The following is a 576,716-nucleotide window of genomic DNA, read 5'->3' as shown; positions in this document are numbered from 1 at the left end:
TAATTCCCCCTTAGTACAGTTCTCACTAACATTAGAAGGAGAAATTTTGGTTAAGGACTATCTTTTGGAAGACAAGTTGAGAATTTGGGGTTTGTACTGGTTTGTTGGTTAGGGGCTTTTTGTTAGTTTGTTGCTTCTTTTAATTACATTGTTCTGCTGCTAGGATTCATCTCTTAGTGTTTTCAGGAGTTGAATTTGCACAATTGAAAATAACATCAGCATTTTTGAAGAGAAATATATTTTGAAGTTAACTCTCTGGGAAATGATGGGAGCTACAGTTTAGCTGATTGCTGCCTTCTTTCTCCCACAGAAGTTTGGTTCTTTTCACAAACTCAATCTACCACAATGGCACTAGAGGGAAAAAAAAAGAAAATAAAAAAAACCCATATGTAAGCAGGATTTGTTAAATTTTCCATGTTACCACTAGAAAAACATTGGTTTTCTTTACAATTTTACTGTTTTCTCTATAGAGAAAAGTATATTCTTCAATAATACATCTTATAATGAACCTTTACTGCAACATGGCCAGGGCAGCATTTGCTCAGCTGTAGCTGCTGCTGTAATATACCTGGAACAGCTTTGAGCAGTGTGGTGTCTCAGAGGGCAGATGAATAAAGATCAGTTGAGTATTACTCTTTGATTTTGATAAATATTCAATTAAAACAGGGACTATGAACAGCAAGCGCTCTACCAATATAAGCTCTTTTTTATTTTTGTCTTGTCCTTCCCTTTATCTAGCGTTATATTTTGTCCTTTGTAGTCAGAATTACCTACCATTCCTCTTGCAAAAGAATTTTACTATCTGTTAAGAAAAACAAAAGAAAAAAAATGGGGCTCAGTGGGTTATAAGTCCTCCAGTAAAACATATTTATTAGATACTCATGTTGCAGAACAGAATTGTGTCTGGGAAATATCTGCAAGGGGTACTTTAAGTGCATTGTATTGAAAGCCAAAAAACCAATCTGCATCAACTTTTTCCATTTTGCATTAGAGGTGCAAAGAAATTCAATATTTAAAGCTAAATACCACCACAGGCTTCATATGTCTCTTTGTAATCACTTAACCACAAAAGTAATGACCCATAAGGAAAAAATCTATCATGATATTTACTATTTCAGCTGGGTACAATTAAATTATAAAAGTTAATGAGTTCTCTTAGTGACTGAGACTACGAAAATAATGCTTTTTTTTTGCTTTTGCTTTTTAAAGCAAGGACTATGATTACTTCCCCCGCCTGCATTTGATGGTTCTTTGTAAAATCACTGCCCTGAAAATGTCAGCTTTGATTTAAAAGGAATGCAGATGTTAAGTCTCCTTTCCTCCATGGATGTACAGATCTGTCCAGGTTTTTTTTAATCCACTTGGAATCAAGGTACAATTCTCTGTTCTCCTCTAGTGATGCTTAGTGTTGGTAATTTCTCCTTGAAATCTTCTGGAACAGCTAGATGATTTCTAGCCCACCTTAGAGTGGAAAGAAATATGGAATGTTTTCTTAAAATACATTAAACTATTTTTAATTCAGTGCATTTCTCTTAGGTTGGGTGCAACAGAGAGGCACTAAGGAGCTAGGACAATTTACAAATCAGTGGAAAGTTTTAAATAAGCTCTGGTGTTTTGCTCTGTTTTCAGTGATTCTGATCCCTTTCGTTTTTCCTCTCTGCCTGCCCCAAGCCCTTCTTTTTTCCCTCAGAGAGCTTCCTTGGAAGAACAATTATCTGAGCCTAAAGTCCAGGGTTGCAAAGAAATTCAGTATTGTCTGCCTGCCTGCTTTGCAAACCAAGAGACACGTTATCCTTTACAGAATGCACTTGGAGCTGTGCTGCCAGCACACAATTGTCTTTGGTGGTGGAATTCCATATTCCAGTATATTCCACCAAAGGCCTGATAAGAAAGATGTTTGGAAATAATACCTCATCTTTCAATGCAAATCTGCCTCAAATTGAAGGAAAAGCAGCATCCTGGTACTCAATAGACATTTAGATATTTAGATAATAAACCAAATCCAAGGATTTTGTGAGGTTTAGGGGGGATTCCTTAGTAAAATGTCATCAATCTGTGGTTGCCTGTGTTATGGCACAGGAAAGGAGGGACCACTTGTGATTTGTAGGAGTTTTGCCATGCCTGTTTCATGGGACATCAGCAGCCTGCAGGAGCTCAGGGTCTGTCCTTTGCAATTTTAGACATTTTGGCAAAGTGGAAGGTGGGCCCCAATGGCATGCAGGGTTTGCAAATGGGGGTGGGGGTGGTTTTTTTGTTGGTTTTTTGGGGTTTTTTTTGTACAAGTTTTTTTTTGTACAAGTATTCTCCTCACAAAGTGAGATGGATGAGTCCAGAACACCATAAGGCCTTAAAGGCTGAGAGCCACTTTATAATATCAGAAAGCAGCAGTAATGTATCTGGACTCCATTATTAATTTTATCAGGTTTGTCCTGCTACATTTAAACATGAGAAAAAAAGACATGAGTACTCTGCCTTGACAGTAGATTCAGGGGAAGGCAACCTGAAGTGCCTGGAGACTTTCTTATATTGTGACTATTCCCTGGATAGTTCCTACACAGTGGTTTTTTTCCCATAATTTTTCTCTCCCAGGACTCAAACTGAATTAAAAGCTTCTTGAGGAGAACTGTGCATGAGAAATGTGCCTTGTGGTCTGCTTGTTAATCGAAATGTTTTGCTAAAATACTGTAAATTATTAGCTTCAGATTTGATGTTGGAGATATTCAACCATTTGTAGAGGTTAATTCTGCATCCATTGTGAAGGAAAGAAGGAAATAATAACAGTGTGTGGTATTAATGGTTAGCTTTCCAAACTGGAAAACAGTGAGATCTGAGGCTTTAAACTTGGCTGCACAACTGACAGAGCAAAATAAGTCCAACTATCTTACAGTGTGGCATGGTAGAGGATGGGTAACTGATTTTGATGGAAATCCACAGGTTATAGCTGCCTAACAGAAATAATTGGGGCTTGTGAGTTTGTAGATGCATTTGACTTTGCTATTCCCCCATCCTTCCAGCATAAAAACTTGCTGCAAGGCTAACTTGGGGGTTTTGTTTAGCTTCAGCATTAGCTTCAAGCTGAATTTTGCCTTTTTAATTTACTTGAGGCCAATTTTTTAGTTTTATTTAATTCCTGTATTTCTTTCCCAAGAACCTCACAATTACTTTTTCTTCCACTCACTTTGGACCTTCTCCAAAACTTATTAAAATTGATGGGGTCTTTTTTATGTCTGCTATTAAAGAGAACTGAAAGAAAGCATAAAACTGTCACAACATTATATCAGCTTTACATATTTATGAAAGGATAGTAAACTTATTATGCATGATAGCTGTATTCAGTGGAGATCTGTGTTGTAAATGAGTTTAACTACAGTTTCTTATCACTGAACAGTTACTACTGATCTTTAATCTGTCTTTAGGATAGACAAATTATGCTCAGTATTATTATTCTTGCTCTCCATCTTGAACTCTTTGCATGTAATATTATCCCTTCTGGAATGATTTACTTAGATTTTATATGATTGTGGTTCTTGAATAGCATTGTAGAGGTTAAACAAAACTAGAACTTATTCTTCAGGCAGTCAGAGTTGTGTGATATCTGCTTTAACCTGGTGGTTATTTTAATAATGAAAACTTCCTGAGCAAAACATGCTATATTTCATAATATTTGATGTTTTAAAATGTACAACACATTTCACAACAATAGAAACAGGAGCATATAAGAAGACAGTATGAAATATTAAGTCTATTCTGACTGTGGTACACTAAGTGTGCTAGTGTCCAAACTGAGCAGTATAAAGATAATAGATTAAACTTTCTCCATGGGTACAGAGATAGTTTTCTAGTTTATGCAAGGTAGGAGAGGACTGGTAGATGATCAGCAGGAGGTAGAAAAACTCCCTTGGGCAATCAGTGTCATCTCTGGGGGGAAGCAAAGAGCTTCTGCTTCAGCCTCCCTCTCTCTGCTTCTCCATCAGCTCCCTCACATCTGTAACCCATCTTATTCCAATTACACCAGCAGCCAAAATACTGCCCTTGACCCTGTTTGGTTTGACCTGAAGTCAAGTGGGGTTGCATATCTGTGGTTTTGCCTATCAGGGATTCATGCTACTTCTTTGAGCACTTGGGGAATAAGCACATTTGCAACACCTAAATTTCACCTGGGGACTTGAGCCAACTGCTGACATGGAGTAGAGAACCTGAGGTGGAGAAATTCCTGAGGCTCAGAAGCTCTCAGTGAACACTTGTTCTAAAAGGAGAGGATGCTTCCTTTTCCCATGGCAAGGACTTTTGGTTGGAGTCTCAATTTGAAATGAAAATATCCTGAGTTGGTAATGGATTTTCATTTTAATGTGGCTATTTATGTATACCTATTCATTCTTCTGTGACCAGACTGACTGTCCACAGCACAATATTTCAAGATAATTTTAATAGTAAAACACCAAGCTACTTCTTAATTCAAGAAAGTTTTGTGCTAAAAATTTTTCAGTTCTCATAACAATTGGGCAGGAGCAACAGGAAAATAGATTATGTTCCCCCTTCCCCCATTACCTAATCTTCCACCCCATTAATTAAATGATTATGTAATTAATGGTTCCAAGGAATAGCAACATTTGTGTCCAAAAAAATAACCCATATACAGTGTGACCTATTGCCATGTGGTAAATTTATATTTTTGTTTTAAAAATCCTATAATTTAATCTTTTCATGATCATGGGCACAGATGTGTCTTTGCTCATCAGTATTTGAATGGTTTGCATAGATACAGGTGACTATGTATCATTCTCCCCTGTCTAAGGCCTTAGTTTAAAACAGTCTTAATTATAGCCTTCTGCAATCACTTTTATAATTTAATTTTACAATTAATACAGAGCCCCTGAAGTATGTATTTTGCTGGTCCATATTCTTCATGTTTTGACAGTGATAATTACAAGATTTGCCTTCATATTTAGAATTTGCCTTGGTTAGAAATCTTTAGAGAGATTTAAATTATTGTTCAGGAATTTGCTAACCTTAGCCTAAGGTCAAGAGGAAAATTCACTTACATTCTTCCACACATGGTGCTGTTCACTGTGTGACTTGCAAAGATCTGGTCCTGGCTGACACCATCTCACTGCATCTAAAATTAATTTCAACTCAATCAATCCTCCAGTTCCTCATACTTATCTGTATCTAATCCATTCTCCTCTTTTCATGCGGGCACACGCATGTGGAGTTTCTGTGAGCATGAGGCAGGGAAACAGATGGCTTTAACAGCAAGATTTTCCACTGACTTCTAGTTAATACAATATTTTTTCAGGAAAATAATCTCTCACATGATTTATTAGGTATTTCTTGAACAGGAAGCCTAGTAAGTATCCAAGTCATCTTCATTTCTCCCCCAAATATGTATTGTGCCATCCAAACATAACACTTGGTAATTTTCAGAGGAAATTACCTTTCTTGTAGTTCTCGCCTTAATAAGCACATTGTTTTCACTTTTCAAGGCATAGTTGGGAATTAACCATAGGCAGAAATTGGTTTGAATATCCCTAAATTGCATGGAACAGGGGTTTGTTCTAGACTTTGCCTAGAGCAAGCAGTTTCAGAGGGTCAGGGTTCACTGGGGATGACCCCTGTCCAATGCCAATTTTCCTTCTTGCACACACGGTTGTGGGGAAGTGAAGGAATGCCTGAGCACAACACATGATTTATAATGGTGCAAATAGTAGGAAGCATAGAGCACACACTGCTAACTGCTGCTAATGGCTTTATAAAGCTGCAATTCTAGCCTCTGCTTCCACTGATTTAAAGCAAACTAATCCCAGCTTTCTCATCTTTGCTTTCACGGCTGGTGGAAGACGCCAACAGCACTAAAACCCGGTCTTTACACGTTGAAATAGAAGGATAAACCCTATGGAAACTCCTCTCCCAGAGGGACAAAGAGGTTTGGCACGTTCAGTTGATGGAAGCAGGTCTAGAGATGAGCACAAGTGTTACTCTGAAGAATCACTCCTTCTGGCATGTTTCCATGGTCTCCCAAAGGAAAGGCAATCAAATGTTTAACAGGAGTTAATCCCTTCCCCAATTACCATTGCAAGCTGAAGCTGCAACGACAGCCAGGAACAGCAGAGAGGTTTCCTTCCTCCAGTCCATGGAGAAAGGGCCTTGACACACACTCCATGGAAACCTCAGTGGCTCTGAAACTTCTATTAGCACTCAGAATTGCTGTTACCAGTGATGCAAAAATGCCTTTCCCCTTGCCAACTATAGCAGGAAGAAAACACACTGACTCTGTGTGTGTGTGTGTGTGTGTATTTGTGTATGAGACAGAGCATTTTGCTGGTAAAGGATAATAGAAAAAAAAATATTTAAAGGACAAAGTTCTCCCAGGGTAACTCACTGTATAGTCCAAGTCATGCTGGCGATATCACTGCTGAGAATAAGATGCATGTGAGAATTGAATATCTAAGTATTGGGTTGATTTTGTTCAACTGAAAGGGCAATGCAGTGGAATTCTTGCAGAGACCTGTGATCCCTAGCATTTGTTTTGTGTTTTTTTCATATCTCATGCGAATTGAAATAAGAACTTAGAATAAGCACTGTTTAATTTTAATGACTTAAACAAATGCATTTTATCATTTCATCAGGCTTATGGATTATTTTTTTCCTCTATCATTGAGCTGTAGAACACAAATATTGGTTTTGCAGATAAGGAATTCAATTAGCATTTCAAAGGTGTCAGACTCACTCCCTCTCCTAGCAAGTTCTTAATAGCTTATTTGGGATGATTGGGAGCTTCAATGGAATTAGGCAGCCAAACAAAATTAAAGGAGATGCATAAGGAAAGAGAAGGTAATGTTTTATTTTGATATAATACAGAAATAATTCCAGAAGCTTTTGAAAATCTGGGGAAGAGAGTAGCCATAAATATCAGGAGTAGTACCTTCCCTAAGGCAGGTAAATGAATGCATTGGTATCTAAAATGTTCAGAATTCAAGAAAACTTTTGAACTTGGAAGAGTATCTATACGCTTTAACTTCTCTGCTTCTACTTACAATTAGAATTTTATTTGCAGTGCATTTATTAGGAGAGCTAAGTTTTTTCCTAAACAAAGGAGCAGCATGGTCATGCTGTGTATTCCAGCCACAGAACCTTCGTGGCCTTTTGCTACCCTGCTGATAGAGGAGTACCCAGAGTGCAGCCTGGGCAAGAGGCCAGTAAAGAGGGTGCTGCTGGTGCTATCTGTTCTGGGAGAGAGCTGCAGATGCAGTGGCATCTCCCCTGGCACATGCTCACAGGGGATGCACAACTGCAGCCATCTGCCCTGCAGTGCTCAGCTGGGAGCACGAGCAGCAGCAGAGCCCAGAGAAACTCCCCTTCCTCCTTCTAGCAAGGCTTAGGCTAGAAGCTGCCAGCACTGGGACATCCATGTGGTGCAGTGGATCAAGCTTCCAGTTTTATCTGTGCTGCCAGAAAAAGAGACAGGATCCAAAAGTGCCTTGGGCAAAGCTGCACTCCGAGGAGTGAATCCATTCTAGCGGAAAAGACAAATTCGGCTTTTCTTGACGAAGATGTTCTGTTTGTTTGTTTGAAGGCTGCTTTTTATAAAAAGGAGGATAAAAAAGGGAAGAAGTGGGTTCTGTTCCTGCTAAAGTTTCTAAAGAGGTGAATATAAATGAAAATGAACAATAATACTACTCAGAGTGGCACATAGTGCTATAAGAGGCAGTAAGGGCAAACTCAAGCACTTGTCACGAGTTGTGCCTGTCCAGGTGGAGATGCAAAATCATGGAGCACAGGCTCCCAAAACTCTTTCACAATTTGTCTTCTCATATTCCAATGCATATTTTGCATGTAGTTAATGGATGTCTGGCTTCACCCCCACCCTGCCCTCATTAATATAAATCAGTATTTTTTACTCACATGGTTCTGATGTTTATGTCTAAGATGTCTTTCAATCACCTCTCAGTATTATCTTAAATGAGAAACTTCTCTTAAGGAAAAAAAAAAACAACAACAACAAATAAAATTATAATATGTTGTGTGAATGAGATTTTTGAATGATTTTCAGGGATGGTGACTTTGCTGAAGATTAGTGCAAAATATACAGAATTGCTAGCTGACATAAAGATTTATGTAACCACCACTTATCTTAGCATGTGTGAGGGCTGGCTTCTGCCTTAGTGGTGACCTACCTTCCCAGCCTTGCATTTAGTTAGTAACAGCATAATAACCCTGTTAAAATGCAAAATATTGCAGCCTGTCTTTGATGCTGACTTCAGATTAAATTCAACTTCTGTGTAGGAGGATACAACTCTTACAGACTACAAAGCAAATGTAGCCCTACTGGTTCTTGACTGCTCTATAATAGGAGTTAATGTCCCAAGTTTGCTTCAGAAGTTCTGCCTTGAAGACAGCAGATGTGTTGCTAAAGCCATCTGGCTCTTTTTTGAATATAATTTGTATGCCTATAAATAATCACTATGCATATGGGCTACATTTCAACCGTGTGTTCCTCAAACTCTGTAAGTTAAGATAATTTATTTCTTCTTGTCTTACAAAGAACTTCTGCCATACATTCCTGTCCTCTTGTTAATATTCTTGCAAACTATCAGAAGAAAAAAACAACTTATGTGTACTAAGAAGCCAGAAAAGTTGATTAGACAAGGAAAACTAAAATACCCCTCTAGGCATAAGCAATCACAGAGCTCTTTTCAGTATTTTCCAGCATTTGAAGTAGCAATTTAGAGTCCCAGAGCTGATTCCAATCTCTAGGCTGCACGTGTGGCATTGACAAGAAAAGTGTTAGAGAAGGGATGCAAACAACCTCAGTCAGAGATAATATTCTTCTGAAATTATTTCTGCTTAGTGTGCAAAAACTTGATGTGTGAACTCTTGTTCACCTTTCCATTCAGGATTCTCTTACTGATCAGCTGCACAGTTATGACTCATATGCATAGAAGATTCCCTAAGCTAGCACTAAATTTGGCTTTTCTCTAAACCAAAAAAAAAAAATCTGACAAACTTACAAAAAAGAGATTTAAATCAATCCCCACTACTTGCATCCTACTGTACGAAGCAGTGTAATTTTGCTGCAGAACTTTCCAGTCTGTGTTCCTTAGCAGAAAAAAGAGAAATTGAATATCATTTCTTCATATTCAAGATTACCCACTCTGATACCAAAAATAAGGAAATAAAGACGAATGCCATTGCATTCTAAGCAAAAAGAAACTCAGTTTTTGCACTTGTTAGCATCGGCAGAATAAAGAATTCACACAACCTTTTTAGATGACAGCTTGAAAATGCCTGTTGTTTATTAGAAAATAGCAAAAGGCCTCGTTATATGGCTACTTATGAAGGAGCAAATTATTTATAGTCTGCTTAGCTACATATAACCCACAATTAATTGCAGTAAAAAATCTAATATTATTCCAACTTTTAGGATAATGGAAGATACAACTATCACTGCAGACCTGCATAGGATCTCTGTGAGGAAAGCACAGGAGATTCTTGTTATTGTAGATCCCGAGTGTCTACAATTCTGTTGGGGGGCTTCAGCTCAGGGTCAATTCATGTGCTTTCCTAGGTTAAGTGTGTGAGCAGCCTTTTGATTTAAAAAAATGTGTTTACAAACTCAAAGACAACTTAAATATAAGAATTTTGTGGAAATGTGACAGTATATTTAGATTATTTACATGTTGAGCTCAAGAACCCAAATTATGTTATTTGGCTTTGCTTAGGTGTGGTATAGAAAAATGTCTTGTAGGTCCATTCAGATTTAGAAATTCAAGTGCAAACTAATTTTTAAAATATTATTGGGTAAAGATACACTAAAAACACATACATGTCATGCAAAAGAATGCAGTACTCTGCTTATCATTTCACTTTCCTTACACTTATTAGTTTTGATCAATTAACACTGGTTTCCAACCTTCTGAACAAATGCTTAAAAAATTACAAAAATTGATTCTAATGAAGTTAAACACTTTTGTGTGCCTCTGTATAATTTTTTTCTCTATGCAAGGTTTTCGGAATGAAAAAAAATTCTGAAATGCATGATGGCACTGCTTTTGGTAACCACTTAAAGACTGTCCTGGTTATAAGTTTTGGTTTTCCACAGTGATGCTGAACTTCAGGCCTTTTAGGATATTACTGAAACAGAAGTCAACTTAGCACTTATTTTTGAGTTCCAGGATGATCTCCTCTCTCTGAGTGGATATCTGCCTTTGCATAAAAGTTGGAGGCCTTGAAGGGTGGTGGTACATCCACTAAACAACAGTTTTCAAATATAAATTGAAAATAGCTGTCTCCTTGATACTAGCTTAATGATCAAAGCTAGAATTCCCATCTCCTTCCACTTTCTTCCCATGACTATGAACTGCCTGAAAATGTTTGTTTGATTAGACTTTGTGGTTTTATTTGCTGAACATCTGTAGAACACTTGTGTCTAAAACCCTTTGAAACTTCTTGCCTCCTTCTCAGATTCTCTCATACTTGCCTCAATTTTGTTGTGTTGTTGGTTTCTGTTTGGAGCAAAGGGAAATAAGGGTTTTGAAAACCATAAAATGGTGCATGGCCATATTTTTAAGTGCATCTCTTCACCTCCACCACTCAGGATGCAAGAATTGTGCAATTAGACTGTCAGTGTAGCACACAATTGAATTGTAAAACACCCCTAAGACAACAGCTAGTGATGCTGATGGGGAGAATGGCTGCATATCCCAGGAAACAAGGATTGGCTCAAAAAAAGCATATCTTATGTAGCTGCAGAATGCTTTCCTCTAGCTAGGAGGGTTTTTTCCTAGTTTTCTATCCACTGCTCCAATAAAAAGACAAAGCTGGTGTGTTGGGTGGTGGAAATATTCTCCAAGATGCTTACATCTGAGGTTGACAGGGTTTTCTTGCCTCCTTCATCCACTTCTGCCCTCTCTCTTGCTGCCCATTTGCACACATCCTCTTAGGAGATTGACTTCCCTTGTGTGGAGCTGTGCTCATTTTGATTTTCTCAAATTGTTCAGCATCGTAATTGTGAGCATTCATTGCACAGTACAAAAAAATGTATTTTATATAACACACAGAATACTTGCATCCTATATTGATTAGTCTCTATTAGGCAGTGTTGTAGAGGCTTCAAACAGCCCCAGATTGGAGAAATTCAGTGTATGAGTGAATGATACTTTTACTGTCATGCGTGGCAGTCTGACCATTTCAGTCTTGCTTTGGAGCAAGTCACCATTAAAAGTCCTCAAAGAACACAAAACCTTATCCCATGTAAAAGCAGCATTTCCATTTGGAAATTCCATAACTCAACAATTTCAGTGCACTAGTTATCCAGGAAATATACAACAAATGTAATAGCGGCCTGTTGTCCTTGTTAGGACAGTAGAGCTCAGAAGGGTCTGTACTGGTGCTGTGTTTGTGGTTTGTTAACTGCAGCAGCTACTGCAAGGCAAGTGGCAGAATGTGTCCCATCCCCTTGAACCTTGCAGGCTGCTGCATCAGTCCCCAGGGCTGTGCTTGAGCACACACTTTTCCTCTCACCCATCAGATGGCGTTTTCCTGTGACAGGAGAAGCAGAGCTGCTGTTTTAGGGAGTATAAATTCCCAGTCCCTGTTAGGACTGTGGGTAGAGTGTGATTTACCTCCTGATGTTGGCAATCACTGGAATGGCCATGCCATAACCTCCATTTCAGTCCCTAGCTGAAAGTGCTCTGTTACTTTGCTATTTTTAACACTTTTCCTGCTGATTTTATTTTGGCCCCTTTTATTCCTGTTGCTTCCTAGTTCAAAGAATGCTTGAATGGCTGTTTTCCTTACTGAAGGAGGCCACACAAAGCTCTTCCCATGTGGCACAATCTTATTTTTTTCCAAACTGTAAGGTAGCATCTTTTGCTTGCTTAAGTTACATGACAAAGTTGAGAATCAGAAAGTTAGGGTAAGGAATTAAAATGTGCCTTCATAGTGCACCAAGTTCAGTAACTGATCTTTTTGTCTTCACAATTTCACGAGCTTAGTAACACATTTTAATAATCATAAGAGATCTATAAGCCAGCTTGTGAAGTGACATTAGCACAAAGACCATATGGATGATTGTGAAATATCTTGTTGAATTTTTAGGAGTGTGAATTTGTCTAGAGTCATGTCTCCCTGAATACAAAAATAATTCCTCTTCTGTTCACTGTGAAGTCTTAGTTTCTAACAACACAAAGCTTTGCAAACTCTGTTTTGTAGATTTTTAATTCTCTCAAGATCAGCCTTAATTATCACATACATTTTGGTAAAAGGCCTGAATATCCACAGTAATCTACATGCAGTGTTATTGGTGTAATAAGAGTAATAAATTAATAGGAATATAAGGGCTGTGTTACAGAGCAGTTATCAAAGAGCTGCTTTAGTTGTTGTTACTAAAGCAATTTTATCAGCAATCCACCCATCTACCTTCCAGACTTTCTTTATGAGCACACAAATTTCCACTTTTATGTACATATGCCCTTTTCACTATGTGCCACTTTCAGCTGTTGATGAATTATTGATTTCTCCTGTCACAATTCTTTTGAGTTACAGTACTCATGATGCTGAAAAAGAAACAGGATTCATTATTGTACTTTTTTTGAAATGTGTTCCACTCTCTTTAGATTTTCTTAATTTCCTGCAAGGCTATATGAAAGGGGCATTGAGATGACCCCAAGGACAGGGCATCAACCTGCACCCAGATGGGATGGTTCTTCATAAATTTCAAATAAATTGGAGAAGACAGCAACAGAGTTCAGGAGTAAATTTTCTCTATCAGAAATCAGTTTTCTTCCCACTGGGATTGGAATAAGAAGCTATATATTTCTAAGAAGAGAATTATTTTGGTTTTACCTTTGTGTTTTCTCTTAGCATTTTGAAGGATATAATATTTCACAAACCAGCTGTGAGCTAACTGGGTGTGCTTACCATTCTTTTACAGATAGCATACCTTTAATGGCAGCAGAAAGAGGTTAAGAAAGCAAGCCAAGAAATGTAAAAAGGTGAACAGCCTAATAGTTTAATCTTGCAGTATTAAATATCAGGTTTGATGAGACTTCCAAACCCAAAGATTTTGGTATAAATAACTTTCCTTTTGCTGCCATTGATTTATTCATTCCATGGAGTCCCACCCTGCTCTTGCCCCAGTGTTTCTGCCCAGGAGCTCCATCCAAGGCCACCAGCCCTGCTCCAGGTCAGCTCTGGCACCCTGGGCTTGGCAGAGCCAGGAACACAGTTCAGAGAAATACATGAGATTGTTGCAGCAAGCAGGTGTGAGATGTGTTTGGTCTTTTCCTCTGTTTACTAGAGGCTGGCCTAAGACTTAGAACATGAAATTTAATTTAAACTCTACATTTGTACTGCGAGTACTATAGACTGGGGGCTTGGTATCCAAACACAGTTTTATAAACATTTATATCTTGCCTCAAATACTCTGCATCACAGAGTTCTGTGGTCTATTTTCAGGCTGGGGAAAAACACAGAAATTCTTAACCAGTTTTGTCATTTTAAATGGAGTTGAATGTTCCTGTGAAGTTTTGGTAAAAGGGATTTCTTGCTCTATGTTGATTCATATTGATACTAGGCAACATAAATACATATTTCCTAGCAGGAGTAGCATAATGCAAAGGACTGTAGTGTGTGTCAATGAGTGGATTGAATAATGGATACATTAAAACAAAAAACAAGGAATGTACATTGATTATTATATGTAAATCAAATACTGAACTTTTAGCCCAGAAGCATTTTCTGACAAAACTTGCAAGATTTTGTTTCCATGTGATACTAGATGCCAATTAATATCTGCAAGCAGAATATAATTTCTCTCTGCAGTACACTCTGGAAACCTCTTGTCAGAGAAGTAAATTGTTTGACAATCAACTGCAGGATGTGCTGGAGAATTCTGTCCAAGTTTATTGTTGTTTATGTATACTGCAAATGAAATGACTCCTGGCATAATAGAGCAGCAAACTTCAGTAAAGATCATAATATATGAGCAGATGACATATGTTTGTGTTAGTAACCATGTACCCTTGCAAGTTATCTTCAAAACAACTCAGTTTTCTGGTTGGAGACAATGGAATAAAAGATAGTGGCATCCTCCTTTCCCTTTTATTTGAATCATATTCAAATATATCATTGAGAAGGAAGCATTTTCATTTCTTGTTCACAGATCATTTCTATTGCTATAATGCACAGGCTATTTTGAAGTAATATTTAGGGGGTTATATATAAGGATTCATAGAAAGTAGGACCTCAGAAGTTGCTAGTCCTTCACTTGACTCAAAACAGCCATGGCTGTTTGTCAGATCCATTCTTTAAAACTTCTCCAGGAAATTTATCCCAGTGCTTACTCCTCTTTCAATTAGAAAGGTTTTCCTGCCTTAAATGTTGTACCTACCTTAATTCGCCAGAGTTCAGTTTAACTCTACTGCTTCTTATATTGTCTGCTGTAAATCTTGAAGCAGTATAAACATCCTCTTGAATTTCAAACCTGGTTTTCAAGGAGCTTGTTAACCTCTTCAAGCCTGATGCAAATTTAAAGCTAGTTTTCCCTTCTATCCTTCTGGACTTCTGTGAAATATCAAACTATGTGATATTGGGGTAAATTCAAAGAAGCCCAGATTGATACTGTTTCTTTCTAATTTCAAGTGAAACCTTGACAATCATTCACTTGAGCAGATGTTGAACAGAAAGCTGGTCTAGTTCCCATTTTCTGTTGACTTGTTTTGCTGTGCAGCTATTTCACAGTGGCTTCCTCTAGACACAGTTCTGTAACTTGTTTATGAGATGGGCATGTCAGATACTGCTTTACTGAACTCCAGGCATATGGCATTTACTGCTTTTTCCCCAAGGAAAGAATATTATGGAGTCATAAAAGGAAAAGGGATTGCGTTTGGCGAAATTTATTCTTGACAAAGACCTGTTGGCAGTTGCTCACTTTATTTGTTTTCTTAATTTGCAGGTCATCTTTTTACTAGTGCAGGCAATCTCTTTCTCAGCCTATGTCATTAACTATAAAAATGTTTTTGTTGTTCTTTCAAAGATGGTTTTATAGGAATGATTTATACAGAATAACAGCATTCTCAGTGTTTTAGGAACACTCAGTGTGAAGTTTGAAAATTATGGTTAATGCCAAAGTTGAACCATTTTTTGATCAATGAGCTAGAATTTGTGTGTTTGGACTTTTAAATTCCATCCTAGGTATGCTTGGATTCAGGCAGGGAGAGTTTATATTGGTCATCTCCTGGAATAATTTTAGACACAGGCTTTGTTTAATTTAAGTGCACCAGGAATATGTCCCTCTTTAGTTATTTATTTTTTGACTTTAGGCAGATCCTTCCAGTGTCCTTGATTCTTGGTTGAGTTGGGCAGGTTCTCTGCCCTACTTTTCACAGCTGCTGATTTCTTTTAGATGATAGTTTCTTGAAATATTATGTAAACTTGATAGATTGCAAGACACAGAAATGGATGAATGAAAAACACAAACCTATGTTTTTTGTGTGAGATGGTTTTCCATTTTTTTTCTTTGATAGTAAAATAATTTTTAAATAAAAGGATATAACCTCTGATGAGTAAGATTCTTTGATCCAAGAATCTGTTTGTAAACAATATAGCTTATTTCCACCAAGATTTCTTAGCAAGTCCTAAAATCAGAGAGTGCCTCAGCTCTCTCTCTTTGCTTGGACAACAGGTCTTCTCTTGTCTCTCCTTCTTTCTCATGGACTTGAAAAATATTGTGATACCAGATAGGGAATGACAGCTTCAGGCTGTAGAGCATGTAATCTCCAGATAAACTGTGAGGTTTTTTTAATCAGGAATGCTTGAAATATTTTATTTGAATAGCAGGATTTATTGCAATAGTGTCTCCTATGAAGATTTTTTTTGTAAACATTTAGGTAAAAATGAATAAGCATGTGGACCTCAGCTATAAGATGTGCATCAGTATCTAAACCAAGAAACTGAGCAAAGACAACTGAGGTCTGAGTCTATTCTGGTTTTAATGCTTTGGAGCACTCATGGCCCTGTACACTTGAGAAATTCAGTGTGAGCAGTAGGAATGACAGCCCACCTCTTTCATTAATATGTGCAATTGGTGAAGCCATGTCATTCTCTCATTGCCTCTGAAGGGTGATCCATCCTTCAGTGTTGTTCTACTGATGTTGTATTTGATATCATCCAAAAAACCTTTTCTACTTTGAGTGATCATTTTTGCTCTGGCCAAAGAAATAATTGATTTTGTTTTTAATTGGGAAAACTGAGCAACAGAGAAATCCAGCAGCAATTTTCCTCTCTTACAAGCAAAGGGCATTATAGCTGTACTCCAGTGCAATCTTGTATTGCCAATTTATTTCCTCCCCCATTTTGCCTGCATTTTGTTATAGAAGCTCAAAATCTAGCATGCAAAACCCAGCAGCAGTAAGAGCCCACGAGGGCTCAAGGCTCAAGCAGAACTTGAAACTGGACATGAGAATGGATATGAGTAAATTTGTGTGTGGAACTGTGTGCTTTCAAATAAGATACAAACGAGCAAAAGAGTCTTATTTGCTGAACTGTGTCAATGTATCTGAAGAACGTGCACAAGGGAAGGAATGAGAGCAGTTAGCACTGAAAACTGAACACTTTCCTTTTCACTCTTCCTACTTCACCTTTCTATTCCCAATCCCAGTGCTTTAATGTGTTACAGTGGGAAATCCCAGTGCCTTAATGTGTTACAGTGGGAAACACTGGGATTTCCTCCTCCAAAATCATCACAAATGTGGAGCTGGTTATTCTTTGTCCACTCACAACAGCTTTTACACTACTCAGTTGATGTCTCTCACTTAGACTTTTCTCTGACTATGAATTTGTGTCTATGGTTATTTGAGGGGTCTTTCTCAAAGAAAACAAACACACAAAGAAAAACTACACATGAATTCACATTTTCCCTGTTTCTTCATGTAATAGTTCATGCTCAAGAATATGTACAAAATCCAGGAGCTAGACTCAAAATTATATCTTGAAATCTTTTTCCAGATTTTATGACTCTTACAATATTTAAAAGCTAGTTTGTAGTCCACTGTTTATGAAATAACATTTTTTCTTACTGGTATATAATATTGGTGTTTTATCAGTATGTAGAATTATTTTTATAATCAAAAAGGCCAAGAAGAGAAACATTTTTTTCTTATTTCTGAAAGAATATTTGCCCAGAAGAATGTTAACCCTGCTGTTAGAAATATGGCTTTTACTCACAGTTTATTTTTTTTAGTTTTCTCTGGCCAGAATTATTTATGGAAGTAATGTAGGGGAGGTTTTTATGTCCTCATTAGGTTTCTTGGCAATCTGTGATCATGTTCACTTGTCCACCAAGTCTTCCCACCATTTTCTTTGTACCTGTTTCATCTGTGTTGCAGGAGTTTTACTTTGAAAACTAAAATGATTTTTTGTACAGTAACTGAGTTTCTTTGTCTAAAAATGTCAAAAAGCCAGGCTTTCTGTTGCTGTATATTATCATATTGTCAATCCCCTTGCTCCTCCTTTCTCCAGCTCTACAGCTTAAATTTTCAGGCTTTGTTCATTTAGTCACAAGGGAACCTTTTCCTTCCCTTTTTCCCCTTATAATTATTTCTTTTCTCTGTGTTCTGGCTCCAGCCTCATTGCAACTGCACACAGCAGTGGTGGCAGCTGTGGCAGGTGCTTCTTTGAAGCCTGGGAAGAAAATGCATCTAATGAAAGGGCTTGAACGCCCTCTCCAAAGGTGCTTGTGGATCGATCCGAAGCATTTCATACCTTCTCCATCCCTGTGGTACCCAGCGTGCATCCTGAGCTTAGTTTGACTTAGCTGCAGAACCTCCCTCCCTCAAGAGATTCTGGCTCATGCAGAGGTCAAAGGCATCCTTTGTGAGAGCAATGCTTCAGACCTGCTGGATGTGGGGTTTGATTTTTTTGACAGACTTCAAATGCAGCATCTCTGGAAATGCCCTAATATCAGATCTCCCCCAGATAATGGGAAAGGCAACCAGAAGTTTGTTGGGCAACCTGAATTATAATTTGTGCTTTTTTGGTGTTGTTGTGTTTGTTGTTATTTTTCCTTCCACAATGATGACTTAAGGAATTTCAGCTTCTTTTTTTGATGGTGTAGAAAACCCATCAAAAGCTTGAATCTGCCATGGTCAGTGACTTGTTTATAAATAAGATTTCTTATTTATTTCTGTATAGTTCTCATCACTGCATAATCAAAGTACATAAAAGGAAAAAAACACCCTGGTCCCACAACATTTTGGTGCATTTGTTTATTGGTTTTGGTTTGGGTTTTTTTGCTGGTTCAGTCTGACAGCAGCACAAATTGCAGTGAGCCTTGGACCTGTTTGCAGCCAGATTCTGATCCTTTCTGAGCCTTCACAGGTTCAGAGATCTCTTCCCAGCTCAGCTCAGCTATTTGTGCAACCCATCTCTCCTTGGGGGCTGGGAATTGCTAAAGTGGTAAATGAGACATTGAGGTTGTAGTAAGTGTTTTGTGTAAGGTAGCAGGGAAAATGGGCAAGATTAGCCAAAGAGAAAGTACACTTCTTAAACTGTTCTGTATTTTGGACAGGGTCTAAACTACTGCTACATCCTGTCTACCATGCCTGAAGTGGGAGCTTTATATGTGTTGGTGGGTTTCTTTTAAGCATATGGTGATATTTTTGAGCATAAGAAAAAGAAAAAAATAGAATATACTTTTCATTCTCTTGCTATTTTTCTTATATAATGTGACATAAAAGTCATCAGATATCTTTTTTTTGTTTAATACTTTATTATCTTTACTATTACTTATTGCAAGAATGCCATACCTTCGCCCTCCTTTTCTCAGATTATTTATTTTCTGCGTGTTTTTGCATTCTAGAGGTTTCTGAAATGTTTTTTGCTCAGTATCCCTAGTGCATCCCTGAGATTATTGCAATTATCCTAATTTTCTTCACGTGTAGTGTGTGTATGTGTTTGTGTGTATAAATATTAACTGAAAATATTTTCATGTTCACCTCTGAGGAATTAACTGTTACCCTGAAAAAAGGGTTCTTTTAAGATGTTTTGGCTTTCATTCCTGGTTTCCTAAAAAAAAAAAAAAATTAAAAAAAATAACAGCATCCAGAGTGCCAGCATGATCTCCATTGGGAAAGTTTAATCCAGAAATGAATTTTTGTTACATACTTGTTGATTTTATCCAGATTAGTAATTCACATAATTAGTTCCATAGATAAATACTTTAATTTTCTCTTAACTAACTTAAAATTTATCACAGTTGTGGGTAGTTAGGCAAACTTGCTCCCTTTATACTCTTGTACTTATTAAAAAGGTACCCCAAGTGGTAAATAAGGAATGTGATGCAAAGAGGGAGTGAAATTAAAAGTGCAAATGTACAAAGCACATGAAGCCATTTCCTGGGGAGAAATGAGGGAATTTGAAAAAGTTGCCTGAGATTGTTGTGCCAGAATATTTGACACAACCCAATAAATGAGTTCTTGCTGAAACAGATGAAGTTTGATCTGGTGAAACTGGGAGTGCCCTGTGTCAGGTGAAGCAGTGACAAAGACTGTGCCTCAGCTTCTCAGCTGGGTAAATGGAGTAAATCATTTCCTGGCAGAGTCAAACGGGCACTCGACCTCTGAACAAAAGAACAGGGGTTTATTTATTTTCCCTGAGCTACACTGCTTTGCTCAGTGAGGTCTTGTTCAAGCTGTAAAACCAGGTGAAAATGACTTCTGGGGTTGAACTTGGCAATTTTTTCCAATATGATGAGGATTTTTTCAGCTCTGCCAAGAATTTAGGAGAAAACTGTAACTTGTCAAATTTGACCTACCACTAAGGCACCCAGAAACATTAGTACCCTGATCCTCAAAAGCTAATGCAAACAGCAAAATAGTTTAGGATATAGTTACTGTTCAGCTAAACTATAATTTAAAAATCCCCTAATGATGTAAATATGGGGTCTGAAATAAAGTTGGTCATGTATTTCAGCTGATTTGTATCAAAACCTTTGTACAGTTTTGCAGTGATTGAAGTTGAATTCAGAAGTTCAGAAAAGGATACAAAAGTAATAAATCCTATTCTTTCTAACCTATGAAGCCGTTAGTAAATATGTATAATAAAAATGCTGAATTAATTTTTATTTCACCAGTTTTATAGAGCTAAGTGGAACTTGTAACTAGCAATTGGATAATTTCTGCATAAATTGAAAAGAAATTTTTTGTCCTTCTTTTGAGACAGATTTCTGTTTCAGGCATAGGGATATAGGCTGATTTCCTCATCCTACATCCCTGTGCCTGAAACAGAAATCCATCTCAATTATCCTATTCCCCAGAATACACAGATCGTTTGTATATTCTATTCATTCTGTATTACTTGGCTTTAGCCTGGGAAGCCAGGAGAAAATATGGTGGCTTGAAAAGCTTTAAAGACCTCTAAAATCCATACATCAGGCCTTTAAATTATTTTTATGTTCTTCTGTGGTGAGGTGCATGTTTGAGGCCAGCAGAATAAGCATTAAAGTCTATGTCACGCAGTAGTGGATATCATGGTGGGGATATTCAAAGTGTGTATCATGATAATGTAGCCTTGGATAATGCACACTGTAAAATACATTCTTGTGTTTCCAAACTTCTGAATTTTGAACACCCACAGAAAGGGGCTTTCACATCCCTCTGCTTCTGTTCACAAATGATTATCTGTGTCTGTATCAAAGGGCTGTGAGATGGGTTAAGGTCAGTAGTGGAGAGGGAGTCCTGGCACAGCAGGATGAATGGTTTCTCAGTGGCTACAGGATGAACATGTTGTTAATCTAGTGTGCATTTAATCTGACTCTTATAACTTTTCTGTTCCTCTACATTAACTACTCACTGCTTCCTGAGCCTTAGGAATTAGCTGGCATTTATTGTTTAGACAGAGGCTATTATGCCTCTCTAAAGCCATTTTTCTTCCTGCTGACATGAAATCTATGCAGATGGTAAAAAGCAGAATTTTAAGAAAGTTTTCACTCACAAAAGCACTCATAAAAAAAATAAACAAAATATTTTATATATCTTCTTCATTGAAGAAAAATATTACTTGGGCCAGAAAAACCACTGAAGTGATCTACACTGGTAACACCAGTTGGATCCATGCACTTCAGGATTCCACTTTAAATAGTGTTGACAGATGGAGGTGCCTTCTAAAGCTGCTCCCAAATACTGTCCAGTATGACCAAGTAAGATAGTGATATCAGAGCAATCAATTCCAGCCTAAAGTACTCTTTTCCATTTTCTTTGTATTATACAAAATGTAATTCAGATAGATTTCATCCCAGAAATAAAAATGGAAACAGAATTTAGATTACAATAATTTTTTACGTTATTTTTTCCATTTAATAATTTTAAGGGTCTTTTGCTCATATGTCATAAAACTTTGGCCACTTAATAAGTGTATTTATTCTCTAGACTCTTTCAAAAGGTTGGTTTTTTTTTTCATTACCAAAAAGGAGAAAAAGAAAGTGGTGGATTATAATGACCGGATAGGAAATGCTGGCATAGTTTAAATCTGAGTGGCTTCTTTCAAGTGTGTAATGCTTTAAAGTCCCAAAAATATTTCTTGGATTTTTATCTATTAGTCCAAGTATCTCAGTGCTTCAAAACTGCCTCAAAAAATCCATATTTTCCTGAACTTTTTCCTTGTCAGGAGGTTTTCAGGGTCTCTGAATGACTTTTGTCCAACAGTCTGTAATTGAACCTGCTACAAAGACAGTTCTGCTCTTCCTATACATGGTACAGGCATTGTGATCTGAGATGCTCTAACACTGCCTTATTTTTACTTTTTTTATGAGTACCATAAAAAAGTTATTTTCATGATTCCATTTTAGAATCTCTGCCTTTCTTTGTTATAAGATATAAAAATACATACAAGCAGCATGTACTTTCCATATGTAGGACACACTTCCTCTCTCCTATTGTTCCTATTCAGAAAATCACATCTAGCCCTTCATCTGTGTTGTCTTGGTCTCTGGGACTCTCTGTTTTGATTGGATTTCATAGGAACTATCATTAAATTCTTCAGTCAACTAATCAAATTGATTACTCACATGAAATAAAAATGATGGCATTTGAGAATGAGCTAGATGGCTCTCCTTAGCACACAACAAAATGCATAATACAAAAATGTAAATAAAATTTAAGTTAGGATGTGAAAGTTCTATTCATGGCATAGAGACAATTTGTGCACATGGTATCTAATTCTATGCTTGAATCACAATCAAACAAACTTGAGAAAGGCTGAGCAACAGCATTATCTTTCTAAAATAGAAAATAACTTTTTTGCTTCATCCAGACTCAAACTTAGCTTTCAATTCCTAAGAGTACCTTTTCTGTTTCCAGGCAGAGCTTCTCCTTTCCTCCAAATGTTATCTATTTTTACAATGTCTTGAGCTCAGAAATAGACACTGCCATTTTAACACCAGAAATAGAATTTAAAAATGTAACTACTGTATGAGGTATGACTGACAAGTCTGGGCCCTGCATAGTTTTAAATTCAGTTCTTTACCTTTTAGGAATGACATCATATATGTTTCTTAAATTATATTAGCAATCTTTTTTGTTCCTCTTTTTAAAAACTTACATGAAGGCAATGGTACCACAATAATATGAATTTTCACTGTATCTGACTGCTTGTCTTTTAGCATTAGAGTCACTGCAGTGAAGTAACTCCAGTTATTGAAGAGCAAAAAATAATGCTTAATGATGCTGATCATACCACAATACATGGAAGATGAGACAAAATTTGGAAGTGTTAATAGGCATTTTTGCCATTCAAAAATGCACACATTTAGAAACAGCAGATAAAAATGAGTTCTTGCAAATGCCTATTCCTAATAATCCTCTTTTTTTTTTTAATACAAATTTAGTGCTTTTTACTAGGTGTGAAAAAGCTTAACAATGGCCACCGTACAAAATTCACATTCCAAGCTAATTAACATACTTCTTGTGCCTGTATCTTTGCAAAACAAAAAAGGATATTGCCAAGGCTGCTTCATGGAGAGATTACAGAGGAGAAAAAAGAAAGAGATACTGAGCATTCTTTGCCCAGTGGTGTCCTGCACAGCTCAAAGGTTTACAACTCCAGCATCTGATGGAAAGGACTGAGGATGGGTAAGATCAAAACAGTCACATCATCAAAGTGCAGGCAAAGCAGGAGCAGCTAATTGCTGCACTGCAATTAGTGACAGCAGCAGTGGCTCCCCCAGCAGCCCCCAGCCTCATCTCACTCAGGGGATGCATCCCAGCACTCAGGCAAGGCAGAGCTGGGGGCAGGAAGGTGTGGAAGATGCTTGCAGGAGCCTGTGGCTCTGAAGGGATTATTCCCACTCCCTAAACAACTCTGGTTTGTCAGCTTGGCAAAGCCATGGTAGGGTGTAAGTTGTAAGTGCAAACCTGCATCTACAGCTGCTGGTTTTGTTTTGAAAGCTCTGTACTGGTATTTCCATATGATAGTTGCATTTATTCAGACATTTATTGCCACTCTCTTTACTTTGTGCAATGCTAAATGTTGTTCTTTAGCCCTCAAGAAATTGCATATTTTTAGAGATTAATGTGGGTATTTATGAATACAATTTCCAATTTTTAGAGATTAATGTGGGTATTTATGAATACAATTTCCATTGACCCTAGTGGGAGCCTTTGGAAAACGCCAGTATTTCCAAGGCTGATTTTTCACTTTCCTCACTACCAGGGCCAGGAAATGATAGAAGCATATGCTAGCAGAACCTCTAGAAGCAGTTATCCAGAGGTATTCCTTGCACTGCCCCCAAATGGACCATCCCAGGATGGTCTTCTCAACCATCCTTCCCAACAGCAGATTTTTATTGATCCTCCAACACTTGTACCCTGTGCAGGCATTGGGCTTGGCAGAGCTGGTGGGTGTGATTAAGGCCTTCCAGTACCTAAACTTCTGCTGCACAAGAGCTGGAGATGGATTTTTCACAAGGGCATGCCATGACAATCAAGGGTCTAAATGGAAGCAGAAGAGATTCAGATTGGATATTAAGAATAAATTCTTAATTTTGAGCATTTTGAGGCACTGGAACAGGATGCCCAGAGATGGATGGGGCTGTGGATGCTGTGGCTGCCCCATCCATGCAAGTGTCCAAGGCCAGGCTGGATGGGGCTCTGAGCAACCTGGTCTAGTGAAAATGATCCTGTCTGTGCCAGGGGGGTGGAATCAAATTATCTCTAAGGTCCCTTCCACCTCAAACTTATTATTTTCAGTGCAGGTCTCATTGGGTCCAAGCAGCTCTGGTACAGCTTCATGATGTCCTGAGCCACATCTACTGATCCCTCAAGAGGTTCTGTAGGTAGAGTAATATATTTCTCCTATAGAGGCTTTCACGTTTATATGATACTCAGGATATGCCTCTGAAAGGAACTATTAATTAGAAAATGGCAGCCTTAGGTTTTCAAGTGGACTTTGGGCAGGCATATGCTTCCCCTGCTCAGTCAAAAATACAGTTAGTGATTAAAAAAGTCCAGCAGAGTTTCTAGCTCCTGCCTTCACAGCCTAAACATGTCCAGCCAGTTATTTGAACAAATGTCTTTGACTACCTCCCCTACATCTTAATTTTGTATCCCTTCTGACTCTCTTGTGTTTGTGCCCTCAGCAGCAGTTAGGATCCAGCTTGTAGGAGAGAGAGTGTCACAATTTTTGCTCATGTAAATCATGTCAGTAGCTCAAGGATTAATTGTGTGCATGCTGAAGACAGGATCAGGCTCAGCAAAGGAGATGTGCATGTGTAGGAGCTTGAAAGCCCTTTGCTAATCAATACCTGCAGCCCATGGTCAGGCTGAAACATTTGTGTGCTGTGGTGTCACAGAGACTACCTTTAGCACAGCTGGTGCATGTCATAAATTTAAAGAACTGACTCAGGCAGAACACTGTTTGACAAACCAAAATGACTTTTTCTGAGAAATGGGAAGCTGAGAATTTGGTGTGTTAAGGTAACAAAGCAGAAGTTCAAATCCATCACCCTTATAGCAACACGATCCCTTTGGCAGAAAGCTCAGTTACACTGCAACTATTTATGTACATAATAATGTTATTCTTGGACTGTACACATCAGTTCTGCTTCTGTATGTGGATTATCTCTTGAATCCTTCAACTTAATCCTCTGGCAGCAGCTGAGAGAACCATGATGCATCAAGGCTGCAATTGCTCTGAGCAGCTTGTTGGTGTGACCCTTGACTTTTCCAAATATGTCACCAGTGTGTTTGGCCAGCTCCCTCTCAAACAGGCTCTGCACAGGCTCTGTAACTCCTAGAACTAACCAGTCCAATCCATCCCACAGCTCCTGGCTGCAGCACTCCACAATGTTACTCCTATTAGTGTAATGACCATTCCCTAATATTTTTTAATCACTACAAGGACTTATTTTATAACTTCACAGTTGGAGGCAAGATATGCATATAATGCAAGACACATAATCATTTTACATCAAAGAAAAGGTTTTATTTTGAATATATGATAGTACAGCTTCATATATTTTGTGAACAGAAGTAAAATAGAATATATTTGCTGACTCAAAAGTGGGATGGTGTCCTCCTTAAAAGAACTTTTAAATATGTATTTTAGTATCTTACTTAAGGCTGAGGGGAAGAGAGATGAGTTCAAAGTGTATTGTTGTTGACTAATACTCCAAACAGGTGTAAGTAGTGTTCTGCTAGACCTCTCACAGATATGGGATTTCTCCAGCATCCTCCATTTCCCAGAATAGAAACCATGAGACAAGGAGATGGTATCAAAGGCAAGAGCAGACCCTGGGCCTTTTGAGTGCCAACAATGCACTTTATTTACAATAGTATCCTGCTTCAATAGAAATATATTCATTATGATCATCTCTGCAAGTATTCTCACCTACTTGGTTGTTCATTGTACATTGCACTTGACCAAATATACATTTTAACTTTTTCTCTCATGTTCCTCCTTACACGTACTGAAATGTTGTGTGGTATTTCTAACTTAAAACAATGGGGTCATTTGCTTAACAGATAAATATTTGGACTGACAACATCTCAAAAGATTTTATACTGATTTTGTATAAGGGCTGAATTTAGCTATGTGATTAAAATTCTTTTACCTCCGACATGAAAGTTACTGGCAATGACATATCTTAAAAGAAAAAGGAAAAATATTACATTTTAAAACCTAAAATGAATATTTGCTTTATTTCTTCTTCAGTACACGATTAAATATTGACCCAAAACAAACTAGCATTAACTATATGTCTATAAAGAAAAATATAAAATTTTAATATCAGGCTCGTTCATCTGGGTTGTGGAGAAGTCACAAAAGGACAGTTTTCTCTTGTCTGTAGATACTTTGGGAATTTCTAGGCATATATAGCATTATACTCAGATGTTTTCACTACACTTGGGAAGAGAATAATGCCTCTCCACCCCTTTTGTATTTACTGTAAACTGATTAACTGTTGTAGAAATAAGAGTGACGCTGAACATGTCCATTTAGAACCATTTCCCTGGAGCTTTTTGCTCCATGCTTTATATTCCCCAACTTTACCTACATCTGCAAATACTTACCTTGATGACCAACATATCTCTGCATGTGTTCTTGCCTTCACTGTAATCTTTCTTCTTTCCTGTAATTAAGTAGGTCATCACTCAGCACAAATAAGTCTTCCTTTTTCCTGCCCTGATTCTTTTCAAGTTGCTCTGAACTTGCAAGAAAATTTCTGCCTTTCTAAATAAATTCCATATAAAATGTAGATTTCTTGTGGAGAAAAAAAAATCCCTTTTTTTTCTTTTCCTTTTTTTATTTTTTATATATATAGTAAGGAAAATCATTTGGGAGGAGAGTGGAAAGGAAAGTAAGTTTGCTTTTGTTTTCAGAAAATAGGAAGACAATTTTCTTCTGTGTTTCTCATGGAAACAAAGAAAATCAGAATCAACTTCTACAACTGGATAGAATAATTGTGGTCAGTCTGTTCTCATCATCCAATGACTGCTCTAGTTTTCTTTAACCATAATGTATTCTGTAAGCAAATGGTTCTTTAGTACACTTATTTTACAAAGCAAAAGTGCAAACTTATTGATTTTTTTTATCTACTGCTGTAGCATCACTTCATAAGGCAAAAATCTTAAAATAGCCTTGATATAAATTTGATTATGTATGGATATGTTTTATTACTGATAAAATACATTGTGAACTTTCTGAAAGCTATACAACCATAGAAACTTGTAAGAATGTGCTGTGCTTTGACTTTTAAAAGTAAACTTGAAGAAAGTGTGGGTAGCGTTAGAGTTTTTAAAGCCACTTGCCACAAGGGCATGCCTAGATACATACTGACACATCATGCAAATTTGTCATTGTCATTTGCATTCTTTAATGACCTCAAGATGCTCCAGATTTACTTTTAGATGCACACAGACAATAAAGGAATAACAGCACAAGGATGAAATTAGGCCAAAAGTCAAGATATATCAAAGCAACATGAGTGACAAATATGAAAGAGTCAGGCAGCATCAGTCTTCCTAGATGTCCAGCTATGTTGAACCAATATAAATATTTGATGTGATAGAAAAAAAAAAAAAACAAATGCCCAGCAGCAGCAATATTTTCCTTAAGGAGGTAAAGTCCAGCTGTTCTTTCTTCCTGTCTCCCAAACATAATATGTAGTGGCTTGGCGTGGTCGGGATGAAAGAAAGCAAAGACATGTCCAGAACAGACAGGAAAGAATGGAGATGTTTCAGCCCATTAAAATTAGAGCTTTCTTATGTCATTTTTATAGTGCAATAAGAAAAATTTGCTGTTTCAGGTTTAAATAGTACGCTTGTTCTAGCTGTAATGTAGTAATCGTTGCTTAAATTATGTTAGGGTAGGAGACAACTTGTAAATCTCAGAGATGTAAAACAGTTTTCTGGCCATCATTTTTTTACTAGTATTAGGATTTAAAATGATTATGAATGAAGATTGGAGGATAAACCCTCTATGTGAAGTAGTTAAAATGCTGGAGAACAGTCTGCATACCTAGGTTACTTATCAAAATACAAATAACCAGCTATGAGAATAATATTCGAGACAAGAGCTATTTTTAAAATAAGTCTTTTGAAGTGGAAGATGGTTTCCCATTAAATTATATATTATATTTGTTAAATCAGGCAGTTTAGGCAGAAATTATGGCTGTAGTTTTACCTGGACCATTCTCAGGTCCTGTTGAGGTGTTGGGTCATAACCTGGAGAAGGAAGAATGGAAAGAGCCCTCAGTTCAAGAAGCTTTCATGTTCACCTGAGCAGAAAATTTCAGTTTCCACACAACCATTGCACAAACCCAAGTCCAAGCAAGGTCAAGACTATAATAATTGATCTTTGTTTTCTCTGTAATTGTTCATCCATAGCAGTAGAACAGCATGAGGAAGCTGCTATCTGCAGCTCCTCTGTTTTGTGGCTAGAAGAGATCCATTTTCATGACTAACCAGCAAGTACCTTTGGGCAACTCTAGATTCACTTGGGATTCCTCACTGAGCCTCACTTTAAATGCAAAGCTTTTCTGATATTCTGTGAGCCTGGGACTGTCCTTACACAAATGAGCTGATTGAGTTTTAAGATGTGAAGTAGAAGCTAACACAGTAACTCTGTTTTCATTTCTATTCCATACACATGAGCATTACCTGAAATGCAGCAACAAAAAGATACTGCAAAAATAAAACTGCATCATTTGATTCCTACTGCTGTCCTTAAAATAGGATCTCTGTCACTCTCTGAACCACCTCAAGTTTGACCTCCTATTTTACAGCTTATCCCCCTTTGTAAGGTCAAGAAGAATATTTTTAATTTCTCCTTTGATCTCTCTATCCCTATGGTTATGCATGATGGAGGAACTAATAACTCATGAGACAGAATCATTACTGTCAATAGAAGGACATGGGCAAGTTTCTCTAGAATTTTTATGATGGAATTGGTTGGGATACGTGTTTTAGTTTTACTTTTGAGCCCATGGTTGTCATTTTTCTGTTTGGAAAATGACATGAAGCAAAAGAATGCTGAAATATTTTTCCCAAAGATATGAATGGACAAGTAAGAAATAAGTTCAGGCTTAAAATCTTCATAAGTGATAATTGTTTTACACTATAAAAATAAATTGATTATATGGCTACTGAGTAACAGGGGTTTATAGGGGCCACAGATACTTATTCAGGATCAGCTCAGTTGGGTTCTGTGGGCCTTGGTTCAGCAGCATGATGAACTCAAACCCAACACTTCTGTGTGCTTAAGTTGCTAAGGATTCTGTTCTGGTTTGCTTACTGTTTTTCCTCAGTGTTAATTCAATGAAAATAGCCTTGCTCATTTCCAACAGCACATTGAACAGCTTTTGTCAATATTAATTCTCCTTTATAAAGGCCACTTCCCAATTTGATTTCTTTGCTGAAATATTTAGCAGCTTTCACCTGAACCCATTGCCTTCTCCTTTTTTAGCAATCACTTCTCCAGTGCAAAGCACTGAAACCTAGCTGATTTCCTTTCATCCATATTCTGTCCTTTTCCTGTGGAAGGTGGCTAAATGCTCATGAAATAAAGAGCATCATGCCCACCCACTCCCCCTCAGCTGCCACAAAGCATTCATTGGGTTAAGGAATATTTGGGCTAAGACTTCAGGGAGGCCCTTCACAGTTTATGGGCTCTGCAGTCCAATCTCTGCCTTTGGTACCTTGTGTGTGTGTAAGGCCAAGCAGTCAGGCTGACTGTTACTGGGAATATTTTTATCACATATCATGATGAAAAGAAAGAAGAAACCTGGTGTAAGAAAAGATTTAGATATATAGATCATAGCTCCCTGAACAATGAAAGCAATTTGGGAACTGCTGTTGAAAAAACAGTATTAACTTTGAAAATCCTGACAGTTGTTGTAAGTGTCACAACAAAACAGCTCTAAGTAATAAAAATAAAGATGGGTTTGTTTGTTTGCCTGTGATGCTGCTTATCACTAGACAACTAACTTTACTTGGGAGAGGTGATGATATATCATATCTTGAATCAGCAGTGTCTCAAGCATATTTTTTAATTCATATATCCACCTATAGCATGGCACATCTGAAAATCATCAAGACTTTGAATGGTATGGCAAATAGACCTTTAATGAGATGTGTCAGAGCTGCTATCACATAGCCTGGTTAGAGAATGAGCACATTCAGCATACATACAATTACACACCATACTGCTCTGCAGTAACACATTATCCACGTCTCTGCATGAGAGTCTTGTGGCTGGGGAGAAAAAAAGGATACCAAGAATGGTATCCTGTTCCTTTCTTAAATCTGGCAAGTGGATTTTTGGTGTATTTTGGGAAAAGGCAGAAGAGGTAAAAGAAAAGAATGGTCTTGGTAATGAGATGTTTTTGAAACTCATTTAGCTCTATTAAGCAAAAAGGCCTGAACATGTACAAAGTTCTACCCTATGACTTACACAGAACTCATTTCATGTTAAAAGCTATTGTCTATTTTGATAAACTCTGGTCTCCTAATAAACATAATACAGTGAGAAATTATTCTACAGATCATTTTTTATTTAAATTTTTTTATAGAGAGAGTCAGGGATACACTGGGATATGCAAGAACTGACTTTAATTTCTGGCTTTTTGACAGTCTTGAATAATAATGGGAAAGATAATTAGAACAAGAACCTAAAGTCAATGAAAATATTGCCAGTGATTATAATGGGACCGGAATTCAGTCTGTTTCCCTTTCACAAAATGAAGATATAACAGTGCTCACAGGTCTCACATGGGAGTCCCAAGAATGAAAACATTACAGTAAAAATAATGTGGGTCAAGTTATTACAGAGAAGATATGTATTAGGTACCTGGTTATGACTGAGAGATTCAACAATCAGATCAGGTTACCAAAATCTTTTCTTCCATGAATAAAATGCAGGAAATCTCTGGGGTTTCCCTCAGAATATAATTTTTAAATTGTAGAAACCAGTGCTCATTCAGGGTAAACTCATAATAACAAAGGCAGTACAGTGACTACTGTAAAACCATAGTGAATGCAGAACAGGCCCTTGCATTTAAGATTTGATCATGAAAGCCAATGAAAGCTTTTTTCCTTCATTTTCCTGAACTGATATTTCTTTGTCATTCTCAAGCCATCTAAAAGTTTCATCTCTAATTTACACGCACAATGCTTAAAATTTCTTTAAGAAACCAAGAAAGTTTTATAAAAAACCTTCTACAATATTTTCTTGATTACTTGATTAAAACTCCAAAGACAAAACATAAGATCATGACCTGGATTAAGCAGTATCTCTCTGTCCTTCTTCAAATTACCATGAAAGAAGAGAGAAAACATTATCATGTTAATTTGGAGGAACAAAATATGAACGTGGAGGAATTTACCACAACTGCTTTTTGTTGTGAGGGGAAAAAAAATTACAACATCAGGGACTAAATGTTTTCAATTATAGTGGATTGGAGTTACAGTCAAATTGAATTCAATAAAATGGAAAACAGGTTTCATGACAGCAGAAATGAGTGAAAGGGAGAAATCTCAACTGAAAAGCATTGAATATGGCAAAGCAATCATTCCTAAACATTTTTGTATAAAAAAGAAGTAATGTTCATGCAGTCTGTGAAGAAGTTTTAGAGCTGGCAAACTATTAGGAGAATTTAGAATGCATTAAGAATGCATTTTACACACTCTGAATAAGTTTTCTTCTTAGGTTACCATGGTGTTCCTTTACCTCTTTGGTATAAAGTAATAACCACATTAATTCCTCATTAGAGAGGGAGCAAGGGGGGTTTTTTTCTGTTTCTCCTTTTTAAAAGCCTATCTTCACGCTGCCTGAAGGAAACAAGTGTGGAGAATATGGATAAGATAGAATTCTACCACAGTGTATTTGTTAATACGCCTAAAGAAATAAAATTAAAAACAAAAAAAAACCCCACCACCCCAATTTTCCTCTTCCAGTTCATCTCTCAAGGGGTTTTGTGACGTCTTTGGTTTCATTTTGGTTTTTCTTTTAAAAGCGAGCTCAGTGAATATCTCATAATATTGCAGTAAGATTTAATTATTTACAAAAAATTAAGGAATGGCAAATGAAATAAGAATGGTCATCCAGGCTTTAAGTCCTTTGCCAATATTTGACCAAGTTTGTGTAGCCAAGCTCTTCTGTTTTTTCTAATAGTGTAGCTGAAAAAAATGTAATTACAGACACTCTTTCTGGCTTCATCAGAATGCAAAATGTAGTTTTAGAAGGATGTTTGTACTTTCTGTAGTTTAAAAGCCTTGTAAAGTGCTCTATGTTCCTGGATTGTTTAGGCCAGGGTCCCTCTGAGTTCAGTGGGAAACCACCTTGGGACTAAGGGCCCCTCCTAGCTGGCAGCTTGGAAGATCAGTGGGGAAAAACTACAGAATCATGAGTTGGTCTTACTCATAACATCTTGCTGACACCTGGTTAAATTACTGAGAGCTTATTTAAACCAGAAGGAAGTGCCTTCTTCTTCTTTTTTTTAACTTCTGTAACTTAAAATACATAAACTATTGCTGGAGGATGTTGTGGATGGGCTCAAAATGGAGGATGTGCATGGGCTCAAAAATGGATTGGGGGGAAAAAAACCCCCAAAATGACAAACTTTGGAAGGTTCCCCTTAGGGAATACAGGTCAGATTTCTGATTGTCAAAAAATGCAAACAGTGCTTTGGGATTGCACCCTATTTGCCTTGCATGAACACTACTCAAGATGACATGTTGTTTCCTCAGTTTAGAAGCTGGGCAGCACATTTTGTCCCTTTTTAGTGCTTCTGAGTACATCTCTCTAGCAAATGTCATCTTTTTCTTCCAGGAGATCAAATAGGTCCTTCAGGGTGAGGAACTTCTCTGATAGCCAGGCAGGTTAACGTGTCTGTCCTCACTCTCTTTGACTGCTTTGGGTGGTTTTTTCCTTACCAGAGAACAGAAGAGCAGCAAGCTACTAGAACATGTTAATAATGTGAGTTTGTGAAAGGCAATGCAATCTTTCCTTTCACACACAGATACAAATGAATCTTTGAAGCAAAGCAAAAACTTCTCAAAAAATTTATTCTCAGGAAAGATTGAACCTTCCTGTTTTGGATCTGGCATTCTTGTCATCCCTGCTTCACTACTGGTCCCTGTTTCTATGGCAGTCTCAGATATAATTTTTGTTAAGATATTCACCAAAACTTCCTTCTTAATTAAACCAATCTATTCTTTCTAATTATTACATTTCTTTCTATTTCAGGGATGAATGAACCTGGCCACTGCAGCAGGGCTTGGTTCTTCCCCAATTAGTAGCTTGTTCTTTGTTCCCTCATTAAGAACTGTTTTATCATCCCCTATCTCTTCTACTTTCTTTTGATTTTATCTTTATGAAGCTGTGTCAGGTAGTATCACACAAATCCACTTAGATTAGCCTGGTATTTATAGGTATTGATACAAACACTTTTTTAACCACCTCCACCCGCTCATTAAAATGATCTGAATTTTGACATATTTCAATTGTGTTTGCAACAAAATAAAAATGAAATGAGGCCTGTGGAGTCAAATTCACAAAATTTTAGAGAGGAATGCAAAGAATACACAGCAAAATCTCCTATGAAACAAATGGTAAAACAAACCCATACTTTTTTATGTACCTTTTAACAAGCTTCAGATCATGATGCTTCTTGAGCATAAATCATTCAAAAAGTGCTTTAACTCACAGAAAATGTTTAATTCATCAATAAAATACCAAATTAGTTTATTTGCCTCTAACCTCTGTGTTATACTTTGTTTTTTTAATTGAACTAATCAGTTATCCTCTGGTTTCAACACTTTCCCCATCTCTGAAGTGGGGCTAATGCTTTCCTCTTAAAAATCTCAAGACTTAATTTATTAAAAGCAATTTCAGATCCTCAGGCTGAAGGCACTCTAGCAGTGCTATGCATTTTTATTGTTACAATATTTGTAATCAAGCCTTTTATCCTGGGCGACAAAATGCTCTTCTCTTAATGGAGATTTCCTCTTTTGTTGAGGCAGTTTAGGAAAATAGCAGCCAAAATCCTTGAAGAATTGTCATTACATGTGTTTCTGCCACAAGGTGGTGATGGGACAGATGAGCCCATCATTCCACGTTTGGTGAACACTGTGTGATGACAGTGAGTTAAATGCTAAGACCTTGACAATCTGCATATATAAAACAAATGTTTTCATAATATGAAAATTAAGACCATTCTTTTCTCTCAAGATTGCATAATTCCAAGATCATCATCCATCTGTGTATATCCTTTATTTTTTCTTTTCACTTACTTTAATAGCTTTATTTTGCAACTTAATGTTTTTCCACCAGCAGGTGAAAGCATTCATAAATCTGTCACAAACAGTTGCCAATGAATATTCATATCTGAACTGTCTGACTGCAGTACTGTGACATTTTTATTTGATTCTAGAGGGAGAGCAAACTTAGATGTGTTTCTTATTTGCTAATGTGTCCTGATTCATACTCTGCATTGTACTGCTGAGTAAGTTAATGTAATTAGTAACCTTAAACTGCTAATTTGGAATACAAGCATACATGAAATTGTTTAAGAATAAAATGCCTGACTAGTAAATAATAAAAACTGTTTTTATCTAGGTCTGGCAAATAACTGAGATCTTTTAAAGCCAAGAGCTCCTCCTGTTCAGTCACAATAGTTGCCCAATTATTGGATTGTTTGGCTGTAACATGGAAGAAGAGAGACAGTCAAATATTTCTATTCAGTGTGTCTCAATTATCATGTTAGTGTTTTTTTTTATTCTCTACTGGCTTTGTTATTCAGCCACCAGAAAAAAAAGTGAGGGCTTGTAGTATCTACTTATAAACCAATGTTTTGGCTGCTGTATTTAAGAAGTAGCTCTTTTGTCCTTAAAATTTGTTGTGGCCCTGATCTAATATGTTGTTTTGCTTTTTAAAGCCAATGTTCTTTCTATAAATTCAGTCACATATGACAAGAAAAGAGTGTCTTTTTTTTTTTTTTCATTTCTTTGCCCCAGCACCAGCGTCTAAACTGTGCTTACTTAGAAGGAAGCAAGAATCTTCACCATTTCTTCACTCTTTCCTCTTTGGATAGTTTACACATTAATGCCACTTTTTTCTTGATTAGACTTTATGGTAGGAGTCAAGGGAGAACTTTAGAGAACTTGGATTTTTGCATCCCATAAAAATCAATATTTGAACACCTACCTTCCAGTAGGTGTCTTTGGAAATCTAAGCATCCATACTTTCTCTTAATTAGGCAAAAAACCAAACTTACTGTAAAAGTAGGCCAGAAAAATATTCTAGTGCTGTTTTCCTTCAAGCAGTCCTGCGAAATCACCATAAAAATATGCACTGCCATTAATCTGTGGAGAGATAAGATCCAAATTAATGCTTCCACACACTTGAATGAAAGGCACAGTTTGTAGGCAATTAATTGTATTTGAGTGTGGTTTGAGTCCCTCACAGAGGAAACATTGTGTAGCCCAGGCCGTGGGATTTGCATCACTGACAAAGGGTACAAATTAGTCTTTTAATAGTAACCATACCTAGAAATGGCTGGCAGCCTACTGAGATCTTCACTTGTGAGTTATTATTGCAAAACCATGGCAGTATTTTGACTCTGGAGCTGATGCAATCCAAGTTATAGTTTTGTTTTTCAAGCAAGTCTTCCAGCTGTGCTGCAGGATGTGTTAGCTCTAGTTAAAGAGGTGTGATATACACCTTGAATGTCAAATATCTTAGGCCAAATCTCAGAATTTATCAGTCACAGGTAATTTAGAGATTGGGAATCATTTGTTGAGTTCATCACAACACGAGTAGCAACACTTAGCTCTAAATCAGCTTGAAATTAAAAAAGAAAAATTAAGAAGTTTTCTTTCTGTCTCACTGGCAGATCCTCATCACCTTGAAGAACCTGGCAGCTGATGAATGAAACTAATGTTATTCATTAGATGCTTGGAAGGCTAAGTCAGTTTTAAAAACAGAATTATAGCTACTGGGTCAGTTAGGCATTGCTGAAAATTAGATCTAAAATTAAATCTGTAAAATCAAAACTGCTTTTATGAAACAAGAAAATGGGATTTGAAAGCTTCTGTTGCCTGGAAGAGGCAAATCAATCCAGCTGATGTTGCATTAATGGTTGGTAGCAGTTTTGTGTAACTTCACTGGGAATGCACATTAGATTTCAGGCTTCAGTCATGAAGAATAACAATGTGTTTTCTAGAAACAGCTATATGAATCAATGCAAAACATGCAATTCTTCACATGCCTGGAGTGGGCATGGGGAATATTAAACTTATCCAGAACTGGAAACACAGGAAACAGACTGACACCAGCATCTGCTTTGGTGAATCTCTTTTGTTCAGTCAGGCACCCAGCGCTGCCACTTATACAGCAATGCCCAGAATCATAAGGAACTCATGATATTTTAGAAATGTTTATCTGAATGACATAGATTTTGAGGTTTGAAGGTAGATTTACAAAGAAATGTAATTAGAGACCAGCTGAGCACTATTTGCCTGTGACAATGTTATTCTCTGCAGGACTTTGCTGAGGTATTGTGGTGGAAGGTGGTGTTTTAGGAGGGATATGATCTTTGTGTTGTTCCATGCAGCTTTTCAAGGAAATTGGAGATGTGTGTTATCTTAGTAAAATAAGACTGGCTTTTTTTAGTGAGCATGTTGGAGGGGTTTTTTGTTTTTTGGGTTTTTGTGTGTGTGTGTGTGTTTTGTTGGGGGTTTTTATTGGTTTTGTTTTGCTTTCTGTTAAATTGTTGGGTTTTTTTACCACCAGCAGGGTGGAATTTTATTTTTAAATAATCATGAACAAAAGGAATTTTCACCCAGAGAAAAGTTTGGGGCAGGGTGTCGTTAACAATCAATTCTGTTTTTCCAATTAGGCTGTAAGAATCTCAAACCTGGATCTTCCTGTCCTTTTATTCTCCAGTAGACTCAGTTAAAATCTGAGGCTTGTAGAATATCTCCCAAGTTATTAGCATTTTCTATAGAATTACAGCATATTTTGTTGACTCCTGCATTAACACTCTGAAAGAGTAACAGTATTGATTATTTAATAAGTATTGAAATTTTCAGGAGCAATGGACCAAATTAATGCTTTGCATATCACATTGTAAAAGCTGATTTCTTGGAACTATTCAGATTATTATACATAGAGAATTAAAAGTCTATAGAAGACCAGGGAAAAATACTGTCATTTCTAATTCAAACTTGTAAGGACTGCCAAATTCCAGTGAATTCCAAATGCAGCTCTGTCCTACATTGAATTCTTATATGAAAATTTGGGATGCCACCCTTGATTGGATAATTACTAGTCTTATGTTAACTCCATTTTTCTGTAACAAAACAAGCCAAGCATGGCAAACAAAGTATGATGAGGGAATATTTTTATAAATGAGTTTCTATGGTTTTTCTCCTGTGCAGCTATCTGGAACTTTGCCATTTTGTTCCAGAAAATGTTTATGAATCCTAAACACTTATTGAATGGTTATCCATGTAGAGCAGTAAAACTCTAGGAAAGCAGAGACAAGACACAAATGAAATTAGAGGAGTGAGATCAAAGTCATGGCAGTACTTAATTCATAAGGATACATGCAGGAAAGGCTGGACTTGTTTATTGATGAATACGAGATGCAGATTGAACAGAGAATTCTATTGTGATGAACCATTTAAAGACATCTATTCCTTTGATTAAAAAAAAAAAAAACCAGAAAAACCCAAACAAACAAACAAAACAAACAAAAAACCAAAACAAACCCTCCCCTCCCTGCCAAAAAAAAGCCAAAAAGAGCATCCAAATATTTTGAGTCAAACCCCCTCTCATTAGCCATTGTGTTATGCACAATGCTGCAAAGCTAGGTGGAATTCCAGAGCAATTCTAAGCCAAATCTTGAACCTTACCAGTGCTAGTAAGGAAGGTATTTTTTTTCAGTAACATTTGAATCAACACTGCAAATGTACTATAATTTCAGTTTAGTAGCCTTTTCCTCTTCTATGTGTTCTGCAAAATACAGGATAAGGTTTGAGCAGATCCGTTCTGTTAGGCTTCACCAAGCAAATTGCACTGTAATAGCATCTATTTGATCTTTCAGGACCTAAAAACTGCCTAGAGGCTACATGTTTCACTTCATTTCATTGGATCAAAGAGAGGGAAGTCTAGGGTTTTGAAAGCACATCCAGACTCCAAGTGGTGAAAAGTGTTCTTTTGATTTCAGCCATCCAGAACAAGCAGTGCAGATTTAGTGTGAACCCCATTAGTCACCACACTCTGTTCCATTTAGTAGTCAATGATTTTCTTTCCAAAGTAGTAGGGTTATAAATTTGGCACAGACAGCTCACTATTACACTCTGTAGATGTTTAACAAGGTTCATATAAATATAGGTTGGATTTTAATTACATCCTGGGTTTATGCACAAATTTTTTCCCAATTAAGAAACAGCCTTCAGTGATGGGTTCACGATGTGCTCTCTGCCTGGTGCTGTTAATTGGAGATGATTGAGAGTCTCAGTATAGCAGAAGTCCAACTCAAATATTATCATTTAAGGCTTCTTTGCCCTAGCAATGGGAACAGTAGCATTCACTCTCTTTCCTCTGGTGTCTATCCATCTTTAGAAATCAACCTTGGGAAAGTTCTAACTGTGGCAATTTAGGAACTGTGGTGTTTGAATCGGAGTCTAAAACAAAAGAGCCTCTTGAACCATTTTTACAATGAGAAGCTTTAAGATGCCTGAGCAAAGAACATTAGAAAATGGCCTTCCCTCTGTTTAACTCCAACCTTCTAAGAAATGTTTAGCTTTAGTAGGTGAATTTTCAGTGAAGCTATTGTGATTTTTAAATTAAAATTATATTTCAAACTGTAACTCTCTGCTGAAAAGTTCAGCCAATGATATTGTCCTTTAAAAACCCTAACAAAGAATGAGAAATTAAACTCGTTTAAACAGCTCTACTTTGTCAGAAAGATGACCTGAATGATCTTATATAGTTTGAGCACAATTACATCTACTGTTCTTTGAGTACATTCTCTTGACCTTTTACAGCTACTGTATCATGCAGTCCTTTTTGATTGCTTAAACTATGTAAGATCCAAAACTGACCAGTAGCTTTTAGGAAAATTTAAAATCCAATAGGTTTTTGTCATTGAGATCAAGGAAATATTAATACTATGCTGTAATCATCAATAATTTTTCATTTAAATCAGTTTGAAATAGCTGTTGAATTTTATTTTTTTTTACTCTTTGAACATTTGCAAAAGTTCATCTCTGAGACAGTTACTTTGAGCTGTATGCTACATTTCCTGTCTGGGTTTAACCTAATTCTATTCAACAGGTATGTGGGATAGACATGCAGCATAGCCCTCACAACAGTTTGCTTTGGAAAATGAGTGGTGTATAAGAAAAGTAACAGAATTTTTGCATATGTAATTAGACTGAATTAAATAGCTGCCAGAAGAGGATAATTTCCAGGCACTGAGTAGTAGCACCTGCACATCTGAACTACTCTTCATGCCATGAATTTCTTGAGAGTCTGATCTAGTTGAGTCATTTAGCAAATGAGTTAATCACTCAGCCATTCCTAGTGGTTTTACAAGAGAGGATGACTCAACTGACCTCAGCTATGTAGCAAGAGCAACATCTCGTTAACTTATTTCTTTGTGAACTGTGTTCCCTTGGCTTCCTTTTAATCCATCATTCCAACACTCTGAATTCTCTAGGAATTAAAAACTGCTGCTGAACAATCATAAGAAAAAAAAATTCAATAAAATAATTTGCCAGAATTAAAAAAAAATAAATCTGTGCTTCGCTATCTCCTGCCTCATCTTGGTCTACTCACTCTGAACTGCAGCTCTAGTACCATGTAATGGGAAGACACAAGGTGGCCTCTGATCCAGGCATGGAATTCAGATAAAATCTGCCCTTGTGTTTTTCTAGTTTCATATATCTCTACTCCTTTTGAGCCAGTACATATCCATTTACATACTTGAAAACTGTGTTATCTATTTGCTGGACATTTATACAAGATAAAATGCCCCCACAAGGTATGTAAGCATATGTGAAAGTGCTCAGCTCAATGTTCAGGTTTAAATAGTTCATAGATATCCTCAAATGAGCTTCAGGTTTTTTCCTTAGATGCTCATAAGTGACTTTCTTTGAGGTGTTGCAACTCTTGGGGGCAGTGAGTTGAGTTTCAGTATTAGTTCTCTGCAGACTGCCTGATTTAACCTAAAATTCTACTGGAAGTTTTGCTTAGCATAATAGACTAAATAATTTGCTTCTTCCCCCTGCCCTACACAAAATATGAACACTGAAATAAAAATAATGTTGGGTTTTTTTGGTGGTTTGTTGTCTTTGGTTTTTTTTTTGTTTTTTTTAATAGTATCCAAGACACCTTTCTTGAACTCTGTTTTCCAATAGTTTCATCAGCTAGATATGTGTTACAGCAGACTCTTTACTAAAGTAACCATATACCAAAAAGATCTAAAGGTTAAAAGAAAAAAAGAAATAAAAAGATAATATTGGATTTCAAAAATGTGAAAGGTAATATCTCTCTCTTTATCAAACTTCAGTTTCATGTTAAATGGAAGCAGATGTACTCTCACAGTCCAATCTAAAGGTCAGTAAGGTCAGCAGGGCCTTTGGTGGTTTCTGTAAGATTTTTTTCATAGTTTCTCCATTATGCTATCTCTACTGGGCTAAGTCCAGGGACCTAGAAAGCATTTTGGACCATAGGACTGTGACAAATATGTTTTGTACTACCAAGAATAAACAAGCTGTGAAATCACTAAACTCTCCAACCCTGCATCTGTGCAGCAATTTAAGCAAGTTCTCCCAGCATCATTGTGGTCTGCTCATCGTCTCAGACTCTGATCCCAGCATCTCATTCAAATGTTCTGACCTACACTAATAATAAATTACCTCACATACAAAAAACTTACATTGTAATTAGAGTTAGGGTCTGTGACGGGAGGGGTGTTCCACAAGCTGATGCAATACATTATTTTATCCAACTACCCACCTTCTTATAATCATTATGCATTTGATTTCCACCAAGTATTATCTTTCCAGTTTCATCTGCTTTCTGTATCTAATTGGCCCAGCCAGTGACAAGTCTTTATGGTACTTTCTTTGACTCCTTTATTTTGATCTCCTGGACAAAGCATTGTGTTCTGGAGAAGCAGTGTGTGTCCATACAGTTTTCTTTCTATATTCAACTTTAAGCTTACTTTAAATTTTAACCTATCTTCTCCTTCTCTTTTCAAGCTGCTAAGCTTTTATTTCATAGAGGGTTCCATTTAGTGCATTTAAGGGATTATAATTTTGGAATATTAGGTCAATGCAAATCAGAAAGGCAAACTAGTCTTAGAAAACAGCAGTAGATGGATGCAGGTTCAGAGGAATGGAGATTCCAGACCTTCCTGGGAAATAGTGGTACCTGGAAGTGGGATTGGAAGAGAAATAGTGTGGTCAGAGTTTCAGCTAACAGCAAAAATTTCCAGCACTGAAATCCTGAATGAGAGGAGACTCTGTGCAGCCTGAGCCATGGCAGAGATTTTTTCAAGGTACTGCAATGTACAGTTCATAGAACAAATCTTGATAAAAGATTCATGTGTTGACTAAGATAAATTTGATCTTGGTTTTACCTCACAGAATACATTTAGTTTTGATTATATTGAAAACATTTCAGTCTATGAGGATTATATTGTTGTTATAATTAGCTATACAGATTGATCATACATGGTGTTCAATAAATGTTTGGTGCTTAACTTGATTTACTTAATTGCATTTAGCCAGGAATTGCTTTTGTTATCCCAGTGGTCATAATCTCTCCCAGTGAAAGTGTTTGTGATAGTGACATATCTGACAGTCATTTTCCATCACAACATGTGAAAGTAGAGTTTAAATACATCTTTTTCACACAACTGATTAACCAAAAAGTCTGAGAAATAGCTGTGTATTTTGACAGGAATGTTAAATACTCCTCTAACACACAGGACAATTCCCAGGGCTGACACATATAAAATAATATTATATTTACATACATTAATTTTTTTTAATCCCAAAGCTATTTTCACTTCATCTGAAAAATAATCTTCACAAAACCAAAATGCAAGTTGATTATACAGATTTTCTGTATCTAAAGAGTATAATTTGTCAATATCTTGGAATATGGCAAGAGAAGGAAAAGAGTTTAAAACATTTAAGAAATTAGTATAACAAAGGAAAAGCCAGGTATAATAACTGTAGGACCCTAGCTTGGTCATAGTTATTACAGAAAAATGGATACAAAGAAGAAATTTTTTCATGAAGCTTGACATGAAATTTATCTTCTTGGTGAGGCATGATGGTGAATTTCCATATTAAAATTTGAACTTTTGTTGAATTTAAGATACATGTGTTGACTTTCAAAATAATCACCATGACATGAAAAAAAATCTATTTCCAAAGGGTCCTTATTTTAAATCTAAGAGTTAAGTGAATAGGCTCAGAAGAGGATAAGAATGATTAAAAGATAAGTCCATAACCCAGGCATATATTAGTTTTGAAAGTTAATAGTTTAATAGCTGAATTTCAGTCTTTCATTTGACATAACAAGATTGCAGTACAAGTTTTATATTTTTATTTTAGGGACTGCATTCCTAGCAGCATCCCACAAAGCAAAAGAATATTTCTATTTTTTTTCCTTCAGGTTCAGATTAACAGGTTACTTAAAGAATTAGCATCTAGCTGGTTTAATGAGTGTATAAATGATCAACCTTTCTACTCTGAGAACTCTTTGTCAACAGTGCATGAGAGTAAACTCATGTCATAAATCCACACATGCCTTTTATGGCCTCAATTTGACATTGCCCTCAATATTTCACATCCTGTAGCTGGCTACAGAGGTGTAGGGGTTGGATATCAGGAAAAGGGTTTTCACCCAGAGCGTGGCTGGGCATGCAAGAGGCTCCCCAGGGCAGCGGTCACAGCGCCAAACCTGACAGAGCTCGGGCAGTGGTTGGGCAATGCCCTCGAGCACATGGTGGGATATTCCTGGGGTGCTCTGAACGGCATTAGGAGATGGATTTGATGATCCTTGTGGGTCCTTCCCAGGACATTCTGTGATTCTGCAATCCAGAAGGGCTGACAGAAGTGTGTTATTAGACAAAATTTCCTCGTGGCCCACATTGAGTACTAGAAACGCCAGTTAATATCCATTGCTGATGGCTCACTTAATAAATCTTAAAACATGTGCTGAAATTAAGTTTGTGTTTCCCAGGATGATGAAAAACACTTTATAAATATTTTAATTTTCTAAAAAGGCTTGCTGCAAGCTACAGAATGTTTAGGTTTGAAGCAAAAGGGTGTTGTATTTTTACTTTTCAAAATATTCCTGTAGTTTTCAGAGTTGGAGGAGAAAATGCGTAATAAAGTTTACTTTAGAATTTGGATGCATTCTCTAGAGACCTATGATGCTGGCTTATTGAGAAATATATAGGTTATCCAGGAAGATATTTGTACTTTAAAGTTATTTTTCTTGCCAACATCAGTTTTTGGGGCCTTATAAATTTTAATTTTTAAAGCTCTAACTCCAGATCCTGTTATTAGGAGTAAATACTATTCTTTCAAGTTTAAGATGTCTGGGTTATAATTTCTTTACAGATTTTGAGAATTTGGCAAAAATATTGATAGAAATTCATTGAAATTTTGTTGTTAGATGTTTAATGATATTAAGATCAGTCTCCAAATTTGGTATTTTATTTGTTTCTTGAAGCTGGAATTGATGTAGAACAGTAAAACAAAGCCATGTTATAACAGTAAGGCAGGTGTCTATATATCCTTGGTAGAGAGTAAGAGAGATTTGGTTTATCTGCAAATGTGTGTAGTATGGTACTAAAAATCCTTTGTAAAATGGCATGTGAACTATTGTCAGGCAGAGATAGTCTCTGTCTGATACTTGCTGTTCAACTGAATTTTGGCTAGTTGTGTGTAGCTCTCAAAATACAGATTCTCCCTGTTTGTGGACAGTCTAGAAGCTCACTCAGTGTCCTTATATCCTGATTTACTGGTTGCATGGGGAGGGGGCTTGTGAGAGGTAGATTGCTCCTAGATTTTAACTGATGCTCACAGGGCAGAGGCTCTGCACTTTTCCCATTCTTTTCATTGAGATCTTTATGGTTCAGGCAGAGCTGAAGGTCCTGAGGAGACTGATCTCAGAGGTGGATGTGTAACTCAGCTACTATTGGTGGCCATGACAGAGAGAATTCTTGAAAAAGCATTTGTCTTTAAACCTCTCAAACCACAAAAGTTACCCCAGAATTTACATAACTACTAAACTATGCTGCGTGTGAAACAATATTGTTTATTGCAGTGTATGAAACAATACCATTATTGTTACAATGGTAACAAGGAAAACAATAAATCAGAGAGAGATGTCTTGAGGACCATGAGCAATTTCCAATCAAATCACTTAGATGAGCAACACCTTTTTGAAAAATTAAAACATTAAAAATGTAAGAAAATCTTATTGCTTTCTCAAAGGTTTCCTTTGAGAAAGCAATAAGATTTCTCTTACATTTTTAATGTTCCTGTGTTACATTTGTCCCAAAATTAAAGGAAAATCCTAACCTTGCAGTAAGGACTAATACCTCATTGAAATCTTGCTCCATGTGTTTTGTCCTGGGCAAACCACTCTGTTTCCTCTTGTCATCTGTAACTCAACTCCTCATGTAGTTAGAAACGTAAGAAAATTGTAAATAAAGAATCTGGGTGCTAAAAGTTTCAGGAAATTAAACATATAGAAGCACTTGATGGAAAACTTCACCGTTCCATCACTGCACTGAGTGATTTGTGTCATGCAGCTCCTTTGTGTTCTTAAGCAAAGCCAAATGGCAGAGCTCAGCTGAGTGAAAAAATCTCTGCTATGGTCTGTGCTCATCCATCATCCCTAAGAGGGGTAGGAGAACAAACTGCACCCCCACAAATGTTGCCACATCTTTTCCAATCCTTCACCCCCATAGGCAGGGTGGGGGCCTGTGAAAGCACGTAGACAGGCCACTGCCCTCAGTCAGCTTGCCCCAACCCCATGGCTCTAATACAATTCAGAATTTTGAGTTCAGAAGATCACTATTCCTATCTTCTGGGTCATATTATTCATATATTCACATTCATTTTATTAGGTAGCTATATATACATATACATATATATATATATATATATATATATAGTGGTTTGCATTCTCATTAATGTCTATATTACAGAGAGAATTACATTTACCTTTATGAACCCTAAAATTTATAGACTACAGAACAAGCTAATTGTCTTTTATTTTGCTTTTAACTATTGCTTCTCACTCTGCTAAGCATTGTAAATAAGAATTATATTGTTTACCAACAAACAAAATGAAGAAATTAGTGGAGAAAAGTCATTTTGCCAAGAGAACTCTTAGGGAAGAATAGAAATGGGTCCTAACTGCCATTTCTGTTACACATCTCCCATGTCTCTGGGTGAATTCATATGGTTTTTTTTCTCTCTCTTTATAACTTATTTTTACATGGAAAATGCTTACCCTAGGGGACATTTATACACAAATTATGCTGTTTGACTTCTGGCTTTCTGTAAACACAAAAATTACAAGTAGAATTAGAAATTCTACTCCTGAATACACAATACAGATGCACCACACAAGAATGTTGCTTAATAAATTGACATTAAAGGCAATTATCTCTGGTATTTCTCTGAAGATTTTGGAGCACAATGTAATAATAGCTTATCCTCTCCTTTAAATTCAGTGTGGCCCACTTAATCTGACAATGTCTATAACTAAAATGAGCAAGTTATATGAAAAAAATGACTTGCCCTCCTTCTCAGAAAGACCTTCCTTCCCTCCTTCCTTCCTTCCTTGTTTCCTTCCTTCCATCCTTGTTTCTTTTTTCCTTCCTTCCTTCCTTCCTTCCTTCCTTCCTTCCTTCCTTCCTTCCTTCCTTCCTTCCTTCCTTCCTTCCTTCCTTCCTTCCTTCCTTCCTTCCTTCCTTCCTTCCTTCCTTCCTTCCTTCCTTCCTTCCTTCCTTCCTTCCTTCCTTCCTTCCTTCCTTCCTTCCTTCCTTCCTTCCTTCCTTGTTACCTTCTTATGTTTCTCTCATTATTTCAGGCCCTCCTCAGCCCCAAAAATGTAAGAACTCTACAGAGTCCTTTTCTGACCAGAATACTGAGCAAGCATTAGATAACTTAGATGCCTGTTTTCAGGCCAAAATCAGCCAAGGAAAATGTAGCAAGATTGAAGCAAGTTATTTATTCATTAGAAGTCAAGGAAAAGCAACAGGAATAGTTCTTAAACTGAATCATTTAAGGGCAAATTTTGCACGTTTCCTGGGGACCCTTATGTCTATAAATAATTCATGGCCTTGCATGGTTTTGATTCCTTTCTCTGAAAATGCTTTTTTTTTTATGACCGGGTCACATGGTCAGAGTTATCCTTTAATGTCCTTTAATGTATTTTTTCACTTTATCATTTTTCCATTTTGCTGAGGAATACATTAGCCTTTGCTACTTACCCTTGAAACATCTACTTTAGCAGCAGGCTTTGAAGAGAAAATGAGTAGTGAAATATTAGTTGCATCATACATACTTGGGTGAGAAATTTTACCTGAAAGATTGAAAATGTCCAGGAAAAAATATTATCTCTTCTGGTTTACATGTAATTTCTTGAAATGCCAACTATGTTAACTGTATATATTAAAAACAAAGTTCACTAAGCAATACACCCCAAATCATTCATAGATCTGTGGATTCAGGCATTCAAAACTATCCCTCAGTAGCTTCTCCCATGTCTGAATTTTGACTTATTTCCTATGCTATGTAAAAGGCATAAAAATGCCTTTGAAATTAATGTGAAGTTTCTACAGAGAAACTTCAAAGTTGGGACTAAAACTGAATTTCAAAATATGTATCCAAATCGAACACTTTTAATGTTTGAGGCTAATAAACTTTTGAAAGGAGATCAAAATCTTCATTCCAGCCATTTTTCTGGGACAAGACTTCTACTGATATTGAAGGATGCCCCAGTGATGACTTCTTCTCTAGTCCCTGTAGGAAGGTAGACTATTCAGAGGAATAAAAAGTATTCCCTTTTTTGCATGCATACATATTCATTTATTTATTTATTTAAACAGTGCTGCCTTTCCAGCCTCAGGAGAGTTTTCCTACATTAATTGCCTCTGTGCTTAGATGCCTCCAATTATTAACCTGCAGGTGTCTCTAATCACTGCATATTCCCACTGGAGTCAGGTTGAGGGCTATTAGCTGTGGTGGTTAAATACAACACACATTATCTGGGTTTTGTTTACTCTTTTATCCCTGAATTTGGCCTCAAAGATGTCAGAAAACAGTGGAAATCAGCAACCACTTCTTTCCACTCCTGCAGTGCCTTGGATCCCATTTTCCTCCTTCCCTTCTTTCTCAGGGAAATATTTGAAGACAGTGCGTAGGCTAAAGTGAGACGAGTTTTCCAAGCACTATTCCATACTATTGAACTTGGAACACAGTCTCACCCTTCAACACTTCTGCTTTCCAAAGCCATAAAAATCCCACTTGGGAAACCTACATAGTTTTCCTAAAACTGCCGAGCTGGGATATTTTGAAAATGTAAGGAGCAGTGGACTCTGTCTTCATTTGTATGGGGTTATCATGGCTTATTCAGCAGTAAAACTGTATCTAATTATGTTGGTACTAGACTGAATCTCCTTTAATTGATTAATTATAATTCACGTGCAGATTAACAGCTTTTAAAGGTCAAAACCTTTCAAATTGCACTGAGTACTTGTTTATCTCTCCCTGTGCTGTGTAAACCTGGTATTCTATTGCAGCCTGAAAGCGACACCATAATTACAGATTTGGAGGCCGAGAAAAATTGATTAGCAACCAAGGCTGGGTAGGAACAAAGGAACTGGGTCTGGTTATTCCTCTGCTCTCCCTCCTGAAAAGCACAAGCCTTCACTGTGTTTTAGACCATGGGATTTTAACAGCCTAAGGTGTTTCAGAAGTGAACGAGCACTGTTTAAATAAAAGGTGTTGTTGATTATGAAGCTGGCAGACTGCATACAAATATATATTCTTCCTTTAAATTCTGAGTAGCATGAGGTGCTGGTATTATTACTTTTTAAAGAAGAAGCCTACTGATGCAAAACTAGTTAAACTTTTAAGCTAGTACTCCATTATACTTTGTTTTTCCTCTCACTCAGGTGCTAACACACAACAAAATTTTTGTGCATGACGCCCCAAGGGCCTCAAAGTGCTTGAATAAAACATGTTATTTTCACCTACTGTAAATATCCCAAACATTTTCTATACTCTACAAGCAGCATATTATTGTTACCACATTTTTTAAAGTGTGACAGATAAAAGTGAAAAATATAAAAGTTTTCATTTGTGATGGAAGCAAAAATATATTTTTCACAATAGGAAATTTGCCCTTGTTTCTAAGAGAAAAGGAATACCTATTCTTTCTATTTTTGAGGTTTGATATTGGAAGACAGCAGCTCATTGTTACTAGGTGTTTGATATGTCTCATGATAAAATTAGCATTTTGGATTTTTGAGGGCTTGTTTGTCTGACCCTTGATATTATGTTGAAATAGAGAAAATTTAAAGCTGAAGAACATTATTCTCTTTAAGTATTCTCTAAAGCCTATTTGGAGCACTATTTCTTTTTTGCTAACTTGCCAACAGAAACTGAGTAATACTCTTTCTTAAAATATGCTGTTTTGAATAGAAGCAGAAATTAAGTGTAAGTCATTGAATTTTGGGTGTGAAATTAAGAGCACAATGCAATTTCTCAGAGATAAGAGAAAATGGAGACCAAACTGGCAGTGCAGTTGGCTAGAGAAAGCAGACCTGGAGGGAAGAGCTGTCTCAAGTGTATATATATCTACATACAGATATAAATAACTGTATCTTTACTCTGGTAGTCAAGTAAAATATATCAGGACAGGAATTGAAACGTATCAAGAGTGATCGGTGCTTAGTCAGGTTTATTCCAGATAGGTGTCCTTGCCATAACTTTGATTCTACTGCTAAAAACCACCTTTTGATGATATTTTAATTTTCCTGAGCTTGATGTAATTTTCAAAATTTAAAAAAATTTTCATCTGGAGCAACGTTAGTTAGTGGGAAAGTGGAATGGAAAGTATACATACACCTGGTAAGATCAAGGAGTAGGAGAGGCTGGGAAAAACACAATAACAGTGAACTCTATTTTAAGGTGAAGTGAAGTCTATATTCAGGGCAGGATATATTGTGAATACTCTTTATCTCAGAAATTGAGAGAAGATGAAGTATTAAAAACAGAGGATGTGTTGAATATCAAAGTGAATTTTGGTGTGGTGTGAATTGTGGCCAATTTCACAGAGTCAGAAGGATGCTACTTGGAAGAAATACATAAACAGTAGAAAAATATTTCTGAAAATTAACTACACATTTTTGCACCCACTGTATAGAGAGAGCAAAAGACATATTTGAACCACCCATCTCTCACGAGTTTGTACTCCATTTATTTCTTAATGTTATTAGACTAGTCAGCATAGCCTTGTCAGCCCTTATTTTGGAGGGAGAAGTGACAGCCAACTCACCAAAGAAAGTATAAAAAACCAACCAACCAAAATAAAAACCAAACAAAAAAAAACAAACAACCCACAACAACAAAAAAACCCCAAACAACGAAAAACCCCAAAGGCTGGGGTGCTCTCCCTGCAAGCTCCATGGCTGCTTCCCAGCAAAATTCCCATCCTGCCTGCAAACACCACAACGTGAGGCATAGTACAAAGTATGTGCTGAGGGAAAGGAGGCACCATTATTTCTGATAGTCATACTGATTATATAGTAACTAAATCTAATTTTCATTCATCTGGCTGTTCTAACAATGAAATCAACTTAAAAGTCACGATTGTCAGCAATTTGGCAGAACAACAGTAAACATCTAAGCAAGATTGGCAAGGAGCTTTGAGATATTAAGAAAATGTGCATTTAAACAACATTAATCCTCACTTTCCTTATAAGCTCTTCCCCTTCTAGGCTCCTTGGAATTTAATTTGGCTCTGGCTTAAAGGAGTTATGAATGGAAGTAATTTAAAGATGGATGGATGTTAATTTAAAGATGCCATCATTTTCTGACAGAGCCGGGTACTGAAGTGTAAGAAAATGCATAAAGACGATAGTGTGTAATCAGGAAATGCCAGTCAGACAACAATTTGATAAATTGATGGGAGAGAGACATGATGCTTCTAATGGCCTTTAGTCTCTCCCAAATACAACATATTTGATGAGCTAATTTCTGCTATGGCACACAAAGCAGGTTTCCTAAATTATGCTACACAATTGTGTATGTTTATACCACAAATGGAGACACCTTTTTTTTTAAATAAGAGTAATATCAATATTACTTCCACTAAGCAGTAATGTAAATTGTTTAATATATAAACATTAGTGTGAATTGGAAAATTAATTAAAAGAACAAGTCACTATAATTATGATAAATAAAGCTTATCTTTATTGCTAGCATGCTTCTCAAGCAATCTGTCTAAATGAGAGGAAATTATATGCCATCAACTTCCCCAAGAGCTAAAGTCTCATTTTAAGGATCAGGTATGCTACACTGAAATTAGAAAAATATCTGCTTAATCGGTTTCACATCTCAAGGAGGATTAGAGAGAGGCTGGACCTGTTTTGCCACCTGTTCTGCACATACAGAACACAATTCTTGTCCCATTTAACTGGTTTTGACCCCAAGTTTTGCTCTTTGTGGCTAATTTAGACAGATTTTGATGCCAGAGAAAATGGTCATTAGACTTTAATGACAGAGTACTACTGGAATTTGTTCACTGCAGTGGTATTCTCTTACACTAGGCTTCCCCATCTCCAGTATATTTTCCTATTCACCAATTTTCAACTCCAGTATATTTTCCTATTCATCAGATGCTAGTCCCCACTTGGAAAGGGAAAAAATGTCAACAGAAAGTCCTTTCAACTTTGCTGAGCTATTAGAAAATATATCATCAATCTGTCTCTTTTCTGGCTGGTCTTGTGTTCGTCTTCTTGGTAATTTGTTAAAATATATCATTGCCTCTCAATACATTGACCAATTGTTATTGACCAAGGGAATATTGTGTTGAAATAGACATGCTGCATGTTGTTTAGTACTTCACCATTGCTTTAACTTAAATAGCACCTTCTACAGCTTCTGAAGTCCATCTTCTGAATTCAGATGCAGAGAAAAACAAAGTAGACCAGAAGACATTTGGGGATATGTGGGATAAGAAGACAGGAAGTACTAATAAGCAAAGCAATCTTTGGCCTCTCTTCAGTGCAGTCCAAACCTGGGGCAGTGTTGGACAACTCCTCTTCCTCCTCTTCCTGCTCCTCCTCCACCCCCTGAGCCTGGCACTGGGTCAGTCTGGATGTTCTTGGTCAGGATCTCAGGCTGTAAGGGTGTCCTGGCTCCATGGCACACAACTGCTGCCAGAGGAACTGGGAGTAAATGCAAATGAGGTTCAGGTCATTACTTCTTATGTCATCTCTGTTGCATAATCATGTAAAAAATTATGTGTGAAGTTAACTAGAACCCGTGCTTGCAGTTATCTTTGCATAGCAGAACAGCTGCATCAGCCAGGATGCAGCTGAATTTTCAAAAAGACATCAAGCTTCCTATAGTTTATAAATCACCATCTGGATGTGCCCCTAGAAAAATGGCTTTATCTCATGTTGCTGGAAAAAAACTTGGCTTCAAGTTATAATCAGGGCCATAAATAGAGGAGGATGTAGGTTTATTATTTACTTGTCTAATCTAGATGTTCACACATGGACCTGTGGCATTTTGAAAATCTTGCCATTCCGATTTTTGAAACCTTTCAAGCTCATTTTTTCCAATATTCAATTATTTACACTACTCAAAAAAAAAAAATCAATTAATTAGAAAATATATTCCCAACCAGCTTTAATGAGAAGAATGTGAATTTCCTTCTAAAATCACTTGCAGACCATACACTACAAGATTAATTATATGCATCTTACTTCTTGCCTCATTTCACTATGCAAAGGAGATACTGAACATAGATAAAATTCTTGTGTTAGGGCCTACAAAACTTTATTGGACAGAAGTTGCATTGCTGGCAGAAAAACAGTCTCTTTCTCAGTCTTCATTGCAGCAGTATGGAAATTGGTCAAGCAAGACTTGCTAATTATCTGTCTAAAACCCAAAGTGCCTAAATTGATAATGTGCCACAGTGTTAAAGATTTTTTTTATCTGGGAGAATTTTTAGCACCTACTGTTTTTATTCTGACTTTTGCTAATTGCAGTATTCCCACCAAAAAATATACAAGACACACCAACATTCTCTATTAAAAAAAAAAAAAAAGAAAAAAAGAAAAAAAAAACTCCTATAAATTAACTCTAATTACTAAGCAAAGACTTATACAGGATGCTTACTGTATTTAACCTATGAATTCTCTTCCCTTTGAAGTTTTTTGTGATTTTAGTTTATTTTTAAGTTCTGGAGGACAGTTTAAAAAAAAAAGAAAAAAAAAAGCAGATTATTTTTATTTTTCTTGCAAAAATTAATAAGCCTCTGTAAGATTTGGGTCGTTTGCTTTTGAATTCACTTCATAGGTAAGATATGCTTGGCTTAATTGGTTCTTGCAGTGAATTCCCAGTAAAGCCTTCAGGAGCAAATTTTGTTTACCACCAAATTCTATGCATGAGTGTTGTGATTCTATTACATTAATGAAATAAGAACCAAAGGCCAAATTCCCACCTGAACTAATAAAGAATCAGCTTCTCACCAGAACTTTTCCACTGGGGAGACAATCCTTTAAAGGGGAGGTGAAATCTGAGGTCCTCATAAAATTTGTGGTCATTTAAAAATCTTGCATGTGCCAAGTTAAAGGTGTTAGCCCCAGTGTTTTGGTGAAATTCCAAATTAAATATTTATGTTCTGTGTGCCTGAGATCTCTGTCTAATTTCATTTAAATATTATTTCTTTCCCTGGTGGCACCATTCCAGTATCGTTGCTGTATTTCACTAGTGCTTTCATGCTTCATGATGGCAGTATAACCTTTTGTGAATATACAGATTGTGCAAGTGTATTTAAAGGAATTAAGATATTTCTATCTCCTTTGACAAGTTCTTTGCATCCAATCAAACTATAACATAAAAGAACAGAGAGGATCAAAAAGAGACATGAGGTCTATTATTATCTCTGATCCCTGTGGTTGTCCAGCCTGGTGCAGAGGTTTTGGGGAGACCTCATTAGAGCTTTCCACTTAAGGGAGATTATAAAAAGGAGGAAGAGGGACATTTTGTATGGGCAAATAGTGGCAGGATAAGGGGCAATGGTTTTTAACTGAAAGAGAGTAAGTTTAGAGTAAAGATTAGGGAAAAATTCTTTACTGTGAGGGTGATGAGGCCCTGGCACAGGTTGTCCAGATAGGCTGTGGCTGCCCCATCCCTGGGAGTGTTCAAAGCCAGGCTGGATGGAGCCCTGAGCCACCTGGACTAGGGAAAGGTGTCCCTGACCATGGCAGGGTTGGGTGAGATGATCTGTAATGCCCCTTCCAGCCTAAACCACTCTAAGATTATGTTTTGTGGAGGCACAACTACCTATGTGAATTCCCTGGAAATACTACCACCAGCATGGACAGGGACAGCAGGACAGAACCACTTATTGAGACTTCTTGGGAGAAAAAAAATATCTAAGATTCAGGCTACAGGAATTAACATCTTTACTGAAACATGGGATTTTAGCCACATCCCAGCAGAGTGTGCCCAGTGGCAGATTTTTCCAGGTGCATGACTGTACAGGTACAGGAGAGAAGGCAGCAGTCTGTGTTTCCAGTGAGTGATGTGTGGGTTCTGTCATGCTCCCTCAGAGTCCAGTGCTCTGTTTAAGCTCCAGTGGATGCACATTTCTGCCACTCATGTGTTTGTAGGCTTCTACATGTGTTTGTAGGATCAAAGGCTGGAGCCTGCAGCTGCACTGCAGGCCATGAGCATCCGGGGCTGGGACAGAGTGGGCTCACATCCTCATCCCAGCCCCAGCAGTTCTTCTTGGCAATGCCATGGCATGGGTTAGTTAGAGACCTACTTTTGGGTTATCCACCTTTAAAATAAATGTAATAAATATAATAATACTATTTTTTTTACCTTCTCATTTAAAACTTTGAGGTGGCTCTTATATGGAATTCTTCCAAGTCTTCCTATGCCCAAGAATACCGATTTTCAATTGTGGCTGAGCTTGGGACTTTCTCAGTAGTTACAGTAACATATATATGTGTAAATTGTTGAAGGATCATTCCTCTAAGCTAACATGGGGGGATTCTGAGTTGCTTTATCTTTTCAAAGCACATGCCTAAACAGCCTGGACCATTCCCTCCTGGCCTTATGTGGAGAAATGCTTCCCTTGGTCCCAAACACCCCAGACATGAACACAAGTGAACTTCCTAAGTAGAGATATATGGGAGGATGATCAGAGCAAAGAAGAATGAAGGCAATTAATAAATTTTTGCTCAAAAAATTCTCATCTTCCCCATTTTTTCTAGCAGTCACATAGAAGCAGGCAGTAAAAAGCTGTTATAACTGGTTACGTCCTTAGATTTCCATTGTGCTGAAGAAAATCTGCCGAAATACAGACAAGGAAATAAATGTATTAACTTTATACTAGCTTAACAAGGAGGAAAATTTTAATTCTGCTCTCACAATTCAGCCATCTTAGCAGGAATGTCAAGAGTAAATACAGACATTCATTTATAAAGATACTCTAAGTGTTGTTATAGTAAGATACTCATTAGGAGCAATGTTTCCCTTGAATATAGTAAGATAGTGCTGGCTCATTTTGGCTCAGCCTAAAACAGAAAGAAAAACAATACTTGTTAAAGTGAAAAAAAAAAAAAACAGTTGCTAATTGTACAATAAATGTCTGGAATATGGAGTTTTATTATTTTGAATTCTTTTTAGTAGTAGAAATATATATGAGCCTGGAAAATAATCTCAATAAATTAATCATTTTGAATGTGAGGAGACTTCAAAAAGGGTTTAGATGAAAGAGTGCAGAAATACAATTCATTCCTGAAGACAATTTAATACAAATATTGCAATTTTATATTTCTCTGTATTTAATATGTAATTTTCTTCAAACTCTCCAGCTTAGAAGCAGAGTCTCTGGAATACTAATAGGCTATTGTTTGTACTGTCTTAGAAACAACAGTATGAGAGTAGGAAAGACAAAGACCTCAGCACTTTGTATCTCCTGCTCTGAATTTCTAAGCATGCTGATGTGGCTCATCTGCAGCACAGAGCAATGTGATCTCAGTGGCCTAGAAACACCCCAAGATCAGGGACTGAAGGAAAGGAGGGATGTAGGATCTAAAAATGAAAAGCACCTAAAATTAAAAAAAAAAAAATCTCCTTTCAGAATAAATAATATTTTGCCATGAATAAGAATTCTGTCTTGAAATTGCAATAATTACTTTTTCTTCACTGACAATTAGATGCAATATTTGTAAGGTATACAGCTGAAATGTGGCACAGGCCCTACCGCACTTTAAGTAGCAAAAGATTCTTTGGGGGAGAGTGTTACTGCATGCAATTTGTGGAGTAGTGCCAGGAAATGTGCTGTGGAAACTTGAAAAACGGTGCCTTTTTCCTTCATGTGTTATTTCCGCTGCCTAGAAGAGCACAACTCATAGTAATTCTAAAAAGGGCAACGGGGATAATTGGGTTCCTGCTGCTACACGTGTTTATCAGGGAGCTACTGCCAGATGTAGGACATATGCTACAAATGGTCTCCTTATCCCCACAGAAAAAAAAAAAAATCCACCCAAACCAAACCCCCTCAGCTTTCCCCATCTCCGTGCAGACATAGAGCACTGGGAGTAAAGCCAGGAAGGGTTTTTTAGCTTTGATACCCCTACCTCTTAAATTAATGCTTTTAGTCAACTGATGGTTACAGATGAGGGATTGTTATAATTTTGAACAAATAATAAAAAGCCAAAGCTTTTCATGAGAAATTTAGAGACTGTGTGGTTTTGGATGTGTACATAAAAGTTTATACAGCTCATGCTTTGTATGTGGCTAGTGAGGATTGGGTTATGGCTCAAATTTCAGTATTGGGTATTTTTTACATTGGGAGGTGTTGTTTGACTGGATGCTTTTGCTCGACATGTGAAAATCAAAGCTTCCTTTTGACTTTGCTCAAAATTAAAACAGTTGCAAAGAGAGCCATAGACTCATGTTTAATTCAGATTGTTTTGGGTAAAGAAGTTCACTGGACTCAAAGGAGAAAGAAAAGGCTCTTATATTTTGGTTTTTATTATTGGTATTCTGTGAAACTAAAATAAATTTAAGGTCTCAATTATTAAAAATTATTAAAATGCTTTAATTTCTTTAAAACATGCGTTTAAAAACTACAGTCTAAGAAACTAATTGAGCTGGAACACAGAATCTCTATCTGCCAATCCAGGGACTCTACAAAAGTTATTTAATCTCACCATGAGCCTTTCTTCTTCATCTGCAGAAGAAAAATCCTGTTGTGCTGTGAAATTAGTGAAGTAGTCCAACATTTTTACAAAACTTTTGCAACAGATACAAAAAACATGATGGGAAATAGAAAACTCTCAGATTCATGTATGTGGACTAGCACAAGAAACCCACCAGGCTTTTTCCCTGTTAACAGACTGTAGACAATTCTCAACTCTCACCTGAGGAAAAAAAAAAAAAAGTGAATAATATGATTTTTAAGTACAGGTCTCTGAATAGCCTCAGGGGTGATGCTAAACTTTTGTAGAAAGAAAAATTATATTCCAGGCTAGAAATGCTTGCAGTTTGTGGACTGATACGTAAGGAAAAGCTGAGGCAAAAGTACTCAGTGGTGATTAGCAAGTAAAGAATGAGTGTTTTGAAAAAAGACATGAACAACCAGAGAGAAATGTAAGCTGGAAGGTAATGCTGCAATAAAATGGAGCTGTTGGAGGTCAGGGGAAGGTACTGGGAGATAGACCCTATATAGCTCCAGGGCAATGGGATAATGCAACAAGAAATGTTGCTTCATTTTTTTATTGTTATCATTTGCCTCTAGATGACATTCTGAATAGATGGTTTGTGATTCAAGGGCTCTGAAATATTATTTTTGTTAACACAAGTGCTAGACAAAATAATGTTTTGAAAATGTCAAGCCATTTTGAAATGGCATGTACTGTATAGACAGAATTATTATAGACACAATTTATCTCTCAGAATGCATGAAACTTGCAAATATAGACCTAATTCATACATATGCATTGAGAGGGCAATAAGGTGTTCTTTAAAGACCAAATGAAGCTTATTTATAGAATCACAGAATTAAAGAAGGATTTGGGTTGGAAGGGATCTTGTAAAGGCTGTCTAGTCCAAGCCCCCAGCAATGAGCAGGGTCACCTTAAACTACATCAGGTTACTCAGACCTTGAATGTTACCCAGAATGGGGCATCCATCCCCTTTCTGGGCAACCCATTCCAGTGTCTCACAACCCTCAGCTTAAAAAATATCTTCCTTATATCCAATCTAAATGTGCCATTTTCATTTAAAACCATTATCTCTTGTCCTGTTGCAGTAGGCCATACCCCAAAAATTTTGCACCCATCTTTCTTATACACCCTCTTTAAATACTGAAAGGCTTCAATAAGGTCACCCCAGAGCCTTCTCCTCTGCTCTCTGCTATCCAGTGCAGTATCTGGACCATGAGGGATTTATTTTCACTTTAAATTTTCCATTTTAGAATACTGTGTTTAAAGACACACAAAGAATTTGTTGTCTAAGAATAACACGGCTCTGAGAAGAATGTCAGTTTATCAATTGAAACTGAGATGGGAGGTTGAAAACCCAAAAAGCAACATTTTCCTGCAAAAGCCTGTTTTGTTGATAATTGCATATCCATTCTTTTCAATATTAGAAAGAGTCTAGGAAAAGCTATTTTTAAAGCTCTGACAGCATAGAATTAATTTGACTACCAAAGAAAAATAATTTCAGCATCAGGAATGTTCTCCTGCACTTTTCCTTTTGCCAATATGAATGACTACATGGAAACCTTGTCAACAGCTTGAACTGTGTCCAGAAACAAGTAGGAAGTGAGTGCTGTTCCTGGAACAATTATATCCTGCAAGTAGCACCACTCACCAAGGAGAAAAAGTGCACCTGGCACAAAATAATGGCTTCTTTTCTTTTGGGCAAATGAAGTGCCTCAATGAATATCCTGGGTTTTTTGTTGGTAATCAGCACATGATTTCTGGCAGTTGATTAGAAATCGAGAGGAGTGAGGAATATTTGTGCTTCAGAAAACCAATCCTGGGGCCTTCCAGGTTTTCAGAAACACGACATGAAGTCATACCACCACAGTGTTAAGATAAAATAGCAGAGGTGTGTTAGAGACCTGCAATTGGTTCAGACAAAATTATTGGCCATAATTTGTTGTTATGGTCCACTGATAACAGACTTTGTGTTGTGCTCAAGGTTCCTCATCTTCACACTTTGTATTTTGTCTCTGTGTTGTCAGCATTGCTCACATTCAGATTATCATGGAGTATGATGGGCTATTTCTGTGGTGCCCTTTTCTGGAAGATCTATTCATTTACAGACAAGACTCATGAATTCTGGAAGACAGAAAATGCTGAGGCACAGCAAGAGACCTGAGTAAAATCTTCATCTAAACTGAAAACTAAACTTAAACCTTGGATTTTTAGTCTGCTATTTGGAGGCCATCGAGGCCAATGACGCCATTCTCACTGCTCCCCCAGGAAGATTAGATAAGACTCCCTCAAAAGAAAAGTGAATGCATGCTATGGGTCTGCTGAAGATAAGACAAAATGTTCCACCTATAGGTAGAGGTTCCCTTTTGATCTACCCAAAATCTTTAGTAGTAAATGAGTGTATAAGTCATTAGCAGTGACAAAATTCTTCAAAGACAGAGCATGCCACCTTGAACAAGCACCCCAAAGTTTCAAGAGGCTTAGAAAAAGAACTGATTAGGTCCAAAAAAACCCAACCCCAAATATAAAGATTGGTTTGTTTCTCACCAAGTGATGAATGGTGTGGGTCACTATGCATTAGTTACAAACTCTCTCTGCTGGCTGGCATTAGGACTTGCAAATACTTTTTCTCATCAGCATATTTAATACAACATGGAAATTTTGCTGTTTATTATCTGTACAGAACCTGTGGACACCTCAACAGAAAAAACCAATTTACCCTTTGGGATGAAAAAAAGAAAAGGCTATATTTCTTGTGAGTTTGAATAAAATGTTTTTAGCAAAATGTAAGTAGAAAATTCTCTTTGAAGTGACTTGTATTTTGACAACATGACATACAATTTAATGCCAAGAAATACTGTGCAGATTTCTTCTTGGAACATGTCATAATTTCTATATCCATGCTTTGAGTCTTAAAATAAATGACTAGGAAGTACATTTACAGTTCTACATCTGAGTTAATTCTAGAGGAATGCTTTGATTTTTCATTCTTTCTGCTCTATTGATGACACTTTTTTGACTGTCCATAAAGGACCATGCTACCTAAAATGCAGGAAAGTTGCTGGAATCCATTTTAGTTACCTCCTCTTGCTTGTTCTGAGCAGTAATTTCCAGATAAGCACTCTAATGAATGCTTATATGTTTTGTAGTGTGAGCTGCCATCAATTAGGAACTAGGCTTAGACCATCAAACTCATTTTAATTAGAACCTCTGATTGGATTCATGCCAAGATCCCAAAGGTAAAAAACTGCAGTTCAGACATTCACCGTCTTTTCCAAGTCAAAATTTGAATTCTAGTCAGCTCTCCTTCCTCAGTTTAGCATTTGCTTTCTTGGTGTATGAACTTGTGTATGAGGTTAAATTTTATTTTCCTTGGCAGGAAGTGGAGATGTTCCTGCATAGACTGAGCTGAGAGCATCCTATTATTCTATCCCTGTCATACACCATTCCATTTATACTGGCTGGCAGAAAAGCAATTTTATCTCTCACACTTTCATTCTATACATTTAATTTCTAATGAGTTTCAGGGATGCTCCATTCCCAAGACACATTACCTTCCATTATAACCACAATACACTACAATATTTAAAATAATAATAGAGAATAATAACAACAGCTAATGTGTAATCATCAGGCTCATTATATCTTGAATCTGTTCTTACAAAGTCTGACAATTGTATCCTGGTAAGAGGAAGATATAGCCTCTGGATGTTTCAGCTTGGAATTCAGATAATTTCCTATCATGTTTATTATTATAATTATTATTATTTTATTTTTTTTTTATTTTAACCTTCACAATCTGTGATTTGAAATTCATGCTTAGAATTCAGTAAGCCATAACCAGCTATCTGAAAGGGAAAATTGTTTCCCGTGTGGCCAGGAAAATGCACAAATGAGCTTTTCCTGACACTGGAAATATCTGTGTATTGAATGCATTTGTATGTATAGAGAATTCCACACATAATGTTCTCCAGAACAGCCTTTATAGAGAATAGATTTGAGAGCAGTGAACCTTACAAACAGAATGATAGCTGAGGGATAGTTTTGGAGCTCATACACAAAAAAAAAATCTATAGGGTCCTATGTAAATAGCTGGAGGCTGGAGGAATTAGACAGAGAAAAATTATGTCTGCTCAGGGAATAGACAGCTCAGACCAAGTTGTTGACCCATTAAGTCACCTATGACAGTACTGAGACAGAAGCCAGGGGACTTCAGTTCAATCCTCAATTAGGTCATCCAATCAAAACGTGTTTAGGAACATAACTAACCAGATGAGTTGCAGGATGTCTCAACTCCTGCCCTTTCTGTGTCCCACAACTAAATTTCAGTCAACTACATCAGGAATAAAATAAAGATGAGACCACTGCTGCACCAACAGCTTGTGGTTGCACTAAAACATCACTCAGGTATAAATAAATGCTCATATTGATGTGAGGTTTCAAGCCTTTGTTGAGACTTAAGCTTATTTACAACCCAATAAGTATAAAGATTTATTGAAACAGTGTTAGACACATTATTTCTTTATCCATGGCTTAACTTTTTGGTTTGATTTTTAGGCCAGAATCCAATTTTAGAAGTATTTTAGAGAAGTGCTTCCAAAATTAGATGTCATGATGTGGGCAAGCCAAATCCCCTGAAACAAGAATTAATAGTTCTCAAGAACATTTCAAGGAGATTTGGGGGGTTTGGTGACACTAAAAACATTTCAGGATAATTAACCATCATTACACATTTCAGAAACAATTTTAAAATCTTAAGTTAATTCTGTCTTGCGAAAAAGCTGATATTTGGACAAGTAATTTTTGTACATTACATGCAAATTCTGATAACCTAGTAGTTCCAGGTTCTTTGAAAAGAAAATAATTTTAAAGGATCAAAATATTTAGTTCTAAAATGAAGAAGAGAGAGATTTAAATTCATAATTCTTTTTTGAGGTTATGTTTAGAAGTAAGCTAAAAAATTAATCCTCTTGTTTCCTGAAGTGTTTCCAGTTATTGCCATCTTAATCGTTATGGATGAGTTCCTTTTCTAGGGAAGGATTTCATTTAACCTTTATGTATGACACTTAACTTGAAGTATATTGTGGTAGCTGCTTATAAAAATCATTTTCCCTGCAGTTTTTGTGATTTAAAATAATGCTTATTGTTTCTTTTCCTTGTGGGTTTTTAATATTATGATCATAATTTTTGATCGTTGGGGGAAAGCAAATAACTCAAACGGGCACTGAGTCATTGCAGATCCAAAAGTTAATAACTTCCTTCACTAAAGTAACTCCATATCCTTCCTGAATCAAATGTCCTGTGCCCAGCCTCTTTTTTTTAATTAGATGTGTAATCATAGCAGGTTTTGATTAGAGTAAAACAGGTAAAGCTCTCATGAGAGCAGCCTGTGTCTGGTCATAAGGATATGGTAGGAGGTGGAAATAAGACAGTAGACCTGGGGGACTGTGGTTCTCACTCAGGATTAGACATCCATTACATGTCAAATTTGCAGGGGGAGAACCACTCGCTGGAAGCCTCATAATCCAATTCCTATCTATACTGATTCTTTTAGACAAAATTTTACTGATTTTTCTAGACAAAATTTTAGAGCAGTGCCGAGCAAAAAAACTTTCAGGCAGAGCAATTTTTCTCTGGAGAGAATATCCTCTTAGTTTTGCAGCCTTTATTTAGCAAAAGCATTTTTCTCCACTCCAGTTTGTGAATCTTTAACTGAGTCAAGGAAATAATGTGATGTTCAGCAGACTCCAGTCAACTAAGATTACATTCTTTGTGCCATGAGAGTAAGGGGGAAAAAACACATTTGTTGAGACCAAAGGGCTCACAGAGGCAGCCCCGGAGTAATTCAAACATAAACAGGAAAGAAACTTGATAGAAAAGCCTGGCACTGGTCCATGTCAAGGCTAATTACTGCCACTTTGTTCATGCAAAGTTCTGAATTAATAAGGTAGAAGAAAAAGGGAATAGAGACTGTGCACTTCTCTTCAAGGGCACAGCTTCATCCTCACAATTCTTTGCTTGCTCTTGAATTGAGAAGACATAAGAGCTGTTTCACAAAATGTATGCTGGTTGAAACACACTGTCAAAAAAAAAAAGCAATTCTGATTTTGTTGACATTAGAATCAAACTTGTTAGGTAGTATTTAACAGTTATTGTGGCCTTATATTTCATTAGTCAGAAACAGGGGCAGGTCTGTTTTATAATAGGTCAATTTATCTGTCTAGCATTATGCCACTAAGCAGTCAATTTGTTTTCTCCTACATATATCAGTAATTTAAAGTGCATTTTCTTTGTTTAGCATTCAAACATGTTGAATGCTGTAATTATTTCAGTAAAATGGCAGCTGTACAATTTAAATGGATAAGATAAAATATGTTCAATTTTTTAAATATAAACATGGATATAAAACAATCTTACTTTTCAGAAATTTTGTCATGGCCCTGAAAATCCTACTGCAAAGGATAGGTCTTGGAAAAAATCCTTCTGTGGGCAGTAGACTACGCACCTGGGTGATGAATTCTAGGAGGGAAGAGAGAGTTTTTTACCAATGGAAGGCTTTTCCAGAAATGCAAGTCCATCATTTCCATTTGATGTCTTAGAGGACGTAGCCCCTGAAGTGCAAAACAATGAAACTCATTGAGCAAATGGCCAAACTCTGAGATTTTCACAAAATGGAGAAAAAATTCATGAACCAAACAGCTTTTTCATCAGTGTAGTCCAAAATAAGCTGTTTCTATTAAGGCTATTCCTGTAATACTCTTAAACAGAGATGTGTTTCTGCACACACAGGCATTATCTCTGAAAAGAAAAAAGCAGTCCTGAGAGCTGACAGACCATTGATAACCATTATCTGTTTATTTTTTCCTTGAACTTAAGGCCGAACAAGTAAGGGTTCATGTTTTCCACACACCCCTTTGATGTTTCATTGACTGCTTTTGTCAAAGTGAAATGTTTGAAAGCTGGGAACTAGAAAGATGCATCAACTTTGCATAACGTGTGTGATATCACTTTCTGCTATTTGTAGGTAAAAAACATGCATTGTTTGCTAATGGCTTGAAATAGCCATAAGATGATTTTATGTGTGCAGCCTCACACACCCTTCATATCTGGTCAGTGCCAAGCATGCAGTATTCTCAGAGTTCAAAAATACATGTAGCTTGGAATTGTTGCTCAAGTGACATCATTCAAGCCATTTTAGCACATTTTATGTAGGCTATATGAATACCACATTTTAAATTTGCCCAGGCCTTCTTGCCATTTTTATGTCAGAAGCTGGAAAGTACTCGAAATTAGATCTTTAGTTTCAGTCCTGCTTACTCTTCTGCATGTATGGAAAATGTGGTTACTCTACAAACTGTACTTTTTAGTGTGTGCACAAGTTTGTGTTCTCAAGGCCAAGAGTATTTGATACTTCCAGGCAGATTAAGAGCCATTCTAACAGCATAAATGCAGGACACAGTATGAAGGCAAAGACAAATCTACTGTTTCGCTGAAGGCCATTAAAAACTGTGATTTTTGGCAAACCTATCCATTACTGTGTTAAACTATAGCAGAGATATGTTCAGAGGGGAAACAGTATCCCCTTTGTTGAGAAAAAAAAAAAATCCTGATTCCAAGCTGCCCTTATAAATTCTCACTGAACCCTTTCAAGTAGCTTGCCAAGACATTAGGCAGTTTTAGGAGAACACTGGGGTGCAGATTAATTCTTAATAAATTGATTGATATCCCTACAAGTCAGCAAGCAAGCTGTGTGCTCAAATGCCATTGGGGTCCCGTGTATCTGACAGCTTCTTGTATAAATTATGGTTTCATTCTTTAAAAGACCAGTGTGTCATCTGCATTAAAAGTCTTCAAGAGCTTACAGTTGTTTCACATTATAGCTTATTGTATTACAGTTCTGGTATATTCTTTCTATAAGTAATCTTCTGGGAGCCAGGGAAATAGGAGCCCTGCAGAGTGCAACGACAATGACTTTTCCATGTTTCCGTTCTGCGCTGTGCCGGTGAGGGAGCAACTGGAAGAGGCTCATGGAAGCTTCCTGGGCACCCAGGTTTCTTAACATTTAATTCAATTTTCACTAGGTTTTGATTTTCACTTTGAAAAGAGAGCTGAGGGAGACTGGTGATTACACACAAACACTAAATATACACCTCTCAGCCATCATTAACTCCCAGAAATCTAAAACTCAGTTTCAGTCGGTCTGGTTGGGACTGGGGCGTGGTGGTGTCTGACCAGTACTTCCAAAGTGACTGAAAAATATCAGACCTATTTTTAAAATAAACAAACACACAAACAAACAGACAAAAATTAAAACCAAAAGCCCCAAACAAAACCCAAAACAAACAAAAACCCACCAAACCCTCCAAACAAACAAACAAAAAACCCCAGGATGTAAAACAGCTTCAGGGGTAAAATTACTCTACAGGTAAAAATGTGTTGTCATACACATCTCTAGTAGAAAACTGTGAAGAACCTGTATGTGCATTTCAATAGCATTAATTTAATCCCTTTGAAAGTTGTCCATGTATGTGTTACAGATGTTTGATAAGGAACTCTAAGAAAAGTGATATTTCATTTGTTTCAGCCATTCTTTTCTTAGGAATAAAGGTATTTTTTACAGCAACTACAACATAAGAAGTCACTCAATTTGGACTGGGCAAAATTTGGTTGGGTTTTGTAATCAGTGTGATCTTTTTCCATTTTTCAACCTATACTTTTTCACACACATGAAACAGATAAATGATCAAATGAAGGCCTAAAAGGCCTATAAGCATCTATGCATATACACAATTAAAAATAGAGTTACTTTAAAGGAAAATGTCCTGTAGGCACCATTAGAAGTCTATCATGCAATCATACATTAAAAATGAGAATAATTATTACACTTTAGGAGGGCATTGACCACGGATGGGCACCAAGTGTCCACCAAAACTGTCCCCTTCTCACCTGGACAGGGGAGAGAAAATACAATTAAAGGCTTGTGGATAGAGGTAAGGACTGGGAGAGATCTGTCACAGGTAAAACAGACTTTACCTGGGGCAAAATTAGTTTAATATAATCAAATTTAATACAATCAAATCACAGTAAGATAACTAAACATTAAAACCTTTCACCCACACCTCCCTTCTTTCCAAGCTCAACTTCACTCCCAGTCTTGTGCATGTAATGTCTCTGCTGCTTCTTCCTCCTGCAGCTCTTGCTCCACCCACAAAAACTTTTCCATGAAAACTCAATAAAAATTTTAATTTTTTTTAACCATGTCTTTATATTATATACAATTTATATTATTAAATTTTCTGTGAGTTAACTATTTCCATGCTTATTTTTCATCTTTTCTCATTAAATGTGAAATTATTTTTTTTTCAAATTCAAGGTTGAAAATGAAGTTCCCGTAAAATGTTTCTGGGATATTTGAGATGAGAAATTGCCAAGTGTTCTATTTAAGTGTTCTTATTTAGGTCTATACAGTAGAGATGCACCCAGAATTGCTTCATTTAACTTCCTCTGCTGATCCCTGTTTGTAATAAAGAAATGGCAGCAGTGCAGGGATGCCAGGGATGTGAGTGAATTCACACCTGAGTTTTATTTAGCAGATTACCTGTCAGAGCCATTATTCCAGGGGCTGCAATAATGGCAAGGGCAAAGCCAAGGCACCACACCTGTGTGTGCAGCAGCAAGTTTCTGAAACCTGAGACTGTATCTGGTGTCTTGATCTACTCTAGCATCTAAAATAAGCCCCTTATCTCTCTGGAAAGAAGTGAGCTTCTGAAAAGCATGATGCTGGAGTGTTGACAATAACTGACATGAGTGGGCAACGAAGAACTGTTACTGAACAATAAGATGTTAAGCATTTCCTTTATTAAAAGAAGTGTTTGAAAATAACTTACAAGTCAGGTTTTGCAGAAAAGGCATTAATGCTCTTATATGCTAACACTTCACTGGATATTTTGAATTATTTCTTATTAATCTATCCCATTAGAACTATGGATTTTGCTCTCAAATATTCTTAAATTTTACTTTTTACTCTGGGAATGCTTCTTATTATTGCAAGTGTAGGCTTCTTCTGTTTTCTTTAGTTTTTAACCTTTCTGCAGATGAAAATAAAATTCTTTTTTAACACCCAGAAGATCATACCTCAACTATTCACATCCAGGCTTCATGTACACTGCAAAATCTCTGTGCTGACATCTAATTCAAAACTATGAGGGCTGTGGAATCAAATTTTTCTTTTCCAGCCTGTTAAAATGCACCCCTCCTGTTGAAATATATCTTTCCTGTATAGAGAATCCAAATAGTTTATATATGAACAAATTTTTTTTTCCATTTTCTTAATAGGACCCTATAATAAGGATGGGATACCATAGGGGCTATTTTATTGGCTTGTTAGAATGCAGTACATTGATCCCAACTGCTAAATCATTTTTATGGCACATTAACAGTATCATGACATCAGGAAACATATCTCTCAGCTTGAGGGACCTATTTCCAAACCAAATGCATCCCACATGACCACTGAAAACAAATCATATCACTCTATTCTACAGTGGAATAATAGAGGCCATTTTCAGTCTTAAAAGTGCTTGCTCAAATGAGTCTTTGCTCAGACTTGGGATTATATTTAAAGGTTTGGAAATACCTGAGGTTTTATCCAAGCTTTGTGCTATGCCCTTAGCTTAAAAATGTTTGTTTGTTTGTTTTGTTTGGGTTTTTGTAATGTGGGGTTGTTTGGTTTGGTTTGGTTTTTTGGGTTTTTTTTTGTCTGTTTTGTTTGGGGGATTTTTTTGGGGTTTTTTTTTGGGGTTTTTTTTGTGGAATGCATTAGGTTATCTAATCATATATTGATGAAAAGCACTTCAATTCTGGAGTAAATTTTTGCTACTTCTTGGTGTCTGATATCACTGTGCAGAAAAGGAAGATGGAGAAAGCAGTGGATGGTTTGGCTTTGGCTTTCCTGCATTTCAGAATATGTGTGGCACTCTCTTGATCAGATCATTGGTGTAGGGAAAAAAAGTATTGTACTAACTATGTTCTGACTATCACAAATGTTTTGGAATAAATATTTCTCAAGCAGGAAAGTGAGCATCTGATTCTAATGTTAGATTTGCAGGACGCTTCATTTCATTTTGGGAGGATTTCTCTACTCAGCATTTACACACAGGTTTACCTCTCCAAAAACAAGCCTTGCTCTGTTTATCTCTCTTTTTTTTCTTTTTTTATATAATTTCTTCTATTGTTTGCTAATCATGGCAGTTGCCCTCTATTTCAGAAATCAAAACAGTAACTACTGAAACAGCAAACATTTGCAGCATTCATTATTGCCTGTATCCTTCCTTTGATATGCAGTCTCTGTCTCCTAATTAAAAAATTAATATGAAAATGGCTGGGATGGGAAAGGCAGCTGAATATACTTTTAATATATTCTCTTACGCTCTATTAAATCAGACCTGATATCACCTTTGTAAAAGCAAAATGAATCCTAAGAAATCTGAGCCAGGGAACCTAATCCAAATTTCTTAGAAAAACATCAGACATCTTCTCAGAAAGGACATGGTGCCTGAAAATACCCAAATTTATCTCCCATTTCAGCCAGAGCTTGTCATTAGCAAATTATGGCCTCCTTTAATCTGAGAGAAATACTTGGGAGAGTTCTGTAGCTGTTATTAACTACCAAATTTTATATGAACCAATTGCATTAAGTAAAGCATGAAAATCTTCCACCATTTTTCTAGGGTGAAAAGGGTCTCCTTCACTCTTCAAATAACTTCATTGTTAGCACCATGTATGGTAATTTCTCAGCTGTTTCCTATTCTGCAGGGAGAACCTGGCACCTGTACAAAAGAAAGTGAAGTTACTGTGTTTCCTACCTGTTTTCCCAGGCTCCTGGTTCCCTATATCTCCTGATGTTAGATATGTAATGACCATCCCATTAAACAAGAGACTCAAAGAATTAACTTTTCAGTGATGATTATTACACAATAAAATTGGTAAAAATGGTCTGATCAGTAGATAATCATTCATTAGGTATACTTTCCTTTCCTTTCCTTTCCTTTCCTTTCCTTTCCTTTCCTTTCCTTTCCTTTCCTTTCCTTTCCTTTCCTTTCCTTTCCTTTCCTTTCCTTTCCTTTCCTTTCCTTTCCTTTCCTTTCCTTTCCTTTCCTTTCCTTTCCTTTCCTTTCCTTTCCTTTCCTTTCCTTTCCTTTCCTTTCCTTTCCTTTCCTTTCCTTTCCTTTCCTTTCCTTTCCTTTCCTTTCCTTTCCTTTCCTTTCCTTTCCTTTCCTTTCCTTTCCTTTCCTTTCCTTTCCTTTCCTTTCCTTTCCTTTCCTTTCCTTTCCTTTCCTTTCCTTTCCTTTCCTTTCCTTTCCTTTCCTTTCCTTTCCTTTCCTTTCCTTTCCTTCCTTCCTTCCTTCCTTCCTTTCCTTTCTTTCTTTCTTTCTTTCTTTCTTTCTTTCTTTCTTTCTTTCTTTCTTTCTTTCTTTCCTTCTTTCTTTCTTTCTTTCTTTCTTTCTTTCTCTTTCCTTCCACCACTTCCTTTCCTTTTCCTTTCTTTCTTTCCCTTCCTTCCGCCATTTCCTTCCTTCCACCACTTCCTTCCTCTCTCTTTCTCTCTCTCTTTATTTCTCTCTTTCTCCCTTCCTCCCAGGCAAAAAACCAAACCAAAAACACAACAACAATAAAAAACCAATGGCATTATGGAAGTAACACTGGAAGAAATGAGCACTATATCTATGCCAATATATGAAGGCAAGTATATATGAAATCTGTGTGACTCATTGCCTTATTATCCTACAGAGAGGTACATGGCAAAGTGTATTTTTGTTGAGAAAAACACTAAGCTTGTATATTTTGGCAACTGATTCTTGATGCAATTTTTAATAGTAACATCTGGTTTGGCTTTTTTTTAAATCTTAGTCACAGTCATAGAGCATTATTAATGGGTTTCTGTGAGTGTTTGTTGAGCATGGTTGTAAAACATGGAAAAAATAAAATATACAATATCTGCCTGTAGGAGTAAGGGGTGTGCTTGTCTCATCCCATGGATGACCTCCCTTTCTCATGTAAATGCATTCACATCTTATATTTCTCCCCTTCCTATGTAAATGCATTCACACCTTATATTTCTCTCTCTTCCTTTTAACAGCTTCTAGATGCACAATGAATTCTGTGCTGTCAACCTTTTTAATTTACCAAGGACTGGGTTTTGCTCTTTGTACCTAACTGTGGGAATGAAGTGATTGGCACTTAATCACTCCTGGAGATGTTGTCCCAAAAGAGATGCTCCTCTTGTCCTGGCAGGAAATGTTTCACTTTATGTGCATCCTTCTTTTCAGTGACTCTGAACATGCACAGCTCAGAAATAATGGTGAGGAAAGCAGTTTTATTTCTCAGTTTCATGGGATAAGTGCTCCACAGGTAGATCTGGCTGCTCATCTCCATAATCAGTCAGGAAGAGGGAGTGAATCTTGCAAGTGAACACAAATCTGATCCAGATCAAAGGAGGCTTTGGCAACATCTCATGTAAAATTTCAAGGGCCAAGCAAAGACTGAAAATAAGGGGTTAATTTTAAATTCCTGTTGTGCTCTGGGGCTCCTCAGAGGACTGATTTCTGTTCTGTGTGTAAGTTTCTCTGGTGTTGACTGCCCATCTGCTGGGAATAGAACTGAATATTTGAAAGTATTTGATTTCCTGTCAGCTATAAGGTATTGATCAAGTAGTAATCAAATGTTGCTATCAGAGTCACCCTCCTGGTACAGATTAACACTGTGAGCCCTCTGCCCAGTGCCACTTGGCCTTCTCCAAGTCCTCAGCCTTCTTTTGGAATGTTTTTGCCAAGTAAACCCTTGTGACCGCAGACTGGACCCAAGTCCTACAAGAAATCATAACCTCAGAGTTTCTTTGTGTCTTTACCAGACCCATGACCAGAGAAATACTTGTGCTAGATGTTCTAATAGATGTTCCCTGCATACTTAGCTGCATTGTAGAGCATAATTACCCTTCCAGAAAAAAAATAATTAAGAGCCCAGCGCTGCACTAATTGCAATGAAAACTTTATGGGCAGCAATGAGTGGGAAAATTTATTATCACCTGATTTTCAAAGTTGGGTTTTCTTTTTCTTTTGGGGGACGGGGGATGTGAGGCGAGTGAGTGTGGGAGTTTTTTGTTCTGTTTGGGCTTTTTTGTTTGCTTGGGGTTTTTTTTAAACATATTTCTAGAATTCAGCACAGAGGCACAGCAAAACTCTCATCATGCAAGGCATTAAGTATGGAAAGAAGTAATTGATTGCTGCTCAGTTGTAGCTGTGACTTGTGTTCCTGTTGGAATAATAACTTACAAACTCTTGCAGAAAGCAGCTATTTGGCACACTCCTAAAATGCATTTGTGTAAGTTTGGTGTGCTTGCCTCATACATAATGTATACCCCTTAATCACCTGCATAGCCAAAGGATGGCACTTTGAATTGATGACTGTGATATATTCATACGTAGAACAAATTAGTTTAAGGACAGATGAAGAATAGATGTGCACTCTAGCTAGCATGAACTGTTACAATTATAGAGATTATTACAACCACAGTCTAATACCTTCCAGACATCAGAAATCATTAAGTGCCAGAGTTACACAGATCTACAAGCTAGTTCTATCACAAAAATTTTGCTGCATTACAGCAGTTTCAATTGTGCTACTCTATGTGAGCTTAGAATATTTCTACTAAAAATATTTATTTTCACAGGTTCCAAATTTAACCCTAGGAAAGCATGATAAAAATATCCCCAAGTGGAAAACAGAGGATTATAGGGTGGTAAATTTTGTCTTGAAGCATTTTGTTTCCAATACATAAGAGGAAGGTGTTGTTTTAAAGTTAGTGAAAATCAAGGTGAAACTATTGACCTGAGCAAAGCCTGGCCCTCAGACAAGTGTGGGACTGAAAAAAGTTATCCTCATTTGCTTGAGGATAACTTAGAAAGTAATGAACTTGGTCATATCTGTTAAAAGAATCTATAAAATACTGCAAAATCTAAACTCACTCCAGGCTGCACTTAGGTTTAGAAGTGAGCATGAACCAGACCAGTACATCCTAATACCTGCAGGTTTGTGTGTGTCCTCTACATTGAATATGGAAAACTTTCATGGCTTGAACTACTCCCAAATTTTACACTGAAAAAGTAACTGGAAAGCAAAATTTATTAGAAATGACATTTTTCCTGTTGCAAACACTATGAAAGAATGACGTGCTTACTTGTCATATTCCTCTCTACTCTTGCAGTAGAGAACATTTGCAGTCTCACTGGGGCTTAAATTCTTTGCTCACAAAGACTTTTCTTTTTATCTCCACGAGGTAAAAAGTGTGTGCACATGATAGGTGGCCCAGAAAGTCATGGCAATAGTCAGGAAAAATGTTTGTACCAAAACAAAAAAATCAATGAAAGTTAATGGTTAATGATATTTTTTGTTTGTTTTGTTTTGTTGGTAATGCCATAAATCCAGTGGTTTTGTCTTTGTAAATTACTAATTTTATATATGCAATTTCCTACATAATTAATACATTACATATATGAATATCTGTATGTATGTACATCTATATCCTTTCCCCAAGTCATACTTACTCTCTCACTGATAAGAGGAAACATTTTTAAACTAAAAGAGAAGAGATATTAGGAAGAAATTATTTACTGTGAGGGTGGTGAGGCACTGGAAAAAAATGCCCAGAGAAGCAGTGGATTCCCCATTCCTGGGAGTGTTCAAGGCCAGGCTGGATGGACCAGCCTGGTCTAGTAGGGTGTAGATAATCTTTAAGGTCCTTTTCAACCCAGGCCACTCTATGACTCCCCTCAGGTCAGGAATTGCATGGTGGCTCTGTGAAAATGTAGTGCAAAAGAGCAGAATATTCCTTTTTTGGTTTATTTCTGTGTTTTGCTTCTTGCTGTGTCTTTACACTGGCTTGGATCTATCTGGGAAAGTGAACCTAAAGGAGACATTGCCACCACTGTCCTTTCACCAGGGCTGGATGGCTGCACAAGTGATGCAAAATCCCACAATTTCTCCTACTAGCACATCTCTTTATTCTTAGCATTAAATAGTGACAGGCACAGAAATAAATGCTCATGCAGGCAAGCAAGGACCAGAAAGGAGGTTCAGAAAGTGAAACAATTCCTATCATCCTGCCCTGGTAAAATGTGAATCACCTCATCCTGCCCTGGTAAAATGTGAATCACCATCAGGCTCCCATAAAATAGGGAAAATCACCCTCCTCCACCCCTCACCAATCACTACATGCTTTTTTATTAAGACATGAGAACTGACATTCTTTTCAAGAGAAAGAGGTAGGTTAATGTGATTTTTTTTTTCAGCAAGCCAGCCCTTGGTATGTTTATGCACATCACCAAAATGCAATGAAATTTCACTGTGGAAGTCTCTTGGTTAAAATGAGGTTTATATCTGATTTTTTTTTTTGGGCAGCTGCTGCATCTGCTCTAGATTAGGCAACATATGGAATGAAAAAAGTGAAACTAGAAGCTAGGAGGAGAGCATTTTGAGGTTGGACTGACAAGAAACAGGTATTTTCTGGATATTTGAGTCTAAATTCTAAGTTTTCAAAAAGAAATTGATCTAGGTACTTAACAGCTGACTGCTGTGTGACTGCAGTGGATATTAGGCCTTGAAATTTGTCTAAAAATCTGAAAACAACAAAAAATGTGCTCATGCTGAAACACATGCAATTCAAATTCAGATGCTGAGGGAAACAAAAAACCACCAGGGAGCAAAAATCATGGCTTTTATCCTCCTGTCATTGTTAGGCAAATCTTACACACATTCTACTTATAACAGCGCACAGTATTTCATAAACCCTCTCAAAGAAAGCCACTCTTTTCAGGAATTAGTAGATGGAAGACCAGAAGCTCTGTAGCTTAGATAAGGTGATGCATGAATCAATGTGAATTCAGAGGAAGGTAGGCTGGTTTGTTTTGTTTGGTTGGTTTGGTTTGGGTTTGGTTTTTTTTTGTAAGAAAGGATTGCCACTGTAAATAAAACATTTAGAGTGAAACCATGAGTGATTGTTTAGATCCTTAAGATTATTTTAAACTTTTCTATGTAAGTCCACAATCCACTTTTGTAATTATAGGTCTTTTGTATAGCATGTGTCTGTCTCCATGTAAATTGATTAAATAATCCTCAAAAATATGAAAATTTTGGGTAGAAGATGAAATGGAAATTTGCATAAAAAAGACCCATTATAAGATTTCAACTATAACAATATACATTATTTAATTTTCAAACTCTAAGGTCCGTACCCATCTCACACTTAAAATGTTTCTGGTTTTTCCTGGAGGAAGTTATTATTTGCATCCACCATACATTTTCGAGTTTGTTGTAGGGCTGCATTCTGGTAATTTAAAGGAAAGAATCTGAAGGTGTGCACTGGTTAAATCCCCAAGAAAAATGTCTCTTCCAGGTGCCAAGTAGATTCCACAGCAGTGGCCATGGCCAGTCACCTAAACTTCCTTGGTCCCTGGTACACAAGACTTATTTTTGGGTAGGTGCTGTTCATCCATGCAGCCCTTGAGGTGGATTCCCAGGTGTGAGTTGGTGGCCAGAAGGAATCCCATCTATGGGGTCCTTTCAGTGCAGGGCTGTAGCAGGGGTCAAGTCTTCCTGCCTCCTGTTTCTGCACCTTGCAAGTACAAGAGGTGGTGATTTGGTTTAGGCATAGCAGCTGGTGACTGAAGTTCATGTATCCCAATTACCTATGGTGTACAGAAAGGACAGAAAATAGCAATTTCTCCTATAGATGAGGTTGGGTTTAGTTCACTGACAGAACTACACATCTGTCAGAAACTTTTTTCTTGGTTTTTTTTTTATTTTTAATCTGTCTGTACAAAGACCAGAAGAGCAAAGTAATGGTAAATTTTTCCACTGCTACTCTATACTAGAGAGCAAATCCTGTATCCAAACTATTCTCAACAGAGGCAGAAATTTAAATGTAAATTATAAGCCCAGCTTTAGGCTGCTTTTTTTTTTTTTTTTTAATACATATTCTGTCAATAACTTATTAATGCTATTTTCTGCTATTTAGTCACCAGGAAGTCAGTGAGGTCTGTACTGCAAAGCTTCACTTTGCTGCCACAGGGTCCAAATGCAGGGGATTCCACTGCACAGTGTTGTAACCTCTTTATCTCAAACTGACCTTGCACAGCACTCATCTCTGTAGGTGGCAGAAGCTTTATCAGCACCTCCAGCAAGAAGCACCACTCTCTGGTTGGAAAACATCTGTGTTTACCCTTAGAAATGTCAATCATCTTGTCCTTTTAATTCTCACTATTGCTCACTGCCACGTCTGTCAGCAAGCAGCAAGCTTCCTGGCTTTACCAAAAACTCATCTATTCTGAAAAAAAAGGAGCAAGGAACATTCTATAAAAGTGCAGCATGTAGGGTTAGGGTTTTTTTAAAAAACTATACTAGTCTGTAAAAGAACTTGACCAATCTGTTGATATTCTTTTGTTGTTTAAGTACCTTGTCACTTCAGAAAAACTTAGGAAGGATACAGTAATAAACGATGCTAGCAGTTTTGAGATATTTGTCCTCAACTTTGATTTGGGGTTGGGACACATTTATACAGTTAAAATGTACACCTTTACAGAATAAAGTTTATTCATACCATTCATGCAGTGCCCAGCAGCACATCTGCATTCCCATTGCATGCCAAAATATCCAGTAAACTGAGTCCACTGGCCTAATCCCTGGGCCATCCACAATTCTAGTGCTATATGTAGTTTTCAGACTGTGTTTAAGTTGCACACAAATCATGGTCAAATAATTCACTCAAGACCAAACACTGCAGGATCTGGTTTCACTGGCAGGAAAAGGCATTATGGAAAACTTAAGGAAACCATAGAATCCTTGTGCACAGGGTGTGCTGCTCATTGACATTAGCATGAAGCAGCCTTAGCAAGTGAAAGAATCTGACTGTGCAGCTTCAGAAAACCACTTATTTTTCTCCTTCAGTCATTTGTAAGCTCTCAAAGAAAGCAGAAAATCTGTACTCACATGCCTACCTAATCCAATATGTCTTATTCCTCTGGGTCAAGGTTACCCAGTTCTGTCAGATGGAATATAAATTTTCTGTGAAACATTGACATTAGAGGGCAAGAAGGTCAAATATAGGATTGCTCCTTTGTTGTGGTCAGTTTGTTCTGTGTAAAGTATGTAATGTGACATAAAGAACTCAGTGGTACTTGCATTTAGCTCATTTCCAAGGCCTGGCTGCAAAGTGTACCCGCAGTTTCCAGGTGGTAAGGATTTCTGTGCCATATATCATGTGCCATACATCATAGACCTCATACATACTGAAGCGTTCTCTGTCAGTGATCACAAGGTTTTCTTTTTCTGCTGAGTTCTTCAGCAAATGCAACCCAGTGTTCCTAAACCAGGACATTCACTATTTTAATTTGTGTGGTGGCAAATTGTTTTCCTCCTACTTTTTTTACCAATTTTATAGGTTGACTAGTTGACTAAAATGGGTGCAATTTACTCTGCCAGCTAATGTTTAATAATTGCTGTCAATCCTGCCTAGACCGTGCATCAGTAATTTCTCAAAGTACATAACACACAACACATATGTGGATTGACTACCTTACACTCTTCTGACAAGCCATTTAATTAACTGATAAAAACCAAAGAATGAGTGGATGGACCCTGGAAGGAAGCTAATTTGTGTGTTTATTGGGCATTCAAAACTATGTTGGCCTCTATTAATTGTAAAAGTTTTGTGCTGCACGTAGCTTGTTCCGAAGGTAAGGTTGGGAATTCACTTCACCCTTTGGACAAGTTCTTCAGTGCCAAAGACCTCAAGCAGAGTGTACTGGATGTCAAACCACAGGGTTTTGTGTTGCTGAAATGGCTCCCAAGGTATTTAAAGTCTTTTTTCCCAGACCCTAGACTGAAGAAGAAGTCAGGATTCCTCAGCTCTGGTTTTCAAGGTTGTTTATTTTCTCTTATCTAATACATTGTCTTTCTGACCCTCTGAGATCTGTCTGGCAGGTCAGGTTGAGGCACACTGCCCGTCCTTGGGGTGGTGGTAGCTTTTTATACTAAAAACTACATGTACTTTATTTACAATAATTTTCCAATACCTATCACCTATGCTAGACAGTCTGTCTCTACTTAAACCAATCCAGAAGTGTCACCATCACAGCAGAAGATGGAGGCCAAGAAGAATAAGAAGAAAGACAGGACACACCCAAATTCCTTCATCTTGCCTCTTGAACCCCCATTGTAAAAACCGCAAAAATCTACTTTTTCGCCACGCGATAAATTCACAATCATTCTACTCAAACTCTTGTGGCTTGTAAATTTTCACACAAAGTTGTTTCCATGGGCTAAAATCGAAGGCACAGGTGTCTTTGACTCTGTGCCAAGGTCTCTGAGCCCCCTGCCAGGGTCTTGAGTCCTCCAGGGTGGACAGAGGGATGTCCTGGGTTCTGACACAGAAAAAGTGAGATGTGGTGGGGCTTTCCTGACTGTGAAACCGAGGGCAGCTGCTTTATTTGCAAACTGGTTTAATCTCCTTGCAAGCAAACTTTAAACGAGGAACTGCTGAGATTTATGGTTCCTTACAGGCCCCTAAATGCTGCGTGTAGTGGAAAAGTTGGAGTGCAAACATGTCGTTCACTTCCCCTGGAGAAGAAGTATTTCATGGAGGCAGGTCAGAGAGCCACGTCTGGATCATTGCTGACTTAATATGTGACCTGGACAAGTTATATAAGCCCACTGTTTCTGCTTTCTCAAGTGTAAAATAGGTAAAATATTTCAGTGCACCTTAATTGGTTGACTGTTTCCTATATACTGGATAAAAGGAGATTACTACATGTTTAAGCATCACATTTCCCTTTCACATTTTGTTTTAACCACAGCATGACAAGATTTTCTCATTCTTTCTCTTACACTTAGCTAGTTCGTGTGCTTAGCAATTCTTTTTTCTCCCATTTTTCTCCTCTGGTTTTCCTCACTCTGTGCCTTTGTTCTCCTTCTTTCCTATTTTATTCTGCTTCTCTTTCTTCCTGCTCTGTTTCCCCATAATCATGACATGAATAATTTCTATTCAGGAGTCTCACTGGTTGTTTGATACACTGAGGCACGTTTTTGCTGCTTGCTGCATGCACACTCTGTGGAGCATCAGTCCCTGCAGGCTGCCTGGGTACATGGCTCTTATTCTCAAGCACTTTTTCCTCCTGCATGCAAATGTTTAAGGGTCTGCTGGAGTAAAACACACCCTGAGAAGCTCAGTTTTACCTTGATTCTGGTCTGGAGTCTCCCAAGGAATGCTCCTTTACAAAAATAAAGCTATTGCTGAGTCATAGCAGTGACTTGAAGGGGCCTGAGAAGCAAATCTGTGACCCAACTATTGATTGGACTGTCACTTTGTCATGTATGGTAAATACCCAGAGGCACTGGCAGGAAAAGAGGAAGAAAGGGAGCTGCCAGGCCAGAAAAGCAAGGAATAGGCTTGTAAGGCTGGGAGGCTGAATTTTCTTAGGTGAACCCAGTGCTGAGTGGCAAAACTTTATAGCAATAAAGTCATTCAATCTGCATGCTTTCATCATAACTATAGAAATTATTTTAATGTAGTAAAACTTTGTGGCATGACAGTGAAGGTATTTCCTCAGTGTGGACAATGTGAAATAATACATAGCCAGCACATCTGGCTATAGCACCACAGTGATACATTTGCTATTCCATAGCAAATATAGCAATTACCAAATATTTCAAGAGGAAAGTGAAGGCAGTCTTGAAACAGGTCATTATTGTCTTTTTTAGCTGTCTAGTCTCTCTCTTTTTAGTCTGTGCTTTGTTAGCTGGTAAATCACTCATTTCTCCTCAGACACAGCTAGAACTGACGGCTCTCCTTGGACATCACAAAACCAGATAAGGTGAGGACATTGGCTTACAGCAGGTCCTCACCACCCCTGCCTTCCACAAACCCAAGAGTTTTAGTGCACTGTCCTGGTTTTATGCATTGTTTTCTTGATATTTTTGTTGCTTGTTTTTGTTTTTTTTTTCCTTTGGGGATCTAGAAAACTGTCAGTGAGGCATCTGTTAAGGGTAGCCTGATTGGGAATTTAAGGATGTCAAAAAGAGTATTAAAGGGGATTTTCCAATGAATGAAACTGAAAAATGGCAGTAGGGTTCTTTTGCATTGCATTTACCCCAAAGAGCAATACCTAAAGGAATCATCCATCGCATGCTGGCATGTTCTAGCTCCCACAAATCATGCGTTCGGTAGAACTGTACCGGCAGTTTGTGACTCACTTTAATCTCTTCAGATTTATCTGTTGAATTCTGAATTCTGTGAGTTTTAATCTCTGGCTGGTTACCTGTATGAAAGTTGTTTCACCCCTGCCCTCCCAGCAGACCCAGGTGCAGAAGTTGAGGGCTGGTTATTGGGTGCAGGTGTAAAGACAGCACAAGGTATTTTTACTAACAGCTCTGAGGGGAGAGGCATCAGAGGGAGAGACCAAGAGGAGCAAGGCAAGTAGGTTTGAATATGTATATTGAATATATGGATTGAAGAAGTTTGCCTTTGTTCTATCAGGGACTACTTGAACATAAATATTTTGTGGTGTAGTTGTTCTGGTTTTAAAATGTGAGAATGTTTTGGTCTGATGCAGCCAGACAAGAATATTCTTGGGTAGTTCTTCTTCATTATCATGAAAAAAATCAGACTAATCTTCTTGGCTCACAGTACCAGTGGATTCTTTACATTTCTCTAGCTTTTCCATAGAGAAAATGAAAAACACATTTATAAGTGACCTTTAGTTTCTGCCATCCAGCAAAGCGTTCCTTGCACCAGCACAGTAATACCATTATCTTGACCTTTGTCTCCCTCATACAGTTTCTCTTTGTGCCTGTCACTAGCCTTGGCTCAGCTAGTAAGAAGGAGGAAAAAAAAAAGATACAAAGGGAAAAACTACAGTCTTATTCAAATTGTTAGGCCATGTAAGCTTCTGTTTGTTTCAGCTATGCTTGATTTTGTTCTGTTTATTTTTTACTTTTTCAGCTGGAGTTTTCTATTTCTTTCCCATATTTTTTTATTCTTCATTCAAGGTCTATTTAACCAGGTATATTAGTGTGGAGAAACAAAGTTTAGGAGAACTTTAGTGCGAGATTTTTCTGGTCTGAGTCATATTTGTGGTTTGCCTTGATGTAAAACCTTCCCCAATACCATGCTGTTGCACTTCCATGTGCAAACCAGTTGTATTTCTTTGAAGTTAAAATAAAAGTGCTTCACTGTTTTCTCTGAATTCAACATAATCAAGCAGCAAGCATCTATGTCTAAATCCTACATTTAACTTTCAATCTGACCTTGGATTAATCCCTTTACCTCACCATGCCTCTGTTTCTTTTCCTGTCCCAGATCAGCATGCAGGCAGTGCAGTGAGGGTTGGGGAGCTCGGTCTTAATTCTTTAATACAGCTGGAAAAAATCCCTCAAGACATAAACCAACAGATTTCAAGCCATGCTTGTTGGCTACTTTCCAGTCTGAGTGAAGTGCAGAGCTACAGGACGACTAATATGGCTTGAAAATATCACTTGAAAGCCTTTATCTCAATAGTGTTTTGACTGATGCATAACTTGCAGAAAGACATTCAGTTTCCATCTGAAAACATCAAGAGATTTACAGTGTGCCAGTCCAATCTGTAATTTTGTCCTTTGTTCTGTGATTTATTTCCAAGCATATTGCGCGCTGTTATAACACATAAATTTAATAAGAAATGTAATCTACTTTGTTTCCTTCCTTTCCTGATGTGTAGGAAAGAGCTATGGAGGATATACATTTAAGAACAAGTGGCAGGGCTTCACTCTCTTTCTGTTTCAGTGACAAGGACTCCTGGAACAGGGTTGATGTACACACAGATAGATGGTTTCCTGTTGTTTGTTTTTAGCCTAATCAAGCTGATTGGGATGAATGGTAATGGTGATGTCTTTAGCACATACCAGAAATTTTCTTTGCTTGTGAGCTGGAAAACATTTGCAGTTTGCAGCAGCAATAGCAGTTGACTGAGGATGGGATATTTGATCATTACCCTCATAATGGGAGCTGCTGTTTTTCCACATATGCATCTGCTTATGAGCTTAGAAATTAAGAGCATGTTTCATCCATTGATCTGAAAAAGCTCTTTGTAAAAAGGGTTCCTATTGAGCAAATGATGAAATGGATGAGCAGACAGAGGGAAACTAGCTCAAGGTGACGAGCAGAGGACTTGAGTCCTTGTGTGGTGTGAGTCCCAGGGACTGCATGACTCCCCCGAGCTCATTTTCCCCCTCTAGACTCAGGAGAAATGCAGAATTGTGGTGATCCTAAGCACAGATCCCATGGCCAGACTTGCATGAAGTCTATTTCTGTTCTGATCCTTGAGGTTTGATAACTCAAAACCTACAGTTAATTCTATCTGCTGACACGGTCTACTTCTGTCTTTAGTACCAAAACACGAGGTACAAAACATTAATTAATTATAAAAAGCCTTATGTGAGCAGGTCTTTCATAGGAATGCTTTTTATGGATGGGCTTTGTGGAAAAGGCAAAGCACTGTAATTTTGGGTGCTGTCTGTCCCCAAAGGTAACTGAGGATGCATTCCACATGAAAATAAAAGTGCTAATTATACAGTACATCATATGGTATCCAAGATTCATGCATAATTTTTTAATTTCCTACCACCTTTTTGTTATCTTCTCATTCATTGGCCTAATTGATACACTACCTATCCTCTTTTGTGCCAAATACATTTGTTTTCTTCCTTCTAGGTCACAGTTTTACAATTATCACCATAGCAACATTCCAGCTATAATAAGAAGATACATCTTCTGAATGGCTGGTGATACAACATTAACTGTTAGAACATAACATTTTTCATGTTGGAAACATCTGGAGTTCACAACCAGCAAAGATCTGTAAAAATGTCTGTAGCTCTTTAATAATCACCCAAGGCTGCACTTGCAAGCTTTATTAGGATGCATTACAAATATTCTTTAGTCTCCAAGCAGGGAATGTGATAAAAATAAGCTTTCGTACAGCACCAAAAGAAAAAGAAGAAAAAAAAATCAGTTTAAGGCATGTGACTTTTTTAAAAAAAGGGAGAATTTGAATTGGTCTTCATGTCAAGCTCTTTATTTTTGAGTTGGGCCAGACTCCTTTCCTCTTCTGTTCCCAACCTATTACCTACAGCACTAATATTGCTATTTACTGGCTGATTATATCCTCTGGCAAGATTCGGACTGTGTCTACTTCCCTGCTGCAAACTAATCAGTTTTCAAAATTAGTTATTGATCTCAGGCTCATTGTGGAGGACAAATTTAGTGGCTGGTTCATTGAGTATCAGCAGTGCCACTCTTTGTGTGAGCTGCATAGAAGTGAAAACAAACAACATATTCAGGCCCACGTACATATATAATCATCTAATATAAGGAGGTACAAGACAAGTACAAATGCACTGGCAAATGAAATAGCTTTTATTTTTTTTGTGAGAAAGTTGATGCAAAGGAATTCAAGACTATTCCTCTCTTAAAGTACATGTATATTTCTTACTATCTACTGTGGAGAATTTATCTGAGAGAACACACTTATCAGCACTATTACTGGAAGATATTACTGTTACTTAACCTGAAGTAATTTGGGGTGCTGAATTAGTTTAGGATTTTTTACTTGTTTCAGTTGTTTGAAGTCAGTAAGATTTTCAAATAATAAGTACTTGAGCTTTGGATTTACATTTTAGTGGCAAATAACATGCTGCCATTATCCATTGCACAGCTCTGTTGAGATACATACAATCTTTTCAGTGATTATTATATTGCCATCCCTTTGGTTTTAATGGGAGCTTATCAGATGCAAGAAATTTTGAGTGGAGCAGTTTCCCTCTAAAACACTGAGACAAAGATATAATCAGCAACACAGCATTTTCCTGGGGGTGGTAGGCCCATACCCAAGCTGTTTCTCTACTTGAATGGAAGTACATCAACACTAGGTTTCATGGTTCTAAATTTCATCCCCAGGTGGACCTATAAAAATTTCGAAACCTAATTCTTTTTCTGAGAAAAGAGATTCCCATATAGGTTCAGCTGCAAGAATGCATTTTCTGGACCCTTTAGGAAAATTCCTGGTCCATGCAAGCATATTGAAAATGTCCAAAATATTTTTAATAATAGTCTACTCCCATCCAACTGCAACAATTTCATTATTTGTGATACAAAAAAAAAAAAAAGCTAAAAATGTTTTTTCTCTTTCTTAAACATTACTATTCTTATGCTTTGTACTGGAAAAAAAACCTCAATCTTTTACACATTTCGCTGTTGAAACAATATAAAGAGAATCTGCCAAGTGTGTGTGTATAAACATATATTTCCAAATTAATTTAATATGTTCAGTAAGTCTTTTATTTTATTATGATCTCCTGAATTTTATTTCAAGGTTAGCATTTTAAAAGTGTCCAAAAGATGAGAATGTCAAAAAAATTATTTGCATGGATTTTTCATTAAAAACTATCATTTTCCAAAATTTACTCAGAACTTGGCCCAAATTTCCCAAAAGGTTTATGGATTTGGACTCTATTTCTGATTTATGAAAAACCACACACCAGGTCCTTGGCTTTGCCTGAGTTTTGAGGCTTTCATGGTGTGGTTTATTTTTGATGTACAGAAAAGCTGGAACCTCGATAAACAGTTGGTGGTCTGTGATTATGCTCCTTGTTTCAATGATACACATGCACACAAACTTCCAAAACAAAACTTCTTGATTCATATTGAGGAGAGTTGGAAATTACTGAGAGTTTTATGACAAGGTTCATTTTAAGTTGAAAGTTTGACCCTACATTCCTGTGTGTTTTAAGTTTCCATAGAACTCAATAAGAGCTGGAGTAGGCAAAGAGTACAAATTGTGTGCATAATGGCAAGTACAGGTTAGTGTATAATGGAAATTGAATCTTAGAGACGAAATAATGAGACAATGGAGTCACCTGTGTATTTCACCACTAGTTTCTGTTACACTGTGATGAATTTGAAACATGCTGCTGGTTTTCCACAGTTCTTGAATGAAGCTGGGGTGTTAAAACACCCTTCTCACTTTTACTTCTCAGCTTATTAAGAGATAGAATAAGAATCATACACTTCACTACAAAATCTGAGCTAAAGCTTTCTGTGATTAGCATGTACTTTGAACACTCCTTAGTCACCTACATTCCTGCACTGATGTACCTGAAACAATTCAGATTTAAAATCCAGTTGTACCTGCAAATCAAAAAAGTATTTTAAGAGATATGAATAAATTAAATGTGTATTCAATTTAATTTGAAGATGGGCACCCAGGTCTAAAAATCATTACATTTACTTGTTTCAGTGAAGCAATCACTGGACAAAGAACTTGTATACAATTGATCTATAAATACAAGTAAATCAATAAAATATTTTAGACCTCCATTTCTAGCCTATCTAGGTCATTTAAATGCTCTATCCTCGAGAGAATTAATGAAATTAAAAACTATATTACTTTTTTTATTTGAGCATGCTCTGTCTGCCTGCAATTTCTCTGCTTTTGAGTGAATGGTTCCACTAGAGTTAACACAACCATGTTTTCCCCTCGATTTTTATTCAACTAAAACTAAACTGAAAACCATTATGCTTACAAATGTTTTGGTGCACTCAAAAATAGCACTAGGCAACTCAAAAACCTCCATATTAAAATGCAAATGTAAGGGTTTATACTCAAGATACATTTTTAAAAGAAACAAGCTCTCCTATGAAATTCAAGCTATATTTTAATGAGGTTTAATTAAGAAAGAGGTGGTAAAATTTAACTTGTGAAAAAGTCAGAAATCGAGGTGTAATATTTATACACTGAAAACCAGTATTGAGGTAAAATTATTAAATTTTTTGAAACACAATTAATGAGAATTACCTGTGTCACTGAAAGGTTGGCACACCAAACAATCCTATGCTAAAATGGAGTAAGCTTTAGATTTGCATCTCTAGTTCTCATACATTGTGGAACATACTTCCAAGATGGTTTTTTGCAACTTTGTGTGGCTGTATGCCAGCTGAAAATGTTTCAATATCTTTTAATTATTTTTCTTCATATGAAAATTATGGTAATTTCATAGGTTTTTATGTTTTCTTAATAGAAATCTTGCTTTCTATTTTGCTTATCTCAGATGCCAACACTTGATAAGTAGATAACATCTGCTAATGGAATGAGAGATACCTGGTTCAGGTATTTAAGATTTTTGAAGCTTGAGTACTGGTTTAAGTTTATTTTTATGCCACATGCAGTCTCCTGAGAGGCAGAGAGAATTGTGAGATTAACAGGATCTTGAGAGAAGTGAGCAAAGTTAGTGCATCTACACCCTCCCTTTTTGTTGGATTGCTAAAAAGGCCACCAGCTGTGATTACAGCTACATCTCTAGTGTTGCTGAGTTGTAAGGGAAAAACAAAGTCAACAATAAACTGTTTAATGTAATTTCCATCTATCTTTGGTGCCACAAATTAAGATTAATTTAATATTATAATTGATATGGAATTAATTGAAAACATGCCATCTCTGTTCCCACACTCAGAGCATGTTTATCATTCAACAGTAAGATAAGTTACAGATGTAAAATCTCAGGAGAAGAACAAATCCCTGTAATTTTGAGTGCTTTGATTTGTTTGTGGGTTGGTTTGGGGTTTTTTCATTTTAATCAGTAGCTGCTAATAAGGTTAACCAAATTAGTACAGATTTATTGCCTTATGTAAGTGAATTTATCATCTGTGAAATGCAATATGACAGAATTTGGGGTCCATTTGAAGATGCTTAGCAATGCAGAAGCTGTCCTCATGCAGGAGTGGTGATGGCATTCACTACCAATAGCAGGTTTGATTTTTAAATTGGAGATGTAGCTTTTCAGCACAGAAGGGATTCATCCTCTTTTAAACTTGATCCAAGCATGATTGCACCAAAGCTTTTATGGCTGATTAGGGTAGGAACACTGTTGCTCCTTAGTGTAGCATTATTCTCTTTTCTGTAGATTTTCTTCCAGTAAAAAGTGAAGGACCTAATGTGTGCATCCCAGCTTAAGTCTATCCCAAGAACTACCAAAATAAAAAAAAAATCCAAATGGTGTTAAGCAGGTTGGTGTCGTGCAGCACTTGACTAGATTCCTACCACTTAAAATATTCAGGTTTGCTTATACACTGCCATCGAAGTTCAGAGCAGAGTATTTGGTTCATTTAACAACTGCAGACACTCCATTAGCCTTTTTCCCTACCAGCCTCACATCTCATATGGCTGCCTGATCCATCTGTCACGTTTTGTCAAACCTAAGCACTCTCAGGGAGCAGCCATGATTTCACAGTGCATTGCAAAGTGGGGCTCCAACCTGAATATCCACTGAACCACAGACTGAAATTTTAATAATAGAAGAGCAAATGGAAGCTCTGTAATCAGGAGGACTGCGAGCAAGGAGGGATGGTTACATTAATGCAGATGTGTGGTGGGCAGTAAGACATGTAAATCTTCACTGAACGGATAATGGAGGGATGGAAATATCAGGTTAGATTACACAGTCAGGCTTCTGCCTTTGAAAGTACCCAGTTAAAGATGCTGAGAAGAAAGCTGAACAAGTCAAGTACCCAGAATCCTTTCCTGATGTTCCTTGGCTCAAAACAAAAGAGCACACAACACCTCACAGATCTGGCTTTTCAGAGTAGAAATGGATGATAGGGAGTTAATTGCAACCTAAATACAATATACCTCAACAATCTGGCCACTGACATTTGCATACTCAATTAATGTGCAGTGTGATTATAGGATGCTGAAAAAGATTTTTCATTCCAAACAAAAGGTATTTTAGTATGTTATTGTCGAGGCTTGTGTGTTTTATATACCTATATATATGTACATAAATCCTTTCTGTCTCTGCACATGCATCATACTGACACACATACAGCTATAAAGAGCATACATCTATAGTAGAAATCTGTTACACTGACTTCTTACTGTCATTCTGACAGAAATTGTGACTTATGTTGGGTGCAGAATATCTAATTTTGTAGCAACATCTGTATCATTGTGCAATTAACTTCTTCCCTGTCTACATGTACTATATACTTTGTTTAATATTCTTACATGCAAATTGCACACTGAAAATAAGTCATAAGTCTTGACCTGTAAAATTAGAAAAAAAAGTTAATATTATTCAGGAACTAAAAATTTAGCATGTGGGAGGACATTTTTTGCTGCTGGAGTTATTTTGATGCTATTCTTACCCAGCTAGTGCATGGTGATAGAAGAACAGCTGTCCTAGTTAAGTTATACAGTCACTGTCCTCCTTGGGGAGTAGTCAGCCAAGTGCTTAGGAAAAGAGTTTCATAAAAGGCTAAACACTGAGCATTTTCTTAGTACATTCTCTCATTTTCAGACAATCTGTGGCACTGAGATTTTCTGAGCCAGAGGCTGCATGCGCATCTTTGTGCTTAATGGCCCTTAATGGATTTTTTTTTTCCTAATCATTTGCCTAATTATTTTTTTAACTCATTTATCCTTTTGGCCTTCGCAACATCCTGTGGCCATGAGTTCCACAATTTAATTACGTGTTATGTGAATAAGCACTTCCTTTTGACCCTGGATGCATTAAGAATACTTTATCTGTATTTTTTCTTTCTTTTTTAAGTTCCTATTACTTTTATGCCAATGCCCATGCAGCAAGAGCTAACTGCTTGGAAACTTTGTTCTTTAGGCTTTACCTCAGTGTTCTTTGAATCAGAAATGGCCCTTTTGATGTTGGCATAAGCAAGTATATGAACTATAAACTGCACATAAAATACTGGCTAGATCTTGAAGCATGAAAGAAATGTGTTTCTAGTCCAGCCCTTTTTCTGGTTCTTTCCTATAGTTTTAGAGACTGGGTCCTTGATCAACTTTTCTGGTCTCGTAATTTATGAATCCTGACCTCTAGGGACTGTGAATAATGCATGACTTAAAAAAGAACCCAATCAACCATCAACAAAAACACACAAAAACACCTGCAAAAACCCACAAACCAAAACCCAAACAACACTGTAAGTTTTAAATTGAATCTAGAAAAAGACTAATTTGGTCTGAAGAGTGAGAAAATTCCTAAGTTGAATTCCCTCTGGTCACAGAACTTCTGGTTTTGTTCTGTATTTGCTCTTGCATTTGTCATTGATGATTTTGACCCAAATAAATGAGGCATAATTTAATGTGAAGATTTTATCATTAAAAATCAAGAAGTCAGCTTCTTTCATGTAAGGAGTGGAAGGAAAAGGGACTTTTGGATGAGTATAACACCATTCTCAACTGAGTTATTTTTCACCAAGTAACTAAATGTGGATTTGTGGCCACACCTGAGGTGCTGCGCTCTAAAAATGTCAGCATTACAACTTTTGATTTAGAGGCAGAAGAAATCAAGCAAAGAATAAATCTGATGAGCTCTCTGAAGTTGAGGTTATATTTCAGGATAACTGAATCCCTTTTGTGGAGAATGTGCTTTATTTTAATCTGACTGCCTGTGTTTTTGTGGCAGTTTTATTTTGAATTTTTACTTCATAGTTCTCAGGCAAATGTTCTTCTGATGGCCTTGAGTCAGCCACTGCTGTCCAGAAGACAATAAATAATAACACATGATGTGCATAATATCCTTCCTGGAGAGATTATCACAAATTATTTTGCACCCTGTTGAGCATATCATGACTCCTGGTGTGATGCTTGGCAGTTCACTGCCCTCCAAATGCACTGCCTGGTCGTTTCCTATATCCCACAGTTTCTGACTGTCGTGTAGATTATCTTTCCTCTTGTTCTGCCATCAGCAGGGATATAAAGCTCTATTTGTAATACTGAACTTACCAAGTGATATTTCAGAGCCTTAAGTGTAAATGTACAAACAGTCTTCATGGAAGCTGTCTAATGCATTTCCTGTAAATTCTTAAAATGGCTACAGAGCACCTTGGCAGCTCAGCTATGTGTACGTTCAATATTTTTATATTATAGCAACTGGAGATGTAAGGTGTGCTTAAATAGGAAAGGTATTAAAGTTTGATTACCTGATACAGACAGGAGGCTGTTTTTCAGCCAGTTAGGCCTGGTCATAAAATATCTATTACGTTTTAGCTGAGGAAAATCACAGTACAAGTACAGGAATGTGTTTCAGATGCCTCTCATGCCGAATGGAGACATTCACTGTGATTTGAACCTTGCTGATTCATCTCCAGTGTTTTAAAAGGACAGCTGAAACAGTCTGATGATTCTTCAGTTAGGGAAAAAAAAAAAGGACTTATCAATATGAAAATAAATGTTGTAGCTGATTTGATATCACTAATAGTCCAGCAACAATAAAGGCCCATTTCCTGGAATCCAAGGGTTCCTGGACTGATGCCACATCCACAGAAGTGAAGGAGTAGGTGGAGGCATCTGCTTGTTTGCTTTCTCTTGCATGACCAGGGTTTCACAACTCAGTCTTCCATTTCCTGGTTATTTTCCTTTTCATTTTTAACATTTTTGAGCATTGGAATGCACAAGGATTTCGAAATTAAAACCAAGGCAGCCTCAAGATGCAGCTGACTGAAATGTTTTTATGCCTCACAATGGCGTTGAGAGGCAGTGCCTCCTATTGTCACAGCCAAACTTCAAGGAACAGATGATTCCTGCTTGAGAAAACTCCATGATGGAAATCTGGAAGGCTCTCAGTGCTCTGAGTTGTTCTGACTTCTTAAGTTGTGCTGTTTAGCCTAAGGCATGAGGATACAGTTCATACAGTTCTTTTTCAAGGAAATAACTAGCAGCTTGCTACTGCAACTCAAAAGATGGTTTAAACATGAGAGTATTAAAAACAGTAACATCTTTCCCATTCAAAATTCCCACTACAATACACTTTTCAGGTTTCTGTGAGGAAAAAAATAAAAGTCAAGCAAAAAAATAAAGTTAAAAAAAAAAGTTAAGAAAAAAAATAAAAGTTTGCTTAGCTTTTAAAGTTTTAGCTTGTGACTGATTTCAAATGTCAGTTATATATGGAATAATTCTCATCTATATGTTTTATTCATCTAATAAATAATTTACTTTAGGTTTATCTTTAGGATTTCAAAGGTGTTGTAGAGTTTGGAGAGCTAATCTCTACTTTTTCCTTGCAAATGTGCAGAACGATTTCTATAATCATATGTTGGGGGAGGCCAGGCTTTAACTTAAGGAGTCATTTATACAGGGCTTGGCAAAAATGCAAATACTGCTCTGTGCTGTTCTGTATTGTCTGTACAAGTAGCAGTGGCTGTCACCATGATATGTTAGAAAAAGAAAAGAAATACCTGTGGAGGATGTCAGAATGGAAAGGCTTGGTCACAGAGGCCTCTCGGGTTCCACTGAGCTCTGCCAAACCTCTAATTCAATCAGTTTTGGGGAAGGCAAACTCTCAGTACCTGCTCTGCCTCCAGTGTTTTGAGTTATGGCTTTCCCTTGGGGTAGAAAAACCCACATGTAAACACACACACACACACATATATATGTATATATATATATATATATGGACATATAGTGTGTATATGGATGGGCAATTGCTACTTTGCAAGGTAAATGGAAACCAAGTCTTTATCTTACTGCCAGGAAAGAACATGTTTTCTGATCTCATCTGGCCCTTTCTCACAATTTTTGTTCTTGCTCCTTTTAATCTTGGTGTCATACTTCAATCCTACTGTCTCAAATCTTAATCTTTTTGCCTCTGCTAATACTTTGATGTTTCTTGAACGATATAGAGCTGACATAGAACATGTGTCTGATTACTGACCACAGAAATTATCAGCTAGGCTTTCTACAGAGAAGCTGTCTATGCCACCACTGAGGGTATAATGAAAATTTAAATGGCTGATGAGTATTTCTGTAAATACAATAACAAAAGCAATTGCTCTCCCTCCCCAAAAAAAAACCCTACTAAAGCCTACATCAGATGTTCTTCTGCCAGAGTCTAAGTGCTTTATTGTTTGTATTTCATAGAAGAACTGAAAAGCAGCAAGATTTACTTAATCAGGGCTTACTCTTAAGGGATTTTACTGATGCTGAATGTTTGCTGTTTGAAAATAAACACTTTAGTTTGGTCTGACAAACACTGCTTGATGTAGAGTAAAAGAATATCTGGAATTATTCTAGCAGTACTTAAGTGTCAGAAAAAGTGTGGCCAGAAGGACTAAGGATGTGATCATTCCCCTGTGCTCAGCAACTTGGATCCTACCTTCAGTTTTGAGCCCTTCATTACAAGAGAGAAATTGAGGGGCTGGAGCATGTCCAGAGAAGGGCCATGGAGCTGGGAAAGGGTCTGGAGCACAAGGCTGATGAGGAGCAGCTGAAGGAGCTGGGGGTGTTTATCCTGGAGGAAAGGAGGCTCAGGGGAGAACTCATCACTCTCTACAGCCCCCTGACAGGAGGGTGCAGCCAGGTGGGACCCAGCCTCTTCTCCCAGGTAACAAGAGACAGGACAGTAGGAAATGGCCTAAAGTTGTCTAAGGGGAGGTTTAGGTTGGAGATTCAGAAATAATTCTTCACAGAAAGTGTTATCAAGTATTGGAACAGGCTGCTGAGGGAAGTGGAGTGGTGGAGTTGCCCTCCCTGGAGGTGTTTAAAAGATGTTGATGTGGATGTGCACTGAGGGATGTGGTTTAGTGGGGGCTTGGCAGTGCTTTCCTCTCCATTCTGAGACCCACTGGGTTTCTGACCCCCTTATTTAAACATCCCTCAGGCACCTGGGCACAATGTGCTTCTCTAGGCTCTCATCAGCTGCTTTCACAAACCAAACTCCTTCTTGGAGGGCGCAGAAAGGAAAATAGTGAGTTCTGGATATATTTGCCTATAATTGGTGCTCTTCCCACAGACTACACTTGAGTAAACCCAGAAACACAGGAGAATAAAGCTGAGGACATGCACTCAGCCATCAATCTGAAGGAAAAAATAGAAACCAAGTCCAGACTCCATCCTGTTTCACTCTGGGACACAAGTAAATAAAAATCAGATCCATCCCATAATTGTCAAACAATTCATAGTACAAACATATACATATTTCATTTATTTTTGAAGTTATCTCTTATTGCATTTATGCAAAACTTTGACCCCACTTTTCCCTTAGAACAGCATTGTCATGGCATGCAAGGTCAGCTAGAATTTCAGGCACAGGAAGGGTCAAATAGCATAACTAATTGCACTTTTATGAAAGACAACAGAACACAAGTTCACTAATTTAAGCCTGCAGTGCAATCACATTTAAATGCTGAATGCCCATTTGAGCCACAACACATTTTTTTGCCTGTACACATTGAAAATCCAAACATAAAATATCCCCAGAGAGATGATAAGCACTTTTTTAGTTGTGTTTCCTCCACATTTTAAAATAAGTACAAGTAAAGTGTGTAAGTGATTTTCTGATTTCTTGGGTGTTAGCACTGTTTGAGTTTCTGAGTGGATTTTCTCATCTTTTTGGCTCTTTAGCTACAGGTCTTCTATGAGAGCAGTTCTTCATTCTTCTGTGCTGTTCTCAGTAAGTTTTGTCTTTATGTAACTGCTCTTCTGTAGTTTTCCACTTCTCTGGTGTTTTTTGCCAGCTGGGTCTCATAATGTGTAACCAGATCTGATGCTTCAGAATTGTTTAAAATAAGTATTTTACGTTAAAACTTTGTTTACCCTTTCCTTATGCTGAAGAAGACTACAGAAGGCTTCTTCTAGTCTTTATGGGTGTTAAAAAAATGTTCAAGATGCTCTTAAAATTTCATCTTTTAAATGCCTAATTTGCCCTCATTTATGATAATCCTTGGCAACTAAGGATGTTTAGGTTTTCTATCTTTAGTTTTTATACCTCTATGAAAATAAAGATTCTTAAAAAGACATCATAATTAGACCACATACACCCTTTGGAATGGTAGGTAGCATATAGGTAATATATTTTTCAGGAGGTTATAGAAATATAAGCTTGGCAGTCTTGGAAATGTTCTCTGTTAGCAGTAGGAGCATTAAACATATGAAGAAACGTATGTGATTTGCATTAGTGGTAAATGAAGCTCTAAGAAATCACTGCACTCACTGCCCAGCCTGTTTCCTGATCTGCCATCAATCTTAAGAGCTGGAATAAATTCCTATTAAAAGATATGGAGCTATTGATGCACTGCAGATGACTGAAAGCTGGGTGATAACATTTGCTGGATGCAAACATGCTCAGGACAACTGCAGCCACTATCAGCTCCTTCCTGTTCTCTCTGAAAATATGACAAGGGCAGGGCTGTGTGCAGTAGCTGAATGTCCAGTTGTCATTTTAGCTCACTTAAACCCACTTGATCAAGCCAGGAGAAGTAAATTCAAGCTGGCAGCCACTCTTCCTTCGAGGAAGCAAGTCGATATTGGGTCTATGTGCAGCAGATGCATGGCTAATGCAATAAATACGGTTCTTAAATTCTGTACCTAGGAAAGTGAAAACTGCTCATATTTTTTAGCTCTTTTTATTCTGCATTTTGCAAAGAAGGGTTTATCCTGTATTTCACATTTGAAAGGCAGACAATTGCTGTAAGTGATTCAGAATATTTTTGGATGCTTGTTTATCAACATAAAAGATTAAAGCTTTATGAATAAATATAGGAAATTCTTCACAGCTTTCTAACTTCAGAAATCCTCTTGTGGTAGCTTCTTGAACTAATATATTTATAATCTATACATTGGAGGTATTCAGAAGATTTATAATGTTTTATAAAGACTATTAAGCATATTAATCAGCAAGCTTTTGTGATTTCATTCAAATTGAGTCCACTAGGATTCCTCTGACTTTGTAACGTCAATCTTTTAATTCTTTTTTTTCCTATGGCATTTTAGGGGGTATCTACTTAGTTAATTTCTCCAGGGCTTTATTATCACCTTCCTCCAAAGCTTACAAGCAGCAAAGAAAAGACAACAGACACTGAGGAAAAGCAAGATGGGTGCTCAAAAATACCCCAGCAGTTCCAGTCAGGTCTTTTGTGGAAGAATGGAGTATCTTGTTCCACATAAACTGGATTACTCAGCACTTGTGTAAACTAACCTTATACCCTTCCCTTCAAGTGTATCCAAACATTGCTCAGGTCTCAGTTTAATTAGGGTAAGGGTTTCCACGTAACGTGATGCGATATGAAGTGCATACAAATATTTGGCTAGACAAACATCTGCATTTTCACTTCTGAAATTAATCACAGTCTGAAAAATGCTGGAAATGAATGACCCAATGTATAGGAGCAAAGTTTCTACAGTGGTTTAAAGAACAGTGCCTGCTTTGTTGCGTACAGACAGAATATTTGCTCAGATAAGTAGGGGGTTAGGCCGAAGGGTATCGAGTCCTCTCACATCTTTTGTTCTTTACCACTTGGTAGAGTAGCACTTTCTCAGCAGACATTCCTTGTGGAAGAAGACAAGTTTGTCAGGGCTGAACAATAATTAATCTATTGAGGTCATTAGGGAAAATTTGAGATATCAGTGGAAATCGCCCTGTATGTTCTGAAAGTATGGGGAGTGAGGGTCAAGCCATAGGCACAGTAGGTGCCAAACAGACAGGGAACTTATGGCACAAGAATTTTTCTTCTCTTCCTTTCTCTTTTCATGTGAAAAGATTCCTCTTGCAGTAGGTGGGATAGCACTGCACCTATCTCAGAAGCCAAGCAGCAGCACTAGAAGTGTTCACAAGTTGCTTTTCACACTAATGTTCCCTTCCCAGGCTGAACTGGCATTTTATTGGAGAGGGACAGTTTAGCCAAGCACTGCAGATCTGATACACTCAGGTTCCTCTGCCCGTGCCCTTTTCCATGGCTTAGCTCACTATTGTATACTCTTTATTATCTAAGCAAGCTGATATTCAAGAGCTTTTATGCTTCTCTTGGAGGGTATTTTTTGAGGATTTTCTCTCTCAAAAGGCTGTCCCTGATTAGCTCAGTGGATGTGGAATAAGATTGTTTTGCTGTTTTCTCTAGAAGTTGTCACTGCAAACCCAGATGAAGCAAAAGCACTTGTCAGCTTGGCACATTGTGTGTATTTTGCAACTAACAGGAACAGTTTAGCTTTTTTGTCCTCTTTTGAAAATCCAAGAGACCTTGATTCTGCACATAAAAGCTCTGGCAACAGGCCCACAGATCTCTCTTCTAAGTGTATGCTGAGAGTTTGAGTTAAAAAATTCAAACAGAAAAGATTTGGGGCAATATGGATAAAAATTCTGTCCTTTCTTTTCATCAACTTTAAAACTCCCTTCATAATATTGTAATCTCTAAAATATATGCAGTATTCTTCAAAGCTTGCCTTCACTTTAGCAGCTGCTCTGAGTAACAAACTAAAAACAAAAGAGCTCTTTGGAAAAGCCTTCTCTCTGAGCAGAAAAGATACATGTTCAGATGTGCATGATATCTAATTGTATTTTACCTGGGCCACTGATCATTGTGGTTTTTTGTTTCCTGCAGTTTAGTTCCTGAGGTAGGTGTCAAAATATCTGCCATGGCAGGGAGGTGGTGTGCCAGTTTCCTGGCAGTGCTTCCCTCTGTTTTGGGAAGAGCAGTGCCTCCAGTGCTGCCCCAGTAACCATCACTGCCAAAACCAGCCCTTCCATTCTTACTTTTCTTACAATTGCGGTTACCATGCTGAAGTTTTAATGAAGAGACTGAAAAGCAGCTTCAAATGTGCCCTGTGGGTGTTTTGAAGGATTAAAAAGAGGTGTTATGTGTTTCAAGACAAGAGGGAAAGGGAGTTGAGATCTGGACACCTTATAGATAAGATTTACGGGGTGAAAATTCAGCACCTTTCCTTCAGAAATGCATTATTGGAAAAAAGTAGAGTTTTCTATATCAAATTCTATCATTTAGAGGTACACATCTTCACTCTTGCTTTTCACTTTTAAAAATACCTTAATTATACAGGTGGGGTTGTTCCTTTTCTTTGCTGTGTTTGGCTATACAGGCATGTGCATACTGAGAATTTTCTTCTTGTGATTAGTGTATCCCAGGTGGATGGCAGAGGGCTGTTCAACTACACTCAGGAAAAATATTGTGTGTAAAACCAAGTGGAAACACACGCATTTTTTACCTGTTTTATATAGAGGTGCAGTACTCTATGTTTTTAATGGGGTATTTTGGTTTAATAGACGATGATGCTATGTTTTAACACTTCAATATTGTTCAAAAGTAGATCCTGGGAAAAAAAAAATCATTTACTTAAATAGCTTACATGGCAGGCAACTGTATGAGAGTCAATGGAAATCAATACCAAAATAGACATTTCTACTACCAGTCTTTTGAAGGAGATGTATAGACAAGGCTGTTAATTGGTTTTCAATGGAATAATTTTCGGTGGAGTTCATAATTATACAGTTGTATGTATCCTCAAACCACTGTAATTTCCCTTTAATTTCCAAACTCTCCACTCTCTATGGACCATTTTTAAAAGAATAACATGAATTTGCCATTTTCAGGAAGACTGTGTTCTATAGGTCTCGTTTCTCAAGTATCAAATGACTTTGTGTTTCTTCTGTCACTTGAAATCCAAGAAATATGTTGCAAACAAATTTAAGAAATAATTTATAATATTTCTATTCTTGAGCTCTAAATATTTTAGTGCTTTTAATTCTCCAGGCTAATTTTCAATATTCTGCCTCTGAAGTTTTTGCCTGGTTCCTTCTCAAACAATCCCATGGGAATAAGCCCTGATATGTGTGTGCCTCTCCTTGTGTCTGTTCCTCCCTGATCAAAGTTACTTATAATTAATTTTCTGAAGTTTGGTTAACATTTTGCAGTACATACAACTCACTAGCTAGGATGGGTAATATTCTACTTGGCCAGGGAATGAAATTCCCATGGAATATGGCACACTTGCATTGTGCTGCAGGGATTATGCCCACTTTGAACACAGTTGAAATTAAGAGGCATAAGACTGTAGAGGTGCCTAAAATGTATCTGCCAACTTCAGGCATGTCAGTTCAACCTCCATTACCCTGACAATCCTGTGCATGCTTTAAATAACCACAGTGTTGGATAGTGAGTCCTGTAGCATAGGAGAGATTTTCACTGGAAGCAATTCTAGGAGAGCCTTTAGGAAAACAAGCTAGACATGGCCTTAGATAGAAGCAAAGATGAATAAAAACCAATTTAGAAGCCAGAAAAGATATCCTAATTTTGAAGAATGCTTCATACCTCAAATAATGTGGTGTAAAAACCCCATAAATGTGAGATGAATAATTTTAGCATATGAGCAACCAAGCCCCTCCCAATTTTGGGTGCATAGAAGAAGTTTTTGGGTGCTATCATGAATTATATGCAACCCACTTAGAAACAGGCAGAACTAATATTTTATAACAATTCATGAAGATATCAAAGTAAATAATTATTTAAAACATGATGGCAGTATTAACTTAGAACTGTGTTTCTTCAGGTATTGAATACTAAGAAAACAGGAATATGGCATTCAGTCCAACTCCCCTCTGAGGGAGCAGACTTGTTTAGCCCAGTGTTCTGTTTCTGGAGTAACTAATCAAGGTCCTTCCAGAGAGACTTAAAAATTGATACTCAAGTCATACAAAATTAAGTCTTTTTTCTAGCACACCCTCCCAATCCAGCAGCATCAGAACTTCCTGCTTTGATCATCATCTGGATGGTCATGTTTAAGAGCCATTAGTTTATCTTTTCTTGATTAATTCATCTAAGTGTGTTGTATTTATTTTGCATTTTGAATATAGTCTGGCCATCAGTTTGACATTGCTCTGCGGAAAAAAAAAAAAATTGTTTAATTTGCTTCAAAACTATTATCTAATTTTTTAAGCTGGACTCGATCTTGGCTTTGTGAAAAAATACTTCTTAACTGATCAGTTTCACATCATTTAGGATTTCTTTTTCCTTAATTTCAAATACCCTTCCAGTTGCCCCTTTATTCACTGGAGACTATCAAGTCTTTTCTCTTTGCAGAATTTTTTCTGCACCCCCTGCTCACTCTTGTCAGCCTTCTATGTTTTTATTACTTGAACCATATGATTTTTTCAGACAGCCTAGCCGGCAATGCATGCAGTAATTACAGTGTGGGCACACCAAAGATCCACAAGCAGTTTAATACATCTCTGTTTATACCCAGACTCCTTTCCCAATAACTCCCAACAATCTGTTTGCCATCCTGACTGCTATGGGTAACAGCTAAATCAAGTCCAGCATTGTTGTACATTGTACATTTGTTTTGTTTTTTTTCTATTAGCCTTCATATTTATTGATAATGAATTGTAATTGCTATTTTAACTATCACTCCCTAAATGCATTTTGTCTTTCTGGACCCTCCAGGATTTTTTTTTTTTTTTACAATTTTTGACCACGAGGAATAATTTTGTATCATCTGCATGCTTTGGCATCTTTCTGCTGGTTAGTTTCTCAGGCAGATGAATGGAATGGAATAAAGCCTGTGGAATGAAGTGAATGGGACAGATAGCCACAACAAAGTGAAGGTGATGGCTATTAGGTATGAACACTTTTTTCTGAAGCATTCATCTTAAATCACCACTTGCAAAGCCCACTTGCACATGGCATTTTCTTGCCTGTGTTTGAGGAGTGTAGTACTGAGGACTTGCTTTTCATGGCAGTAGGGTCTTTACAGAATTACATTCTAAAAGTCCTTCTTTTTCAGCTTGAAAATGTGGCATAAAAGTAACTGTTACCTACAAAAAGAAAGAATCAACCTTATAGTGGATGATCTAAAAATAGCAGTATATCCTACAGATCACTCAGGACTGCTGTTTATGTTAATGCTTCTCCCAGGGATTATTTTGGTTTATGATCACACCTTGTTGTCCTATAAAGGTTTGTGATCATACCTAAATGTGGCCATACTGACATGAGGCTATGCTAGATAACATATGGTGGTGTATGCTGAAGTACAGTGATGTAATATTTAAACTTAATATTTCTGATCCAAGGGAAAAAATAACAACCCAATCGCTTGCTGATGTTCCCATTTTAGGCTTCACCCTGTTGCCTCTTTATGCCTTTTATTTGCTTCTTTACATAACTTTAAACCCATGAGAAGCAGCAATCCCTTCTGCCTAAGACTGGTGTGGTCACATAGCTTTCAGGAAAATTTAATTTGTTTAATTCTAAGGAAATTTTTGTGAAAAGTTCGAGATTGTATCTCTAGATATTGACAACCATAAATACCAATATTTTTGTGCCGTGCTGAGGTATAAGGAAAGAGAACATGGAATGGATGAATTTTTGCTTTCAGGTGGGATAGATAATATTTCTAGTATTTATTAATTCCCTTTAAAATAAGTTTGCATTGCTCAAATGATGACCTTTCCTAACGTGACCCTTACAGATCCATACTTATAGATGGTTCTGTTTACTTTTGCAAATGGGGCTTCTCCACTCTGTTATTATTTTAGGAACTCGGTATCTTTCCAGGAATTTCAGCTCTCCCAGAAATGTGTGGTTGTGTTCCCTCAGGGTGCACGGTGAGGAGCGACGGCCTCACTTCTTCAGAGAGTTCTGCACGAGAGTGTAGGAATAGGAATACTGGCTCACATCCAAGCTCCTTCTCTTCTGGCAATACCCTATGTAAAATGCTTTTAAGGAAGATTATAATAACCTGACAGATGGCTTGTGTAGGATAATCTGACACTGATCGCTTATACTTAAAGGTTGTTTTAAACCCAGAAGGGAAATTTATTTCCACATTTTTATTACGAATATTTATCATAACAAAATATTTTCTATAGAGATGTCTCTGAATCTTGTATTCCTGATGGCAGCACTAATCAGTTCTTCAGTCAGATAATGTCTTTATGAAAAAACGTTTTTGTTTTGCTTTTTTTATTCTCAAGCTACCATGTGAGAAACTTTGTGTCATCATTATTTCATACATGATTACTGTGACAGCTGTTATTCCTCTTTCCTCAGCAATAAACAATCTCACACCTTTTCAATCTTGACATGTCTTCCAGATTCATGATCACTCTTATCATTTTTCCTCCAAGTTCATGATCTATCCCTAAATACCTGACTTCAAAAAAGTTTCCAGATGAACTTAAACTCCTGCTGGTAAATATAGAATTGCTTTTCTGTCCTCCACATTCACATCTTCTATCTATCCCAGGCACATCTTTAAGCAATATTAAATGAAGCTGAAGTAGTGCGAAAAGAATAACTGTTGGGAATTAGGAGGCCTCAATTTGATTACTTCTTCTTGATCAAACCATAAACTCTCCTATATTCCTACCTGCAAATAGAGATAATAGCAGTTCCTTGCTCACAGAATGGAATACAGGCACAAGAACTCACATGATATAAATACCTCAGGAAATGTTCTCAAATATATATAATGCTACAGAAGTGCAGGTTATCTGTATTCAGCCAGCCCAGTGGCTTGAATCTAATTGTTTCCTGAGAAAATGTAAAATATAATAGATTTTGACATGTAAAATTTCCAAGTATGTGACTATATTCTCTTCATTAGAGGCACGTTACAAAAAAAAAAAAACAAACCAAAAAACCCTTTGAAGTTAAAGTAGGAGAAATAATAATTCTACCTGACAAGAATAGCTGAGGCATTAAGATTATTACTTAAAGATTAGCTAGACAATAAAATACAACACTGGCCTCTTTCTCACCTCATAGGAGCTTCTTCAAAAGGAAGTCATAGATAATGAAGTTATAAACAGGAGCTTTTGGTAAAACGATAAAAAAAACTAAAACATTTCTTCATTGGTAATCTCCACACTTGCTCCCAAGGGGATCTCTGGTCCACACAGGGCTGGAATTGGCACTGAGTATCTGTTACTTGGTTATTTTTTGACCAGCTCATATTCATGAAGTCCTCATCCTTGGTGAAACACAAGTTTAAGGCAAAATGCACGAAGACAAGTAAGCTACAACTTAGCCAGGATGCCATGGTTTTCCTTGCAAATGTACAGCACACCTGGTGGTTCCTCTGCTGCAATCATAACTGGCATGTCACGTCTCACATAATTAGTTTTATTTTCATCAGACAATATTAGTTTTATTATAGTACCTCTTTGTTATTTAGTATAAGAGAGCCTTTTTTTGGTTAGGATAGTGGTTTTTGGGTTTGGGGTTTTTTTATTTGTTTTTTTTTTTCCTTTGGTTTTTTTTCTTTTTTTTCTTTTTCTTTTTCTTTTTTTTTTTTTTTTTTTGTGGTTCACCAGATTAGCTTTTATAGTTTATCCTTTCTTTAACTTGGGATTTTAATCATCATCCTCTGTCTTGGTCACTTAGTACTGTAGGTTTAGCCTGCTCTGGTTCTTTGTGACCAGAAATGTCACTACAATTTTTTTAAGCAGTTATTGTCTTAAGCTCTAAAAGCAATTAATTTTCTCATGCCTGTGCATGGGTGTTCACTTCATCTCCAGATGTATTTCCAAACCTCAGTAACACTTCAGATTTGAGTTATCCAAATCAGAAAAGCTGTTGGTCTTGGCTTGGAGGGAGTTTGTGCTTCACTCTTAAGCAGATGTAACCTGTTTTTTTCCAGAAATGTAAGCCGAGTTTTCACAATGCCAGTGTCTTTATTTTGCAGGCACTTTCTCCTTGGCTCTTCCTGTTGTAGGAGCTGACTCAAGTTACACTTGGACAAAGTTGGTCAGACTGCAGCGATAAAAGGCACTTTTGGCTGGATCTTGGCAAAGGGATGACTTAGTCTGTAGAGAGAGGAAATGGAAGTTTGGGGAAGTCTCATGATGCCCATGAATTCTCCTTAGCTTTGGGATCAGGTGCTTTAGCCTTAATGTTTTGCCCTTTCTTTTCCCTAGCAAGCCATCACAAATGTTCCTCAACTAAATTTAATTAATGATTTCTTTTTTAAAAAAATAATAAGCATGGTTATCAATAAAAATGAATTCTGTGAGGTGGCCTTGAGCACTTCAACACCACAAAGCTTCTACCAGTGAAAGGAAAGACTAAAAGGCCAATGCTTGAAAGTTACAAGCAGCTGAAGAAAAGGAGCCTTTACATTAGAATTACTTATCCAGGCTTAACTATAGCTTGCATTGTGTGACTCAGCTACAATTCTATTAGCAATAAGACACTGCAGGGAGTGTATTTCCAAGCAATTATTATACTTGGGTGATTAAAGTAATTCTAGATATGACCTTGTCCTGTATAACAGCGCCAGAGGCAGGTCGTAATCTTGCAGAAGTGGATTGCTTGTCTCATATCATTGCTTAATTATAAAATGTACACAGTAAATATTCTGGAGATGGGAAATGGAACCGATGCTATAAAACCCCCAGGTATTACATTATAAAATAAAATGTCAAATACAACTCCTTTTTTTTGCCAAGGATCTTCAATTTTATAACAAAATAAGCAAGTAATCAATTGCAATCATAGATCAGCTTATTTTGAAGCTGCACAAGATGGAAAGATCATTATATTGCATGAAAATACACCTTTTCTCTTTTTTACTACTTCCTTCCTGTGTTACTAGAAGCTCTTCATGTCAATGTAAAGCACTTCAATCCATAACCTATGGTCTTTCTCAAGCATCTTTTTTTCTCCACATAGCAAGCCTTCTATCTGATTCAGAACAGGTACATGAAATTCACCTCTATTTCCTGTGAGTCTTTTTCAAAACTGAGATCCAAATTCATTCTCTCAAAGGGAAAAAAAAAGTTTATGTAGCCATAGGTAGGATAGTCTTGCTGCTGGGCTTCTTTATTGTGAGGATAAGATTATTATCAAAATTCACTGCTAGGGAAGAAAGAAAGAAAAAACACTGAATTCCGAAGGAAACACATAGACTAGTGATCACTGTTGTAGGATGTCTCTATGCAAGAAATTTCAATTATAACACAATAAAATCTATAGTCATAGAAGTACTTCTTGGGCCTGATCAAAAGGTGACAGGATTAAATAGAGCCACAATGACTTAGTTCAGATCAGTCATAAAATATTGTGAATTTATTTAGCAATATAAAAATATATTTTGCCACTACTTTTTTCAATCTTGCACTTCACATGATTTTGACTCTTTACTTCTATTTGCTTAAAAATTGAGGAATAAAGCAAGAATTTGCCTACAGAAAACTTAAGACATTAATAATTGACATACAGAACATTTTCTAGGGATTAATAACCAGCTGGGAGAGCTGATGGCCTGAGGCAAAGCCAAGGGCCATTACCCCCTGGCTGGTTATTAAATCCCCAGGAAATTCCCAATGCTAAGGTCATGATTGCTATTACAATCCTTTTTTCTAAAGTGAAAAAAAAAAAAAGCCTTGCCTCACTTTATTTCATCCTTTTCAATAATTTATTTAAAAATACTGCATGTAATATGGATACAATGACACTAGTGTTTGGACATTTTGACATTTCTAGGGACCTAAAACCCCCTCAGTATCAATAGAAAGCCTCCTATTTTTTCCTGTGGATCAGGCCCTGTTTACAGGAACAATCAAAATGCTTTTTGGGTATCTAGTACAATATCAGGGTTAATTCATAGTAAGAAACAAAACATTTCCTTTTTAAGTTTAGTGATGAAGAAAAATGGCAAACCCCACTATTGGTTGGGAAAAGAGCAGATAAGTAAGAAGCACTAAATTGTATCATTTATATTGGAAAATTATGCACAGTGGTGCAGTCAGGTGTCTGTTCAGGCCATTACTGTATCTTGTGTACAAAATGTCAATTTTAATTGTGACTGGACTTGCTCTACAGTGCAGCCCACAACAACGATAGTCAGAAAGGGAATGCACTCAGTGCCCTGTATGCAAATGCTGTTAGGAAAATCAGCTGCTTGGTAAAACAAGTCTGGCATCAGAGATGGAAGGGCCAAACAGTCATATTTTATTGTCAATAGGAGTGATGAAACCATGCAGATTAGATTAGAACAGAGCTAATTGGAGATATGGGTGGTTTGCAGTACAGTAGGGGGAACAGGCGTTAATTTGTGTCACGCTACGCCATGTCACTACCACTTGAAATTCCATTGGGCAATATTAATTCCAACAGAGGTCTAGGCTGCTAATAAATGAGGTAAATTGAGTCAATTACTAATTTCATGCTTTTCTGATTTTTGGTTTGGATAGATAATATCCACAATTTAATGTACTGTCCTCTAGAGATCTTTGCTACTTATGAGGAACATGTGTTCATAGAATTATTTATACTATTCCTGTTGATAAACATTGCTCCTGTACCCAGAGCAACAGGACAAAGGGCAGGAAGGGAGCCAGGTTTTGTCTGCCTTTTCCTCTTGATTGAACTATTTCATTAGTTGTGATATGACTTTCTTGCCTCCAGGCATATCTTCACTTTTTCCTCGTCATTTGCTTCCTTATCAGTGGCACAACAAAGTCTTCATTCATGTGCCTGCATTGACATTTCCCTATCAATATCTTAGCACTGCTTTAAGCAATTGGGAAGGATATCTTGTACCAGTTAAAGAAGAAGGGAGCAGCTTTTACACCTGCTCTCTCACAGGAGAGACCCCAAATCTCAGCTTGAATCCCACTGAAAAGTGTAAATTTTCTTGATTGCTCCCATTTTTCTGAGACAGATCTTTTAATAACACACTGCCTCTCCCACTCTGCTCTTGCTCCATGCCTACCTGTGGCTGATAAGGCAGGAGCTGTGCAATCAGCTGCAGCAGCTCACCTCCTGCACTGCCCAGGAAGTGCTCTCTGATCCACTGGCTCACTTTCAAGTCTTGGATGCTGTCCCAGAAAACCCACTTCTAACAGAACCTCTCTTACTCTATCAGCATAATGCAAAATTCGATACCTCTGTTTGGGAAAGACAAAGCAGAATAAATGTGATGGAAGGGTTTTGATCTCTCTGGCACAATTATTTGTGTCTGCTCTGCCATATCTTCTTACTGAAATAGCATATTATTTATTATTGCTAATTGAACTCAGCACCTTAGTTCAAGACATGTATCACCCACTGCCATTTCTTTCTCTTTCTCATAAACACGTGCCAATCACTTATAAAAGTTAAAATAAATGACAAGGACATAAGGAAATACTATCCCTACCCCTCAAAAAAAAAAAAAAAAGAAGAAGAAAATAAGCAAGAGACTCTAACATAAACTACTTAATTTGGAAAGTCATTGGAGAGAAATAATGGTTCAGAAAATACTTATGCCAAGGTAATCTTCCTTCTTGCTTCTATGAAGCAAGCTCAGCATTTCTCCTTCCCATTTATAATTCTATTTTTAAAAAATATATATTTTAAAATATAATTTTACATGTTGGCCTTTGATTATCCTTCCATCTTCCTCTGTGGGATGTGGTACTCTTGTTTTAGTGTGTACAGAAGTTCATTGTTTTTTAAAACCTTTGATGTTTTAAGCAGAGAATAAATTGTGAGAGACAGTAAGAATAAATTAGATAGAAAAAAAACCTTCTGTAAACACACAAATATTGTGATCAGGCTGATAGAAAAGGAAGTACAGAAAAGTGCAGAGGCAGCTAAATGACATAAAATGACCTGATGCCAAATGATCTGAAGCCACAGTCCCATCTTTCATGGTTCAGTACAGGTCATTGGGTGAATTTTTATTTTTCACACTAACCTTTGTCTGTATTTGTATAATGAGTATTCATGACTACATCTTGAGGAGATGCTTAAGTCCCTACATCTTGTGGATATAAATGCAGCTATCAAAGCTACAGATCGATTCCTTTCAGCCAGAACGTAGATTTATTTAGTGCTGCCATTTCATGACTGCAGACATTTTTGATGGAGCTTTTCATCTTTATTTTTTTGGTTAAAAAGTAATGAAGAATTGCCTCCTACAATACTGCCCTTTTTTTGTGAATATGCATAAGTTATTCAGATCCTATCAATATTTGGTAGTTCCCTTTGTGAGTCTTTCCATGAAAACTCTTTCCTCAAATTTTATCCACAGAATTCAAACCCACCACTTCTGGGATGTCTTAATGTCTAATAATTTCTTTGGAATAATAATTTGCTTTATGACCTGCTGAAGTGCACAGTATACAAACATATTTTTACATCATGGCACAGGGCAAAGGAGAAAAAGGGAGGAAAAAAAACCCTCTTGACTTTTGGGTGAAATATTAGTCTTCAAATCCAGATGAAAATGAATGTGGCAACTTATTAATGTTAATACTAGCCTATTAGTATGTATAAGATGAATATCTCAACAACTACTCATTCTCTAAGTTGATAAACCAACAAGGAGTGTGTCATTCTGTGGAACACTGTGAGCCTTTAAGTGCAGGGGAGAGACACTGCAGCTGAATTATGAAACAGATTGGTTCTCTGCTAGATTTGTACTTTGCATGTTTGTGAGGATATTAACCTCAGGATGGGAGTTGTGTGCCCCCTAATTACACACTCAGGTTATTTTGAAAAGCTTTTAATCGGACTTTCACATAACAGTGAACATGAAAAACATACAGATAAAAAGGGGCCATGCCTTTGAATTTACATGGGCAAATAGTACTTTCATGTCTTCAGCAGTAATTTTTTCTGTTGACATTGTAGATGTGAGGTTTATGCCATCTGGGTCAATAACCTCCTTGTTTCAAGAAAAATGGCTTCTTTTTCTGGAATGTTTAACAGACAGTGGAGGAGATTAAACAGAAGCTCTTACATAATCTTTTCATTTGTATGTTAAGAAGAGATGGATAGGATGCATATAGAATGGTATTTGTGGAATTTTTACCAAAGCTATCGTTGCAATCGAAATCTGAAAATAAATTACTTTTCCATTACCATCATTCACAATTTTTTTTCCTTAAGTTTAGCAGGATAAAGTCATGGCTTAAGCCTTTTCAATGAACTAAAAGCATTAGGAGGAGATAAATACAATGAGTGCAAATCCATTTTACTGCTGAAATTATTGTCTTACTCTCTCAGTAGGAAATACTCTCCTGCCATTGCTGCAGGACTTGTCAGAGGAAATTCTGGCTCTACTGAAATTAAGAGAGAAAAGCTTCCTTTGATGTCAGTGGGGACAGGATTACATCTTGGTGTTTGCCACCATGGATGCTAATTTTGACCCTCAGGAGAAATGTATTCACCAGTGTCCTCAAAGCAGAGCTTTGCAGTATTTATTACAGACTGTCTGCTCTCCAGCAGAGCACTACCTTTTATTTTTCTGCCAATTCTGACCGCAAATAAATAAAATCTACATGAGGAATCATGAAATCTGTCATCTTTCTGGCTTCTCCTGTACTTTTAGTAAAAGAATAATGTTAGGTGGTCAGTTTTTTATTAGGCAGTGAGCACTTACATAAAATAAGAATCACCATAAGATATCACAATGAATAGATTTCTAAGAAAGTAAATTTAGCACCTTCATAAGAAAAGAAACCCAAATGGGCATGACCACCAAAAAGATGTCATTTTTATTTGAGAAATGTTATATGAGACTATGTTATTTGAGACTCATAATCAACAATTTGCTGCTATGAAGTGCAAATATAGATTTTAATATCCAATGCCACATGTTAAAAGGAAATTGGATGTTTAACTCTTAGAAGACATTGGATGTTTAACTTCTCTTAGAAGAGGTTTTCCCTCTAATTTAAGTGTTATTGAAACTAATAATGGTGCATGAACACCTGCTGCCATCAGGCTCCTAGTGGAGTTTGTACAAAGGAGTGCAACTGAAACATTTAGTGAATGGTGACTTGAAAATCTGCCTATTTAAATGCTTTAATTTGCAAGCCACTCCCATAACAAAAACCTGAGTAGTGTATTCTGTCCATCCACTGTTTTTCTTGTCTTGGAAAGTGTGTCTTTGCCCTGGGGAAACCCTGATCTGCTCAGCAAATGTATTAAGGACTAAATTTTTTTAAATATCATAGAGAGGTTTGAGTTAGAAGGCACCTTCAAAGATCATCTAGCACAACCCCTCTGCCATGGGCAAGGGAATCTTTCACTAGATCAGGTTGCTCATGTTGGCTCATGCTTGCTATGGAGATGTTGATTAATATAAGACATAAGGTATGTGTACAGATGCCCTTTCCTGATGGGAATAAGAAGGAAAAAAAGCTGGATAAAATAGTGAATAAGTAAAAGGCTAGTAGTGATATTGGCTACTCCTCTTTCTTTTTAGTCTGTGCTTTGGACATAAATAGTCTCATAAATACATTTAAACAAAGCTCTTAGAGGTAAGAGGGAACTTTCCTCCCTCCAGTAATTAAAAGAAAACTGCTGGCCCAGTAGATTTGGTGATATGAGTCATAACTTCAACTCAGGCAGTTTTGTGGCCAGCCTGGATATGCAGATGGCCTTGGCATATGACTGTGAAAGTGATGTAAATCATTTCTCATTGAATCGTAGCATCCCAAGCTGTTGCCATTTAATTGTTCAGTTTATACAAAAGTAAATGCCAGTAGAATAATTTGAACTACTGGCATGATCTGTCTGTGAGGTGCTGCTTGTTTTTCAGCTGCAGATTGTTTCAACAGTGAACTTCTGCCCCAGAAGGTCATGCACTGTCTCACCACCTCATTTGACATGTTTCTGTCAGTTTTGGTGTCTTCACAGTTTTTTGGTTTGTACGGTTCTCTTTTACCTCTTTGATCCAAAATGAATAAAATATTTAAACTCCCTGTTTCATACTGAAATAGTGTTTATTTTACTTAATGTAGGCCTCTCTGCTATCTTAGTGTGACAGGTCAAAATAATTTCCTAACACTCTACCCACTACATTAAAGCAGGTTTGAAAATGTAAGCTGGGAGTTATCCTATGAAGTGGTAAGAAAAAATATTACAATATCTTCTTGCCATAGCAAAGGTGAGGTAAATAGGTTTGTGCAGATGAGTGCTCACATTTTCTACTATAAACTAAAAAACCTATCTTTTCTAAAAATGTGTTTTTCTGGATGGCTGTCTTGCTTTATTCTTATCTTCCATTTTTCCAGCTGTACTTTCCTGCTTAGAATAGAATATTCTTTTTAGATTGAGATGTCCATATTTTCCTGTGTGTTTGCACCATGCAGGTTCTACAAATTTTAGATTTAATTCAGCTACACTATAAAATATGTCTTTGTATTCAGTGACACTTCACTGTAAGTCACACAACTGGATCTTAAGGAATATGCTGGCTAACATGCCTTTAGTGTGGAGCTAACATAAAAGTATATGATGCAATTAATTAGGAACATATTGGAAATATCTTTGTGACTGGTGGATTTAAATGGCAATGAAAAGATTTAGCTCCTTGGTCAAGCATCTTAATGACAAATGGTGCAATGGGACTGTTAAATTCTCTGACAAGCATGCAGCCGTGCTAGAATAATGCTTTAGGTGCCTTTAAAAATACAGTGGATGGACTGCAGCAAAGTGAGGTCCGAAAGAAACAGAACACAAGGAAATCCAAGTAAAAATGAAGAGCTGTTTTAGGTTTTCCACTTGACTCCTACCACCAGAGGCACAGGCAACACTACTGCTAGTACAGCTCTGATTGCATAGTTCATAACTGGGTGAATTTCAGAAACAGAATTGTGGTCATTATTCTGTTTATAGCAGTTATAAAAAAGCCTTCATAAACAGAATATTACAGCAGCACTTTGTATTTGTCATCTCATATTTCCTCTCACAGTTCTGTCATCCCATTTGGTCTATTTGTATATGTCTTCATTTCCAGGCCTTCATATGCTTCTAGCTATGCTCATCCTGCTGGTACCTAAAAGAATCCTGGCTTTAACTGGGGAGATGGGAATTTGGTTGTAATGAAATTTATGAATTTCAGATTAAAAATGCTTAATTTGAGAAATTCAGAGTTAGCAGACACAAAAACCTGTGGATAGATGAGGAACTGGATAAATGGCAGTCAGCAGTGAGAAGTACCAAGGAACTAAGGAGAAAAACTCAAAAAAGGGTAAAGAGCTGTTTAAGGTCTTTAAAGACTGGCAGAGCTCATGCATATTTTTATATAGCTGGGAATAAAGGAGGAATATCCCTAAACATTAGAGCTCTGAAATTTTGGGGACTGTCTTACAGTCCAACTACATCTAAAATGGAGCTTGTAAAGTTTATGAAGAGGATTATGTGATGTGATTGTGATATTAAGTGATGCTGAATAGACTCATATTCTCATAACTTCCTATCTCTGCAATAGCAATAAACATACCTTGGGGTTCTCATTCAACTGAGTATTTCTTCTTAAAACACAAGACTCTAGTATGAATAAAAAAAGGAAAGAAATAGAACCAAGATTTGGAACAGAACTTCCTTCTCCATAAGAAATCCAGATTGGAACGTTGGACAATGTCAGTAGTAACAGGGTTCTGGCTGCAAAGCAGTCAATTTATTGACTCATTAACAGTTCATAAAATTTAGCACATTCCTCTGTTTCTTGTCACTGGTAAACATATGCTCTGAATTTATAGTGGGATCTGCAGTACCATTCCATAAATATTAAAAATAGTTTTGTGATCACTACAATGAATGATCATTACAATGTGTTTCAAACCACAGTGGAATTCTGATCTTAAAGAAAAGAATTGCAAATTGTGGCAGACAAGTTCACATGATTCATGACCTACTGAACTCACTGAAACAGTCCAGCAACTCAATGAAAGCCTTCAAGAACACTTTTTCTCCCAGAATCTAAAAGCAATTTCTGATCATAAACATAATTCTGGTGGTGTGGATGAAATACACTGTTTCTCAGTATAGTGAATCACAAATGGAACCAGTAAAAAGGCATTCCCAGGATACTGATAAACAAATGTGATGATTATAAATCTTTGGAGTACAAAATAGAGTTAAGACATGAGCACCATTTTAACTTGTATTAAGTAGGGTCTGGTATGCCTGTTACTGCCAGATTCCTCTAATTTTACTCAAGTTGATCCGTGGTATTTAGTTTGAGTAAGGGAATTAGACTTTTTAAAAGTCTGTCATAAGTAGATATTGTCAAGGAAGTGAATTAATGCACTGAACTAATTACTGTGATATTTCTGTTCTTTTTTTAAAATGTAGTGAAATACATGAAAACAGCTCAACAATTAACACAAGAAGCAAATAAATTCCACAGTGTGATCTTTTTATTTTCTCTCTTCATCAGAAATGCGGTACAGAAATTGCTGACCAGAGAAAGAGAATCTCCTTATTTCTCCTGTTCCTGTGAACTTGTCTTTTCCAGTACTCTTTGGCTGGTAGTGTCTTCAACAATTTTTAGAATAGCATCAAATGTAGCTGACAGTAGACCTCTCTATATAAAAGTATGTGGTATGTTTCAGTTGAAAGCATTTATTTTGGCTGTCCTGTTTAAATTTGATTTGACTTAATGCAGTTAAAAAGGAAAAAAAAGTCATTTTATTTGCGGACATGACATTTGTCATGTTATAACCTCATCCAGAAACTAGGTACCTTGCAGCCCTCTGCTCACCCCCTGACCCCCACCACCAGTGGAATGGGGAGGAGAATCAGAAACAAAATTAAACCTGTGGGATGAAGTAAAAACAGTTTAATAATTGAAATAATAATAATGACAAAAAACCACCAAAAATTGTAATGAGAAGAGAGACAACAAAGAGAGAGGAATAAAATCAAAGACAGATCATTGATGCATAATACAATTTCTTTAATTTTATGTGTAAAGTAGTGGAAAATTAATTATTAAAACATGCATTTCTAGAACCCTGTGTTTGTATAGGGAGAAATTCTACCTCACTGATTGCATATGATACAAAGTACTACATTTTTTAGTATTTACAATTTTACAAAATGTTCAGTAAATAGCTTTATATAAATGAACATTCTTTTTTCTACTTCTGAGAGGTCCACCTAAGATACGCAAACAACAGAACTGTCCCCAAATAGGTTCCAAAAAAGAATGTAAGTTTTCCAGTCCAGAGAAAAAGGGGAGTTGCAAGTGTAAATGTGCAACTTCCATTTTGTCCTTCTGCATCTCCTTTGAGAGAGCTCTGCTACAGGCTTGGGATAACTGAGAGCATATGCAACCAATAAAAGAGGCAAGAATCACAGTGGTTGAGATTTTTCCCATAGCAGACCTGCTGCTTTTGCTTGGACTTCTCATGAGATACGGCAGGATACAAATGTGAGATTGCACATATTTGCAATCAAGATATATTCTAAGCACTTGATGAATCTAATTAAAACTTCCTGTGTGAAGTGGAATAACACAGTTCAAATTTCCTTTCAGCTAAAGGGACACTTCCAGAAACACAAGGACTGATGCCCAAATAACACTGTCTATTCTGATTTCCTGTAATGAATTTGATATTATGCATCCTTCAATAATCTCTACAGACAATTACTATGATTACTTTTTATTTTTTCTGATCTGATGAGATGTCTCACAGAAGAACATTCCATCTCAGTTCTAGATAGTGGGGAATAACATTCACTTTGGGTAAAAGCTGAGTGTTTGGGACTGACTTTTTAACAAATGGAGTAGAAGCATACAACAACAACTTTTCCTCAGCTCCTGTGTGCAAAGATTTATAAATGAATTCTAATATTTACATATTTTTTAAAATCTTTACATTCAAGTTTTCTAGATTATTCCCTGAACAAACCATTTGGCAATTCTCCACTGAATTATTCCTAGTTAGGAATGCAGAAACCAACACCTGATGCAGAACTCTACTGTCTGACATGAGATGAAACAGTGCTCTCTCATCTTTGCTTTTGTGTCTTTATAAGCATCCGTGATCTTTGTGAGTGATTATGCTACTTATGTGTGATTCTCAGGTCAGACATAGAAAAAAATATCCCAACTCCTTTCTAATTTCCTCCTTCTGCAATTCTGTGATTTGCCGGTTTGTGGGTTTTTTTTAATATAAGAATTGATCATATGGACCACACTAAGGCATCATATATGTGAAGTATTATTAGGTAGCACATAATTAAAAATTATATAACAAGATAATTAAAATGAAAATTATCTAACACATGACATTTTTAATGTAAAAACATTATTAATGTTTAATTTGTTTGTTTACAGTACAGTAGTACTGGTAGTATGGTTTTGACAAAGACCTGAAATGATCAAAAGTTTTAGCATATCTGACAGCATCTTGATAGTGAAAGAAATCTCATTAAAATGTAATAATTGGGATTGAAGCCAACAAGTTCAGTAAGAGGCAGGGTGTTAAAAAGCACAGGTACAGAGTAAGTCTTGGCAAAGCTGTTGGTTCAGGTCAACAATAGGAGGATATACACACCAGGCATGTAATAGTGCCCAAAAAATTAAATTCAGGCTATTCACCAGATCCTTCAAATATACTGCCATATATTAGCAGTAGCTCCTTTTCTGAAAATGCTTTACACAGGACAGATTGTAAGAGTAAACAATTGCTTGAATCTGTGCCTTAACAAATAATACCTAAGTGTATGGTAGTATTGTTCTGTTCATCCAAACATGCTGCCTGAAAAGCCACTGAGCATGTAGCTGACATCTCACTTTACTTCCACATCCCAGCTCTCAGCTTCCAGCCTTGCATACGTAGTTAACCACAGCTAGTGTTATTACCCAAAAATTACAGCTCTTTTATTTCAAAAAGTTGTATGGAATTTGGAGATAAAAACTATTTCTGAAAACAGAAATCAACCTAATTAAAGCAATCCTATGTCTTTGCTTTGACTTTTCTTTTTTAATACTGTGAGAAAAATGGAAATATATCCTTTCTGTGTTTTGGGTGTTTTTAACACCATCTTGATACCATGCATAGTGCAACCAAGTGAATAAAGTGATCTATACCTACTATTGCTATAGCAGGTATAGCAATAGTATTTGCTATTGCTATAGCAGGTATAGCAATAGTATTTGCTATTGCTATACCTATTATTGCTTTCTAAAGCAATACACCTACTCTTGCTTTCTAAATAAGTAAATAAATAGCTTATTATGCATCAGATGTAAACATTTTGATTTGTCATATTGCACTTAGTGTAGGGGGATAGAACATAAGTAAATAAAGGTAGTATAGAAAGTAATCTTACCCCCTAAAGAGTTGCAGCTGGTTCATTATTAAAGATTAGGAGCAGGCCTGACTTTAACAGGCCACACCTGTAGTCAATAAGAAGAGTGTTATAAAAGAGTGCATTGGGGGGAATTGGAGTCAGCTGGCTGCTGTGAGAAGAAGGAAGAGTCAGAGCCTAGAGGAGCTGCCTACGAGGAACATCAAGGAGGTATGAAACTCTGCCAATATGCAACCTTTCCAATATAATGACACTAGAACTCTTGCAATATAATTATAACAACTTCGTACCTTTATAATATATAGTACTGTCATTCACAGCAGTAATACTAAAAACTTAGCTTTTCTTGAAATTTGTCTATAACTACAAAGCTGAAATAATAATAGAAAAAGTTGATAATATTGTCTGTTAAAACTAGAATGTAATTGTGGTTTTTATTCTCTCAGCAGACATCTAGGACTAACTTCTTTAAAGTTCTCTGCTTCATTTTTTGATGGATAGTTAGTCATATACCATGCCAGTTGTGGGAATTCATTAAAGAAGCAGGACTGACCCTCTGATACTCTCCATAGAGGCAAGAGACTATTCTGCAGCCAGGAATTGCCAGTGTTCAGGGTCACACTCCCTGTACTCCCATTACAGTGGGTAAACCTGCAATAGAAGGCTTGTGGCACTTCTGAAAGTATGCCAGTAAAGCAATCCAAACAAATTCCAGAACAGAGAGCATTGCTATTTGCCATCTGTATCCCACATCATTTTTCAAGCGGTCAACAAACCTCTTATCTCCCACAAGAGGTTACACACATTGCCAACAAAGAATTACCTGTTACCCCCACCATAACAGGCACTACAACCTCAGCCTTTATACAGGAGTATGAGCTCAGATTTCCACACTTTCTTTTTTTATGTGTGTGTGATTTGTGCAGTGAAACTGCCTTGTAAGCTGAGTGAACTGCCTGTTCACTCAGCTTACAGGACTTTTGAGGAACTATGCTCTATGCATCAAAAACTGGAAAAATGCCTTGTGGGAGAGGGTCAGTTTCTTCAAAAGAAAGGGGGATGAGTAAACTTAACCTGGCCATACTTAATAAGCAACTTTGGGTTGGGGTGTTTTTTCTTAGAGTTTCTGCCTTCAAAATAAAGACTAGCACTTGAAAATTGTGCTAATTATCCCACTGGTATATTTAAAGTAGCTTCTCAAGTAAATACAGCATTTTAGAGATTAGTTCTTTAAGGGATTTTAAAGCAGAACTACTTTCAGACACATGAAATAACAAACTCTGCAAGAGTCTAGGGAAAATGAAGCACAATGGAATCTGAAAAGAACAGGAGCTGGCATGGTGAGACAAGAGGTATTTATTAGTTGAGGAGTAGTTTGCTTAGAACCTCAGTAGAAGAATTTCAGGTTATTCTGATAAACTCCAAGAACACTGGCAAAGCTGTTCCCTGTTTTCCCAGCATCTCAAGGACCCTACTTTGCAGCTCAGTATTGTCATAGATCTTAACCCACATTCCTGCTAAATTGTGTTTCACTCCTAGTGAAACACAATTATTACTATCAATTACTACCTATATCTATACTATCTAACTATTACTATCTGATGTTTTTTTCCTCCTCCAAAAACCAGTGTTATCCACTAAACAGATCACAGAGCTAAGTAAAATTAATTCCCCTCTTCAAAATGCCAAAACTCATCTATTCTTGAAAACATCTAGAGGCAATAAGAGCTGTTTGATTATTTTCCATGCACATATACTTTTTTGAGAATTCATATTTATAATATAAAATGTAAGTATAAGGTTATCATGTGAATAAAGACACCTGTCCTTTTTTTTAAATTATTTTTTCCTCTCCTATCATTGACTTTTATACTGAACCCATAATGGATGATCCCAGAAATCCTTCAGTTTATTTAATGTAATAATTTTTTTTCCTGTTCTCTTTCTCAAACTCAAAAAAAAATTGGAGAAATGCCAGTTATAAAATTAAACAACAATGTATACAACTTTTTATATACTTCTAAGCCAGGGAGAGTATTAAAAAGGCAACAAAAAGGAAATTCATAAAATCTCTTAAGTGTCTGACTGAGAGCAATTGTGGAGATTATGCATCTTCATTGCACTTACTGAATAGCATGGAAGGTAGAGGGGGAAAAAATTTTCCGGGAAAAAAAATGTTCTTCCCCAAAATATGTAGTTAAAGAAAAGGCTTATCTGAGTTAAAGCAAATGGGAAAAGATCCCAAACAAATCTGAAAACCCAACTCTACAAACCAAAAAGCCCCAAAAGGGAAAAAAATTGCTTCATCAGTTGTTTATGGTGCATAGACTGAAATACTGATTCCAGCGAAGGGAGAAAGCTGAAGCTGGTTTGAGGTGTTTATGAGTGACAGATCTACAGGGCAGCTTTGGCTAGGAATCCTAATCCATCTTCCCTTTGCCTTTTCTGCTAATTTTCTTGGCCATCTGCAAGCCTGTTTGATTCACTAAAATCACAGAAAATTACCCAACCATAAAGAAACAAAAGTTGCTCGCTTTTTATTTTCTCCCTTCCGATGTTAGTGATTTACATTTTTTCAGTTAAGAGGAGGAAGTAAGGCTGTGTAGCTAGAAGGAAAGAGAGGAATTATGAGGAATTAAGTGCTTGGGATAGGAAAGAAATGTTGCTAGACTGTTCTCTGTAGGAACAAGATGTTAATCAGCTCATTGTCCTGTGGAGGGTAGGCTCAGGGTGGATCAGGTCATGTGAACTTAAGCTCAAGCTTAAGTACTTGTTGTGGTTTAATGCCAGCCAGCAACTGAGTCCCACCCAGTTTCTCACTCCTTCCCTCACCTGCAGGATCCAAGAGAGAATTGGAAGAGTAAAAGTGAGAAAACTCTTGGGCTGAGATAAAGGCAGTTTAATGGGGAGAGCAAAAGCAAAGCAAAACAAGAAATCAATTCACTGCTTCCCATGGGCAGGTGCGTTCAGCAATGCTAAAGTGACAAAAAAATAACCCAAACTAAAAACCTATGCCTGGGGACTGTGTGATCAGGATCATGTTCCCAGAAGACAAAAGCCTGGGAAAGAGGAGGAACATCCTTCACTTGCAGCAGTGGTAAGGAAGCAGATCAGCTCCCTCCTAATATGTAGCATCACCCTCAAAGTGACAGAGGAATTCTAAATAGAAACAAACAGACTCTTATTTGAATAGCCCTGAGCATGAGACCGTTGTGTTGTGCATTAATATATATATTCTCCAATCTGGTTTTTTTTTTTTTGTAAAACCAGTTATTCATATACCATGAGCTGCTAACATCAGTTGGTCAGTTTGAAAATGCAAGATACTTTTACAAAAACCTCTTTAGACATATAACAGATACACAAGGATTTAAAGAACAGCTTAAATATGTATTGCTGCTACTCACAGCAGTTTGTAACTGAGCAAGTAAAGGACAGTTTATGCCCATTTCCTAAAATGCAGGAATTCTTCCCCCCAGCATTTTGGTTTTTTTTAAATGAATTTATCATGAAGTACAGGATAAGTGTCATTAACATTCACTTTCAACAAAGAAATGAGTTCATTGTTGTCTACATTAATTTAATTTATCACTCCAAGCAGAGACTGCACCATGGTGATTCCTAGTAGACACAGAGTGATTTCTCCACACTAAGGAAGTGTTTTGCCCTTAAGAAATGATGTGTGGCTATTATTACCAAAAAGGAAAAAAAAAAAAAGTTTTGATGTTGGTCTTTAGAGCAGCAATCTTCATATACAAAAGAAAAACCCTTCTAGGGTGACAGAGTAACTACTTGCTGTGAAGACCTTCACCTTATGCACAGTCTTCTAACCCCATTTAGGGAAATGGTGAAGGGTGAGTGTCCATAGGCTCTGAGAACTATCCTGAAATACTAATTATCCCACAAATGTAAAATAAAATAATTTAAGACCATCATCTGGGATAATGGCAAGAATTTACTACGTTATGTGACAGCAACAATGCTTTGGAACAACATTTGTAAATTCTTATTTTTTTTTAATATTATGCCTTAATTTTTAAGTCATATAGAACACTTCTTTTTCAGGGTTCTCAGAAAGTACAGAGTAAAGAACAAGCAGTAGGAAAAAATGTATTAGGTGCACCTCTAATGAAATCAGTCAATATCACCATCACTTTCTTAAAAATATCATTTTCACTGCTCTTTTCTTTGTATCAACTAGTTGACAGCCTGAGGCAGCTGAAGATGGAACTTTGGGTTAGTTCAAACTAACCCAAGGTTAGTTTGAGGGTAAATCATTACTTTTGCTTTCTGTGGGGTTAGAATTTTAATTTCACTTTTTTTTAGTGGGCTGGCTTTTTAAAAAAATTGGCCATATGCCTATACAAGAAAATTGAAAGAGGTTTTTAGTACATGGCAGAAAACAGCCAAGGTATGCCCTTTTTTTTCCTTCCAGTTCAGCTGACCATGAAGGCATTGAGCAAATAACTTTTAAAAGAAATGAATCAGGAATCCAAAATCAGTTTGAAAGGTGTGACTCTTATTTTATCAATGCCACGTGCTTTTTAGTTTAGCCATGGTTAATTCTATTTAAGTGAGGTGTTTAAATACATATGTGTATGCAGAGAGTGAGGAGATAACACCACCAGAAATAGTGTGTAACTAATTTCTGAGTTAGGGACCTTTGTATGTTTGTCTCAAATTTTTAAGATGCACACCCTGAAAACTGCAATACATTAGAGATTATATCTCTTCATTGTCTGTGAGTGATATATTAACAGTACAATCTATTTTCATTCAGTGTCTCCTTGGAACATCTCAGAGGTTGCTATAGGATCATTAAATATTAAAGTTTTCCTTCTATCCATGAATCAAAGCCAGACTGCAAATTTTGTTTTCCGGGTCCATCCCATAGTCAGATTATAATATATTCGTGAAATGTAAGACCTATTTTTAGCTGGATTTTTCATGTTTACATATTATAGAGAACAGAGTGCACTGAAGTTAGAGGATACTATTCAAAACTTGGAATCCCAAGTCACAATTTTCCAATAACTTTTCCTTCTTGCTAAGCCGACTTGTCTCACGTGTTTAGACTAGGCTAGGAGTTCTTAATTAGATTTTAATTTTTATTTAATAGTATTACTCAGGATAATTTAAATTCAGTGAGTAATGGTGCAAAAAGAAAAGCACTTTGTGTTCAAACCTTTATCATTGATTTAGGGGAGACATTTTGGTGTAGAACTTTCTCAGGAGGGACAGGCTTCTCTCTGGTGCCCAGTGACAGGACCTGAGGGAACAGCTTGAAGCTGTGTCAGGGGAGGTTCAGGTTGGACATCTGGAGAAAGTTCTCTATCCAGAGAGGGGTTGGGCACTGGAACAGGCTCCCCAGGGAAGTGGTCACAGCACCAAGTCTGACAGAGCTCAAGAAGTGATTGGGCAATGCTTTTGGGCACCTTGTGGGACTCTTGAGGTTGTCTTGTGTGCGGCCAGGAGTTGCACATTGATGTTCCTTGTGGTCCTTTGAACTCAGGATATTCTGTAATTCTATGATTACATGATGACTATGTTTTAATTCATATTACAGTTAATGTTTGGACAGCTTTCTGTGAGATATAACACATGGCTTAACAATGATGTATCTTCCTTTCAATATGAAATGGGAGTAAAAGAAGTTTGGAGATGTATTTTAGGGTTGCTATCTGCAGTCTGGTAAAAGCCTTATGTTTTGTAGTATTTTGTTAATACAGAATGAGTGCTTTGCTTTGTACAAACTATCCTAGCCAAGAGTTATTGTGCTTGGTTATCTCGAGGTAGTTGCTTCTTGTTGAAAACAAGATGAATCATAGCTGATGGTGTACTAGAATTTGTATCTGTTCAAAGTAAATGCTTGACTTCTTTTAGGACCTAGCAGGGCCAAGTGCAGGGTGCTACACCTGGGTTAGAGCAACCCCTGGTACCAATGCAGGCTGGGCATGAGCAGACCCAGAGCAGCCCTGGGAGGAGGAGCTGGGGGTGCTGGTGGGTGAGAGGCTGGCCATGCCCTGGCCATTGGGAGCCCAGAGCCCCCCGTGTGCTGGGCTCATCCAGAGCCCCGTGGGCAGCAGGGCAGGGAGGGGATTCTGCCCCTCTGCCCCCTCTGCTGAGACCCCACCTGCAGGGCTGCATCAGCTCTGGGCTCCAGCACAGCAAGGACAGGGACCTGCTGGAGCCAGGCCAGAGCAGGCACCAAGGGGATCAGAGGGATGGAGCAGCTCTGCTGGGAGGAAAGGCTGAGAGAACTGGGATTGTTCAGCCTGGAACAGAGAAGGCTTTGGGGTGACCTAATTGCAGCCTTTACAGTACCTGAAGGGAGCCTTCAGGAGAGCTGGAGAGGGATTTTTTACAAGAGCCTGGAGTGACAGGACAAGGGGGAATGTCTTTAATGTGAACATGGAAAGCTTTAGATTGGATATTAGGCAGAAATTCTTCCCTGACAGGGAGGTGAAGGTGGTGAGGCCCTGGCACAGGTTGCCCAGAGAAGTTGTGGCTGCCCCATCCTCGCTCAAGGCCAGGCTGGATGGGGCTCTGAGCAACTTGGTCTAGTGGAAGGTGTCCCTGCCTATGGCAGGGGTGTTGGAATTAAATCATCTTTAAAGTCCTTTCCAACCCAAGCCATTCTACGATTCTGTGCTTATCAAATTACATAGACAATTTTTTTAGTTATCAGTTTTTGCCTTGAGCAGACCAGTAAGAAAAACAAAACTGATCTACCAGATAGCTGTCCCTCTTCAAGAGTAAAATTGGAAACTACTTTTAGTGTGTTAAGTGTCCCCATTAAAATCTTACCTTGTTTTGATTATTCTTTTAAAATACATATCTTTTCTGTAAAGTAAAAAGGAAAGAGTTAAATGGAAGCTGAAAGAAGCTTACATGAAAACAAGATATTACTCTATTGCAGTGGAATTAATCAAACAGAGATAAGACCTATCTAATTTCAGATAGAAAGAATATCTTATCACAGTGGTTTCACTGACCTCACTTTTTAACTTTAAGAGGAAATGCCTCCAGTATGCAACCTTACACCGAGGAAAAAGAGCCAAAATAAGTAGAAAGAACAGTATTATTGAGATTGCCAATGGATTTTTTTAACAGAATGTTTTTTTATTTTACAGCCTCTGTGTCTTATAAAAACAAATCCAAATCACTAATTAGACAAATTTTAGACTGTTTTTATTGCAAAAAAAAAAGAGTTCAATGAGCCTAAATTAGTCTGGTGTGGCCATGAGTCTCAGTTCAGAAACCTGATCATAGGAGAAATGGCAGCAACATCCCCCAAATCATACACAGGAGAACAAACAGAAAATTATGGATGCTTGCATGAATAAAAATGGCACTACTACACTTTTAAGATGCAATATTAAAGGAATCAAGTTTTGACAAGAATAGAAAAATAGTAGGATATTTTATCTTGAAGTTCCTTAGGAGTCTCAGCAAACCCTATGGCCAAACCTCCCCAGCAGTACAGTCATTCAGCTGAACTCTTCCACTCACTGGACCTCAACAAAGAAAGGGAGGAAGTGACAGAAAAAAACCAACTCGGTTCTAGGAACAAGAACATGTTGTCGTGGCACGGAGATTTAATGTGGCAGTGAGATTTAGCTGCTCTTCATATTACAATTTTGGCTTCTATCTAATTAGAGAAAAAATGGTGAAGGTACTGATCTACAAATAGACTCTTTGAACAGATTTTATAATGATACTTCCTGAGAAGACAGGAGAAAAAACAGAATGGTTTTATCAGCTACTGTTGTAACTTAGGAGTAGAGATCTAATTTTTTGATAAAATATTTGCTAAAACTCGTATTTCTTTCTTGCTTTATTGAAAAATATGAAAGAACAATGTGTGGCCAATAATTTAATTTCTCTTACATGTGTTTTTTGGATTTTTTTTTTTGGGGAGTAGGATTAGGAGTAATTTCTTTCCTCAGATGTCTGCTAAATTACCTTTGTGTTCCTACTTTCCTTCTGGAATTGCCTTACTGCTCATGTCAGTTTTTATACATTACATTTTTATTCCGTGTCTCCTGGCCTTTGTCTTTGCTTTCTTCACCAGTAATCACAAAACACAGCTTCTGACCCAGCCTAGCCATGCTGCTTGAGGAATCCTGTGTTAATTCCTATTTAATACCAGGTGTCTTACTACTCAAAAGATTTGTACTTGCACTTTTTATTTGATCTGAAAGAAGAGTACTTAGCAATCCGAACTCCCTTTAAAAAGTCTTTGATTTCTTTTCTAGATCTTCAGATCAAGGATGAGCTTGATGAGGGAAGTTTCTATACATGGACAGAATAAAGATGTTTAGATAGGTACTTGTTAAGAACCTTCAAAAGAAACTAACAGCTAGAAACTGAACTCACACTGACTTGCAGCACTAATGAGGCTTCCACACAATTCCATACAGCACTGTGAGGCACCTCTATATGATTTTGATAAGCTTGGCCTCAGAGAAACATTTTTTCTGCAAAATGGTTTTTGCTCTTAACATTGAATAAAACTTGTTGAGTGTTTTTAAAGCACTAAAATTATATAGACCAAATGAGACTTAGAATACAGTGGTATAAATCTGACCACCTACAGCTGCAGTAGAATATTCTTTAATATTGACAGGCAGAAGTTACTAGAGGTTATGAATGGATTAAAAAAAGTGGGTAACTACTATACCAAAGCTGTTGCTGTCACTACTCTTTTGCTTAAATAGTCAGAATGTAAGAGACCACCAAAATAAAGTTGAGATGCCAAACACACAGTAATGCCTCTCAAATAAAAGAAGTACAGTTAGAGTTCTAATGATAAAATTTTCCCTTTAAACATTTGGAATTAAAAATAGAAAATTTCCTACTGTCAGTGACTGAAGTGCTTATGACAGCAATCCTACTGTTCAGCTTAATGAGCCTGTCAGTCTAGAATATTAAGCAGTTTGATTTAAGCATCTTAAATATGATGTAGATCAAAAACGTTCATGGTAAGCAAGACTTTTGAAAATGTAATAAGGGACACTTTTTCTATATAAAAGAACCATCTATCATCTACTATTTGCCTAGATTATGAAAGGTGGTTATTAATTATTACAGCTTTGATTTCCAGGGACTTAAAGAATTCAAATCCAAAATTTCCAATGTATTTTAAGATGTTTCAAGACATCCATATGAGATAGCAGAGGTTCTTCACATTCACTTGCTGTCACTCAGCATTCATTTTTTTCTCATTTTGACACTCTTTTAAGGAGTATTTTCCTCAATTGTTTGGTCCACCACTGTGATTTCACTTGGCAGTATTTGAATTAAGTCATTGCCTAAAAATCCAGGATTTAGTGCCTTAGATGCTGTAGCCTTCTTGTGGGACTCTTGCATCTATAATGTTATTTCTGGTGGAAGAGACATCTCAGCGTGTATCAGACACCAGCTTCCTTCTTTTTGTTGTGTTGGTGTTAAGGAAGGCTTATATGAGTTTTCTACATATTCCTTGTCCAAGACATGACTTATGCAACTGGAAACTTTTCTGCGAATATGCTGATGTGTTCTGGCCTCCACAAAATTTTAGAAATATAATCCTTTAGATTTTCATGGTAAGTAGTTAAAGGATAGACACTGCAAATTATTGATGGCTAAGATTTAAGCTCCTTCCTGACTCAGGAGATGTTGTACATTTCATTTGTGCAATGTGGATTTATGTTCATTTGTAAATTAATAGATTCAAACTTCTACCAGAGCCTATGTGGAATCACTGACCAACGTCCAGGCCATGTGTTAAGGAAATTAGGTACAATCACAGAATGGTTTGGGTTGGAAGGGACACCTTCCACTAGACCGAGTTGCTCAGATCCCCATCCAGCCAGGGGTGGGGCATCTACAACTTCTCTGGGAAACCTGTTCCAGTGCCTCACCACTCTCACAGTAAAGAATTTCCTTCCTGATATCTAACCCAAACCTGTCCTCTTTCTGCTTGAAGCCATTCCCCCTTGTCCTATCACTAGAGTTTCTGATCAAAGGGAAAAATGGATTTATGGAGGGAAGAAAGGAAAAAAGTGGTACTCAGATCTCTAAGCCAGTACTACTTGTGATGACATAACCAGCACTATCCTACGCCTGCAGAAGCACTGAAGAACAGTGGTGGCCAACAGTAAAAGAACAGTGGATTTTAAGCCAATTTTTCTTTGAAACAGAGGTCACTTGAAAGGTTCTCGACAATTCCCAGAGGGAAAATTTCTCAGGTGGTCTGCTGCATTATTTAAATTATTTGAGATCAGCTGTGCTACTTCTTCTAAAGGATATTGGAAAAGACTTGAGGTGTTTTTTTGTTACAGAAGAATTCAAGTCCTGTAAGCACTTATGGAAGTTTTTGAAGTAAATTCTGGTCAAATTTACATGAGATTATCTCCTTCCTTCTATTCTTCAGGTTGGACTGTTGTTTGTTTTTTTTTTTAATAGCAAAATAATAAATCCTCCACATTTCTTCATTATTTGGTGCCACCTACATATCTATAAGTTTTATTACAAAATTCTGAATTTAATATGTATTCGTATTTACCCTTTTTTACTTAAAAATAATCTTGTAGCTTCCCTCATTGTCTCATACGCTTTAAATCTGACATTTCAATAGATATGCCACTTACAGATTAAAGGATTAAAGAGCATGTTGTTTTGTTGGGTTTTATTTTGTTTTTTTTTTTTCCTTAGGAGATGATAAAAAGTAAATTTTTTACATAACTTTTTGCCAGAATTGTGGAAGACGCATTTCTTTTAGAAAATCTTTTGCCAGGTAATGGGGCAGTGGGATTTAATTACTATTTATATTACAGAAGTCCACAGATACACAGTCCTGGTAACAGGATCTCATTGTGGTAGATGCTGTTGAAACCCAATTCTTTCCTCATTCCCGAGATAAGAACCTTCTGGGCCATGGCAGTGCAAAATGCTCTATTCTTCTCCAGGTTGTCCTAGAGTGCTGAGCTATTGCTGATTGTCTGGTTGAGATAAGCTTACAATGTGTTTCTCTTGTCTACAAGAAGCTGACTGTAAAATAATTTAAGTGGGAATCAAGTAATAACTTGTGGTCACCATCATCACGGGCAAGGTTTGAACTGGTGCCTGAGATTGAAATGTGCTAAATTCCACCATCAGCCCAGTAATGCAAGCTGTACAATGAATAGGAAAAAAGAAAGAAAACCCTATTTTTTGTTGTGTGGGTAGAGCGCTTCACGTGTGCGAGAGTCTTCCTAGCTGTGGCAGCAAGCAGCTCTGAGGTAATTGCTATTTTGTGTTTCAGTTCAGAGACAGACGTTCAAATGAATCATTGGCTTCTGTGTTCTGAGCTGGCCCCTTTGCATGTTCAGTTTTATTGGTTTTAAAGGGGCTGTGTACTGGCACAGCTGCTCCCAGTATAATGGGATATCAGCATAGAGGAAAACATTCCCACGTATTTTTTTCTGGTAAAAGTTTGGTGATTTTATATACAATTTAAGCAATCAAATCCTATAATGGCTTTAGCTGCAGTGTATACAAAATATGATAGCTCCTCTAGTGAGTCTACAAGACACTGGATGTTTACATTTGTCTGTATTCAACATTTTGATTAAATGCATACTTTTTAAGGAGAAGTCTTGCTCTGAGGTTTCAAGTTTTTTCTTCTTTTATGTTTCTTTTCCATTTACTTTTGAAATTTATATGAGTCTTGACCACTCTTCTAGTCTGCCATGCATGGCAAAGATATTAGGCCAAATTCTGCTGTGGGAACTCTCTATGTTTCAGCTGTCTTTAATAGGATCACACCTCTAAAAAATAAGTCATATACTCATATAAAAATTTAGATAGAAAACTAAATTACATCAGCAGTGAAAAATCATACAACTGAAACATCAATTCTAATTTAAAAGCATTTCTTGAGACAATGTAAAATGTAATTCTATTGCTGAAGTGAGGCAAAGCTGTTGTGGGACAAAACTAATATAGAAGTCTGACAAATATTGTTAATAATCCACTGATATGTACAACTGATGAGAACAGTGTTGACAGCACCATATTGCAAAAAAAGAATCATAACCTGCTGGGAACATTACAAATCCACTGGTAGGCCCAAGCACAACCCTCTAATGTTGTTAGGGGTGCCACCACAACGATGGGCCAGATTCTTGGGAGCTGACATCTTCATAAATCAGAAGGTCTCTGCTTCCACAACTGGTCCTTGCTTTGACTAATAAATGATTACATTTGAGGACAGTAATAAAGCAGAAATTATGCTAAGCCTAACCTATCTGTGCCAAGGGCACTTTGGAGGCCAGAGGTAACAAAGGGAATGCATTGTCTTCTACAGGACAATCACTATGAAATCCAGCTAAATTCAAAAGCCATTTAAGATTGAGCAACAATACTAGATGTCTCTATTAGAATTTCCAAGTAAATTGACTTGTTAATGACATAATAAATCTTGTTTCCTACCTTATTAAATTAAACACTGCCTATTATAAGAATATTTGCCCATCTGCAAATGGGTATCAACATAATGGACATTCACACAGGGGTCTACTTTTATGAATTTTGGCCCTGTTAACATATCATATAATAAAATCACAGAATTTTTAAGGTTGGAAAAGACCTCTAAGATATCAAGGCCAACTGTTAACTTATATACATATTATAGTTACACATTTCCATTTTAAAAGCTGTAATTAAAGTGTAAATATTGTTGGCTAATCTAGTTGGCTGTCAATAAGCACTTGTTATGGAAAGTGTGACATATGTCACTTAATAAGAGAGCATAACATGCTATTTCTAATATAATTATGTAGGAATATGGAGCTCAGTTTAAGACTTGTTTGTGTATCATTGTGTACAGTTAGAAATGTGTTGAAGTATAGCCTGATTTTCTGATCTTTGGAAGTCAGGGTGCAGTAGCTACACTTGATTTCACATGAATCCATCTGATTGCACTATGAAAAAATAAATTTTTCTAGTGAGAATTTCACTTTTCCATCTCTCCTGTAGTCAGAGTAAGATTTTATCATTTTCTAGTTATTAATTTTAAATGCCCATTCTTTTTTGGAATTATACAATGACCACCTTATGTCCCCCTGGAAAGCCAAACTGTCTTTGGAGATTAAGTTTACCTTGTCACTTAAGGAATGGTTTTGGAGTTTTGTGTCAATTAGGGCAGAGTGCATTTTTCTTATTTTTTACTTAAAATGAATGTCCAGATAGTGGACACACTGTTAAAAGAATAAACCAAATTACTCTTGGAGACCTATTTTATTTCTAGTTGATAGAATGTGTCTTTGATGTTCTTATTCACATAGATCATAATTGGTGCCTTCATCTTATTAAAGTAATTGACTTTAACTTCATTAGACAAAGAAATGCATAATTTACAGATTTCTGGATGTAAGAGAGGGAATAGAAGTTCCTGATGCAGCAGACAGGCACACTGACAGCTCTTACAATCAGGAGATGTTTTAAGATAGACCAATATGAAAATATTAGTGTGTAAGAGGAAGTTTCTGACATGGGGAAGGCCCAGCTAGATGCAGTCAGGGGAAGGACTGGAAGGGATGCAGTGTGACCTGCTGCAAATAATGAATTCATGCTGCAGTCTGCTGTGGAGACAGTAATAAGCCTGATGTGCCACTTACTGCACTTGGCAGAAAGGTTATTAATTCTATATACTGCAGTTCCAAAGGAAAGTGTTTCCAATCAAAAGAGAACAAGGAATGCACTTCTACTCCTGTAATGTTCACTCTTCAGTCTGCACAGGAATCTCTCAGCAGAGGCTCCTCTTATTTCTACAGGCTTAAAATTGAGGAAAATCAAGCAATTCTTCTGTTTATAGCTTGCATGTGCAGTTTTATGTAATTTCTGTAGTAGAAGTGAGTGCTACTGAGCACTTGAGTACACAATTCTCTACTAAGAAACATTGGTGTTTGGTGTAAAACAAAGTACACTTGCATGATTGGAGCTTTGTCAGTATTGCCAGCCACAGAATCATGGAACAATGGAAAAATGTGGGTTAGAAGAGACCCCTGGAGAGCCTCTAGTCCAGCTCAAAGCAGGTTCACCTTCAATGTCTAGGACATTGTCCAATTGAACTCTGAGTATCTCCAGGGACAGCGATTCCACAGTCCCCTCAGGCACCTGTTTGTAATTCCTGTTTCCTGACACCTGAATACAAAACTTCCGACATTGCAGTGAAGTGTTTGTGCTTATTACCTGCTCTGGATCTCACTCTAAAATAATCAAGTGGCACTTATTTTAGGTGAGGCTGTTTTAATGATTATCAAGAAAGAATCTTTCTTTTACCAGTTTTTGCACATTTAATGAGCTGTGGATGTAAACTCTAAATTGAGCATGTCTATGAAAAACTTGCAACAATTTAATTTGCCAAATATTTATCTTACCAATGCTGTAGATCATTCTTATAATTGTGGTAAGCACTGTAGCTGTACTAGTAACTAAAAATAGTGCAGACATACTGACTCAGTCTAGCAAAGTAAGGATATTTCAAAATAGGGTTCTTGGTGTTGCTTGATGGGTAGATCCAGAGAAAAACTCTGAAGTCAGATGCCACAACTCAGGAATTTTTTAATGTTGTAGCAGAAGGTGACACTCTGTGCTGCAAGAGACACCTGTGAGACAGAGGAAAAAGCAAATGCTTCTGGCACTATTTTTTTATTCTTTTTTTATTCTTTTTTTAATCCACAAAGGTGGTTTAAGAAAAGCAGATTAGTCAGAGTTATCCAAGTTATGATATGCAGGAAAACTACTTGTCAGGGGGCTTTCTGAGACATATCTAGCCACAGCACCTACACTGTTTCTACCAATATGTCTCCTTTTCCTGGACCCAGCTCCTAATTTCCCTCTCATCTTCCTGTGGAAGACCTTATTGATTGTAGCAGGAATAATAATCATGCTTCAGCATTTATAAGGATTAAAATCTATAAATTCTGTTCTCTCATCATGTATTCAATAGTCAGATGGCATCAGAAGCCAGTGACCTGGAACAGAAAAGCACAGAGGAAGACAAAAGTCTGTTCTCTGGGAAGGACCATGCTCACTGTGTCATTTTTCTTCCTTTCTCTTTTTGTGTTTCTGATGCTGCCTAACATTATATACTCTGAATTAGTCTCTGGATCTGCCTTTTGCTCTATTCCAGATTCTAGAAGGACCAGGCTCTTAACTTAGTTGCCTACCTTTAAATTAGGCATCATGTGTATATTTTTTGATATTTAAGGCCTCTTTTCACTTTCAGTAATTGACTGGTGAATAGCTCTGGTATCCACCAGAAATTCTGTATGATCCACCTCAACTTAAACCTTTCTTCTTTGAGATGATAACAAGAGGGGTTTATGGCAACCAGAAAATAGGGTATTTTATATACACATGGAACACTTGAAACGGCAATTTTGGTTTAGAAGAAAAATTCTGTGAATGGTTGAAAATAGAGGGCTATGCTTAGAACACTGGTTTTTTAAGCACTGGATCCAATCTTCTGTACACTAAATATATCTTTTAATGCAGATGTATAGGTCTAGGAATCAGTTATATGAAATATCAGACTGGGAAAGCAATGAAACTTTTACTTGTAACACTGACAAATCTGATCTCACTGCTGCTTTACCAAATTAGTCCTGCCTGACTTGATGGCTGACCTGAGTATGAATTAGTCCAAACTTACTGTGCCATTTCCTGTTCAAAAGTCTCCTCTCAACAACACCCTTTGAACTGAAGCTTTATGTGCACTGCTCCTGACAAGTCTTTTCCTCATCCTGCCCGCACAAGTATTTAATCAGGTGGCATATTGCTCGTGGCCAAACAAATAGTTGGCACACTCAGTTCCTCTGTACAGACTTTGCTATTCAAGCAGAGAACATCTGTCCTGTTGGCCATGCTCACTGGAGGTTATTGAAAGAGCAGAGAGACAAGCATATGTTTTTTTATTCCAGTATTGGACCACATTTCAGAATGGAAGCACACACTGTTCCTAGCAAACCCTGCTCACAGGCCAGTGACTCTGACCTGCGACTTGTCCTGTGCTTGTAAACCATAACACATTTGTACCTCTGCTCTACTGATCCTGCACATCCTTGGGTGACCTTTGATTTTATTTTGGGGAACTGCTAAATCTTCTCAAAGGAAAAAAAAAAAAAATTCAGTGATACACACATGAGCAAAATCTATGCATGAAAAAGCTTGGTTGAATTTGGCTGAAACTTTGCCAAGTTTTATTTAGAAAGTGTTTAATAACTGCAAAGTGGTATTCTCTGGAAGTGAATTAATAAAATAGGAGCTATAATGGATAATCCACTGATTTTACTGGGAATGTTTGTATAGGTAATTACACTCTTCTATAGGTATCTCTGTACCTAAGGGTTTTGAAGACTGTATATATCTATGAAGTGTTCTGGCCTACATCAACTATTATTAAATTTATCTTAAATTTATTTGAGAAGCAAGAAAAGAACTGTACACTGTTAAGCTATTTACAATTTAAAACTTTGCTTTGAACAAGTCAGCATGTTCACTAGCACCATGGTATTTCAAATGTCCACTAAAAAGGGAAATATTCTTCAATATTTCATGTATTTTATACAGACTGGCAGCGGGTAGTTATGGTCCTTTTGTTTTGCCAATTCACAAACACAATGACAAAGAAGAACTTTGGGATCACTTTAGCCTAATTAGTCTTATAGCTTTCTTCATGAAGTAATCTTCAGGAGTAGTTAATACATGATTAATATGGGATGGAGCAGATTCCTCTCTTCTCCTCTGCTTTGGTGAGACCCCACCTGCAGGGCTGCATCAGCTCTGGGCTCCCAGCAGAGGAAGGACAGGGACCTGCTGGAGCCAGGCCAGAGGAGGAACCAAGGGGATCACAGGGATGGAGCAGGCAAATTAAAGGCTGAGAGAATTGGGATTGTTCTGCCTGAGAAAGAGAAGGCTCTGGGGTGACGTCATTGGGACCTCCCAGTACCTGAAGGGAGCCCACAGGAAAGATGGAGAGGGACTTCTTGACAAGAGGATTGAGGGATAGGACAAGGGGGAAGGGCTTTAAACTGAGAGAGAGTAGGCTTATATTAGACATTAAGAAAAAAATGGTTTATTCTGAGGGTGGTGAGGCCCTGGCCCAGGTTGTCCAGAGGAGCTGTGGATGCCCCATTCCTGGAAGTGTTCAAGGCCAGGTTGGATGAACTCTGAGCAAGCTGGTCTAGTGGAAGGTGCTCCTGCCCATGGCAGGGGGCTCAGAACTGACCTTTTAAGTCCCTTCCAACCCAAACCATTTTGTGATTCTATGGTATTTATCTGCAGGGCATATTGTGAGTATTAGGGGACACCATTCCTGATTAGCATCAAGAGGCTTTGGAGTTGTTACTTGGCTTTGTATGAAGTCTCCATAGTAATTTCAGACACTTAAAAACCCCTGACACTGCAACGTTTGGGTAGGGTAAAATAGCTGTCACTGACTGCACACAAGAATTAAGGAAGAATTAACTTGCAGACCATTTATGGGAGTATGTGTGGGCAGCGGAAATTATGCACAGATACGGTTCGGATCCTTTGCGTGAAGAAATCATTAAATGAATAAATCTCTAGCATATTCAAAATAAAGGTGGGGGGAAAAAAGAAAAAGGAAGAAAGCAAGGCGAGATGAAACCTTTGGGGACCCCCAGAGCCGCGGCGACAAAGGCAGCGCGGGGCGGCCGCTGCCCGCAGCCCGGCAGTAGGGGGCGCTCGGGCTTCACCGTGAGGCGCTGCCGCCGGCCCGGGCGGGCGGGACAGCGGGGCCGCCCCGGCCGTGTGTGTGTGGGAGACCCTGAAGGGGCATCTGTGTCCCAGCGCGGTGTGTGTGCGACCCCTTAGCGGGGTTCGTGTGTGCCCTTAACGGGGTGTCTGTGATCCCTGGCGTGTGTGCGACCCCGTAATAGGGTGTCTGTGTCCCTGTAATGGGGTGTCTGTGGCCATTCATTTGGTGGTTATGTCCCTCTAACAGGGTGTCTGTGCCCCTCCGGGGTGTCTGCGCATCCCCAGCGGGGCGTCCGTGTCCCCTCTGGGGTGTGTGTGACCCCTCAGGTGTGTCTGTCATCCCCGGGGTGTGTGTGACCCCTTTAGGGTCTGTGCCCCCATCACGGGCTACCCCTCACATGGTGTGTGTCCCCCTCACGGGGTGCCTCAGTTCCCATGGCGGAGTGTCAGTGCTCCCCCTCAGTGGGTATCTTTGTCTCTCTCACGGGCTGTCTCAGACCCCTCAGGGGATCTCTGTGCCCCCTCTCGGGGTCTGCCCAGCTCCGGCACCGGGAGCCGCTTACAACCCGCTTTCCTCCGCGTAGCTCCTTCCCCCGTGTCCCTCCCTCTCTCTGCTGTGGTGCTTCGGGGTTTGTTCCGAGCGTCTGTGGGAGAGGGGCTGTTCTCCCGGCTCCTGGGGGGCGAAGGCGGCTCGTTCTCCCGGCTCCGTCACTGCCGCCTCCGGGGACCTCCAAACTTTCCCTCTGGCGGGAGCTGCGCTGCATCCGAGGGGCCTAAGGGAGGCTGGAGGCTCCTGGGTTTCGGCAGAGCCCGCCGGCTCTGTGGGACACGTGCGACCTTTTGTTTTGTGTTTTATTTTATTTGCCACATTCCCTTCCTTTTCCACAGAGCGGGCCAGCAGAGAAATCCCTGGGGAATATCCTTCCAAGGGTCTCACTCCCGAGCGCCTGCGTGCGCGCGCGAGAGGGAAAATGAATAATTAGAGAACAGTTCCATGAAAATCACTTACCGAAAAATTAGCTGCCCATTAAAGAGGAAGCGGTGAGGAGTAATCATATAAATCCTACCTACACCCAACTGTAGAGGGGAGGCAGCGATCCTGATTCCCAGCCCTGCGGCTGCCTGCTGGCATCGCCGTCCCCATCTCCCTAGCCCGGGAGGAGAGAGAGAGAGAAGAGAGAGAGAGAGAGAGAGGGACGCGTGGGTGGGGAGCGCAGTGGTTTAGTCCACACCCCGCAGCCTCCCTTCCCCAGGCAGCCTCGGGAGCCGCGCTCATTCTCCTCCCTCTCCCTGCCAGCCGGTGTGTCCGCGCCGGCGGGAGGCGGAGGCGGCGGGAGAGGAGGGGAGAGAGGAGCGGAGCGAGGAGAGGAGCGGCGGAGTCCGGGGCCGCCCGGGAGAGCCGCGGCGTTGGGAGAGCCCCCAACTCCGCGCAGCCCCCGCCAGCGCCCGGCACCGCGCCGGGGTCCTGCCCTCATACAGTTCCCGTTCCGCTGCCAGTGAGGAGGGAGGTGCAGGGGACACGGCTTTAATTTTTTTTTTCTTTCTTCATTATCTTTTTTCTCTTTTGAGGGGATGCTGAGAAAGCAAGCCGTTCCCCTCCCGTGTAGCACATTGCCTGGGCGTTCCTATTATGGAAGTTAAGTGAGAAACTCTGCAGCTTGAACTGATTTGGGGAGAGAAAGGGAGAGAGAAAGGGGGTAGGGGGAGGGCGAGAGCGAGAGGAAGGCAAAATAGCCGAACCAAACCAATGGTTTTCCTGCAAAGTGCCGGGAAGTTTGTGGAGCACTTTCTAGGAATCAGATCCTTTCTCAGAGTCTCTCCTTGTCTTCCGAAGAAAGAGCTTGCTTTTGGATTGCCATGGATCCTAAAGAGAGTCTTAGACACACTTGAATAATTCCCCTGCTTGGGCTGGATTGGTGGGAATTTAGGAAGGAGCGTGTGTGCAAAGCAGAAGCCTTCGGAGCTCACTCGCTGCTCCTCTAATCTGTATGGATCTAAAAGTGTCACATTCAAGACCCTTGCATCTCCAGCTTCTGAATTGAAGATTTCCCTTTCCACTTTAAGTAGCTGCTAGGAAACTGAAAACTTTTGGACCGACCTCTTACTGGCTTTGGATACTTTTTTTCTTTTTTTCTCTCTTTTTTTTTTTTCTTCTTCTTTTTTTTTTTTTAATCTCTGTGGAATTGGCCTCGCAAGCGATCGGGATTGTTTTTAATATGTCAAAATGGGTCTGCTGACGCCACTCCTGCTCTTCGGATTTGCGTTTTTACAAGTCTATGGTAAGTTCGCTTATTTTAGATATGTCATTTCTGTGCAGAAATCCCCTTCATCTGAATTTGATTTGGGACAGCACATGGATGGCATTATAAGCTTTAACGTTACAGAGCCCTAAGTTTGTTTCTGGTATAAAAATGGTATTTGGGGAGGGAGGGATCGGAAGAGGGAGAATGTATGTTTCCAATAAGCAGCTCTTCCCGTCTCCTAACTTAATGGAAAAGCAGCTTATGAATGGAATAATGTCAGCTTGAGGTGGCGAGCAATGAGTAAAAAAACTACCGTGATAAATCTTTTATTTGGAGGTGGGGAGCGGGAAGGGGAAAGGAGAAGCAGAGCGCTGTTGTAGCTGGTGTTACTTTGCCGCCTTCTATTGTTAAACTTTCCACGGGTAGAGCCAGCTGATGAAATAAATAGGTTAGCCCTGCCTGGGCTCCAGGTGAGGCGGACTGGCGGATTTCCAGCGTCCCTCAGCGCCTCGCTCGGCGCTGGCGAGCGGCGGGAAGGGAGGGAAGGGAGGCGGGCAGGCAGCGCGGGGCGGCGGCGGCCCCGACCACCCCGCTCCGCCTCTCTCCGCCGAGCCGGGCAGGTGGGGCGGCAGCGTCCCCCCGGCAGCGCTCTGCTCATGCCGAGCTCCCCGGAGGGAGGGTTTGCATGAAGCTTTAGCGACGTCTGGGGAAAGGGTGGGTTTCCTCATGAACGCCCTCCCCCTCCCCTTTGGGTGTGCTCTGCAACGTTTCTTGCGGTTTCGAGTTTAAGTGCTGGATGGGGAGCTGTAAATTACCATCTCGGGGAAGCACGGTTTAGCAGGGCGAGAACTTCAGCGCAAGGGCAAATTGCCTTTCAGAGGAGGGGTGGGCGCTGTGCTGCTGCTCAGGCCGTGATACACCAGAGCAGCTCAAGCACACGACTAGGAGCGAACATCCACAGAGGGTGTGCTGGCCCCAATGCTCCACAGCCCGGCTAGCGCTGGGTGTTGGCAGCGCTAAACAGCCCTTTGCCTTTGAGGTGAATGCAGTGTCTGGGACCCTGGATGTTTCTGCCTGTCTGTCAGAGCAAACTTTGTTCCAAGAAGCTGTTCGCAGCATTTGCTGTACCAGTCCCGAGGCGAGGGCTCGGGGTTTATTGTTTGCTGTCACAGAACGCTTTGGGTGTTTCTCCACCACCCCCTAGCAGGAAAGGAGGCAGAAGAGAAGAGGGACAGATTCAAGTGCAGTTTTACCTTGGGTGCATGATATGCTCTGCAGTTAAGTCTTAGGTTTTGTCAGTCGATAAGAAAATTTCTACATAATGTAGGCACATGCTAAACCAAACAGAAGTTTTAACTGAAAGGATTTAATAGAACATTTGTCTGTCAGTGCAATCATAGTTCTGAAGGGATTTTATGTTTTACTTTTTTTTTTTTTTTTTGCTGTGACAAAAGATCTTTAAGGCCACTAATATTGGATGTATCTTTGTGTACAAACTGCAAACATCAGGTTATAGAAATGTAATTATTAGTAAGTGTTTAAAAGTGTATGTAGCTAGAAGGAATACGATTAAAGTGCTCAGTGGAAGTGACAGAGTGAATCAGAGGAGCTTGGTGTTACAGAATGTAATTAAAGTACCAGTCTGTTTGGAGGTATATGAAACAAATGCAATTAACCAGCTTGCTGGAACGACAGGAGCACGACATAATTTATTCGAGTTTTGTCATGGGGAACACATGTAGAACGTTTGTTCCGGCTTAGCTTTGTGCGGGTGGGGCGGTGCAGGTGAAGCACAGAGCTAATTTAGAGCCGGACCATTAGGAAGAAATGGCCAAGCAGCTCCCGGAATACGTGTGATACTCCTCTTTTGTGGAAAGATATTGCAGAGACTGTCAAGTTTGCCTGCATTAACAACTCTCTGAAATAAATAAATAAAGAGCTTTGTGGATAGCACATCATGACCAAGTAGATATAAGCTGTTATTGTCGAAATGACTAACAAGTAGCTTTGAAGAAATACTGGCAGGCAAGCTTGGCACACAGTGCTTTTGTCTCTTTAGAAGCATAGCAATTACAATCACATCTTAGGCTGACATATACCACTAGTTGCTTTGAAAAGAACTCTATCAACATCAGCACCATTTGTGATGCTTTAGTTTAAGAATAAAAGACAAAACCCAACAGACTTCTTGTTTATAGTTCCTTTGTTTGTTTTCTATGTTTAAAAGTTACCGCTTAGTGCATTTCTGGCTTTGAGAGGTTTTGTTGTTAGGCTTGACTGGGTGTTTTTGTTTTTATTCTTGGCAAGAGGTCCAGACATGGACATTGTAGCATTTGAGGCGTGTTAACCATCCTTTTCCCTCTGAGTTTCCTTTTATTTAGTAGTTGAAAAGTGGTAAAGATCAAAATGATAATATTTTTCTTCTAAAGTTATTTTTGCTGTCCATGGTTTTAGAATACCTGAAAATTACACAGATCAATGAGTGGCAGAAAACATGTGCTACACACACATATGTAGGTTTTAGGGGTTTTATTACTGTGCTTTTGATGTTCCTGCACTCTGATGAGTGAATTACTTCCATTATCTTTTTCTTTAGCTATCAGTCTTGGCAAAGCAAACAAAGAAAAAATCAGACACAAAAAATCCCAAATACCAAAACACACACAGACAAACAACAGAACACCTCACTAGACAGAGTCTGCACCATAAAGTAAGCCACCTGCTACTGGAGTTCAATGAGCTGATTACATGTGGATTTTTAGTAGTGTTCAATTGGTTGTTCTTTCATTGTTCTGTGTTTTGTTGTCCTTTTTCCAATAATTAATAAAGTTTAGAAGAACAAATATTAAAAGGTAACAACTGATGTGAACACAGGTATTGGTGAGCCAGACCCTTGCCTGGTAGGACTCAGAAGTACTTCCAATGAAAATGACAACCTTTTACGTCAGAGCTGGCTTTTAGTCCCTTGAAAACTTACAAGTGTGATGCTCTTGAATGGGAGAAGGTGTTAAAGATATATGAGAATAATTCTGAAAAAACAGCCTTTTATCACAGTATTATTTCAAAAGCACTTCTTAATGGAAAGTGTGCATCTGAAATGGTGTGATGGCTGAAACATTCTGTATCTCTTTTCCTTTTTGTTTTTTAAAAATTCATTTTATTTCTTCATGCCAATGATCTACACATCTGTGGCCTTGTGCAGGTCCCTGTTGCCTGTTGGAGAACATGGCTTACATATAAAGCTGGAGTATATTGTTCCAGGGAATATTTGAGCTGACAGGGTCTTGATCTCTCATGTGAGTTTTGCTGTTGATGGATAACCTTTGCTTCTGTGGAATGTGTGCATTTTAATGCCTTAAGAGTAAAATTCTGGAGAGTTTGCAGTTTTCTTTCTGCTACCTTGTTCTTCCATAGGACCCAATTCTGCAGAACATTTAAGTGCTTTAATCTCTTAGCCACAGTCTTGCAGAAGTTAATAAGAATTTAAACACATGTTTCAAGTTAATCATAGGCTTTAAAACTTTGCTGAGTAAGGATGAATTTATGCCTATGATGACAGTTTTTGCTGAATTAGTCTTAAGATTTTGCTTTCTTTACTTCCTGTCTTGTAAGTCACCATTGCAACAATATGTTTTTATGCGCAGAAGATAAGCAATGAGGGAACCCTGTCATTGTACTTCCAGAGATGGATTTGCTTGAAAAGTAAATGATAATCCAGGTTCTTTGGTTTGTGTCCTTGCTAATTTGGAGTTCTGCAAAAGGTCTGATACTCCACAAATCTTCCTGAAAAGTTGAAATTAGGGGGTTTTAAGCCTTTATCTGAGTTGCACTGACTTCAATAATCCTTCCATTAGCAACTCTCTGTAATGATGGCATTGATATTGCTCGGAGAAATTGAGTTTTAGCAACGCAGGCTAAAGATATGCAACCTTAAAAGTAGACAAAAGAATTAAAGTACATTTTTAAGGATGCATAAAAAGTACCAAGGAGATGTGCCAAAAAGTGTGATGAGAGAAAAAGGAGGCTTTGGCTGGTCTGTCCAGTCAACTCCATTTGCAGGAATCTCTTTTCCATAGCAATGCTATGTGGGCTCACAGCCCTGAATTTAAGACGTGCTCTGTCCACTGCTGAACCATTTAGTGGAAATTACTGAAGAGTATGCAATGGCTTTTTAGCCATTTGTTACCCTTGAATTGCTATTCAAATATTGATCTGGGCTAAATAGATTGCTAACAGGTTCTCTGCATTCTGTTTCAGCCACCTAAGAGGACGCTGCTGTCAGGTTTTGTCTGTTATCTCAGCTGGCATGGCTGAGCATGCTCTTCCTGTGGCTGCCATCTGGCTCTCACTTCTCACACCAACCTTGGGGAGGATACTTAGGGATCATATTGATGCTGTCTCTTGCCAAGAGACTCCCTTACTGGTGTGCTTTTCTACCTTTCTGTAGAAATCTCTTTATTTCACAAGAAGGTGGCAGAATACAGCAAGTACTCTGCTCTTGCCAAATAAAAAAATAAATAAATGTGTTGGCTTTTTGGTTCTTACACATAACTGAATTTTTCAATTTCCCTTTTATTGTTGCCTGAGCTTTCTTGTTCTTATGTTTTGACAGTACACATGCCACGTATGTTCAAAACAATTAGTTTTGGTACGGAGATGGGTACAGGATCTGATCCTAAATCACTACTTCAGAGCGAATGTTGAGGATTCCTTTTATGCAGGATAGTCATGTGGACTGTTAGGAGATCTTCGAATGCAAAATATTTGTATAGAAATAGAGGTTTGCAGATGTGTATTTTAGTGTCACCATTTTTACTCTCACAACTGACTTTTGTTATAAATTGTGGACAACAATTGAACAGTTGAAGTTATAAGCTCAGAAATAAGATTGAGTTTAGTGTTGTCCTCACCTCAAACCTTTTCCTTAACAAAATAACTGCTAATCACCCGTGGTTAATAACTTTTGTTGTTATAGTGGATAATTATATAAGGCCCATTACTTTAGGTTCTGATTCTGCACCACAGAAATCTGTTGAGTTCACAGAACACTGAGAAAGCAGGCAATGTTATCTTAGCTTACTGATAACAGGATGATTGCCGCAGGATCAAGTTGGCTTCTTCTTACATGCAACACTACAACAACTACAAAAATACTAGAGGGTACAAGTGTGTATCGATGCCTCAGTTCTGCTCACTCCACAGTGCTCTCTTTACTAGAGCAGAGTTGCCCTTTGTAACAAAAAAGCTAATTCTTGTGCTATGTCGTGTAGGTAGACAGTTTGTGATAACTGGGCATGAGGCTGGGCTGAGCCTCACCCTCAATGGGCTACAGCTGTGAGCAGCAGGTGAGCAGCGTTGACAGCAATGACACATGGAGTGCCCCGGGGCACTGACCAACCACCAAAGGGAACAGAGGGCACACAGGTGCAGTGCATGAACCATGAGGGGATAAAAGGCTGGGCTAAAGAACAAGAGGAGCAGATATCTGCAGCCTTCTGAAGTGATGAGATGTTGCTCTATCCTGAAGCCTTCTGATGTGGTATGGTGTTACTCTGTATGGGTGGGAGCTTTCTGAAATTGTATGATGATACTCAGCGTTTTGTGGCCATCTCAGCTGCAGCATATGTTGTGACAATGTTCTGTATGTAAAGATATGCATTCTTAATGCTTCTTCAAGCCAAAAGATCATGAAGTAAAAAATGTCTTTTTAATTCTCCCTGTGCAGCTTATCTTGGCTGTCATGGAAGAGATCAAAAATTTTCTCTTAATTTTATTTAAATGATAGCCTTCATCAATTAATACACGAGCAGCAAAGGATAAACTAACCAGTAGTACCTGTGTAAGAACTTGCTGATGCTTATATTGAGCTGCTGTGCTCTGATGGCCAGGGCTCACTGAGATTCATCTCTGAGTTCTGGGCAAATATGAAGTGAGGATATTAATCTGAACATTGTTCTGACAGAAGTATCTTGTGCATGTGCTTTGAACTTTAAGCTCTTTACCACTCTCCCCCAGTCATTTTTGACTTTTTTTTTCTGAGCAATTTTTTTTTTCTGTAAACTAACTAAATAATAGTTATTATCTGCAGATCCCTGAGTTAATACATCTGTTTAACTGGGTTGTGAGAGAGCTTTCTGCTTATGTACTAGATAGGTTGGCAAACATTATTCCTTGTTGCTTGTTTGCATTGCTGTTTCTACCAGGAACTGTCATGTCTCTGGCTTGCTGATAACTGAAGGTCATCCTTATCTGGTGATTCCAGTGTGTATTTTGTAACCCATCGAGGTTGTGTGCATGCAGGTGTGCTATTGCAGACTTCCAGTCCTGTTATTTGTCGTGGTTGTGGGGATGCTCCTTCAGTTCTACCTCCCTGAGTGATGGCTGGAAGAGCACAAAATGTCTTCAGGTTTATTCCTTATCATTTTCAGCTGCTCAATGCGCAAGCACAAGGCACTATTCCAAGCTGGATTTGGAGCATCCTTAGTGATATGTGGCATTTGCTTGCAGAATTACCCTTGTCAGTGAGTCTTCATTGTACCACTTCAGTTCCAGCAGAATTCTTCAGTCTGATGACAGTGAAGGACCCGCCATTGTGCTACTTTGTACTTTGTTATATCCTGCTTTCACTTTCTTTTGCCACTTTTCCTCACATTAGTTCGGAGAACAGTTTATTTGGTCTGATATATGGAAATGATCTGGTAGGATGAGTGGGGATGCTAGGAGCTAAGTATGGTCTGACTCATTAGAGACTACCTAGATGGTTGTGCCACCCTGTCTGTTGCAGCATATGGTCTTTTCATTTGTATTTAGGCATTGCCTCTATAGCTTCAGTGCAGTGTGCCAAGGAGAGAAGAGCATCTCTGTGATGTGCCTGTCATAAATGCAGATTGGACAAATAAGTGAGGAATTAACGGCCAGCAGCAAGTTGTAAAACACAGAGAGCTGTGGTTCACTCAAAATAATCACTTGCCATTGATTACAAGAGAAACTGAGTGGAAAAAATTTAACCTTTTGAAACCAAAATGTCAGGTAACTGACATCAGTCAACTTGTCCTCATTCATCGTGAAGGGAGGGACAGTTCATGCCAGAGTACCAGAGGTACTTTTTTTACTGCTATGAAAATGTCAAAGAGTTAAAAAGCAGTTCTGAAAAGTATTCAGTGCTGGAGGAGCTCTATAATCATGGCTTCTCAGGCTGTCATTCTGTGCAGTTTTCAAGGTCTTTATGTTCTGTCTCCCAGATGACTTCATCCTGGCAAATGAAATGGCCAGTTTTAACAGTTCATTTTATCCTGAAAAGAATTCTGCAACTAAAAGATGGACAATAGTTAGTTTCAGTATTAAGAAACATTCAAATGGCATTGCAAAGCTGTTGGACCAAACTAGTTGGAAAAGTGTGTTTTCTTCACCTGGCTTTTCTTTCCCTAGAGAACTTGGTCTCTTTGGGACTGTCACTCCATAGTAGAAGCCTGCAGGTGAAGGCTCTGTGGGTGCATCCTCCTTCTCACTTTCCAGAGTAAATTTATGTCACCTTTGAGACTTGGATCTGCTTATTGCTCCTGCGTGTACAGGAGCACTGCCACACTCTGACAGTTTTCTGGAGAGAGAAACTGCACTGTCAGCTGGGAGAAAGAGTGGAATAGTACTCTGATTCCAGGTCCATGGCTTGATGGAGAGAGACCCAACAGAGGAACTGGGTTTTAGATGGTGTAGGGAACGAACAGGGGAGCAAAGCACCTCTGTCGTGCTTACCAGGGGAGTGCTGGCCCTGAACGCTGCAGGGTTGTTTCATACTCAGTATGTTTAGGCTTTTATCATTGCTAGCTTGTTTGTTCATCACTTATCCATGAAGTGAATAAGCTTGTCTGTTAAACTGTTTTAGTCCAGGTTTGTTTGGAGTGCTTCAAGAAAAAGCTTATTTGTAGTTTGATGCAGTGAACCAAGGTCTGAGCTGGCTTTAACCTGATGCACTGCAGAAGTGCAGTGATAAATTGGCTGGAGCTTTTTGTATATGTGTATATGATATGTAAGAAGAATTCAGTGGACTGGCTAAAATGGTTGGATTATGTCAAGGCAAAAGCTATTAAACAAAGGATTTCTAGTGGAAAAAAATTAACTATCAGAAGTACTGCAGGCTGCATTTTATCCTTGATCTATGCATCTGTTCTGTCACCAAACTGGATTTTAAATTATAATGCTTTGGTTTTAAGCTAGTCAGTGTGACTTGGCTATTCAGATGCATGTCTGAGTTACAAAATTCTGTGATTGTTTGGTTGTTTTTTTTTTTCTTCTGCTTGAGCTTGTTTCATTATCTTAAACTGTACAGTGTAGTCTTTACCAAATGAGATCAGACAATGTGTTCTCTAACATGTAAATGTTATCTATGGGGTAAAATCTCAGCATTTAGAATAGGAGGATCCTATGATAAAATTGTCTGTTAGTGCTGTTGTGTTTAAATCCCTAAGAATAGTTTTCTCTAGAAATAGTGTATAGAACTAGATTAAAAAAACGCAAAACAACTGTATGGAGAGATCATTAGAAGTGTGTGTAGATGTAAGTATAGAAAATAACTTCAGAAACTGTACAGGATAGAATTTATATCCCTGAAAGCAAAACTCTAAACAGTAGTAGGCACCATTAAAGCACTGAATTAAAGGAAATGAAATGTGGCAAGTAGGCAAACAGATATTTAAGTAAATATGGACCAGTGTAAACCAGTTTCACTAGAACTGCTTATTATTGTTGTTATTTACTGACTCTTTTTTGACAACTGCTCAATTTAGAATCAAATGCAAAAGAACATATGTCTGTCTTTGTATGACCCCAAATATCTCTGTTCCCCCTTTCAGCAGACAACATGCCTTTTTTTCCCCCTAAGTGATTTTTGGTTGCTAGGAGAAGTGCAATGGTCTGCCCTGCTCTTATCCAGCAGTAAAACTGAAAAGTGTATTGAGGTAAAGAGAGGGGCCAAGCACAGTGTAGGCCATGAATCACAACTTGTCTCTAATATGTCCACTTTGTTCCCACTTTTTCTTTGAGAACTTTTGTTTTTACTAATGGTGCTTCTTTCCAGCTGATCTCTTGAAGCCATTCAGAAAGTTAAAAAAAAAAAAAAAAAGGAAAATTGTGCTGTTAAGAGTCCACTCAGAGGAACAAAAAAAGGAGGGGGAGACTTTGAGACTTATTCATGGAGGCACAGTGGTAGCAATGCACAACTCAATGAATGGCTCCAGTCAGCTGCTGTTAAACCTGGGTGATTGATACCTTCTGGTTTTTGCTAGAGCTAGAAAAGCATGCACTAAGTCTTCGTAGTGCTCCTGCCAGTTTTAGTGCAAGATATTCAAGTTGTTTACAAACTATTTCAAAGAGCAAAATACTCAGTATTCTTGAAGCATTCAAGTGGCAATGTTGCATTATGTGTGTTAAAATCAGAAAGGATTGTTAATAATTGTGGTACTCTTGTTCTAGTTTGTGAAACCCTTTATTCACTTTTAAAATCATGCTTTTGCAAATAATTCTGTGCTGTGGCAAGAATCACTTGACCATCACCTCCTGCAATGATCTAAAAGTGGCCTTATCTAATGTTGTTGGCTGCTTTTAAACCTTGTCTGTTAGAAATGGTTGTATGTGGTGATGTAATGGGTATAAATTATTTGGCAATATTGTCTGTATTAATAGACTATCAAAATCATGAGAGTTATGGCAGATTTCACTTGAAATTGATGGCAGGATGAATGTATAGACAATATATTTTTTTCCTCAAGTGCTTAATGAAACTTAGCCTGGAGAGCAATCTTAAAGTAATAATTATATCTCTCAAGAAAGATTGCTCAAGAGGCTGTGTGTTAGTCCTGTGAATGAGGAAACTGAACGTATGACTGCAGGGATCTGTGATTTGGGCTGTGGAAACAGCTGGCTGCCTGTGGACAGAACAGGCCCCTGTATCATTCCTGACCAGGAGTAAATGGTGAGTGGCCAAGGGTCTCATTACCAATGTAAAATGTTGTGTTGACTCAATTTAGTGACATGCAGATAATGGAGAAATTCAATGATGATGTACTTAGAAAAATAGTGCAGCAACTTGTAACGATTTGTTATTCCCATAGGGACAAAACTGGCTTCACCCATATTTTCAAGGCTGTTGGGTGACCTGGCAGTTCTGGATTGAGTCCCAGTGCAATTTAATGGAATTTGTGTCTGTTTAGGTCAGGGCTGAATTTTCCCCCAGGGAAAAATGGAGATGGAAGAGTTGCAAGTTAAATTACAGGAAATCGTCTCTATCTTACAGGCTGCTAATGGGGGTGGGGGTGTGTGTGGTTCTTTAGTGTGTGGTGGGTTTTCTTTCTTTTTCTTCCTGATCCATGCAGGCTCTTGGAGTAGTTTGAATACCATCCAAAGTACAGCTGAGTTTTCAGTTACTTCCATGAAAGCTGCAAGTGCTGAGACTGAGAATTTTCCCTCCATAAATCACAGCAGATGTTGCCTCAGTTGTTCTTCAATGCTACCCCCAAAGCACTGTTGTCTTTCCTCCTGCTGAGACCTGCATGGGGAAACCGACACGGTTTAACGCTGAATGTGGATATTGGTTAAAGAATTTGGATTAGCTGTTCATATGTCAATATAAAGGACATGCCCAGTGCCATTTAGGAGCTCCATGGCAGAAGGAATAGTGAGATTTGGTCTCCTGGAGCACAGCTGATGGTGGGAGAGTTGTGCAGTTGTTTGTAGTTGAGGAAGAAAGGTGACTTGAACTGTTTCTGCTGCTTCTCCATCTGTTTGTCTGACATCTAAAAGAAGGCAGCTTTTGAGGTCCAGGAGAATCAAAATGGAAGAATCACAGAGCATTAAATATGCCTTCTAGTAATAATTTTCCTTCCTGTTATTTGGTAGTCCTGCCACACTGAATTAAGCGGGAGAGAAGAGGCAGAGGGAAATTCAGCACTGCTGGCTTGGGACAGGGGTTGTGGGGGGAGCAGGCACTGCTGAGGTGGAGTATTGAGCAATGCTTGTCCTTGCTTGTCCCTCTGGGAGCCTAAATATGCTGGGGAAGGAGTCAGGAAAGAACTGGTATCTGTGGGCTTGTCTGAAATTAGGCAAAACCTCTAGTAAATGGTGACATTTAGCTGAATGTCTTTCCTGTTTCCTTATTCATACAATTCAACATGCTGAAGGAAGGACCATTTTCCAGAGATCTCATCTGTTCCCCAGAGCCCAATGCCTTTGCAGAATAAACTTCTTTCAGGTTAAGTAGCCTACATCCATTTAAATAAGGAGCAGTTTATAGCTGTGATATTGAAGTGGAAAAGCAAGTAAGGAAGGCAGGTTTGCATTCACTTTTCCTTTCATAGGAGACAAATCTTTGACCATCTTACACTTTCTTTCTCCCCTCCTTCTGAGTCTATTTCCTGGCATTTTGCTATGATAAAAGATGTGTGACTTTCTTGTCAAGTTTCAAATGTGAAATCTCCTCACTCTCAGTGCTTTACATTTCTAATTGTAAAACATTTCCTCTGCATAGGCCAGAAAATGAGAAATGTCTTAGCTAACTATACAGAAATCAGTGGAGTTGAAACTTCTAGATTTATTCTAGGCCAGGGATAAAAACATGCTCTTGTGCTTATAGATTTTCATTCCTTGTGCTCTTCATCTGCTTCATCTTCTGTGTTTTATTCATGTCACTTGCCTCCTTATATTTCATAGTTGAAGAGTTTGTTCTATCTTGTTTTCTTGTCAATTGCTTTAGTTAATTTTCCAGCTCCTTTTCTGTTCTGTTCATTCTCCTCTGGCTGCTGTTTTCTAACCATGTTGCTTGAATATGAAGAATTAAAGGACAGCAAGTGTTGGAGGGGGGGAAGGCAGTGTTGGTGAGGGAAGTACCATTATAAGAAACTTAGTTCTTTGGCAGGGTTACTTGATGAATTCTCTGCATAGATAAAGTTCTTTGGAGGCATAATCTTCAGCCATGCTTAACTAGTGCCTCGAGAAAAAATAAACTTACAAAATTTACATGTGCAAACCAAATTTTATGTGAAGTTCAAAAGATGTACCTTCCTGAAAATTAAACCATATCTTAAGTCTTCCATTTAGTTTTAAAACATATGAATTTCTCCTCTGTCATGGAGAATTGCCTCTTTCAGTCTAGTGAGAACTGCAGATAACTATGTTTATACATGATCTGTTAAGTTTACTATTCTTGCAAATGGTTGAACTTTATTTATGAAATATTGAGACATAGAAGGATAATAAACTTTAAATATCAGCAGCTGTTGTTTTTTTAGTGTTCTACCCAGTTGTTAGGAAAAAAATAACATGAAAAGCTTAGAGATACTGGGTAGGCATAAGCTTATAAGTAACAACATTTGAGGAAATTCTTGTGCTGATACTCTTGAAATAATTGGTATTATTTGAGGACTTCATTTCTGTTATGTTTATATAATCTATACATGATGTATGTGCATAAGAGAAAAGGAGACTGAGAGGAGACCTCATTGGAGTGTCCAACATTCTCATGAGGGGAAGTGGAGGGGCAGACATTGATCTGTGTGAGCAGTGACAGGACCCAAGAGAATGGCCCAAAGCTGTGTCAGGGGAAGGTTTAGGGTGGAAATCAGGGAAAGGTTCTTTCCCCAGAGGGTGGTTGGGCACTGGAACAGGCTCCCCAGGGCAGTGGTCAGAGCAGCAGCCTCACAGAGCTCAAGAAGCATTTGGACAATGCTCTCAGGCACATGGTGGGATTCTTGGGGCTATCCTGTGCATAGTTCACTTTTCTATATATAAGCTTTTTTATAAATTGGTATTACATATAGGAAAGTAAACTGGGATGGACTTTGATAATCCTTATGGTTCCCTTCCAACTGAGAATATTCTGTGATTCTATGATAATGAATTAAGTACTAAATATGTACTATGCAAAACATCTTGTGAGAGAATTCTCTTAATTTGCTAGGTAAGCTGGACGAAATATTTCTGGATGAAAGTTTGGTTTTTTTGGTTTGTTTTTTTTAATCTATAGTTGATCCTAATCTTAGTTACTTTTTGTGCAATGTAGATGAAACCCTGACTCAGCAGAAGATGCTGGGAATTTTGTCATCAGCGTCAGTGGGGCCACAGTTTTGGTTTTGTTGTGGTTGGCAATGTGGGAGGTTAATGCTGAGAAGGAAGTTTTGTTTGTTGGTTTGGTTTTGGTTTGTTTTTTATGATTATACAAAACTTAAGAGAGTAAATTAAAAATAAGTATGAAGTTGTAATCAGGAAAAAAAAAGAAAATTGTGCTGTTAAGAGTCCACTCAGAGGAACAAAAAAAAAAAAGGAGGTTAACAGATACCAGAAGCTTCACCTGTGCTCCATTAGAAAACCAGTGGAAACCAAGACAATTATGTACAATAGATTAAGCAGTGAGAGGTGCAGTCAGCAGCTTGGGAAAGAAGTCTGTAACACCGTGGAAAAAAAGCTACATTTATTTACTCTTCAAATAGAGGCTGGCTCTTGACTTATGGTAACCACCTTTAGCTGCATCTGTCCTCAGGACTAAATTTTTTTATGATTAGAAGAGCCAAAAATCTATTTTAAAACTACTTTGAAAATTAGAAAAGCAGGGGCGTTATTTGACAGCAAATTCCCTTCATGCCTCTTAGCATTTGTGTCCAGCTGTCTTACTAGACTGCTTGGTATTCCCAAAACAGGGATGAGGGTAGAATAAATTGTGTCACTCTTTGGATGAGGAGTTATAAGTCTTGTGAGTAATTAGAAGTTATAATTTTCCTGGAAACAGGAGTTACCAGACATTTAAAGGAAATAGAATCATTAAGGTGGAAGAAGAGCTCCAAGGTCAGTAAGTCCAACCCCTTTAACTGATCACCTCCAACTCAGCTGAACCATGGCACTCAGTGCCATCTCCAGTCATTTGTTGAACACTTTTAGGAGCAGTCATTCCACCTCTTCCCTGAGCAGCCCATTCCAATGTTTATCAGCCCTTTCAGCAAAGAAATTGCTCAGCCTGTACACTGAGTACCTGGAGAGAAAATAGATTCTTTAATATTCTCTGCTGGGTCAGAAGACTTTTCAGATCACAATTTACTTTCCTATATATAAGCTTTTTTACAAATCAATATGAATTGGTTGCATATGCGTGTGATATAAATAAGACCTAGCTGGATGTTGTAAGCCAAAGAAATAAATCAGAAAATTATTCTATTGCATGTTGTATTCTTGGTGCAGCTGTCTTGGAGAGCTATAAATAGATATTGCTTGTTACTTTCACTTGCATTTATTTTTGCTTTAAATGGCAAATGCAACTATTGTTAACAGGCCTTAACATCACTTGGAGGGTATTTACTTAGATAATTTTGAGGAGAATTAATAGTGTCCTTCTTAAAATATTTGTTAATACTGTCTGACTGTTGGGATAAGTAGATATATTGACAGTAAAAATGACTATTTTTTTCCCATGTCTTTAAGAAAGAAATTTTATAGAGGGTTTCTAAGTAGCTTTCTAAGAGCTTATACTGTGAGTTTTTAGTGAAAAAAGACATATCCAAGAGGGAGAAAAAAAAAAGAATACAAATGATAGTAGCAGTTTCAAAAAGTAACAAAGTAAAACAAACATAATAGAAAAATAAATACTGTCTTACAGACCTTCTTTTGCTCCTTTCCAAATACATCAAAATCAGCAAAAATACTGCTGTAGTTTCAGCAACATCTTCTTTAAAAATAGGTCTTTCTGGTTTTGTTTTACTTTTCCAGTAATAGAAGAGCTTTTGCTTTGTAAGGATTTTTGGAAGCTTTACTCACTGCCAGTAAATAAAGCAAAAATAAGATAGATCAGTCCACTAAAGTGTTTGAGTGTTCATGGAATATGTATCTAATGCAATGTAGATGTCACTGGCTCTTGTTCGTCTTTCTGCTCATGGGGGAGAATCGATGCCTGTGCTTCAGAATCCTTCCCTTGGTAAAATGAGGTGGACAGTGATGATAGACCTGGCTGTGTGGCACTGTGGCTGTCTCTTTGACAAACCAAATACTCAGAATTTCAGAGAAGTATTGTTAAAACATGGTGTTCCTGACACCTGGCATGTCTTGCCCACACCAGTGAGGCACTGTGGAGGAGAGCGAGATGACAATTCAGAAGATTGAGACTTGTTGAGATTCCTTTATTATATAATAACAAATTTATTATATGAAAATGTTGTTTTATATATATGTTATATAAAATTATTTATAAAAGTAGTAAATGGAGACCATTACAGTTGCTAAATTTTTTGCTAGAGAGTTTTAACTTTTGTTTGTGTAAGCAGAGATTCACTGTGTACCTTACAATCTATATTTATGTTTATTTTTAATCTTCCAAGTGGTGGGCACAATTGAATTAGCTTTGCTGTAGAAACTGGAGAATGCCTCCAAACTACGCAGTGAATGAATGAATTAATGAAACAAATCCCTCTGCAAAGTTAAGTTTGATCTCAGCCTAGGTAGATCTAGGTATATAAAGCTTCTCCTTTCAAGGAAAGAGTTTATTTATTTATTTATCTATCTCGAACACCAATTTTACAGTATAAGATACTATTTCATGTTAAGAGATCCAAGTGAAAACAGAGACCAAGAAAAAAAGAATCTCTTCGGGCAGGAAATAGATTTCAAAATCCCTTAAAAAGTACTGGGAGATTTTATGCCTGCAAATAACAGACCTTGGATTTTGTTAAAAACTTAGAGTGAGTGGAATGGAGTTTATGTATTATAAATCTTAACTGCAGTTCTGAGAGCTATTACAGAACCAATGCAAATAATCTTCTGGACCAAAGATAAGCTCATCACTTGAACAATACAAAATTTAAATTCTCTGAATATTTATCTGGCTTTATATTGAAAATGAGAGGATGCAAGTCTTGACAGCTGTAGCAAAACTGGGCTCATGTCTAGCCACACAGTTATAGCATGTTCATTTGTTGAATGTTCATGTAATGTTAAAACACAGTGCTAAAAGAAGGATCACTGTTGTATCTCCAAACCAGCACTCAAAACAACAAATAAAAGGAATTAAATCTTTGCTCTGCTTGCAATTCTGTTCATTGAGAGGCCTCTGAAAATAGATATATAGGTAACTACTTGGTGTCTTAAATCTATTGGTGTTTTAACTCTATACTCAATGAATTGTTGGTCCCCAGTTATAAAATAGTGGTGATTCTAATTAAGTTGGTTTATGAGGCCCTATATTTTGATTTCATACCTTGGATTTCATAGGCCAGTGCTCCTCTAGCCATACCTTGTCCCATTCATTTGTGTGTCACATTTCATTTGTGCAAAGGTTGATAGGCAATGAGCTGCACCAGCTCTTGTGTGGTGTGAGGATGATGTACACGAAGGAGACAATTTTCAATTTTCCACTTCTGCAGTGGAGGGCGTTCACGGTGGCTGTGTGACACAGGATGTGCCAAACTATCTCCTTTTGCAGTCTTTATATTACTAGATCTTAGATCCTGAAAACCTTGGGGAATATTGTGGGCTCTAAACTGACAGAACTGTGTGATGTTCCTGCTCAGGGTTGGCCTGACTGTTGAATGACACATTGGTAGGGTTGAAACAGCAGGAATGCCAGGTTCATAAATTTGGGTGGATTTATGAACCTTTACATTACAGACAGCTCTTGTCTGTGGGAATATTCTTTTGAGGAATTGATTCTTTCATTCACTAATCTATGTTCCTTCATTTACTATTTCATTCTGTTGTGTTTGTGTGTGTTTCAAAATGCTTTTCAATTCCAGCAGCTCTTAGGTGGGTGGGAATCTGATGTCTTAACTTTTCAATTCCAGCAGCTCTTAGGTGGGTGGGAATCTGATGTCTTAACACTAACTTATTAGTGTTATTTGTAAGCTAGAAATGATCTCCTAATTTGAGGAATTTCAATTATCGTCATGCCTCCTATTGATTAGGTTTCGTTATGTTAGGGCAATTGGCCATCTTTTCAAACCATAACAGGACTGTTCAAACTCAGCCACTGAAAAAATGGCACTAGCCTTTTTATTTTGTACAAGACATAGAAGGTGTAGAGTTTTGAGGGTAAAAATATAATCTGAAAGACCTAATTTTAAAAATGGAGTGAGATTTATATTTATTGTAAGTAAGAGGTATGGGTGGATAGTTGGATCAAGTGGTGGCCTTTCACCTTTAAGGCAACAGCTTAAATTAATCCTTAGATCCTAAGTTAATTGAGATAAATGGTTTTAGCTTTGTCCCTCGTGTAAAGTAGTCCATATTACAAAATTGCCGTACATCTGTTTGTGCAAACTTGGCATAATTGGCGTTCTCTTAGGACTGAGTTGTCACTGAGAGTGAACTATTTCTTATTGCTCAGGAAGGTGCTCCCTGTAGGTCAAGGTAAATGCCATTGTTGGGTCTGTGAAGGAAATCTGCTCCTGCCTCTCTCAATAATCCCTAGCTGACAGATTTGTCAGAAATGTTTTAAGTGCCATAGCTGTTCTTTTAAATGAAGTAAAAAAAAAAAAAAAACCTTTTGATATAAAGAAATTAAATCAATAGGAGACTAGACCTTATTATCTTACATCTGGTAGGAATCCAGATGCTCAGAGATGTTGGAATTGCCTAACTTACCATTTGCTCATGACAGATAGCCTTCAATGATGGTCTTGAACTTTATGAAAGATGAATTAATGTAGAATATATTATTATTTACTTAGGACTAGGTTGAACTTCAGTGAAGGAAGGCTTGTGGCTTTCCTTCCCCATCTTCCTTGGAGGTTCTATAGGAATTGCAATTCATCCCCTCTTCTGTTATTTGTGAGGTCCTGGCACAGGTTGCCCAGAGAAGCTGTGGATGCCCCATCCCTCAAATTGTCTATGGCCAGGCTGGATGGGGTTCTGAGCAACGTGGACTAGTGCAAAGTTTCCCTGTCTGTGACAAGAGGATTGGAACACAATGGTGTTTAAGGTTCCTTCAAATCCAAACCGTTCTGTGAATCTATTACGTGTAGATTTGGCATTTAGGGTCATGGTGTCATAACTTTACAATGTTAGGTTTGTTATTGGACTTGATCTAGAAAGTATTTTTCAATCAAAATGATTCTGTGATTCTTCCTTCAAGGGAAAAACAATTAGTATCATACTGCTCTTGGCTGTAGAGTTCTTGTTGTTCTTGCTGCTCTTTCTCTGATATCTTCTGGGCTGAACCTCTGGAGCTACAGGAGTCCTGTACCTCATTCTTTTAGCTGTCAGATGATCTGGAGGAGTGAAGGATCAAATAGACAGCTTTACTCAGTGCCTCCTTTTTAACCCCAAGTAGGATAGGAGGTGTTGGGAGGCAGCAAAGGAAGCTGCACCCACATTTTGACCAGTATTCTGTGTGGTGTTATCCAAGGCAGTGTTCCAGGTGTCAGTGTGCTAAGTGTTGTCTTTGCATATTTGGAGGATATGTTATCCCAAAATCCTTAGATTTAGATGAGAAAAGGATTGCAAAATATATTTATGTAGTACAGGAATTGGGGAAAAACTTCCAGAATTACAATGGGTGTGCACTAAGTTCTGCTTGTTGTCTTGTGTTTCCAGGGAGAGAGAAGCAACTTCAAAATGGAATATTGTCAAACTTATATTTATTTATTATTTATATTTATTTATTATTTATATTTATTTATTTATTGTTATTTATATACATCTCTGAGCTAGTGAGGGAACAATTTTCTAAAAGTAAGGGAAGATTACAACATTTTTCTAGGGAGGATTTGCTTATGTTCCTGTTTGAAAATAGAACAAAAGTCTCATTTTTTTGTATATTAAAAAGAAAAAAGGATTTGGAAAAAAATATTTGCAAAACATTTCTAGCTTGTCTGATGTCATTTTATATGAGGAATTTGAAAATTACAAGGCATAGTACTATTTGGTTAATGTTTATGAAATATAGAGTTGTACAACTGTAAAGGAATCAGGCAAACTGCCTCATATGTGTCCATAGCAGGGTTATGTACAAGAAGTTAGACTAGATGTCTTAAATCAATAAAATTTGGGGTACATATTTGGTCAAATTTAACACATGTTTTAAAGTGTGCACCTTTTGTTTCAATAACTGGTGTCTGGGTGAACAGGTGGGGAGGAGAGAGGAGTGGGAAGAAAAAAAGAAAACAAAACACTTTTCTCCAGTTGCCAAAATCCCTTCCAAAACATGGAATGAACTGTGTTACCATAATATTCATGCTGCTTAGTTATTACTGTGATTTCTAAGGGTAGGAGATGGATAGAAATTTGTGGTAAAATTCCTTAGGTGTGCAGTTTTAATGAAGCAGGCATCTCATTTAGTCTTTTGCTGTATCATGTGTGGAATTTACTGGCAGGAATGGGAGATGTGAGCTGTTCTAAACCTTAAGTAGCTGAAAGGGATTAACCTTACACACAGGATTTCCTAATGAAGACATCACACTTAGACACACAGAAGAAAAGGAAAGTGAATTGTTGATCCAGAAATTATTCTGTCTAGTTGTCCTAAATGCTTTTTTCCCCTTTCATTCTACTTGTAAATTTAGTTTTTTGTATAAATGTAATTGAATCTTACTCTCCTGTGGTGTCTGTGCTTTTGTAGTAGTTTCACAGAAGCTGGCAGACAGTAAGGCACAATCTATGGACACAGAGTCAAACTGTAGGCTGCGATGGCAACTTGTGCAGTTTTTGTTCTTCTAATACTTCATTTTCCTATGCTTAGGACTAGATCCTGCTACTTGAGCCACTATGTAATTTATTTTCAAAGGCTGATGCAGGTTATTTTAGTCTTCTCTGGGATTAGTTTGCAGAAAAAAAAAATTAATTGAATTCCCCTGTTTTGCTTTTATTCTGTAAACAACCCATTAGCTTGGTAGATGGAGGCCAGGTGAGCATGATCAAGGTTAAAAAGGGAGCAAGAAATCAAAGGCCAAGCAGGAGCAACAAGGTTCTCTACTGAAATGCAGGAAGATGTGGAGGCAACTGCTTTTATGGTCAGTCTGTCTTTGAGTGCTGAGTTGTGCCATTATTATTTGGGAAGGGCAGGAGCTGCACATGGGTGGGTAGCCCCCTTCATTAAATGGTGGGATTTTTCCTGGAGGATTTGTGATCTTGTCAGAACACACTGAATTTATGGGCTGAGATTTAGCAGGTTTCAAAAGTTAAGAAGTGTGCCTGTTTGCCTCTGATTCCTTCCCTTGCCCTTTCACTGTATCGGCTGCAGGGTCTGTACTGGGACAGCTCTGGGAGAGCTCTATTTCACATGCAACTTTTGCTGTAAAAGACTGAAGCAGATTCTAGAGGTGTTTTAGACCAGATTTTGTCTAATATAGCATGAGGTAACTTTTTGTGCTCTTCAAAATATGCTGGTTTTGTTACTTATTTTAATGTGTTTATGCACATGGAAGTATTTAATTGTAATTATTAAATGAGCTGTTGTGATATATATGTTCTATTTTACTTGCGGGAAAAGATAAAAATGTTGTTTGTAACAAGGAATTCTGTTTTCAGGAGATTCAGTATAAAAATGGGGAGTAATTTAAGAAGCAGTTTTTAAATAAGGAAGGGTAAAGCTATTGCTCTGGGAAACCAGAGTATGATCTATAAAGCTTTGTAAGCTATTAGGAGCATGGCAATCAGAAGTTTATTCAAGTTTTCCAGTATGTTAATGGCTTTGGTCTTGCTGCTCTTATGCATTTTCCTGTATACATTGTATATAAGTTATTCGATAGATGATTACTATAGATTTTGTATTTTTGTAGATTATTATTTCAACTTAATAAAAATTCTCAGCCATTACTATAAATGATTAATTTTTTTCAAAATCATTACTGTGTGTCTTGGGTTACAACAAAGACGACCCTTGTTTTTTGTCTCATTGTAGATAAACAATGCATTTTGGAAAACAAAAAAGTGGGACAAGCACTTTGAGTCTTCCCAGCTTCTGTCTGTGGCTTATTGACTTCCTGAGGTGTTGTCTTTGTGGTTAACTTCTGTGAATGTAGCCAGTTGTTTGGGTTTGGTTTTTTTTTTTTAACCCAACACTTACTTGTTCTTTGCTTTTTGAGGTTTTCCTGATTAGAAATAACAGAAGTGTTCCAGCAAACCATTTCCTGTATTATGAGCTGATATCTGTCCCTACAGCAGTTCTTTTGCCCAGTGTCATTAAATAATACTGACAGAATTTAAATAATCACTAGAGGCATGGGTTTTTTCTTGCTGCAGACAAATGAAGTAATATTAACCATAAAAACATAAGCAGGGCACCTGATGAGCAGGGAACCAAAATGGTTTTAAAGTGCAGCCAATTCTGAAGTTTATGGCGCCACCATAGTGATTTTCTCTAAAAAGTCAGTGATAGAATCATGTGAAGTTGTTGTATTTGATATTGATGTTAACCTTTAGCATAGCTGATAAACTGACTTTCTACAGGCAGGCATCATTAATAGGAGGCTCTGTGCTGTCCTGAATAATTTTCCTCACAATTAGCACTATTGATCTTATAGGTGCAGCAGCAGCTGAAGTTCCTTGAGGCAATCTGGGAGGGAAAGTGGCTGAAACTCACCCTGAGCCACATCAGTTGTTCCCACTTGACCATTACAGCAATTAGATTTTTCTAGTCCTGCTGTGTTGATTCTTAAAAGCAGTTTATCCCTCATGCTTAGATTCATTCACATGCTTTCAAGGTAAGAAGTGAAAAGCAAGGTTCATCAAGCTGTTCTGGGTAATATTGTCTCTACTTGGTAGACCATTCTGGATATCATCTGTAAATTACTTTTGGACAGAGAGCCAGTGTCCTGATATCTCAAATGTAGTGCAAGCTGTGGGTTTTTTTGTTGGGGAGCAGGGCAGGGGGATAAAGGATGAAATCATTTCTAGTTGAAAAGCTGCCTTTATGCAATTTTAAATTAATATTGATTAGTACTAATGGAGCGGGCTCTGGGAGAGGCTTTACATGCCTCTTGTGCCTACTAATAAGGTCTCATCTCAGATGCACAAAATCTCTTAAGGAAGTGAGTCATTTTTATCAAAAGTTAGAAAAATCACTCTGAGCTTTTTGAGTGAGAATAACTCACCAACTGGACAAGCTTCAAAGCAAAAGCTTGATACTGATGTGGGGGAATAGCCTGGGAGCTGCAGAGCTGCTGAGGAGCACAGATGGGCGGTGGGGGGAGAGAGTGCTGTGTGAGACCACCCTGTGTTAAATGCACATTGTGATATGCCTCTTGATGTGAACCTTTCTTCATTGCCTTTATTATCTAGGGTAAGAATTGGTGATGATTCATTTTGACAAAAATCCAATCTTGAGTTTTGGTGAAAAACAGCATCCTACCAAGAATGCATTTCACTTGTATCCACCTTTCTGTTGGCTGTAACACTCTCTCAAATTATCTTCATTTTACTATTAAGAAGGGTTTCAATAGTTGGGCAGTGCTGCTCTTAAGCTTCTATGGGGTGAGGTGTAGAACATCACGGAAGTTTTAAAAGAAGGGATGAAAGCAGACTCCAGAGTACACAGATGGTTACAGCTACTGAGTGCCTGGGAGGCTGTGCTATGGCTTGCCCTCTGCTGTGAGGAGGAGTGCTGGAGGAAGCACTGTTTAGGACAGCAGTTTTTCAGTGCTTAGTGGTTGTCCGGCTTTATTTGTCTTCGAGGGGACATCTCACATGACAGCAGCTTCTATTTGTGGCTTTTAAATCAACTTGTTTGGTATTAAGAATGCTTGAAACATAATCAGGTGGCTTTTTTTTTTGTTTTTTATTGTATTTGCGGGGTGCCCCGTGGCAGGAAGGAATGATGAATCTGACTCCATGTTCTTAGAAAGCTAATTTATTATTTTATTATACAATATTATATTGAAGAATACTAAACTCTGCTAAAGAATACAGAAAGGATACTTACAGAAAGCTAAAAAGATAATAATGAAAACTTGTGACTCCTTCCAGAGTTCCAATGCAGCTTGGCTGTGATTGGTCATTAAGTCAAAACAATTCACATGAAACCAAAGCAGCAATCTCCAAACACATTCTGCATGTGAGCACAACACAGGGGAAGCAAATGAGATAAGAATTTGTTTTCCTTTTTCTCTGAGGCTTCTCAGCTTCCCAGGGGAAAATCCTGGGCCAAGGGATTTTTCAGAAAATATGGCTGCCACAGTTTGTTTGTTTGAGAAATAGAATGCAGGCAGTAAAGCAACATTTGACTGTTTTGGTAAAGGTGCCAGGAACACCAATGTGCAGTCCTGCAAGCAAACATAAATTACATAAATCCTTCAATATGGAAAGTTCTGTTGATCTTTCTAGTGCCTCCTACAGTCTGAGGTGTTGTGGTTGGAGGCAGTGCACTTGTGTTTGCAACATTTAGCAAAGTCTTAACTTGTCTAAAGCTTTTCTGATCAAGTGTGGAAATCTTCTCAGATTGTTTTAGTTTTTCACCAACATACAATGAAAAGTGCTATTGCTTAGTAATCCATTCCTGTTGAAATCAGTTGTGAAACTGATACATTTATTCAAGTGTAAGGAAAGACCAATTATTTCCAGAGTAACTCTTTCAGTAAATGAAATAACTGTTGATACTGTCAGCATTTTGCTTATTTTGTGTGATAAAAATTGGGGCATTATCCCTCTAGGCTGGGGGGAATATAACGTGCAGATCCTGATTGAATGCTAGGTTTATTTTTTGGTGTAAACCCTGCTCTGAAACATCATCTACTTTGATTTCTCAATTACTTAACATCTGCTATATCAATATTCTCAATATTCTTCTAGACTTATCATGTTTTTCTCTTGGCATTTTAGGAAAAAAATAACAACCTCTTGCTTATCCAGCAATGAATTTTTGTGTTGCTCTATATATGTGCATATATCATGTAAAAAACTAGTGAATAGGTAAAGTTAAATGGGCTTTTTGCATCTCCAAAGCTGTAAATTGGTTAAGATATTATAGTATTAAAAGCTAGTACTCTGGGAATTTCCATGTGATGCATGTAAAATTAGTTTGAAACTATGAAACAGTTCTGTTTTACGACTAAAGTAAAATTAGAGAAATCAGCTTGACAAACCAAAACTGCCCCTGAATGGCTCTAGAAACCTGTAGCTGCCAGACATTTTGGGCAGACAGAGGGTAAAACTCAAACAGAGCAGATCAAGAAGTTGCAGCTGTATCTTGCCCATGACCGTGCAGTGGCATAGTAGAGGACGGTGACATTGGTCACACGCTGCTGCAAGCCATCTGTGCATGCAGAACACAGGTCAGGAAGACACCATGGTAAGCTGACAGTGCTATTTGTTCCATGGGATTTCCATTAGCAGATCTCAAAACGCCTCACAAAGGTGTTGTGGCCGCATCTGCATTTTAAAAGTAGAAAAATTGAGGTTAGTGAAATGTCTCCAGGTATCACAATTGTGGTAGAGTCTGGAATTGAGCTCCTGTCTCGTGTGCTCAGGAGCCCACGTGGGTGCTGGAGCAGTACCTGTACCCTGACAAAACCAATGTGGCTTGGAAGAATTTCTGAGCATAGAATCCCAGTGAATAAATGTGTTGTCATCCACAGGGAGAACAAAAGCGTGACAGAAATAGAGAAGGCTGTTTTGTAGCTCCCACTGTGTTTGGCTGCCCTAATAGATGATATCCTCTCTCAAAGTGACAGAATTTCTTGTTTCTTTGATCCATAGGATAGCAAATCTATGTGTATGGTGCTGTGCCACAAACAGCAACATTTGGTGCTATTCTGTTTCCACTCTCTTTCAGTGAGGAAGTGTCCAGCTTATTCTTGAACACCAGTAAGATTAATGAAAATAGTATTTAATGCCAATTTAAGTCTGAAAATACTTGCAGGGGAGAACTTTAAAGGAAAATGATACATGATATTGGTCAAGGAAGTCACACTTCTTATAACAGCAGAAGAGCAAACACTCCATTCATGTTGCTCAGTAAATGCATCTTGCTTTTTTTGTTAGGAAGAGAATCACATGTTCAATTTTGGGACACAATTTTACTTGTTTTATTACATTTTAATGTAGCCTTGAAAATCATCAGAGTTATCAATTTTGCTTTGAAAGAGCAAATTCTGCAGATTGTAATAATACCCCTTCTTTTAGGGAGCAGAAGCAGGAAAAAGCAAAGACTAATGGTAGATATGCGTGAGTTTAGTCTGGATGGAAATGTTCTTGGTAAAGATAATATTAAATGGAAAATTTTACACTAAAACAAGCAAGAAAATTTTGATTTGGGCTCTGAGATCTGAAGAGAGAGAAAGTTGCACAGTTATCAATACAAAATGACTTCAGGAAGTTTGTAATGGAGTTAGGGAACAAAATGGGTTTCAATAAAGAAAAATCAATAGTCAAATCATGTATCACAAGGATCAACATGGGAGATCAGTGATGTGGCTTAGAAGAGCATTTTTGAGAATGACAAGCTTTGCAAAAAAATAGCAGCCTTGCAAGAGAATAGAGGGAAGCTGAAACTTCAGTGGAATGGGAAGTTTGTGCCAGCTTTCTGCAGATGGAGGGGGGAGAAATTTAGCTTTTTAGCATGTAGAGTTTTAGGTCCCATGATTTAAAACTATGTCAGCAGAGTAGAGACAACTCAAAGGTGATGAGAAGAGATTAGTGAGAACTTGGAAGAAGTTTTATGAGCAACTGGAAGAGAATATGCCAGAGGAGACAAAAAAAGAATCAGGAGGGCTGTAGCTATTTTGAAAGGTTTCTACTAAATTTTTACGCATTTCATCCTTTTTTTGGTCAAAATAATTTAGATGATGGATAAAATTTTAGATGTGTCTGTATCTTACAAAAATAATGATGTAATGTTGCAAGTATTTTAACTAAACCGTGACATTTAAAATGGGAGGTAACACAATAAGGAAATGCTTAGTTAAATGTTAGAATGTAGAGCTGTAGTGATTACAAATCTTTGAGAAGAGTAACTGAATGTGGCCCAATTGGATGTGATCCACTGGCATTATGTGCATGGTGTTATCCAGTGTGGAACCTTCTTTCTGGTGCAATAATGGGAAGTATCTGCCATTTAAGTAATTTTAAAGCTGACAGAATAAATCTAGAGATCAGTCTGCAGGTGATGGATCAAGATGGTTAATAGTAAAAGAAAACATGCTGATTTCATCCTCAGTTGATTACATGCACAGAAGTCCACTGTATTTTGAAAGATTATTCTAGGGCCAATGTTTTAGGCATTTAATACTGAAAACAAAGTTGTGTTGTACTGTAGTGATTGCTATACTTTGATTTGTTATATAATTGTTATGTTTTTCAAGAAGATGGAGATTGTGGGAAGTTCACAAAGAAACAGGAGGAGATTTGCAATGCATTGTTTTGGCTTGGCCTGATTTTTTTGAGAGACATTATTATATTACTTGTACAATGTTTTGTATTTTTACTTTGTGATGGTAATTATAAAGCCTACATGTTGTACTTGTTTCAATTAATTGTTACACCATTTTTCTCTGTGTTAGGTAATTGGAGGGATGATTTTTTCAATAATTTATGTGTGTAATATAAGAGATGGCTTGAAATAAGCACAGATGTGACACAATTTGAGAAATGATAGTGCATGGTGACACTTGAAAGCTGTGAGGTGAAAATACTTAGGTGATGTCCTTTCAATTGAGACCATTTTTTTCCCAATAGGATTTAAATGTAATTAGAGTTTTCTTTACTCCACATTAATTAAAAACTATTAATTTTTTTTTAAATGTTCAGAACACACATTCAGGCATGGAGAGATGGAGGGGGCTGCCTGATTAATCTGAGGTAAAAAGAAAAAAGTCTTTCATTATTCATCACTTAATGACAGTTAGGAGCAAGCTGCAATGTTTCGATAAATGAGAGATGTAAAATGCTGGTCTGAAGCTGTTGTCTTTCTCTAAAAGTGGAACACAAGACTCAACCAAGCTCCTCAATGAAAATGCTAATTCCACATGATTAATCCTTTCTTCTTTTCTGTCAACATGAATATTAAGTAACTTCCTCTCCGGGGTCATTGGGAAGTTGTAACTCTTTTACTTCAGGTTCCCCTACCCTGAAACATAAAGCCTGACCTTAGGGCCTAAAATGACCCTTATTGTTTGTTTCTGCCTTTTTGAACTATTGCTCTTATTCCTCTCATTCTGGTGGTGGGAGGCAAGTGGTGGAACAAGCAGTCAGTGGCAATTACTGGATTACTGGTACACCAGGAATTAGGGTTTTTTTTCCAACTGGTTTCTAAGTGCCCAGGAGGCTTGACTTGGGAATGGTTCCCTATTGCCAGCATCAGCCTGCTCTCACCTTCCTTTAAGTAAAGCATTAACCTTAAGCTGGTTTTTCTCTATATTTTTACAAGAGTGTCTATGAGTGTTTCATCTGCCGTGTCTGTATAATTTACAGTGCCTACTTATTCTTGAAAATTTGTCTTCATAGGCCTGGTACTCCAATGTGTTCTATTGCCCACTGTGATGCAACCATACTTCTAAGTGGATGTTCTCCCTCCATTCCATTTCACCTTTATGTACATAACAATATAGGCTTAAAGGTAAAAGACCCAATATTGTAGTTGCCATGTACACAGAGGCATATCAGCCACTTTGATTTAAAAGTAAAATTTAATTTTGGGGGTGTTTGTGTTATTTTACTCAAAGACTTGTAATTGAAAGACTTGATGATGTTTGAATGACAGGTTTTTGCCTTTTTGTAGGAAACAAGGCTAATAAAACATTAAAAATAGATCAAATGGAGGCTTTCAAGGTAGGACACATGCTCCTTACCTTGTGTAAGGAAAAGAAACAAGCCTTGGTTTCACAACTCGGTCTTTAATGCAGTTCTTTACAGTGTGCTCAGTAAATCTGTAGCATAAAGATATTATTAAATCAATACAGGGATAGCTATTATAAAAACTGATTTAAAAGATGGCTGTGCCCTGTGGATGCATTCCAGATAATAACTTGACCCTCTCTTTCCTTTATACTGTCCCTCAGTGACCTCTGCCACCTGCATACACTTTTGTTGCATTCCTCTCAGCTCCTAATCGTGCATTAGCACCAACTGCTTCTTTGGTGTGGAGGAGGCAGCAGATGTGGCACTGGTGCTTTGTAGGTTCTTTGACTCATTTTGATGGTTAGACACAGTGGCCCCCTTTTTTTTTTTGTGGATATCTGCAATATCTTCAGGTTGAGCTGGCTTAGTGTGTAGTGGTGTCTCTTCTGGAGAGTGGAAGACTCTCCACAATATGGCCATAGGTCACCAGTGTCTGAGCTTTCTCCTTTTTATGGTAAACCATGATGTGTGTACAAGTCTGTTAACTTGCACTCAGGCAAAGTTGCATATGATTTATTTGAAACAAGCATAAAAAAAACTGAGTTCTGAAAGTGTCATTTTGCATTGTTTAAGTAATAGGAAAGAAAATAACTATTTCTGCTTGTGCTTCACTCATTACAGAGTGCATTAGGCCTCTTATGATAGGCTATGTAAAATTAGGTTCTTCTGCAGACATGGGTGTGAAGTGTATATCTGTGAGCAAACTGACTTGAGAATTAAATTAGCATGCAAAAATTGCTGTTTTAATATTTTTCTAAGCATTTTCACAGTGCTATGTATTCTTTCTTCTGCTAGGTTTCTATTACTACTATATTGCTTGAAATATGTCTTTAAGGTAAATTATGTTCCTATCCATGAGTTTGTAAGCACACAGTGTGTATGATAGCACAGTATGGAGTATTTTGTTTATAAGCTGCCAAGTGGTGCTGCTGGTCAGTAAGAGGAGCTTGCAGACCTCTGCTTGAGTTGCATTTTTAGTTCAGCATAAACTGAATTTATACACTTGTGAATTTATTTTAGTCTCTGCTTAAACTATTTATATTCTGTCATAAGATAGCTTTGGAAGCCTGTTGCGCTTCTTGTATTATTTTTTCCACTTGTAATGTGGTATTACCTTGGAAGATCAGAATGTCTTGCTTTATGCTGACAATTGGAAGGCTCAATGGAAGGGCCAGAGCTCTCCTGTTTGCTCTTTCTAACATTCATAGGGAGGCTGTAGTGTTTTAATTAAATTCACTGGAACTGCTTTGAAGCAAATTTTTTGTGATTATTCAGCAGAAAAGAATCATAGAATGTTTTGGGTGGGAAGGGACACTAAAGGTCATCCAGTTCCAGCATCCCTGCCATGGACAGGGATGCTTTCCTTCAGACCAGGTTGCTCACTTCATCCAACCTGGATTTGAGCCCTTCCATGGATGCGCCATCCACAACTCCTCCAGGCAACAAGGTCTATAAGAAAAAAAAGTACCCCATAGATAAGCTCAGAGACAGCTTTTGTGACTATGGAATGTGTGGCCACCTGCTTTAGAGAGAATTTGCATTTGGTTTTGGATGTTCATGTGTTTCTTGTATCACAGTACTTTTGCAAGGGTGGGGGAGGACTCTGCCTAGTGTTATAAGCTATGAGTGGGTTTGGTTTATGAGCAAAACTGTATGTATGTCTGTAATATATATTTATATTTTTTTATGTGTGTAAATTCACTGATACGTTCTGTGACGTTTTCTCAACTTCTAAGTCTTCAGTTGTATGGAGGGTTCTCTTTGCCATTCTTATTTGTCTTTTTCTCAAATGTGATTTGCTTTATGGGTGAAATGCTATTACGTTTATTTTAATTTCAAAACGTAAATATCATTGTCCAGACATTGCACTGTAGTTTTGCTCATCTGATGAGGAAAATTGTAATAATGCCATTATTGAAACTAGTGATTCAGAGTAGTGCTCTTGCATTCCTTTTCATAAATAAAAAATATGGGTGTTTTTGCTTTACATATTCCTTGCGTAGTTCCCACTTTCATTTCGAATCCAGGTTATAAAACTGGGAGAGATTCAATGTATTTAACAATCTTACTTTTTCTTATGATTGTCTCCCTCTGCCAGATTTCCATGGACTGGTTTTAGATTGACACTAGGAATGATCACAAATGGTGTGATTTTTCCTGACCATCATTTAACACTGATTCTGATTGCACGTGGCTGAGGAGTGACAGATGAACCAGGAGAAGCAAGGGGCTACATATCTTAATGTGATGAAATGATATGTGTAGTAGATGAGACACAGGAGTTGGGAAATGGGAATTATTATGTCTAATTCTACTATATACAGTGTATCACAGCCTGTTAGCTGGTAAAACAAAAGATAGATTTTCTTGGTTGTCCAAGCTATCATGTAGATGAATCATTGGTTGACATCTGTAAATAAAGGGTTACAATAGATAGCAAGAAACTGATGTAAAGAAAGGCATCAATTGGTTTGCCACAGGGATCTTTTTATTTGGATTGTGTCTTGTTTAACATCTTCGTTAATAATCTGAACGAGTGGGTAAACTGCATGCTAATTAAATTCACAGATGATACTAAGTGGGGAGGTGTTGCAAACATAGGGTGGCCAGATTTTCTAAGTGAAAATCTGGACCACCTGTCATGGCAGGCAGAGAGAGGAAGGTTTTTAGCAGGGATGAGGGAGGGGGTGTGCACAGAAGGACTTGACAGCTTGTGGGAGGGGAAGAAAGACTGCCCACCCCACCCCCTCCTTAACCAAGCACACCCTCTCTTTCCTTCTTCAGCATCCTCTGGCTTGCATCCATTGCATTTATACTGTTTGCTATCCCTAGGTTATAAAAAATTTACTAGGTACCTATTAGCTGGTAAGTGAAACCTCTTATTCAGGTGTAGATGGGAAAGATGGAGAGGAGGGGAGGAAGCAGTAGTGAGCTCCAGGCAAATCATCCTGGTAGACTCACTTTTCAGCTACTGAAAATTTGGATGACACAAGTTGTTTTTTTTAAGCCTTCCATGTTAGTCTGATTTATATTGTTCTAAAAAATGGGAAGCAACAAATTTTATATATAATTTAATCTGTAATGGCAAAAGGGCATTACAGCTCTCTCTGAATTTGAGGACTGTTAGTGGCTGATCTTGTGTAAGTGGTTGTGGGCCAACAAGAGTGTAGCTCATGATGCAAGGGTCTGAGTGCCAGGTGGAAGTTTTCTTTGCTCCTTTTGTTGCTGCTTGTGTGTGATAGAAGCTACTCTTGTTCCTCTTCCACTGGACCAGCTTGTTCTTTCTTACGCTTCCCTCGCTATTTATTAAGTACCTGTTGTGTTTTCATCATTTCTCTTCACTGAACTTTGCTTGGGGAACACAAGTGCCACGTTGAATGTTTTCCTTTATGTTCTCCCAGGATTCTGAATAACAGGCTTTAAAAAGCTTCCTAACTTTCTCAGTCCATGATCATGTGAACACCTGAATGATGAAATCGACTTTTTGCTGAACACACCATCAGCTTTTTGGAAATGTTGTAGCATTGATCAAGAGCAAAGATTAACATTGTGCTCTTAGTGAGGCACCCAGTTTTAAAGCAGTGGCACCTCTTTCTGCATTTTTCTTAGGGCTCAGAATTTTACCTATCCTTGGCTGAGTAGGTTAGCTTCATCCTTTTACTCCTCCTACTTATGCTGTATTGGATAACCTGTGGCTCATGCTGCCCTGGGAAGATTTTTGCAGTCAGCAAGTTTGGCTTTGTTTGCATGTGTAGTTGTAGCATCGTGAGAGTTAATTTACTTGAGAGAGGATTGGAAGTTTTGGAAAAACAGTGTGCTAATTTTCTCAGCATCCTGCACTTTTCTTGGAATTTTGTTTGGACAGCCCCTCTGTTCTCTGCACATTCAGTGGCAGCAGTGCCAAAACTCATGCAGTCCAATATCGTGTGTAGATGTTTGTTATGTATTTAGCTGTAATGCAGTTTGGGGTTTGTTTCCTCAAACAATAGATGGTTCAAAGTGTAATGGCCATGTGACTAATGAAGAGCATGTCATGCTGCCTTCTTGAAGCCTTCCACTCTTGGCTTTTGTTTCCCAGGCATCTTTCCCTGGCAGTGTTATGCAAATTAACCAATTAATGACAGACAAAATGGCCTTCCTGCATCGCCATGCTTGTAATAAGAAGGGCAATGCTGTAAGTCACGTACCTATTCAGCGAGCTCTGTAGGCCACTGCCAGGGCATGATTAGCCTGACTGTGGAAGACAATTGCAGAGGCATCTGCTCGGTTAATTTTGAGAGAAAATTTACCAGATGGAGGCTGAAGATTTAAGTGATTAGAAGGTAGTAGATTGGAATACAAATTGGATTAAAAGAAATTAGATTGATATAAATCTAATTGAGTCACAACAGTTTGTGTTGTTTGTACCAAGGGGCAATGGATTATGGGAGAAGCAGATGCTCCAATGAGATAGGAATTAATGTGGCTTTGACGGTCCATCTGGGAAGGCCTGAATATCGAGTACATCCCTAATCTCTCTCTCCATTTATCAATGCCATAATGTTAATTAGTACTTCATTCATTAAGTTACTTACAGAGGAAAAAATCTCACCCCTGTAGCCCCTCTCTGCCTGAGGATTTGTTACCGCGCCAGGAAATGGAAATCTCTCTTTAGCCGAGCTACTTACAGTTGACTGTTACACTAGACCTGTGTCATTTTCCTCAAGCTTGCTGCTGCTTTTGGCCTAAATGAAATTTATTGGGCTTTATTTTACAATAAACTGATCTTCATAAATCCAGCAGCATAGTTTTTGAGGTCCTGCCTTGATCCCTACAGCTAGCTACCACTGACAAGCCTCCTTCTCCCATATTTAATAAGGTACAATATAATTTATTTCATGTAGTTGCATAGCATTATAGCTAATGACCAAGCTTTAGCTATCACATTAATAGTGGGAGAAAACTAAGAAAGTCTGTGTGTATGCACCTCTAAGATCTTGGGTGGAGAAATGTGTGTGGAAGAAGAGTACTGTACTTGAAACACCTGATGTGGGGCATGTCCTCGGGTGGCTGATGACAGAAGTGTTGGATTTTAAGCACATTTCTCTTATTCTAGAATATAAATATTTGGAATGTTTTTAATTCTGAAAGGTGACTCAAAATAATAGCCTGAGTTGTTTCACTGAATGGGAAAAAACACAAAAGGAAAAAAAAAATGCTTGTAAAATAGTAAACAGATATACCTGTGAAGGAATGGAGTTACATTCCCTTTTTTAGCCACAGTCTTCTGGAAATTAACGCGAACAATGCAAGCATCCTTAGCAAAAATCTAGAGGACTTTGCACTCTTTCCTTCCCCAGGTGCACACAGAGGTGTGATGCAGAAAGGCTGTCTTATGAATTCACACACAGAGTGCAGACATGGGCAAATGCTCCATGTGAGCAGCTCTGTAGTGCCAACCTTAAACTTTTCTGTGCATTTTCCCACATATATTTGATTTGTTTTCCTTCATGGCAAGGAAGCTTTGATTCTACTTCACTTAGAAAACTGACTGTAGCTGTAGTCCTTTAGTTATTGATCAGAGAAATGTTAGATATAAAAATATGTTACTACTCTGTTTTTGGAACCTAAAATGAGAAAGGCATCTGCAAGGGTTTTTCACACTATGCTTATATGTTCTGGAGGAAATAGATTCACTGCAAGCTAGTTTTGCAGAAGAAAAGGTTTTTTTATCATGTAGGAGCGTTTTTTATCTGTTGAAAGTAAGTCCTTAAAAAAAAAGATCCTGTCTCTTGAAAATTTTGATTTGTACCTCTAAGCAGAGGGTGTAGTAGGCATGGGCTGGCAAGAGGTTGGAATGGAGCAGAGCTGGGACAGCTGAATCAAGATGATCAAAGGGATATTCTGTGCCATATGTCATCATATGCTCAGCAATAAAAACTCATGGAAATGAAGATAAAGGAGGGACATTGGTGGTTTTGGCATTTGTGTTCTCAAGCAACAGTCCTGCATGCTGAGGGCCCTGCTTGCCAGGAAGTGCCTGGACATCTGTTTGCTGATGAGTAGTGAATGAATTCCTCTTTTCTGCTTTGCTTGTATCCACAGTGTTTTCCTTCCCTTTTAGCTGCCATTATTTCAATCCACAAGTCTCTTGCTTCTGCTTTCTCCCCATCCCATGGGAGAGGGTGGTGAGTGAACAGCTGGATTTGACTGTCATTTGGGCCAACCTACCACTGTTTCAAGATGGAATTTTATTTCCTAAGTTTGTCTAGACAGCATTTGTTATATTTGCTAAAGATAGTGATTTCGAAGTCTAAGGTTGAAAAGGTGGAATCCATTTCCTCTATATTTTCTATTTACTTCCTCTACTGCTGTTTTCAACAATTTTCTTGCTTACAGCAAACACTTTGAGAACTGCCTGGGAGTTTTTGTTTGTTTTGCCTACTGTGCTGCCAGACACTCTTATTTCTGTGCTTCTGCATAGTGCTGTGTGGTGTAGAAAAACACAGAGTAAATAAGTTACATGCTGGAAAGAGGCTCTCAGAAGGTCACAGCAGTCCCCCTGCCATTCCACAGCTCTGAGAGGTGGTTGTTTATCAGTAATCCATGCTCCATTTAGTATAATCAACAGATGTTTATAAAAACAGAATAGACAGAGGTTTCTGAATCTGTGTCTGCAACTTTACTGTTTAAAAATCTCCCTCATTTTAATATTGAAAGGGTAAAATAGAGCTGCAGAAAAATCCTGTGAAATGCATATTCCTTGAAAGGCAAGACTCTTCCACCACTAATAGCAAGGACCAATAAAACCTCTCACTGGACCTGTGCCTTCAGCCTAAAGTACTAGGAAAGACTTCCCTAATTTGTGCCAGCTTTGAGTGTAAATATGTGGACCAGAAAAGGTGAGAGAAAAATCACTGAGGGCTGCTTAAAAAAAAAAAAAAAACAAACAAACTCTAAGCTGGCACAGATACTGGAGTGTTTGCTTTTTGTCACCAGGCCCAAGAACATTAAATCCCATTTTGGCTGCAGAAGTTGCAGAATTGTGTTTTGTTATCTAATGGGACAGATAACTGGATGGCTTCTGAAAAGGAGAATGAGAAGAGAAAAGATTCACCTTGTTAGATGGAGGTGATGAATTGTTTTGGATTAAAAAACCTGTAATTTTATTAGCTACAGGTATAATAGTAGCAAGTTAGAAAAATTACCTTAAAATACACATGATGAGGTAAGTAAGGAGTTGTGAAACATGCATGGAGAACAAACAAAAAGAAAAGGGACAAGGAAAAAGGTATTTGTTTTGTTGGTTTTTGTTGTTTTGTTTTTTTTTTCTTCTGGGGTGTGGGAGAGACACAAAGGAGAGGATGTTGGGGCAGAGGAGCTCCAAATATTCTCTTAACAGAAGATGCTCTCTCACATTATATATGTATATATATTTATATATCAAAAAGTATATATAATTGTGCTATACATACATCAGGAGAAGCTAGAGGTAGGACACTTAGATGTTTGTGCATAAATTTGAATTTTGTGTCAACTTTCCCATTATTACCGGTGAGAATTCCTTATACAAAGAGAGTCAATAATATGACCTTCAGCTATCAGTGTGGTAACTATTGAAAAACTGGTGACATTTTGGTGATCAAACAAAAAAAATGCAGTATTTGCAGTCAAGTATTTACTCTTTAAACATGGGAAAACCAACCAAACAAAAGACCCAAACGCCACACTTGTAAATATATAAAAAGACAAATGCATGCTGTAAAGCACCAATATAAAAATTGTGATCTTTTGTACTTGGGATATATGAGGTGCTTATAAACCTGACCTATATTGGCAGAAATAGCATGTGACTGAATTTTCTGTAGAAGTTGCTTTCAAGCATTGCCGGGCTGAATGAGTTTTTAAAATGCCAGCTAGCAAAAGGTGAAATGAAGGGGCAATTATAAACATCCCCCTAAGTCTTGGAGTGCCTGTACTTGTTCACCTGTTTCTTTTTTGTTGACATAGGTAGGAGAGATACAGCTTGTGAGAAGTTCATGCTAATTCCAAAAGCCTTCCACCTTTGAGCATGTTTACTTTTGAGCTTATTTATTCAATATGGGGTTAGAAAAAGTAGGATTACAATGTTTCTTCTCAGAGCTTGATCTATATTTTCATCCATGGCTATTTGGAAGAAGTTTTCCAAACGAATTGAAACTTCCAAAGAGTCTTTGACAAGTTGTGAAGATGTAATTTGTAGATTTCTAAACCAAGATATTCCAGAGAGTTTTTGATGTGTCATACTACTTTAAATTTTACTAAGAGCTTCGCTGCAAAATTAATATTCATTGGCTGACAGTTACTTGGAACTTTATGAAAGGTTTCTTTAGGATGTTTGGGTCAAGTTTTAAGTCCAGTATTGATATTGTGTACTTAGAATTCCCTAGACATTCACAACTGGTGTGGTTCAGGGAATCTTTGTGACCAGTGTCAGCAGACAACAAAGTGCCTGCAGGATAAAATTCAGAACATCAAAGTTCAAGTACCTTCTGTGCTTATAGTAGGAATCCTGTCTTCCTCAAAATATTCTTTTAAGACTGCTTTAGATGGGTGAATTTATTTACAAATGTCATCTGATTTCACAGATTGTAGTGATTTTATTCTGCTCTGAGAACTCTGACTCATGGTTCATGGAGGGATCTAGACACGGTTGTCATTTAAAAGCTTTTTTTATAGCTGTTTTAGCTTAACACTATTAAAATTGATGTGTTTTTCTAATTGCTCCTTTTTAAGGCTTTTAAATGTATCTTTTAATGTTGCCTTGGATGGTCATTATCATCTATCAGTAGAAAGCTTTAGACTTTGGAGAGCCTGTGGTTATCAACCCTTCTATGCAAAAGCAAAGTTGACTTGCTTCTAATGGGCCATTGGTTTCTCCAGTGGTATCAGGGAAGCTGCAAAGCTTCCCTTTGCCTGGCTGATAAGGAACCCTTGCCAGTTCCCCATGAGATGGGCTATGATAACATGCCCCTTGTACAATAAATTACCATGCTCTCTGTAGGCAATATCTGCTTTTTTTACCTTCCATCCTTGACCTGAAAATAGCTGAAAGATGTTTTTGGAGTTGGGTGTACGCTTATGCTTTGCTTTGTTGAATTCCAGTGATTTGGAAAGGCTCCCAAGGGAAGAGATGTTGTGCTTGAGCTCTTCTGGATGAAGAGTTTTTTGGTTTTTTGGTTGCAGGTGTGTGTGTGTGTGTGTACATTGTGTAAATATAGATGAGGTATGTATATACACCCAGCATATAAGTACAGAGACATATATACTCACATACACATAAACATTGTCCTTTTTGCTTTTCACAGGTGGAAGTGCTCCTCTTTTCTACCTGTCTTCTTCACTTCTTAATGTCATTTTCATAGTCTCATTATTTGGAGGCAGTGAACATTAATGAAATCCACACTTGAATTGGAGCAACTATTCTAGTTTCAAAACCTAGAGCTTTTTTGAGAAAGAACCTAAAAGTGAAGCTGGTTTGGGTTTGCTGGGGTTTTTGTGTGTGTGTGTGTGTGTGTGTGGGTGCTGTTGTGTTATTAAGAATTGGTGTGTTATTAAGCAAATAATTGTCTCATCTTCTTTCAGGGAGCATAGCTCTGGTAAATATTTTATTTCTTGACTTGAACTCTAAACCATTGTGCTTTGCAATAAACAAATCGATGTAACTTTCTCATTGAAGCAGTGACTTGTATTTATAACATCACTTTTCACCTGGGGAAAAAAGATTAATCATTTGCCTGCAAATCTATATTCCAGTTTTCAGGGTTATTGTGCTCACTCCTGCTCTCTTGACTGCATCCCTAACATGCTGCTCCATCCCAGTCAGTGTGCTGGAAATAAATTTTAAGGTGTGGTAAGGCTCTGCAAAAAAAGTGAAATGTGACACTCAAATGCTTGTAGGTGATGAGAAACTAATTGAATAAAAGTGAATTAGAGTAAAATGGCATTAAGCCTTTATGTCAATGTTGGAATGCTTCCCCTGAAGTAATTTTATATAAGGAAAAAGATGCTTATATTGTGGCACTGGATTATTATCTACATTAAGAAAAAAAAAGGGAATTTTGTTTACAGTGGTTTTTTTAATAGTAGAGTTGATTACACCTTGTTTAGCAAAGTCAGAGTTCCATACAAGGGAAACTTAATGAAATCAACCTTCCTGTAAGATTTGCTGAATGTTTTAATGACAGTTATTGATCTCTCCTGTCAGCATTTCCGCTCTCCCTCTTGGCAGACACACTCTATAGGAAAGGTGACTTATCTGCAGGCACACGTCCTGGGGAAGTTAGGATATGTTGTTTAATGGACTAATTTTGCTCAAGGAAAAGCTTTCAGAGGACCTTGTCATAGCTGACACAGCTTTGAACTAAAAACCTTACCTTGGAAACAGTTGTATCACTGGAGTTTTTTCCCATCTGCCAAATCTCAGAACAGGGGAGAGACTGTAAAGTATAAATTTTCAAAATCTTGTCCTTGCCACGTCAGTTTGCCTAGAGGAATGCATGTCAGATAATCAGCCTGGTGCCAGTGCATCAGCCTATATTCCAGTTGAGTTTTCTCGTTATCTTGACTTTTTTTCCATGTTATGTTTTGTTTGAACTAAGATGTGGCTGACTGGCTCTCTTCTTGAGATCTTGGGTGCCTTCAGTCAGTTCTGTGCCTAAAAGGGTGGTGAAAGCAACAGAGTAATTCATTACATCAAACAAATGTGTGCAGTAAGTGTTTCTGATGAGTACTTCTCTTGTGAAACAAGGCATGCAAAGAAGTGGGAAAATGAACAGTGACTGTCCTTCAGTAAATTTAACTAAGTAGCTGTGGGATTGTCTTTGTAGAGTCTGCATAAGTCAAAAAAAGAGCTGAGGCCAGGCCATGTGACAGATCTGATGTAGCCAGAAGAGATTCTGCAGACACTTCTGTAGCTGTCCATCCGTTTAAAGCACATGATTCTTTTAATGGGGATTTTAATACCTTGTTTTCCATTTCATTTTTTTGTTTATTGATGCAGTGAAAATAAACCAAGATTCTAGCATAAAGTTTTTTTGGCATTAACTATAACTTTGGAGCTGCCCTCTCTGTAGAATCAAATGTACACAGAGCCTTTTCTTCCTGCATCTCTAGCTTTCTGTTGTAGGAGATTTATTTTTTCCTATCACAGTTTTGCTGTTTGTCTCCTTGATAAACAGTCCTTTTGCACTGTCTCAGGGAGAACATGTGTTGTTGGCAAACTCTTGGAGGGAATGCATTCAAAATGCTATCAGAGGCATGAAATAACTAATAACTCATATGAGAGGGAGCTGAGGCCGTTTAACCTAGAGAAAAGGAAGCTTTATGAATTTCTGCAGCTCCCTGAAAGGAGGGTGCAGCCAGGTGGGAGCCCAGTCCCTTCTTCCAGACAACCAGCAAGAGGAGAAGAGGACACGGTCTTAAGCTGTGCCGGGGGAGATTCAGGCTGGACAGGAGACATTTCTTTACAGAAGGGTTGTTAAACATTGGAATGGGCTGCCCAGGGGCGTGGTGGAGTCGTCATCCCTAGAGATGTTCAAGAAATGACTGGATGTGGCACCATGATCTAGTTGACCAGGGTGGTGGCTGGTTAAAGGTTGGACCTGGAGGTCTTTTCCACCCTCAAGGATTTTGTGGCTTTGATATATTATATGTTTGTCTTTCAAGTCCATTGTTGCAACAACTTCTGTTGCTCTTGTTGGCAATACTTATTTTCTGAACTTAATATACAACACACCTGTTCAGTGTGACCAGTTAGAATTCCTGAACTGGAAATATTTCAAATATGACACAATGTAAAACATCACATCCCATTTTAAGCATCCCTTTCACAGCAGTATCATGAGAACAATAGGGCAGATTGGTGAGTAGGTAAATATCCAAGTATATTAAAGATATGTGTTTGGAATGTTAAAGGAAGCAAAATCAGAGCCTTGAGGAAGGATATAAAAGGATTAATAGTCTTGGAGGTCAGCTGAGGAAGACCTTTTCTATATATAGGAAGTCAGGTAAGTAAAAGTTGGAAAAGAGTTAGGGATGCTAATAAATGTGATGTCAGATGGTGACAGGTGCTGGTAATGTCAGAAGGGAAAAGAGAATTTTGAGGAGGTTCTTGACAGTGTTTCAGAAATGTGTATTATGAAATAGCATCTCAGAGTGTTAATATATAAGCTAATGCAATATTGCTTTTCTTTAAAATGGTTCAGCAGTTACAAGACAGTCGCTAGCCTGTCTATTAACCACCACTGGCCCAGTAGCCATGAATGTTTTGTTGATTTGAGAAATGAGTTAACTGTCTCTGAATTTAGTCTGTACTGTTGCTTTGCTGGTATGACAGATCATTAGCTTTGTAGATGATTATTTAGAGAGTAGGCTTAATAGATTAAATCAACATTTGGTCTCTATGTGAATTAAATTAAAACTAGAAGAATGTGAAGTGCAATAAATGAAAGTCTCTTCCTAGAAATTTGAAAGATAATGGACTAGGAGGACTAAAAAGTGAATTGCCAAATGCCTTTTTCTGTGATGATTTGTGTTATGTTAGACAGAGAACACATGACCCAATTCAAGCCTTCCAGGCCTTCCCATCTGGAGGGAGCCTCCAAGAAAGATGGAGAGAGACTTTGCAAGGGCGTGGAGTGACAGGATAAGGGAGAATGGCTTCAAACTGACAGAGAGTGGGTTTGGATTAGATATTAGGAAGAAATTCTTAACTGTGAGGGTGGTGAGGCACTGGAACAGGTTACCCACAGAAGTTGTGGATGCCCCATCCCACTAAGGTTGGACAGAGCTCTGAGCAACCTGGTCGAGTCATGACAGGGGGTTTGGAATTAGATGATATTTAGAGTCCTAGACCAGCAACCTGTGATTGCTCTTAGGACAGGGATTGCATAGTGACTCTGAGGAAATGCAGTAAAAAGGAATACACTATTGACTCTTTGGTTTAATCTCTTTTCCTACTTGCACCTGTGTGTCTATAGCAAATCTGTTACATTTATTAATAAAAATTCTTGCATCCAAATAATTTTTTAGGGTTATTTGACTGTAGGATCAGCCAGACTAAACTGAAAATAATAGGCCTTCTGCTATAATGCTACCAGTGTAGCTGTAACTATATTGTACACTGGGTCCCTGAGGAGAATTGTGAGGAAGTCTGAGCATATAAAAGCAAATTTGTGAGGCTCGGTGGTAGTTGTGGGGAAAACCTGACTTAGTTGGCACCCTGGTGTTGAAGTGGTTGAAATGAATGAGTGATTGTTGTCTTGTACACTTCCCAAAGGAGTAGTCTTGGAGGTGATTCTCAGGGAATTTCTTGTCCAACACATCTGAATTAAGTTAATGTAGGGCAGTGGAAGAGCAGTGTGTTGACACCTGAAGTAACAATATGCAGGCTATATTTTATTTTTCTGCTTTTGTCGCTTTTCCTCACTTTCCTTACTTTCTTTCCCTACCTTGATTGGAATATATAAATACATAAATTCATAATACAGGAAGGAGAGTGTAAGAAGTGTTGGTGAATACATGTAACACAATACATGTGTTGCACAGGGACAGACAAATAACTGGAGCATTATTTTGATTTTTGGTGACAAAATGTGTCCCCCAGCAGTTTCCTTTTTCTTGGTTCCAATATGAGGCTGGGCTTCTTCTGTTCAGTGTCCTGACCTCAAAGGACATTAGCAATGATTGCTGCAGAAATGATTCACATAAAGGTAGATATGGATGCAAATGTTCTTTACTTATGAAGTGACAGTTTATAACAAATCTATAATGTCGCCAGTTATTATGAGAACTACAGTGTTTCCCATCAGTCAGCATTTATCAGGTCAGCAATTGTCAGTAGTTAGCAGGCTCTGGTATGTGAAAATGAAAGCTGTGTTTGTTAGAGTGACAAAACATTGTATTGCAGGATCTTAGGCAGTGTAAGTTCAGCACTTGATGTTCAATTTAAAGTGAAGATTAATTTAATCACACATAAACATGCTACAACACACTATTAAGCTGGACATGAGCTGGCTATGAGCACTGGCAGCCTGGAAAGCCAAACATGCCCTGGGATACCTCCAGAGCCCCATGGGCAGCAGGGCAGGAAGGGGATTCTGCCCCTCTGCCCCCTCTGCTGAGACCCCACCTGCAGGGCTGCATCAGCTCTGGGCTCCAGCACAGCAAGGACAGGGACCTGCTGGAGCCAGGCCAGAGCAGGCACCAAGGGGATCACAGGGATGGAGCAGCTCTGCTGGGAGGAAAGGCTGGGAGAACTGGGACTGTTCAGCATGGATCAGAGAAGGCTTTGAGGTGATCTAACTGTGGAGAACCTAAAGGAAAGATGGAGAGAGATGTTTGACAAGAGGCTGGAGTGACAGGACAAGGGGGTATGATTTAAACTGAGAGTAGGTTTAGATTGGATATTAGGCAGAAATTCTTGACTGTGAGGGTGGTGAGGCGCTGGAACCCTCCTGTGGAATACTTCCAAAAATTCTAATATTGTAGAAATATTGCTTTTGCTCACCAGCACGTAGAAGCTCATGTGAAGTCATTGCAGCCTATCATAGTAAGGACTTAAGGGCTCCGAAATTCAGGGGTTGCTCATATGCTCTATGCATGCACCCGATGGGAATCCTGGGGGGAGGAACAGAAAAGGAAGCAGTATGGATAGCCCAGGATATACCACAGCTGCCTGCTTAAGGTCATGGTTGCACCTTGCTCTGCAGTAAGAGCATCTTCTGCCCAGACAGCTCATGGGGTTTTTAGAATTTCTGTTCCTTTCTGTTCCTTCTGAGGTTATACTCATAAGAGAATTGGGAGGGGGACCATAGCAAAAGAATCAAAACTAGAATCAAGCACCGCTTGCATCTATCTCTTTCTGATATGCAGATGGTGTCTAGAGACAGACAGTGGTGCCAAATTTGTGGTTTCCTTTGTTGTTTATAAATCAGCATAACCTTTGGGAATGCTTGTTGGTGCTCAGTTTACTTTGGAAGGAGGGAGTTGAGTGTGCTCTGTGAACGATCTTGTGCGTGTTTTGCTTCTCCCCTCCTCTAAGTGCATGATGAGGGGAATTCCTTGTAGCCCTGGACAGCTGAAGGTGCACCCAGCCATGACAGCAATGTGTGGTCTGATGCCCCCTTGAAACACCTCCTGAGCCTTTCTCGGTGTACATTGGTGTGGTCCTGGCTGCTCTCATCTCAACCCTCCCTTGTGCACAAATTGCTTCATTAGGATGGAGTGAATAAGCATCAGATTTGTGAGAAGCATCAATACTGAAGAGGAGGAATCAGCCCTATTGTCACCTCAGGAGGGGTTTTAATTGGGTGGTATAATGTATAAGGATAAACTTTTTATGGGAGAAAGCTTTTTGCACAGCTTTAAACATGGCCTGTAAATCTGTATAGGATATACTTTTCGGAGTTCTGAACACTATCAACAATCCTTTGTGTACAAGAAAACTAATATTTTGGAATTGTGTTTCACATTTCTTGCTATCGATTTTGTTACCCTGTGTTAAGCATTTATCAAAATTCAGTTGTATCTGTTCTCTGCCTTAAGTCCTCTCATGTTGCAGAAACACCTCAGCTTTCCTTTTCTTCCTGATACTGTTAATAGAAATTTCTTAACACATCTAGGGGGGTTTTGTTTGCTTTTTGAGAATAAGCAATGAATTAAGTTGTTAGACATGTCTGGACATACAAATGTTGCAAATCAGAGTGTGAAGTTGGCTTTTTAGTTCCATGTGCTGTCAGATATTTATCTTTTACTTTAATGGTGATTTTAGTCTTTTTTGATGAAGTGTATGGGGTCATGGACTAGGGTTATATTTTAGCTGGAGATCCTCCTATTAGTTTGTTGGGGTTTTTTTTGGTTTTTTTTTAGTCAGTAAAAGTGAGAATAAAATATATGTCTCTTCCAAATGTTCCATAAGTTCATCTGTGTTTAGCTATAGATTATGGGTTTTTTCATGTACAGGCATTGAAGATTATGGATTTCTTTGCAATTCTGGTAATAGAATCTGGAAGCCACTGAAAGAGCCAATTTGTGCAACAGCAATGTAACACTTAACTGCAGTGGCAAAGCCTTAGCTTAATGACCTGAGTGTTAGTAAAACAGAAGTCCAAAGGTGGATTCACTCTGTTGAATGGATCCTTATGCCTTTCCTCATAACTTTTGCAGTAAATGAGGCATGGAAAATATTTTAAAGTATGTAGAGCCTAGACTGTAATTAAGACATTTGCTTTTCTACCACTCAGCAAAACTGCTGATCAGGAAATTGAGACAAATGTTTCACTAACCTGCAAAGGCTGGTTTACCTTGTATTTAAGAAGTGCAGACCAATTGTGGCATCTCCACTCAAAGGCCTTTCAGGATCCACACTAGAAAATATTATTTTTGAGGCACCAACTGCCGTGACTGCTGCAGAAATATTTTTCCAGGTTCATGTAGTCTAATTAGACATGCAGAGGTGGGAAGTGTCTGTACCACTAATGTGGAAGGAAGTGTTCAGGGTAAGGTTGGATTGGGCTCTGAGTAACCTGGTCTAGTGGAAGGTATCCCTGCCCATGTTAGGGGGTTGGAATGAGATGAGCTTTAAAGTCCCTTCCAACCCAGGCCCTTGTATGATTCTCTGCTTATATTGTGTTTATGTGTGTGTGTGCACATGCAATCCTGAAACTGAAAACTTCTAAAGTGAGCTGACATTTGATATTTCCCTTTTGGCTTTCCTTTTTCTCCTTCTCTTTCCATACCGGGGCTGTTTGTGGACAAGGTATACAAAGTGTACATGTTAAGCTGCAAAGAACTGTTAACTAATGGAGGTGGTAAGAGACTGTGGTTTTGGATATCCTTCTATTGAATCTGGCAGATGAAAGGATGAGAAAGCAGTAGATATGAGGGGAATCAGGAAGTGCACAGTGATCTAGAAGTAAATGTAAATAGGAAGATTATCAGAGAAAATAAATAAAATGGAAAAGATTGTCATACATGTATGTGTAAGGGATCCTCCTCTAAGCACAGTCTGCATCTGGTATGGGTTTGGTAACACTATAGAGGGTTATCTCTGTTGGTCCATCTCAGATTTTTAGAAAGGGGGAGTATCTGATACAGTCTCTGATATCAGACCAAGTAATCGCAGATGTTGTAAAGGGTTTTTTTTCTATTTTTGTGACATTAAAGGGGTAACTTGCAAGAGCTCTTCATGATGCCTAAAGCACAACTAAATTGTTCTCCCCTCCCTCTGTTCTGTTCCTCAGGATCCCGTCTCCGCCAAGAGGACTTTCCACCACGGATTGTTGAGCATCCCTCAGATGTGATAGTGTCTAAAGGAGAGCCCACCACTCTGAACTGCAAGGCAGAGGGGAGGCCCACCCCCACCATCGAGTGGTACAAGGATGGCGAGCGGGTGGAGACGGACAAGGATGACCCGCGCTCCCACCGGATGCTGCTGCCCAGCGGATCTTTATTTTTCCTGCGCATCGTGCACGGGCGCAGGAGTAAACCCGACGAGGGCAGCTACGTTTGTGTAGCAAGGAACTACCTTGGGGAAGCCGTGAGTCGCAATGCGTCCCTGGAAGTGGCATGTGAGTAGTGTTATTTGTTTAGTGTTCTGTGAAACTTCATGGTGGCTTTTGTGCTGCCACCCCAGCGCTTGCACACGCTTCTGGCAGATAACAAATAGGGATAACTGCAGCATTTTGTCATTAGTTGCTGCTCTTGTTCAAGGAATTTTCACTTGTGTTTGTTCAGTAGCAGTGACCGTACAGAATGAGTGATTTATACTGAAATGAGGTTCTAGCCAGAGTATAATCATGATTGGCACAAATGTGGACAAAAGACAATCTTCCTCTGAAGAATAACATGGACAAAGGATAATCTTTCTCTGAAGAATAATCTAATTTTTAAATGATGTCTAGAGTTGGTTATGCTGGAACTAATGTGGAAAAATACCTATCATGTAATCTAAGGTGAACTGTCTGTTTCTCTTTATCTCATAATCTGTTACTTCAGCAGAAGCAGACAGCATCTTGGTGACTCATGTTCTGTACTGCTGGGAACCTCAATATATGCTCCTCAATCATAAATTTGACCTAGGCCTCATTCATTATGTGAGTGGCAAGTGAAATTGTTGTCCATTTCTCATATCGTCCAGAGCAGTCATGGTCTTTATCGATTCTCTTTGTCTTAAGAGAGAAGTCAGCGGGGCTCTTTCAGAGCCCACCTGGCATGAGTAGTCTGCTTCCAGTAGAGTTAGCAGATAGATTCATTATATTCACAGCAAACAAGCTCATCAGACATAAAATATAATCAGTTGTGCATGTTTGTTTTTTTTTTTTTGCTCCTTAGTTGTATGGGTTGAGTAAACATGGATCTTTTTATTCAGAATGTGCATCTTTGTCTAATGTATTTAAATACATTTATGCGTGCTCTCGTGTTGCTGGGCTTGAGTTTTTCACCCACAGTTCTTCATCTGAAAGTAGTTTCCCTAAAATGTGTTTGAAGTAGGGCTCTAGAACAAATTTGTATTGCTTAGTTGATAAAGAATATATTTAAGTAGATGGTATGTTTAAAGGGACACAGTAGATGGTATGTTCAAAGGGAGGAATCATAGAAGAGAAATCTGTGTTCCTAATGCAGTCTTCAGTCTCCTAGCTAATATGGTGTGATCTTGTGGCTTCTGTTTTCTGAGAAATTGCAGAAAATGCCATTTTTTACATATTTAAGTGGCAGAATAAGCCAAGTAGAACAGACATTTTCACTGCATTTCACCTGTTGTAACCTAGATTGAAAACTGTGTCAAATACAAAATGAAAACAGTTTTTGGCACACTATCAAAGCAGAAGTAAATGTGCCAGTAAATGCATCACAGAAAACTTTTCAGTTTTGATTGGTATTTGGGAGTAGAGGAGAAACCAGCTTAAGGGAAGACTGAAATCTGGGTGAGTATTACTAGATAAATTTACTGGATTATTTGTGTCTTTGTACATGTGTTTTAACTGTTGAGAAATCCTGAGAGACCTAAACACTTGAAATCTTTAATGTAATCCTGTTGAGATTCAGGATCTCCTGTTGAAGTTCAAAGGATTGTTCCTGTTGTACCTTGAGTCACCAAACTGTTTATTTTGAAATTTAAATGTGTTCTGTATCTTGTCAGTTTTCACTGATCCTTACTTTATTGACTGCTGCAAGACTCTTGTTACACCATCCTCCATCTTTGGAGTTTAAATGCTGTAGCTGGTGGCAGTCAGGCATGAATCACATGGGAGATAGTAGAAAATTTTAAAAACAATAAAGCTGTTCTACTTTGTCAGCTGTTTTACGGCAGGAGCCATGTGCATGTGAAACTGAGATCTGAAACCATGGCCCAAGTTTTTGCAATAATATTGTGCTTTTACTGTTTCCATAGCTTTGAAATTTAACTTCCTGAAACCCCCAATTAAAGGGTTTAGTAGTCTAAAGCAGGTTCTCCTATTTCACTTCAACAGTCCTTTATCCTTCCTTGAGCAGTACCATGGCTGCAATTACAGAAAGGCCTTCATCAAAGAAGCAACATGTAAATAGACATACATTTCTTGTTTACTTAAAATTTGAGATTTCAGCTGTGATTTTTAAAAGCACATGGCAGTGCTTGGTGTGTATCAAAGGCATCCTTTGAAAGATGATAGCGAAACTGCAGTTTTTGCTGGGGTATGGGAACTTTTGGTCATAAGTCAGGTTTTCGAGTGACTTTCAGGGAACAGTTGGAGTCTCTTGTCTTTCTGGTGTCAGTGTTTCTGGGCTGAAGAAGATGGGCAGGCCTGTAGCAGCCTGTTTGCAGGCTCAGGAAGTGAGTTCCTGGTGCCGGGCTGTTGTCAGCAGTGGGTTCCCACTGACCTGTCCTCAGCTCCTGCTGGGAGGCTGCTGAGCTGCCTGGATGCTGCAGCCCTGTCCCTGGGGCCGCACGCGATCCAGCCTGGCTCGTGCTCTCTGTCGTGGCGTTGAAAACTCTCCTTCCCACACTGAGCCAAGCTCTTTTCATCACCAGAAACAGGGAGGTTGTCTTCTGCTGTCAACAGGTTCTGGATTCTTATCTGACTGTAGCTGGCCTCAAATAGTGCCACGAGAGGCAAACTGCTGGTTTTCACAGGTTTGAAATGCTTGCGTGTGCTGCTTTAGAGTAAGAAACTCTAATTGTTTTACTTTGCTTATTAAATTGGCAGTTGCTAATAATGCTTTCTTGCAACTTTTGAATGATTTATGAAGAAATATCTATTCATTTTGTATGTATGTTAGATGTGTTTATGCTTATGCATTAATATGATAAACAGTGTTAATTATGATAAATTTTATTTTATTTCCTTCTATTTACCCCCTCCATGACACCAAAGCAGTGGGATTGAAAGTCTTCTGGTGTATCCATGTTTATGTGTAAAGACAGAAGTTAAATTCAGCTGGGACACAAAGTGGTTCAAACCATCTTGAACACAGTCATTTTGCCCTTTGTTTTTTTTTTTGGAGTGAGTTTCTTTTAAGTTGCTGAAATCCCCTAAGCTCTTTTTGGTTGAGTAACTGTTTACACCTTTCCCAGACATTAATTTAGGTACCAGCCCCTATAAAGCACATAAGGTGTACTTCTACATCCATGCATACAGTCCAGGACAGGTATTTTTGTACTAATGTACATCCTCAGAAAAATTTGTCCATCCCAGTAAAACTGTGGAGAACTGTGATTTAGAAAGTTACTTTAAAAAGCATCATTAATGTAATGAATATGCTTTTAGAATATTTTTGCTTTTGATTTAGAATATCTTCATTCCTGAAGACATTTAACAAGATATAGTTGGTATTAGAAGAAAGAGTTATTATTTGAAGGCACAGTTTAGGATAGATATGACTTATTCTATTTGTTTTAAGACATTAATTCATGGTGTGCTTCATGCAGATTAATTCTTCTGTAGGAGCTTCCTCAGAAGGAAAAAATAATCCTAATGCCACCTAATGCCAATGTCAAAGAAGTCTTCCAAATTGTATGTGGCAAATTCTCATGTAGTGTTTTTGTTTTATGGTTAAATCATTAAAAACAGATGTTCTAGCTTTAAAACCTCTGTGAAGAGTTGTATTCAAAAGAGTAAAACATCTTTCTTTAGATTTTGTCCTGAAGAATTTTTTAATTGAAATTGAACAAGGGTTGGCATTATTGGATGTATGTTGATGTTCATATTTTCTTGGGAGAATTTAGAAGTAGGCTGGAAACAGTTTGCTCTTTCACCAAACTGCTTTTGCATTCGAACACCAGAAATCTTAAAATAAAAGCACGTTTTTTTAAACAATGCTCCAGTTGAGGCGATCGAAGCTGCGCGGTGGAATTTTCCAGCGGGAATATCAGGAAACACATTTGCAGCAGCAGTGAGGGTAGCTAGGATTTCAGCTGGGAGCACCAGGGAGCCACTTGTGAGCTGGGGAAGGAGCACCAGGGTCCCTGCACTGGCCAGGGCTGCTCTGATCCAGCCGGAGTCAGCAGCAGCCCCCAGGGAGAGCAGCTGTAGCTCCAGGTGTTAAATATGTGACAGCAGCTTGATCTATCGACCACTGTTACAGGGGGCTCTGGCCTAAATGAAAATTCATGAAAAATTGATGAAGTCTCCAGATTATTTTTTTCCCTTTCCCTTTTGCAGCGCTGCGCCAATGCAGCGAGGAGAGATTAAATGAGGTGTTGAATGCTTTAGTGGTGAGGAGGTTGTGGTTCAGAGGTCGGGGGGAAGGGAAATAAGACCTATTTTCTACCTTACTTTCCTTTAAAAGCAAACATGAAGCTTTTCAGATTAGTTGGGATTTGCTGCCATTTTAATGTAATAATAATAAAGCTCAGGAATATTCACAAATAGGATTCTTTTCTGCACAGGTTGGGAGCATATAGGTTGTTGCAGAAAATAGTGGAAACCTCTGAGTCATAATTCAATTGAAGAACCAGAAATAGATTGAATTTTGTAATGGCAGTATAAATTTGGGCTTCCATCTTTCTGAGTCTCTGTTTGAACTGAAGTCATTTGGAGAAGGAAGAGGTCTTGCATTATTTATATGCCATAGATTGCTTGGATAGCAGGCTTTGGAACACTCTCTAAACATAATGATCCTGTTTGTGTTAGAGTCAACACTGAATTATGTTTTTATCTGTAACAAGAGAGGTTAAAGGAGTACACTGAGTTTAGTGTGAAGTCATAGGTGTTCTGCAAAGCAAGCCTAAGCCACATCTTAAACATGGGAGACAGTAATTTTACAAATAAACCAGATAGATTGAAGTGTTCAGTGAATAAAGGCTGAGAGATATAAAATATATGCTATGCCATCACCTTTGCATCATAATGCTAATGGCTATTTGCTGGAGCATGTGCAAAAGGCTGCAATGTGTTCATAATAATGGAGTTAATAATTTCCTATGAGATACTCAGAGTGAAAGAAGAGCACAGTGTATGTGACTGTAAAATGGGTGGATGGTTTTTTCCATCTAGTTTCTGTTTTATGTGTGATAGTAACACATTATTAATTTTGTTACTGGTGATTTTGAAGTCTGATTTGCTCTGAGGTGTTACTTTCATATGTGGAGAGCATGTCCTGTTACTTATGTCTCTCTCTCCCTCATCCTTCTAAACAGAGTATGAAAGATTGTCTGTTTGAGTTGGCACTCTTCTGCTCTCATCACAACAGAATAATCACTGTAGAAATTGGAATGCTGGAGACTGTGGTCTGGTCTATGTGCAATATCAGGACACTGAAAAGCATCATGCTTTTTCTCATAGTGCTTTTTCTCTAAGAAGAAGTTTAACAAATCGTGCCTACTATCACAGCATGCTTAAGGAAAAGTAAATTCCTCTTGTGGAGGAGAAAAAATAAAATTGTATCTGATTACATATACTAGGGAATGGTAGATTTTGTAAGATGGTGTGAATACCTTAAACCTTCTCTCATCAGAGAAACCAAAAGCTTATTTGATATCTTAATGCAAAGTTTTCTTTGAGCCAAAAAAATACTTCTGCTTTTTTACTTTATTAATCTAGGTTTTAATTGAGTGGTTTTATTTCTTCTGAACTCACCTGAGACAAGAAAGCTACATATTTAAGAGGATGTGATTTTTGTACCAATAGCCAGAAAGAACTAGAATTTTTATGAGAGAGGTGCTCTTCATCAGGATAACCTAGATGCTGTTGCCAACACGTTTCTTGCAAAGTGTTTAAGTTTGTGCTACAGCATTGATGCCTTCCATGTGGGCAGAAGCAGTACTTCCCACCATCATCCATTAGGATTTAGACAAGTCATCACATTCTTACATCTTCACTTCTTAGACATTGAACTCCACCTGGGCTTGCAGATTTAAAGTCTACAAGAGCTAAGAACTCCTTACGTTTTAATAAATCCAAAGATATTTAAAATTCTATCATTCATAATATCAAGCTGTACAATGCCTGTAGGTTTCTCCATGCCTTATTTTTGTTATACTTTTTCTCATTTTTTCATACTGTGGTCTTCTTATAATATGTTTTTAGGAGGTATTTGCAGTCGATCTGATTCTGCTTCTAATAATTTCTTGCCCATTCCTCACTTGATTTTTATTGGCTTCTTTCTTCCCCTTAACTTTGATTTTATTTTTTTAAAATCAAATGTGCTATTTACATCTCTCTGAATAGACTACCTGAGAAAATGTTGACAGCTAAGGAGCAACTTCACAGAAGACTTCACAGAAACCTTGAAAGAAATCAGCTCCTGATTAATCTGTTAGTGGGTGCATCATCATGTGCTGTTTTGTTGGTTTTTTTTTTTTTTTTGGGTTGACATTTCTCTGATTTCTAGTTCATATGGAAAATGAAGGAGAACAAGAGAACATTGAATTTTGACAACTCTGTTCTATTTGCTCAGGAGCCAATAAGCACTCTTTGAATGTTAATTGAAATATTAGCTAATGGCATATGCTTCATCCATGATGTATTATTCTTTAGTGTCAGGCTTTAAAAAGTACTCATTTGAAGCAATGCTCAGACTATGACTTGGCAAATTTTTTGTGATCTTAATTCTAACAAGGTTCAGTACTGTGGTAATTAACAGTAATTATTGGGATGAGACTGGTGGATGTTTTATATATACACATCTTTCTCTCTCTATGTATATATATTGATATAGATTTTTATTCTGATAATCACCCTATTTTTTTTTGAAGAAACCCTTAACCTCCTTTTTTTCCCCCCTGTCTTTGTTCACACATGAGCTTCCCTTTCCCTTACACTTAAAGGACTAAAATTTAATCATTGCTTTGGTGCTACTTCATAAGTTCCCACAGGTTTTATACTTCATATAAGTTTCTAATACATGGAATTTATGTGGGAAATGAAGTGGTGGTTTTGTTCCACTCTTCTTGCTTGAATATTTCAAGTGGCAGTGATGTGAATGTGTACTGATAGTTGGGAAATGGCTTCATTGTGGTAGAGAAGGAGGCGTATGCTGTCACTTTCTGCTGTCTCACAGATCTGTTTGCCACTGTACAAAGGGATGTAGAGTTGTAAAGAGCTGGGAGTCCTGGATCGCTGAGTTCCTGTATTCTACCCAGCTGTACTTTGTAATTCTGTTCAGAAACATTTCAAGCTGCAGTCTGAAAAGCAGTTTGATTGCCTTCCCCTTCATCCTCGAGCTTGCTCCTTTCCATTTCTGTTGAAAGCCTCTCTTAGAACTTACATATTCTAATGGTGAGAAAAATAATTTTCATGTTTCCAGTGTAAACAGGAACATGCCTGATTTATGCTAGTTCTTGTGATTTTGGAGCACCTCTCCTATGAGGAAGGGTTGAGAAAATTAGGGTTGTTCAGCATGGAGAAGAGAAGGCTCTGGGGATGTCTTATAGCAGCCTTTCAATGCTTAAAAGGGACTTATAAGCAAGATAGGGAAAGACTTTTTAGCAGTGCCTGTGGTATTAGGACAAGGAGTAATGGTTTTAAACCACAGGAGGGTTGATGAAGAGAAGATATAAGGAAGAAGTTTTTTGCTGTGGAGATGGTAAAACCCTGAACCAGGTCAGATTCTGATTCAAGGTCAGGTTGGAGGGAGCCCTGAGCAACCTGATTGAGTTGATGTCCCTGCTCATTGCAGGGGAGGTGGACTAGATGACATTTAAAAGTTCATTTCTTCTCAAACTATTCGATGATTCTATGATCTGATTTTTCTGTAGTTGTTTTCTCTCCTTGGTATTTACAGACCACTGTGGTGTCACTTCTCATCTCCACTATTGCTAAGTTCAACAAGAAAAGCTCATGGGTTTATTTGGAAAATATTTGCTTGATCCTAGTAGTCATTCATCACCTGTTCTGGTCTGCATATGTTTTCTGAGACATGAGTGGGTAGATTGCATGTACTGTTTCAAGACTTGCATGCTGTGCATGATGAACTGATGTTAACAACTATCTTCACTGTTCCCTGAACATGTCCTGTGATCATGTTTAACTTTTTATAAGGATTTGGTAACTCATAGTGATTCTGTACTAATCAGACACAGATCTTTCTCTTCCTCTGTAATGTGTAACAGATGAGCCCTATTGTGCCATAAACTTCCCTCTGATGGGTTTGAAAGAATATGGCCTTGCACTTGCTGTTATTCCACTTCAATTAGTGTCTCCTATACTAATTTTCAGTGTCATCCCATTCTTCCCATCTAATGATCCTCCTGTTGGGTCCTGCTGGGTTCAGTGACTAATCTTGTATGCCAAAATAGATGTTGGCCTTGGTGTTCAAAATTGGCAGTTCCTTAAACCACCTGCATCTCGCTGGAGGACTTCTCTTCTACTAATTGGACTCAAACCTGCCCGTTGCTCACTTCATATGCAAAATCATTTGATGAAATAAATGAGAAGGAAACAACTTTCTGTCAGTCTATGAAGAGATTACCAACCCAGCAAGGCTGAGAACATACAAACATTGCTTGTGGGAGGGAAGCAGTTTCTTTCTGTTGTAATCTCAAAACAAACCATACATGAGAACCTGAGGAAAAATATCTCCACTTAAAGGGGATAAATTGAGCAACAGTTTTGCAAAAGAAATTGTACTGGCTAAGCTTGGAATTATTGTTCAGGTCATAATGTATACAAAAATTCCCCCTCTGCTGAATGTTATAATCTCATAAAGCTGACAGATAGGAGGATGATCATTTTGTGTTTTAGCAGTGATGAATGCCAAGTGGAACTTTGGGTGTGTTTATAATGTGAGAATTCCTGTGTTTTCTCCAGAGCAGCACTGTTGAGGTAGTCACATATCATGTCTTTATTTCACATGGGAAGCAGCGGCATAGTGACCCACTGGGTCTCACCAGTTGGTCCATCTAGTGCAATGGTCTGTCTTGGATAGTAAAAAAGCAATGATTTAGGGAACACAGAAGGTGTTTAAGCTCATATGTTAGAAGTTTAAGCCCTTTAAATGGCTCATTCACCTCATGGATTCTGGACAAGTACAGTTATTTTTCTTGGCTGGAATGCAGAAAAGGCACAGGTGATGGAAAACCTGGAGTAGTTGATAGCATCTGGGTGGAACACTGTCACCTCAGCCACTGAGATGTGTGTTATCTTTACTGTAAGATTGTCTTTATGAAAAAGATGATTGCATAGAGTGAAGCTTCCTTTGTTTTTGTGCACCTTGCTGTTCTCTTGAAGTATAGTGTGTTTAGAATGTTTTAAAATTAAGTCGATAACAAAGCACACAGGAAAGCACGGTCTGGGTGTTGTTTGGGGTTGTTGAAGCAAAATGGAAATTTAAAACTTTAAATGTTTGTCAAAATCTTTTTTTTTTTAACAAAGCATCTTGGTTACTAAAGAGTAAATGGCAAAAAAACCAACTTGAATTTGTTCTCAGAAAGTATTTACTTTTGTGTTCTACTTAGATTTTTCTAACTCTGTCTTCTCATTTTTATGTATTTCTTTTATGCTTCAAACTTAGAATCAGCAACCAGAAGTGACGTTTTCCTCAAGTAGTCTAAATCTTGTTGTTCATTCAGATTGCTGGAGGAGGAGTTCAGTAGCCTGCAGTCTGGAGCCTCAGCTGGGAAAAGTGATTAAAAACACTGAAGATTTGTACCTTAGAGCTCCGTGTCCCTCCCTTAGCATATAGACAATTCTCATTGTACTGCAGAGGGAACTTAATTACCGGCTGCAGACCTGTGCATTCCTCTCCCACGGATGCCTGTGTGGAAGTCAGTGGTGGCAATACTGAACATCAGTCATGTGTTCTTTGAGACTCAGAGCTGTTGTTTGAAGCCATGTATCATGCTGATTGCCCAACCACAGACAGAAGCCAAATATTTTGATTGGTAGGTATGATATCTTAAAAATATGAGGGATATTCTTCATTTTATTTACCTTCTTCTGCCTGCTATAAAAAAGACAGGTGACTTCCTTCATGCTTTTATTAAGATTGTGTTCCCATTTGAGCAGTATCTGATTCTGAATGTATCAGTTACTCCAAATTTTGGACTTCTAAATAGATATTTATACTTTGATTATATCAGTCTTATTGAAAATTGTGAAAATACAACTCCTTTGCTCCCACCCTCCCCCTTGGGAGCACTTAATAGAAATAAACGTTTCAGAAAATGGACCATAGGGAAAGAAGTTGCAGCAATCCTCACAAAAAGGTTTCTTTTGTCTTTAAGAAATTGTTATCTTACAGAAATGCTTCAAAAAGCAAACCAGCCATCTTAAAAAAAAATCAAAACCCTAATCACTACTGTTCCACTGCCCTCCCTCCAAGAAAAGAAAGAAAGGCATAAAAAAGGGATCTGCAAATTATTGTAGAACTACTTCTTTCCCTGCCAGTGTCATTAGTATAAAGGATGTCTACACTGCAGCCTATGCTTTTACATTTTTTGGAGAGACTGGGACAGTGCCCTGTTATTGTTTTTCTTTTTTATCTGGATTTTCATCTCAAATAGCTTGGTCAGATTATAAGGGCTTATTTTCTCTTCCTAGAACAAAAGCTTGTCTTTGACTCTTCTGTATATAATTCACCTGCTAATTTTCCTATTCATGAAAATATTTTGACTGGCTATCATAAATACACTGGGTGCATATGTGCAGATCTAAGTTTATATGTCACTTGTCTCATTATACACCTGTGTTCTGAACAAATGAGAACTTGGTTGGATCAAATTTATGCTTTTAATTGCAGTGCTGCACGTGTGCTTAAAGATGGCTAGTAATACTAATTTCCACCTCTCTTGGAAATAATTTCACTTTTGCAGAGTGGTTTGTTATGAGGTGGATGTAGAAAACACAAGTTCAGAGCTATAAGAAAGGAACAGTTTAGTATCAGCATGTGATAAAATTCCTGCCAGTGACAAACAGAACAGGTGAACAAATGATATGTAGTGTACAATATAGTTATGAACAGCATAATTATTTGCTAAAGTTATGGGAATAAAAAGTCTGAAATTATACTGAATATTGTCAGTATTGTTTAGGACCTGAGCAGTATACAGCTATTTAGCTACTGTATCTTTTAGATATTTATTTTTTATATATTTATATAAATATATATATATATATATGCATGAATATGTATATATATGAAACACATATATTCTAAACAAAAAGCTTTTAAAAATTAGGATTTATCATTGATGCACATTAAAATTCCTGAGCAATGGACAGAGTAGGAGTTTGTGTCATCTGTGCTGTCTGTGCTTCAAAGAAGCTTATTTGTCAGGCACACGGTGTCACAATGCAAGTGGGATGAAATGTATTGCCCTCCATTGTCACTGTGTACTAGAGCTGGTCTGCAACATCATGTGCTTTTTTTGCTCCTTTCCCTTAGTTACAGCAGAAACATTAAACTGGCATATTTCTTTTCTGATTTTTTTAGTGGCTTTTCCTTTTGCCTGCATGCTGCTGCTTGATACCTGCCAGCTATTTTTAAAGGAACTTTTTTTCCTTTTTTCTTATTGCAACCAAGTAGACTAAAACCAGCTCAAGGCACTGTGAGAGTAAGGATTTATGCTTGTTTCCATGTGTAGCATCAACTGCAGGGAATATGTGTATGGTTGTGCCAGCTGTTGTGCACATCTATCCCAAACTCCTCGGTTGAGGTGACCTCTGAAGTGCCTGCTGCAGTGAGTGATGGAGTTATTGAGATTCAGAGACGACCCTGACCCTGACCCCCTCGTGGCCTTGGTTTCACTCATCCATCTTCCAAGCCCCACAGGCTGTGATGTGCTGTGTGGAGACAGGATTAAACAAGTGTGAATAAACAAGTTCAAAGCCTTCTGTCATGGCTGCCAACACAGAACATCAGGAGAATGAGACATTAATAACCCAGTACTGGGCAGGCATGTTGTTTTGCCATAGGAACACCTGGGGAAAGCACCACTTTCTATGCAATCAGGTTTTTGTGTGCCAAGAAAAGTTTGCTTAAGACTTCTGTGAAGGGTGTGAGATTTGTCCTGCCATTCTTCTTAGTCACAAAGCTGGCAACAGTCAGGCCAGAAAGGTGCTGAAAAACCTTGTATGGAAGTAGCATCCTTTGCTTGCATTGTGTTATTTGGGCTGTGTTTCATCAGAAGTGATTGGAGGGTTGGGGGTTTTTGTGGTTTTAACCTAATCTGTTTACAAGAAATGAGTCTGGAACACGTTGCCAGAATTATTTTCTTAAGGGTAGTCTTAGGAGATCAGTTTTGTATTTTGTTGTAAACAAAAATTTTATTCCGTAGTACGGTTTAAGGTAGAATCTGTGTGTGTGGGTAAACTGTGGCTGAGATAAGATATGCTTGTTGTGGCAGTGGTTTAGGTAGTGCCTGTCTTCCCTTTGTCAAGACACTCATTTCACCCTGTGGCACCTTCTGATCAGTTGACTAGTCAGTGATTAAATACATTTATTTAGTTCAATGGGTCAGAGATGTTGGGGTATTTAGAAAATTACTGATGGATTATCAGTTTCATCACCTCTGACATGCAGCCTTACCATAGTTCATCATCTGAGAATTCATAACACATTTGCCTGAGCAGTAACATGCTCGGCTACCTGTGTGATCATGGCTCTAGGAACTGGCAGTGTTGTGCTCAGGATTGATAGGACAGATGTCACAGGAATTAGAAGGGCATCATCTCTTTTGCTGATAAACACACTTACTAAAAAAAATACTGAAGAGTGTTCTCAGGCCAGTGGCAAACACAGTAAATTCCAGAGCTGTAATGCACTGATATTTGTCTTTTCTTGGAGCATTTCAAGAAATTAAAGTGCTTTTCAGAAGGGAAGAAGCTTTGGCTTTAGTGCTACTGGACACTTGTAAGACAAAAAAATGCAGTGATTTTTGAAGTGTGAAACTGGAAAATTCATATCAAAACAGGTATCTTTTTAGAGACCTATTAATTTCATCTCTGTTACACAGTAAATCTCATTATTATTGTCTGACAGCCTATCTAAGATTAGGGGGATTTTTATGGAGTCCAGTCCTGGGGCAAACCCAGTTGGAGGTGGCACATTACTACACTTCCAGGTTACAAAACATTAATTTATTAATCGAGTCAGTTGTTGGTGCTCCTATGTTAACATTTTTATTTTCAAAAATCTGTGTGTACTTACAAGGAAAAAAATTTTTGTGTCAGAAAGTGAGGTATGAAATCCAGTCCTTGCTTCCTTCCTTGCTTCCTTCCTTGCTTGATTTAAAGCAGATGAAAATGTCCAAGTGATTTCAATCTTATGGTAAGAACTTTAATAAAGGAAGTGAAAACATTGTTCATAAATAATAGAAATAGCACCAGCTTCTTAGCCCAAATATCCAATACATATCATTTACTGTATAAGAAATATGAAGGGAATAATGGACAGGATTTACTGAGAAAACAAGTGAAATAAACCTTGGATCCTAATGTTTAGGAAAATTATGAAAATTAACAGGGGAAAAAATACTTAAAGAAAAAGTATCATACATGCTTTGGTTTTTTGCTGGGGTTTTTGTTTTGTTTTTTCCCTTCCTGTGACACTTGTAATATGATTCTTATGTTAAGAGTCAAGCAAATTTATCTCATACTCTTGGGTTGTTGACATCAAAGATGAGAATAATGCTGTTTGCAGTAGTGAGGTGAAATCTAACACAGCAACGATGTTTCAAGTTTATTTGTTGTCATTATTCTTCAAGGTCCAAAGTGGTCCAGACAACAGAGGCAGAAACGGGGGTTTGACTGTGAATAGATTTGAGCAGATATGACTTTTAATCTATAATCTATTGGACATGATCAAATGTGATGGGAGAGTTTGGAGAGAAACCTTGCTTTTATCAATTGAAGTCTAATAAAGTTTCTATGTTGGCATTATACCAGCCTGTAACAAATGTCTTGATGGAAGTAAATTGTTCATGTTTTGCACTCACAGTGCATGTAATGTTTAAGGTTCAGGGAGTTGTGATCCTTAATTCTTACAGTTCTTAATCTAGTGAGTTTTATATCTGGAATGCTTAAGAGCCTGTTTCTTTTCCTTTTTTACTTTCTAGGTTTTTCTAGTACTTAATTCCTATCATTCTTTTGAATCATAAACTGCTTTAAGATCCATTTAATGTAGCAGTTCCATAGAGACATCTTTTAATTCCACCTAGTTTACAAGTATGACATTTGAAACCTTTAATGTCATGTTCAGCCAAGGGGAAAAGATGCTTTGAGAGGAGGTAAATTGATTGATTTTTTTTTTTTCCAGAGGATTAAACTACAGTTTTATTACTAGTACTGAAATTAAAATCAGGCCCAAGCCTTACATTCAGTGCTTGTATCAGTCAACCAATGAGTGGGTCTTGTTTTAAGATCTAAAGTTTTTTTATGAGTTTAAAAATATTGTCACTATGAAACCAAATCTGAATTAAAACTTTGTATAAACAAATTGTGGAAACTTTTTTTTTTCATTTTATTCAATTTGCCGTGTAGTACACATTTTTTTTCTCCTTTTAGCTAATATTCCTTCCAGGTTTTGATTAGTATGGGAGAGAAATTGCTATGGTTTCAGATTTTAGGTGTTGGCACCCTTATTTTACAAACTGTTGGGCAATACCTCTTTGTCCCAGAAGAGTCTGTGAGCTGGGAGTGCTGCTGGTGTGAAATTCCCCCAGTAATGCTGGCACAGGAGGTACCTGTGGAACACTGTGCCCCTGCTGGTACAAGAGCTGTGTTTGCCCACTGCATCTGATCAGTGTTCATCCACAGGCAGGGCTTTATACACAAGTTGTTCTTTTAGCCCTGAGAGGCTTCACGTGCTGTGGCTGCTTGTTTTCTTGCCTTGGCTTTTGCTGCCTGCTTGATTTTTCATTTGATAAGTGTTTTGAATAAACTGAGAAGGGAAAAATGATAAGAAGACATTAATCTAGAGGGGATTATACCAAAGTGTGGAAGAATGTATGCAGTACTTGAAATGACTTTTAACCCAAGTTTGACATTTGACTTGCTTAAGAGTTGATAATATCCTTTTGAGATCTCTGACTTATAATCAGCCTCATTAATTCTTGTGACTGCTCTTGTTTCTTTTTATTGACACATAAGATGTGTTATTTTAGAAAATGAATTCCAGTTCTTTGTCACAATTCCCTGTTACAAAAACCAAGTAAGGTTAAGCTACACATATGCTCAGAATATGACAATAGTTCTGCTCTTTCACTGGGGGAAGCGTGCAGGAATTATCAAGTTAGACCCTAGAATTTGCATCAATTGTTGTGATGTCAAAGCTGCCATATTAATATTCTTAGTTTTCCATTTCAGTGGTTAAGGATAATACAGATCAATCTAATGAGGTTTTAGGTACACTAAGTACTTCTTGCTTTTACAGCAGTATGGTCTTGAGTTAAAAATAAGCTTTTTAAAACATGTAGTCATAACTGATAGAAACTTCTAACTCTAAATAAAAAGGGAATTTAAACAGGAGGGAAATTAGGTATGTAAGTTTTGTCTGGTTTTCTTAAAGCTGAACATGCTCATTGTATTGGGAAAGAGTTTTTAAATTTTTAGGAGTTTGTAGAGTTTGTGTTGAGAAAGTTTTTAGGTAGCCTTAGGTGGGCTTAAATGAAAGCTGTTTTGCAAAAGAGAATTATCTGTACCAGTTTTTACTGGGGTGGATGATGCTCATTGCTCTAATATCTAGGTATGTTAATGTATTTTCCTAACTAAATACTGAGAAGAAAATTCAGAAAGCTTCATAAAAGCAGATGCAGTGCTTACATTGTTAGACTCAGAGCTGAAAAAACAAAGTACAACTCAAATTTATGCCAAGAGTGTGAAAGCTTTATGGTCTAACTCATGTTTTTGTTCAGTATACTGTGTTATATTAACACTGCAAGCCTTAAAGTAGATTCAAGAAATTCTTGTAATCTCTTATCCTTGACAGCACAATGGTCTGGTGAAACAATGTCACAAACCATGTCTGACAGGTTTAAAGTTGGACACAGGTGGCCTGTATTTCCTTTTTCCTAGCTCTGCTCCCTGTTTTAGGCTCAGAGGCTGGGATGAGACTGCACTACTGCCTGTGTTCTATGTGGGCAACACACAGACAGAAATGTGGGCACTTTGGTGGTGGCCAGGAGCCACAGGGAATTGTGCACTCAGAAATGGTGGGACTTTGGGTGTAGTTAAATCTGAAGAGGAACCAGGAATGGAGACTCAAGCCATATCACCTTACATGTAAACTATGAGCAGTTTAATGAAAAAACTGGCCTAGCCTATTTTATCTAGTTTTTAAGGAACTTAACCACTCTGTTTCCTTAAGAATCCCTGTGGAGATGCTTTTGAACAGAAGAGCAGTTTTACTACAAGAAATTGTCATTTTTAGACAATACATGAACATTTATTATATTATTTTAAGTACATTTTCCTATTTTCTTTAGAGATTTAAGAGTGTTCCAGTGTAGAAGATAATTACCTTGCCACTACATGTTTTTATTAGTGGTTAAGATTTTTTTTTTAACTCTATAACATTTTTAAAGGCTCTTTCCTAAAATTCATAACAGAAAAAGAAAGGTGTGTAAGGATAAACCAGAAGTGATTTTGGCTCCTTATGGCACATGAGTTTGAAAACTAATGCAGTGTGATTTCTAGGAACTGACACTTCTTCCATAGCATCTAAGAAATGAGCCGGTTCAAGATTCCTGGGCTCTCTTGAACAAATTCTCTTTTGGGTAAAAGGTCAGTTAAAGGTTAGAGATGTGTGGAAGGAGAGTGATTTGTCCTTCTGATTTTCTATTTCGGGCTCTTTGTGGCTTTTGGTTGCCATGCATGTTTGAGAGGCACTCATGATTCCTGTCGTGACAGATCTAGATTGCTCATAGAAATATCAAGTCTTGATTCATTTTCTGGGGTGCTTGACACTGTCTTAGGCTGCAAGCCTCTATTTGAATACTCTAAGTCAGCAGAAGATAAAGCAGGGTAGATTCACTTCCTATGCTACAGTCTTAGGTAGATCTGTTCTTAATTTGGGTATGGCAGGGGGGCAGCTTTGTAATAAACCTGTTCCTTTATGTAACAATTTACTTAGCAAGGTTTCTTTCTCTTTGTGCAAAATTTTCTGTGTTTGCAAGGAAGAAATAAAATCAGAACTGGTGACTCCATGTCTTTCTATCAAGTGGGCTACCTAATTGCTTTTTTCCTGTAGCATCTAAGTATGATCTGAAGCACCTTGTTAGACATGGTGTCTCTGTACATGCACTTTTTGCTGGTTTTGCACCTTTCACCTCCACCTCAGCAATGAATGACCTGCTATTTGTGTCTGTGCTCACAGTTTCACCTAAGCAGCCAGTAAAAGCTGATCAATTATCCTTAGATCTTGCCAGAGAATCCAATGTATGTTAACAACCCTGCAGAACTCTGCAGACTCCCATTTAATAATGAACAAAACACAAAGGAATGTATGGCTATTTCTGAGCCTTCATCTTATGAAGGTTCTCTTCTCCTGATCTGAAACTCCTGATCTTTTTCAGTCTTTAGATGGGAAAGTACCTTTAGCTTCAGGCACTGAAGGTAAAAGTGCCTTTTACCCTAATACAGTTTCATTCTTGAATTTTCAAGTTAGGTTTTTCTCCAAATTTCAAATTTTGTCTGTTATGTCTAAAATTTGTAGAAGTTAATCCCTTAAAAGATGCAATTAAGCTGTACCTTGGTTTTTTGGGGTGTATGCATGGCTATGTGTTCAACGTTGTGGTGGTTTGACAGGAAATGTGTTTTTTGGGATGCTGTGTTTTTGGCCAATGGATATTCAGACTTTAATATTGGCATTTAACCTGGCCATTGGGACATGGACACGCCTCTGAGAACACGGGGTTAAAGCAGGGCTCTCCCCTGGGAGGGTCCTCTTGGGTTTCCGGCGGGAAAGAGTTCGGGTCTCTGCCCCGGCCCAGCTGCTGGCTGGGCAGGGGGAGGGGAAAGCCATGTGGCCGGGAGAGGTAGGCCTGAGCCTGGGGGTGGAAGGGTGGAAGAGAGAGAGAGAGAGACAGAGACAGAGACACTGGGAGCCATCGGGCAGCCCCCCCTGAGAGACACAGAGAGAGAGAGAGAGCCGCTGCCTGAGACTGTAACCTTGAAACTGGATAAACATGGGCCTGTGCCGGCAGCACGGCTGGGACGGAGAAGAGGGGGGGGGTTCAGCCGGCCGCTTGTAGGAGCTTTTAACCCCTTTTTGGAGAATGAGAACTTTACAGAACATTGACCTTTCCTAGAAGATAGAGTGGAAGATGAGGAAGGAAATGGGCCAGTGTGAGAGAGGTCTGGGCGAGTGAGAGATAGTAGAAGAATAGAGAAGAATCCTAGTGGGAAGAGATGATGGAGTAGCTTTTGCTGGACTCTTTTTGTACAGCCATGGACAAAACCATGTTCCTTGTGATACAGAGACTGCATTCTAGGGGGAGGCAATGGCCACAGAACCAAGAGGGTTCAGTGTTGATGCCCCTCGGCCCCAGGGGGTGAAAAAATATGGGGGGGACAGGTGTCCCAAAGGAGAGATTGTGGGGACAGGTGTCCCAAAAGAGAGATGGACAGACCCATGTTCCTTGTGATACAGAGACTGCTCAGTGTTGATGCCCCTCGGCCCCAGGGGGTGAAAAAATATGGGGGGGACAGGTGTCCCAAAGGAGAGATTGTGGGAACAGGTGTCCCAAAGGAGAGACTGTGCCTTTTTTGGATCGGGACAGAGCATCCTTAAAAGACAACCCTAGAAGCAGTTCTGGTCTGTGTTCAGTGGTGAGAGCACTGGACATGAAAAGGAAGAAGTCACGACGGCAGATGTTCTCCGGGCAGTGCCACGAGTGACACGGAAACACACGAGGCTTCGACTGTGTTTCCAGGGGAAGCCCATGGCACAAGAAGGACTCCTCTCCTCTTGATGAACTGAGGATTGATTGTCTAAAAGGTGGTGCTAGACCGAGAGTTGGTGATTTGAGGAACCAAATGTATTGTGTTGGAAATTTGGTGGGGGGGAGGAGGAAATGCACTTGTGAAGTTTTCATTTTCCCTGTGTGTGTGTTCCTTTTTATCTGTAGTTGTAGAGTAGTTAATAAAGTTCTGATTCTTTTTCCCTAAGTAGGAGCCTGCTTTGCTTATTCCTGGTCACATCTCACAGCAGAAACCAGGGAGAAGGTATCTTCATGGGGGCACTGGCATTGTGCCAGTGTCAAACCATGACAAACGTAAATGCATCTGTGTTTGTATAGCAATATTGTCAAAATGCTGATCTATAGTCACCTATGCAAACTGCTTAGATATTCTTCTTCTTAACCATGATAGATACTGTTTGGAATTGTTGTAGTTCAGCAAAGAAAATACAGTGTACTTACACCACAGTGAAAGAAATACTTATTTTTTTTTTTTTTTAGAAAATTAATGCCTTTTGCCGTTTTCCTCCCTACCTCAAGATACTAATGAATCAAACCACATTGGCTGGGATCACTGAATATTGCTTGATCCTCACACCCTGTGTAGAGATATGATCCTTGGCATGGATTTCAACAGCTCTAAACAAAACAAAAAAGTATAATCCTTTGAAAACTTACCCAATGGCAAATTACTCTTATGAAGCTTATCAGGGCCATGAAACTGGCAGTGTGACCCTTGTGTGTCATGAAGAAACTTGGTCACATTCAGCCACATGGTTCAACCTCAGCACAGCAAACAAAGTGTTCCTTTAAAAAATTGGCTGTAGTCTCTGGAGAAGGGAAATCCTGGAGACCACCGTGAAGTTGGAGTAAGGCTTCCTATTGTGTATTCAGCTTCCAGCCATTGTACACATTTGACCTCCAAATGACAAAATAAATGAAAGCTGCTCTTCAAAGTAATGCAATCAGTTCAAAAATATTGTGCTAATAAAGTTATAAATTCTAATGGAAAGATTTATGGCAATCCATTTAGTTGTTACTAGGTTATTTGTGGCAGACAGATGCAGAGTAACCTGATTAGAGTCAGCATTGTGATGACTTGTAGCTGCAGAGGGGAAAAAAGCTTTAAACCATTGTCATGGCCCATTCTCTGAGATGCATTTGGAGGCTGCTTTGAAAGAAAATAGATGACCCTTAAATGTAGTTTTGCAGCTGCCTCAGATAAGTTGGCCCAAAGAAAGTGCCAAAATGACTGGCAGGTCTTTCTTTACCTAAGTTTTAATTTGTAACTCAATTTTGCAGATGAATTTAGAAGAAATTCAATTGAAACACTCTTTTCAATATATTTTTTCTTCCTATTCATTCTATATTTAATATCTTATGTTGGGAAAAAAAGTCTTAGTTAATAACAGAGATGCTATTAAGCATTTTATTATTTGGATTTGATGAGCAAGCTTTAGGAAAACGTGTCCTATATGAAGATACCCCTGAAAATGTAAAAGCAGGGCCCTTATACGAGTATAGCTATGTAGCTGTAGTTGAGGGGGACTTAGATTAACTGGAGTCAGATAATAGTTTCATAGAAGCTGCAAAGAGAAGGAGATAGTTACTGGTCTGGTACACATTCCTAAATTTAGTATCTAAACAATGGAATTTGGCACAATAAAGCAATAAGATGATCCAAGTTCAGGCTTATTGGTGAGTTCTGGTCTTGGCCATTCTGATTAATACAGAACTTTTTCTGTAATATGTCAATTTAAGTTATATTTGAAGTTATAATCAAAATAGATTTAGTCATTAACAGCTGTTCAAAGGGAACTACATTGACAGAACTGGTTCTGTGTTGAGAGTTAAATGATTCTCATGGCTCCAACCTTACAGAAAAAAGTACACTTACTCCTTACAGAATAGTACAGTTGCTGGCATTCATTCAACAATGCAATGGGGGGGAATCCTAATTTACTGTAACATTTAAAAACAGAGAGTGAACTGTAAATATGATCAGTGAATGGATTATTAGATTTTGCGTTTATGTAGAGCAGGAAGATCTTTGACAAATTGCAATAGGGTTTAATTTTGTGTTAGTATTAACTAGTAAGTGTATTAAAATAGTAGGAAATACTCAAGAGGAAGAATTGCCAAAGTGTTTGTCTGTATTGGTACATTTTTGTAAATTTGTATATGTGTGTGGTACATATGTATATGTTATATTCCAGAAAATTATGATTGTTATCTTAACACTTTCTAATATTTTTTCCCAAGGTAAGAGTAGTTTCTGTTGTCTGTCAGGTTACTGAATTGCGATCACTTCATCCAAAGAGCCAAGTTTGGCTCTGCCTTCAGGATGGTTTCTTGTGAGTGCTGTGGTGGGAAAGCAAAGGAAGGAATCAAGGTAGAAACTTTGCCCCTTTCTAAACATGAGCATTTTATGACCCAGGATCTTTGAATACCTCTTGCCAAATCCTTCCTAAGGAAGGGTTTTGGAGCAGGTGGAAATACCGAAATACTTAAGACCAGTAACTTCCCTTTCACTTTGCTGTCAAAATCCATCCAAGACATCCCTTTTTACAGGGTTGAACTACCAGACTCTGAGCTCCTAAGCAGTTACATCCCCTCAAGATTTCATCAGTGTTACTTGTGTTCAGTCCCTGGTGAACAAGCTATTCCCAGCAATTTTAACTTCATTCTAATGGTGGTCATTTGGAGCTCAGGGGTCTGGAATGGTTGAATAATTCCCAGAGTGATGGATTAGCATGCAGGCAGAAGTTGAGGTGGCCAAAGGTGCATGACTAAATCTAATTCATCACGTGGATATTACTGCTGTTTCTGGGGTTCCTAGGGGACAAATGTAAGGACATTGTGGGAACCGGCAGAACTTCTGTTTTTATTCTCTGTATCATTATTCAATAATATTTCTTTAATCATAAGTAGCAAAATCATTGTGATTAAAGCTCCCAGTACAGCTTTGTGGAAGATATTAGTGCTGGTTTTCTACTGTCTGGGAATACTAACCACACAAGCTGTTGTGGTATGGGAGCAAAAGAAGTTCCAGAGTTTGTCATCTCTCTTCAGTTAACTTTTATTCTGCTAGAATAGGATCACTGCACAAAACTTAAAACTCCAAACAGACTGTTTTAAGGAGTGCAGTAGTGAAATTTTATATTTCCCAGTAGTGAAATTTTATATTTCCCCTTTGGAATTTGGCTGTTGAAAGAGCTTCAAGATTAGTGAGGCAGATCATTAGCTGATGTGCATGACTCTGTATCGTTTTCTTCCCCAGAATGTTGCTGTAGGAATGCACTGTGGCTGGCCTGGCCTACTGTTGGTAATAAAAGCTATGGTGCACCTTCCCTCCCTCTGTAGCAGTGATCCTGGAGATTGCTGGCACAGAACTTCCATTAATTCCTATGATTTCCTTTGAAAATTCAAAGGAAGCATCATTTCTATGCATGTGCCATGATTTAGTACTCCCCAATTCAGTGCCCCAGAAGAGATTATCCTAAACAAGAGGTGAGGGGAGCTCGTCTGCTTCCCTCACTTCTTTCTGCTCTGGGGATGGAGTTAAGAATTGGAGACTCAAAGGTGAAAATGGAGGGGTAAATTAAGAACAATTTACTGGAAACAGCAATGAGATAAGAAAACAAACAGTAACAGTAAAAAATTAGTACTAATGAAAGAGAGGGTGATTTACATGCAAAACACTCACCAAGCCTAGTGGTGAGAAACAATGGCCAAAAATCTTTCTTCTGGGAAGTGAGAGAGTCCCTTTGCCCAGCCCCCTGGCACTGAGGTAAGATGGCATTAAATAACATTTAGGAGTGGCCATGCCCACTCAGCCCAGCGCACAGCAGCCCAGAATTCCTGGGCTCAAGCAGCCCAGTGGGCTCAGCCTCCCAGCAGCTGGAGCTGCAGGTGGGCACCACTGCACCTGACTGCTGTACATCAGTGAGCTCTGTCCTGCCCAGAACTTGGACAGCATATTCTTCTCCAGCTTAAACACACCAACTCCCTAGTCCCAGGTTTCCTATTAGGGTTTGTTAGATCTTACTCTTATACTTAAGAGCCACCAGTAGGCTCCAAATAGCAAGATAACCATCTGCTGTTTTAAAGGGAAACTCATCTTCTCATCTTAAATATTTATTTTCCAACTCTATTCTACCTTTACTTTGTCTCCTAATCTTTTAAGTAGCATTTGTGACGACTTGTGTTTGTTTAACCAATTATACAATCTGGGAAAAAATCCTAAATGAAGAAAAATTAGTTGTAAACTGGATTTTGAGACAGTTTTAATTTACAGTTGCAGTATGTCACAATCAGAGCAATTCCTTATCAATCTGTCAAGTGGCTGAGGCAGTACTGAATTGAAGAGGGTTTTTCTGGCAAGTCTCAAGTGTTTGTCTCAGGTACCATTGCTGTGCTCTTTCAATCAAGAGTCAGAAACGCTGCGACGGGCATATTTTGTTTGTTCACATCCCTGTGTGTCAACACTTCAGGAGCCTTTTCAGTCCCCTTTTTCCTGCTCTTCTCCCTGATCAGAGCATGACTTGCTTACTAAGATTCTCATAAGATAATAATTTAATAGCAGCTCTGAGCCAGAAGACAAAAGGAAAGAGAGTTCAAGAGCTCATTGCTAATTTCTCTCCCAGCATAATCCAATCAGTAGAGCTCTCCAGCTAGGACTTATAACCCTTAATAAGTCATTCTATTCGATTAAGAGGAATTGATTTTCTTCTCCTGTGTATCATAGTGATTATGATGAGTGTGGTATCTGCTGCTCACTTCCCTATCTTCCCTTCTAGTCTCCATTTGTTTGCAGGGTCGGCAGGTAAACGAGCCAGGGAGATGGGACAGCATCATTAACGGGAGCTGGTGTCAGCTCTGTGACAGCTGTGGAATTGAGGTGTCCCACAGATCAGAGGAGATGCCAGTTGTGAGGGTCTCACACAGCAATTCTATACTTTTGACAACTCTGCTGACAGCCTCAAAAGCAGGAATTGATGGGACAATCATTTGCAATCGTGACTAGAAGGGCAACTTGGAATTGGTGGTGGTAGCAAATTGACCATAATTTAGTGGTTAACTAACACTAAAGCAGATGGGAGAGGGGAGGAAAGGCAGTTCTTAAATTTGAAAAGTAAAGCAATATTGAATTTTCTTCAATCAGAGGATACTGGTGGAAACATATTTTGATGATGTTGCCTATTTGTTTGGTTTCCACAATTTATTGGCAGTAGAAAACTTAATTGACTTGAATTAATTTAAGTTTTGGGGAGGAAAAATAGGAGTAGAGAGGGGAATTAGCCAAGTCTCAGTGCTGTTCAAGATAGTTTTGGGAATGGTGACATAAGGACACATAAATGTTCGTTCATATATGTTTAATTTATCATGAGTCCAGTCAAAGAGCAAAGATATTGTAACTGTCTGGGATTTTTTTCCTCACCATGGGAGTAGCACCCTTTACCTTTACCTTTAAGCTGTAAACAACATAGCAGGTGGAGGTGAGCTTTGGAAAGAAATGAGCCAGTCACACAATTCAACCCTTTTAAATTTATATTTCTCTCTCAAAACTGCAGTCAAAGTTAAAACATAGCACAGTTTTAATAATTATTATTTTCCAGAACTATTGCCTACCCTGTATGTGGGTGTCTGCTTAAGAAGCTGTGTTTTCAAGTGTTTAAATACATTCTTGCTGAGCAAGGGAAATTGGATTGCCATTTTGGTGTTGAATTATATAATTTGAAGAAATTAAGTCAATGTATTCAAAATCATGTAGTTTGACATTCTGCATAACCCAAGCCACAACTTCTTTAGCAGGATCAATAATGTGTGGCTGGAAAAAAACATGGCTTTTTTTTAGGACCTGAATTTTTTATATGTTGTTTTGAATAAATATCAAAGATTTCAGGTGAGGGAAATCACATCTCCCTTAGGATGTTTTAATATTGAGATGACCCAAAGGTAAAACTTCATTTTTAGTGAATTTTAGTTGTTCTGTTCTTGTTGGTCTTAAGATCACATTTCTTTTTAAATTTATACAAACTGAATATTGTGCAGAGAAAAAAGTTTTGCTGCCCACACCACATTCTGAGGTCTTTCTGAGAAGTCATATCTCTTAAATATTGCAGCTGTTTCATGCAGTTGACATTGACTTTCCCTGCATAGCTGTGTGGAATGCCTGTAAAATGGGATTCACATTGCCAGATGCTTTCTCATAAGTGCAGCTTTCAAGCACTGATTAGATGGCAGTCTGATGGTTTTGGAGTGCCTGAAATCCACAGTCTTTGGATCCAGAGGCAGTTTTGAGGGAAGGAAGATAGAGTAATTAATTTTTTTTCAGATTTCAGAATACTTTGGCAAGTGTGCTTCATTTACACAGAAAGAATCCCCCAAAAGACCCAAACCCTCAATCCATTAACTTAACTTGGAATTTGAATTTTCCTAGTCCCAACTTCTAGTGATGAAATACTGAATTCCTGGAATGGCAATGTCACCACCTAATGTTTTGTAAAGCCTTGGAAAAATGCAACTTGCATAAATATTTACCAGCTTTGATAGCTTTAGCATCTTGTATTTTTTGAGTATCAAAGTATAAATTGGAATTTTCAAACTTCACAAAAAGGACATATGAATAATTTGAAAACTGTGGGGCTTTTCGTGTACTTTAGAAGTGTGGAGTAATATTGGGCAAAATGTCACAGGAATAGCCTAATCATCGACAGTAAACCTCTTTGGTGCTATTTCTTATATCCAGATATCATTTCAGTAGTTTTTTTCTGCTTTGTTAAATCAGGAGGTTGTGTTCCCTGGGTTATTTTCCTTTTCCTCTACGATATAATATTCTATTCTGTTATTGTGGGGGTTTTTTTTTGTTTGTTTTGAAACATGATCTCACCATAAATCTTGAACTGTGCCCAGTTTACAAAGCAGTGTTTATTTGTATAGATTGCTTGCCACTTCATTATCCAGCAATGCGTGTTGTCTGAAAATTGGATTAGTAATGACCTTATATTTTCTTCTCGATTACTGGCAGGTATTGAATTGTTTTGAGGGTGTGAACCAATTCCATCATGACTCCTCTAGGAACTTGCTTTTTCATTGGTGATTCCTCAGTGATCTCTCTTTTTCTGGATTTATCAATTACCAGTTTCAAATCCACTTAGTACGTGCCAAGTTTAATTTGTGGGATGCTAATTTCCTAATGCAAATATCATGTGGTCAGACGCTTCACTGAGTACATGACCTCTTTCCTGTGAATGTGTTGATCATAGTACAGTGAGATGTGATATAGTCATCAGCATCCTTCTGAGCAGCAGGTTTAGAGCTTTTATTCTGGATTATTTGACACTTTGATTTCTCTTTTGTGAAAGCAGCCTTGTCTCTGTGGTGCAGCTTTGGTTTAAAAGGTGTTCCCTGTTGGTGTTGCTGTTTAGTGTGCATGCTGCTTGTGCTGTGAGAGACCCTGAAATGTACCAGTGCTGTTTACTTGATAAAACTGCCTTAAAGGGATAGAAAACCTGGTTGTTGTGGACTAGAAAGTGGAATAATCTGCTGTGATGATATTATCCAATTTATAATAGATGGAAATTCTTCAGCAACTTTCTTCTTATGCCTTTATCTATCTATTTGTATTTATTTTGTTATTTTAGCAGCAATGGGTGCTGACAAAAAAGGCTTGATAATTAAATTACTATTTTGACCCTAAAATGACCTATTTGAATAAAACTTTCTTGTGCACACTTCTTTCTCTTTAGAGCTATAAAATGTTCTCATTCAGGTCCTCTGGACATTGTTTTGGCTTGTGCAATTTGGAGATGTTGGAATGCACTCAGGGCCCTGGGAAACCCAAGGTTAGAGTAACAGAGAGGACTCTTGTTCTGTCCTTGGCTGAATATCTCCCTGAACAGCACTTAGGGGATACAGAATGTCCCTGAGCCAAACTGTTCTCCACCTAGGAAATCTGCATGACCTCACTTGTCACCTACTTTTTATAATCTTTCTTCATTTAGTGTATTTCTCTGCTTCTCATCCTTGCTTGAAACTTTGAGGTTTCTGTTAAAAAGAGAATTGACATATGATTTACTTACTAGAATTTCTGTAATAATGTTGGGTTAACATCTCTCTGATAACACAGAGACAATTGTATTACCAATACCCTGCTCAATTTTTTTTTTTTTGCATGAAAATGTTAATGGAAACATAAGATTCATCTCAGAGTAAAAGTTCCAATGTATTTTGATAAAATTAATTTTTAGTTGCTGTCTCAATACTTAGTGCAGGTTTTACATTGTAGAGTCTAAAGGGTTCACTGGCAGTTTTTCACCAACTAGAATAAGTATCCAAAATTAACATTCCTTCCTCTCCTCTTGGCCTCTCCACTGGGAGGACAATAGTGTAAGCATCATAGGAGAAATAGCTAGGAGGCACTGACTTAGATTTGAGAGAGAATGCTTTAATCCCCAGAGCTCCAGGGTATGCTGAGAGTAGTGAATACCTCCCTTTTTGTAGCCCTGCAAAGCTTCTTTTGTAGGAAGTTGTATTTATGTCAGGAAACAATTTCCAACATATGAATGCTAAAAATTATAACCAGGATAGATTACAGAAGCAGTAACTCTAGAATACCCTTGATTCTTTGAGGGGGTTCTGTGGTTTGGTTTTGGTTTGTTGTTTTGGGGGTTTTTTTGCAATCCTCAGTCTGATTTAAATCAAGGTTGAGCATTTCTTTACTATTTGATGGTCTCTAAGCAAAAGACTATGCCCGAGTTTGCAGGCTCCTGATAAATGAGCTCAGAGTACTGATGCATCCTTCAGTCCAATGTAAAAAAATGCTGCTATTGAAATTAGTCATTTGCCCAACAGGATTACACAGAGGAGCTGAAGGAATGGTAGAAAAGCATAATTGGGTGATGCAAATAAACAAAAATCTTTTTGGATTTCCTGACTGCTTTCTCTGAGCTCATCTGATACTGTAAGTCAAGCACAGAATTCTCAGTGGGCATTTGATGAGTGCTCATGATACTCACTACATCATTAGAATTTTGAATTGAAACATTTGAGGATATAATTAATTAGTTTATGTTAGTAAAGTGCTCTGTAAATACTAGCTAATATAAAGTAAACTGACAGATATTCTGGAAAAATGGTACAAGCATCCTTATTACTGTAAATCAATAGGTTTTATACCAGAGTTCTGCTTATTATTAAGGGGAATTTATAACTGATGAAGGGTTCAAAAGTGACCTGCAGCCTTGAGTCCTTAATTTATCACAGGAGCAGGACGTTGTTGACAGAAAAAAAACAAATGCTGTGATGCTTCCAGTGCATCCTAACCTTGACCTGGAGGAGAAATCTCTGGGCAGGATTGGGGAATTCTTGCTCCATGCCCTGTAATTTGTGGCCTTTCTGTTACGACTGCCAATAAGGAGATCCATTACTCTCTCCTAAAAGTTGGATTTTATTAGTATTAGCTATAATTTATTCTACACTGAGGCCCAGAGAAATGGCTTCCCAGTGTTATAAACAATGTCAAAGCACAAGAATAAGACCATCTATGTCCCAGAGAACTTGCATCTGAACTCTAAGGCTGTGAAGCCTGGCACTCTTACAGATGACTGTCCATCAGATTTCCATGCGAGGCACTCATGTTACTGGGGCTTGAATTGTTTGAGCTTGGGAACTCTGGTTAGTGTGGGTTTTATGAATCTTTTTTTTTTCTTCTTTTAAATCAGGTTTTACATTTCAGTTTAAATTACTGCTGCATAGCAAGTCACCAGTATAATGTAAATAGAAAAATCTGTAGCTGAATAGTCTGCATGTGCAATCACAGGGCAAAGAATTCTTAAGCTTTCCTTTTGCTGTGGTGAATTTAAAAATCTTTGCAATTTTATTACTTATCACAAAGTTTGATAGGAGCAGCAGCCTTTCTCAAATCACTTTTTTCTGTCTGTATTTTTTTATAAATAGGAGCTAAATTCAATTATTTTCTAATCAAGGCAGATTCTGACAGCCTCGTATGTGAGTAAATAAACCTACAGATGTAATACTTGTCAACATTTAATTAAGCAAAGAAGAAAAGGAGGGTACATCTTCACTTCCTTGTGGGCATATTCAAGTCCAAACTAAACAGAAAAGAATTGGGAAGGGAGGAGTTCTTCAGATACATTGCCTTTGTCAGCAATATATATGTTATATTGTGAAATACTTCCCAGTTTAAGTTCCAGGAATGAACACTAATATCCAGGCTATTAAACATGTACTTTTAGTGTATTTGTCCTTCTCTAAGAGTGCAGATTCCCCAGTTAAGACAAATCCTTACAGAGATCTTTGTTTGAATACTGTTAAATAAAGTGCATACCTAATTCAGAGGCTAACTCTGATAAAAAACAAACAAAACAAACTTAATTCAATATTCATCTTCCCCTACTTGGACCTCTCCCAGATATTGGCCAATGAAGTTGGCAGTGTGGTGGGAGAAAGAGCAAATGGTTATTACAGGAGTTCTTAAACCTCCTGACTTCTTTCATCTGCTTACCCTCTTGAGAGAATTGCTTTGATCCTGTTTGTAAATCACTATAATCCCTGTAAACAAGTGTGAGGGACTGAAAATGTTTGGTGTTTCCAGGTGATTATTTAACTTAGTGGAGCTTTTAGTGGCAAAGATGTGCTGCTTTCCTGCTTCTGGAATGGGCAGCACTGAAAATGCACTTTGTCAGAATAGAGAATTGAGTGAAATCTTGGAAGCACAGGCAATGTAAAAATGTGATTTCTGTTTAATCCCTTGCACTCTTAATGTTTCTAGGCTGTATTTACTAAATAATTCCCTTTTCAACTGGCTGCTACATTACAGTATTTCTCAAGCTATTGGTGACATACAGAAAAAACTTATTTTACAAAGGCAAAGAGTAGAAATGTATGGATGTATGTATGGGTTATATTCATGGATTGATGTACCTGCATCAGAAGACTGAGAGCAAATTCCTCTTTCAGGTTTTGAGCTTGATGAAATTAATTGATAAAAGACTGCACGTGTGATTCTTCATAAGTTCCAAAGACATTGAGGTAGAAGAAAAAGCAAGAGCTGTTGGTGTATAAATGATAGCCATCCTCACAAATCATCTTGAAGACAAACACACATTCAGAGACTTAAGGGAAAAAAAAGTAGGGAAGTCTTTGTTTGTAGAAACATATGCAATATCAGGTTTTGTATAAAATTCAAGGTGTTCCTGAATTTCATGGTCCTTGATGTCCATCCTTCCTGTAATATAAATAACCCTTTCACTCACTCACCTGCTCTAGAGTGTAAAGAAATACAGTCAGACTCTTGCCTGGCAATACAGAAGCATTTTTTGACACTTTTTTCCATGGGAGTTATTCATTATGGTAATGGTACTGTGTGATGTGCAGTTTCTGGATTTATGACCCATTCTCGATAAGCGTGAATCCAGCCTGCATGTGCATCTTTGATAAGGTTCTAATTGGATAGCAGTGACCTTTCTGAATGTAATTCTAGGAGGAAGATTAAAAAGCAGTCCAGAAAGTGACAGGTTTGGGACAATAACATATGAATTCAGCTCTGCTGGCAGGCATGAGATGTAAGCCATGATAAATTAGAGGCAGGCCAAGCAGGCTTGCTGAGTGATTGCTCATTTCTGCTGCATCCTTGGGTAAAATCCCGTGAGTAACACCCACACTGCCATAATTCTGCCATATTCAGTGTTTACTGATTTTGCATGCTATGAAATGATACAGCAGGGAAAGTTTTGGGAGACACCAAGGAGAGCCTGCTGATGCTGTCCCCTCGTGTGCTAGGGGTCTTATATTTCTTGTCCTCCTTTAACTACTTGCTAATAGCTTGCTCCTGCTTGCTGCTTCTGCTGGCTTCCTGCTCTAATTAAACTAGTTTTACAAAAGTGATCTTTATCCAGTGTAGGATTAAACAGATTACACATTGAAACTAAAACAATTCAACCTAACTCTGCACATATATAAATATATATATTTTCCTTTGAAAAGAAGATAACTATGAAGTTGGGTTATGGAACTTTTTCTACGTATGTGCTTAGACACTCAAGATAATGTAAGAATGCACTGGAAGTGAAAACAGAAAAAAAAATGTCATAAAATCATATTGAAAGTTCACTTCAATAAAAGTTTTATAGTTTGGTTATGTTGCCAATTATCCAGAGGAGTTACCAGATGCTTCCTGTATTGACGCACCTTTTATTTCAAGATGAAATGTGGTCTGTATTTTAGATGTCTTTTTACATCTGTATTATTATTTCTACATAATTTTTGTGGAGCATACTTGATGATAAAAAAAAGCAACATGTCAATTTATATTTTGAATTTTCCTTTTTTATACCTACACAGATAAAAGGTTGTTGTGAATATTGTTCTTGGTTCAGTTTTTGCATTGTGACAAAAACATGGACTTTCAAGTCACTTTTTAATTTAGGTGAAATTCTTTCCCTGCTATGTGCAATCTGAGATCACCAAACTGAAGGAGGAATATTTGTCACTGCAGTAAACATAACTATGAATAACCTGTTTTTAAGGCTTTGTGTAAACCATTGCTATTCAACCTCCAAAGTGGAGAATTCAAATGGTCATGAGTTTTAGCCTTTGAAGTAAAATGGTGGTGAAGGGAGAAAGATGTTATCAATGTAAATGGGGTTCTGGGTAACTGAGTATCATAGAGGGTTACTGGAGATGTAAACAGGGATTTGTAGTTTTATTTAGGTTTGTAAATTCAGCCACATGGGAAATAAAAACTGATTTTGTATTTTGAGGCATAAGCTTATGACAAACATATTTAAATCAAGTCCCCTGGTACTGGTGATATTTGTGAGAGAGGGATGTAATTATTTATTAATGCCTTGGTTTGTTGGAGCATGCTGATAAAATGAGCTGTCGCTACCTCCTGATAGTTTGTTTTGTTTTACCCTAATCTGTCTTGAAACATTTAGAAAATAGGTCATAGTAGGAAAGTCAGAGTTTACAGGGCATGGCTGTCATTTAAATCTTAATAGTCTGCCTCACGGAGATACCTAAAAGCAGATAGAAAATGAAATAATTTTTTGTAATAATTTGACAGCAGGAGTTTGGCAGATAAGTTTTCCAAGTGAAAAGCCATATTTTGGTTATTCTCATATGAGTGTTTTAGAAAAAGGTTGAAAAGGGGAGGTGTTCCTGCTGTTAGCAAAACTTGCTAGCATAAATGTCCATTAATCAGTCCAAATTTGACTTCAGAATTGTGCACTTCAGAACAAACTGCACGTGAGAGACACAGGGCTGAAAACATTCCTGGAACCAGCAGCAGCCCCACTGGGTGTGTGTTTTAATAGTGTCAGATAATTTAGGGCTGGTGTTACAGGTGAGGTAAGAGCTGTTCAACATGTGAACAAGTGTTATACTTTCTGAAAGCAGAGCTGTCAAATATGATTACCTAAGGTTAAATAAGGTTCAGCACTTAAATTTAAGATCTTATCTACCTCATTTTCATAAATTCTTTGGTGCTGTAAATTCAATGTCCCATTCTTGGGTACATAGAGGATTTGGCATCTAGAGGATCTGGGTGCTTTTGTATATGCCATATATCAATATATAGGTGTTTATTTTGTATTTTAAAGTTTTGGATATTTGAATTAAGTGATCCAGGTTTTCACAGTTTCTTACTGAACAGTTTGAAATAACAGAGTGCAGTAGTCAAAGAATGTCCTGGTCTACCCAGATAGTACAACTCTGCATCTCTGCTGTTCTTAAACTGATAATTTAGAATATAACTGGAATATGTGCTATGATACCATGTAAATTTTGGTAACTATTTCATAGTGATTCAGAACAATGAGTTAAAATTGGATGTTCCTTTCTGACTCAGTGGATAATTAAAAGGTTAGATGAAAAAAAAAAGCAGGTGTGCAAAAAAAAAATTGTAGTGATTCTTGCTGTTTTAAATTGATGTTATGGCATTTAAGCTGGTGGGCTTAGTGCAGTTTCTGTAGTTATTTTGTTCAGGCATTTAATTCAATTTTCCTTGTTACCATACCAAACCAATTGTCTTGCTTGGTTGCTTTGTTTTTAAAATCTTAATGAACTTGTCATCTTACTATAAAAAAAATCTCTGGAAGTGGGCATGTGCTTTGAGATGGAGGTCATGTTGGCTAACTGACCAACAGCATCGAAACACACACCATACTTCTGAGACAGCAGAATCTTGAATGTTTGTTGAAGTTGTTTGTATAGTCTTAATATCACATCTAGTAGGATTGAAAAAAAAAAAAAAACCCAAAAAACATTAACCCAAAAGACTGTAAAAGGAGTAACAGCACGAGTTGATGAGGTAGGATGATGGAATCTCCTTCTGGAGATGGAAAAGAGTCCAATTTTACATTTCAGTTGCTGAAGTATCTCATTTTATGCGAGAAACTCATAATGCACGCAGAGCAATTTGTTTTATTACCAAGTTTTCAGAGTTAATTATCTCCTCCCAAGCAGATGAGGCTGGTTGGGTGAATGCATCTTGATTTGCATTAGCAATTTTCCCCATAAGAGCCCAAGTCCGGCGCTCCAGACACTCCTTGGGTTTTGTAGCCCCGGTGCTTTCATGTTTTCCATGGAAAGGCGACGTTTGTCCCCCACAGGCAAACTCCCAAGCTGCTGTTGTGTGGGAAGCCAGGGAAATCAAAGAGCCACCTACTGACCCCACCTATTGTGTGGCCTTGTCGCCTTCTATCAGCAGCATGCCACAATCAGCGCGCTACACGTGTACCTCGCGCTTGCCTGGGCTTTGGCAGAGCCCTGCCTTGCACCTGTTTGCTTATGCATGAGCTGGGCATGTTTGGATTCAAAGAGCTGACACAGAGAGGCAAGGAAAAAGGGGAGGGAGAGGAGGGCAGGAGGGAGGGAAGTCACCGCCAGGCGCTTTTCATTAGGCTGCTTGGAGGAGCCGAGGCGCAGCGATGCTGGGGAGGCAGAGGAGGCGTTGGCAGAGGCATCCAGTGTGTTATCAGATTGGGAATTTTAACAGATGTGGGCAGTTGATCATGGCATATGAAAGGCATCTGATGTTCTTCTATTTATTTAATTTCTTGGCTTTGATCTTGGATGCAAAAAGATGGCCTCCTTTGAGGGCCATGGGGGAATCTTTACTTGTCTTGAATGGAACCTTACTTAGCACTTTTACCAGCTTTTATTCTATTCAGCATAAGTAAGGATGACAGAATCCACCCTGATATCAGCTAAGAAATCTAATCTATCCAGTCTGCTGGGTCTTGTAGGCATATGTTTACAATTGTTACAGAGGAGGGTCCTCTGATTTTTCCCTGTTATTTGTAGGAGCCGCATTTAACCTTGCTCATCAAAGGCTTTTTAATATTTTTGTTCGGCATTTCTCCTACTAAATCTCCAGTAAGAAAGAGTGTGCGGGAGCAGAAGCATAAGAAAATAGATTCCACGTGCTACTGTATATTTCTTGTCTTTTCAGTGTTTTGAATAAGGTACAGGAAATGCTTATTCCAGGTCAACCCAATAAATGTAGGTGCAGGGCCACATTCTTGATTTCTTGTTTGCACCTGCCCAGGGAAAATTGATTATTGTCCTCTATGCCCAGAGATATTAAATACCGTCAGTCATTTCCAACTTTTTTTGTTCTTCCATGTGTTTCTTTCCTTCTTGCTGGCTGTCCTTTGGAAATCTCACTTTTTCTCAAAGCACTGTATAAAGATAATGTCTAAATTTGGGTATTCTTACTCATGATGTGGCTTTCTTGAGGTAGGGGTGATTCTTTGCAGAGGATAGGAACATAATGCCCATTCTAGAGTTAAATAACAAAGTGCTGTGGGATAAGGCTCCCTGGTAACTAGGTATTAGCTGTATTAACCAATATCTAGCCTTATGGATATGTCAAGTAATCTTTGCTGTCATTCAGAAAATGCCTGAACAATTTTGGTTCCCAAAATTGATGCATTTTCTATTGATATTTAGGCTTTATTAATGCCAACAGGTTTTAAATTCCTAAAACTTGGGTCTTTTATGTGTAGTCCTTCAGAAGGAGATAGAAGGAGATTAAACATCTGAAAAACTTTGAGAACATGGACCCTGTGTGCTTGCTGCATTTCAAAGTGGGGTTTGGGTTATCAAAGGATCCAAGGATACTCTTGGAATATTACAACTCTAACTCAACAGATGCTTTCAAACACAGAATTACAGGAGAGTAAATTAAATAACAAGTTGCCAGATTTTGTGAACTTAGAGCTACTATCAATCTTATTTGCCTTGCTAATGGAAATTTATTCCAAATGCACACCTAATTACAAGTGTTACACAGATCCCTCCTTTCTCCCTCTCCTTTTTTAGTGCTATCTTTATATCTTGATGAGAACCAACAAAAAGTTAAGATGGTGGAAAGTTTTCTCTGCAACAGGAATGTTGGCTTCTTTTATGTCGAAGGGTCTTATATGTGGTTTTCAAAATGAACTCCTGTTATTAAATTCATATTGTGCTTCAAGTATTCCTGTAAAATCTTTCCATAAGGTAAAATTTTAATGCTATGAAATGTAATTTTAATATTTCAGCATATTGCAGTGGATTTATTTTATATGATTCATTACTCTATCAGAAGTACTGTTTTTTTTTTTTCCTAGTGCAGATGAACCAGTGCTTCTAATAGGCTTCTTCCAACATTTCACCTCTAGTCTGTTGTCCCATACAGCTGTTATCTGACAAAAGGGGAAATAAAAACAAAGAACAAGACACATTCCTGAGGTCCAATTTGCACATTCATCTATGGTAGATAAAGCATGGTCAGTCCTGTAGTTAGTAGAGCAGCATTTGCAATTGAATATGTGTAATAAATTCTGGGAAGACTCCCCCTCTTGTGTTGCACAGGGAAGTCTTGGAGCTGTTGTGTCTCTGTGCCCCACACAGCCTGAGCAAATGAGCACTTTTGGACTTTGCATTCAGAGTTTTAGTGCTTGGGCAGAAGGATGCACATCTGCAGGCCCTTGCATGACTAATTTCATGTCAGCAATGGGTTTTACTGCCATTTAAATAAGAATTTGTAATAATAGCTGTAACGTTGCCAGACGGTTAGAGTGATAAGTTTTAAGGCCACTAAGCCTAAAAATATTTAGATTTTTTTTTAACTGCCTATTTATCTTGAGCACAAACATATTTAGATGTTTTTTCTTCCATCAGCATTTACTAGAAATATTCTCTATTCCTCACGTTAACCCGTGTAATGCAATGCAACTGCCTTTCAATAGATTTTTTTTTTCCTTTGACAGCTGTTTTGATCAGATTGATTGTGTACCTAAGGAACAGCAATAACTCCAAGGCATGGGTATAGAACCCCTTTTGAATTCAAGGGGAGTAATGGGAATTTACCCATACTGTGACTCCTTCCCAGTGGAACCACTACATACAAAACCATTTCCTTGCCTTTGGGAGTTTGTGCCCTGTTTAAATCCTGGCAGGTTTAAAATTTCCAGAGGGAGCTTTTGCCTTCTCTGCAGCTTTTCTGAACATACCCCTCAGAGAGCCATGGGTTCAGCTCTGGGGCAGCCCTGCCAGGGCTGCAAAGACCTGGGACCCGCTGCTGTTAGTTAGACTATGAACGCATCCATGAGTTTCTACTATTCTGAACATATTTAAGTTCAATAAGCTTCAGAACTGGAGAAGAATCACCCTGTCTTATCTGTTCCTCTGCTTCAGGTGTAAAATTGCAAAGGAAATTTCAGCTTCACAAGATACTGCAGCTACAGATGGAAATCTCAAGTTGAGGAATAAAGTAATTCCCATTGGACTCTTCTATATGGACTGATTGATGTTTTTTCTGTATACTTTGGGGTTTTCCTTCAAGCTTTTAAAATGATAGTAAGCTCATTTTCTCTCTTTGGCACTGGATATTTGTGTGTCAATTTGAATTTTGGAAATTGCTTTAAACTGTCACATCTGTATTTGTAGATGGATTTCACCTGTTCAGCCATATCTGCAGGCTTGTTATCCCAAGAACATGAGATCATGAAGAAACCAAAGATGCAAATGAGTGTTTGGGAGTCCTGTGAGTTTTACAGGTCTTATGAACATTTTTGTGCTGACATTAGAGTTTATTTTACAGTTTAGCCATCATACCATAGTGGATCACTTTTCCTGTGAGAATTTTAGTATTTATGGACATGTGCAGGACATAGAGCAATGCACTGGTGATTGCCAGCATGTTTGTCAGGAGTCCAGTACGAGTCATGGGGATATATTCCCACAGGTCCCTGTTGTTTTCTACATCTTTCAATAGATTTAGGTCCTTTACTAACATTGCTCAGTCTGCAGCATCCCTCTCATCCACTTCACAGCTTGAACCTCCTTACCTACTAATACATGTCCTTACTGCCTGAAAAACATACTTTGGAAGGAATGCTTAAAGAAGAACAGATTACTGGATTGGTTACATCCAGCTTTGTCACAGACATGATCTGTATAAAATATTTTGGTGACAGAATATTTCATTTCTAGTTTATCTTTTCTGTTCTCTTGTTTTGGCTGTCAATTAGTGATCGCTTCTCTCAATTTTTTTTTCCTTTACATTTTGCATATTTTCTTTTTATCTTAATCACTTCTAACTATGGTTACAGATAATTGGTGAAATAACAGGGAACCACATAAAAAGCAGAAAAGCTAGAGGAAAACGCTTTTCCAGGAAAATGTCAAAATTGGATAATTTCTTTTCTCTCTCATTTGTCTGCCTTTTTTTTTTCTCCCCCCTTCACTGGATGTATAATTACCTCATTGTTTCAGTAATGTGAAACAAAAATTAGATGCAAGAGGGAAATCTAAATAGAAGGACTCTAAAATGCTTTTTCAAAATGAAGAATTTAACTAAACCACTCTAAAGTCCCCTGCTGGGCTCAGGCAAGCTGAAATTAATTCAAGAAGGCAGATAAAAATTTTAACCAGCCCGAGTGGAGATGACGGATGTGACAGCTCTCAGTTAAAATGTCTTTTAGTGGCAAATGCATGCATATTAGTCAAGTGATGTGACATAACCATCCTGGGTGAAAGAAGATGAACCAATGACCATTTGCATTGAGAACAAAAGAAAATTTAGAAGATTGCAACATAAAAGAGAAGGAAAAAATAAGTTAACATTCTGTTTCTGTGTGTAAACCTGTGCCTTTGAATATATATGCATGTGTGTATGAAAGAGGCAGCTTAAAAGATCATGTGGGTGGTGGGAAGTAACTTCTGTTTACTATTTGAGTAGTTTTCTTTTTACAGAAGAATTCAAAAACAACTGTAGGCTCGTTTGAATGGGGTCCATGAAAATTTGTGGTTTTTCTTTACTCTGTGCAATATTGGCAAAAAAGGAAAAGGCTGAGTTATGTGCTGAGTTAAAGCATTCACTTAATTTTAGAAGTATTTCTCTTTTGGAAGTTTTTGGCTCCTTCAGGGTCTTCTCAGACTGAGAAGATGTACAGGTTGAATGGGGGCAAATTTTATTCAAGGATCATGCAAGGATGCAGCCCATTGTGAAAAACTGCAACAGAAATAAGTAACATCAGGAATGGACCTTGAAGAAAAGCAATTACCTGCAAAGAAAACACACTGAGAAATATTGGTCAGTTTACCACATGATTTTTTATTTTTTTAAGTTATGCTTTACAAGCATATGCTACCAAGTCACGGTAGCTCCCAGTTAGAGCTGCCCAGATAATTTTATTGCAGTATTATTCTTATTTTTCCCCGCTATAATCAAATTGTATTATCATAATTTTGTTATTCAGCTGCACCTCTCACTGTGTACCTCAATAACGTTCAAGGCCGCATCTGGAACTTCCTGCCCTTAAAAGCTGTGGGGAGAGTGGGAGCAGGGGCATGGGAATATCTTCCTAGGAACACTTGGTAGCAAAATAAGACATACTTCCAAACTCTGCTATAGAGGGAATTCTCTCTAAAGGTTAATGGTTGAAATCTAAAAACTAATTGGGCATTTGGGATATGGCTACTTTTGGTATCTTTCTGCGTGAGATTGTGAATAAATTGATCCTTAACATCTTAATTTTAATACCCAGTAAAAAAAACCACAAAATCCATTTGTTTTGTTTCCAGTGGTGACATTTTCAAATGTGCCCTTGTGCAGCATGCTCTGTGATTCTATTTCACTTGAAAGAAGCAGCATTCATTAAGGGAGTTTTAACTATTGAACAAAGTACTCTACAACAGGGTCAGAGGGGTAGGGACTGTAAAATGCTGACCTGTTCAGAAATAAACTGCAATTCAGCAAGCCTATGGCAAGCTACTCATTAACATTTTAACAAGGGTAGCTAATGGCACAACAACCTGATTACAGCAATGTGTCTGTATACATTTGTTCTGTGGATTTTTTTAATCCCTGTTCATGCTTTCTTTGAAAATAACGTTTATCATGTTTAAAAAGGTGATCTTAGCTATTATAAGTGATTTGCTGGAGAGACTAAGTCAAAAGAGGAACATTTGCTGCATTTATTTTAATTAAAATCATGTAAACAAACATAGGTTATGTTTTTTTTTCTGTCTCTGATGCTCATTGCAGGTGTGTCTGTCGAGAACATCAGGGTGTAAATCAACTCCTTCTCTAAACCTGCAAAGGTTCAGGTTTTCTCAGTGTCTTCATCAAGGTCTGTCTTGTCACGCTTTGGCTAGATCTGAACTTGAAATGGCCATAATTCCAGTTTCCTAGCTATTCCCCTGACCTTGAGCAAGGCTTCTCTACCCTTTTTGTGCTTCAGTAACCAATCTGTAAGATAAAAGACTTTAACTTCTCCCAGCATCACATGGACACTAAATATTAACTGCTTTTTTTGAGTTATAGTGTGCATACAGTTAATGTACACCCTTATGGACAGTGTGCAGCCTTTCTGGGGGAAGAGACCAAGGTAATTTCTATAGGTTCATGCCTGTGACCCCAGAGTTTCTGTTGTGTACCTGGAGATCACAGAATTGCTTAGGTTGGAAAAGATCACCAATGATTGATGCATCTGGAATCCAGAAAAAGTATCTGAACCATCTCACAGCTTCATGTTGCTGTCTCATTCAGTAAACTAAATAGTGCAGAAGGAGTATAAAATAAAATATGTGCAATAGATTACACCAGAATAAACCCTGTATGAATAAAAGTGTCTCTGCTTAAGAGTTTGATTGTTTTAAGTGAAGGCACTCTTAATTGGTGTGCTTAGCATGTTGCCTACCAGGATATTGTCTGCCTCTCTCAGTAGGGAATAGATTAATATTTCAGGAGGAGGGATGTTGACCACAGAGGAAATTTCTGCTTGGCTGGCTTTCCAAATTATGTCCAGTTGAGGCATATCCAGATTATTTCTCTGTCCCCATAGTAAGGTTACTTCAAGCACTAAAAATTATATTATATTATTATTATTTTGTATATTTAAAATTCAAATGACACAGGATTCTTGCCATGACTATGATGTCTTCAGAAAGGCTAAGGAGCTTACTGGAATGCAGAGAACAAGAACTTTACTGCAAGACAGAGTTTGAAGTATTTTGTCCAAATTTCTTATCTGTCTTGGTTTTTACTGTTATTTCTGGTTTCTCTCAGTGTCAGCTGCTTTTTTTATGGAACTTAACATTATTAGTATCGTACTGTAAGGTTTGAGTACATCATGTTTATACAAATGAAAGGTGTGGTCTCACAGTAATTTGGGTCTTGGAAGGGAAGGCATGTTAATATACAGATCCCTTTAGAGATCTGATTTAGGCTGCTCTGGAGGTCCATTTACTTTCACATATGGTTTCAAAGGCCAAGTATGTATTAAGATTATGTAGGAAAAATAGTATAGTTAAACTCAGTGCAAGGTCTTATGGAAGCGGAAGTTGATATTTACTTATAAAATGTTGTTTGTATGCACTCACACTTTAGAGATATTCAGTTCTCAGATGAAGATGTTTGTGTCTACATGGTCAGATCCAGGTCACTTGTGCAAGACACAGGAGACAAGGGATGAAAGTTCCTCTTGACTGACATTAACAGGACAGATCTTTGGTCTTAACATAAACATAATATCCTGCAACTGTATTCCTGGGAATAACATCCTTCAGCATCAATATAGGCTATTATTTCAAACTTTTGTTCTGCTCTTTTTCTGATGCTAATACACAGATTTTCATTTATATTTTAGTTTTACTGGTCTTGGCTTTTTTTTTTCCCTGATACAAATCTGTACAATAACCTATTAGGAAGGGTATATACTATTCTCTACATAGTAACTCTAATTTTAGCGCATTGGAAACCATGGGAAACATTATTTTCTGTAGTTTTGTGCTACATACACAGCTAGAAATGTATGGAATTTGTGATTATGAGTATAAAACATTCAAGTGAAATGATGAAGGGGCTGTAGTCCTGTGTACTTTTATCAGAGTGTATAATTTCATGTATGAAGAATTTCTCAGAATTTTTAGCAGTTAGCTTGACCATGAATGTGCTTTTCCCCTCTCTTTGCACCCCTGTGCTCACAGGACTGGTTCACACACTTTACTTCTGACTGCTAAGTAATATTTTTTGCCTTTTCTTATACACACATAGTCCTCCTGCTTTGTACCATTCTGTCAGATCTTTCTGCAACTTACCCATACACAGCTGTTACAACTTTTCAGACTGGTGAGGATGTACTTTGTTTATGAATATCATTATTTATCCCCATTTCTTCTTATTTTTATAAATTTTGTCAGCAGTTAGTGCTTTATCAAGATGTAAGTGCTGATGCCTTGATTCTGAGCTCCATGTTTAAAGGCTTGGAGGAGCTGGACATGGAGCATGAGCCCTATGGCTCAGAGTTCCGAGTAAGGTGTTAAGCTTGGCATTTGTGGAGCTTGCAGCCACTTTGACTGAACCCATCTAGCACTTGGAATAATTCTGCCATGTGTCTTTTTTATTCCACAATCTGTTCTCCCTTCCTTTGCTGTAATTTTAGCACTGTGCTATACTCAGAGGTTCCATGCTGCAGAATCCTTTAAGGGAGGATGTTTTCCACTTCACGTGGAAAACTCTCCCGGACCTTTGAAGCATTCTCCAGAAGGATGACACACTAAGTGCCTTATTCCCAAGTGTTGGTAGATGAGCTGCCTCAAGGCTATGGTTTAGCATTTATTATTACTGGATCTGTATTCAGAGTCTAAAGATGAGAGCTCTATGCTGTTTGGGGGGAGGCAGATGGTATAAATTTAATGAGTTGTTACTGGTTCAGCACTAATGTTGTGTAAATGTTATCTATGTCTTGCTTCATGATTCTGTGACCCCATTACAAATGTATTCCTATTATGGAGCCACTACTGGAATTTGCCTCAAAAATCTCAACATATTGATTAAAATAATAATATCAAGTGAGATTAGGTCCTACAGGGAGGATTTGTGGCTGTCTTGAGGAAGGTGGAAGTTGGAATCTCATAGTCATTGGGGTGAGGCACACTGCAATTGTGCTAATTTTGAAACTTTTATTGATAGGCAGAATTTTATATCATCTTCTAAAGTATATTAGTATGAAGAGATCTAAACCTTATTTTTCCCATAGTATGTAAACCAGCATAAACAGACAAAGATGTCTCGACTTTCTTTGCCTCTTCCTTGTTCCCTGCCATGTCTCCCCAGTTATCCTTTCTCATGTCAGAAGGAGTTGTATAACCAGAGAGTTCCTCCAGATGCGGGATCTAATCTAGGTTAAAAAAAATCCTCTGTTGTGGGTCAGTGCATGTGTGTGTTTAGCCAAATTTAAAAGTTTGTCCAGATCCCTTTTAAACTGGATTACCTCCCAGGCCACTTCTGAATAGGTCACACAAGTGCTTGCAGTGGTACAAGGGAGGATGTGGAGCTGAGAAACTGGAGAATGCAGGGCAGAGAAGTCAAGCAGGACTGGGGTTGATTGAATGAGAGCTGCATTTGGCAATAAATTTAACATGGGGCTTGCTAAAACCCTGTTCTTAGGCAGAAATGTACAAAAAGGCTCTCAGAGAGGAGTCTCTTAGCATAAGAAAGTGCCCAGTGTGGCCTGAGGGACAGAGACACAAATGATGCTGTAATGCTAAATGTGACTTAGGTTATTAAAAGGAGATAAAGTAATAATAAGTATTTTATGGAGGAGCTGCATTACAGTGAGAGGGGAAGAATGGCATTCTGAAATGCACTGCAAATTATTTCTGTATCTAATCAAAGGTTTAGTGCTGGTTCATCACCATTTTCCACCTGCTGCTTATTCACAGCTCACCATTTGTTGAGTCCTATAAATGTCATGAATTCATCAACTTCCCTGTTAAGCCTTTCAAATGCCAGAGAAAGGCAGCAGGTATTACTGTGGGGCCCTTTCTTCTCTCCTTCCCAGTCATCTTTGAATTTTCAGTCATTTCTTTGAATTTTCTTCTGCCTCCCAATGCTTTTGCTGTTAATCATCCCTCGGTGGTCATTCTAATGACAGTAGTGTGGAAGTGCTGGGCAGCCCTGTCCCTTACCCAGCCTGCTGGCAAACAGGGAATATTCTGGGAACTGCCAACACTGAAGACTCAGCCTCTCCATTGAGGATGAAATCACATCTGGGTTAGCAGGAGTTGATGGATTTAATTGCTTAGATACCAAAATAAGATGTCCCAATGTCAAGTGATAGCCTACAGATTAATTATACCAGAGTTTTTCTTCAGACTAATGTTGATAGTGGTTGCAGGAATGTGTTCTGCCAAAAAGTTGTTGGTGTTGATATGCAATAAATGTCCCTTTTAATATTACCCTTAAGTTTCTTTGTTTATGTTGTGGCAATACCTAAGGTGTACAATACATACAAAAATCATAACCTCCTGTGTACTGCTCAAACAGTAATGAAAGCACTAATGAAAAATGTACTCTCTAGTCTTTACTGTTATACTTAATATTATATACCTCACTTCTTTTGAATCCTATAATAATCATTACCTTCAAAACATCCACACTTACTTGTTGATTTACACTGGCTGTTTAGATAGTGGGATAAATACAGATAATGCTTAAGAAAACATTAAAAAGCTCATACAGTATTTTGCATAAAATATTGTATTCCACAATATGTACTACAATATGATTTGTGGTATTATTTGACATTGTTTATATTTATATAATTAAAAAGAAAAAAAAATGTTACAGAAAGGAGGGACTGTTTAGATAGTACTGGAGAGAGCCTAATGTGAAGCTAAAGAAAGCAGTTGATTTTAATGGAGATTTTGAATAAGAAAAAGTGTGTGGGGGATAGATATATCGAGCTCTTTTTCTCTTAAGCTCTCAGGAGCAGCATTCTGAAGTATATATTGCAGGTAGTCATCTGAGAATGAACACTCTATTTCTGTGAAAAATCATTTAGAACCCACCTGTTTATATTTCACAGAAGTGGTGAGTGCAAGATGTATAAGTGATTGAAGATTGTGTGACTTGTAAAGGGCAAAAGTGTGAATGAGACTGTCTGTTTTACTTCTCCTGGGAAGAGGGTTGCATTTTACAACCCTGAGCCTAAAACTGCTTCATTTCCTGCCAGAAAAATAATTAGAATTAACATACATGCAATGCTCACTGTGGGGGCAAGATTTTTAAAGCGGCTTAGGAGAGGGAAATAGGGGGAACTTTGTTAAAAATTGAAGTGGAGTACTAAGGCCTTTGAGCTCTTAATAGCATCTGGTTTTAAATGCAGAGGGCTGAGGAGTGTAGTTTTCCTGGTAGGCCTCCTGTGAAAGAAGGGGAATGGGAAAACAAAAGGGTGCTCTGTAATCCCCTGTATAGGGACTGCCTTAGGCCTGGCAAAGGAGCAGAGGAAGGAACCAAAATGTATCTAAAACTGCCATTTCATACTTGGCCCATCTCTTTCCACACTATAGGTGTGTATGGAATATTCTTGTAGGCATTAAATCCCTTCTCTTTTATCATAGCAAGTGGCTACAGAGACTCAGCTACTTAAAGAAGCAAACAAAAAATCCAAATACAGATAATAGTGACATTCATCCAAGTCCACTACATCATCTTATGTTCTGATGGTTTTGTAGACTCATTTTCATCTGTTTTAGTGGGGACAATAAGTTTTTAATCTTCTCTTTAAAACACTTCACAAGCCAAAACCAACAAAATAATCTCAGAGTTGCATACAGTTAGATAAAAATGTTCCTCTGAGTTCCCATAAAACTGTCTGCTGTATTATTTTCTTATTTATTAATTGTTGCTTAAACCCTTTAACAGAAATAGGCTTTAAAAGTGACCCTTGCAATAAGGACAGATGAGGTAGGATGACTTTGCTAAAACCTGTCTGCACCAACAATGTTCCAGTTCATTGCCTGCAATGAAAGGGTGATTCTGGCTATTATATCAGTCTTACCTATCTTGGATAAGTGCTAATTAAGGAGTAAAAATATTTCCTATGTGAAAAGTTAACTTTTTAAAAGTTGTTTGTGGTTTAAATGTCATGGGAACTTTAATGTCAGGGCCTTAGAAGGGTTTATGGACAAGTCAAGAGCATTGCTAAGAGAACAGATGTTGGAAACAGATGCCATATCCTTGTGTGTTTAGCAACACCTCTTTCAGAGCCTTGCTTCTCTGCAGCTCTGTATCATAAATAATGTGTTGACTCACTCTTAATCCTTCTGCTGTTGTACTGAAAGCCAGGCTATGTTTGGATCCAGTAAAGTACATTATTGTATCCAAGGGCTGGGCTGGTTCAAGTGGAGACACTGAATGCCCACTGAGAATTTCTATAATTTCCATCCTTTCTTGGAAGAGCCAGAGAAGGTGGATTTTCAATTTTTGTTTCTGGGCTCAGTCTAATCTCAATCTATTCAGTCACAGTGGTTTAATATGAAAAGTAGTTTTCTTGATGGGTTTTTAGTGCAGCTAAGTGGGTGACATTCCCAGGAAATCTGCAAAAGTTTCAATAGTGATGCTGATTTTTAGCTTTTTATTTCACTTTAATGAAAAAATTCAAAGAAAGGTAGATTGTTTATAAGCAAAACTCAGTTGGATCTTAATACAACTATAGAATGAGCTTAAACCCTTTTAAGGATTAACTTGTAGAATATTCAACTCAAGGCAACAAAGAAGTTTACTTCCTTAATGGTGATACTTTTCTCTTTCCCATTTTTCCTGTTTGTTTATATGGATTCATATGGGTCTTTATAGCAAAAGCTTGTTGGTTTCACTTAAAGAAGTTTCAAAAGTAATTTAACCTAAATAGATGTTCCTGTCTAGACTTAAGAACTTTTTTTTGGTTTATCTTCATGCCTCATAGACTGAAAAGAACTACAGCAAGCCTCTTTAACTGAATTTATAAATACATTCTTTCAGTTATTGAGGTAGTATGAAAAAAGAACCATATTAATCGTGGGAGAAAAGATAAGTAATTTATATCTTAACAATTATGCTATTCCTGATTTTGCCAAAAGGAATAAACATTAAAACATAAAAGCAGCTCTAAACTAGGGATTTTTTCACTGACACACACAGGCATGATCCAGTCGAAGGGTGACCCTGCCCATGGCAAGGGAATTGGAGCTAGGTCATGTTTTTAAGGTCCCTTCCAACTCAAGTTGTTCTATAATTGTATGAAACAACTATGCCCATTTGATATTATGGATCCACAATGCTAAATACCCAGAAACTCCATAGGGAAAAATAACTGTTCTCTCTACATCTAAATACTCTTAGTTTGGAATTCACTTTTTCAGCCAGTACATTTTGAAGACTGCCTAGCCTAAAGGGACTCATCTGCAATAGAAAATGACAAACATGTGCATTAGATGATGATTGGAAATGCTGCATGATGGAAAAGGGAAGCCAAATCCTGCAGTAAAGGTCCATTCCTGTGAAACTGTCAGTAAAGTCCATCAGAAGTCTTAGAGTAATCAACAGAATTGTGCATGTGTTACATCCCAAATGAAGGCAGGAAAGCCAATCAGCAGAAAGATAAGGACACTTCCCTGAGCTCTCATCTCCCTGTCCCCCTGTTTGCATGGAACTCCTGCTAGCAGCAGACATCACATGGCCCTAAGGAGAGCAGGTGTGTTCCCTCATGGATCCCAGCCAGTTGTGGGTGGTAATGAAACCAATCTGCAAATGAGATTTTAAAGGGTGCAATATTTCATCACTGGCAATACTGTCAATGTGCAGAAGGCCCTTCCCTCTCTGCAGAGAGGGATGTGATTAGGTGCAGATTAAGAGGGATGACAGCACAGAGTTCAAAGCACACCCTCCATAGTGTCAACAGGCCTTAATGATAACATAGTGCCACTTCCCTGAAGGAGTTTCATGTCTTATTCAATGGAAATGGCAAAATGTGGTGTTTTAGAACCAATGATGTGTTTTTCTATTGATGCTGTCATAGTACCCAGCTGCTGAAAGAGGGGCTGTATGTCAGATCCCATTTTCCTCAGTGATTCATCAAACAGGGGCAGTTCATGCATGCAGTATCAGAATGGAAATAAATAACTTGCAGCAATGCATTGGATCATCTCCTTGATGCTATCTGATGTGTCAGAGATTTTGGGTAGGTTCATTTGGTATTTTGCAAGCTGCATGGCTACTTTATGGGAGCAGAATTTAGAAAATAGGGATGTTATGGATGAGAAAAGCAGAACTATGCATTTACATTCTTCCTACTATGGAAGTTTTACTCTCCTTGAAAGTGCCATTAATGCAATCTTTTCTCTCTCTCTTAAATTCTGTAGTTTTGTCCAATTACAGCCATTCTAAGAAGGAATAAAAATTGGTTTAATAAAACTCTAAACTGATTAAAATCTAATTTGCTCACATAGCACTTGCTATCACCTATGGCATGCAGATGCATGACCTGACGTTATTTGGTGGTAAAAAAATAAATGTTTCTGTCTCAGAAGAGTATAGGCACTAACAAACCATGTGTTCTTAAGAAGTTGTGGGCATTTCTGGCTGGCACAATGTGACCTGGATGTAAATTAAGATATTGGATGTTTCTTCATTGCTAACGTGGGAGAGCGGTATGTGGTTTTAAGTCTTAAAATATCTGAGGATTAGTTTTAATTATTGTGGGATTTTGACAGTTTAGGATTTGATGTGAAATTGTTAGAAAAGAAGGCACGAGGAAGACGTGCATAAGGAAAGCCAAGTAAAACATTTGACATGTAAGAGGCTTCTCTTTTGGAAAGTAGATCTTGATCAGTGTCGTGGGAGCTGGGCTGATTTTCTAAAGGGAGATAGTACAAAAGTTTCACACAGTCTGACTTTGGGTGCCTGAATTAATACAATAATGCCCAGAGACTATAAGAGTGGTTTGGGCTGGAAGGGACCTTACACATACACCATACACCTACTCCCAACAAATGTTCCTCCTTAAGGTCTGCGTGAAGAAAGGGGAGCAAATATTGTAAACTATGCAAATTGTATACCCCAGCTTGTGTGAGGTTTTGAGTAAGAGAAAGTTTCAGTCTGTACTCACTACTTGGGATGTAGTTTAATTTTCTATTAAAATCCGCTTTTATTCCCTGAGTTCAAGGGATTCTGATAAGTTCTTCCATGTGCAGTGTGTTCTCCTGGGTCTGCTGGAAAGAAAGGCAGAAATAAATCTCTCTTCTTTTGAATCCTTCTTTTTCCATAGTAGCTAACCCTCACAGAAGTTGTTCTAGGGAACAGCCTTTATGTGGTCTTAAAGGATAAAAAGCTTCTAAAGTGTGGTTTAATAGTAATTTAATTGGCATGATGGTAATAGTGTGAAGTCGACATTTTTATGATTGTTTTGTTCCTTCATATTCCAGTCTTTCAGCCCACCTGACTGAAAGATCAGTTGGATGACAGGATTCTCCCCAATGCCCAGCTATTTTCTTCAGCCAAATCACAGTAGAAATGCAAAAACAAAAAAAATCTGTTGAGGATAGGCATAGTAGTTGAACTATTCCTGTGACAAAGATGATAGTATCCAGCAGTATTCTTTCTCTCCCTAGATATGTATAAATTAGCATAATATGAGTACAACCAATGTAAGACCATTATTAATTAGTTTTAAAAACAATTATACACAGGTACGTGTGTAATCATAATTTCCATGTATATTACATTTGTATGTAGCAACACATGTAGATCCCCATACGCAGAGTTTACATTACTCATAAGCTGTCACAGCAGGGTAAGTCATCTTTCATTGGTTAAGTAATTTTTCATTGGTGTATGCTAAGGTGTGATCAGGGTTTTTTCCATTCTTCTCCATCTGAGAGCTCATTTACACATCAGTTAGAGGAATGAAGGAAACTGTGATATTCTTTTCAGTGTGGATTTAGTAGCTGCTTTCATTAAAAACTTGCTGGCAGATTTCTGTCATGTTCTGATCAAAATCCCCAGCAGTGTTCTGCTCTGGTGCATCCTTCTAACATGAGTAGTGGGCTAGAAAATGTCACTAGATTTAAGATAATGATTTATCAGTTCATGAACAGAATTAATGGATGTGTCTGTCTGTCTGAGCATGAGAAACCAAAATCCACTATACTCTTATATTTTTGATCTCATTAGGCATCTTTAGCATTGCCTTCAGGAGAAAAATGGTCAAAGTAAAGGCTTATCAGCAGTTTATCCAGTGGTGAGAGAAACAGATAATATTGAGAAATTTTGGGGCTGCTGGGTAGGTGATAGCAGGATGCAGAGAAGGTGGTTTTCTGGTTAGAGAGTGGCAGATGTATATTGAAAGTGAAACATGGGATCCTCTGTCTTCCTAACTACAGCTCCAGCTTGTATGTGGTATGTAGTCCATCAACATAAATCCCTGAGAATTTCTATGTAAGACTCCTTCTCCCAGAGTAAATCTTCCAATATTCCCATTCAAGGGTCATCAAGGGCAGAAATTCTAAGAAATGAATGTATAAAGAGGAATTAATCTTCAGAAATGTGAAATGAGTACTCCTGGCAGGTATTTATGATGCAGTTTCACAGCAGCAGCATGTTGGAAACAGCTAAAAAGTGTAAGTTAGAACTCTCTTCTGGGCTGAAATCACCACCACAGCATATGCCTTTTTTAGGAGGTGATGCAATTTATGGATTTCTCAGTTCCACAAAGAATTATGGCCATGTAAAATACTATTAAAGCCTCTTATATGATTGACAGATTACACCAGTAAAAGAGTACTCTGGACTGGGGAAGCCTGACAATTGCAAGGGTGCTTCTACTTCAGCACTGGATCTTTTGGTCCTTGAATGAGGCTGGATTTATAAAGGACTGTGTGGGGCATGAAGGTCCCAGAGGCTTTGAGCTGTTTATTTAAGATTTGAGAAAAAAACTAGAACAAAACACATGATGGTAATAATAATAATAACAATAATAATAACAATAATAATAATGTATTTTGAATTGGATATTTGTATCCATATCACAGAATCATTCTGTGCGTGAAAGTGCAAACCCAGCATAATTTTATAATGCTTCATTTGCTAATGGAGCAATGTAAACCAACTGAAATACAGACACACAATCCACAAGCTCTGCTATTACAGCTCATTTATCAACCATGTTAGGCTTATGAATGCAGTTTCACATTGTTTATTAGTTGCATTAGTTACACCATTTTAGAGCTTACCTCCCATGATCTCAATTGACACAACACAGCTATCTGATGATTTGAGGATGGTGTAACAGTCAGTATTTTTCTCTTTTCTCCAGAGTAAGCTTGGATCTTTTCCTGCAAAAAGATATCTGGGTTATTGTCCAGTCCTGGCCCTGAACTCTGTTTTAAAGGCTCAAGTGAGCCAGAAGAAATGCTCATGCATTTTGCCTTGTTACTCAGGTAAATTGCTAGTGCATACTTCTGTATACTGGCAGTGCAAAGGACCATGCACTTCCCTTTGTGGGACCCACTTGTTGAGTACATTACATGCTACTATGATTTTTTCCTTCATAGGGTTTCAAATTTAACTGATAATTACTGAAGGGGTTTGTTATTGGAGGTTTTCACCTTTTCATGGGGAGTTAGAAGCAATAGTGCAAAAAGTCTAAGCAAATTTCAAAAGGAAGCAATTCAAAAGTAGTACTGTTTCTGGTGTCTGGTAGTTTGTTTAACAGAAGAAAAAATTACAATATCCTCAGAATAATGGAATATTCACTTATTTCTGAAAAATCTCACATGCACCTACCTTCATGAAGAAAAGAGGAGACAGAGGAGGCTTCACCACAATGCGGCTTCATCAAGAGGGGGGAGCAGGAGGGGCAGGCTCTGACTTATTCTCTGCAGTGATCATTGAAATGACCTGAGGGAACAGCTTGAAGCTGTGTCAGGGGAGGTTTACAATGGATCTCAGGAAAAGGCTCTTCCCCCAGAGGGTCGTTGGGCACTGGAACAGTGTCCCCAGAGCAGTGGTCACAGCACCAGAGCCTGCCAGAGTTCAAGAAGTGTTTGGACAATGCTCCCAGGCACAGGGGAATTGATGGGACTGTCCTGTGCAGGGCTAGGAATTGGACTTTGGTGGTCCTTGTGTGTCCTTTCACACTCAGGATATTCTGTGATTCATGTAATAGTTTGCTCATGTGGAGATTTTTTTAATAGATTTCAGATAAACATGACAACGAAACTCATAGTCAGCTCCTATAGTTCTTCTCTTGAGGTTTAAATATTTTCCAAATCCTTTTGAAAACAAATGCAAGTTATTTATTAGAAAGGATTTTCAATAATTGTAGTGCAAAAGAGTCTTCATATTAAGGTATACCTGTAATTATTTACAGAATTGAATTAATTTAGCCTTTGGGTAGTGAAGGTGATCCTTCTAAGTGTATCTGTAATGGAAAGAAAGAGGATTTGGAAAGGTGGAGTGGAAATGTTACTTCTGTATCATTCTACTTATAACTTTGATGCCAGGGTATGTCTGGTATTTTTTTTTTTGTTCCATTTTTAAAACAAACCATTTACCTAAGCAGCCCTCCATAAGCATGTGTGCATAGCTGTAACTGGGTAGGAAAACACTGGTAATGTTATAGGTAGGTAACTACTTAAGTACTCAGATTTACAGTGAATATCCTTTTAATCCTTGTCCTAATGCCCTTTATTTCTGTTATACATGTTCCCTTCATTGTAGTTTTAAAGACATCCAGAGGTTTTTCTCTGTCTACAGGGGAAGGAAGAACCTGCACAAAAGCCTGTAAATGCAACTCCCCATTAAAAATCAAACCCCCATGAATATTATATGAGTGAGAATTAACCATTCCCACTAGTCAGAAAATATAATAAAAAACAGCTGAGGTCTCAAGCAGAGGATTTTCATCACTTATTAAACCTCCAGCTTTAAGTAGAAAAAGTATAACAGTGAAGTTATATTGCAGTGTAACGCCCTATGCTCTGTATTTTATAATGCCATTTATTTAAAAATCTATAATCACTTAACAAAGTTCATTTATTCCTACTGAAATTCTAGTTTTGAACAGTATGCAGTCCCATGTACATTAATTTCCACTGACATTTCTCTCTCCCCCCTTTGCCTCCATGCATCTGTGCTAAGGGAGCTAAAGTTTATTAGTCACAAGAGGAGATGATCTTAAATACCTCTTGCTTTGAATTTAAATGGGGCCAGTCTAGCTACTTTGAAATTAAAATTAAATTCAAAATTAGCACCCTTGATTATGAAAGAGAATGTGAGAGAGCAGTCAAGTGTGATTTTTCTGAAAAAATTATCCTTCTGTGATACTGCTATAGACTGTATTTGGTAGTTACTGACACTAGGCTAGATTGTGACAGACCTTTTATATACATGGACATATGTGAAAAAAGATCTACTTCATATCAGGCCTCATCATAGGCTGCCTGAAATTCACAGTGCTTAACTTCAGGAGAATGCACTGGCAGATTCTCCACTGATGTCTGGGAAACAGGTTTTACTTGTGGTCTTTGGATGTACAAGGCACCAAGAAGAGGAGAGCTACGAATTTGAATGTAAGAGGATCCTCTTATTGCTTCGAAAATCCCAAATGTGCCACATGACATAAAAGTGCAGGTTAGTTATAAATTTATGCTGCTAATTCCAATTCCTCCAAACATTTTTGATAGGTGAACATGACAGCAGCAGGCACTATGCCATGCTGTCAGTCTTCCCACATGGCCAGCACTGACTTCATATTGAGTGCTGTAGTGGAGTTTGCAGCAATCTGCCCGTGTGTCTGTGCTGATCAGAGGCAAGTGTGAGCAGGAACAGGCATCTGCTATCAGTAATTATGGTATTGCAGCCTCAGTGGCAGTATTGAAAGAGAATTATTGGGGTATTTTTGGAGATAACTGTTGCAGCTGCCATTAGTTCAGTATCATTGAATGCCGTGTTGTCGGGGCGTCGTCGTGGGGAGGAACGTGGTAAACTTCCTGAGATGAGAAGTGAATGTTGGAATTTTACAGCATTTTGTATTTTCTGCCTCTGAAGAAAAGCCTTAAATGTAACTCCAAGTGCCTGGATGTCACTTATGTCATTATTTCGAAGTCCCTGAGAAACACTTTGTAGTGGTTTAATAGCTGCTCTTCTTTTAATAATTCCTGAATTCATAAATGGTTGTGTGCAGAGAGTTTGCCCTGGCTTATTTCTTAAATAACTGAATTCAAGGTGAAAAACATAGAAGTTTGATTATTTTGATTCTTAACCAAAATATTTTAAAACATTCTCAAAAGACTGCTTAAAACTTTCTTGGAAGAAGTGTGCTGTGCCTTGGTGCAGAACCCTACATTTTATCTGAACTGGTGAAGTTGGAAGGAAGTTTTGGTAAGACAAAATTCCCTTCCAGTGCTTTATTAAGTCTCCTAAGTACAGTATCATAAGATTAGAGAGGTGTTTCACTTAAAACCTTTCTAAAAGGTTTTAATTAGCAGTTTAATGATCAATGCAAAAGCGAATGGGACTGTGTTTGTCCATTAAATTAAATTAAATAACGCGTTTTGGTTTTGTAGAGTGTGCTCTTGTTGTGACAAGCATGAGTATGTTTCTGAGAGGGTTGATTAGCCTTTTGGCCTCTCTGCTTAATATTTTTGTCATTCTTCTGTGGAAGTTCCTGTGTGCCTCCCGACAGGATTATTGGAATTTGGAACCTTATCTATAATTGTCTAACGATAGGGGTGACATGATGTCTCTTCGCTGCATTAACTTTATCGTTCCGTGTAAAACATTAACGCAGCAAAAATCAGATCTTGTAAATGAGACCCATGTCTTCATCTTGATCAGAGAAATGAAATTTGTAATTCAAATTAGAAAAGTTAATGAACTTAATGCACAGGCTAGGAAAAGTGTTGTAATGTGCCAATTTGGTGTGCCTATGGATGCTTCCAAACATTCCCATTAAGGTATTGATTGTGTCCATTTAGCAAAGTGAAGGGGACACTGAACTCCCTAGTGGTTTACACATTACACCAGTAGTGTCTAGACCCCCCCACAAAGAAAACCCATTGATAAGCCTTAAATTTCCTTAAAAATGGAATTTAACAATGTAATTATTAGTGCCAATATACTTCTTTTGAAGACCAAAAGCTGTTGCAGGCAGAATATGCAGCCTTTTGTGTTTACTGATATCTATGAAGAATTTAGTCTTCCCAAGTTGAAATAATGGTGGAGGGTCTTCGCACTGCAAATAGCAACTAAGGTCTCCCATCACATACATGACTGATGTAATTTTATAGTGACGTTTTATCTGGAGACATAATGTTGTGATCATGATTACAGTTTGGACATTCAAATTCTGCTCCTTGTACTCTGAGAAAATTTTACTTCTGCCTTGATTACGAACAACTGTGATTTTTATCTTCCATCAGTAGTTGTTGGTGGTTCACAAAAGGTGTTAAGGCACGTGATCAGATGATGTTGCACAAAGCTTTACTGGTAGAGTTTGGAGTTGATGGCATCTGAAAACTTTTGTTGTCTTGGGGAAAAAAAAAAAACCAACAAATTCCTCCCCCCCCCCAGGAAAAAAAAAAATCCAATAAACTGAGGACAAAAAGAAGACCTTTTCCTAGTGGTTGCCTGTGAAAAGTAATAAAGTGTATCCTTGGGCAAGTGCCCTCTGCAATGCACTAGGAGGTTTCACCAGGGGCTTTTTTTGGTGAAGATCCCTTTTCCTAGGCTTGCAGGCTAAAAGCCAAGAGGCAAAGAGTGATCCAGGCATGTGTGCCAGTCTGTGTCACAGAACCCGCTGTGGCATTGGTCAGAATGCCAGTGCAGGGCTGTGAGGAGAAGAACACTTGGGTTAGTAGGAGAAGCGCTGCCTCGGTATCCTCAGGGTGTGTACTGATGAAAAGTCACAAGGTTACAAGGGACAGTCAAATTACAAAGTTAGAAATGGAGGCCTTGGGAATGTGAAAGTAGTGGACGGTGCTTTGTGTAGGAGATTTGATACTCTACTAGCCCCAGGTGATTTCTAGATTGTTTGATTGTGTATAGAGGAGCTGTTCATGAGCAAAACAATAACAGCTGCTGCCTTAGCTCCTTGTGCCAAGCAGTAAAGTGAAAGTAATAATCTACAACTGCACTTGAAGATTCTTTAATTATTTTGTGAGTTCTGAAGTGAGGTTCTATATCAGTATTTTCTTCCTCCCGTGTTAAGGACTTTTGTCCCAAAAGATTCACGTTCTGTGAGTTGTGAATAACTGGTTTTCATGTCTTGAGTGATTGTACGTGCCAGCTTGTGATCATTTAACTGTTTTACCAGGCTAATTGTCTACTGTTTTAGGTTACTGGGTGATGTATAAATGTTTGTGGACTTCGTGTTTAACAAACTGTTCTGATTGCCAGACAGCATTTTTAGTGTGCATACACGTGGTAGTTCATTTTAACTAAGGTCTGCTTTTGCACAATATGCATCTATTTCCTCTAAAGCACGGCTATTTGTAAATGCAAGCAGTAACAAGATGCAGTGATTTTGTATACTGTGGTTAAAGAAAAAGAATGTAATTGAGAAAATAAACCTTGTGTGAACTGAAGTAAAAAAGTGAAATTGATGGGAGTAAGATATTTTAAAATTGAAATAGAGGACGTTGCAAAGACCCCAAAAGCTGCTTCCTACATTTAAGTTTGAAAGAAATACCTGGAAAGTAGGTAGCCTGTGCTAAATGGAGACCTTGAGCAGCTGCATGCTTGAAGGCAGAACAAGTCAGTGCACTATTGATTGAGTAGGGGGGGATAAATGTGTGGCTTCTGCCCTTAATGGAAGCTGATTGTTCAGGGACGAACCGGCAAGGCTGGTCGATTCTTTAGCTGTTGTTTACTGGGGAGGACGATATCAATTTTCCAGGGGGATGATTGGTGGGATGTCAAGGCTGTCACCCTCTTCTTCTCATCACTGACAGACAGTTGAGTGACAATTACAGTGATGGGACATTGTCTGCATTGGCATATACACCAGAGGATAACTGGCAAACAGAAAAAGGCAGCAGCACTTTAAAAAGGATATAATCAGCAGTTGTCAGGACTAGTTACATATATGATGTCTGAATAACAAGGCCAGTGTGTCCTGCCTCAGACACTGACATAAACTGTACTGTGTATTCTCAGTCCACACAGAAGTTTGCTCTGGGAAAGTTACTGACTGTTGCTAGAAGTCACTGGCAATCTGCTTGGGAATTAAGCATCAAGGGACTCCATGTGGTTGTACCCAAAAAACGTGAGCTTCTCTGTAGAACATGGAGGGAGAGCAATGTTCTGAAGCATGTGCTGAACTCTTTCAGGAGTCCTGCTTTGGAATTCCTCCTGACTACCCTGACAGTTAATCAGATGGCAGCTGTGAATGTGGACTTTGTGTTACATATTTATCCTGCCAGGCCAGAACACACAGACTAAGCTAGACTTCATATCTTGAAAGCCTTATTTTACACTACAGAGATCTCTTGTAGGTGCATATAAGTACTTCTTGTGAATTAGTATCTTCTAATAGTTACAAATCATTATGCAATAGACCTGATCATGTGAAATCACAGATAAATTTTAACATTTCAGTGGTGCGTGCTGAGAACTGGTGAATCCAGTTGCACGTTACATTAACAGCTGTCACTTCCTCTTGCTTCTGGAAGCTGAGGTGAGAATGGAACTATCAGGAAAGAAGAGCCCCAAGAAATTACTTAAAAGTTAGATTTACAGCCCAGAGCACATCTGGCTTATCTGCAATCATCTGTATTCTCCTCTTTACTGCTCTTCTTGCCCCTCCTGCCAGAAGCTCTAGATTGAACAGACCTTTTCAAAGAGTGTTTTAAAGGTACTCTCTTCAAACCTCAATTATTGCTTTGGCAGCACACTTACACTTTTTCAAACTTTTACCTGGAATACACATCCTGCTGAGGCTTTTCTCTGCTGTGCTTCCCAAGGTCTCCTGCAGCAAGCACAGGAGAAGGCAGAGCACTCAGCTCCTTGCATGCCACTAACTCTGAAACAAGGAGAGAGAGAAAAGGAGGCAGTGGTTTAGGAATGATCCCATTCTTTCCCACAGGCCTCTATCTCTGGTCCTGGATTAAGAATAAAATGAAGTAGTGTTGAGTACTTCAACCAAGTTGTGCCTCTCCGAAGATAAGTGTATGAATGCGTTAAGAGAGTGTGAATGATGCCTCTGTCACATATGATCTTCACATGTAATCAGTGGAAGAAATGGAAGAGATCAGTTGAAATGCTTTTCAGGCAAAGTGGCCCAGTTACTCCAACCCCATTGCCAAAGTGTTTGCACCTTCCACTCCTACTGAAATTCCAGTGCTGGTTGCTTTCTCTACCTTGTACAATATGTATTTGCACAGATGTAGGTGGTGTACGGTATGAAGGATACACATGTAATTTTCCTCAGTTTAGTTCCCTTTTTCTCTTATTTTTGCTTTTTGACCTCTTTTCATGTGGTAGCTAACTTGCTTTGATAAATTAGTTCCTTTCTATTTTCTGTTCCATTTTTTTTCCTACACATTTTATATACATGCATGTTCTTTGTAGTTTTTGTATAGTGTATTTGTTTGCTACCTGTATTTTTCTTACCTACTACTTTAGCATTTTCTGTTGACACTGCTGTTTGTGCAAGTTCAAGTTTCTTTTGTTTACTCGATTTTCAAATTTTTAGTGTTCCTCCCCACCATGACAAGGTTGTATTGGGGAGCTTAGAAAAATCTCTACAAGCAGCGGTCATGATGTGTGACCTGTTGGTTTCCAGGTACAAAAAATTCATAACAAGGTGCACCTAGATTTGCCTGGTGCAGAGATACAATATGACATATGAAGTTGGCTGTCACCCAACTTCATTAGAGAATTACATCATACACTTATCTTCCCTTTTTCTGTTTTTTTTTTCTGAAATTATATTTTCCTTGAGTGCTTTTTTTTTTGGCTATGCTATGGCATTTTTCAGGTTAGTGCTGTGAAAGACTATGATGTAGCAATATAGGGACTTATTTAGTATTTTTATTTAAAACAAATGGTTCATCATCCTGCATAAAAAATCAATGCATACAATTAATACGGAAGTTTATTTTTGATGGGTCTCATGAAAACGCCAAATAAATATGATTATTAATTTCTTTTTTCTAAGCCACCAGCTAATTGATTTTGCACTGTGCTCATTAAAAATAGATACTTTGCCTTTCAGAGGGCTGTCTGGGAAACCTAAGGCAGGGCACGACTCCTCTGGGACACCATCAACTGACCATTCCATCAGGCAGGGAGAGAGTGGTCATGGTGCTTGTCAGAGCTGAAGTATATTTACTTCATCTCCCAGCAGATAAACATTTGCAAGGCAAATAATAAATTAGCCATTAATCAGGAGACTGGCTGTGTTTGATGAACCCTGAATAGAGTGGAGATGTCAGGTAACGAGACAGAGCAAACTGACATTGTAGACTGAGCCGTGTGGAAATGAGCGCCAGCAGCTCCGAGAGCTTTTGTGCTGCGTTTTCAAGAGGCTTCCAAGGTTAAAGTGAAAAGACAGAAGACACGAGGCTACCAGCAGTTTCGACTTTTCAAAATGGTAGCATTATGCAGTCTTTCACCTCAATTAGATCTGCAGCATTATTGCAGCTAGATGTGATACAGGAAAAAAAAAAAAAGAGGGTTTTACAGTCAAGGTACAGAATGCCCTATTATTACCAAATTATTCAAGGCATACATTTGTTCAGAATTAATGATCTCAATACATCTTCAGGTGAAAGTTCAGATTTCTGATTGACAGCATTTCTTAAATATTAATTTCTGCTACATTAAGTAGAGGGCTTTTTACAGCATTTACAGTGTAAATAAGTGTTTTTCTCAAAATGGTGGGGGAATGCTACTCTGTTATTATCCAGACAATTTTATTAAAGATTGGGTGTGTGCTTTAATGGCCATACTTGTAAACAGAAAATAATGGCAGTTTCATAACTGCCATTTGTGGGTGCTTAATTTGAGCATCATTCTAGAATTACTGACTAGTCTAGGGAAGCTTTAGATGGTCAAACTACTGAAAACTGGGCAGTTGGTATCTCAAAAGAATTAGTCCTAATGAGTTTTGGTGTAAGCTTGTAAATAATTTGAAAAGTGAGTTATGTAGGGATTCTGTAAGATTTCCCAAACTGAAATAGGGCTTGTAATGCTTTTCTTCTTAACTGACAGGCAAAATTGCCATCCTTGCAAATTGTACATCAGTTGTTTAGTCTCTCAATACAATCTCTGTGTTAGACGTGCTCTTAGCCTTTGGGTGTCACGCAGCACTGCTTGAAAAACAGATTTGCACCTTTTTTTCCTCAATGCATTTTTTTCCTAAGGTAGATTACATATACACTTGCAAGTTTTTGAAGTAATCAGAACATTCAAGACCTTTCATTTTCATCTTCACTCATTCAGCACAGTATAGCTTCTACAAATGAGTTTGCAGGCTCTCAAAGGAACACCTTTGGTTTCTAAGATCATCTGTGTCATTCTTCATCTCAGTGCTTCCCTTGGCTCTTGAAATCTTTTAAATGAGTAATTTTGAATTAACATTTGTTCAGTTTGTTAGCAGGACTTGAGGCAAACACCTTAAGAGAAAAATAACTTATTGTGCATGACAAGCTGCTTTTTCACAAAAGTAATAGATTTCAAAGGAAAAGATTACTGGTTCCTTGTTTATTGCTTGTTCATTGCAGATGCATGTTACCTGGTGTGACTTTGGTTTAAAAGTGCCCCTCCCTGCCATTATTCCCATTTCAGAAAGGAGGGGTTTTTTTCTTGGCAGTCATGTGCATGATTTTCTCTTTTTAGTTTGAAAAAGAACAAGAATTTTCTACAGGAATGTTGGAGTATTTTTTATTTATTTGTTTCAAAGAATAGTATGTAACTAGCCAGAGATCATCTCTAAAACATTCATATTGCAACCCATTTTATGTGTTAGGAAGCATCATTTTGCTGCTGCTGGAAATTGTGCTGCAGGTGAATGTCTCAGCAGGAGAAAGCTTTTCTTCCTACAATTCTAATTCTCTTGAAAATTGAAAATAGAGGCTTCATGAGAAAGAAATCTCTGAGCACAAAAGGTTTCTAATCTAGGCATATGTAGTAAGAGTAAATTTGAGGGGTTTAGAAACAAGGCAACAAAAATTCAATAAAAACATTTTTCCATCTACATCATCTGGGAGAGCTGCTCAAAGGTGCCTTTTGTTTGTTCTGGGGTTTTTTTTAACGTTAACTGTTGTTTAATAATATAGTTGCCTTAAGTTCTCTTGCTGGTTTTTGTAGGTCACAAAAGATCTTTCAGTTTTTTAATCTGTCTCTATATAGGAAAGAAAACCCACAGAGAGTGAAAGTGAGAGGAATTATTCTCAAATCTAGATGCTTTCCCCTATCTCTTGTGATCACAGCAAATCTCAACAGTCATTTATAATATAATAACACTCTGTTCATTTTTAGTCAGCACTATGATTCTAAAATTAATGGTGACCCTTCAGATTTCCATTTTCTGAATTTAACAGAGCTTCCAAATGTGAAACCAGCCTTCACTACATGTTTGAAATACAGGCTACCTGTGAAGTACAAGTATGTTCCTGTAAGAATGGCAGTATTGCTTTGGAGTGAAATGGTGCCTCCAGTGCTTTCAATAATGCTGTTTTGTCATAAAGTTGTTTTTCTTCCCAGTGTGTGGGAACTAATAAATTATTTGGGCAGAAATAGCTGAGGCTGCAGAATGTGTATAAGAAGCTCCTCATCAGATAACTGTCAGAAAATTGATCTTGAGAAGATAAGTTTGAAGGTGAGTGGCCAGAAGTGACTCATGACAGAGGTATTTTGGGCTCCCTGGAATTTTGTCTTAGGGAAGGACTTGAGCTTTGCTCTATCCATCCAGGGAGATGAAACCTTACATATTCTAACAATGTTATTGCACATTGGTATCAATAGAAGATAATCACATTTACTTTTTGTTTTTCATTTTTTAGCACCAGATTATTTCTCAAAAAACCTTTAAGTAAAATAATAGCAAGATGTACTCATTATGATGCTTTTAAAAAAAAAATATTGTGGCAGAAGCAGACTTCAGTAGACTGAAAAAACCCCTTTGTTTTGCATATGTAGTTTTAAAAGTATTTAGAGATAAACTTTTCCTGGCTTTTTGTTGTTTTCGTTTAATTGTTAGTGGTTTAGACTCTAAGTGGAATGGCTGTTTCAGGCTTTTTTAATTGAACTTTGAAATCCTTCTTAAATTTACTGTGGCAGCCTTGTGCTTAGCTTTCTACAAAGCCCTATACTCAACACAACAGAGCAGTGCATTCATATGTAGATAACATGCCAAGTATTCCTGCCTGACTTGGTTAGGTTTTGGAAAATGGCCTTTAGGTTTTCTATTGTTCCCTTGATCAGCCAAGTTTAATAGAGGTTTATGTCAGAGAGATCTGAATGCCCAGCCTTGTCATTTACAGAAAGATATTTTAATGCTTTGCAGATTAGAAATTTGTCACTAAATGGAAAAGCAAGATTTTTAAATATATATAACAGTATAATGAAAACAGTACATGCATTGTGGAGCAAAATAGGATTAACCTTGGTGTATTTGCACTGAGCCTGATGGAGGGAGTGTTCTGCTTAGCTACCCAAAAATACATGTGTATCTTGCTCTCAAGGTACTTTGCACTGGGGTTAGTGTCTCAGGATCACTAGCTTGTATATATCAGGTAACAATAAATGTCAGTTCCTTAATTTATTTCAGACCTTTTATAATTCAGAGGCTTTGACTTTGTCACTCAATCTGTTCTGATTGCATAATGGTATAATAGAGATTATAATTTTTCACTTTGCAATCAGTAGAGGACAAGGGACTATATTACACTGCATTGTGCAGAAAGCATCTATTTTCTTCTGGGTTTTTTTTTCAGCAATTTTGTGGGTAAACAAGAGAGAGTTATGATGATGAACAATATTTTTTTAAATCTTGGTTATCCGAGTAACAGGGAAACTGAGTTGATGTGAAGTCATAGCCATTAAAGTAGAAAACAATAGTGTAAATGTAGAAAGGTAAGTTATACAGTCACTTTGCTATCAGTATCTCAAAATATTTCACACTTCTTTATTAAGTGGTGGTTTCCCACAGACACCTTGGTGTGAGGCTGACTGTCATAAACTCTGTTCAACCCAACTATGGCTAGGTATCAGTTCTGGAATCTCAGGCTCTGTACCTGCCCTTGCCATCTATAATTTCCCTTTGCTCCTTTCTTGCCCCTCATCCTTTGTTTGTAAATAAGAGTCCGAGTGAGTTGAAGGTCTGCTAAATTTATCTTCCTTCCTTCTTATTCATATTACAAATATAGTGGCACAGAATGCAACTGAGGGGAATGTTACATTGCCTGAAAAATTATTCTGTCAGCACGCAAACATTGGGAAAAGGTGGAAATGGAGTCTCTTGTGCTTTCTGAATTGGTTAATCAAAGTCTATATACCACTGCCTTTGTTTCTGGTCAGCCTTAGGAGAAGAGAGGCCACTGTATGTTTGCCCTGGATTGAAATCATAATTCAGCAAATGAACTTCACATCCCAGGTTCACTGAGTTTATTAGAAAAACTCCATAGCCAATACTGCTTGCTCTCTTTCTAAAATACTAGCTCATAATATTTAGGTAGTTATTTCTACTTAGCCTTTTCACTGACTAATCTCTAAGCTTCAGTAATGTTTAGAAAGGCAGAGATGGCATGGAACTTTCCAAATTCATTCTGGTGTATTTTTAAAATTAATTTTTGGTTTTTTTTTTTGTTTTTTTTTCCTGATGAGCCAGTAACATGGTGTAATTATACGTATTGCAAAACAGGGCTCTGGACAACAAACTCAGTAGCTTTGGATTCTCTGATGATTCACCATGATTTTACTTTCCCAGCAGAGAGTTGTCATAAGCCCCAGGAGGATTAGTGGAAAATACTCATACTGATTGTAGGAGACTCATCATACTTTTCCTTCTCCTGTTTTATCCCTGTTGTGTCTGCTTCTTCACTGGAGTGCTCTAATACAAGCAGTTTCCTTTGTACCTGTCACCATTACACGTAGAAAAAGGATCAGTAAAGCTTGTTAGTTGCTAGATTACATTTTCATTCTCAAAGCCATCTGATTACACAGTAAAACTCACAGTTAAAACTTTCAAGGCACCTTTAACACTTTGGAAATTTTTCACTGTTTGGCTTTCCCATAGAAGACTTCTCAGCTTCATCACTAGTTTTTGGTTTTTTCCCCTGTACCTTAAGGACTTTTTGAATCATCCATGTGCTGGGGGGAAATAAGCAATTTCCTACATCCCCTCTGCAAGTCAGCTGCAGGTTTGAAATCTCTCCTCCTCTCTGCAAACAGAGGGCTCCTGTCTCCCATGTGACAACTCCAAATGCTGAGCACTCTCTGCTCAGGCTGGGTTAAGTTACTCATCTTACTTTTGTAAACAGGTTTGCTTCTCTTTCTGTTTTGGAAGGAATTTGCAACTCCTGTTTATTTGTTGAAAGAAGAGACTTAAGTGCCAGTCTTTGTGAGGCAGTTCAGCGTTATCTTCTCAGCCGAGGGAAATGGATTCCAGTAGTGGGAAAACAAAAAGAAAAGGGGCGAAAAAGAAAGAAGTTGTGTGAAGCCTGGACAGAAGGTTGTTTTAAACAGATCTGTGCCTATAGAGACTTTGTCCCATCCACTCTGACTCCTGTTTTCCTTCACTTAGTTTAAGGGCAGACCTTCCCCTAATGCAGGGCAATAGCTTCTACCTGTGGGGAATATCACACATCAGTCAAAGAAACGCTCAACACTGTGATACATTTTTTTGGCTTTGAATCTTATCCTTATTTGAAATCACATTTAGCCTATGCAATTTGAGACATGCTTTTGTGGCTGGGAGGCAGCTAAAAGTGTGTGGCATTTTACATGTGGCAGTTCTGTGTGGTTGTCTTTACCCATACCATATATACCATGCAGTTACAAAGCAAAACCAAAACCTTGCTATTTGTCCCTATTTCAGCTTCTGCAAACTGGATCAGTCACTGCTTTGCTTATAATTGGAACAATATGAACTGTCCATCCAAACTGGATGTTTCCAGAGGTTTTGAAACTGTAATTTTCCCTTGCCTTTTCTGAAGTGGTGGTTTTGAAAGACTGCATGTTTTGCACAAAAATAGAGCAGAAGGAGTAGCAGAAAGGGAATTTTTAGAAGGAGCAGGCTGAGACAGCTGCAGGGCAGCAGCCGGTGTAGGCCAGCCCGTGCTGAAAGTTGCAGCTGAGGAGATAGAGCTGTTCTAAGTGCAGCCCATTTGTAATGAGATAAGGGATACTGACAGGAACACTGAGTTAGTGGCTCCCCTCCAAGGAGAGCTATTGACCGAACATTAGGTTTTGCATGAGATGGTGATGCAGTCGATAAAAGCATCAGCCCTTGTTTGGAGTTACACCACCGATTACTCCCTAATTTGCTGCCTGGAAGTGAGCCACGGGCATTTCAGCCTTGTGTTTAGTGTTGATGAGATCTAGAGTGAACATTTAATCTTATGTTTACTAGCAAGCCCCTTGTAAGGAGGATGCAGCACCACAAAAGGGTAACTCTCTGATGGCTTTCCAGCAGTAGAGCTTTGTTTTAGCAGTAACCCAGTTCAAAGCTGCAACTTGATAAGGATTGTTCACTCTCTTAAGCTGTAGCTCAGGGGAATCTGTTAAACCTTTGATGAGTGACTTTTCTTTTTTTTTTTTTTTTCCCCTTCAAGCTATGTGTGATGTTTACCTGGTGACTAAATCAAAGTACTCTTTTTCCAAATTACAGCAGTCCCAATTCTTCAGTGTGCTCTAGATGGAAAGGGACATCTATTCACTTGCATAGTCTCACTGCTAGAGCTGTTTTCAGAGCTCTTTTGTCAGCCTCCTCCTCTTGGCTTTGACAGATTTCTTATCAATAGAGCTTTATCAACGCTGTTTGATTTTTTTAGATTTATTCATGTGCTGAATTAATTTGAATTCTTTTTTGTTGTTGTGTCTAGAAAGTTACCGAGCACATACAGGAGATATGTGCTTTGCCTTGCATCAGAACTACAGGCTAATCATGTTTAGCTGAAATACAGCTTCAAGTGTAAGCCAGGAAATGGGAAAGGAAGAAATACAGGAGAGAAGAGAGAACAGTAACTGAAATAATCTTTCAGCATCTTTCAGGAATGCATTTGTTAGATTTCAGTGTAGTTCTCTTTCTAAGAAATTGATTCATTCAGGTGTCTAAAAGGGAAATCTTGGCCACAAGAAAAAAATAGAGCCAAGAGATTTGGTGCAGAAATTAAGTTACTTTAGGAGATTGGGATATGAGGTTTTTCAGTCCTTGGTTTTTCATGCATTCATAACATGTGCTTTTCCTCTCCAGTACTGATTTGGATCCTCTGTATGAAAAATGTAAACTTTAAATAATTGCAGTAGGGAAGAGTCATACCACAAAGAAAACAGAGTTCCTTAAATTATCACTAACCCTGGCTGTGTTGAAATCCTTCAGAAGAGGTCAAGTAACATCTGTTTAGGAACTTTAGTAGTTTCATTACAGTTGGCCAGTCTCCCTAAAGATATCCTCCCTTATCATTAGGCATATGAAGAAATGCTTTTCCCCATTTTGATTTTGCTGTTGCATGAAAATTAATTGAGTTTCTATTCTTCTTCCATTGGCAAGTTGAGCAATCTGTGTGCAACCTATGAATTCTGACTAATTGCACATATTGTTTAGCACTATGGGATTTGTGTTATTGCTTTAGCTAAAGTCAATCTGGATGAGAAAGTATTTGTAACATTGCATAGCTGCTCCAAGGGCTCTGCTGATAGCCTCTGTCTGCCTTGAGAAATGCTCCAGGCCTTTCAGCATGGGAAAACAGTCACACTCTGTCCAGTCCATTGGCAGAACTTTGTAAAGACTTCTTCTGTATTTATCTGAAAAAAAGAAGTTTGTGTGTCACATAAGCCTTTGGTCTTTCATTTTTGTACCTGCTGGTACCATTCTAACACAGTGACAGTCATGTTTTATGAAAGGTGGTGCTCATTTTCATGTTTTATGTTAATTGTGACTAATAGGGAGTTTCCAGAGGTACTTTCAAAGAGATGTGTAAACCAGGAGAGGCTCCCAGAAGCTGCAGAGGAGGGCAGAATGTAAAGAGCAAAATGGCGTAGGTTTAAAGCAGGAGCTTTCTTTAGGTTGTTGAACGCTCATCAGAGGTGGAAAGCTGCAAAGGTTACATTTTGAAGACCACAAACTCGACAGCAAAAGTCCTGAACTATGCTGGAGATGCTGATGGAGGAAAATGAGTGTTTTGTGGGAAAAAGAAAGGACATCAATTTAAGGAAATACACACTGGTCTTATGTTATCTGGTGGTGGGAATATGCCCTGATGTGAAAGCAAGAACATTATTGTAGTGTTTAATTCCCTGTATCTCTGTGTCCATTGCATAAGAGAGTAGAAACTGCAACCTGGCCCTGACAAAGCCCACCTTGAGGTGGGACTCCTGGGAAGAAAGTGCCTTTAATTTTCCCATTTCCTGTAGAGGTTCACCATAGTTTGGATATCTCCTCTAATGTTCCTGGGAGCTGGCTCGGTGTATGTGCTTATTTCTGTTGATGGTTGGCTCTAATTAAAAGAGGGCTTGTGCACAGCAATACACCAGAGGAGCCATGGACTAAAGCAGCACCACCATGCTGCTGCTGAGATTAAATGATACTGTTCTTCCTTTTGCTGGAGGGCAATGTTTTCCTCAGAACAGAACACCCCCGAGCTAGTGTAGGGGATATTAAACTCATGCAGATGTATTCAGGCTCTTATAGCTGTTCAGTGTAATGATTTAATTAAATTAATTAAGCCAGAACAGTACTTGAGCACTGAATAATTTATCAAAATAGATTTAAGGGGAGAGTCAAAACAGTGTGTCTCTCCAGATTTTATCTGGTGTACGGGAAACTTTGTTGTGCTGTGATCATCCCCTGTAAACAGGCAGGCCCTGGAATAAAGTCCTGAAAGCAGCTGAGGTGGACTCCATGGAAATCTCTGCCCAGTGCATGTGATATGGCACAGAATTTAGAGGCAGGCTTCTAGGCAATGAATGTGTAAGGAGAGCTTTTGTGAAGAGATGTGACACAGCACAGGGGCGTGGGGATCCCGCCCAGGCTGACATTTCTCATGAGTAAATGGTCCAGACAGAGCTGGATTCAGAACCCCCCATGGTCTAGGGAGGAAAGTAGGGGAGCATTGGCTGTAGTACACTCTAAGAAGATTGGCAGCATCAAGAGTGACACCAAGGGTGGGCAGGGATGACTGGTCTTTGCTGACCTTTTCAGGCCACTGCCAGCATGAGTGATGTGGGATGGACTGTTGGATTTTCTTGAGGCTCAAAAGTCCCAGACTGAAACATCAGTTTAGATGAAGCTTCTGCTCCCAGCTTGCTGGTTTCTGCTGGTGTAGGATTTTTCATTTATCAAGTGGGTAATTTTGTGTCCTTTATGACAGTTGATGCTTGTAAAAAGACTTAATTGAATGTCTAAGCATTAGTTACAGTTACAGTTGTTGAAATGTTACTTGGTAGGGCCTATAGGAAGGAGGAGTTTTTAAGTACTGCAAGAAGCATTCATATTTTTCTTGAAATGGATCAGAGCTTGGTTTTTGTCATACACATTTTAAGCCTGGTGTCCTTATTCTGCTTTTGACATTTTCTGTGTTGCTTTTCTTATCATGCTGTGCTCTGGTCAGTGTCCTTGCTTTTTTTTTTCCTGGAAGAAACTTCAGCTGTCTTTCACAATGAAGTTGAATGTCTTCAGAGTGAAAAGCAACTCTTAATAGCACCAATATCACACAGGAAGTAAATATGTGTACTCAATATGTTGAACCTATAGGAGATTCTTTTTTAGGAAGGCAGATGGTAGTTAGATAAATTGGAATTTGGATCCTACAACAGCAAGAGGACTTTACCAAAACCCCCTGGGCTCATAGCAATGCAGTGCTGTCTCACTCCAGCCCTGAGGTGCAGACTGAATGCTACATTGGCTCTGGTTCAGGCTCTACTGAAGTTCATGGGAGAAAGAAATCCCCTGCTTTTAATCTGTCCCTGAGAGGGAATAGTGTCAGCTTTGAACCATGAAACCCCTTCCTGATGCACCTGTGTTTTCCTTGGAGGGCTCCCCTGCAAACGTGGTCTTGCTCAAAACTGTGGGATGTGAGATCAAAGCCCAGGGCAGAAGGGCTCTGGGGGCAGGAGCTGAACAGAACCAGCCCCAGAGCAGTGGCTGTGCAGTGGGGTTTCCTGTGGGAACCTTGTCATTTCTCCAGAGACAACGGCTGTGGGGAAAACCACAGCTGAGGAAAGAACTCAAGTGATGCTGGGCTGGATGCAGCTGTGCTGTTTTGTGGGGAAAGGATGCATATCTGTGTTTGTGACTCTTGGACTGCAAAACCAGCAGCTTGCAGGCTGGGCTGGCAGGGATGCCAAAAGTACACCCTTCACACCTTCCTCACTTTCCCCTCTACCATGTAAAGCAGGACTTCTGAAACTGTCAGAGAGGTGTTTTTTTCTTGTTTTATTTGGGATTTATTTGGTGGTGTCTATGTAAATAAAGACCAGTAGGATTAATTACCTTCAGCAAGTAATTCTGCAAGAAACCTTGCTAAAATTTCTGATTTGTATAAAACAAACATTGGAAACTAGTAACCATGTTTGGCTGTGCAATCTCTAGCACAGATCCTGTCAATTTTCTTTTAATCCTCTATGACTGTGGCTTAGCTTGTGATCTAAGGGTAACTGCTGGTGTAGAAGGCTACTTTTTGTAGACTTAGATAGTGAACTGTATTAAATCTGTCTGATTCTGTGCCCAGAATACCTAGAGGTAATTACCATCCTGTTCATTAAAGTGTAAAGAATAATTACTCTAGAGGCATCCATATCACTGGACACCACACCTGCCTCTCAAGAGACAATGGCATTAATTGTCAAGTGTGTATTTTTAACTTCCTGCACATCTTACATCAGCCTGCTTTGCAAAATCTAAAATCAGCAAGTAATTTAGCTTGCTTTCAGTGCTTGGAAAGCATAAGGATTTTAATTTCCTGAAAGGGCTAAAAAAACCCCCAAAAAGCAGCCTTCAATGATCACTCCAAATCTAGTGAAGTGTGGAAGCAGCATGTTCACTGAAGATAGCCTCTTCTTGTCCTGTATACACCCAATATTATTTTTGGTGATGAGTTTGCATTTTTCATCCCAGATGGCATATTTGTTTTAGTATCCATCAGATCTCATAGTGTATTAACTTGAAATATTTTCATCACTAAATACTGAGCTGTTGCATTTTGATCAACGCCACAACTCTGTATCAGCCTTTTGATACAGAAGGGGGAAAAATGACCCTTGTTGTCATAATCATCTTTGCAATTATGGGAATTTTCATGTGAAAGAGTATAAAAATGCTATCAGAGATGTTCATAATGTTGGTTACAGTACTAAATCATAAGACTGTAACTGTGCAATTGTACAGTGTTTTTTAAGAGTTATTTTATTCTTGATTCCTCCAGGGCACTGCTTTATTGGAGAGGTTTATATAATGATTTGTTTTGTTCACAGTGCACTAAGGTAGTGTCTCATGAGTACAAAGTTAGGAACACATTAACAGTTTAAAATGTGTGAGAATATGACCTACAAATGAAGACCTTTACCACTTTGTGAATTTTGTACTAGCATTATCAGCTAGATGGTTCACCTGGAAGAAGTGTACCTGAAGTTCCTAAACTGCAGACTCTTGTGGTTTTTAGGTGAGCCTGCATAGGAGAGTGACTTTGTATTTACAATTTTAATAGTGTTTACTTCAATTAACAAGTGCACAGTTCCAAGAGTAAAGCCTCTGGCATGGCAGTAGTTTCCAGCTGTAATGAGGGTAAAAAGGACTAAAATTGAAACTGGATTATAACTGTAGTCTTTTATAATTTATCAGGAAGACCAAAAGCCAGCTGAAGATTAATCATCAAAACTGTACCAAATTTTTCTTCCCCTTTTGAGTTCAATTATGGGATTAATAATCAACAGGTAGAGTCACTGATATTTGAAATACATTCTGACTTCCCCTGATCAATAATGTGTGGTATAATTTTCTTTCATATTCAAAATGACATGTTGGAATTACAGAATGTGTTCTGAATCGTGTGTGAACATGCCCAAATATGAGGCAATATAGTGATGAAGATGAAATTGTTTCATTGACTTGGTTTACCTGGCAAGAAAAGGCCTGCTCTGTGCTCAGTAGTATGTTGCTGCAGACTTAATTCTTATAGGAGTCTTTAATTCTTCATTAGAGAAGAGCATTGTAGAATTTAAAATAATAAAAAAGAACTTGTTTCAATGCAAAACAAAGAATAATGATATTGTAGATTTTCAGTTACTCTAAATGAGGCCAAAATAAAGATGATAGTATATTTAGAATACAAGAGTTTGGTAAAATTTGTCCTAAGCTGCAATAAAAGATTCTAGATGTTTTTAACTCATTTTAGTATAAGATGATATCAGACTATAGAAATTTTTAACAGGGTAAATTACTGTATTGTTGCAAAGGTTTAAAATCGTGCTTTGTGCCTTCAGAACTAAAGTGGTCTAAACCATTCTCACAAATTCTTGTGATGTAAGTGATGTAAACAATTACTTTGTTTACCCACAAAATTTCTCAGGGATTTTAGTATAAACTGTTGCATCTCAGTGTGGATCCTTTGTTTCAGTTCTGCTGTGTAGATTTAGATGAATTTAAATGTAATTACTTCTGTCAAGTCCAAATAAACTTTGTTCAGAGTGATTTAAATGTGTCCACAGGAGCTTTTTAACTCTTAAGTAGGCTTATTTATCATACCTTTGGATACTTCAGGTTAAGGGAAGGAAAAGAAGATACAGTTCATCTGTCTGGATATTCAAGGTGTCAGATTAGGTAGCAGTACCAGACACTTCTTGCTCTGCACTCTCTGCATGTTGCTGGCTGGTTTTATTATCTTTGACTATAAAAAGTTAATAGTGTTTATTTTTTATAATGATAGTTGTAGTACTTTATCTAATTTTTGTCTCTAGGCAAAACCTTGTTCCCTTTGAAGTATGTGGGATTTTTTGCCTGTGGAGTTTGGATTTCATATTTAGTTGTTGTTGATCTAATATTGTGTCACCTGCTGTGACATAAAACTTCCTCCTTTGGTGATGACAGAGGACACTTGCCTTTTTAAAAGACAACTCAGCCACAAGTGCCCTTAGCTTCATTTTTCCCAGGCTGAAGTTGTGCAGGTAGAGGCAAGAGACTGAAAATGGCACAGCTGGCAGCAGCTGCTGGGACACCTCTCCTGCCTTCACTGCCACCCTCCTTGGGCTCTCAGCCCTCTGTGAGGGCTCTTGGGGTAAAATTAAAACCCTTCTGAACACAGATATGATGAGTTTTGATACCTGGTGAATGAGTGGTGTGACAGAAGGTTCCTCGTTTGCTTTGCCCTGGCTGTTCCTGGAAACATGGGCCAAGCCTGAAGAAAATGATCTGCTCTTGGAGATGCAGTTAATAGGGGGTTTCAATTGTTTGAAACCTCATTTTATGTCTAGCTTGCTCTTTTAGTCATCCAGGTTTTGCTGGGTTTCAAAAATGACTTGTTCTGGTAGCAAACCCAATGGACTTGGGTTTTGTGAGCCCTTTTGGTATTTTCAGGGAGCTTTCTGTGAGAAAAAGACATGACAGATGCAGGCAGTGCTTCTTCAAAGCCCTGGCAGACAGAGAGTCCCCTTGCAAAAGGGCTTTTCACATAATTAATCTTATCAACAGTGTATTTTTAAAAAATTAAAAACTCTTCCCTCATAATTCATGTTACTAGTTTTTTGAGGAGCTGTGAAAAGGGACATGTGGCTGTGTTGCAGGACTTGGGCTTTGCATTTTCTACTTTTCATGTCTTTAAATATCTACCTTAGCTGTAGGCACTTCCTTTTTTTTTATTTTCTCTCTGTCTCATAAAAACTATTATTTTTCTAGCTCCCCTGGACCAACAGCAAAAAGAGGTACTGGTATTACTATTTCTGCAAGTAATTCCATGATCTTTGCTATTAGATTAGCAAGTGACCTTATACATGGAAAAAGGTTGCTCACAGGCTGTTTTCTTCTCTCACTACAAGCCTTCTGGGCTGCTTGTCACTATTATTTCTTCCTGGATGTGCAAATTGTTTTAGAAAACCAGTAATTGTCATAAGAAAATGCAAAATTCTTCTGTGCAGTGTGAATTTTTCAGGGTTCTGCTTCTCCATTTCTTCATTTACTTATTTGTTTGTAATAAAATAAATAAAATTAATAATTCAAGTTTGTTTTCCAAGTGCAATGTCTTTTTCAAGCACTGGTGACTTAGTGTGTTCTGAATATAACAATATGAGATTGAAGTTATAATTGGTTGAATCAATTTCATCAACTGTACCCCACAATCTTTTCTTTATAGTTTTATAACTAAATCAGACCATGTAATACAAAACTTGCATAAATGAGGTCCAAGCTGTTATCCTCTGTTTACATTATAGAAAACACTTTGCGCTTCTCTAGAGTAGTGGTATAAATGCAAAAGGTGAGTGACTGAACACAAACACACTTTTATGATGAACTTGAAATGGAACAAAGCATCCTAGAAACTGAAGATGTATGTCATAGTGCAGCTTTGAAAGCTACTTAATGTTTCATTTGCAGCAGGTGAAGTAACACGTTCAGGAGCGTGACTGCCCAGCCTTACAATGTTCCCTTAAAGAGCTGTGATTTGTAGCTTATTCAACCAGAAATTTCCTAAGACAAGGATAATCACTCTGAAAGCAGAGTACACAAAACCTGACCTACTAGCCTCTTTTTTTTCTTTGAGCTTTTATCTCACAATTCATCTGGGGAGTGGGAGGGAGAGAATTCTATCTACTCCTCAGACAGACTGTCATAATTTCTGCTCAGAGTGCAGCAGGGATGCGCTGCCACGTTTGCTGTAGCACACAAGCCCATCCTCAAGGGGTACAAATCTGAATAGAAAGGAGGAGTGTTATTGCCTCACGTGCCTTTGGTCTCTGCCCTGCCTGAAACCTACCAGGGAAGGCACCACGGGGAAGGGAGACAGAGGAGATGATTGCTGGACAACTCCTGCTTTTCTCCTTTCCTAGCAGTTATGTAGACACTGTGCTGTAGGGATAAATTGAGGAAGGGGAACAGACCACTGACACCAAGCCAATGGCTTTGTTTTACCACCTTTCCTGGACTATCCATCCTCCTGAAACATATCTGAAAGTGGTAAGGTGGTCCTGCCTACCTCCTGCCTAGAGCTGGATGGTATTTGCTGTAAAAACAGTAATCTTTCATTCCTCAGATATATTGATGTCAAAAAAAACCCCAAAAACTTCCCAAACCAAACTCTCATTGTGAAACAGCTCTTCCTTGCCTGCTCTGGGGGGAAAGTTAATTACAGGAATGTTTCCCTCCCTTTGTGAAGGGCAGTAAAGAAGTAAAATGAAACTGATTAAAGATTCCATTTCAATTTGGAAGCCAAGGAGGTATTTTTTATAGAGCTGTCTAACTATCGTGCTTATCCCTTACCTCCTTGGTAGATGTGAGTTGCTTGGAACAAGTATAGGTGAGGTGCAGAGTTACAACTTCAGGTAACCTTCAGAATTCCTTTCTAGGAAGCAGAGTGTCCTTTTTTGTGCCTTTCAACTTAACACTGTTCATAACATTGTAAGCTGGATAATTAGACTATGTATGAAGGAAATAAAAAAAAAAAAAAAAAAAAAAAAAACAAAAAAAAAAAAACCAAAACAAAACAGGGAAAAGAAAGAACAAAAGCAATACTATGGGACACATCTGGATTCACAGTCCTGTGTGCTAAACCAGATAAGATTTTTTTTTTGCTTTAGTATCACAGAAAGCATTGCCTCTCATCCTGGAAAAAGCATAGGCTTTCCCTTTCTGCTCCTTTGTTCTCTCACCATCTCCTGTCTAGTTCTGTGGCCACAACTCATTTTCAGGTCTCTTCACAGAACTGACTTATATGTCCAGATTTTGCCTGTCCTGGACATCCTGAATCTTTTAGTTGCCTGAGCCTGCTTGTGTCCCAGGCAGAGGCTCTGTTGGAGTGTTAGGAGGTCTTGTGTAGTTTCTTTTCACAAATGGACAACCAGGTTTATTCTTTCTCAGGTCTCTCCCCCAGTGTTTCTTCATCCAAAACCTTGATGCTTTTCATTTTAGGTTCAAGACTTAGCAGTTTTTTTTTTCTTGTGGGAATATTAATTAAGGATGCTCTTTACCTAGTGCTACTAAGCTGTAATATACTTTGGAATTTTACTGGAGAGAAAAATAACCACTAATCCAAACTTGTTTCCATTTGACCCGGGAATAAGAGTGCTGACAAAAGTGTTCCTTTGCTGAAAAGAAAGAGTCAGCTTTACAGTGGAACAAACTTAGAAGAAATTGTAATAGCCAAAATCCAAAGGCAGTTTTTGACCAGACCCATTGTACTTTGCCATAAAGCTAAATTGTACTTTTCATTTGCAGTTGCCCTGTCTTCAGCACTGGGCATGGCACTTGCTACTTAAACCAATCCATTATTTTTCTTTAGAAAAAAACCCCAAACATACACTGATTGATGATGCTATCAATGAAAATTTCATCCAACAGTCCTTGGGGGGAAAAAAGAAATCAAGAAAATGAGAGACTTTTCAATGAAACTTTACTATGTGAATTTCTGGATAAAGAAATAGAGTTAGAATTCAATTTCATACCTTGGGGAAAGGTGGTTTTTGAGAAAGTTTATTAGTTCCTTTTTCCTTACACATGTATTTAACAAATATAGCAAGTTTATATGAAGGAATGCAGAATGTCTCATGAGCCTTTACCCTGAACTTACAAACCACCATGTTTCAGTCCTGGGTCTCAACTTGAGCAGAAATCACTAATTGTGGAGTTGGTTCATGATGCTGCTCAATGTCCACTGGGGGTTAAGGTGAGATCACAAATCTGTTCGCTCATGACCTCAGGCACACAGGAGCGTTGGCCTCCAGAGATGAAAGGCTAATCCACATCCCCACCACTGCCATCTCCCCACTGTGGGCTCATCCTCAGTAAAATCAAGGATTATCAGTGCTTTGTGGGCTTTAATATTTGATAGGTGTGAGTACAGAGTAACTGCATGGCAAAGAAAATTAAGAAAACGTGGACCAAAACAAGTGGTACAGGGAATAAAGAAAATTTATAAACCCCAGTTATAGAAACATAGGACATTGATCTGTTTCTCACCATTCTTCATACTCAGGTGAATCTAAGGAGATCCAGAAAATGACCATTGCCTTTTATGGCTAACAATCATAAAGAAAACAAGCAAAATTTCTTATAAGAATCCTTGTTCCTGTTAATTAGAACTTCAGTGGATCTTTCAATTTCTTCCAGTGTCATACCAACAAAAGTAGATGGTAAAATGCGCTAAACAAAGACAGTAAAATTACATTTTCCCCTTTGAAAGATGATGACCTGATGATTCAAAGCACAGCTGTGGACATGACTAAGATATTTGTTTAAATGGAAATGGTGCTTATGCCCCAACCAAGGAGTTGAATTAAAGGTTTGGGAATTTTCCCACATTACCTAAATTTACCAAACTTAGCAAAATGTCTTTTGTAAGGCTTATCTGAGGACAACTTCTATAGTATGAAATGAACAGCGAACAGAGGAGAGAAGACTTAGGTGATTGATTTAATTTTGCAGCAAATTTATTGTTTCCCTTTTTATGAAATCATAATTTTAAAGCATTATATGTTACAAGCAAAAGTAATTGCTGTGCTAATTTTGAAGATGATTATTCTTCATTTTCAAGTGTGCAGTGAGCTAAACACAAAGGACCATTTATCAGGACTGCTGGGTGGGAGATGATGGATCACTTTATATGGAATGATATTCTACTGCATTGAATCTACCAGAGTGTTTTCACTCTGTGTGTGTTTTCCATGGTGGGGTGGGATCACACAAATCCCTTCTTGTGTTTTCCCATCGATGTGTGGCTGTCCTGGGAGGGGAGGCCTGTGAGAGCCCAATCTGATCCAGGGTCTGATCCTTTTTGGCATGAGGTGAGGCTGCCATTAGAACCAAAAGATTGGGCATGCCTCTTTTGTTTTTGCATTGGGAGTGATTGTCAGGAGAAAGACTGCTGAGGATAGTAGAGGAGGTTTAAGGTAGCTATTAAAGATTTTGGTATTGTTAGGTTGAACAAGCTCTTTTGTAATTTAATAATGTCACTAATCTTGTAAGTTGGTGTTTTGGTTGTTTTTGTTTTTTTTTTTCTTGATAAGCATGACTGCAATTTGAACCCTAATTTATGATTTAGGAATTTTCTGTATTTCTCGTAGTATGGCAGAGCAAGTAACTTCATTAAATATGAAGAGATCTTCTTGCAACGTTCAAAACATAGTAACTCTTTTTGTAGGGCCTTTAGGACATTTGCCAAAACAAAGCTTTTAATCAGATCTGATTGCCATGGAAAGCAAGATTACAGAGATTTCCTATTTAGTGGACTTCAGTATAACTTTTAAATATACTTTTTTTTTAAATGAAAAAGTCAATTGTGATAATAATGTGTTTTCATGTCAAGCACTGAAAACTGTTTGAATGGATGGTAAATTCTTCATAAGGAAACATTGCTTTGTTTTTCCAAGGCTGTATGATCCCTTAAAGTTACAATTTTTTTAAAAAACCCAGTGTGGTTGCATTTACAGTTTCTTAATGAAGACCAAAGCTGTCATTTCCTCATAAAAATGAGATGAGCCTTGAGCAAGCTTGCTAGATGTGCTAACAAGTCCATTTTGTTAATTCTTTTTCTTGACAGGACATTCTTTGAAGATTGTGAAAATAGATCGATACAGAATGGATAGAGAGGTATCAGGCCTCAACAGAAAAGCATTTAACCACATGATTAAGTATTTTTTTACATACTAGAACATCACTCATCCACCCCATGCTGAATTTCAGGTCTATGATTTAATTTTTTTCAAAAAATTCATCATATGGTTATTGCTTTTAATTGGGTCTCTAGTAGAAGCTTCTGATGTATATATTTTGGCAGTGCTTCGTTTCCCCTGTGCTGCTGTTTATGAAAATGCACATTTTGCCAGTGCCCCTTTAGTTTCTGCTTACCACGTTCACAAATCTCATCACTTTTTTTATGACAACTGGAAGGATAACTTTTGAGGGAGTATTCACATAGTGGCTGGTGCATCTGTATTTTAATGTGAGTTATGCCACTGCCTATTGTAGGCAGCCCTTCCTGACATCGGAAGTTTAGAGGAAGATGTTTATAATGTATGATGCAGGTTCCGCTGCTTTAATGAGATACTGCTCCTCTGGTATGTAAAACCGGCATGAATATTTATGAGCCAGGCACAAAATCTACTTGCCCACCTTTCATTATGTTGATGAAATTGTAATGAGGCTTCACTCGCCTGTCACAAAGTTGCTTCCCTTGGATGGATTAGCAAAGAGAAAATTTGCAGCGCAGTTTGTCTGGGTTTTCTCTCTGAATAAGAAAACTCTTTGCTTTCCAGTTCGACTTGATGTTGAATTTGGAAGGATTCAGTGTAGTTGCTACAAGATAGGTGCTGGGAAGGGAGGGCAGTTCAGGCTGCAGGATGGAAATGCTGCCTCTTGCCTCACCCTGGGCTCATTAGGCCGCATCCCAGCGCCTGCTCCAAGGCAGCGTGGGTGTCGTCCTGATGAGTTGGGGGCAGCCCACCCCTCGGCAGACCCGGTGGGTGATGAATGTCCAAAGCCCTCCAGGCTGACTACACATTTTTCATCATTAATCCGGCCTATTGTGAGCCAGTCACTCACATTGATTCCAACTAGAGGGCATCATCTGCTGTTTAAGAGGGTGATGACTCGCTAAAAATGAAGGCCTGAAACTAATCAAATATAGTCGGAGCCTTTGCTGGCAGCTAGCTTGGATTGCTCTAGGGCATGGATAGGGAAGCTGCAGACATGTGGGCAGATCCCTCCAGGCACTTGCGGCCCTTTGTATCGGAATGCGATGGTTTCCTTTGACAGCGCCTTGTGTTATCATAGCTATTACTATCGTGGTTATTACATAGCTGTTTGACTCATGGCTATCATGGCTATGAGTCAAATGCTGTTAGGAGAAATTCTTCTGTCTCTTTTTGCATTTTTTTTCCTTGTTGTTTGGCAAGGAAAAAAAAAAAAAAGGCAGGCCAAAAGCCGGGTGAATTTGGAACCATAATGTAACACCCATCCTGTCAAGTCAAGATCACACTAAATGCTGGTGCTACAAAGAGGAAAGAATTCCCTCTGCGGCAATCTTTGTCTGCCTATCGAAATCATCTGCCTGTCTTTTCTTCTATTTAGCTACTTATTTATCTATTTATCTAAAGGCTTAATTTCTTTTGTTTAAAAGTAACACATATGCCCGGCTTGGTGCCTAATTCTGTGTTTGTCTTTGAATAGTTGTAATTTGCTTGTATGGAATAAGTCCAGCTGAGAAGCAAAGGCCGAAGATCTGTGTAAATCACAGCCTCAAGTGAAATTACAGATTTTACAGAAATTATAGAAATTACTGAGTTAATGTGTTTGTAAGCAAATTGTCCCCTGTGGTTCTTCTTCTTCACCTCACTGAGCGTGTCCCTCTTCTAAAAGTTCCCATCACCAGCAGTTCCCCATGGAGGAATTTAACAGTGCCCATTTCAAGAGAGAGATCCCTTTTGAAGAATGTGCCCATTGTTGGCAGGAGGCTTTCCAAGAATCTGCATTGCTGGGGGGGGCCTCCCCACCCCTCCTGGGATTGTTTTCTGGGGTTCTCCTACTGAGAGAGCATGCTGGAGAGAGCCAGAATGTTTAATTGGTAGCTCGTAAAGCTCTCTCCTTGTGAAATGCCTTGCCCACAGTAAAAGGTTCATAAATACATCGCACGGCATTCTACTTTGTTTTTATTACAAGATGTGCAAATGATGCCCAGTGGCAACTTTTCAGAATGTGAAGCTGTTGCTCTTTTTGAGCATTGATTTAGTCCTCTTGTAAGCAAGTTCAACTTCCAGGTCATGTTTTCTTAGAAAGCTGTTTATGCTACAGGAGTAACCACTTTATGTTGGGAAGAATTGCTGAGAGTGCTGGTCTTGGCCATTCATTTCAGCATAATGCATTGATGAAGTGGTCTCCTAAAAAAGAATCCAAACAACAAAAAGGCCCCCACCCCCCAAAAAAAAAAAACACAAAAACCCTCCAACACAAAACAAAACAGGGCTGGTTTCCTCAAAAAAAGGGGACAGCTGTTGTTTTGGAACTGAAGGGTGAGAGGAAATTCCCTGCTGCAGACTTTCTTAGCCTCGAACAATCTCATTGAAAGCAAGCTAATTGAGGAGCTCCAAACCGGCTTTGTGACTGGGATCAGGGCATGCTGGGGAGGAGCCGGCAGGGAATTTGCCTCACAAATTCCCTCCTGCTTTAAAGCAAAACATGAATATAGAGGCACCCTCAGGGTCACAGTTTTGTGAAAATAAGATGGACTTAGCCAGCTCCCACTGAACCCATCTCAGATGCCAGCTTTTTCTGCCAGCCCGAGTTTCCATGCCTTTACCTGTGCTGCTGCTGCTGCTGAGTGGGAACTGTCTTACCACACCTAAAGGGGTAGGGTAGAGGGTGAAAATGCCTTCTGTCAAGGCTTTACCACAGTTATGGACTTTACCCAAGAAAATGCAACATAATTCAATTACTTATGGGGCTGTTCATGTTTTTAAAAGTAGAAGTATTTTTTTTCTGAGCTTCTTTGGATCGTTTAGTTTAGCCTTGGCCATTCAGGGAACTTCACAATGAAAAAGGTGAAAATAATTGGGTGTTAGATATCAATTTCAGTTATTCATTTTCTTTTGGAACACTAGACCTGCCTTTTATGCAAATATTTGTTTGCATAACAGGTGCCCTGGTAAACTATATAAACACAAACCCCAGATTTTCCAAGATTTTATTTAATTTTCCTCTGTCAAATCCAGATATTGTCCAGGACAAAGAATATTCATATTCTTCAGTATTAGATTTCTCAAACCACTCTCTTAGGTTCTGTTTCTTGTTTATACTGTTCTAATGTTGCATCATTGTAGATAGTTGAGTATTTTTTAACATAATTTATGACATCTTGGTAATTTGATTCAGAGAATGTTCTAAGTATTTCTTGTCTATTCAGCATCTGCAATAAAGTGAGCTATTTTAATTTCTCTTACCCACAAGTAAATGAATGAATTATTACATTGCTCACACATTCAGAGTCCAAGGAAAGATTTTACAAATAATATCAAAGAGGAGAGAAGGCAGCCAACTGTGAAATTAGTGATCATCTGGATTTTCCCTCCAGTTTTGACTGCATATAGTGAACTGGAATAAATGCATTTTCTGCAGTATACAGCACTTCTACCATATAGTAGTTTATACCAATTTGCTTCTTTTGATTACATGTCCATCTTACTAGAGCAGAAGTAGTGTACTGGATGGGTTTATAGCTTATTTTCTAGTGAACCTTCAAAAGAGGTTATATAGGGCTGGGAAGAGAGGAAAAGTCTTATTAATGTGTATTTGCCCTTAATGTCCTTAAGAAAAATACTCTGAGTTGAGATTTCCTTTCTAAAAATGGAAATAGTATTTTCTTCATAGTGTTTTAATGCAAAGAGACAATGTAAAATAACTGACGTGTAATAATCCTTTTTCACTGTAAAATGAAGTGAAACAACCTTTTGTTGAGTGTTTGGGAATACACTGCATGTATTAGACCTTAATTTCAGTTGCCTGCTTGGGAAAGAATGAGCTCATTCACTGAACAAAGTCTGCTGCCCTGCTCCTCAATCAGATAAGCAGAGCTAAGCCTGTCTTAAAGGAGTTGGGCTTTAGGAAGTTATAAATGAGGGACCCCCAAGACCAACCTGTCTGATTCTTGTGGCAGGTTTTATGTGCCCTGCATTACATATGCAAAGGGTGGTTGTCTATATGATGAAAGGGAAGTTTATCAAAATATCTGGGACCTTGTGACAACAAATACTTCAAGGCTAATTTTAGAGTGAGCGTGGCATGTTCATAATGAAATGGGTGAGATACTGTCTGTGATCTCAGTAAGTACAGCCCTTAAGAAAAAAAATCCCAAATACTTAAGAGGACATCACCATTTTGTAGGTGGGCAACTGCATTCATTGTACATGAAGAACTGTGCTGTATGCTTAGTGGGCAAGCTGCTTCAGAAATCCCCTGTTGCTGGTGGCTGAGAGGGCATAACGTGGGGGTGGGCTGGGTGATTGCTTTGCTGCTGGACTGCTCCAGCAGACCAGGGCACAGAGCACAGCCTCACCATGTCCCCAAACAGCTCCACTGGCAAAACTGGGGAGGCCACAAAATGGCAGAACAGGTGACAGGAGGACGTTGCTGGGACAAGGTGTAACTTTGGAAACTGGCACTGTGAGCAAAGTACAGAGTCAAACTGCACTCTGCTATGCCTCAAGATAAGTATGTGATCAAATATTTTGCTATTCTGGTGCTTGTATTGAGTCACTTTGTGCATGCTGCTGCTTGAAACAACAAGGAACTGGTGACTGCAGTGTGTCACAATGCTGTGTTTGTTTGGAGCATGTTTAGATTAGATTTGTAAGTTAAATGATTCATGATTTATATTATAATCTCCTTAAGCAAGCCTCATCTTTCTTGCCTCCTTTCCAGTTCTGTGACATGCAGCAGATTCTCAGGCTCTCTGCAGTGTTTTGAACTTGTAATTTGTTTTGCATGGATAAAGGGAGATTGTACAAACACCAAGGATACTCGTGTGCTTACATAGAGCATCTGTGTCTCTTGTGTGGTGCTGGTGGGCCCCTCTGTTGCTGAGGAGTTGAGGTGTGATTTCACAGCTCCCCAGTGACACTTAGAGGCTGTGTTAGACTCTGTTGCCCAAATTGCTCCATGGCATCTCTTCACAAGCTTTCCATTTGCTTGGGTCTCCTGATGATGCTGATTCTGTAGCTGTGTGTGAGGTAAAATGAAGCTATCTTTGGTAGGGTAACTCAATTTGACTGAAGTTTCTCAGGGAACCATGACACAGTCAGGGCCTCTAGAATGAGGAAATTGGAGCTGTATTGAGAGGTGTAAGCTGTTCACAATTCTATCTTTTGGCTTACAGAGCCATTGGCAGGAAAGGATACAAGAACAGCTGCAGAAGTAATCCTTAAAGGCTGTTCAGTGCAGCAGAAGTGTTGGATATTACAGAGAATTTATTTTGCATTCTTTTCTTCTAAAGTAGCAATATTCTGTGGTAAAGAAAGTAACTTTTTTTTCCTGTAGAAGAGAGAGGGTATAGCTTTTGTCATGTGTGTTTTGCCATGTGTGTTTTGGGAAATAACAGCATTCATTGAGCCCTATTACAAGTGTTGCAAAGTACTGAGGACACATCAGCCACAGTTATCCAACTGAAATTATTCAGAAGAGAAAATGTAACATCTAGGTGGACTAATTAGTCAGATCAATGTGCTTGGAGGTGGGGATGTGCCAGGACTTCATGCCAGCAGTTACTGCCTCATGTGGTCTTAAACCAGCTTTATGATCTGCATCATTTGAGGGAGCATTTTTCCTGTCAGTCAGGGGCAGGCAAAAAGATGCTCTGTGACTCCAGAGGAAATGGCAGATCTCCCTCTGGCTGTACATATACATCACATTCTATGATATTTGAAACGGATAGATTTTCTCAGAGAGTTGCTTTTCAGGGACCTAGGTAAATTTAGCACCAAACAAGCAGGAGAGAAGAAAAAAAGTATGACCTTTTCCCTCCCTTTTACCATCAACATGCTGATGCTTGGGTTTTGAGAAGTGCCATTTAATGTGTCAAGAAAATTTGTTGTGTTTTAATCTATTTTGGTGTGTTTCTGGTAGAACATCAAAAGCTGGTAATGGATAGCAGTGATTCCTAGGGGAGTGAGTGATAGGCTACCATAATCTTCTGTTTTGTCACAACAGGTGTTTTAATTATGTTTGTAGAGGGTTCAGTAGGTAGATATTGGTCGTGTTAAAACTGCTATTTTTCCAGTTGTGTCTTTGCATGACCACAGCACTCAGTATAGCAGCATGCAGGCCCAAGGCCATACATCTTGTAAAGCTTATCTGTGTCTGGGCATGGTGAGAAGTATGGAGGGTCAATACATATTTGCAACTTTTCAGTAGGCATATATAGTGTGGCTGCTGAGCCTAAACATCAGGGCTAGAGAGGAAATTTTATTAAGATTTTCAAGCAGCAGTGGCATGCTCAGGCTGTGTGATTAACAGCTCATTCTGCAGCTGTAAGTGCAGAGCACTGGCACACAAACCCCTGGGGTGGGGAGGTGGTACAGTTCCCATCACCTTGTGAGAGGATTCCCTGTGCTGCCTGGCCTGTTTTCATATTGAGCAGGAACACACCAGGACTGTGCAAGTTGTCTTTTTTTTGAATGATTGTTCTTGCATTGTGACTTTGAATAATGACCACACGTGCTTGGAAACTCTAAAGACACAGAGAGTGTGAAACTCTAAAGCTTCAGCATCTTGCAGGACCTACACATTTCATCTTGTGTTACTTACTGTCCTTGCCCACTGTTTTTCTGCTAAAGATTAGATTTTCAAAACTGCTTTGTCTCTTTGCCTTCTTCAGTTGACTCAAATGTATCATGTTCCAGGGAGCTCAGTTTGTGCGTGTGAGCCCGAGGACCAACACCTGCACCTTCACATCCTTCCTGCCCTTGATCTGTGCCAAGCATTGATAGATAACTTGAAGGCAGGCAAGTCATGGCACAGGGCGAAAGGGAGGATTTAGTCAGTTTTATACGGGCAATAACGAAATGAAATATTTCCTTTAGAATTAATGCATTATGAAAAGATAAAATCAGCTTGAAGTAAAACCTTGCGGGCAAGACTTTCAGAATTGTCCAATTTTTTTGAGGCATCTCAATCATTTCTTGTCTGAATTGAGGCAGCTCTTAAAGTATTTGCTTTACAAAGGGAACTGACCAGTACTTCTGGAAAATTATGCCCTTTGAGACAAAGAGGAGAACACCAGGCGGGGGATCCTGATGTAAAAACATTCAAAATCATAGGTAAATTAAAAATAGGAAAGACTCCCAATGTGAACTATACTGTTACAGACTTGCCCTGTTATTCTTGAAGATGGTTGAAATTAATCCCTCTGGAGAGAGCCCACCCTTGGCCTCTGATGTACTTTTCTTCCACTTGAATGCTATTTTGAGATTTCAAGTGGAACTTAAGAGGTAGGGGTGCATTGGGCAGTCCTCCTGCACAGTTTTGAGTTTAATAGTGGCAGTGGGGAGAGTTTCATAACACAGCACAAGGACAGAACTTTAGTCTATGGAAGGAGCCTGTATTGTCTTTGTGTGTAATACAAATAAGAAAAGGAATATAAATGTAGAGCACTTTTCTAAATACTGTTATGTCCAGGCAAGTGCAAATGTCCCGTCATGAGAATTACTAAATGAAATATTTAAATTGACTCCACTTATGAGAATAAAGTAATAAAATTATTTTTAATGCACATCAACGTTCCCATGTACTTGTGTCAAGATATTTGTCACAAAGTCCATGTGCTCTTCGTATGACTGCTCTTTACATTTCTATTTTGGTTTTTTTTTTTCATTGCTCAGAATGCATTACCATCCAGTTAGGAAAATGTTGAACTTGATCTTTGAGTCCTAAGTGATCTCCTTAATTGGATGCATGTCCATGTTACAAGTTGTACTGCCCAGGGAACATCTAATGTGGTAACAAATGACAAGCCAAGCTATGAATGTGAAGGGTGAGCTATGAGTTCCTTTCTTCCTGTGAGAGGGTGCACTTTGCAGGAGGAGCTGGAGTGTTCTGCCTGGAGGGATGTGAAAAGACACAGCCACTGATGGATGCTCCCCAGTTCCTCCTGCCACAAAACCCCCAGCCTTCTGTTCTCAGACACCCTGAAAGTGCTCTCTGGCTGGAATTTGGAGCCTTTTTAGTGAAAACATTTTATTTAAAAATAAATTTGGTGTTTCACATGTTATCTGAGTAGGCAAGTAGTCTGGCCAGATTTTAGCAATCTGAGGGAAGTGTGTAGTTACAGTGTAGAGACGTGTGCCATGTGCTTGCAAACTTCATTATGCAGTAAATTGTTTACCACCTTTTCATTGCCTCTGACCTGCTAAACCGTCCACTCATGAGAGCCTATTAGTCTTGACCTAATTAATATTAATGTACTGAAGCTACTTATAATTTGGGTTTAAATGGGCCATCAATCTTATGTTGGCTTGTGAGTGGTGCAGACCTCATAGTTTTGTTCCTTGCCCTATGTCAGTATCTCCAGTCTTCTGGAATTGCTGCTATAATTAAAAATAAACACCTGCTGTGCTTGCTAGTATATTATTTTAGCACTATAGAGAAGTTTCAAACAACATTGAAAAGAAATACCAGGGTAAAAAAACAGCTCATTTTTTTCCAGTTGTGGCAGGCCCAAAGTTTGGCAGCAAAGTCATCAAGCAGCGATGCTGGGAGCTAGTGATGCCATGGTGTTGTCTCACCTGGTCTGGGACAGTCACTTGAGTTGTCATCATACATTTAGGAGATTTGTGCTCAGTGCCTGATACAATAGGTAAATAATCAAATATTTAGTTTTGAATGAGAACTGGAGAACTGAGAAGCCATGCAGTAGCAAGACAAGAAAAGAGATAAATTAGGTTCTTTTGTCTTTCTAGTCCGTGTTGTACAACCAATTCCTAATGTATCATAATTGTGTGAGCAGTATACCTAATGTGCATTTTGTTGTTTTCTAATGATTTTTTTTCATTTTATGTCAAGAGCAGAAGTTAGAATTTCTTCAGCTCCAAAATGCCATTGGAAGCTGACACTCCTCCACCTGAAATTCCCATCATGAATGACTCTTTGCAATCCACATTCTAGAGAACATTCTCTCTTGTTCAATCTTAGACAACCTAATAGAAAGAAAGAGTGAGTATTATTTAGCTGTGATGAAATACTAAATTTTTGTTATTATAGGAGAATTATTTACTTCTATACTATTTTATTGCATACAGAAATAGAATCTGTTCAATTGGTTGTGCTTAGGGTACTTGATAATAGGGTACATTCTTATACCGTTCAAAATTTTGCATTCTGTAATTTCCAGAAGGTGATTGTAATTCTGAGGAGGGGCTAAAATTTTCATTCTGTTCCCTTCAAACAGTACAGTGAAAGCTGAATCAGTAGGAAAAAAAATACCCTTTTGAATTAGTAAACAACAATAAATTGATAGAGATATTTTTAACATAATCATTACTTAAACGGGAGAGTATCTTAACACTATAGAGAATACCCTACCCCAATGGGATTTTTTGTTTTTCTTTACCTATGTTATGTTTTAAAAGCATCTCACTCCATCATCATGTTCTTTTAAATATAATTCAGTTCCTGTGTAATGCATTATATCATCAGATATTCCGCATGGCATTCTGGAGAGTACGCTATTTATATACTGCGACCATTTAGTCATGTAAGAGATACATTAGAATAATTTTCCTGAACACAATGCATGATTAAAGGACAATGTCAAAGTAATTTTTCAAATGGTTTTACCCTTTCTGTGTTGTTTATAATAGCTTTTTGGAAGAGCAATACTTGAGGCATATTCATTTGCAATCGAAAAATGTCTCAGAACATTTTCTAACTTGCCTTGGTTCATTTTGGTGAGCTAATGAAGAGAGATTAATATCTGTTTCACTATTAAGACATTAATGAATTTTAAGTCCTGGGCACCCAACTTTGCCATTCATCTTTCCTAAGAGACAAATTATTGCATAACTTTCAATAGTGCTTCAGAGTTTTATTACATCTATAATGAGAATACTTGTCTAAACAGCAGCATTTTTATTCTAAATGGCTAAGGGGCATAATCTGGTTGAAGTATAAATAACTCTGCAACTCAGTGATGAGGAAGTTCTTAGCATATTTTGATTAATAAATGTCTTGAGTCACATTCAGAACAGCAGCCTACCTATGCTTCTGGCTTGATAGAAGGGGAGCAAGGACAAACCTGTTTTTCAAGTCATGCTTTGGGGTGTTTCATTCACGTTTTTTGGGTTTTATATCTACTGCCACCCTAGTATGAAATGCTGAACTTTTATACCCAAAATGAAAAGTATGTTTGTCCAAGGTTTCTTCCCTCAGGGTTGCTGGATTTTTTGCCATCTCTGGTTCCTAAATGGCGTGTCTCCAATCAGAATTTTGCTACCAGGGTAGTATTAAGGGGTTACACTCTTCAGAGATGTCATACCTTAGTAAATGTAAAGGTGGAGTGAGAGTGAGCTTTAGATTTCATCTCTGTGTGTAGTCTCTTGCATGAAGGATCTTGGCCCTTGATAGGTACCTGCAAGTTGTTGCCACAGTAGCAGTAAAGTTGTCCTTGCAGGTGCTGTAGAAACACTGATTGCATTGCTTTGAGCTGGGGAGAGTGGGAGAGCCCACCTGGATCTCCTTCTCTCTTGCAACATTCTCTGTGACACTGGGGGTGAGGGGATTACACAGGAACCTGGATTAGGCTGGGATTCATGTGACTGGGATTATACAGTTAATGTGTGTATTTTGTCTCTTCTGCTGAGATCCTTGGTCCCAGGCTTTTGTCCTCCTGCACACCAATTGCATTTGGCTCAGGCTTTGTTCAAGTGGTTTGGAGAAATTTTTTTTTGTTGTTTTATTTTTAAGAAAAAAAAAACCAAAACACTAATATGCACAGTTCACTTATTTCCACAATATGGTTCATTAACATTATTTTTCTATTGTCACTGGTGTTTCTTTTATTTAATTTTTTGATGTCTGTCTTTATCTAGCTGGGTTTTTCAGAACTCAGGCATACTATGATCAAAGATTAATCTGTTGTAGAATTGGCACTGATCTCAGTGATAAGACAGTTGAGTCCCAATTTATTTTCTTTTCTGAATATGAAGGTCTATTGCACTGCAGACATCTGGTGTTTTGGGCACTTAAAGCTGCAGATCCCTGACAACTCTGTTATTTCTGTTAAAATACGCATGAACTGTTGTTTAGGTAATCCACCCTGTCAAAATAGCATTAAGTGTAACATATCACTGACCTTCTCTTCTGTGTAGTGTAGAGCACTGGAGTAGTTACTTATGCTTGCAGCTACAGTGGCTGTATTGCATTTCTTATACATTCAAATCTTTGGAAATGGGAAGCTTATAGAGGATATAATATTTGTTATAGGTAGCTTTATTTATTCATGCATTTTATTCATTTAGCCCTAAACAGGATATGACATTTATCTTTTAAAACACTGTCCTGGTCTTAGGGATAAAGGAATGTAATGAGGTAACTTGGCAAGCTACAAGCCTTACTCTGCAGGTTGTGTAAAGCATGCCATGAATGCAGTACCTGTCTGGAGGGCCTGAAATCTCTGTAGTTGTAATTTGGCTTTTGGTCTTGAAGGAAGCAAACTCGCATCACCCTGGAGGTCATTTTAACAGTGATAATCAGAGCAGCACTTCAGTCTTCACAGTTTCTCCCCAGCCAAGAGAGTCTGCCAGGATGTGGCAAGAGGCCATTCCTCCATAAGACAGATAAGGGAGTTTAGTGATTGAATTGCTTCTGGACTCATGTGTAACAGAAGCTTCTGGGGATGGCATTGCACACTCTTGGTATTTCAAGGAAAACAGGCTTTGGGTTTACAGTCAAGCCATGGCAGTTTACTTGCCATGTAAACACACCTTTTTTCAGTGGAAATTACAGTGTGTGTCAAAATGAATCATGTCCTTTGATCTGTTTTTTTTTTGTTGTTGTTGTTGTTTGGGGTTTTTTTACCTTGTGGACAAGCTAAAGTGGAAAGTGGTTTCTAAAGGGTGTTCTGAAATCAGTCTCTGCAAGTATTTTGAGTTGTTGACCTTGACTGTTGAGAATGGGCCTTGACCTGTCTTGATATGTTTATGGATTTCTCTGCCACAGTTAGAGGAGGAAGACAGCTTGCAGAATATGTAAAACTCAGAATTGTATATAAGGCTTGCAATTTGGTTTTCCAAAGCTGAAATAAAATCTGCTATAGTTGTTCTGTTGTTTTTTGTTTGTTCTTAACTTTACAGTGTAAAGTATTGCTGTAACAATAGGTGTGATTTAAAAGGTACAGCCTTGTCTTCCTGCAGATGAATGTATTTTTTTAATGGGCACTTAATCCTTGTGAAAGGTGCTGGGGTGTGACAGCACTTGAAGATGAATTCCTGCATTTTTCTGCAGTTGTACAGCAGGAGACAATGGCAAGGCATGCTTCTCTCACAAATATGTCTGAACCCTGACCTAGACAGATCACCTTTTGAGATGAGTCTCTGTGCCCATTCAATCCTTGACCTCCTGCCAAGACTCTCTCAGTGTTGCCAATTTATGATGTGGACCTTGGGCCGAGAGGACCAGCTCATTTCACGTTGACTACCAAACCATTTGTGACTGATGGCAACTCGATAATGACCTGGAGGTGGTTTCAAGCCAGTGGTCACTGAGGAAATTCTCCCATCCTATTACAGATCTTCTGAGCCATCTAGCTTGTGGGGCAGGTGCTCTTCATGGTTGGAAGGGATTTTCTTTGTCCATATTCTTTGTTCATTTTCATTAGATCTTCAATGCATTGTTTTTATGATCTGGAAAGAAAAAAAGAAAAAGTTGGCATTGCTTTTACACCAGGAGTTGGAAATTTAACATGTATGTGCAAAAAATTCTAGGAAGAGAACTGTATTTACCTATGACAGGTATACCAGGGTTTTTTTTCTTGTAGAACCCTGCTTGTGAACAGTGAGCTTCCCAAAGGAAGGGGGACTTGTGTGCATCAATGTGGCAGCCATGGCAGTGGTGCCTCTCCCTGTTCTTTAGCAGGTCATGCACAAACTGATGCCCAAGCAGATGCTTCCCATCTCCACCAAGGAAAAGACTGGAGATCTTATTTTTTTTAAAAAATCTGGGGAAAATAATATTTATGGTTACTGTGCAATTAAATGTGTGTGCATGCATGTGTATTCTAAATATGCACACGTTTAGACATCTTCGGTTAAAGTATTCTGTAAACAATTTATGAAATGCTGACTATAGATTGGTAGGCCCTATTCTGAATCTTTGCTAGGCTTTATCCTACACTTACTGGGTAAGAGAAAAACTCTCACTGCAGCATTAATTCAGTTCCTTGTCCTTGTTAGTATTTTCAATAAAGTTTGTAGCTACACAGGAAAAGAGAGCTTTGGAGTGATTATTAGGCCTTTATTTCTTGTTTTATTGTAAATATCCTCCTTTACATTAGGAGGAATGAGAGCCAACTAATGCATTTTGTGAGATTTTTCTCTCCCTTAGCTTTTCTTTAATAATTGACTCAAACTCAGCCTTTTTTTTTTTGTACAAACCATAATGGTGTCAGAGCCCTTTTCGTCTTTCTCATTCTTAAACATTTGAATAACATTGCTCATTTGGAGCCTGTCTTAACCTCAGCAATATTCTTAGACTATTTGAATTCTTGTTCTCTTTTCCCTCTTTGTTATTCACTGTACAATTTGTTTAATGCTGCTGTAGCCATGCATTACTAGTCAACCTTAGATATAAATTCTATAATAAATTAAATAAAGCTCTGTATGGGTCAGCCTAGACTAGCCCGATTAAAAAGTGATTTACTAAAGAGATAGAGGTAGCAGGGTGGTAGAACATGCTTCTAAATCAATTATGAGTCCATTCACTGCCAGCCTATTGTGCGTAATAGTGTATTAAAATGCATTCTATATTGTTAAAAAAATTGACTCTTTCATTGAAACTGAATTAACATTTGCAAGCGCATAATAGTGTTTGGAAAGCTATAAACATTTAAATTCAATCCCTTATTGCAGGCTAAGTGTATACAGCTAGAATTGTAATATCCAGATAAGTCTTTATGTTGTGCTCATTTCATTATTGCAGCAAGATGTTCACCATGCTAAAGGTAAGATTGGGTGGATGCTTGCGTTTATAAGCCCATAATTACAAGGAGAAAGCAGCACCACAGGATTGTAAAAGTGAAGTTCATTTTTGAACTGAAAAGTAGTGTCTGTATGTATTTGTGCATGTATACACATATATAAAACACATATATAATACCCATTGTTACATGTGTACTGGGGCACATCTTCATTCTGCCCCACCCACCCCTTGCACCCCAAAGCCTGTAACCTCTCTTTTCCTTGTGAGGGAGCAATCCAACAGGCTGCCAGTTCTTCATGGGCTGTGCCCACTGAAGGCTGTGCCCATGCTTGCAGCTTGGCACAGACCCTGTCATCCATCCATCAGAGAGAGAGCTGCCTTCTTCCTCTCCCCCAGGGACTGCAGAAGGTCTCAGTGCTCACCAGGGACTGGCTGCCTGCAAGGATTCACCCAGGCATTAGTGACCTGGATGCCCTGAATTCCCAGGCAGCACACTTGCATCCTGTACTCCCGTGGTAGCGCTCAGACATGGGATGCAGTGGAGTTCTCTGCCTCTGGAGCATTCCTCTGCTGGGAGTAATACTGTCTTTAGTGGGATTTGCTTACTTCAAATTCAGCTAATTAATTTTTATGGGATAAGTTCAAAAGGAGCTGAAGCTACAGCTTTCATTTCAGTTTTACTTACATTTGTACTTGATTCTGTGTTTCCAGTCTGCTGAAATTATGTAAGGGGTTCCACAGGAAACAGAACAAGCAATGCAATCTACAGAGTTGGAGAGTTTTAAACAAGTTGTAGTCTATTCTATTTCATGAAATAGAAATACTGGGAGTAGTGTTGAGCCCTTTTTTTTTTTTTTTTTGTTAATAGACCGTATTTGCTTCCATTGTGTCCTAAGCTGGTTCTGTGAATGAGGACCTCTCTGCACACACTCATGCACTGAAGTGCATAAATCCATAACAAGAAGCTGTTTGTGTCTGAAGCAGATCAGTTTAAAGCTGTTCTTTCTGTCAGCATTGATCTGGGGTAGCTCCCAGTGCAAGAGCTGAGCTGGTATGCCTGTAAAACATTTGGTGAGGAGGCACAAGCAGTGGATGAAAATTATTTGTGACTTGAGAGCAGGTAGTGAGCATCTTCTCTGAAGTTTTCAAGTCTGTAGTGTTAATACCAGAGTTTGCAAGAACAACTCTTTCAGCAAGAACAGTTGTCTTGCAGGAACAATTCTTTCAGCCTGTAGAGTTTGCCTGAATTTGTTCTGAAAGTGTGTGTGTAATGCAGGTTGACATGTAGGATGTTTGCAGAAACCTCTGAGAATTACCTAAGCACTTTTGTTACACCCGTGAGGGACACAGAGCTGAGCTGGCATGAAGACTGATTTATTTCTCATCTCTGAAGAAATTTAGCCTTTCGCTTCTCTGAAATGAGCAGGTGAAGCATAAATTCACTGGTGTATTATTTCTAAAGAAAAGAGAAGCATGTATGGCTTTAGATATTCTGCTTTTCCAAAAAAAAAAAAAAAAAGAGATCTATGGGTACCATTATAGCTGTGCTTGTCTTTTAAATACAGGTATAGGTTTAAATGGCTTTTGATAGGTTTTCTTAGGACTGGGACAAATTTATGCAGAGAAGAATATATCAGCCTGCCAAAGGCTTCATACTGTGGAAAAGTATATTAGGGTTTCAGGTTAATTTTCTGTCATTTTGTTAAGCATGACGTGGTTTATATTTTCTAATGTATGGGACAATAAAAAAAATATTTCTCTGTTACATATTTATGTTGTTTGTTTTTTTCTTATAAAAATGAAAAATTTAGTGGGTTACTTTGTACCTGATACTCAAGAAAATACATGAATGTTTAACCTCTCTTCAGCCTCGAGGTTCCTAGTGCAATGCAGGGACTATCCAAATGAAATAATTGCTTTGTCTGGCAAATAGATTGTCTCATAAGAGGACTGAACTGTATTAAGTGATTTTCCCCTGGTGATTGGAAGTATCTCTCTCCACTGGTTCAGGTAATTCTAAGGTTGTGCCTTCGCTCTTTCATGCTAGACTGCTTTTCCAATAAAATAAAAAATGTAGAACCTGCTACACAAATGTAATGTTAACCTAGATTTCTCTGAGGACAAAGGTGAATGCTATGGGGCTTGCTGAAGGCAGAGGAGGAAATGATATTAAAAGGTTATTAGAGATAGAGTTGGATGCATGGGACTGTATAAAGCTGAAAGGTGCATATTGGGGTGTATGAATTTTATATTAGTTTGCATTTCTCTGGGACTCCTTAAGGCAAATCCTAACAGATTTTTTAAATACTTGAATGCTACTTTATTTTCCCTACCAGGTATAAATTTGTATTACTGTGTTTCTGGGTTAGAAGAATGGTCACATGCAGAAGAGGAGGAACTACTGGGAAAAGAAAACCATAAGGATCATTACAGAGCAGGCTTTGCACATCTCTTTGCATTGTTTCTGCTCAGTTCTTCACCAGGGCTGTGGCTGGCCAAACTAGGGATGTCCAGTGAAAAAAATGGAAAGAAGGAGGAGTTCTGATGAAATGGAAAACTCCCTTTCTGATTCAAATCCTGATGGGAACTGTCAGGACCTGCAGTTTTTTTGATATGGAAGAGCTAGGAATGCCCAAAGACACAGCTGGCTTTTTCCATAGTACTGTACATAGGTTGAAATTACATATGCAAATGCTGAAATGCACTTTATGCCTAGCAAACCATCATATTCAGCAGGGAAGCTGCTTTCATTGCAGCTAAATGGGTGCAATCTGGATGTATATTTGCTGCTGTAGTGGAATAAATGTACACATCTGGAGAGATGTTGGGGTAGAGTACTGGTGGGAAGGAGGGAGGGAGTACATTGGTATCTGTTTTATGAATATCTTATTCATCTGCAATTATGCAACTTGTGCTCTTTGCATTGCAGCTTCAATGTGACCTGGTGCTGGGAGTGCTCAGTGCTTCAGTTCTCTACAGGGGATTTGTCTGTGGGGTCTCTGTTACACAAAGGTGCCCAAAAATCTATATCTCATTACATTGTGCTTGAGTACTTAAAAAAAAAGCCAAAAAACCACCAAAACTTTAATTCTGAATAGAAAATATCTTTAAAAGCATGTATTTCAAAACTGCCACGGAACATGTTTTAAAAGAGAGAAAGGGAGCTGTTATTGCTGCAGTATGCCTTATAAAATACGTTTTTCTCTGTAAATTTGGTAATTTACTTGAGCTCAAAGGTAACCTTTAAAGAAGAACTAATAATGAAACATATTCAGTATTTCTATGACCCCTTTTCATTCTCAGTCCTTGGAAAAGCAAACTCATTTTTGTTGCCATAAATAAAAAATCATACACTGATGTGACTGTGTGGGACCCAGTGAAGTTTCTCTTGGTCTAGTGATTCAAACTCAGAGGCGAGTGATAAAAAGGGCTGCTCAGATGATAAAGCCAAATCTAGCAATGGCAGCTGTGATTAGGTTTTTGGAAATAATTAGGCTTTGGGGAAATAATTTTTTGCCTTGATGGTTTCTCTTTGTCAGAAGAGCTTACCTGGGTCCTCTGCCAATCAGCTGGTGACCCATAAGGCAGGTTGAGTTTGGAGAAAAGCTGTAGCTCTCTCTCTCTCCTACTCCTATGTCTGTGTCCACTCAGAAAGTGAAAGGCAGCCTGAATACTCAGCTCTCCTATCCATGATCCAAGCCCATGGAAGAAGACATGACCACTCTCCACTCTTGCGACACCAAACATCTGAGTCCTGTTTGCCTGGGTTACTGTTGCTGTCAAGAAAATCTTGATGTCCCTTGCAGGTAGCAGGTGAACATGCTGAAATAATAATCTCCTCAATCCCAGTATGGAGAACGTTTTAAATCTTTTGGCCAGTGTGGGATCTCAGCACATCGTTCCCGATGTCCAGAGATGCCAGGAGAACCCTTGGGGGTCTCGAAAATCCTGGAATGTTGCCAGCAGTGTTTGGTGGCTTGATTTTGATCCATCCACAGAAGTAACAAGAATTTGAGGACATGAGAATCACTTTAGAGTGAAGGGTGTAAAAGGGACACGTTTAGAGGGTGAAATATAAACTTTAAGGTTTTTGGTACAGGGGGGTTATGGAGACAAGATGGAGAGATCAGGGCGTGTCTCGTCCTTCTTCTTTCTTCTTCTTGTCCTCCATCTCCTGTGGTGATGTTGGCACTTGGGGATTGGTTCATGGTGAAGGTGCACTTGCTAACAAGGATGAAAAGTATTAGAAAATAAAGGTAAATATCATGTACGTAGATTTTAGTATAAAAAGACATGACCGCCCGTGGGTGGTCAGAGAGTGCCTGTGACTGCTTGCAGATCAAACCTCTGTTGGGCAGACAGAAAATTTTGTAGATAAGAAACAATAAACAATCTGAAGATCGAAAAGCTGAAGAGTCCAGACTCGTCCTTTGAAACGCGTGCCACCCAAGAACCACCCTACCCATGTCGGGGCAGAGACAAACAGCCGAACCAGACAGGCCAGGAAAGCGATCAAGGAAAATCCAGAGCAATTTCCATAGTGCAACGCAGTGCAGAGTTTTTAGTCAGATGTTAGCAAATGCCATGACCCACATTGCACACAGAGTAACTGAATGTTATTTAGTAGGAGCAACCTGAAGGAAAAGGAGAAAAAACAAAGAAATTTTTATTTTATTGCCAAGCACCTTTTTATTTGGCTGTAGACCTTAATGACAGCTACTGTGTCTGGTGGAGTGGGCACCAGTATAAGAGCAGACTATCTGCACTGCATTTTGTCCATTATCTTACAACAGTTACTTCCAGAAACTGCATCATCCTTTTAGCAGAACAATCAGCTTCCAGTCTACCAGGCAGTTGTTGCCCAAGGATGATTTAAAACAAATGCCTGTAAATTCCAGTGGTTCCCATCAGGGAGGCCTTCCCCTCTTGTCCAGTGGCTGGACAATCAGGATCAGCACATGGGTCACTGGTGTCTGGGGTTCCTGGAGGAGGTGGGGGGATCCTCACCTTGGGTGATGTTGTATTCTCAGGCTGGCTCAGGAGAATTATTGGGATTTGGAGAAATATCTGTCTGTACTCTGGCAGTAAGGAGTGTGATCACAGGAAAGCCTGCAAAAAAGAAATGGAGGTAGAAAAGGCCAGAAAAAGTAGTCTTGTCAAAGCATGTGCAGAAATGCAAACAGACTTCCTCTCTCTCAGCAGCTGTGTGTCCTTTTTGAGTGTATACCAGTGGGTCTGCAGTCATCTTAATATATATGCTTAAGTATTTCTTCTTGTGATGCAAATGATAACCAGGCATTGCTGTTATGGGCCAGCTGTAACATTGTCTTTATTGCCATAAGAATACAGAGATCTGCAGTTCCAGATGTGATGTTGTAGAATAGAAGAAAGTTTTGTAAAGTGGGGGGCAGTAGGTTTAAGTAGAATGTCTGATATGACTGGGACAAATACATGGCTTTATAGCCATAAAATATGCAAATACTATCAGTTCTATGAACCAGGAACCATGAGCATTTTCATTCTCTCTAAAGAGATTTCAGTATTTTAGTGCACAGAAACTCGTTTATTGTAAGTTTCTATTTATGCCCCTGCTGTGGGAGGGAAGATTTCATAGGGGTTTTTTTTTTCAGCAACACAGATGATGTTGTTGTTCAGCAGCCATTAATATAGCTTTATCTATAATTAGGGGAGGTCTAACACCTTTCTGGCCATATGGAAAATGATAAGTTAGCACCTGCCATAACAGGAAAATAATTATTGGGTAAAGTATAAATATCAAAACATTATAAATTATGGTTACCCCAGCAATCCTCAGCTGGATAAAAGTAGCATCTGCCTTCAGTTTCTGAATATTACACATGATTAATCTGGAGACAGAGAGGTGTTTTCTCAGCTGTGCTGTTTCTACTGGGCAGTGAAGAGAAGATGTCTTAGGCCTTCTCTTAACCCTTAAACACTGTGGTGATATCTGTGAATCAAAAGGTTTTATCCAGATGTTTTTTAAAGAAAAGTAGGAAATAAGGGCAGGGGTGAGGTGAAAATTTAGCATTGGCTGAAAGTATTCTGTTTGCTCTTGCAGTTTTGTTTATGGAAAGTGCATCTGTACAGAGCTCTGCTTTGTTCTTCTCAGAATTTATACTCTGTGTGTGTTGGGAGAGATTCTACAGCCCCTTGCATCACAGAGCTTGACTCTCATGTGCTGTCAGGTCACCCATGCAAATACTCTGAGCATCCAGTTTCATTCAGAGATGTGACCTGACAAAACTCCTCAAATCTGAATTGAAATTCCAAAGCTGCTGGTGGGTGTTAGGCACTGTGCAAAGCACATCACAGGTAGAACCAAAGCCCTGATGGATGATGGTGTTGTTCCTAGGCCAGCAGTGACCCCAAACATTTGCCTTTATGGCTATTTATTTGATAAGAAAAAGGAGAACATAAAGATCTGTGTGTGTGTGTGCACATGTTAAACAGGAGAAAACAGGGGAATGGCCACCAGTCTGAAGGAAATTCACTGATAGAAAACTGAAGTCCTCCTTTCACTGTTCCTGTGGAGGCTTTTGAATAAAACAAACTGTCTGTCACTGACTTTCTTAAAATCATGAAGTATGTGTAAAATCTTTACTCCTGTTGGAAATGAATAGCAATGGCATAATGCTCCAGAGTGTGCTGAAATTGCTCCTGTAAGCTTGGTGCTGATAATCCACCCTGACCTGAGAGTCAAAAGGAGGACTGTATCAGAGGAGAATTAGAACTGATTTTTTTTTTTAATTTTGTATGATCTCAAATGTCTGCACATGCACAGAATTCCTCAGTAAAGTATCTTTCTTCTTTCCCTAATAAAACTTTTGAGTTTGCTGTAGATTCTGCATTGGCATTTACTACTTTAAATCATCTTATGTAGCTTGAGGTCCATTAGCTTCCCAGAGCTCTAGGACTCTGCCCTTTGCCTTGGGAAATTAAATATTTAATGTTGCTTTGTCTGTGCTTACTTTGAAAAGCATTCATCCTTCATTTGGGTACCACATCAGAATTCATTGGGAATCAACAGCTGATGTTGCCAGATGGAATCAAACCTTGTCCCTCTCCTTCCCCTTCAGCCATCAGGGGTTGTGTCAGTGTTGCCACCTCAGGAGCCCTTGGGGCTGACCATGATGGAATGAAGGGAAATGAGGACCAGGCTGATATCCCAGGTAGTAATGAAGAAAAAGACCCAGTTTTCTGGCAGGGAGATCCTTCTTTCTTGAACAAACACTGCAGGATGTGTATTGTGTGTGACTAAAAGCCATGTGAAATGTGAGTCAGTCAAACTAAATACATGGACTTAGTTTTCTGAAGAGTTTTGCCTGAAATGAACAATGCACATAAATAGAGTTTACCTTTCCCAGTTAAGAACGTGTTTCTTCCAAGAAGGATATGATGTGACATGGAAATAGGCAGGATGAGTGCCATTTCTGTATTGTATTACATTTTTTTACTATTTTTATTTCTTTTTCTTTTTCTCCTGTTTTTATGGTGGCCTGAGTGCTTTGGGCATGAAGTGTGTTCCCTGGGATGAATTAATTTCAAAAGATGCACAGTCAGTGGACAGTGTGCACATAATATGGTAGAGATTCAGTTCATATGAACACTGAGCACACCTTTCTAAATTGAGAATTCTTTGAACAGGCTCTCCAAATGCTTAACTGTGTGATTTAACTGCTTTAAAGGCAGTTGGCCCAGTTTTTAGGTGTTTCATCTTGCTCAAGTTTTGTGCAGAGATTTTAACAGTACAGGCTACATAACTCTGTAGACAGGTTCTTACATTTCATGAGGCCTTGTTGTAACTTATTAAATAAAATAACATTGGGTTTGGAGGTTTTTTGCTTCAGTAGTTGAAAAAATACCCCTGTATCTGCTCAATAAGTATGTGAATGTTTTAGAATTGAAGACAAAAATAGAAACAAAGTAAAATGCTTTTTTCATTTTTGTTCTCAAAGCATTATGTTATTGTTTGCTGAAATTAAATTACACGAACTAAGATTGCTGAAGACATCAGCTTCTGTATTACATGAAGTAAATATGAAGGAACTTCTTTTTTCCTGTAACTTCAGAAGAGTGCATGCTGATATAATGTTAATATTTTCTCAAAGCTCATAATGAGGTTTTAGCAAGTATTTTATATGACATAAGGCACTCCTGAGAAACAAGGAGGAGATGTTATGTGATCAGAGGTGGACACTTTGCACTTCTGTGGTTACAGTTTAGTTCAGCTGTTCCTGAACTACTGTGTGATGAGTGCTATTGTTATTTAAGAGGGTGGGAATATTTTCAAGGTATTAGGCTGTTTGCTTATTTCTGTTTTAAAGTTAATTTATTATAGATAGCTACATTGTTAAAACTGAGATTTTTTTGTGTTAATTTTACTGGTTCACCTGGACATACATTTTTTGTTAAATTATGTCAATATTTATTAGAGGAAGGATAAGTTTTCTTTCAAAGTATTTACCTTCTCCTTTACTGGATATGAAAGAGGAAGGGCTATAGCGTGTTCTTATCCAGGCCTGGAAACAGTAGCTGAAAGATGTAAGGAGAATTCTTCCCCTCAGTATTTTCAGTACAAGGGAAGGTTTTGCCTGATGATGGTGGTACCACAAGAACTGAGCCCTTCTCGTGCCCTCTGGGGATGACCAGAGTGCAGCCTAGGACCTCTCTGACTTCGGTGCTCACCAGCAAAAACTGTAGAGTGGAAGCATAAACCCAATTTTTTATTAACCTCTCAGGATCTTCCTCTTGTGTCCCTGCAGTGCTTTCACTGTTTCAGGAAAAAGCCCTCTCTGCATTATCCATCTACTCATGTTGTCCTACCTTTTGTGTCTCAGGCGAGGTGTAATGGCCTGTTTGGAGATTTAAACTTCTTGGGCATTGCATGTTTCCTACAGGGCTGAACATTTTGTCTGTTTTGCATGGTGCCTCATTAACAAAACCAAGAAAAAATTAATTGATCCAGAAACACCCGCAACAGTTGCTCTTGAAAGTGGAATCTTTGTTTTGTCCTCCTGTGAGAATGAAAGTACTTTATGGTATGCTAGAGCTTAGTATTGCTAATGCAGGCTGCTTAGGTACCTAAATCCTGCTCTTGAAAGATAGTATTTGTAATAAATTTAGCATGGCTGCTGCTTCCATACAGCTTCTTGTAATTATGATGTCTTCAGTACCTGGTGGTTACTGGTCAGCTGATACAGGGTGGTACATTCAGTGGAAACGTGTCCAAGCTCCAAGAGACCTGTGCCCAAAAGGGCACAACCTTTTCTCAGGGGCCCAGAAGCCTGGGCAGATGACAGCAGAGGGTTGGAAGGAATGCTCCCAGTGGCACTCCCATCTTCCACAGCAGTTTTCCTGGCCAGGGCAGCCCTCACCTTTACTCCTAGAAACTCTGTGGGCACAGAAGTTGGTCTGTGACTGAACTTGTGAACTTGCTGAACTTCTACTGAGCAGCTATCAAATATCAGTTCTATTCAAATGCCTGGATTTCCAAATGGCCCTGGCTCCCCAGTATGCCCTTCTGTTTAATTTCTCATTGCTTATTCATATTTGATTGTGATGTGTGGTTGAAACATCAGGGCCCTCATCTTGAGCAAGCTTGTAGTTAATTACATGTACCCTTGTGAGTTATGAAACAGAACAGGAATATTAACCCATGGTGACATTTGAGATTACAAATTAGAATAAGAAATGGGTATGATGAGGTTGTCTTGGTGTAGTGCTTTAGGTCTGGTGGATTATTGTAGTAAATTCCATTCAAGTAAGAAAAAAAAATTAAAATTAGTAAGTGAAGAAGAATAGCCTATTTTCTTCTCAAGAAATGCATCAAGATAAATTTGGGGAAAATGAGATCATGACTTTAAGCAGCATAATGTTTCTATTTTATTAATATGCCAAGTAACATGTCAAAACAAGAAATCAAAAGCAATTTGCCAATTTCTCCCTGCAAAAACCCAAATATAGTGCTCTACACAATGTAGTAGGAATTTTAATTTGATCTTGTCCCTCTAGATTGAAGTCAGCCATCAAGTTTCCAAATAAATTTAATACCTTATAAATGTGATTGATTGCTGATGTGGTAATCCAGTTAGCTGCTGGGAGGTTTAATAGCTAGAGAATCCATTTAGAGAAGAATAAGGATCTTGAGGTTAGGATACTGGAGCATTTTCAAGAGGTCTAATCTCACTTTTTGTCTTTGACACGAATTTGGCATAAATCCCCTTCTCTGTGCCTGTCTTTATGAAATGGGCATTTCTGTCTCTAGCTGGTGGGTGTAAACAGAATGGTCTCATCAACACAGATGTAGACATCAGGTTCTCCTGTGGGATTTTCTGTAAATTTTTCAAAGATCAAGCAGACAAATGTTACATGCAGCTCAAGTGTTATTTTTAAACGTTGTAACCTACTGAGGAGAAGAAGGAAGAAGCTCTTGAGAAGCTCTTCCCAAGCTGATCTCTCAGCTCACAAATCTGTCTCTTCAGGATGAGAATAATTGTACTTTTGAGTATAGTCAGAGCTTTAGCAGCTGTTGGTACTGCTGGTTTCATCCTGAAGTTACATCATCTCATTAGGATGTTACTCCCTCAACAGCAACATAGCTTTACATCTAAAATGTTCTTTTGCTTGTATTCATACAGGACACTTAATGATGTTAGCTTTTGTCCTTTTCTCCTGAAAATGCTGAATGTCAAATGAGTTGTTTTTTTTTTTGGTGACACTTTATGTCAGAGTTGTGCCTTTCTTTTTTTTCCCATTAGAGAAATCTATCCTTCCTATCATTACCTATGTTAGAAGAAAAATCATAGGTAGTGTGATGTGGGTGCATAAAAGCATGCAAAGACAATGATGGTGTGACAGCTAATTAAAACTAGGTACTTTAATGCTGAGAAACAAACAAGATCTTTAATGTTACTGGAAACTAAAATGTTATGAAGGCAGAACAGAATTGCAGAAGGCTTGTCTAACAGACAGCTTGAAAGATTTATGGAGTACAAAGGAATATGAATGATTTTTCTGGAGGAAAGCTGTATTATCGTGGGTTCCAAATGACAAGCCATTTTTGCCTTGGTGCTGGAATACTGGTTTAGTTGCAAAGCAACTACAGGTGATTTTTCAGCTTACACTACTGGATACCAACAAAACAGAGTATTTTAGATCAGTCAGATTCCCCCCAAGTTGCTTTGCAGATGATCCTTTGACCTGATAATTGAGTAAGTCCTTCAAAGCTGTTTTTAACCTCATCACAGAACTGTAGTATCATTCACATTTGTGTATGAAAAAATGTAATGTGTGACTTTTATTTGAGACTTCTTTTAGCCCCGGTATTAATATTAACAGCTATGTAAAAGTTGTTTTGGGAAGAGGTTGTACTTGACTTTAACTCTTTGCTCTGATCTGCATGCAGGTTGGAAGTCTGTTTTTAAGTACACATGCATTCCTCAAAAGCCATTACCCACTAGCTTACTTTCCGTTATTAGTAGGAGATCTTATGATAAACAGATATTTTACAAAGCCCTGTGATATGCTGGTGACTAATTGGTAGGGCTGTTTTGCTTAATATTATGAACATAAGGCAGTCTCACTCTCCTTTGAGGTATGCAGCAGAAGGGCTGGAGGCAATGGCCACAGGTTGCAGCAAGGAATGTTTCAGCTAGATTAGGGAAAAAAATCCTTCATGGTGAGAAGTGTGATTTGTGGCATGGAAACTGATGCCTAGAGGGGTGTTGGAATCACCATTCCTGGGTTAGTCAAAATCTGTCTGGAAAAGATTGTGAGCAAAATGACTCCTACTTTGAAGCTATCACTGCTTGGGGAAGAGGGTCTCTCTCACCAGGTCACCTCCACAAGGACTTAGAACACAATTTTTTCTATGATTCTATGAGATAATATATATATGTATATAAATATACACACACACACATAAAAGTGAGGGAGAATGCATTTCCTTATGGTTTGCTGTTGGCACAGCCTTCCAAGGTGTTAAACACACAGGTTAAGTAGAATTTGGAAGAAGCATCATTTGGCTTCAGGAAAAAATAGAAGTAGCATCATACAAGAAATGCTTTGAAGTGGCAGCAAGGTGTCATGTGTTTGGCAGTCAGAGATAACAACATTTAGGCCTTGTGGGAATAGATTCCCTTTCCCCCTCCTCCTGCTCTGTTTTGCTTCTAGAGCATGCTTTTGGCAATCGAAAATGTCATTCTATGCATCAATGCAACACTTTGGTTACATTTCCTAAAATAGGATTCAGCTGAGGATACAGTCAGCATTTGAAACCAACAACTGTACATGGAGAGCAGGCATGAAAGACTTGTGCTGAAAAAGATGAGCCCATTCCTGTTTAATTTTTCAGAGCATGTTGGCAAGAGTTGCAATTGCTGACATTTTGGGGGCAGCTCCTGAGAAGTGCAGCACTCAGTTGTCTTGCTCTGTTATTGCCACATCAACGTTTACACAGTTTGTTTGTGCAAATGTGTTGTCAAAATGAAAGCATTTGTTTTAAATCAGTCCTGTTTTGTTTCAAAAGTGAAAGAAGATTTTTGGCATGTATTTTGCAAAGCCATAGAAGTTTATGCCTAGGAGGCAAAGCAGTGGAAAAATGGGGGTATAGTGTGTCACAGACATGAAGAAGCTGTTTGTACAATACATACAAAAGCGTAGGAATGAATGGAGTCTCTTGTCAGTAAGTTCATGACCACCTAAATCTCACTTGACTTTAAAAATTAAGTGTGGCACAAACTAGACCAGAGACTGTGTTCATTACAGTCATCCATTTGTCCACAGTTTTGAAAAGAGGAAGCAAGATGTGACTTTGGCATGAATATCATGTATTTTTGTGTGTGTGTTTGAAGGATGCGGAATACTGAGATACAGAAAACATCAGTGTAGTAGGTTTTGTTAGGCGTGAATGAGCTTTCTTTGGGGATTTGCAGAGAATGCAATAACCTTTAGGCAGTAAGCCCTGGGAAGGAAACAAAATCAGCCTCACCCTGAATCCTACAAAATTTCAACAGATGCATGACTTGGGCTACTTGAAAAGATGCCAAATTTCTGGTGGAACTATCTCACTGCTCATATGATTATTGTGAGCGTGTACTCAAGAGGGTAGGAGAAGTTTTTATGGTCTCATGTGTTATTTAAGAAATGTATGTATTGATATGGCCTTGGAGGCCAAATCTGATTGACTTCACAACACCCAGGATTCCATCTTACATGAGGGAATTTTAAACTAACCTATGTGATTTACAGGTCTGAATTTTGTGGGAAGTTGTGCTTTCTCAACTGTCTTTCAATTCATCTGAAAAGATTTTTGAATTAGATTAGATTAGCTTTCATTTGCTGTTCTAATAGGTTGGAGAACATGATACATACAGGCCAATTGTCATGGTCGTGCAAAAGTTTTCCTGATCTAGTGATGCTCCTGTTTAACAGCATAGTCAGTTTCCTTGCCTTTTGTACAGACTGGGATCAATAATGATGCAACACAAGCACTGAACAGAGAACAGTGAATAGGAATCCCAGCTTTTATTTTCATAAAAATAACCAAAATATCTGTGCAACGCCTATAAAGGCTTTTAACGACTTTGAAGTATAAGGCATGACATGTTGTTTTAATTTATATACAACAAACACCACATTTCTAAAGTTGCTATTTGGGTTTTTTAAAAGATGAAACTGATGATAGCTGAAATGAAATGAAGTAAGTTTTATGCATGTTGCATTTTAACAAGTCTGCTGTCTCATTGGAATGCACTGCCTTCTTGTGCTACATTTTATTTTTGGAATTTAATAAGGCGCCTGTCATATCTGCCTCAAGGCTAAAGAATATCATGAGGGAGAAATCCAAAGTACTGTCATGTTTGACTGACAGGGGGCCAATTTTAATTTTTTTATGGGAGGTGGCTGATATTAACAGGCTGTAGTGCTGAAGATGCACTGCTCTACCATCTGCTTTAAACACCCCGTGTTGATGAGCCAGTAATGACGTTGCTCAGTGACATTTATCAGGTGAATTTGGCTCAGACACTCAGTAGAGGATTTTCATTAAAAAATTAATTCCGTGCATTTTGCAGTGAAGCCCATTGTGATGATAGATTCTGGTACGGTGCCATGTATCTCCAGAAGCTGTTCTAATTACCTGAGAAACTTGGGAAAGCAATAAACTACTACTTTCCATTTCTTGTGTGTACTCCCTTAGCATATAATTAACACACTGACTCACTTAGCTTAAATCTCTGAAGATCTATGTCTATGTGATGATTACTAGCTCTTCAAAGTAATAAGCAAATGCTCCTCAGTGGCTCAGTGGTTGGATGGCAGCAGGCTCAGCAGCCTTTGTGAAGTGCAGTCTGATGGTGGCATTCCCTAAATGGTCACTGATAAAGTGAGTAGGATATGGGAATAGTGGAAATCCTGCAACTTAGGCAAACATTTTAAAAACTCACCCAACTTCCAAGAGGAGATCTAATAAAATATTACATCAACCTCTTGAATACAGTGGGAGAAAAAAAAAATAGTCGCCAAAGTATTTTTTCAACATTTGTTATACCATTCTTCCATCTTGGTTAATTTATTTCTCATTAGCTAAATATTATGGAAAAAAAAATTGAAGAAATTAACTCAGATTCCTTATGAAGCAGAATCCCTCAATTATATCTGGCATTTTATCTAGCATCTTTTCCTGTTCTTAGATGTGTCAGATCTGCATGTATCTTTCTTCACTTCAGGATGACTTTCAGGGGACCTGGGAGGAACAAGCAGCCTTGCCATAGCTTTTCAAGCCCCCACAAGTGCACCCTGGCAGGTGGTGACACTTCCACTGACAATCTTGGTAAAAGAGGAGAGACTTAACAAAAAACAGTAAGAGGGGTTGTGGCTCAGTGTTCCTTAATTCTCATCCCTATTGAGCCAGATTATTTTGCAGTGACTATTTTCTTTGAATCAAGGCTGAGCACAAGGTCTCCTGAATTTATTGTAGCATGTGATAAGGGGGTTTGTGCCCAGTTTGTGTACCTAACCAGAAGAGATGATGCTTCCCTCAGCCTATAGCTAAAGTGCCATACACAGAGCATTGCAGGTGCAGCATGAAGCTTACCAGGGCCAGATTTATGCCTCTATCATGGCATATGATGATATCACCTCAGATAATTGGGGATATGATATCTGAGCAGAGCAGCTGAAGGAACAACTGCATTGAGAAAACAGATCAGGCAGATTGCATAGCATTATGCTGCTGATCATCAAAATACTTAAGAACAGCTTAATGCAAACCAGGTGAGTTACCCATTAATGTCTCTGGAGATGATTTGATTAGCCATTTCATCAAGTCAGATGATTTTAGATTACAAACATTCTATATAAAGTATTAAGTCTTCTTTTTTTTTTTTTAAGTAATCGCCTGTGTTTTACAGTGATTGGAGTGGTTTATTATTTAGAAACAGAGTATAAAATTCTTATCAGCATTTTTACAGAAAATTTATGAGGAGTTTTCAAACAGATTTCTGGACCTTCTGGAGGGGGGAAGTGTGTTAATTTTTTTATATTCTGCAGTGTTTCTCCATCCTTCTGTTACACACCAATACTTCTTTATTGTCTGGTTTAGTAACATGAATGCTTACAAGTGTATTTGGCTCAGCAAATCATTTGGTGAAGACCTGATGATAGCCTATACCTGGCTTGGGAGTCATATGCCAGTGAGAGAGAGAGAAAAACAGTACTCACTTAATGGCAGTCCTGAAAGAAGTAATTTTGTGACCTTTTAAGGAAGGACTGTTTTTGGGGGCATTTTCACAGCAGGCAAGTGCCCTGTGCATGTATCACTGTCATGTGTACCTACCTGCCTGCTGACCCATCCTGCAGAGGTCACCCAGGCCAGGTGATCAGCAGCTTTTCTGATCAGTGTCCCTGCTAAGCACCTCTTGGGTGTCCCCTGGCTGCCATCCCATCTCCCTGCCCCCTCTGGTTTCCCTGAAGTGAAACCAGCCCAAGGAAAGTGCAGGATAGCTGGGAGGTGGCAGAAGGGAGAAGGGGCTTGCTGAAATGCAGTGTCTCCTCTGGAGATATTTAGTTTCCAACCCTTCCTTCCCCTGCCCTTCTCAAGTGGTGATTTTTCCAGCTGGCTGCCCTGTCCAGGTGTGGTGCTGCTGTCACCTCTGGCCCTCGTGCTGGGGGTGCAGGCAGAGTTAAATAAGCGTGTGGCTGCCTGCTGCTGAGCTCAGCCAGCTCACTCCCAACCTGAGCAGATGGTTCTGCTGCTCAGCCTTCAGAGACAGGCTCTTTCTCTTCTAAGAGCAAATTAACCCATGGCTGGAGGCTTGTGGAAATGTATTTGGTTTTTTTTTTCCCTAGCTTTTTTGTTTCTTGCTTGTTTTCCCACATAAAGGTCTACAGGGCCTAAACAGGAATCTGTCGGTATGAAAATTTTGCAAAGTAGTGGATGACTGTCACAACAGGAACTGTAATTTAAATATTAGTGTAAACCCTAAGCAAACCTTTTTGTTGTTGTTGTTCATTTTTAGCTGTTTCCTGTTCTCTTACTCATCCACCTCTCAAGGCTCTGATTGTTTCAGGTTTGCAGCACACTGGGGCAAATGTCATTGTTCTTTACAGGGAAGCATCTTTCAAGTCATAGGCGTTTTTTTTAATCCCTAGCTGCTTGTTATGAGTGAGAAACCATGACACAGAGTATGTCTTGTTTGCCTGTGTCTGTCATTTAAAAGGGGAAAAAAAACCAAACACTTCTGCTGCTGGAATGGTTTCTTGCCTTTTTCCTTCCACCTTGTGAAAGAAGTTGTTGGTCTGGTACATCCTAAGCCAGAATTAATCGCTATTTATTTCAGCCACACTTCTGGAACAATTCCATTCTTGTAGAAACAGAAGGGTAGATTAGATGCATCCCTAGAGTTCTGCAGTTGGAGTTAAGAGCAAGAGAAACATTACTGTCCTGTAGGAAAAAAGTGTGAAGTGGGTGCCTTCCTCTTCCTCTCCCCCCTTTCCCTCATTTTCCTTTCCTTGCTTATTTTCTCTGTGAGTATTCACCACCAGCAGCTGCCTGAGACCAGATCTTCAAAAGAACAGGGATTCTGGAAGAAGAAAGAGCCAGAGAAATAGAAGGAGGAATACATTTTCCTTTGATCAGAAGAGAGCATGTCTGAGTTAGCAGAAATCCTTCTATGGTCGTCAGCAGGTTAATGCAAGAACTAATGATTTCATGATATTAATAGTTGAAGCAGTGTTGCAATCATATGAAATAAATTTAGGGGTTTTAAACTATTTTCATCAGGCCAGGACTGTCTGTTTGTGTCTAGTTTTTCAGCATTTTTAGCTGTTGAAGGGAAGGATGCTTCCTTCCCTTTTCAACCAGGTATCTTTTATGATCTTGAACTTTGAAAGAAATTCTGTGAGTACCTTAAAACCCGGTGTTTCTGCAACAAAAAAATCAACAAACCATTAGCTCTGCTGCTCAAGTTTTGTGTCCTTCACTTGGTAGGACATTATAATGGTGTCAGAAAGTACAAATATGCATGAAGAGAGACAGAAAAATTCCTGCTTCAGTCCAAAGGCAATCATGCCATTGTAAAAGGATTACAGGAGAAGGGACAGAGTGCCCTTACATGGAGCAGCAGGGTCCAGAGGAATTCCTTATGCAGCTCTCTGCTGCATAGTGGAAAAAAAACTTGCATGAAGTAGAGGAATTGCACAAGGAACAAGATTTTATAAGAGCAGCAAGGAAATTATATAGGCTTTAAAGTTTGGCATGACTGCTCATGACAATTTGTGGGATGAAGCATCCAGACCATTTGGATTTGGAAGCATCTAGATAAATGTTAGTTAGTGTTTGGACACAGCAGAAGGACCTGTCTTGTGAGTACTGCCTTATGCAAAAAGCAGCAGTTTGGCTTCAGTGAGTAAGTACTTTTTGATTCCCTCCTTTTTCCCCTTGCAAAAGGATAGGTGATTGTTAGCAGAGATAATAAGCTGCATAGTAGTGCTAGAAAGAGTGCACTGAATAAATAAAGGCTGCTCTGGATGCTAAGAAAGCTGTGTAAAAAATGCTGAAATGCAATGTCTCTCTGGGTGAAGCAGGCAGACTAACCAGATGCACTTATCAGACCCTGCTGCCAACAATTTGCTTGTTTTCTTTTCTCTAAGTGCTGAAAGATGTAATTCTTTATGGATAACAGTTCTAGTGGCATATATCCTTTTCTCCTTTTTCTTCCCTCCCCCCCCAGTTCCATTTGGTTTTTAGTTCCAGTTGTGTAACTTTCTTGATCTACAAATCAAACCACAACTTTTTCCTTTCAATTAATGGATAGGAAATAAATGGAAAGGCCCTGAAAAGACAAATATTTGACAAGACAAACCAAATGGCATTTATACCAGGGAAACTAAGGTTGCACTGGTACCTCATTGTTCCTTTCTCTCCACAAGAAACATTTCCAGATTAGACTCCATGGACTCAGAACTGTGATTGATATAAGGGGTGTAACCTCTAATATTAATGTGTTTGTGGCCTTTTTTTTGCCATGAACAAGTGATGCTCCAACAACTTCTGACTCTGTTTTCTACATTAGGACTGAACTTAAAGAATAAAAATATTACAAAGGTATTTTCTTAATACCTCAAAAAGTTAATGCCTTTTCCATTAAAATCCTGATGGTTTTTTTGCCATGAACAAGTGATGCTCCAAAACTTCTGACTCTGTTTTCTACATTAGGACTGAACTTAAAGAATAAAAATATTACAAAGGTATTTTCTTAATACCTCAAAAAGTTAATGCCTTTTCCATTAAAATCCTGATGTGCTCAGGAGGAAGAGTAGTGTTATTCACTTAGTTATGTCAGCATGGTGTTACACCTTTTTTAAATGCATCAGGGTGAACACCCTGTAGATATGAGGCATATGCATACAATTTAGTAGAAGTCTCTTTTATACTACACACCATATGAAGTCACTGTCCTGTGAAGTTCTGCTGCATTCATATGTTCCTGAGCAGAATTCCAAAACTAGTCTGTCCTTTTTGAGGTAGTACCATGCTCTGCAGCACCTAATGAGGAACTTTTTCTAGTTAAGCCAATTTTCAGCTTTTCCTGGAATGACAGTGATTTAAATCTAGATAAAAAAGTCTCAAAAATTTAATAGATTTAATGTCATGGTATTTAAGTAATAGTATCCTGATCTTACTTAAATTTGTAAGCAAAAGTACATACACCATTCAACTGGGGAAAACAGGAAATAAGCTTTAATGAATTTTTGTAAAACTGGCGACTTCAGAGACTAAAAGGAATAACAAATCACCTGAAATAAAAAGAGGTCTTATCTTCTTTGGTATAAGGAAGTTTACTTGCCTCTCATTTGTCCAGTTTCATAACCGAAACCTTTGTTTTGCTTCTGATTCTTCATCTTAAAGGTCACACTGGGTTCTCACAGATTAAATATATCCCATATTTGCCCAGAGCTGGGCAGCAATAATGGAGATATTGCAAGAAGGAATAAATGTAATCCTCTGAGAAGTTAGGATCCACTAAAGTATGGATCCAGCTTCCTGAGCACTGTAGAAGTGATTGGACTGGAATGAGAGGATCTGCTGGAAGCTGCAGGTATTTCTGTCTGCACAACAGGACACCAGCCTTTTGAAACCTATTAGCTGACTTCAGTGGACACTGTCTTCAAACTTCTTTTTGAGTTTCATTTTTTTAAATGGGAGGTAATTTCTGTAGACATAGCTTCAATCAAAAAAAAATGTAATATCACAGTGAGAGTAGACTGAAATCTCCAGGAACCTGAGCTTTCCAAGTAGCAGCTCTGGCCACTGCTGAATCTTTAATTTCTGTTTTGTGATTTTTTAAAAAAAAGTTTTTTAGGTAGAATTCCTCTGAACCAGCAGTTAAAATAATGCAAAATGTCAAATTGAAGTCCAAGTCAATTTATAGTAATTTACTCTGGCAGTGCAAGTGTAATTTCATATATAGAACATGATCTGATGATTGGTTCAGCATTTTTCTATCATTCTGTAAAAAGTTTTGGAACAGTTACTTGTAACTATAAACATCTGTGTAACTTTCTTCCCTTTTCTGTTGCCTCATTTGGTCCACTTTGCACATGCTAGGAAAGATGACTGTTCATTCTGAATTATAACAGAGGAAAGTGGGAGATGGTGAAAAAGCTGAAAATATTCTTGGTCAACATTAAGAGTGTTCAAGTTTTTTTTATCTTTAAAAAGAATGAGCCCAATTTACAGCTCTTGAGGTCTGCAGATATTTTGTGAGATAAATTTGCTGCTATCTGTTGTACATAGCAACTACAGATGTACACTTTGACATAGATGGCTTGTGAGCATGTTTTTATCTGTAAAAACCCATGATGCTTGATCACACCAACAAGCCTCAATCTTTGGTTTATTCCCCTTTGTCTTTGTGTGCCAGAGCTCCTTTTTTAAGCAGCTCTAGGGTGTGGCTGTCACCTGTTCAGTTGCATCATGTGTGGGCTTTTCTCTCTGCCATACATTTTCCTTATGCCATGGATGAAAGCCACATAATACTTGGGGAAAAAAGTGTACATTTCAAATTGAAGAGGGATCATTAGGCTACTTGCTAGCAGACACCTAGGCATTGGCAGGCAAAACTAGGATAATATTGTCATTTATTTAAAAAGCTAGAGGACTTCTGGCTTTGAAAGCAGATACAAAACTATAAGTGTGATTTTTTTTTTTTCCCCCAAGGGTAGTAGCTCTTAGAAATGAAGAGTTTTACCCTGCAAAAATAGGATCCTGGGGTTGAAAGCAAGTAGGTGAATGTATGCATCTGATGTTAATAAACTGGACAGCAGTCTGTTCATGGAAATCTGTTATTTTGTGCTTAGCTTTGGCACCAGTTTTTTGAGTGCCAAAGAGACTCCTGTTTGACCTCTGCCTGTGACCTTCCAGAGCCAGCACTTATGGACACGTGTGGAATGACAGCTGGTGGTGGCTGCAGAATCCAGGTGCAGGTGTCAGGAACACATTTTTCCAGCTGTGCCATCTAGACATTTTCTTTTTTTGTGTTTTAGCTGCCTTCACTTCTGCTTTTGGTGGACACGGGACCAGCCCATGGGATGTTTGCTGGGCCAAAGCATTTAAGACAGTCCCTTGTCATCCTTGATGCTTTTTTGTGTTGAATCATTTAAGTGAGAATGATTTAACTCCATTTGTGCTTCATTTCAAAGAAACAGAACAGTTGGTCTTGAAATTTGGGAAGGTCACTGGGTACGTTAAATATTACATAGACAAGGTCTGATCTAGATTTTTTGCTCTGAAGATCATTTCTAGGTCAGAAATAAAGTTACTATCTTCTTGTCTCAAAGCACTTCACATAATTGCATTATTTTATCTCTTTATGATTTGATAGTATCTCTGAAGCTTTTCCCAGAGCAGATGATAGTGTTTCCTTAGCATCAAGTGTTAGGTCAGAAGAATAAAGGTGTGCTGGATTGTTAATGAAAAGTTAAGTAGTGTATAAAAGCTTTCTTCTAATATGATAAAAAGAAATGGTCATCAGTTTGTTCATGATTAAAGTTCTTTAAAAAAAAACCAAGAACAAGGTATAGTGGATTTCCTGTAGTTTTAATTGCTTTCTGTTTTTTCCCCTACTGTGTTGAGGGATGTAGTTGTAATGTACATAAATTACTTCAAAATTAATCAGGCTTCTATGACATGGACTTGTAAAATGCCCAGAAATTCAGTGTTATAGTTCAAGTGTATTCTGTCCAGAAGATACATAATTGGGAGGGTTGGACCAATTTGACAAGTAAAAGTGATGGAGGACTTGTCTCAGAGGAGAGCTCTCCTTTAGAGCTCTGGAAAGCTGCCTGTGTAACATGAGTTAACACAAAGTTATGTGTGCTGAGCTGTGCAGACCCAGGCCTGTCGCCACATTTCTCTTCACAGAGAAAAGCAGGGCACGATTCTTCCCAAGAATATTTCTGGGTTTCACGTTCTCTGAACCTCAGGGAAAGGAAAAACAATTCTTATCTCATTTACTGTGCCTGTGTTTGTACAAAAGTAGAGTGCAATATGGAGATTGTTTACCCAAAGTGATGGGGTTTTGTTTCCTTGGCCTGTCAGGGCCAGGTGTGTGTGTGTGTGTCAGGACTGTTGGGTGACAGCCACGAGATTCTGTGCAGACTTGAGTGAGTGGCAAATTCAGTTTAGATGTAAGGTAATATAGTGTAATATAATATAGAATAATGTAGTATAATAAAGGAATTAATTAGCCTTCTGATAAGATGGGCCTTCTGATCAGATGGAGCCAGATGCATCATTCTCTCCCCTCATTGGGGATCCTGCAAATGCTATACAGGCCCTGTTGGAAACTTTATGCTGCCCTGTAAAAAAATACCAAAGCTGGCCATGAGTGGAGCCTGGGTCCTGCTTGCACCCTGCCCCAGGGACAGGAGGGCACAATCTGCCTCTGACAGAGCCATGGACAAAGGCTTTGTGAGCACAGCCCAGCAAGGCTGCCCCAGCCTGACCTGCAGGACACTTCCTCGGGGTGAGGACGAGGTCACTTCATTCTTTTTGTGAGCTCAACAAGCCATTCAATCCACAAGTGATGCCGGGGGTGCCAATTAGCAGCAGCTGGACTGGTGGGGCTGGGATGGGGACAGCTGGGAGCTGGACCAGACAGAGCTCTCCTGCCACGTGGAAGCAAAAATTACAGGGGTGCACAGCAACCTGGTGCTTTCTGGATGATTATTTTCATTTTCTCAATCACCTTGTAGTGGTTTGTTTGTTTGCTTGCTTTCCCCCCTGTCTCTGTTTATTTCCATTCTCTTCTGTTCCCTCCCATGCAGTGCTGGTTGTTGTACTTACTTCAGCTCATCCTCTCTAGCCAGGGCTTGCTCATTACCTAAGAGGATGTGAAAACAGGCTAGACTAAGGAAGAAACTGGTAAATCTGTGCTAAATGCTCAAGACTGGATGAACCTAGGAAAAACTTCTGTGGGCAGTTTGAGATTCTATTAACCCAACACTAATAATAAGCAAAATACTTAATTTTCCTACAGTATATGCCTTAATTAAAAAGAAAATTAAATTACTTCAACCACTAACCAAATAAAGCAGAAAAACAAACACTTTATAATATAACTACTCAAAAGCCACACTTTTACTGAACCACAGTAAAGCATGAGGAAATACTTCAGTCAAAAACTTCTGAGCATATTTTGTGAAGTGTGAGCTGAGCCAATAATTGGGTTCAAATCCTATGGACAGCATGAGTAAAAGATCTGAAGTCATCTTCATGCTCAAAAAAGAGGGCAAAGGATGTAAGCTGAGTTACTGTCCCATCCTTAGACAAAGTCTGTCTGGAAGCTACTGTGGACAGACTTCTTTTACTGTCTCCCTTCTCTAAATTGGAATTATTTTATCATTTCCTGTGCAAAGAACTGGAAAGTCTGATGTATAACAAGGTGCCTAAGTCCTAATGACTATGATTTTTCCTGAAACCTTTGCATTTCAGATTTCAAAAGATTTTTTAAAAAATCTTTGACACACACTGAAGGTGTTCCTTTTCCAAAAGGAACCTTGATTGAAGGAAAAAGAACACCATCTCAAACCTGTTTTCTCAAATAATGAATAAAGGGAACTGGATCATCACACTTGTTTTAGTCTCTACAGCAACATAGCTTAAGTGAAACCTTGAAGTGCTTCCTTCTGGAACTTGGCAACCACATAAACAAAAAAAATTAAGTAAAAACTACATATTACCTCATCTGTAGGAAACACTATAAAGTGTAACAGCTCCTTTATGTTGCTCTGACGCCAAAGAACACATTTCAGACTTCATCTTCTGTACAAGTAAGATTTGCAAAGTTTACTGGAGTTCAGTAAAATACTGTTTGACTGGATTCAACTCAACCCTACTGAAATATAATGCTGTGAGGCTGCCTTGTGTGCTGGTTTTCACTGCTTCAATTTTGTACAGTATGTCTTTAGCTGGAAAAAAATATATGTCATTGGACACTTTTTACAGGTGCATTCAGTAACTTTTGTAATGCACAGAGCAGCTCTGCCATGGAAACAAGCCTTGCATAAGTAGGAACGACAGCAAGAAAGATGAACTTTTCATGTCTGCTTCAGCCTTCCAGAGTACATGTGTTTGGCACTCAAAGGGAAGAGCCTGTGAAGGATGTGAGATCACCCAGAAATCACTTTCTGTGTATCTGCTTGTATATGTCTCTGTCCATAGACAGGGGCATTAAGAAGTTAGAATTTACATCCCTAATCCGAGCCAAAGGAGACTTACATGCTTCAGATCCTCACTCATCCCTCACTTCTCTCTTATTTCAAGCCATTGGCCCAAGTTCTGTATGGTTTTATGGCTGGACCTTGAAAGACATGAGCAAGTTTTTCAACATGCCAAGTCTCCCAGTAAAAAAAAAAAAAAAAAAACAAAAAAAAACCAAGCCTGTTGTCTAGGAGCCTGAAGGCAATAAAAGATATAAAGGTCTGTCTTCTGGCTCCTCGTTGTCACCTTGCTGGTGGAGATGAAGTTCATTTCCATTTAGAAATACTGCCTATGTCAATTCAATACTCATATTGTCTGCTTTAGCTAGGGAGGGTTAAATAAATGCCTTCTGATTTTTTATGATGTGGGACACATCAGGCTTCTGCATTTAAAATGAATATTAAAATGATATTGCTTGGATTTTTTTCTGAAGACATTTTATGGAATAGCAGCAGTGTCTAACCAGTATTCACATGACTGTTCTAAGTAAGGTAGGAAATTGAAGTCTGTTGTCAGTGGTATATTTGGTAAAGGAGAGGTCTGCAGGTGCACTTCACAGGGGAAAGTTAGATGTCTATAAATTAAAGAATGCTGAAAATCACTGCATGAGAATAGTGCACTTAGTTTTTGTCTTCTCCATCCAAGACAGAGACTGTAGCAAAGAAAGGACAGAAAAAAATGCTTGCAGCAAGACAACTTTTGAAAGTGTGCCTTTTGAGTAGTTATATTATAAAGTGTTTTTCTGCTTTATTTGGTTAGTGGTTGAAGTAATTTAATTTTCTTTTTAATTAAGGCGTATACTGTGGGAAAATTAAGTATTTTGCGTATTATTAGTGTTGGGTGAATACAATCTCAAACTGCCCACAGAAGTTATTTCTAGGTTCATCCAGTCTTTAGCATTCTTCTTGGTACAGTGTGGTGATTAATACCTGATATGGAGAAGGTTTTGTCCTGTAGAAAGCTGCTTGGGAGAATCTGATTGAAAATACAAATTACATGTAGTTGACTAAGCAGGGGTTATTAAAAGCTTTACTATCATGTGGTTAGTTAAAAGATGTGAAAGTTAATACCTTTCTGTTCAGTGATGCTGTCTATCTCTCTTGGTACTGGTAGGAAATAAAGTCATCTGAAAAATTAACAAATGCATGTTAAAATTTGATCCAATAAGATTCATGGAAACTGGAACAAATTAGTAAATCTGAGGAAGTGCAACACTGATTTTAAACATAGTGTGGTTTAGGAATGAGGTGCACAAACCTGTTAGATAGTTACTCTCAATTACCTTTGACCTCTAGGTAGTTGAGGAAGTGGCATATCAGCAGCAAAGGGAAAATTTTGGATTCAAAATAAGCTCTTTTGTACAGCTGATGACACCTAAAAGTCTGTTGATGTGGGTGTTATTCCATTCTTTAGATATGTTAACAGATCCAAGGCTGGGCTGATCAGTGAGGTCCTTCTGCAGGCAGTAGTGTCAACATCACTAGCTGGCAATAGAGGATTGGGCATTTGTATAAATGCACACATAGAAAAATAAGACTGTTAAAGCCCACTTCTGAAACTCAGTGTTCTGAAACTCACATTTTCACCATAGGACTTGCTGTGTCTCATCCTGGTAGGAGATGGTGTATGCTTGGGAAGGAAATAAGGCAGACAGAACAGGCTGAGGTGTGTTTGTTAGTACATCTGTCTGCAGCAAAATCCCCTTATGGGAAGGGCTAGACCAGTGTAGATGGATAAAGTGAACAACAATAATAATAATAATAATAGTAATAATAATAATGAAGTTTCTTTTGGAGTGGGGTGGTCCCTTCAGTTCATGCATTAGTGCTGGTGCTTCAGAAGAGTAGTAATTTATTGATGCAGATGGCTATGTAAAGTGCATGCAATTTGTGAGGGGGCTTGACCCTTGACTGATGGGCCATATGTTGCAAAGCCCCAGAGGCATCATTTGACTGAGTTCTTTTCCTCTCTCTGTCTCTGCACCTCTGGTCTTTGTTCAATCACCACATATTGAACTATAGACTTCCTAACTCCCCCAATAAATCTCCAACTAATGGCTCATGAAGGCCATAACTTAACCCTTTGCATACAAAAGAGCAGATCATTTTACATTGCATTTTTCACACTCATTGAAATAAGTAGTGAATGACCTAGCCTAGTTACCAAGGATGTCACAAAACAGGACCACCTGCAGGCTTGTCATTGTGTGCATACACCGAATTCACTTGGAGCATTCTCTGACTGTAATGTGTGTGTGACATTATTGAGAGCTGTGCTCTAAATGCACATGTGGCTTGTGAAAATTACTTCAGTATTTCTCAAATACCATAAGTGAAACATAGCAAAGTGCCTCATGTACCTAATGTCTTGTCTTGGCTGCTACTCTTGTTGTATTTTAACAGGGTTAACAGCAAGTTCTCCATGACCTAGGCATGTCTTCAGTTGCACAGAGGTTTGGCAGAGAGTTATCCCCATTGACAATCTCTCCATAATCTTGTAGAATGGAACAACACTTTTCTCTCACAGAAACCCCTGTATGTTTTCATTATTGTATTCATGTGCAGTAAAATTACAACTGCAATTAATTTTTCTGCACTCTCTTTAAAGTGTACAGTGCTACAAGTTGCTCCTCAGCTGGGCTGGCAGGAGATTCTGCAGTGGTGGCTGCAGTAGCAAAGTTGCCCTGTAAGACAGTCACTTATTGCCATTAAACTGTTTTTATATAAGAAGCTGACCAAGCTACACAAAGCAAAAAACAATGATAAAGTCTCTGTGAGTCAAGTACTGATACAGTTCTTTAAATATTAACCCCAAACACTTGGTAATGTAGGTATGGGGATTCAGCTTTAAAAGGCTGACTTGAAATTGGAAAGGCTGAAATTTTTCATGAGATTGAAAAAATCTCAGGAAGAAAACCTTTCCAGGGAAATAATGACTATTCCTCTTTCTCCACAAAGTGCTGTGAGGTGGTGGTTTAGTTGGGAAAACGTTTTAGCCTTGGCTACAAGGTTGTGACTTTTCTAGAGAGAGCTGAGGCATTTTACACTATTTTTAGAAATTTCTCTTACTGTGGTGTAGCTTTGTATAGTAGTTTAGTGCAAGAAACTTTTAATAATTGTCCCAAGTTTATTCTGGCAAAACCTACTGGTAATGGGATTTTGTGTGAATAAAAAGTGTGACAGCGCTCAGTTGTTATATATACTTACATACATTTTATACTTAGAAAATGTACAAAAACTGTAGTTCATTTAGGTGATCATTGTTCTGTAGTTTGAAGTCTGTGTATAGGTGATGCCTTTGTTCTGTGCATGTTATCTGGAGGGAGAAAATGGAAAAAAAATACCAGAGCAATTTGGAGTTCTTCAGTGAATCTGAGCTAGTTATTATGGTATGAAAAGAAGGGAGCTCATGGCAAGCTGATGCAAATGAACAAATTCATAACTTGCTCTCTTAGAACTGCTTCCTTAGCAGCTTGGGGTGTGATGTAGTCAGGGAGGGAGGTTGTTTCAGCACAATTCATCGCATTAATCACGCACATTGCTGTTTTCAGGCACGTGTATTAAGGCCCGTGGGCTTGCCAGTTTTATTCATATGGATCCTATTTCTGTGCTGTAGCCTCTGCACCATCATTTTGTTACAAGTCTTCAGGCTTGAGGTATTCCATGTAACCAGAAGCCAGTGATGAGCATTCCCTCCTGAGGTTATTATTTCACAATTAAAGTGATGATATTGGAAACATTGATGGCAGTGGGATTTACAAGGGCAGAGGTCTTTACCATTGCCTAGAATACCAGAAGCAGTTGAAAACTTCATTTTTAAAATTTCCTGCATGCATTAGTCCCCATGTAAGGGCTATATATAGGTTTCAGTATATGTTCTGAGTGAGTTGGGCCAGCCTATAATTTAACATGCATTTTATTGAGCTTTGATCAGAATTTCATCTGCATTTCAACACCATTCTCCCAGGTGTGAAGCTGCACCCAGTTCTGCCTCTGTAGTGACCATTTAGGTTCAGATTGAGGGGGCCTTTTTCCCTGAGTGTCCCCACTCGAGTCAGGCAGACCCCATTGGAAAGAGAAAAGCAGAACAATATCAAGAAATTATTGCATGTTTTACAGCGAAAACAAACTGACAAAACTGTAGGGAAGTGTTCTGGTATCATGCAGATTGATCGTCTATCATATTACAGTAGTATTTCTGAAAAATGTGAGTGTCAACTAAAGTCTGGAACTGGCTGATGTGAAATATTAGGAGGTAGAGAAAGACATTTGTTCCCACTGATCATAAAAGAAGCTGTAGAAAGCTGCCTGGAAGAAATTGTGTTAGTGAGCAGGCACACTGCTGAAAGCCATTACCCTCGTGAGTTCCAGGTGTCAGTTTGGATATTATCACTGCCGTGCTGCACGCAGTGAAATGCGCTGTCCTTGCTGAGTTTGGGGTTTTGAGAGGCAGTAACAGATTATCTCTCCTGTCAACCACAGTTCTAGCAACTGCTCAATTTTCTGAGCTTTGGCCTGGGCATTAGAAATACTGGTTGAAAATAATGATTTTTTTTTTCTTAATTTTTATTTTTAGAAGCTTTATTTAGACTAAATATGTTTATTGCATACTCATCCCAGGTGAACATAAATTAAGGGAACAGAAAAGGTGAAGCAAATTCCAGTTCAAGGTGGTGCAGTTTTCAGTAGCTGCTGCCCAGCTTTTTCAGCTTGGGTGTTGAATGCAGCATTTGAATTGTTACATACCAATCATTTGGACCACAGCCTGGAATTGTGCCACTTGTACTCATCAGGAGGACAAAAAGAAAAAAAAGAAAGTAGTTTGCAACAAAGTTGGCACTGGAAATTTTGAATTCTCTTCGTGCTTATGTGCCAGTATATGATATAATCCTGGGCAATTTGTTGTTCTTGGGAATGCCTCAGTTTTTAAAGTGAGTTTTTTTACCATTTTTTTACTTTGATTGGTGAATCTTGAGGTCTACTTCTCATCTCCTAAGCACACATACAAATGAACAAAAAATCCACATGTGTAGATCTAGAAATTAGGTTTATTGCTAGGAATATCTTGAAACACAGTCTGATAGAAGTAAAAGTTTGTTGTTGCCTGATATAATAAAGCTTCACTTAGGAGTTTTATGCTTTGCTGGGGTTTATTTGTCTTTGGAGAAGGTAAAGGAGAACAGGTCAAGCTGCTCTATCCTGCAGCTTTTAAACCACTTTTAAAATCAGATCAGCTGAATAATTGGAAAAAAAAACTCAGATAAGGGAATTTTCAGTTATGCAGTTTTAGATTTAGAGTTATTTCATTGATGCCATCATCAGTGTCTAAATCATACTGTCTAAAGCTGATGTAGCTATCATCGGATTTTATGAGTTTTAAGGGAAAAGGGCTATGTGAACAGATTTTGGAGCTGTAGAAGACAGATCATAAAATCTAAAGCTGCACCAGACCCTTTTGTTTTAAGGGGCTTTTTTAGTCAGAGTAGAAATCTACAGTACAAAAATGTGGTTTTTAGTAAAACTGGTAAACCAAGAATAGTAAAAAGATCTCAGTCTTGCAGAACTAGGATTTATTTTTGTTGTTCTTCATTTCTGATTATAGTTCACTCATGGTAAGCTTTTATCTTGAAGACAGAGTAATTGAATTGGTGTGGAAGAGAAAGTTGACACGCATAAATAACAAAAAAAAGGACAGCTTAGGTCTCTATATATTTCAGATGCATTTTCATTGTGGCCGAAGGCTCTAAAGACACTAATAGTAAATTTCAGCTACTTCCTTCCAGATTAATTTATTATACCATAATCTTTGTTTATGATACAGGCAGAATAGCTAAGTAATACCAAATAAATCAGAGTATTTTACCATTATAACAAGAAGCACTTGATGATATTGTATTTTCTCTCCCTCCATGAAATTTAGTACACTGGAGATACACATAATGAAAATAAGACTTCTTTGTTGGTAAAATAAGCTGGGAAAAACAACTATTTACTTCCTTTACTGAGAGACAGTGAGGATTGTTTGGGGTTATTCTAACTGCAGTAATGATACCCCATGGTTTCTTCCTGAAAAGACATCTTCACATTTATGGACAAATTACCAGGGCCATCACCTGGGCTCTATTTGCTGACTCATGAGCTATTAAGTGCACTTAATGGGGTGACACTAATATGGCCACTGCTAGGGCACTAGGGTTGATTGTGTTAATACTTTAGTATTTAAGCTTTATTTTAATTCAATGCGCACACCCTGCTCCCCCTTGCCATTTATTTCAGGAAGAATATTACTGAGACCCATCATCATCTTTTTCTCTGATTTCAGAGCCCCCTTTTTTTGCTGATTAGAGCAGAGATTTTAATCTTCAATTTTATTTGCAACAGCCAGAACCATCTCAGTGGAATAGAGGAAGCTCAGGGGGACTGAGCAGGTACTGCAAAGTTGTTATTTGTTGCTGCATGTACTTTACCTTGTGCTACAACTCACTTTGGTTAAAATACTGATAGCACATAAACCACCTACTGCTGTCCTCATCAATGCTGTTGTGATGCTTATGATAGCATAAATATGGAGAAGTTTGTTTTCCTTCATGATTAAGTCACTTCCCAGTATATTTTTCTTGGGTGAAATATAAAAGAAGAGTCCTATGTGTATTTGTTTGTGTATTGGTTTCAAAACAGAGCCTTATCCCTAGACAGAAATTAATGTGTCAGGCATTACCCAGAAGAGTATTTATAAGAAGCAGCTGAAGAACTAAGGGAACAGCAGAGTTGTGTAAAGTAAACAAAGGAACACTCTATGATTAAATCACTGCTTGATTTAGGCTACTCTTAGACAGTTTGTTCACCCCAGCAATCCACTCATTATCTTCCTGTTTCTTATTTGTCTGATTTTAGTGTTCCTGTGAAAATCTGATGGCTTTAAAAAATATTGGATACCAATGCAATAGGAAAGCAGAGTAGCAAATTCATTATCTGTATGTCAAAAGCTGTTCCATGGATGTGTGTGGTTTCTATATCAAGTAGCAGAAGCTCAGGAATATAGGATAATGTTGGAGCAAAAATGTGGTTTTCCCTATTACTTTCCCAGTACATTTTTCTCATTGATTCTTTATACAATGAATATATTCATGCAATCTTCCACCCAGGTTTGGGGGGCATCTGTTTTACCTTCTGAATGCCCTTATTAGCTAATGTAATGCAATGCTACAATCTTGTTTTCCATGACCTTTCTAAGTATGTAGTCCTGAGCTTTAGTTTTTTGTTTTGTTGGGTTTTTTTCCTCATTTGATGAACTCATACATTCCCTTGCAGATAGCTTAAGGGAGCATTTAATTTTTAGCATTTTTGGATTAATTATAGCACTGATACAGAAGAAGGAGTAGGTAACTATGATTTCATTCTGAGTGCAAACGTTCCATTTCTGCAAACTGTTCTGCATTATCAAGTTAAGCTATTATATAAATACTTTTAAATAAGTTCTGAGGATAGGGGAAAGAAAGGAAGAGCAACTGTTGATAAGAGGTGGGTTTTTGCCTCCTCCAGAATATTATGAATTTTTCTTCAAAGGATTAAAGGATTATGATAAAAAAGAGCAAGAGGCATTGTCTTTGCTAATGTGTAGAAATGATGAAAGGAAAAGTAGGAAACCAGCTTAGGGTTTCTGTTGGGTTGGTATCCAGATGATCTGAGCTTTGGGAAAAGACATGAAGATTTCAGTTGTGGTTCTGCAATTATTTTTATTGTGCTGTCTTTTCAAGACCTCAAAAGAATGACCTATAAAATGATTAGAAAATCATAGCTAGAGGCAGCAGACAACCTCACAATAAAATGAAACAGAACATCCCCTTGCTGGTGTTGTTTCTTGCCTTATGACTTGGCTGATGGAAGATGGGGCCATTCTGGACATTTTGCTTTAAGTGACCTTGAGGAAGCTGTGAAAGTTGTGCTCTAAGGTGCTGACATGCTACTGAGTTTGTGTGTGTGGAACAAACAAGGGAGGGCATATCCAGGTTTGTTAGAAATTCTATTTCCCATATAGTTCAATTGAGGCACAGACCAATTCACCTGGCAATTTTTCAGATGGGGAAAAAAGGCTTCATATAAGAATTAAGAGTGTGGAATCTCCACCCCCTGCTTCTCTGTCTAAGCAGTTGATAGGCCACGTTTACTGAAAGATTAAACATTTCTAAATCCCTGCATTAAAAATGGCTGTGCAGTTTGTGCATAGCTATGTGATTCATGTAAGTTGTTTCATTGTTGACAATTTGCTTGCTGTCTTTAAAATAATCCTTTTTCATTTACCAAACAAAACAACTTACAAGATACTCAGTCATCAGTTTCCAAGTCTGTTTGCTTACCTAAGCACGTATCCATAACCATTTTGTTTTGGTATTAAGTTGGAAATCTCAGAAGAATAAGCTTCTCTGTGGGTATTTCTGATTTAATTTACATTCAAAATGAGCTGACTATCATTTTGCATAGAATTGCTGTTTTCTCCATGTCTGGATTTTATGTGGGAATTGTGAAGTTAAAACAGAATTTTGTAATTACCATGCTAGTGTAGCCCTAAAAGTAAAGCTTTCGTTCCTGCTGAGGATATTTATTTCTAAATGGGCTCTGGAAAGAGAATTCTGTTTTATTTTTGTGGTGCTGCAAAAGAAGGAGCGTTATTTGCATTTAGGATAATCCACAGGCAATGGTATTTTTGCATTGATGCTAATGAAGTACAAAGGCTTTTACTGACCACAGGATTACTAGTGAAAGCCAAAAATTTGCCTTCCACAACACAATCCCAAAAGTTACCTTGCAAAGGGTGTTTTTCAGAAAGCAATCCTTACCAAATTGCCTCTCAAAGCTCAGCAGTGTGTCTCATGGGTTTTTTTTGTGGTTTGGGAGGTGCTCTCTCAATGTTACACTCAAATTTATGTGTGCTATTCATGTTGTAAGCACCTGACTGCCACTTAACGTTTAAAACTTTATACTTCACAATTAACCAAAAGTGTAAATGATATATAAATTATATGTTCTTGTGACTCAGCCATCTAATTAATCTTTAGTGACCAAAGACAGCAAAGGGACCATGTCTGAAATTGTACTGAACTGGGGGAAATGAGATACACTTTAGCAGCTCAGAAGAAAGCTAAAACAGCTTGATGGAGGAAAAAGCAGCCACTTTGGATGGTGGTTCAGCTGAGAAAGCAGAATCAGAAAATGACAATTGATTCACTAACTATCACAGCATCAGTCCATTCAGGAGGCTTGTGGAGATCCCATTGCAGGTCTGGATCAAAGGAGCTAAATTAAAGTAGGCTTCCTGGAAAGGGCTGAAAGAGAAAAGTAGCATTAGGGAAAGCAGGAGGGCATCTGTGTCTAAGAGGAGCATTGATTTTGAATTTTTCAGCAGTCACGTGAATTTAAAATCAAATAACACACCTATTGTGGCTTTGTAGTTCTGCATATTCCTTTATGACTCTCTTTCCAAATTGCAACATTCTCTTGCTGAATGTGCTCTTTAATGACAGGTTCCTAATGCTATGCACCCAATTTATCATTTCTTCTCTGAAAATTGTACGTAGTTCCTTATTCTAAATAAAGCAATGTGCAGTGGTTGCTCTTCAGTAACAAAACCACCAATTACATCAAATATATTATCTGCTATCCTAAGAAAAGGGAAATATCATGGTATCATGAATATCAATTATGTCCTAACACGTGGTAAATGGCAAATTTTTAATGGGAGTCACATTATGCCTTAATGTGAGCCAATTTTAGAGTGCATATAACTGTAAAATCTTTTACCTCTTTCCAAATAAATTGTCTCTTCTGTTTCATGAGTACCAGTGTGATAATAGCTCTTGCAGTGAAGATGGCAAAAGTGCAGTTTTGTATTGAATAAATGTGTGTCTTAGGATTCTTTGAGAAGTTACATTTTATATTTTCCCCCTGAAATAATTTTTTTTTTTTTGCCTGTAGTGTATTTTATTTTAGAGACAGTAATTTCAGACCATCTGTGTGGATTTTCCCAGACTTCAGCATATGCATATTAGAAAGTCTTTATAATGAAGAGATAAAAATGTTTTTATGCTAAGCTAGGCAGAACTGTGTAAACTTGAACTTGAGCTTTAAAGTCATTCTATAAAAAATGTAAATTTATTAAGGCTACATAATTCTCCTGCTCACCTTTTTCAATTCAACTGTGTCTGTGTTTGTGATGGAGCATGCTCTTTTTGGTCTTCTAGGAAGAAGCACAACTTTTTTGGGTTTATTGAGATTTTTTAGGGGGATACGTGCCGACTTCCAGTCTTTAGTTATTGAAGAAATGTGTAAAAAATCAACCAAAGAGGAGAGAAGCATCACATCTTTCTGTAACTATTAGAAACTTTTGTAGTGGTCTATAGTTGAGACTCTTGCTTTTGTCCCTTTAAGAAATTGATCAGTGTTAGTGGTAGGTAGAGAAACTAATGATATAAAGTTGCTGTGTTCAGTTTGAAAGAGACTGTCACTGCCATAGGAAATCTATAGCTTGATGCATAGAAACTCGAGGTGTTTCTCCATCTCTAATATAATTGATCAGGTGTAACCCATTATTAAATTAAGAGTTCTTCAGAGTAAAGGCCTTGTGAGTGCAAAGAACATAGATTATACCAAAATATAATTAAACTGAATGAAAAAAGGTAAAACATAGACTTTTGGCATCTTGTCAAGTTTTTTGTTCTCCAAGAGAAAGGACGTTTGGTTGGGTTTTGGTTTTTTGGGTTTTTTTCCTTCTACTTCTTGCTGGTACCCAACAAAGTTGCCAGTTCTGTGCAGGTCTAGTAAATTCTATCCTCATCTTTTATTTTTTGGAGAGTATATGTAAAAAGACCAAAGATCAAACCACAGATTTTACGTGTATGTGGATGACCTTCTAATGTAGGGCATTTCCATCTTGATTTTGAAGAAACGAAAGTTTACTGCCTCTTCCTGTTTTGAGTTTTAACATTTGGAGAAAATATTAGTCTAAAATGTTACAAAAAAGTGTTTTAATTTAATTTGTTTAAAAGAAAAATACAAAGCCTGGTCGATGCTGGTCTAAATGTTGCAAGAATTAATTGGATCCCTCTTGCAGGTGGTGAGGCACTGGCACAGGTTGCCCAGAGAAGCTGTGGATGCTCCACCCATGGCAGAGCTCAAGGCCAGGCTGGATGGAGATCTGAGCAACCTGTTCTAGTGGGAAGTGTTCTTCCCTATGGCAAGGGGATGCAATTATGATTTTTAAGGTTCCTGCCAACCCAAACCATTCTATGATTCCATGTTTGTTTGTTTGGTAGAGCCATTCTTGTGCATACTTGCTTCTCACAGTGCATCATAGAATATGCAATGCTCAGTAAAGAAAAATGTGGAGAGCTGAATAAGCTAAAACATACAATAAAGCTCTGTAATGGAAAAAAGAAAGTATGAAATAAAGAAAAAAGAATAATAAACCCATGCTCAGAACAAGCTGATAAGAATGAACTTAAATCCCTTGGGAGTACTTGGAGAACTACCAAAAGGCTTCAGAGAAACACTGATTTTGATTTGCACTCTGGTGGAAATATCCAAAATTGGTGTCAGCTGAGTTGTGTGATGGGTTAACAGAAGCAGTTTTGGTGTGCAGATGTGTTATGACATAATTTCTTGCAGTAGTAGCAATCAGTCTGCACTCCTTAGAGGCTGTACTGCTGCTGATTTGAAAACTTGCTCTATCATTCTGAGCCTGCCTGAAATCAGAGGGGTCAGGCTTCTTCATGAGAGTAACCTCAAGGACAGCTGAAGAAAAAAGGCAATGAAAGTAAAAAAATCTCTTTCAGTAGAGTAGGACTTTTCTGAACTGTAAAACAAACCAAAGGATGAAATAGGAAGTTTAAAATACAATAATATTGGATTTGGAAGGAGACAATGCTCAATCAGGAAGCAGCACAAGCACCTAATTGGTGTGTACTAAATGTACTTAAGCATTTCATATTTGTGGTTACAAAACACACAGTATCTTCTTTTGTCACAAGAAAAATAATTCTTCTTTTAAAAGGTAATATACAATCCCCAGAGGACGACAAGAAATATCTGGGGGGGAAAAAGAGTTGGATAAGTCAAATCAAGAGCATGAAAAGATTCATTGCCTGTGAAAAGAAAATTGGGTTTTATTGTTAGTAGTATTATGAAGCATCTGAAATGAATGTATCTGTACAGTGTTTCTTTTCTGGACTTGTTTTATTTCCTTTTTTCCCCCTCATTCTACCTGTGACAAATTCTCACACTGGTGGTGTGGTCTTGTTTTGTTTGCTTTGCACTTGGTGTTGTTTTCATTACTTTACCTTCAAATTTTTATTCATTATCATCTAGTCTGAATAAAAAAAACTGGAGTTCAAACAGGATATGCATGATTAAGTGTAAGTTTATAAACCAGATAATTAATATGCACAATCACTGTAATTAACAAGATCCAACATTTAATGCATCATATTCTTGTAATAACATATGATATGTGCATAGCACGTGGCTGTGTTCTCTTGTTGAACCATAACATATATGCCCAAATTTCCTGTAAATCAAGATGCACTATGATTAAATTACTTAACTTATTCTTAATCCAATAACTCAAACACTGACAAAATTGGTACCTCATTCTTGACTAAGTAGAAAATCAGATTCCACAAGCATGAGAAAGAGATTGCTATGGTTATGCAAGAAATTAATACTGGGATTCAATTTTGTAAATTGAATTTTCTTTGGATAAGAACAGGTTTTCGAACTGCAAAATTTCACTGTCTGTGGCACTTTTTTATTATTTGGTTGTAGGCTTTGAGTCTGCTAAAAGGTGATTTTTGTGTTGTGGGGAAGGACTGTAGAATGTAAAGAGTATATATTCAACCCAGCTGCCTAAAACATCCTTGAGTGCCTATAAATTTGACTAAATTCCACTCGTGGTTCAGTATCAGTGTGGAAGTGCTGCCCTGTAAACCCTGACCCACATTTGGGAATACCTTTGCTGATTTCAGTGCCCTGCATTTGTCAGCTTTGTTTTTCTGATTTGGTTCAAGGATGGGTTTAGACATTGCACTTTTGTTCACAGAGGTCATCTCCTGTATCCAGTCATAGCTAAAAAAACCACTTGAGGTTCAGGAAACCACTACAACCAAAAGACTAAAGCAGTGAAAGAAAATGTTAAAATTTAAAATGTACTGGCACTGTGAGGCAACCATGAACAGCAGGTTTATTCTTTGTAATTTAGACACTTAAAGTCCATCTGTCTAGAGTTTGGATGGCACAACTGTCACACTAAAGGACATTTTCCCATTTGCTGCTTTGCTCCAGGCCACCCAGGGATTTCCAGTTATTTTAAAGAGGAGTTAGTGTGGAATTGACAGTGGGAAGAATGCAGGGATGCTATTCTTTTCAAACCTCTCCTCCCCACCACCAAATCAAAGACAATAGTTTTACTGTGGACTACTCATTGAATTGTCTTAAATGTGCACAGAAGCAGTCAGAAGCTTCTAAAACCTTTCAGTTATTCTTGGCCTCTCCTATGAGTTCTAAAATTTACTTTTGATTGTGATAAGATGCTCCAGCATCTATTTAAAAACCCCAAACCTGCTGGTCAATTAATGTCAGGATGAATGTATAGAATTACTCAATATATGTTCAGCTACAAAGGTTTCACAGTTTTTGGGATGCTATCTTCTAGGAACACCACTATGACAGAGCTCTGATCTTGGTCTTGAAGAAATTTGTGTCATTTGAGCTGCTGGAGAATCCTTATTAACTGCATAAAGCCTGCAAGAAAGATTTAGGCAGGCCTAATTCCAGCTGAGAGAGGAGTCCATCACATATCCAATAGCTTATTATAGAACAGTGTGAAATATAAGGGTTCATTCAGGAACTTAGCAAATTTTGTAGTGTATCTGTTACATGGTAAAGGTAATGGGGGTTTTTGTTGTTGTAGTTTTGTTTGATTGTTTATTCAGTTATTATTTCTGGGGTAAAGCAGGCACTTTTTTTTAAATTATTTTGAACCATCATCCTGACCATTCTAAGATGTGGTTGGATTGCATTCAGCAGCTTTGTATTAAAACACTTAATGCATGTATTTATTTAAAGAAATATGAAAATATCTGTGAATACTGTTTGGATGGGGAAATTCAAGATGCTAACCCTTTTTAACCATTCAAAAGGGTGTGAAAGAGCAAGAGAGATTTAAGAACTTCATTAATTGCTGTAGCATGACGTTACAAGCCACCTGCACTTCAAAGAATTTACAGTGAAGCAGATGGATTGATGAATATGCCATTAAAGATTTGAGAATGTTTGTTTTAAAAATAAACTGCTTTCTAACTCATTGACAATCAAAGCACACAATTTACAAAAATGTCACTGCTCTTTTTTTTCTTGTATCCTGCATTTCGAAAGCATATCTTCGTCTTTGGGAGTGGGGTGCAGAGATGATGTGTTTCCATATGGAATAGATTTGAAACAATCTTTGTGTCATAAGATTTATATCTCTTGTGTGTAATGCATGTCTAGTAACTGAGGGCAGGTCAGTGGTTTTTAATTTGGCTGCGTGGGTCTGGGGCTCGTAGAGGTGCAGAATTATTCCTCTTGAGTAAACTGGCTAGAAGACAACGGGATATAGTATAAGCATAGATAACAAAACAATATACACTGACAGTTTTGGAAGAACTTTTGTTTGTATTCTCTTTTCAACAGAAAGGGTGCTGATCTCTGCCTCAATAAGTGGATTTATGATTAGTAAAGTCTTGCTCATCAAAGGACCCAGGAAACGGGAGGCTTGAACCAAAGTACTAAATGTACTGCAGAGTTGTGGTTGGCAATAGTCATTAGTCAGTAAGTCAATTAGTCAATAAGTCATTCCAATAGTAAAAGTGTTATTATTTGCGTGTGGTGGGGAGATGTTATTGTTCAGAACTAAGTATCAGATATCAGGGACAAAGCAAAGGAAAAATAGTAAAATGTTCACCCTCTTTTGAGTGCTGACATTGCTACGTGTTCTGTTTCTTGACTCATCAAAACTTCTTTCCATGGCTCAACATGGGTTATATCAGAAACTTGCTATGAAGTTACTTTTGGAGCCACACGTAGTGTGAATTTCACTGTCATCGTCTGCATTTCCTAAAACCATTAGAAATAGCAAAACTCTGCTAGTTTATAAATCTATTTTGGTATCAATTTATACTGCATGCGAGATGAGCTCTTTTGAGGGAAAAACTGAGATGCACATTCTCAATTTAAAAAAAGAAAAAATCTAATTCTGCAGCTTGATTAGATGTTGATTGCTTCACAAAGTTACCTTGCAGAGGGAAAGTGATTGAATATCTCAACTTCAGTTAAAAGAAAGCAGAAGTAAGTTTATTTCTTCAAATATCTGAATGTGAAAAATTATCCAAATCTATTAGAAATAATAAAATTAGAAATAAATAAAAAAGAAAAGGCAATTAGGGAAACCTAAGAAAACCTTTATTATATAGTATAATATTTTCTGTGAGATGCTTGGAACATTTGAAAATTGATATCAAGGGAAGAAAAAGCAGTGGAGAAGGCACATAAAAGATTCAGCACTTAAATTTAAATCTTTATTAATATTTAGTGTAAGATGCTTTAGGAACATCAATCAGTCTTCTTTTTTTTTTTTTTTTGTGCAATCAGGTAGTGGTACTCTCATCTAGATCTCCACTTTGGGAAAGAACGTTCAGATGTAAAAGGATTGATGTGTCTGCGGATAACAGGGCAATTTAGTCTACAGGCTGAGTCACTTACTTGCTTTAGGAAGAAAGAGAAAAATGAAAGACAAAGATTGAAAGATGAGGAAAATGGAAATACAGCCTTGTTGTGTCAGATTTGAGTTGTCCAAAGTTTTAAATGTATGATTTCACTGTGTCCTTCCAAGTGGTTTCATTTGACCTTTGTACGTGGAACACTAAGCATAATAGACTAAATATTTACTGAAGTCCTCAGTGATGAGTATTTGAACAATGCTTTTTTTTTATTATTATTCTTTCAATACCAAAGAATAAGAATACCAAAGAAGAAGAAATAGTATGGTAAGTACTACTAGTGTATATAAAAGTATATGTAAAGTACTAGTAGTGTATGTAAAAACCAGTGTAGGAAATGTCAGAGAAAACATCTTTTTTTCGTTTGTTTGAGATTTATTCCTTGATTTACATTTTATAGCTCTGTTTGGGTAGTGAGAGGGGGAAATGAAATAAGGAAGAAAAACTCTTCAAGTAATAGCTTAAAGAGACCTTTAAAAACAGAAGTAAAGCAAGTTAGTTTCATTAGGTTAACATTTGCTGAGCAAGGATCTGCACCCTCGCTGGAAAAGAAAATGAAGCATCTACAAATGAAAAAGACAGGAAACTGTTTCTTACATGAAATACAGAACTGTTTGCAGAACATCACTGTCCAGAGCAATCCTTGTCCTTGAGAGCTTGGTGGGACTGTCAGATTGTAGATTTACAGCAAAGTGTTTGTACCTGGTGTTTAGCCATATTCTGGCTGTGTCAGCCTCTGACATAACTGTACCCTCAGCTGTGATTCATTTTTTCTGGCATGAGCTACTCATCCTTCCAGGACACTGGGTGGAATGGTAACTGTAGTAGAATATTGGATTTCTACTTTAATGGGAAATATGTGCTGCTTTACAACTTTCTTTAAGAAGCTACAGCCTGTCTTACTGTTTCCCCTCCTTTTTCTTAAGGACATGAAAGTAAAATAAGCTTTGTTGAACTATTACTGTCTTTGCTCTTTCTTTATGTGAAAAATGATAGAGGTGTTATCACTGGGTATTTGTTGTTTTTGTAATGTGTAGAATTTGTCATCTGCATTTGGCTGGGTTTCATTAGTATTGTTCAAATACTAATGTGTAGGTCAAAGTAGGTTTTACAGTGATTTTTTTAAAATACCTAATCTACAAAGACTTTGGTGAAATAAACATCTTTACATAGGATAGCACTTTTATTATCCCTTGATTCTTAGTACCTGGAATAATAATGCACATTAAAACATGCCTTTATGCAATTGCAGGAAAGCTGAGGTTCTAAACACCAATGAAATCCCTTTGTGACGCAGATATGATTAGAAAGGTTGGAAGGCACAGAATACAGGGTGTAGGGGTGGCAAAGTGTGTTATTTTCCTCTTCAGAAAGAGGGATTTGCAGTCTTTCAGATTGCAACTTGCCCAGATTTCACTATCCTGTCAGTACTTTGGAGTGTCATCCTAAGAGATGACTGCAGTTCAGATGTGGTAACTGAGTGCTTTGATGTCTCTCTCCATCCTTTGCATCTCATAATCCATTTTCCTCCTCAGATCACCTCAGACTGTGATGTTATACAGCAGAATTTATATTCACTGTTTAGAAGAGTCTGGATGATAACATAAATGTAATGGAATCTGCTTAAGCAATGTCTGATCTTTTTATTTGGCATTTATTTCAAAGGCTTGCTTGCAAGAATGTTACATTTTGAGGGAAGATATTGTCATCTCAATAGTTTATCAGAATAAAAGTACTGTTACTATTTTGGTGTTTTGGCTACATTTTGTAACTAACCATTAGCATCTGTTGAATTCAGTTGTCCTTCAGTGCTTAGAACAAACTTTGGTTTGATTTTCCTACTTAGTTTTTCCTTTATATTACTAAGATCAAGTATGTGGCTAAAAAAAACTAGTAAAGCATGAAATTGTTTCTCAGTATTGTGGGTGATGGTTCAAATGGCCAGGAAATCAGAATTGTGAAGAGTTTTTTTGGTTTTTCTTCAAGTGATGCTCAGAAACATAAGAGCACTAAATATTAAGGATAACACATACAAATATATGTGATAAACTGTTAATAAACACTGTGACTGGGGCATGTGTTTAGCTTTGGCAATACCTGTAGTCACAGCCACAAGTGCAAGAACTGGTGTAGATCTTGCACCTTATGGCAACTGCCACTGACAAGCAATTAGAGTCCATTATGATGGTGCTTATGCTGTACTAATTAACATTCTGTTGTGCTGTTTTCCTTGTGTGACCGTGTGACAGCCCCAGGCCCCATGGCCTCGCTGGATAATCAGCTGAGGAATTGCTAGCTGGTATACAAAATACATTTGAAGTGGATGTGATCCTCTCTTCCTGCACTCAGGAGAAGCAGGACCAGACTTTGGCAGGAGCTCTTGGAAAAGAACAGCAGCACATGCACAGGAGGGCTAAGAGGATAATCTTGAGCTTGTTCATGCCCATAATAATTTATTGCATTTCAAACCACAAAGACAGGTTATAATGATCAGACTGAATCTTATGTATGTGATTCCATATTTGATCAGGGTTTTTTAAGGTTTGGTGAGCTAAGCAAGCTTTCCAACTTATAGACTCTCTGATCTCCTCTTCAAACTACAAGAAAAGTGCTGGTAAACTAAATGCTTTTTCTCAAGTCAAAAAGAAACTGATTTTCCTGTTTTGGGATTTGTTACTTCCAGTTTGGAATTGGGGCCTTGGGAGTCATAAAACTGTCCCAGTGAGCTATGGCCCGACTGTGCTGCAGTTCTTCTCTAATGAATCCTTGGGAACATAACACTTTTACAGCTTGTAAAGGTCTGGAAGGAAGACAGTGTCAAAGGCTTGGGGGATGAAAGTTAGATGAATGAACAGAGCAGGTAGAGGGACAGAATTTGAATAGGTTATTCTCCAGTATAATGTTTTTATATATTTAATGAGATAGAACTACGTTTTGGTAAAAATGTTACAATTTTTTTGGTTTTTTTTCCCTGCCAAGAGTTTGATGGAATGAGGTGTTTGCTGTGGCCAGAGCCCAAGGAAGGGACAGGTGGTGTGACTCAGCCATGGCACAGTCAGATGCTGGACTATGGTGCTGATATCCAGGGCCTGAAGCTCTCAGATGTGTGAGGCATTTCCCAGGCAGGGTTATGTGCTGCCTGTTGCTCATGACAGATAGTTTGCCAGGTTTATGGCCAGTATCAAATTGAATACATTAGGTCCTGAAAACACATTTTTGTTTGAGTTCCTGCAAAGGCAGAAGATAATGGATGGTTCTGACAGAGAAGAAAAGACCCATTATATTAGGATCTTATTTGCCTCATGTACTGCCTTTCTTCATTATTCATGTTTGCATTGGATACAAACATGTTGAGTTGGAAGTTACCTGTCTTTATCTTACTTTTTGTTCAGTTGCTAAGTGCCAGGTCTCTGGCAAAGGACAGTGGAATGAATAATGTATGAGAAACAACCAGAGGATGGGGATGTTATCCTTAGAAACACCTGTAGTGGCAGGACTGTGGATCACTCAAAGCACAATATCTTTGCCAGATGAAACCCCAAGCAGTTTGTTGTGTGTGTAATTAGGGATGAGAAAAAGTTCTTTAATGCCTCTGCTCTCCTGCAAAAGTAATGGAGGAAGTGTAAAATGCAAGTGATGACAACTTTTTTTCCTCTTTTCTCATCTTTCTGACTTCCCTCCTTAAATTGGAAGTAGAGTTAGTTTGGAATATTCTGGCAGAACAGTTTTTCTTCAGGAGATTCCCTGAGGAATCTCTGCTGCACAGCTAGCTTGCATATCAGAAGTTAGCAGCTTCTGTGGCTGAAAGTGGAAGCATGGATGCCTGGAAGCCCTTGGTAGTGACATTCACCACCAAAGCATAAAATTTGGAGCAGAGAGCTCATGCATATTCCAAAATCCAGGCTGAGTCTGGGGCACTCTGTGTTTCTGGAGCCTTGACTTGATATTTGGAGGCAGAGGGCAATGGAAATGCATCCTGAGTCTTGGGCAGCAGAAACATCAGCAACTTTCTTCTGGGACAATGAAAATCTTCTGATTTAATGCTAGTGGGAGGTTAAGGTATCACAACTTCTAGAGAAAGAAGATGAGCTTTGCCTTGTGTTGTATGATGGTGCTGTGCTGTCTGTGTTACCTGATCCTGTGGTCCTCTCATGAGCTCTGAGATGCTTTGAGACATGTTCTTTATGTTTTTCAATGATCTTTCCAGATTCTCCATAATTTCTGGGGGAAATGAATCCAGGCAGTAAGCTATAAGTTGTTTCTCTAACCTGAAAGTGACATTAACATCAACATCTAACTCATTTTATTTTATTTATTTTTTTTTCTGGAAACTGATATTAGGTGTTTTGTATGAGAAATTACCAACTTCAGATAATTTGAGAATTTCACAAAATATTTTCAGAGGAAAAAAAAAAAAGGAAAAATACGAAGTGTTAGAGGAAAACAGCACAGTGACAGCCAAGAGAAGAGATTTAAAATAATTAAATGTGTGGGTGCTGATAATTCAAGAGTAACCTGTGCACAGGAGGCAGCTGGAGAAGGGGGGAATAAACAAAATGGTAATGGAGACTGCAAAGTAGAGAATAGAGATCAAGGTGAGGATAAGCAGAGGAAAATGAGAGAGAAGGGGAAGAAGAAAGAACAGCAGAGAGCAAAGTTTAGGGTAGAAGAGAATAAAAAGAGGGAGAAAATGAAATGAAAAGGGAAGGGGCAGTATTGAGAAGTGAAAAATTAAGGAGATAATACCACGAAGCCAATTCCTTCTGTCTTCAGTGAGCAGTTAAAGCCTTCTTTTTTTTCCTTTGGGTCTGTGACTGCAGAGAGAGGAGATTTCCCCAGCCTTTGGAGAAGTAGGATGCACAGACCAGAAGTGTGTGAGCTCTGGGAGTAGAGAGGGCTCACCAGAGCCCTTGGGTGGCTACTCAGGACTTTTCTGCAGGGAGAACTGTCAGAACTTACACTGCAGTATGAATTTTTCATTTTTACACAATGATCCTGTGCAGTCCAGCTGGTGATTGCACAGGGTTTGGGATCCTGCTGGAGTTCCTCCAAGAGTGTATGCAGTGGGCATTGCTGCTTAGCAGTGGAGACAATACTTAGCCAATGATATCTTTGCTATTTGGAATATTAATTTTATGAGGTTGTTTGTCTAAATGTGTTGATGAATGTAACAGGCAGTATAGGATGCAGGTAAGGGAAGTTTTCCTGCAAGGAAAAAGGTCATGCAATGAGTACCACTCATAGTGAGTGAAAAATATTCTTGAAGTTAAAACTTCATCAGGTTATTAGGATTGAAAGGAAGTCTCCCCTCAGTTCTGGTGTGGGCAGCATCTTGTTCCTATTTCCAAATATCAACAGACTGGAGCCAGATCTCACCACTGAGCAGCCGCACTTATCAAAAACTGAAACTCCCTTCTGTGCTTGGAGCACAATAATGGTTTAAACTTGCTGGAGATTAGGCTACATGGTGTTTTCAGAGTATGTGTTTCATTACTGTGTTTTATACTACTTAAAAAGGGGTAGCTTCAGAAACATTTTAGCTCTTAAAATATATTAAATATTTTGGGTGTAAGTGTGGATGGTCAAAAACATTCAGGTATGCTTTTCACTCAAGCATCTATAAAGTGTAGGGCAATGGCATATGGGAAATGTTCAGACAGTTGTAATAACAATTATATATAGAAATTTGACATTCATCATATCATAGAATATCTCCTAATATTGGTACATTTGAAAACAAACAAACAAATGGTTGATGGTCTGAAAGAAATTTTGTTTAGATATTAAAATACTAAATCTGAAAGATATCACAAACTATCTGCACTTTACTGAGGCAGGAACATGTGTTTAAATCTTGCCCCAAATGAAGAAAATCTAATTTGAATTTAATTGAAATGCTGTCTAGGTAGGTAGTAATATAACTATCTCAGCTTGAGTGCATCTCAGATTTTACAGCAGTATATCTTACAGACTTCTTGAGATGCCATTCAATATGGAACCTCAAGCTTAATTAAAAAGAAAAGAAATCCTCCCCAGTTCACAGCACAGAACAGTTAATAAATGTATGAAGTGGTCAGCTATGTAAGGTAGTTGGGTCACTGCCAATAAAACATTTAGATAAATCTGCTTTAAGCTCCTTTGGTAATTCAGGTATAGATGTATTAATTAAATGAGGTTTTATAATACAGTTTGGTCTTTCTTATGGTACAATATTTGTCCAGGTGAATGACTGCTGAAAGAAGGGAGAAAATATGCCCTCCCACTCCTTCCTTGTCCACGTTTAAATAACGTTTCTCCAGTTAGAGACATAAATTGTGCACCTCATTAAGCACAGGAACCAACAATGCACATATGCCACCAGTGTCCACTTTCCTTCAGAGATTTGGAGTGATGAAAAGATAAAAGGTCTGCCTACCAGATGGAGCTTGTCAGATTAGCAATTGGAGCAGTCTAGAGAGCACTGTCATATTGGGTTTTTTTTTTCCTTTTCCTTCCCTTTTTTTTTTTTTCCTTGAGACACAAAGCAATCCCTTTATAACACATGTGCATATTTTATGGGGCTTTTTTTTTTTTTTTCTTTTTTTTTTTTTTTTTTTTTTAGGAAGGGGAGAAGAAAAAAGGCCTCAGCAGAAGGTTGCTGGTGGTTGTACCACTAGCAGAGTGGCCCTTGCCTTTGGGCACTTTCCTCATAATAAGGAGCATTAGCAACCAGTGGCTCAGGAAAGGCAGAGTCAAATAAGTCTCTTGGGGACAAGTAGGAGACATGAAGTGAGAACCATTAGAAAAAAGCAATGAGATTACTGCTCCAGAAAGGGTTTACTACATGTATTACCACATAGATTTTGCAGTGTTGCCAGCTCACTCAGCTTACAAATGTCAAACATGATTTAAATGCTTACTATACTATCAAGAGAGAAAGAGGATGATTTTATATCACTGAAATTTCTATTTTATTCTGTTTCACCTACTGTATCTCACAGAGTCCAATATACCCAAATAACCTGCTTCCCTCTTTACTAAGTGTTTTATGGCCCTAAGATTGAAAAAAGACAAAACACATTTTCACTTTATTTCTATTAGAAGATGTGGCTCTTATCACAAAACATGGTGATATTGTGTGTAAATCAGATACTGAGAATTTGGAGACTTGTCTTTTAAACTGACCATATTTGTACATTATGTGTTGAAAAGGGCATCCTTAATTACTGAGAAATTGGAGTGATATGTTTTAAACACAATATGTGCTTTCTCAATACACTCTAAAGACTAGCACTGTTTAAATACAGAAACTTGGGTACATTTATCTCTAGCTCAGTAAATTATATGAAGGTTTTATTGTAACTGATTTTTAAAACAGAACCAAGGGGAAAAAAAAGGTGTTTTTTTTTTTTTTTCATTTTATACCCCCTGGGTATTTTTTTATAGCTAAACAGGGACTTCTGTGGGGCAGTGTGTTTAATTGTATTTTACAGCCAAACATAATTTCAGGCAGTAGTTTAAGTATTAGCGACCCTGGTATCATATTTTGCTTCCCAATTAGAATTAAAATTGAAACTTATTAAGTACTGCCTGGTTTGTACCTAGTTACTATATGGCTTCCAGCAGAGTTCCTAAATTACACAATGCAAAGCATTCTTACTTCAATTTTTTACCCACCTAGGATCCATTGCAATATAGAACAGAAGCTGTTTTGTGAGATCTGGATATTTTCTTGTTCTCTTATTTCAGTTTCTCTTAAATAGTAACGATTTCTCTGGACTTGGTTTCCACATGTACAAATCACACCAATTTCCACAGTGAATGGAAATTTTTCTTTTTGTATAAATCTGTAAAATCTAATATTTCTAGTTTCTAATCTTTGGCTGACTCCAAGTACAGTGGTCCATTGGAGCTTGTCAAGAATTCATTTTTTGTTTGGGGTAAGAGGTTTTAGTCTATGAGAGTCAGATAATGCAGATTTTTTTTTTGCCTTAGCCCTAAAGCATTCAATTTAATACCCTGGATTCATACAGGTAGTATATGTGTATTTATCAAGATTAAATTGAAACATTTGGAGAGATCTTACTGCTGAATCTCTGCATGAAAAGCAGGGCTGAATTGTTCCAAAGTCAGTGCATCTTTTGTCTTCATTTGTCACTGCAAGTTTGAGAATCTTCTTGTTGCAAGTAGAGTAACAATTGATCTTTCCCATCAATGTTTTCCTACAAAAGTTATTAAAAGTATGTTTCAGGTTTTTAAACTAGCATTTCAGGCTTGTGCAGAGAAATATGTTGTCTTTATGAACAAAATGTTTTACATTATCCAGGGTGTCAGTCTGAGGGGAAAAAACCATGTACTTAATTCTTGTTAGACCTTGATAGGAAAATATAAACCAGCAAGATGAACAAAAGCTGGAACTGCGGGAGTGCTCTATTTGACCCTGCTCCACCGATGTCCAATTGTAGTGGCATAAACATGGGAACATATTTAAAAGATTCCTTGCTAAGTAAAAATTGCTTGCTTGGTTTTCCTTGGGTGCAGAGGCCATCACCACTTGAATAATAACAATATTTTTGCACTTGTATAACACTTTTTGTCTGAGTATTTCAAAGTGCATTGTAAACATGCCCACATGAACTTTTTTGCCTTGTAAATAAGATCTCAGCTCTACAAATGGTGATAGTAAGACAAATTAGGGAAGTGCCAGTTGGGTCTCATGGCAGAGCATGGGAAGGAACCCAGGAATCCTGATCCTCAGGATTCGTGTTGAACCATTGGAAATCATGCAGATTATAACTGTTTTTAGCAACACAGGGCCCCTATGTGAGATATTATGTTTGAAGAACAAAGGGAAATATCTTTCTTAAAGATGGACTTTTAGTGTTGTTTACATTTACCAACTTATAAGTGGAAGTATTTTCCCAACTTTGTGCTTAAGCATCTTGTTGTTGCTAGGGAAAGCACTGAATAAATGGTTTATATATTCTCAGAAGGCCAAGAGATTTCTTATAAATTTTTCTCTGGGAAAAGAGCTAAAACCACCTGACTTAGTTATAAGACTAGTTCATGCTGATTTTAAGTGAGAGAATTCTTAGGTTTTTATTTATTATAGAGCAACCATGTTTAATGAAAACTTGCATGTCGATAGAAAAAAAATGAGTAATTTGTGCAAACAGTATTAAAAAAAAAACAAACAATCCTTGATAAGGTATCATTCCTTCATATTCCCAAGTAAACTTGGTGAGAAAACCCAATCAGTCTCCCAAATTAAAGGACAGAGCAGCAGGATTACCTCAGTGGTGGTGATGCAGACTCTGTGCAGAGATTTCTTGAGCCCTCTCGGGGAGAACATTTGTGTGCTATTCACTGGAAGGAAAAAATAATGAAATTAGAAAAAGAACATGGCATGAAGGACCTTGCTGCATTTTAGATAATGTCACTAATGTCACTATCTGAAATTTTTCTGCTATTTGTTTGGTTTTGGTTGGGGGGAAGAGGGATTCTCTTGAATTTTTCTATGAGGAAAAGAAAGTAAAGTAGAGCAGTCAGGTTCAAGTGCTTGGGTATGGATGAGGATGCAACAGTGTCTGTTTAGTACATTTTAAAAAACCCTGTTTCCTGGTGCCTTGTAGTTTTGAATGAACACCTAATCTGAGTGACTAGTAGCTGTTTGCGTGATACTGGGGCCTGACTCCAGTTGAAACCCTTGCGTACTGCCACAACAGGAACAGTAAAGAAGAATTTGTGTGTCAGCCTTTCCTCTGTTTTGAATTTGATTTTTCAACCCCCTTTTAGCTGGAATAGACTTCAGAAATGTTGTAGTGAGGTAGCTCTGTATGGTCAGTCATTGATGCAAGGGTTAGATTCTTCTGTGAAGACTGGTAACATTCATTGCTTGGAATTTTCGCTTAGCACCCACTTCTGCAAGTGAAATTAAACTTTACTCTTGGTGTGTTCTGTTCTTTTTGAAATCTATTTTTGTGTTTGTTTTTGTCTATGCAGCTGTGCTGAATCACTGGGATTTGGAGGGGTTTTTTTTGTTTGTTTGTTTTTGGTTTTTTTTACATTACTAATGTAGTCTTTTAGCTTGTATTAAAAAAAAACAAAACAAAACAAAAACAACCAAAAAAAACCCCCAAAAATATGGTCAGACCCTGATTTCACTGAAAGAAATCACAAAATTCTGACTAGCTCCAGGTGAGCTTGGCATTTTAACTCTCATTGTGAATCCCCACCACAGCAGCTTCTGTGGTGAGGATTTTTGTTGAGCCTTCTTGCCCCATGACCTCAGGTTCCTGGTTCCTGTAGCACCACCATGTTTGTTTAATGCAATAAACCAGTTCTGTAAAATCCTTTAATTTATAAGTTGCCTTTAAAGAAAGAAATAGCAACTGCTGTCAAGAATCTCTATAAGCAGCAACACAGAAGGGAATAGTTTAGTCCTTCCTCTAGAGTGTTTTAGATGTCTGACATCTCTGTATTAGGGACCCAGGTAGGAAATGAATGTTTGTTGGCTACTGTGGGTGTTTCCATAGATCCCTAATTTAGGGCTACTTTATAGTGCATTCCTCTGTCTCTGAAAACACAGGCAGGGTAAGATTTGATTTCCTGAGCATAGACACCTACTGATATTTGGAATATCTGGAATACCCCAGAATGTTGTTTTCCAGTTGCTGACCCTGCAGCACAAGGGTCTTTTACAAATCTTATTTTCAGCCAGCTTTATCCTCTGGAAATACATTGGTTATCCAAGAACACCCACCTCACGTGCTGCCACCTCTTATATATAGGAGGACATAATGGGAAGCTTAATACCATTAATTACTTCAGTGCCTTTTGGCAGAGTGAAAATCACACAGCTGTATCAGGGAATCTCAACTGGTTTGGGAAAGATCTTGTCATGAATGGTGAGGTGAGATAACAAAAAAATACGAGGACAACTTTCAGATTTCAAATGAAATTTGAAGAACTAATCATTAGGAGTCAATGTATTGTCTTCTGCATTGACACTATCAGGTAGAGAGGTAAATATCAATATGGAACTTCCACTGGCATTTTTGTGTGCAGCTTTTAGTTCAGCTTAACCTTTAGAGTTATTTTGGAATTGTGAAAATGAGAAAGGACTAAAGAGAAGCCTGTTGGGATTTTTAGATGTACTGGAAACATTTCACAATGGTCCAGAGAAAATCCAGAAATATAATGACATTGGAGAGAGCTCAACTAAAAATAGAATAAATTAGAGGGCTAAAGGGTCCAATTTAGTAAGGATGTTGAATTTGAAAAGTTTGATGAAGTGATAACTAAGAGGGATCTGATAACTGTCTGTAACTATTAATAGTGCTTTTTGCCAAGAAGGAGAGAGTAATTAGCCTGAAGGAACTGGAAGTAAAATACACCTATAGGATAAAGAGAATAAATGGACAAGTTAAGTGATACACTTCTCATGTCCTAATTGCTTATTTCTCTGCCCCTGCTTAAAGCTCATATTTTCCTTCCCAGGCTGTCAGAAAAGATGACTGCCAGGTTAGCATGTTAACCTTCTTTGCAATTACATCCACTGTCTTCATAGCACCCCTAACATGAAACACTTCCATCTTCCCACTTTTGCTTTCAGTGCCTGCCTTGTGCCTCTCTAACCTAGATCTTGGCCCTGAACATCTGACCACTGGGACTTAGGTTTGTAAAGCCCTTTCAGCAGGGGGAAATGGGTGCCAAAGTAACTTAGAAAATGGTACCTTTAGCTTTCATACCCCTGCTTGCTTGTCTTCCACTTCTGTAAATGTCAATGCCTCATTTCTTGGTTTGTTGTTATTTTTTTTTTTTTTCATTTCTTCCTCTGTACCTCTTTCCTGTGCTGCTTTTAATGTATCTATATCAAAGCAGAGCTTGCAGAAAAAGCTTGGAAGGTTGTAAGAGACAAGAGGAAAGCATGATTTCTGTTGGCAGAAACGATGAGGCATACAATTAAACACTGTCATCAGGTCAACAGCGATTAGTTAAGTTGCTGTGATTCAGCTGTTACCTGCACTCAGCTTTTCTCCCCATATGCTTGACTCCAGCATGCAGGGCTTTGCAGATAAATTCAGAGGAATGCAGCAGTGGTAGTCCTGCATTAGGAGGCAGAGTGTGTGAAATGCACCAAAATATGAAAAATCTTCAAAATCAGAAGCAAGATGGTCTGTTTGATGTGTGTATTTATTTTTTTTTCACTACTCAAAGTATAAGATTCCAAGAAGAGTTAACTTTTTTTCTGCATAGTAGTGCATTCCTCTCTGGAACCGAGGAAATAATAACAGTCAAATCTCAGTTTCACAGCTGCTAAGCCCATCAGATTTCAGTTGCTTTACATAGCTCCCCATGTGTTCTCTTTTTCTGCTCAAAATTTGCTGAGCACATGAAGGGGGCTTCAAATCTTTTTGCAGTCTTGGCTGAGTTACTTTTGGAAAGTTCCAGTAAACTCTCATAATTACCTCATTCGCTGTTTGTAGTCAATGCATTGATGTTATTGCTGTGTTTTCAAGCTAAAAAAATTAGGTCCCATGATGCAACCTGGTGGCATTCATACATATGTTAAATATCTTTTAATACAACACTATCTAAACCCATAAATATAAAATATGTTCTGATTATAAATTATTCATGAATGCATTTGAAAAATGTCAAGCTGTTATGAAATAGTTTCTTTGAAATCTTTTTTTCTTGTCAAGAGTAGGGCAAGACAGCAAAATATCACATTTGTCTAATGGGCCCAAGGAAAAACTCCTATAAAGTACAGTATGTGCTTGAATTGATAAAGAAAGTGGAAGGAAAAAATCCAGCTTTTGGCACAGCCAAGTGATGGGGTTTGTTACAGGGCTCTGTTCTTCTTTTACATGCAAACAGGGGATTTTAAATAGGTCTTCTGGCAAAGAAGAGCAGCAGGGTGAAGGAAAGTCATGAAGAACTCTGGCATCCTTTAGCTGGAAGAAGATAAAATTCATAGAAAGCTTAGCTAAAATATGTGACCACCTAAACTATGTCTGGAAAATGGTCCTGGCGTCTCACTTTGGGCACAGGTGGTGTGTATTATAAGGGCAGGATCAGGCAGTCTTACTGCATGAACTCTTTTACATGAAAATTCAGCTTTAGACAAAAAATAGAACAGGTGCCTTTTTAGAGTTTACAAGGTTCTTTTGGATGCTGAACTTCCAAAATATGCCTTGAAACTACCGGCAGTGAGTGATGATGTCAACGGAGCTTTAGCTCCTGAAAATTTGTGAAGCAGTTGGGAGTTGTGTAGGCCAAGGGTAAGAGAAGAGTTAGGCAGCAAGGTGGTGAGGCTGCACAGCACTGCAGGCTGCTCTGTGTCCCACTCCCAGCTCCAGGAGAGCAGCAGTGAAATACTTCACCATTTATGATGATGAACTGCTTGCCCATGTCTCAGCAGGTTGCCAGAAAAAAAAAAAAAAAAAAAGTAGCAGCACCAACTTGATAGGAGAGCTCATCCCAGCATTCTGAGCCAGAAATTCATGAGTCGTGATGCACGTGACGTCTCTGAGGTGGTGCTGACAGATGAGTTGTAAAGGAAGAAGTACTAACTGGTCATTAAGGTGCTGGGTTGAGCAGGAATAGAAGAGCTGCTTTGGTAAATAAATCCCTGTGTTTTGTTTAGACAGCATATTTTCTCTCCTTGAGTGAGCAATTACTGCTGGGCAATCTTAGCAGAAAGACCTGCAGGTTTTAATTTCATACTAGGAAACAGAACAATACCCAGAACTCAGTTGTATGTAAAATAATGATTTCCCTTGATAGAAAGCTTTGCACATAGACATAAGTCTTTGTTGGAACAGGCTTGTGAGTGTATCAGCCAGTATGGAAACTGTTTTTTCCTGAACAGAAGGAATGTAAAATACTGTCCCTGAAGAAGGCGTTTGTTTGTGATTGTTGGTTTGACACTACATCAAACTCACAGTAATATCTTTTCACAAGTAGTACATACCATCCTTTGCCCATCAAAAAAAAGAGGAAAGAAAAAAACATTTCTTCTTCCTATTTAGTGGAGTGGAAAATTTTTAAGTTAAAAAGTGACTAACATAGGATCATAATACCTAAACTCCACAACCACTTATTACTGGGCAAGATCAGGTCTTCATTTCAATCCAGTGGGAAGTACTTTTCCATTTAAATAACCATCTGTAATTTTTATGTATAGAGTCCAGTGCAAGAATAGGAGGTTTCTTTAAATGGCACTGTGAATTTTATGTGTGCTAACTGGCCAAAATGCTGACTGAAGTTCAAAAGAGAAGAATGGAGTGTTAAGGAAGCAAACATTATGTACGCTAAACTGCTTCTAAAGATAACAGCAAAGCGATCTTTCCAAAGTCAGGGAAGGACAGCACATTTGCCACGTGTATCACATCTCTTCTGTGGAATTTTACTTTTTAGGGTTATCAGTGTTTAGATTCTTGTTGTTGTTGTTATTATTAGTGTTAAATACACAATTTATTACTGAGGTAGTGGTTTCAGTTATTCTTACAGTTATTCATTAAATTATAAGAAGGAGCCTGTTTAACAGATGTTTTTAAATTTTCAGGCACGCACATGTTTAGGATAGGTGTTGCTTCTGCTGAGGTGCTTCTGGCACTTTGGATTAGGATGGAAATCTGAGATGGCGAATTTTATTTGGGTACTAAAAGATACGTCTTGGTGTCCTGCCAAGTAAACTGTAAAAGGCAGGCAGCAGGAACTGAATCATTGCAGAATTGCAAAAAACAAGTGTTCATGTAAAGAAACTGCTCAAGTTTTCACAGTAAAATGGTCACATGATAGGTTAGACTGCTTACTGACTTTATTCCCTTGGGTGCATTCTCATAGTTGCCAAGGAATTTTTTTTGAGTGAATTTGTGGAACTTTTATTGGACAACATTCAGATTTGAATCTACTTGCATGTTTATTTTATATATTCTATTTTGGAGCCCAATATTGAAGATGTATTAGAAGAGATACATTTATATTTATGTCTTTTATCAGTAGTAGAGGCTTGAGTTTGTCTCCCACTGCCTGCATGCTTTGTAACTGTGTCAGAACTTAATTCTGATTTTAAGTCTACATGTTTAGTCTCTCCAGACATGTGAATCTGTCAGAGGATATGGAGCATTTAATCTCACAATAGTCTTCAGGGTTATGACATTTAAGCAGTAAGCTTTTGGGGATAGAAAACTAGGACAGAGAGAAGGGAGAAGCTGCTCTGGGTCTGTCTATGCAATACTCTATATTAAGATAAAATCTTAGTTTATTCTTCAGGCATTAAAATTCAGTTGAAAAATGTAAACAATTGAAATTAAGTGGTTTTTTTTTTAAACTTGATATGTTTTACAAAATGCATCTCTTCATTTAAGCAAAGGAATTGTTACAGATTATTTAGAGTAAAAGGTGAAGTGAAAAAACCAGTAGGAATTTTTTAAAGGCCAACATACCATTTCTGGGATTGTTTTATAGAGGAAAAAAAATTTCCAGGTCCTTAAAATTGCTTCAACATCTACTACTATTCTAAATATAATAATTACAGCAACAATAATGTTTTCTGTGTTTAAATATGTTTATATAAGTATGTACATATATATGTAAAATGTACATATGCATACAAATATAGGTGATAAATATGGAATTTATAAAGCTGAGTGTTTGCTGGGTGGGGGATTTACTGTTCTGCTGCTTTGCAAGTAGAATTCCTGTGGGAAGCCCTACATCAATGACGTTACAACTTCAGCTGGCCAAGGCAACCTTTGGCAGATGGATCTTTGGGGGTTTTACAGCCCTTGGCAAGAGTGGGAGGGGGAAGAGGTGGTGCCTGTTCCCACAGAGCCAGCCTTTTGGCTTCTCCTGCCCCTGCTTCTGTGGCTCATACACACCATGTTCCTTGGAGTTTCTCACTTTTTCAGCTGTCAGATTTCTGCAGGGTTTCCCCTACACCGTGGAACACTCTTTTTTTTTTTTTTTTTTACTCTGAGCTTACATTAATGCTGGTCAGATGGCATTGCTGTGTGTGACTTACTGACTTGGAATAAGATGGGAGCCCCTTGAGCAGCAGGAGGAACAAATGCTTTACAGGAGAGCAAGAGCCATATACTTTCATTGGACATCATACAGCCTTATGGAACTAAAAACAGAGAAAGATTCAGCTTTGAAATTAAATTGGCTCGAGCCTTCTGTCAGTATTTAAAATGCAAGATCTCCTTTCTCCTTTCCATTTCTGTCGAATCTTTAATTTTTTTTTAAGACCGTTGACTGCAAGCTGTGGTCCACCACACAAACACCTTATTGACTTTTCATGTGCCTTTGGTACTAAGAACTCCTAAAGGTGTCTGCTTGTGTCCAAAGACTTGCTCTGGTTGGAATTCAGAGCTTTTCTCCTGTGATGATGTTTTGTTTTCAGACAGTTGGTTCCTTCTTGGAGATTGGTGGCCTCTGAGCTGTGGCAGTTTTTTGAAAGCCTCGCACCGGTAGGAAGGTCTGAACGAGGTAAATTAAATTTCTCAGGAATGTATTGCAATAATTTAATCTCAAAATTGTGGACGCTACGAAAGCAAGCCTGAATTGCAGTTCTTGAGATAAAAAGTATCATTCCCTTGAAGTTCCTTCTAACCCAGGAATGTGAGGATTAAAGTACACTCATCACTGGATGAGACAAAGTCTGTTCAAGTTTTTCTGTCACATTTAGTGGGCTTTAGATCAGATTTTCCTAGTTACAGATGTTTATCATAGCAGAAAGTAATGTAGTTCCTGAAATAAAAGAGAGAGGTCTCAGGCAATATTCTCTTTCCATATTTACAGCTGAACCAAGTATTCCTGTATTAAGATTCAAGCATCATCTTCTCATTTGATAATGATTCTATTTTCCATAACCTTTTGATAGTAGTCCAAAAAAAGCATTTCATTTTTTTCATAATATAATCTCAAAAAGAGAGCCCACCAGCTACGTGATACTTGCCATTCTCCTCTTAGAAGCAGAGGAAAAAAAGAAATCCATAATTTAATATTCTGAAGTCAGAAATGCTAAAATTTCTATTAAAAAAACAATCTTAAAATACTGACTAGATGAATTAGTGTTGCAGGCAATAAAAATGTATTATTTCTGTTGCTGTGGTTTGGGGTTTTATTTTCACTGCTACAGGCTGTAGCATACTTCATTCATCAAAAAAACAAATAAAGGTGTAAAATAATAATAAAAAAAGAACTAATCAAACCCCAGGATAAGAGTCTTTCTCCTTAACTACATGTGAACCTCTTAAGGGCTAGTGTGAGCTCCAGCAAGCTACCACTGGGACCAATAGTGATAGACCTTTGTTATGCTGCATTGAGGGTTTATTAAGAGCTTTGCCTGCTTTATTTGGCTTTTTGATGTTTATATGTAGCTTGATTCAGGATTCCACCTTTCTGCAGTGCTCATTAGTCGTAGTGGCCTTTCCAAACCAGGTCTTCTGGGACTGCTGGTGATTGTGACAGATGGCAGAGGAACAGAATTGCTCTGGGACACTGCTACTCGCTCTGTCTCTGTCCTTCTCTTGCCTTCTTTCCTCTTAGTTCAGTGCTGATGTTGGATTCCCATGCACTTGCCCCTGGAGAGACACAAATTACAGTAGTTACTTATGCAGCACTTCAGACTACTTGTAAGAATAAACTCTCATGCTTCCCTTTGTCAAATAGAAAGCAATTATGTTTTCCCCTTTTACAATTGGATTTCTTTTTCCTTCTTGTAAAAAGGTAATGCATTGAGAGTGTTGAAGCCTAAAGACAGAGCTTTGTAGAAAAGCATTGTTACACTTGAGCTAAAGCATTTTTCAGCTGCTTTCCTGGACTTATTTTTAATTAGACATGCTCTGATGGAGAAAACTGGTGTTTTAATTCTGGCCTCTAAAGGGCCAAGATTACTTACAGCAATATTCTCCTAATTTGTATGATCAATATATCCTCCATATTTGTCCAGTACAAATGGGAATGGTGTGTCACTGTCATTAATTCTGTGAACAAAAATAGTGTTTTGCTTAAAGAAGAAAAGCAAAACTCAGAGAAATTTTCAGCTGGAAAAATGGGAAGAAAATGAGTAGGAAAAAAAATTGAGATGATGGGGGGAAAAAAGGAAGAAATAGAATAGATATTAAGCTATATTATTTATGTATTTTTTTTTCTCCTGGTTGGTAAGGTAAAATTTCAGCTCTTGAAGTCAGTCACAGTGTGGGAGATTTTTCTCAAGACACTACAGAGATCCCAAAATCCCAGGATTTAGCATGACAGTGGCACCCACTAATATTTCTGTAAATTCCAGTACATGTTGAAAAACCTACTAGGACATCCCAGGGTAATGTAGAAACACTTAAAATACAATGTCACAAATGTTTGTGCCATTGATCATTTTAAACCCAATCCCATTTGTTGCTCTCTTGTTTGCCCGGTACTAAAGGCCAGATTTCTTTTTCTTTATTCAAAATAAAAATGTCACACAAGGAATACTGTATTGTCTCCAGTCTTGCTGAGGTGACAGGCATCTTCCTCCTCTTCTCTGTGTCTTCACAAAGATTAATTACCTCTTCAAACCCCTGTGCCTTTTGCCTTCAAAGCACTCTCCCTTTGATCCCTCTTCTCCTTAGCTGCCCATTATCACTGGGCTCAGGCATGGGGAAGCCTAAACTGGATTTGCCTGTGTGTTTGTGAAATTCACTGTTGAGGGGAGCAGCTTGCACGTCCTCCATTGCTCATGGAGTATTATTGGATTAACTCCAACAACGAGCTGCAGTGTGTCCTGGAGAGGACCTTGGAAAAATGGGAATATTTCTGTCATTTCAGGGTCAGTGCTCTGACAGTCTCAGTGTCTAACTTTTTAGAAAAAAGTCTCACTTTTTTTCTTAGTTGGGAAATAAAACCTGCTTTTATGGTCTTTTCTGTTTTTTAGGGAGTGATCCCCTAAACACAAGCTATTTTGATCAGTGTACAGTGCTATGGTAGATAATAATAAATTCTTAAAAGAAAATACTACATGTAAACAAGCTACAAAATAGGAGGTAAATGAATTGCAAATACTAAATTGTACATATCTATTGGCAAATATATTTTTATAGATATGTATATATTATATATAATACAAATACAAAAGGACAAATAGAGTGTTCTCTATTTGTCCTTTTCTTACTTTGTATAACCCAGGGACTTAAATTGTTACTGGCTGTGTTTAAAATGAAGCTGCAAAAGGTATTGTCATATACTTAATTATAAAGCAAATCCTGCCTTCTGCTGCAGATGTAGCCCCTTTTTCAAGCTAAATAAAATGTTATAATTCTTAGAATCTTCAGGCCTTCCTCCATGTACTAGAATTTTGAAAACTGAAATTTTGCTGTTGTATGACTTAAATCTGTCTCCTTTTTTTCTTTGTTAGATTTTCGGATTTGTTTTGCGTTGCAAGATGTTTCAAGAGTTATTCAAGTGGAAACAGGCATGTGCTGTGCACGCCACAGCATACAATTTTAATTTCATGGAGGGCAATGGGGTTTTTTTGTTCTTTGCCAGGCCTTTTATGAGCATGCTGCTAGATCCCCTGACTAATAGCACCTGCTGTGCTAGTGATGGGGGTATGTGTAATGGTATGTCTACCTTGGGAGATTATGGGAATGGTGAGGGCAGGGGACCAACAGGGAGGCCAATGTGTGTGTGTATACTTCCCAAATTCCCAGCTACACCCCTGGCTAGGTCACAGTGATTGAAAGTGGCCTGCTGTTAACACTGTAATATAGAAAGTGAGGATTAAAAAATAGTATAGTATCCCTGCATGTTAATGACTGTCTATTCTCTGCACTTGCTAGCAAAAGCAGCAGCAGAATAACAGCCTCTCCACAGCCACAGAGCCCAGTTTGCCCGACTGGCAGCCATTCCTTGGGCTTGGAAAGCCGTGCTATCTGTGCCAGCCTCTGTCACCCTGGGTTTCAGGCAACGCTGTGGTGGCTTTATGAATTTCACCTTATAGGGGACTGGTTATTAGGGCAGATGCAACCAGGGAGTTGACAACCTCCTACACACATTGACTGGACTGACATTTGCTTAGCGGTAACAAGCTGCCATAGTGTGGTGCCATGGGGGCCCTTGGGCTTGATTTAAGAGTGCTGACACCAACTGCTTGTTATTTCGTGTTTTAGAGCTGTCAGGGAGGCAACTGATGTCAGCATAAAATTATTTGATAGCTCTAAATCATGAGCAGAGCATGAATCTATTGACAGAAATAAGCAAACAGTCAAATTGTTGGACCCTTCAGTTGGGAGAAAATTGACAACGGAATGGTGTGCATACACTTACATGGGCAGGAAATGTGACTGTAGCCCATCTGTGCCTTCACTCTGAAATCCATGTGGATGATTCAGTCTTTTAATATCGTGGTGGAACTGCTGCTGTTACTCCCCAGCAGGTTTTCTAGGAAAATACTGCACTGCAATTTTCATTGTGTTCCCACTGAACTTTTCGTACGGTAAATTCGATAATGGTAACATTTGCTTGTTGTACATGTAATCACAATTACATCTATATTCACTAACGGCCTTCTTGAAAATTTTGTGTGGAGATGAGACTCTTGAAGTAGGAGGATAATATGGCTGGTATGCTCACAGTGAATATTTATGAAGCACACAGCATTCCAACCCCCAAAGCTGTATCAGTTGCTTTACCTATGTCTCACTTAATTTTCTTAGCTTTATTGTGGTGTAACTCCATTGCCATACAGTAAATCAAACTTGTAAGCTTCAATTATGGAGTAACAATTTATTTTTTTTTTTTAAATCTCTACAGTGTTTCTTTTTTCTTCTTTTCTGTCCCACTGCCCTAAGCCCATCACATGGATTTTGGGAGCTTCTGATTCTCTAATTCTGTCCCAGTGCATACCAATTGAAAGCATTTAGTTGTGATTAAAGCAGATTGAATGAGATAATCCCTCTGAGTGAGCAGCTTCAAAAAGCTCAAACACAACTCTTTGGGGACATGAACTAACTCAACACAAGCTAATTCCTGCAGCATCTCCCATGTGATACGTTAGGCACATTACTTGTTTTGCTTACCAGATCCCCTTAGAATTTTTTTTGTTCTTTAGAACTGATTTTTCATGTGAATTTTAGCAGTCATACAGCATGGAATTGTACAGTTTAGACTTCTTTAAAATGTGCAATAGCATGACTATTTCTATGTTAGAAGTGGAAGCAGATATTTCTAATGGAAGCAGTGATGCATTGAGTGGTGACCTGCAGAGGAAGGGTAATAATATGCAAAGCAGGGGAAATAGGATTGCTTCACTTTCAGCTGTATAATGCTTTGGTTAGACAGTGTCCCACTCTCTGAGCCTCACTGCCTGGCCTCATGCTTAACACTTTGCACTCTTTCCAAGTCACAGTAGAATGGAAGCCAAGATTTTGAAGCTGAGGCCTTGCGAGTGCAGCTGGAGTTGTGAATGTTGTAATGTTGACAGCTTTTTCCAGTAAAGTATTTTCAGTTAAGGTTATAGCAGTTGTTATTTGTTTGAATTTGAATTTCTTTCCTCAAATGTATTATTTAAGGGAACCTAAATATTGAGGTCTGTGATTTCTGTAGATATTAAAATATCTGATTTTTTTTCGTTTGACCTTTGAATTTTTGGAAGGGGCTTCATTTGTCAGGATCCAACTGATTGTGCTGGTCATGTGCTAGCCATGAGGCTACAGTGGAAAGTGATGTGATCACTGTCCTCTACTGTTTACTATGGAGGAGAGGCTCAGAATTGAAATGTTTGGAAATACGAAATGCTTTAATTATGTTCATGAACCAAATTCAGTCTTGGCTGAATGGTCAGTGGAGTTCTGTCCTTAAAAGCAATGAAGTAATTGCTTCCTTCTGGTCTTCTCAAAAGTTCTAAGATAGTTATTCTGTTTTATTTTGAATGAATTCATCTCCCACTTTTTTTTAAGCCTGCTGTGTACTGATTTCTTTGGGGGTTTTGGGGTTTTTTTTTGTGTTTGTTTGTGGTTTTTTTGGTTGGGTTGGGTTTTTTTGTGTTTTTTTGGTTTTTCTTTTTGTTGTGTGGTTTTTTGGGGTTTTTTTTGAGTTTTTTTGGGTTTTTTTTTTTAATTTGAGTGTAGTCTTGCCATGTAAGTGATGATAGAGAACTACTCTTCAGAAATCTTACCTCATTGGTTTTATTTTGAGACAGGTGCAGAAAGTCAGCCAATCACCTGAGGCAAAAACCTAAGAAAAATAAAAGGTTCCTCTACTTCAGCATTTGAGGGTAGATCAGAAGTGCTGTCTTTGAAAAGTGAATGTTGTGATTATCCCATTACTGTCCTCTGGCTGAAGAGGGATGTTGGGCCATGGGAGCTTTGCTCCTTTCAGGAGGAGCTAAATCAAAATGTGTGTTCCAGAAGAAACTCTGATGTGTTCCAGTTCCTGTGAGCCTTCAGTTTGGCAGTGGCTTAGGTCCAGTCTAAAATGACTCTACCAAAACCACAGATGGTATGGACATTACATTCTTGGTGCCAAGCCCTTTGTTCTACAGATCTACTCCTGTTATACTACAGTTCTTAAAACCAGAGACGTGACATGGACTGAGGTGGCATGAAACTGTGAAAGGAGAAACAAGGTGAGCTGTTTTCAGCACATCTAGCTTTCTGAGTGTTGAACAAAAATCACAGCCATTCTGGTAATCGTATATATATATTTGAAGTGATTTATATATTTTTGAAATTATTCTGCTGTGGCAAAAATAGATGTGATTGAAATCTGAAACAGGATCACCACACAGTCTCTGTCAAGGACATCTTTGCCATGTTCAATTTGGATTGGGGAAAGATTACAAGCTAAAATTCAAAGCAATTGGAAAGATTGTTGGCACGTGCCCAGCTGGCAGCTCGTACCTTGTGTTAGCTCAGCTCAGTCCCCAGCCCTAGAGCAGAGAGGTGGCTGCTGAGTCTGGGACAACTTGCACATGTGGGAGATGATAAATATCTTGGCCAAGTGCCACCTACCTCAGTGATTTTACAGAAGGAAGACTAATGCATTACTGCTGGGGCACGTTCTGCTACATTTTGCTGTTGTTCACCAACAAAGGAGAAACAAGGGATTAACTTTAAAACTTGTTACTGAAAGTGGAGGGACTTTGATGTGCCTGAGAACACTGCTTTTAGCAAGCTTGTGTACTAATTGAAGGTTCTAGTCATGTGTTAAGTGCACTGTGTGTCCAAATATAATTTGCCAATTATTACCAGCTGCAGTTGTAACTAAAGGAACACTTGGTTTTAAATCTGGGGCTGACCTACTGGACTTGCTTTCCTGCAGATCATACCCTAGAACAGAGATGGCTCCAGTGTTGTGTTGCATAAGGAAAATGAAAATAAAATTTTTCCAAGCAGCGGAGGAGATGTTGAGACTTGACTGACACCAAGCTCCTTTTGCAACAGGAAAGGGAAGAGTCAGAACTGGGGCCAGACTTTCTTTCTTTCAGTAATGAGGGAAGAGTAGAAGAAGTAGAAGCAGTTGTAGCCACTTGAGCAAACCTGAATTCAGGATTCAGTGGTAGGAAATGTTCATTATTCCTGACAACTTTGTCTTAACTTGAAGTCACCTCTGACTTGGTTCAAAACTCCTCATGGTTTTGAGACAAATGTGGGAGGTAGGAAGAATAAATAAGAGGTGGCAAAGGATTATTTGAAAAGGAGAAGTACCTTTGCTGTGTCACTGTTGTAGACCAGATAATAATTCCCATAACATAGCTGAACTAGTTGTGAGAAAGGAATGAGGGAATACTGGTTTTAAACCATTTCTCTCGCTTTTCAGTTAAAAAGCAGTACTGATTCTCTGTCTTTACCTTTGGTATATTTTAGAGCCATTAAGGAATGGGATTACTTGTCACTTGGAGTTATCAGCACTATCCACATTTGACTGACAATGGTCACGTTTCAAAGACATTAACACTTTTCCATTGGAAAAGATATTAACACTTTTACCTTAGAATTTACCAGTAAGAAAGGTAAATTCTTAGGTAAATTCCTAGGTAGTATTTCATCTATGACTCCATGCATCTCAGATGAAGAGATGCCTGGAGCAGTAGCTGAAACACTGAGGGAACTGAGAATGGGAATGGGCAGACAAAAGAGAAAGGACAGCACTTGTCTGGAGAGGAAGCAATTATCCATGTAACCACATGTATGACACTTTCATACTTGTCTTTGGGTTTTGAAAAGAGTCTTGCTTGTTTTAGTAGCAAAATACTAATCTGCTTTACTTTTTTTGTAATCAGTTACCAGACTGTTTAAGAATTGTCTATTCTTGTCCTGGACATGCTGAATTTGGTGCGTTTTTAGGCAAGGAATTAATCCTACACACATGGACCATTCATCTATAACAAGCAAAAACACCTCCAAAGTCTTAGGGAAATAAGGTTATCTTAGAAAAATTTCTTCTTTTTTTTGTGTCAGTATTTTATCTCATCATGTAGTCTAGATACTCTGGAAAGAAAGAAAACCAGGAATAGTGTTTGTTATTTACTTGATAGACAAAATAATTTTCATTTGTCTCAGCTTGAGGAAAGAACCCATAAATCTGTCAGGTTGGTTGTTATCATTTCAGGACTGCAGGAAGATGAGGCAGAGATCAGAAGAGACTCGTTTTCACATAACACATCTAGAAGAATTACACTGCTGTGTCTAAGCTGAGTGCCCTTCCCTTTCTGGGAGAAATCTGGTACTGTTCTTAGTCCCATGGGATACATGAACACTGACTGGGGGGGCAAATGGTTGGCTCTGTTTTTGTTTTTAAGTGTTTCATGTTGCCCTCTGATGAAATACCACATGTTGAAGTAACCCAGCTTTAGGCCTTCAGCCAGCCTCTCCCAGCCCTGCTCTTTTCCCTCTGGCTATAACTGGGCTTCTGGAAGACAATTCTTTTGTTCAGATGTCTGTCCTGAGGTGTGGTTACATCACCTTGTTGGCATTTTGTTTTGACAGTATGGAATTCAAAGGAAAGGACCTCTCTTCCATCATCACTTTTTTTTTTTTTAATGTAATATATGAAAAGAGAGTTGCAGTTGTGGAGTTGTGGGAGTTTAATTAGATGAAGCTATTGAATGTCACTAGGCTTTTTGAGCTGTTGTCAATAAGTGGACTGTAATATTACATGCATTTACCTGTAATATCTATCCTTGTAAAACTGAACGTTTTTATTATCATTTTTATTGTGTCAAGTTTGGGGTTTTTTTTGCCTGGCAGATCTTGATAAAGGCTCTACATGCATTGTTTAGGGAAAGGTTCTGTTTGGGGCTCCATTAATAATGGATATCATCCATCTGTCTCTCAAAAATGAATTTTCATGATCTCATTGTTTTGAATGTTATGGCTAAAGCTCACAGTTGTCATATGTAGGAAGAAGAATTTGCCTTAGTAGATTAGACCACTGGTCCATGAAATCAGGAATCCTGCTTTCACTGGCAGCCAGTTCATTGCTCTTCATATTAAGGACACTATTCTGATCATTCAGGATACAGAATTTTCTCTAATTTAAATGAAAAAGCAGCATGATAGGGCTCTTTCATTTCCCTCCAGGATATTAGGGCACATTCATGGAAACGCATCAGGGACAATACCACATGCTGTGGATATCCTAAAGGGGGAAGGAGAAATCTGTAGAAGAGTAGTGAACAGTGCAGACTGTCATGTTCCACTCATGTTTTTCTTCATATTTCTTTGAAATCTTTTAGTAATTGTGTAAGTAGCAGAAGCCCTTGGGCAGCTCTGACTTTTAGGGCATCAGTTCAGCCTTAGCACTGTCTGTGCATTAGTGGCCTTGGCAGGATTACATAAACCATATTTTCACCTGAATAAAATGGTTCTCAACAGTTTTTCTTTTGCTTTAGGCATAAATAGTGTTTTCTCCAGTGTCACATTGGCATGCTCAGTTTTCATTTCTGCAATGCTGATCATGAGGAAATGTCTCTGTTCTCTATCTATGGTAGGCGTGCCATGCTCTGCTTTTTGCATTATTAAAGGACTGACACAGGGTGCCTTGTACTCCTGTCTCCCTTCTCTCGTTCTGGATGACATCACTTGGAAGGTTTTGCAGAAGTCACTCTATATTCCCAAACTTTGACTCTGCTTAAGTCAACAAAATCTTTATCATTTGCTTTTGCAGGGTTAGGTTAGGAAATGAGGAATTTTATCCCCTAAAGCAGGTTATTTTTGATGATTTTACTTAAGAATCATCCTCCAGCAAAACAGGACCTGACAGATCTCTGCAGAATTTTTAAGCCAAAATCTTTCTCTGGAAGCTGCAGATATCATGCTGCTTCTGGCTGGTAGCTGGGGCAAGAGGTATCTCTGTGGGTGGTTGTGAGAGGAAAGTTTGACAGACACTTTGCTCTTCTTCTCCTAACTTTCATGTAATGATGAAAAAAACCAGTCAAAAAATACCAGTGGAAAGAAAAATTTTGCAAACACTTGTGGCAGGTGCACATTTTCATAACTGTTCCTAAAGGAAACTTTTTGGGTTTGAAAACCCTTCAGGTGGAGACCCAGCAAGATAGTGTCAGAGTTATTCATACCACAAACAGTGTTTGTGGGTTTTTTTGACCTAAGGTAAAAAAAAAACTGCCAGAGAAGCAGGCAAATTGGAAAGTCTGTGTAACTGATACATGTTCATTTATGTGTGATCTAGTTATTAATCTTAAAGGAATCATGCAGTAGGAAGGATGATCCACGTTTAAACTGTGACCATGGGCAGTATTTGCATTTTATTCTTCTAGTAAAATGACAATAATCATATTTTTTAAATCGGAGAAATATTTTGTAAATAAGGATTATAACTTTTCCAGCACTAGGGTCTCAGTGCCAACTTTGTTCAGTAGATAAACAACACAAATGAAGTGAGACCGAAATAATCAGAAATGTTCCTCTCTCGGAATGTTTTGTTTTGTGCTGTCCTTGACTACCCCATTCCATTGACCTGCTTCCTTTGAAGAACATTTTTAAATGCAGCTGTAACTCTGTCATTATTTCTTCTTTTTTTATGGATTTAATGTGTTGGTAACATGCCCCCAAACCTTTATGTGGGAGCTTCTTAGGAAAAGATGGTAGAGGAAAAAAAAGGAAAATACTGTTCTTGTCAAGAATTGGTCAAGGATAGTTTTCCTTTCCCTCCCTTCATTGGATTCAAAAAGTAGTTTTTTTGGATTAGGACATCAGCTGATGTTTATCTCTAGGTTTACCTGCACTGATGGAAGGAATTATGACAGAAGATCTCGCTACTGAAATCTCTGCAGAGATCACCTTCCACACATCATCCCTGTGATATTATCTATACTTAATCTGCATTTTTTGATTTTTGACCAAGTTGTGTAGGACTAGTTAAACATAGACAAGAAGGACTAGTAAAGCTTATACATAAAAAAAAAAGAAAGAAAAAAGTAATTTTAAACATGGAGGTTCACAACATGTGACAACTCAGTGAAGAATGTCCAAAGGCTTCAGAAAAATGAACAGCAGTGTGATATAAACTCAAATGGAAAACACCAGTGCTTTATCAAGCAACATCAGATCTCATATTGATGGAGTTTTCAGTAGCAAGTACCATTGTGTGGAATGTCTGCATGTATTGAAGTATCAAAATTAGAGATATTACTTGCTTTGGATCAGAGGCTATGTGGGGCTTTTCTTTATGGGTTTGTGGTGGGAAATGGCAGTGCCAGGTGATAGTCCCATACCTGGAATTCCCGCTTGTTGCCTTGGCAATTGGCTTAACTTTAAAAACTGCATCAAATCCATAATTACTTGTCAATAATTTGGTAACCTGTACCCAGTTAGAACCTTTACAGTTGGTTTTGTGATACAAATGTAGTCTAAAAAAAAAAATGAAACTCATGTGAAAATGAGACTTTGTATAAAAAAAGAGGACTTGATATTGTTTGTTTCCTGTCAAGTACTATGTTTTTTGTTTTTTTTTCTCTTCTCAACTTTGTTTTTTCAGTCTTCTGTCGCTCTGATGTTCCTGATGAATCTTCTCCTAATTTACTCTGGAGAAAGCCAGAAGAGATTTCAGGTTGTTGGGTGGAAGCTGTGCTTTGTTTGCCAGGCTCTCTGTAGTTGTGTGGTGGTTCTGTTTGATTAGCAGCCCTGAGTTCTCAGCAGATAGCACGCCATCTCTTTGGGAGGCAGTGGCCAAGGCAGGTATGGCTGGCCTGGCCGCTGTCCCTCCCTGTCACTCCGGGCGGCGCGGCTGTCACTGCGCTCCTGGCTGCCAGCAGTGACAGGTGCCTGCCCCCGGGGGCCTCGGCAGGAATGTTCCAAGGATGATCACTCAGTGCTGCAGGATCCAACCCAGTGATTAAATAAACATCATTTCCTCCGTTGGAATTGCATACACTTGTGTTTTATAGAAATACATATTCAATAAAAAGGCTGTGAAGCTGCAGTACCTAGGTGGGCCAAACGTGAAAATGAGGTACAATTTCAGTTTGTGGCCTCTTGCCTTAGGGAGGGTCTTTTAATGACTTGATGTGATGCCTTTTACAGTTTATCGCTGGTGACATTTTGAGGACACGCACAGTTCGTGGAACAAAGAACAATAAAGCTGGGGTATGTTCCTGGATGTGGTTTATGTGCCCTCCAAGTTCTAGCAAACAGAAGTAAAGGGCTACTGTGTATTATTTTCCCTGAAGGTAGGAAAAAGGGCTTTATTAAGGAGAATAATGTCAGCTGTGTGACAATAAACGGGTAGTAACCTAACACTAGAAGTTCATTTTAATAAAGTATTATTTTATTATTGATATTATTTCCTTTTTTAAATTCTAGTCCTATTTATTGCCTATATTTTGTATTTTGGCATTATTTTGTATTTTCTGATCTTTAAGATATCATAGTATTTCCAAATTGCCTGTATATCATATGTTTATTTATGTATTAGAAAGCCACAATGTCACTTATGCAGTGATCCTGACTTGGAGCTCCAATTAGTCCTAGATGCACTCAGCCCTCAGGTTACTGAATGCCTGGAGAGCACAAAGATCCTGAACTTGGCATCTTTGCTTGTTCGAGTGACAAGGATCCCGGGTGCTTTGGGAGGGTGCTGTTGTCTTCTTAGCTAGTCTGCATTTCCTCAGGACTTGCTTCTCAGTCATGTCATTTGTGTCTCAATCTTTGAAAAGGAAAGTGTTTTTTGGGGTTTTTTGTTTTGTTTTTTTGTTTTCTTTGTAATGAAGAAATGGGAGTCCAGCTGAAATGTATGTGCAAGCGTGTGTACATACAAGTACACATAATTTTCTATACATGAATCATCACAGGATAATATATTTAGATTACTGTAGATACAGTTTTAACAGAAATACAGCTAGCAGACTGAAAGATATTAAGTAAATCAACTCTTGTGATCATGTTTAAGTCCATATCACACCTGCTACATTGTATGATATGTTCAAAAACTATTTGGATAGTACTGGTATTTTAAAATTATTTTGTACTGTGTTACTTTGCATACAGCTTCAGTTGCCTCCCACTTGGGATTCTATTATAGCACACTTGCCAGTGTCTGTTCCAAAGAATTTTGTCATTCTGTTTGATGGGTACAAAACGAGACTGAAACCTAAATTGTTCTTCTGGTCTTGGTGTGATCAGGAACTGATGGTGGCAGTAGGCAACTTCTGGAGGAGGATTTTGCAGCTTGGTCTGGCTCAGTCACAATGGAGGTGCTCAATCACCAGAACTGAGATGAATGTAGAATCCATTCAATACAGTCATTGGCTACTTGGCCAAAACCTGTTTGTGTTAATAAGGGTTACAAATAGATACCAAAATGCACCTCTGGTAATCTTCACAGCTGCTAGGTGTATGTCATTTTTAATTAGGCAGGTATAAATATTCTGCTGTCCTAAACATGACTGTCTGGTCCAAAAAGAAAATACAAAAAAAACCTATCCTCAATTAAGTCATAAAGAATTTAATGAAAAAAGTGTGCTCCCACTGGTAAGACTGTTTTCTTTCACATTTTCTAATTTACCTTTGCCAAAGCCAATGACTTCCAGAGTCAGTCACAGTAAATGAGATGGTTTCTGCTTGGAATTACAGTCTCCATAATGGTTTCCCAAATCCTGGTTGCTCTCCTACCCTTGTTATTCCAACTAAATACGTGATGAGTTAGGACTGACGTGGCAAACCAAGTATTGTGTAGGGAATTTTGTGTAATTACCCCTACAGCAATTGTTAATAACGAATATTTTGTCCTGTTTAATCTGTACATTTGGCTGCAACCCCCGGTAATGTTCAGTGTCCCAGCAGTTTCTGTCACTGGCAGCTGCCACTGGGTTTGTGCTCTTCTTCAGGAGCTGCTCTTTGCTCCCCTGTGTCCTGGCACCTCTGGAAGGAAAATGGCTAAAGCCAGTCCAGGGGAGGCGCTGCTTTCTTCTTTAAGCCTGGTGCAGCTGTTAAACAGAACAATTTTGGCAGGGTTATGGAGAATATGGGTGGATATACTGAGCACATTTCTGTTCTGAGTTTCCATCTTTTGCAAAGTCTGATGTTTTGGAAACAGCTCTGTTGCAGACTGTGGCTATGCCAGGGAGGTGGGAGCTGGGATTTCAAATAGATACAGAATGTAAAAGCATGTCATCAATGTATGATATCACAAATGCATTAACCAGAAGTTAGTTGTGAAGAGTGCCCCCATATCACAGCTGAATGTAGAGTAACAGGTTTAAAAGAAATATGCACGTGTTTTAATTTGTTTGTGAAAACTATTAAGTGTATGAGAAAGGAAGGAAGGAAAGAATCAAAACATTTATATTCATGTTGCACTGATATACAGTATCATTTATCTCATATTTTAACTGGAACCTGAAAATGAATTTTGTCAGCATCTTCAGACAAGCTGAGCAGTCATTAAAAATAACAGCAATCATAAACTCCATGTATTGCACCAGCTGCATTTCTCCAAGTTCTGTAAGGGAGTACAAATTTTCTCAGTGGGAGTGGGATCCTGCATCAAACCCCATTTCAGCAAGTAGCAATCAAAAGTGGTAATTTGGTGTGGTTTATTACAGTTTATTTCTCCACTTTTGGTTCAGATGGCAGAATGACAGGACCTCAAAATAACTACTGCAAGAAGTTTTGCTTGTTCCCTCCATAAGTAGATTTGCTGATCCTTCTGGTCTCATAGCTTTAAGTTCTAGAGGATCCTGATTCTTTTTCCCATTTTCTCTTTCCATGATAATTTTTATTTTCATTTCACTCCAGTTTCTTTTTTTTTTTTTCCCTCATGTCTCAGTTTGCTCTGTTAGTGTAGTTCCTCTTGTTCTGATAATCTTTTTAGTCATGGAAAATACATAGGTAGACTTTTTCTCATGGATCAACCAGGGAATTTCAGTTGAGTGAAATAGAAAAGCTGGCCAGACACAGGGTAGTGGAAGGACTGTTCCAAAAATTAAAGGCTTAAGTGTATAAGGTACAGAAAGTGATGCAATAACTTTGAGATCAATCTAGTGGATTAGATTGTGCCTAAATTGTGCCTTTTTACCATGTATCCCTGTGCCTGGCATAGTATTTGGGGCATCACATCTCTCAGTGCTGTATTTTAAATTTCCTTAACACATAATATTACTTCCAAAGGTAAGGGTGGAAAAGGGTGAGAGGAATAATGTACAGCTCCATATGTCCATAACAAGGGTTTTCCCTCTTTCACAGATCAAGTCAAATTAGTCAAGTGGCTCTTTTCCAGTCAGCAAAGGCTGGCTGAACTCTAGCCTTGGAACATAGATCCAAACAAATCAAATGGTTTGCGTTATGCAATAAATCTATAGGCATTTGCTGAAATCTAATTCCACTGTCCTTGAAATGCTCCATTGAACTTTTAAGATTTTAATAACCTCTCATTATTAGGAATATTAATGTCTCTGTGTGGAAGGTGGGAATGTGGAGGGTTAATTTCTGTCCAGGTCAAAGATCAAGGGTTCAGTCAATTGACATGAGAATATGAAAGAGAACAGTAGAGACCTCTGAATGACCCCCTTGAAAGCAGATAAACTTGCAAAAATGTTTAAGCAGTAATTTTCTGTCAAAAACTAGAAAAGATAATGTAATTTTTCCCTGGGAAACAATGACAGCACCATTTCTCTGTGCATCTCTCCCTGCTGCTTAATCCTCACTGAGGTATTATACATGTTATCAGAGAAATGGATGTACAAATGCAGCGTTCTTTGGCAATTAATGCCCTTTCTTGCACTTTAAATGCGCTCACAATAGCCAGCAAGAAGGTGGTTTCATATATCTTCTAGTCCTCAGGAAAGCAGCCACAGTTTCCTGAATATCTGGGCTGTGATAGGCAGAATAATTTCCATAACAAACATTTCCAGTGTCATGTACATGACTCGAGGGAAGCTGAAGCTTCACCACTGATTTCAGCTGAGCTGTGGCTTTTTACACAAACCAAGGAACTGGTGGTCTATGACTGCCAAAAAAAATCAAAAGTCCACAAAATGTGATGCTTTTCTTGGTGTTTGTAACCATTGTGGGATGAGAGAGAGAAAAAATACTGCTAAAGGATTCTAGGGAAAAGGTTGAGGTTTTTTTTATTTTTAGCCTGTCACAGGAATTCATAGAAAGAATAATTAGAAATATGACTTTAACTGTGGGAGACATGGAATGTTAAGACTTTTTGTGGGAGATAAGTGTTTTCATATTAAAGTGTTGGGGTTTTTTGTTGTTGTTTTGTAACAACAGTGTTTTCCAATTTATGTCATTGCTGTCTTTTTGTGTTTTTAAAAGAAGTGGGAGGTTATGAAAAAAATGTTTTGTTTCTTTGGTTTGCTTAAGAACAGGAAATTTATTCAAACTGTTTTCTGAGCATCAGCATGCTCACAGTGATTCTCTGCTTTTTGTAAAACATGAGTATATACATTGATGAATTGTGTTGTGCATACATTAGAATAGAATAGAAAAGCCCACAATTAATAAAAACAATAGAATAAATAATAATATATTCCCCCAACCCTACTTTGGTACTCTCCCTGAATGATGAGATTACTGAAGGAAATTCTCTTTTCCTGATGTTTCCAGAGATTGATCTCTCAGCTTCAAGGTTGTAGGCTCATATTTGGCACATTATTAGGCATGGAAGAGCAAAGCACATTTCACTTAATAATGCCTTTTGTTTGCATTGCTCATGAGAGCAAAGACTGAACTGCACACAAACAGTGGAACAGTATGAATACAAGGGCTCTCCCTTCATCTCCCCAATTAAATGAATTGAGGCATCCTATATCTGTGTGACACATCTAAAGAGATCACCACACATCTCAGCTTAGAGGCCTCTGGGTAGGCTGAGTGTTTGAAATACATAAGCTGCAAAGGAGCTAAAACACTGTCAGGTAAAAGGAATCTTTGAGAAGTGAAGTAACCCTTTTATCACTGGTGTTAAGGTCCACCTTTAATGCAGAATAAACTCAAATAGTCTTCCTTCTCACTTCCTTCCTTGAGTATTTGTTCCTCCAGTCCTGTAAATAAATTCTGACATGCTTGAATCAATAATAAAATTTATTCAGCGCTGATTTTGATCTCTTTTAAAAAGCACTTACTAGAGGAAGAATGACAACAAAGCAAGGTGTTGTCTTTCTCTTTCATATATTGGCTATTTGAGTCAAAAGTAAAGTCAGCTATCTGATAGGTACCAAAGTTCATTCAAAATTTTAGGGTTCTAATGACAACTTATATAAACCGTATCAAATGGCTTTTTATCACATTGATCTACAAGATGAAATCTAACTTCACGAAATTAGACTAAATTAATAGATAATTAGACTAAATCTAATAGATAAAAACTGAAGAGCAGGCCACACCATGAAATGCATCAGAATCCACCTATATGGGAGCTGTTGTAGTCACTGTAGCCTTCAAGCAGCCCAGCAAATGTTCTTAGAAGCTCCTGTGGAGAGATGCTCTTTGCAAATCAGTGTCTTCAGGAGTGCTGTGGAGCTCCTGTATTTATTTAACTCAAGAGATGAAGTTTTTTGGTTGGGATCATCACACCATATCTAAGAACTGTTGTTGAAGGAAAAGGTGTGCCAGTAAATTCCTTGGTTGGATTTCAGCTGTCACAGATACTCACCATCATGCTTGTGGTGCAGTGGTTATTGCCGTATCTTTATGGCAATCACAGAATCACAGAACTTGCTGAGTTGGGAGGGACCCGTCAGGATCATCAAGTCCCACTCCTGGCCCTGCACAGGACACCCCAAAACTGTAACCCTTAATTTTTTTCTACTGAGAAACCATTCCCTTTAGCTCGTACTACTGTGCCTACACTTGTCAGCAGAGAACAGCTTTCCCTTTTGTAGCTGCACATCATGAATAACAGCTTTATTTGGTGCCAAATGAGATGCCCTGATTTGTGAGCTTTCCATAAACATATCTGAATTGTTCAATTTCCTTCTCATTCCATAATTTCCATCTTGGCCTTCTGCCTGCTGATATTCAGATAAAGAGTGCATTCAAGTCATTTACAAAAATGCTGTGAAACTGACTGTAGCCTGCTATCAAGCTTAACAGGATTGTTTGAGTTTTGTTTATGTGTAGTGTAAGTACCATTCAACATTTTCTTTTAACAGCTACTTTAACAACCCACTTGCTGTAATGGATGGTAACAGGAAAAAACCAGCATTAGCAGGTACCTGCTAAAATGAATATATTCCATGTTCATGGCAGAGGGCAACACTGATTGTTATTTATAGGTTTGTTTTAATGCTTTTTTCATTTGACAAAAGGAGCAAGATAGCTTACTGGTTTCTTTTTTCTCACTTTTCTTTCATGTCCTTCCCACGTGGTGATGTATTTCTAACATGGATAACTGAACTGCTGTGCAAATCTCTTGAATTTGATATAACTTCAATAGGTAAGTGAATGATCCCAAATTACTTCAGTACTTTTGAAAAATATTTATTAAAAATTTAACATGAGTAAGAATCTTAATTAATTTCCAAAGAAACAGTAAAACATGTTTGGTACTGAGTCCATCAAACAGCAAAATGGGCTGATAAGGGCTGGGATCAGCCTGATTCTTCCTTTTCCCAAAGGAACATATATCTTGCCATATTTTGGTCCTAGTATTAGGATAAATTTAGCACCTGCTCAACTGCTTGTATTATAGAATCTATTTAGTCTTCATGGATAAACATGAAGAAAGAGTTGCAGTGGAAAAGGAAGTCTTTGGGAGTAAATTCCATACTCAGAGATTTGGAGGAAAAATTCTAAGAGAAGAAATCTTGTCTTCAGCCACTAAATTACTGTGTTTTTTCAATATCTGAAAATATATACTGAACTAGTAAACTCTTGATGAGGAAGATGATTAGGAAGGGGGAGGTACAGGGATGTGAAAAACAGTTTTCTGAAATCACTCTATCCAGTGGGTGAGTATCCACTGGATACCATGTTGTCAGTGTCTGCTGGCTGTTATTTACAGTAGCAAATGTAATCCTATAAATAACAGCAAATTGCTCTACCTGAGCATGTAGACCTCACTAGAGGTCAAGACAATTCTTGTGGTTGCCATCTAAGGCAGAAGGTTGAGACTGTGTAGATTAAAAATAATAATGCTGCACTTCATGCCACAGCCAAGCAATGGAAAGTTGTGAAGTTGTAAAGTATGGTAATTGGTAATTAGTGTTACACAGCCTACAGATCTGCTAAAGCTTTTTTTTTAATATTTTTCCCCCCTAAATACGGAGTTTCTGTGTATTTGTGTAGTTATATTTTGGCTTTTGCAGAGGCAGGGAAAGAATGTTGGGGCTATCCATCTGGCATTTGAACCTGGATGTGTACAGGAATCCTCACCCCCAAGCCCAGGCTCTATTATCCTATCTTTGCTCTCTCAGGGCACCTGACTATATGCCCATGTGAGAAAGGCTGGGACAGAACCCTGGCATGATCAGGCAGAACCTGGCAGAACCACCTAGAGGCATGACCTGCCAGAAGAGCATGTGTGTGCTAAGTTAAAACTGAGCTTAACTGATTGTTAAAACTGTACTTCTTTGACATTTCTTCATCATTGCTGCCACTTATTAGCTGAGATCAAGGGTTGCAATTCAAACACAGGAACAACAGCTCTGGTGGTTCCCTCATTTGTTCTCCAGACATGGAGTGTGGATATGTCCCCATGATGACACGTAGAGCAACATTTCTGCAGCTGGAAAACATTCCTCTGCAGTACAGATATTATAACAATCTCTTGAATTTTTTAGACCACAGCAAGAAGGAAGATGGGAAAATGAAGCAGTCCTGAGACTGTGGTCTCAAAAATGTCAGTGCTGGCTTTTGTTGCCAAGAGCAAAACTTGGCCTGTGATGTTGGAGGGTCTCTCAATTAGCACACTTACTGTACAATATTTGCTTTGGCTGCTTCAGTAGGCAGCCAGCATTTGGCAGAACAGATACGTCAGTTTGCATTATTGCAATAGATGCTTGAGAGATGTTGGGAAGGAGCAAATATACTGAGGGATACTGTAAGAGGAAAAGCCAAGAAACTATGTAAAACCTGCTAGCTGTTAAGCAGGTGATTATTTTGCTGGCTTATACCTGTCTACTCTGCAGTTTTTTTCTGTGTGCTTGATATATGTAGACAGTAAAAAGGGTTGAGTGTATTGTACTCACCCAGGTACAGTGCAATTACTCCCATTTTTTCCTCAGAAACCTTGCATTCAGGCTGGAGTTTCAGGGGGTTCACCAGGGAAGGAACAGCTGGCTTCTTTATTAGATTTTATGTCCTACATAAGGAGACCATGTTTCCCATTGTCAGAGCGTAAAAGAAAATGAAAGCTCTGGGCATCATTAAAATCTTGGAAGTGTAGTATGTGTCAGTTCCATTCCCCCAACACCTGGATCAAAAGCTTAGTGTGAGGCCACTTAGCAAACAAAACCAGACTGTTTTCCACACTTTAGATTTTTTGCATTGTTTCCAGTTAGTTTCTATTTAGATGATGCTCAGCCATATTGTCTTGGGTATTGTACTATTGGATGGTACTGAAAAAGGAAAGTAAACAGCTGTAGAAAACCCCTTTTGTGTGCATTTTGAATATCCCCTCTTCTACACGCTGTGTATTAAAAAATTGAAATTAGAAAATTGAATTAAAAAATTTAATTAGAAAAATATTTGGTTTAATTAGAAAAATATTTGGTTTCATCCCAAAAGGTAATAGAGGGATGCCTCTGGGTTTGCTATCTTGAATTTTTTACATTTTCACATTTTCTATAATGCAGTACATGTTACAGATCTTGGGCTGCTCATTTCCACCCTCACCACAAGGTTTGCTGAACTGGTGGCTCAAAAAGAGAGAGGGCAAGAGAGAACTGATGTGGTCTTCTTTTGAGTCTAGTAGTTCTGAAAGACTGCACATTACAGAGGATAAATTCTAATTAATTCTTAGTGGGTTTTGAGCAAGATGATGACACATCATGTTGTTATGAAAAGCTGTGGTAAGGTGAGTATTTCAGGAGAAATCAGTGACATCCACCGGAGTTCAGAATGTTCAGTGAGTGTATATTAAATAATGTACTTTCCAAAATTGACTATAATTCCTATCAACACAACAAATTATCTGTGTAAATAGAGAAAAGGTTAGCAAGAATAAGGAGGTGTTGTGTAGAAAGTCTTTCTATATCTTGGAATCATATTTAAGATCGGCTTTTGCAGAAAATGTAGGACTGTGAGTAATGGTTAGACAAAGAAAATGAGGTTATATTTTAGAAATGTGCATAAAACAGAGCTGAAATATGTAATCCATTGAAAAGGGAAGTTACATGCCAACAGATATTTGTGAGAAGAACCTTTATTTGTTCAGGGTGGTGTTTGGAGGCATCATTCTGAAAATATCATACATAGGAGATAACTAGAAAATTGGGGGGGAAATTGAATTTTTATATTAAGAAGAGTATGAATAGATTATTTATCTTTCCAATGTGACAAGAGGACTGTTTCTCTTAGTCTTGAGAAATTGGTTAAACAGTCAGGGACAGCAAGTCAGAAGCACTGTCAAGACTAATTGTGGTTGGAGAGAATTTGTGGAGCCAGTTAAATCTTCCTGAAGAAAGCTTGGAAAGTGTTCAAGATGTTTGATGTTTATTGACATGATTCCTGTCAAGCAGGTATTTTTTTACCTTCTGTATTCCTCCTGTTTTCTTCCATTCAGCACACAAAACAAATTAAAGGATCATTGTTATTCTTATTACTTCTACTGCTTTAAGTAGGAGCAGTCTGACAATTTCCATCTTTCTCTTCATAGTGCATTCTAGCCCATGTCAGGACCCAGCAGTTCAATCCCATAATAACCTTGTGGCTGGAGCAGAGCTTATGAGCTGATCGTATTCACATGCTGCTTTTTGATTCCTGTGTCTTTAATCTTAAGATGAGATGCCATTTCTTCCTGGTTATTTCTCCCCTTTTCCATGGCTTGAAGTTGTGCTGGATGTGGTCTTACATGCTGGAAATTCTGTAATTCACTGCTTTTATTTATAGATGTCTGTATACATAGAGATATGTGTGTATGTGTGTGCACATATATATGTTTGCTTTAGCAGCAAAGTGTGTCACACTTTACTGGGATGTGTTGCAGAGAGACACTGAAACTTTAAGAATTGTGTGCCACTGAATACCAAGAGATCACCTGTTGTTTTCACCTTGCTGCTGAATCCCCTCTCTCTCCTTTTCTGAACACATCATATTATTTTGTGTTCCAAATAGCATTTTCAATAGGTTACTACTGAGCAGTCTGGCTGCTTGCTGCTTGGTACCTGAAGTCTTAATAAATAATTTATGAGAAGCCAAAATAGTTATTAGTAAATGAATTGAAACCCATTGGCTCCCTGCAGCAGTCTTAGGTGATATTTCTTTCCAGAGGCACACTTGATTAATACCATGAAAATTCAGCTGAGGAACATGTAATTATACCCTTCAATGATAAGCATCAGATTTTTAAAAGTTTGAGCAATGTTGCAGCTTTTGAAGACAGTGAAGAACATTTCATGTCCTCAGGTGAGAAGTTATGATGCTGAGACTGAGTGCTTAATATGAGGGATTTCCTCTGGATCAGCACTTTAAGTGCACCATTGTTACCTGGACAGTCAGAGAAATAGAAAGAGCAGTAAATAATGGATTAGTTCTCAGGATCTGATCTATGTGTGCACCTACTCTCTCTCTCACCATTTCCCTCCAATCCTGTCTGTGTGCACATCTGTGTTCATCATAGCAAGGAGCTGTCACAAGAGCTGCATAGACTTCAATTTCTAATTAAGGAAATATTGGTTTGCAATCAGCTGTACTGGCATTTATAGCATTCCAACTAGTCCACACAGTGTCTGCCTCTGACCCTCGTGCAATTCCAGACATGTGACATGGGGAATCTTACTCAGTGTCACCAGCCTGAGCGCAGCCTGTGCAGGTCTGGAGTCTGTGGAGAGTCACCAGTGTGCTGTAAATTCACAGCCAAGTCTGCTGGGCTGTAGTGCCTTCATTTAGCAAAGCCCTTTGTCAGAAATGGGGAGGCTGCATGAGTTATTTTGATCAATCCCTCCTATCAGAATTTCCTCTGCTCTGTTCCTCATTAATGGTCTATTACGAGTTGTATCAGCACTGCAGATCTCTGCACACCCCCACTATGGGCCATTATTTGCTGTGTATTTTATTGACATCTATGTTTAAACACTTAATGCTCTTCATTATGCTCTCAGGATTAGTAACAGCAGGCCATCAACATAAAGCAGCTCAGTGCCATTAAAACTAAGCTACTAACTTATGTTGATCTAAAATAGACTTGAAGATGCAGATGTTGCTGTTGCTTTACTCCCTCTGTACTGCTTTTCATTCTGTTTCCTCTCAACAATGCAAGTTTCTAAATGCAAGTGAATTAAAGCACAAACATTTTGTTAAGCATAAGCTGTTACAGTGGGCTTAAGTGTCAGGTTAAAGTTGTCAGGTTAAAGTTGGAAAGTAAAGAAATGGAAGCTGACTTTTCCGAAATATTTTCTTTCAGAAAATAAAATAAATCAAATTATATTTTTGATATTAGGTAAGGTGAAATTTAGGAAAGGCTTGAAGCATCTGCTTAGTAAAACCACTAAATGGCAAAGAATATTGGAGAGTCACAAAATATATAAACAGAATCTGAATTTCGGTCTATTCTACATCTGCAGCTTTCCTTCTGTTTAAGGAAAATGAACAGGGAATGAAAAAAAAAAATCTGGAAAGTTTTGACTAACTCAGAATGTGAATTTGAAAGATAAATACTTTTACACATCACTTTTCTTTTGAGCACAGTTATATTATGGTGAAAGATACGGAGAGACTTAAAGGAAAAAGTCTGTCTCAAAAAGCCAGAAAACAGAGATAGCAGGAAATAAGTTTGTGTGTGCCTCCTGACGAATAATTAGTTTGATTTCTTTGGTGATAGTGAGCTTGGTATAGAGGGGAACCACTGGTTACATAAGGTATGCAAAAGTATACAAAGATAATAGATCTAGACTTAAAAAACCTAAAAAAGATCAAAAGAAGCCCAAAACTCTGATCACCATTGCATTGATTTTGGGATGATGTTCTGTTTAAATATAAGGGTGAGAGGAGCTAATATGATGAGCTATTTTCTTTGTTGCATTTCTAGGCATTACAGTGCTCAGCAATAGAGCTGTAGCATGGGAAAACAACACAGTTCTGCCCTGTTTGTGCATTTTTTTATCTCTTGGGGCTGTTCTGGTTTGTCATTTTTCCACTGCCTTCCACCATTTAAAATGTGGGAAAATCTGGGTTTCTGAACTAACATAGGGATCCATGAGTCTGGTAGCCCCAGCACATATTCTGTGGAATATGTTATTCCATAAAATAATGTGTTTTATTATTGATTTTTCCCTGTAAAACCATTAACTTTTGGCTAGGTGGGGTTTTTTTGTGGTTTTTTTTTTTATTCAGTGGGAACTGAACTCTTACATCAACATCGTCCTTCCTCTCAGTATTTTTCCCATTAAAAAATTCTTATATTTCACCATCCACAGAAGTTACTGAGAATGCAATCAGGGATTTAAATGCATGTTTTCCTCTCAAAGTTTGGGTTTTTTTTGTTTTTTTGGTTTTTTTAAGGAAATCTTGACATTTGCATTCAATTTGATCACACCAAATTAAGTGCATGTATAGGCTCTTGGACTGATGTGATCCTGTGTTACACATCTCGTTCAGCTCCTTCTCCAAACCCTTTTTGAAAGAAAAGAGTGATGGGCTGAAATGTACATAGCAGTTTGCAAAGCAAACAGCTGGAGAATGGAAGCACCATATTTTTAAAAGAAGTAATAAACTGGTATGGACTCATAAGTAATAACTTAGACTTTGGCACCTTTCTTAGGTGAGCAATAAAAAGAACATTCAGCAGGAAAAATTAAAGGTGTTATGGAGATTTTGAAAGTGATTTTCTGTTTCCTACTGAGGGATTATGAGAAAGATGAAGGATTTCAGTCTTTGAGAGCTGGAGACAGTAATTTCTCCAGCTCTATGGGACATAGAATGCTTAGGAATGAAACAGAGTCTAATAAAATCTGAGGCTGAAATATTACCTCTGGCTCCCAGAACTTTATTCTTTTTCATCCTCTCAAAGGAATGCTGCATTCCAGTTAACCCTTGGACTTCCAGAGTTCACCAGGGCTTGACAGCTCTTATGATATATCATCTGTGTATTTCTGTGTACGTGTGTATCTCTGCAGGATTTTTCTGAGAGCAGGGATAGAGAGGGTGAAATGTTTCTTATCTGTAAAGTTGGATGATAATCTGATTAATAAATTGCAGCACAGAAGAGCCTTAATAGATGTGTTAAGTGTTGTATTTTCTCCCCAGTAATTTGTTAATGAGACTATTAAATCCTTATAGTATATAGAATGCTACTCAGTATATACATGGGTTAAAGGGTCAGATGATTGTCATAAAATGCTTTGGGTTGGGACAGACCTTAAAAATTACCTGGTTCCCTCTCACCAGACTTGGACAGAGTAGGGGATCTTCCACTAGATCAGGTTGCTTAAAGCCCCATCCAACCTTTCCTTGAATGCTTCCAGGGATGAGTGATGCACAGCTTCTCTAGGGAATCTGTTCCATGATCTCACCATCCTCACAGTGAACATTTTCTGCCTAATATCCAATGTAAACCTACCATCCTTAAGTTTAAAGTCACTCCTCTTGTCCTGTCATTACATGCCCATGGACAAGTCCCTTTCCAGGTCTTTGTGGGTCCATAGTACCTGAAGGTACTAAAAGGCTGCTAGATCTCCCTGGAGCCTTCTCTTTTCCAGGCTGAACAACCCCAACTCTCTGTTTGTCTTCATAGCAGAGCCCTCTGAGCATCTTTGTGGCTCCTCTGGACTCTCTCCAACAGGACTTTGCCTGTGCAGGTCCCTCTGGATGGCATCCCTTCCCCTCAGAGTATTGATCACACCACACAACTTGGTGGTTTTGACAAACTTGCATTCATTTCTGGCACTGTCTGTGCCAGAAAAAAGTGCTCTTGAGATTTTTCCTCTGTGCACCCAAACTGTTTCTAATAGGTCCACACAAATTTCAACCTCTCCCTTGTTACCAGAAAAGCAGGAATCCAGCACAGATTGCATCAAGAACATGGAACATTAAGGCTGCAGTCCATTTGATATGGGTGTGTTCTTCCTGACTTTGCCTGCTTTGTGTAAAATAACATAATTGGACATAATTCATTATTGATCTATCTAAAATGTGAAAATAAGAGTTTAAATCTAGAAAAAAATGAACACCTTTATTGACAATTCATGTTTGTTTTGTGTCTTTCCCTTGCAGTTTTTTCCCCTTTACTTTCCGACATATCCTTTCTAGTTTTATTTCTTTTCTGAAATGTTGTTAGAAAAAACTTGCATGAGGGTTTATTGTCATGCATCTTTAAGGTGAGCTTGCTAGGATAGTGTTTTACAATTGGAGCACTCTCTTCTGTAAACATTTTGAAAGGTGTATTGGCTGTGGAATTACAGAAATGCATTATTGACATCTCTGAAGGACTACAAATTACACTCCTTATTTTTGGAGCATCATCCAAATCTCATTAAACTCAACTAAAATATATGCTTGTAGGTCAGTTTCCCCGAGGCCAGTTGCTTAAGGCAATCTTATCTGAGGACATCCTTGTGAGAATTGCAAAATCACAGTCTCAGTTGAGTGTTTCTGGTTCTTTCTGTCACTGAAAGCTTTTTACTTAAATGGGTTATGAATAAGTTAAAAATATAACATGGAGCAGACAGAAACAAAAGTAGGGATGGAGTCTTTAAAGCTGAATATATAGACTTTAACCAGCTCCTAGCCTGGTTTTGTAAGGGCAGCAGCCATGATTTGCTTTCCCTTGGGGTACTCATTCCGTTGCTGGACGTGTTGCTCTGAAATAGTGATATTCTTTGCTTGGTCTGGATTCTTGGTTTTGCTTCAGATGAATTTGCCTCAGTAAAATGCACAAGAAAAAGACAGTGGCACCCTATAACCATTTTGCAGTCACTTTTCCCAGCTGAAAATGCTCATTAACATCACAATGGCACGAAAGGAAAGAATCAAGCCCTCCTTAACTCTTTATTTTTCAATCCTGGGTAGTGTAATGTGACCAGCCTTTGTCGCTGTGCTGAGCCTGTCCTCTTATGGTTTAAAGCTGAGGAAAACAACATTTAGGCAATAATCCTAACTGCAGAAGCTTGTTTTTCAGAAGTTAATTTAAAATTTCTAAATGGAAGAGAGCATTTTCTTATTTTGCCACTTCCTTCTCTCCTGGCATTGTAGATGTTGCTTTAAGGACACTTTAGTCTACATTTTTTCTTTTTCTGTAGCCAGCTAAGTGGATATCTTTTATCCCATGAAGAAAAGAGCCTTTCAAAATAAAACCTAAAAAAAATCCCCTCAAAAAACGCAAAAAAACCCCACAGATCTTGCAGGAGTTCCTAATTTGTGGTAGTATTTCTGAGAAAGGAAGGGAAAGAAATGGTGGAGAAGGAGGTCTGGGCTTATTTTTCTTCAAAGATTTAAAGTAAGGCATGATGTCTCCCTAAATTGTCCATAGTTCAACTGACAAAGAAATTTATTAGAAAAGAGGTGAAAGCTCTCCAACTTTTTGCTAGTGTTCTGGATAAATACCATATATATTTAGAAATTGGATTAATTAAGAAAGATTGTTACACTTCCTTGATGCTTAACATGCAATTGAGATTTTTCTGCAGTAATTCTATTTAGTTATTGCACAGTATCTAAATCATGAGTCACATATGGCATTTCATTGGAGTAAGTGCATAATTAAAGTGCAGTATGTAATAAACCTAGGACTTTTTCAGTGGAAAAAAATAATAATCCACACATTTGTCTTAATTATAAGATGAAAGAAACGAACACAGCCAACTCTCTTAATTAGACCTTTCCAGTGCTCTTTTACATTTTTTATTTTTAAATAAACACGTACAAACTACTGACTTATTTCTTTAATTCTTTATTTTACACTTATATATTATAGAAATTGCTTCTCTTGCAACAGAAATAATAGTCATGTGAGACATCATCATTATGGAACTTTATAACTCGATTACAGAATTCTTAATTAGCGCCATAGTTTAATGGGTATTAAACAGTGACAGTTACTTTCTTCACTGACAGTTTTAAGAGCAAAATTGCAGGGCATTATAAAGGGCATTTTGCAAATGAATTATATCCCTCCTGTTTAGCTATGCCTGGAGAAGGGGAGTACCAGAGACACATGTTTGATGGAGTAAGCTGCAGAAATTACAGCTTTGAGCAGTGCCACTGCAGGGACAAATTGGCAGGCAGGGAGGAAGCAGAGGTGACCCAAGTCACCCTTGGCCAGCTGGACCCTCCCAGGGTCTCAGCCAGCCCCTTTTCCAGGAGGGGCCAGGGCAGAGCAGGCAGAGCCAGGCTGGGAGCAGGCAGAGGATGCTCAGGAACATCCCAATCCCCATTCCCAATGCCTCTGCAGTGTAGTGATAACTGTGCCCTTATCAAGGGCACAGTGAGGAGGGAAAGCACAGGTTTCATCAAGGCAAGGGCTGGGTGGTGTCTCTCTGAGGCACAGGCATGGGCTGGGTGCACAGACAGCTGGGGAGGATCAGGTGAAGGTGAACTTGGTGTGTGAAGTCCCTGGACAGTCAATAAAGCCAACAGAGCCAAAAAAATACCTTAAAGCAGGCAGCTCTGGCTGGCTTACAGAATGAGCAGATCTTTATTGACTGGACACTGATCTTGCACGTTGTGCTCAACTTTTCACTGTCTACATTTTGTGCTGGATCGCATAACCTGACTTTAACATCCTATTCAGTCACCCCAGCAACAGGTTAATATCCATTGGTAACAATCTGATTTAGTAGCCATCACATATTCCTCTCTTCCACAACTTTCACCTATGTAGGAGTTGATTTCCCTTAAATGAAATCTGCCAGCCCTGTGCAGGTGTCTTAGGTACACCCAGGTATCTAAAATGGTACAAAGCACCCATATTTTAGGGAATTGTATGCCAGCCTCATTCTTTTAATACTGGTGGCAGAGAAGTTGTGGAAAAGTAAAACTTGACTTGTCATTTTCTTATTTCAATGTTACAAAGTCAGGTCGAACTCTGTTCTTTTACTAAAATACCATGTCTTAAGTAAAAGTCACTTTTACTATAGTGACTTTTATATAAGACAGATATTTGTAGGCATATGAATTTAAAAAAAAGTAATTATAGGAAATATTTATTCTTTTAACTGAAGTTGCTCCAACACACCATTACTCTTAATCTACCTAGCTGGGAAACAAGCAGCTGAGAAACAAGAGCAGCATTATCTACCCATATTGTCCTTCAGTATCATTCATCTGCAGTGAAAAGGCTACAGTCATGATTTCTCCTAACAAAAGATTAATGGCATCCTAGGCTAAATCATAAAGTGTGATAATCAGGGCAGCAGGAAGAATTAGAGTAGGTTTCCCTCTCCAATTAATAGCTGCCCCAAATGCTATGGTAATCCTGCTTTTGTCTTCATGTGTATAGCTCCTAACTCAAAGGCAATGCTGGTTGTGCCTCTAAATGTAGGCAGTACATCACTACTGCATGCAGCCCTGAACAACTCGGAGTTATAAAGAAATGCAAATCAGGAAAATGTTTGCAGGAGAAGTGTAGAAATAAGTGAATTGCCCCATACACACAGGGGCTGAGCTCTGCTGAAGGTTGAAGTTCTAAGCTCACATTGTGTTTGAAGGGGAAGAGGCTACAGATGTATTTATTCACAGTGCATAGATATGTAAAAGGGGATCCTAAAGTCATTTCTGTCAGTTCTGTTTGAGCTAAGCCACAGCAAGGGGGTATCTGAGTGCTGAATCAGTTACACCAAGGGCTGTTTTGCTCCTTCTCAAAGGGTAATAGGAATTCAGAAGTCAGATTCTGTAGCACTCAGGAAGAAGCTACTGCCAACTGTTTGAACTCCTGTAGCAACTTAACAGAGGGAGGGTTTGATATCTAGACAGTCTTCATGTATTTCATTCATGTTGAGATAGGTTGATTTAAAAGTACAAGACAAATGGTTTTCTAATTTTTATTTTATACATGCTTGTAGTACCTCTGACTTTTCACCTTTTTCTGGAGCACCACCTGGATTGGTTTGGTGTTGATGCAACTATTAGCCAAACTCTCAGAACACACACAGGTTCTGGCATTTCTGTATACTTTTCTGGTGTTTTTTTAATGCTGTACAATGCATAAAGAACCTTCTGTTCTCCTGAAGATCTTTTCTAAACTCTTCAGCTTTAGTACAAGTGTTTCAGAGATGGAGAGAGATTTAAATAGTCATTCTGATGCTGAATACTCATTTAACATGTTGCAGCTGATCCTGGTGGAGTGCTGTGTACAACTTAAGTATCAACAGTGGGGTTTCAACAGAGCTCAGAGTTGCTGCAAATTTCAGTTCTTGGCAAGAATGTCAATTTTGTATGTGCCAAGTGTCTGTTATTTAACCAAGCAGAGGATATTGAGTTACTGTAGCAGAAGCAAGATGTATGATTCATGTTTGCATATCCTTCTTCAAAACAGCAACAAAGAGATTTCACTTTTAACACATCATGATTCTCTTACTAGTCTTTTACCATTCACATTACCATAATTTGGCAGTAAAAATACAAATATTAGGTATTTATTCAGTTATTTAGTGAGATGGGTAGCAGAGCAGGCTGTCAGGTAGTAAACTAAACTAGGTAAGACAAAGACCTGCAGCGGCTTAGTGTTCATTTCAAAGTTGTAGAGTGACAGTGTCATTAAAATTTTGTCACTCTCAAATACAGTTTATTTTAAATAAAAGCTTAAAAAATAATATTTACAAAGTAATAGTGACTTCAAATAAAAAGTTTTCTCTTAGGCACTTGTGCTGGTTTTGATGGTGATGAGTTTTGATATGCTTAGGGTCGGGGTTTTTGATACTTCCTCCTCCTATTCCTTTAGGAAGGATAGCTTTTTCAAAAAAATTTATTTGGGGGCAATTTGGATTTGATGCTGTTCCTTTAACACTTGGTCTTAAGGCTGTGGTTGCTGTCAGAAGAGATCAGCTCAGAGCCCTGTTTAACCCAGTTTTGTCACTGTGCCATTGCCCAGCACCGACTGCAGCCGCACGCCAGGCAGGGAGTGCTCCCATCTGTGCCAGCTCCCTCTGGGACACCCAGCAGTTCACCTGCCAGCTCTGCCTGCTCCCACACCTCGGGCTGCTGGTGCTAACAAGCTTCTTGGGACATGCTGAAGGCTTCCCTAGAATGCTACCCAGGTTTTCCTGATTCAGCTTCCCTAGCTGAGGATGCTTAAGAGCGTTCGGCATGTAATGAAGTGGATATGCAAGGAATTAACTTTGGGATGGAGATTTTCTTTTTTTCCCTAAGAAAACCCAGCTGCAAAGGAACTTCAGAGTTTGATTCATTTTTGGTTCCAGGTTAATTTTCACTGGTGGCAGCTGACATGAATTCAGCATTGAATCTCTGGATTGAAGGATGGACTGTAGCAGCATGATTTTGTCTCTCCCCACTCGTGGGTTGTGCATGCAGAAATAGCTGTGGAGCCTTGCCTTGAAACCCTGGCAGCTCTGTGTGATCAGGGGATGATGCAGTTCCTGCACTGCCTGGGCAGGTGCCAGTCCATGGCACACACAGATAGGTCCTGGAGAGGTCACCTCTGCATGGGTGTGCCATGCACCACCAAGGCATGTTAAAAAGTGATGTATTCAGGCTCCTCTCATCTTTTCTATCTCTACTGTATATCTATTATCTACACTACTTCTATCTATCTATACTACATATCTACATCTTTTCATTTTTACTACTTTGCATTAAGATCCCAAAGACATTGCAAGGATTATTAGTAGATCAACAAGGTGAAAAATGTAATCATTTTTGGTCTCTGTGACAACATTTCCAGCACTTTATCTAGAACAGGGGTGGGTTCCTTTGTTTTGTTTTGATGGGCTTTTTTTTTGTTGTGTTTTTTTTTTTTTAAAGAAACAATTCTGAATAATTTGCAACTCCTAGATAATTGGAAATTAAAATGTGAATTAGTTAAAATGGTTGTAACTGTTGTGAGCAAATAATAGGATTTATCAAAATTTGCATTTTATCAAAATTTTACAGTGCTTAACACAGGGCTTTATAGCTCACCTTAGTGCCCTGCTTAGCTGGCAGAAGCAAATGGGAAAGTTTGCATTTTGGCAACACCAAGGAAAACTACATTTGGGGTTGTTGTCTAATTCAGATGAAATGCATGTATTTGCTTTTTTACATTCTTCTTGTGAGAAGCTTTCTTTACCAAATTTGGACCTTACTCCCCACCCCCCATTTTAGGGGTGGTCCTCAGGTTCCCTACCATTTTATCATAATATTCAGTATAGTTAAATGAATAATTTCTGAGATTAGGTTTTCAGTGTGAGTGAAGTAAAGTCCTGATTTGAATCTGTGTCCTTGAATCTGTCATGAAATTACAGCTATAAGACATAATTTTTCTTGAATGTATCACTTCAGGGGAAAACAGCTAATTATATATGTCAGGATTGAGATGTTTGGGTTCTTTCAGAGGAGGAAGAGGTATCGTTTTAGTGATCAGAGCTGCAGAAGTAAAGAGAAAATAAGGGAAAATCGTTTCAGTAATGCATTAAATTGAGGAATTGAAAAATAAAGGAACACAATGAAAGCAAGGGTTGAAAGAAAAAAAAAAGATAAAGAAAAACAGCAGATGGGGATTTTGGGGAAACCAAAGAAGTAACAGAAATAACCGTGCTTTGTTTTCATGTTCTGCTTGGCCTTAAAGCTTTGTTAGGCTAAAGTGTCCTTTTTATCAGAGCAGTGGGTGTTGCAGAGATTATTTCAGTGGCGAGTCTGTGCAAAGATGAATGTGCTTCTGTTTCCCTCTGCTGATTAGTACAGTCCCAAATGGCAAGTGTGATAAACTCTGGTCTTTTGATGCCCCTTTTTTCCCTTCAACTCAAAGACTCTGAGATCACAGGGTAATTTTTTTCCCCTAACAAGACACCGGTGTTTTCTCCTGAATTCTTCATAAATCAGACTTTTAAAATGCTTAAGACGGTATCCTCACATTTCCTGTTTCCATGGAATCTATAGGAGGTTTAAAGTATTCCAGGGTGCTCTGCCAACCCTTAAAGCCATTATCAGATTTTCAGTCTCTTGTGTCTCACTTAGATCTTCTGAGGATATCTCATTGCTGTTTTCAGTTGAGCAACTCTGCATGAGAAGCTCTTAAATGACACCTTCTAAACTTCCTGTATTCCTTTGATTTCACACTGGGTCTATTTTTTTCATCTTACTGACATTTGTCATTCCCTTGAGGCAAGTACTACAGCATCTACAACACCCACAGCTACATAATCACAAACTTGGACTTGTGACTGCTTAAAGTGAAATCTTTTTAAAGAAAAAAAAAAAAAAAACTGAAGAAAGTGTTCTTGTAGTGAGTGCACTGAGATAGCATCAGAAGGAAAGCAGCTGCACAGCCACTTTACATAAAGAATACCTTTCCAGAACTTCTGTTTCCACATCTTTGGTTTTTTAGATAGCTTTTTGCCAAACCTGCCTCTCCTAATCTTTCCCTCAACTTGCCTGGAGTTGCTGCAGTGCAGCATCCAGGCTACTGAGTAGTGGTCTGACATCTCTGCTCTCTTGCCATGCACAAAGATGGAACTGGTCATGTTTAAGGCAGGACTTGTGCCACATTTTTTAGTGGAGCCAGGCTTTGAACATGAGAGCAGAAAAGTCCATGTTCTGTAATGCTGATGCTTTTTTATTTTTTTTTTTGCACACCATCTTTGAATGTAATTACTGGAAAGGTTTTGGTTTTAAGGCTCCTTTTCTGCAGCATGTGTTTCAAGTGTTCCCTTGTGAGTTGCAAAGTTGAGGTACCGTTAAGTTGCTTGATTGTTATGCAGTGCTAAAGCATGACATAGTTTCTGTGCACAAATGTAATTGCTCTGCTTATTTCATTGAAAATGTTCATGTAAAATTTAAAAGGAGGATAAAACATAGCAAATAAAAGAACACAGGAGACCAGAGTGTAAGGAAGAGACGATTAGAGTCTGTAACTGTAGGACTAGAGAGTAGAGATTTCACTTCTGGAAGAACAGGCAAATTGCAGTTTGGGGTGGTGCTGCTAGAGAAAGAGCTATGACAAAAGCAATTTGTGATGAAATATGGAAAGGCTATGCTAGGCAGCCTGTAATTATGAGCCAGTTTCCATGTTTGGCAGCAGTACCCCCTGAAAATATTGATGCATCCATTGTTTCTTGCCAGGCTATGGCACTCTGGCTCTGTCAGGTGTGCTGGCAGACACGGTCGTGGCCCCACGCTGGGAACCACAGTTCAGCTCCAATGAGCAGTCACTCAGCATATTTTTTAGGAAGGACACAAGAGAAGATTTGTTAGATCAGGTTTCCTGAGCTGTGTCATGATGTGGTCCTACAAACTATTGTGCTGGCACAGCTGTCAGAGCAGTGAAAGCAGGCATCAGGGGGAGCAGCACTTGTGGCACCAGCTCTGTAGCTGAAGTGTAGTTTTTTTGGTACTTTAGTCTCAAGATGGCCTGAAGTGGTCAGAATACCATATTATGCACTATTTCCAAAATCCTATAATCTTCAGTCACAGCAGATTGCCAGCCTTACTGCTGGCTGCCTTTTGGCACAAGGTCTGGTCATAGGAGCAAGCAGAGATTTACAGAGACAAAAATTAAGGTTCCCTTTTGCTGTCCTGCTCTTGCCCCATTCCTTCTGCCATGCCAGGGCCTCTGTTCAGGGCTGGGCTTGTGGGCAGCGGGACCAGGGCTGCCATGGCATTGGCCAGAGGCAGCAAGGGGGCCCAGCCTGGCCACCAGGTCCTGGCAGCTCCTTCCTGATGTGGTTTGGGATGCTTCTCTTGCTGCCTTTGCAGCCTGCTGCGGCCATATGGTGTATAAGGGATCTGAAACCTGAATGCATCCATAGATGTTGTTCTTTTCAAGTTTTCCTCTTCGGCTCCCTTTCTGAAAGCACTTCCAGGGCTTTCAGAAAGTTCCAGTATTCCCTGAATTGATTCCCACCATTTCTGAGAAAAGTTGGTTTCTTTTTCTTGTGAGCCTTGCTGCAGAATCTTCACCAGGGTAAGTCAGTACTTGCTGTTAAAATCAAGGCATAAATGCCTTGACTATCACCCAGCATTCAGCCAGGAAGCCTCTGAAAGACATGCACCATTCTGCTGCTGGAAATCTCCAGGGTAGATTTCTTTTGGAAATCTCCAGAGAAGCAGCCACAGATTTTGTCAGATGAGGGGTTTTGCTGCTAAAGAAAAGGACAAATAATTGTATGATAAGGTCATAAATTTTGCACTAAATACTGCCCAAGCACTAACTTGGCTATGAAGTGTAAACAAAAGTTCTGCTATTTTTCACTAGAATGAATTCTGATTTGCACTGAAGTAAAGGAAAGCAAAGCTGAAGCAAAACCAGCAAGATCCAGGGTTTTTCAGGTAAATCTATGCTCTTAAGGAACAATAAGAAAGGCACCAGAACAGAAAAAAGGATAACTATAATTAAATAGCATTAAAACATTATTAAATATTTATATTCTGTTTTTCTTACTCTTTACAGATTGGTAGAGTTAAAGGAGTAGGAGGTATTGTTCTCTTACAGTGGGTGAAATTCAAGCCTGTTGGAGTCCGTGGAAGTTCAGTTATTTAATTCAGTCTGGTCAGGTTTCTCCTGCTTATAATGACCTGCTGTATGTTTGGACACCCTCTAAGGATATGAATTAGCCTCCCCTACTTAAATGTTTTTAATGCTTTTGAAGATCAAGTGTAATCATTCAGCAGCTCTTGGTATGTGCTGAACATCCATTCTGTTTCCCAAATTATATTATTTTCTAACCAGCAACTGAAGACAGCCGTAAGGTAAAACCAATTGAAAGCAACAATGTTAACTGTCTGCAGCATAAGCTTTCTCTATGGTTTATATTTTATAAAGAATAAACAGGACTATTTTTCAAAACTGCAGGAGGACAACTTTTAGTTTTAGTGGAAGATACTTGCCTGTGAATAATCTTTCTTATTGTGTTGAGCATAAATGCCAAATTCCAGTTTGAGCTGGGACGTTATCGCAGCTCTTCAGTTTATGTCCTTTTACAGCCAGCCCTTTACAGTAAATTGACTGTAAATCAGGAAAAACCTCTCTCAGTGCACAAATGGAAACTGTAAAACTCTTCATGAAGGAGTAAAATTCTTGAAAAGTAACTCTTAAATGGAAAGGGGATTTAGCAGCTTTAGGTCTCCAATAAAACCATGGAAGTGAGTGTGGATTGACAGTACCATGTTTAGAAAGCTGCCAGAGAGTTGCTCTTGGCAGAATTATGCTTTGCAGGGTTTAAAGTCCACTACCCCAGGAACTTGTCTGCGTTTGTCATTACCTTGGGCTTCCTCACAGTCAAATCCCTCAGTGATGCGTTTCATTTCCTTCATACTAATTTTCCAATTTCCTTTTTTTTTTTTCCCCCAAGTCGAGTGAGAAGTAGTTTTGCAGCATCTCAGATGTAATTTCTACACGTATTCTGTGAATTGCCAACTTTCATTTCACTTGACTGTCTCTTTGATGGAATTTTCCCTACACCACAATTGTTTTTATAATTCCAGATGGGAAATTATGGGCTAGATGGTAATACTTTGGGGAAGGCAGGAGAAGTAGGTAGTGTGCCCAGTGAGAAGGGATTTGAAAAATGCTGTTGGGATTGGCAGGGAAATGGAGGAAAGCAGAAGCTTTTGACAAGAAGATTCTATGCCTTTAGCTTTAACTCAAATACACAAATCTCTCTATGTTGCTTTTTTAACATGATCTAGTACAGCTAAAAATACACCAGTGATGTGTACAAGAGGAAAAAAAAAATTCCTGAGGGACATAAAGACTCCCAAGTGTTCCCATTTTCCTAGATTCTTGTCATCCGTGCACTCCAAATTAAATTGGAATAATAAATAAAAAATCCAGCGTATATCAGGGCAAAGGTTTCTTCTGTAGATCTGTCTTGTTAGCAATTGTTACACTTCTCTGTGGAGGTGCTTACTGGTTCCTGCTGATTCATTATGGCAGGAGTGGCTCGTTAACTCTTGCCAGAAAGGACGAGTGACAAGTGTGGCTTTCTGGTGGAAAAGAGCACAAGGGCTGAGCCTGACCTCGGCGCAGCCAGGGTGCATTTTGTTCAGAGCAGCGTGGGATGCTGACGTGGGAAGTGGATTTGGATTTTATCAAGCCAAAAATTGTGCTTTTAAAAATCTCTTCAAGCAGCTGCTCAAACATCCTGATCTGATGAGATACGGGCAGAGAAACTGCTGGTTCAGCTGGCACGGGGAGGGGAGAGAGAGCAGGGCTTGGAGCAGGGCTTTGCACCAGGAGAGGTTTGTCCTCCTTTTGGCAGCCTGCTTGATGGGATCATTTGACTCCCTAAATCAGGGTGATTAATATGGGAGAGATCTATGGCTGGATGGAAACTTGGTGAGCAGAGCAGGCACACAGTTTGTAAGGTAAATTGTGGCAACAGCTCCAGCTTTTTTAGTTATGTTGCAGTTACCCAAATGTGTGTATTTTATAACTATATAGGTTTTTATGTTTATATTATGGTGTACACCTATGAAAAACCCACACTTCTCACTTCCAGTCTGCTGCTCCTGCCACGTGTTCTATGGCAGTACACGTGTGCATGATGCACAGTGAAAGTGTATTCTCAAAGGGTACAAAAGAAACCTCTCAGGGCTGAATTTGTGTCTTGTTCCTATGCTTGGGGCTTGAAAGGAGTTTTTTTTTCTGACAGCAAAAGGGAAGTTTCTGGTTCCCTTGACTGTGTGAGCATTGGTTTGTTTTCATGGTCTCATCAAGGTGCTTTTCAACTAATAAGTTTACTTTTCAAATATCCACATGTAGTCAAGCTTTCTGCTGTTTGTCTGTAACATACCCTTGGAATGCTTCAATGGCTGAAATATTTTAAGTAACTTTTGTAAGTTGGGAAGCATGTAAGTCTGGGTTTTTTTTAATATCCTGTGATATAAAGAAGGCCAAACTAAACGGCATAGCAAAAGTCCCTTTCATGGATAGTCCTTTTTATAGATAGTCACTGTCAAAGTGTAAATGAAGTAAAGATGAAATCAAACCAGGGTATTTGACCTTTCAAAGTTGTTATTCCAAACTTTGCTTATTGAGGCAGCAAGTAGGGCAGATGTTTATTCCAGTGATAAAATTGGATGTTTATTTTAAGTTTTAGCATAGCTTTCAGGTGTCATGGCAGATTTTGCTGTGTTCTAATAGTGTCTGAACAGGCAAGACTGATAATGCAAAAACATTGGCTATTGTTAATCCTGTGCACAGGGGGAGAAAGAAGAAAATAGTTGCTTCAACACAGATCTGATGGCTACTACTATTAAAAAAAATCCATTAGCCCAGCAAATTGCAATGTAATTCCTCTCTTATGCTTTCCTTGCTCTGTTTAATGACAGAAGAAGCTATCAAAAAATAGGCTGTTTAGAGAAAGTGACTCAGCCTTCAATTACTCTGCATGTTGTAGCATCACCTAGGAGTTAGTTAAGGTTTCAATTAAAGTTCATGTAAAGTATTTGTGTAGCTACATGTAAATACCTAATTAGCACTGTGCTAAATGGTTTATTTCTCTTCTGAATGCTACAGTATAGCCTGAAAATTGCTCTTTTCTTTTAGTTTGTCATTTGTTTCAGAGTGCCTCTTGTACATGTGCACTTCCAGTTACGGTAATTTGTACATTTTGTACACAGTTTTAATCACTTGAAAGTATTTTAATTATTAATAAGGAGAAATCCATTGATTTTCTCCAGTTGTTCAAACACAAGTCTGGCCTAATCCTGCCTTAGGCTTGAGGGGCACTGAGATGAACAGCAAATCCTTGAGCTAAACATTCATTTCATGGGATTTAAAGTGCGTGGGGGAAGGTGGGGAGGAGAACACCTCCTCTTTTTTTCCTTCTATGACCTTTTCTTTTAGCTTTTTCCATTTTCTCATATGTAAACATATATTTGAAAGGTGTAATTTTGTGATGACGAAAATCAGTAAAAATAGAGTAGCTTGAAAAAAATCTTCAAGAGAAGGTTATTGCTCAGTTTAATCTACACAATTTATGTGACTGCACAAGTGAGGAAGGTAGACCTGTGGTGCAGCAAGCTTTGCTGCTGAGATGAAGAAGTGGTGTAACTAATGAGCAAACCTGTGAGTGTTCTAGCACATAAAAGTGCATAAAATAATGCAGGACTTGTGTTAATGCACATGTGTGTGTGAGTTTTATCCTGTGATTAGTGTCAGATTGTCCCTTTTGTGTGAAGAACACTTTTCACTTAAGCCTCTGGCTCAGCTGCAGGTCAGTGGTTTGATGCAATTTTGTCTCAGTTTATTTCTTTAATTGATTTGATCCTCCTTTTTCTTTACTTACAGCCCTAATTACTAAAACCTGGCACACATCCATCCTACAGGAGTCAAATAATTTGTTTTTCTCCTTTATCAGTTTAGTTCTGTTTCACCTCAGACTCCCTCATGTTGTATTACCATATGAAGTCTCTCCTTTGAGCTCTGAATCCAAGCTAAAGCAGTTTTAAAAGAAGAGGAGGCAGGGTTGTGGTGCCTGCCTAAAACTGAGAAAACACAGAGGCTAAAAATCTTCACAATTTATTAATTTCAAAATACGTAATTTGAAGTTCTCCTCAGTGCTATTCTGGAAATTAGTGCCAAGCTTCTGAGCTTGACTCCATTTTTTTCCATATTTTTTTACCTCTTCAACAGATTCTTTTCAAGTTGGTCAGCTGCTCAGCATCCCTGATCTTGGGGACTTAATTCCCAAAATGAATATAAGAATTTCAGAAAGCATCCATGAATACAAGAAGTTCAAAGTGGCAAGTATCAGTCCCTCAGTCGTGCACAGGAAGAGAGTATCCATCTCCTCTGAACAGAAATGGTGTTTTTCAGTGCTGCCACTAAAGGGAAGCCTCCTCTGGGACCTTGTTAGATGCTTTCATGTGAGGACCATTTGACCCACTGCTGACTGGTGAGCAGGCTTAGAAGGCAGGAGTTGTTGGGGGGATGCCTTTGGCTGATCTCCTCCCCCTCTTTGCAGGGAGAGCAAACCCTCAGTGGAATATATTAGGGATAATAACAGGGTAAAAATGTCACTTAAAGAAGGGTGATGGATGGAAGCCCTAGTCAAAAATAATAATAATAATAGTAATAATAATAACAATCTTCAAAAGGTGTCTCTATTTACAAATACAGCATCAAAACAACATCAGCTGTCCTTTTTAAAACAAATTTTAAAAGAATGTTCTAGAACTAATGCTTGTTTTTAATAACAAATAGTATTAGTTGCTGAATGTCACTCATCGTGGACTTTTAAATTAAGTCAAATTTTTCTTTACTGTGGTGAAATCAATTTAGTGAAAATTAAACATATCTTGAGTGGTAGAAAATTTATTGGTTTTTGACTGCTTGTAACCAGCAAAGAAGGTAGGAGGAGGGTTACTAATGAAAGGTGTATCTTTAAGTTATCTGGAAAACAGGTGGTATAAAAAATTATTTTTATGGTAAGGAAACCATCAGCAAAATGATCCAAAATATGTACATGTAATAGATCCATTTTATCTGATATCTAAGACAAAAGGGAAAAAAACCTTTCAACCATAATGCTGTTTCTTAGACAAAACAAAATACCTGTTATTCTCCTTTGCTAAATACAGTAATTTTGGTGTTTATCAATTAGATAAAGAATTCATTGTAAGGCAGCAGGTTTGAAACTGGTAATACCTGGTTTCTTTTAATATATTGATGACCTACAAAAGCTCTTGAGTTTTTTGTATGCCAAAGCAGGCCTTCATGCAGGTGTCAGTGTGGCCTGGATTAGGAGATTATTGCCTTTGTGTCCCTGGGAGAGCTGGTTTTGATCTATGATTTCCACCCCAATCAACTCTCAACACGCAAGACTGAATCTACGGCGGTGCATGTGGAAGAGATCAGAAATAAGTAACTTTTGAAAAAATGATAAATGGTAAGCCATATATTACTACATGAAATATGAAAAGTTCTCCTTTCCTGCCGCTGGGGTTCCTCATAAATAATCTGTCTGACTCTGTACAGAACAAAGTAATCACTGTACCAAGAGAGAAGCCAGAGAAACCAATTAAATTGTTGTGGAAAGTCGAAAACAAACAAGAGGGAACACTCTTTATAAGCCAGAAAATTTCTGCTATTGCTTTCTACTTGGAAGCCCATTTAAGCATTGCATCTTTAGATGGTTTTTCAAGGTTTCATTTATATCTTTAGAAAGACACTGGAAACCAAGAGATGAATGTCTGCAAAAAAAAAAAAAAAATTCTTCCCTAGCACATCTTTTGAATGCTTGTCAGTACCTTTCAAGTGAGGCAGTGACTGAGAAACTGACCCAAAGGGGTGAAACCAGAACACAGAGGCAGTGTCAGGCCTGAGGAATCCAACAGGATGTAAGATGAAGACATCTGTAGCTGAATAAAGACGCCGCCTTTAGGAGATTATCCTGAAAATGATTGCAGCTGCCACCAGAGAGCTGCAGAGCCAGATGCTGCCGCGGCCCCCGGGGAACCTGCTCCCTGTGATGAGTTGTCTGAGACAGCAGGGTTGGAGGAACAGACATCCTTCTCCAGATCTTACAGTAAAAAATCACACTGTGACAGCTCTACCCTTAGCCTTTGTCACCAGTAAGGGAAAATTTGCTACAGGCCTCTTGCCATCAATTATCTCTTTTTTTTTTCCCTTTTTTTTTTTTTTTTTTTTTTTTTTTTTCATTTTCTGGAAGTAACTACGATGGTACTCTGCATGGATGGTAAAAGCTCTTTAAATAGACTTTGAACCAAAAATGTGTGTTGCTCCATGAAGTCTTAGGATTTTTAATTCGTTAATTATATATTTCACGTCTTTGGAAGTGAAGCAGCAGCATTTTTATAATAGAGGTGGCATTCAGGGCAGAAAGAAAGAATATTTTTGTTTCATTAATTAAGTTCAGCGCTGTTCACTTCAAATACAGGAAGGATGAAGCTGCATATGCTCTGTGAAACATTAAAATAAGATCAGGTGAAGCTGAAGAAGCTCTTCAGCAGTTTTAGAAATGGAGAGGTCAAAGACAGCCTTCCCCATGCAGGAACAATCTGCTGAGATGCAAGTTAGGACAATTTCACGTTTGCTTCAGCAAGGTTTTGGCCAAGTTTTCAAATGAAATTTTTTTACCTCTGTACATCTCTCACATGTATCCTTTCATTATAAATGCAGGGTAGCAAGTTAGCCCAATTGATTCATTAACATTCCAGAAATACTCCAAAAATTATTGCTACTGGGAAGAAACAGAAGGTTTTTTTTTATTACTTCCTCAGATCTTTGAAGAAAAGTTATTTATGACAGTCTTTGCTTTTGTGTCAATATCTATTTCTTCTCTTTACTAGCTGATACTAAGAAACTGTAGTTTATTGTTTGTCTATTAGGGCAAGTAGTAGGGTATTGAATTTACTGCCTCTAAAGCAGGTTGACCTCTTTTTGTTTTTTTATGCTAAGTCTTTAAAAACAAAGAAACAAACAAAAATCCAAACACCCAAAGCTATGAAGAAAAGCCTGAAAATGTGAACTCAAACGCATAGAAAAGACAAAGTTTTATTGGATCTTATCTTTGCCATGGATGGAAATTTATACATAATTTTCAAACAAATTCTGTGACTTTGGCAGGAGTTACATGATTTTGGAATGCTCACATTGACAGTGAAGTGCTGGTTGGTAAAGAGGACTTTCTTACCTAACTCATATAACCAGAATGTACGGTATTGTTTCAGTAATACTTGCCAAGACTGACTTCCCACCTCAGTAAGTCATCCTTGGTCATGAGAATGGCATTGGCAAAAGTCTAAGCATCCTATTTTTAACCCAATTATTTGATTAGTATAAGGAATCTTTCTCATCAACTGACAAAACCTGTTTTGTTCCTGTATGTATATTTATTTTTCAGGCCTGTGTTTGTGGGTAGTTAGATTTATTTCCTCATTGGTTTGTAGATAAGCTCCCATGTGAATGGCTTCTAAAATGATTCAACCTACCTTAAACGTTTTGGTACCTTTTCTCAGTCGTAAATAACTGGGGAATTTAGAGACAACAAGTGTGAATTAGTGCTTTCAGATTATACCAGCATTTTTTTTTAATTGTAGAGCAAGTCAAAGGAGTTTGATGATAATATCATTTAGAAATTCCAAAGGATACCAAAATTATTCAGGCCTGCCTGTCTGTAGTCTGATGTTAATGAACTTTTTATTAAAGGTAAGCTTTATAAATTCATGAGAAGTGCCACTAATTGTTTTTTTCCTTGTTTTGTCAGTTGTCCCCCCTCTATTTATATTGGTGTCAAACCTTGATTCTGGCATTACTAATTCTCTCTCCATTACTGTGTTCACATCAATTATTTTACCACACGGGCACTTAATTATGCTCTAAGTAACTCTTTGCTCTCTTGTTCAGCTCTCTCAGCATGTGGAGCTCCAGGTTTTGATATCTATCTCAGAGTTCACCACATGCCTTGTGTGGCACAGAGGGGACAACCCACATGTCAGATAATAACGTGGCCATCCTGTCCTGTTGACCTCAGCCTTTGACCCCGCGAGGGACAGATTGCTGTCCTGCGCAGTCACAGTTGCTAAAGTCTTCTGTCCCCTGCCTATTAGGATGGATGTCCTGAATTTTCCAGCACGTACAAAATACTTTAGCCAATCAGCAGTCAGCAATTGTGCCATTTGTCTTCATCTTGCCAACTTCATTTCACGTTGGGAGGCAAACAAGGGAAATGGAGGTGCTTTTCTGGTCAAAGCCACGTTGCAATGCTGTGGGAGCTAAATGATGAGGATTTTCTTTTCTGTTCTATGAGTAATTAGTAATTAGGTCAACATAATGATGGCAGATCTCAACCATCAAGCTTTAAAGGGATGAAAACAAGAAACAGGTTTATGTGTTAATTATATTCACCTAGGTGTACCCTGGAAATTGTAAATGGGAAAAATCATAACTCAGTGTTATTTGTATAGAGTTTGAAAGAGGATCCAGGTTTTTTTATGTGTGTGGCTTTTTTTCTTAATAACATTGATGTTAATTGCATAGATTGTATTTGTTCAGGGATACACAAATTTGAACTTGGTAATTTCAAATTAGGTAGATGTAGTGATAATTAGCTAAGAAGAAAGTATTTTTGTATATTTTCTGCAGGCTGATTTTATTAGACATTTTGGAAGAGGAAATACAGTGTTTACTATTCAGACAAGAGAGTTGCCTAACTCCAAAGTGAAAATATCTATGGAAATATTCTATAAATGATGCTGGCCTTAAATTATTTTATAATTATCCTGGCATCCGTCCCAAAAGCAAATGAGATGATAATGCAGTTCACCTGTAGATGCAATAAGAACTGAATAGTTTCTAGCAGTTTTTGTCCACAGCCTTTTTCATTATAAGCTTCTAAATGAACTTGAAGAGCAATTTTGAAAAGATTGTACTGCAGCATGGAGTATTTGAGCTGAGAGAAGTCTGAATTTGCTTTGATTAGATTCTATCACCAAAGAAAACTTCAAGTTCCTTTGCAAAGAGCAGATGAAGGCAACATTTTAAACTACAGCGAGTTTCCTGCTGCCGTTTTTGAACAACATCTGTTCTCTGTTTTCTGGGCTTCAAATTTCTTCCATTCACGTGTGTTTTGTGGCTAATTACTGGCAAAGTCTGCCAAGACTCTCTTGAGGCAATTCTGGACTCTGGAGTTACATTTCTGTGTAGCGTGAAGTCTTTGTCTTGCCACCAGCTATGGCAATATAGGACTGTCCGTATCAGAGCTGCCAAAAAAGAACACGGGCTTGTTTTCTCTTCAGTTTAATGTGTTTTTAATCTAAACTCTTCTGAGCCTTGGCTGTGTCCTTCAAGCCTCAGTTTGTCTGTGGGATGCTGCATTTGGAGACCCTGTGAGAGCCTGGGTGACTTTTTGGCAGCTGAGTCTGCTCTGTCCCTGTCTCGTGAGTCAGCAATCGCTCAGGAGTGCTTGCACCAGAAACTGATAGCTCTCACAAACACGTGGGCATCTGACCTGTATTGATCTCTAGAAAGTCAGTATTGACCAAAAATAAAAATGTTGTCTCTGTGGAGAGATGTGGAAGTAAAATCTTGCCAGGGATGCAAAACGCAGGTAATCTCTGTGTAGATAAACCCTGCTATGCAACCGTAATCTCTTTGATATCTGTCCCCACCCCCTCTCCAGCATTCCCAACTAAGCAATGGTTTAGATCAGTTTCTGGGGACAGCACTAAGTGCTATGGAATCAATGCTAGGACGTCAGGGCAGAACTGGAAAACCTCTGTTGGTTTGCTCCCCATCTCATTACCTGTGAAGGATTGTTCCCTATTGTACACTTGCTAGTGATTTGTCCATTCTGCTCTTAAAAGTTTCAGGGCCTGGGTTCCTACCACATCCCTTGAGAGACTGGTTCTAATGTATCTTCCTGTCAAGAGTTTTGATCGGTCTTCTTTCTTCCTCCTAAGACTCTTTTTTTCCTGTCCTTTTTATTTATATCCTATTACTCTCAGTTATATTATATAAATGTAATTACTGTTTGAACATGCTTTATAATGAACAGTTGAGCTTTTCTTTTACAGCATATGTTTAGAGCTATATTTGTATTTGCAGTTTCTATATCAGGATTTTAAAAATCTTTTTATAATTATTTTAAAGGTCCCAAATAATATTGGGTGTCTTATTTAAAAAGGTCATCAACTTTAACAGTATGGGTTTTTCCTAAAAATAGTTAAAATAATGTAGTGTTTGTTAATGGTGTCCCAAGACAAGAGTAAAAGAGGATTTATAACCATCTTCATTTGTCTCTGGACACATCTTGCTGTAAAACAAACTGCTTTAGACTTTCTGTTGACATTTCTTCAAACATATATCTAACTTTTTGTGTATTAATGTGATTTAGATAGTTTTTCACCCTTATGCCTACTTATTCTAGATTATATCCCCTGCAGTATGCTATTCCCTATTAAAATTGATTTTTTTTTCCTTGTATTTCTAGGAAACACTCACTGTTTGTATGTTTTCTTCTATCCTAAGAGACCAAGCCAAACGTTCAAAGAATTTTGGATTTCTGTCACTTGCCTTTGAATTTGCTGTTAAAGAAATGAGAAAAAATATAGGTCTCTTATTGTTGATGGAGAGGCATTTAAAATTTCTTGTGTAATAATTCCGGCACTAGAAAGATAAGGTTTTTAGAAACAAAATATTTCTAGCACAGAAGCAGCAGCAAAGTGGTTGTATTAATTCTTAATTTAGTCACCAAGTTAGAGTGATCAGTAAACAAGCCTTTTGTTTATTGACATAAAAGAAACCCTGTTTTGGCCTTCAGGATGTGTCGGTTTAGTTTTTATAAAGATGTACAACTTAAAATTCATCAGCAGGATTTAGATTTCCATTTCTCTTGATTCATCTGTTTATTTTTATAAATAAATATATAGTGGTAGTAGTATTACCCAGTCAGTAATGTCAGTAATTTTTACTCCAGAAACCAATTTGAAGCCGTACATCTCCATAGTATTGGCTGGATATTGCCTGCTGCAAATCCTGCCCATTCTCTAAAAATCCATTATTGAATACACATTTCAAATTGTTTATCATCTCAGCAGTGCAGGTTTTGCATCGGTTAACAGCCAGGAATACAAAATTCCAACAGACATGAAGTCATTTGTGCAAATGACACAAACTTAAGTATTACATCTGCTATCCACAGAAAAGGGAATACAAGGTCTGACTTTCCTAAGCCTAATTTAATGCAAAGAAGGAAGAACGGGCCAAAATAATTCAGCCTAGTTATATGCCTCGGTACTTAGTATTCTCTTACCACCGAAATATTTCTTTGCACCTGTTTAAACTTCTTCTCTAGCTCTTGCTGTAGGAGACAAGAGCCCTGTGGCCAATGAGGTGATGAAAAATCCATGCTTGGATGCCTTGGACACTCCCTGGCACAGAGAAAATGCATTTCCAATGGTGTGTGGTGTAAACATAATCTGGTGGAGGAACAGCCTAATTGTGCATAGAGGAGTAAATTGTGTTTGAACAGAGATACAAATTATGCTCTCCTTACAAGCCAAGATACTGGCAAAGTAAGAACATTTGTAAAGATTGAAGGCAGACTAACAAAATGCACCGTATGTGCCCCATCTTGCCAATGTAATTTTTATCCAGGTCTTTTAGAACATGTTAAAAATAGCTCATTTTAGGAAGAAAAAACAAAACTAAGAGAGCACCTGGAGGCATACCTCTGTCTTACTGCTATTTCCATTCACTTTTGTTTATTTCCTCCTAATTTTCTGTCATTAAATTGCAAAGTGCCACCTGTAACAGTGAGACCAGAATACCAGCAGCTGAAAGACGCAATAAAGGTTCCATGTAGAGATCTACCACTGACTTCAGTGGGAGCAAAAGGGGCCATAAAACCTTCATTTGAATTCACTAGAGGCTTATAAAAGGCATTCAGATTTTCAGTGGCTAGTGCAATTTGTTATTTTGGTTCTGACCGTTTCTTCACGTGTGTCCTGATAAAAGTCAGGTCTTAATTTCTCTGGATCTATTAATGTGCATACCCTGTACATATCCATATCACTGACTGTACAGGGTAGAGAATGTAGCTCGTTATGCCAAAGTTAGTCCAAGTTTCATACTTAAAGGTGAATTTCTATCCTTTGGCTAATGAAAACCATTTTTTTCCCTCTGTGAATTTCCTTATTTTGTTTTTTAACTCCGAGCTGATCCTTTCCAAATGTCATTGTGCTATGTGAAGATCTTGGATTCATTAAAAATGTTCCATTGAGAGCTGGTGGATATTTTACAAATGTTCCACTTGTTTCCAGGTGACTGAGAAATCCAGGCAGGCAGCTTATCAGTCAGCTTTTTGTGAAACAGCCAGCCAGACAGTTTTTTAGTAAAACAGTGATTTAAATAGTTGAGGGCTTGTTTGATTGGTTTTCTTTTCCTACCCCTATGTTGAAGTATTTTCACTCAAATAGTAAAGCTGAGCATGGGGCGGGAGGAGGAAAATAATGATAAACAAACCCCTTGGTCTATCTGAAAATACAACTGAGTTTTTAAGATGTGCTCTTTGTGTGGGTTTATGCTGAATTATCAAGCATTTAATTTTCTTACAAATACCACATTTTGCAAATAGTAGTTGACCCACAAAATGCACAGCTCTGCTTGTCTTAGAAAAGATTAGAACTGCAAAGGAGGTTTCTGTCAATGCAGTTACCTCAATTGTCTGAAAGAGCACAGAAAATGCCTGCATGTTCAATTTAGGAAATATTTTATTTCTCTAAATCCACATAGTGAGATCATTAGTTTGTCTTTCATTTGTACAAGTGACCCTCTGGTGGCATATGGGCATCATTGTGTGGCGCTGGGTCAGTCCTCCTGCCAAAGGAAAACATTCAGCAGCTAAAACACCTCCTTCCATAGCTGCAGTGCCCTCAGGGTGCTTTGAGAGATCTCACATTGAAGTATTTTCTTAGCCCCTCCCTGCTGAGTGTGTGAGAGCTGATGAGATCACAGCTTGATATCAGATAACTGCAGGCCAAATATTCTCTAAGAAGATAAATAACACAGCTATATAGGTCGCTGGAAGAAAGCCCTGCTTCTCTAAATCCAGTGAAGGCAAGGTTTCACCTTATAGGTATGTAAGTAATCAATTCACTGTCAAGATGTATTAAAAAAAAAAAAAAAAAGAAAAAAAAGCTTGCTTTATTTGAAAAAGTATTTAGTTTTCCCTGCTTGCTGGTGAAACTTTGCTTCAGCATTTGCAAACAAGTTTTTACTGTGTTAAAAGTAGATTATAATTAAGCTCAGTAATTAGTGAAATAATAAATATTCAGAGAGCAGACCATCATAAAGGCCTGATTAGGCTGTGCATAAATATATATGCATAAGCTACAGCCTTTCTGTGCTTCCATATAGAATAGGATACTTGCATTCGGATTTACAGAATCTGAAAAATTGTTACATTTTTTGACACATGAGAAAACAAACCAAAGCACAGAGGGAAGATGCAGTATTTTAGAGAGATGTGGATGGTGCTTTTAACATACAGATTGCAAACATCTTGAGATCGTCATTTGGGGGAAACAAAACCTTCCACTGTGTGAATTTACAATAGACAGGCAAGGACTCTATTTCCATTCACTTCATGTCTCACAATATTAATTTTTTAAGACTCTTATTTGTGGTTTGGTTATAAAATCGATTACAGTAGAACACCCTATATGAATAGATAGAACTTTTTCTGCCTTCTGCTATTGTCTCTGACCACCAAACACAAATGTTTCTGAAGTCTGGAAAATCCCTCAGAGCAATTTCAGCTTAAATATATTTTTGAAACAACCAGTAAAAGCAATGGTTTTCAGCCTTTATCTCTTTCACTTTGCCTTCTGCAGAAGTGAAGGGGTTTATCAAACAGCTTTTGACAAACTTCTATTATATATCCAATTTTATTTTATTTGAAAGTTTTTCAAACCCTTAGCGGTCAAGTAGGCAGTTACAAATTTTTGCTCAGAGCATGAGATGACACCTCAAGTGAAATGAAGCAGTGATCTGGAATGGGCACCAGTCACCAGTGAAATTACACTGTCCTGACCTCAGTGGCAGCTTTTCATCCTTGCAAGGAAAGTGAGATCCCAGGGCAAGTTCTCAGGTCTTCAGCCACCTCCAATGAGGAGCAAGTGGTTTATGAGCATTTTCAAACAAGCAGTGTGCATTTCCTTGCCACTGTAAGCCTTAAATGAAGCAGTAAATAAAAAAGTAGGATAATAATTAAGGAATTAGGGAAACTCTCTGGGATGTCTCTTAAGAAGCTGGTGCATCTTTGGATGTTAGTTAAGGATGCAAATATTGTATAATGCTGTGTAGAAAAATGGCCATGACAAAAGTAGTTCCACAGAAACTTGATTTTTTTTTTTCATGTCCTTCTGTCCTTAAGGTTATGTAAAATCCTTGCATTAAAAACTTTATTTTGTAATTTTAGGTGACACTTGCAGTAGAGATCTCAGGTCTTGAACTTTAACGATGAACTAAGGCCTCAGTGAATGCATTTGATATAAAATTCCAGAGTTTTGACATAAATATTTCCTATTCCTTTATACTGCACTATAATTTGTTGCCAAGTTTTGTTTTGATCAGTTTATGTCTTACATTAGATCAAGGTTACCTTCCTAAGGAAACATATTCCTAATTTTTCAAAGTGCTTCAGGTCAGAGGAGCTTGGGAAACTCATATTTTGTTTTGCTTTTATTAATAAAGCACAGAACAACTGAAAAGGCATATTTTTAACTGGTTTCTCTGCCAGCAAACAGAGCAACAGGACATGGCAGAAAACTTTCTTCCTTGGTTTGAGCGTTAAATTTTATGCAGGTTCTGTAATCACTTTGTTCTTATTTGTACAAAATCTGACTGCCCAGTAATTTTCGAGGCCTGCTAAGAGCAGATGAGAACTGATAAAAAAAGAAAGCAGAGTCTGAGTAATGAAGGGTGAATGGGACAAGAGAGAAGGCAACCTTGTGATCTATTTTTAAAATAGATATTATATTCTGTCTGCTTTATTGATGCTCCCCCTCTGCTCCCAGTTTGTCTGTGCTCTGAGCAGGGATGGATGTGGGAGGGGATTACCCCTCACAATGGAGGAGCACAATGGTATCTCTAGAACTGAGCAAGAATCTTTTTTTTTGTATTTTCCTCCCTCCATTCATGTTACCAAAGGCTGGGGCTTTTCTTCTTCTTCTTCTTCTTCTTCTGCTTCATGATTGATGTTGTCATAACCCAAGTTAAATGTTGATGCTTTGACAAAAGAATGTGCCTCTAAAACTGCTAGGCTGCATTTGTGGAGCACACCCAAAAACTGTACAGTATCTAGTTAGCATTGCTAATCAATACATCATGCATATCCTTCAGCTAATCTTTTGAAGCAATTAAAGCAAATTCAAAAGAGAGATTATCGTGTGTAAACAATGAGGGCTTAGATATCTTGCCTACTGGCCTAAGGTCTCGCCACAGATCCTGCAGAGTTTACCTTCTGTATCAGTAGTTAATTAAGGTGAAACATGAGGTAATTAGGGCTAATCCCAGCGCTATCCTGCTGGCCTATTGCCTCTCAGGCCATGCCCTAAACCAAAGCGTTTTCACAGCTTGCGAAACGTTGCCATTTTCAGAGCAGATTTTAAAAATTGATGCCCATGTTTATTGCAGACAGTGTTCCTAATCCTTTCAGGGAGCTACAGTGAATACAGTCCAAGTGGCAAAAGGGAAAGGATGGCTTCATTTATTTTTCTATGGGTTTGAAAACTGCACTGTTGATACAACTTTACTCTAGGACATTCCTTGTAATTGACAAGGGATTAGGGGGATTAAATTTGTACTCTACACTTGTTTCCAACTGCTTGTGGGAAGCTTCTTTTTTCCCTTTTAATGCATTACATTTGTCAACACAGAAGAGGGATGCACACTCGTGGACGATGAGTTCGTGCACAGACATGCCAGTGTGATATAAATTAAAAGATGTATGGTGGTACCTGGAATAGCTGTCTCAGAATAACATGGCTTTGTTTGCCTCAGAAAAAAACCCATGCTTTTCCTCAGAAACAGTTTGGCCTTCATGAAGCAGTGAAGAGGCCCTGCTGAGTTACGTCTGATCTCTGTCCTTCAGGATACATTTTTTCTTTGCAAAAGGAATATTTCACATGCTCAAGACTATTTTATTATTGAAAGAATTGGTTTAACTGGTTTAACGTTTTTTCTTTGCAAAAGGAATATTTCACATGCTCAAGACTATTTTATTATTGAAAGAATTGGTTTAAATGCTCATTAGATATATATAACTACACAGAAATGCTCACCTTTTTAATAGGAAATACAACAGATTTTTTTTTAACCAATAATAAAGTAAGTATTCATCCCAGAAGGCTTTTTATTAGGCTTTTAAATTTTAGCTTTGCTGTATGATCTTGAGTAATGTATCAAATAAAATGACATAGTTTTTCTAATTAGCTGTAAGTTAGTATGAGTACAATGTCAAGCAATGATCTTTGTTCCTTTTGTATTTCCTGATCCTGATCCATCAGCTTCTGACTGGTATGTTATGCCAGGGAGGAATTTAGACCTCTACTCGAGGTCTAAATATTTTATAGGCTTGGTTCCATGGAACTCCCAAATTAAAAAAATAAATTAAAAGAGAATAGGAAGAGGTAGTCAAAATATAGCATTCAGAATTTAGGGAAGGATTTTTTTTTCCTTGTGGTTGACATGTATTTTGTTAATTTTAAGACTGACATAGGTGTTGATAATTACACTTTGGTCACTCATCCCTGCTTTTCCAGGAATAGTATTTTGCTCAACTCTGCCATAAAGTTTCAAGTGTCTGATAGAGCATTTTAATGAGCTAAAGAGCTGCCCCTCTTTAGACTCTGTATTTACAACTTGTTTGTTTTGTTCTTAATATTCCTGCCTCAGTTTTCAGAAGCCAGGGAAACTGAGACTGTCAGTGTTCACTTTGATATCACTTCCCAGCCTGCTGGGCTTTTTTAATTGCCAGAAGACAGTGGATAGATACATTTCCTTAATTCCTCAACATCCTTTTTGTGTTTGTTTTTCTCTAGTTGCAGTCTTTATCTTTCTGGCTGTTACAATCCTTGTGGTTTTTAAGAATAGGCGTTAAAATCACAGGCTTAAGAGTAAAAGCTTTTCCCTTAGATTTACTGGTTTTTAGACATTTAATATGCTTTTTACTTGATTTCAGCTTCTAAAACTGGAGGAGGGTCTTTTCCGTCTGCATAAATGCAAAGAGGATTTGCAGCATGACATTTAGAAGTATATTGTATGAGGTTTGCTATTGATCCCTCTGGTGGGGACGAGTGCTCAGAGGGAATAAATGGGCTGCTTTTATGAGGCTCTCTGTCATCATGGATTTAGCTGTTTCATTTGCAGATTCCTGTAAATGTTTGCCTGATTTATGGCCAGTAATTTTCGACGGAGAAAGAATCGACGTATCGTCAGCAAATGATTGCGAGTTGTTAATACTTTCAAGTGGCATCTGAAAATGTTCATGCACTTGCATTGATCCAGACTGCTTCCCACTTTACAGCTCCAAATGTTTTAGTGTTTTGTTAATATTGCATATATGAGGCTTGGGATGCGTTTCATTCAGTGGGGTGTGGGAAAGTGTTACAAGAATAAATCATAATTCAGATTCATCGTGTCAAGCAAAGTTTAAGCAAAAAAGGGAGAGACTCAACTTCAGCATGCAGCAGCTTCTCCTGGTAGGCTGAAATTATTTTTGTGGTGTTTCACAGAGAGTTGCTGGAGGTACTGTCCTGTGCCCGTGCTATCCTAGTGTGAAAATACCAGCTTTGAGTCTTTACACTTAGAGTGAGATTTGTTCTTCAGGCAGTTATTGATATAAATGTGATGGCTTTCATGTATTTTGTTTAATCTACTAGTGATAGCCATTATTTTTATTTGCTGATAATGCCACAGTAGTTGTTGGGCAGGTGGTTTTATTGTTTATTTTTTCTGTATATGGAATGCTAGTAAACTGGTGATTGAGCTAATGGTATGGTTGCTAGCTACACAAAGAACAGTGGACAATATTTTTTTTTTTTATTTTGGTACTGGCTAGGCTATGCCTGCTTGGTGTAGCTATTCATTCCCAAAAAACCTGAAGTCCAAGGTAAATGTACTTTACACAGTGTGTTTATAAAAGTGCCAACTGCTTAGCTTGCTAGCACAGAGCTATAATACTGTTTCCTATTCTGTATAATCTCCAGGCTCTCTGATACCCATGCAGAGCAGTGGAGTACTTTAATATTAAAAATTGAGATATCAAGTACAAAAAGGCTTTAGGGAAGCCCAGTAAAATTGTGAATGGGTGCAAGCGTAACAAATAACAACAAAAGGCATCTGTATCCGTGGGAAGTCCTACACTGGCCTCATTCTGTGCATACATATTTAAATTGGAAGTTCTTGCCCTGCTTCCAGAATAAAAGCATCTAAATTCACATCCCTTTTTGTTGTTATCATTGAATATGCATGGAGTAATGGAGGAATTAATTGCTCTGTGAACAACTGTTAGAGATGGATACATTAAGTGAAGCTCAGCTTTTTCTGTAAGTAGAGTTTTTCTCAAACTTGGCTGTACTATTTATGTTAACATTTATTTTTAATATCAAAATAAGATAAGGAGAAAGCAGATTACTCAGGCAGTCCTTCGCTTCCAGGTTTTCTGCTTAAATCCAATTCAGCATCAAAGTTGTTAAAAAAATAAAGCCTTCAGCAAGTAGGATCTGTCCTCTTGCTGGAACACAAGGGTGCACAAACCTTTTCTGAGCCCTGATGTAGTCACCAATTCTGTGAGGATCCAAGAGGTGTCATAGAACAAATAAGAAGAAACGAGGAGGTAAGCTTTCATTTCCTGAATTAGTTAAGGCATCCAAGTCAGACTTATTTGTGATTCTTGGAGGGGTCACATTATCTGAGACTTGGAGATGTTAATATTCTTACTCTGAATGGTGTTTCATGAGCAGAAAACAGGCCTCCTTTTTGCAGCCAAACCAGCTTTTCTTTCTGCTTTGTGTGGCCAGTTTTGATCCTCCTTTATTTAGTCTTGGAAATAATAGCCTCATGTGGAACATCAGTGGGTGGAATTATGTCTGGCAACTAAGTGGTAGTAAGGAAGAATTTTTGTTGTGAATTTGAAGGAAAATGTATCTTGTTTACTCTTCTGTTCAAGTATTCCTCCTGTATAGCCAGTGCTCCTGTGGAGATGTCACTTAATTAGTCAGAAATTTGCTGCGTGTTTGCCTTTATTATTCCTCACCGTGAGTGCTCCACCTCTTTCTCACCACCAGCCTTCAGCAAAACAAACCCCCTAGAAAGATGAGCTGCAGGAAGCAAAGGAAAAGATTATTCATTATTAGCAATTGTTATACAGAAAAAAATGTGGTCTCTTTCAAGCCAGCCAGCTGTCTTTTACATTAGGAGCTCTGTTTAAGAGTATTTTAACCTGTCTTTAAAAAAATTCAGCAAGAACTTAAAATGTTCAGAATAAAAGTGCAGCTGGTTGCTATGCAGATGAAATTGTTATCAAAGTCTGTACATTTCTTTAGCAAGGTATTCCTTCCAGTTGTATTATGGAAATGCTGTAGGAGGATATAAATATTCATTCCCAAACAGTGACCCTTCAAGCACTTTTCAAGAAGTTAGTGTCTTTTTTTTTTCTACTTTATTAATAGGAATACTGAAACACTGCTACATAAATCTTTCCAGTGTCCAATTAGCAGATGATCTGGTAGAAACAAGTTAGCATCCACAGTTCTTCATTCACAGTCTACCCATGTCCTGTTGTTATGCACAAAAAGATAAAATATATTAGTAATGTTTTATACTTAGGAGGTATTGGAGGATCTCAAAGTTCTTTGGTTAATGAAAAATGGCTCTCGGTGCTCCTGACAAAGTGCCCACACCAGTTTGTGAATCTGGACGGACAGTGAAATTTTTTTCCCAGATCATTGGATCATAGCATCCTTTAGGTTGGAAAAGACCTTTTAGATCAAGTCCAGCCGTTAATGCAGCTCTGCCAAACCCACACCCTCATCTCCCTCAGCTGCTCCTCACCAGGCTTGTGCTCCAGACCCTTCCCCAGCTCTGTTCCCTTCTCTGGACACCCTCCAGCCCCTCAATGTCCTTCCTGCAGCGAGGGGCCCAGAACTGAGCACAGGATTGAGATGTGACCTCAGCAGTGACAAATACAGGGGGGACAATCACTGCTCTGGTCCTGCTGCCACACCACTGCTGATCCAGGCCAAATGCCACTGGTTTTTTTGGCCACAGCTGGCTCATGTTCAACCACTGTCAACCAGCACCCCCAGGTCCTTTCTGGCTGGGCAGGTTTGGCACTCTGCCCCAGAGCTGTGTGGGTTTGCTATGAGCCAAGGGCAGGACCCAGCACTTGACCCTGTTGAACCTCAGCCCATGGATCCAGATTCCCTCTGCAGAGCCTTCCTGCCATCACACAGCCAGGTAGAGCATTTTCTTTATGTCTGCTGGGAAAGTGAATGAAAGAGCAGTAATTCCCAAAGCAACTTATCTTCTTGTTTCTTTTCCAGTATTTCTCACAGTCTTGATTATCTGAAGATGCTTTAATTTTCAGAGCCATATACGTATCTATAATATGACAGGGATTTTATTAATGCCTGATGAAAATGTAAAAAAAGGAGTGTAATTAAGCTATGCTGAGTTATAGCTGATGTGAGAATCTTATGTTTATATTCTCTCTAATTAAGGTTTTGGCCTTGCTCTTACTCGTAATTTCTGCTAATGTATAAAATTAATCTTGTGCAACTTAACCTTAAAAATGGTAGACAAAAGAAAGTGTAGTTTTATTAAATTTATATATGTTTTTTAATTGTTCAGCGAGGATGGGAGCATTTACTTGGTGGACTGAATGCATCAGTGAGGTTTTAAAAGTAATTGTCATATAAGATTTTGAATACACCAGAATCACAATTTGAGAGAAAAGGGAATGAATGTATGAATGCTCAGGGGGTGAATGATTAAGCTGTACTGCTAGCACATGTTTTTGAAGGTAACAGAACCTGTTCACATCCTGCCCATCCTGGGCAATCACTGTCATCATGGACAGACAATAAAACAGGTCAGTGTTTCAACCAGCATTACTGAGCCCTACCACAGAGAGCTTTCAGTTCTGCAGTACCTGGAGTCATGTTATTTTTAGTAAGTAGGTAGTAATCATTTTGGTAGCAATTTGTGATGATTTATTTTTAATAATAATTTTGGAGTGTCTCTTTGGCAGTGCCTCTGGTCCTGAATAGTTTCTTCCAAGCACCATTTTAAGGGAGAAAGCATTTTTGGAAGCCTGAGTTTGGAGCAGAGTTGCTAAAAGCTTCATTTGAAGTCTAACCCCTGGAAATATCACTGAGGTATTTGAGCTTTAACTGATGCATTAAACCAAACCTTCTGAGATTACTTTCTGGGGAGTAGACCTTGGATTACTCTAAATTTTCAGTTTTCCTGCTATTCTTTTCATTTTGTGTCTGTCCATGCCTATTTCAGCACCTCCTAAAGGCTGATTAATGAACCCCCATTGCTGGCAGCCATGAAATATGTTGCATGTAGCATCCTCCCAGCAGGAGGAAATGTTGCTTGTTGACGGTTGGCTGCATGTGAGGGAAAGCAGCTACCCAAGGCTGAAACCATGGACATTTCCTGCAGATAAAAGCTGGATGGTGAGTACTGGCAGAAAGAAGAATAGACAAAAAAGCACAGCAGGGTTTTGGATCCATAAAACATTTGCTCCCCAACTGTCACACTCGCAATCTCTGCATCTGGTGTTGTGTTGACTCATTTCACCTGCATCAGCCAGCCAGCTTATATCTGTTTAAGTTTTCAGTCTGAACAGAGAACATGAAATCCTTTTCTCCACTACATCTATACTGCACCAAATTCATAATTTTAATAGGCAAAAATTAATTTGCTTTCTCTGTTTAAGAAACCTGAACTATGAGTTTTGGGTTTCATCCATTTTTTGGTGATCAGTGTTTACATTTGGGCAGACAACTTTTTAACACCTTCAACTCCATTAGATAGTTTATAGAATTATAAAAACAATACAAGTTGCTTAAACTATTCTTTTTGCTGTTAGTGCCTTATATTTCTCAAGAATGATTATTATGCAGGGTTATGTGCTCTAGTCTCATAATGCTGGAAGATCTGTACAGACTAAATAAAGGAGGATGATTTAATCTGTAAGGTATAAGGAGGAAAATATGTATTGGCTTTTTCTCTTGACTTTTTTTTAAATTTAATTTTGCATTTGCTTTTAATGAACAGAAGCTTGAATTGTTTTCAGTTTGATAATATTATAGGTCACTCCAGGAAGCATAAACACAGTAAAAGGAGGAGTGGTGAAGACAGAGTTGCATGCATACATGAGCTCTGTTACTCATCCCGTTTATTAAACCAAGCTCAATGGCTGTATGCTCATTCCTGCTGAGGACAGGCAAGATGCACAATCTGCCTCAAATGCTCCATAAGGCAAATTAGATTATTGTGCTGTGTTATTTCATTGCCTGTGGTTGGCCAAAACCACCTTGTGGTTATTTAGGCAGCTCTGTACCTGACTATTCTGGACTTAGTGGCATTAAATACAGGGGCAGAAATGTAGAGGAAATGCAGAGCGAGGAGGAAGAGTAGAAAATGCACATTAATTACCCACTTGCCCAGGGAATGGTCCCTCTCAGGGGAGCAGGGTGACAGATAAAGGTAGAGGAGGATGCAAAAAGTATCATAGAACAGCAGGCAGTGGTGGGGCCTTGAATTTGTATTTTGCTGGAAATACATGATGCATTTGACTGGACTAGAGTTAATGCTTCACAGGAGAATTATGCTGTGTAATGCATAAAGTAGCACATGCAGTTCAGATTTTCCTTTTGTTGACAAGTGAGACTGAATATTGGTTAGACACATAGAGAGGATGAGAAAAGGTGGGGTTATACAGGAAATAAACATTCTTACATGCAGAGAGTCACAGTTTTTGGATTTAGAATGAAGTGGAAGAGTTGCTGTGCTGCCTTGCCTTTCTTTGAACCTAGAACTTCACACCCACGCTGTGTGGGTGTACATTCCTTGTCATTTTCACAAGAAAGAATTTAAAATTAACAGCTTTCACAGGCATCTAGTTCAATGTCTTTCAAGTTCTCTTGCAGTGTGAAAAGTAGTTCCCCTGCAGGATTAAATGAAACCAAGAGTATTTCGCATGTGGCATGTTTAAAGAGAATCTTATCGCATATCTGTTATTTCCAAATCTAAATTGAAGTAAAAGTCAAACCAATAAATTATCTTTTGCAATTTCTGACAGAAGCTAATTAGAACTTAAGGAAAATAGGGCTCAGAATATTGTGCAGAGATGAGTGCTTCTGGACAGATACATAAAACACAAAAAAAAATTGGGTTTTTTTTTAAAACATAAAGATGCATAGGGTTGTAGTCTTATCTGTTTGGTTTTTGGGGTTTTTTTCCCTCCCACAATGAAAAGATTAGAGATATAATCAATGGTGTAATTTCCACTGATGCATGGAACTTTCAAATCATAAGACTGAATGAAAAAAGCAGATTGTCTATATTTGATTTATTATTGGAGTGATAGGCTGCCAGTAACCAAAACAAGAGGAAGAGTAACTGAGAAATGTGTCATTTTTGCTAATGTCTGGAAAACAAAGAAGAAAAAAATTTGAAAACTCCATATATTTTAATCATGCTGTAGAAAAGATTTTTTTAATTAATAATTTTTAGACCTAGAAGTACATTGAAACAAATAAAGATAACCTCAAATTCATAAGGTTCCAGAGTGGAAAAGACTTGGCAGGATGCTCAAAATTTTTAGTTGCTTTCTAGAACATTGTACTCAATCAAATGCACTTTCACTAGTTATGTTGACTTTGTCTTCCTTTTTCTTCCTTTCCCTAATTATCATCTTGCTTTATCCCCCCTAGAGCTTGCACAGCCAAGATTCTTTGAAATGGCAGTGAGTCTGCACACCCTTGTGCCCCACAAAATCTCCCAGAGATGAACAGCCCCAAAGCAAAATCCTGCAGCTCCTGTGCTAATGGAGCTTGGGCGCTCTCCTATCGAATTTGCAGGGAACGCCCCGACAAAGGAGCAATGACGCATCTGATTCCATCTTATCAGAAGGCTAATTAATTACTTTATTATACTATATTATTCTATATTATATTACACTATATTAAATTACATCTAAACTGAATCTGCCATGCACTCAACTCTGCACACACTGCACAGAATCTCGTGACTGTCACCCAACAGTCCTGACACACACACACACACACGCGCTTGGCCCTGACAGGCCAAGGAAACAAAACCCCATCACTTTGGGTAAACAATCTCCATATTGCACTCTACTTTTGCACAAACACAGGCACAGCAAATAAGATAAGAATTCTGTTTTCTTCCTCTGATGTTCAGAGAATGTGAAACCCAGAAATATTTTTGGGAGGAATTGTGCCCTGCTTTTCTCTGTGAAGAGGAATGTGACGACACTCTCCCAGCTCCGGGAGCATCGGGAGAAAGAACCCTTCTTGATAAAGTAGGTGGGTTTGAACAAATTGCTTTCAATTTCAAACCCATCCTAGCTGTGGGGGTAAGAGCAATGTCCTGGCTCTTCAGGCTGACACCTGCCTCCCAGGGCAGCGGCTGCTCCTGCTTGTGGAGCCGATCCTGAGAATCTCCAGGTGTGGGCACAGCCGCAGCCCCGAGGCCCCGCGCAGGGACAGGGACTCACAGCCCTGCTGCTCCCAGGGCTGCTGGCCCTGGCCATCTGCAGGAGAGCAGCAGATGCCATCCCCAGCAGCAGGAGCACGGCGGGACCTGTGCTGCTGCCCGCCCACCTTCAGGCATCTGTCACTGCCTCCGCAGGATCCAGCATCCTTGGGCAGCCCCGACACACGGCTGCCTTCCCACCACGCCGCTAGGAATGCTCAGATGTTGGTCACTTGGAGTTTGTGTAGTCAAAACTAAATGAAAAATTAGTGCTCAACTCTCTTGTGTATACACATTGTCTGATGGAAAGAGGCACCTTTGCAGTTTTCCCTTCAATTTATGTTAATTTAAAAAATAGTAAAAACTTGGAGTCACTGCTCTGCTTACAGTTTTCTTTCTTTAGCAGGACTTTTGTCCTCTCTATTCAGTCATAAGTCAAATGACTAATGTTTTTCTTTCTTCCTCAGCAGTTATTGAAGAGTTATGCTTTGAGTGTGAATGGAGAGTCTGATGTAATTACAGGACTCACAGATTAGCATTTTACTACATTAACTGTGCCCCTTATGCAGCCTTTCCTAGACTTCAATAAGCACTGTGGGCTTGGGACCTGAATTAATGTGATACTGGAAGATCAGTTCATAATGATGAGTGATAGAAAGGACAGACAGCTCATTCAAGACATCTCTGGGATCAGGTGTGCGCTCACACTAAACCAGAATATATGAGTTTACTTTGGAATTTCAGCAGTGAGTGGTGGTGTGGTGCAGTCTTCTTCTGGGGACTGAGCGTGTTGGTTTGAGTTTGTTCCTGTGGTGCTGCTGAGCCTGGGCTTCTCTCCATAAAGTATTTAGAGTTGGGTTCCTCAAACCAGTGGTTTCCAGGGAGCAATTCCATGGGCTTATTAAAGGAACCTGGGAAAGAACAGTGTGGAGGAATAACATAGTCAGAGGTGAGGAAATGAGAGGTCTCAGGGGATAAAGGAAGTCCTTGGGTAAGCGTAGGAGCAGGACACCAGGGAAGCAGTCAGCAGAATAGCTGTGGCCAGAAGAGAGAGGGAAATACCAAAAAAGAGACAAGCCTGGGTGGTGGAAGAGAAGAAGCAACAGAGAATAATACATAACACCTTGACATCAGCTTTTGCCTGAATAAAAGTTCAGTAACAATAATCTCCATCAACAGGCCTAAAGGTTTTGAGCACACCACTCATAACCGAGAGCTGTTGCAAAGGGTTTGTGGTTCTTCAGAGTCTCTGCTTTTTCAGTGAGAAATTTAATCCGGAAAAGTGATAGTCCAGCAAGGAAAATTAAGTTTTGCTGCTTTTCTGTTATCCTCTTTCAAAAACACACAAATACTGCTCAGCATCTTCTATGCCCCTGATGTAGTGATGCTTATAGATTTTAGCAAATCTGCTTTGCTAGAAATGCCTGTAGTGGTAGATCATCTTAATTTTACTTTTAATGAGTCAGTATCAGTGTATTGCAATTATAATTTTGCACTGGACAGCATCAATCATATCTGATTTTTAATTGAAGTGGTGATGTCAGAAACTGAAGAGTATTATTTAGGCTTAGCAATATAATGAAATTTCAGAACAAAACTGTTACTCAAAATTATCTTAAATGAAAGAAAGGGAGAGTTTTATTCACTGGTGACATTCAGGTTTGATGATTTAATTTCATTGTGTGTTTTGTTTTAATCGTGTCTATTCATTATCAATGCAGGGTGAAAACTTTCTGTGTAAGGATTGGGAGCATGGGTTTTATGGAGTCTATTGTCCTCTGCATTTCTTCAAAATAGCCACCTACTAATAGCTGAAGAGAGTTTTAATTGTTCAGTTTAACTAAAAAAGTCTGCATAATATTTTAGCAGCTTGTTAACAGGCCTGCAGACAGGTACTAATTACACCCCAATTTACAATACATCAGTTTAGCACTATTGATCTGTTAAAAAAAAAAGAAAAAAAGAAAGTAAACTGAGCAAAAGCCAGTCTTGTTGCTGAAGGAATGATGTATTGATTCCATCTGACAGTGCTTTGTCTACAGATCAATGGAGATGTGTGGTATAGACCAGAAGAATGAGACAGGGTCATCAAAGGTCAGCAAAAGAACAGGGTGTCCCAGATTATTGGAGACAATGAAATGAACATATCATAAAGTAGACCTGACTGGCATTTGTAAAGGAATCCACCAGTAACAGGTTTTCTCATGTCAGAGAGGAAGAATGTATTCTATTTTACAATCAGCTTTAGTTCCTCTCTTAAGAGTTTTAAGGGGGATTCAGTGTCTGCTCAGTAATGTGCTGATTGCAAAAAGTCCTGCAAGTTTGAAATAATTAACTGCTTACAGCTCTTCATGTTTGTAAAAAGTGGAGGCTACACTTCTGAGAGTTGTTATTCTTTGTCCAACATAATAGAACATTTTTAAATTCAAATCTTCAAAAATTCTTAATCCCTTAAAATCTTCAGCCCCTTATTTTGATTGTTGTAATTTCTATTTTGCAGTGCACAGAGGTTCTAACTCTGTTACATTTCAGCTTTGCACACTGAAGAAGTAAGTAGGTATGTTCTGGTTTAATTCAACAACAGCCCTGAAGTGTACTTGTACCACAATGTGTTATTCATCCACAGATTTCTTGTGTCCTCAGTGTCCTCTGAGACGAAGGGCTTTATATTTTAAATAAGGAGAAACACTACTATAATATGATTAATCCCTTACAGCTTTCATGCCTTCTAAATCCTTCCCCATTCTGCTTTAGAAATTTAACTTTTATGATGAGGGAGATGTCGGTTCCACACAAGTATTATAATTTAGGACTTAATCCCAAAAATTAATGTTTAATCTTCACTGCTGCCTTGTTTTAAGAGCTGCTGAATAGGTGTCATTCAAAAAAATTACTTCCAGAGCTTTCTAATCCACATTTTTGCATCACTGCTATGATTTCCTCAGGTTTTACCATATTTTGTAGCTAATTGCCTAACACTGGATGATAAAAGGTTGAGGGTGCATGTTCTTCTAACATAATCACAGAGGAGCAATTCACCACAGTGCCACTTTGAGCTCCCCTCTAAGGAATCAGATTTAGCACAGTTTAGAGTTATAGATGCACAGTCACTGTGTCCCTCCAAAGCACATCAGCTGCTTTGGTTCTGAGTGGCTTTGCAGCAAGGGAAAAAATATCCGCATCTTTTACCTCAATCCCTCTTTTCTGCCTTTTGGGACAGGATAGGTTTTATGGAATCTGTTCTATATCAGCATTTAGCACAACTGCTTTTAAGAATAAAATTGTTCATAATGTCAATTATTCACAGTAGAATACCCTGGTGACTTCAGGTCTTTAAGGCGGTCAGGTGTGGTGTGTCAAGACAGTATAATGAGAATTTTAAGTTTTAATGGAAAATGCTTCTTGGGATAGTGCTAGGTAACAACAGTGATAATCTGTCTAAATTAAAAATTGCTTAATATAATGCACATATTTCTGGGAAAAAAAAAATCCTGTTCCTAGAATGTGTTCTACCTCTGCCTTAAAGAAATAGAAATGGAATAAATAGGTCAGTTCTTCAAAGAGACATTGCATTAGCTTTGGGTTGAGTTTTTCAGCCTAATCATAATTGGAAAATCAGTTCTTACTCTTTAAAAGTCCTGCAAAGTTTTCAGGAAAGCAGACAAGGATGTTGAAATCACTGCTTTGACCATCAGTCAGTTTTGAAGTTCACTGCCTATGAAAAGTCAGGGGCTTATTCTTTGTTTTAGTGATGTACTCTATTTGCCTTTGGAATAAACAGAGAATTTCAATTTTTCTGTATGATTAATCCTTTTTCATTTGTATGCACGATGTTCATAACAATTTGTCCAAGCATATAAGGTAGGCTAGAAATACCATCCATTTTTCTCTTTTATGAACATTACCTTATTAACCATGTTGGAAATATCCCAAATAATGCATTCATTAGAGGTACACACTGTCTGAAGTGATCATTTCAAAATGTATCTCCCCAGGGGTTTGGATTTATACATACTGAGTTAAATGATTAGTGAAACTGTGGCACATTAAGTGTTCAGTATTGCAAGTTACTAGGAAGTTTTCATAATAATTAAGATTTTGATTTAAAACACCACAGTCAAAATTTCTGTGTTTCCATTTGTAATTTCCTCTTCCATTTTGTTGCAGTCATGAATGACATTAACTAAATTCCATTTTGCAAGGTGCTGAGCCTCCTAAAAATCACTGTCTTAGGAGTTCATGATCTCACTCTATTCACAGGGAGTCTTGATTACATTCAGGTTTTAATCAGCTGAGATAAAGAAAAATTGACTAAACAGCACAAAAAAAAAATGGGAGTGCTGCATTTTTAATTTTGTTTTTGAGGGAGAACTCAAAAAATCTCATCTATGCTATACAACATAACAGACACCTATTTAAAATAATGCTTGTGTCCCTTCCTGTGAGGTGAAAGCACTCCTGGAGTTTTTTGCCTTTAAGATTCATAGCAATATTTCTAAGGCTGTAAGAGAAAGAAAGAAGAGGGGCTTGACTTCACTGTGAAGGTGCCCTGGAGGTGCTAAGTGATAAATGTTGGATGAACACGACCTAGTGACACGCTCTGACACAGCTTTGAGCCTCTGCCACACTGATATTTCTCTAGGTCTTGAACTTCTGTGCACCTGTGATGGTTTCTGAGAGCTTTGGAGAACTTGAATTCAAAATACCAAATTTCCCTAAGCAATTACTTTCATATGGAAAGCATGAGTGGACCAAAGCTAATTCATGGTAACTTCAGGAAGCAGAACATATTTCCAAATCATTTCATAGTCCTTGCTAGGAGGGTTTCTTATTGATAAATACTAACATTACTGATATATCAGCTTGATAATCTGCAGAATTACTAAACATTTCCTCTGTATGTAAAATGTAAAATGTTCTACTGAAGTTGATGTAATTTTTTGTATTTAACATCTTTTCATAGTTTTCAATGTATTAAAAAACCAATTAGGTGAGTGTTTTGATAATTTCTTTTGGAAAATGAGGCTTGTGTGTTCAGTGTTAGTCACTGTGTTTGTCTGCTTACTGACCTTCTTGCTCTCTGATTATCATAATTTCAGTGAAATGTGACAGAGGTAGAAAAATTTTCATAGTATTATGTTTACATTTTGAGAGTAAATGCCAGGTTGAAAAGATGTATTCTATGCTAAAGAGGGAGAGGAGGAGTCTAGTGTCTGCACAGAAATCTGCAGAATTAATTGTCCTGTTGAGAGGATGGAAATTAGACAATGTGGGAACAGTTACTCCAAACAGTGATCTGCTGAAACTGTAAGCTGGTAAACAAATTCCCAAGCCCTCATTTTATCCTGGTGCAATTTATCAGCTTCTATGGTAAATGCTACGAGAAAAAAAAAAAAAATTCTTGTGGCTTTACTCTGGCTATTGCTATTACTCCCTCAGGGAATATTGTCAAGTGGTTTGGGTAGAAAAAGACATTTAGGAATGGTACATCCCTTAAGTGTAAAGGAAGAAGAATACCTTACACCATCTACAGCTGGCTGAGAATCATTTACTTTAATAATGACAAATTAGGCAAACCTTGTAAATCATTAACAAGCAATTAACTTTCTTTCTCGAGTTTCAGCAGACGGAGCTGTTCTTATCACTGTAACTGCTTAGGAACTTTATCTGCCTCCCAAAGCAGCTGACTCTGGTAGATGGCAGAATGTGATAAAGGGCCTTTGCTGTGTCACGGGTGTCTTGGGAAAGGAGACTTTGGCTTTTCACCTGCTGCTCAGAGACTCCAGGACTGTTGCTGAAGTCTCTCTCAAGTGCAAGTCTGTTGGTACAAGTTAATTTGTGCAGCTTCAGTGGGAGCTGTACAATCAATGCAGTGCATTTGGCCAGTACACTGCATTTCCAGGCAGGGAGGACAACCAGACCTTTTAATTCATTTTATACCAGTCTAAAAAGCATCTGCAGCATTTTTACATACAGACCTGGACTAAGGTTTATCTTGCATAAGAGAAAATAGCAATATTGATAAAAGGTTTTCACAGCTTCTTACCTAAAAGTAAGCTGCTACGTCTCCCTTAGTTGGGTGAATTTAAAAGGTGCTAGTTAGCAGTGCAAAGTATTCAAACATTTATTTATATGTGTCATGAGGATGTATTTAGTGAATTACATCTAGACTTCTCTAAACTCCTGGTTTATACAATCTTATGTAACAAAATGGGATTCCTCATTGTGCAAAATGTTACATTTAAAAGAAGCTACTGTTATAAGTTAATTACTGACTTGTAAGTAAAATGAATGTGTTCAATGCAAAATGAGTTTGTTCATGGAATTATATTAGCTATTTAATGAAGAAAATCTTTAAAAACAGCAGTAGATACAGGTGAATTTTTTCCAAATTATGCTTTCCAAGATAGAGCTGAAATAGATCTCTTTAGGGGAAGCCAAGGAGCAGCTTATTTCTGCATGGAGAATTACTATATGCTGTGTCTTGAATTAAAATGTTTGTTTTGTTATAACCTCTTAATTAGTTGGGCCTTCCTATGAGAGACTCCCACTACAGTACTAAGGAAATATTACCAATCCTAGCATAATTTCTAACTTCTGCCACGGTCTTGGGATTCAAAATGTCTACAATGCGAATTAAATTAAGTACACCTTTCCCAGAGAACATACATAACCTTTCTGCGGTGCAAGACAAACACACATCATTGTTTTCTGTTTTATCTCATCTGGGCTGTCTAATCCAGCCCAGGTCTAAGGAGTCAAGCCTCCACTGTGCCTAACAACCACCTTGGAACAATTTCTCTGGAGAAAATAAATGGGTTTCTTGTCAGGGCCATTGTAACAGAAGAGCTGGGGGCATTGATACTGAAGGGGTCATTTTTTTCCTGTTGTGCACTAATTTGAGGGTGACATGTTGTAAATGTTGCAGTTTCATAAGTTGCATGAGACATCACTTTGTCTTTTCCCTTCCAGATATTTTCTAAATGTGTCAGCATCAGTCATGTCTAAAGCACATAATCTTTTATCATCACTATGCACATTCTGACACTCTGGTGATTTAGTCTTAATATCATCCCTATTACTCTGTAAATGAAAATCCCATATTGTATTAGACACAGAGTGTCTTGTTTTCCTACCTCATCATTTCCACTGTTTCTCTTTTCCATCATCCAGTGCTGCTTGTTTCTGTGTACTGAGGCTTGTTGGTCAGCTGTTCCAGGGAGTAATTCAGGATGTTAATTTAACTGAAACAAAACATCAATGAAAGTATTTCATGGTCAAAAGTAAGAGTTGGGCCAGTGGTTTTCCCATGGAGGAGAGCTGTGAGTGGGAGCTATTCTCTAGAGAAGTCACTGAGAATGAGTTCAACAATTGGACAGCCTTTACAGAGTCAGATCCTCAGGGTATTCCTCCAGCAGAATAACTATTGGAATACCAGCCCCTGAGGCTGAAGTCTCAGTGTGTGTATGTAGCTTTATGCACTGTGAATATTCCTATTGACTTCAGTGGGATTGCTGGCAATGAATAAAGCTAAACATGTGCATAAATCTTTGGGACATACAGGTCTGTAGAGTTTTCCCTGTTTATGAGCATTTCAAAGCTTATTTTGGAGAAGGTCATTTTTATCTTCCTGGTCTGAGGGTTCAGAACAAAGCAGGAGCACAGCCATTTCTGTTTCCGATTTCAGCAGTTGTTTTTTGTTGCTTTGGTTGGGTATTTTTTTAAATAGTTAAGGGAATATTTATTTTGCAGATGTAGGTGTATCAATTAACGTGTGATTTTAGCCTTCATAGGAAAAATAGGCAGCCCCTGATGGCTTAACTGGCATTTTGAGAGAGATAAAATGAATGTCATATAGTTACAGAGTTTGGATTTTAAAATATACACCCAGGTATACAATCCCACACAGGCACACATGCCCTCGTGTACAATATTTATATAATTTCCATGCGGAATTGGGAGGGTTTTTTTTAATATATTGATTTTTATCTTTTTCCACATTTACTAAATGGGCTAAGCAAATACAAGTAAAATTTCACTTACCAATTCTCCTGTGTTCTTTTCAAAATTTGGATGGAACAAGGTCACTGTACAGCCATTTTAGGCAGAAGAGTTTTTTGAGAATGCAAGTGTGAATTACCATAAAAGTGGCTTTGCCTAAATACTAAAGGTGACTTTTAACTGAAAAACTATAAAGTACTTTGCTTCAATACTAAAGATAGCTTTTAATTGAAAACTGTAAGTGAACCTACAAAGCAAGGTTAACACTTAGTGGTATAATTTTATACATGCACTTTGGCAGTCACAATGGCTTTGATTCAACCTTGACTTCCTACAAGATCATAAAAAGGCACAGAATAATTTGTTATAAAAGAAATGAGAAGTGGAGTACAAATATGAGTCGCATAACAAATTCTGAAGATGAAATGGTAACGTGCAAAGGAAATGTAGCATTTTATGCCAGTGCCATAATTCTCAGGCAACATTACAAAGAAAGAAGTATGGCCTGCAATTTGACCTTCCTCCTCCTCCTCCCCACTTCAGCTCCATAATGATGTTTAGAACTTTATAGCCCATTTTAAAAAGGTTTTAAGGGAACACAGTGTCCTGTTCCCTTCTACAGGATACTGCATTCCTAATCACCCTAAATTCTGTCCATAGCTAGGCTGCTTCTTGCCAAGGGCACCGCGAAGCAATTGCTATTTTCATCCTCAGACTGAGGATGAAATCACACTATTTGATTTTTGGGTAATCTTACATCCCGTGCAGTTTAAGATGACTGCTCACATCCACTCTTGCCCCTTTGCATTTCTGCACACAGACACTGAAACACTGGAAAGTTTTAGTGAGTGCAGATAAGACCTAATGGTCCAGTGAACCCAGCAAAAGATAGTGCCCCTGTAAAAGGCTTGCTGAAGGCTTTTCACAGACTTTCATTCACCAGCTGGAGTAACTACTGCTTTACTCTTGCTTGATATTACACTGCCAAGGAACAGATAAAATCTGCAGGATCAGGACAGCTTCTAAATAACAAAAAAAGGGAGGATGCCATCTGAAGAGTACAACATGTACATGGGTTATGGAATTACTGAGTAGGACTTAGATAATCTATCTCAGTTACCCAAGGTGTTGGTTTTTTCTGGAGGTCTTGAATTTGTCAAGTTCTTGAGATAAGCTTTTTATTAAAGTAGGTCTAGAGGATCTTTGCCTCAACTGAAAGATACCATAACCTTTGTTTCTGAAGGCCAAAAAGAGATCACTGAATTATTTGCTAATTGTGAGAAAAATCTGTATTGATTTTGTGTGTGTGCCTGTGTCTGAGAGTAGGCTACTAGTTATTTCTCAGCAGCATTATGTGCTGAAGAATCTCTTGGGAAGACAAGAATGAAAAAAAGTAGGAGTAAAAGCCAAAAAAAAAAAAGTACAAAACCCCCCAGCCATCCTCTGGTGACATACAACTGGCAGACTGCATGTTTTCATGGCTTGTGCTTTCTCTTGTAAAGGGCTGTGAGGGAGGATGTAATGTATAATATATTTAGGTAATAGCCCAAGCTGGAGACAAATTCATCTCTTACATGCAGTCTGTGTGCTTATAAAATTTATTGTGACTTTTTTGTTCTTGCATCTAAGGGAAATTTTAGCTTGTGCCCTAGAAATTTAAGCCGTTTCCACGTTTCTTTGGGAAAAAATAGAAGGTAATAGCCTCTCAAGAATCTGTAATGTACACACAGTATAATGTGTTTCTGTTGCAGTGTGCTATGTTACTTACTAATTCATTTAAGAATTTGCCCTAAAAAGCTACACAGTTCTGACTTTTTAAGGAGCTTTAACTTTTGGTTAATTATAACAATGACTTTCATTTGTCATTGAGCTTTTTTAACGTTTGAGGTGGAAAGTCATATATATGTATGTGCATATGGGTTTCCCTTTTGTTTTTAGTTTGTTTCACTCCAGAAACAGAAGTGGTTGCTCTTGACAAATGGCTTTGTCTGTCCAGAGTTGTGGTGGTTATGAAGTTGAGACAGTTTCACTCCTGCAATCTGTCTGATGCTGCCACAATGAAGTGCTTTCAGAAAACAATGAGTGAGCAGTAGTGCTTTGGTAAACAACAGTGACTCAATAACTCTGCAAAAATTTAGGGGGATATAAACATGGGAAAGAATTGCTGGATGACTGCTGTGGACTTTTTACACAGGGAAAAACCTATTCCCATATGTCCCCAAATAGGTATTAAAACCAATGTACCTCTTCTTTGACATCTGTTAGAACAGAATGAGTCCATTTGAAATCCCCCAAACACTCTCACAGTGACAAAATATAGTAAATGAAGCAAAATAGTTTGGGGAAATGAGGATGTGTAAACAAGCCAGTCAGATGTCATTTACTTTCTTGGATCACACTGGCATTTTTTTGCAGGTCTGGCTCTATTAAGTCTTTGTGCACAAAGCTGTATTTACTGCACTTAATGTAGATTTTTCCACCTTAAAGAACAAGGCTGTTTGAATCATGTCTGGTTTGAAGCTGGTTCTCCAATTTTTTTTCTTTTTTTTTTAATTTTAATAGGCAGTGCAACCAGTGAAGTTCTTTACTGTTATCACTAGAGACTATTGGGGGCCTTTCATGTATGCTCTAAAAATTGTTGTTGTCCTCTGTTAGCACACAGCAGCTTGCTGCATGTATGTCAGGAGCTCACGTGCCTTTTAGCTTTGGATGCTTAGGATTGATGTCTATCCTGTTTTATGCTCATACAGCATTTGACTGCAGCGTAGCTGCAGAAAGTGCCAGAAGAGTTACAAATAAGAGCACACATAGCACTGTTCAGTAAACTCTAGCTGTTTGCAGTAATTGAGGACCTTTCTTTATTTTTAGAATATTGATTCCTTATGCAGTAGCACTCCTCTTTGTTTGAAGGAAATGGTGGGGAAAGAGCTTGACTGGATGGTAGATCTATTTTATCTTTTCATGGTACATTTTTGCCCATGTAGCAGTTTATATTTTGGGGGACATTGACCAGGAAAGAAGTCACATATTGGGGCATTTACAACTTGTTTGTCTTCTAAAGGAATTAAAATGTCACTCAGCAGAACCTGTGACTTACCTGTTGCTGACTGTCTGTAAGTCACAGTGCAGCTGAGAGTCAATCAATATAATGTAATTTACCTCCAACTTGAGTGCAGAAAAGAGTTTCACCAAATTTTGTGAATGTTTTTCTTCTTTAATCCCTTCCCTCTCATAGATTAACACAACATAAATTAAAGTGCATTAGGGGAGGATATAGACAATGTTTATATACAGAACTCTTCCCCAAAATTATACTTTGTGGGTTTAAGGAAAGTGTCTTCATATTGGTGATTTCACATATATTTATAGTTGTCAACAATGTTTTCAGCATGCTTTGAACTTTTCTGAGGGCACACCATTTTTTTAAACTGATAGACATTTCTTGGTAGCTCTAAATGTGCTTTTTTAACAACGGGAGATGGAGGAAGCAGCATCCAAATCCAGCTCTGTCTGATGCCATTCTCCTCTGCAGTCTCTGCTCCAAGGAACTGCTAATTTTGTTTCTTGTAGTCATTACTGATGAACTCTATGTGTGCATGCAAGCTAAAAATAAACAAAACCCCAAGCACAGAAACAGTAAGTTTTATATTTAAAATTTATGTAATAGTTCCTCTCACCTAAATTTTCTCCCCTCATTCACATTTAATTTTTTTTTAAATCTAACATGCGACCCAAAGATTTTACAAGCGTGAAAAAGAAGGGTATAACAATAAAGCAAAAATTATCTTAGAGATGCCCCTATAAGGAATGATTCAAGTAGATATTTTCTTTAGCATTCTGAACTTTGATTTTAACTCAGAACTTGACAGATCCACCATGTTAAATTGTATTTTACTCATTATTTCTATTTAAATAATAGTACTGCTTGTAAGGAAAACACTTCTGAACATGGCTAAAAGCTGAGGATTCAGACTGTTTGGTACATTTAAAAGATATTGGAGAAAAACAGTGAAGAAGGTAGAACAGGAGGGTGGGCTTAGGCTCTGGGGATGGCTCTGCCACTCACAGGATGTACAAGCATGGACAAGTGATCTAGTCTTTTGCTGAGTCTGTTTCTCATACAGAAAAGCAGTAAGAGTCAGCTCAGAGATGTTAAATGGTTTAAGTTACCCTGGCTTTGCTGTGAAGAGGATACTGGTAATGATAATGTTAATTACTAATCTTGCTAGCTGACAGTTTTACCAATTCTATCTAAAAATGGACTGTGTTTTTTGACTTAACCAGTTTACTTCTGAATATATCCTTAGGATAAATCAAACAATCCAATATGAGAATTCTCATCATTTGAGTGATTTCCTTTGCACAAATCTATGCTGATTTCCATAGAAGCTGTGAGAACAGACTAGTGTTAAGATAGCCTTTTAGGGTTCCAGGATGAAATACAACTGTGGATTTTAGAGTATTTCAAAATAGAATTATTTTTTTAATGGTTCTTCAAAGACGTACCAACTTTGCCAAAAAGGAGGTTTGATTCTAAGGCATGGCACAGTGGGAAGCTGGGAGATCCTTAAAAAACCCAACCCTTTGGAGTGCTGTAATCAATGAGAACGGAGTACAGTAACAGATGATGATGTCTGCAGGCTCTTACTGATAAGTGTTTAAGAGAGATAAATTTTATACAGAATAGGCATGTGTTATAATTACTGAAATACATATAATAAGAAAAATAATGTACTGACTAGGAAGTTTGTCTATGTAGGCCCAAGGTACGGTCTGCAAGTGGATTAAAAAAGGGTATTTTTACCCCCCAGTTGGGACCCCTACAGTTCAGGTCTGGAGTGGAAAATTGGGTATTTTATCCATCTGGCAAAGGTATATTGAAAACAGTAAAATACGTGTGTATTTTTTTTTATTTCTCTTTAATGGTAGGTCTGTAACTTTTATTAAAATTGTGGTTTAATCACATGTCTATCACAGCTCAGTGAGAAGCCTCATAAAACCACTTTGCTGGTACCTTTTAACACTAACAGCTTTGCAATTTCTTTTTTTGTTGTTGTTGTTGTATTAAATTTCAAATGCATATACCTCGTGGTTACAAGTGTTTAGTACAGCATCCATGTGCTTAGCTTGCAACATTTCAATTTATTTATATCAAGTCATTGCTGTGAAAAAAATGGTGAGATTTTGTATTCCACTGACTAGCTAGACTCTTGGACAAGAAAAGCAGGACTGCTGGTGTAATCTAGAAATAATTCAGTATCAAAAGGATGCTGTCAGTTTTCCTGAAACAGTGGTGTCACTAAGTTAAATGGAAGATGGTTTATTTTGCTTTGTCTGATGTCTTTACCCTTGTATTGAAAATGGTTTTAGGAAAATAGGATTGAGACCCACATTCTGATCAATAAATCGATTCTCCAGCTATTCTGGACATGACATTATATCATCTCTTTCACAAAGCTGTTCAGTGAGGTCCATCTGAAAATCTGTTTTGTGCCTCCCCTGTGCTTGTTATAAAATCATTTGAAGATCTGGTAGCTGTATTGGTAAGGGGCTTTCTAGTTCTTTAACATAAAATTATTTATGGGGAACCTGTGGCTTTTTTTCCCCCTTGATATAAGTCCTAGTTTAAGTTGCTTTTTTTCCTCCCTATTTTTATTTTTACATGCATAGTTATAGATTATGTATTAGAAAAAACCACAACATTCCAGATTATGTCTTAGAGGCCACCTCATATAGTAAAGCAAGAGCTATAGTGAATTTTAATGCAGGAGAAAAATGTCCACAATTTCAATGTCCTTATTACATTTCTGAAGATTTTTTTTTTTTTAAAGAACTGTTGAATATTCCTGTTCCTTTTGGCTGAAAGGAAGTCCTGCTGCAGAGCAGAGTGCTGCTGGAAGGGGCTGAGCTGAACTCAGCTTGAATCTGATTCTGTCTCTGGAAAACTTCCATTAGCATCATGTTATTAGATAAGTCTGTAATGATAAGAGAAGCCAATATTTTGGCTAGGTGCTGTGGCTCATGCAGTGACAGGAGCAGAGGAGGCAACAAACACTTGTCTCGTGTGGTTGACCCTGCATTTAGCACAGAAGGGACAAACTCAGAGGAACAGGTGGTGGTGGATATATTTCTTCTGCATTTATGGCTGTTATGGAAGGGAAAATGGGTAGAAGTACCATGAGATTGAGACATACAAAAGACTTAAGTGCCACTCAATTGCCTTAAGGCATCCCCATTAAACATAATTACCCTACTTACTAAGCACCAATCGTAGCTATTAAGTATCATCGGGTTTAAATTAGTTCCCTGGGAGACATCCAGTTTAAGCAGATTTCCCAGTTAAGCACAGGAAACTTCTTTTTTAATCAGTCCTTCCTCTTCTTCTCCTCCTCTTCACTTCACCTGCTCTAGAGGTGGCTGTTTCATAGCTATCCAAACAAAAGAATTCCCAATGTGTTTTTAGGGGCACTAAGGAATAAAAAAACCTCTGGTGTAAGAGTGCAGAGGGATCAATTCCTTCTGCATTCAGAGGATGCTGCTGTGGGAATGACTGCAAGTGTTCAGGCTGGCCTTGTTCCTCTGCATCCATTTCTCCTCCATTCGTTCTCTTCTTGTCTTTAAGACTCCTTGGGATGTCAGTGTCCACACAGAATGCTTATTCCTTTGAAGTAGCCATGGCTTGTTATGACATAGATTCTCCTAGAAGAGGTTATTCTGATTTATCTGTCCTCATGTAAGTCAGTTCTTCAACAGAAAATCACAGCATAACTGAGCTTTAGGGAACCTTCAGAGCTCTCTAGTCCTGCTGCTCAAAGCAGGACTAAACAGGTCTAGTTACTCAAGGGATATGGCTAGCTGAATCTTGAAGCCCTCAAAATACTTCTATAACTGCTCAATTTTCTTGTTTCTCTTCTGATCAATGTTTCTTGAAACCATTAAGCATATTTTTCTTGGTTGTTTCTGCTAATAAATATGTGGGAGCGTTTCTTTTATTTTCCAGTTGAGGGAAATCACTTTTTTTTCAATATTTTCAACATTTTTGTAAAGCTTTCTTACGTTCTTTTCCATTTTTTTGTCCTTAACATCACGCTGTAAAAGTCTTCTACAGTGTCTAATAAATCATTTTGTGTTAGAGCAACACAAAATCTGGAGGGGCTTGTCTGCCAAAGTGTTGTTGTCTAAGTAGTGGTTAGCTGCAATTCTAGATTTCCCTCTTCATCTCTTCCTTGTGGATGCACCACAGTTTAAACAGCAAATCTCAAAGGAGTCCTTTAATTTAAAGAGCTTATTTTCAGTGGAAACTGCTTTATGTGCCAGTTTTCCCACCATATATAATGAAAATGGAAGAAAAACAGTGGCTATTTTATGCTTGCCGCGTTGGATATGTTACTGACTCAAATATGGACTAAACCTTCACCTGTTTAGTATGTGTATTACTTAAATATTACATGGAAGTTGACTGGTATGACTGAAATTAAAGTTATAAGAAGATAACTGCATTCTAATTATGATGTGATTATGGTTTCTGAATGACTCACCAGCACTTCTAGTTTACATACAGGAACAGATTTCAGGTGCAAGCTGCAAGTGGGATATTAAGGTAAGAGCTGAGGGAAAAAAAAGGATGAGTTTCAGAATTTGGAGAGCTTTCTGAAATGCTGCCATGCCCTGGGATATCTGGGGTATGTTCTGTCATGCACCTGCAGCATTTTAGGACAACTGGGATGTTTAGAGGAAAATGTGAGATCCTGTGACTGTCAGTAATACTGGGTTTGGAACAGTCTTGGGTAACAGCTGTCCTTAACTCAGTACTAACAAAGTAAATTTATTGGCAAACAAAAAATAACGTCCAAAGAAGAATCTGTAAATGACAGCATAGTCATAATTTTTCTTGAGGAGAACCCTGCCTCTCTAATGTACTATTAAGTGGGAGGGGAAAATTTTTAATTTAAATTTTGTGTCAGGCTTTAAAAATATGCATGTGAAAGAAAAAAATACTGTCCTTGATTCCAAACTAGGAAAAATAACCAAAAGTAAGAGATAAGAATAGAAATAAGGAGTTATTTTTCATCACAATGACAAGATTAAAAAAAGTGTCTCGAGTTGCATACTAGTTTCAGCAATGTTTAACATAAATATTAAAGAACTATGAAGGAGGAAGAAGAGTGGGGCAAAATAATAACCTTGCAAAAGATTTAGGTGCTTGAAAGATGAGAACAAATGGTGAATTTTAAGAAAATATAATTGGATGAAAGGCATTTCTATTGAATATCTATTGAAAGAATGCTACAATAAGTGTTTCCAAACTTTTTTTTTTTTAATGGCAAGTCTTTACAAATGCTCCAGAGTAGGTAAAGATATACAGAGGGTAAATTTAGGTCTGCTGATGTATAGTGAGTACACACAAAAAGTCCAAAGTTAAGGTCCTGTAAATAAATGGATTTTCTTTAAAGGAAACGTAGGACTTGGGGGGAAAAGGAAGGTTGATATAAATCTGCTAGCAAGACAATGTCTTTAGTTACATTTAGTGGATAAGAAGGCTGGTCCTTGGATTAGCAGCTGTGGAGGTTGTGCTGTGTGTTTGGTGTGCCTTTTATCCCACACAAGCAGCTTGCCCCTTCTCCAAACACAGCCTTGCTGTGTAAAATGAGTCACTGGAACGTACGGGACTTGCTCGGCTACTGAACCTGCCTATTCTTCTTTCACTTCTCACCTTCCTCACTCCCCATTTTTGATAATTTTCCATTCCTGCACTGTCTTGTCCTCCTGTTGTCTGAATCACAAGGATAACAGGGGTCAAAGTGGGGATGGGAGCACTTCCTAGCAGAGCTTTTCTGGCCCCCATTACATGGCTGCACATCCAGGCAGCTGTGTTCAAGTTACAAGGTGAAGGGATGAAATGAAGGGAGCACTGTAGCAGTTTGAACACTGCTTCCATCCTGCCTGGGATCTCCAGGGAGCACTGAATGCTGAAAAGAAGGGGGAAAAAAGGAGAAAGGAAGAAAGGAATAAAGAGAATCCATATTTATTTAATATGTATTTCTCAGGAGGCTGGCAGGTCTGATTACAAGATGTACCAGGTATACCTACAGACTCAGTGTCTCAGGAGTTGTGACCTAGGTGCAGGGGAGCATCTTTTATACAGATGGAGAAAACTCAAGCGTCTCAAATCCCTTAGTGGGGTGACAGTTGGCAAAGAATAAATTTTAAATTTTTCTCTGGATGTGTTTAGTCAACCATTATTTTTTTTTTCTTCCCATTTGTTCTGTGCCTTTAATGCTCTCTTTTCTGATGGCTAGAGAAGACAGGTTTCAAGTGTTTTTGTGCAATGGAAATTATACTTTTCCTCCATATACAACAAAATTTCATGTCACATGTGGCCTAATATGCAGAACATCCCTGTGTCTTGCTTAAGAGAACAAAGCACACACACAAAGTTCCTGTGCCCTTTTCTCCTTTGAGCTTGTGTTCCTTTTATAAAGGATTGTTCCTCTGCTTTTGGTCCAACGCTACTGTATTTCAGTTTAGTAAGAGGAAAATTGTGTGCCTTCTCTGATAAATTAAGTGCTGTTAGTCCACTGTGCATTATTTTACTTAGTTGGACAACACCTTCCAGTGTTAACATCAACACACATCAGTGTAGGTTTGACTGGTTTTAGCTCACTGCTGTTCACTCCTGCAAAATGAGCACAAAAGTGAATAAATCCAATGTACTTCTGCATATCTGTACATGCTGAAAAGCTTTTCTATACTTACATCATTGATTCAACAATTTTCTAATTATTAGGAACAAAACAGTAATTACAGCACTGTTTCCTTGGCCATGGGAACACCCCCAGTTAAAAAGAGTGCTTTGGAGGATAACAGATGTTTTATCTCTTGGCCTCTGACTTCAAAGGAAAACAGTTATCTGGAAGGCACAAAAAAAAAAGAGGCAGTAATCAATTGTTCTGTCATATTTTGTGAGCATGGTAATTGCTGACTCAGCTGCTTGATACAAAGCATCTCAGACTACCTATTTAGGCAGGCTTAAAATCTTTTAGGTAGTGGCAAGGAACTTGAAATGAAATGCTAAAATTTATGAGTTTGTAACTTTTAATTATAATGGTTTTTTTTAAAGTTATTTTTACTATTTATGAGTTCTCAAAAATAGAGACTGAATGCCTCTCGCATTGAATTTCACAGTACTGGCTCATCATGCAGAAAGCTATTTGTTTACAGCTAAGAGTTTAATTAAATAGGTCGTTACAGGTAGATAAGAAAACTAAATAGTGATGTAAAGCAAGGCTAAGGGTATTTTCTCTTTATGTCAAGTTTTAGTAAGTGTTGAAACAGGTGTTTCCTTACCCCAAAAATCTACAATAGCTCTCTATCTTTTCATTTGCTGTTATTTTTTCTTTTTCCCTGGAGATTTCTCAAGGGCAAAGTGGATATTATGATGTATGAATGATTTTACTAGAAATGTAGAAAGAATTCTCAAGAAGAACAAGAGACAATCAGTAGTCTATCGTCAAAGGCCCTTGTGATAAAAAAGGTAAGATACAAAAGATTATGTGTTTCTTTAAAGTAACCAGAAATAATATACAATTAACATACTCAGAGCCAGTCATGCAACTGAAACAGTTAAATATCAGAAAGAAAAAAATATTCATTTCAAGCTCCATTGGAAACTGCAAAAATAGTATTTGCTAAACCATACAAGAAAAAAAAGAAGGTATTTAAATATTTCATTTCAAAAACATTAAGAAAAAAATACTAGGAAGGTGATGTGTTAAGCTAATTGGAAATACTCTGTACAAACATACATGTTGATTCTTCATTCCTGTATAAATGGATCACCCCAGGGCAGCAGATACTGTTCCCACTGTGTTCACATATGAACCTAGACAAAACTGGGATTGATTTTCTCCACTTTCACATTGTCACTAGCTCATTAAATCAGCCTTTTCAAGAAAGGTTGAAGATCATGCCATCTTGAAGAGTCTGCCTCTGCCTCCTTTGCTTCTCTTCTCACCCAGGTCTCTCTCTGTTCTCCTTCCCCATTCTTCCCAAGCTCTTTGTGCCTTCTGAACGGTTCAGCATCCACTCTGAGCCCTTGGTGCAGGAGAGGAATGGAGGAGATCCAAGCCTGGATCTCTGCCCTGTGCCTGCCTCTTCCTGAGCATGGCCACCCTTCTCCATAGGGAACAGCAAGTGGAGGTGACACAGCACTGCCAGAGCAGTGGAAAACACAGATGAGCTTGCTATGTGCAAGCAGGCTCTGGCCTAGGATCCAAGTGATGGAGGGCTCAGTTGAATTCCACTTCACTGGAATTTTGGGTGCACAGATTGTAATAGAGAGCAGAGTAGTAGTAAGGCTAGCCTGCAATGAAGGTTAGAGCATGGAGTTATGTCCTCAGGCATGGAAATGGGGCAGTGGGAAGGAAGAGTACATGAGCACTGAAATACCAGAGGCAATTAGGGTAACCCAAATGGATGGAAAATGGCTGAATTTTAATTTTTATTGAAACATATATAACTGGATCTATAATTTCTGAAGGGGGAGCTTTCTTTGGAAAAGAACTAAATAGAATTTTTTTTTTTTTACGTATGTTTTAAATCAAGTCTTAGGCAGTGCTCCATGTTGAGGAGACAGCTGGAGAGCATTGCCAGTCTTGCTTTAGGAAGAGCTCTGCTCTTTCATATACTTTCCTTGGGCACATAAAACAAGCAGGTTTTTTGCATGACCACATCTGATCAGTGCTGCCAATCTAACTGAGTCTTTCCAAACTCTTATTTTGAGATTACTGCATGGGTAAGGGTACTGTCAGGATTACTTGTATGACTATAGAGAGGTGCAGTGGGGAAATCATGCATTTATTCTGGTTTAAGGAACAGGATAGTACCGTTTTTTTAAATGAGTGAATATTTAGTAATGTATTTTGGGAGAAGGGTAGATGAAAACCTGCTCAGATCAAGCTTTGGTCATCAGTCCAAGTAGCCATAAGACTGAAATGTTAATCAAAAAAGTTATTAGCATTGCCAGTTGGATGTTCTGCCCACTTGGTACTTGAACTTCATTAACTGTCTACACTAATTTTTAAACAAACAGCCTCAGTCCAGCTGTCCTCTTTGAGTATGTCTGCATGACAAAGGCTTTAGTTGATGGCTGCAACATGATGTAAACTCTCCCAGGATTCCTGGCAAATACTCCAGGGCTGCTACTGAGTGCTAAAACTCACGTAGTTTATCCTGACTGTAGAGTTGCCTGGGCCTGCTGGATGAGACTGATGTAAATACTTGGGGTGGATCACACTCAGTTTTAATGTGTCTCTGTAGCTGTGCCCTGCAATTGCAGCTGGTATTTGACAGATTCTTTGTTTGTGCTGCTTTTTATTCTTTCTATATTTGGATTCAAGGCAGGAGACAGAAGTACATGTTTTTGGAATCACATTTGGAAAGCACTTCTAACAGATGTTGATAATTGTATGGCACTTTTGGTAATGCTAGGCATAAGGATGAACACAGCTGGTTGAACTGTATTTATTGAAAATAAAATGCTGTGAAAAGTTCTTATTTTAGTATAGTGATTAGGCTGGGAAAATGCAGAAGTATTTGAACAAAAAAAAAAATCAAAATTTTGTGTGTCAATTGTAAAATACTATTTTGGAGTTCAGAAATAATCTAAATTGACTGCAAGTCATACTGCCACAGTTCACAGTTTTTATGTTTCCTGAATTTTTCACCCCTTTATCTCCAGTTAGATTGTTGTTCCAAATGTATTTGGAGCACATAGGTGACCTTCAGTAACCCTCCCAAATGTATATACCTTCATCTTTGTATAAAATTAAATGTTGCCTGCTGTTTCAGTATTGTATCTCAAATTCTATGGATCCTTGTATGGATCCTGAGCTCCTTAGATGTCTGCAATATTTATCCTTTGGAGTACAGTTTTGAGTTGTTCCCTGCTTTGCTTTTACTTTCAATGTATTTTCACTTTGAACCCATTAATTGTATGTATTGAACACCTGTCCTGTTTCAGATCCCTGAGGTACCCAGCTCTTAACTTCTCTCTACTTGGAGAAGCAGCCATTAATTACCACTCTTTGTTTCCTCTCACTTAGCTAATATTTAATCCACAACAAGAATTTACCTCTTACCCTGTGGTTATTTGTTTTCCTTAATAGTTTCTTGTCAAGAATCTTATCACAGGCCTTTGTCAAGCCAAGTAAGTTATATCTACCAAATCTCCACCATTCTCCCTGTTTCATTAACAATGCCCAACAATTCAAATAAGGTAGGGGCAATGTTTTCCATCAGGGAGGTCCAGCTTTATCAATGTGTGTTTCTATGCTATCAGCCACTCTGCAGCTAAATAAAGACATCGTGCCCACAATATCTTTAGTTTCTTTCACATAAAAGTCAAATTTAGGCTGCTTTACTTGGCTTTTTTTTTTATGGTAAATGTTTAAATAGATACCTGTGACAGCATCCTGCCTTTTTATACAGCGGGGCAATCAAGTTGAAATCACAGCTGATTTTCTATTTTTCCTAATCTTCCTTAAAAATATTTTTGAAATGTTGTTTTAAAAGTACTTTAATTATTAAACATATTTTAGGAGTTCCTAGAGGGTAAAAATATGTCTGTTGCATAGTGAAAATTAATGTAAAGACATTTTGTAGGTTTTTTGCAGTAATCATCAAATTTCCCACTGCAACCTGAATTAGCAGCATTGCAATGCCTGCTTTGGATTCACAGGTAGTATTTCTGAATGTTTTAAATATATTCTGTACAATTTTATTTTAGTGAAGCAACATTTGAATATTTCTTCATTCTTCTTAGTCATCAGTGAGGCTATTACAGAGTTTATGAAGTGCTTCAGAGTCTCAAGTATGAAAATATTTTAGATTTTCAACGGTTGCCAATGTTAGTAAAAAATATGATGTTCAAATATGATGTTATTGGAGTTATTGGAGAAATGCTGATGGAAAAGAAAGTCTTAAAAGCTCCCCCTCTCTGTGACTACCATTGTAGATCTCGCTGTGAAAGCGTTCAGTCACAGGTAAAAACTAGAAGCTCCCATTTCTATGTGAGATGGGCTTATTCCTTTCAGTATTAACTGTCACACGCCTTGAAATAATGCACTATTGTGCTTAGGAAATTCCATCATAGCAGATTCCATGGTTGGGTACCAGCTTTATCTTCATTTCCCACCTCCCTTCCATCTGGGGAAGAATACTTTCTAATTACTTGTGTTTTCCAGATCACTCGTGGTCTTTGCTTCCATGCTGAGTGGAGATTACACTCTCCTATTAGCCCTTTTAAGGCCCAAGGAATGCCAGCCATGCCATGTGTGAGCAATCTGCAGGCACCATTAGCACTGCTTCAGTGCCTCTTGATAACACTCGCCAGGAAGTCAATTAAAGACGTCAGGGGGTGGGCTGGGCCACTTCTTGTTACTAACAGCTCTCATTAGGGGGTGGGGATTGGGGACTTTGAACAGGTGATCCTTACTGTTTTAAATAAGAATTGGGAAAATACCCAGACTAGCTTTCTCCTTTTCCCCCCCCATTCATTCTTTTCTCTTTCCTTCCCTTTCTCTCTTTTTTCCCCCTTATTTCTAAAACAATTTCAAAAGTCTCTGGCAGATATGCCGTTTCACAGAGTCTGAAATCAGCAATAAGTACAAATCTCAACGGAAGAAATCTATACAAACGATAAAGACAACAGAAATCAAATCAGTGTTTCAAAAGTAAAGGAAATTTTGGGTAGTAATTTGTCAGAGCATCCTCTGATCACAGGCAGCCCCTCTAGTCATGATTTGGGCTGAATTGAGGACGATCTCCCTTTATAGAAGTTTTTAGTACTGTGTGGGTTGGGAAGCTTGAGAACTTCTAAATAGTCAGGAATATAAAGAATTGTAAAGAATGAAGCAGAATGGGATGTGTTTGTCCCTGTGTTCATGTAGAAGTCTCTAGCAGCTGTGAAAGAGTGTATTGCTGGGGAGGACACCAGCGAGGCTGGTGTGTGGCCTTGAGCAGACGTGGTTTCAGTGGTGATGCTAAATTCCTCTGACAGTTAAGTACTGAGGTGGAAGAATTGGTATTTCATAAAAGAAATGTAAAATACACACTAAGGTGCAGAGAAGCCGTGGTAATTAAAAAATTTGAAACACAGTTCATACTTCTGGATGTGTTTTAGAACCTGAGGGTGATTATCATTACTCACCAATGAACCTCGTTTTTTGGCTATTGCAGAAAATGTCAGGAAAACAGAAATGTAAACCAGTTTTGTGTTTTATAGCAAGAGATACAGTTTGTGATCCTTTCTACTGTTTGGGTTTGGCTTTTTTTGGAGGGAGCCTCCTCTCCTCTCCTCTCTCCCTTTTTTCCATTATTACTGTATAGATTTTCCAACACTATGTGGTAGTATACTTTCAGTAGTAGTTCAGCTTTCTTTGTCAAAAGGTTTTGCTTTGAGTAGATAGTAAAAATCTGAACTGAGTCAGGATGTACAGATCCACTCTAGGAACCATCATTATGATTGAGATTAATTCCAAGCATGCAATGGAAGGACTTCCAGTGTTTTTGAATCAATGTTTTTCATCAGCATGGAGGTTGTATGACTCAAGTGTCTTTAGTCTTGATGTGGAGAAAAAGTGGAAATCCTCATTCAAGTCTTCCATTTTTGTTATATGACCCACAAGGTGTTCAGTGGTCCTTTTGAGATAACCTGCTAATTTTTCAGTTTACACAGTGCTTATGTTGAGAAAAACAAATAGAAAAACAAAAGATAATTTCTTCTTTTTTTCTTTCTCTTCTCAGTGTACCATCCATCTTCTGGTTTATATTTATGGTCTATCATTTATTTTTGCTTAATAGAAGAGAATACAATGGAGAGGGTTTTCAGCATTAATTCTTATTATGCCAGTTACTTATTTTCAGAATTATTTATTTCCATCTTGCTAAGTGTTTGGGAGAAATGACTTAACTTATCTGCTAGTGTGTGCAATAAAGATAAAATGAGAGACTGTTTACTCCTCTAAAAAGACATGTTATTTGTTTTCTTTTGAAACAACTGACAACATGAGATGTAAATTAGTGTAGAAATAGTAATCTCCATCAGAAAAGTTAGATTTATCAAGGAGTACCGAAAGCAAAATTAAGAAATATGACCTGACTTACTGTATTGTGTTTTCAGCCCACATACTAATATCTCACCAAAAGTGTCCTGGATTTGTTTTTATAAATTTTATTAAGTTAGGCATGATTAGAATTGTCATTTGGACCGCTGTGTGAGGAGCTGTAGGAAGTACAAAGAGGAGATTGTAAAGCTCAACGAGACTGATCTATTTAAATCATCAGCAAAAGGAGCCAGGGAAGTCTGATCATCCGTCTGCATTTGGGATCTGAGATGACTTAATTGTCCAGACTCACCCAGGAAATCTGTGGTAAGCCAGATAACTGGTTTGCATTTTGTACATTCCAGCATGGTACCATAGAAATGCTGTCCTATTACCTATGATGATTTCATCTCTTGAAATTGCTAAGTCTGGTTAGTATTTCATTCTTTTTTCTTTAGATTATTTTTGTTCTAGTCTGTTATTCCCTACTAATGGTATAGAGATTGAAAGCTCGCAGACTACTTTTCTCTTTTGTTCCCCTTACACTAATGTGTCTAACGTGCTGCATCTGTTTTTAAGTTTAATTGTGTCTTTGGCATGCTAATCAACTTTCACAAGTCAGAAAAATACATATTGATTGCATTGTGATATCTGTACATTAAAGAAAGAGTATCTATTTTATAGAAGAGAATGATTATTTGAAAGCCATAGAAAAGAACAGTGATTGACATTAAATTAATGCTTCAAGACATCTTAAATGCTGTTGCATTAGACAGTTCCTTGAATGACTCAAGGCTTCCAAGTTGTGTTTTTCTCATCTAACAGTCTGGGCTGTGTACCCTGGCAAGGTGTGCCAGATTTTCTATAAATTTCAGGAGTTAAAATGAAAGTTAGCAAAATATCTTCTACCCTGATGTCAAATAGTGCGCCCCAGACACTCCTAATGTTTACTTCTATTCCTAGCTTTTTGACTGTTTTATTACTACATTTTCACTCATTACTGTGAATTAACACATTGAATTTTTCTAAACCAGCACAAAAATTTATTCCAATAGAAAGTTAAAATAAGTATGATTGGACTTTCATGTTTAGTGTAGATCTATGAACCACATACCTAACCTTAATAATATCCACCATTACAGGACAGGAAATTCTACTCCTGAGGTATTCTTTTGGCCAGAATTTTATTACAAGCCAAGTCCTGGCCAAGTCCAGGGCCCAGCCAACCTCTGCTTGGGGATTCTATCATGTGCAAACCTATAGTAGCAATAAATTATGAAAATGAGAGTAAGGCTTTGCAACTGAAAGGCCCCTGCATAATTCCTGGTTGTCCCTGGTGTTGAAAAAGTGATTGGAGGGATATAAAATGACTTAGGAAGTCTGAATTGTAATATATATTGGTGGCAATTTTACCTTATTGTTTTGGAACAGGAATTTACCAAGGGCTTTAACTGTTATCTTTTTTTTAATGTCAATTCAGGTATCACTGTTTCTCAGTTCTGTAAACTGTATCACCATGAACACTTCTCCCAGTTGCAAAAAACAACAGGGAGCAAGCAGGAACATAAAATTATTTTTAGAAAATGCATTTTTAATTATTGAGCTGCTTAATTATTGAGCACTACTGAAAATATCCTGTGAACCTCATCACTATGCAAATGTATTCCGTTTTGGAAACAATTAAATGATAATAAAGCATTCTTTTTTTCTTTTACAACATATTACTGCAATGAAGCTGTTACCTCTCAGTGTGCATTTTAATGAGTTTTAAGTAACATTTTAATGAGCTCAACATTACCATAAACCTAAGGATTAGACAAAATTAAATTTACTGGGAAAAGGAAAGGGTTCATTAAGAGTTAATTATATAGTTTAAGAAGAAATATAACTCATTTTATGATATCACTTCAACCATGAATTCGGCAGTAGATCTATACTTATTAATAGGCGTAGAAATGCCATTATTATATTGACATAAAAACATGGGTTTGCACACTACTGCTCAGGCTTCCAATGAAAGTTTCTGTATTGAAATCCCTGGGTCAACTTTGTTCTTATCCAGTTCATTATTACATCTGAGGAGAAAAAATACCAAGCTTTGAATTGCTGGTTTGTAATTCCACCTTCTATTTTTATAAACATCGTGAACAGTGAAAGCAAAGTTTAATGGATTTACCATTGCCAGTAGGATCTGAAGGCAGGTTCTGAATAAATGTCTGGGATTTATTATTTTAAAAAGGACTGGTAGGGATTTGAATCCAAGCTACCAGCCCTCCTGACATGCCCACTGTAACAGTGATGAATGGCTGCAGTCCAGGCTCCTGGATGCTCAGAAATCACAGGTAAATTCCCACATAACAGCTCTACACTGCCTGCATTTAAATTCAAATATATATTCAGGTGTTGTTGAGATCCTGCATGATGTGGATTTAAAGTGCTCATGTTCAGTAATTTCAGATAACATTGAATTTACTGCTTTGCCAAAGCTGCCATATCTATTTAGCCATTTGACAAAGGAGGGAGGTTGAAACTCAGTGCCCCTAGATGTTTGATTAGAAAAAAACAGAAAAAAAAAATCTTACAATCTTAAGCTCATTATTAGTTTTGCTGATTTAGTATAGTCTTTTGTTCATAGGATAGCTCTGTGATCTTCTGTTTAAAAATAAATAAATTATTTCATTGATGTCACAACCTTTTAGTGGAGTGAGGTGTTGAAAACTTTGGTGAGTTTCAGTAAAATGGAGCTGATCTCCTAAACCCTGCTCTTGAGGGGGAAAGAACATTCTAGCCAGATGTCTCCTTGAAGGAGAAAAGCCACGAACTGTGGCCAGCAATTCGACTTGGAGGAGTTCTGTCACTCCTGCTTGAGCCAGACCCAAACGTGTGTCCCAAGATTGGCAGTTCTGGTCTCTGAGCTTCAAAATGTTAAGGTGAACCTGCAGACCCTCACTAAAAGGATGATTCCTTGCAACAGAAGTCAGGGTACTGCTGGCATTTGAAAAGGAAGCCTGATTAGTAACTTGGATTGAATAGGTGAAAGGAAGAGCAAAGAAAAGCTATTAAGCCAGGTAATAAATTCTGGATATGAAAGAAAACCAAGTGCCACTGGCTGTGTGAAAATGAGTCACACAGTACTAAACTTCCATTTCTTCAGCAGCAGAAATGTTTCCGTCTCTTCTGAGTTGTTTCCAGCAGACCTGTCTGTTCCTAAGGAAGGAAGGAAGCCCCTGTGAACAGAATTAAGTTGTAAAATCAGACATGTACCAGCTATTGACTGATCGTTGTTTAGTGCCCCGTGTCTTCTCCCCCAAAATCTCACCTCTTTGTATGAATGTGAGCACAGCCAGGCATGTGGAATTCTTCACAGAGGAAGTGAAAATGTTCTACACCTACATCTGGAATTGTTCAGAAAAAGGAGGAGCAGAGCTACAGAGGTCCTCCTCAAGGGAGAGTTTAATTCAATTTGCCTTAATTGAAGCTGCACAAGTGAACTACAGAATGTTTCCAGTTCTCCTGATCTCAGAGAAATCCCACAGCATTCACTGGTTATATGAGCTATTGCATTTTATATCTTCCTTTTTCTAAATTCCTTAGTCTAAAAATGGGGAAGCATACTGCATAGTTTAACAACATATTTTCCTTGCTGGAAAATCTGCTTTAAGTAGTACTATTCTCTCCTGGCCACTTATTTCCTCTATGGTAATAGCTTGTCATTCTCTCAGTTGTTTATGAATCTGGGCTGTGAACTGGGTCAGTAGAGTGATCTGGGTTAAAGATCCTCAGCAACAGGAGTTGTTGCTTTTTTTTTCCCTTTCCTAATTGGCATGGAAGGAAATGTTTGTAGTATTTGGCCTAAAGTCTATCCCAGGTGAATACTGTGGTGGAGGCTAAAAATTCCCTCCATCCAATCCTGTCGACTCTAATAATCTAATCTGCCTCTTTCAATATTGTGCTTTGCCTATCATATGGTGCTTGAATATTTTATCTAGCTGGTATAGCCTCTTGCTTTCCAATGCAATCAAAGAATGACAGTTTCTCTATAAATGTACACAGGTTAACTGGTTTGTGGAAACTACAGACCCAGGTACTGTGTGTCTAGTTAAAATCCATGCTAAGGAGGGAAACGAGTGACTTAAACGTGCTGGGAGGTTTCTGTTTAACATTTTAAACAGAAACCTGTTTTAAATGTTAAACCTGTTTAACATTTAGTTGTGGAATATCGCCTGAGCTGGAACAGAGTCTTTGTTACACTTGCAGTTGGAAGGGAGGTAAGAGGAAGAGGATAGATTGTAAAATGGATTTTGTGTTCTAAAGTGGGATTAACAGAGGTCTTTCAGACCCTTCAGAGGAATGTGAGCCCTTCCTAGGAAGGGCTGTTCCAGCTGTTGAGTGACTTAAAGACTGTTTCACCGGCACATCTCAGGTTGCTGCTTTCCTATCGTGGGGTACATACCTGTGTTGTGCTCTTTGTCAGTTTTCTCTTATTTTAAAGGAGTCAGCAGATCTGTGGTTATCCTGATTTTCTCTTGTACTGAACTGCCAGAGGAATATTCAGCACCAAGGGTTTATAAGGATCTTTGGCATGTGGGGGCTTTATTTTATTACTCTAGTTTCTTGTACTCATTGTTATTTTTATTGTGTAAATTTTGTTGTACATGAAGTAGCACTTTAGGACAGTGATATTAGTTTAAAAAAAAGGAAAAAAAAATGTTTCACATTTTCTGCAATCCCCACTATTATGCTACTGTATTTTCAAGAGTGTGCCTGAGTCTAAGCCCTCACCTGAAGGTCATTTGGAGTCTCAGGCACAGCACAGTGTGGCTGGAGGCTGGAGCTGGACATCCAGGTTCTGGTCTCTCTCTGGGTGCTTAAGCTCCCCTTTCAAAATTGTTGCTTCAGGCTATTACAGTTGGTCTTTGCTCTTGCTTCTTTATTTTTTTTTTCTTTTCTTTCCTCTCGCATGATGTAGTGAATAATAATGAGGGAAATGTGAACTCTTACGTTCTTTTTTTTTACTTTTGAAAATAAATGTGAGAGTTGAGTTATATTTCATATTGTATTGAATAATTCCTTGTGCTATTTGAATAGATCAAAACTGCAAAAGGTTACTGGTAAATTGCACTAGTTTCTTCTTTGTTTTGAATGAAAATCTCAAAACTGAGGCTTTCTTTTCATGTTTAGACCACAGAAAACTACTGTTTTATCTAGATTTTTGTGGATTATTTCTAGTTGGTACTGTGCTGACAGAACTGAAATTACTTCATCCTAAGACCACTTTAATATAGGTTCTACATATCATGGTTTTCCTTCTGTTGTTAGAGCTCTGGAAACTTAAATTTATTATGCAGAATGATACAATAACAAGTGACATAAATTCTTTAGCATTTGTCAAGATAATACAGAAAACATGTTCTCTAACTTTTTTTGTCCATTCTTAGATTTCAAATAACTTGAAATTCCTTTTTTGAAGGAAGAATCCAATGGCAAAGCTTCAAAAATGACCTTAACATAGGAAAAAGAAAAAGTTTTTATTGTGTTAAGAGATGACAGACTAGATAGTCTAAAGAACAGCTTCCCTAGGCCATGCATCCCTAGTACTTTAATTTAATGAATATTATGAAAATAATATTGAATTAAAATAATATGCAAACATAAGTGATAGAGGAGTTTCAGGAGGTGGGGCTCTGTTGTAAATTCTTTCAGAGGGGGTGCCTGGACATGCTGACTGGGCATGCCTCAGTAACAGCCACATGAGCACACTTTATGCTTTTCCAGTTTCCATTCAGTATTTGCTGGGAAAAATTCTACAAAAAGTGGAAACCATTGAGCCTTTCAGAAGGTTGATGACTGAAGGTCAGGTCCAGAAGGAGATGCTGCTGCTGAGCCTGTGTGCCATGACATGCCTGTTTGTGGGACAGAGCACATGAGGCCAGCCAGCCTTATGGAGCCTGTTGAAATGGCATCTGGCAAGCACCCCAAAACTGACATGGGGATGGTTTGCAGGATGGGCAGGGAAGTCTTTGAGGAGCAGCAGGCAGCTCCCACTGGTGTTGTGTACCAGCTGTGGGCGCATCTCACGCTCCACGTCTGATGAAGTGTGGCTGCATGGGCCCCTCGTGATGGAGTTAAAAAAGCTTATTGAGGAACACATGCCTTGCTATATCTGCTCAAATATCTCATTTCCAATCCTGACTTCTGAAGGGAGCAGCACAAAAGAAATAAAAAAATCCTGTTCACAAAAAATCGAATAGATGAGTTTTAGCTTATAATTAACAGATAGAGACCATGGTTGGGCAATGGGAAATGGAGGATGGATGGAAGAGGATTCCTATGTTGGGCAACGGCCCGTTTTGTTTGATGCTTTGCCTAATGTGTCTGAAGTATAGCAGTAATGTGGCAGTGCCCCCTGCCAAGACAGGAAAGCATCCCAGCTGTTGTGTATGTGTTGTGCATGTGTACACAAGAAGTTTATTAGAGGCTATTCACACTTCAGTGGAGCTCTGAGATTGCAGTCTGTATTATATTGGCTAAATGAAGCATGTAACATTCTATATTTCTCATACAAGAAATATTCATTCATTTGTATTCATTTTCATGATTCTCAGCTGCTCTTATTCCTTTGTTTTACTGAGGGCACACGTACATTTTAGGTGTTTTGGCTGGGCTGGAACTGGAAGCTCAGGGGACTGATGGAGTTAAAGTGGTTGTAGGAGAACCAACTTCAGTTTGGAAAGGGAAAAAATGCAATTGGTCAGTGTTGTCTCAAACTCTAGGTAGCTTTCATTAGGTTGAGCTAATGATGTGCTACAAGTACCTGGCAGTGCAACTTTTGTACTCACACCAGCAAACCTGCATGTTAATATACTGTACTTTTTGAACCTCACTAATTAAATCTGCCCTTTCTGGGGAATTTTTCTGCTGTACACACAGACTCAAAATGTACAGTGCATTTTCTTGTGCGCTCTTCTCAATCACATGGTGAAAAGCTCCCACCAGAGTTTTGTTTGTGTATCAGTAACATCTGAGGTTTTTTGTATGACATTGCTTTTGAAAATTTTTACATATTTATAATTGTTTTAAGTTTCTTTTTTTTTTTTGGTTGGTTGGCAACCAAAGGCAAACAGGCAAAGTCCAAACTATACTTTTATAACAGTAGTCTAGGACATTGTGGAGGACTTCTGCTTTTTCTAAACACAATCCTCCCTACGGTGTTGTTGGGAGGGAAGCATCATTGATGGGATTTGAAGTCTCTAGTGCTTTTGGTGAAACTTGTTCCATATTCCTGCTGTAAAGAAGACATTCTGGCATAAAAGTGACAGAAAAAGTGTCAGTTCAATTTTCATGTGGTGTTTCCTTAAGTTGTGTTCGCTTCCACATCTGATACCCACATTAGTTGGTAAAAAAATAAATAAGTCATTTATTTACTTATGTAATGCCCATGATTTTCTGAATATGTAGTCCATTAAAAGTGAAGATCATGTAAAAGCTGTCTTCAGATCTGAGTTAAACTGCTTAATGTCTGATCCTTGTTAAATTTTAAGACTTACAGCAGACCATGCACTTTTTAAAAGTTTCTTGTCTATAATTATGGTGGCAGTTCTTCTAGAAAGTCTCTGAACTTTAAGCAAGTAGTTGGGTTTTCAGTTTCAGTGAAATAAAACTCTTAGTAATGTGCCTCTTGTTCACATTAGCAATCTGTGCAGTGCATTCATCAAGACTGATTATGCTTTAAGAATAAGAAAAAAGAAATCTGTTCTGTATCCTAGAGAAAATTTTTCACCGTATTACGTTGTATAGCTTTAGATTTCTGAAATTACTTCAATGTGGTCTTCAGGATATTTGCATTCATAAAGAATACTTGGTTATGCTTATTGCTTCCCTTTGCCTTTCTTGACTGTCAAAACACAGTGATGCTTTTGAAGATTTATAGCAGATGGGTAATGAGATTGCTGACTGTTAACTGCAGCATTCAGAATTTGCTGGTGGAAGGAGGTGGGAGTTTAAAAAAGGGAGAAGGTTATCGGGGATTCATTGCAAGGAAGACAGGTGATAGAACTTTGTTTTCAATCAGGAGGCTTAAACATAAATACGTAATGTTCTAAATTAGAAAATTCTCCTTTCTTCATGCTATCTAGTAGTCATATAAAGTCTTTCAGAAAAAAAAAATTACAGAGGTGCCAGATTGCATTCAAGTGATCATAGTGAATCACAAGAAAGGCAAGGAGATTATACAATTTTGCAGTAGGTATACTCAGCCTGTATTGCATATGCTTAATTCAGCCAAATAGCAGCCTTTAAAAAATCAGAAAGAAATCATAAACTAAAGTCTGCAGTAACTATCACTTGTATACCTGTGTAAAAAGGGAAAATAGGTCAGCAGTGCCCTTAACTGGGCTAGAAAGATTTCAAAGTCTGACTCCTGCCAGTGTGTGCTGTAAATAAGAAAGGAAAAAGTTGGTCTTCTTTCCTGACCTTTATACAGGTACACCTAGTTGGGGTACATCTCAGACTACAATTCAGAGGAGAGGCAAAAAGCCAGCTATCTCCCACTGACTCCATTTGGAATGTCTCCTTATTTGGAATGTCACTGTTGCTTCACCCACCTCAACACTGTAATTCTCTGTTCACCTGGTTTAATATATTCTGTCTTTAGAAGCAAAGCTTTTGCATTTAGACATTAATGTTCATCATAATTTTCTCTATGTCCATAACTGTGTATGTGAACAGTTAAAAGTTGTAGAGGATATATCAGGGTTTTCTCCACATTTTTGTCTTTACTGAGGCCTGCAATGCTACCCTGATCTGTAAGTACTGGTTAAGCACATGAAATATGAATGAGAAAAAGGGATGAAGCCAAAGATAATTGCTGAATTGGCAAGGAAAAAGATTCTTGTTTTGTTTCGTGATGCAGGTATCTCTGTGCTAACTGTTACTTTGATTTCTAGGAACCTTACTAATCAAACACTGTTGAAGCTGCTATATAGCTGCTATATACTTTGAAAATATCCTAACACTCTGAAAATTATTCTCATGGACATGGGGCTTCATTTTACTGAACATATTTGAGTCATGGTATATTAGCTAACATTTGTGTCTGCTAGGCAGTATCAGTATGAGGAGATACGCAAAGGATGGGAAAAACGGGAGGAAAAATTTTATAGCTTCTTATAATATATTTTTTTAAAAGTAGCAGCTTTTTCCTGGCTGCAGCTTTTTCCTCTGCACATGCAGAGGGAGCTCAAGAACTCCCTGAGAGTCTTGCCTATGACTATTGCCAAGGTTGGGTGGTTTTTGTTACATTTTTTCTTACAAAATGAGGCAGAGACAGTTGGTGAAACAAAGAGGTTGGGCAGCAGCATCTTCAAACAAAGTGTGTTATTATTCTTCACAAGGGAAGTTGTCTGTGACCCCTTGTTTTTTTTTTTTTTTCTTTCATCCTGTTTCAGCAGGTAGTGCTGGCTTGCTCAGGGACCATTTCAGCAGATCATACACATTAGTCAAGATCTAAAATACCTCCCTGCACCATATGCTACCTAAAGTATAATAATCCTTTAATCTGCCCACTGCATGACATCTGGGCAGTTATTTGACTTAATAACTCATGTCAATTGTTCATATCAGTATGTATCAGAGGGGGGAAGTGCCAAAGCAGTGGCGGAGAGATGAGGATTTAGGAAAATGCCTGTGGGGAAGTGCCTTGGATCAGGGGAGACCTACCTGTGGTGTGGCAGGTGACCAAACCATCACTGATGTGGCTGTGTAAAATCTTTATAGGAGAATAATATTATTCTGAGATAAGCACAAAACAGGACAGGAGGGGGAAGATGAGCTGCCAGGACCCAAGTTACAGAAGCGCATTAATATTTACTCAATATCTCTTTATACCCTCTAGTCAGCACAACAGATGTAGCTGTGTTTTAAGACATTATAATTCATTGAAAAGGGCAACAAAGATACTCTTTCCCTCCCTCCTGTCCCCGGTAATTTCAGATGTTCGCCATGCACACAGAGCGGGAGGAGGTAGAGAGACAAGCGCTGGTGGGAGAAGAATGCAATTATCCCAAAGCCTCCTGACGGGCATCCACTTCTTCCTTCCAGCTTAGCTGCTCTGACCACAGGCTGGGGGCTCGTGGGACGTGGACCAGATTGAAAAAGTGGAAGCAGACAGATGGTTATTTGTAATCATCATGTAAATGTAAATCCTATAAAAATGTTTTCTTTCTAAGGGCCTAAAAGCTGGAAAGAAGGATTAAGGCATGGATATCCAGCCTAGAATAATTTTGACCCCACCACCTTCCCTCCTACCCCATAAACATCGTGCCTTTATCTCCACTTCCTTTAAACAAATTGCTGGAACCTCAGCTGAGGAAATTAATTCAGTTTCCATGTAATTCCCTGAGTTTATGAGCCTCAGTTTGACCGAGGCCTGGATTTGGGCCTGAACTGGCAGGTGCTGTTTAGCAGCTGCCTTGGGAGCAGGGGCTCCTTTTTGCCTCTTTCCCCTCATCCCTCGCTCTGGCAGGTGCGTGCTCCGTGCGTTTATCCCCTTGCTGGATGTGCTCCCTTTCCCTGGTTACACTCCTGGCTACCTGGAAATGGCCGTGGGGGGCTTTGCTTGCCTTCAAGGCTGCCGTGACTGCTCGCAGCCATCTCTCTTGTTTGAGCATCATCAGCTTGTTTGAGCCACAAAGAGGCCGATCAAACTTTAATTACCTTTTGTCCGCAGCGCCGTTGCAGGCTGTGTGCACGCTTTAGCTGCTCTTTGCAGCTCTCTCATCCCTCAGTGCCTTTCCACACAGTGGGGCTCGGCCATCTGGAAGCTTTTTGCCCTTGCAAGGCTTTGGCTTTGAAACGTGAGGGTGTTTGTGCTGCTGTCAGGCTTGGTGGGGGGAGCAGCCCCTGGGGTGCATCTGTGCTGCAGTCCCAGGGCTAGGGGGCCATCTTCCCCTTTGGCACCTCTTGTTTAGTCGTAAAATAGGAGAAAAGTTTGGCCTGGAAGGGTCTTAAAGATCACCCAGTACCCCATGGGCAGGGACACCTTTCCTAGACCAGGTTGCTCAGAGATCCACCCAGGCTAGCCTTGAACATTTTCAGGGATGGAGCATCCAGAATTTCTTTGGGCCTCGCCACCCTCACAGTAAAGAATGTGAGGTAACACCCAAAAATATAGAGAAGCACCCATGCAAGCACCAAAATTGGAATAAAGCAAAGCAAGAACATCCCAAAAAGAATGAGGAAGAGGAGCCTGGTGGCAACATGGTGCTGATTGTGTTGAATTTTCAAAACACTAGTGTTTGTGCCCTGCAAAAAGGGCCCTGATGTTGGCTGGCTTCTCAGGGGAACAAAAGCCTTTTGCCTGTGTAGGGAGAGGGTCTGCTGAAGCACACTAATAGTTATTTGGAAGTACCCAGCAATTGTGGATAATTGGCTGAGGAATATTCTGCAGCTCTCAATCATTTTTCTGTTTTCACAGATGGTTGTACCATTAGGTGTTGTGAGTGCACCAAGATGTGCTGCAACTTTTCCATTTACGGTGCTAGTACGTGTGAACTCAGATTCCAGCTGATGGTTCTTCCTTCTTCCTGTGCCTCTCCAGGAGGACAGCCAAGCTCACCAGCTCGTGCTCTGCCCTCCTCTTCCCTGCTCCCTCTTGGGGTGATATTTAGATGTTCTGGGGTGATTGGGCTGATCAGATTAACGTCTGTGCCTTATTTCATTGTTGTTAGATTGCATTAAAATACTGAATCACAGGAATGGCTGCCTGGCTCTTTGCTCTTTACCTTGTTTTTCTCTCTGCTTTTATTCTTTTTTTTTTTCCCTAAAGTTAGTCTTCCCCCTCTTCCTCTCAGAGTTATTTTCTCACTTTAATTTATATTTCATGCATTTTTCTCTTATCTTTGCTTTTCTGTCACTGCTTTATTTTTTTCCCTCTTTCTTTTTTCTCCAACCTTTTTTTTTTTCCCTCCAAAATACAAAATGCTTTAGATGGAAAGTGTGAGATATACCTATTCAAGATTCAGGTATGTGCTGACATACAGAGCAAGATTAAGCAAAGCCTGTAGCATCAATTTTGTCTTCTGTTCAAGCCAGTTTTGCAGTGCAGCCTTGGGTAAAGGAATGTGATAAAATCAAATCACCTCTTAGCCTCATATTCTGAGGCTGATTGGAGCCTTACACAGTTGCTGGGATGATTCAGAGAAAGTTAATGTAATTTGCTGTGTATCACTGCAAGAAACTGTGTTTGTCAGGTTCATACAGCAGTGTGAAATGTTCAAGGAAAATGCTTTCCTTAATATTGCTGCCAGGAGTTAAGAATCAGGAATATAAAGCCATTATGTGGTTGGATCTGCTGATTTTTCTGGGGATTTTCGACTAAGGGATTTGCACTGAAGTTCTGTAATTACATGTAGAACGAAGCCAATAAAAATAGTATTTATTTTGTGTGTAAGAATAGCAGCAGAAATTAGTTTTTATCTATTTACCATTTATACAAATGTGGACATAGCATTGTCTAGAAGTACTTTTTCTTCCTGTGTATCATGGGGATCACAGAAACACATGAAACTGCTTTCCTAAAAAACATGATTTTTTAAAGACTTTTTTCCGGTTCTTTCCCTGACATTCCCTTGATATTGACTTTCTTGGCTTTCCAAAGTGTTGTACTGCCAATAGTCAGCAGCCCATGATCTTCATCATACCAATTCTGTGCTCCGTATTGCATAAGTTACTTCTTCCACTTGATATTGAAGTTGTATAAATTCCATTTCTGCCAATCCGATTATTGTGAATCAGAAGCTTTGTATTTTTCAGAAATATTTGGGGATTGAATTTTTTGTTGTCTGTTGGGTGTGTCACCTCAGAAGACTACGGGTTCTTGCCAGAGCTGCATTTGTTGCCAGCTGCCTACTGTCACTTTTATTTTATGCTTCAAGAGCAAGACCTAAATAGTCACTCTTTGTGTGTGTGTGTGTTAGAAAAGGAATTAACTTCCAATTAATTCCCTCCTTCCTCTGGGATCTACCTGTGTATCCCAAAATGGAGAACAATAAAAGTTACCTCTGTGTCATTTCGAGTGCCAGATGCATACAGCCCACTCACCTCAGACTATTCAGAGACCAATTCTTGTATGTATTAATCATATTTTTCTCCTGGCTTATTACAGAAGAGAAAAATATTCAGTTCCAAATGTTAAAATGGGGCACGTTTTATTAACATTGAAAGCAGTAAATTATCTCTGCTTACGAAATGAGACTGAGCAATTTCTGCTGAACTCTTCCTGACTTGCCCCTTCACTAGGATACAACGTTTTCTAATTTCTCAGAGGGCCCTGGTTCCATTAAGGGTGAGAACTGTTTTAAAGGTGCAATGAAAGCCATGCTTAGCTGAAATTCAAGGAGGGGCAATGCCCTAAATTCTATTTCACTGGCTCATCTAGAGCTATTTTCAGTTTTATGTTTATAAGAATGTCAATTAACCTAGAGACTAGGACACACATGGAAGAATAAGGATGAAGTGGATATCATTCTAACACACTGAAGCCAGCTAGTTGGACCTAATCCTTTACAGAAGCTTGATTTACATAAGAAGCCAGTCTGTGTAGCCTAATTTAGTTCTCAAACAGCTTGGTGATTTAAATGCTCTTTCTTTTCAATGTAGTAGGATAGGGCTGGTCAAGGTGGCGGAAATGTTAGAACTAAAATTATAGAAGGAAGAAATAAATATGCTGGAAGTACATTACTATCAGTTTTATTTCTGTGACCCCTTTCAGAAATGGTGACCATTTTAGCATGCATGTTCCAGAAATATGATAGTAACAGTAATAATGGCAATGCCCTTGACCAAGGTGTAACTCTGCAGCTCAGTATTACTTCTGTCCCTTTGTTACCTTGTGCTGGAATTGGAGACCCAGACAAGGCAGATATTCAGCAGGTTGTTTTCTGTCATGAAAAGAACTCAACATCCAAGCTGCTTTTGTAATGATGGAAAGTGATCCTGTCAAAGTTAAGAGGAGTAATGGGTGCTACATATCTTTGTAACTTAAAAACAGAGACGTGTTCTTATCTGGAAAGGAAAAAAAAAAAAAGGAGAACAAAAGCTCTGTATGTGAAGTCTGACTCCAATTGGACAAAAGGGCATATCTGCCCAGCTTCATTTTTGAAGTCAATATAAGAAGCAAAGTCATCCACTAATAATGGTTGAGATTTTTTTTTGTTTAATAGTATGCGTTTCTACATTATTTTTCCTCCACTTACAATGCCATCACTTCTGTTAATTTTTTTCCCCCTTTCCTTCCTTTGTTGCTCTAGTGCTGCGGGATGACTTCCGGCAGAACCCTACGGACGTGGTGGTGGCAGCGGGAGAGCCTGCGATCCTGGAGTGCCAGCCGCCCCGGGGGCACCCCGAGCCCACCATCTACTGGAAGAAGGATAAAGTCCGCATTGATGACCGGGAGGAGCGCATCAGTGTGAGTGCAGCCCAGGTGGCTCCTCATCTGTGGGCTCAGAGCTGGGTGCAGCAGAACTTACACAGCTTTACGGCCTTGCCCATAGAAATTGGCCGCTGTTCTTGGCAGTTTGCCTCTCTGAGCTTTCCCAAATGAGGGGGGCAGGCTGTTTGTTGCTCCTAGTCTGGCTCTTCAGCTTGAGCTTCTTTAAGGGTTGGTTTGTAAGTCCAGTGTGATGGAGGTCTGTCAGAACTGGAGATTCAGTCACAGAAGGTGCTCAGTTAGATGAAGGATGCAGTGGATGTCTTTGGTTTTACCTTTTCTACATCTCAGTTCTCCAAACAGAGACTATCAGAGAGGTGTTTATAAGTAAATTCAATCAAATCTATGAGGTGGACAAATAATCCCTGGGAGAAAACCCAACATCTTAGAATGATACCAGTGATTTTATAGTTATTGCAGTAATCTGGATGTGTCTAAATGTAGGCTGAAGTCATACTCTAAAGAATTACGGTTCCTGAAATGGAATAAATGTTGAGCAAATGAGTAACACTGGTTGAGTTCTGTGGCTGTTCATTTCTTGTACTGAATGAAAAAGGATCCAGCAGAAATATTGAACTTATCGAGTGATTAGAGATAAATCATGGCCTATGCAAGCAAATTGGATAAATTAAGGGGTTGAGAACATGTTTCATTCCTAATTTTTAAATGCTTAGCTTTTCACCATTAATATTTCTTCAATAAAGTTTTATGTTGAATGGAATGATTCAGTGCTGACCTTATTCAACATGGAAGTACCATCAGGAAGCTTTTTAGTGGCTCTGGATCCCTAAGGAATTACTCCAAGCCAAAGAATCTGAGCTGTTGCTATTTGTGAACCAGGCTCTCTGTGCTAGGGTCTACTCAAGAGTAGAAGAGCAAGGAGTGGCAGAGAACTGGCTATCATTCCCTGACTCTCAAGTTTCTTTAGTTAAATCCCCAGCTTATTTTGAAGCACCCCATTGTCTAACCTTTGACGCTGTGACTTCACAAGCCACAAATTTTTGCTTTATTTCTTTCATCTATCCTTCTCTTTCTCTCTATAACCCTCTATATATAAGCACCCTCTATAACCAAGAAAATATTAACTGTCAGATGAATGCCCAGTTTGGGCCAGATTCAGTCTGTTTGCCTTAAAAAAAGAGAAAATCTGTCTTCATTAGTGATCAAGGAAAATGTTCAGACACCAGTAAAATAAAATCATCTGAATAAAACTCATCTGAATAAAACTAAGTCAGATTGCCTTGTTTTTTCAGAGAGATGTCAAGAGTGCTTTAGATGTTACCATGCAAGAAATAAAAGTACTCTGTGCTGCCAAGAGACAGCAAGAAATGTAATCTTTGAAATGTAAAGAATCTAATGAAAGCCAAAGGAACAAGATCAAATGCAGTTGAAATTAGTTGCAAATTGAAATTAGTCAGTGGGATAAAAATAGAACAGCTTAAAGATATTTAAATATATAAGTATATAATTTTAAAACTGTACATATATTTGCAAACAAAAGTTTAGTGTCTTGGTTGTAGAACTTGTCACCCAAGAAGGTAGCACTTTTTCTGAGGTATTTTGTTTACCTGAAGCTACCTGTATTTTGTTTAACCTGAAGTTATGTTCCTTGTTTTGAAACAGATCCGTGGTGGGAAGCTGATGATCTCCAACACCAGAAAAAGTGATGCAGGGATGTACACGTGTGTGGGGACCAACATGGTGGGGGAACGCGACAGTGACCCTGCAGAGCTGACTGTCTTTGGTAAGGACACCCCTGCTTTTATTGCTTTTTCCCTACAGATGTCAGAGGCTGAATTACCCTGGGTGGCTCCTCAAAACACGACACAAAGCAAGGTTAGCAAACACAGCAGTACTGCTCAAGATGCATTTCACAGCTCCAGAAGGACACCAGGTTTTAAAAGCTGCTGTTTGTAATGATGGAGCTGTGGTGGCTCAACATTTTCCTTCTGAGCACATAGTTTCAGTCTGATTGGAGGTCTACAGTGATGTGCATGACCAGAGATGTTATTGCAGGACAATGCTCTCCCTCACAGAATGGCCAAATGTAATTAAGCTACGTCTAATACAGTTGACAATGCCTGCTTACCAGAGATTTAGACCAGGATTGCCTATTTAAATAATTCCCTATTCCTGAGGGGTTGTGAAATCAAACCTTTGTAGGAAAGCACAAAAAACCTCACTTGATCAGTAAAACATCATTGGAGACAATTCCAAAATCAAATTTTTGAATATATAGCAGTAACTTTTAGCATTCATATTTAAGACGACCTGAAACAGCTTTTTCTCCTGTAAGCCAGGACAGCATTTAGATTTTTGGTGCTGCTGAATGAATTAAAAATGAACAAGCTTCCTGTGTGAAAGAGCTTCTAGACCTGATGGGCAAGGCAACAAGTGGGCTGTTAGGAGCACTTGCCCCATGGTTAGGGTCCAGAGCAAGGAAAGACTAATAAACCAACTTCGAGCTGGATCCATCCTGCTAACAACTGGCTAAAAAGCAAAGCCACAAAATCATGCTGAGGTACATCCTACAGTCGTGGTTTTGTAGGAATTAGTCAAGAGGTTCTGAGCAAACAGAGGAAGGTCAATAAGGAAAAAACTCTTGCTGCTTAGGAAAACATATCTATGCTGACAAAAGAGAGAGAAATAATGTTAATGTTCCATCCTGCTGCACCTCTTTGATACAGTGCTGGAATTCCAAACAAGACCCTTTGTAACCCCAGAGAGATGTTTAATAGAAATCCTGAGGTCCTTTGTGAAGCAGATGCTCCAGAGTTTTTCACCTTCTGCCTAATATGGTGCACTGGAAAACCCAGTCACACACATTACCATCCCAGTTTTTGCATGTATGTGCAATTCAGCATTTGTTTATCCACTTGAAAAGAATATATATATAATGTGATTCACAGAGAAAGGCAGAGAAAGATTTTTCTAGACAAGAGTCACAAATTTCTGAGGATATGCTGCTTTCCAGCTTTTCTGAAGTGAAAAGGTTTCCACCCCAACTGGTTTGTTGTGGATTCATAGAAACATGCAGCTTTTAAAGGCAGAACTATTATACCTTGCCAAAAAAAAAAAAAACCCACAGAGAAAGGATCCCTGTCAAATTATTATGCCCTTTGCAGCCAATCTGTTAGAATTGTAGCTTTATACAGATGCAAGAGAGACATGACATATCTCCTTCATCAGTTTAAGTACTGCTAATCTCTGGTAATACTCCCTGTGGATAGCAAGCAGATTGCAGTCCTAAACTACAAAGCCTTAAGAAATCCTTAAGAAAATAATTTGTTAAAAAGCATTGAACTGTAGGAATGAAAACTGAAATGTGCATGTAATTTCATATCCTGCAGAGCTATGAAACATATTAGGTTCGTCTTGATATGTAAAATAATACATAACCAATTACAATATTCTGATTTTTTTACAGGGTATAATCATAGCAATCAACTTGCAAAAATACAATCTAAAACTATTTGGTGAATACCAAACAAAATCAGCAATAAATGAAATTAGATATTTTAATCCTTCTTAATTGCGTTAGACTACCTGAAGAAAATTGTATTTAAAATTCCCTACTGCAGTATCTTCCTATCTGCATTTTTCCTTCTGTCTGGGTGTTCCCAGATACCTCCCCACCTTCCATTCTGCTGTGCAAGAATAGCATGCAGGAAGCAGGTGCTCAGGTTATGACCTGCTGTCTCACAAGGTGGTTTGGCTGCCCCGTGGCCCTGAAGCTCTGTGCTGCTGCACTGGGCTCGCTGTAACATCGTCTCCAGGCTAGTCCCGATCTCTCCATACCAAAGGAGGGGACTTGTCCAGCAGTTATATTCCATTCCTGAACTCCAGGCAGCAGCCCATGTGTGAGCAGGGATGTGCACAGGGACTGGAGAGCATTATCCATGATGTTTCCAGGAAGCAATGTGTCTACTGGACAGTCCAATAGCTCTAACCACTCACAATAAGTCAAATGAATCCAATGACTCTGGCAAACGTCGGATTGGCTCTGCGTGTTCAAATTGGCTTCACTGAACACAGGCAAAACCACCAGGATTGTATGTTAGGTCCACAGCCTTCCTCTAATATGACTCACAGCTCTGAGGAACATGGGAATATTGCAAATGTTGATGAAAAATATACTATAAATACTTATATGCAGTTCATGTGCCAAACTTTAACTGCTTTGAACATATTTGAAAATGGACTACACAATAAAAATAAGGAGATCTTGACTGAGTGAGTTGGAGAATTTAATAGGGGACTGGGAAGCCCAAAGCTGGTGCTGATTCTGGAAAGGAATGTATGTTAATTAGCTGATCAGTCATGTCTTCATTCCTTTCCCAACTAACAACCCTCCAAACCTTTTCCACAGTGTGAAGGGAGCCTTAGTAAACATATTATGTAGGAAAAGGAACTGTTCATACTAGCTCTCAAACCTTTCCAGTAACCATCTACTTGTTACTTTTGGCTTTGCATGTTCTTCTGTAATACCTGGAGTTAACTTCTACATGTGACTTGTGACAGATCTCTGGCTCCCTGTACAGTAAATTTAGCTTGAGGCATTGCCTCTGGAAAAACTGAGTCAGTGTGGTGGGAACTGGTGGCCCAATAGGAACAGCATGGAAGCCTAGCCTGAAAGATTACACTTTTCCTGAGTTTAAAAACAGTAAAATAAAATGGGTCAGAAGAACCTTGGGAAGCAATAGGGGGAGAAAATAAAATTTTCCCATGTGCAGAATATGTCCACTTGGCTAGGTACCCATTCAATAACTTTTACTGACAGATAGTTATGAATAATATATATAGAACTTTGACTTTTTTCCCCAAAGTTTATCTGCATAGGAAACATTGTTTTCAACATTCAGGCACTCTTAACAGTAAACTGGTAGTGTCAATGCAGATTGCATTATTTTTGTTCCCAAGTCATGGTTCTTCTATTAGCAGAAAATTGGCAAGTTTTCGTAGTAAAATACCATAAAGTTCTTATAAGCAGTGCTATCCAAAACTGTGTTTTGAAGAGTGACCAAGATGCACTACATTTTGTTAGTCTTCTTTCTCAAGCATTACTGCTAGTTTTTGCCTTGATGAGGCTCCAATGTGTAATCTTGGAGCAAAGCAGAAAGACAGGGTCTGTCACAGTCTTAAGTTGCACTTTAAAGGAAGTTAATAACCTCAGTCCTAATGCTCACAAAAAGAGGCAGCATGGGACTTGATTATTGTGTGCACACTATTCCAAAGGCCAATTTCCGAAGTGTAAGTGATACAAATTAGGTTGCATTGCTTGTGTTTGGGCTCACAGCCCTTGGCTGAACAGAATTAAAGCAAGATGCAAAACAGAAACAGTTTAATTCCAATTTGTATGAAAGCTTTGTTTGTAAATACATAATATGGAGCCAGAAATTAAATAAAGAAGGAATTACTCTTTATGATAACCTTTATCATTTTGTCATGCTACTTCACCATTCTGAGGTAAGTTTTCAAGTTAACTATTTCATGGTTTTTTTATTTCCCTTTGCACTTAAAATGGCAATGTTTGAAGAGAATGTACAAAGGTATATCTTGTATATTGATTCTAAAGCTCAGTGAAATCAATGAAAGCCTTAGTCTACCAACTTCAAGAGGCTGGCATCAAGCAGTGGAAAAAGATATATTTAGAAGAGCCTCAAAAGAATATAAAGCATAAGTAAGAAGAGTAAAAAATATCTTTAAAAGATGTGCCAATTTGGAGATATTAAAGATTGTTTTGGATTAATCTTTGATTTTATCTTTGGTATCTGAAGCTTTTTTCAGCTAATAAGGTCCTGTGGGATGAAGAGGTATTCTTGTCTGATGCTTGAGGAAGTATTTGTGTTTGATGTTTTGTAGATATTGTCAGACTGAAAGAGAAACCCTAGTTTCAGAAAAAGAATGACTATGATAACATAGTGTTAGAAGAAAAAAATCCCCAAAATCCCTTTAATGAAGACACTGTGCCCCATTTTACTTTCTTGAGCTCTGCCTGTGTGGAAGGCTTTAGCAGAGTCTTGACCCATTGTATCCTGGAAAGCTTTCCCAGTCACATGGAAAAATCTTCCAAAACCAGGTGTACATTCATAGGTCAAGACAGAGAAATCAGCAGTGTGTATTTTGTCCTTCAGATCAAATCTCCTCCCGGTTTTCTTCAAATCCCTGTACTTGCCACTTGCAGTCTACCTGTGGCAGTTTGCAAAAAGCCATTTTAGCTTTAGCTTATTTGTTATCCACAGATACCAAGAAGTTGTTATAGATTAACAATATAGCTCTGAAAAAAGTGTCTGATTTGGTCTCCAAAGTCTATATGCAACAGTCAGTAAAAACTGTAATTAACATGATTTTAGATGTATATAAAAGGAGGAAACCACTAGCAACTGATAACCTTCATTTTACTGCATTTGCCTCTGATTGGTGTTCCATGCCTTTACTGTGCACACTCATCATGCCTTGGGTGCTGCTTAGAGTGTAGGAGTTTGTGATGTCTACACAATTGCCTATTTCTCAAATGGAAAAGGGAATAATGTAGAATAATGCCTATAAATATAAAACCACCTTCTTTTTCAATTCTCTTTTCATTTATTTGGCCAAAATAGTTAAATTTAGTGAGGTCGTAATATCCTATCTTCTTCCACTTGTTCTTTTTTTTGGCAAAGAGCTTTCATCCAGATCACATTGCATTTAATGAAATATCTATGCTATTGACAGCATTCTGAAGTGAAACTTAGTTCCAACCATCTAATGTTTCCTTTTTTTCCCCTTTTGAATCAGAATGCTAAAGTGCAAAAAGCTTTTAAATGTAACTATTTGCTATTAAATCCCTCCCCAAAGCCTTTTAATTTGTGTTTTAATGTTGTTTTTAGAACACAAAAACATTTAAAACAAATGTTGCCTTCTATCCAGCAAAGACAGAGAAAACAAGAGCAATTCTAAATCAGATTGAGGCTCTACATTATGAAGACCATCAAATCCTTCACTCTAGCAGTTGCCTCAGCAGAGAAAATATATTAAGGTAGTTAGGATCATTTTAATTAGATTGAGGCTCCATATATGGCTGTCTAACTTTTTGAGGAACGGGGAAAGGGCAGTAATACATCTGAAGGTCATCTGATTCTCTCTAATAGACTGTGATACTCAGACCAATTGTTAAATATGGGAAAAATTGAGTTCTGAGGTTAACTTGTGTCAGCACCCAGAGCAAGAAAATAATTTTGCTGTTTCTGGCTTGGATCTGTAGGTTTCCTTGCAGCACATACCTCAAGCACTGCAACAGATTGTAGGTGTGTGTCCAGATTGCATTAACAATCCCCTTTTATAACTGCAAGCAAAGTTTATTCTGAAGTTATAAAGGTCACCCTAGTAATAGCATGACTGGTTGACATGACATATAACCATGACCTATTTTATAGTTCTCTTCAAAGATTTTTAATATTCATCAGAGAAAGTCTGGGAAGTGGGTACTTTATTTACTCAGTGAAAGCTTTTAAAATAGCTATATTAAAATTTTTATATATGCCTATGATTTTAATTTATCACCCTTTCTTGTTGTTTCTCAAATATATTGTGCTCTGGATGCTGTTGACAGAGTAACAATATTTAATTATACCACAAGGCTTTATTTATGGGCAAACCATTTCAGAGTAAAAAATATGATTTTTTTTTTTCCCCCCAAGACTAGCTCTGAAACTAAATTTGACCTGGCTGTGCAAAGAAACCTTTATTTAGCATGCTTGGGCAAGCAGTGCTCTGTCTCCTGAGAGATTAACATTGTAAGCAAGTTATGCAGGTGACTCAAATCCAGTTAATCTCACATAAAAAATGTTAATTGCATTGGCAATGGCATTCACTCTGATCACTTTATAGCTGTATAATTAGCTATTGGACATATTCAAGGGGCTTTCTGAGTGATACAAATACAGGAAACAACATAGGAGATAACTTGTTCTTTCCTGATTCATGCTGTGCAAAATGCAGAGACGATGCAAAAACAGAAACAGCAGTTGTTGGTATCTGCATGTCCCTGTTAACTGGGCTCTGTCCTTACATACCTATTAATTTTCTAGCAACTTCTTAAATGTTTTTGGAAATATTCAGTTTTAGAAGCTGATATGAAACAAACATGTGTGTATTCTCCTAAATTGCCTTGATGTGGAATCCAGTGATTTATCTAATGACCTCAGGGCCATTTACTTTCTCCTCAGCTGGGTTCTCCTCAAAATGAGACAGGAATTTATTTTCTCATCTCCTGTACAGGAGAATTTACAGCCACAAGTAGCAATTTCATAAGTATGCACATTCTAATTTCTAAGCTGTTTACATGCAGCTTTTGTAAACGTGGTCTAAAATGATTTTTGTATGCAGACCAAGCCAGTGTACAGACAAACACAGAGTTGTTTAAATTCAATGGGAATGAACCAGGGCCTCTAAATCACCAATTAGAAAGCTGATATAGATCTGAATTTCTTAGTTTAGGATCATGTCTTGAAAAACAAATGCCAAAATGAAGAGTATTGTGTATGAGCTGAGAGCAGGAGTTGGTCTAAGCTCTTCTTAGAAGAGAAGTTGTGAAAACCATGCTGTTGCAAATTTGCAGAAAGTGTCATTAAAATATTCCCATCCAGATTCACATAGTTACAGATAGGCCAAGTGCATTGCTTAGCACTGGGATTAAAAATTGGGGGTTTTTTGCTTTGTCCAGTTGTAATAAGTTTATCAAATTAAAATGGCTTTTTTCCAAAATTTTCCATGCCTAACTAGAAAACCAATTTTAGTTGACAATATTAAATTGACAAAAGAATTCACTCTTCTCTAAGAATGTTGAAATTCTTGCAGTTTGGCAGCAAAGGGGATAACTGGAGCGAAATGGGCAGGAACGAGAGGAATGGAGGAAGCTTTTTGTCCTGAGAAGTGCAGGTGCCTCATACTGAATATCAGGTACCCAAAATACATTGGGAAATAGCTACACTGTGCCAGAGATGTACTCTTTTTTTGGCTTTTTCCAGAGGATTTTCAGTAAATTTAGCCAAATATGCACCTGCCTAAAAACAAAGTAATAGAGCAATCAATTCATACACCAGAGAACCCATGAATGCAGATCTGGGCAGCATTTTCCTGTATCTACACTGTGTTCCTGCTGCTGTCACTCTCCTGGGAGGGGCCTTGGGTACTTCAGCTGATTTTTCTTGTGTTAAGTTTGTGGATGGGCTGTATTTGGGTGACCTGTGGAAAAGGAGCTCCAGTTCAAGTGCAGACCAAATACTCAGTGGAGAGGAGTCCATTTGCTGTGAGGTACAAAAAGGGAGAGGCGTGGATAGTTGGAAGGGGAATTGGACTTGAGAACTTGCTGGGTTCCAGGTGTGAAAAGTGGTATCTCTGGGCTAAAAAAAAAAAAAAAAAAGAAAGATAAAATGACTAAGGAAACTGTCAGCAGCTGGATAGGGCTTGTATGTAGACTTGAAATAGGAAATTACAACGAGCTGGATATGGCTTGTACTGTGACTTAAAATGGGAAATTATAAATATTTCAATATAAGCAGAGAGGCTAGAAATGAATTTACTTGCCCAAACATTGCTGGAATCTGAAGATCCTGGGCAGGAATAGGACAAAAGCAATGCTTGGGGAGAAGAATCTTTGCCCGTTAACCATGCTTTTATCTCTGTCATCTGGAAAGGTGCTATAGATTCTTGTGCATGTCTATTCTTCTGCTGACAAAATATGTTTTCCCCTGCCAATAGGTTTCCCTGATAATAAGGAATTCCTGTGTGATGCTGTCACTCATTTACATAATTACTAACAGGTGGTTTTGTGTTCCTCATTTTCTGACTGATATTCTGATTTGTAAAAGTGATGAACATTTTTTGTCAGCAGTTGAATTAAAGGAAGCTCAGCTTTGAACACACAAAATTAAAACTTCATTTCCATCCAACCCCTCCCCCTCTCCTCAAAAAAAAAAAAAAATTGTCAGTTTTGTGGCTCAGGTTGAACACCAAAATTTAGTAGATACTTTTTACCTTGCTTTCTAAGATCTCTATCGTACCCCAGAGAGGAGCTATGAAAATAAGTGAGGTGATTATAAAGCATTAAGATAGGTGTAATAGGGGTCATGAGGAAATTAATAATTCTCTCTTTGAAGTGCATTTTGAATAGTAAGACAGGAGGCCACCCTCTAAACAGTACCACTAAAGCAAAATTTTAAACACCTGCTCGTTAAGTGAATACCAACAATCTGGAGATGTTTGGGGAAAAAATCGTGTATGATCATATAATTGCAACCAGTCCCATAAGGCATCATAAACAGAAAGGAAGTGATCAAAAGGCATGCAGACAGCCTTAATTCTCTCAGTAAATGTGGCCTGCTTGATTTTTCAACCTTGATAATGTTCTTTTAACTCTTTTAAAAAATTATTTGCATATAATAATCATGCATAACAAACCTGTAAAATTAGCTCTGTAGTTATCAAGACAAATTGCCTGAGTCAGAATCTGGTATTGCTTGCATCTGTGTGAATTCTGAGTAATTTTTTTAAGTGACATCATATCCCTTAACTTGCTGAGAGTGAAATATGAAACATAGTGTGTAACCAGTTTTATATGTCCTTATGATAAATCCCTGTCTTGAGTGGAAATACTCTTCCATATAAACTCAGCCTTATAATGGTTTGACTAGCATAAATAATTTATGACAATAAAAGTGTGGTATGGCTGAGAGGACAGAACAAATTTGTGCCTTCCAAAGGCAACTTGGAAACTAACCCCAGTGACATCCTTTCAAATGAAATTACCGGTACTTGGATTTTGTAGCAGTATAACTGAGAGCAGATTGTGGCTCTGCATCTGGATTTTAAGCAGGCCTGTACAACATTATGGTGATTAATACTATTTGTAGCCGTGCAGCCTAACATAACAAGGGTAAACAGAAGTTATTATTCAGACCTTAATTTGCTTTTCCATGGTGAAGTTGGCGATGGGGATCAGGGAATCTCTGTCCTGTCCACAATTGCCTGAGGTGCGTAACACGGAGTTTAAATTTCCCTCACAAGTATCAAGATATTGATCTCTGCCAGAGGCTGGCTGGCTCCTGCTGGGAGCTCCTGCTCCAGCTCATACATTGCTGCAGCAGGAGCTCCCAGCTCAGGCTGTGTCTGTGCGGGGCTGCAGAGCCACAGGGATGGGCACAGCCTCAGAGGGCTCTCCGCTGTCCGGCAGGTGGCCGGTCAGTCCTGGCACAGGCTGCCTTCTGGTCCTCCTTCCCATGCTCTTCTTGCTGGAGGGCAGAATGGGACAGCCCCTGCCTCTCCAGCCTGGCAACCCTCTGGCTGGCTCTTTAGGCACATCATCAGTTCCACTTGTCTGAATTTGTGGAGCTCAGCCTCCTTTCTGTTTGATGGATGGGTAAGCAGCGAGATGCTGAAAAGTCAGAAAGTGTTCATTTCAGCCCTCTGACTCACTGTGGAATTTTAATGTCTCTTTCAAGAGCGGCCCACGTTTCTCAGGCGACCGATTAACCAAGTGGTGCTGGAGGAGGAGGCCGTGGATTTCCGGTGCCAGGTGCAGGGGGATCCCACTCCCACAGTCCGGTGGAAGAAAGATGATGCAGACTTACCAAGAGGAAGGTGAGAGCCACATTCATGTTCACTCCCAGATTTCAATTGTTGCACAATGCTGGAATCCATCCCTGCCACTAAAATTTGGTTCATTGACATTGTGTCCAAGATTTATTTCCCACATTGCTGCTCTTTTGGCACTACAAATCTTGCTCCAGAGGCAGCTGTGCAGGGAAGCCCAACCTGGGTGAATTGTCCAGGTAATGGACTCCTGTGGAGGGAAGAAAAGTGATCTGTAGGTGTTGTGAGCACATGGGTATTCAGTGAATTTATTGGAGACAGTAAAGATGTTTTAGGACTGTAATGGTGATAGTAGCCTTCAGAATGATGTGCTGATACCAAGAGGGAAAAAAACTTGGCAGCAAAGTTGCTCTGATGCACTGGCAAGGTGAATTACGAGCAGAGCATGGTGGGCTTTGCTGGCTCCTCAGTTCACGTCTGTTAAGTCTTGGAGAGAAACCTTCCTCTTGAGGAAACAAAAAGCCAGACTAGCAGAAGGGTAAGGCAGAGTTGAAATCTGGAACAGGCCCCCTGTGTTCAAGAAAGATTAATTTAGTCTGGAACAAACAAGGAGAAAATTTTAGTGAGCAGGGGAAGGGTGTCTCTCCTGCAAAAGGGTTTTAAATTAGTTTGGCTCCTTTCAACTAAAAGAGCAGTGTTTGGTCCTAATTGTCTGGAACTCTTTCTTGTTTTGATGCTGAAACATTATTTCATTAAAAATCCTCAACATGGAACTAGCTCTGGGAACAGGAATTAGAACCCAGGTCTCCACAACCCAACAAGTCTTTCTGGCACTATGAATCCTGATTTATTTTTGCACAGTTTTAATTTTAGCAGTAGGCATGAATAGTGCCTCTTTTTTTCCCCCCCACCATAAGTGACATTTTCCATCAGTTGAATATACCAATGAAAAAATACGTGATCTATAGGAAAAAACATTTCTATGTAGTTTTGATATGAATGCTTATGTGTATATATATATGTACTTTTTAAAAATTCATTTTCTGGCAATTAGAAAAAATTTAAAAGTCACATAGGTGTTTTGCTTATTATAGTGACAGATGTGTATGAATGTAATAGGCAAAATATTATTTTCAGGAGAAGCCTTTTTGAAGTCAGGATGAATTTTTCTCTTTGCTTGCTCTTTAACTATGTATTGTAGAGTAGTCCACAGTAAATACACAGTGTTTCTGTGATTTATTCTTGCTTTTGTGCTACTTCTGTTGTTTTAAATCATGTCTGCTTCTAGGTCTCATAAGCAGAAGTAATAGATGATGAACCTACAGTGACTTTGGTTAGATTGCATTTCTGTTAGATATTTTTTAGTGACTGTATCCCTTCTTTTTCTCCAACATCTGCAAATGCCTCTGATAATTAGCATTGTATGCTTTCTATTCTGTGATTTTTTTATTTATATAGCACGATATGTGAGCATATCTTCACTGTCCAAAAAGTGGACATTTCCAAACCATGCTGCATGATGCTTAATCAAGGAAGATAAGCTTGGAGCCTCTAAAACAAAAGTTATTGTGTTTTTCTGAATTTTTTTAATACCAGCAAAGAAGTTTGCCCAAGTATAGTCTGAATGAATGGATGGATGAGAAAATTCTGATATCAAAATTTTATAAATTAGGAAAGGAAGTCAAAATAATTCCTCACTGTTGAAATTGAGGGATTTTTTTTTTTTTGAGGTTAAAGACAAACTGAGCTCCTCTATTTTAAGCATTTTAACATCTACAATGAAATATAAAGCCCTCAAGGTTTTCCCTTTGTTTTTTTTTCCCACATGCATAAATACTTCTGAGCAGCTCTCTGAGCTATTTCTCTTATAACTTTCAATATAAATTTCCTGTTTCTATAGCTAACAATGTTCTTTGCACATCGGTCTATTTTAATTTTTTTGAAAATTTCATTTTGGCTTCATCCCTAGATTGCAAGACAATTACAGCAGATTTTTAAATGTGTCTATTGTTGATTCAGCTTTCAAAGGTGTCTAGTTCAGTGACCACGAAGTGGAACAAACTGAATTTTTGTATGCATTTTGTTTCTGTAATTTGCTCCTGGTGAATGCCAGAATCAGTGACAGTGGATCCATAGTTTTTCTGAAATCCTAGTCTGTTTTTCCACCTTACCTTGTTTTAGCTTTTTTAGTGACCCATGAGAAAGCAAAGAGGAAAGTAATGCCAGTGATTTCTGGTGACAAATGTGAGCAGCATTGCTACACTGAGTGGTGTGTTGAGTAGTAATTGGAAAATAATTTCAGGCTGTTAAAGCCTTAATTATAAAGGTCCCAGATGGACTTTAAGCATCTCCAGTTGCAATTGGATTAAATGAAAAAAAAAAAAACCCAACTTCTAAAGAAATTAAGATGTTTGAAAACATGACTCTTTATAAAAAAATAATTTATCTATTTGTCAAATTGTCTGTATAATTGCTCAGGAGTATATAAATAACCATGCTTCAAATCTGAGAATAAACAGTTTATTCTGAGGGTGCAAAACTTCATTCCCAATTTCAGTTGTTCTGAACTGATGATCTAAATCAAGTATGATACTCTGTATGTTTGAGAAGCAGATTTTAAAATGCCTGGGAAACATTGGTCTCACTAGTGGTCAAAGGAAGTTACTTATCCAACATCCTGCAGACCTGACTTGAAATTTCTAACCATGATATATGTCATGGAGCTCCTCTGTGTGTGACTGGCAGGAATTTAAAAAATGATAAATAATAGATGAAAATAGTAGTGTGAGCAATGTATGATAACTATTTTCATAGTTCTTTTGCACCGCTGTGATAAAGAATTATTTCTATTCTTCAGTGCTTAAAATTCTTATTAGAGCCTAAATTGGCCCCAGCAAATTAACATCTTGTTGATCTAAATGTTGATACTGCACCAACAAGGAGACTCAAAATCCAGTGTGAAGTCTGGGGTATGTAAAGCCTTTTTCCAGAAGCTGTCCACTTCAAATCAGTGACCCAAGACTGAAATGCATTGTGAATCAAATGTAGAGGCACATGGTGTATATTTTATTTTATTTGCTCTAAAAATTCAGCCTCACACCACAGCCTCCACAGTACACAAAGGGTGGGGAATAGTTAATCAAGCATGACTCATGTCAAACTACTGGAGGTGAACAGGATGTTGTGGGGTCACCAGTGCTATGCCTTTGGCTGCAATATGAGGTTCACTATTCTATGAGTAGAGTTTTTTCTCATTAGAAGTGACACAAGGAAATGGCACAAAGATTGTGTCAAAGTGACTCAGACAATTGTGGCCATGCATAACGATTAAGACCTACTGAAAATTCAATAAAATTTGTCTTTATGCCTTGACATTTTTTTCCACATACATGTTCAGGTGTCTTTCCCTTTGATGTCTACCCAGCAGAAATAGAGATTATACTTTCCTTCCAAGGAGCTGATGATCTCCTGTGTGGTAGAGAACTCAATCTGGCCTGGATCAACTTTTCATTCATCTACATTTTAGTCCTGGTAACAGGAAGAAAATGACATTATTTGAGAGCCTACAGTATGAGAGTGGCAGATCTATGACTAGCAATTTAATAACATTTGAATAAGGTTTGTACAGTGTTTCATGTCTTCAGATTTTCTAGCAAAGCCGAGGAGAGCAGCTGCATGGTCTGTAATTATATAGCAAGTAATAAGTACTTCTTTTTTTTTTTTAGGAAGTGAAGAGATTTTCAATTACAAGTCAAAATTTATGACACACTATAATAACTGTTTAAACCTTTTATACAGAAGAAGTTAGCAGTGCCAGCTCTTTGGGAGAGTGAGGTTAGCTCAGCAAATGTATTTTTCAGTTGCCTTAAAAATGACTGAGTTGCAATCACATAGGCCTTTTTTTGCATTCCAGCCCAGAACAGCTGTTTTAGCTCAGTAAATACATCTTTAATGAAATTACAACCTGCTCTTTTAAGTTGCATTTACAGGCATTGTCTGATTAGATGGATATTGTACTAGAGATGAAAAGTGGCAACTGCACCAAAAGGGAGAGGTATTTGTTTTGTCTGCCACCCACACAATGTGAATGTGGGCAGAAAAACCAAGAGTGATGCTTCAGAAGGAAAGTGGTGTGTAGTTTACACAAGGTGCATGGCTAAGTGTTAAGAGATTGTAGGTTATAAAATCAAACAGAGCTGTAACACTCAGCAGTGAAAAGCATAAACAGCACAGTAAGATTTCTTATTTGCTGGAGATAAGGAATGTTCATTGAAAATTATTTGGGAATAAGCATTCTTAAAGCACAGAGTTAATATATTGTAAGATATGTGTTAGCTGCAACAGCACAAGCCTGTGTAGGTGTTAGTTTTGCTATGTTTTTAAAACTGGCCGCTTTTTTTTTAATGCATAGTCTGGGCAGAAATGTTGTCTGTCACACTTCTGATAGAGCTGAATGAAAAAGCACACCTATCATTTCTCTGCTTTCCTCCATGGCTTCTCATGAGCCCAAAACTAGGAGTAAGACATGGCATTTTAAAAATATCTCACGGTCTTCCAGATGCAAATCTTTGAAATAAATTTAAACGCAACTGACAGCAAACCTAATGAACTAAGAAAAGCTGGATTTTTTAAGAGGAGATCCAAAAAGGGCCTGATAGCCTGAGAAGTTTTGCATTTTTATTTCTCCATTGTGATGGCTTGACCCTGGCTGGATGTCAAGTGTCCCCCAAAGCCTTTCTGTTATTCCCTTCCCAGCTGGACATGGAGGGTAGAAAATATAATGAAAGGCTCATGGGTCAAGATATGAATGAGGAGATCACTCATCAGTTAGTGTCATGGGCAAAACAGACTCAACCTGGAGAAAAACTAGTTCTATTTATTATCAATCTAATCAGAAAAGGACAATGAGCAATAGAACCAAATCTTAAAAACACCCTCCCCCCACATTTTTCCTTGACAGGGAAAGGGGCTTGTGGTCAGTGGTCATCACACCTTGTCTTTGCCACTGCTTTCTCCTAAGGGAAAGCAGTTTGCTTCTGTGCCTGGAGTTCCTCCTTCCCTCCTTCTTCACTGACCTTGATGTCTGCAGAGCAGTTGCTCTCTCATGAGAGTTTTGGTGGGCACCTTGCACATACCCACCACATCATGACCTCAGGATAAGGCTCTGTAAGCAAGAGAGACACTAATTTTTAAGAATAAACAGCACTGCTCTGTAATTTCATTTATATTCTGTGGATAGGATATTGAGGTATTTAATTCCAGCCCCCTCTAGATACAACCAAGAGGAGAATGACCTTTCAATGAAATATGAGTTAATAACACTACAGCACTGTGTGCTTTCTTTGAGCTAATATCTGTGCAACAAAATGCAGTCTAATGTGTATTGAAAATTAATTAGAATAAAGAGTGTGTTTTAGTAGTGTAATGAATGTAATCTTTGGTTACATCAGCAAATTTCTATTGCAATTAATAACAATTAATGGTTTTAAATGAAGGGTCTAGGGAAAAGGATGTTTTTCATATTAGTTATATCACATGTACTATTTGTCATCTCTGGTTAGATCCTGTATGATTTGCATGCCCATCTTTTTTTTTCCTTAAGCTAAAGCATTAAGGAGAGATTAGTCCCTTTATGAGGAGCATGGGGGGGAAGATTGGATGTTCTTAATAGCTTGTCAAAAAGAGACAGTGAAAGAAAGAGATTTAGCATGGTATTTGTATCCTTACATACATCTGGAGGCAGGAGAGGAGGTTTGCAGAGGATATTGCTGCTGATGTCTGGCACAGAGGGAGCTGCTCTGTAACTTGCAGAGTCCGTGGGGCACGAGTGAACACTGGCAGATCTCAGCCAAGTGTAGCATAAGCATCTTTTCAGCTGTTATATTGAACCATTTGAGGAAACTCCTGTAAAATCAGAGATGCCATGTAGCGATAGAGAGGTGATGAGAGGTAAAATGGATGCAGGGGTTGGTTAATTTTTGTGTATACAACACCAAGAGGACGTACCCCAGTGAGAGTGGGATGCCCCCTCCTGTAGCACTTTTGGTTGAGTATCCCTTTTCTCTGATTGCTATTTTGCCTGTCACTGATCCCTTCCTGCTCTGCAAGTGGAAATATATTCCTTAGAGTTGTATGAGGAGTACATGCCCAAGTGAATGTGTAAACGACAACATTTTTTTTACATTTTAAATCCCTCAAAACTTGACATTGAATAAAGTCCTATAATTGCATAGCCCCACAGTTACCCCAGGGGTTTATAGTCTAACCCAGGAGTTGCCTGCCATTCTATTTGTCTGAAGTATTAAATGCTGGGAGCAAAAGTGGTAGATGTGTGGCTCTGCTAGACTGATCAGCAGAGAAACAGTTAATAACGTTGACATTTAAATTGGCTTCATGTTAAGTGTCAGTTCTCACCACAGAGCTGAAGAAGAGCTATTGTTTCAGCCAGTCTGTTTGCAGATTCATGAAAATACTCTCCAGTTGCTTACATAAGGGTCAAGGTTGGAAAAATAGCTTTACAACTCCATGGACAGCAGCCATAAAGGAATTGTGTCAACTAGCACTCCTGCCTGCATGTTTTCTCTTTATGCTGTGTGAACTCTCGGTGATCTATGAAGTGATCACTCACAGTATTCACTAGAAACAGTATTGTCACAGGAGAATGTTGTTATTTCTTTTTACTCTTTCTTACTCTGCAGCCTAAAATAGTTAAATTTCAGAGCACTAATGAAGTCACTAGAAGAGTTCAGAAACAAAATTTAATGCCAGTTGTAGTAGCCTCAAACATGGGTTTATCTGAATTTTCCACTCCCAGAAGGCTGCAGTGAAAAATTGTCTTGCAGGAAGAGGACACAGTGAAATTAAATGTAGAATTTCATTCAAAATAGTCCTACTAATGCTTAAAGTATACTCCATAAAAGCCTAGTAACCACATGGTTTGTATACTGAATTTATAAATTTTAGAATATTAAGGTAGCCTTCTTTCTATTATCAGTTTAATAACCATTAAAATTATAGAATTTAAAAGTAAAGATCATTTCTTCTGCATTTTTTTTTCATGAAAGCCTCGGGAAAACAGGGAGGATGAAGCTTTTAGATATATTTAAGTGGGAGTAAGATTCAAGAGCTCTAACCACTGATGCTACTGGAATGTCTGGCCTGCAGGGATTTCTTCTCCTTTAACACATTCCATCTCTTCATAGGATAAAAAACTTATCATCTGAGTTAAAAACAAATTAACTTACACTGTCAGTGAAAACACTTTAATGGTAAAGTTTTAAGCCTAAAAATTATTTCAGGTTCCTATCAGTAAGTTCTGGGTTGGTAATTGCTTAACTAGCAAAATGTACTTTTTAAGAATATGACTTCTGGCTCAACTGCAGTACTGAAGGCACTTTCATTGCAACATTAACATGACTTCATCTTTAATTGCCACTTCAAGGTTAGTTACTGATTCAAAATACAGATTAGGAAATACTTCATTTCTCTGACAAGTTTATAGTAATCTTTCATGTGCTTTAGGCAAATAATAATAAAAAGGCAAACACAAATTTAGTTTATGTCAAACTACTCATGAGCTGCATGCTCATGTTAAAAAAATGCATCAAGCCAAGTTTAGTGGGTGCATGTTGCCAGTCTGGGCTCAGATCTTACTTTGTTCCAGTCCATGCAGTAACATTTCAATTTTTCAAAAGCTGAAATGGGCAAAACCAGATAACTCTGAGCATCAAGAGTTTTTTTCTGAGGGATGAATGTATGACATAGGCATTAATAATATAAATCTCCCTGAGTGCCTGACAAATGTGTCTCATCTGTGAGGGAAAGGACTACTCCTGGTGATGGGGGATAGGTCTTCATGCCAAGTGATTACAAAGTCTCTTAGATCATACTTCCACCAAAGCTCCAGTTTCTGAAATGTGGAGCTCTGTCTGGAACTAAAATCGAATCAGAAGCCCATTTGGGGTAATTATCATGTGGTAATTCCCAATGAGTACATTCCATGTGCAAACAGAGATGTAAAGGATCTCTGCATAAGTTTAGATAGGACTTACTGAGTCATTGATTCCCAGACATATGTTTTGTTCTTAACTGCTGTTTGTTTCCAAATTATTTCAAAGAGAACCGAAAGCCAGTCTCAATTTGCTTCCTTGGTTCTCTTCTGAGCACATGGCTCCTGATTTTGTAAGAGACTGTGCATTTTTGTGTTCAGTCACACCTGTCTGTTTGCATGTAAGAGCAGTGCTATGGAGTGTAATGCTTCCAGATAATTTGGAAAACACTATATCCTTGGAAACAGGTATGGTTTCCCAGTGTTGGCCCAGGAACTGTAACAGCTGTCCACGTATTTTATGAGACTTAGACCACTTTGTTGAATGCCTTGCTTTATAACACAGTGCAGTGTGGGTTTCTGTTTTAAATTATTGCAATTGAGAATGTCTACTCTAACAGATAGAAATAATCTGCTGATCACAACCCATAAGAGGTTTTGGACTAAAGCAGAACCTGAGTCAGCATAATTGAAGAAAAATCACAAGAGTGAATAGCAGCTTCTGTCACACAACTCTTTTCCTGGTTTGTTGTATAGAGTAAGGAAATATGGAATACAGAAACCCTTTTATATGACAGCTTGCAAACATGCATCACACAAAGAAATTCAAAGTAATATAGCATTGTCTTCTACCTTTCTCTGGCATGAATAGCAGAGCTAAAAAACGAAAGGGTATCTGGACATGTAGATGTGAGGAGCAGCCATGCTGTCAGGACCTTGGAGATAGCTCCCTGGTAGCTCAATTTATCATGGCTGTAAGCAGTGTCTTAGAGCCACCCAGCAAAAAGCAGCTTTTGATTTCAGGGGCATAACAGAGTAGTTTGTGACCAGTGCACGCAAATATATCCATAACTGTCACTGATTTAGGTTTTGCTAGAGAAAAAACCTGACACTCCCATATCTTTCCCCAGAAAACTGTTACCCATGTATGTTTGGGCTTCTTTCTTCTTCCACTTATCAGTGCGTGGGATGGAAGTGAAAATAACTCAGCTTGTGTCAGATATGCATTGCCAGTGGGCATGGAGGCTCTCCCTTCTGCTGCTGGATCACACAAGCCTGAAGCAGGTAACAGCTCACACTTCCCATCTCACTGCAGCTTCCCTCTGGCTCCCTCCATCTGGCACAGGGATGCAGGAGCCAGTGAAAAGCTGTGGCACTGTGCTGGGAGCTGAAGTGCCAGCACCACGAAACAGAAGTGGAGACAGAAGCTTAAGCCTCCTTAACTGCCTCCTGTTTACCCTGGTTTTGGCCAGTAGCATCTCTCTCTTTGGGCTCCCTAATCATAGATGTTGTGAGCAATCTTGAAGCTTTGTGCGTGTTCTGCAAAATAGTCTGGCAAACAGGCAAAAGAAAATACAGAAAAGTCATTTGTGTGCCATCTCTTAAAAAAAAAAATAGGCAAGCCTACAATGTGTACATACACAGATTCTAATTTATTATTTCATATTCTTTATTTTCAAGAATGTTTTAGATTAAAAAATATATACCTGGTATAAATTAATGCAAAATTTTTAACTGTTTAGATGTGACTTTTTCCTCTTGGAATATCCCTTTAGCAAGAAATAAGACTTCTTGAGTTGGGTTTCTTGAGTTCAGCAGAGCATTCTGTGAAGTTGAAAGTACACCACTAAAGCAAGTACATCCTTGTATTCCCAGTTAGGCTACTTGGATATTTAGGAATGAAATTACTCCAGCTGCAGATGCATTTTTGCTATCTATGCATGTTAAAAACAAAAGAGGTGTATTTTTTATGCATAGTTGCATGCACATTTTTGAAAATATGGAAACTAGGGAAAAATTTCACTGTTCTGTGAAACACTGTGGAAAATTTATATCAAATTCCAAAAACTCAAATATTTTTGTTAAATATCTCTAACTTCCATAAATTTTTCTCTCTTTATTTTTTTTTATTTGATAATCATTAGTAAGATTGATGGCTGAGTGTGAACAGATACACTTCCAAATGTAGGGAAAAAAATTCCAACTGTGACAAAACCAGTTCAATTGAAGTTTATTCTTAGATGCTTAAGTTAACACATTAATTCAACCTCAGTACATTAATTTGCGATACTTAAAAATAGTTAATGTGTTTTGTTTTATTTGCTATTTGGCTGAGCAGATGGTAATGGTTTTGACACAATTCAGTTTTTTATTTTTCTTCTTTTCTTTTCTTGAAAAAGACAAGGCTCTTTTTCCCACTTTGTCACAGCTGGTTACCAATCAATCTCAATTCACAGTACAGTGATGATAGCACATGTTGTTCAGGGGCCAAATCTGATTGGGTTGCATTTTCAGCAGTGTTTCATATCAAAAAAAAATTGTGTCTGTATGGCAGTGACTGTCAGCACACTATTGTACAACTGTCATTAATCAGAACTAGCAACAATGAATGCATTCATATGTGCCAGGACTGCCAGATTTCACTCAAAATCACCCAATTTCTATTAGAATTTCCTCACCAGCAGTGTTTTCTCATGTTCCTCTTGTTTCTCTCTTTCTTTTTTCCTTGCCAGTCCCCTGCCAGCCGCTTCCTTTTCGCTTAATTAAAGGCAGACCTGCTCTATTACTTGTAGAACAGAAACTATGTAAGGTGGTGCCCAAAAGTGGCTGGTTTGTATCTGGCACAGACTGACTGGCTGTTTAAAAGACCTCTCCCAGCTCAGTCTGATGGCTGAAGTCTAAGCTGAACTGAAAGGTTAAGCACCTCTGAATGTTTAACAAAGAGAAGTACTTAAAATCAATTAGATGTCCATAAACACATGAAACTGATGTCTGACACCCTCTGGTTTTAGCTCAATGCTGCATTAATTGGCTAGGAGTCAGCAATATTTGGGCAATGTGTCACAAGTTGTTTCTTGACACTGCACATATTTTGAGGACATGGCCTTCTTCATGTACTGGCAACGTTAAGGAGCAACTTAACCACTGCACCCTGGTTTTCTGCCATTCCATTGTCAGCCCAGGAGCCTGGTTAACACTCTCTGTGATTGGTATTAGCAGAGAGGTCCCTGATCCTAATTCGAAGTGTTCAGGAGCACTAATCCAGATGAGAGTGGACTTCCACAGAAAATGAGGTGAAAATGTCTTGCTGTGGGGATTTGGGGCTCTAGAACAGAGAAGAGACAAGACACTGTTCAAGGCTGAGTAGGTGGATGCTTGAGAAATTCAAAAGACCTTCAGTCTCCATACCTTGTTGTTTTGTTTATGCTGCTGTGGGTCAGGCTAAAAGCCAGTTTTCCTCCTTTCTCCTTCCTGTCTGCTTCATCTGCCAAAGCTCCTCCCTGAACTGTGGTGACTTCTGGGGACAGTGCTGGTGGAACAGATGACTGACGGGCAGCATATCAGTACTGCAGGACAGCAGATGGTTCTAACACCCCACGGGTCCATCCACACATGGATCTCATTGCTAGCTGGCACGTTCTGTCAGGGTGGTCCAAAAGTATGGCAGAGGTGAACCTGTCCTTGAAGCAATTGTTAACTGGACCATGACAGTGACATGTTTACGCCACCCTCCGTTTGGTGACCCAAGTGGGAGCTGGTGGCTGTTCCCACCACCCAGCATCCTGGCATGCCATGCAGCTGGCTCCTCCACCCAGCAGCCTTGGCACAGTGCGCAGGATTGGCAGGTGCAGGGATAAAGGCTGCCGGAGCCTCGGAGGCAGCTGGCTGGCATGCCGGCACCAGCACATCCCTGACAGGAAGCAGAGTGAGTCAGCTGCAGCTCCCTGTCCCAGCCTGCCTGCATCCCAGTTCAGGCAGCCCCTGTCTCAGATACAGCCCTGCTGCCTGCCTGTTTTCCTCTCAGCAGCATTCAGTGAAACACAGGGATGTTATCTGTCCTTTGAAAAGAAAACCCCATCAATTTCATAGATGACTAATTGTTGCCCAGCTTTATAGCCCTGATTCTGATATCCAATTCATATTTATATTACCACTGATCTTAGTTTCCTCATCATACAGGAGCTGAATACAAATTTATATTTTCAGCCTCCTAGAGCTGGCCCCATGTCAAGAAAATAAGCATTCTCTCTTGTCTGCAACTCTGCAGTCACACAAGACAAATAACTGCTCCATCGTTGTAGGATAATGTTGTCATATTCTTGAGATTTTTAAGGGGGACAATTTGCCCTTTCTGTCTTATGAAAACAGTGATTTTTATTTGCCACTGACTAATGCAGCACAGCATGCAAAATGACATAATTTGTGAGCAGTCTAGAGGAAATGTTCTTTAGCTGCATGTGGCTGTTGAATGTAGTTGTAATAGATGTGTAGCTCTCCAGAAGGTGCATATTGAGTTCTCTAACATCATAACTACCTGCCCCCTCACCACTACCAATGGCACTATGCTGGCAAAAAAAATTATCCCTACAAGTTTCTAAAGTTTGCCATGACATCTATTTACTTATTTTTCCCTTTGGCATATCTATTATTAATCAGTTAAATCTGAGGTACTGCATATACATGAAATTAAATGTAACTCCCAAGGAAATTGGTATTATATGTGTTAATGTTAACCTCAACAGAATGGTTAGCGTCAAATTCATCTTTATTAAATTTTTTCTTGCTAACTGATAGAATAGACCAACTGAATATAGAAAGAAGTTTTATTGTGGTGACTGTGAAAAGATTTCTTGACTGCTCTTTGTTCTTGGAATTGCTAGGAATGCTCTAATTGGTGTTGTGAGCTTTAGTTAGACCTAATAGAAATTTAAATGTTTCACCACATGGGATCTTTGAGTTAAGATGCTTTGAAGTCTGTTAGCACATGGTGCTCTCTCTGCAAACCTATACTAAAGGAACCAATAGCAATATATGTGATGTACACAAAAAAGTTATGTTTCACATTCCCAAAGGATCTAAAAATGCTCATAGGGCCTGACAGCATTTCTCTGACTTGTTGCATTGTGTCCTTATTTATCCTAACATTTAAGGGTGCTCTTCCACATGATTTCAGTGTGTTTCCTGTACAAGTGTATAAGGCCTTTCTTGCATAACAAAAAGAAAGTAAATGAGTTCTTCTAAAATTATGTCATGACTGTGTATATAGTGAGAAATAATATTGACACCTCCTGAAGTCTAGATCTGTCTTTAGTTTCATGTTCCTATTTCACTGATACATGTGAATCTGAAGCCAAGTCTAGATTCAAGGTGACTTCATGTACCATATCAAGAAGAGATGTTGTTGAAAATAATTTAACAAAATAATATCTAAAGGGTAAAGTATCTATGCTGATAACCAGGGTTTTCCTGATTTGGCAACCAAAGATATTTTATACAACATGAAGTCTCCTGCTGACTTTAATGAGCTTTGGATCATAGCCTAAAAAAGTTTGTTAAGCATGAATTCTGCAGATAATAACAATTCAGCTGAAAATATTTTTTTCTGGGTATAATCAGTCTAAGTGCCTTGAGAATACATGTTCACTACATACTGGAGTATGTTGCATTAAGTAAGTTTTATATATCCTCAGGTATAAAACTTAAAGTTTTAGAATTTTTTCAACAGTAGAAACAAAGGAATGGACAAAGCGCAATTGAATTGTTTCTAATTTCTTTTAAGAAAGAGAAAATGTCCACCTTTATTGAATTGTTTTGTTGTATTTCTGTGAAATTGATATATCTGCCTTAATGTGCCTCTTCAATAAATGTCACCTTCCAGAGCTTGAATATATTTTTTATTGTTTGCAATTGGGTAGTGTGAGATCCTACCAACATGCTCACTGTTCCCTAGGGGATTGCTGCTGTAGAGGAAAACTGTATATAAAAGGAAATTTCCAAATCAGCAAAAGGTAAAACGTGTAGCTCACACCATTAAAGGCATGATAAACCTGAGCTGTCATGTATTGATAACTGATGTCTGATACCTTAATTTTATCTTATTGCTGTAGATTAAGGACAAAGTGAATGCTATTATTAATAAAGCCCCAATACTGAACATAGCAATACTAATTTTATGTAAAGTTTCTAACTAATGCAGAGCGCAATAAAAATGTCACGGAGATTAATGCTTCGTGGAATTATCTCATGCTGGATAATAATTTATCTTCCCAAGTTGGCTCCAAGATAGATTCAGGCTGGCATTTTCCAGGTGACAGCTTTTGTCCATGTCTGCTGCCCACAAAAAGAGTTTTCCCTCTCTTGCTGTGACACAGGTACGACATCAAGGACGACTACACCCTGCGCATCAAGAAAGCCGTGAGCAGCGACGAAGGAACCTACACCTGCATCGCCGAGAACCGCGTGGGCAAGGTGGAAGCCTCTGCTACGCTCACCGTGCGAGGTGAGTGCTCCCTCAGGGGCAGCCTCTGTGTCCTGCAGGGATAATTGCTTTCTGATGAGATGGGCCACATCCTTCCCTGCCCTTGTTGGGGCTCCACACACCCTTTGCTGCTGCACTGATTTACAGCACAGGTGAATTCCTGGTCCTGCTGATAGCTCGTGCAGAATTTTAATTGATTTCAGTGGGATAGGATCCCCCTGCAGTTAAAGTCCTGTCCCAAGGTGTTTTTATTGAAAAGCAGATGCATATATGCATAAGCAAGCACTACATAACCGTGGGCATAGACGTGAATATGTGAGCCATCAGCTCAGGCTGTTAGTCACGTTTCTTTCTCTAAGTACAATGAGTAGCATAACTATATTTATTAATGACAAACATAATACAGATAATATTATTATGGGATTAGCTCTGCCATAATTGAGCTCTCTATCACTACCCTTTATCCAAAAAATAAACCATAGCCAAAGGAAAGAGAAAATCCTAATTAAATTGTGTAAGTATTACAAGGTAAAGACTAATTATTCTCTCCTAAAATATTTGTGGTCTCTAGTATCCACTCACTGTTTATGTGATGCTCTTTGATTTGGTAAGGAGGTTTTAAGGCTGGTGGAATAATGAATGCCCAAAATATCTTTCGTGACAGTACATATAGACATGCTAAAGATTATAGGGAGAGAAAAAGTTTGTAAGCTAATATTTCTATTTGAGTAAATAGAATATAATAGTTATTACTTCATTCCAAAAGATAAGCAGCAATTTGGCACAATAGATATCAGGCAGACACTATTTCACAGTTTAGTGGTGCATGCTGACGGTTTTCAGTAGAGCTGTGAAAGGTTAATAAAAACATTTTTAGCTTTATCTGTCCTCCTCTTTTCATACACATTAAATCAAATGTTCAAAGTCTCAATGGATTGCTTTATTAGAACTGGGGTCAACTGACCCAAGAGGCCAGCTTCCATTTCCATCCATTTAATGCATGGACACAGTTCAGTTTAATTTGCTGAATTCAAAGGAAAAAAAAAAAAAAGCCACTGAGTGGCTTTGTAGGGTAGTATGTAACAAAGAAAAGAGAGCATTGTGATAATCTGTTGAAATATTACCTCAGTGTTCACTTTAGACTGTAAGTGACAATATGGCTCTTCCCATTTTGAGTTAAAGAAATAGGTGTGTAAGAGATTGTTCTTCCCTTTTGTACTATGGGAAAATTAGTCACCACAGCCAACTCCCAGAAACAGTCTCACTCTGTTCCTTTGTCACAGGCAGTATTGCAGTGTCCAGTAATTCTGGTAACCAATTCCCTGGCTTTTAAACACTCCTAGAACTGTGTCCACTCTGCACATTACTGGAGCAAGCCTTTTGGATTTGCTACCCTGACTTTTAATGTAAACAATAGCAAGAACCCAGCAAAAGAATCCTTTGAAATCACTGAAGCTTGAACTCAATGAAATTAAAGGGAAAAAAAACCTCAAGGAAATGTGTAATTTAATCGATTTTCCCCCAGTAAAAGCATATTTTCATTATCTTGTGTATTTTTCCCTCTGGGTTTGTCATTTACAGTACAATACATAATGTTTATTCAATACAAAGAAGGCCATGATATAAGAAACATTCTATATGTTCAGGGTATGACAGAAAATGAGAAAAACCAAGAAATTCATTGGAGAAAGCTATTACTCTGAATTTAGTGAAAACAAAGGAGTGGGAGATCTCCCATTGACTTTAAAAGGGTGATTAACAATGGGCTTCTTAATTAAGGAAAGCCTTAATTCTGAATTCTTAATTAACAGTGTTGTCTGACACTGGTTTTACCATGTCATGTAAAGGAGCAAAACCACTTAGTGTTTCAAAATTTACCCTGAGCTTCTCTTGGACCTTGCAGGTGTCATGTAGTTCCACCTGCACACCTGACAACAGCCATGTAATCCTTAGCTCCCTCATTCATAGCTCCATCTTCTTAAAACAGAGGATGGGCATGCAGTCAGGAAAGTTGCATTACACTGTCACAAACAACAGCAGAATCTGAGTTCTGTGGCCCAGACTCCACATTCTGTCTTGGAAAGATGCTTATTTTATACCTCATCTTTCTGCAGAAGAAGGAATACAGCCATAACACTGGAAGCCAAAAAGTGTTCTTTATATGATGGGTGAGAATGGCAGCAGACTTGACATAGTTAAATGAAATGAGGACAGAGCCATGGAAAGCTTGAGAAATAAGAAGGCCTTCACAAGCTCTGTTACCTCTGAATTTGCATGTCTTACATTTGGCCCTAGCCTGCCCATAAGCACATGGGGCTGGTAATCTTCTTAAAAATAAATTTAAAACAAAAATTGTGTGGTTGCTCAGAAATATGTAATTGTTGCTGCTGATAAAAAAAGGGAAGCTTTGCCAACACAGATGCAACCTGGAGTCAATTTTATGTCCAAATTTTCAGCTCTTCTGAAAGAGATGTCTGTATTTTATTAGCAGAGGGACTGACAGCTCTCTTCCCCAGCACAAGTATAATGAAGGGCTGTTCTATAACCAAGAAATCACTTGTTGCAGCAGCAACTTTCAATCTCTGTATCAGCCTGAAACAGTATTAACCTGTCAATCATTTAACAGCAATTTTTTAGGAAGTAGAAGTTACCTAAGCAGTGATTTGGGAGGTTCTGGGTTGAAGTCCCTGTGGCCATTTCAGCCCATTTGTTATATTTTCATCAGCACTGTCAGTGATGAAAAAGCACTGTGCTGTAAGCTTTCATGCCCATTATTGAATAAGAAATACTGTCCTGGGCTTTCTGTAGCCTTTACTGCTGTACTGACTGGTCATGCTTAAAATTCATTTGGTATTTGACTCAGATAGCAAATGCCTTGCATGACATTAGGCAGTGTGAGACTTAAATTGATGTGTTCATTGGGATCTAAAAGTTTGTGCTAATGCAATGCAATTTTTCTTTTATCAGGCATTAACAATGATACTTGATGATGGCATGCGAAGATAGTAAAAATGTTTCTCAGAGAATGGTTCCAGTCAGCTTGTTCAGATGCTGTGCTCAAGTAAATGGGATGATAGTGGCACGTGACTAAACAATAACAGCAGCCAACATTTGACTTAGGCTGCCATTTGAGGGGTTAGCAATCATGGTAGTATCCATAGTAAAAAGTAACATTACACGTCATGCATTCTGACAGATATTCTTTTCTTTTTTTAATTTCCTTTTTATGTTCTCACTACACCATTGTAATGTCAACAGCTCGCCCCGTTGGTAAGTAACCATCCTTCTATCCATTTTGGCATGGCTTCATGCAATGCTTCATCTTTCATTTGCAACAGCATTTCACTGGCTGGAATAAGCAGCCAGCGCTTAACAGCTGTACCTGTCTAACACCAGGCAAGCGGTTTTGTCTGCCAAAGTGCTTTTCCCAAACGTTGTATTTCCTGCTGTGTCGTGTACAAGCACATTTGCCAAATCACCAGCGAGTCCCAGTCGGTGAGACGGGGTGGGAGTGCCAATACCAAGCCTCAATCACCCATTTAGATGTTTTTATTGGTCTGGTTTTGGGCCTGGTGTAAAAGCCACTGAAATCAACAGAAAGGGTTGTGTTGACTTTGGTGAGCTTCTCCCAGGCCCTAAACAATCAGCTCATCCTGCTTTTCCTGCACAGCAGAAAAAGCACAGGCTTTGCATGTCCCGTCTTTCTTGTATCGTATCGTTCCAAGAGCTCTGAAATGAAGAAGTCCTGAAATTGAGGAGGGGATGGAGTAGCTTTCTGTGCTTGCTGAGGGAGTTCATCACGGATTTCTGCTCTTTGGTGCAGTTTGGAGTGCACTGTATAGGATGCAGGCTGTTTTGAATAACAAGTCCTGAGGAAGACAACCTCTAGGTTTTAAATCCCCACACCGAAAATTTTATTATGTCCTGTGCCTTTGAAATTGTGTAAATGCATAAAAATCTTACTAAGGATAATGGAAAATTTGCAACTGTCAGTAGCTGAAATTCACTTCTGGTTTTCAGAAATATCCCAAATGTACGATTCAATTTTCTTTCATGAATATTTACTCTGTGCCTACAAGGATTTAGTTTAATGAGCTGCATTGCTCCTCTGATATTTGTAGTTTGTATTTTAATGTATCTTTTAGAATAATAATATGGTAACTCTGATTTTTTTGGCTTAGTGTAAAAAGTCAGTACTGGTGTTTATGGAGACTGATGAGGGGTTCAGTCTTTATTTACTTAGTCAAAACTTTTGTTGGATATGTGTTTGACTAAAGTTTATGAGTTTGAATTCATCTCAGCTCTTCACTGTTCTAAGTTTGGAGGAAGAACGATTGGAGTAATTTAAAGATAAAATCCAGGTTAGGCCTCTGCTTCCAGAACTAGGGTGATCCCATCTTATTGACTTGCTTGAACTGACATCCATGGAACCAAGCCAAATACCTCCACAGTCACAGCATGGCTTATCCACACCTGGAGAATTCTCTGTGCAGAACAGAAATTTGCTCTTCTCCATTTGGGATTTTGATAGCAAGCTTTAAATCCAATCTCTGCTGTATTGTTTTGGCATTAGGCTCGTTCTCAAGGAATTCATTCCCAGGAGCTGCAGAAGTGTAAAACTGCAGTAAACTCAGGAGAAAATTCACCTGTGCTTAGAAAATGTGGTGTGAATATTTAGTGTGCTTCTTCATGTACTAAGAAATGCCACTAGATTACAAGTTGCTTGTAGATACTGTTTTTTACTTTGCTGACTCTTAAAAGACAGGCAAGGAAAAAAAATCATAAAGTGGAGACTGTTTCAAGCTCTGGGAAAACTACATAAAATAAATGACTGGAGATTCACAAGAAAATGATAGGTTTCAGCAGTGCTGATAGTGTCTCATTTCAGAGCACTGATTCTTTTTTAAATTTTTTCAGGCCATTGAGTCATCCCTGATTCCATCTCCAAAGCTTATATAGCAGGTCTTGGTCTCAAGTTACTTTATGTCCAAATATATGATTGTGTGGTCATGCAGTGGTCAATTCCACATATTCCCTGCCTAGGCTATTTTATTTTGTTGAAAGAGAACAACAGAAAGACAAGAAATTTATCCTTCTGCAGAATTTATTTAGGAAACTGAAATAAGAATGGTTGATCTTGAAGTAATTACTATATGGGCATATGGTCCTTATCAAATTATTAAATTTAGTGATTATCTTTGTGACTTGTGAAAGGATAGTTGAGTAAATAAGTCTAATTCTGAAGATGTTTCACACAGAATTCCCAACAAGTATATGTGGGGATTGCTGTGTATAAGCAGATCAGTCTGTCACTTTTATCTGATCCTGTACCTGTAGAAAGACAGTGATAGTGTCTACCTGTATATGGTTTTTTGCTTAAGTACCTGAGATAAAACTAATTTCTGCAGTTCACAGCTCTATTTCACTCTATTCACAAGACTAGGCACATAAGGTGGCTACCCATCCTGGTTTTTTTGAATTTGAAGTCTGGTAAGACAAACCAAAGTAACTTCCCTCTCCACCAAGAATCCCAAGCAGTCGTCTGTTAAAATTGTCATTTAACAAGCACAGGGAGTCAAATCCAGTAGCATCTTTTTGTTCAGGAATTTAACTGGAATACAGAGCAAAAATACCTCTCCTTACCTAAAAGAAGCCAAAGAAAACACTGTTTCATGTGATTAGCTCACAACTTTCTAGGAGGATGACATTTTAACAGAAGTATATTTGTATATTTATGTATATGTTAGCAGGGGAGCACTTAAAATTTTAAAATTTTTTTCATGACTCCAGAGAGTTATCTAGGTACTTCTGTCTTCCATCATGGTCTGCAATTCAATATTTTGTCTTTATTAGGTTTTAAATAAGACCAAACTTTTTCTTTTTTCCAATGAAGAGTAGAGAACTATATTTTAAATTATTTAGATTTGTATTTATTGTTGCAGACAGAATAATCTTCATTTTCTAGTCAGTTTTTGCCTGTTTCAAATATTTGTACTCTGTTAGGTGTGATATTTTTATTCTAATTTCAGCTTGAGTGGAAAGTTCAGGAGTTACCAATGACCATCTTGGGTTCAAGCACTTATTAACAAATGGTTCATACAGATAAAATGAGGTATGGTGCTGCCCGAGGTGGGTGGCAGCTGGTGAATTTAGAAGCTCTGTGCCAGATTACTCATCATGTTTGAATTTGCTGCTAGGAATAAATGTGTTGCCTGATTCTAAAATAGATTATTTATAACCTTTTGAAAAGATTTCTGACAGGATTTACAACAGATGGGTTTAGGAAACAAGATATTTATCCCTATTTAGACCATTTCTATAGTTATTTCACTCATTAGGTAGATTTTCCATATGAGCAAGTTAGAATTTTTCCCATTTTTGCGTTCTGCTGTATTTCTTCTGGCAGTTGGGCAGGAGTATGGCTGCTGAAAGAAGCACAATAGTTGGGAAGAGCCCAAAAGTTTCAGTAACAGTGACCCTCTTTTCAAAGACAGTTGCTGTACTGCTTTGAGAGGGAGGACCTTCAAATGGAATATCTATGAAGATCTGTCTGATATCCCAGTTACTTTTTTATTAATAATGCAAAAAGTCAGTCAGTTGACAGAGTACTGCTCAGTTTGCAAAATAACTCCGAGTCCAAGTGAAAATACAGTTCTTTGTATGTCAGTTACTTTGCAGTAAGTCAAGTTTACTTAGTCTTTTGTTCATGTGCTGTGGCTCATAATTTCAAAAAGAAGAGACTTGCAGCAAATACCTGGATATTTTTGCCACCAGGATAGAAGTGAAGTACTTGAACTTAGCTAAGGGACTAAAAGGAGACTAAGTGCAAAAACTAAACTCTGTCATGATGGTGAAGAGACAGCTGAGACACCTGCCCTGAATTTTCCAAATTTCCTATTAGTTAAATGCAGTCTGTTGGCATTTAAGCGCAAAATGACTGTATGATGCATTTCAATCTGTGCTGGGAAGTTTTCATTACATAAATCAGTGTGGCATGACTTAATGGTCTGTTAAGAGTGATGCAGCATGAAAAACAATAGAAAGAGGGCTGTATTTTAGAGAAGGTTGTATTAGGTTTTGTGACATTGCTCAGATGGTTCAGATTGGCAAGTGAGAAATAATTCTCTTTATTCTTCTTCAATCTGACTCTTGCAGGGAAAGTCTATATACAGTGAATGCTTTTATTTTTATTACATTCATGAAGATATCACCTTCACTTGAGACACTGAGGATTTATAAAATATCAGTAATGTGGATTGGTGTGTGACAGGAGAGATGACATCATGCTTGGTGCTACAATGCCATCTTTCAGTGGCAGAAATCTCAAATTTATATCAAAATGTGCTATCTTGCCTGTCTGGTACTTCTTACAGAAATTTTTGGGAGAGGGTAAGGACAACAGTGGACACTGGGCTTTTTGGACTTGTTAAATAAAAGAGTAAGACATCATTATTTTTTAAAAAGTCAGAAATTCTTCAGATTTAAAAGGTTGCTGTAGAATGAAATTCAGATTGCTTTTTATACCAGTAAGAGATTAAAATATGGAGCTGACTTGTTACAATTTCTGGTAGCCTATAAATACCACTCTAAAAATCTTTGAAGTCCTTAGCATATCTACTTTGCCTTAAGTTCAATCACTGAAGTACAGGAAGTGATCAAGAGTCCCATTATTTTCATTTTTTTTTTAATTGCTGACCTCTAGCTTGGGGAAGTTTTAGGAAGTTTAATGCATAACTTTTATTTTTCAACTTTCAAAGTTTCTCAAAACATGCTCAAATCAGTGGGAATTGTTTTCCTATTTCTTTGGCTTCTGAGTTCTGAGTATATCCATAAGTCTTTGAAGATTAGTGTATAATAAAGGTCTGTTGATGTGTTGCTCTCCCCAAGCTTTTCCCTTCCTTTCAGTATTAGGAGAAATTGGTTACCTTTCCTTCAAGAGGAATGTGGAAATCAATACAATAATCTATTCACTTCTCCCTTTACTTTCTTTGCTCTATTGCTGCCATCCAATTTACAGCTTGGATGTGATCTCAGTGTTACTCAACAGCAAAACTACTGTGTGCCCTATTCCTTCAGTGTTAACATTGTCAGTCAGAATAGTCATTTTTCTTCCTCTCTCCTTTTTCTCTTTTCATTTAACAGTGTCCCAAATTGAGTAGAGTATCTCCTCTCAGCCCTCTTTATACTCAAGGGTGAGCAAACCAGGAATTTGTCACCTTCCTCACTACAGATGTAGCCTGTGAGCCTATCTGGGCTCTTTACCCTTCTCATCAATTCCTTAGCTCTTCTCTGCAGCATGTGAGTTTGTCTCTTTGAAGGAGCTAACCAGATTACACTCATTATTTTGATGAAATCCTACTGTATCAGCAAGGGCTCTGCTTTCCCTTTTTAAGCATATTGCCAACAAACCATCCTCCTATCTCCCCTGAAAAAAGGAATCAAGGCATTTTGCGTGTCTTTTTGTTGGTATAATCTGTTTTGTTTGGTAAACTCACAGAAATAAGTCTAAATAAGTCTAAGAGCAGCACAAGCCATCCCCTGAGGGTACAGTTTAAAAAACCAAGCAGGATAAAGTGTTAAGATTCTAGAAGAGCACCTCTTTTCTATGTGATCTGAGCAAAAGGTGTATCTTGAATCTCAGGCACTTGGGAAAAAGCAAAAAATTACAAAGCATTGTCTAAAGTAGAGCAAGTCCTGAGTAATGGAAGTTATTGGGCAGAACCTTTGCTCCCTTCCTTTATGTGCACCAAAACTAAATGAAAAACTTTCTAGATAGGATTTTTCAGTAGCATCTGAATGCTTCTGAAAATTCCAGGGCTGCTTAAAAGCGGTGATTGGACAGGGTATAAAATAAAATAGAGCTGTATGACTGAATAAGAATAGGCTACAGTCTAATGCTGGGATAAAATTAGGACTGATGTTTAAACTGCATATTTAAATGCCCTGTAAAACAAAGAGGAAGAGGAACCCAGGAAAAGTGCTGTTCCTGAATTCAGAGCACTGGAAAACAGGATGGGGGAGTGGAAAGTAGATACCTTTCTTTTTGGCTACGTAGGAGGCAGACTTGAATTTTTTTTAATAATTATTCTCAGTGTATTTTTTAATTGACATTAGTCCTAGGGAAGAATGAAGAAAAAAATCTTTTTTTTTTCCACCATGCAGATTTATCCCACTTCATTCTTTTGGGCCATCCAGGGATAAAAGAGAGATTCTGTGTATCAAAATATTTTGGACAGTAAGCAGTTTTTATTTATTGATTCTCTAGACTTCTTTCACCTCTTGCAAAGAAGGAAAAAATGCTTATGCTTCCATGCTTTAAGAGATTATCTGCTTCAGTGTCTCAGAGCAACTGAAGGATAAAAATGTTGTTATATGTGAAATTCAGAACCTGAATTTAAATTGAAAATTAGAACAATTAGCATGAAAGGAGGTTTAGCATTCTCAAATGATCAAAGTGTGCTCTTTTCACAGCACTGTGTTTACACATGGTTCATCTGAAAACAGCAACAAACCAGAACAAAAGGAGTTTCTCAGTTTCCATGAGACAACAGCAGTGTGAAGGACATTTAGAGAAGGACTGGCCCTGGTCATAATTCCCCCTGCTCTCTCCCTCTTGCTCTGATTCTTCTTCCCCAGTGTTTCCTCTCCTTCAACCTGCCAAAAGTTCTCCCCACTTGTGCTTCTGCCTTTGTGTGTTTGACCTGTTGTTGCAGGACACATGGGAACTAATTTGGGAGCAGTGTCAGTCTGGATAATCCAAGCCATGGATTATCCAGATTTCCCTAGGTTATGGGAAGCTGCTTTCCAGAAGACTCCAAACCAAGCATCCCTCCACACATGTGATTTTAAAATAATGTAATGGGTATAGCAAAGGCTTAATAAATCTCTTGTTATCCCCACAACCTACCCATTCTTCATTTTTGTGTCAGAACTATTCACCTGAAGAAGAAATCATGAAAGACAGAGAACACTATAAATGCACAAGCAAGAAGACATAGTTAAAAAAAAAAAAAAAAAAAAAAACAAACAAACCAACAAACCAAAACAAAAATCATCTACCAAATGAGATTTATGCATCTGTTTCAAAGGCTACTCCTCTCATACAGCCTGGGGAATAGCAGAATAAGAGAGGAGATTCATTTTCCAGGTAACTCCGTTGTAACTCGAGTGCTAAAAAGTTACTGCCTTCCCTGTGTGTGAGCACACCTAATCATTGGAGCACAATAAGATTGAGATATCTTTTCTCTTTAAAGAGAATTATTATCCTTAGCTTCCATTAGTTTATCCTTGATAAGAAAGATCTGATTTAGTAATAGGCCTAAGGTGTCATCCTCTCCGTCTTCTGTAATGGCTCCTGTGTCAGAGGCTACACCCTTGATTTATCAATAGTCACAGCTGATAATGCACTAATAACTTTGTGTCCTAACAACCACACATCACTTTCAGTACCCATTAAGAAGATCTGAACATTTGAGGGAAGAACTGCTGAATCAGCCCAGGTGTCTGGAGTTTGAGGCTACACCTATTTTGTTTTCCTCTATTTACTCCATCAGCAATAGTAGCCTTGCAAAAGATCTTCAAAATTTCTAGACTTTGGTATCTGCACTTCTTGGCAGATCATGCTAAACATCATTACAAAGTGTATAAATAGAATCTTACAATGTTATTTTGTATTTGTATCACAAAATCATCTAAAATTTCAACATCTGCCAGGAAATTTAACCAATGACACAGAAAGGTGGAAGATTTTTTTTTTTTTCTTTAAGAGTTCCTTTATTGCCTTCAATTGTCTAAGCTGGTATCAGGAACCAGCAAAGCAGTCCACAGATGAACCAGTCCTACAGATAAGTAGTTCTATTCCATAGATGGTGTCAGGGGTTACCTTCCTTTTGAAAATACATATTACTTTGCATGGAGCTCTGTGGGCTTCTCCTGTTCTCTGTGTAAATTTCTTGGGGGCAAGTCTTGATTTGTACTTGGAAGAGTGGAATGGAGTTTGATCTCTTAAAGCATCCATGTGCATCAAATGCAGCTGAGGGTGCTGCAGGAATATTGTCACTGCAGTAAGGATTTGAGAGGAGCACTGAGATACCAGCTCCAAGTCTTTGCAAAAGATTTGATGGGTATTCCAAAGTAAAAAAGCAGTTTGGGGAAGGCAACATTATCTTGTCACCCAGCTGACTCTCCTAGCTCCAGACAGAGTGGCTGAGTATTGTACCAGGTGTAACTTTGATTGTTCAAATGAAATTAATTGATGGCTGCAGATATTCAATGCTGAAAAAGAGTGTGTAGGTGGAAATCTTAGGTTTGCCTGCTGTCTCTTCCCTGCTGGAAGCAGAGCTGAGTATTACAGAATCTTGCTACTTTACTAGCCAGTGTGTTTCTACTTGCTCCTCAGAGACCTTTTCCCCTACCATTATCTGAATTTTGCTTAGAATATTTACAAGTCAGTGTCTTTCCCCTTGCCCCCTTTGAATAAGTCACAGGAATATATCAATGGATGATAAACAATTCCAGTTCAAAATGAAGCCCTCCTCTTTATCACTTTAGCTTGCCTAAGTAATCTCCATGATGAATTTATGTGCAGTTCACTATCAACTGAAATTAGTTGTAATTAAAGGTTGTCAAATCTGTAATTTAAGCCCTTGAAATTTTTTGCTGTCACTCATTTCCTGTAATACTTTTTTTTTTTTCCAATGGATTTGATCCAAAGTCCACAAAAGCCAAAAGGAGAATTTCTACCAGGTTTAGTGAGGTTTGAATAAATTCTCATATTCCCTGGTGGAATCATAGAATTTTTTTGCTTTGAAAAGACGTTCAAGATCTTTTAAATATTTCCAGGGATAGTAATTCTACCACCTCCCTGGACAGCCTGCTCCACTGCTTGACGGTCTTTTTGGTGAAAAAATTTTTCCTGAAACCCAATCTAAAGCTCCTCTAGCACTACTGGGGGCCATTTCCTCTAGGCTTGTCATTTATTACCTGGGAGACCAACCCCACCTGGCTACACCCTCCTGTCAGGGAGCTGTAGGGAGCAACAAGGTGTCCCCAAGCCTCCTTTTCTCCAGGCTAAACACCTCCACTTCCCTCAGCTGCTCCTCATCAGCCTGGTGCTCCAGACCCTTCCCCAGCTCTGTTCCCTTCTTTGGACAGACTCCAGCCCCTCAATGTTCTCTTGCAGTGAGGGACCCAAAACAGCACAGGACTGAGGTGTGACCTCAGCAGTGCCCAGCACAGGGCACAGTCCCTGCCCTGCTCCTGCTGCCACACCACTGCTGATCCAGGCCAGGTGCCATTGGCCTTCTTGGCCACCTGGGCACAGCTGGCTCATGTTCAGCCACTGCTGACCAGCACCCCCAGGTCCTTTCCTGCTGGGAAGATTTCCAGCTACTCTCCCCTAAGCCTGTAGCACTGCCTGGGGTTGTTGTGACTCAAGTACAGGATCCAGAATTTGGCTTTGTTGAACCTCCTACAATTTGCCTTCGTTCATTGATCCTGTCTGTTGCAGTAGGAATATTAGAAAAAAACTTGCTACAATATCTGCTTTTAGTTAAAATCACCAATATAATGTATGAATCCAAGGGCTTCTGGTCTGGGGAAGGTACTGTGAGCAAGTTACGATAATAAAATTCCTAAAATTACGAAAATAAAATTCAGTAGGATCACTGAATTCCATGTCAACTCCAAATCTCAAGATCAGTTGGGAAAACTGTCACTGGAAAAAAATGTTGCTAGTACTTGATATGGGATCAATGGACTTTATTGCTATGAATTCACATTTTTATATATTAAATTTCCCCTCCCCTTCTGAGTCTTCTGCCACATTTCTTATCTGATGACCAGAGTTCACCTACAAGGGGATGAACTTTCTGTCTCAGTCAAGCTTTTCTGCATCAGCAGCTTTATCAGCTCCTGTTGACTTAGTGTAACCTTTAGTATTCAGCAGCAGTACTAAGAAGAAATGCATGAAATCCATCCTATCAGATTAGAGATTCTGCTAAATATTAAGATTGGAGTAGAGTTGAAAAATCCCTTTGAAGTAATATGCAGCTTTTTTAGTTGGGTTTTTTTTTTTTTTTGGTTGTTATTTTTTAAAACTCTTTAACACCAGAGCAGGGGTTACGTTCATATACATTTATTAACAGCATAAAATATCAATTCAAAATATCGTGCACAAACCACCAACATTCTAAAAGAGTACAACAGAATGCACTCTTCCCATTTTGAACAACATAACTACTGCTAATGCTTTTCTATCTCCATTTTAGTTCCTGCAGTCAAATACTGTTCTGTGCTGTAAAAACAGTTCTGAACATGATGTGATTAACCTTAGGGTCCCCCCATCCCCTCATCTCAAAGCCCCCTCGTACATGGCCTGTGCTTTCTATTCATGTTCAACCATCTGATTTCCATATCATCTATTAGCATAACAGAGCTCTAGTGTGACATTGATTGAAGCCAGCGCTTGCTGAATGCAGTATCAAAGCATAATTTGCCAAAAATCAAATCTAATTTACTGTATACTATTTAAATTTCTCAAAAAAAAAAAAAAAAAGGAAAGGAATTTTCAATAGAAGTATATTGGGTCTGTAATCTTAATTGTTCTTTTCCTTCCCATGTTTTTGCTAGTCTGCTGGAATCCAAGCAATATGTTTTATTTTAGAGCCACTGTCTTTGACTTTCAGATGTCAGTTAAGCAGGAGGTTTTCCACTCTGCTTCTTCCCATCCAGTTTATGTTACATCTGAAATAGTAAAAACTAATATGCTGATAGGCACAACACTCAGTTTGCTGCTTCATAAGTTTTTTCAACAGATCCTTCTAATGATCTTAATGTTTAGCTTGAACTAAGCATTAAAGTACCCCATAACTTTAACAGCTGAAGCATATCAAGCCTGCTGTTACTTCTCTAACTGTACATTTTCAGAATGTTTTAGAAATTCACCTACTTTGAAAGCAGCAATAATGGCTTGAATAAATTTTGCCCAATGTTCCACTGAAGCCGCGCTTGGAGCAAGTCGTGATCTCACTTAACCCTTCTGCAGAATGAAAGTAATAATATTTGTCTGTATTTATAAACAGCATCCATATGTGAACATAATGAGCTCTCTTTTTAGGAAAATGGAAGAACACAAGTGCTTATTCTGTCAAAGAAGCCTGGCTGTCTCTGAGCAGGGTCATGCTGCACTCCCTTGGGATAATGACAGTCACAGTGTTTGGGTAGTTACATTTGACCAAGAATTACTCCTGCAATTATTAGCTGTTGCTTTCAGTTTTCAAGTTCAACTATAAATTGACAGATAAAACTGATGTGGTGAAAACAGTCTTTAAATGCTGTAAACAATGATATTTTTATCAGAGGCTGTCTGTAAACAGAGCTATAGCTGAATATGACAACAAACTATAAGAAAAGGAAGATTTCCTTCATTATATAAATCCATCTTTGAATATTTTTTTAAAATGCCTCAAAATTTTAGTTTTGCTAAATAATTTTGTTTTGAAAAGTAATGTTTTTCATGTCTTTTAAAATATGGTCCTAAATAGTTTGGCTGAAGGAGCTGGTTTTGTGCTCTATTTAATGTGAGTAAAAGCTCTGATTCATTTATTTTTATAGTGAATTTCTATTAATCAGGGCTACAGAGCAAAGCTAGAAAAGATATTGTTGCATAACTATGTGATTGTTTGCTGGAGTCTTTAGAAAGCCTGACCTAGTAACTGTGAGGCCAAATATCTTCTCATGTAGTGTGGTCAAATGTTGGAGAGGACTTGGTGTGTGGCAGGGAGAGAATAGAGCAGCAGGGTCAGTCCATGTCAGAGCTACAGGTTTATTTTCCTTGTCTGATTGGGAAATTTCTTTCTGCTCTTAGGAAAGTGAGAGATGTTGAAAACTAGGAACAGGTCAAAAACTGGAAACTAGGTAGAAACCAGGGTGTGTTTTTTTTCTCTTTTCATTGTTCCTTGACTACCAAATTACCTTAATTTGATCCTTGGAAGGTCTGCTACAGTGACAAATTCAGTTGTGTGGTATCTGTTTAGAGCTCTGAGTTATGGATTTACAGCAGAGATCTGTGTGTGTGAGGGTGTTTCAGATGAACCTTTAAACTAGTCCCTTGCATTTACTCGGTTACATGATTGGAAGGACAGGCTCATGGAAATGCCATGCCCTTCCTGCTTCTGTTGAGCTGTCTGGGAGCACTGTCTGTGCACCCCCCAGGGCACCAAGCAAGCCTAAGAAGTGAATTTAGCCATCCATCCTGCTTAGGATAGATCTATGGGATGGGCTTCTGGCACCAGGTTTTTAGGCACCATAGGAAGATTGTGGTCTTGGGGCCACCCAAACACTCTTTTCCTGGCACCTGTGGGGGTTGCACATGGGTATGCTGGGTGAAACAAGGTGAGGGAAACCCAAGAAACTCATTGTAGCTCCGCACCTGAGGAGTGGTGTAGCATGAGTTCAGTTCCTAGAGTATGTTTAGCAACACCTTACACAAACATCAAAACACGTGGCTGTAAACAGGCAGCAAGAGGGCACCTCACCCTTAGTCCTGCCTGTTCATGAGATTAACACCTCCTAAGGTGGAAGAAGAGGTGGACATTTCTCTCCAGAGAGGCCCAAACCTCTCTTTAGGAGTGTGAGGCAGAATAAAATACCCTCTACCTTCTAAACTGATTGTGATTCATGTTTATTAAGTGCTTTACAGTTCTTGTTTTAAGAGTGCCAGCACTACTCAACTGATGCTCTCTAGACTCCTGCTGATCTGTAAAGCCTTGGGAAGTACCTCATGAGATAACTGCAAAGTGTGTTTCAAGAGCATCAGGTCTGCTCACATTTCTGTGCAGTTAGCAGGTTTGTGTCTGTGCTGTCAGCAGGTGTAGTCGGAAGCTGGGTCTTGATTGCTCTTCGTGCCTAATTAAATAGTTTGTAATTATAATGCTGAAAATACAGTTTTCTAAAACACTTAAATTCTGTTTACCTGAAAGCTTAGTGTTCCTAAACCATCCCTCTGCACACCCACAAAACCAATAGTGGAATAGAAGAAAACAAGGGTGGGTTGAGGGGTTTGAGTTTCTTTTGTGGTTTTTTTTCCCTGCTTCAGCCTGCCCCAGAAGTTAGCTAGTCTTTTGATAAGAATATTTGGAGATGGCTGCTTACATTTTTAAAATATGCAAAAGAGTACAAATCCCAGTGAATTCCAGTGGTGAACCAAGAGTAGAGAGTTTTCATGTCCCACACAGAAAAATCATTTGCTTTACTTCTACATCTTTCTCAACATAGTTACTGATTTCAATTTATCTCAAATCCTCTAAAACTTCTTCCCCCCTCTCTTTCTACTCATTAGCACCTTTTCTCTACCTTCACATTTCCAAGCATTGACTCTCTATTCTCCACCATTACCCTCCAGACAGTCAAACTATGCCCCTCTCTTAGAAATTATTCACTTCTGACTGTGCTTCCTGGTCCCCTACAACTGAACACTGTTAATGCCAGCGACTTGAAAACATAGCCCAGTCCTGCTTCTTCTTTCTTGTTTTAATTCCAGTCTCCTTTTTTTCTTTTCCTTGTGTCTTCCTTACCTCCTGAAATACCTATTCCTTCTTACTCACCACTCACCTCTCCACATCAACTCTTCAACTTTTGCTTCTCTCTACTCTTTAAACTAGCTGAAACCTAGATTTGCCAAGTTCATGTTCTTTTAGCAACAATTCTTTTTACACCAAGTCCTCCTCCCCACACCATTCTTGACCATACTGCTTCTAAGAGGAGTAAGGGAGCTCGTGAACTTGGGTTCTTTTGCCGTCATCCAGACCTTCCTCTCCTTTCTCAATCATTTTTAAAAGTCCAGAGGGGCAGGTTAAGAAAGGCAGTCTGTTATCCTAATTCATACCTTGCAATACACAATAGCTCCAGCAAGCTCTGTGAAGAGTGAGAGGATCTGAGGGTGCTGATACCTTCCCAGAGCAAAGGTAGAATACATCCAGACTCAGCAATAGAAATACCTGAGTCCTGCTCTTTAGCATTTAATGTTGTCAGAATTGACTCTAGCATGTATGGTTGTAATGTTTCTTTCCTTTTTTAATTTTTTTTAATACCTAAGGATGTCCCATACATATATTGCTGCTCTCTGTCGCTGTTGTTGTTTCTGTTTATATATTAATTCTGTCTATACTAATGAATGTTTCTGGTGTCATGTCCTCTGACATAAATCTCCATAATGTTGTCTTTTTCCTTCAATATTCCCTTTCTCTCCCTTGCAAAATAAGCTAAACTTACACCATGGTTTTTCTTACCTTGTAGCTCCCCCACAGTTTGTGGTGAGACCACGAGACCAGATTGTAGCCCAGGGTCGAACTGTGACTTTTCCTTGTGAAACTAAAGGAAATCCCCAGCCAGCTGTTTTCTGGCAAAAAGAAGGAAGTCAGGTAAGTTGCAAGCACCTTTAAGTCTTTCAAGTCTTTCTAAATAGTTATATTGTTAAATTTTAGGGAAAATTCTTTACATTATCTTTCACAGTTCTTTTCATCTTTCACAGAAATTTGTCTTTTTAAATTATCGCTATTCTCTACTGAAATTTGTGTCACTTTTTTTTTTTAATTTTCTGAAGAACACAAAGGCCATTTAAGTTGTTGAAACCTGTGCTAGGCACTGTATAGATGAGTGGAAAGAAACAATTTTTTTTTGTTCTGAAGCCCCCAACAAACAGGTGGGTGAGACAGGCACAGCAGATAAAAAAAGGTATGACTCAATTTTGAACTAATCAGAGCCAGTAATTACAGTTCACAACCTGTCTAGACATGATCAAGCAAAATGTATCCAGCAAGCTGATTTGCATTGGCATTTTCTCATAGAGCTTACAGATAAAGGTTTTGAACACACAGATGCTTTCTTCAGTAAAATTGTCTCAAGAAATTTCCAAATCTGGTTTGGAAATATTTACCTGATCCTCTTTAAAGGCAAAATTTGTGAGGCAGCAATTGATTGGCACTGCCATCAGCCCATACTAACTTTATAGCTTAATATCTGAATGTGATGCCACAACATTTCTTTACTGGAGGCATTGTGTGTACCAGCTCAGGTAAAAGGTGAAATAAAGAGCTGAACCAGAGATCTCCTTCTCTGCCCCACCTGCTTCTGCTTCACCTTCTCAGGAGATCAGAAAACTGGTCCAGAATGCCAGGACCAGGCTGACAGCATTTTGTGCTCTGCTGTCTTGATGGCTTACAAAGACACAAAACAATTACTTTATGGGTGTGATTATTTTATTGTCTGAGTGCAAGCTTAACCTTCAGTGGGTATCTCTCAGTGTAATATTTAGAGAAATTTAGATCTAGCCTCCAAGGATTACATCCTGGTAAACACAGTATTGAGAATCTCACTAAGGTGACAATTTTTCCAAGGGGAAGGTAGAATAGCATATTGAAATTAAAGTAGGAAGTACTGATGTGCTAGCAAACATTTCAAACCCCTTCCTTGTAGAGCATTTTAATAACATGGTAATGTTTATGTAAAGTGAGCTTATAGTGTCACACTTGAATCTAATAAAGTGGACATCCATCATGCTGTAATAAAGAGAAGAGCTTCTAATTAAAGTAGGACATCATTTTCAGGATTAAAGTCATTTAGCGTAATTGAAAAGTGTTAATACTCTATTTTATCCTCTTCCATTTGTATCACTTCAAGGGTAAAAACATTTTAAGGTGAAAATGCATCTTGTGTCTTTAATTGAATGTTATTACCTACTGATTGTACAATGTTGAAGCTGCTTAATTACAAACCTGGAAAATTATTTACCATATTGAGAACCAGATCCCTAAGGGTTAGAATAGACTTTTTTGGCAAATGAATGCAACATAAAAATTGATACTTGCATGGTTTATAATCAAACCTTGAAACATGGCTCAATGTAGTTTACAACATTCTCATGTTAATCTTAATTGATCATCAGTGAAGTAACACAGGCTGGGGTTGCCATCTCAGTGTATAACTTGCCATATTTTGCAGTGAGATGCCACAGAGCGAGTGAGTTTCCACAGTGTATATCATCATAGCAATGGAGAATGGAATTTTGCCAAATCACAGGATTTTTCACCTTTGCCTCCCAGCTATTAATTGTTGCTTGTCTCTACAATGCTGTTTCTGCTTTTAGGGGGACTGTTTGCAGCATCACTTCCAGTGTTCAAAGTAATGCTATACAGTCACGTTATCCCACTCCAGTAATTGTAGGGCATTTCTGGTTGTGAATCCATTTCTTGATCATGCATTTTTGAGCACAACCAGCTGGAAGGGAGGGGAGCTGTTCCCTCCTGAGTAATTTTTTTGTGCCAGCCTGTGTATAAACAGCTGGTCCTTTGTGCTTGGTAGCCTTTTCCCCAGAGCCCAACAGCCGCTTGCTGATGATATGTGCGAGGGCAGGGCGTGTGTAACCTTTAGACTCCCTGGATTAAATTCTTCCTTGAGATAAATTCAGTCTTGCTATATCAGGGATGGCTCTGGTCCCTCTGTTTGCAGCCCAGCATGCCACCATTGTGCCCAGATGAGCAGCCCAACAGCTAATTAAAACTAGTGAAAAGTGTTTAAAAAGGGGTTGTACTGGAATTTAGAACAAGTTATAGTTCATAGTTTTCTGGTCTTTGAAGGGAGGAGTTCTGAGACTGGTGAACTCCTCCTGATGTGTGGAATATTCACTGAGACATGGTAGCTTTGCAGAACAGAGAAGCCCATACTGAAGATATAAACAAGGATTGATTCTCCTTTTTAATGAAATTATAAATAGGGTTTTTGGCTGTTTTTCTCTTAAGAATTAGGAGCTCAATCCTTGCACTGTCTTTTACATTCAGCTTGTTTTTAAACTTTACATAATGAGTGATAAATGAAGTCAAGGTCAGCTATGTCAAATTTCTCCTCTTTGTCATAATATTTACATAATACCCTCATGCAGTAGGTATCTTGTGCCAGGTAAAAATTATTCTGAAAGTTTCAAGGCAGTTCAGAAAACAGGGCAATTATTTGAGACCCACTTAGTCTTATAACCTCAAATTGTTTCAGAATTTTAACACTTTTTTTCCATATTATCTAGCATGTTTACTGGGTGAATATTGATTTTTGAGGAAACATTTGCTGTTATAAATTTCTCAAATATTGCTATTGAAAGGCAGCAAAAGAAAAGCCTTGTGTGATGAGTAACCCAGTAGGTTAATACAATTATAAGGATACTTGAAATGTTGGATCTTATTTAAAGCATATCTCTTTCCTTTTGCTGCCAGAACCATAGAGATAAAGGCGTGAGTTTCACTTAAATAGAATTTGTTTCTTACTTGAATTCTTACTTGTTTCTTAAGCAGTTTGTTGCTTATCAGTTGCAAATAGTTTTTGTAAACCATCAAAGCCTGTTTCAGAAGAAACAGATATGCAGAAAATTCATTTAATACTCTACTCCACACTTTTAGATATTTTTTTTTTAGTCAATACAGACAAGCTTAAAAGTTAGTAGGGAGTCATCATTAGAAAGCACAGCAGAGCTAGACAGTGCTGCAGTAATGACTGAAAGCTTATCACAGCATGGTAACAGTGTTTAGGGGTATTTCTGATGCAAACTTTTCATAGAATCTTGTTGAGTTGACATAAAATCCAGACCCTATTTTACTGGAATTACTGTTGCTTAATTATTGTTTAAGCTGTTCTCCTTTCTGTCTCATTGGGCAACACTGCTGACCTTTCTCTTCACATTGCCTTCCTTTTCCTGTTCTTATTTATTCACAAGAGCTGTGCCAGAGGGTATAACTTTTTCCTTGAAAACACAGCTCTCAGCACTAAAACCTTTTTGGGTCTGTAGTATTGATTCACTCATCATATGCAATGACTACTAGAGCCATTCCAGTTATTATTATTGACGTCTCTCTTTTCTCCAATCCAGCCCAAAGGCAAAAACTAATCTCCCTGTTTTGTGCTAACTGATATCTTATCCTACATGAAATTATTTTTTTCTCTCTGATGATTTCCACATCAGATTAATACTCTTTCTATTCCCCCTCCAGGCTCTATGCTGCATTTCTCCTTTGGTTTATCACAGTTTTAATTTCCTTTTACTTCTCCTTTAAACTCTCATGCTCTGCCAGCTTCTCCTACTTCATGACATGCTTCTACCTTCCTCCCAGCTTTACTTATGTGCCATGCTCTTACTTTCTCCTTTTCTCAGAACATTTTCATAGCCAAACAATGGTGGTCTGTTCCCTCAGGTCTCCAGGATTCAATGCTTGCTGCTAGTTTTCTAGTGTTTGCTGTAGTGTGATGTCCTTCTGGTTTGATAGCTGAGTATATTATTACAATTGCATTCAGACTGAAGATGAATGTGTCACAAATATAAATCACTCAAGTGTGATTGTTGGGAAATGTCTCCTTGCCTACACCCCAGTCAGAACACAGCGCTGTGAGCTGTCAAAAGGCTGTTTCTAATTTAAACTGTGAGTTGCCCAAGGCAGGGAAAGCAGCTCTATGTGTTCATAAAGTCAGAACCACACTTACTTTTTGTCCTCGATTATTTATAGTACTTTTAAGGAAAAATCATTGTCTCTGTAGCTGAAGGAAAAGTGGTGCTTTTGTGTTTTGAATTGATGTGAGATGAATTGTCTTTGCAGAACCTACTCTTCCCAAACCAGCCTCTGCAGCCCAACAGCAGATATTCAGTGTCACCAACTGGGGACCTCACCATTACCAACATCCAGAGGTCTGATGCAGGCTACTACATCTGTCAAGCACTGACGGTTGCTGGAAGCATTTTAGCAAAGGCTCAGCTGGAGGTTACTGATGGTGAGCTCTTAGAAATTCCTATTGGTTTTTTTTCCTGTCAAAAGTACATTAAAAGCAGTGTAAATAAAGGCGTATGAGATCACATTAATCATCCAAGTAAATGGACAATTTTCTATAGGAAATAAAGTGAGAAAAGGGCTCTGTATTTCCCTATGGAGTAAAAAAGGCATCAAAGTCTAGTTTGCCTCTTACTTGCTTTCTGGAGGTTTGTTAACAATGGAAAAAAGGGACACACCAGCTTAGGATAGGTTTGGTGAGAAATGAAGCTGCTTGGTTTGCTAGAGCTAAGATAGGACTGCAAAAAAATAACCCCCCAAAAAAATGGAGAATGAATGAAGGTTTGTAATTAAAGCAGTGAACTGAAGTGCAAAGAAATGTATCTCCATTTCCACCAGTCCCCAGTCCTATCTTAGACATGTAGGTAATGTGTCCCTAGCTCAATTAAATGAACACAGTTGCTCTGGAGGTGGTGGAGTACCATAGGTTTAGACTGCCTGCAGCATGTAGCCCTTTAGTCCCTCCATGAATAAAGCTCAGAGCTGTGTTCCAAGAATGCCTCAGTAGGAGTAGGTGTGAAAAAAAGTCATGAAAATCCATAGATAGAGAAGAGTTTTCAGGGAAGGAAAAGAATAATGTGGTCTGTCTTGATGCCTTTCATTTCAAATTTTTGGGTTTGATATTCATCCTGCCTTGAGGTTTCCCATCTACAAACATGAATCCTTTTCATATGTCAGGAATCCTGTTGATATCCCTCTTCATCTTATTGTGGATAGAAGGCAGTTTGCATCCTTTCATGTTAGCAAAGAAAACAAGAGAATCCCTCTTATACTCAGAGACAGTGGCATTCCCCAGCATCATTATTCCTTATCTTAACTGACACATTAAATATCTCCTGACAGACTTTGATGAATTTTTGCCATTAAAACTGTTGTTATATGCAGAGGTCTACTTTTACTGTTCCCTTAGAGACCTGCCTGCACCATGAAAGTTTGAAAAGATGTCTAATTTTGAATAATCTGCCTTTTCACAAGAGCATATTCATCACAAGTGACAGGTAGAGAGGTTCAGGCTCGTATTATAGAGGTTTGAGCATTAATTTGATGCCTTTTCTTTGTTTTCCAAAAGCTGCCTATATTTTTATGACAAGGGGAAATAATTTCTGCCTTATCCTTGCATCTCTTTAAGCATACTGCTTTTCTGTAGTTCCTGGAGACTAAAGACTTGGCTTTGCTCTGCAATGTCTTTAAGTCCTTCCTCTCGTGGTCTGTGACAAAATGATGCATTTTCATTCAATTCAAATTTAAATGTAGATTAAAAGGTCATTTAAAAGGAACAGAAAGGCAATATTTTTTAATATCTGTCCATAGTGCTGCCTGATTCAGGGCCATGACTGTGATTGGAATAAATAGAACACACCAACATTGGCTGGGAGGACATTGAGCTGTTAAATGGTCACACCTGCTGATGCTGCACAGATTTACAGCAACAGGCGCTGAGCGGATCAAATCAGGTTCAAGGATGCTAGTGATGAGAAATTCTTCCTTTTGACAGCCAAGGGCTTTGATCCACCTTTATCTATTTCTTGTGTGGGGAAAAAAATAAATCCTAATTGATCTCTTTGGAATTTTCATTAGTTTGTTTGGAAAGCCAAGGGAAAGTGTCCCTGCTGAAAGTCAAGCTCATCTCTGGGTAATTCTGATTAAAGGCTACGTGCATTCCACATAGCTCAAGAGCAGCAGAGCCACCAGCTAATGCTCTCAAGGAGTGCAGGGCCTGCCTTCCTCAAATGCTTTCCAGAACCTCCTGTCAGCATGATAATTATGAAATAATACAAGATTGCTTTATAGAAATACCATTTCATCCCGGAGTCAAAGGGCGGGTGAGGTCAGAACAAAAGTGCCAAAACAACATTATGGAGCTGAGATTATGTGAATAAATGTACCATTAGATCACAGATATTTTTTTAATTGCTTTTAGTTAGGAAGTTAACCATAAATGTCTAAATAATCTGTTTTGGTTGATGCTGAGCAGAAGTTATGGGAGCTAATGACTTTTATCAGCAGGGAAATCTAATTTAATAGTTTTAAGAATATAATAAAAGATAAACACTGTGCGTGCTAGCTATATGCTTAAGCATTAGTGTTCTAGTTTTTGGCTGGTGATTTCAGTTTTACTTCCTAGCCCAGAATTTTTCTGTTTGGTTAATGATTTAATAATAGTGGCGAGCCATCTTTTTCATTTTGAACACATTTTTGTTTGATCCAGAGTAATTTAGATCCAATTGAAGTTCCAATACAGAATGAAAACATGTCATGTGCAGAAAAACAAGTGCTTAATTATACCATATATAGCAGTGTTTCAGTTGTTACATTTTTGCACTTACAAGTCTTTACTGGAAATATTTTTAACTCAAGTGTTCACATGAGAAGAGATTACTAGCTGTGATGAAATGTGCTGAGTTGAGTGATAATTTTGCTGATTATGGACTGTGCTAAGAGCCTTCAGCGTATTTGAAATTCAAATCTTGTGTTTTCTTGAAAGGCTATCATGTAATTCACTGTCTAATGCACATCTGGAAAAGCAAAATCAATTTAAAAATTGAAGAATCTTAGCAATCCTTTCAAACCCAAGAAATGAATATGCAGCTCACAATCTTACAATGACAGATCATGCAAATAAACCAAGTGCTTCCATCTCTGTCTATGCTCAATATAAAAAGAATAGTTTCCAATTAGTATTTGTCAATCACGCACAGAATATTTTGGAGAAGATTTTAATTTCTCTTCAATAATTATTAAAATTTATTAATAAATGTTTCACAGTTTACTTGTCTACAAATCTGACCACCACGATTGTTAACCCTCATCCAAAGTATATTACATGTTTTATGGCAAGTGTGACAGTTTCAAACAGGAGAAATTCAGAACAACTTCACAACTTCCTGGGAAGCTCTTCTGCAAAAAAAAAAAAAAAGACAGACCAGGGATTGGTCTCTGCTTTTCTACCTTTCAGACAGAACCCTGCCCTATCATGAGTGTTCATGATGTGGATTTCCTTACTTTTGTCTGATTTTACCCATCATTTCACCAGGAAAATTTTTTTAAATTTTGATTTTGGAAGTGCCAAAGTAAAGACTTCATTTTGTCTTTCTCTTAATTTCCATTGTAATTTGACCACATATCCCCCAAATTTAAATATGGTTTCAGTTGATCTAACCTGCATTTATAGTGAATAAAATGTTAATGAACAAATATAATTTGTCCTTTTCCTATCATCTCTTCAAAAATTAATATGCATTTTAACATGAAATGAATCTGCTAATTTTTCAGTTACCAAATATGAGGATGTATGGATATTGGCAAATAGTTTCAAAACCATTTTAAAAATTAAAGTAATTTTGAAATCAACTTCGGTTCTACCATGCAAATATGTTTGTGGGCACACAAAATGTTTTTGTGGAACAGATACAGATGTTTCTAGCTAGGAGAAAACTATGAAAAGAAGCTAATTAAAAGGTTTAAAAAGCAAATAACAGTCCCCACACCATTTTGTGGCTATTTTTCACTAGCTCTCTGTTCTTCATAATGCTTCTGACATATATATTATTTTAAACTCTAACCTAGTTTTGGATCCTTACTAATGAGGACCTAAGTAGCAGGAATGCAAGCACACACATGTTTTAGAGAAGATTTACAAGTCATGGTTGTGAAGACAATACAGCCGTTCACAGATCAGTGGAAACTCTAAGTGTTCATTTAACCTTTAGCCTTAGTGTCATGGAAACCTGTAGTGGTCTTTCACCCATAACACCCTTGAAAATGAAGATTCCTTCTGGCCAGGAGGCTTTCAATTACACTATTGATCAGAGCTATTTAAAGGATTATGAGCTCCTCATTTGGGCTGTAAAAAAAATCTAATTACATGCCAAAGAACAATTTCTGTAATGCAGTAGGTTTTGAAAACACCTGCATTGCTACACATATGGAAGACACTTAGATGAAGCAAATAACTGCAGTGGAATAGCTAGCAACTTAAATAGTTATTCTTCCTTAATTTCTAGCTACCTAGAATACTGGGATTTGCTGGTTTCCATCAAATCTAAAGGATAACTTGCACAGCTGAGTTTTAATTTGAATATATTCATGCTGCAGCTACCCTGATAGTACGTGGCAGCTGAGATCCGTTTTTATTTTGCCAAATGGCTGAACAACTATGCTGCCATAAGGAACCTTAATGAGATTAAACATTTTGTATCAAGGTGAAAATGCATTACATTTTTCTTGTTATATAGTGTTTCCTGTCCTATCTCTTAAGTTCAGTGGGTGATATTTCAGAATTTCCAAAATAGCTTTCACATTCTGGTGTTAAGAAATAACACATTGGCTGCATTGGCTTTCTGTTTTCAGTTCAAAATATGTATTGGCTTTCTATTTTCAGTTTCAATTTCAATGAATGTGATGAGCTCACACTCCAAGGTGTGATTCTGACAATATTAATGATTCTGATCTTTGTGAATCTTGTTAACAAATAAAAAGGTAGGTAGTATTTTTGCAACATTAAAATTTCAGAAACAATTATTTTAGGCATAAAATGTGCCACTAACATGTGCCCTGATATGTTTTATTTAATAAATAATGCAATGAAAGCACTTTGGATCTGTTGAAGGTTCCAGAGGTCTGCATTTCTAACAGCTCAAATACAACAGAAGCCATATTGCTTCACAATAAATTGTTTTCACTTCATTGTTAGAGTCAGGTGTTGTGTATGGACTACAGTAAACAGATTCTCAGCTAGAATAAATGATTCAAACTCAATTGACATCAGCAGAGGCAGGCTAACTTGCACCAGTTTAGAAGTCAATCCTGCCTGCTACAATATTTAATACCAGTCACACAATTGTTCATTTGTTCAAAATTGAAAACAGCAGCAGTATGGCTGGTAAATATATAAAAATACATTAAAAGGAAAAAGAATTCTTAATTCTGTTATACCGATTTTTTGCATCAGTTCCAGTCTTGTGTATATTCAAGTATTTCACATTCAGTTTGTATAAACACATTCTTTAGAAACAAAGGTCATATTTTGTTGCTTAACAGATGGCTCAGACAAAAGATTCAACAACAGAATTATGTGGGATAAAATGATCTTGCAAGAAAAGTGAGCATGAGCATTTTACCTCATCTTCAGGATATCCCACTGGTCATGGAATGAGGCTTATGCACAGCCAAGCACTCTCTCACTGGTTGCAGGGTTCTTTATTCAGTATTGCAAGCATGCAGATGTAAATTATCAGGAAAAAAAAAAAAGGGAGTTCATGGCTTTAAAAGGTGAGGAAATTATCTGATAAGTAAGCTGTTAAATGGTGTGATTGAGTTTGAGCTTTTCTCTGCTGGAAAGAACAGTACTGTCATTTAGATCACTCAGATTATGAAAATGTTTTGTATAACTGTTAGATATTTTTGCTGGTGAAAATTTGCAAATAGAGTAGGAATGGGGGATGTGGTTGGTACCCAGGCTAGAATAGCTGTAGCTGTAGTGTTTCATTTTAACTGAACAGATTTCTCTATTAGACCATTAATTGGGTAAGCCATTAAACACATTTTGATGTGACATCAAAGGTGTGTTTTAATTTGTGCTTTCCCAAATTGGAAGAAAAGAGTGATGCACTTCAATTCTTCACTGAATCAAGGTCTTAATTTTCATCCTATGTAAACCAAATCAGCCTGATGATCTTTGCTAACAGGTATTTTTCTATCTACATGTTATCTTGCAGTGGTGAAACAAAACTCTTACTGAAATGCTTTTCAAATTTGCCAACTAATTGATAACCTGTATCTATGGCTCCTCCAAAAATAACATTTTTAGCCTCTTAGAGGCTGGCTTCTTAAAACTTGTCCTGCATGGTGGCATAGGGCTCACAGCAGCAGCAGCAGAGGTGGTTAAAGGTGTGGATACCAATGCCTGTGCCACTGTTTTAGTCTTGACAGATCGGCCTCCGCCCATCATCCTCCAGGGCCCCGTCAACCAGACGCTGGCAGTGGATGGCACAGCTCTGCTCAAGTGCAAGGCCACTGGCGACCCCCTCCCTGTCATCAGCTGGCTCAAGGAGGGGTTCACCTTCCTGGGCCGGGACCCTCGGACATCCATACAGGACCAGGGCACGCTCCAGATCAAAGCTCTGCGGGTGAGTGATGGCAGCACCACGGGTGTGACGGGTTCTGCATGGCCGCTTTGGAGCTCTTGGTGTGTGCCTCAGGCAGTCTGCCACCTTCAGCTTGTCTTCAGAATTAACTTGTCTTTGCTGCTGTGCAGTTCTCACCAAGTTGTTATCCATTCTTTGATGTTGTGTAGGAAAGGGCAGGGAAAGAAGAGCGAAACTAGCTTCAGATATTTCTATGAGAATTGCCTAAAAACAGAATCGGTGTTTATGATCTTGTGTATGTTGCAATAAAAGACATGAATTGGGGATAGATAGAAATATAAAAGAACAGTCCTTTCTTTTCACCGGTCTTACCCTGAAGCCATTGGCCTCTCTGTCAAAACTTAGAGCAGTTCCTTGGCAGCACCTGACCATAATTTTCCAAGTACTTGTGCTAGCACGTGATCTGGAGCTCATCACGGCTTGACCATGCACTTTCTCCATCAACAACTCATCAGTCCTGAGCTGGCTGATTTATTCCAGTGTTATGCTTCCTGGAAATGTTCCACCAGGCTGCAAATGGGAAAAGACAACTAATACTGTAGCATACATGCAGTCGTATGCAGAGGGATTTCTATTAAAAATTAAATACCTATTGTAATATTTACATTTTTACACATGAGATAGTACAATAATCTCTAATACTTCTAATAGGATAAAGTCATATGTTTTTGATAAATATTGCATCACTAATCTCTATTTTGGCTTTTAATTTTTTCCTGTTCAAAGATAAACATGTATTTGTTTGTGTGTATTTGGACAAGCATGCATATGGAAAGATAGCAAGTTAAATGTACTTATTTGTCAAGAACTTGAAGATAATTTTAGAAACCATTTAATTTAGTCAGCAGAAATGTCTGCACTTAATTTTCCCATCCAAAAAAATGTCAATAAACATAGTACTAATGGCAAGAAATAAAGAGCAGTTATGTTTTCTGATGCTGTCTCATCAGTGATCATAGATGAATTGTGAACTGCCTTGGAACAAAATAGAATTTATTAAAAAATTTATGCTAGCTTGCCTTGAGTAAACAATTTGTCGTTCCTCCCTGGGCTGAAGGCAGGTTTAGGCCATGAAGGTTAATGCATTTTTCCTGTAGAGCTGGATTAAAGGGTGCGCTTGAATAGCCAAGATTCCCCAGTAGTGTTAGAAAGCAGCAATTAAAGGTGGAAGCTTAGTGATTTCAAACAAACTTTCAGGCATTGATGATGGGCTTCTGTGGAGTGTCCACGAGGCAGAAGCTCTTGGGATACCTGTCTGCATGCTGCTATGCAAACAATGAAATTGCTTCTGAATCGTGCCAGAGCATTAATCTCACTGTTAACGGCTGTGTCTGTAAACTGAAGGAAAATAAAATTGCTTGCAAGAGGAGAAGAAAACAGTATTAGTAGTGAGTGTGGTTCTGAAAGACATGAGGCTTTTATTGATTCTTAAGTGGCTCATTCACTAGTAACCAATTTTCCTTAAAGGCTCAGAAAGGCATTTTTTAGAAACTCCTCTATAGCAGTAATGTGCACTGTTTGTTTGACTCAGGTTTAAGAACAAAAACTACACAGAAATATAGACACATTTTTTCTCTTGTGCCTTGCAAATTTTAATTAAACATGGATTTAAATGAGAAATGCTTAACTTTTCTCTCAGGTCTACCTAAACAAGGACTAGCAGCACTTCCTAAAGAAAAAAAGGGCCATGAAAATGTCCAAGTATGTTTACACCCCCAAGTTCAAAATGAATTAATAATTTCCACTCACACGTCCTCAGCCTTCTGGCTGAGGGTAGATTTAGATTAGGCATCAGGAAGAAATCTTCCCTGTGAGGGTGGTGAGGTACTGGAACAGGTTTCCCAGAGAATTTGTGGATTCCCCATCCCTGTCCAAGGCCAGGTTGGATGGGACTTTCAGAATCCTGGTTTAGTTGGATGGAATTCTGAGCAACCGTGGCAGGGAAGAGGTGGAATGAGAGGATCTTTAAGGCCCTTTCCAACACAAACCATTTTCTGATCCTTTTCTGCTGTTTCTGTTACAGCACAGTCTGATTCATGAGCCTGCAACAGTCACATGGGCCACAGTCGTGACATGAACATAGAGATTTTTCTGATCAGCCAATCTCTCAGTTGCCCTGAAGAACACAACTAAAAACTCACATATGGCACTCATTCAGTTCACCTTCAGACAGTTCAGGACTGATGGAAAACTCCTTCCTGCTGTAGAAATGTGCCACACCAGGATTAGACACCTGCATTAACTAAGGAGCAAAACTCTATTTTATTAAATACTAGAGACTTTTCTATTCACCTCTCCTGTTTGGTTTTTTTTTTCATAGCACAAAAAAGTATAAATAATTGAATTACCAACACACTAAATCTGTATCTAATCCATCCACAACTTGGAAGTTAGATAATTTGCCATAGCTTGCAAAAAGGAGTGTACTTCCAGCTTGCTTTGTTTGCCTTCTACAAGTTACTCTGTTGTGTACACCACATACCTCACTGAGTGCACCATCTGTCACAGTAGCACACAAATGAAGTTGAGAACCATAGCCTTGAGAAATATTCCCCATTATCACATAATGAAGAATTATATATTTAATAAAATCTCAGAGGAAGCAAAATAAAAGACTGCTTCAGAATGCTATAAGGCTCTCTCCTCTGGAAAATCTCTCCTTTCAAGGGTCTTTCTCATTTCAGTAGCACCATTGCTGTATTTTGAGTCTTTGAGCCATTGTCAGAGGGGTTTTCATCATTGCTTGTATTTCACACAAATAACCATCTCCTGAAATGCAAGTTATGCTCATTCAGAAAATTGAGCTGGCATTAATGAGTTGCTTCCTCGCCTAAGAATGGTACGCTGCATTCTCAGTATATCTGAAGAAAAATAGCAACAAAATTCGTTCATGAGAAAGCTAAAAATCAATTAAGTATATATCTACAAATAATCTACAGAGAATCTTGCTTTTTTGTCTTGACATATAAGGACATATGCTACAGTGCCAATCTGCACTTAACAGAAAACTCGTTACAATTCCTTAAAGCCCAATAAAGCTGCTTGGATGCAAGTTCTCTTTCCATCAAGTCATGTGATGGTGAATAAAATTCTTCTTAATCACTAGAGTCAGCACTCTCCCTTTTCTGCTTCCACCTCCATATTACCATGCTTTATGCATCATGGAAGGAGAGCTCCTCCATATATTTTGTGCTTTTTAAACTTACCATTTTCCATCCGTCCCTGTAGTCTTCACTTGTTCCTGACTCAGAAGTCTTTATTTTAAAAAATTTAAACAGGAAATAGGAAAACCCTTGGCAAATTTGCTAATAAAATTATTATTGGCAACCTAATTCAAAGCAGTTTCCCCAAATAAATCTAAAATATTTGAACTGACAAGGGAATCACAATAATTTTATACAAATGCAATTTTTTTTTGCTACCGAAGGGCCTTGCAAGCCTGAAATAAAACCCCATGTGAGATGGAAGAAAGGTAAGCATGGTGCAGGATCTAACTTAATGCTGCTGTTGGGAAATTGCTTGGAGTACTGTCTATGTAGAGAGAGCCACTGTTAAGAGAGAACTGTTAAGTTTTAGCAGCATTTGTATGAAGGGTGTATAGAAATTACTTCATCTGTTATAAGACTCTAAGGTGATGTAATATCCTTCCTGGCACTGGAATCTGGACCTATGGGTCATCCTGGGATAATAAATGCTGAAATTTTACCCTCTAAGAGGTTAATAGTTGTTATATTGTATATGTATGTTACCTGATTTCACCTGCATTTTTTGTAACCAATGCAAACACTGACACTGTCAGTGCTCCATTCTGGAGCATTTACAGTACTGGTACCATTAACAATATGAAAATTAGAATTAGTAAAGTATTAGAAGCAAGTAATCTTATTATAGTTCTCTAAATGAAAGCCACCATTAAATGATTGCTTGAAAATATCTGGTGCCTTCTAGTCTGGTGCAAAATGTAGGCTAAGTCCTTCTTAGCAAGGAGCATTTAGAAAAAGAATATAAGAGTAAACTCAGCTGATTCTAAAAGGTTGTTAAAGCTGCCCTTATGCCCTTTTCATGTCCAGCTCTCTGATACTGGGACTTACACTTGCGTTGCTACGAGTTCCAGTGGGGAGACGTCCTGGAGTGCTGTGCTGGAGGTGACAGGTAAGAGATGCCCAGGGATGTGCTCCACTTGGCACACCAGGAAAGTGTAGTCCCTATGACATCAGTCTGAGTCAAATGGTTCTAGAACTTCTGGGCTTGACATGGAGAAGTTTTGGATGAGAAAGAAGGCTGTGTTCTTTCTCACACATCTTGTATTTCATTGCTGTTTTCTTGTAATGCCCATTGGCATCACATCATATCTGTGTCCAGTGACTGCAGTATGTTCTAATTCTTCTAACAGGAGCATTAATAAAACATGGATTTATCCAGTAATAGGCTTGGGCAAGAAAAATCCAGAGTGCTCTCTGTGAGTACTGCAGTTGATTTGAATATGGGAAATTTCTCAGCAACTAAGTTTTTGGTACTTTATGTAGATTTCAACTAGCTCGACTTTTTTGTTATTCTTTCTTTTCTTTATATATATAAATATATATTTATGTATAAACTTTTGAGTTTTGGTTTTTTTTCTTTATTATGTTCTTAAAGAATGACAGGCCTTCATCCAAAAACATGTGGTAGTAATGCAGTTGTTGACTTAGTTCTTTATAGATTAAGAACATCCGTTATGCTGATTTTGCAGATGTTTGCCATGTTTTTCATGTTAATCTTCTGCTTTGATCAAATTATATAACCAAGGATAAAAAGTAATCGTTTTGTGTTTGCCCTTCACAGAATCTGGTGGAGCAACAGTCAGTAAAAATTACGATATAAATGACCTCCCTGGGCCACCATCCAAACCTCAGGTCACTGATGTTACTAAGAACAGTGTCACCCTGTCCTGGCAGCCAGGGACCCCTGGAAGCCTACCAGCTAGTGCATATATCATTGAGGCTTTCAGGTATGTGAATTATACCACTTTTAAGCTCCTTTCTTTCTAATTTTGCTTAAACCCTGGTACCACGGTTTTGTGGTGTTTTTTTGGGCTCTACACATATCATTAGAAGCTCATTAACTGACTCAACTCCCTAGAAGGCATTGATTCATATTCTTTACATTGATTTTTTTTCTAATTTATCTCTTTTTTCTAAGTGATTAATTGGAGGACGTCTACCTATTTCTTCAGGTCAACAAGAATATAACAGAGCAATATAGTAATTATTTGTCACTTTTCCTTTAACAGTGATGATCAGTGAGGCTCTCCTGTGGGAATGCTGCAGGTTCTTGGCTATCATAGTACAAACAGTATGGAAATAAATGGGTAATCCTGAAGCCTCTCTGCAAACTTTCATTCCTGCTCTTGTTAAAGCAGTCAGTATTAAGGGGTCAAAGTGCTTTAAATTTCTATTTTTTGGTGTTTTAGATAGATGAAAACTTCTAACTGAAAAGACCAGTATTGATAATTTAGGCTTTTATCCTGCAGCCTGAGGCTTTAAAGAATCCAGGTGCTCCCCTGCACACAGCAGCAATTACTGTGTGGTACAAAAGAATTCCTGGGCTCCAATTCAGCAAGTTTGTTTGAGCACAGGCCATATTTTGACATGTATCTCTATAACACATTTCACCTTAAAAATCTGCACCTTCTTAAATGTGTTCCTTAATCCAGATATTACAAAAATGCCAAATACTTCAGTTCATCTCTAAGTTAAAATTCATGTAAGAATTTTTCATAGTCACATGCATGCAAATTTTAGCTCAAATGTTATGTATGTAAAGAACATTACAGTATTTGCAGTATGTTGGTTTTGTTCTAGAACTTACCCTTTATGCATTGTATGAATGAAGCGATTCAACAACATAAACCTTGTAGCTTTCCATTTCCTTTTTCCTTTTCATATATTCAAAGATTTTTTTATCAATGCTATGCAACAAAGCATAGTAAAATAAAATTTTCTCTTTAAACTTTAGTGATGTTTCACCCTAGATAAGCTTTAATGGCATCCCATCAATAGCTTTTTAAAAAGCCAGACATTAAAAGTTATTTTAAAAGTTGTTAAAAACTCATTAAAAGTCATTAAAACTTGTTTTAACAATCACATTTGAAGTCTTTTCATATGGTGGATTGTAATCTAATTATTATAATATTGAATTGAAAATGTAATGGCAGAAAAAATATTCATATAATTTCCTCCACTTCAAAGAATGTTTTCAATTTTTTTTTTAACTTTGAGAGTGAATTTAGTTCAAGAACACTTTTCTTCCAATGACAGTTTATTGAAATAGTTTACTTAGCAGTATAGAAAATTATTCTTTCAAGAGAAGTTTCCTTTCTAAGCCTTTTATTCAAGAGTAGCCTGCTTATCATTCAAATTTACTTTACAGCTTTCTACCTTTTTCCTTTTGCAGGTATTTTAGAGAAACAGCAAAAAGTTTTACTTTTATTGCAAAGAGAAATACTTTTGACAGCTGCATTATGATTTTTAGCCCATCTATAGGAGCTAACTGAAAAAAAATAAATTTAATTTCACCCTGCTTTTACTACTTTTTTCTGCACTTAGAGTCAATCCAGGGTTACAACACTGTTCTGTGGGAACTCAGCACATCACTCCGGATGTCCAGAGTTACCGAGAGAACCCTTGGGGGGTCTCGGAAATCCTGGAATGTTGCCAGGAGTGTTTGGTGGCTTGATTTTGATCCATCCACAGAAGTGACAGCAATTTGAGGACATGAGAATCACTTTGGAGTAAAGGGTGTATAAAGGACACATTTATAGGGTGAAATATAGACTTTAAGGTTTTTGGTACAGGGGGGTTATGGAGACAAGACGGAGGGATCAGGGCGTGTCTCGTCCTTCTTCTTTCTTCTTCTTGTCCTCCATCTCCTGTGGTGATGTTGGCACATGGGGATTGGTTCATGGTGAAGGTGCACTTGCCAACATGGGTGAAAAGTATTGGAAAATAAAGGTAAATATTATGTACGTAGATTTTAGTATAAAAAGACATGACCGCCCCGTGGGTGGTCAGAGTGCCTTTGGCTGCCTTGCAGGTCAGACCTCTGTTGGGCAGACAGAAAATTTTGTAGATAAGAAACAATAAACAATCTGAAGATCGAAAAGCTGAAGAGTCCAGACTCGTCCTTTGAAACACGTGCCACCCAAGAACCACACTACCCGTGTCCGGGCAGAGACAGACAGCCGAACCAGACACTGTTCCTTTCACAGCTTTATTGTTCTCTGGTATTAGTTTATAATCTTCCACATTGTTGTTGTTGCAGTCAGTCTGTGAGCAACAGCTGGCAGACGGTGGCCAACCACGTGAAGAGCACGCTGTACACCGTGCGAGGCCTGCGCCCCAACACCATCTACCTGTTCATGGTCAGAGCCATCAACCCCCAGGGCCTGAGCGACCCCAGCCCCATGTCAGACCCTGTCCGAACCCAAGGTAAGGGGCAGGTCCAAGTTTCATGTGCTTCAGCTAAAATGGAGGGAAGGAGCTGTGGCTTCACCAATAGGTCAGTCTGGCTGTTTGGCTTCAGCACGCTCACAGAAGGAATCGTGATTTGAGTTTCACCAGTAAAGATGAGAGTAGTCCAATGTTTGCTGCATCAGTCTGGGGCTTAGGAGAGAAAAGTTACATCCTTAATCCTCTGTACAGTGTAGAACTTCTGGTTTGCAGTTCACTTGGACTCCATTTGCCCCTGGTTACTATTGAAAGCGATGTGAGTTACCCAAGCTTTTCTGAACAGCACTCTGAATACTCTCCTCTCCTTACTACACAGATACTTCATGGAGAGTATCTTTCCTCTCCATGTCCTTTCTTCCTCTCCGTTAGTAGGGATATGCTATGATAACAAGTGTTTATAACAGGCAAGACTCTGTGTTTAGAATTATGTTTAATCAAAAGAAATGCACAACACATGTTGATTAATCCGAGCCAACATTTAGGCAGAGAATTCACATAAATTAAGGCATTTGCAGGCTAAGAATAGCTAGAAGTTATTCTGAGAAAGGTATGTGCCTTCTGTTTATATACTTGTATTTCTGAATTCTTTGTATTAATCCATTGCATAAGCCAAGAGAGAAGGCTGAAGTGAAATTGCTCATTTGTAGGGTGGTGATAGGATTGGTAGCTGTGATCCTCCATTGCTACTGAATCACCTACTGAAGTCTGTTCACTTTGCATCAAGCTCAAACTGAATATAACTGCCACAAACAGATTTCCCTTCACAGCCTGGATGTTGTTTTTGGTTTTGACAAGACATAGCTTGAATACTTAATTCAGGAGTGTTGTTCTGTGTTAAACATGTTGTATTACAGAAATTCATAATTCTTTGGAATCATAATTTTTTGAATCCAAAGTAATAGCCCCTGTCACAGTTAATTTGAAATTAAATCTTCTGTCTCTGTTTATTGTTATTCAGAGACTTCTGTCTCTGGAGATCCGAAGGTGCCCATGGAGGGCACATCCTGAGTCAGTCTCCAGCATGTGTGTTGTAAGTTGTTTGGGTCCTTTGCTGGATGGAAAGAGATAAACAAGAGTAGGGTGGTTTTTCTTTATCACATAACCATCCTGCCTCCCTTATCCCAGCCTAGTGCTGAATAAATCTGTCCTGAATAGTTATACCCTCAAAATAGTAATTATGGCTGGAAGAGGAAAAACAGAGCTGCTTTCTCAAAAAACTGGAAGAATGAGTTGAGCAGGGATTTCATGGCCTGATTATCCATGGAGTATCACAAGTTTCCTTCTTTCTTATTTTCCCATTATTATAGGGTGAGCCATGCTTTTTATTGCAACAGCCTTTTAGTCTGCATAACTTATCACCTAGCTAAAAAAAAAAAACAACAACTTTGTTTGGCATTTGAGTGTCAAGTATAGACTTTTTATCTGACATACTGACAAGCAATTTGATTTCAGTAAAAACATGTCTTTTAATTAGCTACAGCATGTGTTGCAGCTTCCATTTCCAGAAGCTGTTTAGCAGTCAAGCACACTGAGACATGTACAGGATTTATAGCTTCTTTGCAAGCCTGCAGTTTAATAGAATTAAATCATAAAATCAATTGAAAATTAACATAATGTTTTGATGTGATTTCTAATTATGCCTGAATTCAATTCAGGCTCACAGAAGAAGCTGACACACAGTGGAAAGCCTATTCACAGTGGCCATGGAGAAATAACAAAGCAGCTATGGCAGTGCTATAAAATAATAATTTGCAACAGGTGTCTGTGGTAGCTTTCATAGCTGAACATTTCATGTCCTGGTATTCAGTGCAGCAAATACAAATAATAGGATTTAGTGTAAATTTTCACCAGTGAACTGCAAGTAGATAATCAGGTACTTTCAAAAGGTTTGTCTGATATGAATTATGTGAAATAGGGACAGAGAAATCAGTAACTACTCTAATTAAGGAGTTGATTTCTTGTTGGATTATTAATAGATGAAACAATACACTAAAAAATCTCTCCCAAAAAACTATCTATATTCCTATCCCTGAAATCAAAATAATAATAAATAATAGTATATTCACTGAAAGCTGATAAAAGAGGTGTTAGAGAAAATATCTAACCAATTTAATTGTGATCAGGATGTAGCTTCTTTCATCAGTTTTGCTTGAGTCATGATTCTATTATTCCAATACTTAATTGTACCCTTAGAGGCAGATGAACTGCTTTTCCACCAGGAGCCTCCTAGGCTTGTGAAAATGACACTACACTGGGAGCATCACACATGTTTTCAAGTGTACATACCAGAAAACTGAATTCCACATGTACATCTTGGCATTCACTTCTTACTGTTATCAGTCCATGTCATTCTGTTACTTCTGGACATATGTGCCATGAAAATGATGAAATGCTGTTCATACAAAATACTTTTTTTGAAATGTCTTTTCCTCTGAGGGAATGCACAGGTACTTTGCTGGCTGTATACCACAGTATAAATTAAATTAAAATGTAGCCATGGATAACTGTAGGCTTATTGTAGCAACAATCATAGCTTTTTGTGGATAGAAGCATAAATGATCATCCTCTAGACCAGTCTGAGTTGCAGTTTTATTTTATAATATCTGTGAGTCTTGGCTGCTTCAAATAAACATAATTTGATAGAGCACCACCTTCACTGACACTCATATTTGGATTATATTCCCTTTGGAGATCCATGGAGCCATTTTAATTTGGATATCAATAGAAGCCTGTGGCAATATTGTTTATTGGTGGCTCAGAACCCATAACAACCCAGAATTAGGAATGTGGATTATTGATCATCAAAAACTACTTACTTTCAAGACCTAGAGATCCACGATTACAGTTGTTATATTTAAAGGCTTCATTTTTAAGACAACTATTATTTCTTTTAAATAGCATTTAAAAGATAAATAGAATCCATATTGTGCCTATTCCCATATCTAAGTCAATCAGAAAGGGAAAAAACTCTTACTTATGTATCTTTTTCACAAGGACATGATGTTGATCAAAAAAATGAGGAACTGTGAGTATAACTTTGACTATTGAATCCTAAGGGAAGACCAAGCAGAATTCAGAGATGCCTAGCCAGGCATGACCATAATTTATCAGTCCTTTTTTGAATATCTCTATAATCAGATTTTGACTAGAAGAAACAATTCCCCCCACACACTTTGAAGGGCACGTCATCTTGAAGGGAAATTTTTTGTGGTAGATTGTTTTTGCTGGCCTTTTACTAGATGGGAATCAGTTTGGCTTCTTAAATTAAATCTTTTTTTTTTCATGTTTGCACTGGATTTCATTAGCTATGTCTGTTAAGGGAAAATTTGTTTTGCAGGGGAAAATACTATTTTTAGTATTTAATTTCTTGTGTGTATGGCATGTGGGGAGAGGAAGCTTAGTGAAAGTTTGGAAACATATAATGACTTAATGTCATGTGTGCTCTAGCAAAATAAAAAAAGCACTGTTCATTTTCTTCAATTATACTAACCAATTTGGTTCCAGACATCTGTGCAGCATTATTATTATCTGAGTACTTTGGAGCTAGTGAACATTGCATCTCTCTCATCATTTACCCAAGCTGAGAAAACTTTGCCATCTAGTCAGAACACTCCTTTAATCATATTTATATTTCATGATTTCCTAAGTGGCTAGAGGTGGATGGTTTGTTTGCATTATTTGATATTTGTCTAGGTTTCAACCTTAGTGCTGTATTTTTTTTTATAACAGAGGATTTTCAAGTCAGGTCGTTAGGCTACTCAGTACATTTTTTTTATGCCATATATAGCTTTTCTCATTAAAGTGATGCTTTCATATGTGTGCCTGGCAGATATCAGCCCCCCAGCACAAGGTGTGGATCACAGGCAAGTCCAGAAGGAGCTGGGAGATGTCATTGTACGGCTGCACAATCCTGTTGTGCTGACACCCACGACAGTGCAAGTCACCTGGACGGTAAAGCTTCTGCTGTTCTTACCTTAACAGTGCTTTCAGTCTGCTTATTTTGCCTATTTATCCCTTCAGTGTTTTACCACCCAGTCTTGACCCCAATATGAGTGCTCTGACAACCTAACATACGGCGGTGTGTGTACATATATATGTGTGTATATGTGTATATAAATATGGCAATGGAATAGTCATTTTCTCTTTCATGTCAGGCAGGGTCAATGTCTTCAGTCTTCTGCTTGAAACAAGTTAGCTGTCTGACTAGAAAAACATTATAAAAATGAGTCTGTTTGAAGGATAATTGATCTGTGGATTCATTACGCTGCATGTCAAGAAATAATCAAAGTTAAATATCAACAAGAAACTGCTGTGTGAAAAAGTACTGTCTCCTTCAAGTCATAGTGAACTCTGACAATACCCTATTACTTAGTGACCTGAAAATCAAAATTATCTTTCCTACAGAGCACTTGTAGTGAAGTCAGAAGCACGTGGTGCTAGTGCCTGACACACTGTCTATCATCTGGTTTGCCAGCACAAGCCTTACCCACAATGAGTGAATATCCTTTCATTAGAGAAGACCGGAGTCTTTTGGGCAGTGCTTAACAACATTTCTATTTGAGGGGTCAAACTGCTGGGTAGAATTTCTAATATAGTGTTTGGCTTTCAAATTGCTCTGTTTCCCTTCCTGAGGCTTGATGGAAAGGATTTGTAAGAGTAGGAGAGCATTCCTAGGGCTCTGCACACCAGAAAAGAGTGCTTTGCTGTTGGGGCATCTGCCCAGAGGAAGAAAATCCAAGAGCTGAAGAGTGAGAGGAAAACTGCCCTGCACAACATCAAAACAGTTGTATTTTATGGGATGAATTCTGCTAAGGGGGCATTCACAATGCTCAGGGTTTTTCTTCTGCATGTCATATTGCTGAGAGCTTAATGTGTGCAGGGGATTACACAAGAGGAGATAAGAAGTGTGATGATAGATTGTGTATTATAAGGATTACTGTTGTTTTTGCACAACACAGCCATTATTATGGGGGCTTATGCACCATCCTTGTCCTGACAGATTTCAGTGGTCAGGGTACAGATTAGAATAAATAGAGAAACCCACAATTTTTTCTTCTGTGGAAGATTAAAATTTGGAGTATGTGTCACTGCATTTTGCCATCAGTGATGTCAACACGCAGCTTGGCTTTCTTAAAATGCTGCATGTTTCATCTGCAATTCCTCCAGCACAGGCTGACTAACCTTTGTGGCAAACCCTTTTGCCCAAGCAGATGGATCAGTAGTAGAAAATTTGGATGTTAGCAGAGAGTAATTGTAAACCTGGATCACATCCATGTGGTGCTCCTTCAAGTCCTTTTTTGGGTGTGGCATCTATCAGAAATACAGATTCATAGGCTGGCCCTTGCTTTAGCATATATTGCAAAAGGAAGCTCCAGTATAAACAGAATTCAGTTTTATACCATGTAACCAACATCATTATATTTTTAATTTATATATATATATGTATATGTGTGTGTGTGTATATATGTATGTATGTGTGTGATATATATTCCTCTAAAACAATTTTCTGGTGCCCCTACTGAACAATGAGTGAAGAAATGGTAAGGTAAAGACAAATTGCTGGAAATGCTATGGGTCCCAGCTTATTGGGAAGATCCCTCAAAGCACCTGACAAGCCACCTCTGTGCCACCTGACAAGCACAGAGACCTCTGTAGAGGCATTTTGGAATTGCCCTGGGGAAGAAAGACACAAAGAAAGATCTCTGAAGCAGCTAATTAGAAACTACCCAGCAACCAGAACAAAAACAATTAATTAACCATAGTCTCTAGGAAAAAAACCCACTCTATCCAGAGAATAAAGTCCACACTATTAACATAGAATGGATAGATAGTGTAGCTATCATACAAAAGGACAGAAGTGCCATGAGAGTCATAAGACTCTTTGTGTGGGTTTTATGCAGTTCAAAGGGTGAATGCCAAGGAATGTCCTTGGTTACTGACTTTCTGGCATCCTGACTCACAGCAAATTAACACCATTTTCTTCTCTCCTTTATGAGATTGTTTTGGTTTTGCTTTTTCTTTTTCTTCTTTATTTCAAATTTGAGTTTAAATTTTGGAAATAGTTCCCTGTGGCTGTGTTGCAGTTTTAAAATATGCACATACATATACACACATATTTTGAAAAGAGCATCAGGCTTACAATGTCAGTGTTAAAAAATAAGAAGAGGAATGTCAAAAGTTAAATTTTCATTGCCACTTAAATTTATTCCTCTCGTGTGTAGATATTAAAATATAGCTGTAATTATCTGGTCACATAGAGGATCTCTTCTTCATGGAGCTATTAAACATTTCTTTTTATCTTCTTTATTCTCTGTGTGGTGCCAGGTCTTATTAAATTCATAGCATTGAAACCTTGCATTGAATAAAAATTATTATTTTGTCGCACATGCTTGCTTATCTGTCATGCTCTCAACCGTAACATTTGTGTGCTTCACAAATAATACTGAATTTAACATCACAATGATAAAAATGTGTCATTATCCTAACTTTACACATAGAGAGGTGAGGTGCAGAGATAGTTATTGCTGATGAGACTTGTGGAGGCAGACATGCTCACTGTTGTCAAATGGCTAATTTTAAGCCTTGAACATGATTTATTTTTACTTTTATTAAAACATTTCACGTTGCAAGAGCATATTCTGTACTCCAAGAGCTTTTTTAGCTGACCTCAGCTATGGGTCAGCACTTCCTAGCCTCAGTGGGCATTAAACTGAAAGTTGCATTAGTGACCAAATATGAAATGTTCCCTAGCATTATAAAGAAGCCCTGTGGCACAAGCAGGAATAAAAAATCAGTCCTTCAACATGGCAAAAGAATTGCTGCTTTGAAATCCTTACTGCCTTTTTGGAGCTAGCAGGCAGAAGGATAATTTATTTCCCTCTAGTTTTTTTTTTTTTTTTTTTTTTTTTTTTAATTTGATGTAGATTTTAAATGAATGTACTTCACTGGAAGCTTCAGGAGTCAGGTCCAGATTATCATTCCCATTTGCCTTGTTCCTGTAGGATACATAAATGCCAGTGCAGTTTGAATTTCCAGAGACTCCTGTGAGTCTGTGCCAGGGAGCTCAGCACAGCATGCAAGCTACTCTGCCCAGCTGGAGAATTGCTGTGGGTATTGCTGTGGGAGCAGAGGATATCTAAGGATATTTTGGGATAGAAATTTGCATGCTACAGAGAGCATATTTCAAAATGTATTTAGGGTGCAGACAAGCAGGTTTGCTTGAAAGGGGTTTATATCTGCAGCATAAGCTGCATTATGAGTTTCTTGCCATTGTTTTAACAACCTAATAGCCATTGAACCTGTCTTGTGTTCAGCTATGGCATGTGCAGGGAAAATTAGCTTCCTGCTCTGCAGAAATGGTTTTGTAGATGCCTCCTGCACCATGGACTCTTAAAGAGGGTGAGAAGGAGCACACAGGACCAATTCTGCTGGTAGATCACGTTAGATCAGTGTTGAGCACCACCCACCCAGGATCTGATGTGCCCTCTCCTATATATATATATATATATATATATATATAATTACAGTGGTCTCTTGAGGTTTAATTTAGTGCTGATCCAGGAGCATCTGCATGTTCTCCCTTTGAGGGAGCAAATGTGTCTTTATATCAGCAACTGTTGCAGATCTTTTGAGTTGATATCACCCACTAGAAATATTCTCTGCTCCCAGTATTCAACACAGAGAATTCCTGCAACTGCTGAAATAATGCTGAGTAATTTGTGTAAGGAAGTGGCAACCATTTACATTCTTTATCCTTTCATCAAGCCAGAGTGCATGTTTCTGCAGCTCTGCCTGCGTGTGAATGTGTGCCAAACTTGGAGTTGCATAGCTGAATTAATGTCTTTAATCATATAAGGATATTTTTAGTAGTCTGCTTGTGGCATGACACATCATTACCACAGAAATGGAGAAAATTGAGAAGTCACTGTCACTTTGTATTAAATATGTCTGAGTAACTGTAGATAAACATACACATATGTATACACACATGTGTGTATGTATATGTGAAATATACCTGTCCTACCTCTCAAAAATATTTCTGGTTAAACCATGTAATTATCCAAGAGTAATTTTTGTATTAGTTTGGAAACTTTGAACAAAATTTAAAAATCCACCTTTCTCAGTAAGTAAAGTGCCCTCTGAGTAGTTTCCCAACATTTTGAACCATTTTGAACATTTTGAACATACCGAAGGCCCTGTTCATACAGACTAGCTTTAATTGGGTATGAGAAACAGCTTTGTATCTTCTCCTTGATACTGAATGTGACTGGATGTTTATAGAAAACATTAAAAATGTCTAATATTTTCTTTTGCCGGTACCCTCCCAGACTCTGAATGATGAAATCACTGTCAATAATCTGCTATTTGGGCAGATCACTCTGCCCTGCTGTAATCAAGTTACTAATTGAAAGCTCTGTGAGATTCAAGCAAGCCTCAAATCAAGCTAGTTTATAGCACCCGTAAATGTGACAGCCTTGTGGCACTACTGCATTCTGCTTTCATAGTCCTTCCATGGAATATGAAAGCCTTTAGCCTTTCAATTTAAGATCTTAGAGGTCTGGGAGGAAAAGATGTGTATGGACAATTTGTCTGGAAGTAGATACAAAAGTCTGAGGAACTGAAAATTGGTATTCTTTAGTTATTATCTTCTCAGGGAGTTGGGGGGTGGGTTTCTGTTTGTGCCATGCTGTACAAAATGCTTTCCACACTGTGTTATAGCAACACCGTGCTACTGTTCAGTCAGGTCAGTTCTGAATTTTCAGTTTTCTCCACTAGGCAGCAGTCAGTAGAGCTTAAAAATAGAGCAAAGACAAAATGGAAAGTTCTAACAAAGTTATGCCGTCTTTCAGTGTAGCTTCTAACTAAGAATCAAGAATCAAACTCAATGTTTGATTATTAAACATCATAACCTTATATTGTAATTTAGGTTAAAAATCTCTATTGCAAAGTGGATGAAAGCATTATTTTTTCTGAATTTTGTAGTAAATGTGAGGGTCATAAGGTCTTTATATCCATAAAACATTTAGTTAATCAAAGTCAAACATGGATAAAAACAGTTTACTCTGATTTACAGACTCCCTTCATCTGGAAACAGCTGCTTAATGTTCTTCTTAAAAACACAGCTTGATTCTTTCGGTATTAACAAGCTATTATTGTGAGTTATATCCCTCTTTCAGTGCATAAATTCACTTAAAGTGAATGCAGAGAAGTTTATAAAATGCAAGCTTAATGTTGTTGTAACATATGTTGCAAGGTTTTTAACAGTGACAGTTTTGATGAAAGACATTTCTGCCTTGCTTTCATAAATAAAACTTTCTTCTTGCTTGCCTTGCTTTTTAATGTCTAAGAATCTGTGTCCCCTCTGAATGCCTCCAATAAACTGTAACAAGATTATAGGAGGAGCATAATAGAGCATGGTTTGTGTTTTCAGCCTTAAATTCATTTAATCTTAAGAGTAGTCAAACAAATGTTTCTCTAATTCTGGAATATCTTTGAGCAAGCAAATTGACAAAAGCATAAGAAATACCCTACTTGTTGAGTCTAAGTTATAACACAGAATTACCAAACAGCCTGCTCCATGGTCGTGTTATTTGTACTGCACTTTCTTTGCTCCTTTTTTGGCAGCTACAGAAACGGTTTGGTTTACTTTAGCAATCAAATTGGTTTTGGTTTTTGGTGTTTTTCCCAGGAAAAATCTGTGCAAGAATCATAATGCCTTGATTTTTGGCTTTTTTTTTTTTTTTTTGGAAGATAAATAGATGCATGCAACCTCTCCAAGATAAAACACATAGAAAGCTTTCCTTCAAATAAAAAAACCTATTCATAGGATAAAATTGTTAAACTTCCATGGTCCAATCTTGAATTCTGCTTGCCTAGCAACAAATAAAATATAAACCAAAACCAACATTCCATCTCCATCTGATGGCCTGAGAGCATCACAACCCCAGGATGCAAAGGGGCTGCGCAGGCTGTGAACACAAGAAACAGCACATGTCTTTGGAAGTTGTTTTCTCTGCATCTGTCTTATGTTTATTTTAATTTGCTGTGCATTTCATGAGCTGTGAGCCAAGTAATGGACTAATTGTAAGCATGTAGGATATCTTCAAAGACTTGTCCTTTTCTGAAAGAATTTGTTTTTCTTTTCTTCTCCTATTTCAGCACATCAGTAGCCAAGCTGTGCTTAGTAAGTTTACATGCAGCAAGCCTTATGCCAAAGTTTTCTTTTCATGACTTATTGCAGGGGTGGGGGCCTTTTTTATGATTTAAGGTGGTATTCCTCATGATATATAGAGCTGGAGAAGGCAAAGCAGAAAGAAACATTCTGTAACCAGTAATGTGAGACAAATACTCTTTGTAGACAATTAATCAACATCGACTTACAAGAAGGTGTGGGAACCCAGAACATCCCTCTGGCTGTCCAGAACAGGGGACAAGATCCCTGCCAGGGGTCTCAGAGACCCTGGCACAGAGCCCAAAACACCTGTGGTTTTGATTATGACCTGTGGAGCAAATTACCAACCTTATATGAAGATCAGCAAGCCACAGCAGTTTAGGTAGAATATTAGTGAAGTTATCACAGGGTGGAAAAGTAGATTTTGGGGTTTCTGGAATGGAGGTTCAGGAGACAAGATGGAAGAATCTGCGCCTTTCTCCTTCTTCTTCTTGGCCTCCATCTTCTGCTGTGATGTTGGCGCTTACAGATTGGTCTAGAGTAGAAGCTCACTGTCTAACATAGGTGATAGGTATTGGGAAGTAATTGGAAACATTGTACATGTAGTTTTTAGTATAAAGACATAACACCACCCCGGGGGGCAGGCAGAGTGCCTGCAACTGTCCTGCTGAGTGGACCTCAGCAGGGTAGGAGAAAATTTTTTATAGATAAGATACAATAAACCTTGAGACCAAGAACTGAAGAGCTCTGACTCCTTCTTCAAGCGCCAGGCTGGGAAAAGAGACTTTTAACAATCTCGGGGTCACAGTGACCACAAAAAGATCCTGGGAAGAAGCTAGTTGGATTAATAAATTCAGCATTGTAACTGTGAGTTTTCTCTTTTTGATGAGGACAGAAGTATTCTAGGCAGCTGTTTGTTTTCTTTTTGCGCAGTTTGTTGGTGTTTGGTTTGTTTGTTTGTTTGTTTGTTTGCTGCAATGTGTTTGTTGATGTGTTACTTGTTGCCATTCCCAGGTGGACCGGCAGTCCCAGTTTATCCAGGGCTACCGTGTGCTGTACCGCCAGACCTCGGGCCTGCCCGCCCCGGCCACGTGGCAGAACCTGGAGGTCAAAGTGCCCACCGAGCGCAGCGCCGTCCTCGTCAGCCTCAAAAAGGGGGTCACCTATGAGATCAAGGTCCGCCCTTACTTCAATGAGTTCCAAGGCATGGACAGTGAATCCAAGTCTGCTCGTACCACAGAGGAAGGTTGGTAAAAGGGGCACCCCTTGGGTGATACAATTAGGTACTTCCACAAAAAAATTAACACATTCAGTAGATGCAGTTCTACAGATACTTCCTTTAACTCCTCATATTATCTTTGCAATTATATTGGTGTTCATGTATTCAAAAAAAAGCAACGAGCTTTCATAGCTGGCACTGGAGGTTATTCTGTGACTGCATGTGTTCATCTCTGTTTCTTCCACGCAATTTTTGTTTGTTACACACTGAGGTGATGTTAAAATTTGATATTATATTCAGTTTTGTGCTGTAAATATCCCCTGAGAAAGCACTGTGCTGGTCTTATATTCTTCTAGCTGATACATCCTTCTAAGGTACAGGTGGCTTTTGGTCTTCCAAAAAGTGTTCACTGCAGCCTTTCTTTTGTAACCACTGCTGTTGCAATGAAAGACCTTGGTCTGCACTTTGAAAATAAAATAAATGCAAGCTCTCACAGATGAGTGTTTGATACTAAGCACATCCTTCTGAATGGGTAATAATGTAGATGAACAGTTGGCTGGGAAACGAGGAGTAGTGAAGGACATATATTTAACTAGTCTGGAGAAACTCCAGTCTCAAGGGCACACCACTTCACAGTTTCTGTTAGCACAGTGTTCATGAAATTGCCCTGGTTCAGTACTGCGGAGGATTCCCCTGAGCGCCTTTGAAGCCTCTCTGAAACAGTCAGGATTCAGACAGAGTGAACAGTTTATACTTCTGAAATGCTCAGCTTTTATATCTATAGCATTTAGCCTTGTATATAGTTGTGCTAAAGCATGTGCACTCCAGGGCTGCTGGTTTTTTTTTTTTTTTTGAAAAGTAAAGACACTGGGGTGAGATGTAAGTAATTGTAATCATTTGCTGTTAGAAACCCACCTTTCTACCTATGTAATACAGTCTTTGCCTGGAGAATCTCTCCTGTAAAAGTAGGATGGTCCTGCCAGTGAGGGGTTCATCTTCTCTCTGTGTCACTGATATTTTGATTTTTTTTAAAGCAAGAGAAAGAAATACTGGTGAAGTTTTAAGACGTTCATATGGTTTCAATGGGTTTTGAGTGCACTCTTTCCTTCCTATTGAAAGTGCATCTTAATCATTTACAGTGGTCTCCTGAGGTTTAATTTAGTGCTGATTGCCAAGTAGTCTTGAATTCTGGAACAGACTTGCTTATTACTCACTTTTCTCTTTGATTTGTTATGAATATTATCCAACATGTAAGTAAAACTGAAGATAACTTGGTTGCACTTTGCACTTTATGGATGAGGAAATCCAGTGTCTTGAAACACGTAGAAGAGTGTGCAGGAAGGCAGTTTTCAAGTCTGATTTGGAATTTGGGATTTTATGGTCCCCAGTTCTTTGTTCAAACTATAAAGCCCATATCAGTTGGTGAAGAATATGTTTGCAGCACTCTGAACAAAGGATTTTTTAATAAAAAAGAAAATTTTAAAAATACTTTAAAATATTTCTACAGATTTTCCTCTTGTCCAATTTCAATTGATTTTTAGTGTTTATTTAGTTCATCTGTTTCTTGCTAAAGGTAAATTAAGAACTACTGAAAAAGAGAGAAGGTCTTATACCTCCTGTCTATTTCTATAAAATACTTGAGGAATGACATTCTTGTTTATAAACCTTAGCTCCCAGAAGAGCCTGTCAAGTAATTTCCTACCTTAAAGGACACTTTGTTCATGTGGAATATCTTTCCACGTAGTGAAGATTTAAAAAAAATATTCCTGCCTGCAGATATGTATAACTCACAGCCTAGGATCTGCTTTGTAGATTAATATAACCTTCAAGGAGTCTGTTTACAAGAATCTCCTCTGAAAAAACGTCAGCAAAGGACCTGTAATATTATCACCAGAAAAATGTCAGGTCCTATAAAAAAATTCTTCCTTTTCCTTAGGTGATAAAATTAGGTACTTCCACAAGAAAATAAGAAATTCAGTAGATGCAGTTCTACAAATATTTCCTTTAATTCCTCCTATTATCTTTGCAATTATATTGGTGTTCTTGTATTCAAAAATAGTATCAACTAAAGGTTTACTGATGGTGGTTTGCTCCGCTTCCACTGAAGAAAGATGGCAGTCTCTTTAAAGGTGCTCTGTTGCCTGTGATTCCATTTCAAAAATGGGCTTTTTTTAGACTTGACTTTTAAAAAATGTTAGCTATAGTATTTTTAGAAAATAATTTGTAAAGTGATACAAGTGTTGGAAGTTTTTTTTTGCAACATCAAAGCAAATATCCCTGGTAAAGGCAAAGTATGACTGAAAGGTAGCGGCAACTTTCTGCTGGATTGGATTTTACGTGCAATATTACTTCTGAGGCCTACCTCTAAAAATCAATTTTGCTGCAGTTAGACTTTTCCTCTAGATCAGACATTTGTAACAGTTCAGTATCCATCCATCTCCTGCCTCTTTGGCCTTGTGAAGGTAACAAATGGAATTCTGTTTGGCTGCGTCTGGAAAAGATGAGCAGCGATTTGGGTTCTTTCATATCTGTAAGAAGAAGCTGAGCACTGGAATAATTGACCTGTCAAGAAGCAGGCAAGGTGTTCTCCACAAGCCAGCAGCAAGGGAAATGAGAAAACGGTTTTAAAAATGTTATTTTTCAATGTGATCTGTTTAATAACTGCAGCAGTGTCAGACGAGTGGCTTAATTTATATCACGGTGCCAGCTTACAGAGTGATTTTATCAGAGGGAGGAAGCTGAACTGGTACATTCTAACATGTGTACACACATACAGTGGGAGCCAAATTGAAGATTTTATTTTATAATTTTCACTATTTCTTTCATACTTTCTCTAGAGACAGATTATTTTTTTTTCTCAGTTGCATCCACTGTAAAATCTCCTTTGGAATAACATTATGGAGTAGTACTTGTCCTGCATCTTGTTTGTCACCACAAAAATATGACAGGAATGGAAGTCTCCCTAGCTTTTATCAGCTGCTCTCTGTCAGATTCTGCTCACTTTAATGCAGCTCTTAAAATGATATTTCCACAGCTGCATTCATTAACTGCAATTTTAATTTTGCTTCACATTTATCCCATGTCCTCAAAAAACCTCAAAAACACCAACACACCCTGGTAGAATATTAACTAGAATGTTCATGCAGTTTAAATGTAAAAACAAATGAATACAGCATGGGTTTTTTTTAAATTTTAGAGTATGCTATTCATTTTACATTTCTTTTGCATTCACACTCCCCTTTCCCCTCAGGTATGCATATATAAGATGTTACATTTCTGAATGCCCTTTTTGTTTCAGTAGGAAAAGTAAATATGTTTGAGCAAGTTGTTCCATTGTACTTAAAACCAGAAAGAGTTATGCAGCATTAAGCTTTGCCATTTTTATGATTATTATTTTCACATAAAATATTCTAATTAATATCACACCCATATGTTTATTCACGGTTTTATTGTTATTGAATAACTTGAAGACTTTTAAAATGCTAATTTTTTACTGTGTGGCAAATTATTTCACTTGCCATAAAATACACAATGCAACTATTTTTTCACCAATTTTATGCTTTGCACGATTGCAAGGAGTAGCCCAAGGCAACCTTTCCATGCTTCACTCGAGCTGGCAAAGAGTCAAATTGTCCACAATTCAGCTCCATTTCTCCCCTCCAGTTCCCTGTTTCTCTGCAACAGGCAAGGTCATAAGGACTCTACCAAGCATTATTAGCTTCACAGCTGAACCAGCATCTGAAAATGTAGTTGTCGAAATGTGAAGCCTCCCAGGACTGTAATATGTGTTTCATTTTTCATCTAAAATATTTTTATTTCTGCTGTAATCCTGTGTGGTTCCTTGTCCTCACCTCTGATACCCTAGTTTGAAGTTGTGTGATTCCTGCAGCAGAGCACTCCAATTTTTCAGGGTTATCAGGGTAAAGATTTGAGCTCGGCTCCATGAACCTGTGCCAGGTCAAGTGCTGAGAAGCTTCCAACGTGGGAACACAGCCAGCCTCAAAGAAGCTGTGGAGAACAATAGAAATATCTGAATTGATTCTGGAGGCTTGAACACTTCTGATATCTGTAGCTGTGCTTATTTGTGTTAAACATGCCAGATTTTAATGCAAAGATGTCAGGGGCTCTTGGCTTTTCTGAGAAGCATGGTCCAAGGATGAGCATGGATATCTGTTAAAGATAAGACTAAAATTCTGGTGCCATAAAGTTTAGCAGTGAAGAAGTCACTCTGGCCAGGGGGCTGGAGTCAGGGAGCTTTGACACAGGATATGAGACAACCCAAACCACGTTGTTATCTAGGGTTGAATTTGGGGCAGGAGAGTGATAAACATTTTAGGTATGATGTCTACCATAAGTTTTCAAAATCGGCTTTCATACTTCAAAATAAATGTTTTAAGATCAGATTAAAAGCAATGAAAAATATATGAAAGACAAATTCCACAAGTATTTATTAAAGACAAAGACACCTCCCTAGAACAGAAGGTGTCTGAGCTACAGCCTCCTGTGAACTGGAAAATTGTCCTGGAGAGGTATCACTCCATGCTTGCTTTATTAGTTCACACTTTTCTGGCCTCTTTCTATTAGTTTCATTGAAGACTGGGTAGGTGGACTGGGAGAGATGGAATAAATGAATTCTAGGACCAGTTCCAAGCAGCTGCTATCCATCAGCTCTTCCCCACAGGGACTATACCTTAATACAATACAGCCAACCTCTGTGGCCTAGCTTGCCACTGTGGTGGGGTTCAAACACTTGCCTGGGAGCAAGGGAAGGATGAGGGGGGCTGCAAGAAGCTTTAGGTGGCTGAGCAGAGCCCTATTGACAGTCCTCTGCCCTGGCAGCCACAGCCATGCTAGGAGAGAAGTATGGATATGGTAGATGCTCACAGAGGAGACCTTTTCATAGCAGGGCTCCTGCACCACTTCCCTGAGCCAACAGAAGCACCCTGCTGCTGTTGTAGCTGCAAGAGGGGCTTTGTCAGCATAGCTGTGGTCACTATGTTTTTAAATTTTTTTTTTGGCGTTTCTAGACAACAAGCAGGGCTGGCAAGCAGTTGTCTTGTAAAATTGGCCTCGATGTGCAGTGACCAGCCAAACAGCTGTGAATGGTTGAACTGAACATGACTCTGAAGAGAAAGCAATTTGCTTGGGGGCAGAAAAGGACAGAAGTATATATGTGACCTAACTTAGCACCTGCTCTATTCACTGGTTTTTGATGTAAAGCCATGAACATTTTAAACCTTTTCCAGTTTGGACATGCAGTTCTATGTTTAAACCTGGTATTGTCTTCCTGGAGAACAAACAAAAAAGGGTCATTAAATGTTGGCTGCTCATATCATTATTAGACCATGTAAAAATAGAAGAACCAAACAGCTTTCAGGCCAGTTGAAGCAGCCTCACATGTGACTTAGTTGATACATCCATAGTTATTCATGCATATTATGGAAAACAAAGACAAATGTGAGAACAGTTCCAATGCAAACTTAAGAAATGCCAAATATAAATAAATCAGGAGTGATTTGTATTGATTCTCCATTGCCACAAATTCCGCATTGTCATTCAGCCCTGTACTTCTCTTCAGAAGGGCATTTTGCAACATTGTCAGTGCCTGACAAAAGTGCATTCCCTAGGAGTGTGAGTTTTCTACGCTGCCTGCTTGATCTTGCACTGCTTCAGCAAAACACATGTCCTGGCAAACGGATTAATGCCTTGCTTCTGTTTGCTCCCTCTCCTTGGTGTAGCTCCAAGTGCTCCTCCTCAGTCTGTCACTGTCCTGACAGTTGGAAATCACAACAGCACAAGCATCAGCATCTCCTGGGATCCTCCCCCTCCAGATCACCAAAATGGAGTCATCCAGGAGTACAAGGTACACACCATGTCTGATGGGAGGGTTCTGTGTTTAGGGAAACAGCCTGCTTGAATTACAGAACAAAGCACTGTTTATGGATTTAGGTTCTGACAGCATTTACAGCTGCCCATGTAATTATATGGAGAAAGAGGACTGACTGCTTATGGATTTCTTTATTATTATTATCATTATTATTACTATTATTATTACTACTGTTATTTTTAAAAGCAAAAACACCATGAGATTGATATGAAAGAGAGCTCTAATTTCCAGCCAGTTTATAGTTATTATCCTTCTAGCTTTTCCATGCTGTGGAACAAGAAGAGGGGATATTTTTGTAAGGGGCTTCTGCACTCCAGAGACAGGCAGTGAAGTCCCTGTGTTGGAGTACCTTCAATCTGGCAGCAAAGCTGGCAGGAAAGTTGCTTCTTATTTCCTCTGCAAAAATGCTAATCCTAACACTTCAAGGTCAAAGTCAGGGACTGTGGTTCTGGGAGAATTCAAGACTTCTTCCAAGTATTATCTTTGTCAAGCTTCAAAACTTAAAGTGCCAGGTTGTTTGCTCTGAAAAACAGGTTGAACACAGCTAGTACATCCAAAGTTTGCTACATGAGAGTTTCTTGCATTGGTTGTGTTTTCTTCCTTTTTGATGCTATGATGGCTCACAATATCCACTCCTTATACATTAAATGTTGCTTTAGCCTGTAATTTTATACTAAGATCACTTTTGCACGAGGATATTTTCACAACATTAACAAAAAATGCACTCTGTTATTCAGGTGGAGAAAACGATTGGGTGAGGTTCAGCCTTGTCACAGCACAGTTTGGTAAATTAACCTTGCTGTGGCTGGCCTATGTACACCAAATGTGAAATGTTTAATTGAAATGGATCAGGGCAGCTTTCTTGACAGTCCCACAAAGGGTGGAAATGGTGACTGCAGCTTGTTTCACATAAAAAGATTTTTTTCCCTGCTGTATCTTGAGGGAGCACAGCATGAAAAAGGGAGAAAGTGCTTGGCTTCTAAATCAGATAATGGTTCAACCTCTTCCAGCTTTTCACTAGGTCAGAGGGATGCAGTAAATGCTCACAATGTTTATGTGTAGCATAGCACTTCTTTTGTTTTGCTTTTAGTCAATATCAAGATTTATTAATCCCAGGATTTTATTGATCTAATTTTCATATCAATTAATAATTATCCTTTGGCTTAATTAATCTTGATCCTGACTCCAGTGTAAGTCAATATAAACCATCCAGGCCTTATAGGCAAATGAGTAAAGAACGCTCCTAAACTACAAAACATGTAGGTATGAAACAAAGTGGGCTGATGTCTAATAAAAGCCATGTTCCAGGTGAGTGCTCAGGCCTCTGGGTTGTGTATAAAACCAGCTGGAGTCACTATAATTACAGCCCTCCTGTGTTAGATTAGCTGGCTGCCTGAGTAGTGAACTGGCTACAGTGAATGGTGCAGGGAGTCTAATATTTGCTTGAGTATGAAATAATTGCTGAAGTTCCACAGTATATTTTCTAACAAATTGAAAGTAGATCTGTTGATTCCACTTCAAGCACCTGAATGCCTGTTAATTCATTCATTAATTAAATGCTTTTAATTAGAGGCATCTCATAGCTGTTGTAACCTAAGACCAGGACAGACAAGGAGTGAAGGAATGAATGCAACAGTTACTCACCTTAATGCATTCTGGCTGGCAAATAGGATCTCACCTTATGTTTAGGAAAGCAAGATAGTTTTTTTTTTCTCTTCAAATCTTTCTCAGCATTTCACAGAAAAAAAAAAAAAAGATAAGGTGTGGTAAAACACTGAGCAGGGTCAAAGTAAGTGTAAAGATATTATTGCTGTTGCTTAGATGCATTAGTTTGTCACTGATAATGGTTCCACCAATAGTGTTTTCTTCTGATGTTATTTTTATGTAAGTGTACCTGTGATATATTTATGCATTGATTTTCTTGTGTGATAGTAGATGCTTTCTTTAGTAATACAGAAGCAGTATTTGCAGATAGCATTACCTGAAGAAACATGCCTAGAAGTTAGTTTCAAAATCTCTTAGGAGAATCGTATAAAAACTGCAAGAGGGAGACATAACACTGAACTCACAGACTGTTCTCATCACAAAATGCCAGTTGTGATTCTAGGGTGGATTTTCTGTTTAATTAGATAATATTTGAGTGAGAAACTGATGTCTGGATTACTAAATAATGTAACTAATCACAAAGGCAGCAGTAAATGTGAGTCTGTGCTTATTCCATTTCAGAAATTTCAAGTATCCCTCTTGTGCAATGAAAGGAAGTTGAAAAAAAATTTTGAAAATTGTTTATTCTTTAATGCTTTAAGATGTGTTTCATCCTGTGCTCATATCCTTTTGCTGTTCAGCAGGAAATTTAGAAGGAAAAAATGTGGGGTTTTTTTACACAAAAAGTTTGATAAACAAGATTTTGATTAATGTATAACACATCTTTGCCACTTGGATGATCTGGTCTGTGCTTCTAAGTGTAAGCACAGAATGTGCACTCCATGGAGAGCCAGAGTCCAGAGAGGTATTTGCAAGCAGTCTTTGCAGCTGCCTTGGTCCTGTGCTAATCTGGGATACCTTGCTGAGCTAAATCATCCCAATTTCAGCAATTCCTGGGCAGTAAGATTGTCAAGAAGTCCCAAATAAGCGATTGCCATGAAATACCTTGATATGTCATACCTATTTGCGATTGTGTGAGTGTGAAGAATTTCATCTCTTTTAACACATCAACTTTTGTCCCAGATCTGGTGCCTAGGTAATGAGACTCGATTTCATATCAACAAAACAGTAGATGCAGCCATTCGGTCTGTAGTAATAGGTGGCCTATATCCAGGTATCCAGTACCGCGTGGAAGTTGCTGCAAGCACCAGTGCAGGTGTGGGAGTAAAAAGTGACCCACAACCCATAATAATAGGTAAGTTATTGTCTATTCTGTTGTTTTGTTTTGCCTGGGGTTTTTTTGTGGGTTTTTTTTCCCTCTCAGAAATGCTTTCTTACATCACTTCTGGAAGCAAAAAAATCTGTGGAGGAGAAGATGAGGTTTGGCTAGGGCTGGTTAGTTGCTTTTACATCCCACTGCCTGATGATGTTTTCTCTTACTACAGAGTTCCTGCAGACAGTGAAGGGAAGTATGTTCCCAAGACATATGAGAAAATGCAGATTGCCTAGTGAAACTGATTTAAAATTTTGGGTTTTTTTTTTTTTTTGAATTTACCACTTCTGCAGGTTGGCAGACGTGTGGAGCCCAAGCTCCCTTTTCAAACTCTTCTTAAGATGGCTGGAATATTGCCTTACTCATTCCACTGTTTACCATTGTTTTCTGAATGTTTAAAGTCAGTGTTTCTCAGGTATCCCAAGACAAACCTCCTCTGTCAAAGCAAAAGTTGTCTTTAGACAAATTAGAGAGCAAAGGTAGCATTATCATCCCAGCCTTTGTAGTAATTGTTTCTTGGTAGTGGTCTCCATGCAGAACTAATTTCCTGACCTGAGAGAAACACAGGTTTTGTTTACTCTGAAATTTTTCCTGAGTATAAAATATAAAGATGGGAACAATATGGAAGACTAGAAGTAATTATGTTTAGCAAACCTGAAATGAGCTGTGCAAAGCAGAACCTCTTTTTAGTGCACGATACAGGAATTTTGTTCCCTTTGTCTGTATGATCTAACTTAGTTATTACTTAATGGACATTTATTTGTTTGTTTGGGGGACTTCTGTTGTTACTAAATATTTTCTTTCTAGAAAATATTGTCAATACACTGTCCCAAACATGGACTAGTCTATTATGTGTAGACCCTCAGAAAAGGCCATCCCATAAGCTTTGCTTAAATGTTCACTGATATTCAGGTTCTCCATTCATCAAAACAGAAGCTAGGATACTTCACCTTTGAAGTGTCACTGGAGACAGAAATACAAGAGTGGAAGTGAAGGTAGCACTTGGTTTAGAAAAGACAGCCACAGAAACACCAAAGAAAAGAGGGGAAAAAAGATATCCAGAGGTGAAAACAAAAAATTGATTTTTTGAAAATGCAAGAAACCAGGACCTTTTTTTAAAATTATTTCACTAAGGGGTCCATCTAACTAGGCAGGACATACACTGCACTTATTCCAGCAAAGCACAATGAGTGTATTGCATTTTAAGTACATGGGTAGCCTGTGTCACTTAATGTGTTGTGAGTTATACTTGCACCAAAAGTCTTTGCTGGATGATTCCCAGAATTCTTAGTGATATTTATTTGTTCCTTAAATGATCCCAGAATGTCTGCTTCAATAAGTTTGTTTGGTGATGTCTTTGTATATTTAAGAGTCATTTGCATGAGAAGTTACAGGGAGTAGTTTCTGTTTGGGTTATGTTTTTGTTGTCATTTCTGGGGGGTTTTTTTTGGAACCTGAAGGTGGATGTGTTTATTACATATATGGTCTGTATCTCCCTTTTCTTTAGGCCCAATTTTGCTATTGATTATGAATTGCTAGCAGCTATTTCTCAGACTATAAATTTCCTTGATAATTGTAGCAATGTTTAGGTGATACCATTTCTGAAAAACCTGAGTTGGCACCATTCAATGTTTGAATGGGAATCAAAATCATAAAATATGAAAATTATTTTCTAAGTAAATTTAAAAAAACCCTAGTTACATGGATTTAAAATGAGCTAATGAATAAACCTCAAAACATCATAATGAATGGGAAAGCATTATTGAGTTATTATAATAGAGGTCTAAATGATCTGGTGCTTATCTATACCATTTAACAACTTGCAAACAGAAGGAACAGCTCCAGAAATGCTGAATTATGGAGAGAGCAGGTCAGTGGTGCAGGAGAGTTAAGCTGTGTTTCTAAGCAGTAAAAACTTTTAATAGTCATGAAACACAGAGTACAATGTATAAAAAGAGGTGTTATTTTTAAATACAGGATTCATTCTTCTAAAAATGTTTCAGGCTTTTTTTTCTGAAAATAACTGGTTTTCATGGTGGATAATCAACTACTGGCCTCCCAGTGTAATTTTAGATAACAGACTTGTGACAATCCAGAAAGCATAAAAAGGAGAATAGGAAGCAGTAGGAAGTATATGATTCCTTTAGTTAGAAATTATCTCACTGTTACAGGAATCTTGTGCCTATGCTTGAACCAGGATGTTGAAAAATTTTACGGAAGACTCAAAGAGAATCAAGAATAAAACTTTTATGATCACTAATGATATGCTAAAAAACATTCACTTGGAAAACCAGAAGTAAAATTGGAATAAGGGCAATGCTGGTTAATGCTGTAGCTATTATTTCTCTTCATCAGTTGGCCTGGTCCCTCTTACATTCCATCATTGGCATAATGATATGAGGAACAGCTGCAAACTTTCACAGTAATAGGTACAATCGAATCTGATGTGTCTAATTAATTTTTGGTCCGACAAATTAGTTTTGTTCTTCATTACTCTCCAATGGGAGGAAGACATTATATTTCATTATGGTTTTGTCTTCAGGAACAATGGAGCGTTGCAGGTCGCACACTTCCCTTGTCTATGTTCTAATTAGTTGAACTGACAGCATTGTTACAGAACCACCTGCAGTACATGAAATAGTACACTGGTACCTTGGATGACATATTTATTACTTCTGCTTAAATATTATATAAAGAAGTACAAGACTAATGCTGTTTGTTTCCCCAACCCCCAACAATTATATTAATTTTATCAAAAGTCAGTGGGTAACATTCATCTGTCTCCATTTATTCTTCCGTCATCAAATTCACAAAGCATATGTTATTTTGACATTTAAGTAAATTATTACTTTTGCAGTTGTAATTGCTAGGCACAGAAGGGTAAGAGCAAACAGCCAGACTGCAAACTTTAGAAGGTAATTTGGAGACAGATTGTATCTTCCCCTAGAAGAGAGGAAAAGCGTACAATCCACTGAAACCTCTTCCCAGGCACTTTGCAGTTTGCTCTCCCATCCTCCCTTTTCAGAAGACTGTTTTCTGATCCTAGAGAAGACAGGATCCTCAGATGTTTTTGGAGGCTTTAGTGAAAAGAACTCATTCTTGAATCCAGGAGCACCCACTCCCAAAGCTGATGTCTCCAGCACTTCCCTGCCTTGGTAGCACGGCCATGTCTGAAGCAGTGCCAAGCCTACCTGTTTCCTCACTGTCCCACTGCTTTGGCCTCTCCTCTAAAGGGCACAGAAATTAACTGCAAGTTAATGGTAATTAGAGCAGCTCCAACTCCCATGCTGATTTCTACTAGAAAATCGATTTTGTGTCTGGAAGAGCGTGCCATGGAGAGCCCCTTTCTATTAGTTTTACTGTCAGCCCTTCCTCTTTCAGCACTGGGGTGCTCCTATGGATTGGTTCCATGGGTAGAAAAAAACATGGAAAACCAGATAAAGCAGCCACTGCTGCCTGCTTTCTTTCCTTGCCACAGCTGCCCACTCAGTTTCATTCTCACTGAATCAGGCCTGGAAGCCATTGGGCTTTTGGCAGTGGCAAGACAAAAGATGCAAGTGTGGCAAAGAACAGCTGCAGCTCCCAGAGCCTGCTGCTGGTACAGCTTCCCAGCATGGCCAGTATAGAGTGGTGCATGACATCAGTACTGGTGCACTTTTTGTACATCTGACAGCATCTTTCTGTGGGACCTGTTCTGCTTGCTGGGAGCCTGTTTTGTTCCTTGCCCTGAACAACTGAAAGCAAGCCAGGCTCTAGCACAGCTTCCACAGTCTGATTGCCAAAGCAGACAGTCATCAGTACTAAATATTGCTATGGTGCTGAAAGAGAGGAAGCCTAATAAACTCATCAGCAGTGTGATAGCAATGGCATGCAGGGCACTGCATTTCTTCCTGATTAACCCAGCCCAGCTCTGAGCACTACTGAGGGCCTGAAGCTGCATCTTGGCAGGGGCAGTGCTGGGCAGAGGCAGTCCCAGAGGGACCTTCTCAAAGGATCCCCTTCTATAAAACATGGCTGTGTGAAATCCAGGTCACCTGCAAAGAGGTGTCAGTGGAAATGGGGCTGGAAGTGTCAGACTTCTCAGATCTGCTCCAGCCAGAGACCCTGAGTGCTGCCTTTAGGCTGGAGGCAGCAAGCTGCTCTGCTGGAAGAAGTAAATCTAAGCATTGCTGAATTATAGAAAAGGAATATGTACATTTTCACAGCATGGCTCAGTGATACAATGCTTCTAATAATTTCCTCCAAGTGACCATTTCAGTGTTTTACTGCAATGTTCAACTACCTTTATGTGTGTGATAGACTCTCATAATTGAGAATCATATTGTTTACATCTTCTTTGTCTCAATGGAGTAGCTACTCCTGCAGCTCTTCAGCGTGCATGCAGGCATCTGGTAATATTGCATAAACATTTCAAGGATTGAGCTATGTAAATGCTTTTACTGGAAAGGATGGATAATCTTTCATGAATTTCAAAACTGCAGATGTGGGCAGTTTACATAAAATATGCATAGAATAAAATTTGGGGGTTTTTTTTAGAAAAATATGTTCTGCATTTCCTAATTTTAAAAGTAACTATTTTTGACAATTTGAAAGTGCTGGCCCTGGAACGATATGCTTTAGCATTTCCTGGATTTCCATTCAGATTTTTATGAGCATTTGTTTTCAAGCTAAATGCCAAGCTTTTTCTTTTGAAAAGTTCCCTTTTAGAGAAAGAGGGGAAAAAACCAACGGGAGCATCTACTGAAATTTGCAGTTTTCTGCTGTAATATGCAATTTAAGATCCTATATAGTAATTTTTTGATGCGTGTCACTAATTGGTACTCCAAGTAATAATTATTTCTTGCAGGTTGATATTAGGAATTTGCATGCATATTCTAGGTGGAAAAAATAGCATCTGTTGCTGTGATTGTTTGGTGCTTGCAGTTAACTGTGCATTTTTCTGCTTTGTGTCAAAGATGGTACACTTAGAATTTGTATGAACTGCTTTGCCCTTGAAATAATTGCTGGAAAATGCATCTTTGCCCCAGTGGAAAGTGCATTTATTTTATTGTTCATTTCAAATTTGGAAGATAGCATTCAGGGGAAAAAAAATGAGTTGAGTAAGAATTTTTGGTCATCTTCTAATGTAGCATATTCTGTATCTGGATTACTCATTTGGAAAAAGTTATTTATTGATTGCTTGATTTATTTTTTTATTAGTTTCCTGTGATCCGTTTTCTCATTATTGAATTCTGTCTATAATTATGGGAAAACAAACTAGCAAATATGTATATTGTTAAAAAAAAAGCTCTGGATTGACATCTGTTAGATTACTTGGGAGTGTGCTATGGGTCTGCCTTTCCAAATATATATCTGCAAAATGGCCGTGGATTTACTCTAGAAACACTGAGATTGTGGTGTGCATTGCTACTTCCTAAAGTTCTTCTACTGTGGGTAATTCTTTTGAGATCTATTATTATTTTTTAGGAGCCTTTAATTTGTGTGTTTAATTTGTTCCACTGTGCGTTGCAGAATGCGGAATAACCACATTCTGCTCAATTTCTCTTGTGCAGGAGGTCGTAACGAAGTTGTCATCACTGAAAATAACAACAGCATAACTGAGCAAATCACTGATGTGGTGAAGCAGCCTGCCTTCATAGCTGGCATTGGTGGTGCATGTTGGGTCATCCTCATGGGTTTCAGCATTTGGCTCTACTGGCGGAGAAAGAAGAGGAAGGGGCTCAGCAATTATGCTGGTAAGAGCAGTGACTTCATTGCCATCTCAGCAGATGCTATCATAAAAAGAACAGGGGCTACTAAACCTATCTAAAAACTACATTGAACTTACAGCAGAAGTGTCCTGGGTGAATTCTGTATGCTTGTTTTAAATGTATGCTGTGAATTTGCTGGTGTGTGAGAAGCTTTAAATGCATCGCTCGGTACCACATTCCATTATTATCATAAGGCAGTATTTTTACATCTCCAGCACATCTAGCATTAAAAAAGTACAAAGAGGATTAGCTGTTCCTCTTGCTCCTTGCTCAGAAGGCACTCTGTTGGCATTGCAGCATCATTTGTGTGTTCAAATATGAGTTAGACTAGACCCTTACAAGGAAAGTAAAAGAGTTTTTGTCTTCTCCTTCTTCTTTCCTGTGCATTTCCGTGTCTCTGAAGCCATGTGCATGGCACATAAATGAAGGTACTTAATCAGTGACTTCATACCTGTAGCTGAAGAGTGATGTATTAGGGAAGTGTTGTCAAAATTTACCTAAGGCAGAAGCCATAAACAGTTTTGTCTCAGAGGCAGAACATCTTCAAATGTTCTCTTTCATTTAGTGTTTGCTCCAGTTATAGTTTTTGAAAACTACATTTGGAAAATTAGATACTCTTGCCAAATGAAAATATTTTCACCTTTCTCCAACCTTTGTTTTGTGTATTATTCTGTTTTCAGAATTCTTATGAATTTTTAGGAAGTCAGGTGATGTGTCATAAAATGGGTTATTCTGAAGCCTAATTTAACACACAAAACTTCCAGTTCTTCAAATATTGCAGTAGGTTCTCTTGCAGTTCTTATTAACACTTAAAAAGAGAAAACCTTTGCCCAGTTAAAGACAGCATATTTAATGTTGACATTATATCACATGTAAGTTACACAAGTGCCTTTCTATTTACAAGTCATCAAATGTGAAACCAAGGGCTCAGGTTCCCTAAATGGCTGAGCAACAACTTGCCAAAAACCCACAATCAGTCACAGCCAAATTGTTCCCAGTTCAGCTCAGCCATAGTCAGACTCCTCAGTGTCCTGACTGGGCTCACTAAACCAGCAGAAAACTATTCCATGTTGTTTTACAATCCTTCCTGCTGAATTTGTTTTCCACTGGCTTTGTGAAAGGACAAGAAGACAAGCAGTGGAAAGAGAGGAAGTAGAGACCAGTGGTTTTTGGTCCTTCTTGGTTTTTGTGGAACCTCACTTTGTGTCACCACATGATCTCTGTCATTCATGGGTTGTGCTTTGTCCCAAGGTGTTTTTTTTTTTTTTTTCATTTAATAGCAGTAACTTCTACTCTCTGAGGGGTGGGGTGGTTTTCACTGAGAAATTAATATATATCTCACACACTTATACATGAAATATTGTTCTAGATCCTAAGATTTTTTCATTCTAGAGACAGCCGTGGTGTTATTTCTCTTAGGAAATAGTCCTACCTAAAGCTTTGGACACAAGCTGAGACTAGACTTTCCTTAAAAAGGAGGATTATTAGTCCTGTATGTGAGTTGGCATATTGGGGTGAGGGAGAATTGAGAGCAGTCTGTTATAACTTGGAGAGCATAGCTGTAAATAATTATGACCAGCATGTCTCGTGCAACTCATTCCTTCTCACGGCGTTTGCTGCATCTAAGTGTGATGTGAACATGGATTGCATCATGAAATTGTGTATGCTTTCAGCAAGGAAAGTGGGTAACAGATCATGCTTCAGAGCTCATCCTAATGTTTACAGCTTGGAGTATAGCATGTCCTCACAGAGAGTCTTCAAATGTGACTGTCAAACTTCACTGCTCATCTTTCCAACCATCATTTCTCATTGGCTGCTGGCTGGTTGGTGCTTTAAGCTCAGCTGTTATGTCCTGATTATGATATTCAGCTCCAACTGAGTGATTTCCAGAGGAAACTCGTGCCCTGCAAATTAGTGCTTTGTGTCAGGGTGTGTAACTCACAATGTGTTTGCTTTCTTGTTTTGCAGTTCAGTCCTTCACCTTCACCCCTGCAGGTACTGTCCATTAGTCGGTCTCTTACCTCACCACCACACCATTTCAAGCATTAGCTATCAAAGTGTTTATGAACATGTGAGATAGGAGGAATTAAAACCAAGCACAAGGAGAAATACTCTGGCTGCCTATCTGTGACAAAAATGTAGCATTCATTCTCCTCTAGATTCCAGGGAAAAGTAAAATCTACCACCATCAGTGTCTCTGTCACTATAAATCTGCATACTTAACTCACCTAACTCTCTGAAATGCAGTTTTGAAAGTAATTTTCAAGACCAGATGCTTGAACTAACTTAACATAAACAAGCATTATTCATATATAACTGAATTTTGGTTTTAAAGCTCAAACAGTTTAGCAGATCCAAGTGGAGAAATGAAACTTTCTTCTACTTCAGCTCTCAATTATGTACATGAGGTGCTAGATTTACTGTGAGGTGTTTAGACCTTCAAGCAATCTAGTCACTAACTGATGCATTCATTGACTTTACAGGGTTTTGAAATTGAAATATTTGGGGTTTTTTCTTACTACTCAGCTCAGAGCTGGTATCCTATTTTTCTTATCTTTAAAAAGATAGCATATGGTAGACTATTATCATAAGCATGATTTAAGATATGTGAAGGATAAATGAAGAGTGGTTGAAACAGCAGGTTGCAAGCACTTTCTTCAATATATGAATAGTCAGGAAAAATAGAGTATACAATAAATAATTGCTACAAACAATTTGTTTCTGCTCTCATACCTAATCTCAAGATTTAGAAACTCAAAAATAATTATACCTCAGCGTTACAGTGTTAAAGGCTGATAAATCTTGGTGTTTTCCAGAAGAAGCCTGTCAAGTTCTTTGGGTGTAGTTTGGCCCCTCAGTTGCCTTTACCAGAGCTGTCTCCTCATGCTCAGTAGCTGCTTTTACACTCTTGCTTGTCTTCAGCCACAGCTTGTGTTCAGCTTAGCAGGACAGAGCAGATGACCAAAGGTGGTGGTGTGTGCCCCAGGAGCCCATGACATTCTGAAAGAGAAACATCCTTGTGGAAAAGCTCTGGGGGCTCAGGATTGCTCCCCTGGCTTCAGGCAGGTTTGGTCAGGTTACTGCAAAGCATGGCACAACACATCCCACCCTAAACACTTCACTGCCTTTTCTTTGAGACACAGCATAGGGTTTTTTCCAAAACTAAATAATACATCTTTGCATTTGGTTCCTATGACTGTGCCTCTGTCAGCTCTCTTGAACTGTGGTGCATTTGTACTGTTCTGTTTGTGGCATGCATTGGCATGACACAGGGTTGTGCTGGAGCCACAGGGTCTGAGCATGATTTCTTGCTGCTGATCCACATCTGCTGGGCAACTGGGATATATCAGAGGTACTGCCAAAAATGTTCTTTTTTAAAAGCAGTTTTGACATCTTGTGGACTTTTTAGAACTATTCTATTTCCTGGCTTGTACTAATTTCTGGAGGAATTGACGACCTAAGTCCTCCAGTAATCGAGTCCAAAAAAATTTTTTTTTAAAATTAAAAAAAGTACTTTCCTTATGAAAGAACATAGTGCATGTTTCCTATCTTTAGACCCAGAGTTCCATAAGAAACTTTGTTAATTCTCTAATATTTGAATTTGCCCTTGATAATATCATTTAGAAAGACATGCTTGTGGAGGTTTGACACTCACAACTGCATGTTGTTCCCTTCAAAGTTTTATGGTTCATAAATAGTTTGGGTTTAGATACAATTATTTAGACAGTGGTATGCAGCTTTCAGAATCTCCTCAGAGACAGCTGTCAGTGAATTTTTCCTAAAGATGATTTTATCATAATATACTCAGATTTTAGAAGGTACACACCTTTTGTTCTGACATCTGCTTTAAATTCTTTCTTCAGAGAGTTGCAGAACATACAGATTTAACTGTGTGGTAAGGAATTGAATCTATTAGGTAGAGAATTGAATCTATTAGTGTAACAATTATATACTTACTTCATTTCACACTCAGGAAAAAATCCCCTGTTATTTCTGATGTGAATATTTTTGTTTTATTTTTCTTCATCTGTATTTGCCTGTGTGTATAACATAGAACACTAAAAATAGTTGTTTAAAAGTCCAAATTCGTGCAGTTTTTAAATTACTTGCTAAAAATGGGTTTTTTTGGGTCATTTGCAGATTATGGGTCATTCACTAGGACGACTTGTTATTTGTATTCTGTTATTAGGCTCCTGAAATGTACAATTTCTGCTCTGAGACTATGCCACTGGAACACGTGTGGGAGAAGAGCAAACAGCAAATGTCAGGCAGTTTGTAGAGATTTGTGTCAGGGCAGAATAACTGATGGAGTTCAATACTTTCAACTTTCTGTCTCTGGAAATATTTTCATAAGTTCTGATCAATGGCTCAGATGGTCACAGATAAAGTGGCATTGATAATCACAGCTAAATCTTTTTAGTTCTTTTCAGTTGATCTGACTCCAGTAGTTACTGAGCCACAATTCTGTACGTCACTGCTCTTCCACTTGCCTTTTCTCCACGACTCGCCAGGCCTTGATTCTCATTAGTATCAGTGCTACAAAACACAAAATTTACCTGATATGTTTGTTAGATTAGTGTTGGTAAGTAGTAATGTCACCATCTGCAGCTGTACAAGGACTGTGCATCTTTGTGACCATGACATGCTCTCAGCAAAACCAAATCTGCCACAAGGACACCAAAGACAACAGTCATCCCTTTCCAGCCATTTCTCCTGTAGTATAAAGGATGGATTGGTCTCACTTTTGTGAGTTTGTGTGAAAGCTAAAGTACTGCTGCACTGTTTGGGTGGGGTATTTTTTGGGTGGGTTTGTTTGTTTTTTGGGTTCTTTGTTTTGTTTTGGTTTTTTTTTAATGCTTAACTTTCCTGTGCCCTCAAACTTGTTGTGCCAGTACCCCCTCACCAGAGTATTTTGGTGTTTTCAAGTGTCTAGGCCATCAGTCATGCAAAAAAAGTAAATATGTATTTTACTTATGAATAGGTAAGCTTATTTAGTGACTAGTGCTTCTTGGGATTAAAGATTTTTTGAAACCCAGTAAATAGAAAATGAATTAAAAATAGATAGAGAATCATGGAATGTTACACATATTATGTGCAACTCCAGAAACTGTTAAATGAGGATAAACTCTGTGACAGAATCATCCAAAGGTAGACAGAAGATTTGATGGAATTTTTATGTGCTGATTATCTGTTCTGAGTTAATGCTTATTAAAAGAGGATTAATCTACATTCATATTTGAGGAACAGCTTATCAGTAAAAGGAATGAGACTTGGCTGGCAACATTAAAGTTTTCATTTGCAGTAGGAAAATGTGGCCTACTAGAGATAGGCATACAGAAAGCTTTCTAAAGCTTTCTAAAGCTTCCTTGCCTCAGAATGTCAACTTACTATACATTCATATTTTTCCAGTTCTAGCAGGCATGAAGATTAAGTTTAACCTTGTCAGATAATATTAGTAAATGGTTTTGGTACCTCCTTATATATTTAATAAAAAGCATGTGAAAAGCTCCTTAACATATGCCACTTTTCATACAAATATATACAATATAATTTCCTGAAATATTTATGCATTTAAAATGCACTTTGGATTATATTTCTGCATTTTTGCAGTCCTTGAAGTACAGGCTGGTGGGGATTCCTTCAAAATCTCTCTATGCAGAGGTTATTTTTTCATCTTCTTTTGAAAACCAATCTCATCCCTGCAGGTCTTCAGCCTTTCTAAGAACATGTATCAGATGCAAAGACTGCTGAAAGAGCTTTTTTGCTTCCTTGGTGATAAAAAGCAAGGAAGATAGGTGGGTCAGTGATAGGGACATCCTTCCCTCCCTCCTCTTACATTGCCCCTTGAAATTGCTCTGCTGCTTTTTGAAGTGGAGACAGGATGAATAAAGCCAGCTGTCTGTGTGTTTTATTTTTACAGTGACATCTACAAGCCTGCATTGCATTAAGTATGCTCCTATTCAGGCATTTAGACTTGTTTTGTAATTGCAGAAATCAAACTGCAGGAAAAAATGCTGACAAAATGTATGGCAGGAATGATAAACATAGTGCTTTTTTTGGCAGCCTGACCATATCTTCTGTTGTTAGCTGTCTTGCCTTTCACAACATTGATGCTAAAAGAAAGGCACCTTCTCTACCCAGCCTCAGGTAGCCCACTTATGGATGCCATCAGGAATATGGGGGGCTTTTGTGGCATCCCGGTGACAGGGCCAGACTTCAAGAAGAATTTTGGCAAGCTTGGTTGATATTCAGTAGCATTTTACACCAAGCACATTAAATAAATAAAATGCTTTCTGGTTTATTTTCTCATTGAGATTATAACCGTTGGTGTTATAATCTCATGGAGATTATAACCAGGGTGAAGGGTAAACAAAAAAAAACCTGTTTTCCTCAGTCTTCCATAGGAAAAGCAATGTCACTGCAAGCTGAGCATTTCTTCTAAAGATGATGCATATATTGAGAGGGTGTAAGATGATTTAACATAGGACATAAAACAAACCAAAAAACCAGAAAACAGTTCCTACCACCAGGACATGCAGAACAAAAAGGAGCAAATTCTGTGATCGTTGTTTTTTTCTCAGCAGTCTCTTATGCCACAGCCAACCTGCAGCAATTATGGCTCTAGCAAAGAGGTTTTTATGTCGTGTCTTCTTGATGGAGCTCTCATGGCATGCCTGGGAGTTTTTCCATACCTGCCTACACAGAAAATAAAATACGTCAGGCAAACATTGCTGAAATCTCCTGCTAGTTCCTCAACTTTAGCTTTGCTTTATAAAGGTACACAGGGATATAAATATTGTGTAGACCACGAATAATGTTTGTTTGTTTTTTTCATATGACATGCACATTTAAAAGCTCACACACCTGTACATGCTATACAAGTGACGACAAAATTACCTAAAAATAAGTTCTGATACATGACAGTCTAAACAAGAGCATTAATCCAAGCAGTTTTCAGAAAATATGTTTTATTGCAATTCTGTTAGATCTGTAAACTTTATTTATAAAGGTTGTTATCAAACGAGCCTCTGTTTCTCATTTTCCTTATTTCTTGTCACTTTGACAAATGCAGAAAGTTGGAAAAATCAAGTATTAAATTTGGAGGAGAGGAGGAGGAAGGAAACAGCATCTAATATACTATTGACCAAGATACTTGGAAACAAAGCCAGGCAGTACCCACATCTTTGCATAATCACATATGATATGCACAGCACTTCAGATTATTCACTTTTAAGCAATGAGTGGAAGTCATTTGACAGCCTGTTAGATACCACGTGAATGAAAGTAGCAGTGCCTCTAAAATTAATTACCCACAATGTTTTACCATGTCTTATTTTTCAAAGGAGACCTTTATTTAGTACTTTCCATACTTGCATTTTGATTTTCTTTCCATTAATTGGTTTGATTACACCCTTTCAAAATTCAGCTCTTAACCATTTTGATGTGACATCTGACTGCAGTGATTTTCTGATATTGGTATTAGTCTGCTGTGAAGTGAAGGGTAATTAATCACCCTACTATTCTTCCACCAGAGCTTCCAGAGGGGCCAGTTTTGTCCCCTTTGCTGAATGTACACTGTGAAATTACCCTAGGAGTTAATAAAGTAACAAGGATTCTCTAAGGTATCAGAAGAGTTTTCCCAGTGGCTTTATGTCATTCATTATTTTTTTAAGGAACACAGAATTTCTGTTGGCTGTAGTAATTTTGTCTGATTAGTGTGTAATAGAAAGCCTAATCCTGAGTTCGAGTAGTTTGGACTAATACTTGGAAAATCTTGCAAATACTCTGCGAGCTGTAATTTACTGATGGGACCACCTGTCTTACAAAGGTAAATAGTATTTCCAAGTGAAGGTCTATTTTAAATTAAGCTGGTCATAAACTCTTCCATTCCTCACTGAAATTCAAACCCTCATCCAGTCAGAGGCCTTTAAGGCTGCAGGTGTCCAGGACATTGGTATAATTTAATAGTCTGCCTTATCTATGCCTGACAATAAATAATGGGATATTGCCACTGAGAACCAGAGTAGTCTGTTGGCCTTGATTCAAAATATTTTTTCAGTGTTTCAGAAAAGATCATCAAATGCTGTCAATTAGCATCTCACCAGTAATGTGGGTTTACATATATTGCCCTGAAATGTAATCCTGTTAGTAGATAGATAAGGGAGAGGCTGGTTTTTGTCAAACACCCATGAATGGAAGGATAAAAACAATTGTCTCCCTCTGATTATGTCCTTGGCATCCCCCATGGATGGAAGACTGGAAACACTTTTTCTTCCCAGTGGCACTGGCATGTATGCATTTATGTGTGAGTGCTGGTTCTTAAACTATACTTCTAATGGAAAAGGTGCAGCTGGATGCTTTTTTCCATCCCTTCAGCTGTAATAGAGCTGCCACCTCTTTGTGTTTGTCCTGGGAAATGACATATTTGTGTGGTGACATTATATTACTGCATTACGACATGATGTTATTAACTCACTGCTGCAATGTCATTATGTACTGAAGCAGAAGCATGCCAAGAAAACAATTTGATCACATGGCTCAGACTTGCAATGCAAAGTCATATGAAGGGGCCTGTGGTTGATTCAGGCCTTTTGCCCAGGTGGCTGCTTTGCCTTGCAAGGTACAGAGCAATCAGTAATGTCCTGTCAATCAGTAATGTGCAGTGAAATCCTAAATGAACTGCAGCCCCAGTGTGCTTGAGCCTCTTCTTGTCACTTCTGTACTTTATTATGGGATGATGCCAAGAGACCTCCGACCTCGGACACTGAACAGTTTGACTTGTTTGATTATTACTAATTGATTTTTTCCTGTCTTATATGTGTGTGTATGTTTGTTTGTTTTGTTTTTTCCAACCAAAACACAGTCACCTTCCAAAGAGGAGATGGAGGACTAATGAGCAATGGAAGGTATGTTTCTTTGTATAAAAGTCTTTCCACTGTGCTTATTTTTAAAGTAAGGGGTCTGAAAAATTATAGGTGATGCACTTGGGTTATAGCCCATCATTGGGAAGACTGATAGCTCTAGGAGGAGTTAAGTAGCTTACCACGAGGTTTAATGACCTATCTATTGTGCACTTTGGAAGAAACAAGCCCAGATGTTTCATATCTCCCAGATGTCCCGGAAGAAATGAGTAGTAAATATCAAAAAGAATGTGTTCATTTGTTACTGGGATGTTTATTGCATTAATTAGACATTAGCAAATGAAGTTGCTGTTGTTTAAGACTCCTTATTGGCTCCCCCTAAATTGCTGTGAGTGAACAATTACACTTAATCGATCACAAAATAAATGATTCATGGATGATGAATAGGCTGTAGATTGATAGGACTGGATTCCACAACTTTGGCTACTCAATTGAAATTGATAAAAGCTGATAACGGGCCCATATATCCTCATCTATTTTCCCTTTGCCAATATGGAGATTGTAATTAGGCCCTGGTAATAACTTCCAATCTCCTGTTTAATCAATATTTTAGCAAAAAGAGATTAGGCCTAATGAGAGCGAGTAGCTGTGGCGAGAATGCGGCTGGGCCGTCTTATTGCCGTTGCCATAGAAACCGATGTTTCTCTTAGGGATTGTTCCAGGCAGGGGTCTGGAATGCTCAGTGATGGGAGATGCTGCTCCAACTTCACCAGTGCTTTAATAACCCAGGGAAGATGCGGCACAGCAGACAGCTTTTTGTTTTCATGTGGCAGGAAAGGGTGTGTGCAGCAAATGATTTGTTTCCCCTGCTGAACACGCACACAAACAATCCACCTGCCTTGCTAAATTTTGGGTTTTCCTGGGGTGAGAGAGGCACGATGCCTCGTGGCCCGAGTGTGCCTTCTCTTTCACCATGCTCCCTGTTTAACACTGCTCTCAGAGTGGGAATTACAGGGGTATGAAAGCCATGCAGCAGTGGCAGAGATAGCTGTGGACTTGCCATTAATCCTCCTCAAACCTGTTCACCTCTAAACCATCCAAGACTGCTCGAAGAAAGAGTTACCAGCCTGTAGATGACAGGCATGCATTTGGGATGCAAGGGAAGGAAGAAATAGTAGCCTAAAGTCCTGGAAATGGCTGATATGGAGCAATCAGTTTGAGTGATGGTTCCCTTGAGGTGGTAATTTATCATTCAGCCCTGGCGTAGGATCCCATGATGGTGCTGCCTAACTCCTGTTTCACACAGACAACGGAGTTCATTTGGATTCTGGCAGAGTCACGACGGATGCCTAGTCCCTCTTCTACTGACAAAGTTGATTTGTATATAACCTTAATTAACTGCTCAAGGTCTTTAAATCATCAAAGGCTATACAGTTGTAATTTGAAATAAATTAAAGTCTCCTAAACTGTTAGTTACCTATGGTGTTAGAAGAACAGTAATATGCCCTCTTCTATCACTACTTATCTCACAGGTATTGTAATTTTATATATATGTATATATTTGTGTGTATATCTCTTTTTCTTATTCTGCTTCAGTCGACCAGGTCTGTTGAATGCCAGTGACCCCAGTTATCCTTGGCTTGCAGACTCTTGGCCTGCCACAAGTCTGCCAGTAAATAACAGTACTAGTGGACCCAATGATCTTGGGAATTTTGGTCGTGGAGGTAGGTTTCCTTTTATTAAGTCACCCGATATTATAAAATAGGCTTCCATTAGTTAACATCTATGATGAATACTGTATAATATTTTTATCATTATAGTTCTTTCTATGTGTTTATTTCTTTCTAGATTTGATTGAAAATTGACTTTAAAATGTTCCTTTTGCTTAATCTCTTTTTAATTTTTAAAAATGTAGGTCTGGTTTGTAATTTGCCCCACAGTGGTGAGACAGGGTCTGATTATGATGTCAAGGGAAATGTGTTTGGGTCTCAACCTCATTCCCTTTTTTGTGGAGATGAGCAGTGTGCCATGCAGGGCAGTATAGCCAGGGATGGAGGATGTCCCTAAGAGCAGAGAACACTGGAGATGCAGGAAAGATGTTCCTTCAGCAGAAGGACACAAGAACTTTGTTGCTGTCACCTTACCCATCCTCTTCCTGCTGAGCGCCTCCTCTTAGTGTCAACCATAATCTGTGAAGAAAATCTCAAAGATGTTAAGCAACTTTCTTTTTCATTGGAGGAAAGGATACATAAAAGGGAATTATTTAGATCTTTTAGAGTTTTGTTTCTATTTTGACTTGAGAGAGCACCTTTAGGGGAGTGAGATAAAGATGCATTGTTACAATGAGGAAGGAATCTTTAGAGCGCTTATTTCATTTCAAACATTTAACTCAAATGGGAATTTTAATATGTAGGATTGGGATTTTTAAAAGTAATAGTAATATTCACATCTCTCTATTACTTCCTTGGTTTCTCAAGGAACTCAGCTAATTGTGCATGCTGGTCAGAATCTGCTTCTGAAGACCATCCATCATTCTGGTTATACATTCCTATGAAAAGCCTCTTGCCTGTGGTTTGACTACTGTGACTTAAAATTACAACAAAACACACTAGATTTATATTCTGTATAAAAATGTTGTAAAGTTCTTGTCAAAAATATTTAAGAGCAAGCAAAACTTTTGATAATATTTACAAGGCAACTGAATTTCTGCCAGCTTCTTTGTTGCGAATATCTTGAAAATAAAACCCTTCAGTACTTTTCCATCTTTTCTTAAGCCTACATAATACAGAAAAATTACCATTTTCTTTTAGCATTTGGCTCTATACAACTGAAATTGGAAGTTTTTTTTTTGGCCTCAATATGCATGAAGTATAAGTCCAAATTCATGCAAGAGATATAACAGTTGCGCTTTAAAATTCTGCAGCTTAATTCCACCCATGATCTTTACAGTTGAGCTGAAACTTTTATTCTGGGTGGTTTGGGATCACTTAACTCCATCTCTTTCAGAAGCTGAGATTAGATATTTCTGCATAAAGAGGGATTAGAAGATTTTAACATGTAGAGATGGAATATTAACTATATAGATGGAGCTTGTGCCTCTTTTACTGGTTAAAAGGTCTCTAATAACATAAAAGTTCTGTAAGAATTTTAAAAAAGAGTTGGGTGACATCACTCACCCTGGAAACTCAGAAGCTGAGGCAGACAGTCCTAAAATTTCCCTTAAGAGTGAGATCAACTGTCCTAGATAGGCATTTGAGAGCAAGGCTATGAGTGGGAAGCACAGGTGAGGCTTGGAGTCATGTAAGGCCACAAAATGGTATTGCATCTCCAAGGCAGCAAGAAAGAGCTTCCCTGCACAAGTATTTCAGCACTATTTCGTTTATCTCAAGAGTTATAGCAAAAGTTGGATTTTGGAGAGTCTTGGGGAAGGTTTCCAGTGGGAAATGCATCTTCATCTTTGGTCTGAAATGTACAGTGTGGTGTTTTTGCTGTGACAGCTTGCTGGGAAAATCACACTTGACTTTGACTCGGTGACTATGGCACTTTGTAAAATCTCTACTTAATAGCTCTTTGAGTGCTTAAATGTATACATCTCACTGAGGTCAAAAAAGTAATCTGTGCTTGTACTGAAAATTCCCAGAAAGTCTGGAGAACCTCAGCTTATCAGTAAGAATGACTGAAAGTCCTTGGCTGGTGGGCAGCTATGCAACTTCCCTTTCAAGTGTGTACACATGTATAGTTCTCCATTTTTAAATGACTGTATAGAGATGATACCTCTTCAGTTGCCAAAAATATGCTCTAAAAGACAGATGTGTGTCTGAGTACTTCAGTGATGAGCATTTTGCTAGTTTTTACTTCCTTGAGTCTTCAAATCCAACACAGACAGGTTGAGCTGGATTTACTTCACTTTATACATCAACAACAGAATTTATTTACTAAACTTCAAGCCATTATACTTTGACAGAGCTGATTGTAGAAAGGAGAAATGTTCATATTGTGGATGAAATGCAAGAAAAATAGGACTGCACTTGTCTCTCACATCTCATGCTGTATTTGCACATAGATGCATTTTTGTTTGTGTACTGCCCCTGGAAAGCACAAACAAAATTGAATATGTGCAGATAGTACCAACATGATTTTGAAATATGGGCTATAGTTTGCATTAATTGTAATTTTTTTGCACTTGAAATTTATCCGCAGATATAAGTTAATATAATTAAGATCTTTTAAATACTTGATTGTGCCCATTTCCCTGCTGTATGCAAAACCAGATCATGCTGATAGACCCAAATTTAATCTCTCTTTCTGCAGTGTCTCTGCTGAGCATTTGCTATTGCCATATTTATTGTTGATATTATTTTGCTGCCCTGAGACTGAAGATGTTATTAGGGCCCTGTTAAAATGTTCACTGTAGCACACCTGAATGCAAGAGAGAGTAGTTTTGTGATCTAAATGTTCATCCCAGGAAAAGAAAAAAATGCTAAACCCCAAAAAAACTAAAGCAAACTAGACATACCAAATCAGTGTGAAGAGATCATGGTGTCACATCTCATTTCTGGATAAGTCTTTGAGACAGTGAGAGAACAGATGTATTTCCTGAGGTTGCACAAAACCCACATCTGAGTTTGGAACTGAGCTTAAACCCTTGAGTAGGTGCAAGAATCATCTTTTCTTTCTGGGGCTTAAGGTACATAAAAATGGCTGTTATCCCTAGAATAGGATCTGAACATCCTCCCTATAGGGGTATGCATTATCTCAAGAATGATCTAACAGTTGGAACCTGTATCTGCCATCTGGCTGTAGAAAGAAAATGGCATATAAATGAAGGATTTTTTTAAAGAAGTACATTCTGGAATTGATTCAACTTTTCAGAGTCTAAATAAATTGTAAAAATAGTACCATTTGAGATATTGACTTCTGAGAGAGCAGGAAGGAGGGTTATCTGCTAAGCTGTGGTTCTCCTTGGGACATCATGTCAGTCATCATTAGATTCTTCACACTTCACTAGTCTCAGTTTCTAGATCTAGTATTCCACAAGCAAAGGTCACTTCAGTGTTTAGTAAGGAGAGAGACTGCCAATCTAACTGATTAAAGATACAAATTGCTGTGTGGGATAGGATTCAAAATATTGGGAAAACTCAGCAGATATTTAGTTAAATATGCTGTAATGGTTTTCAGGTAAATGTACTGGAGATTTTGTACAAGTTGTTCTCCATTATCAACATTGCTTCGCCATTTTGAGGGTCTGATCACCTAAATCCTTTCTGAATAGCAAATTATCGTTCATGTACCACAAATAACTTTTTTTGCCAGGTTTTTCTTTTGTTGCAAAGAAGGAATGTACTGGCTAATGTCAAACAGAAAGTTAGATAAGCTGATGCAAAAAGTTTCAAGGAAATCAAGGTGATGCCCTTAAAAAATTACTTTGAGAGTTTTTCTACATATTTGCTGGGCAAGTTCCCTCTATGATTTGTAAATTCTCTCCTTTCATCATTTCCCTGAAGCCCAGACAGTTTCATTGGCTCTGACATGGAGTGAACAATTGAAAACATTCTTCAGTAGAGAAATATTCCAAACTTCACTTTCACAGTTGAAGGTATGAGGAAGGAAAAAAAAAAAAAAAGATGGTTTTAGGCAGTGAGACGTGAAGGACAAGTGGTAGGCCTGTCACAGCTGCTGAAAGCTTGGCCATGGTTGTACATCATCTTCCCTTCGTTGGCTCATGGGCCTGTCTCAGCTGAAATGCAAACGTGCAAAAGGACACGTTTATTTCTCGGCTTAAACCTTGGTACTTGCAGGCTTCCCATGCCTCAGTGATTTGTTTCGTTCCACAGATGTGCTGCCACCAGTGCCAGGGCAAGGAGATAAAACCGCTACCATGCTTTCTGATGGAGCCATTTACAGCAGCATCGACTTCACCACCAAAACCAGTTACAACAGCTCCAGCCAAATAACCCAGGCTACGCCATATGCCACCACCCAGATCCTGCATTCCAACAGCATCCACGAGCTGGCCGTCGATTTACCAGATCCGCAGTGGAAAAGCTCAATTCAGCAAAAAAATGACCTCATGGGATTTGGTTACTCTCTCCCAGACCAAGGCAAAGGCAACAATGGTAATTGCAGCTCTTATTTTCCAGAGCCCTTGGCTTTGTGTACTGTATCATCTGTGCATGAATTAGAAAATTCTTTTTAGCTTTGTGAGACACTGTTCATGTTGACCTGAACTAATGCCCGCACACCTTGCATGTGTGCTGAACCTCACCTGATCACAAAATACATTGCCCTGTGCTTTTAATGCTCTTTGTCCTGTGCTAGTCACCAAGCCATCTGTCTTCCATTAGGCTAGGGTAGGTGTACCTTTAAAAATAACCAAGTTAAAACCTGCCTCCCCACGCCATCTGCCCCTGACTTGCTAACTGCATGTATTGCATGTGCTTGTGCTGTCAACTAATCCCACGATGCCACTGTGACCTCTGCCGTTTAACCCTTAGCCTTGCTTTACATCCCTGACTACCGGGTGGCTGAGGGACTGGCTAATAGATTGCCACACAACCAGTCACAGGATTTCAGCACCACCAGCTCCCACAACAGCTCCGAAAGGAGTGGCAGCCTCTCAGGTTGGTTCTGTCGCCGTGCGCAGGGGAGCGAGGGACGGAGGGGTGTTGGCCAGCGGCTCGCCAGGGAGGCAGAACACCTCCCAGGCACCAGTTGAGGATAGTCATGAGAGTTCCTGCCCATCAGCAAGCAGTGCCACATGGGTCTCTGCTGAAACAAAAAAGCTTTTTGCAGGACCTACTTGGAGATGACTGGAGAGTCCTTCCATGTGTGCGCTTGTCGGCGCAGCTGCCAGCCTGGCCTTGTCACATCCTTTCCCTGACACAATCTGTGGAGCAAATATATTTCTGCATCCATCCTCAGTTTATAGGTCTCCCCACACTGAACTTAATGAGGCGATTCTTATTTTTGTTGAGTTGTTAACAGATACCCCATTCCCACAAGCTGTTCCTCAGTGAAGCAGGTTGGAAATAGTTGTAGGGCCCTGAAAGGTGTCTGGGGTTTCAACAAATTGTGCCAAGTTTGCCTACAAACAGGATGTAAATTTTATGTGTGTGCTGCATGTTCTATTGGAAACATGATGCATTTTCATCAGATGAAAATGATCATAGTACATGTGGTTGTGTGTTATATCTGAGCACACCTTGTTTCTTGATTCCTTTAATTTTGCTTACTTGTTGCTTATGTTATGTATAGTTGTCCTTTTTTTTTTTTTTTCTGTCAAGGCAAAAACTGAAAAGGCAACAGTTAAGATGAAAATCTGGGATTTCACCTAGCTGAAATATGAGAGCACTGAATGGACTTTTTGATATTCAGAATATATCCACAGCTTTTGGAATTTCTACTTTAAGCTGGAGCAGTTTTCCCAGTAACAGACCAAACCTAGAAATAGCTTCTTTCTGTCAATTTAAATAACTATTCAAACTGAATCTTGAGATAAGAAGCCTATTATCATTGGCCCATGACTCAAATAGCCAAATGTGTTTGCAAGTCTTGTGTTCACAAGGGGTGGCATTAGCTGATTTGACTGAGACCAAAAAATAGGCTTATGGCATTGTCAGAGAGGTATCTGGAAGCTGAAATACTTCAAGAAAGCTTCTTATTCCTTGCATGTGAGATATATTGACAAGTAGCTTAGGAAATCAGCTTGCTCCCCAGGCTGCATGAAAATGCAGAAATTGGTGTTCTGAGGCACATATATGTCAGAAATCAGAGGGCAGTATCACACTTTAGATATGTTAACAGCTAAGGCTGCCTAAGAATTTTCTCAGAAAATAGGAAGTGTCACTGGAAAGTGCCCTTTTTGATCAAAGGCTGGACTATGATCAAATATTTCAAATGCAACATATTCTGTGTAGTGTTTCTCAGCCAGAAGTGAATTTCCTGATGACACTAGGAAACTTGGGGATATAGTCAGTCATATGGCCAGGGCACTCTTGTTTTGACCAAGGCAGCTCAAAACTGGATGCCCCAGCGCTCAGATGAGTGCCAGATTATTGGACTGCCGAGTCAGTATTTTGCTCTCCCTTGCCCACTAATTATGCCTTTGATGCAGGATAATTATGTCTGTGATACACAAGAAACTGGGGGAGACCTTCAAATAGTGTGATAATTAGAGCATCACTGGAGTCAGAGACCAGCTTTGATTATGTAGTCCCCATCAGGGGGAGCAGGGATTTGTTCTCTCACTTCCTTGGTTAGTACTTTAGGTACTACTTATTATTCTGACTAAGTTTCTGTCTCTCTTACATGAATATCATGAGAATCTCTATCCCACTGTGGAATGGAAAACAGCTAAAACCTCAACTGCTTTATGAGGCAGGGAAATTTTGTAGCTATAGTTTGCACAGATTATATCTGTACTAGGATCAGCAGCCCAGATGGCAAATTCTTTCTCCAGTACCCGATTCACCTGGAGATTTAAACAATATAATTGAATTTCAGTGTGAGGAGACATTGAAGCATCAGGCTTTGTTGCTATGGGGAAACAAGGATTTGGTGCATCAGTTTTCAAACACAAATCAGGTTTTATGTGTTTGGTGTCTGTCCCACCAGTCTGACAGTGGAATAACTCTGTCCATGGGGACAGAAAAGAAATATTCTGCCCAACTGTATAGTGTAGGCTGCTTTCCTCTACCAGTAATGACCTTGGAGTTCTCTTCTTTCATTTCTTCATCTAAACAAGTCCCTCGTCTCTCTGCTTCACTCCTTCTAATATCTCCATTATCTCTAATTTCTCTCGTTGAAACTCCCAAAATCCAGGTGACTCCCATATTAGCACTCCACATGTCAACCTACATTTTACCAGTCTCCTAAGATCATCAAGATGCTACACTTCTAAAATCTTCCTCTCCACCTCAACTAATCTCTAAGCTGAAGTTGTTCTTTGCATTTCCCTTCTCTGTGTGTTCCTAGTTTAAATCCTCCTGCAACATAAAAATATCTGCATGTGCTTCTCTCCTAAAGCAGCCCCTCCTGCCTTAGTTCTTGATGGCTCCTACTCCTGCTGACATTTAAAAAATTTTCTCCATGTCCCACAAACTAAAATTAACCTACTTTCTTTGCACTGTTCAGTGACCCTATTTCTAACTCCACTTTTTTAGCCTTACCTGTGCTTTGAAAGCTTCACTTTCCCTCCAGAAGGTTCATATATTTGGTCCTCTATCTCCACTGTCGCTGGGGTTTCTTTTCACCAGTCAAAATGTTCTTTCCATTTTCAAGAAAGCTGTCCTTTCTGCCAGGCTACAAACAGAAGGAAGAGTCTGTTTTCCATCCTAATAGAAGTAATATCAGCTCAGTTCACACATAGTGAATCACAGGATCTTGTCTGGACTTACTATAAATACTCCAAAACAAGGAAGGAAGAGCTTTGGTCTGGAATTGAGTAGTGGAAAGCTTCCAATGTGCTGCCAGCCAGGTCGATTGGAAATATTACTGGGCTGGTTGCCTGTCTCTAGCAGGCACAACAGGAGGTGAAAATACAAGTTTTGGCTACTTCTGAGTCACAGAATCACCTTTTTCTTCCCTCTCTATTTGTCCCTGTTTTCATCCAGGTGATGTTTGGAGGTAACAGGAGAAAGCCTGTGAGCCACCTTCTCAAAGACAAAAAGTCCCATGATAGGGGACTGTCTTATTAATTAATTCTGTCACTAGAATTGCACCTCCTTCTGTGTTTCTCTGAGCTGTGGCACAGAGGGTGATGCCTGCCAGTGCACATTGTGCCACCCTCCCTGACCAGTCACTTGTGGCTTTCTAGATTCAGTGATTCATTTTTATGTGAGGGTTTTTTGTTGGCTGATCCTTGTAAATCATCAAGAGACATCAGTGGGTAAGATGGATTAGACTGTGCTTTCTGCAACAGGCCAGGGATGAGTGAGAGCAGCTGGGAACCCCACTGAAAAGGCATCTGACAAACCATTCCTCCACCCAACAAGGAGTTTGAAAGCCACAACAAGCTCCAAAAAATAGATGAGTCCCCAAGCAGTCAAGGGATTCAAAATGTTGAGCCGTTCTTCCTCTTAATGAATTCCTGACAAGAAAAAGAAGTCAGGGAAAAATAAAAGAAGCAAACCAAGTGGGATGAGAGCTTTCTCTGTAAGATCACTCTCCCACAAATGGAAGTGTCTCAGCTGGGGAAGTGGATCCAAGGACAATAAGAGCAGAGGGTTTAACCAAAATGCATTGCTCACTGCATTTCTACCTCATCCATTAGAACTGTATATCAGAAACAGAACCTCTTCTCGATAGTGGCACAAGACATTTGAATCCTGTGAAACAGTTAGTCTTAAAATATTGCACAACTTCCCACTCTTTAAAAAAACCCCAGAAATTAGGAAATTCCTAACAATAAAACCCTGTTTCTTTTGTCTTGACAATTTACTCTTACCTTGGAAGTTCTTGACTCCAATGACAGTTTTTTTGGATGGTGTCCTTAACCTCCGTGTTTTCCACAGTAAGTGATTATGCAAAACTGTGTTATAATCACAGTGGATTCTGACATTTGAAATAATTTGCTGTGTTTTATTGTAATTTTATCTAAGAGCGAATTTAAGAAGTTATAAAGTGTACATGAATAAAACAGGAAATATATTTCTTATACAGGAAAACCTGTCTTTCCTTGTTTCTGCACTACTGTGGTGCAAATGTACAGAGGTTTAAAAAGAAGTGTTTTTCAGTAAATATTCGGAATATTCCCCATTTCACTGTTTTATTACTTATAACCTTGTGACAGCATTAGTACGTTGATGCTGATTCTGCTGAGATACAAATACATCTTCTTTTTTGGGGCATGTGCTCTGGAATCAGAATTCTGTCAAAGAAATGTAAATAGCTGGCCTTTTTTTCCACATTATACCTCTAACATTTTTATTTTTCTTTTTTGGATTTGCAGGTGGCAAAGGAGGGAAAAAGAAGAAAAACAAAAATACTACCAAGCCCCAGAAAAATAATGGTTCAACCTGGGCCAGTGTTCCCCTCCCACCCCCTCCTGTGCAGCCACTTCCAGGCACAGAGCTGGAGCACTATGGGGTGGATCAGCAAGAAGCAGGGTAAATTATTTTTTTTCTTTTTCTTTTGAAGAAAAATCTGTGATTTGCAGAAATGAGTCCTTTTCTATTTTTTTTTTAACTTTGATAAGTGACAATATTATTCTGATTTGTTAAAAAAAAAAAAAAAAAGAAAGAGAACTACTTATTCTGTAGACCGATTCAAGGCTGTGGAGGAGGAATGTTTGAATAACTTCTCTGGATAGTGACTGAAGATGGAAACAAAAGTGACCTTGCTTCATCATCATGTAGGGCTTCAGTGCTTTCTCATGCTGAGAAGTATCTCACTTCACAGGTAGCTTAATTGAATTCTGGGATTGCATGCAGCTGATGGGACTCAGAGTGAGTAAGGATGACATAATCTGACCCTGTGTACTTTTTCGCTGCTTTGATGTTTAAAAATATTAGAGCCAACAGAACAAAAAAAAAAAAAAACCCACCAAATTGGATTAATTTTTGAAGATCAACCAATGGATAATAATCTTCTCATCGGCTTTTAGAAGAAATTTCACAGTTGAGGAAGGCGTGCTAATTATAGGCTTTTTTTGTTATTATTCAAACAACTTTCAAGTTTCTGGAACCTTCAACATAATTTTGCATAGCTCAAACTTGTCTTCAAGGACACAAAATCACACAAGAAGTGCTAAATGAGAGGAAAGAGACATTTCCTACACAGACAACAATTACAAATTGCTTTTTATAAAGTGTAATTATGTTGTATACCAGGTTATCAAATTCTGGAGGTAAATCAGAGTATATAAAAACATATTTTACTGTGGGTAGCTCTGTTGGAGTCTTTGAGAGTAATTTTTCTGTCAGGGACAAATTTCTGTCTGTTTCAATACATGGATTAATCAATATTTCCCGAGGATGAAACATTTTTAAGAATACATTGTAATAGCCTTACTGAATGAAAATACTTCAATTGTTATCTCAATTGTAAGGGGGAATTGATCATTACTACTTTCATAATTAAAGTTAGAAAAATTCCATATTGTTTCAGTTTATACCAACTCCTTTGACTCTTATAATGAGCAATAAATGACTGTGTTAGTCAGTGAAGTTCTTCTTAAAATTAAGGCCCATTCAGGCTGCATAATTAAAATTTCAAAGTAATGGAAAATTAATAACCTTACTGATTGTGAGTGTTGTTGAAATCTCAAAACAAAAAGTTCATTTAATCATTGTCTTCTGTATTCTGTTATAAGAGGCTAAAATAAATTTTAAATTGTTTCACCATATAATAATTTTGTCTTTATCGGTTTATATCTTTAAAACACATGTGCAACCATTTCACTAAAACAAATATGCAGTAGAAGACAAACCACTTGGATTTTCTTGAGAACAATGAAATAGCATTAAAGGTAAATGGAAATACCTTATAGAGAAATCCCTTGTGGCATAGCGCTGGACTCCTCAGTTGCATAAAGCATCTGTAATTTAGCTGGAAGGAATGATGTTGGTCACCAAGACAACATTGGTTATTTAAGGAGAAGGTAATCACCAGCCTCCAGGTTCACAACCATTCAGACATAGTTTTTTTCCTCTGATTATGCCTTGAATTGCTCTTCTCTGGTTTTTGTAATATCTCATTAGCAGTGGTGGTAGCAAGACTTTGTAACATGCATTTCACCAAACACAGAAAAATTCGAAGGCTGGACTTAGAGTCTCAGTCTGGAGCTACAGTAATTTGCAACCACCTTTGGTGAAGACTGAATCTGCAATGCCCATACTTTCTGAGGATGCTTCCAATACTAATAATCCTTCTGTATTTAGGGGTTGGTCTTGTTTCTGTGCTTTTCAACATGCTAGAAGGGAAAAAAAATCATAGACTGCATTCCTTATGTTGCCTTGGACATACTAGTTTAAAAAAAAAAAAAGCCACATTTTTTAAACTCTTTTATTCCTCTTGTTTTGTTTTGATTTACTCTGTGACAAGTTCAAAGTGTTTTAATTTTAGAGCAATAAAACAAGGAGGGTGGCACCTAAACAGAAACTTGCTTTTCTGTGCGTCTTCCTATTACAATTAAATTCAAATGTGAGTTTCATTGGAATGATTATCACAAAAAAACCTCAAAGCTGTTGACACCGAGTTTTGCTTACTAGAGATTAGTGCTAGTGGCCTTATAAGAACTAGTGGACTGCTGAGTTGCAAAAGATAATCCACAATACCAAGTGGCATAAAAAAACCTAAACAAACCCCTAACTTCACCTATCACAGAAAAAATACACTCAGTTTTCTGTACCATCTATTTCCTAGAGGCACTAGGGTTGACAATTGCCTCCCATTTTCCATAAACTGCAGAAGGAAAAGTGAATATCCTATTCCAGCTAGCCCTGTTATACAATGTGGTAGCTTTGGGGATCTCTTAGATTCCTGTTTAACCTCAGCAAAGAGCCTGTTTATGCCAATTAAGTTTCTATTTTCCTATAGTAGCTCCCAAACTGACATGCTCCCTTTCCAACCATTTTCAGAGAAGATGATTTTGCTTGAGATTTTATGTAAACTTGACAGTAAAGAAATGCTTGTTTCTTACTCATTATCTTTTACTTTGATTTTTCACTAACAATATGCATGATCTTGAGCCAACCCAGTAAAGGCAGTCAGCATATTGTTATTTGTTTTTTTCTCTTTCTTGCTATTGATTACACCTCAAAATGCAATATTAGCTGCTGAATGTCAATATATTTGATACCTATTATCTGTCTCTAGGAAAAGTTAAGGAAGTAGTACCTTTTACTTCAAAAAGTCCTTTCTGGTGAGTTCCAGGGAGGGAAGCTTCATTTGTTGCAACAATATGTGTAATGAAACACAGTTTTTACAGAATATGCCCTGTATCTATCACCTTTATTTTATATTTTAAAGGAACGAATCTATTAATGTAATGAATCAGGGATTTTAATGGTAAAATATTGCTATAGAATAGTAGTGCTGACAGTACAATAAAACTTATTAGAAAAATAGAAGCTCATGTTTGTTAACCAGATCTTATTAGGGTCTTAATTATAATGAAAATACAATCAGAGGTTGCTAATGAAGTTAAGGCACTTAGATTTCAATAAGTGTACTTGAAAAAAGTGGCTTTTTCACCACATTGGATTTACTCAAAAAACAAAAAAGAACATGGATATGGCCAATAATCACTATGGTGATACCAGATGTTTCTATAGCTTTATCACTTATGTGGCATGTAGTTACTATGTAGTCTGTTAGGTTTACTTTTTCCTTTTTTTTTTTCTTTGTTGGTTTTGGGGGGGGGTTTGCTTTATTTTGTTTTTCTCCAAAATTAAGGTTAGGGTTTGTGGCTTTTCAGACACCTTACATTAAGAAGACAAAGGTTCTTGTACCTGAAATCTCGACTCTCAGTGTCCTGAACTTCAGACTTAGGCTGCTTTCCATTTCAAACAAATTTTGGGTAAAGGTACAGTACTTTTGCAGAATCTTTTCACTGAGAAACCTCTTTACTAAGAAACCTTTTTGCTACCAAGTTGAACATTTGGGGATTTGAAGCGAGTAAGGTCAGAAGGCGAGGACATCCAAAGCTGGTTTATTCATCATTGCAGAGTCACCAGGGAGTGCCTTTTTCCCCTGTCCCTTTTAAAGAAGAAGGCATTATAGCAAAGCATGAGGTTGAGAGAGCAAAAGGAAGCAAGAGGACTGTTTCACTGCACAGTTTTCACAGCATGATTTAGGATGGTCCCTTCAGCCTTGGTTGCAAATGTCCTGAGTAAATATAGTTTGGAAAGACAAATTACAGCTGGTCATATCTTAATTGTTTGCTAAGGATGAATATGTATCATGTAACATTTTCTTAAATCTTTGTGTTATGAAAATGGTAATGATCAATCACTCAACCTCTCCTAGAGGCCAGATGTTAAGAAGCAGCCTTTATTTTCACTTCTGTGCTCATATGTGTTTGAATATCTGTTTATGATTATATCTACATATATAGAGATTTAAATTTATGCAAATGTGAATTACCAGATATATCGTGCATGGACTTTTGGATTATTAAATCAGGTTGTTTTAGCTGTCCTGAATCCGTGTGTTTAAATGTAGACTACAGACTTCTGAATAAGGAAAAAGTAGTTTAGTTAATTTAAGAAATCCTTGGGTTTTGCTGAAAGTAAATGTTCTGTTCATAATACAGGTTTTGCAACTTGTCCATTTCAGTGTTCCCAGCTTTTTTATAACCTGGCTTCGCACTTGAGAAAATTGACAGTAATTCATTTTTCTTTGGGAAATTGGTAAATCCTTCCTTCCAAATCAGAAGCTTTAAAGGAGTATTTTTAAGCTGGTTTGAGAAATTAACTGTATCGTGCAATGCACTGCCTGCCTGCATTGCAGAAAAAAGGGCCTTGTCAGCAGTCTTTGAAGGTGGGAAGAAGATAAAGTGACTTAGATGATGCTTGGGAAATGGCCTTTAGAGTGTGTGATGGTTTGACAGTGAAGGGGAGCTGTGAGAGCTTGTGGCTGTCTGGTTGTGTTTTGAGGGAAAAAAAAAAAAAAGCAACTGTATTTCCTGAGTTATTTTGGAAGACACCAGAAGTTAAGAAGAAATGTGTGCTGGTGCTCAGGGGACTGATGCCTGACTGGATGTTTTGAAGATGGAAAAAGTAGACAGTTGAGATTTGAGTGGTGTGATTGTCAGCAAAGCTGCATACAACTGAAGTTGTGTTCAGATTAGGGAATTACTCTGGGGAGGTGATGCACGGGGAATGACCACAGGCACTAAGGCCTATCCACCTGGAATGATGCCAGAGTCTCTAAGGGACAGTATCCCAGGGTGATACTGTCATACAACACTGAATTGAAAGATCCTCTGATGAGTGCAGAGACTGAAAAGAATTGACTTGCTGGCAAAACTTGTGTAAGAAGTGGTAACAAAATATAAAGTTTTTGTTTCTAGCCCTGATCAGATATAGCACCACCCCTTACACCTTTGGTATAAGGCAGCAAAAACCACAGACTCCTACCAGGACACCCTTTATGTCTGAAGAAAGAAGAATTTGTTATTATCCAAGAATACTCCTAGTGGTTAATCTTTCCATTTGCTTTGGGCAGGTGTGTTGAAAGTGTTCAGAAATGTAGCACTGTCTAGGTAAGTCCCAGTACAGATTGGTTAGGAGGTGGGGGTGCTGGCAGAGCTGTCACCATGTGTGCTAATGTACCTTATCAGCTGGTGCTGTGACACAACATATGCTCGGGGTCAGTGCTGCTGTGACATGGATGTATTGCACATCATAGGAGACACCCATGTGCAGGGTGGGAAGACCAGAATTTATGAGGAAAGTGTAGCCTTTTCTTAAGCTCCAAACCAGAAACAAATGGTAAATTTATAGACAGATAAAGGGGAGGATGGAAGTAAATGGATAATGCTCTTGGGCTCATGGTGTGACTCTTGGGGATGGTGCTGTGCAGGTCCAAGAGTTGGACTTGGTGATCTTTGTGGATCAATTTCAACCCAGCTTTCTCTGGGATTCTGTGAAATAAGTGCATAAGTGCTACTACATAAAGCTTGCTCTGCCTTTTAAGAATGCTGCTATTTTCATGTCCAGGTCAAATATTCATTCTGCTACATTAACGATCCTGGAAGTGAGTTAGTTCATTTTTGTTGTTGATTGTGGTGTAACATTATCTAATCACCATTAATGAATGTGATAATGGGTCAGTAATTTTTCTGTTGCATATCTTGTTCAAGTTGCTTAGGTGTTGTGGGAAAAATTAAACTGACTCAGTAAGGACAATCTAGGCAATTAAGACCCTATTTTTATTAAATTTTAGAACTCACACTGTGTGCAAGGTTTCCAACTGAATCAGTAATTGTGTATACCCTCTACACCTTCTACTGTGCAGCAGAGATGAGTTTCAATATACACTAAGTTTATCTGGTTTTTATTGTAGATATGACAGTGATGGTTGGTGTCCACCTTTGCCAGTTCAGACCTACCTGCATCAGGGCATGGAAGATGAGCTTGAGGAAGATGATGATCGTGTCCCCACACCTCCTGTCCGGGGAGTAGCTTCATCTCCTGCCATCTCCTTTGGGCAGCAGTCGACTGCAACTCTCACGCCTTCCCCACGAGAGGAGATGCAGCCAATGCTTCAAGCTCACCTTGATGAGTTAACAAGGGCTTACCAGTTTGATATAGCAAAGCAGACATGGTAAATGTTTGAAGGGGTCACCTCTGATCAGGGAAATGAAATAATAATATTAATAATAACAACAACAATACTTCATTCCTTTTTGACGTAAATAACGACCGTATTCAACAGTGTTTCAATTGTGTTTCCAAAGAAGTAAAATGGAAGAAGAAATAGCAAAATTCTACCCACAGTTGGAAGGCCCTACACATCCATATGTGCTTTTTAAATCATAATACTTGGTAGTATGCTAAATTTTTTTCTGAAAACATGTAAAAACAATATTCCTCCAAAATTTTGCACTTGTTTGGCTAAGTAGTTAATATCCACCTCGTGACAGCTTTTATACACTTGTGAGTGCTCTCTTTTCAGGCTAGCAGAAGACAGGAATTTTTTAGGATTTTCAAAAATAATAAGATTCTAAATTCCTGATTAAAAGTAATGATAGTTTCTTGGAATAGTAATGTGGCAGCTTTGACACTGTGTCACATGAGAATGAATTATTTGCATCTCTGTACTTTGAACTACCATGAGAATTTCTGATTCGTAGGAAAAACCCAGAAACAGCAGAAAGCAAGTCGTTAGTAGTTATAGGATGAATCTAGCGTTTCAGAGTGCTTTATACCTCTTTAAAGGAAGAGCAAGCAAATACCACAGTAACATTTCCCCTGCAAAACAAACAGAAGCAATCTCTTCAGGGACTGAGAAAGAACTTGTCAACTGCACCAGGCTGGGGACGTGGTGAAGGTCAGTTGGTTCCTGGATGTTCCCTGAGCAGCAGTTGTCCTTTTCCAACTCCTCTACCCAGACAAAGCCCGCGACTCTCGGCGGAGCGGAGCAGAGCTAGTTACCGAATGGCACGCTGCCAGCAGAGGAGCAGCCTTTCTTCCCTGCTAAATAAAGCCACAAAGTTATTCAGCTTGAGCTCCCATAAATACATCAGGCAGGTAGGCAGGCAGTGCCAAACCAAAGCCAGCTGTTTTCCCTGGGCACCGTGGAAGCCTCGGGGCTTGTCTGCAATCTGCACTCGATCAACAGGGTACCCCGGTCCCACTGCAGCGCCACGCTGCCAAGCTCCAACCCCAGCCTGCCTGTGGGACTGACCCAAATCCCAGGCAGCAGCTAGACCTGGCCTGGTGAAGGCACTGGCTTCTGAGCCAGCACACAGATGCACACCCACACAGTGTGTGTGTGGCTGCTGCATTGTGCAGCTGTTACCCTTCCTACGCCCTCCAAAACTCCAAACCAGCGCAGGCGCGGATAACGGAGCAGGACGCCACACCAAAGCCTGCAGCTGGCAGGAAAGGTCTTGCTCCCTTTTTGGGGAAATGAAAATTGATCAGGAAGTTTCATAATGTGCTTAGGATTATATAGATTTTAATGTCACTCTTGTGTAAAGTCACAGTAATTGAGCATGAAAGTCTGAAAAAAAAAACCAAAACAAAACAAGGACATAACCTTTTTTTCATACCTTTTGAGTATTGGCTTAAAGTGATTTTTTCATACAAGTGATTTTTATTACATGGAATTTTTTAATATATTTTTGTTCTTTGGCTGGATATGTATCATGCTAGTCAAAGTTGGTAGAAAGTCCTCCATTGTTTTGACTGGGAAGGAATATTTTTTCAGTCTTCTTTTCACAAAGTTAACCTGCCCATTGTAGAGACAGGGGAAAACTAAACAGCAAAATGAGACCTGTCAGGATCTCAGGGTACTGTGGGTGTAGCAACTGAGAAATACAGGCATCAGCCAACTAGGAATTTAAGAAAGAGCCCATTAGAGATTACTGGAAAAGTACATAATCATTATGGCCTTGATCCAGCAAATCACTTAAGTATATGCTTAACTGTGAGTACATGAGAAATTGACTTCAATTGTTCTATCACAAGCTTAACATTAAACATATACTTAAGCATTTTGCTTGATTAGGAGCTAATCACACTGTTTATTAAGGGTTAGTTAGATGGTAGTGCCCTTTAGTGCCCCAGTGTTTTGAACACAGTGTCAAACACTAAAACCTGGTGTCCAGGCAGAAAAGTGTTCAATAACTGTTAATCAGAAGGGGGTTGTATGTCAGAAAGGAAGCACTTGTTCTGGAAATTAGATTCAGAATAGGCAATAAGTTAAAACCTACACTGAGGTGGAGAAAGTTACCAGTGGTACATAACATTTACCATGATGTTCTCATATCTGATAGATTTACATGATGAAAATTTAAAAAAAAAAGGCTCATTGAATAAAGAGAATTCATTCATGCAGGCAATAATTCAGCACAAGGTCTCCACTGAAAATGTATTATAGCTGGGAGCCAAACAGGTGACAATTGTAATTTCTTCAGTTTTACTGGTGTCCAAGCAAGAGACCAGCAGAATCCTGGATCCCATCCAGAGTGCTGCCGATTCAAATCAGGTCATAGCACCTCATGTAGAGCCACCCAAGGATTCCCATGTGCCTAAGTTAGCCATTTCAAGTGTGGTACATGCTCTTGTGCCAAGGCCAGTCATGCCTGGGTCCCCTGGCACAGCTTGCTGTGTACCTGTTGTGCTGTGGGGACTGCTGCTCTGAAAGCTGATGGTGATCTTTTCTCTAAGGGACCAGGCACATCAAACTCTGAATCCCATGTTTGCCTTTGGCCATTTAGCTATCCTCTGGGTGCTTTTTTGTCTTCTTTTTTCTTTTTTTTTTTTTTTTGCTTTATGTAATTGCTGCATGGAGTAATTTCACACATGCATGCCCTAATACTGCTGCAATTAAATCCATTAAACTTCTTGGAATAAAGCAAAATGAAAAGGCCTCGCTAATGATGCATTCATTGGACTTGAAAATTTCTTCTGTCCTACTGGCCATTTCCTCCTCTTTAGGGTGACTTTTGCTTCAGGCACTGCATCTGTTTAAGCGGAAGGAGTGAGATTTAACTTTGGTTCAATGTGTGATTTGCAAGGGGGAATATTGGGTGAGACACCTCTGTGCTAGGCTGGGATTCAGAATTGTGCTTTTCCATGGGTTTCCTACCTGATTTATGCAGCCTCTGTGTCTATTGCTCTTTGTCTGTGAGAAGACACTCCTCACTTTCCCCATCCTTGAGGATTTTATCTTTATTCTTTTTATTTTAGATTGGAAAGTGTGCAGGCACTCTGGTCTTAGAAGCTGCAGTGAATAACTGAACTGAATTTTCTTGAGTTTGGCCTAACTAAGCACGTTTTGTAAATGTACTTCAGGACTTGTTGAAAGGCTTGTGTTTTATTGACCACGGGCTGCAAAGTCTCATCCATTCTGACAACTTTTCCTGTTTGTTTGTGTAGGCACATCCAAAGCAATACACAACCTCCTCAGGCTCCAGTTCCTCCCCTAGGATACGTATCTGGAAACCTTATTTCAGATTTGGAAACAGATGTTCCAGACGACGATGACGATGAGGATGATATTGAAGAAGAAACTGTAGAAATCAGTAGGCCACTAAGAGGTCTAGAGCATACTCCAGGCTCCAGTATGGACAATCTAGAGAGCTCTGTAACAGGTAACCAAACACACTGACACCAACTTGTTACTACCAGTAAAAAACATCACCATTTGGACACTTTCTAAGGGAAAATTTATTCCACTCGATTTCTGTAACATTTAAAATGTTAATGCTAAACACTAAAGTTAAAGAAGGATTTGGAAATACTTTGCTTTGCTGAAAAATGATAAGGAAATTCATGAATTTTAAAAAGCTTTAAAGACTTGAAAGAAAATTCAGTTATATCCTGGCTTTCATGAAAGGTTCATTCTAGTAGAGAAGCAAGGCAGTTACATAAAAAGGAGGGGGAAGACCTCAGCTTAGCAATATATATTTCATAAATCAGTAGCAGCATAAAAATGTTATCCTAAAACACTTTTAGATATTCTGCTGGGCAAATGCTTTCTGAGATGATCACAAGGAAGTTAAGGACTTCAGAGTAAGTGTAGCTAGATTGGCACAACATTTATTTCTAGAGTAAATATTTTTGTAGGAAAATGTGTATTTTGAACATACTTTGTATTGCTGAATTTAGCAATTGTTCCCTTTTAGAAAATCTGTTTAATAATTCTGACCTTCCTTCACTCACTCCTTCCTGTCCTTTGCATGCCTTGGAAAGCTACATCATCATCAAAGGGGACCTAGAAAGGGGACCTACTATAATAAATTAATGCATGCAATTTGAATGAATTGAAGTGCTGTTGGTGAAATTTAGGCAGTGAAAGACATTGTTTTTTGAAAACATGGATTCTATATGGACATCATGCACTATGTGTAAGCATCAGTGTAGTTCTCTTTAGGTTGGACCAGGGCCTCTATATAATGTCCTGTGTCCATAGTGTGAAGGTGTGCTGGAGACCCAAATATCCCCAATGTCACAGTGTTAGAGAGTTCTGCTTCAGTTTTTGATCTCAGCAGACAAACACTCATTGCTGGTTTTACCTTAAGGGAGACTTGTTTAGAACAACTTCCTACCGTAGCACCACTGAGTTCCTTCTTTGTCTGGCCCTCTGAAATTCCAAGGCTTTTGCACTCATGCTTAAAGATTGCTGTTCTGAAAACACTGCAGGAATATGAGAGTGATGGAGCATCAATACTATCATTTTCTTCCTTTCCCTTCTTTAATGAAATAGTGTGTAGCTTAATCCCACCTTCCATGTTTTCCTTCACCCTAGAGCCAGACTGCTTGCCACTCTAATTAAGATTTAAGAATTGTATCCCTGCTGCTGCAATTTGAAATCCAGATGCAACTGAAGGACATAAAGTTTAAATCTCTGAATTGAGAAGGTTAACTTTTTAGTGCATGCATATGTTAACTCACTTTGCTTGAATTTCTGGAGTAATCTCCTTCAGGCTATAATTCTGCATATTTTTGCATATCTCACTAATGGCTCAGAAGCATTTCTGTTAGGAATTCACTAAGAGTTTTAGACTGTAGAACAGTAATAAATAAATTCAAAAAAACAGGTTGGTATACATTTTTCTTTTGGTAGATATTAATATGGCAATGCTTATGTATCTGTAAATCAGAAAATGAATGTTTCCACATTAGCATCTTCACCTTATAGTTTGGATCACCCTCCCTAGAGCAAATAAGGGATAGTTGTATTCCTGCTCCAATTTGAAACTTTAGTGCTTATTAAAATTGATACTTTTACGAATAACCTTCAAAATCTTGTTTAATTTTTGGAGTGTTAAATGTCTAATTACTCGATTGTTAACGGCTTCTTGATATTTTGGAAGAAATTGGGCAGAACTTCATAATGTAGACTGAGAGTATACGTAAGGTGATCTAAATATGATTCCACTCATCACAACCACTATCTTCATGTGGCCTCATCCAGCTGAAGTTTAAGGTTTTTCTTTTGCTGTTTCTTTTATTTGTTTAATTACTATCTGGATCATTCTTTGCCTCTGGTTCATTGCCTGGCAAGGTGTGTGCTGGCACTGCAGGAAGGGAATGTGCAGCTGGAGGGGAAGCAAAATTACAGACTGCCCCTATAGCACTTAGCCAACTTTTAGACTGAATTATTAAGGAATGATAGCCTTACAGGTGTACACCCAGAGTGTTAATATAAAGGGTCTGTAAGATGGCAAAATCTCCAAATAACAAAACTACTTCTCCTCAGTTACTGTATGGGTAAAACCTTGATTTTAGAAGACTTTGTATTGGGCTTGTTCTTTGGTTTGTTTTTTTTTTTTTTTCCTAAGAATGGAAAGGAATTGCCTATTATACTTGGGCAAATTTTGTTTTTCAAAAGAAAATTTTAATTTTTCTTTATCTGTTTCTGTTAACTCTTCCAGGCTGTGTTTAATGGTGTTAAGGAGTGTATAGCGAATTGCTTCAGTTGTTCCCAAGCTGTTTCTCATTCTTCATTTTGATTGCTTTTAAAATACTGTAGAACAACTAAATTGTTCTTTCATGTGCTGAGAATATATAAGCTACTTCTTTTCACAGAGCATTTGGTGACTTCAGCCAGCATTTTTCTAAGAATTTATAGATCACGTTTTCACTTCTCTAAACGTATTTGAAAAGGGAGGCAGATGAGAACAGCTGACCCAGATGAAGCAATATTTCTGTTCATTCTGAAGTGCCCTGGGAGTTCAGTGTTTGTGAGAAATCTAAATTGACATCCCCTGGACATGACTTCCTCCAAACAGAGTTGCTGTGGCGGGAGCAGGGCGAGGTTCCTCACCCTGTAGTGTTAGCAAGCCTCAGCAATGCCTCAAAGACAGCCACTTTTGGACTGAAATGGAGCTTTGTTCTTCATGGCTGAGCTGAGAACAAGGATTTCCTGCAGTGCCAAGTGTGGGATTCTCTGAGGGGAAGCACTGGCACTGCGTGAGCCAAAGCACAAACTGCTGGATCCCTCTGACACCACAGTGCTGCTCCTTTAAACTGTTTAAAAGTCAAGTTGTCTTCCAGGCCCTTGAGTTTTAGTCACAGCTAACTGAAGATGCAGACAAGGATTTAATCTGCACTATTAAGCTTTTCTCTTTGCAGGTGCCAGAGACATAATGTTGACATGTATAATAAAGTGAAAAGAAAGGAGGAGTGCACAGGAACTGTATCTTAACAGTCTCCAGATAGCACAAAGAGAATTCAAGGAGGGAGGTTTAAATTTGCACATCTGTGGGATGTAATATGAAATTAAAGCCAAGGTTTTGCTTCATTCCCAGTATGGTTTGATAGGATATTGAGTCACTGAATCTGCTTAAAAAAAATAGAGAGAAAGAACCACAAAACACTGGTAAAATTTTTCCTCACTTGACTTTTAATTCATAGTTATTTAGGGTTATTTTTTGCTTTCAGAGACACAATGAAATATGTTTTTTCTTTCTCTTATGGTTAATGTTTGCCTTTATAATGAATTTCTGTGCAGAGTTATGGCATGAATGGCCACAAAGAGTCTGTTGCATTATTCTACTTTAATAGACTTAATTAATTGCATATGATGATTTTAGAAGAAATAAATTTGCTTCTCACTGAAATCACTAAGAGCAAGCCTAGGTTTCTTCAGGTCAAAGTGTTATGGTTTGGGGATTTTCTGCCCTCTCCTTATCTCCTCCTCCTCCTGCAGCACCAGTGAAGCTGGTTGCGAGCTGTGTATCTTCAGTCCTGGTGCATTTTCACTGAGGGAAGAGTTTGACTCATTAACTAACATGGAAATTAGAGTAAGACCTCTTCTATCTGACTGATACAAACTGATATAAACAGAGAGTTATTCTTGAAAACAGTGCCTCAACAAATGGGTTACATTTTTTTTTTTTCTCAATAGAATTATATAGATCTAAATCATAAAAATCTCTTCAGATTGTGTAGCTCAGCAAGGAAAAATATCCCTTATTTGACATGTTTTGGTCTTGATTAAAAGACTCACTGATCACTGTCTGTATGGAAAAAGTTGATCATTCACTGTGTCTGTGCACAAATGGAATAATTTCTGAAAACTGCACAATATCATTTTCATGAGCCATATTTTACTATGGCTCAGCTCAATATTTGTATTGATTTGCTTAGCGATACCTATTGCAAAATATTCTGGTTTATAAGCAGTTAGACAGATTGCATTTAATAGGAAGAATGTGCTTCATGGATTAAATATGTGCTCAGAAAATAGGAAACTGCTACTTTTTGTATCTCATAAAAATGGTAATGCAACAATTAGCAGGGTCATATTATAAAGCACAGACTTTACTCTAGCTTAATGGATCTAGGGATATGCATTCATCAGCAACGATAGATTTAGCATAAAATGACATGTAAATGAATTGATGACTGATCATAAATTAATTTTAGTGCTGAAGAAGTAATAGAGACACAGCAAGTTGCCACTTTATCATAGTATTTTACTGCTCAGCAACATTTGAGCAACTACTTAATGTTCTGTGTGCATTTCTTTTCTAACAGCTTGAATAAATTTGAGATTTTTTTGTGCCTTTCAGCAATATGGAAACAAAAAAAAATCTAAAAAGATGGAATGCAAACAGAAATAAATTTGGCTAAGTGACATAAATTCATTTTTCATTAGATGTTTATGAAGGTCATTAATTATCATTGGACCTGTGAAGTGCTGAATATCTATGTATGGTTTTTTCCTCCTTTTTTTAGTGTTTTCTGCCCAAAAATAAAACATTTAAAACCTAGAGGCTTATTCCAGGTGTATGCATTTAAATATATGGGCATTTATGGTGGAGGAAAGTAAAAAACAAAGTCTAGCTTTTGGAAGTGTGATCATATTTAGATTCTGCATTCAAACACTTCTATTATTATTCCTTATTTTGGTGGTACAATGACTATTGTCCCTTCTATTCCATCACTTCCACCAAAATCAGTGGGCATTCTTGTTGTGTAATCATGACAGTGGTCAGATATATCCAAGAGAAGATAAAATCTTCCTCCTGTACAAAGGCTGAGAGAATTCTGTAACTGATTTCAGCTGAAGTAGCATCAGTGCCCAAGGACGTCACCCACACTTCAGAACCCTAAGCAGCCTATCCCTGTTCCATTCAAAAACTGCAGAGGAGCAGGGGCTTAGCATTAATATGTGCTGGATGGTCTTGTAGAGGAAAACACATGAAGTAAGCACATAGAGGCTGGTAGATGCAGAAAAGTATCTAATGGAATTCTCAGAAGTGCCAGGCTTGTTGTGAGCAGCTTTTATTTCACAGGTGCATTCGACTTTTTTATTATTATTTTTAAGTAAAGCAACAGTACACTTTACTAAAAAAAAAAAAAAAAAAAAAAGCATTATTATTGCTAGCAAAATGCCACTAAAAGGAGTAGCATGCAGCCTACTGGAAGCTGGCACCTCTGTTCTCCTCACCTTTCCCTGAGAGCAAAGAAGCTTTCTGTTTGCATTAGCACCAAGAGATATTTTATGGAGCAAGAAAACAGAGTTCAACTTTTCACAGAGCTGATTTTGTTCTGCATAAAGCATTTACTGCTGCTGTCAGCAAGAGTAAAATTTACAGTTGCCAGAAAGCGTAAAAACTCAAATGTACTCTTGGAAAGCACATAGTGAGCTGCATGTAAAGGAGACACTAAAAGCCTGTTTCATCCCATTTCAAAATGCACAGTTGATCTGAAAGGAATGTCAGCATCTCTTATTCTGCCTTTATTCAGAGAAAAACAAATGTGCATCTGATTTGGAAAGCAAGAGGCCAGTGGATGCCTTTAAACAAGCAGTCACCACGTGTGCTGTGTTAACACAGCTTTGTGGTGGCCTGAGGTGCCCAGGCTGGGCTCCAGCACTCCCATGCCTTCTGGGCAATGTCTACACCTCTGCAGGTCAGAGCAAAATGGGATTTACTGCTGCAGGTTTGGCTGGGGAGAAGAAATTGTTTATGCAGGGAAGCTGAACAGCTCAGGAATCAGGAGAAATAATGTAGAGGTTTCGCCTTGAGCTCCCTATATCACACATATCCTGTGTCACACACAGCTGTGGGTGCTGAACGTATCTCAGGGTGTTTTGCTGATTTCAGCAGTTAGAAGAAGCTTCTATATAAAAAAGTTGCTTCCAGCAACCAGAAGTAACGTAGAATGGTTTGGACTAGGAGGGACTTTTAGAGGTCATCTTGTTCTAAGCCCCCTACCATGGACAGGGACACTTTCTACTAGACCAGGGTGCTCAGAGCCCCATCCAGCCTGGCCTTGAACACTTCCAGGACTGAGACATCCACAGCTTATCTGGGAAACCTGTTCCAGTACTTTGCCACCCTCATGGTAAAGAATTTCATCCTTATATATAATCTAAACCTTCTCTCAATTTGAAAATATTGCTTCTTGTCCTGTCACTGCAGGCCTTATCAGAAAGCCTCTTTCTGCCTTTGTAGTGACCCCACTTTATATGTTGAAATGCTGCAGGAAGATCTCCCTGGAGCCCTCTCTTCTCCAGGCTGCAGAAAACAATCCCAGTTGTCCCAGCCTGTCCTCACAGAAGAGGGGTTCCAACACTAATCATTGTTGTGGCTCCTCTCTGGGTGCACTTGAACAGGTCCCTGTCTGCCTTGTGCCAGGGACCCCAGAAATGGATGCAGAACTCCGGGTGGGGTCGTGACATTTCAGTAAAACTCATGTCCCTGCAAGAACAGAGCTATGTTTGCAGCATGACAGGTCTCTCCCAGAGCAGCTGCTGGAGGAGAGGGGAAGGGGGAGTGACCCATAGGCAGAGCACACTATTCCCAGCCTTACTAGCACTTGCTGTCCATGGGAATGTGGAGGAGCTGGGGAACAGAGCTTTTTTAATAGGGTTAGCCTAGAAAACTGGCAGTCTGATAATAAAAATGTAGGTAATTGTAGAAAAACTGGTATGTGTATGAGTGTGTAGAACAATAGCTCTATTCACACACTATGGCCTTTTGCAGATTTTCAGTATATTTTATACCTAAAACGAGATTTTTTTTTTATGAATTAACAAAGCAAATGAAAACCAGCTACTACCCATACCCTGAAAAGAGTCACACCCGAATTTCCATGTGCATTGTATGTTGTATAACAGCTGTGGTTATCAAATGGACAAAGCAATGTGAGCAAATAGAAATTAAATGTTCTTTTAAAACATCCATAGTCTCACAGACCATAGCACTGAAAACAAAAAGTGCTCTGTATATGGTTTTATATGTCTCTACATATAGACAATAGAATATATAACACAAAACTCTTGGGCCCTGAAATTAATGGCACACATATTAAATTTTTAGCATCTAAGCATCATCCTTGGATATGTGTAGCTCTGGTTACATTTTTATGTTTCAGCTTGTGCTCACGTATTTTGTGGAATGTGCCTATAAGTGATTGTTTGAAAATGTCCTCAGTTATAGCATTTCATTTTCTTACATCTTCATTAGGTGTTTTATCTGTAGTATCTCTTTCATACATCATCAATAACTGTTGCTAAGTGTCTTTGCTCCCCATTCTCTATGATGTCCTGTTGCTCTTTGACTGTTAGTTCAGAAAATGTCTTCTCAGAGGAAATTCAGTTTTAGCCTTTCCTTGCTGTTATCTGGGCTCCCTCACATCTGTCTGCATCAGGTCGAGTCTGCTTGGAAAATAACAATTTTATGTGTGCTTTTGGCAAGCAGAATCAAACTCTGTCACTCTCTGTTGCACTTTACACACTTCCTGCCTGTCAGACCTCCACAGCCCTCTTTGGTTTCTTTTCTTGTATCTGAGGAGTGCACGGGTTTTTGTTATTATAGCCTGCCACTTCTCTGACATTAAAAGGTTTGGTCACTGCAGCATCACAAAATAATCCACTGTTCTTGGGCTTTGTGGTGCAGCATGCTACTGAATTCCAGGATTCATTAATTGCACTCATGACCTATTTTTTGCAGGACATTTTTAATATTTGACACCACCATTAGTTAATTAGCCTATCAATTAACTAATAAGCAGGTCGTTATTGATTTACTACTTAACAATTTTAAACACAGCAATGCTTTCTTGGACATGGATTGAAAAAAGGCTACTGTTCTGCTACACATTTTGTGTGCATTTACAGAAATTCAGCTCTGCTAACTGAGTAAAGTCAGGGCCATGATGCATCCCTCCACACGTGTCTTCATGTCTTTGAAAACCAGTTCTCTGCAGATTCTCCCAGGTTTACTGGGCTTTTTTCTTTTTTTCCAACATATAGCTATAGCTAAAATGCACATTTCAGGAATTTTGAGATGGGTGTGGTTCCTGTACTATCTCAGAACAGCACTGTTCAATGCCACGCAGCAGCTCAGGTCCCCAAAGCACTCTGGTGGCTCATTTCACAGGGCTGCCCTGTTCCTGGAGCAGAGTTCTTGCTGCTGGTTCTTCCCTTTGCCTCCTGCCTCCACTGCACGGTGCAGAATGACCCTGGGGCATTTCAGAAGTACAGAACGCCACCATCTCCATCTGAAACCCTGAAAGAAACAGAATTACAGTACTTTGGGAAAAAAAAAAAAGAAATGAACCAAGTACTAGCTTTTGAAATTGATGGGTAGCTGATTGATGCTTGATTGGTGCCTCAGAAAAAATAAAAATATAAGTGAAGAGCAAATAAGATTGATTTTTCCTTCTCTATTTTGCTCTTCATATTTTACTTCTGTCAAGATTTCTACATTTCTTTCATGTTTTTCTGGTATCTGGTTTTCTGGCTGCATTTTTATGATGTTGTTATCACTTTCCTCTCCTGCAGTAGTGGTAATCCATAGTTAGAAGGTACTATGGGGTCAGTGCTGGTCTAGCAACTGACTCACTGTTAAATCTGAGCATATATTTGCTCTGCTCTTGAATCTTAATTATTTCTAACCTTGTAAAAAAGCTACTTTAATCCAGTAGAGTGAACTACTTTAAATCAGCTATTTTTAGGCCATTACAACTGCTCATTTATTTTAAGGTTTTGATTGATAAAATGACATGGGGCCAGTCTTGTTCAGAATAGTCCTTGAAGCCCATGTCTGACTTTAGCCATGTCTACTGAGACTTACATATATGCAGTCCAAAATTAAGACTCGGTTTGGCAAATATCAAACTAGATCCATATTTGTAACAAGTCAAGTAAAACAAAAATTACAAAACTAGCCACATTCAATTCAATCACAGGGAAAAAACCATTAATTTTCAAAAGGATTTACTGTGGAACCTTTGAATTTGTGGAGAATATGTATTATTTTGTTTACATGGAGCAAGCTATGAATGAGATCCCACCAAGCTTTGTTGTACCAAACTCTGGCAGATAAATGTTGGGAAAGGATACAATAAGTGTGTCTTTAAGCTTTAGATTAATTTTAATTTCGATTTAATTTTTAATTAAAATTGCTCTTCTCTACCAAGCTCTGTCAAATGAATTTTGGGTATCCTGTGGAGAAAGAACATATTAAGTGGGTCTTTAAGCTTTAGATGAACAAAGACTATCAAATGTGCACCACTCACTGGCGCCCTACATTTGTTTTTAGGTTCAATGGTAAATGGATGGGGTTCTGCGTCTGATGAGGACCGTAACTTTTCTAGCCATAGATCTAGTGTAGGTAGCTCCTCAGATGACTCCATCTTTACCAGCGGCACTTTTGCACAAGCACTGGTTGCAGCAGCAGATAAAGCTGGGTTTAGGCTGCATGGAACCAGCCTGACAAGAACAGGTTTGTAGACTCCAAGGTGATGCTTTCTGCATGGAGGGTGTCTCTGCCTATCCTTCTCTCAGTGAAATTGTGTCTCACACTTGTCTAACATGCATGGGATGAGGTGGATGGAGATACTTCTTTCAATATATTTTAAATCAAACCTTGCATTGTGTTTCGTTTTTAGTGGTTTGAAGTAGTGAATAGCACAAGCTTTTAATCTGCACCTTTGGTCTGCTGCAGTTCCCCTCAGTGCTGACTCTGCTCTAGATTTACTGACATATGCTCATTTAATATTTCAGTGAAGAAATTACTAATTCTGCCTTGCAGCCTTTGATGATTTCATCTTCTGCAACATCTCCTCACAATCGTTCCCTTTCCAGTGATGAACACCACGTTTAAACTGTTACCTCCATCCCTGCTCTTCTGTTGCATTTCATCCTGCAAAAGTGTGTTTTTCTGTGAAGTTTTTCTGAGCATGGGGTGAATTGGTTTGCTTTGATTGTTAAAAATACAAACTGCTTAAAGTTTAATTAATAGCTGATTTTAAAAATCCTTAATTCAATAAGTTAATGTCTTTTGATAACATTTAATTTTGGTTATGCCAATTGAATCTGCCAAGTAAAATGTAACACAGGTAAAGTGGATATTACATTTGAAAATAGCCAAATTAAATTAATTAATGAAAAGTAAATATAATTTAGTTATTTTTAAAGCTCCATATGTTTTATTTCTATTTAAAAATATAAAGAAATATTATCTTTATTCTGGTAAGAAAAGGATATATTTGCATTTACTTAGTCTTGTCAAAATAGCAGCAATAACTAATTATTTAAATACACAAATACAAAGAAAAGGATACATTTGCATTTCCTTAGTCTTGTGAAAATAACAACAACAACTAATTATTTAAATCCACAAATCTAATCTAGCAGAGTATGGACTTGGGTCATATTTTTTGTTATGCTTCCTCAGCTAATTCCAGATGACAGGTCCCATAATATTCCTATCATTTAAATTTTTTAGACTATCAGTCTGGTATGAAGTCTCTCCTTCAGTAAAATGTGTGCATTTAAGTGAAAGTCTCACATGTTGGGGCTGGAAACTGTAGGCTTTCAGCATGCAATAACTTCATGGCAAAGACTGCCTTTTAGGAACATTAGGAATAAAGGAAAGAGTTAATGGCAAAGTCCTAAAATCCAGCTTTTTTCAAATCACTGGGATTTTTGTTTCTGGCCTTGGTCAGACATACTCATCCTTGAAAGATTATTTCCCCATAGCTGAAGCCCTCGGTTGTTTCCCCCAATTAATGGAAAATTGAGTAAATCTGTCTTATCACTTAAAAAAAAATTTAAAAAAAAAAGAGAAGCAAACCAAAACAAGAAAACTCATAAACTAATGTAGACTTTAGCTTATCTAGTATGGATGCATCTGGCCAAACTATAACTTAAAATATACTGTTTTCCTTGAAGAGTCTCCCAGGTTCTGAGTGAAAGGAGTAAATATTTTCCAACCTTTTTTTTTTTTTTGATGGTGTTTGCTCCAGTAAAAGTTAATACAAAGATTCACCAAAATTGCTGTCACTTGTATCAAACCTTTGATGAGTGCAGTTTCCACCACAAACTCATTCATAACGGAAGTAAATGGACATACAAACACAGAATAAATACAACACACTTTAAAATAAATAGGATTTTTTTATTGTAGCTATGTGAATGGAAACTACAATGAAAGGATGAGAGCCCCCTTGTCAGTTGTATTCTCCTAGCTTGATTAGGTCACAAATGCACTTAAAGTGAGTATGTGTGTAAATCCTCACAGACCATTAGAACACAGGGTACAAAAAAGGATCCAGCAGTTGTCGCAGAGACTTTATGATTATTACCCTCTTACTCTCTTAATGATCCAGCAGGCAAAATGAAAATAAAATAAAAACCCACACGTAAGCAAACAGCCCTCCCTCCTTTTCCTCACAGAAACCTCAGCAAATGGTTTTTTTGCTCACTGCAAAAAATCTGCCCCTGTTCCCTGCGGTGCCATCAGGATGTGTCTCCTCTCAGGGCAGGGTGGCTCAGTCAGACAGCCCCATTGCAGCCCCCCAGAGTGCAGCACAGTGCCTGGCAGTGCAGAAGCAGCAGGGTTATCCTGCTCATTGCCCTGAAGGGAGCCTGCAGGTCCTGACTCTTTATCCCTCTGCAGTCTGGACAGTCATTTCCACCCGTTTAGAACAGCTGTGAAATACTCTCAGGGGTAGATGCTGGAGGAGGTGTCCAGCTTGATAGCCTCACGTGGGAATGTTTGATTGCCAAGCATGAGAGGCACTGGTGAATCCAGATGCAATGTGTCTCTCCTGCCAGACACTTTGATTCCAGTTTCCAGAAGCCATCATGTGATTTGCCATGAAGTTAAAACAGCCTTCCTTTCTAACACCCTTGGGAAATTAAATCAAGAATTAGTGGATTCATCCTTGTCTCCACTTAAACACACTAAATCTGCTGCAGAAAGTCTGACACTGCTCAGCAGTTCTTACTGGCAGGGCTCCACACAAATACAAGGTGCTGTAATAAGTTATTAAGTGCATTGAAAAATGTGCTATGGGAGTCTGCACATCATTTGTGTTTGCCCCATGTATGATTTAGGTCAGTGCTATTTATTTTACCTCATTTTCATGAAGGGATAAAAGAGAATGCTTGGTGTCTATTTCTTTTTAAAACCAGCATTCTGAGTGAATAATCACATCTCTTTAGTCAAAAGAGTAAGTGTGAAGAATCTGTGTCCTGCACTCACTAGTTGCATTTGCATGTTGTGAGTTTATTTTTGCAAAACATCTGTGCAGCGTGCTGTGAGCTGGGATGGAATTTCAGGCTCACATCTGAATTTCTTTGCATTAGGAGTCTTTTTTTAATTTTTAAATGAAATCTTAATATTTCTTCTGTGTTCATCTGCTGTGTTATCCTTATCTGTGAAAAAAGGGCTTGATCACTTGTCTTTGTCTGGCTGCAGCTGTGCCAGCTATAGAGGTTAATGTTCCCAAATGCTTATTCCTTGCTTTCTCCCAGCTCCAGAATTAGCTGCTTGGGCAGGGATTCTGTAACCCAATTTCAGTTAAAATGAGCTAGGTTAGCAAAGGCATTGTTTTTGTTTTGTTTTAGTTTGGTTTTTTTTTGTAGAGGAGGGTTAGGGAATGTCCAAATGAGGGCTTCAAATGTGGTGACCTCTGATAGCTGGCCCAGATGGGCAGCTGGGGACAAGCCTGCCTGAGAGCAGTGCCCTCCTCAGGGTGCAAAACAGTCAGAAGGTAGAAGATCAAGCCTAAGACAGTCACAAAATCTCAGAAGTCAAATAGTGAAATACTATCCTAACATGTATGTACTAATGTGAAACAGCATGTTAGAGAGATTATGGCTACTTTTTCACTTTGCCCTCTTGCTGCTGAGAATGTTTCAAGTAGGATGCTGAGCTGCATATTACTCCCAGCTAGGCTTTTCTAGATCAGGTTGTATGTGACAGCATGTTGGAAGTAAGCACATCTGTTGGAAGGTTTTACTGGAAAACATAACTCCCTGCAGGTTAGACCATGGTCTAAGCAAACCAGAGGATAAAAATACCTCCTTCCTATCATGGGCCCACTTGACCAGAAAAATAGAAGTCACCCATTTTGCCACATTCTATCATCTCTTACATTATTTGGGCCCACAGCAGCACTAAAAGAGCAGAATTTTGGACTGGCTTGTGCATTTTACACTGCAGATAGCATTTAAATATGTAAGAGTTTTAATTACCAATTCTAAATGAATTAAGATGTTAGCATCTCCAAAATTTCGCAGGAACGACATACACATGAACAAAAGAAAGTCAAAGATGGTGATTTTTAGTTTTCATCAGTTATCATTTAATATGAAGTCTAGTTAACAGAATAAAAATATCAGAATAAGAGGAAGTGAATGTAGTAAATGAACTGTGCTCTTTAAATTCCGAGGCTTTGAATCATCTGCTCCATAGAACAGTATCAAAGACATTTCTTTAAGAGAAAATCACACAGCTTGAATAGTGTGTATATACATATATATACACACACACATATCTATATCTATGAGATATAAAACAATATATAAATAAATCTGAGGTCACAATAGATATTTTTAACAAATAAAAGTACTGAAAATTAACTGGAAAATGTTAGCATTTAAATATACCTCCATTTTTATTTCTTGAGAAAAGAGAGCCTTTAAGTATACAGTGCTACAAAGACACATAGCTTGCAAAATCAGTTATGTTTATCTCACTGGAGTTACTCCAGACATACAGTGCATATGGGAGCCCCTAAAACGAGAATCTGGCTCAGAAAACATGAAAGTGGAAGGCAGGAGGAGATAAATTTGATATGATTGCAGAACTGTTTTCCTTCCCTGTTCAAGGCTGAGGAGTTGTTATGACACATCTGTTCAGCACACAGAGCAGGTAGGAGTTACATGGCATACAGTAGTTTTATCACAACAGATGGAATAATTGTAATTATAGAAGTTAAAGACAAAAGAAAGCCAAATTTTCCTACTTCACTTGCTGTGGTGTGTCTCAAAGCAGTTGTTAGCAGTGGGTACCTTGGGGGGACACTTGCCTGCCTCTGAGAATTAGACCTGGTTTAATATTTCAGAGCAGACACTAATAGAACAGCCCATGTCAAGGCAATAACACTTTTTCTTCTGGTTTCTCTCTTTTTTTTTCTAATTCTTTAGGCAAAGCATATTCTTCCTCTCAGAGACCTCGGCCAGGCAGTCCTTTTTCTACTGACAGCAACACGAGTGCAGCTGTCAGTCAGGGTCAGAGGCAGAGGCCCACGAAGAAACACAAGGGCGGGCGTTTGGAGCAGCCCGCTCTGCCTCATCGCCGCGAGGGAATCACGGACGGTGAGTGCTGGGCAGGGACACCTGCAGCAGGCAGCTGTGCACAGAGCCATCTTTCCAGGAATATCAATTCAGGAATATCAATTACTGCTCCGGTGGAGTTGGGGTCCCCAGGTTGCCGTGTGAGCCATGTTGGAGCTTTAGCCATGCGGGGCTTGGGTGAGGGTTGGAGGAGCCTTTCCCCATTTCTGCTCTGGATATGTCATCATCTCTTAGGGTTTCTGAGATCTCAATATAAATCTTACCCCAAAATGACTGCATTGCACATGAGTTGACATTGAAAAATGGCCTGTAATTTTACATTTTATGAAAGAACCCACCACTAGCAGTAGCTGTATATATGAATCTCTAAGGAGAAGCAGAGAGCGGCTCCCACAGGACTTGTTTGGTTTGTGCTGGTTTTGACAGACACCCAACAGCTACAGCAACATGTGCCATGTTTTCCCATGATTCTGCCTCACCTCTTGTCCGTGCTGCTCCAGTCCTGACATCCACTGACCTCAGTGACTGTGTCTCCCTCTTTTACATCTCCACTTCTCTCTTATGACTACTTCCCATCTGGAAATTTCAGGCATGTCTGTTCTGCTCTTCTAATAATTAAGATCAGCTCTTTCTTCCATTTTCTTTGTCTACCCTTCTTGAGTCTGACAAAAGACACAAGTTAGTTTTTGAGTAAGACTGGATAGGAAGGTGACCAGCTGGCTACCTCCCCCTCATTTCTTCTGATCCCCTGGCCTTGCACCTGTAGGTGTTGAAATGATCAGAGTGTTCACTGAAGGGATTATTGTTACATCTCTTGCTCTATGGCTCATTCTCCCTCTGATATTATTTGTGGAAATAGCTTAAAGTAGCTTAGACTCTGCTCCTATGGATCCAAGTCCCTTTAAACATTATTTCCCTCCCCTTGTGGATATATTGCAGAGGTCTCTCTATTACACAGATCCATTGAATAGATGTACCTATGAGAACAGTAACTGCAAATTTATGGATGTCACTTGTAGTGGTGGCCATACTCTTGCTGTACATTTTTTGCTAACCCTTCTGAGTGCCATATCCTGTCACCCTGAACTGTGAGCATCTTAGGCTGCAAATTCTGTGTACATGTGAGTTTGTAGTGCACTCAGTATGGTGGACACTAATCCTTCTGCTTCTGAATACTGTTGCTACAGAAGTGTTTTACAATAGTGTGGATACCAGAAAATTAATGGGGATCCAGTTCAGGTCATGAGACAGATGGAAGTGGGGCTCCTCAGAGAGTGACTCCATCATAAAATTTGGCATTGTTTTAAATAAGCAAAAGAGATTCAATTTTAAGATTCATTTAAAAAGAGGAGACTCCTATTACTTTATATTTATCCTTAATAAAATACTAATCTTACTGGAGTTTCTTTCATATATTTAAATCAGAATACCAACGATATACCATTTCCTTCAACCTCTCAGACATGGGCAAAACCATAACAGCTTTTGGATGCCATTAGATTAATATTTGCCTTTTATAAACCTAGTTAAAATTCTTGCTATATGTTGCAAAAATTTATAATGTCCTGGAGCAATAGAGGAACAGTTCCCATCCTGTATTAACACAGGAACAAACAAACAAACACAAATGGAACAGTTTTCCGCTTCAACTCCTACTGAATATGAGTCATTAAAGTGTAATGTCAAGTCTGAGTCATAGTTAAATTTGCAAAAGATCATTTGTCAATTAAGGAAGCTAGAAGTTGCTGCTGCCACCTGCATGTATGTAAACAATTGAATTTAGGAATCTCTGGTTCGGAGAAATTAAAAATGGCAGCTGGGTGCTTTCTGGGGAACATTGCAATGAACTTTACAAAGACAGACAATATCACTATGCTTAAGCTATAGCTAGAAAGAGGAAGTAGGAGAGCCTCAGATAGGTCCAGCAATTCCAAGCCCTAATCCAGGTCAGTCCATTCAGCCCTGGGCCATCCTGATTTCTGTGAAAAGCATCACTATACATTTTCTCTGTTTTTTCTTATGTCTCCAATCCATTGCCTTATAACTGCTTCCTCTTGGATTTGTCTTGTGAGAATATACTTGGTTTGCCAGTTGTTTTCAAATTCCCAAGTTGGATGAGTCCTGGTATCCTGTGTTTAAGTCTCATCACATACCGGATGTCTGTCATTTTCAATTTTCATTGACTAAGAAAGCTCCAGCTTTCTCTGCCCATTCCCACACACATCCTGAGTGCTTCCTCCTTGTTAACTGTAACCATGTGGGACAGTGCAAAAGACCTAAGAAACTGTAATATTTAACACATAGCACACACATCTCAGACTGTGTAAGCACTTGAGGCCTCAACTTCATGCTTAGATTTGACAGCAAACCACACAAATCCCCTAAAACCCTGCTTCTTCATTTCCTTCAGCTGCAGGTCAGAAGCCTCTAGAGACTTACTCTAGATGGAGTCTTCATATTTGTCTTGCTGTACAACTTGTTTTTTCACTTCCACATCCTGAAAGACTATGGAGACAACAGCAAATCCGCAGAGGAAGAATATGTTATGAATCCCTCAGATGGTCAAAACTTTCATTCTGAGCTCACAGTCCACCATAAAACAAAAACAAAAATGGAAAAAAAAACCTGCAAACAAAAACCTGTGGGGTTTTAGTGTTAGAGCTCAAGGAATAATTTGTTTTCCTAGCAACTATGTAGTCATGAATAGCAAAACAGTAGAATCTGTCATATAGTTTGCAGCACAGTAACTTTGTGACTGAAGTTAAAAGGCCTTCCTTAATGAGCATGATATGCAAAAAAAAAATCAAAGAGGAGGCAGAAGGGAAATATGCTTAGAGTTTGAAAAGGAGAACTGGAACATAAGACTTATGTTACCATGCCTTGCTACTCACTTCCTACTGTGTGTTAAAAATAATTTTTAATGTTGAGAAAATACTTACCTTCTGATGCTATAAAGTGTTTCAGGGGCTTATTAAATGTCATAGTAATTATCTCTCCTATGAGAAAAAATCACTGACACAGGTAGAAAGGTGTGTCCTTACAGGTTCTTTAACTTGCTGCCTTTTCCAGTTAATAATGAGAAGCTGTGCCAAACCTTGACTGCTGCCTGAATCATTTAGCCAATGCTCTGCCTTCTAAAGAAGGGCTGGAGTAATCCCAGACTGAATATCCATCTCCCCCTTATCAGGCACTCTGATGTCCTACAGCTCCTCAATCACAGTCCCTCCATTACTGAATCAATAAGACCATCACCTCCCCACCAATGTACTTATGAATTGCCTTGCAGGTTTGATAATCCTGCCATTAGAGGCTTCAAAATGAAAGTCTGGATGACATCCTACTGACCTAGAAAGTTACTAGCTCAGTGCAGGCTTTCAGGTATTTTCCCTACCACCTGAAGGATAAATGAGATTTAGATGGAAGTAGGGTGAATAGGTGTTACCACTCTGGGTATCCTCTCTGAAAATCCCACTGAAGTCCCTACATTTCTAAATTCAGAACTTCTCTTAAGGGATTGACACGATGGAATGCTTGACATGATTGCCTTTATGTGGTAATCGGTCTTCCTCTGAGGATCTGGGACTTCTAACTCAGCTGACATCTGTTACCCCTTTAGCAGGGGTAGAAAAGCCAAGGCAAGACAAGACTGCTCTCAATGGTGTCTCAAACTCATGACTCCAGATGGGACCTTTTGATCAACCCATCAGAAAATGGGTTTTCTGATGGGTTGATCAAAAGAGAGCAGAAAATATTTAGTAATTTACTAAGGCAAAAGATTTACAATGCAGGATGTAAGTAGTAGAGCAAATCAAAAACCACATTTCCAAATGAAGCTCCCTTCCAACTTCTTTTATTAAAAAGGACAGGTAGGTGTTATGTGGCTGTCAGCCTGAGTAAGGAGGTGAAAAAACAGTTTAGTCAGGTGATGTTTGCCTACAATTAGTAACTGTTCTTACAGATCTTCTCAGACACTTGTAACACAGTTCAGTAAGTTTCTACTCAGGCCAGAGCCAGTTAATGTTAATTCCAAAGTACCTGTAGTTCTTCTAGAATTCTATGAAGCTTCATTGCAAGATACATTTTATTTTTCTCTTCAGCTCATCCATAGGTTTAAAGCACCCAAGGAAATTTACAAACATGGTTTTTCATTTCACTTCTATACATAAGTCAGTCTTTATGCTTGTTTTGTGGATGGATAAAAGCAATAATCAGGTTAGCAGTAGATCAACACCGTAACTCTACAGTAATTCCAGGAGTTGCAGCCAGCTCTAGAACATGCAGTATAGATTAAGTACAAGCTTTCTTTCCTTTTAAGTATCTAATTAATAACAACTATTAGAGAGCAATTTCTGAAGTAGGGTAGTCTTTTTAAACTTTAATACTGCAATAATTTAAACTTTTTTTTTCTGTGTTACTACTTGAAAATTTTGCTTATATTGAACGGTAAATATTTTATCTGGGAAAATTGCACAGTCCCATGTCATGTTATGGCTGTTTTTATTGGATTCAATGCATCTCCACAAAGTGCTTATAAATCACAACTTCAGTGATCTCTATTTCAGATTGCATAAGCAGATGCCAGTGTTGTGGTTCTGTACATTAACTGGTTATGATGGCAATAAAATCAATTATAAGAAATGCCACTTTGGAAGCCAGCACTATAAAGCAATTTTAACATTGGCAAGCTCCCATACCCTCCTGCTTCCACCTACAGTAACTCAAGTGCAGTCATTGTCATGAAAGGTCGCATCTATATTCATAACGAAAAATTTCTCAAATAAATTAGCGCTGAACATAAAGCATGCACCAAGCTCTCTGACAGATTATTAAAAGGCTGCTCTCGCCAGAGGGTGCTTATCTTAATCTGGGGCACAGCACTGCAGCTGTGAGCAAAGGCACAGGAGCATCACTGGGCACAACTTTTTTCTCTTTGAAACACAAATAACCTGCCCATCTCATATTTCTGTAAGAGATGGTGTTGACTGGAATGACATCCCAGCAACTTTGGAAGCATTTTTGCTCCATCTATGAGGCATAAGTATCACTTCTTACAGCAAGGACATGAAAAAAATTCTATGTAGCATTATATAAAGCATTATATAAAGCTGGATTAGAGACTTTGAAATCAACTCCCTCCAAAGGCCTCCTGACCAATTTATAAAATGAATTTCAGTTGCACTAGAGTTATAAACATCAGACTTCCCTGCAGGCAAAACAGAGGTTTACTTTTCCATGCCTGTTAGTGAGCCAAGTTCAATTCCTTGATAAATCTTCACAACACAGTAAGGTAGAAAGGACTAGAAAACAGGTCAGACCCAAATCTGTTGTAAGCGAACACAGGTTTTTGTGAAGTTGGTGTGGCTGCAGAGATTTACTTGGGCTATCCATTGCCCCAGAACAGAATTATCAAAACTGTTCCTTGTAAAAAATATGTATATGATATAGAAGAATTTTCATTATGATACTAAAGGTGCTTCTATTTTCTGATTTTTCTTTTCTTTTAAAAAATCTGGACTATTGAGTCTATTATATCATTTACATGAAAAGTTGCATTTAGAATATGAATTATCCTGAGTCTATAATTACCTTGGGTCATGGACTCATTAAAAAAGTGCAGTTTTTGCCCCCAAAAATGTATTTAGAAGGTTGACCTTCAATTCTACAAGCATCTTAGTAGTCCAAGTCACAAACTTGAAAAGGACAGAAGTTGTTAAAGACCAGGCAAGTGTCTTTCTGTTAGCTGAAATTGTGTTTTAATTGGTTATATTTGCAGGACTGCAAAACTTAAGAGTGGCCATCCTCTAGACTCTGAAGAGTCTAGCTCTTCATTTCATTGACTAAAATTCTCACCCATTGTTTGGTGGTTCCCTTTAAACACATTGGTCTGAGACGTACTGATCCTTTTTCAAAGACAGTAGGTTTCACAGTCAATTTTTTCCCAATATTTGTGGCATTTTATTCATTTTGATGAAGTTGTGTGTTAGACTTTGAGTTTACACCTCGAGCTGAAAGTGTAGCCCAAAGCCAGGATGAAGCAAGCCCCAGTAGGGTGGAGGGAAATTGTCAACTGGCGTGGATCAGTTTTCCACAGCCTTTCTTAATTCCTTGTTGTTACTGAACAACAAGGAGTTGTTCAGTCCCATGCTTGGAAGTGTAAGTCAGGGCTCAGAGCCTATGGTTTTTTATGGAAGTTAGAAAGAGGTAGAAACACAGAATAAAGAGCTAGCAGAAGTCAAAACCCTTTTGTGAATAACATGAAATTTCCTCCTTTTAAAACCTATTTGGTGGCTCGTACCGTTTACGAGGCACATTTCAGTGTCGAAAACAGACCTTCTGTTCCAAATGAAAGAAAAAAATCAGTTCACCTGAATATTATTCACGTTTTTTAGATCTTCCACCACCACCCGACCCGCCCCCCGGTCAGGGTTTAAGGCAGCCCATAGTGCCCGGCCAGCGCGGAGGCTCTGCCGAGAGGAAGGGGAGCTCTCTGGAGAGGCAGCACGCGGCAGCCAACGTAGATGACACAAAGAGCTCCCTGGACCGGCCCGCTAGGACATCACTAGAGTGGCAGCGGCAAGCCCAGGAGTGGATAAGCTCTGCAGACCGCCAAGAGGATTTCAGGAAAGCCCAACACAAACAAGCCTTCGGATCAGGTGTGTGCGCGCTGCACCAGCCGAGGCGAGGCAGGGGCTGTGTCGGGAGCCAGGACATCCCTCTGGCTGTCCTGGATGGCTTGAGCCCCTGCCAGGGGGATCAGAGACCTTGGCACAGAGCCCAAGACCCCCGTGCCTTTGAATTTGACCCATTTTGACCCATTTTACCACCTTTATATGAAGAATGACAAGCCACGAAAGTTTAAGTAGAATGATAGCTAGTTTGTCACAGGGTGAAAAGTAGATTTTTGAGGTTTTTAGAATGGGATCTCAAGATGGAGGAATTTGGGCATGTTTTGTCCTTCTTTCTCCTTCTTCCTAGCCTCCATGTTCTGTGTGATGCTGGCACTTTTGGATTGGTTTAAAGTAGGAACAAACTGTCTAACATAGGTGATAGGTATTGGAAAATAATTGTAAATAATGTGCACGTAGTTTTTAGTATAAAAAGACAACACACCCCTGAGGGCAGTCAGTGTGCCTCTGACTGACCTGCTGAACAGACCTCAGCAGGCCAGGGGAAGAATGTTATAGAAAAGAAATTATAAACAACCTTGAAAACCACAGCTGGGCAATCCTGACTCCTTCTTCGACTCCCGGGCTGGGAAAAGAGACCTGTACATATCTCGGGGTCACTGTGACCCACAGAGATTCCGAGAGGGCTGCTCCACCCCTTTGCTGAGGGGTTCTGTGCCTGGCAGGGCTCTAGGATCACCTCACACCTCTCTGTGAAAGTGCTGGCGAGGGTCAGGCTGGAAAATAAGGAAAGGCAAAGTGAAATGAGAGCTCGTGATCCAGCTATCTTCCCTCCTGCATCGATGAAATGTCATTAGCACCTGACTCGGTGCACTCTTTGCAATGTTCTGGAAATTAATAATGTTCTCAAGAGTAGCGATGGAGAAAATAGGAACAATTTCAGGCCAGCAGGGAAGGAGAGAAATTTTTAGAGTATCTTTTGTTAGATGTATTTATTTATACATATAGGGCCATATTTTCCAGTTCTTTCAACCTGCTTCCAGGTTGGCAGCAGTTTTCACGTGTCTGCAAGAAGGCTGATCCTTCTAAACTACTGACATTCCTTTCAGCTGCATTAAAAACCCTCTCTTCTCTTTATTCCAGGCTATGACAAAGTAGCATTCATCTCTTAAGCCCAGCAAGATGACAGCACAGGTTTTCACTTTCATACAGGACCTGCACCTTGCCCCAAGCTGACTTTAGCACCTAAATGGATTTCAACTCTGCACAAATGTGCACAGGAGGGGATGCTAGGCTGGAGCTGGATTTCTACAATATTCACAGTTTCCCTCTCTCAACCTGACCTCAAGTAAAAGCTGCTCTTTTATCCCAGGGCGTTTTCTTTAGCCCATTAATCACCTCATCCCAGTGCAGTGCTGATTAGAGTGATACAGGAGGACAAATAAGATTTAAACAAAAAATTATACTGAGTGTGAAGTTTTTTTGTAGGGTTATACTGTTTCTTCTCTTATCTATGTAGCTCCCACAGTTACACTAGATGTACTCTTGTCATCCATATTTTTATTGATTTTGTTCACTCTTAAAGCTCCTTGTTAATCTAACACACTAGTGCCATTGACATCCTATAAAAAGAAGAGCAGTGTGCAGACAAATCAGTCATGGGGACAGGCTTTACCGAATAAAGTTCTCCTAGGGAAAATACTGCTACCTGTATTAAAAATTTAAATATTTAAAATACAATTCATATTTTTAAAAATATCAATAATGGTCCAGTTAAAACCCCCTAATTTGTTGGCCGCATAAACAAGTGAGTGGCTGTTCATGTCCTGAAATCACAATGTGAAATCACAGTTTAAAAATAGTGTGTGAAATTCATGCTGCTTGGTGAAATGGCAATTTTAATTGCAGTTTGGAAGATATACAAACACATAGAAAATAGCCCAAATATGCCTTACACTTCTCATTTCCTTGGAAATTATTAAGGGTGCTTCTCTGACCTGCTTACAAAGAAGTCCTTTCTTTTTCCTCTGTATCACAAGCGTGTAAATAGAATTTGTCATTTATTCTGAGATGCAGAGCTTATACAGTAGTAAAATTCCCATCCTGCAGGACGTGCATTTATCTGCCCATAAACAAAGAGAACTTGATCTTGACACTTCCAATACCCTAAACTGAAGGGGTTACAGGTATCCTGTTCTTGTCAAATTCAGGATGCCAAGAGCAAGTGCATATCCTTTATGCATAAAAAAGGATGCCTCTAGGAGATGCTATGAGTTTATCCTGGTGTGAGGAGTTCACAAAGTTTGTGCACAAGACAGGCCAGGGCTTCATATCTCTCTGTCTGGATTGTCATTCCAGCCTCTTGCACTGCAGCTTTCTTGCTCTGCACTCTTGTGTAGATTTTAAAATGGCTACTCTTGTGCATTATGCTGTTTTATATCACTCAATTTAGGTGTTTTAATAATATCAATTGTGCTTCTTCCCTTTATTAATGGCATAGTTCTTTGGAAATCCATTCTGTCACAGTTTTCAATGCATTTCCAAAAAAGAGTTGCTAGTATTAGTTAACAGCTTCCAGAAAATAGATGCAACTTATGGGATTAATTTCAGATGTTACCAAGCGTGAGAGAAATTTTGAAAGTAAGACCTTTAGTTTGAAGTTGAACAGAATAAAAATACCTAAGCGTGGGATCTCTGTTTCCACTGGTTGCTTTCAGTATAAACAAGATCTCTGAGTTCCTGGCAGTGGCTTCATTGTAGAACTGGAGTTAAAGCACATCAAATGTGACATTCTCAGCTGCCCCCCCTAACGAAAGTGGTGCTAGATCAGCTTACAATAATTTTGATAGCAGGAAAAGCCTTTTGGTTATTTTCTGAGGTATAGGAGCATTGTTACACACACATGCTGATTTCACAGGGGCTAGAATTATATCTTCAAATTAATGGCTCAGTATTTCAAGGAGTAAGGCACCAGCAAAACCTCCCCATATTCTTTGCAGGCCTGGACATGGGGCACTGTTTGGAGAGTTTAATAAACGTGAGCCCATTCTCAGGACTGAAGACAACTACTTTTCATGTGCTAGAATGTTGTGTAAAACCTAGCCTTTGTTTATGTCACAATTCCTTATTTTATGGATTATGTTTATTTCTGAGGGCACAACAGATAATTTAACATACCATATGCTCTATAATGATAATGCACTTTATATTTATTCATGGTCGTTTTTCCTCAATATTTCATTGAACCCGAAGGAGGCCTTATCCTGAGTCCACCAGCTAGAAAAACAAATCAATTGACTATATATGTCATCTTCCAACTCTTTTGCTATGCTAGTGACTTTTGTTTTCATCCTTTAAAAATGTATCCAGCTTTCTGCTGAACTGATTTATGCCACTTGCTTTATTGCTGCCTTAATGAAAACTGTTCCATATTTTAGCCAGCCTTTGGAAACCAGGTTTGCATCTGACTCTATTGTTAGGTCTTGATGTATAAAAAAACAAGTAACATAATTTAGGATAGACTGTGGCTGTTAAATGCCGTTTTACAGAGTCTTTCAAGCATTTCTTTTTTTTTTTTTTTCAGCAAGGACAGCACACAGTCATAGCACAAAACACTGATAATGCCCTTACATCCTGCAGCACAAATATTCTGGTCCCTTGGCAGGACCAGAGGGAGATACTTTGGCAGGGAAAGAAGTCAACTGCCTGCCCTCTTCTGCAAGAGATTTACCTTAAAATCAGGCTCAGTTCAACAGCAGCTCACGTGGGGAATCCCCACATCCTACTCTCTTGTGGCAAATAACGAAATCCTGCATTTCTTCCACAAATTTGTTCTCATTTAGCACTTCTCTAAGTTAATTATGCCTCTGCTACAGTCTTTGCAAAGGCTTTGCTTTGTGAATAAAAGCATTTCTTTCTCCTCTTTCTTTCCAACCATCCCCACCTACTTTTCTTTCTGTGTTCCTGCCCATTGTCAAAGAAAGTCCATTTCTCCTCAAAAGATTGTTTAAGAGTGAAGACAATTGGAAAACCAAAATAAAGAAATCCCTTTGGACCTAAATTCCCTTTGAAAAAAGGCAAGATTCAAGCAGTAGAAATCCCACCGATTTCAGAAGGGACAATGCTGTGTTTGAGGTTAGGCATATATACTCATGTTCTTTCTTGACTCAAACTATATTTAGCAAGATCTCTTTCTTCAGCTTCTGAGAGGGCAAAAGTGGATCATACGCAGCAAAGAAATAAAATAGTGGTTCTACTTCAGTGTTAAATCAGTTCTGCTGTTATGCTTCTTAGATTTGGATTATTACAACAATATCTCCAGGAAACTCTAATCAGAAGTGATGTCTTGTTTTACTTCATGCTATATGAGGACATACAGCCTTATGCCTTATTGCCATTAATCCTGCTTTTGAAAGCAGTTCATTATTACAGGTCTTCACAGAAAAAGAATCCAAGTGAGCAAAAGTAAGCCTTTTGCCCATAATGGAACATGAAACAAGCTGCAGGATTATTTATCTGCTCCAAATATTACAGCTGCAATGTATAATATAATATTTTCCAATGTAATTCAACACCAGTTCAAAAAAAAAATTGCCAGTGTACTTTGCATCGTTAGAAATTACTGAGTTGCTGGAAGCTAATTAAATTAGCTGATATTGTCGTTCTTTATCTAAACTGATTGGGGTAATGTTGCCATAATTTAAGCTAAAGAAAAGGAAAAAGCACATTTATGTAGGCTTGAAGCAAAAATCTAATCATAGCTTCATTGTTTTGGAAATTGCATGTTCACCTATTTTTATTAAAGTATCTATGATTCATGATCTCTTATTCATAATGAATCTACACTTCTTATAATTAATACAAACTGACTTAGGAGTTCACAAGGAAGCAAGATTTAAATTCATACTGGCTTCTCTGTCCTTGGGATACAACTCTTAGTTGTGTATTTTCTTATGTAAAATTGTTATGCTATAGAGCAAGAGAAAAGACAGACATGAATTAATATGACATGCATAAATGAATAGCTTGTTTATTCCTACTCCTAGGACTTCATTGGTATTTATTTTGCTTTGTTTTGCTTTTCTAGAAGAGGCACTCGTACCATATAGTAAACCCAACTTCCCATCCCCTGGTGGCCACAGCTCTTCAGGAACATCTTCTTCTAAAGGATCAACTGGACCCAGAAAAGGTGAAGTCTTGCGAGGGGGTCACCAACGCAATGCCAGTGACCTTCTCGATATAGGCTATGTGGGAGCAAACAGTCAAGGACAGTTTACTGGTGAATTATGTAAGTTTACCTCCAGCTCCAGTTAAAACTCTCAAATAGATAAAAGAAAAAGATTATAAATCTCTTGTGAAGGGAGTAGGAAGTTGTGTGTGATAATCAGATTAAGCTTTGTGCAGGTCTTTTTGCCTTCTGAGGCGTATTGCATGTGATGGCAAACAAACATCATCCTTCTGTTCCTTGCTTTGGACCAGTTCAAATCTGTGTAAGCCATGCCAAAGTTATCTACATGGTACATCTCTCTGTGTGTAATGCTAGTGAAGCATGGGAAAAATTGAGAAGGAATTCTAGTAACTTGGAATTTTTTTTTGGCAAAGTGTAGTGTGCTTGTCTTGGGAATGCCAGTGACAGATTTCCTCAGCCTTCTCCTTAATTTCCTGTTGCTTGATGAGAAGTATTCTCTTAGATGGGAGGTCCTCTTTTCTTGATTGTGTACCCCAGTTTTTCAGTTTTATATCTCCACTTCTTTCCTCAGCATCCCAGGGCAGGGAAATTGTTTTCCAGATTTGTTTCCTATTACCACTCAGTATCTGTTAAACTTTTGATGAAACCGTGTTGATGCTATGTAGGTGCTGGCAGTACCAGCTGCCCAAAGGCTTGACTCTGTTGTTTGAGAAAGAACATCAAAACCCCAGCACACTCAGGCATACTGGTGTGTTTAATAAACTTATTAGTGGTCATAAAAGCAGTGGAGCTGCTGGCATGTCTGCCTCCTCTTGCTGCAGCCAAACCCTCAGCAGCTCCTGGCAGTTACTGCCCTGTAGCTGTAAGAGAGCTAATGGTGACCCAGGAGCCCTGAAATGTGCAGCCTCAGATATGGTGTTGGTAAGTGCTAAATTTTAGCATCCCTCGCTTTTCATCTTAGAAGCAATTAACCCTGTTCTCACAACCTATTGAATATTCATTCTGTGCTGCAGTAATATTGCCATAGGCTTCATTTTGTGTGGTTTTTTTTTCTCCTTATTACAACCTCTTTCTCTCTCTTTTGTTTCTCTCTATAGAGTAGTTGAGAAGACACATTGCAAGCTGCTCTGATGGACCATCAGGTCTGAACTCATGGAAGTGATGACACTAAACAGTGCAATGAACATTTTCTTTATTTATGTACTATTAAAAGAACTGTAAATGCAATGTAAAGACACACAGCCACACATATCCCACAGATACTTTACTTGTGTTCTTCTCTTTAATACACCATCCACCTTAAGCTATTCCTTGTCAGGAGTATATAAAAAAAAGAAAGAAAAAAAAAAATCACCCTCCAGGATTAAAAGGATTTCCTTCTGTATATAATTTCTTTTGTTGCATTGCTATGCAAGCTCACCTTCTTTTTAGCTATGTTCATATTCATGTCTGTTTTTACTGGTCTGTTGTACTATATGTGAATTAATAGGCTGTGGTGCCATATATTAACTTTTAATTGTGTAACTTTTATGTTTAAAGTTTGCACTGCAATTTTATTTGGTGATAAGCACAAAACTCTACTCCTCATGACATGAAGAAAAAAAGAGACTGAATGTGTGAAGAAGGTTTACATCCTGTAAGCTACTTTGGATGTAAAGGAGTATGTTAGGTGGTTTTCCATTGGGGTGTAGAAATGAGAAAGTGACAGGCAAAACTGATGTCAGTGAAGACATTAGAAACAGATTTAAACCTTTTAAAATCTAGCAACATAGTTGCTCTTCCTATTTAAGAAGGGGTCAGAAGTTGGAAGTGTGAGATTAAAGAGTGAAAATGAAAACTAAAGGTAGCATGAGATGGCCTAGACCCTTTCACTAGAGTGATACCCTTAGTATCTGCTTTTAGCCATCCCATGCCACTAAGGGGAAGAAAAACAAACCTTGCTACAAATAAAAGAACTTTAAGGTGTTTCACTAAAGCTGTTTTTATTTTTCAGTTTTAAAGGAATTATTACCATTTATTTCTCCAGCCCAAAACATAGGACAGAGATTTTTCAGGGGAAACAAACCACATAAACACAAGGAATACCTACTAAGATAAGAATGCAATTTATTCCTAAGACATATTCAGGCTGCTTCCAAAAAATTGAAATGTCAGAGTATCTTATTTCATCTTTCCAATACATGTACAGTACGATAGAGGATAAAGCTGCACCACTGAAATTCATGACATTAATTGTTTTGATGCAGTCTACACAACCCTTTCTGTTCCATACCTGAAGCCTGCAAGAGCTGAAGTTGGATCCACTAAATTTGTAGCAAAATGTTCAGTTTTTGGAAGGAAAGCAATGGTCAAATTATTTTTGACTTGCATTAAGTATATTTCTGGCAATACAATGCATCCAAAAAAGTTGGATATAAGTAAAGGAAATCTTTGACCTGTGTTTTAGTGAGTGGCTTCAAACACTACTATGATGAGGAAATAACGCATGTTTATACAGTTTTTGAATAAACCAGACTCTGTAAGTGGACATTAATGACAGCATCCTGTCTCTTCATTAATTTTCATGACTTTGTCCAAGTCTTCTTTACCTCTCAAATCTCGAAGAATAAATTCTCAAGCTTTTCCTAGATTATTGTGTGTGGCTAACCCACCCATTACTTTGATGCTTAATTTAAATATTGCATCTTACAGCTTATTTCTGTTAGTTATCTGACCATGAACACAAGTTTCCATTGAATACCCTTCTCATATAACCAGTCTATGTTGTTTTATATTTTGCCTTGGAGCTCACCAGTATTAAGAACACTTTTTGTCATGGCAGAATCTTAGAAAAGTAAATTACAATGCTAAGTATGTGTTGCTTTTCATTTCATTAACTTGTTCCATGATAAGATAAAACACGACAGCCATCAACTATAACTCAGCACCATTGAATATTGAAAAATGCTAGTTAGCTCCCTTAAGGTCAACATGTGTTATTTAGCTAGTTACAAACAAAAAAAAAAGTTGAGGAAAAAAAGTATGAATTTATTTACATATGTGACCAATGAGTATATGCCATTTTCCTGCTTGTTAAAACACTATAGTGAAAAACATAACATAAAAATGTGCAAAAAAGTTCAAGTAAGATAAAGAATGCAGCATAATTACATGTGCCTGGTTTTTATTTTGGTATATACCATATGAAGAGAAGACTATTCAGAGTACAATTCAAATTTAATTCTCTGGAAAACATTTAACTCAGTCACTGATAGTTGTTTTTTCCCCGTTTAATTCAAAAGCTTGTGCTGAGCTTTGGTGGAACACCTTACTCACTCTGTTCTATTCAAAATTCAGTATCTTTAGAGGTTGATAAAGCCATTCCAATTACTTTCAAATATGTGTTTTATCTCTTCCACTGGAAAGTAAATGTGTGTCAGTATTAAAGCTGTTCAGTACCATGATATTCACTAACTTGTCCATCTGCTTCTGTACATTTTTGTTCATTAATAATTTGCTTACAATATTACATAAGGTGTTGTTGTGTATGGCAAAGTGTCTCCATTATCTTACAGGTGATGTCTCTTCTTTTTTTTTTCTCTCTCTTTTCTATACAGTGTACTTCCAATGAACCACAGTACATATTTTTTAAAATGCCATTTAATTTACTATTTTAAAAGAAGTATTCTTCTTTTTAAAAAAAAAAAAGAAAACATTTATTGTGAATAATGTGTTTAAAGAAAAGGGATGTTGTGGCAGCACTTAGAATTGTTTTTTAATTTGTTTTTTTTTTAAAAACTGTTTATTGGCTACAGTTTGTTCACGAAAAAGTATGACCTCTTAATGTGTTTCATTGGTATTGTTAGTGCAGCAAAGTTTAATTGGCATAAGAAGTTGGTTAATAGTACTGTTGAAGTGTGTATTGTATATTTACTGGGGAAAAATAAAACATATTCACATTTCAAATCTATGTTAAAAGACCTTGAGTAAGGAGTCAATATGTGAAAGCCCAAACAGGGAAAATCAGGCAATAATAACATAGACTGAGCTATAATCATCACTGTCCACTTACAGGTGACAAGGAACATTTTATACACTGTTTTTTGAACTAAGCTACGAGCCAGTGGTATACATTGCCTGTCCTAGGGGTTTCTGTTTAATGTCCTGTCTCTCCTGGAACAGTTGTACCTCTGTGATTACACTGATACAGCTATTCCAGTGAATATTCTGCTTATAACTCTTCCCTCAGTGTGGGGCAAGCCCTGAGGAGGCACAGCTGGCTCTGCCTGAAGCCCACAGAGCAGTGGATGTGTAAAACCTGGTCTGAACCCTCAGACCTGGGGTTTGGTACTGGTCGAGCTACTGCCAACCCAGTACAGAATACCCCAAAATGTTTGGATAGGTCAATTTTTCTTGATCTTTGTGCTGAATACATGCTCAATTTTAAATGCAGGAGGGCTGAAGGACCAAATAATGAATTGTTCCATGTGCTTCAGTGGTGTATTGCTGTATGGGCAGCCATTTCAGTGATGCAAGGATTTCCTTTTTTGATGTTCTTTTTTTTTTTTTCCTTTATTTCTCAAGTACATACCCAAGTCAGTAAACCTTTAGAATATCTTTTGGTTGTCACCTGAAATGCAACAGAAACACCATTCCTTGGGAAAAGTACTAAAGACAAGGTGCATGGAATGTTTTTAAGTATGTTAATTTAGCTGCACACCAGTGCAAAAGGAAGACATGACTGTTTGAAATAATTATGTGCTGGTTTATGCTTGCCTCAGCCCATGCATTGCCAGCCACGAGAAGAGGTGTGTACTGAGGCTGAGAAAGAGTCCTCACAACTGAAAGAGGAAAGGGAATAGGGCTGGGGGAGATTTTGGCAGGAACTTCAATTTAAAAAAGAAAAAATTACAGGCAGCTCCTTTGGCTTGTCTACAATTTATGCAGTTTGGGGTTTTTTTATGGTAAATGGCCTTGTGGAGTTTTAGCAGGGGAACTAGAAAGAAAAAAGTTGACCTTTTGTAAAGATTGGGGGTACTTCTTTGCTGAGGGAGGATTTTTTAATTTAATTTTTAATTTTTTTAACACATGTTTTGTGTTCCATCTATCTGGAGCACATTAGCTAAAAAATGAGTTGTTTTTTAAAATCATGTGGGGAGCGGACAATTCATTTAGGAGGCAAATTCAAATAGCAGGGAAAAGGGAAAAAGTAATACTAAAATAAGTAACACATACTGGTTTAGAAACAGCCAAGTCCACCACAGTTTCACATGCAATTTTGAACAGTATAAGCAATGATGTGTATAAACTTCATTGCTTTTGCTTTGCATACCAAAAAATAATTACCCAAAGTCCATAGGAGGCCTAGATCCTCGGGACACTCAATCTGGTGCTTTGTTTCAGATGTGTGGTTAATCCAAGCTGGTGAGAGTGGAGAATGCTCAGGGTTGAACAGCCCTGGCTGCTCATAGCCCAGGAAGGCTCCAGCAGAGGAGACCTGGTGGCTTCAGGCTCAGTGGGTCTCAGTGGATCCCAGGCAGGTCAGCGCCTGGAGGAAGGTCACTTCTCTGAGGATGGAGTTTTCAGGGCAGGGAAGGTTTTCAGTGCCTGTGGCACCACGGGGGTTTGCATTGAGCTCACTTGGGTGTGTCTCACATTTTGGGACTGCCCTCCCTCAGTTCTTTCTCAGTGCTCTCCTGTTGTGCACTCAGTGCTGGTGCTGTTCCCTGGATCTGGGGTGTCTGGCAAGGGGGCTGCAAGAGCAGAAGAGCCATGGAGGTGCTCTGCATGCATTGAGTGGCTGAATATATGGATAAAAGCTTTATTAATTCAGGGGGACACAGGAGAGCAGTGGCAGCAGACACCTGCTCTGCTGTGTCTAGCTGGTTCCCCTCTTCCCTCCAGGACTGAGCTCCTTCCTGCCCACACTCCTCCACCCAAATTCTCAGATACAACTCAGAGATGTCTCATGGGACCCACAGGAGATGTAGGGCCATGCCTACATGCACAGTATTGGGTATGTGGGGAGAAGTAGCTCTGAGTTCCACAGCTGGTGTGAGGACTAGAGTCCTCTTTGGCCTGACTGTATTTAGCTGTGTAGCTACATCCAGGAAGACCTGAGCAGAAAACAAATTCCTAGAGCAGAGCTCAGCATTGCAGCATCTCTTCTGGTATGTGGTTCCTTATTCAGTCTCTTGTAGGCAGTCCTGAGTTCACTGCTGAGTTCTCACCAAATCCTGAGCACTCAGATGGTTTATGCTGAAGAGTGAGGTTGTTCCTCTTGCTGTAGGAGAATGGAATAAAAAAAACCAATCAAAAACCAAAAAATGCCCAAACTTAAACCTTTCACTTTAATACAAAGCTTTTAAAACAATGTTCAAAAATCACAGAAAACAGCATTTCAGATGTATGTTTGACAATTTTTTTCTTTTTCTTGGTATTTTGTTTTGGCTACCATTGAAATGATCCATTGGTCTTTTCAGAGCTGTAACACTGTCCCTGCACCCCCCCCATCCCCTCCCCTTGCATTTTCCAGTACTTTCATCTGTAAAGAAGTTATGGTAAAGAATAATGGCATTTGTGTACTTACATTGTTCTAACTTTAAGCAACAAGGTGCACAGTTGCATTCAGTTCAATTGATCTAAGCCAGATGGGCACAAAATATTTGTGGGGTTTATTTTCTAAAAAGGCCTGCTATTTGTGCTGATATTTGTTCCCCATTCATGCTGATCAGTGCATCTTTTGCCTTCAAGGATGCCATTAGTAATTCTCCTTTGTGTTCAAAAGCAGGAATCCATTGTGCAGCACTTGGAGAGCCACTCGGATGCAGGTAAAGAATATAACAGCTTGAGCAAGTGCTAATTAGAACCAATTAAAGTTAATTGACCTCCTTTGGCAGTAAAATGCATAATAGAACTTGCTCTGTCCTTGCAAAATGGAGATCTTGCCTCTAAGCATAAGAGTGAAGCAGGGTTTCATGTAGCAGCCCGTAGTAATTATGTGGGTATAACAACCAGGAAGCTGCTTGCTACAATTTGTTCCAATAACTGAGCTCTACTGTATCAGGGCAATGCAATAAAAGTGAGATTTCTTCTCCAGTCTATTTAAAAAACCTAATTTTTACAGAGCAAACGAGCATCCCAAGATACCGATACTAATCTCTAGGAATGAGTTGGCAGAAAAATAGAGTCCCTTTTCTAGGTAAGTAATGGTGTGAACATTAAAACAAGGCAGTTTTACACCTGCTGGTTGGCAATAGCCCTGATGCTCAGAGGTTGCATCTGTCCTGGACAGTGGGGGAAGCTCTGGCAGGCCTGCACTGGTGCTTTGTCTGGGTGAGGGCTCTGCCCACAGTTCAGAGGGGCTCCCCACTGAACCTTGCCATGAGGTTGCCTTTGGCAGACTTCTGTTGGAGAAGGGGCACTGGCATCCATCCAGCTGAGGTTTGTGGTGCTGCAGGACTACACCACTGCCATGGGCAACACCATGGACATGGTGAGAGGTACCCAAATAAAAGAGAGAGAAAGAGCAGGGGACAGAGTGAAGGGTGGGAAATGCAAAATTGTATGAATTCAAAAGCATCAGTGGTGGGTGCTAAACTATACATCGCTGTGAAAAGTTGAAAAGCCATTTTTATTAGTAAACCAGAACTGATCCAGTTTCCATGACCATGCTTTGATGACTTTTTGCTTGGCAGGAACTGAATGCGACTGATTTTGCTGCTAACTTGGCCTTACTATGAACAGCAATAAAGGTGTTAGTCAGGTGGGGACTTTGATGTGACCAGTAACATCACTCTCCCTTCAGGGAATGTTCTGTGCTGGCTTGTTAATGAATTTCTTTCCTAATGAGTATCATTAAAAACCCTTTGATTAGCTATTTGTGTGAATGCCCTTCCTTTTTCCTCTAAGCTGCTACTTGCAGGAGTGGCAGCAGGATTTTGCCCTAGGCAGAAAGTGTGCAGCT

The 576,716-nt window shown here is 38.3% G+C and overlaps 1 protein-coding gene across 1 annotated transcript; it reads left to right on the top strand.

Annotated features, from left to right (window-relative positions):
• Nucleotides 1-133,361: 133,361 nt before the first annotated feature.
• ROBO2 (roundabout guidance receptor 2) lies at nucleotides 133,362-572,720 on the top strand. Its single transcript, XM_066571926.1, has 29 exons — nucleotides 133,362-133,468; nucleotides 178,483-178,809; nucleotides 425,378-425,535; nucleotides 427,180-427,300; nucleotides 437,037-437,175; nucleotides 451,327-451,454; nucleotides 468,729-468,853; nucleotides 473,066-473,237; nucleotides 479,216-479,421; nucleotides 483,510-483,591; nucleotides 484,264-484,429; nucleotides 486,742-486,908; nucleotides 490,759-490,880; nucleotides 498,115-498,346; nucleotides 504,058-504,182; nucleotides 506,934-507,105; nucleotides 512,676-512,858; nucleotides 514,842-514,868; nucleotides 521,737-521,779; nucleotides 523,331-523,458; nucleotides 527,569-527,850; nucleotides 528,229-528,354; nucleotides 532,683-532,839; nucleotides 538,742-539,002; nucleotides 542,284-542,498; nucleotides 556,808-556,978; nucleotides 563,347-563,610; nucleotides 568,670-568,771; nucleotides 569,869-572,720. The coding sequence occupies exons 1-29, from the start codon at nucleotides 133,414-133,416 to the stop codon at nucleotides 569,871-569,873; spliced, it is 4,461 nt and encodes a 1,486-aa protein (XP_066428023.1). The 5' UTR covers nucleotides 133,362-133,413; the 3' UTR covers nucleotides 569,874-572,720.
• The last annotated feature ends 3,996 nt before the right edge of the window (nucleotides 572,721-576,716 follow it).

Source organism: Molothrus aeneus, chromosome 2 (assembly GCF_037042795.1).
Source record: "Molothrus aeneus isolate 106 chromosome 2, BPBGC_Maene_1.0, whole genome shotgun sequence".
Taxonomy (NCBI): Eukaryota; Metazoa; Chordata; class Aves; order Passeriformes; family Icteridae; genus Molothrus; species Molothrus aeneus.
The sequence above is the reverse complement of the archived record's forward strand: the minus strand, read 5'-3'. Positions and strand labels throughout refer to the sequence as shown.

Bases quoted from the DNA above. Each gene is read 5' to 3' on its own strand.
- ROBO2 (XM_066571926.1), top strand. From the start codon at position 133,414: ATGGGTCTGCTGACGCCACTCCTGCTCTTCGGATTTGCGTTTTTACAA. The intron at 486,909-490,758 runs GTAAGGGGCAGG...TGTGCCTGGCAG, and splicing joins AGACCCTGTCCGAACCCAAG to ATATCAGCCCCCCAGCACAA. The intron at 556,979-563,346 runs GTGAGTGCTGGG...CACGTTTTTTAG, and splicing joins CCGCGAGGGAATCACGGACG to ATCTTCCACCACCACCCGAC.